This window comes from Loxodonta africana, chromosome 27 (assembly GCF_030014295.1).
Source record: "Loxodonta africana isolate mLoxAfr1 chromosome 27, mLoxAfr1.hap2, whole genome shotgun sequence".
NCBI classification, from domain to species: Eukaryota; Metazoa; Chordata; class Mammalia; order Proboscidea; family Elephantidae; genus Loxodonta; species Loxodonta africana.
Window position 1 is genome coordinate 18,321,821 of NC_087368.1, and position 576,716 is coordinate 18,898,536.

Below are 576,716 nucleotides of genomic sequence, written 5' to 3' on the forward strand. Positions count from 1 at the left end.
GACCTAATGTCTAAATCAACCAATATACTTGTAGAAGGTAATATATAATATCCTCATGACATTGCAATTGGCAAAGATTTCTCAGGTTGATAAATTAGACTACATTAAAGTAAAGAACTTCTGTTTTTTAATATATATTAAGTGAATAAAGAGGAAAGCCACACAAAGAAAGAAGTTAATCACAATACAATTAACTGAGAAATGACTCATCCATAATATGTACAGAAACTCCTTAAAATCAATAAGGAAAAGCAGACAACCCAGTAGAAAAAAACTGACAATAGAATTAAATAGGAAATTTACAAAAGAAGATATCTAAATGACCAAAAAGTTTTTAAAAAGTACTCAACCTCATTAGTCAGTGAGATGGAAACTAACTGCAAATAAGATACCACCAGAATATGTGAAATTAAACTAATATACAATATCAAATGTTAACAGATGTGTAGCAATGAAAATTCTCATAAACCGTTGGTACGATTGCAAATGGTACAGCTACGTTGGAAAGAACGGTAATTTCTACTTAAATTAAACATATACTCACTTTACAACTTGACAATTTCAAAGTATATGCCCAAGAGAAACAAGTACATATATACCCAAAAAAGGATTTTATGAAAATGTACATAGAAGATTTAGTAATCATAGTCTCAAACAGGAAACAACCAAAGTGTTTATCAACAGTAGAATGAATAAATAACTCACGATATAATCATATAATGGAATACTTCATAGCAATGAAAATTAGCAAAACACTGCTACAGGTAACACGATAGATGAGTCTCACAATCAAAAGTTTAATGAAAGAAGGCAGACGGGAGAGAACATCTACTGTATGTTTCCATTTACACAAAGTTCAAAATCAGGCAAAATTAATCTCAAAGGTAAAATATAGAGTAGGGTAGTGACTGGGAGGGTGCTTTATTTCTTGACTTGGGTGGTAATTACCAGTGTGTCCACATTGTGGCTCTTCTTTGAGGTGCACACTTAAGATCTGTGATCTTTCCTGCATGTATGTTGATGTTCAATAAAATGTACATTTTTAAAAAATAACCAAAATAAAATCTTGCAGAACAAAACATTTCTGTTCCTAACACGGCAACATGTCATTATTTCATTATTAAGTAATTAATGACTGAGAAACTACTTATTTATTGCACATTTGAACTGAATTTTCCCTGGAAACCAACCTTCTGTAGTTGGTGTTTGTGACATGACTTGAGTTCCTGGTCTGCAGCCCTGTGGAGCCTGAAGTGTGAGTCGGTTCGGGTTACATTAGCCTTTGACGGAGCCATGCCCAGCAGGTGCCATCCCTTTGCCCTTTTATAGCATTTTTACCTGTTTACTCTATGCCCTCTTCCTGCTGGGAGGTCCCTGGTATTAACAACAAACAAATGGGCAGCTGTAGCCAACACAAGGGGGTGCCTTACGTCATTTCTTTGTGATGAATCATCTGATTTTTTATTCATTCTTGTCCTTTTGATTTCAAGAAAAGGCAGAGGGCATTGCCAGGGATTCCATCACTGATGAATACTGTTTGCTGCTTACTTGCCAATAATTGAGGGGCTTGACGTCTCTAAAGTACTTGATAATTATAATTATATCCACGTTTATTTGGACAGCATCTTACAAAACATTTTATATTTATTATTTCATTTGATCTTCATAATAGCCCTGTCCATGAATGCTGGGCAAGTGTTATTATCGCCATTCTATTTATGAGCACACTGAAGTTTAGATGTTCTCTTACAAAATAAATGAGATGAGTAAAGGAGGGTTCCCAGTAACCCAGTGCCATCGAGTCCTTCAATATTATTGAGTCTGAGTTTGGATTTCCCCAGAAGTAGACCCACCACTTGTCTGTCTGTCTATTGTACTATGATGACTCGCATGTTGCTGTGATGCTGATCGCTATGCCATCTGAGTTTCAAATACCAACAGGGCCACCCACAGTGGACAGGTTTCAGCGGAGTTTCCAGACTGAGACAGACCAGGAAGAAGGACGTGGCAATCCACTTCTGAAAAAAAAATTGGTCAGTGAAAACCTTATAGAGAGCAGCGGAACATTGTCTCATATAGGGCTGAAAGATGGGCCCCTTAGGTTGGAAGGCACTATGCTGCAGGACCAGGACTGCACTCATTTGTACAATTGTGTCCCTACCAACAGTGTACGAACCTATGTACACCTTACCAAACCTTTATCAGTGCTTTATAACAGTAAATTTGAGACAAGTAAAAATACTGTCTTGTTTTATTCCATGTGTGCTATTTTTACGTAGCTGTTTTTATTTAATTAAAGAATAACTTACATAAAATAAAATGCACCAATTTTAAGGTTACAGTTTGTTAAGGTGTGACAAATGTGCACAACAGAGTAACCTCTGTCACCATCAACATACGGAACATTTTGATCATCCCAGAAAGTTCTCTTGTGCCCATTTCAAGTCAGTCCTCCCTTATAAAAAAAAAAACACAGACACTTTTTCGATTTTATTAAAAAAAAAATTATAGTTTTGTTAAATCGACTGTATCAAGGTATGATTTCTATAAAATAAAATGCAGTCATTCTAATTGTGTGTGCCTTTGTATCTAACATCTCAATCAAGACAGCTCAGAAATTCCTTCTTACCTCTTTGCAGTCAATCCCCTTCACTCCTGGCCTTAGGCAACCACGGCTTGTGCTATTCAAGAATTTCATATAAATAGTATCCTTCACTGTGTACACTTTTGTGTCTGGCTTCTTTAACTCTTCAACACTTCTGAGAGTCATCCATATTGTTGTATGCATCAGTAATTCATTTCTCTTTATTGCTGAGTGGTGTTACACTGTATGGATAGAATTTTTATATCCATTCACCTGTTGGTGGACTTTTGAATTATTTCCAGTTTGGGGATATCATTATTAACATCATTATGAACATTCCTGAACAAGATTTTGCATGGACATACGTTTTCATTTCTATTGGGTAAATACCTAGGGGTAGAATTGATGGGTCATTATGTGCTTAACTTGAAAAGTACTGCAAAATTGATTTCCAAAGTACTTACGCGTTTCTGCTAGCGTGTATGAGGTTTTCAGTTGCCACAATACTGACATGTGACGATCTTTTTAAAATTTTTAGCCTTTCCGTTGGGTATGTGAGTCCATGAGTGATGCAAAGGTTAAGATACTCAGCTACTTCCAAAAAAAAATCGTCCACTGAAAACCCCAGAGAGCACAGTTCTACTCTGAGTTGAAATCCACTTGATGGCAACTGGTTTTTGTTGTTATTGTTGCTAGTTGCCATTGAGTATATTCTGACCCCTGGTGACCCCACATGTGCAGAGTAGAGCTGCTCCATAGGGTTTTCAACTCTATGACCTTTCAGCAGCAGATCACCAGGCCTGTCTTCCAAGGCACCTCTGGGTGTGTTCGAACTGCCAACCTTTTGGTTAGCAGTCAAGTGCTTAACCATTTGCACCACCCAGGGACTCCTCAACTGATTATAAAGGGTTTGTAAAGGTGTGGCATCATCGTTTCAGTTTGCATGCTCTTGGTCACTAATGACGCCCTGAGCATCTTTTCATATGCTTATTAGCCATTTGTTTACCATTTCTTGTAGTGCTTTTAAAAATTTTGTCTATTTAAAAAAATTGGGGGATTGTTTATCTTATTATCAAGTCATAACAGTTCTTTATGTTTTCTGGATACATATACATGTATACACACATATATATGCACTGTGACTTTTTTTCCTAGTCAGTGGCTTTCCTTTCCCTTTTTATAGTAATGGCTTTCAAAGGGGAGGTTTTTAATTATTATTTTATTAAGTCCAGCTTACAATTCCTTCTTATATGGTTGATAACTTTTCCTAATCTATCTAAGAAATCTTTTTTCCCAAGTTTACAGATATTTTCTCTGTTGTTACTTCCTAGAAGTTTTGCAGATTTATCTTTCATGCTTAAGTCAATGATCTATTTTGCATTAATTCTTACGTATGATATGAGGCAAAAATCAAGCCTCACTTTTTTCCCCCAAATGGATATCCAGGATCATTAATTTAAAAGATTATCTTTTCCCCTATTGAAATATTTGGGTACCTTTGTCAAAATTCTATTACAAAAAAAAAAAAAAATTTTTTTTTTAAATATAAAATTTCTTTTTTTATATGGGTTGATCTATCTCTATCTCTTCTACTCTGTTTCTTTGGCTTACATGTCTGTCTTTGTACCAATATCACACAGAATTGATTCCTGGAACTCTTGGGATGGTTCCTGGGTGATGGCTATCTCTATAGGGTTTGTTATTGTTCTTAGGCACTGTCAAGTTGGTTCTGACTCATAGCGACCATGTGTACAACAAAATGAAGCACTGCCCTGTCCTGAGCCATCCTCATAATCATTGCTATGTTTGAGCCCATTGTTGCCGCCTCTGTGTCAATACATCTTGTTCAGGGTCTTCCTGTTTTTGCTGACTTTACCATTTATATCATGATAGAAAAGATGGAGGTTGTCAAGGATTTCATTTTACTTGGATGCACAATCAACAGCCATGGAAGCAGCAGTCAAGAAATCAAAAGACGCATTGCATTGGGTATATCTGCTGCAAAAGACCTCTTTAAAGTGTTGAAAACAAAGATGACACCTTGAAGGCTAAGGTGTGCCTGACCTAAACTATGGTGTTTTTCATTGCCTTATATGCATGTGAAAGCCAGACAATGCATAAGGAAGATTGAAGAGGATTTGATGATTTTGAATCGTGGTGTTGGCGAAGAATATTGAATACACCATGGACTGCCAAAAGAACGAACAAATCTGTCTTGGAAGAAGTACAACAAGAATGATCCTTAGAAGCCAGGATGGCAAGACTATGTCTCACATACTTTAGACATGTTGTCAGGAGGGATCAGTCCCTGGAAAAGGACTTCATGCTTGGAAAGGTAGAGGGTCATTGAAAAAGAGGAAAACCTTTGACAAGATGGGTTAACACAGTGGCTGCAACAATGGGCTCAAGCATGACCATGATTGTGATGATGGTGCCAGCCAGGCAGTGTTTCATTCTCTTTGTTGTACATAGGGTTGCTATGAGCCGGAAAGGACTCTAAGGCACCTAACAAAAACGACTATTTTACCAAATGTGATGTCCTTCTCCAGGGGCTGGTCCCTCCTGATAGCATGCCCAAAGCTTAGCTTCTACTTAAAAAGCCATTGAAAACATAATATTTTATAATATGAAGTAACTCTCAAAATTTAAATAAGGAATTACATTTTGAGGAGAAACAAAGCAGGGTTCTCAAAATTTAAATTTAGGGTACTTGCTGCTGTGTGGTCTTCTTCTCTTTTTTTGGCCATCTAGTAAAAAGCAACTGTTATTTGATTTGCTCTTATTAAAGGTCAATGTTCAGAAACTAAAACCAAAAAAAAAAAAAAAAACAAAAAACCCCAAGCCCATTGCCTTTGAGTTGATTCCAACTCATGGCAACTCTGTAGGAAGAATAGAACTGTCCCATAAGGTTCTCAAGGAGCTGCTGGTGGATTTGAGCTGCTGGCCTTTGGTTAACAGCTGAGCTCTCAACCACTGCATCACCAGGGTTTGCGTACCCTAAGGCAACATTTTTTCCCCAGTAATCAGGCATCCTCCACTAATTTCGTATTTTTTAAATTTTATTACCACTCAAGGTATATACTTAGTATTTTATATGACCTCCTTTAAAGCAATAATTTAAAGAATACAAAGATTTAAAATAATATTTTAATACTACTAAATGGGGCAATATTTTAATATGCATGTTAATAATAGATAATTATTAAGATTAGTTTCATCTTGTTATGCTCCGAAATCATCTCACAAATAACTCATAATGTCACACTCTGAGAAATATTGAACTAGAAATATCGAACCATGAAACTATGCTATAGGTACTTTAGAGAAATTTCTGTGGAAAAGCGTGCAATATCGAATCTAGCCCATGAGTTTCATTTTTAGATAAAAAAACAAAGTTTCTGAGTATTTATAATATGGTTTATATGTTTTTTAAGTGTTCAAAGCTAAGACTTTAGTCTCTTAATTTTAAGTTCCATGGCATTTCATTTATATCACACTGTTAAGGGTATTTTCTTTCTCCGTTTACTTTCTGAAACCTATGTATAGAAACTGTAATTGACACGGTTTTTATGAACATGGAGTCACTGTCCAGCATAAATATACTACTGACGAAAAATCGCAATTGGTAAGTCAAGCTATACTTCGAGTTTTTCGAATACATAATCTACAGAAGCAAGCAAACTTGGTTTGTTTCTGATTATGTCACAGAAAGTAGTTAAATAAAACTTGAAATTTTATAAATGAGAAAAATAAACTTTCAATGTAACTAGTAGCTTTTGCTATTCATGTTTGTAATAGAATTTCGAACTTTCCAGAATGTGATCAATATGATTAAGTACGACTTATCTTCCAGATATAATACCATATTATACTTTTTTTTTTTTAAAGAAAGCAACCTTTTCAAAGGTTCTAATCCTTAAAAGAAAAGATGCGGACTAGATGCAATTTTAGTTACTCTCCCCAAAATTCTTCCACAAGTGCTTAAATAAACATTTAACAGCAATTAAAATAAAATCACTAGATGTTCTGGTTTTGTTGCCTCTGGCAGCAAAGAATGAGTAAGCTTGCAAAATGCTAGCTGGGGAAGTGTTTAAATGGTAAAACTTGAACTTGATATAAAGGATCTGCAGTGTGGGCTTGCTGGTTGATAAAAACATCGCTCGTTTCCAAAATTCAAATAAACCCACATTTCTGCACCACATTGTACAGAATAAAATAGCACATGGAGCCAAGCCACCTGCCTCTTGATCGGTAGTTACTTGACTCCATTCGTTCATCCACTCACTCATTTTTCGTTCGGAGCAATCACTAGTCTGTAGTACGCGAATCATTTTGTGAATTATACACTAAGCACAATATGTTGATCCTTAGGTATTTTTACTGGAAAAAACAAGCTTTACCACTTCACCCTTTTCAAAAGTATCTTAGCATTTCCAACAATATTTATACTTCTTTTCTCCAGATCTAACCTTCCCCCTCCCCCCAAAATTAGTGACCGTCACATGATGTCTGCCAAAGATAACAGGTGATGAGAGGAAAGTTAACTACCAATTATGCTCTTTAAAAGAGTGCTAATTTTTGTTCTTGGAAACAATCTCACCATAATCTCTGTTTTGCAATGAAACGTGTCAACTTTTTATTGGGAGAAAAAAAAAAACACAAAATGTAAAGATACTAAATTTTAATGAGTTCATTATTTCAGATAACTTCATTTTTAAAAAGGTTTTCCTTTTTCTTCTTTTAATTAAAACTCAAACATGATTGGCTTTTCTTCAATGTTATCAAAGACTTCTATGTGTGTCTTTTTTAAAAAGAATAAAATAAGATTGCATATAAGATCAGATATCTGTGCAATAAAATGATTGATTGATACGCACGTAGAAGTTACTATTGCTGTCATGTAGAAGTTACTATCGCAGTCAAGCTGATTCTGACTCATAGCAACCCTACAGGACAGAGTAGAACTGCCCCACAGGGTTTCCAAGGAGTGACTGGTGGATCGAACTGCCGACCTTTTGGTCAGCAGTAGACATTACTGAGCTTTTAATTCTTGTTCTTATTACAATCTACGTACATAATAGGCTTTACTGAACTTTCCATCTATTTTCTCTCATGTCAGCAATTTAAGGTGAAAATATTCCTTTAAATAACCCATGATTTTTCTTCTCCAACGTTTTCTGGAGTTTAAAATATTCTCCAAGTATTGTGCCTTCTCAATTCCTGTGGTAGGTACTCCGGCATATCTGGGTCTTCTTATTACCTGGGGCAGAAGGTGCCTTGTCCTCTGCTTCTATAAACAGTTGCAATAACCATGTGTCGTCCTTAGTATACATTCTATGTTTATTAGGCGAAAAATATGCATTGTACACCTATTTTGTGCATGGTATTTTGCTAACTGATAGCGGACACAAAGAGCAGGAATGATAGATACAATGTCAAGGTTAAATCATGTATTATACAATAATTCCAGGTAGCTTTATAAGCTGATATTGTCAGGTGCTTTGCAACTCTCTAGATACTGTTGGAGCCCTGATGGCACCGTGGTTAAGAGCTCTGCTGCTAACCAAAGAGTCAGTAGTTGAAATTCACCAGCAGCTGCTTGGACACCCTATGGAGCAATTCTACTCCATCCTATAAAGTTTCTGTGAGTCTGAACTGACTCGATGACAATGAGTTTGGTTTGGTTTAGATATCATTATATTCTGTGCCTCAACTTTTCTCCCAGAGTTCTGCTAAACTCAGGCAGCCTGATTGCATATTCCAAGGAGAATAGCCTGAAGTCCCACCCTACCCACTGCATCGAAGTAGCAGCCACAAATTTGACGTATCTTTGAAGCCCTTAATTAAAAAGGAAATCATATGGTTATGAAAACAAAGTTTCTCGAAGATGTGTCTTGTTTATCCTGTGGCTTTGGAAATGACTTTACCATATACTATGAATCATCAGAGACACATACATCCCAGTTGGAGAAGCTTTGAAGGTGGTCTGCAAAAGATGAACTGCCATGAATATTTCATCAGAAGATTTACAACTCAAAAGAAAAGAAGAAAGTTAGTCTTCCATGGGTCAAGAGTGAGCATCCAAAAGTGCACCACCTTCACAGTTTGAAAAACATTGATCCAGGAAAGGTCAGTACAGGAACAGATTATCCAATAGGCAAGGTAAGCATGGTTCTTACTTTGCTTACCAGATCATCTGTAGTGAGCAATTTCTCATTTTTTCACCACATCAAAGATTCTGCTTCTAATTATAGCTGGTATCTGTCTCTCTCCCAACCCCACAACAACCCTCCTGCAGAATCAAAGTCTCTTTTCAATTTTACAGTCCCTGACAGGGATGAATGACCCAGTCAGCAAGGTCAGCACAGGCTTACTTGTGCTTACTTACTAATCTGTAGCGAACAATTTCACATTTTTTTCACCACAGGTGAAATTATTTGCTACAGATGATTTAGTAAGCAAGGTAAGTGCCATGCTTACCTTGCCTATTGGATAATCCACCCCTGGACCATCAGCGGTACCAAGGCAAAGTCAAAAAGGTACTTGCTAAGAGAATCTAGTAGCCCTGGTGGCATAGTGGTTAAGAGCTCGACAGCTGGCCAAAACGCTGGTGGTTCACAGCCACCAGGTATTCCTTGGAAACCCTATGGGGCAGTCCTACCCTGTCTTAGAAGGTCGCTATGAGTCAGAACAGACTAACAACAACAAGAAAATCGAGGTTTAATTGCCCTCTCTTGAATTGGTTGTTTGGAATTGGCTATTTCACTTTGATAAAAATCATAGTCTTTCTTAGGACACCACTCCACTGTGTGCTGGGGTGATTGCATGGTCTGTATGGTTTTTCCCCTCATTTTGTCATGGTATGATTCTAAAATATACCAAATTTCTTCTCACTATTCTACACTCCACTTTGAATTAAGGAACACAGAGACTGCCAGTGGTCCCTACGTGCCAAGCTTTCCACCAGGAGTGGTTTCAGCAGTATAATTTTAAAGTGTGTTTTGACTGCCTGCTATTTTAAGGCTGCTACAAAGGGAAGAAAACACACTCATTGCCGTCAAGTCAATTCCAACTCATAGAGACCCTATAGGGCAGAGTAGAATTCCCCTGTAGAATTTCCAAGGCTGTAAATATTTACAGAAGCAGACTGCCACATCTTTTTCCCATAGAGTGGCTTGTGGGTTCAAACCACTGACCTTTCTGTTAGCACCTGAGTGCTTAACCACTGAGCAACCAGGACTCCTACAAAGGGAGTAAACTAGCGTTCATTGAGCTACTGCAATTTGCCAGGCATTGCATACTCAGCAATAGAAAAGAAATGACCCAAAATTGTTCCTTACAATCTAGTTAGGAACAAAGTTTGTGAGCGAGATTACATAAGATACATTCCAAAACCAGGCAGCAGCAAGGGGGAAATAATATATACTGAATCCTGAAAGTGAGAGGGATGATCAAAATGGGAAAGAATATTAGAAGAGTTAGAGTGATGGTCAAGGTGGATAAGAGTTGATAAGGTGGGTAGGAGTTGATATTAGAAATCTTCCAGAGGAGGGGAGCTTTGAACCGAGTCTGGAGAGAATGTTCTCTAAGTAACTGAGAAAAAGAAGGGAAAGGTGGTGTAGAGCTGAGGAAGTGATACAAAATGCAGTTGAAACGAATCTGCATTTTGAGAATTTTAAATGAAGTACTAAACTGAAGAAGTTGACAACACGGAGTCCCTAGTTAAGTTCACCCAATCAGTCCATACTAAATCAACCACTGTAAAAAAAAAAAAAAATGAAAACAAAAGAAAACCCATTTCTGACGAGTTGATTCTGACTCTTAGCAACCCTACAGGACAGAGTAGAACTGCCCCACAGGGTTTCCAAGGAGCACTTGGTGGATTCAAACTGCCAACCTTTTGGTTGGCAGCCATAGCACTTAACCACTACGCCACCAGGGCTTCCTCGGAGAAAATAAATCTATATTAAAAACCTACAAAAGGCACAGGTTCCCCGGTTAGTGACCCACCAAGGTACAAAGCATCTAAAATACAATCCCTGCTCTTATGACATCTTTGATCTAGTAGAGAACCAAATGTGTGCAGACATTGAAAGGTGATGAAGCTAAATTTTATAGAAACAAGCCAAGACATCAACTTAAGACATGTCTTGATATTGCATGAGGAATTAAAAAAAAAAAAAAATTGAATAGTGATTCTACAATTTGGAAAACAGATCACCAAGTTCATGAGATAATAAAAAATAAATGGACGATCTGATGTTGACGACCAGGAACTTAACATTTGTTAGACATCTACTGCAACAACACTGAGAACTGTTCAACCCTCCACCCTACCCTTTTATTTCTGGTTTCCATTCCCGAGTGATGACGGCATTGCCATTTACATCAGCTCTGAGCATCTATTCTCATCTTCTGCTAAAACACTGGGTTTAAATGCATACAAAGGAGCAGCAGGAGATTTGGAAAAGACAGACTTTAAATAAATATATATATATATATTTTTTTTTTCTGTGTGAAAGCCTAAAAACAGAAACTCGGGTAGAATCTAGGGAGGAGAAGGAGGGCATAAGAGTCACTGTTTTCATCTTAAATGCACTAGGCAAGACTGAATTGTCTTTATCTGTACGAGCGAAAGGATACAGCTTTTCTTTCAAGTTCTCCAAGGGCAGCAAGAATTGTGGCTGGGGTTCAATTCTCAGACGTAAAATAGTGCCTCTCAATCTTATTTTGAAATGTTCTACCTGAACATGGATCGTATTAAAGCTGGAAGGGACCTTAGGGAGCAGAAGCTACTCTTCTTTCTTCCTCCCTCCATGTGAGTTCAGAGCTACTAAGTAATTTATTTGTTCAAGGTCACAAAATTAGTTGAGAATGAGCTAGGCACGGAACTTAATTTTTTGATGTTCAATATTTTGTTATTTCAATAAAACCAAGGGACAGTTTCCTCTTGGAATTTGGTACTGGAAAAGAATTTTGTATCACCCAAATGACTGAGATGTGTATTTTCACCTGGCCAAGTTTTGGTCTCTACGTGAGTCAGAGGTTAATTTAATGGCCAGGTGAATAAACCACATTCCTTGCCCTATAAATTATTCCTGCTGATTTTTTAGGGGATTTAAAAAAATTATTTTATTTATTTTTGTTGTTGTTGAGAATATGTTGCTGGGAGCTGCAGATTCTGCTCGGGGTGACTCCATCGGGGCTAAAAGACAGGCCAAGTTTGGGAGAATGAAAGGCACCTTCCTTGGTTGGCCAAGCAAGGAGACAGTCAGGGGTACTTGCCGTCCAAGATTGCCTCACAGGCAGCTTGTTGAGGCTGCTTTCTATAGACAGGATCAGTTTCAAAATACAAGTGGTGAGTGTGCAGGTACTGAGCATTTTTGAATGAGTAAGCATTTTCTAAGGCCCTGGTTCGATTCCCCACACAGGAGAAAGTTATCCATTTTTGTTCTTTAGCATGTTAACTCTCCACCCAGGGGCAAAGAATTTGCCAACCATGAGGCAGTTAATGAGTTACAGTTTATCTAGATTGCCAAGATGGGGGGCAGGACCAGTTTTAGCCAATTTTGGCCAGTCCAAGGCTGTTTCTCTTCAAGGAGGTTTTGAGGAGGAAAAGAAAGAACTCCAGGAAATGGACTGGGTGAGGTGCTGTCTTGAAGCTAAGAAAAAATGACTCTATGGCTCTAGCCCTGTCTTAAACATACACCAATTCAATAATTTCTACATGTATAACTCAGTGACATTGATTACATTCTTTAAGTTGTGCAACCATTCTCACCCCCTTTTTCCAAATTGTTCCTCCTCTATTAACATAACCTCACTGCCCTCTAAGGCTTCTACCTATCAAGTGGCTATTGTCAATTTGATCCAATATACATAGTTCTTAAAAGAGCACAATGCTCAAGGCAGATTCTTTAGTAGTCAAGTTGTTTTACTTAAAGGAGTCTTCGGGGGATATTTTTGGCTTAAGGTTTAAAGATTATCTTATGGCAATAGTTTTAGGGGTTCTTCTAACCTCAATGGCTCCAGAAAGTCTAAATTCCAAGAGAATTTGAGATTCCGTTCAGCATTTTCCTTTGCACCTGCTTTTATATAGTTTCTGATTTTCCTGTTTGTTTTTCAGTGTGTTTGGATTTTCATTACAAAAGTAATTCAAACTCATTATGGGAAATTTGAAACACAAGTCAGACTATAAAGAAGCAAAAAAGATTCTTATAATCCCCCAATCTTGTCATTTCAGTTGGAATACATTTTCACGGATATGTTTTTATTGTAAGCTGCCTTGAAATAGTTTAAGTAAGAAGAGATCACATTATGAATAAAATCATTTTATTAAACAGAACTTGTGTTGTCTTACTTTTCAGAAATGTTCATTCAACTGTCAACATACGTAGTGCATTCAACTTCCACACCTCCAACAAATGAAGCCACTTTTTCTAAGTATGTGTGTCATGGGAAGATGGAAGCCCCAGTGCAGGACAGGGGCATGTGAGCTTGCCTTTGACTCATAATGAATAGTTATAGACTTAAGGAACATTCTGTAGCCTGAAAATTTTGTGATTTAAAGAATGTTCATTGTTAATAAGAACCTGTTCATTCAACTCTATGTTCAATCATTTCAGTAAGAAAGTTTGGATGACATAATAACTCACCCCTCAGGTTTTTGCATGTAAATGATCAATCTAGCAGTATGGAGGAGAGTGCTGAGAATATTGCCTTAAAGTCAAATTTGGATGATTTATAAATCAATAAATCAAAAACGAGCACACTTTCTGGAGCCACTGAGGTTGAATGAATACAGAAAACTATTGCCCTGAGATCATTTTTAAACTAAAAACTATCCCCTGATGCCTCCTTGAAGTAGTAGGTTAGCTTAATCAGTGAAGAATGTTTGCCTTGAGCATTGTGACCTTTTAAGGAACAATCTACATGGGATCAAATTGACAACAGCAGCTGGAAAGGTCAGATAGTAAGCTTAAGCGACAGTGAGATTATGTCAATTGTAGAGGAACAATTTGGAAAAAGACGGTAAGAATGGTTGTACAACATGAAGAATGTAATCAATGTCACTGAATTTTACGTGCAGAAATTGCAGAATTGGTGTATGTTTTGCTGTGTATATTTTCAACAAAACAATAAAAAAATGAACACAAGCACATACATTCAGGGTATCTGTCAATTGGTGAAAGAAGAGATGAATAGCAAGGGAAATTGTAATGAAAGAGCCATGAAGTTAATGTTAATGACTGCTGGAGAAGAAGAATATCGGTAGACTAATTTTATTCATCCATTCATTCATTCCTCATTCATGATACATTTTTTAAATATATCTTATATGCCATATAGCCATAAATAAAAGTTTAGATGAGATAATGACCTTAAGAAGCTCAGTGTGTGGTGAAAGAGACAGACAGATAAACTAACAAACATAAAGCAATGAGTTGGGAAAATCATTGAGGTGATGATTTTAATTACTCGCATTCATTCTTTTAGCAAATATTTAAGTGCCTACAAAGTGTCAGAAGCCATGCTGGCCACTGGGAATAAAACAGTAAAAAAAATGGTGAACACTGTACAAATAATCACTGTATCTATATTGTCTCATTTATCCCTAATAACTGCCCTATGGAATGTGTGCTATTATCATCTCCATGAGACTCAGAAAAGGTAACTACCTTGCCTAAAACCACACAGGCAAAGCTACATCAGATGATATACAACAACTGATATACAACTATTATAAAAACAAAATGCCTCCATTTTGAGGGGCTTCCAAATTAGACTGGATTGGAAGGTGGGTATGTGTGTGTTAGTCATGTTAAACAAGTTTGGGAAGCAGTTTCTAGGAAGTAAGAATGGCACGATCAAAGTCACCATCTATAGAAGAGCATTCTATGTTTTGCGAAATTGAAGGAATTTTGTTTTCCCCAAGCATAAAATTTGAGAAATTTGAGGGTGGTGAGAGGTGAGTTGTGAGAGATAATTGTGGTGTATAGTCACATTATTTTACGTTTGAGGTTGTTAAGGTTTGATTCAATTTTGTATAGGGAACCCCAGGTCCCACATCTTCTGACAACAAACACCTACTGTGTCTAACTCTAAACTAGACATTGAGGGTTCCAAGATGAATTAGACACAGTATTTGCCCTTTAAGAAGCCCTGGTAGTGCAGTGGTTAAAGCACTCCATTGCTAACCAAAAGGTTGGAGGTTCGAACCCACCAGCCGCTCTTTGGGAGGAAGATGTGGCAGTCTGCTTCCATAAAGATTTACAGCCTTGGAAACCCTATGTGGCAATTCTACTCTGTCCTTTAGGGTCACTATGAGTCAGAATCTACTTGATGGCGGTGGGTTTGATTTTTTGGTTTAGCTAGGGTATCCCGGTCTGGTGAGGGAGGCGGCAGTAACAGTCATAGGACAAGGGTTATGATAGAGGCATGTGTGACCTCTATAGGAAGACTAAGAGAAAGGTACTAATATTAGGATTAGGGAACTCAGAGGAAGGTTTCAGTGTAAGTGACATTGAAGACGATCCTTTGGTCTTGAGTTTAGCAGGTGAGGAAAGTTAGCAAGCAAGAGATAACCATTTGAAATAGAGTTAACACCATGTTAAAAGGAATTGAAGCTTGAAAAAGGACAGTGTGTTCTGGCAACTGTTAAGTCAACATGGATACAATGTGAGGTATGTGTGGTAGGTGAGGCTGGAAGTTACGTGGGGGATAGCTCTTGAATGGCCTTATACGATAAGGCTTTTTTTTTTTTTTTTTTGCTTTGCCCTATGATAAAAGAATTTTAAGGACGGACTAGCAGTGTGGTTAATTTTCATTATAGGAAAACATCATCATGCTGGCTGTAGTGTGACCAGGTAGAAGGTAATTTTCACAGTGAGAAATAATGAGTACCTTAACCAGGGGGTGACAGCAGAGAATGGAGAAAAGACAGATTTCACAAATGTTAAGGAGCTAGAGATGACAGAAATTATGGATAGATTATTCATTTGATTGGAAGGAGAGGAAAATCTAGATTGGCTTCCAGATTATTGTTTGGGCTATGGTGAGTCATAGATTAAAAAAATGAGGGGAAAACAGGAAAAGGTGCTGAAGTGAAGATGATAGGTTTTGCTCTATACTGGTTAAAGGGCTGTAGGCCATCCAAGTGGAAATATTCAATTAGCAGTTGGGAATGCAGAGCTCGTGTTCAAGAGAGAGAGTTCAGGGCTAGTTTATTGACTATAGGGTGATGCCTCTGACGTTTTGTTTGCTAGGTTTTTTCCATCTTTTATTTAATGAGCATTTGCTAAGCTTTCTTGTGACAGGGAGAGTGTCGATTTCTAGGATGGATACAAAACTGAAAAACGACATCATCACTAACATTAAGGCAATGGATCTATAGGTGAGGATTTTTTTTTTTTTTAATTTTGTATTCGAGTATCCTTGTTAGCTCTGGATTCTATCAAATGGACACATTGTTCTCTCTTCTCAGGAAACCTCCCCGACGAGCAAGGGTGGATCCTAAGAGATATCTGAGCTAAATAAATGTGTTGCCTGGCCACTGGGGATTATTTAAGACTGTGCATCTGACCTAAGAAGAGCCAATCCAAAATTTTCTTGGGATTTTTTTAAAAAAAACTTTGAACCAGAGATTCAAAACTTCTTTGGGATAGGATCTGTGGGCTGTGAAACTCAGGAGATCTTTGGATCACCTGTCTGCCTTACGAAGGAAGCTGGTCTAGATTGGAGAAAAATAAACTATCCCAGTGATAATCAGAGACGAGAGAAAGAAAGTTAGACTCAGGGCAGTATTTAAATCTTACTTTCAGTTGTTCTGAGGCTCAGGTATGCTCCTGCTTTCATCCAAATCAATATTTCCTTTGAGCAAATGAGATACCTGGCACCTTCTGGTATACTGGGGTATTTCCACTCTGTCCACTAGAGCACAAGTTAGTTTTCTGTCACTGAAAAATTCCTAGTGATATGCCACCTAATGTCTGTGTAGTAAATAAGTGAGTGGCTATGACAGTCCTTTTTATGTGTGTGAATTTGTGTCTTCAGAGAAGCACATGCCAAGATGGACAAGAGATTTATTGAGGAAATTTCCTGTGAAGGATAATGTGGGGGTGGTAGTAGGAGCAGGCAGGGAGAGATTTCAGACTGTGACGTAGGTTTGACACCTATTAAAGAAAAGGGAAGGAAGGGAGGTTGGGTAAGAAGAGTGGTGCAGTACGGAAAAGGTCTCTACCAAGCTAAGGGAGACTCCCCTAGCAAAGATTACTTGTTGGAGGAGTCCCATATTGGGAAAGAATGGCCCAACTTTAATATTCTCAATATGTTGAGTTATTAGCTGGGAGCAGCCCTGGGGGAGTCTGGTCTCAGAGTGAATTATGCAGCAGATTTGACCATGTGGCAGCTAGAGGTTGACCACCAGCAACACTCCTCCCAGTAGGTCCTCTTGAAAGGAGAGCTGAACAGCGGACCTCCAGGGTCACCACCATATCACATGGTTGTTCCCTAATATTCCAGAGCTCCTTTTCTTCCAGGGTCATGGGTAGACTGAATTTTGCTTCTCCTTTAAAATTATGCAGAGCCTTGTGATTTATTTTGGTTGCTACATTGTTTGAGTGTAAGTTTTAAAAAACAACAAATGCTTTGCCAAATTCTCTTTTTCCCATCAAGGAAAACACATTTTAGGTGGGACTTTCCATCAGTCTGGGTCCCTGTAATGAGCACAGGCCTTCGCCAACTCACATTGGACATGTAGAGTGACTAAGTAACAAAGAATTGTTGAAATAAGACAGTAGTTTTTAGAATTTTATTGAAGCATAAACTAGGTTATCCCGACTGAAAACAGCTTTGGAGGTTTTTCCAGAGTATTTCAATTTCTACACATGTTGAGACTATTTGGGGAACAGGAGACAATGACCATTCCACTGAACTCCATTTTGGTTTCACATCAGAGCAGAACAATTCAAGAAATGAATGAACTTCATTTTTCTCCTGAACTTCTAGAGCCTTTTTTATCTAGAAGGAAAAGCTCATAAGCAATAGATTGTGGCAGGTTACTAAGACATAAATGTGTTCAGAGCTAACAAGATCACAGGCTATAACAACCAGTCAACAATATTTGTTGCAAACAAATAACTTTATTAGGTATGTTAGAATAGAAAAAAAAAAATGATTGTAATACTCCTTTATATCACATGTAGCACATTCCAGGTTTCAAATTTTCAAAAACAATTTCTTCTACTTAGTGAAGTGGATTGGGAAAGCATTATCACAAGTTTACATGTGAGGAGATGGAAATCCACAGATTAAATGCCTGAAGTCACATTAAGGTCACAAAGACAATAAGTGGTAGAGATAAAACTAGAGCTTCCTTCTTTTCAGGTCTAAAATTGTGTTTTAAGTAAAAATTTAGAGCTCAAGTTAGTTTCTCACACAATAATTTATACACACAGTATTATGCGACCCTATTTGCTCTCCCTGTAATGCGGACAGCACACTCCTCCTTTCCACCCTGGATTTCCTGTGTCTGTTCAAACATCTCCTGTCCGTTCCTGCTTTCTCATCTTGCCTCCTGACAGGAGCTGCCCACTTAGTCTTATGTATCTACCTGAGCTAAGAAGCATACTATTCACGAGTATCATTTTGTGTCTTACAATCTAGTCTAATTTTTCTCTGAAGAGTTGGCTTCGGGAATGGTTTTAGTTTTGGGCTAACAGAGAATCCAGGGGCCATGTCTTCCCGGGTCCCTCTAGTTTCAGTTAGACCATTAATGTCTGGTCTTTTTACTAGAATTTGAGTTCTGCATCCTGCTTTTCCCACGTTCTGTCAAGGACTCTCTGTTGTGTTCCTTGTCAGCGCGGTCATTCGTGATAGCCGGGCACCATCTAGTGCTTCTGGTCCCAGCCTGATGGAGTCTCTGGTTTATGTGGGCCTTTCTGTTTCTTGGGCTGATATTTCCCTTGTGTCTTTGGTGTTCTTCATTCTCCTTTGCTCCAGATGGGTTGGGACCAATTGATGCATCTTAGGTGGCTGCTCACTAGCTTTTAAAACCCCAGATATCACTCACCAAAGTGGGATGCCGAATGTTTTCTTAATAAACTTTGTTATGCCAATTGACCTAGAAGTCCCTTGAAACCATGGTCCCCAGACCCCCGCCCCTGCTGCTGTGTCCCTCAAAGTGTTTGGATGTATTCAGGAAGCTTCTTAGCTTTTGGTTTAGTCCAGTTATGCTGACATCCCCTATATTGTGTGTTGTCCTCCCCTTCACCTAAGATAACTCTTGTCTACTCTTTAGTCATTGAATGCCCTTCTCCCTCCCTCCCTCTCCACCTTCTTTACCAACAAATAATGTTTTCTTCTGTGTTTAAACTTTTTCCTGAGTTCTTATAATAGTGGTCTCATACAATATTTGTCCTTTTATGACTGGCTTTTAATTTCACTCAGCACAGTGCTTTCCAGATTCATCCATGTTATGTTTCATGGATTCATCCTCGTTCTTTATAATTGTGTAGTATTCCATTGCGTGAATATACCACATTTTTTTAATCCATTCATCCATTTATAGGCACCTAGGTTGTTTTCATCTCTTTGCTATTGTGAACAGTGCTACAATGAACATGGGTGTGCATATATCTGTTCGTGTGATGGCTCTTATTTCTCTAGGATATATTCCAAGGAGTGGAATTGTAGGATCCTGTGGTACTTATATTTCTAGCTTTTTAAGGAAGCGCCAAATTGATTTCCAAAGTGGTTGTACCATTTTACATTCCCACCAGCAGTATATAAGTGTTCCAGTCTCTCCCCAGCCTCTCCAACATTTACAATTTTGTATTTTTTGGATTAATGCTACCCTTGTTGGGGTGAGATGGTATCACATTGTAGTTTTGATTTGCATTTCTCTAATGGCTAATGATCCTGAGCATTTCCTCACGTATCTGTTAGCTGCCTGAATGTCTTCTTTGGTGACGTGCTTGTTCATATCTTTTGTCCATATTTTAATTGGACTATTTGTCTTTTTGTTGTTGAGGTTTTGCAGTATCTTGTAGATTTTAGAGATTAGACCTTGATCGGATGTACTGTAGCCAAAATTTTTTTCCCAGTCTGTAGGTTGTCTTTTTGCTCTTATGGTAAAGTCTTTTGATGAGCATAAATGTTGGATTTTTAGGTACTCACAGTTATCTAGTTTCTTTTCTAGTGTTTGCGCATTAGTAATGTTTCGTATTCTGTTTATGCCATTTATTAGGGCTTCTAGCATTGTCCCTATTTTCCATGATCTTTATTATTTTAGATTTTATATTTAGGTCTTTGGTCCATTTTGAGTTAATTTTGTGCATGGTGTGAGGTATGGGTCTTGTTTCATTTTTTTTGCAGATGGATATCCGGTTATGCCAGCACCATTTGTTAAAAAGACTGTCTTTTCCCCATTTAACTGTTTTGGGGCCTTTGTGAAATACCAACTGCTCATATGTGGATAGATTTATGTCTGGATTCTCAATTCTGTTCCATTGGTCCATGTATCTGTTGTTGTACCGGTACCAGGCTGTTTTGACTACTGTGGAGGTATAATAGGTTCAAAAGTCAGGTAAAGTAAGGCCTCCCACTTTGTTCTTCTTTTTCAATAATGCCTTATTTATCCGGGCCTCTTTCCCTTTTGCTGTATCCCAAAGGTTCTGGTAGGATGCATTTTCACTCTCATTTGATTCTACGAATTTCCTTATTCCATCCTTAATTTCTTCTATAAACCAGTAGTTTTTGAGCAAGGTGTTGTTCAGTTTCCACGTGTTTTATTATTATTATTTTCCTTTTTCTGTTATTGATTTCTATTTTTATGGCTTTATGGTCAGAAAAGATGCTTTATAGTATTCTGATGATTTGGATTCTGTTAAGCCTTGCTTTATGGCCTAATATGTGGCCTATTCTGGAGAATGTTCCATGTGTGTTGGAAAAGAAAGTATACTTGGCTGATGTTGGGTGGAGTGTTCTGTATATGTCTATGAGATCGAGTTGGTTGATTGTAGCATTTTACCTTCTGTGTCATTATTGAGCTTCTTTCTGGGTGTTCTGTCCTTCATCAAAAGTGGTGTGTTGAGGTCTCCTACTATTGTGGAGCTGTTTATTTCTCATTTCAATGCTGTTAGAGTTTGTTTTATATGTGTTGGAGCCCTATCACTGGGTATGTAAATATTTATTATGGTTATGTCCTCCTAGTATACTGACCCTTTAATAGTTATATTGTATCCTTCCTTATCCTTTGTGGTGGATTTTACTTTAAACTCTATTTTGTCAGAGATTAATATTGGCACTTTTGCTCTTTATTGATTGTTGTTTGCTTGATATATTTTTTTCCATCCTTTGAGTTTTAGTTTGTGTCTTTAAGTCTAAGATGTGTGTCTTGCAGGCAGCATATAGATGGATATGTTTTTTTTAATCCACTCTGCCATTCTCTGTCTCTTTTTTGGTGCAGTTTGTCCATTTACATTCAGTGTAATTATTGGTAGGTATTTTTTTTATGAGTTTAGTGCTGTTATTTTGGTGTGTTTTTTTTGTGTGTGTGTGTTGTTGACAGTTTATTTGTTCCATTTAGTTTTCTGTGCTGAGTCATTTTTCTTCATGTATTTTCTTTTCATTCTTTTGATTGTTTTTGATTTTGCATTTGCTGAGTCATTTTGTTTTTCTTATTTTTTATTTTGATGTGTTTGTGGTTACCTTAATATTTGCCTCCATTTTTCTAAGTTTAAACCAATCTTTTATTTCTGTATATTGTCCTGACTTCCTCTCCATATGAAAGATCTATGACTACATTATTTAGTCCCTCTTTTTTGTTTTAATTTTGTTATCTTTTACATATTGATGTCTCTGTTCCCCTATTTTCAGTGTTTTAGCTTTGATTTATTTGTGACTTTCCTATCTTGGTTGATAATCTGGTTGTTCTGTTCTGAGTTCTAGTCTTGGGTTGTTATCTGGTATTACTCATTTTCTAACCAGAGGACTCCGTTTAGTATTTCTTACAATTTTGGTTTGGTTTTCACAAATTACTTGAAGTTCTGTTTGTCTGGAAATGCCCTAATTTTGCCATATTTGAGAGAGGGTTTTGCTGCATATATATAGTTCGTGACTGGCATTTTTTTTTTTTTTCTTCAAGGCTTTATGTGTGTCATCCTATTGCCTTCTTGCCAGTATGGTTTCTGCCGTGTAGTCCGAGCTTAGCCTTATTGACTCTTCTTTGTAGATGACTTTTTGTTTATCCCTAGCCACTCTTAAAATTCTCTCTTTATCTTTGGTTTTGGAAATTTGATTCTACGTCTTGGTGACTTTCTATTGGGAGCTGCCTTGTGTGGGTTTCGATGAGCTTCTTGGATAGATATCTTCTCATCTTTCAAGATATCAGGGAAACTTTCTGCCAACAAATCTGCAACAATTCTCTCTGTATTTTCAGCTATCCCTTCCTGTTCTGGTACTCCAGTCACTCATAGGTTATTCCTCTTGATAAAGTCCCGCATAATTCTTAGGGTTTCTTCATTTTTTAAATTCCTTTATCTGATTTTTCCTCAAATAAGTTGGTGTCAACTGCTTTAACTTCAATCTCACTAGTTCTGGCTTCCATTGCCTCAATTCTGCTCCAAGATTCTATTGCGTAGTCTAATTCTGAAATTTTATTGTTAATCTTTTGGATTTCTGTTTGCTGTCTCTCTACGGATTCCTGCAGCCTGTTAAATTTATCATTATGCACTTGCATAACCTTCTTAAGTTCCTCTATTGCTTTGTCTGTGTGTTCCTTGGCTTGTTCTACATTTTGCCTGATTACCTTCCTGATCCTGAAAAGCTCTTATATTAATCTTTTGGTAATTCCAAGAAATTATCTTCATCTGGAAGGTTTCTTGATTCTTTGTTTTGGGCACTTGCTGAAGCCATCATTGTCTGACTCTTTATGCAATTCGATATTGACTACTGTCTGCAAGCCATCAGTTAGGCTATTATATATAGTTTTTTAATTTTATGTTTGCATACTATGTCCTAGCTTCTTGTTTTTGTTTTGTTTTGATATGCCCAAATAGGCTGGTCACATGAGCTAACTTGATTATTGGGCCTTTGAAGCTCTCACATCCTGTCATCAGATGGTTAAAGCTGTTAATAGATGTATAAGCCCAGGAGTCCATTTAATTTTCTTGTATGGATTCAGCTGAGGTGTTCAGCTATTTGCTCAGCAAGTGTGTGGTGCAGGCTCTCACCTACATTCCTAGATGGGCAAGGGTGATTGGAGTAGGCACAGGTATCTGACTGTAGTAGGGGGTAATGTGCTGAGCAAGGCAGGGGGCTGACACCTGCCCGTCTAGGAGGAAAGTGTGTCCTTGTTCCCTAGAGTGCGTAGGTGGGTCAGTTTTGCCGCCAGACTGTGGGCACCCAATGCTGTTGGCTTTAAGAACTGGGAGGCACCACTTATTTTTGGATACCTGTCACAGGTGGCTAGGTAGCGCAGGCAGAGCCATCAGTCCTCAGGCTCCTGAAATGGTTAGGTGAGGACCCTGCTTAATGGGCAGAGCAGTATCAAATGTCACAAATCTGCCATTCCACCTTGTAGCTGATACAATTGAAAACAGGTTTCAGGTATATACCCTGTTGTACTCTGCTAATGAGGGCTCTATGATGCTGAAATAGGCCCACACAGGTCCATGCAGGGATGAAAGGCATTCAAAGTCCTTGGACCCCTTATGCCTGTGCCTAGGCAAAGGGGCTTTGCCTGCCCTGAGTTCCCGGCTTAGGGGACCTGGCAGATTATTTTTTCCTGTTTGTTAATTTGTTCCTACTCCAAAGCTGGAAGAATGACTCAAGATGCACAACGGGTCCTACTTCTGGCCCAGGTGATACAGCAGTCACTGAAGCCAGTTTGGGACCCAGTGCAGAACAGGTAGGGGGAAGGTAAATGGGAGAGAGGTTCTTCCCACAGGGGGCGTTTTTTGATCAGCATGGTAGGTTAGACGCATGCACTTTCTTTTGCCAATTGAGCACCATTTTTTGCTGGTTCTGGAGGGTTGAGCAGACTCTGCTGCTTGGTCTCTCCTGATGTGGAAAATGCCTCACTTCACGCCAACCAATCTGGCCTGCAGGGTGCCAGTTCCCACCAGGTCATGCCTGGCAACTCCTCACTGCTTCTCGACCATCTCTCCCTCCTCCTGCCACTTAGTTCGATTCCTCAACTTTGCCTTTGATGTTTAGGTCTCCTAGATTGTCATATAATCAATTCTCTTGTTTTTTGTTTTTTTTTTTTTGAGGGGGGGTGTCTTTGTTGTAAGAGAGACACTTTGTTATAAGAGGAAGCGTTTGATTACTCTGCTATCTTGGCCCCACCTCCAGGTCTAAAATTCTTGTTGGCAGAAAACATTTAAGAATATATATATATATATTTTTGTATGTTTATTTTATAACCTGAGACTCTGCCAAACTCTTCTATTAGTTTCAGTAGTTTTCTGGAGGATTCCTTAGGGTTTTCTGTGTATATAATCATGTCATCTGCAAATAGTGATAACTTTACTTCTTCCTTGCCAATCCGGATACCTTTTATTTCTTTGTCTAGCCTAATTGCCCTGGCTAAGACTTCCAACACGATGTTGAATAAGAGCGGTGATAAAGGGCATCCTTGTCTGGTTCCCGTTCTCAAGGGGAATGCTTTCAGGTTCTCTCCATTTAGAGTGATATTGGCTGTTGGCTTTGCATAGATGTCCTTTATTATGTTGAGGAATTTTCCTTCAATTCCCATTTTGGTAAGAGTTTTTATCATGAATGGGTGTTGGACTTTGTCAAATGCCTTTTCTGCATCAATTGATAAGATCATGTGGTTTTTATCTTTTGTTTTATTTATGTGATGGATTACATTAATGGTTTTTCTGGTATTAAACCAGCCTTGCATACCTGGTATAAATCCCACTTGATCAGGGTGAATTATTTTTTTGATGTGTTGTTGGATTCTATTGGCTAGAATTTTGTTGAGGATTTTTGCATCAATGTTCATGAGGGATATAGGTCTATAATTTTCTTTTTTTGTAATGTCTTTACCTGGTTTTGGTATCAGGGAGATGGTGGCTTCATAGAATGAGTTGGGTAGTATTCCGTCATTTTCTATGCTTTGGAATACCTTTAGTAGTAGTGGTGTTAACTCTTCTCTGAAAGTTTGGTAGAACTCTGCAGTGAAGCCGTCCGGGCCAGGGCTTTTTTTTGTTGGGAGTTTTTTGATTACCGTTTCAATCTCTTTTTTTGTTATGGGTCTATTTAGTTGTTCTACTTCTGAATGTGTCAGTTTAGGTAGGTAGTGTTTTTCCAGGAATTCATCCATTTCTTCTAGGTTTTCAAATTTGTTAGAGTACAATTTTTCATAATAATCTGAAATGATTCTTTTAATTTCATTTGGTTCTGTTGTGATGTGGTCCTTCTCGTTTCTTATTTGGGTTATTTGTTTCCTTTCCTGTATTTCTTTAGTCAGTCTAGCCAATGGTTTATCAATTTTGTTAATTTTTTCAAAGAACCAGCTTTTGGCTTTGTTAATTCTTTCAATTGTTTTTCTGTTCTCTAATTCATTTAGTTCAGCTCTAATTTTTATGATTTGTTTTCTTCTGGTGCCTGATGGATTCTTTTGCTGCTCACTTTCTATTTGTTCAAGTTGTAGGGACAGTTCTCTGATTTTGGCTCTTTCTTCTTTTTGTATGTGTGCATTTATCGATATAAATTGGCCTCTGAGCACTGCTTTTGCTGTGTCCCAGAGGTTTTGATAGGAAGTATTTTCATTCTCGTTGCTTTCTATGAATTTCCTTATTCCCTCCTTGATGTCTTCTATAACCCAGTCTTTTTTCAGGAGGGTATTGTTCATTTTCCAAGTATTTGATTTCTTTTCCCTAGTTTTTCTGTTATTGATATCTAGTTTTATTGCCTTGTGGTCTGAGAAGATGCTTTGTAATATTTCGATGTTTTGGACTCTGCAAAGATTTGTTTTATGACCTAATATGTGGTCTATTCTAGAGAATGTTCCATGTGCGCTAGAAAAAAAAGTATATTTTGCAGCAGTTGGGTGGAGAGTTCTGTATAAGTCAATGAGGTCAAGTTGGTTGATTGTTGTAATTAGATCTTCCGTGTCTCTATTGAGCTTCTTCCTGGATGTCCTGTCCTTCTCCGAAAGTGGTGTGTTGAAGTCTCCTACTATAATTGTGGAGGTGTCTATCTCACTTTTCAATTCTGTTAAAATTTGATTTATGTATCTTGCAGCCCTGTCATTGGGTGCATAAATATTTAATATGGTTATGTCTTCCTGATCAATTGTCCCTTTTATCATTATATAGTGTCCTTCTTTATCCTTTGTGGTGGATTTAAGTCTAAAGTCTATTTTGTCAGAAATTAATATTGCTACTACTCTTCTTTTTTGCTTATTGTTTGCTTGATATACTTTTTTCCATCCTTTGAGTTTTAGTTTGTTTGTGTCTCTAAGTCTAAGGTGTGTCTCTTGTAGGCAGCATATAGATGGATCGTGTTTCTTTATCCAGTCTGTGACTCTCTGTCTCTTTATTGGTGCATTTAGTCCATTTACATTCAGGGTAATTATAGATAAATAAGTTTTTAGTGCTGTCATTTTGATGCCTTTTTATGTGTGTTGTTGACAATTTCATTTTTCCACATACTTTTTTGTGCTGAGGCGTTTTTCTTAGTAAATTGTGAGATCCTCATTTTCATAGTGCTTGACTTTATGTTAGTTGAGTCGTTACGTTTTTCTTGGTTTTTATCTTGAGTTATAGAGTTGTTATACCTTTTTGTGGTTACCTTATTATTTACCCCTATTTTTCTAAGTAAAAACCTAACTTGTATTGTTCTATATTGCCTTGTATCACTCTCCATATGGCAGTTCAATGCCTCCTGTATTTAGTCCCTCTTTTTGATTATTGTGATCTTTTACCTATTGACTTCCATGATTCCCTGTTATGTGTATTTTTTTTTTAATTAATCTTAATTTGTTTGTTTTTGTGATTTCCCTATTTGAGTTGATATCAGGACGTTCTGTTTTGTGACCTTGTGTTGTGCTGATATCTGATATTATTGGTTCTCTGACCAAACAATATCCTTTAGTATTTCTTGTAGCTTTGGTTTGGTTTTTGCAAATTCTCTAAACTTGTGTTTGTCTGTAAATATCTTAATTACGCCTTCATATTTCAGAGAGAGTTTTGCTGGATATATGATCCTTGGCTGGCAGTTTTTCTCCTTCAGTGTTCTGTATATGTCGTCCCATTCCCTTCTTGCCTGCATGGTTTCTGCTGAGTAGTCAGAACATATTCTTATTGATTCTCCCTTGAAGGAAACCTTTCTTTTCTCCCTGGCTGCTTTTAAAATTTTCTGTTTATCTTTGGTTTTGGCAAGTTTGATGATAATATGTCTTGGTGTTTTTCTTTTTGGATCAGTCTTAAATGGGGTTCGATGAGCATCTTGGATAGATATCATTTCGTCTTTCATGATGTCAGGGAAGTTTTCTGTCAGGAGTTCTTCAACTATTTTCTCTGTGTTTTCTGTCCCCCCTCCCTGTTCTGGGACTCCAATCACCCGCAGGTTATCCTTCTTGATAGAGTCCCACATAATTCTTAGGGTTTCTTCATTTTTTTTAATTCTTTTATCTGATTTTTTTTCAGCTATGTTGATGTTGATTCCCTGGTCCTCCAGATGTCCCAGTCTGCATTCTAATTGTTCGAGTCTGCTCCTCTGACTTCCTAGTGCGTTGTCTAATTCTGTAATTTTATTGTTAATCTTTTGGATTTCTACATGTTGTCTCTCTATGGATTCTTGCAACTTATTAATTTTTCCAGTATGTTCTTGAATAATCTTTTTGAGTTCTTCAACAGTTTTATCAGTGTGTTCCTTGGCTTTTTCTGCAGTTTGCCTTATTTCATTTGTGATATCATTAAGCATTCTGTAAATTAGTTTTTTATATTCTGTATCTGATAATTCCAAGATTGTATCTTCATTTGGGAAAGATTTTGATTCTTTTGTTTGGGGGGTTGTAGAAGCTGTCATGGTCTGCTTCTTTAAGTGGTTTGATATGGATTGTTGTCTCCGAGCCATCACTGGGAAACTAGTTTTTCCAGAAAATCCGCTAAAAAAAAAATGCAGTCAGATCCCTATCAGAGTTCTCCCTCTGGCTCAGGCTATTCAGATGTTAATGAAGCCGCCTGGGGAGGGTGGGGGAGGGAACAGAGAGATAGGAGAGTAGCACCTCAGAATATAGCCAGAGTTGCTTGTCTTGCTTGGAATGACTATTATATCTGAGATTCCCACGGGGCGCGTCGCCTATGTGTGCTGGCTGTGTGGAGATTGCCCTCGGGGGGTCTGGCCCGCTGGAGTCACGGTCAGATCCTCCGCTTCCAGCCCCACGCCCAGCGTCAAGGTTCCCCTACTGGGACGGTGCACTCTCGACTCCAAAATCAGTTGCTGCCTCCCGGGGACTTCTCGTCCCTCCAGCCGCGTGGCCGTGCCGCCTCCGCGAACCAGTTGGGCCTCCTCCCCGGGTTAGTTCAGATGGGTGGAGCAGCTCTCCGTGCTTGTGCCATGACCAAGTGTCCCAGCTGGGACGCTGTTCTCCCCACTCCAATACCAGTCGCTGCCTCCCGGAGACTTCTCCTACCGGCTGAGTCCCACGCTGCCCGTGTGACCCGGCTGGTCCCCTTCCTGGGGTTAGTTCAGGGGGGTGGAGCAACTGTCCGTGTTTATGCCGTACCTGCGTCCAGTCTAAATCCCTGCGGGACGGTTCCCCGGCTTGGATGCTGCTCTTTCTGCTCCAAGACCATTCACTGCCTCCCGGGGACTTCTCCTACCAGCTGCGTCCCATGCCACCCGCGGCACCGGCTGGTCCCCCTCCTGGGGTTAGTTCAGGGGGGTGGGGCAGCTCTCTGCTTGTGCCGTACCTGACTGGTACGCTGGCTCCAGGCTCTGGAAACAATCGCTGCTTCCCCGTATTAGTTCGTTCTCCGTCTCTAAATCTGTGTTTGTTGTTCAGGGTTCGTAGATTGTTATGTATGTGATCGATTCACTTGTTTTTCCATGTCTTTGTTCTTAAGAATATTTTTGAAGACTACAGTCAGATACGTGTACATCAGTGAGGTATTTACCACTGCTTGTGCCATGAGTCAGAATGGACAGCAACATGTTTGGTTTTTTTTGTTTTTTTGTGCCATGGTATTGGTTGAATGCTATGATTAGAAAATGGGCATGATGAAGCTTAACTATCTAGTAGATATGGAAGTTTCTGAACTCCTGTTCAGTCTCATCCAGACTGAGAAGATAGCATCAGGCGTTGGGGGAAGAATCAACATTAACAAAAACAACACTAAGAATAACAATTGCCATTCATACCTGCCTGATAGTTCTCAAGTGATTTTAATGTGTATTTTCTCACATGTGTCTCACATTTTACCTATAAATAATTATCAACATGAGCCCAAATCATTAATCCATAAATTCAAAACTCATATTGAAATATATAGACTGGGTGAAAAAAAAAAAGATTTTGACCAAATTTTGGAATTCTATTGTAACCCTTTTTGAAACTTGAAATAGTGAAAAATTGATATGAAGATTTTTTAACACTTGGTCCAAAATTTTTTTGTTGTTGTTGTTCGTTGACAGGGTGGACTTATGTTCCCTCGCCTCGAATCTGGGCTCTGTGTCTACTTTTGTTTTGGCAGTTTCTGAACTGGGCTTTACGAAGCTGGCAGCTCCTACTTCTATTTCTTGGGACACTCACTCTTGAAACCAAGACACCATGCTGTGAAGAAGCCCAAGTAGTTCATGGAGAGAGCCACATGAAGACCTGAAGCCCCAAGGCCCCAGTATTGGACTAAGCTTCCAGCTGACACCCCGTACCAAATTGCTATCCATGTGAGTTAGCCATCTCGGGACTGTATCCTTCAGTCCAGGTTAAGCTTACTCAGAAATCAATTGCCCCCACTAGGTCCTGCCCATATTGCAGATCTGTGAGCTATAAAAATATTGTTGTTGTTTTAATAGATCATGGGGTAGTTTGTTACCCAGCAATAAATAATAGGAAAAATTAAAGACAAATGTTACTTAAAATGCAGTACCATAAACCAGTGAACTTTGCCTAGTTTGATTTTACCTAGAGAGACCTTCCACAGTATATATTAATGGATGCTTTGATTCAAGTTCTTACCGCTTAGAGTAAAAAAAAATGATCTCCTCTGTAAACATGAATCTTTTTATATGGGCCTCTGTTTTATGGTATTTACTGTGTTGTATATTGTATGGTTATCTTGGGGAAACCCTGGTTGCATAGTGGTTAAGTGCTACGGCTGCTAACCAGAGGGTCGGCAGTTCAAATCCGCCAGATGCTCCTTGGAAACTCTATGGGGCAGTTCTACTCTGTCCTATAAGGTCGCTATGAGTCGGAATCGACTCAACAGCACTGGGTTTTTTTTTTTTTTGCATGGTTATCTTGTATTCTTGCAGTGTTGTCTTGAGGTCATAGAAAAAGGCCATATCTCTGTAGGGGGCGAGGGGCCTATAACAAAATGGGTTAAGGTTCTTTTCTGTCAATTGCTGGAAGCAAGTAGATTCTTAAAGGAAAAAGATTTGTGGCTCGTCAGAGTGAAAATTCCTGACTCTCATGCTGTCTCTTTCTTGACTCTTGATTTCAGGGTGATGCCTAAACCAAAACAAAACCCACTGCTGTGAGTTGATTCCAGTGACCCCTAGGATTTCCAAGGCTGTGAATCTCAAGGGAAGTAGACTACCACATCTTTCTCCCAGAGTGGCTGGTAATTGGGAGCTGCTGATCTTTGGATTAGCAGTCAATCACTTTAACCACTGGGCCACCAGGGCTCCTTCAAATACGCCTAAGGGGACTTAGTATGCTTAAGCTCTCACTCAGTTTATGTTTTAATGTTGCAGCTTGGACTCATTTATGCCACCAACACTTAGAAGGAGAATTAGGTCCCTGATTGAGCCAGGCTTGGAGGGACCTTAGACCTAAAACCAGAGTAGTGATGGCAGTTGTCATTCAGGACAATTTCTCTAAGAGGGAAAGGATCTAAGACTATAGACCAGTAGAATCCAGGGGTTGATCTTGAATTTAGGGCAAGGATCTTGTCATGCCTAGAAGTCTCTGTCACATAGTAGGTGATGGAGAGGCGCCTAAGACATTGAGTGATAAATGCCATAAAATCGAGGCTTTCGCTTTTGAGTTGCCATTTTCTTTCAAGTGTTACTTGCTTCTTGCAAGTAATTTCAAGCATTTGACAACACTGAGCAGGCTGATATGGAAACAGTTTTCACATACACAGTTACAGTGTAAATTTTATGAACCTGAATCGTGGCTTACAACTAACATATTCCACGCTGAACTTCATGTCATTTCAAGGGAGGCGTTTCTCCTGCTTTTGCATTGACAAAGGCACCCAGGGCTTCTTGGACACGATGCGCCACCCAAGCATAATCAGGGGCTTCCCCATCTTTCTCTTTCCCCAGCTGCGCCCGCAGTTGCGCTCGGCGTGCCGCATAGGGGACACCAATAGCAAGACCGTGGCTTCCACAAAGTGCAGCTGGTTGGGGCAGGGGTGGTGGTTGAGGAGGGCGGAGACTGCCCAGTGGCTAAGTGTAGGGTGGTGACCTCTGGAATGGCCGCCCCGCACCGCCCACTCGGGAATCCCCTCCCCTCCCGGGCGCGCCCCCGCCTCGCTTGCCACGCGCCGCAGCCGGATCTTGTTGAATTTCAACACAAAGGGAATCCTCAGCCGCAGGAAGTGCATCACGAGAAAGGGGAACCGGGGGCGGGGAGAAGGGGGGATGCCTCCCTCCCTCCATACGCCCCCGCCCTCCCCGGCCCCGGCCATCTGTGACGAAACCAGAAGGGTCCCCCCTTCTCTCCTCCAGCGGGCAGAATTCAAACAAAGCTCCCACCTCCACCAACAGTAGTCGGGAGCGGGACGCCCCCTCGGCCACACCCGAGGTCCCGGCAGGCGGGGATCCGAGCTGCCCCTCGCTGCGGCTCAGACACCTGTTCACTTTTCCCCTCCTCTTCTTCCGGGTGCACCTGCACCTGGGCTTTCATTTGTTTTTCTGACCCTGGGCTCTCAACTTTCCTTCCACACCTGCCTCCTTTGCAGGGTTCTCTGTAGGACCCTGGCAAGTCTACACGATCCTCCGGGTGTCCTCGTCCAGTCCCTGCAAGGCTGCACCCCAGGCACCGGCGAGGTTTTCCCTGGCAGAGCCGGGGACGAGCGGGAGTCCCCGCGTAAGCCAGGGGGAGGCGGGCAGGGAGAAACCACTTTCTTTTTCCGAGACACCTGCCTTTTCATGGACCTGGCCAGGTGTTCTACCTGGAGGTAACAGTCTTGGGGGGAGCCTCGCCGTTGAAGAGATTTGTGTTGAAGCTGTCTTTGCAAGGCAACCTTGTTTTTACTTATATGTGTTTTGCAAATCAATAAAAATATTAAACTTTTCTAGAAATTCTTTATTCACATTTCATCGGAAAGTGGGAAATCATCAGTTGTCCATAGAAAAGGCTATTATTGTTCTTTAGTTTGGGATGGCGTGGGGGAGGCCAATGGTAATTTGGGGAGGGGACTTCATCACCCCTTATTTGGCGCCCAGGTGGCAGAGGTGGAAAACCTTGGCTTTTGGGGCCAGTTTTCTGGCTGACAGGCCAGGGTGACTGGGGTGGGGGTTGCACAACTAACTCCGGGCTGCCCAGCTCCTATCTCGGGACTCGCAATGACAGGTACCTGGAAGGGGGCCGCCTCCCCCCGGCAGCCTCTGCTCCCTCGGACGCCACTGGGGGACCTCCCCCTCTCCCAAGTTCAAAGCCGAGGCCGAGTACCTGCCCCGACCTGTCTCCTCCTCTTCCCCAGCACCACACCCACGGCACTCGGGGCTCCCCGGGAAAGGGACCGAGCTGGAACAAAGGGGTCTTTGTTCCCTGGCGCCTGGGGGGTGGGAGTCGCGCTCGCTAGCTCGAGTGCGTTTCCTGGAGACTAGGAGGCTCAGCGCCATCGGGCCTCGCCCAGCTCCCAGCGCCGTCCTCCGCGACCCCAGAGCCTTAGGTCAGGGCGCGGCACTCCGGGCCACCGCTGGCTCTTCCCGGGCGGGCCAAGTGGGGGGCGAGGCACCGCACGGCGGCGCCCGGCGGGGGCGAAGGGGGTTTGGCCGCAGGCGGCGGTGGAGGGGGCGGGGAGCGAGCCTGCGCGGGTTTGAGCCCGGACGTGCGGGGAGGGCTCAGCGAGCGCTCGCGGGGCTGCTCCTGCCTGAGCGGCGGCGGCTGGAGCGCGCTCCCTCTCTCCTTCCATCCTCCCCCTTCCCTGGATCGGCCCCGTCACCACCCCGGGCCCCCTCCCCTGCCGTCATCACGCTCCCCTGCTCCCTTCTTGGCACTTTCCTCTTGAACCCTCCTTCCGGACAAACTTTGATGGAGAATTTCACACGACGCTGGAAAAATGCCGGTTATGAAAGGATTACTGGCCCCCCAGAACACCTTCCTTGACACCATCGCCACCCGTTTTGACGGAACACGTAAGTCTCGCACTTAGACGAGTTGCATGACATTTTTGGAGAATGAATGTTCTCCTCTATATTACTTTTGCTTCCCTTCCCACCGGAGTGAATTTTCCTTCTGTTCTTGCCTAGGTGTCTTTTGTGAGGAGAAATTTTCTTTTTCCTCTCGCGGTTTTGGTAGTATTTTGGATTGGTGTAGCTCTCTGTCTTGAATTATATTTGTAAGGGCTGGAAACACAGCCTGAAGAAAGACTGACGCCCGTGTTCACTGTGGGATTTATATTTTGACACCTCTTTAGGGAGTCGGTTGTAATTTTATGAAGTGGAAATGGGTAATTGTCCGTCTCAGTGTATTGACGCCCTATCCTTCTAGAGTTTTAAGGCTTCCTAGATTATAGGTACCGTTCCTGGGAGTTTGAAATGTTCGAATACAATCCCCTCTCATCTCCCAGGAGGTCTTCTCATAAGCATGATTGCCCATCCGAGTTTAACAGAAAGGCAGACCAGAATCAGGATGGCTATGTGTCAGCTTTCTGTAGAATCCCAAGTGTTGTTTGTCAGAACCTTGATTCCTGCTTTTGAGCTAGATTAGCATACCTCTTAGTCCTGATATTAGCCTAACACCTGAGGAGAGACTGACTGTTGGGGAAGGCGGAGGTGTACATGATAAGAGTGGTCATAAGAGAAAAGTTCCCTCGTTATTATTATTATTTTTGAGGACAAAGATTATTGGGCATTTACCTCATTTAGCTACAGCTTAAAAAATAGATACGGTGTTGTGTGGATACTTGGAGCTTGTTCGAAATCATCTGCAAATTGTTCCCCTTTCAGGACCATGGTCAGGTCTCCGACCCTTTTCAGGTTTCTCAAGCTATTTGAGTCTGGTTTTCTTCCCAGCTGGCTGTAACGCTGTTTTTTTTACTCCCATCCCCAACAAATGCTCTCAGTCGTTTCACTGTGATTATCCACACCTTCCTCTGTGCTTCTCTTTTTGCTATCTTTCCTTTTTGTGCTTGTTACAGAAGACACCTGGAGACTCATTTATCGTAGAGGTTTTCTCAGTGGTTCAAGTATCATTATTTTTACTGTTAATTATTTCTTGGAGCTGATAAGAGAGAGGGCATCTAATTCCGTTTGCAACCCAGTAGGCTAGATTACTACTAGTAGTGGGAAGCATGCCCTGGACTTTATCCTTAGGGAGTAGTTGGAAAAGTTTACATGAGAGAGAAATAAAGGATTTACTTTGGTTTTGTTTAATTTTAATTTTTTTTTTTAATTTCCAGGCTGTGGCACAGTGATTTAGAGCTAATCAATAGGTCAGCAGTTCAAATCCTCCGACCGCTCCTTGGAAATCCTGTGGGGGCAGTTCTGCTCTGTCCTATAGGGATCCTATGAGTTGGATTCCACTTGACTGCAACGGGTTTGGTTTTTTGGTTTTAGCCTAATTGTGGCACTTGGTATGGAAAATCGGTCAACTCTTCCAGTGTTTTTATCTTTAGCTTTAGTCATCATCTCTGTTTGTAGTTTCTAAGTGTGTCAGACTGTGTGAGTGAGGTGTAATACTATTTATTATGTTTTATCATCTTTAGAAAATAAGAAAAAATATTGTAAGAAAACCTCAAGTTCCTGAAACTATTACCACACGACCACCACACTCAATCACCACTGCTGTCCTTAACCACACATGATTGTAGGTCCTATCATTCATTACCTGAGGAACTAATCAGTTTCCTGTGGATGTTTGATCTTGAAGTTACACATTGAAAACCAAATGGTTTTGAACACTGACCCTGAATGCTTCTGTTGAAATTTAGTTATTTGGAAGATAGTAGTTGCTGATCTCATTGTCATTTAAAGTTGAATGGAGTGTAGTCAATCCTCCCAATGTCTCAACACGGCTGGGGTCTTACTGCAGAAATATACCTAGAAGGCAATTGCTAATGAGATGGGCTTTAAGTCCTCAGTGTGAGGATACCTTAGCCTTGACTCTCACTGTGACATAAGCAGGAGGACATGCAGAGACAGATGAGTGTACTAGAGGATATCCCCTTTTCTGCTTTAGCAACACATTAATGTTAATGTAATGGAAACTTTGACATTTTAAAACCTTATTTGGGAAGACTGTCCTCACACACCAACATACAGAGTAGAAGCATTCAGGGTCAGTGTTCAAAACCATTTGGTTTTCAATGTGTAAATTCGAGATCAAACATCCACCAGAAACTGATTAGTTTCTCAGGAACAAATAGTAGTACCTACAATCATGCATGGTTAAAGACAGCAGTGGTGGTCGAGTGTAGTGGTCATGGTGGTGGTAAGACTTGCAGGAACTTGACATTTAGAATAATAAACTGAAACACTATTTGAGAGCACGCTTGATCTCTGCTCCATTGGGTTTGGGGGAATTCCTGGAGGAAACTAGTTTGTATGAAATCTGACAATCAGTGAAGCTAATTTGAAAATGAGTAACACAATGGTTGATTCTGGCATAGATTTTATTGACAATATTTAATGACTATTCCTTCCCCTCAAAAAAACACTCAGTGAAAGAGGGTAGTGTTTTCCCATTCTGTTTATTTTGGAATTGCAGGATGCCCTGAATTATCTGAAACTTAAAACAAAAAACAAACAAACAAAAAAAAACTTTAAGTTTTAGCCAGAGGTTTTTCTGTATCTAGAGTTATGGACATTCCATTTTGCCAACTAAATATTTAGTTTATTTTATCATGCCACTTTAACTATGTGGATGCAATTTTATTTTGTACAGTTGCTATCTGTGAAATTCTTTTGATCATCCTTCTTTCTCTTGATTTTTTTTATAGCAGTCTTTTGTTGTATTGTGCAAAATAAAACTATTGGCAAATTTTAAATATGTAAAATTGCCCCACCCAAGTAAAAACTGCACTGCAAAGTGAATAATGTTATTATACTCCGTGTATAATGTGTTGATTTAGTACATTTTCTGCTTTATTTATTAGCTATATTACACAGCCATGCTAGTTTCTTATTTTTGACAATTTTGATGAAACAAAGTATGAGAACAAACAATAACCCTGGCAAACAACCTCGCTAACTTTATATTCGGTATGTATTATTAACCTTACTAATTTAATATTGGTATGGAAAGTAACAAAACAACTTAAAACATCATCTAAAACTCTTCCCCAGGAAAAATAAATAAATGTGACAATAAAAATATATGACACAAAGTCCTATAACATCAGTTCAGGTGTTATCACAGGGGAACATAAAAGAACTTAATAGTATGTTTTATCTCCTAGTGACAACTTTATTGTTTTACATGATGGGACATTTTTTCCTTTCAATATTTAAGAAGTGAGCTCTTTTTCAGGAATGAAAGACAATTCTAGATCACTGATTAAAAATAGTTTTTTTTTCTGATGCACAGTATAATTTGAAAACATATTGGAAAATGTAGTTTTATGTTTAAAACTGCCACTGAAGTATATTTACATTTGAAATATGTTCTCTAAGTTTGTGTTTAATTGAAATGTAATGAGACTTAGAAAAAGTTAAACATTTCTAAATGTAAATGGGGAAAAGCAATTTCACATTTACATTTCTTAGTTGGAATACTCTAAGATATATGTATATATGGAAACCTTGGTGGCATAGTGGTTAAGTGCTACGGCTGGTAACCAAGGGGGTGGCAGTTCAAATCCGCCAGGTGATCCTTGGAAACTCTATGGGGCAGTTCTACTCTGTCCTATAGGGTCACTATGAGTTGGAATTGACTAGATGGCACTGGGTTATATATATATATATATATTTCAACATCTGCACCTGCATATAGTATACTCTTGCATAGTTTTTTTTTTACATGTTTAATGTATTTTTTAATTTTTTCACAGTAGACTTTTGCTTTAAGTTCATGAATATTAATTAATCTGGCCAAAGGGAATTTATAATAAGAGAACACATAAATACATATTTTAAATGATTTCTGAGTACAAATATTTGCCACAGGGTACACTTCTTGTCAATTGTTTATTTGAAGATATAAAACTTTCAGAGGGCAGTGCCCATTTTAAAGCATAATGGTGCATTAGCCTACATTTTCCAGCCATATCAGAATTCTTCCAGAATAGTTCTTCCCCTTTGGGGTTATCGTGAACAGTGTTAAGCTTTAAAAGAAGTTTGTAGCCCAGTGGACTTCATCAAGGGGATTCCAGTCAGATTATTGGGAGTATTCATGGTTTGAAAACTTGTAATGTTTGTATATTATTTGCATACACTTTGCATGCTCCTATTTAGCCTGTTCAAAATGGTTCCAGGAAATTTGTTAAAACTGAAATGCCTGCCTTACAGAGGGAATTCTCAATGGTTTGTCTTTTCATCATTACCCTTTTATCAAAGTACGTAGATACCATTAGAATCAGAGAGAGATGGGCACTGGAAGAAGGAGAAAGAATAAGGGGTGGGGGTGGGGGGCAATGGAGATCTTCCAAAGTCTTTACAGAGATGTAGCTTGGAGAATGTCATCAAAGACGTTTAGCCAATAAAAAAGAATGAGCTCCATTATGTATGTCTATGTATGTAAAAGTTTATTATATGCACACAGTCAAAGATGTATCTATCACTTCATACATATCCCCACAAATGGAAGTTTATAAATATATTTGTTTATATGCCACTAGTAGTCTCTGGTTAAGTGATATGGCTGCTAACCTAAAGGTCAGCAGTTCAAATCCTCCAGGCACTCCTTGGAAACTCTATGGGGCAGTTCTACTCTGTCCTATAGGGTCGCTATGAGTCGGAATCGACTCAGTGGCAATGGGTGTTGGGTTAGTAGTCTCTGTGGAGGGAGAGTCTTCCTTCACTTTTGGCGATGACATACAAGTGAAACTTGCTTTAAACTCCTCTTATACAATTAAACTAGTCAAGGATACTTTTAGTCATTCAGGCTTTAGATTCTCCATTCCGTGATATAGAAGCAATGTTGGAGAGATAGGAATATTTTCAAAAGACTAATCCCAGTCTCTTGGCAGGCCACTCCTTTCCAGATAAGGAAGGTTACATGGGTTCTGTGGGTCTGTTTGCAGGTACTTAGTCTCCGTTGGTTGGGGAACTAGCCCAAGAATCTGGTATCTGCAAAGAATGACACCCTAGGCAGGTTCTTGCACTCTAAGGTGACTGGGCTGTTTCCATCTTGCTAATCTTCTCGATTAGCCCCAGTTGCGGGCTCACTGTGTGGAGTATTTTGAAAGTGTATTTTCCACCTCTTTCTCTTCCTCTAACCATGTTGAGGATTTAAGAAACTCTGTTATGTGCTTTTGCATTGAGTTGGCTGTGTTAAACTAAATTATATTCTTTATTTGAACTTTATTTCAAATTTTCTAAAAAAAAAATAGGGAGAGAGAGAGAAGGGATTATTTATTCCATTCTCTTTACTGTGTATACAAATCCTTTGCCCTCCAAAGGACTTATTGCAGGCGCTCTCATAACTTCCCTGCAGTGTGCAAAGTGTTTGGCTTTCAAAGATTGCATTTATGTTCTTATCAGAGATGCATTTGTGATAAGTGAGATACACATATAATAAGAAAAGTTACTTTATATATAGTGTTTAAGAATGTAATCAGATAATTTTGTTTTGACATCATTATGTAGAGGAAAATGGATATCTAATATATTAAGAATGGAAATTATACCAGCAATATATTCTTTCTAGGCTCTGGCATTTGACATCATCTTTGAACAAAGGCCATGGCTTGAGATTTCTTCTGGTCAATGAGACTAGGAAAAACAAAAGCCTTTGCAGAAGCATATTGAGGGTCCTGAGGTACTAGTTTCTGGAGTATCCTAGACCCAATGTACATATGGGAGTAGTACAGTCCCTCAGAAGGAATCTCTACTTTGTTCATTCATTCATTCAATAACACTTAATGGCCATGGACTATATACAAAGCCTCTATGCTAAGATCTTTGTGATATAACAGGCTTGTCTTTACACTGTTGTACCTCAAAGGGCACAATAAAACGTATACACAAATTACCATAATACAGAGTGGAAAGGAGTTAGGTAATTCGGGAGGTGCAGACAAAGTGCAGTGCGTATTTGGATGAGGGGGGAATAATTTCTATGGGGGAATGATTTGGGAAGGCTTCATATACTATATGACTTTTGGATGGGAATGATTGGCTCATATATAGGACAAAAACAATATTCTGTTTTTGCCTATTTGTGTAGGATCTGTCACTGAGGCTAAAAACGGGATCCTTTAGGGGCAATAACAAGTGTTTCCAAGTAAGAGAAGGGGATAAGATGGAGGCAAGGGGGGAAATGAAAGGTAAATTAGGCTAGACGTGGTCTTTAAAGCAAGAATGAATGCTTTGTCATAATAAACCACTGGAAGTGATAGATCTGCATCTTGGTCAAAGTATGGTGCCATCTCTACCTGGTTTAAGGAGTGTTAACCTTTCTATGTTCTATAGTCTGAAGCATAAAGCAGTAGAAATGTCAACCTTGAAACCTAAGGTGTTTCTTCTTACCATCTCTTCTAATAATGCTTTAAACTCAGGCAAGGGGTCCCATAGAATGCAGAGGAATGATGTGTTCATTTTCTTTGAAAAGTCTGCTTTGCCCGGGAAGCTAACTAACTTCCTCGTAGGAAAGAGAAAGATTGATTTCTCCCACATAGCTGAGTACTCTTCTCCTTCAGGGCTGTTCACCACTGTGCTTTACTATAGAATTATGCCTGTGGTGAAGAAAAAGAATTGAGGGTATGCTAGAATTCAGTCCCAGTGAGGTTGATTGGAGCAATGCCAACAGTAAAAGGTACGGAATTGCAACTGCCGCGAAGATAGTAGGATTCATCCTGGTGATGTATATTTGCTGATATAGTCTAAAATGCTAACTTTTTGGATTCATTTTGCTTCAGCAGAGTCTGAAAACAAAAAGGATGAGATTTCAATTTTACCTACAGCCTAGTTCATATTTAGCAACTGGTGCAATTGAAGAGCTTTCCCAGTAATTTAAACAGTCAAATATAGTTCTTGGCTTCTAAATTCCCTGGAAGATGTATTTTTCTTTCCTTTACAGTTCTTAATGCAACTATCTATCTCCTTTAAACCCTTCCAGATTCACGTGTCCCCAAATGAACTGATAATATTCTCTAGCCTATGAAACCTATTTGTCTCCTTGTGTTTTCTGGCCCTATTATTTGCATCACCACCCACCCAATTCTCTAAGCTGGAAATCTGAGTCGGCCTTGACTGCCCACACATCTGACTGGTTAACACGTCTTTGAGATTTTATTTTAGAAGTGCCCTAATTTGGCACATCATTTCCCTCCTCACTGCTTCTGCTTTAGTTTGGGTCCTGTTCCTTATCTTTGCAATTGCAACTTTACCCTAACTAGACCGCTGCAGCCATAGGTCCCTTCTCCCTCCCTCTCTCTCTTCAGGTCTACCTTGTTCCCAGAATGATTAAAAAAGCAGTCCCCATGCTGCTTAAAAGCAATTAACTATCCTGATTAAAGACACCCATTCACTCCCTGCTATCTCTTGGAGAATGTCCAAAGTCCTTAGTGTCATTTGACCCCAAGATGATTCTGCAGAATCTTTTCCAGCCACTGCCTCCCATGCTGCAAACATACTCTCTGGCCAATCACTCTAAATCGCCTGCTCATTCATGCCTTTGAGCCTCTGCCTTTCACTTGAAAAGCAAGATCCTTTAAGCTCCTTGAGACCCATCCTAAAGGTTACATTCTATCTCAGCTCCTTTTGTGAGGCTCCAAATAGAGTCAGGTGACATTTCCTCTATGCTTCTACATGACTTTGCCCATCCCTCTAATCAGCTCTTAGAATGTGCTGTAACTATGTGTTTTCATATTTCACCATTTGGCTCTGAACTCCTTGAAGCCCTGACTGTGTCTTCTTCATTTTGTATCTCCAGTGCTTAGACTCATGCTTGCCATAAAGTCTTTACTCAATACATGTTTCTTTGAATTAAAGAATTTCAAGCTCCTTAAAGGCCAGTGTCACAAACTGAATTATGTCCCCCCCCAAAATGTGTGTATTGACTTGGTTAGGCCATGATTCCCAGTATTGTGTAGTTGTCCTCCATTTCGTGATTGTAATTTTATGTTAAAGAGGATTAGGGTGGAATTGTAACACCCTTGCCAAGTCACATCCCTGATCCAATGTAAAGGGAGTTTCCCTGGGGTGTGGCCTGTACCACCTTTTATCTCTCAATAAATAAAAGGAAGGGAAAGCAAGCAGAGAGTTGGGGACCTCATACCACCAAGAAAGCAGCACCAGGAGCAGAGCGCATCCTTTGGACCGGGGTTCCCTGTGCCTGAGAAGCTCCTTGAGCCTTCCCCTGGAGATGACGCCCTGAATTTGGACTTTTAGCCTACTTCAGTGTGAGGAAATAAATTTCTCTTTGTTGAAGCCATCTACTTGTGGTATTTCTGTTATAGCAGCACTAGATGACTAAGACAGCCAGAGATGTCTCTAGTTCCCTTAGGTGGCAACTGGTGTTCCTTTTATTCAGTATATGTACTTACTTTTAGTTTTGAACAAAATTCTATACTGACTTTGTGCCCCTTACTTTCATATCATTTAAGAAATAATTTTTTATTAAACTCTAGCTATGATAGTGGCTATTTCAGGAGGTAACATGTGATCAAGAACCAATGGTACTGAAAGAAGTCCAAGCTGCACTGAAGGAACTGCAGAAAAACAAGGCTCTAGGAAGTAACGGGATACCAACTGAGATGTTTCGGAAAACAGATGCAGCACTTGAAATGCTTACTTGTCTATGCTAAGAAATTTGGAAGACAGCTATCAGGCCAAACAACTAGAAGTCATCCATATTTTTGCCCGCTCCAAAGAAAGGTGGTCAACAGAATGTGGAAATTATCGAACAATATCATTAATAGCAGACACAAGTAAATTTCTGCTGAAGATCATTCAAAAGCAATTGTAGCAGTACATTGACAGAGGACTGCCAGAAATTCAAGCCAGATTCAGAAGAGTGAGTGGAGTGAAGGATATCACTGCTGATGTCAGATGGATTTTGGCTAAAAGCAGAGAATACCAGAAAGATATTTACCTGTGTGTTACTGACTATGCAAAGGCATTTGACTGTGTGGATCATGACAAATTATGGATAAGATTTTGAAGAATGAGTTTTAGAACACTTAATTGTGCTCATGAGGAACCTGTACATAGACCAAGAGGCAGTCTTTTGAACAGAACAAGGGGATGCTGTGTGGTTTAAAGTTTAGAAAGGTGTTCATCAGCGTTATGCCCTTTCACCATACTTATTCAGTCTGTATGCTGAGCAAATAATCCAAGAATCTGGACTATATGAAGAAGAACATGTCATCAGGATTGGAGGAAGACTCGTTACTAACCTGAAATATGCAGATGGCACAACCTTGCTTGCTGAAAGTGAAGAGGACTTGAAGCACTTACTGATGAAGATCAAAGACTGTACCTTCAGTACGGATTACACCTCAACATAAGGAAAACAAAAATCCTCACAACTGGACCAATGAGCAACATCATGATAAATGGAGAAAAGATTGAAGCTGTCAAGGATTTCATTTTACTTGGATCCACAATCAACACCCGTGGAAGCAGCAGTCAAGAAATCAAACTACACATTGCATTGAGCAGATCTACTGCAGAAGACCTCTTTGAGGTGTTAAAAAGCAAAGATGTCAGTTTGGGGACTATCATGGATTGAAATGTGTCCCCCCAAAATATCTGTCAACTTGACTAGGTCATGATTTCCAGTATTGTATGATTGTCTACCATTTTGTCATGTGATATGATTTCCCCATGTGATGTAAATCATATCACTATGATGTAATGAGGGGATTAGTGGCAGTTATATTGATGAAATCTACAAGGTTAGGTAGTATCTTAACCCAACCTTTTTTGAGATATAAAAGACAGACACCAGCAGAGAGACATGGAAATCTCATATCACCAAGAAAACAGTGCCTGAAGCAGAACATGTCTTTTGGATCCAAGGTTCCTGCGTGGAGAAGCTTCTAGTCCAGGGGAAGATTGACAAAGACCTTTCTCCAGAGCTGACAGAGAGAGAAAGCCTCCCCCTGGAGCTGATGCCCTGAATTTGGACTTCTAGCCTACTGGACTGTGAGAAAATAAACTTTTCTTTGTTAAAGCCATCCACTTGTGGTATTTTTGTTATAGCAGCACTAGAAAACTAAGGGACTAAGGTGTGTCTGACCCAAGCCATGGTGTTTTCAATTGCCTCGTATGCATGCAAAAGCTGAACAGTGAATAAGGAAGACTGAAGAAGAATTCATGCCTTTGGATTATGGCGTTGACAAAGAATATTGAATATACCATGGACTGCCAGAAGAATGAACAAATCTGTCTTAGAAGAAGTACAGCCAGAATGTTCGTTAGAAGCAAGGATGGTGAGACTTCGTTACACTTGCTTTGGACATGTTCTCAGGAGGAACCAGTCTCTGGAGAAGGACATCATACTTGGTAAAGTAGAGGGTCAGTGAAAAAGAGGAAGACCCTCAATGAGATGATTGATACAGTGGCAGCAGCAATGGGTTTAAACATAACGTTTGTGAGGATGGCACAAGACAAGGGAGTGTTTTGTTCTGTGAGTGGGAACTAACTCAACTTCACCTAAGAACAACCTGATAGTGGCTACCATCTTCAGTATGTCTAATACTATATGGTACCTTATGTACTCCTTACCACAAACCAACAACCAAGCAAAGTTGAAGGCAGCTCCCCTTTTTACTACAGATGATAAAATTCAGGCTATTTTTCTTTTTATCACATAGCTTGTGATTTTTTACTACAGTCTGTGATTTTTCTACTGTATCGCACTGATTCTAACATGTTTTTGTACAGCAAGTATAAACAGAATAGTGCAGTCTGTGGTGTTATTTCTAGTTTCTAACTCCTGCAAAAAGGGATTTCTGCATTAAAGTTATTTCTAGTTTAGATGCTGCTTTTTTTTTTCTTTTGATGCATTATACTTTAAGTACTTGGCATTTAAAGAATGTCTTCAAATTGATATTTAAGATCCTCGTCTCTAGAACTTATGTGCAAAGCAGTTTTGCTCATCAAAGAAAATCTACTGTCCATTTTTTTTTTTTAAGAAATCCATTTTCCTTGAGATTTTGGTACTTAGAATTTGCTGACTTTAGAACTTCCTTATTTTTATTTATTTATTTATTTAGGATAATCTCTCTGTAGAAGATACTCTAATTCTCATAACTATTACAGTAACATTTCAGATTGTTGCCTTGTTAGTGTCTTGCAGAGAAATTCTTCTACCTATTTTGAGAGTCTGCTTTTATTGGGAGAAATATATTCTTCGGTTTTAGGTACTATTGAAATCTTTTAGCAGAAATCATTTACCCTTTCTCCATAGTGAACTTATGGGGAGAAAAAGGGGTACCTAACTCTCTAACAGGAGCCCTGGCGGCACAGTGTTTAAAGCACTCAGCTGCTAAATGACTGGTCAGCAGTTCGTACCTGGCTGCTTGGGGAAAGGTGTGGCAGCCTGCTTCTATTAAGACTTAAAACCTTGGAAACCCTATGGGTTAGTTCTACTCTGTCCTGTAGTGTCACTGTTAGTCAGAATCAACTAGATGGCAGTGGGGTTTTTTTGGTTTTAGCTCTCTAACTTTCAAATTTAATCTAAAGGTCATCACCCCCCAGGATTTTCTTTTTTTTTTTGTTTTGTTACGTGTTTTATGGAAACCCTGGTTGCATAGTGGTTAAGAGTTGGGCTGCTAACCAAAAGGTCGGCAGTTTGAATCCACCAGGTACTCCTTGGAAGCCTTATTGGGCAAGGCAGTTCTACTCTGTCCTAGAGGGTTGCTGTGAGTTGGAATCAATTCGACGGCAACGGGTTTCTTAAGTGTTTTAGACAGACTTCCTTATTGCACCTGTCAGTCCAAATGAGTTTTTTATGCTACTTATTGAACTAGAGAAAACTGTGACTTATCAATCTTTCCATGTTTTATTTGATTTGCTTGAAAGAATGATCCGCGTAAGAAGTTCATATGTTATAAAAATGTCAAATACTCAGTTTGACAATAAGTAGACTGTTTTTAATTGTGATGCTCTGGCTACCCCTTGGAAGCCCTGGTAGCACAGTGGTTAGGTGCTACGTTGCTAACCAGAAGGTTGGCAGTTCGAATTCACCGGCTGCTTCTTGGAAACTCTATGGGGAATCAACTCATTGGCAATGGCCTTGGTTTGGCAATCCCTTCACTGAGAGAGTTACATCGAAGATAAAATGGTACACACTTATAACCTGAACACGTAACAGATAACTTTCTCCTGCAATTTCATGAAGGGTGGACAAGAACGAGGGGTTTTGGGACAGAGGCATTCAGAAAGAAATTTTGTATTGCTGTTTCTCTCAATTTGGCATAACATTGGTTTGGCAGCTGTTCAGTCATCTCAAAACGAGCCTGCTGTTCTCTTCCAGCAAATGTGGGATTTCACGTTTTAGGATACAAAATTTATAAACACCTTGAGTTCTTATCTATGTTTGCATTGCTCCCTGTTATGAGTACATTGTTGGAATCAACTTAATGATAATGAGTTTTTTTGGTTGGTACTAACAAATCAGAAATTAGAAAAAGTCACATGTGTAAGATAGTAACACTGGCTGATATTTGCACAGCATTTTAGTATATTATTTTTTTCTGTCATCTGAACTATTTTCAAACTAATGAAAAATGGTTTCTTATTGTGATTTTTAATATACATTCATTTTACTATTAGTGAAGGTGAACATTGTTTAATATATTTAAGGAGTATTTAAATTTTCTTTTCTGGACATTATTTGCTCATATTCATTTTCTTTTATTAATTGGGTTATTACTCTCTTTTTGACTTGCCTGAGCTGTTTATGTAGTCAAAATAAGCACCGTCTTGGTGGTGTGAATTGTATATGCTTTCCCCAACTTTGGTTGGTGGTCTTTTGAGTTTTATATAAATAAATTTTTCTTTTATGACTTCTGAACTTTGTGTCATACATAGATATTTTCTAAAATAAATCATATGTGTTCTACAATAGTTTTGTGTATTCATTTTTTCTCCTTCATTAATAAATTCTGTAATCTGATCTACTGAGTGTGAGGTAGGGATCAAAATTTAATTTTCCAAATTCCTACCCAATTTTACTAAAAAAAAAATTCAACAATTTATCTTTTCCATAATGATTTGAAATGTCTCATTTATCATATTCCATATCCTTATTTGTAATTATTTCTTTATTTCTGGACTATCCTATTATACTAATCCATTTTTTCTTTATATGTTAGCACCAGAATTTTAATCATACAAGCTTTATGATATGTTTGAAATCTCATAGATCTGACCCCTCATTCCACTATTTTTTCCCAGAATTTTACTGATGAATCTTATTATTTTGAAGTCTATATGAGCTTAAGAATCAGCTTATCTAGTTTTGAAAAATCCTGTTCATATTTATAATGGAATATCATTTAGGAAAATGGAATTTCATGATGTTGAAAATTCATGTCCAAGGACTTGCTCTTTTTTTCAACTGTTTAAGTTGCTATCTTGAGGTTTTCAGGTAAGAAATAACATTGCCCTCAAAAAATAAAATTTTGGCTTTCTTGTTTCTCATTTTTACTGTTTCTACTTTTTTCCTTTTTCTATTGTCTAATTGCTTTGGCTAATGCTGTGATACCGATGTTAAAAATAAAAAAAGACCTTAAAGGAAATTCTTCTTGTTTTTGACTTGAATGGGGATTATTTTAGTGTTTCCCTAATAAGTATTTTTCCAGATTTTAGGTTGCGATATAAATATTTTATTTTATATTCATACTTTCTTAATAGATTTTGGTATATATTCTTGTTTTATTAAGTAATTTTATCAATTGCCTTTTTATTAGCTTTCAGAGAAATCTTATGTTTTCTCATTGAATCACTTAGTATGGTGAATTCTATTAATAACATCCATAATATTGAACTATCCTTGCATTCCTTCAGTGAAAGCTTCTTGGCCAAGTATCCTTTTTTTTTCACATGTTGCTAGGTTTTACTTGTTAATGTTTTATTTAGGACTTTACAATAAAATACATAAATTATGTTGACATTATTTTCCCTTCTAGTATCTGTATAATATTGAGTGTTGGTGGGGAAACCATATCCATATTTATGCTGATTATAATGTAGTCCTATCTGGTTCAGCATTTGTCCCAGATTTTTCTTTTTCAATAAGGTATTATTATTAATACTTGCATTAAAATCTGCCAAGACAGGTTATTAGGCCTCCAGTTAGTTCTCTCAGCTTTGGCTATGGTCTTGTCTAGTAGTATAAGAGATGCATGTATAGTGAGCATAGTTCTTACTTTAATGCCTGCTTATATCTGAAAAATCCTCAGCAATAATGCATATCTTTTTCCCAACCCTTTCCATATAAAACATATATATGTAGTTATCCTTTTCTAGGATAACGTTCACTTTGTACACAAACCAGCAATGCCTTGGCTCGTGAGATGTATGATGCTACCATGCCACAGATTGGTGGAGCCACTGGAAAACACAGGAAAGTGTAGCTTAAGAATACGTAAAATACATACAGGATATATGTGAATTTTTGAAAAAAGTCTTTTTTTTTTAGATTTTGCAGTAAACCATTTGGCATTAATGGCATCACAAAAATTAAGAAAGTATTTAAAGAAGTATTGAATTCCCATTTCTTAAAAAGCAATGATGCTGTATACCTGGAAGAAAATGTTGACATTTACATCAGGGGCACTAACACTGAGGCAGTGTGAATGACCACATTAAAATCATTAGGCACAAATCAGCTGAATAAGCACTGGCATGTATTTACAAATTAGTAGCTGAACTAGAACTAATGAATTAATTTGGCAAAGCTGCAAAGTACAAGATCAAAACACAAAAATCGGCGGTGTTTCTGTATGCTATCAGTGAACAAGCTGACAAAGAAATAAAACACAAAAAGAATCCATTTACAATAGCATCTAAAGAGTAAAATCCTTAGAAATAAATTTATTCAGGGGGGTGAATGACTTGTTACACTGAAAACCATAAAACATTGCCAAAAGACGTAGAAGAAAACCTAAATGTGTAGAAAGACATCATGTTCATGGATTGGAAGACTTAATATTGTTAAGATGCCAGTACTACCCAAAATGACCTACAAATTCAATGCAATTCCTATCGAAACTCGAACAGCCTTCTTTTTTTTTTTTTTTGGTAGAAACAGAAAAGCTGATCCTCAAGTTTGTATGGAATTGCAAGGGTCTCTTAACATCCAAAACAATCTTGATAAAACAGAACAAAGTAGAAGGACTTATACATCCCAATTTCAAAACATACTGTAAAGCTACAGAAATCAAAACAGTCTGGTACTGGCAAAAAGGATAGACATATAGACTGATAGAATAGAATTCAGAGTCTAGGAATAAACCCATCTACGGTCAATTGATTTTCAACAATTGCTAAGTCCACTCAATGGGGAAAGTATAGTCTCTTTAACAAATGGTGCTGGGACAACTGGATTTCAACATGGAAAAGAATGAAGCTGGAGCTATATCTCACAACACATGCAAACATTAACTTAAAATGGATCCGTGGACTAAATATAAAAACTAAAGCCACAAAACTCTTAAAACGTAGAAGTAAAACTTCAGGACCTGTTTTGGGACTGGATTCTTACATATAACGCTAACAGCATAAGCAACAAAAGAAAAAAAAATAGATAAAACAGACTTATAATGAAAAACGTTTGTGCGTTATCAAGAAAGTAAAAATACAAGCCACAGAATGGGAGAATATATTTGGTAACCATATAAAGGAAACCCTGGTGGTATAGTGGTTAAGTGCTATGGCTGCTAACCAAAGGGTCGGCAGTTCGAATCCGCCAGGCACTCCTTGGAAACTCTATGGGGTAGTTCTACTCTGTCCTATAGGGTCGCTATGAGTCGGAATCGACTCGACGGCACTGGGTTTGGTTTTCTGTGTTTTAACCATATAAAGATTTCATATCTAGAATAAATAAAGAACTACAATTCAACAACACTGAGAAAAACAGCTCAATTTAAAAATGGACAAAGGACTTAAATAGATATTCCTTCAAAAACGATATGCCAATGGCCAATAAGCACATGAAAAGATGCTTGATGTCATGAGTCATTGGAGAAATACAAGTCAAAACTTCCCTGAGATACTACTTCACACCTACCAGGATGGCTATTATTAAAAAGAAAAAAAAAAAACAAAACAAGTATTGGTGAGGTTATGGGGAAATGGGAACCCTCGTGCATTACTGGTGGGGATGTAAAATGGTGGAGCTGCTGTGGAAAATAGTCTGGGAGTTTTTCAAAAAGTTAGAATTACCGAATGACCCAGCAATTCCACTCCTAGGTGTATACTCAAAAACTTTGAAAGCCAAGGACTCAAGTATTTGTACACCAATGCTCATAGCAGCATCTTCACAGTAGCCAAAAGGTGGATACAACCCAAGGGTCTAAAACAACAGATGAATGGATAAACAACATTTGGTATAAACATACAATAGAGTATTACTCTGCCATAAAGAGAAATGAAGTCCTGATGCATGCTGCAAACTTGAAATAACATTAGTAAACCTTGAAAACATTATGCTAAGTGGAATAAGTCAGGCACCAAAGGACACATATTGTATGATCCCACTTATATGAAATACCTAGAATAGACCTTTTGTCTCTATGCATTTGCCTATTCTAGGTATGTCAATGGAGTCCCTGTGACATTCTGTGTTATGTTCACTTCATGAAAAGATTTTTCACAGCCCTGTGACTTAAGGCAATTGGGTTCAGACTGCCAAGAACAAAATTTCTTTAATTAGATTTTTTATATTATGTACTTTTGATATTACCTTCTGGGATAGACTGATGGAATTGGAAACAGAACAGAATTTATCAAACAATTTTAATTGTTAATATAAATATTGAAATAAATATTCAAGAGTTTATGTAACTCTTTTTGATATCTCTTTAATTGCTATATATCAGGAATCTCAAATGAGGGTGACTTGTGCCTCTATTGACCCATGATTGTGCCTAAATATTTTTATTATCCTCACTTTAGAGATAAGGAGGCAGAGGACCATACCAAAAAAACCCCCCAAAACTCATACCTTTTGCTGTCAAGTTGATTCCAACTCATAGCAACCCTATAGGACAGAGTAGAACTGCCCCATAGGGTTTCCAGGGAGCAGCTGGTGGATTCGAACTGCCAACCTCTTGGTTAGCAGCTGTAGCTCTTAACCACTGTGCCACCAGGGCCCTGCAGAGGACAATAGAGGTATTCTGTTTTCTCTGAGGTCCCCAAACTAGTAAATGGAAAGGCTGGACTCTTACTCTAGTCTTCAAATTCTAAGACCCATGCATTTCCTTCAACTTTACTCTGCTTTTACCTTGAAAGAAAAGGAAGAGAATTGACAGTCAGCAACCACGAATCCAGGGCTATACTTGGTGCTTTTACCTACTTTGTTTTCTTTAGTCTCCACAACAACACAAGTTTGATGTTTTTGTTTCCACTTCAGTGCTGTTAGCTGCCCTTGAGTTGGTCCCCAACAACAAGGCAACCCCATGCACAATGGGATTGGACCCTTATGGTCCATAGGATTTTCATTGGCTGATATTTGGAGGTAGATCGCTAGGCCTTTCTTCCTAGTCTGTCTTAGTCTGGAAGCGCCACTGAAACCTGTTCAGCATCATAGCAACACACAAGCCTCCACTGACAGACTAGTGGTGGCTAAGCCTGAGGAACACTGGCTGAGAATCGAACCCAGATCTTCCCCATGGCAGGTGAGAATTCTATCATTGAAGCACCACTGGCTTCTCATTCCCATTTTACAGATGTGGAAGTCGAAGCTCAGAAAGGTTGAGTAAGTTGTAAAAAGTCACAGACTTTATAAGTAGTGAAGCTGAAATTTACTCACATGGTTTTTACTATAGTAGACTATGTTTAAGAAAAAGGCAAAAAACTGCATCTAAATTTTAAGGTATTAATTAAGGTTTTGGTGGCCCTACTTGACATCACTATGAGACACTTACAAACCACTATTGTGCTTTTTTACAAAAAACACACTGCCTGGGAAACTCAATCCAGGAAGTTGCAAAGTGGCAGTGCTTTATAAACAGCATTTAACGGGTTATCCAGGAATCTCCCTCTCTTATTAGACTAACATATCAAAAGTGGCTCTTACCTGAGGGTCATGATCCACTAGTGTTGGCAATCGCTTGAGAGTGATGCCAAAAGTTCAGAAGGTTGAAAACCTTAGAACATGTCCGTAGTTATCTATAGAAATAATGTCACACTAACTTCCGTTAAAAAATGCTTCTGGTAGATCAGTTATTGCTGAGGAGTGAGACATGGGGAGGGTTGGGGGAAGGGGTTACAGGGGAGCATGAGAAAATTTGGGGGGTCACTATCTTGATTGTGGTGATGATTTCATGGTTGTATGCTTATCGAGTTGTATACTCTATGTATTGTTTAATGAGAGATGAATTTGCTCTGTAAACCGTCAACTAAAGTACAATATAAAACAAAAAGCTTTGAGCTGTAGCGAGAAGTTAAAGCTACAGCCCTGAGAATGACACGTACCGTGCGTCCTGTCTTCTCCATCCCTCAGCATCTTGACGAGCAGTTCCTTCTGGCTTATAGGTAGTTGTACTGATCCAATTTATTGAGTGCATGAAACTTAAACAAGTGAAAGTAATAATAGACATTGAAATTAACAACACGAAATTATCATTTTAACAGTAAAATAGGGTTAAAGTAAATTTTTTTTTTGGTCTTAGTACAGACTGGCTGCTGTGTTAGCTACTAATTATTATAGTTCTCATGTTTGTGGGCTGGCTGGGGTGTCTCCTAGTTCAGGTGAGGTTCAGCTGGGTGGTTCTGGAATCTTGGCTGAGCTTGCTCATGCAAATGTAGACTGGTCTGTAAACTCTGCTTTTGTCTGGGCTTGGCTGGGGCAGATTAGCTGGGTAGAATAGCTTAGTTACGGTATGTCTGTTCTGTGTGTCTCTCCTGATATGCTGGCCTGAATGTGATCCTGTGGTGACGATAGCAGCTCACCGAAGTCATCCCAATCGTGCAGTGTCTAAAACTTCCCTTGTATCGTGCTTGCAAACAAGCATCCCATTCGTTCATCTAAGTCGTGCGGACAAACCTAAGTCTAGGAGTCATGCCCCACCCACAGTGAGGGGGCCCTGAAGTTATATGTCAAAGGAGAATTGGAGTCAATAATAAACTCTACCACACCGGCCCTATTAACATTATTTTTTAGGAAAAAAAATCCACAACTTATGTTTTAAAACTTAGTTCTTCAAAGATTAGCCATGTTTATTTTTCTTTGTGAAATGATAATTTTGTATCTTACAATGGCTGCTTTATTTCTTCACATGCTTTAAAAAGTAAAGTGAATACCATGGAGTAGAAAGTCTATGATGCCGTTTTATTTCTCTACTAAATGTGTGTGTCTCGTTAAAATCTAATATATGCATTAAAATATTTTGTACCTTTATATCGTTTGTCTTGTGTCATGAGTTGTGGGGTGAGGATTGGAAGTTCTTTCCCTAAAAGATAGAGAATATATTTAAAAGTGACCTGTGAGATCTTTAAAAATGCTGTAGAAGGAGGGAGGCTCTTAATATTTTAATATAACGGGAAACTATTCATACACAAAAATATGCATAATTTGCATATTGCTTTGCACAGTTAGCCTGTTTCTATAAGAATATAAGTTAAGAGAGGATGAAAATCACCTCTGCTTGACAAAGCATGTGCCTCGGCCCTACCACGGTTCTAGTACAAAGTTAGACCTTCAAATATGTGTTGAACGAATGAACCTGAAGAAACACAATAATTGCCTGACTCATTAAAATCTTTCATGCAGTGAGAGATTTTTCTAGGCATATGGAAAGAAATTTGGTTAAATTGCCTTGCTGGAATGCTGTCAAATAATGGACATACCAGTAGGCTTGGCAATAACATCAAGAAAACCAACAGATTCTTTAAAAGCCAAGTTAGGGATGGCGAAGGCAATGCGATCTTAGGCTCTACACTGAACCTAAAAGAACCAGGGATACCTACTGCCCTTAGGTCAAATTTTACAGATTTAAGCCCTCTGTAGTTTTCCCATCATATTTCTGTAACAAAGTCATCAACTGAACTATTTGTGGAGGTGACAAGACCACTAATGGTTGGTATACTAGGGGTAAACCTCTGTTTATAGCAACTCAGCTATGATCCTAGAATTTCAGCTGTAAGGGACCAGAGAGATTACACCAAATGCAATGGTTAATTTTATGTGTCAACTTGTTTAGTTATGGTGTCCAGTTGTTTGGTCAAACACCAGTCCAGATGTTACTATGAAGAATTTATATGTGATTAGCATTTAAATCAATTGGCCTTAGGTAAAGCAGATTAACCTCTATAACGTGGTTGTGCCTCATTCAATCAGTTGAAGGGCTTAAAAGCAAAACCAGATGTTTCCTGAGGATTCTGCCTCCAGACAGACTATAAGTAGACAGTCTGCCAGAGTTCCTCTCCCTTTCTCACTGCCTGACCTACTGACTCATGATGTAAGACTAACAGAATTTTGAGCCTGTCCCCTGACCTATGGATTTTGGACTTGTTGCCTCCTACAATCTTGTGAGCCAATTCCTCAGAATGAACCTATCTTTCTCTCTCTCTCTCAACCTCTCTCTCTATATACTGTCCATACATCCATTCTGTTTCTTTAGAGAACCCTGGGATATCCAACCTCATGCATTTACTAGATATATTGACATGTTCATGTAATACTTCCCAATTTTTTCAGCTCTGTTACAAGTGCCTCTTTAATTTATTGTTCATAATACGAGATAGGTATGACAGAAATTTCTATCCATGTTTTACAGATGAGGAAACTGGATATTAATTGACTTATAGTTACTGAGCAGATCAATGACATAGCCAAAACCGGGGTTAGTTGTCCTAATTGCCAGACCTGTATTTTTATATTATGTTGCTTTTAGAAAGTGCTATCCAGAGGAAACCTCCTAGAGATCAAAGCAATGTTGGTTCTGCTACTGTAGATACAGCGTAGCTTAGTCAAAATGTTTCTTTTTGTAAATCCAAAAATCTGAGGGATTTTCCATTACTTAAATGTAAATTATTTTATAAATTGAATAGCCTTCCTTCAATAAGGAATATCATCTGTTGAATTTGTTTTAAATCTCAGACCTAGGAATATGAATTTTTTTTTTTCTCCCTGAAATAAAGTATTCTTGCATTACTGCTTTTTGGACTTTTTACAAGTCAATATTCTGTTATTAAATTGAAAAGCATGAGAGATAGAAAAGTGAATGTCAGTCTAGTTACTATACCAAATTCTTACAGTTTTCAACTCTTAATGATCAGAAAGCAATTCTTATTTTAATGTTTTCTTTTTTCTTAGATATTTGTAGATTCCCATGCAGTTGTAAGAAGTATACTCTTCACCCAGTTTCCCCCAATGGGAGCATCTTGTTTAACTGTAGTACAAAATCACACCCAGAAAATTGACATTGATACACTGTATCTACCTTATTTAGATTTCACAAGTTTCACATGTACTCATTGTACGTGTGTGTGTATTTAGTTGTATGCAATGTTATCACACGTGTAGATCTGTGTGACCACTGCCGCTTTCAAGGTGGAGAACAATTTCATCATAAAACTCCTGCATGCTACACTTTTATAGCCATAGGCATATCCCTCCTTCCCTAACTTACCCTGCCAACCAGTAATCTGCTCTTCATCTCTATAGTTTTGTCATTTCAAGAACATCATAAAAATGGAATCCTACAATATGTGCCCTTTGAGATAGACCTTCTTTCACTCAGCATAATTCCCTTGAGATCCATCCAAGTTGATGCGTGTATCAATAGTTCATTAATTTTTATTTCATCCATTCTTTTTTGAGCTCCAATTTTCTCATAAATTGTATGGAATGCATCCTTAGGACTTGGAGCCCTAAAGGTCTAAGATGGTTTGTTTGAACAATTGCTTTGAACAAATGCTACGATACCCCCAGAGAGTCAGCAGACCTGAGTTAATGCAGCTATAAACCTTGGAAAGATGGGCCATGCTGCTTTTGGGTGTTTGAGTTTAGCACCAGTCACCTAACAGTCATTTTCAAGTATGAAAGATGAAGAGTAACAGATTTCACTGAAGTGTTTAAAGGAAGTGCCTCATTAACAAGTTTCCTTAGAAAAACTTATGGAGCTACTGAATTCTCATCTCTCAAATGGGAAAAAAAAATTTTTTAATTATGAACTCAAAGGCTTATCTATTGAAGGGATTTTCTCAGAGCTGCCTTTTAAACTATACTTCAGCACCCTTACCACCTTCCCTTCTTTGCCCCCCTCACTATCTATTCCTTAACTAGAGCAACTCTGTGATTATCTTATACAGCTTTCTTTTGAAGAATGGGTTCTGTAGCTGAAAAGAAAACTGGAAAACATCAGATCTGTCACCTAAACGTTATATAAGTGTAACTGATACCCTGGAGGAGTAACCCGTGACTCCACTGCCTATTCAAATCCATTTTATGAAGCCAGTTCTTTCCTTCTACTTGGATCAAATATCTAGGTTCAGTTCCATGACGTTTTTCATCAATGTTAGGTAATGAAAAGATTTTTCAGTTACTATAGTTCTTCTCAAAAGAAATTAAGTTTACTTAATAAAGACTCAGTGCCATGTAATGATCACAATTTCCATCTTCATTTGAAATGACAGCTTCATCGCTCCCACAGCAGAGGTCCAATTTGGCTTGGTAGCCTGCTATGGGAAAGTTTCCTACCTAAAAGGAATACATCCATATGGCTGCCTCAGTCTCCTCCAGGGTTTAAAGCTGGAGGAGGGAGAAGAGACACAGGGCAGAAAAGTTCTTAGTTAACTAATACTATTGTAAGTTGTTATTAGGCTTTTAGAGCAAAGCTGATGTTTGTTTGAGACACTACTCTGGCCAAACCCGTAGAAGCCATTCTGATTGGTCACTGCCTGTTTTGATTAGCTGGTGCCTATGTCACCTGATTGATAAGTCTTTGGAACATGAAACATGCTTTGGGGGTCGTAGTGAAGCTAATTCTCTTGTTGAGCTCTTTCTTGGGCCCTTAAGACTCTCCTCCCCCATACACAGACATATACACAGATACACACAAGCACACGGTATCCTAAGCGATCAACCTGTTGTTCTCATCACTTGGAAAAGCACATTTATCTCTAGTTTATGACTCTTTCCTCATCCCTAAGACATCCAGCAGTATATTTCAAGCTTCCCCTGATGGAGTCACTTCACCCTTACAAAGGTTCCTCTTGGGTATAATATTAAACAACCCCATGCTGGCTGTCTTGTGTGTCAGGGTTACATCGAATCCATAGCTAACACCTTCTTGTTCTTTGTAATATAGCAATCTCCCTTCACCCCACCACAGAGCAGCTGGCCTGCCACAGTCTCTCGCTTTTTAGGTGTGTTCCCCCAAATTTCCAGAGGATGCTCTTTGAGTATGTTACTGAAGCCTCACTTCCTGGGTGTGAGATGAGAGCAAAGGTCCTTCTACCTGTTGGAAACTACCACCTTATTCTCCCAGCCCCACATTTTTATAATTTCAGTGTGGGTGAAGAATTAAGAATATGCAAAATTGATTTTTGTTTACTTCATTTGCAAATCCCATGGTAGTCTCTCACCTCTCATTCGGGGACTTTAGCACATAATACTTTAGGACCTCCACAGAAATGGGGACTGAAATTTTCTTATCCTGCTGTATAATGAAGACAATCTGGCACAGAATTTGCCCTCAATAAATGTGATAAATGGATGACTCTGGCTAATGTGAATCTTTAGGACCCTATCAAAGATCGGTAATCATTCTCCTCATGATTGAGAGATTGTGTGTACATAATTTTGTTTTCTTGTATTTTATTATTGATAAAAATCATGTACAAATGCTTATTACAAAACACATGTATTATCTCACTTATTTTTCATGAGTATACAAGAGTTAGAGAATGAGTTAGGTGTGTCTGTTTGAGTCCCATGGAGGCGATCCACAACCATGTGTTCCCACTTTATGCCCTATATTCTTTCTTTATGTCACTTTATATTAATATTTTACTTCATCACATTTTTTGTGACCTATTTAAACAGAAATTGCAACATCCTGATTTTACAGAAACGCAAATTTAGGAAGCATGAAATTCTTGTCCAAGGTAAAGCTTGCAAAGGCTTAAGGATGGTCAAAGTTGAATGTTCAGCCTTCCTTCATCAATTGTACAAGCTCCTGTGGCATACATTTGAGGTACAGTAGTATCCTTGACCACATAATCTCTTTCTTGTATTTTTCCTCGCGTATTTTTTTTTAATATATAAATTATATGTCTTTTGTGAGTCATATGAATTTATTTTGGGGACAATACATGATATAAATTAACATAATTTTTAAAAATCCATTTTATGACTTGCTGAGACACCTCCTCTGTGGCTTACAGTTTTCTAGGTTAAATTAGGTCCTTGAATGATACTGCTCATATTTTTGCTCCTGTTCGTTCCTCTCTACATATCTGCTTATTTCTCAGTGATTATTAGTGGAATAAAAACAAAGAGGCAGGAAAAAAAGTGAATGATCCCTGCTTGGAATATATTTCTCAAATTGTCATTTGTTGAGGGCTGAGGCAAATGATAGAGGTACGTGGCTTTTCTTCAATTTTTCGGGTAGATATTCAGTAGCTTGAATCTATAAATAAACGAACCCATCAGGAGTAAGGTGCCATGAATGACAGCTCTGCTCCTCTGATTACTAGATTCACTTAAAAGATTTCATGTACACTTTTAAATTAGTTTCTGTGACGTTTTTTGAAGGAAGCAAAGAAATGTGCTAATTATTTCCATTGCTGAGTTTACAGACAAAATGAGAAATATCCCAATTATCCAGAGTAAGGCATGGCTCTCGGTTGTCTACGTAACGTGTGAAGCTGAGGCTGGTTTGGAAAACTAGAATAATAACTCACATGTAATTTTGCTATGCTGGTGTTGGTTAGCTCGTTGGGTTTTCTCTCCTCACTGGGATGTCAAGCATCATTGTTCTGAATATGTCTAAGAACTTGACAGTGTTTGCACTCAAAGTGTGACAATTGGGTAATCTTATCCGAACATAGCAATTCCCTTTCTCAATCATGTAGGAGAGAGTGGGAAAGGCTGGTTTCTGATCTTCGTAGTTAGTTACTATCAGTCAATGGATTTTTCTGGGTAAAGATGTCTTTTCTCTCTCTTTTTTTTTTTCCTTCTGATATCCATTACTTCACAGTAATGGAAATACTTTGTCTACCTTCCTGGGTTGGGAAAATAACAAAATAGCAATATTATTGTGAATCTAGCTGCTTCACGGTACCTAGATTATTTTTGCCAAAATTGGGTTTGGAATAATCACTCACAGAAAGAGGTAGATCACAGTCATTATGGTATTACTTTGATTTCTTTCTTTCTTTTATTCATTTGTCTCCCCCACATGAACACATACTCCTTGAAGACAGTCTTGTCTTTGTAAGGATTATGTCTACAATGTCTTACACAGCACCAAAAGTACAATAAACCAAACCAAACCCCCCGCTGTCAAGTCGATTCCGACTCATGGCGACCCTATAGGACAGAGTAGAGCTGCCCCATAGAGTTTCCAAGGAGCGCCTGGAGGATTTGAACTGCCGACCTCTTGGTTAGCAGCCGTAGCACTTAACCACTACACCACCAGGGTTTCCAAAAGTACAATAGATGCACAAAAAATATTTACCAAAATTTGTTTAAGCTTATAAGTCTGAAATAAGTATTATAGAAATTCAGTCACTTACGATTTTTCAGAATTCCTTGGTCACAGGTGTTCAGGAATCATTGTCGTCATCATCATCTTCATTGCCGTCATCATCCTCTTCATTGCCATCAGCATTGTCATCTTCGCGGCTCCCATTTATTCATCTGCTGTTGAGCGCCAGACACTCTGCTAAGCATGTTTTAATGCATAAATTCATTTAATCCATATAACTTTATGAAATATTGTACATGTTTCATTTTCTAAATGAAGAAACTGAATTTTGAAGACGTTAAACAATTTGTCTAATGTCACAGCTGAAAAAGTAGTAGTAGCAGAGTCAAAATTCAAACACAGATGCTGCCGTAAGCTGTTACACTCACGTTCTTTATTTCCCTCCCATCACCATCAGCTTCTCAACTCACCACCCCTATCATTTCTGCCACCACCTCCATATCACCTCATTCTCTCCTTTCTCTCCTCTATGGTTGAAAAAAAAATGAAGAGGACTATATTACCCAGAAACCAGTGCTGTCGAGCCGATTCCGACTCATAGCGACCCTATAGGACAGAGTAGAACTGCCCCATAGAGTTTCCAAGGAGCGCCTGGCAGAGGACTATATTAGGGGCAGCTAATGTTTTTAATGTTTTTGCCATACTCTTTTTTGCAACTCACTGCTAGGCTCCCAATATACATGAAATAAAATTGGTTTCTTCCCTTCGTTCAGTAGTTTTTTGACAACGTGACACCTGGTTTTGGCTTCAGGTCTTAGGAATTATGCTATGTATGTATTTTTTTCTCAATATTTTCAAATACATTTGAAGAGAATAACTTTTAAAGATACAAATGCTGTAGTTTCCTTAGGAATAGTATTAGGGATTCCTCTAAAGGCTCCTATAGACATTAACTTTATCTGGTTTTTTTGGCAATTTTATAAATCTCAGTCTTCCCTCTATTTTAGGGAAATAGAAAATATCTTGGCTGGTCAAGGAACCTATTCAGTTGTCAAGGATTTACTCCAAAAATTCTACTGTGGATTTCCTTTAAGTTTTTAAGAAAGTTATCTTTTACATTTTCTAACCTAAGAACTACAGTAAAATGAATTTTCATGTTTTTAATGAGCTTTTTTTTTTTTTACATTGTGCCTTGTTGCTAGGTGTCATCGAGTAGCTTTCAATTCATAGTGATCCCAATTGACAGAGTAGAACTTCCCCATAGGGTTTCCTAGGCTGTAGTCTTTATGGGAACAGATAGCCATATCTTCCTCACGTGGAGCCCTCTGAGTGGGTTTCAATGGTCAGCTCTTCGGTTTGCAGCTGAGCGCTTAACCCTCACACCACAAGGGCTCCTCCATTGTGCTTTCAATCACGTTTATAACCCAATTCACCTGGCTTCTATTACATGCTTTAGAGTGTAATTGATAAATATACTAACCATTGTCTAACATGAGAGAAGGATATGAACGTTAATTCCAGTAATGTCTGGTGAGTGTTATAACGGAGACATGTATAAAAGCTGAATTGTTTTACTTGCAATATAGCAGAAATACTGTGCCTGTTTTCTTTCAGGAAAAGGAGTATTTGACTCCATCTAAAAATATTTTGTTTCTATTAGTGAGAAGCATTGCCAATCAAAGAAAGATGTACTGCCTTTGAATGAGACTCCAACCATCTTAAGTTTTATTATGTAGTTTCTTGGACTATCTAATCGGAATATGGTCTGTTATTGTATTTGCTTGTTTGTTTTTGACCGTGGAAGTGGCCTCCTCACCCTAAATGATGTGCCATGAGTTTTAAAGGATGTTATCATACTGGGACAAAAGTTTGGTTCCAAACTTTTGACAGTAGATGTCACCATGGATTAATTTGATCTAAATATAGATAGCTGTCAGTTGAGTCGACTCTGACTCATAGTGACTTTATGTACAACAGGAGGAAACGTAGTCTGGTCCTGTGTCTTGCTGACAATCACCAGCATGTTTGAGTGCATCGTTGTGGCTGTTGTGCCAATCCTTCTCACTGAGCATCTCCATCACCTTTGCTGGATCTCAATAATCAGGGCATATCCTGTTCACATTTAGCTAAAGATATATGAAATCTAAGAACTCACTGATTTGAAACATGAAAAATAACTGTTTTGCTGTTTTGTCAGTCATGCTTTTCTTTACTACTTTTATTTCAAATTGTTCCCATAAAATGGCAATGAATATGCCATACTTTATATGATGATAAGTAATTGAGAAGCAGTTTTATGGTAATATTTCCCATAAAACTCCATGAAGAACATAAAGACTTACTCTTGAATACTTTCTAGTATGATTTTCTGGAAATACGAACAAAAATTGCTTTCTTTTCACGGCCTCTCCATTGAAATTTGGTTTGTCATTTTTGTTCTTCTCTTGATTCATTTATTTATTCAACCAAGTATAAAGGCTGAATGTAAACTGGTTCTCCTGATATTCTCTATAACATTTCAGAAGAAGAAGAAAAAAAGAATCTGTGAGCTATTTATATTTACATTTGAATTCAAGTCCAAGTTCTCATACAGAGGTTACCTCAGACATTTTCCTTAACTGATAAATTTGCAGCAGCTGTGTGGGAGTTTAGGCTCAATTTAGCTACATTAGTTTGTTTAGGAGTAATGCTACCTAAAATAATAAAAATTAAAAGTACGATGTCAGTACTGACTCGACTTGTTTTCTGTTAAAATTTTGTCAGAAAATGTATGGTGCTCAGTTTAGGGGAAAATATTCACCTTGTGTTCTCAAGTAGATTCAGAAGATCTTTTTTTGGTGAAGCCCTGTAAGATAACTGCAAGGTTATCTCGTTTCAACTTCTTATTTGAAGATAAGGAAACAGAGAGGTAACGTGACTTGTCCAGGGTCACATAGCTAGTTAGAATCCATGTTCCCCTCAACCCCACCTCCCCCTCACCTCAAGAAAAAAGAATCCATACTTCTTCTCCATTGTCATGTTCATACTATAGGTGAATGCATGAAATTGGAAAGAACGTTTGACTTCGAGGCTTCGTAATCTCTTAATTGCTATCTAGACTTTCAGTCTGTGAGTCTTGACCTTTAAGATTATAAACATCTAAGAAGTCGTGAGATTTGGTTGGACAGCAGTGAATCTAATTCTAACTCTTTCATATTTCCTTTGAAATGAAAGTTTTTGGAGAAATAAACTTGAGGTTAGGCCAACTTGAGAATAGAGTGAAGACAACAGAAAACCTGTGTTAAGGTTTAAAATAAGATTCTGGGTATTCCAGATTGCCCATAATAGATAGTGTCTAGATTTGGTAGTCATTGTCCTAAAAGAACATTCTATGAATTTTTTCAATTACATATTAACATCCTTGATTACCGGTTGGTTGTAAAGACTTACACTGAATGTTATGCAGGTTGCAGTAGAAACACCTGTTCACTCAAGTTAGAATATTTTGTCTTTCTGTTCTCTGCAGCAGAAAGTTATATTTTAGTATTCATCCCTGAAGGTGGACATGAGGCAGGGAAAGTAGGATGCCTGTTTTTATTTTAATCTTGGAAAGCATAAAATGCTTCATTGAAGTACTAGGATTGTGGGTGGTGCTTCAATTATCCCGTATTCAATATCCGAAACTAATGAAAAATTAATATTAAACTAAATATCTGTGTTCCTTCTGGCATTCTCTCTGAGTCTGCCATTGTTTTTGCAGATAGTCATATCCTGGCTATAGAGCACCTTCTTACAAGCTTACAAAAGTTCACCCAGCAACATTCAAGTGCCTTCCTTTAGGGGCAGTTATCTGAGTAGGAACAGAGCACTCTTCTGGAAAGATACCTTCCCTGACAACTTTAGCCCACACAAATATCTCCCATTTTTCCCAATTCGCATAGAACGCCATTCTACACCATGCTATACAGTCTTGTACCACATAACGTCCGTTTGGGCAACATTATGTACGTCCATGATCCTGTAAGTTTTTTTTTTTTTTAAGGGTAAAACAGCTCCTCTTTTGTTTATTATTATTTCCCTCTAATGGTAGGAGAATGGCATTAAAGACCCTAAACCTAGATTTTTGCAGCACTGATGGGCATGGTGTGGGTGGGGATGGTGCAGCTCTGGCTGGGTTGTTGGTCACTGCCGGCAGACAAGGACATGGCTCTGGGCACAGGCTCTCAGGCTTTGTTTAGCCGGCAGGTGGGCAATGGCTTCTGGGACCAGGCTGCTCCTGCTCCGCAAGTGGGCAGAACAGAGGGTTGGGTGGGCACGCTCCCTCCCCCCTCACTTGATTCCTCTTGCTTAGAGCCCATCCCTGCTGCTGCCCTCTCAGCCTCTGCTGCCACTGCCCATTTCTCTGGCCTCTGCCAGCACCTCCAGCATTAGCAGCGGCAGCAGTAGCAACAATGTCAACTGGAAGCTGGTTCCCATAAGGTTTTAATATAACAGGCTTTACAGGGGTTTTCATAACCTGGGGGGCTGCCTGCATATAATATGGTGTATAATAGGCCCAAATCATATAATGTCCTATTTCACGGAATGCATTGTGGACGTTAAGCAACACATGACTGTATTACTTTGTCCTGTGTACAGGTAGTCCCTGACTTAAGATGGGGTTTGGTTCCTGTGGCTCCTCCCACGTTGGTACTGATATGAGTCAAATGCCTTATTTTTTTTTTAAGTTTTCAATTTTTCCTTTTATTACCAGTATCTTTGTAAATCTGATACTTGTATTTGGGGGTTGGAAACATTACATATAAACTTACAGATATATCTTAATGAATATATGCATAAAAAATACACGAATCATAAAAATTTACTCTGAGGATGCCGAAGAGTTGGACAACATTGGCATTTTGTCAGTTGCGGCAATAACTCTACTTGTGGAAGGCTCTGAGTCATCTGGATTATCCCTGGGAATGGGGAAGGCATTTCTAGTCAGAAAATTAGAGTTCTCTGGGTCTTTTTCTTTTTTCCTTCATATATTTTGTGGTAACATCTCACTACTTCCTGAATCTGCCTATTGACCTTAACAAAGCAATCAGTCCATGTTTTCAAGCAACTGGAGCTCCTTATTTAGTTTAGAAGAAACTCCAGCTAATCCTCCCACTGTAAAATTTAACAACTTTTCTCCTTCTGCTTCCTTATTCTTTTTTCTTCAGCATTTCTTTCCTCTGCTGACCAGCAGTGTTTTGGACAGTAAATTGTGAAATTGGGCATCTGTGAGTGAGCATCTGAGAACGGTAATGCAAGTTACGTGCTGCAACGTTGTATAGAGTATATATTACTAATGACAAGATGTACCAAAAACAAAACAAAACAAAACCAAAAAACAAACCAATGATTGTAAGTGCAGCTCAATGTAACTTGACTACGTCGTAAACTGGGGACTACCTTCTCTTGTCATATAACCCTTTTTAGAGTGATGCTTTTATTTTTGTAAATTCTGTTGCCAAGTCAGAACAATGACTAATACAATAAACGTTTATTAAACATTTACTATATGCCAGGTGGAAACCCTGGTGGCGTAGTGGTTAAGTGCCACGGCTGCTAACCAAGAGGCTGGTAGTTTGAATCTGCCCGGCGCTCCTTGGAAACTCTATTGGGCAGTTCTACGCCGTCCTATAGGGTCGCTATGAGTCAGAATCAACTCGATGGCAGTGGGTTTGGTTTGGTATATGCCAGGCACTGTTGCAGGTACTAAGAAGCCCTGGTGGCACAGCAGTTAAGTGCTCAGCTGCTAACTCAGAGGTCAGTGGTTTGAACCCACCAGCCACTCCACAGAAGATAGATGTGGCAGTCTACTTCTGAAAAGATTAGACCATTGGCAACCCTATGGGGCCAGTTCTACCCTGTCCCTACAGGGTCACTATGAATGTGATTCGACTCGATAGCAATGGGTTTGGGGTTGTAGGTCCTAAGAATATAAGTAAGAAAAAGCCCTGCTTTCTTGAAGCTTATATATTCTGATGGTGGGAGGAAATCCTAAATACATAAATAAAATCAGTCAGTGAGTGAGGCATGTCATTAAGAAGATATAAGAGAAAGAGTGGGTGGAGAGTAACCGAGGGGTGAGAGGTTGTTTCCTTAGATAAAGAAAAAAAAAAAAACAAACGGACTCATAGCAACCCTATAGGACAGTGTAGAACTGCCCCGTAGAGTTTCCAAGGAGCACCTGGTGGATTCAAACTGCTGACCTTTTGGTTACCAGCCGTAGTATTTAACCAGTATGTCACCAGGGTTTCCAGATGGTTGTAAACAGTGACCTTTAAGCTAATATTTAAATAATGAGAACAAGCAAGCAATGGAAATTATGGGGAGAAAAACATCCAAAGCACAACAAGATTAGAGACAAAGGAGTAGGGTATGGGAACTAGTTCTGGGTAGTGAGAAGAAAGCAGATCACATAGGTCCTTATAGGCCATGGATGAAAGGAATCTGAGTTATATTCCAATTAAAAGGGGAAGCCTATATAAGGTTTTTTTTTTTTTTTTTTAAGTAATAGAGTGATGTAATCACTTTGGCTGTATTCAGAGAAAACATTGAAAAGGGCACAAATGGAAGCCTGAGGCTCTTCATGTATATTATTACATTCTGATGGCTTAATGGTTAAGAATTAGGCTGCTAACCAAAAGGTTGGCAGTTCAAATCCACCAGCCACTCCTTGGAAACCATATGAGGCAGTTCTCTGTGCTGCAGGGTGGCTGTGAGTTAGAATCAATTTGATGGCAATGGATTTTGTTTGTTTGTTTGTTTGTTTATAGACATGGATGGAAAGGAATCTACCTAGTGGGTCCCTTTGGATTGTGTGTGTGTGTTTGTGTATGTGTGTGTGTGTGTGTGTGTCTTAAGTAGGATCTGGTTACTAGTGCTATGCACAGGTTGTCATAGATAGGGGAGGCCTGGGGCTGTGGAGACAGGATCTAGAAGGAGCTTGATGCCTGAGAGATCACTAGGTCTTGAAGAAAAAGATGGATTGTGCTGGAGAGAGAAAGTCGAGCAGGCATGACAGAGCCAGGAAATGAAGAATAGCTGGGCCTCCATAGGCAGGCAGGGAGCTTTACTAAGATAGGGTGGGCTGAAAACCAACATGAGGTAATTTAATAAACACTGTGAATTCCCATACTGTCTTTTTGTGAACAGCATGCTTTGATGGGCTAGAGGTGACCCGGGCTCTGATATATATTCTTATTTTATGTAGTCACAGGTGGAAGTCACAGAGTTACATACTTTACATATATTGTCATTTACTTTTCCCAGTAATTTCAAGTTACATACTAGTACTCCACAAGCCATTATCCAGAATCTTTGGGGGCAAGATGTATTTCAGAATTAAGAATTGTTCAGGTTTTAGCAAAATAATATGATACTTATGCTGGATATTTCCTAGTACCCTATAGGGGTCTGAGGTGGCTCCCCATTATCAAATATATTAATATTTCTATGGCAAAACATATTGTCATTCACACACCACGGGAAACATAAAAAATAGCCTTTCCTCAGTTCAGAGAAGGTTTGCGGACGAGTGAGTTCGTACTAAGCTTTCAAAAAAATTTTTGATTTTCATGGCTTTTTTGACTTTGGAATTTTTGACAATTAGATTTTACTAAGGAGGAAATTATGGTTTAGAGAAGCTAAGGGACCTGGTCAAAAAAGGCCAGAATTTGAACATAGTCTTGGCTGACTGCAAATTCTGTGTTCTTAACCATTATATTATACCACCTTCACAGAAATGATGCTCCTACTTAGAAAGATCTATTCTGTATATAAAAACAAATACATGTGTATCAAGATATAAATAGCAGTAAAGAAACTACAATAAAACTCTGGTTGCTGATCACTTTTTAAAGATCTAACAACAATTTTCTGGGAGTTAAGACTGTGTCTCTATAATGTGTCTTACACTGTTTCTAGCTGAGCACCAGTACAATGTTATTAACTGCAAATGTATCTAGTAATGCTGTGAAGATTTAATTCTAACAAATATAATTAATGATTTAATTAAATGACTTAATTATGATAAATGATTTAAATAATGATAACTTCTAAGGACCACATTTTCTCCATTCTCCCATTGATTAACAGAGAAAGTATTGCATAAATTATAGATGAAAGCAACCTTAATTATCTTCACAGAACTTTAGAACATAAATTGAAGCAGTCGTTTAGCAGGAGGCCATTGCTGATATGGTCTTCTTACTCTATTAATTCATTGGAAATATCCAGCTAAACAGTATGGGGCCCACAAGCATGTGTAAGGGTATTCTCATACAACAGAAACCTCTCTAGTTTAGTAAGAACACCACAGAGATGGAGAAGTGCTAGGAAGATCTGAAAATGGTAGAAGATTGCTGTTAGTAGAGCACCTAGCCTGTGGCCACCAAAGATTTTTAGAACTGTTTTTCATCTTAGAAGTTATAGAAGTTAATTTAAAAATATTTTTCCTTTTACTGAAATTTAATATATGTTCAGTTAGTTCGGATGTTCTGATTATCTCCTATTCCCTCTGCTGGTGAAGGTGGGATCCCCCATCATAAATATTACAAGATGGCTGAATACACAATGCTTGACACTGGGCAGGTGAAATCAACAGCAGTTTATTGGTCACATATACTGATAGCCTGGAAGAGCAGGACACTGCATGCTCTGTAGGACTGTAAGGGGTTGTACTTGGAAGCAGAATCCGCAAGCAGGGGTGGTGGGAGGCAGGCTTTGTAGTAACGGAAGGGTGGGGTGCCCCCTGGTTCCTGCAGAAGAACCTGATTGGCTTGTTTCAATAGTTTTGTGGTTGATGTCCTGGTGGAATGCAGCTGATCTGGCTGACAGAACAGGTCTGGTGGGAAACCTTTTCTGATGTGTGGAGGGTATATCTGGCATACCTGGCTTTTATGGGGCCCTAAGAAACCTGGAAAAAAAAAAAAAATTTTTTTTTTTTTAAGAGACCTGGAGGAAACCCTGGTGGTGTAGTGGTTAAGAGCTACGACTGCTAACCAAGAGGTCTGCAATTTGAATCCACCAGGCACTCTTTGGAAACCCTGTGGGGCAGTTCTGCTCTGTCCTTGAGGGTCACTATGGGGCAGAATCGACTCGATGGCCACAGGTTTGGTCATGGTTTCTTTTTTTAATTAGGCTCAAAGATGCCAAGGCAGAACTTGAAATTTTTGGTCTTATAACACACAAGAACATATTGATTTTAAACAAGGAGAGATAAATAGTTAATGAAAAGATTTTTTCTTTAGCATGACCTATCCTTTGATTATTTAATTTCATAGCTTTTTTATGGATTATTTTAGTATATGTGTATCTATGTATATTTGTATACACACATGTATATGTGTTTGTTTGTGTGTTGTGTGTGTGATATAAGGATATATGAGGATGCATTTAGGACATGTTTCAGTTAGTGTAAGGTAGGAATCATGCACTATCTTTTAATTGATAATACCTGGTAGATATCACCCTCCCCTTCCTCTGCTTCCATTTTTGTTATCTATAGGCAAATCTCTCTAAATGCAATCTATATTCTCTTTTAAATACATATATATTAAATATTTGTGTATTTAAATGCTTGCATATTTAAATATACATGTATTATTTGTATAACCATAAACCCTGGTGGCGTAGTAGTTAAATGCTACGGCTGCCAACCAAAAGGTCGGCAGTTCAAATCTACCAGGCGCTCCCTGGAAACCCTATGGGGCACTTCTACTCTGTCTTATAGAGTCGCTATGAGTCAGAATCGACTCAACGGCAATGGGTTTGATTTGCTTTTGTATGCAGAGAGAGGGGAGAGAGAGCGAAAGTAAGGACATGTTGATGTACAAAAGAAAATCATTTTTAAAAGTAATGAATGTCCTAATTATTCATGTGTTAATGTGGCAGTCTGTTTAAAAATTCTTTGAAGTATATAAAATTGACTTAACCTCTTCTGTTTATAGACAATTAAAATGAAAAGGCTTCATAATTAATATCATCTTAACATTATTTTAGAACGTAGTTAATGGGAAGTAATCCATCTTCTGACACAGTTCATTCAGTTTTTGCCACATGTCTAGCGACTAAACATGAACGTGTCATTATATATTAGAAGGTGGTGCTTTGCTTTTCTTCCCCCTTCTTAATATGAAATTCAGTGGAACGTTTGCTTAGTATATTACCAACTCAATTCTTTGTTCATTTATCAAAATTAATTTATGCCTTCTAGTAACACTGATAGGGTCACTATGAGTCGAAATCGACTCGACGGCAGTGGGTTTTTTTTTTTTTTAGTAACACGGAATAGCACAGAAAAGTAAATACAATAATTGGGTGGCTTCTTCCAGGAAATTCTGTGGCCGATTGTTAATAAGACTTAGAATTGAGGCTTCTTTGAAATGAATAAATTCACTGATTTGTATTATATTGTGTACTTGAAGTTTTTTTTTTTTTTCACTGTCACATCTTTGAAGACCAGAAATCTCTGGTCATTTTAAGTATTTTGTCCTTTTAAAAAAGTAATTGGGAATAAAAGTGATGCCCTCTTTCAATCTCCGAATCTTTAGACTCAAACTCAATGCTTCAAACATCAGTTCAATAACTTATGCAAATCACTGTGGTGCATATTGTTGAGGGGGTGGCCACAATAAGAAGAATGAATCTTTCCTATCTGCAAGACACTTACACTCTAGTAAGAAAGATGAGATTTGTGTGATTAGAACAAAGGATAGAATGGAAAGATTATTTGAGAACTAGCAACAAGAACTGTGAATGGACAAACGAGAGGAAGGCTGCTTTTTCAGCGAAATAGAGAAGGGAACATTTAGACTGGGACTTGAATTCTGAGCAGAATCTATTGGGTAGAGGAAGGAGGAGTGTGGCCCCCCAGCAGGTCTTTCTGGAGCAGGGCAATTTTGAAGGGAAACAGTAGGAAGGCACATTCAGGAGTGCCGGAAGGGTAAATTGTGCTTTCTGTTTCGGGTCTTGGATGTTAAGCTAATGGGACTGGACTTTAATAAATAGAAAAATGGGAAGCTGTTGTAAGATATTAAGCTGGCAAAGTCAGAGCCTTGATTTAAGAATCTAACAGAAGAATTTAGACGGATTAAGAGAGATGAGACAAAAAAACCAGTTAGGAATTGTATTAATCATTTCAAAGAGCAAGAACCAGAGCGGGAAATCTGAACTGGGAAGCTGGGAGGTGTATGTAAGAAATACTGATGAGAAAGAATACGTTGTTAATGTAGTAGATAATTTTCAGTTGGTTGAAATACTCTTTGCCTAAAATGTTTGTTTTTTTTTTTTTAGAGAAATTATTCCTGGTAAATTGTGTTTCTCTGTTTTTATTTTAGTGGGGTTACTATTTGGAGCCCTGGTGGCGCAGTGGTTAAGTGTTCAGCTGCTAACCGAAAGGTAGACAGTTTGAATTCACCAGCCACTCCTTGGAAACCCTATGGGGCAGTTCTACTCGGTCCTGTAGGGCCGCTATCAGTCAGACTTGACTCAATAGCCATGGGTATTTATTTGTTTATTATTTGTTTCTCTGTGGTGTTGCCAAATGTACTAAATATTCCTATCTGTGCTATTAGTAAAATACCGTAGATGGTTTATCCACTTTTGAGTTATAAGGACAAAATATTTCGCTTAACTATAAAACTACGGGAATTAATATTTAATTTCCCTGGTCATTGGAAGCGTACTTTAATATCATGGATGTTAGCGCCAACATTGAGTTCCTGGGTGGCACAAACATTTAAACGTTTGGCTGCTAACCAAAAGGCTGGAGGGCCTGACCTCCTCAGAAGTAAGCCTGGCTAACGGCTTCTGAAAAATCAGCCATTTAAAACTCAACAGAGGACGGTTCTACTCTGACACACATGGTGTTGCCATCAATCAGAATGGACTTGAAGGCAGTGGTTTAATGTTAACATTAAGAATAGCCATTATCGTGATATTTTATCTCTATAACGTTGCTGGTGAATGGAATTCAAAGGAAGAATTTGCACTAATATATTTCAGTTTATCAGTAATCTGCTTCTATTACCCAGTATAGAAACAATTTTTGAACTTAGTTTTTGTTTTACTCATTTTTATTGTAGATACTGCTTTCCATGATGAAAGTTACCGAGGACAAAGTGCTTACTTTTGGGCATAAATTTAATTTAAAAAAAAGCCTAAGCATTCTGCTGCATCTCAGGGACTTTGGAAGACTTGATGAGCATTTCATAAGAAAGACTAAAAGAATAAATGTCTTTGAATAAGTTCAGCATTTGCAGAGTTTAACAGAGCTACAATAATAGTAAAAAAAAAAATAGTAGCAGCCAACAATGAAGCCATTCTCTTTATTACTCCCGGAGAAATAAAATGATAGAATAGTGTTGTTTAAGAAAAGTCATGAGGGAAACAGGATTAAGACTTTTGAAAGATGCTAAAAGTCTAAAGAAGTCTGCATCCATACACACTGGACTCTATATTCTCAGTTCTAATTATAACAGAGCAGACTAAAATGGTGGCTATAATGGAAATAGCATTCATAGTGGTTTTACAGTAACGATGATAAGTAGGAAGGTGAGAGATCACTTCTAGTAAAACAGAAGGTGTTCAGCTTTTCTGATATGGCTGAAGACAGAGTACAGAGGCAAAACTAAGAGGCTTTGTTCCAAGAAATTACCCTAAATTGTACCAACTACTTAATATTGAACTCTCAAAACATTTAAAAGTCAAATTATGGCTTTGTTTCAGAGTCAATCTTTTCTACTAAAAAAATTGAAGAAAATATATTAGGAGAGATGAGGTTATAAAACTGCATAATTAACTATTTCTGCCCTCTACCTACTTTCATAATTTTGTAAAGGTAACCTGGTAAGACCTATTTTTGCCCACGAGGCCAAGGCAGGCTTTTGAAATCAGAGTATATATATTCAGTATATCCACAGAGTCATGCTTCTTACTGAAATAATTATGAAAGTTGCTATTGAACTGCCAGGTACTCATCTCTAGATACACGAGAGGCTTTCAAAATGGCAGATTCGTTTTGGCCTTTGGAATATTGCACTTTTTGAAATTAGCAGTTGTTAGTGTTATTACGAGAATAAGCAATTAACAGCTTCATTAAGTTTGACCCTCATAAAAGTAGCCTCATTTTGGGCAGATTCACGTGTCTTCTCAATTTGACTTCAAACATCCAAAAATTCTGCAGTGGCTTTGAAACCTGGTCCACTGTATGTATAAAGCAAGTAGGTGGCAAGTGGTTTTTGGAATTTTCTTTTTCAACTGCCAAAGACTATTTGACAGGCTATGAAAACATAATCTTTGTAAAATATTCTATGAGGGCTTATTTTTAGATTGTCGTGTGAAGTCTAAAATATATATACCTTTTAATGCTTCTGCTCATAAGTAATTGCCATGTGTAATTCCGTAAGAGTGATCTTAGAACAATTATATTAGTTAGAAGACATGGAATAAAATAGACAGTAAATTCTTTTAGCTGAATAAAGTCATGAATATAATGTGGTAGTATACAAGAACATGCAGTTTTGAGGATGGTCTGAATCTTAAGAAATACAAGTGAATTTAGGGAGGATTGATGTCTTTATGATGTTGGATTTCTTTCCCATAGCATGGTATGTTTTGTTGCTGTTGTTGAAGCCTACTTTTGTGGGAAGGCGTTTTCAGTCCTACGATGACAGAGGGTTTAGCCCAAATAAACATTCAGAAAACATTTTTGTAAAGATTTCCAAAATTAACTCAAAAGAGAAAAGTTGAACGATAAATAGCCGGTAAAAAATTCAATCATCAACTCAAAAATCCTCATGCTCTCCCCTCATTGCCTCTTGTCATGCACTGACCCCAGGATCAAAATGTTTTGCAGGCATGTGTGCCAATATTTAAGGAACAGATAACTGCTAATTTGTGCAAAAAGAGAGAGCGTGAAAGCTACTCAGCCTAGAAATATTGTTGCGCAGATAATGATAGAAAAGAAAATTAGGGACCAGTCTCCTCTGAATATACTGAAGTATCATATATGATATCAACAAAGTGAGTTTGGTGTCTTGTGGTCATATTTTTATCAAAAATGACCAAATTTCTAGGTATCTGTATCACAGGAGAAATATGGTTCCGTGTCAGAAAAAATTTAAAGTAATATGCCATGTCAGTAAAGAAGATTCTAAAGTACAAAGAATGGCCAAAAATTCTTGGATGCTCCTCTTATCCAGAGGTGGAACCTGTTTCTCCACTCCTTGAACTTTGGTTCGGTCATGTGATTTGCTTTGGCCAATGAGACGTTAACAAATGTGATGAAATAAGAGGCTTTAAAAAGCAGTTGTGCATTGGGATAGCCCCCTTTTTTGCTGCTGGTAACCTTGATAGCATTGTTAAAAACAATCAAAACTCACCGAATTTGAATATATGGCTTATTCTGAGCAGCCATTCTGTATGTGCTAAGGGAGACAATTTTAATTTCAGAAAAAGCAGATGGCTTCAAGAAGATAAGCACAGTGGGCTTTATAAAGAGAAGAGGAGGGAGAAATATTGAAGATCAGCCATTGGCGAATCTTAACAAGATTGATTGAACCCACCCTTCTCCTTTACTGATATCTGGTTACTTCTGGCCTGGGTGCTAATAATTTGGCCCTCTACCCCCCTTTAGTCATGAGGCTTTTTGAGTTTCAATTAAGAGGTAATGGTCTGATGACTATCCTTTTCTAGGAGGGTAAGATAAATTTACATTGCTATAGAGAAGTTTCTGGCAGTATTTTGGAGTTTGGATCAGGCTTTTTATGGTTAATATTCGGTTTGGTGGGTAAGAAAAACCTTAAAATCAAAGTAAGATGTCTGTTATTAATTTTCAACATTTCCCCCCTTCTGATCACTATTACGTGCAGACATATAGGCTAGCCTCCTGCAGAATGAAAGGACGAAGGGAGAAAGAGGTCCAGTACTCCCAGCCGTCTCGACTGAGTCCCAGTAGGCCAACCTACTGAATATAGTTTTATGAGCGAACCTGAGACCAGCAAAACTGCTCATCCAACACACAGAATCATGAGGAAAAAAGAAAATCATTATTGTTTTAAGTCACTAATGCATGATTTTAGATGTAGGGAAAATCGTAGTTTTCAATACTTTCATCACTAGAAAACATCTTAGCAAAATAGCAGTAGAATAGAACTTTCTTAACCTGATTCAAGGTATCTAAAACTTTGTTAATATATTTAGTACTGAAGTTTTTAGACACATCTAGTTAAAATTTGGGATTAATCAAGAATTCTGCTCTCACCTCATCTATTTAATATTGTACTGGAAGTTCTAGTCAATGTGATATAATAATACAAAAGAAATGAGATATAAAATTTAGAAAATACTGTCCTTATATTTAAATAATATGATTGTCTATGTATGAAGTCCTAGAGAATCTAAATACTATTAGAACAAAAAACACGCTGAAGATAATGTTTAAAAATGACAACAAAGTGTGGACACCTGCTCTACCAGATGGCAAAATGTTTTTATTAAATTATAGTTCATAAATAACAAGGTGTTGCACAGATATAGAAAAATGACCATGGAACGGAATACAGAATACAGAGCCAAGAAACAGATATAGATGTTTGTGAAAACCTAATACACAGAAGAGTTGATACTTACATTTAGCTGGGCTAAGGATAGCCATCTTTATGGATGGAATAAAGATATCCATGTGGTCAATAAAAGGAGTCCTGGCGGTGCAGTGGTTAAGAACTCAGATGCTAACTAACCCAACAGCTCCAAGGGAGAAAGATGTGGCAATTTGCTTCCATAAACCCTGTGGGGCAGTTCTACTCTGTTCTGTAGGGTTGCTATGAGTCAGATCACCTTGGCAGCAATGGGTTTAATTTGGTTATGGTCCATAAAAGCTCACATAAGAGTTGAACTCTTTTTATTAGTCAAATAGAGAAATAGGCAAAGGCAATTCACAGACAAGGAAGCTGATAGTAAGTTAACACAAAAAAGAAAAAAGGAGAGGTGCTCAACCTCATTAGTAACCAAGGATATACAAATTGATACATTTTCTATCTACAGGGTAGGTAGATTTTTTCTAGTAGATGTTTAAAAAATTTGAACACAATGTGTATTCGCAATAATATAGAGAAACAAGTTTTTTATACTATTAGTATCCATTGGAACAGCCATTCTGGGAGAGCAATTTGGCAAGTTATAGTAAACTTGAACATAAGCATGCTTTTGACACAGCTATTTCATATTTCAGCTAGAAATATGTTCTAGAAAATGAGCTACTGTAAGTGCGTAAGAAGATATGTGCAGAATGCTTGTCACATCATTATTTGTAGTACCCCCCAAAAAACCCAGTGCTGTTGAGTCGATTCCGACTCATAGTGACCCTATAGGACAGAGTAGAACTGCCCCATAGAGTTTCCAAGGAGCGCCTTGCAGATTCGAACTGCCAACCCTTTGGTTAGCAGCCATAGCACTTAACTACTACTCCACCAGGGTTGCCGTTATTTGTAGTAGCAAAATTTATTATAAGGTGGGTTAGTAAATTCTGCATCTAATCACATAATGAACTACTAAACACCTATAAAGTCAACCATGCATAAGGTGGAAAAATCTCAAAAATGTAACTTCGAGGAGGAAAAAAGCAAGTATGTCACTGTTTATATAAAGCTTAGAAACATGTAGCAAATACCGTATATTATTTATGAACTTACACCTATATGGTAACAGTATAAAAATAGGCACAGGAATCATAATAATAGTTTAAGATAGTGGATACAGCTGTAGCAGGAGAGATGGAATTTGGCTAAGAAGTGGCTTCAACTGTATGTGTAATATTTTATCCTGTAAAAAAATCTAAAGCAAAAATGGGAAATTTTAATATTTGTTAAAACTGGCTGAAGAATGCAAAGGTTTATTATTCTCTATAAGTTTCTGCATGCTAATGATATTTTATTAAACATGGTGTTAAAGTTAAGTTCTTGCTTGCCGATGCAGGACTTACCAGAATTGCTAAAATGCTGGGGTGCACTGTGACTTTCTAATAGGTAGATGTAGTATCCAGTATTCCTCAAAAGCATTTGACAAGGGAACACATTTTGAGGATAAATATGGAGACACTAGATTATTGTAGAACAAGTTGGGGAAATACAAATCTAGAGATGAACAATGCTGTAAAATTCCTTTTCAGGGTCCCTGGGGTCTGGATCAGTGTGTCTGCCTTATGGTCTAAATACTTCACCAAAATAAGTGAAGCTTTGGTTTTATATGATTAAGCTATGCGGGATTTAACCTAAAGGTTATTAAAACTTGTGCCATAAAATATCTGTATAATTAAAAAAAATAATATATATTTTATAGTTCTGTTGTGGTCTAATTAACATACCATGATTTTTTTGGTAAGTATACAATTCAACGAGTTTTGGTAAATGTATAGAGTTGTACCAACATCACTGCAGTACAGTTCTAGAGTATTTCCATCACTCCCCCCAAATTCCCACGATCCTGTTTGCATTCAGTCCCTATTCCTACCCCCAGGCAACTACTGATTTGCTTTTGGTCTCCATAAATTTGTCTTTTCTGGATATTTCAGATAAAGGGAATCATACAATATCAAATCTTTTTCATCTGGCTCCTTTCATTGAACAAAATGTTTTTATGGTAGCACTTATCAAAATTTTATTTTTTTTTATATTGTTGGAATAGTGTCTGTTGCATGAATATACTACATTTGGACTATCCATTCACCAGTTGATGGTTATTTAAATTATTTTCAGTATTGGCTGTTACGGGTAATACTTCTGTGAATATTCACGTACAAGTCTTTTGTGGATATGTACTTTCATCTCTCTTGGGTAAATCTTTAGGAGTGGAATTGCTAGGTCGTTGTAATTTTATGTTAACTTTTTTAAAAAAACCATCAAACTATTTTCTAAACTGGTTGCACCATTTTACATTTCCACCAGCAATGCGTGAAGATTCCAGTTTCTCCACCTCCTCACTGTAACTTATTATTGTTCATGTTTTTGATTATAAATTTTTTTTTTTAGAGGGTGTGCCGTGTCAACTCAGTGTCGTTTTAATACACATTTGCCCAATGCCTAATGATGTTGAACACCTTTTCATGTATTTCTTACTCATTTGATGTCTTCTTTGGTGTAAGGTCTATGCAAGTCTTTTGCCAGATTTTTAATTGGATTATCTCCTTATTATTAAGAGTTCTATTCTGGATACAAGTACTTTCCCAGGTATATGATTTGTAAATATTTTCTCCATGATCGTGGAATTTTAAGTGGGGCTTTATTTTCATGTGTATCATATCTCTTATATCATCTTAATTTAGGTAGAAAGCACTGCTGAGAAGAGAGTTTAAAAGAGAATCTTCATCTCTTTAGCTGATACTCTAAGTAGTTACCATGATTGTGCTCATATGATTTATTTGCGCTTTTTCTCTTTCAAAGAGTTAAATCTTATGAAAGATACTGATTCAAACTTATTAGAACTCATGTATTCCAATTACTGGTGGTTCTGTCAAAGCAAGTATCTTTATTTATTCTCTATATTCCATAAAGATAACCATTGTTCAAAACATTCTCTGAAGTCTTTCCATGATTTGCCTTTCAAGCCGGTGTCAAACCCCCTCCCTCCACAGTCTATATACATGCGCTCACATTCTTTTTCTCTGCTTTAAAATATATGTTAATATTTTGCCAACTGCGGAAGTTAATCTTCATAATAGTTGAGCAGACCCTCCGAATCTCATGGAAAAGAGGGATTTAGTGGGAAAAACAGTAAAAATCATCTTTAAACATGCTCTATAAAATAACAGTAACAATTCTAGAAGTCAGATGCTCCTCCAGGAGCCGGATTAATCAGCATTAAAACCTGCTGGGCTAGGTAACCCTTCTAGAGACTCAACCCTCTCTGATTATTTAGGAGATACCGCTGTGTTGACACCATCCTCTGGGGTGCATTTTATTGTATGTAGTTTTATTTTATGTAGATTGCTTCTCTTAAAAAACAAACAAAAACAGTTCTGCAAGCTGCCCTTACTGGCTTGAAATGAATGTCCTTTACCCTTGAATATGGCTTTTGTTTCAGTTTCAAAAGTCTCTCCAAAAGAAAACCTTATATAAACAGCTGGCATTTCACAAATTCTCGTGTTGCTTAAGGGCGCTTTTCATAGGTCTTGTCTTTTATTCATATATTGAAAGGGCAGAGAAGAAACAGATCATTTTCTATGCTCCAACCTCGCATGATGTTAGTAATGAGGAGAATAGTACATATTCCTTGATGTGTTCTTTTGAAGGATAAAAAAGCAAAATCATGACTTTCATACAGATATATACATGTACTAAAGATTTTATTTAACTCATTATTATACAGGGAACCAGGCAGATGTTACAACTGGTTCAAAAGAGAAATCCCGACAAATCCCAAATGTGTATGGAGTAAAGGAATGTTGGAATGAATTTCCAAACAGAGGAGAAACTGGCTTTTTCCATAGAGGGAGAATGGGGTAGTCAATTGAGTCAGTTGAGAATGGAGTAGTCAATAATTTATTTGCATGTCTGTGTTGTTGTTGTTAGGTGCCCTCAAGTCAGTTCTAACTCATAGCGACCCTATGTACAACAGAACAAAACACTGCCTGGTCCTGCGCCATCCTCACAATTGTTGTTATGCTTGAGCCCGTTGTTGCAGCCACTGTGTCAATCCATCTTGGTGAGGGTCTCCCTCTTTTGGGCTGGCCCTCTACTTTACCAAGCATGATGTCCTTCTTCATGGACTGATCCCTCCTGATAACATGTCCAAACATGTTATCATGTCTATATATGTCTACATATACATCTGTATATAAGTGTATGTATATATATGTCTCTCTGTATACATATATATATGCATGTTCATAGACGGGATGTATTTTGCTTTGCTCTCCATCATTTACAATTTGTTGTTGTTGTTAGTTGCTGTTCATTCCAAGTCATGACAGTTTACAGAGTGATAAAATAAATGACTCAATGGCAATGAAAGGTTTGAATTAGATAATCTGAAAGTGTGTGCTGTAAACAATGCATAATTTTTGAGACCAGTAATCTTTTCAGATTATTCCAAATTTCCTTATACTCTACAGCAGGGGTAGTGCCAAATAGTAAACATTTTAGGTTTTTTGGGATTTATGGTCTCCCACTCAACCCTGCGGCTGTGTCATGAAAGCATCCATATCAGACGGCACAATTGTGTTCCCCCCAAATTTATATATAGACATTGAAATTTGAATTTCATGTAATTTTCATGTGTAATGAACTATTATTGTTCTTCTTTTGTTATTTTTTTCCAACCATTGAAAAATGTAAACGCCACTCCTAGCTTGTGGGCTGTACCAAAACAGACTGCGGGCCAAATTTGGCTAAATCCTTAGTCTAAGGGACTGAGCTGAAAAACTCACAACTAAAAATTAGCACAAATTTTCAAAGTGTAAAATTTATGGTAGTAGTAATAAAGGAACAACAAAGCTTTATGCTAAGACCATGGCAAAACCACGACTGTCTAAGGAAATATTATTATACTTTGTCGTAGACTCAAATTATATATCCCAGGTATATCACCCACTTTGCTCAGCAGACTCTACTTTGCATAATCAAGTCAAAGGCGCCCTTGAAAGTAAAGACCAGTTACCCTGAAGTGATTCTCTTTTAGAATTGCCTTTACCAAACTCGCATGGAGTTCCAGACATATTTGGAACGACAGATGGCTTTCCATAGGTAAAGAGTGAACATAGCAAAACTTAGAATCCAATTGTAAACAAGTGTCTCTATATATCCCAACTACAGCTATGAGCATTTTTCCCTCTACTAAGTAGCATTTTTTAAATTAGACATACAATGTAGTAGTTTTTCAGATAGTCTCAAAACAGTTCTTGAGAATAAAACTTTAATCAGCCCTTCACCCACTTCTTGACTAACTGATGTGAGTCCATAAACTGGGTAAAAATCCAAGACAAACCAGACTCGTTGCCCTCGAGTTGATTCCGAGTCATAGCGACCCTATAAGACAGAGTAGAACTGCCCCTTAGGGTTTCCAAGGAGCGGCTGCTGGATTTGAACGGCTCACCTTTTGGTTAGCAGCCAAACTCTTAAACAATGTGCCGCCAGAGCCCCATAATAAACTGGATACAGCTATAAATTATCTATTTCTATTTCTATTATCTAATATTGCACTTTATAACTGCTATTTTTTTCTAGATGCACATATTGGGAACCATGGTAGTGCTGTGGTTAAGCGTTAAGCTGCTAACTGAAAGGTCAGCAGGTCAAATTCACCAGTCGCTCCTTGGAAACCCTATGGTGTAGCTCTACTCTGTCCTATGGAATTGCCCTGAGTTGGAATCTACTCAATGGCAATGAGTGTTTCATGTACTATGGTCATCAGATATTATCATGGAGGACCATAAGCTTGCTAAAAGACTTTTTAAATATTTTAAAGAAATATTTAAAAATTAAAAACAAAATTTTTGAGTTTATACAGACTAGGGATAAAAATTTTTTTTTTTTTTTTTAGGGATAGTTTTTCTGTTTGACTCATAGCCATAGCCCACCTACATATTTGAATAACTAAATAAATTGCTAACCCTGTTCCTAGACACAGGACTTATTTTTCCATGCTCATTTTTCAAGTGTAGAATTTTTAGATGTCAACCTAATTATGGCTGTTTTAGACGAGGACTTGAATAGTTAAAATGCCATAGTATGTATGTCATTCTTTGTCAGACCAAAGAGAACATTTAAAAGCTGGTCTAAGCCAGTTGCTATCGAATCGACTCTGACTTATGGCGACCCGGTGTGTGTCACAGTAGAATTGTGTCCCACAGGGTTCTCAGTGGCTGGTTTTTTTGGAAGTAGGTCACCAGATCTTTTTTCAAGGCACCTCTGGACACCTCTGGATGGACTCAAACCTCCAAACTTTTTGTTAGGCGCCAAGTACATTAGCTGTTTGCACCACCCAGGAACTTGAAAGTTGTCAGTTCCCCAAAAATACCTTCACTGAAGGTCTGAGCTCCAGAATTCATAAAAATGACCATTTCTGTAGGTGCTATATACATCCCACGTTTTTGGTTTCGGTAACAAATTTGCAGCTGGAGAACACTGGGACGTATAACTATCAGCTATTAAATGTTTCTATTCCATTCCAGTTCTTTTTAGTTTCTGGCACTGCTCATGGCGACCCCCTGGGTGTCAGAATAGAACTGTGCTCCATAAAGTTTTCAGTGGCTCATGTCAGAATTTCTACTTTGATAGCGTGTACTCATGTTTGTTTTCATGTAGTAAACACAAAGAGAGTCACCAGCCTTATGAGTTAGCTACTCCCATTAGTGTTCCAACATGCTGTAATTTTTCTCTTGACTGCCTGTGATCCAATTCTTGACGGACCAAGTACCTTTATCTTGTGATTATTTTGAGTTCTACTGAGAAAATTTATGTTTATACTCTTCTCTGGTTGAGGTAGCCTCATATTAGTTGGATTTTGACATAAGTCCATTCCCATCTGCTTTGTATCTTCCAGGAAATCCACAACAATTGTCCCAGATTCATTCCCAGTTCTCTTTTATATTCTTTTGTATTTTCATTTGTCCTTTTCAAAAGGAGTTGAGGAGTGAGGTGATTACCTTAGTCAGTTATCATCCATCTTGAAACAAGAAGAGCATATTTATTTTATTATTATTGAATTAAGATGGCCCTTGTTAAGCTTAAACAAATAATGCATCCATTTGGAGTAACTGATTACATTTTTACAAGTTACTTCTTTTCAGCTGTCTATGGGGTTGACTTGAGTTTGTGGCTGAGTTTGATGTCATTATATTTATTTCCACTAAGCCTGGTTCCAATAAAAGAGATGACTTATCTTGTTTTCAGTTTGAAATACTTGTAGCAGATATATTTAGAAATGGTCTGCAAATTTCCTGAAAATTTAAGCCAATCAAATATTATTAGAAGCATTATTCTTTATTTCTTTTACTGTTTGAAGTGCACGATTGCCAATGATTGTCATAAGAGATTTCACGTTTCCACATCACCTTTTAGTAAGAGTCATCTGCAGAGGCACTGAAACGTTCTCACTTTACAGCATAATAATGAGAGAAAGAGTTTTGCTTTAAAAGCTGTGGCTGAGCCTAGACTTCATCCTCTCTTTGACTGAAAGTTTTAGATTATCATACATATGTCATTTTAAAAAACAGGAAAGAGAACATCTTCTAATTCCAACATTTAATAAGTCCCCTCTTTGTAAAACCTGTAATTTCATGCTCAACTTGAAGTATGTAGTAAGAGTCAAATATTAATGTAAATTCGTGAAGTTTCTGTAAAAGAAAAATAAAAATTATTTATATCTCCATGGACATTAATATTCCTTGCTTTTGAGTCAATCATTCTCTCCCTTTCCACCATTTTTTTTTTCCTCCATCTCCTTCCTTTACAGTGAATTTGGCAAACATTTATCGAATATCTCATAGGTTCCAGGCACTAGGTTAGACAGAAGGGATACAAAGATGAATAAATAAGACATGATTATTGACGTCATGTCTTGACCTTTGTGTGTGTGCAAAGATCAGATGAGACAGTAATGTGAATGTGATCTATAAACTGTAATGTATAAATATAAAAGTCTATAGATGGTACAGGTAGCTACTGAGTTTACTCATCTTAAATTTTAGGTCCAGAAAAGAAGTCCCAGGTTAGTCCCTAAAAACTTTCAGATTATTGTCTTAAATACTGAGTATGAAATTGGAGCTAACTGTGGTATGGCAAAAGAAGACTCTTCAAAGAAAATATTTTCTTCACGGAAGAAATTTTGCTGTAACTTTGAAGCTTTCAACATTTTGGGGCGCTTATTAAGTACTAACACGTCTTGTAGTTTTGTTTGTGTGTGTTCCAAGATCAAATGAGACAGTAGGTGTGAAAGTGTTCTGTAAACTGTAAAGTGCTGTATAAATATAAGGTGCTATTACTGTGAAGGGCAGTGGTGTTAAGAGATGATGGAACAATTTGGATAAGTTGTGCAGAACCAGATTTATATACGGCATACTGGAACCGAAAAGACAGTAGAGTAAGCCTTAAGCAGTAATGCGACTGCTTCTATGATATATTTTGAAGCATGCTAGAACAGACTCCGTTTCCAAAAATATCTTCCATTTACAATCTACTATGGCATTTGAAATTCTACTGGGGAAATTGCTTTTTTTTTTTTGGATGCTAATAGTTAGTAATAATATAGACTCAAAAATAGTATTTTTATAATGCAGTGGTATAATGTTTGAAAGTTTTTTTGCTGTATTCTTACTGGTTTAGGATAACATTTTGAGCTGGGTGTTGGTGATATTTTTATCTTCATTATCTTTATTGTTCCTTTTTTATCGATGAGGAAGCAAGGATCAAAAGTTGAATGAATTATTTACCCCATAAACAATGCGTGATGTGCTTAAACCCAGACTATCTCCCTTCTGTTTTCTTTCCTCTTTGTCAGGATTAAACCTTGAAGAAGTGTTTATGAAGCACTTATTATATAGATTTAGGGAATTTCAGAGTTAGATAGTACAGTTTCTCCATAGACCCCACACATTGGTAGGAGATATAAGTCTTACGGATCGGGGAACAATTAGAGACATTCCTAAGAGAGTGTTTGTTATCAAATAAACTGTCTGCTAAGACCTTTGACAATTTAGATAATGGAGAAAATAATATGGATTAGTTTAGGTCGGGGAGTGCTTTACTAAGAGGTGGAATTGTCCAAATGTTTAAAACTGTAAAATATTTGGTTGGATAAAAAGTAGGTGTTTTCAAGGAAGGTTAATAGCGTTACGAGGAGTGCTATCATAACCAAATGTGATGGTAAAAATGATTGAGACATGGAATGGAGCCCTGGTAGTAGAGTGGTTAAGAACTTGGCTGCTAACCAAAAGATTAGCAGTTTGAATCCACCAGCTGCTCCTTGGAAATCCTATGGGGCAGTTCTACTCTGTCCTATAGGCTCACTATGAGTTGGAATTGACTCAGTGGCAATGGGTCAACCAGTAGGTTTTAGGTGAAAATACCAACAACTTCTATAATCAATTGTTACCCTGGCCCTCACCAGCTGTGGTCATAAAAAAAAAATAAAAAAGCTGTGGCCATAAAAAAAAAAAAAAAAAAATGAACCCTTAAATCTTCTTTGACCAGCTTGGCACACACGTGGAGTCTCATCATGCCTTTTGCTTGACCAGAGCTATCGTCACCTCCGCCTCTAATCCCTGTTCCATTCAGGGACTGCTGCCTGGATCTCCTGCAGTTCCAAGATTCCAGTGTGTTCAGTGCTCTTGTTGCTCATGAAATGTCTCCATTCACCCCTCTATTTTGTCTTTTTAGAAAGGATCCCACAGCAGAATTGCTTGCCCCTGGCATTACAGGCTTTTTCTTCCTGATTTCCTCAGCTCCCTTCTTCCTCACAGCACATTCATTCTGACCGAGTAGACGAATCAGAGATGGATTCATGTCCCAACCATTCTCTATACACAACAGAGAACCTCTCTTCAGCCCCAGCACCCAGACAGTTGTGGACATCTGTTTTATCATTTAATTGTGAAACATTCAGCTCCCTATTGCTTGGTATTTTGGCAGAATTTGCCATTGTGTACAGGATTGGTACACTGCAGTGTTCTCCCTCTCACTAAAAAAGTTGAAGGGGAAAATATTCCGCCTACCTGATAACTTCCCAGTAGCCAGTACGGGGCGTATGACCAAGCTCAGTCAGTCAGATGATGTAGCCTGAATCTTTGACTCTGAAGCAAGTGACCTAGGGAAGGACAGTCAGTGAAGACTCATTTGTGTTGACCATAGCAAGGTTCAGTATTGATGGAAGTGGTTTCCTGGAGTGACCATATCTTATAGAAGCATCAGGGTCTTGTCATTAAACTTGACTGAATCTTAGACCTCCAGATCTTCTCCGTGTCCTGCACATTTTCCAGTTTGCGCCTTTCTCTGTTCTCCGCAGATTCTACAAGCCTAATCTCTTTCTTTCAAACAACCAGGATATTTTGTGTTTGTCCCCCACTTCCCGCCCTTTTTTAAAATTAAGATAGCTCAAGTTAGTTTGTTTTTCTTGCAACAAAGTGCTCTGACTGAAACAAAAGACCCTGTTACTAAGTCTTGTTTATTGGGTCAGGATGACATTTCTGTTTTTGTGCCAGTGTCTCCCTGAGAGACCCCAAGTCTGTCCTTTGTTTAGCTGCTGTCTTTCCCTGCCAGCAAAAAAATAGCCAACAGGTATATTTGTGTATACCTAAACGTCATGAAAGACAGAGCTGTATTCCTTTTCTGAATCTTCTAGTTCGCATACATTGAGAAAATGACTAGGTATGATGCAAGAGATGAGGAGGGGGAAAGTGTCACCTAATTATTTGCTGTGTTAGGAAGTTTCCATCTCTGATCTGGTCCATTATCACTGGCATTCTAATTTAATGCTTGCAGTAATATCTTAAAATAGGCACTTTTATCCTGTCAAAGGCTGAAATGGAACAAAAAAATTACTACTGCTTGTCTTCAGTGAAAAACTAGACATTTTCTAACACGCCCTTTTTGGTTATCTGATTATATGGAAGGCTTGACACCTTTCATATCTTTGAGCTATTTACAACTCTGTAAATTGTAAATACTTGAGAACAGTGCAAGCGATTCTTGTCCATAGACGTACAATTTTTTTTTTTTTTTTTTTTTGTGGAGGTTCAGTTGATTTCTGTTTGCCACTGTGGAAGAAGGCAGTTTGAGTCTATTTGAAAATTCATTTCAGCATTTCTTGTTGCCTATCTGTGTGGTTCTTTTGTTTCTGCGTTGAACACGTTGTAACATCTAATTGGTTATCTCCTTAATTAATAAGTTAAATAATATCTTTGACACTGCTTGCTGTATGTTTTTATGAGAGATTTTATCTTATTTTTTAAATTGTCTTTTAACAGCCCCAATTTACAAACTAGGAAATATTACACTTTTTAGACTCTAGTAACTTCAACAACCCACCCAGTGCCATTGAGTCGATTCTGACTCATAGCAACCCTATAGGACAGAGTAGAACTGCCCCTTAGAGTTTCCAAGGAGTGCCTGGAGGATTTGAACTGTTGATCCTTTGGTTAGCAGCCATAGCACTTAGTTTAGCTAATAAATAGCAGACGTTGGATTTAAACCCATGTTTTCCAACTTCAAATTCAACAATGTTTTTACAGGAAAGAGTGATAAGTAAAACAGGGGTCCTATCACTCCTGTCCAAACTCGTCAAATAGTCTTCTAATGAGCTCCCTGCCTCTGGTGTATTTCATCTTGATTTTGTTTTACAAGCCACTGAAATTATTCTGAAACAATTTTTCATTTCTCTTTTGAAATTTCCCTCAATGGCTTCTATGGTCATTTAGAAATTTGGGACTGCTGAGCCTAGAATATAATTTGCCCCACAATCTTGTTATATATATCTACTCTTCAATGTCATCTCCCAACCAATGTATACCCGCTAGTACTTACTTGTCTTCTTTTTCTCTATGATGAAGCCTTCTTTCACTCCCAATTGCCAACTTAATTTCACGTAAGTTGAACGCTGAGAAGTCCATTCCAATCAATTCTCACTCTCTTATCAAGTTTTCCTAAATCACTCTGGCATGGAGTCATGGTTTTCTCCTCTAAACTTGCAGCACTTGCCTATCCAGCCATTTGGCAGTTAATCCTACCATTGCTTTGGGGACACTTAGGCATTTATGTATGATGTTCTCAGAGGGAGTGTAGTGCAATAGATAAGAACGTAGGTTTTGGAGCCAGGCTGCCTGGCTTCACATCTCAGCTCTGCCACTTGCTACCTCTGCGACCTTGGGCAGGTTACGTAACCCCTGTGTGGTCTGGTTTCTTCCCCCTAATAGGATAATGAGAGTTCTTATCTAATTGGGTTATTATGAGGAATGAAGAATACATGAGTCAATATATTCAAGTGCTTATAAATATACTTGGTTCACAGTAAGCATTATATAAAACTTTACCATTATTGTTGATATTCTATTTTACTCATTCTTGGTTTATTTTCTCAGCTGAATTTTAAGTTATGTAAGAAACAAAATCATTTCTTTTTTAAATTTGGTAGTGTGTGGCACACATTTAGTGATTATTTGGTAAAGGGGAGCTATTGTAGACTTTTAAAGCAGGGTTTTATAGGTCAAGGTCAAAGCTAAAGGTGAGGGAGTATTCCAAATAAGTAGAGCAAATTCATGGAAGCCAGAACCAACATGGCGCACTGCAAGAGAACCATAGTGGTTTAAGTAAGCAGCCATAGGCTAACTATCAGACTGAGTGTGGCAAGAGATAAAGCTGGAGGAGTAAGAGGGGTCTGTCCTGCCGTAAAAAAGCTTTTGGATCCTTTTGTATGGGCAATAGAGAATATGTGGAAATTTGAATTGTTTTAAAATAAATGATCAATAAGGTTTATAGACTATTGTCATTCTAAGTTATGCTTCATTTAAGTGTTATAGAAATAAGGATGTATCTTACATGAGCACAGTTACTATTGTCATGACCTCCTCCACCATAAAACAACAAACCTTTTCCAACAATCACCACCACCAATGCCAACTCCCACTCTCTATTGATGTTGTTGAGTGTTTTCTTAACACAGAGAAATACACTGTGCTTGGTTTTAGAGTTTCCCTTAGAATGTGGAATCTCATTAAGGTAATATACTGTAGCTTTTAAGTTGAATTGCTGTCTCATTGAGAATTGGGACCTGTAAAACTAAAACCCATATAAGAAAATATAGAGGGAGATAGACGTATGAGAAGAGAGGAACTGCGCTCAAGGCCCACTGCCTGAGAGAGCCATGAATCAACCAGAACCTTGAGCAGTGGCTGGTGGGAGGTGAACAGGTGATGAGGACTGGCTAGCTGACCAGCATCTACCTATTCCCAGCCTCATGTTCGCGGCAGAGAATTATAAAACAGGAGCTAAGATGTAAGAAGGGATAGCTTGACATTTGAAAGCTGTTTTACCTTGCCCTCAAATATTTAACTTCTCCCAGGCTGCGTGTTCTTGCAGTCATTGTATTTTGTCATCCCAATAATATATAGAGTATTATAGTTATTCATAGCTAATCAGGTTGAAATAAATCATGTGATGTGTTAAACGGGGCGTAATTCTGCTCTCTCTTTCTCATCCGACAGGGTGCTTGTAGAACAATAAGTTCTGCAAATATCAGAGCACAAATAAGCCTTCATTATAAAAGCAGTTCACTGATATTACATAAATCATGATGAGAAACAAAGGACATCTGGTGCTAAGAGGCAAACTTTTCAATCATTTAACAAAAGACTGCTCCCCCAAGTTTGTAAATATGTATATTCAGCTTGCAATATTAAAAGTTCCTGTAGCTGCTGAATAAAATAGTCATTGATGTAATTCAGGTATCAGGAATGTGCATAAGTCAGTAATTGCTGAAAACAGTTCATATATATACATCTGTCCATCTGTCCGTCCGTCTATCTATCTGTCGTCTCTGTTAGAAACCCTGATGGTGTAGTGGTTAAATGCTACATCTGCTAACCAAAGGGTCAGCAGTTCGAATCTGCCAGGCGCTCCTTGGAAACTCTATGGGGCAGTTCTACTCTGTCTTATAGGGTCTCTATGAGTTAGAATTGACTCGACGGCAGCGGGTTTGGTTTTTTTGGTTTTACAGTCTCTATAATCTCTTATAATATAATCTTATAATCTTTTTATGATCTCTTAGCAATGGGTACCCCAAAGTTTCTAATTATAAAGAACTGTCTCTTTTCCTCATAAACAATTAAAATGTTTTCTTTTGGCTGTATTCAGCAAAATATGTAAATCACTGAACACTTTATTCACACATGACAGATGCGTTAACAAAGCAAAGCGGTATGTGACATAATATTACTGTTTTCACTTAGAAACCAAGCAGTTCTGTCTGTCTTGATGAACTGAAATGCATTCAGCTACTTTCCTGATCTAGTGCCGCAGTTACTAATGAAAGAGGTCAGGGCAGGATTTCTTTTTGCTTTGAATTGTTTTGCTGTAGATGCTCATGTGATATGAATATTTTCATACAAATTTTTGTGGTGAAACTAGGGAATGTAACATCTTGTTCAATGAATTCTTAACACCTGATAAATACATTAAAAAAAATGCTCATTAATCAGTTTGTTCACTACCTCATTCCAGCTTTCAGAGATAACAAATAACTGATTAAAATAAAATGGTTTTCCATACACAGATACACACACATTCAAGTATACATATATATGTATATATGAAGAAAGAACAAAGGTGGAAAATGAGATACAGTCCAAATGATAAATGTAACATAAAAGATAGTCTTGAGGAACTGCTAAATGTGGTTCAAAAATACTATACAGATCAAACAGTAAGCACGAACAAGTTTTTAAAAATGATTAAGGAATGGTTAGTAATAATCTGTTAACTGAATCAGGCTTCCGTGGGTGGTGCACATGATTGAGTGTTGACTACTAACTGAAAGGGTGGCGGTTCAAACCCACCCAGAAGCACCTTGGAAGTAAGGCCTGGTGATCTGCTTCTGAAAGATCACAGCCTCGAAAACCTTGTAGAGCGCAGTTCTATCCTGCACACGTGGAGTCACCGTGAGCCGGAATCAACTGGACAGCAGCTAACAACAACAGCATTAAATGAATAATTAAAATGTACTAAAATGTGATATTCTGAAAGAAAATTGGCACATTGTTAAGATTTACTGAAGACCCTAAATAAAATGTCACCCAAGCAAAGTTGCAAAGCTCTCACTACATACTGAAAAAAAAAAAAAAAAAACCCAAACCAAACCCGTTGGCATCAAGTCAATTCTGACTCATAGCGACCCTATAGGACAGAGTAGAACTGTCCCCCATAGAGTTTCCAAGGAGCACCTGGTGGATTCAAACTGCTGACCTTTTGGTTAGCAGCCATAACACTTAATGACTATGCCAGCAGGGTTTCCTCTAACTACACAGACAGTTGAAATTCCCACATTTTTTTTTTTTTCCTGGAAGAATACTTCATTATTAGGGCATCATCAGTGTGATCTGTAGTTAATTATGGTTTTAAGTTTTACCTATTTTAAGATTTCAATGTTAGTTCAGCTTCATCTTTGTCAACTCATTTCTGGTATGGGTTTGGTTTAATCCTATAGTATGTACTAATGTCAATTTATATCAACAGTAGTTTTGGTCTATAAGTTTCAAAAAGCAAACTTTGAAACATGGTGTTTCCCCCAACTATTGCGTATACAGTGAGATGTCATTGGTGAAATTCTGCCCTTAAAGTTGTGCTGGTTAATTAACTGGAAGTGTATCTTTAGTTTAGGCATAATAAAATTACCGGAATGTTTTCAAGCATGGAAGAAAAAATATAGTACAATTAAGAATTATTCTCAACATTATATTAGATGTTATATACTGCTAACAAGAAGCCCTGGTGGTGCAATGGTTAAGCGCTCAGCTGCTAACTGAAAGGCTGGTGGTTTTGCTACCAGAGAATAGCCTCGGTTCTTGTCTTCGGTGTAGGGAAGAATTCAAACACAGACAAGTAGTGTCAAGCTAGCAGAGGGTTGATAGCAAAAGTACACTTGACTAGGGAGCATCAAGCAGGCTACTCAGATATAGAGTCTGAGAGCCCCAATAGTCATTTTATTAGGGGTTTTATACACTTTTTTTCTTATCCCTCCCTGTTAATGTTTAACAGCCAAGTCAGGGACCCCTATAGAGACTATTTACTTGGCTTAATATTTAATTACCAAGTTAGGGACCTTATTAAATTAGGGACCCCTATAGAGACCATTTCCTTGGCTTAACTATGTAGGGACCATCTTATTGAGGAATGTCACCACCCCTGTCTCTTCCTCTGTCCCCCCTGGTAGGAACTATCTTATTGAGGGATGTCACCACCCGTTGTCTCTTCCTTCTCCCGAGTGCAAGCTCTCTCCCTCCCCCTTACAGTTTGAACCCAGTCAATGGCTCCTCGGGAAAAAGACTTGGAAATTTCTAAACAGAACAACCTAGAAAACCCTATGGGGCAGTTCTACTCTGCCATGTGGGGTTGTTATGAGTAAAAATTGATTCGATGGCACCTGGCACCAATGACAACATGCTGCTGATGACATTTTTATTGCAACGTGTTTTATTTTTTCCTCTCTAATTCTTTGTTTCTATTGCATTATTTTTCAACATTGAAAGTCCAAAAAACATTTAGCGTCCCTGGGTGGCACAAACAGTTTGTGCTCAACTGCTAATTTAAAGGTTGGCAGTCATTTAGGGTCCCTGGGTGGAACAAATGGTTTGTTCTCAACTGTTAAAGGTTGGCAGTTGGAACCCCCCCATCGGCCCCTTGGAAGAAAAACCTGGTGATCTGCTTCCATAAAAGATTACAGCCAAGAAAGCCTATTGACTTCAGTTCTTCTCTGTAACACATGGGGCTTATATGAGTCATAATTGACTCAACGGCAATGGGTTTGGTTTTTTTGGTTTGGTACGTGCCATGTCTCATTTAATAACACAACCTTATCTCCTTTGAGGTGTTAATATGCCCATTTTACAGGTAAGAAAACTGTGGTTTAGCAATGTTAACGAATGCTAGTAAGTGACAGAAAGAAGGTGCTTAAATATAAATGTTTTAGTATTCTTTATACAACACCCCACCAGCTGCCACATAACGAAGGTCTCTTTGGTTTTGTCCTTTTCCAATCTGAATTTTTATGCCACTAAGCCTGGGCCCTCAATCCAGCAATCTCTTGGGTGCCTTGAAGAGCCATTCTCACTGATATGGTCTAGAGAATTCCCAGTCTAAGATAGAATAAATATAGGATATCTCAATTCTCCCATATCTACACTTAGCTCCATTCTATTTCCCTTTAAATGCTTCACTTATATTATTACTCAGGGGATAACAACTTGATTGCTTTCGTATTTTAAACCCAAACCATTGGGTGCTAATTTATAGTTCTCCGAAAACAACTCATTAAATTCCTTCTCATTCTAAAAACAAAATAACACTAACAAAAGAAAACCAAACGAGAGGTCCGTTCATTGAGTCTGACAAATTCATCCCTAGTTTTAAAGATGAAAACTGACAATCTCAACTTCATAAACACACCTACTTACTATATTAGTGGGTTAGGAGAACTGGGTTTGAAAAAAGAAAGGTCTTCCTAAGTTCTGGCTGGAAGTGCAAACAGACTTCATGAGGAAGGTGACCATGTGTTCTGGTTTGTCTGGGACAGTCCTGGCTTATGCCTGTTATCCCGGCGTCTCATCTGTTGGACATCTCTCCCCAGTTTTCATTTTTTAAGGACATGGCATCATTACTCATTTTCTAGGATGAGCTGGGTTGGACTTGATAGACCTCCGCTTGCAGTGTCTGCCATAGCTTGTGAGACCCAAGAGCAACGAAGAGATTGTCATTTTAGCACGTGGTTAAATCTGAAGGACCATGACCAACCTGTCTATTTTCAGCTCCACCTCCCTTTCAAAGACTGCATGCATTGTGCTTGCTGATAAAGTAAAGCACTCTCAGGCCTCAGGGACCATGAACAGCTAACTCCTTCTGCACAATGCTGCCAGGCGACCAGTGAGTGGAGTCAGTAGAGAAAGTGGGAAATGATGCTAGTGGTATGGAAAATAGAGGATGAGAAGTCCTGTCCTATAGATAGCAGTGTTCTTGTCTTTGTAGTGGGGTTTAAGTCTACAATTACTTTACATTGCTTGGAAAACTTTTTTTTTTTTGAATGACCCCTTTGGGCAGTGTTAAGAGAGAAAAAAGAAAGTAAATGTTTAATAAAGTGTAGGTACTGAATTTACAGTTCTTAAAAGAGGTTGATGATAAACATGTAGCTTGAACAAAAAGTTTATTGACATTTACTACCCATTATGAAGACTGTAGCGCAGTGGTTAAGAGCTCAGGCTGCTAAACAAAAGGATGACAGTTCAAATCCACCAGTCACTCATTGGAAACCCTATGGGGCAGTTCTACTTTGTCCTGAGGGTCACTATGAGTTGGAATTGACTTGACGGCAACAGGTTTTTTTTTGGTATAAAGACTCCAGATGTGTCACTAAACACATGCTCGTGAGAAAACACAAATTTGCTGAAGAAGCATAGTGTCTACTTCCCATTCCATTTGCATTTTGTTCAGAATTAGTTAAAAATTTAGAATCAATGTGTACCAAGAATAGAGTGACAAAAGTATGTTTTGAGATACCTAACAAGTTACCAGTATTGAAAAATGCTTGCAAACAGGAACACACTGAAATGGATCCTTAATGCAAAAGCAAAGAAGAAACGAAACAAATTAAATAATGAATGACCAAATGGTATACAAGATTTAATTTTAGAATTCTGTAATTGTACTTTGGCCTATCTTGAGTTATGGTAGATGTTTAAGTGAAGCTTCTCTCTCTAATTGGATAAATTTATGTATTTTGAAGCATTTAAATTTAGCTAAACATTCAAAAGAGTCATTGTAATTTTTTGATCTGCTTTATCTTATGAAAATATTTGTCAAAGAAAGTTATTCTAAATAAGGGAGGGGGAACCTAAGCATTTGTAAAAATATTTACACAGTTCAGTATAAAAATGTCAAAAATAAGACTGTGTTGTATGTAGCATAGTTTTCTTATTGTTTATCAGGGACCACAGCACTTGTAGAGAGAAATTTTTTTTCAGTGAAAATTTTTATATATCAAAATATATGTCTTTGAAGATGTTTGCAGGTATCTTAGAAAAAATTAAAAATAATAAGACCATAATGAAAAACCTAATTTTCAAAATAACAGTAGTGACATGGCAATAGAGATAAGTATGTGTTTAAGCATTTAAATATATACTTAAAATGAAACTTCTTTGTACATAAATATTTACAAAAATACTTTTTATGCTTATGTTGTTCCTAAACTTTTTTTTCAGTAAATTTTTTTTGAGTTTTACTATTCTTTTTTTTTTTTTTTTAACTTCTTTAAGTTCAGTGTGTATTTCCCAAAATCAAGGACCGAACTTATTGCCGTTGAGTCAATTCTGACTAATAGCCACCCTATAGGACACAGTAGAACTGCCCCATAGGGTTTCCAAGGAGCAGCTGGTGGATTCAAACTGCAAACCTTTTGGTTAGTAGCCAAGTTCTTAGACACTGCGCCATCAGGGCTCCAAAGTCAAGGAGAGTCTCTGATAAAATCCTACAATTATCAGAATCAGGAAATGAATATTGCTTATATCTAATGTTCAGATAATCAGTGTGAAGTATCTTAATACTGTTTTAATGAATAAGGTGCTTTTTTATTTTTTAGAATTAATTTTATTTTGAAAATAATGAATAGAAATTTTTAGTCGTTCACAAACGTTAAAATCAAATCATTAGCTGTTGATTAAATATTTTAAAAGTTACATATTTTTATACCTCCTGTTCGCTGTCAAATATGCACTGATTTGGATGATAAATTATATGGTCTCCCAACTCATGATGGCTAAAACCAGGAATTTAAGTCCTCTGTGAAACGATGCTGCTACTTTCTGTCTCTGACTTTCCTCTTTGGGATAATCATTTGTGATCTTGGGAATGGAATTACATTAGCTGAGCGTGGCTGTGTGAGCCCACACCTCTCTCTACGGTAGAGCAGTTCTTACAGGTGGCTAGATAGAACCCCCCACAGGTGTCACTTGACAGCTTTAAATTGTGGCACCCTCTTCCAAAAATAGAGAAAAAAAGAGATTAAAAAAACACTATTATCACATCAGAGACCTTGGGTGGTATAAAGAGTTAATGTGCTGTGCTGCTAACCAAAAGGTTGGAGGTTCTAGTCCACCCAGAGGCACCTCAGAAGAAAGGCCTGGTGATTTACTTCCTAAAAATCAGCGATTGAAAACCCTATGGAGCACCATCCTGCTCTGACACACGTGATCCACCATGAGTTGGAGTCGACTTGATGGCAACTGGTTTTATTATCACATGAGCGTTAGTCAATTTTTCTCTTCTTTTAAAATTCATATTTGAGACAAAATATTTTTAAAAAATTAACCAAAACATTTAAACATGTTGGCTGAAAAAATTGAGGACTAGGGGAGAGGAACCATACCCAACTGTAAATGAGGGATTGGAAGAGATCTTAGTTCCACTCATTAAAAATGAAATAAAAGTGTTTATTAATGAAAGTTAAAAATATTGAACTGCTCATTCAAATGTACCTAGAAGTCTTTGCATTTGTTCTTTTTAAGTCTTGTCAACATGGAGGCCACGTACAATGAGGTATGAGAAATGTTTCCTAGCCTTATTAGGGAGTAGATGGTTATGAAAAAAGACCAAAAGAGAAATTAAAAGAATACAGTGTTTCAGTTATCCTCCATTTATCCACGCACCCACCCAGCCATCCACCCACCCAGCCATCCACCCACCCAGCCATCCACCCGACAATCCATCCACCCGACAATCCATCCACCCAACAATCCATCCATCCAACCATCCATCCATTCGACCATCCATCCATTTACCCCCATTTATCCATTCATTCACTTATCTGTATATCTAACGAGCACATATTTTTGACATATTTCAGTGGCAAATAATGCAAGGACCTGGCCCCTGCTCTTGAGTTCCTTATAGTCTAATGCACAGTCAATATCAGTAAATATATATCAGTGTGGCTATGAGATTTCTGCTTCACATGCCATTACTTTTGGGTAAGATAACTTCTTTTTTGAGAATTTAGGAAAATATCTTGAGTCATTTTCTATGCTAGGTTCTTTCCAGCTGTCTTAAAGATGCTTTGTTTTTCTGGTTCTTTGCGTTTTGCAACTGCTATGACACTTTTTTTTTTTTAATGACACTTAGGGAAACCCTGGCAGCTTAGTGGTTAAGTGCTAGGGCTGCTAACCAAAGGGTGGGTGGCTTGAATCCTCCATGCGCTCCTTGGAAACTCTACGGGGCAGTTCTACTCTGTCCTATAGGGTCACTATGAGTCGGAATAGACTCGACGGCACTGGGACTGGGTATGACACTTGGATGTAGCTATAACTTTCCGATCCTCAGGTCGATATTAACTATTCTACTTAGTTCTAACAAATATGTATCAGTTATGTATAAACCAGACACTGCGGTACAGACAAAACACCATACCTGCACTCAAACAAGGAGGCTATAGGCACACATGGATAATCTGAAAATACCCAGCTGGTGCTCTGACAAAAGAATGCTCAGTGTACTGTAGGGGCATAGACAAGGGGCATCTAGCCTGACCTGAGAGTGAGGGAGGGGAAATCATAACAGGGAAGACCTGTAGGAAAAGATCTTAAAGGATGTATGAAAATTAACCAGCTAACAGGAGGGAGGGAAGGGCATTTCAGGAAGCAGGAAAAGTATGAACAGAAGCACAGAGGTGACACAATGTGTGGTAGATAATTCTAAGCAAATTGGTGCTGCAAAAGCATAAAGAGGGAAGGCATCATGATCAGGAGATGAGCTGGAGAGGAAGATTGGGACCTGTCAAGCTTCAGCCACAAGGCATCATTGAAATGGTTTTACATGGTGGAGCAAAGGGGTCACATGGTCAGATTTTATACTAGATCAGGTTCCCAACCTTGGCACTATTAATATTTGGAGCCAGATAATTACTTGTGGTTAGGTGGGGATGGGAAGGGCTGTTCCCGTGTGTTATAAGATTTTTAATAGCATCTCTGGCTTGTACATTCTAGATACCAGGAGTACTACCCAGTTGTGACAACCAAAAATATCTTCAAATGCTGTCAGTGTCCACTGAGGGACAAAATCACCATTAGTTTAGGGCCACTGTTTTAGATGAATGACCCAGAGGATGAATTTGAGGGGGAAAGACAAGTGGTAGAGTCAGAACTGAATGTGGGGGTGGAGATTAGACTGAGAGACCAGACAGACCTGACCGGTAGCTTGGGAGACACTGAGATGAAAAACAATGGAAGAAGAGAAATTGGGTTGGAGGGAGTGGTGGCTGTGGTAGAATGGAGATAATGAATGCTTCTCCCTTAATTACTTTATGGTGATATCAAATCATTTGTTAATTCTGTATTTTGAGACTCAGGAATGACATTATAGAGGTATTTTTATTATGCTCGCTACTTTCTGTATCAATATGCACAAATACATACCTGAATTATACCAGTGGTGAAGTAAGTCCAATGTGCAATTGGACTTTTTCATTTATAAATGATCATTTGTGTATCCTGAAATATGCCAAGTTGTGTCTAGAATGCTATGAACAGCTGCCCCATGCAGCTAAAGGCTTTTCTCATCAAAAATATAAGAAATGGATATGAATAATACTCATTGTCCACATATGTGTTTTGGATACTGAAGAGGGAAAAAAAGGTTGTCTTGGAAGAAATTTTAATATAATTGGTATGAATTTCAGGATTATTTTTTTCTACATGTAGTTCAGTGAATTCAGTGTACTTAATATCAATTGGCAATTCTACCAAGAGTTTTTAAAGTCAACAGGCTGCTAGCTCACGGGTTTGTGGGAGCCAGTGAATACCAAAATCTGCAGGTCAGACAAGAGGCTGCTGGCTCATGTCCCAAGAGCTGAAGGTTGAAGGATGACAAGTTGGGTGGAGGATAGAGAGAGAGTGAGCTTTGCTAGAACATCCATCTATACTGGATATGGGCCACACCCCCAAGGAAACCCCCTCTTTCAACATTTACTGATGAAAATAAGTCACTAAATATGTATTTCTTGAGCACAATGTCATTGCTCTTCCTGGGGCCAAGAAAGCATATTCATAGAGAAAGCAATACTGATAAATTTAAGGAAAGGCTTGGAGTGTTTTAAAATAGAGCATGATCTTGCAAGCAAAGTTAATTTAATCCTTTGGGAGTTTGGAGTGTTATTTAATACTTACACAGAGATAGGCTATTGCATTGTAGAGTATTCAAACCAGTCACGTGGACTGACTCAAATTATCCTGGAGATTTGAATTCCCTTGCAGAGGTAAGCAAATGGTTGTGTATTCACATCTGTTGGGAGTACACATCACAGCTCCGGCTACTGGATTCTGAATAAAATGCAACTTTGCATATGGGGTTAGGTATTGTTGTTGCACTCCTTGGAAACTCTATGGGGCAGTTCTACTCTATCCTATAGGGTCGCTATGAGTCGGAATCAACTTGACGCCACTGGGTTTGGTTTTTTGGTTTTATTGTTGTTGGTGGCGTGAAACTGAGAGAAGTCCTGCCTGTTCAGTCCCATTGAAAAGGAAGAAAGTCACATACCTGAGCCGTGTACTCCCTGAAGACCTGGCAGAGCCTTTAGTGGAGAGTTGCAGGTATCTGATGAGTTCTCCATCATTCCTGTAATAACATATTCTTGTTTTTTCACTATTATTACAGTTTGCTCTAAGTCCCAGGTAGTGCAAATGGTTTGTTCTTGGCTACTTACTGAAAGGTTGGTAGTTCGAATCTGCCCAGTGGTGTTACTGAAGAAAGGTTGATAATCTGCTTTCGTAAGATTACAGCCACTGAACACTCTACGGAGCAGTCCTACTCTGTTACACATGGGGTCACTATGAGTCAGAATCAACTCGATGGTTTGCTCGTTCGTTTTTTGGGGGGTGGGCGGTTGCAATAGAGTGAAGGCCCTGGGCTTTGGGCTTCGAGAGGATTCTATGGGGGAAACACCAGACAGGCCAACGCTACAGATTTGGTTCCAAAGACCTGCATTCTAGACCTCCTTTTGCTAAAAGTAACCAAGTGATCTTAGACAATTTTCACTCTTCTCTAGTCTTCCTTTTCTTTGTATGCTGTGAAGCTTGAACTGGGCGATCTCCAACATCTTTCCCAGTTCTAAAAGATCCTCTTAGAGTTTCCCATTATTTCTAGGAAAGCCTTCTGCATTCTCTGAGTGAAGAGCCTTGCTGGCATGACTAGAAAGGGAGAGAGAAAAACCAGGAACTGACAGCAGCGCAGGGCTTTCAGCTAGGATTCTTCTTCTTCGATTTGCTTTCTTTTCCCATTATCTGATTTTCTCCAAAGTGACATTACCCAAGTGCATAAAATGAAATTATGTCCTTTTAGATCATACGCCTAGCCATGTGATGATTAACATCCTGATTATTACTCAGGGTTTAGCAGGAAAATAATGTAAGAGCTCAGCATACCGCCAGGCTGAATAAAGGCTTCTATTTGGCATTCCAATCTCATTTGAAGTGTAAGACCTGAGAGAATTCATTTTACTATATTACCTTCTTTTGTCTGATACTTTTTGAGTGCCTTTTTTTTTTTTGGACATTTGTTTCTCCACGATTGTCTTTGTAATTCTGAAATACCATCGCTGTGGGCTCTGACATATTGTAAAATGACCACTTTAGTGCTGTAGCCAGTTAAGTTTCCTATACTTATCACTAAGGGAAGTGGTAAGAAAAACTGGGCAGTCTCATGTGTCGAAACAGGAGTCATTGACATTTCTTAATGAGTCAAATAAGAGTTAGAAATGAAGGACCTTGGCAAGAATATGACGGTGGAGTCCTCTGACAGCACCACCTGGGCGGAGAGCTCTGATAACACTGGGCTTCTGAAATATGGTGACTTTCCGAAATTAGTGCTGACAGCTTGCTTCTTCACAGCCGTGTGAAGCCAAAGATATCTCAGGAAAACTTTTTCTATTGCCCCATATTCAAATATCTTTATATTTGAATTTATAAATATTTATAAATATCAGCAATGCCTAGTAGTGCCACTGTTGTTAGCCCTCATCTAGATTAACTCCCCAACATAGCCAATGAATACTCAGTGTTTTCATTGGCCACATGTTTTAATCACTCATTCTACATATGTTTACCATTTGCTCAGTGTCTTCAAGGTATGTGAGAGTAAGGCATTGTGGGAGGAAAGGAAAGATAATCCCTAATCACGATGACTTATATTGGGGAGAAGGTAATAACAACATATACAATGATAAAAATTCAAGAGCAAAATGGCGGTAGGACAGTAATAGGGCAGATGTCATGAGGAAGTGCCTGATTTACTTCCAGATTGGTTTTCTAAACACCAACTTCTTGGAGTTGAGAAAGGGGGGAAAACTTACTGTTGATTGGAATAATCAGGGGAGGCTTCATAGAAGAGGTGAGCATTGAAATGTGGGTAGGATAGGGTTAAGTGGAGAAAGCAAAAGGGCATGAACCAGAGTGGTGTTTCTCAAAGTGTGGATCCATACCACTGGTGACATGCACAATACACATACACAACAGTAAATAATATTGAACCGCAAAGCTGTCTCTTTCCAATTGTCTTTCAAACCTCTTTCATTCAGACAAAAAGGTCTCCATTGATGGGAATGCTTCTTCGTATAGTCCAGCTTCTTGGATTATTTGCTCAGCATATAGATTGAATAAGTACGGTGAAAGGATACATCCCTGATGGACACTTTTCCTGATTTTAAACACAGTATCCCCTTTGTTCTGTTCAAACAACTGCCTCTTGGTCTAAGTACAGGTTCCTCATGAGCATAGTTAAGTGTTCTAGAATTCCCGGTCTGGTATTCCCAGGTGTTACGTAGATAGGGAAAAAATTTCGTTGGTTTGTGAATGACTGAATTGGGATACCACTGAGTGAAAATATAAGTTATACAGAGAAACCTGTGAGAGTCAGAACTTAACAGGACTGCCTTGTTTTTCCAGCTCTCCTGAGTTTTCTGCCTTTGACAGGATGCACACTTAACCAGTCTTCTATTGCTCGTTATAGTAGAAAATATATTGAGTTTTCCTTCTTTGACAGGTTTTTGCCATACACAGGTTCTAGCTTTCCCAGGTCTTACTGTACTTAAGGTGGTGATAGGTAGCTCCATGTGATAACAGGGAAAGTCATGAAGGAAAGTAGCCAGAGTAAGATGAAAAGACAAGCTGTGAGTAGATCATGCCGAATGCTAGACTCAGATTTTATTCATATTGTTCCATCTCTTGGGATTCTATTACTACCTCGTTTACCCAGACGATAATAGCTACATTTATTGATTCCTTTTCGGATGCCTGGCATTGCATTGAGTATCGTACATACATTATCACATTTTTTATCACAGTAACCCTAAGAGGAAGACATTAGCCTGAGTTTAGATGGCTCATGCGGCTAAGAGTTAATAGAGTTGGGTTTGGAACACAGAGCTATTTTATTCTAAAGCTCTTCTTCTTCTTCATGCCTGGAAACCTTACTTATTTTTAAGCCCTGAGATGAATACTAGCATTTTCTATCCCAGGCCCACATTATAACAGATGGGCTGTCCCCTCTTTGGCCTTCCCACAGCACTATGCATTTTTGGGTAGTGATTTTCTTCTCCCTTTCATTAGAATTGTTTATCTGGCCATCTACCTAACTAGGTTATAAGTACCGAGGGCTCTTCACGCGGTCCCAAGGCATCCAGCAGTCTAATTGTCTTATGGCAGGGCTCGTATTGTTTGAATTGAGCTAAATTTTCTTCCTCGGCCTCAGCTTATCACAGAAGTACAGCTGTACCACCTCAGTGTGGACTGGGAACAGAAGCTCTGGTGAAGATAACTAAGGATCCACCTGGAAGGGTTTTGCCTTTGTCAGACTCCAAGAATCTAATTAATTAATTTCAAGCGAATCAGCAACTCTTTGTTTCTTAAATCGTTTTGGGTTTTTTCTTTCATAGCTGGGTTTTGTAGTGCCTGGGTTAAATAGTACAAAAATGCGTGCTTTGTAGTTATAAACTTTTAGATATCTGGAGAGAATCTTAAAGAATCTCTTCTAACTCCTTTATTTTATCAATAAAGAAACTGAAGACTAAGGGAGTTTCATAAGTTGTTTAAGGCTGCAAAACAAGTTAAGCTTTATCTAAAGCCCTGGTCTCTTGATTCCTACTCATTTCACTTCTATGCTGATAGCTTTGAGCTTGGAGGCCATGGGTTCCTTAATCCTACCCACTGTTGGAATCCCTATACTATCCCTGATTGATATCAACAGATGCTTCCTCAGCACATGAGAGGAAATCAATGTCTTTAGAAACAACATATTCCATCTTAAATAGAGTCTTTTCCTCTATTGAATCCAACAGAATCTTACAATTCCTCCTATTGCTGTGAACAATGGAATGCTCTAGGACTTTTCTTTTGAACCTGTTCTTTTATATCCACGCACACTTTCTCTATATTCCTATCAGTCCCAAAGCTATAAATACCATTGTCATGGATCAAATTGTGTTCCCCCAGAGTAGGCATCAACTTGGCTAGGTCATGATTCCCAGTATTGTGTGATTATTTCCATTTTGTGATGTGTTGTAAATCCTAGCCTCTATGCTTGTGGTAGTGGTCCCATTTGGGAGTGGGCTGTCAATTATGTTAATGAGGCATGATTAAAAACCCAGTGCCATCCAGTCGATTAGGTCATGTTAAAGAGGATTAGGTTATGTTTGTTATGAAAATGAGGCAGGTTTAGCGTGGGATGCAACACCCTTACTCAGTTCAGATCCCTGGTCCAATGTAAGGAGAGTTTCCCTGGGTTGTGGCCTGCACCACCTTTTATCTTACAAGAGAGAAAAGGAGAGAGAAGAGAGCAGAGACAAAGCAACATCGTACTACCAAGAAATAAGATCTGGGAGGAGTGTGTCCTTTGGACCTGGGGTCCCTGTGCTGAGTACATTCTAGACCTAGGTGAAGATTAATGCCAAGACACAAGGGGATCTCCAGGCCCGCAGATGTTGAAAGGATACAAGTACCTTCCCCCAGAGCTGACAGAGAGAGTAAATCTTCCCCTAGAGCTGGTGTCCTGAATTTGGACTTCTAGCCCCCTAAACTGTTAGAGAGTAAATTTCTGTTTGTTAAAGCCATCCACTTAGGTATTTCTGTTACAGTGGCACTAGATAGCTAAGATAACAGAGGACTTTTAAAATTGTATCTTTAGACCACCCCTCTCCCCTGAACTCTAGACTTATGTACAACCACTTACTGGATATCTCCTCTTGGATATCTAGTAGGCATCTCAGACTTAATGTGTCAGAAAACAAAGCCTTGATTTTACCTTCCTAGCAAAATGCTCCTTCCCCAGTCTTCTTCATCTTGTGAAATGAGACTTCCTTCTTCCAGTTACTCAGGCCAGAACCCTGAATTCATCCTGAGACTTTTTTCTTTTTCATGTTTTTTTTCTAAATACCTTTAAAAAAAAAATGTTTATTGTGCTTTAAGTGAAAGTTTACAAATCAAGTCAGTCTTTCATACGAAAATTTAAAAACACCTTGCTATATACCCCCTAGTTACTCTCCCCCTAATGAGCCAGCACACTCCTTCTGTCCACCCTGTATTCCCATGTCCATTCAGCCAGCTTCTGTCCCCCTCTGCCTTCTCATCTCCCTTCCAGACAGGAGCTGCCCACATAGTCTCATGTGTCTACTTGATCCAAGAAGCTCACTCCTCACCAGTATCATTTTCTATCTTATAGTCCAGTTCAATCCCTGTCTGAAGAGTTGGCTTTGGGAATGGTTCCTATCTTGGGCTTACAGAAGGTTTGGAGACCATGACCTCCGGGTCCTTCTAGTCTTTTTATGAGAATTTGAGGTCTGCATCCCACTGCTCTCTTCCCTCAGGGGTTCTCTGTTGTGCTCCCTGTCAGGGCAGTCATCAGCTGTAGCTGGGCACCATCTAGTTCTTCTGGTCTCAGTCTGATGTAGTCTCTCATCCTGATTTTTTTTTTTTAATCTTCTTTCATTGTGTATCTAAGACATTAGCAATCTTGTTGGCTCTAGTTTAAAATTACTTCCAGAATCTAACAACTTTTTACCAATTCCAACTCCCCATTCTAGTCTGAGCTGTCATTTTCTCTTGCATGATCAGGTTTCCCCTCACTCCTCAACAGTCTCTTCTCCCAGCAAATGGAACATAAATCAGCTCATGCCACTCCTCTGCTTAAACTCTCCAATTGCTTCACATTACAGGCACAGTAAAATCTAAAAGCTTTACCATGGCCTGCAAGGTCCTACATGATCTGGTGCCTGCTTTCTTTCTGACTTCGACTCCTACTCCTCTTCCCCCACTCACTCTTCACTAGGTACCTTGCCTCCTTACTCTCCCTCAAACATGCCAAACGAACTCCCACCTCCAGGCCTTTGCACTTGCAGTTCCCTGTGCATAAAACATTCTTCCTTCTGATGTGCACACACTCACTCCCTCAGCTTCCTCCAGTTCTTTACTCACCTTCTCGGAGAGGCTTTTCCTGATCATTCCCTTCCCAATATATTATCCCAATACTCTAATTTTGTGCATAGCATTTATCACTACCTGACAAACTATGTGGTTCCATGTTTGTTTATTCAATGCATATGCCATGAAAGCATGACCTTAATGAGAGCTAGGATTTTATTTTATTTTTGTAATGTCCTGCAGTGTCCACAGTATCTAGAATAGTGTCTGCAAAATGTAAGTACGAGCAAGGTGTATATAAAGTTTTGTACGAGACTGACTTGATTTGTAAACTTTCACTTAAAGCACAATAAAAATTTTAAAAATTTTTGAAAAATGTAAGTACAAGGACATATTTGTTAAATAAATGAATTGCTCCTTCACCTTTGCCATTTAGCTAGGTCTTATACTTGTCCTATGTTGTTTCTGGAACCTACGTGTAGCAATTTGCTTTTATTCCTATAAATACCATAATTTTAGTTTGGAACCATTAGGCCAAGTTGGAAAAATCCTTTGAATGAGTCCTATGTTAATTTATGTTGGTTACTATTATTAGCCACCCGACCCATTGCCTTTGAGTTGATTCCAACTCACACCAACCTTGTAGGACAGAGTAGAACTGTCCCACAGGGTTTTCAAGGCTGTAATCTTTAAGGGAACAGACTACCGTATCTTTCTGCTGTGGAGTGATCGGTGGGTTCAAACCACCAACCTTTCAGTTAGCAGCGGAGCACATAACCACTGCACTACCAGGGCTCCTTTATTAGCCACAGTTACCATTTATTGCATACTTTCAGGTGACCATCACTTTGCCAAGTATTTTGCAATATTATTTTAATTTAATCCTAACAATGACTCTGTGGTAGATGCTACTATTGTCTTCATTTTACAGATGAGAAAACTGAACCTGGTGAGATTAAGTAACTTGTCCAAATCCATATAACCAATAAGTGACTGAAATATATTTTAGAGATCAAGAGTAAGGCTGATAGGTTTGGGTTAGCACTTGATGGCCATAGCTCTGTGATGGTTACCAAGTCATTTTTCTCTCTGACCTTTGGTTCCCAGTTTTATACATGACGATTAAAATAGCACTAACCTCCTGGTGTTGCTCTTATGATTAGATGAGATAATAGTGAAAACATGCTTAGTGCAGACCTGGCACAGAGTAAAAGCTTAGCAAGTGTTGTAATAGTTGTTAATATAGCTGAAAATTTAACTAATAATCATTTTGCTACCATTAGGCAATGCATGTCTTCGCGTTATTCTATCCAGTCTCTGTCTGTATTAGTTCTCGCTTCAATCTGTATAATCTGAAAATCTGATAATGTCATCTTAACATTAGGAGCCCTGGTGGCACAGTGGTTAAAGCATTCGGTTGCTAACCAGAAGGATGGTGGTTTGAAACTACAGTGGCTTCTTGGGAGAAAGATGTGGCAATCCACTTCCGTAGAGATTTATAGCCTTGGAAACCCTATGGGGTCACCGTGAGTCGGAATCAACTTGATGGTAGTGTGTTTGGTTTTTTGGGTTTATTTTAACATAAGCCACTGATTCAAAGTTTTGATACTGTAGAGGTAAAGACAAGCCTTTGCTACACAACCTGAGACTCCCTCTGGAAACCACCTGTGTCTTGTTTGCCTCAAACAAGGCACCTGTTACTATGGCACCTTCTAGAAATGATGGCTTATGAGTTTTGCCAGTCTGTTCTGCTCATCTGCTAAAAGACTAGCACTGCTTTACTTTCCTTGTCTAGGGATTCTACTAGGATTAGTCAAAAGATCTAGGAAGAAACTCTGAAGTCTAAGGCATTGTACAGACTGGATTTTAGTTGGGCTTCTTTTTAACGGTGCTGATAGTAACCTGATGACTGGCACTTTTAAAAGAAATGAAAAGGAACAACCTGTCATTTCTGTAAACACCTTCCATAGCGTGGCATCCCACAGCAATGATGATATCACCAGTAACAACAGGTACTATTTGTCCAGTACTTATATGCCAGGCATGGTGCTAGACACTTTACAAAAATCTCATTTAATCTACATAACTTTATATACTAGATGTTACCTCTACTTTCTGGAAGAGGAAACTCCGTAGAGTGGGTATGTAACCCAGTATTAGTAGATGTAACTGGTGCCCCACCCAGATTCCCTTTACCGGCCTGGGGAACCGGGTCAGTCATCAATTTATTGTCTCTCAGCTCGAATGCACTTTTTAATATATGCTTTGCGATAAACAGTGGGATTCCGAACTATTTCCCCTGTAAAGTGAGCACGGTGTTCTCTCAGTAGAGGGTGCTGGAGGCAGATGGCTGGAGGAAGCTTTCCTGCCATTTCCAGCCTGATCCAGGGGTTGGCGATGGAGGTGGAGCCTGCCCCAGTCATGTGACCAGAACGGGCTCCTTCTGCAGCCTGGCACCCTCAGTCTGGCTAAAACCTTTGCATAGTACTGCTCCACCTGAAAACCAGAGCCTCTCCAGCCCCCGCCAGCGCCTGGACTTTGACTACTCGCCCCGCCATCAGTTGCTGAACACCCCACCCTTAGCACTGCAAACAGGGTGGCCTACTGCTTGCCTCGCATCTCCAGACCATTTCCAGCTTGCCCATACCAGCGACCTTCTCTGCTGTATGGTAGGCTGAACCACGCTTCCTCCAGGTTTGTCCTTCCAGGGTTCTCTCCCACTGTCCTAGGGTACCGTGTAGTTTGCTTTTTTTGTCATAGCTGGTAATTCTTTACATTAAACTTTCCCTGTTTAACGTACTGTGTGATTGCTGTATCCATAGCTGCTATGAGCGTTGGCTGCTAAAGGCTCACAGCTGCCCCTTCCGGAGATAACTGCCCTTAGCTGATGAAAGTTGCCTTGCCCAGGAAGTTAGCGCCCTCCCCACTCCCTACCCGTGGGCCACAGCCGATGGCTGACAGACAGAAGCCAGTCTCTTTGCCTTAGTCCAGTTGCTGAGTTGGTTCAGGTTCATGGCAACCCTGTGTGTGTCAAAGTAGAACTGTGCTCCAGAGGGTTTTCAGTGGAAGTAGGTCCCTAGGCCTTGTTTCTGAGGTGCCCCTGGGTGGATCTGAACCACAAATCTTTTGGATAGTAGCCAAGCGCTTAACTTTTTGTGCCATCGAGGGACTCTTCCCTTTGCCTTAAAACGGACAATTCTGTGGTGCAGTTTACCTTTCAGAGCTCTCCTGTGGATCGGCCCAAGGCTAAACTTTATCAGAAACCACATCTTTCTTAGCCCTTTCACCTTCTCAGTCCTCTTCCCTAGTTACTTCACAAGCTTTTCCTGAGTACCCCCTCAATAAACTGGGTATATGCTAATCCCTGTCTCAGGCTCTGAATCTAGGGAACCTGATCCAGACATGTAACAAGGCCATGGTGTTAAAAAATAGGGAAACTTGGTAACCGTAGTAGGTCTGTCTGACTCCAAATCCTGTGCTCTCAGCCACCATTTTCTCATGGCTGAAGTCGTTCCCCATCTCCAGCACATTCTCCCTAACCCAGTATGTCTTTTATGCTGAGACATTCTCCCCTTGAGGATGGTCTGTCATTGATGGAGCAATACCCAAGGTCTGTGCTGGCTGTTACCAGCATGTCTGCATGCCTGTTATTTGTTCCATCGAAGCTTACATGGCCCCTGCTGTTACTGCCTTGGGCCCACATCTCTTCCTCCTCTCTCTCCCCCAAGCAGTATCAGTCAACCTCCTGATTGTGTCTCTAAGCAGTCAATTCCATGAAATGAGTCAGCTTGTTTAGCTAAATCACGCTGCTATTCTCCAATCATGTTTATTTGGGGTGGACTTATTTTCTGTGCCTTCGGAATTGCTTGCTGGCATACGCTTAGATTCAGAAGCTAACAGCTTGACACCTGAATGCCCAGTGGGGTGGAGGGGCATGGGCCACACTGGGTGACACTGTCAGAGGGACACCAAAATGACTGTCTATAAAATTTTTATGCAGAGTTTCAGCAGAAGTGTATTTTTTATAAAAATATCCCTGTAGTAAGTTATAACAAATTTTTTTCATAAGCCAGCTTACATGTATCAATATATATACTAGACTGAAACTCTATGCTAATTTACTTTTTGAACCTTCTAATACCCTTCTGTCAGAGCTGTCATTATTACCCAATTACAGTGACGCTTCGAATCACGTGGTTTGGCCTGCACACGCTACAAGCACACACTGTTGTTTCTGTTGCTGCCGGTGTTTTCACAGTTGCTGACAATATTGTGGTAATATGTATTTGTGAATCTATATCAATAAACTTTATTGAGAATGAAGTAGTAATTAAAGGAAAAGGAGAAAAATTAAAAAAGGATTCCGCTTTGCTACTAATATCCACTTAGTTACTAATAACGTTGTAAATAATTCAATGTAGAAAGATTTTACGAAACAATTTTGTTGTTAGTATTCATATAACCTAGGAAATATTACATTTAAGCAATTTGAAGCTATATCACATATTATTCTGACTAAAATTGATAATAAACTTACGTGTATCACAATTATTGATTTTATAACTTCTTGATAACTAGAGAAATTGACAGTTTAAGACATGAAGTGGGGGAAAATAGTGTGTTTCTTGGTACATGTTTAGAAATATAACGTCTTAAATTCAGTTTTTTAAAAACAATTTAGTTTTTTGAAAATTTTCTTTAAAAAATCAGTCTTGGAAATGTATAAACCAAACAACCTGTTGTCATCGAGTCCATTCCGACTCATAGCAAGCCTCTGTCATAGGATAGAGTAGAACTCTCCCGTAGGGTTTCCAGGGAGTAGCTGGTGGATTCTGACTGCCGACCTTTTGGTTAGCAGCCGAGCTCTTAACCACTGTGCCACCAGGGCTCCTGCAAATCTCTATCTCTATCTCTCTATATCATCATCTATATATCTATATCTATATCATCTGTATCTCTATATATGACTAATGAAATTGTCAGAGTTTAAGTTTGCATTATGGTTTAAAAAAATAATGACATGTTAAAAAGTGAGTTGGTGAGAGGCATTGATTTTGGTGAAGTCGTTCATAAGTTTGCAGTTTTAAAGGCCAGGAAAGTTCTGATTTAGTCGAGATGTTCACTAAGTGTTGAAATGCTTGTGTATTTGTTCTTGTTTATTTTTAGAGTATTTCATTTACAAATATATTTCCCATATGTGTTTGTCTACAACTTCTGCTTTTGGGCCATTATTGATTATGCAAATCTAATCCGTGAATGCAGCAGTCAGGAAATCAAATGACGTATTGCACTGGGCAAATCTACAAAAGATCTCTTCAAAGTGTTTAAAAGCAAGGATTTCATTTTGAGGACTAAGGTGCATCTGACCCAATGCATGATATTTTCTGTTGCCTCATATACATGTGAAGCTGGACATTGAATAAAGAAGGCTGAAAAAGAATTGATGCATTTGAATTATGATGTTGGCGAAGAATATTGAACAAACAGTGGACTTCCAGAAGAACGAACAAATGTCTCTTGGAAGAAGTACAGCCAGAATGCTCCTTGGAAGCCAGGATGGTGAGACTTCTTCTCAGGTTCTTTGGACACGTCAGGAAGGACCGGTCCCTGAAGGACATCATGCTTGGTAAAGTAGAGGGTCAGCGAAAGAGAGGAAGACCCTGAATGAGATAGATTGACACAGTGTCTGCAACAATGGACTCAAGCCTAATAACGATTGTGAGGATGGCACAGGACCAGGCAGTGTTTCATTCTGTTGTATGTAGGGTCACTATGAGTCGGAACCAACTTGCAGGCATGTAACAACAACAATTCATTAATGTATCCAAAGGCCTAACGATGGAAAATAATGTCTAAGGCAATTAATGTTAAATTACTGAGTGATCTGTCACAGCTGGTGATGGAAAAGTGATGGCCAATAGAAACTGCTAATTGGCACCCTGCCTCAAGCGGTGCCCAGGGCAGGAGCCCTATCTGCTTCCCCCTTCTCTCCCTCTGCCACCCCACTCCCGTTAGGACTCTGAATGGATCTCATATAATAGTAAAGTTAAAAATGTTAAAATGAACTTAATTTTGACGTAGTTCTTAAATGTTTTTACTTTGAATTCTATTTTCTTACCAAATTTGCACTTTAACCACATGAAACTATGTAAATACATTTAGGCTGTGTGTATGATATTATAATTTAAAGGTGTAATTTTTGCTAGTTGTTCAGGTCACCGCTATTGCTGTTACATTCAGTGATATGTGGGAATTACAATTTATGAGTAACATTAGTACAAAAAACATTACTAAGGATTCTGTATGGTCTGGAAGAGGAGGAGGCCTGTGGGGAGGGTAACACCATGAGTTACCGTACTAGGTGACACCAACCCTAGTGAGACCACTGTGAATCTTTTTGCGGTATTGTGTAACTCCCGCCGTCCTACTGGGGCACTTGAGGGGTGGGAGGAAAGCAGTTGAAGAGTTGTTTAAGGATCTAGGAGAATTAAGGAGGGCCTAGATTTACCAGAAACCCTGGTGGCGTAGTGGTTAAGTGCTACGGCTGCTAACCAAAGGGTCGGCAGTTCGAATCCGCCAGGCACTCCTTGGAAACTCTGTGGGGCAGTTCTGCTCTGTCCTATAGGGTCGCTATGAGTCAGAATTGACTCGATGGCAGTGGGTTTGGTTTTTTTGGTTAGACTTACCAGAGATTTTGTGTTTCAATCTTGAGAGATAATTGGGCCACCACTAAGGGAGAACAGCTTCTCTTAGCCCACTCCATTTTCAGATGCTCAGTAGGAATCGACTCGACGGCAGTGGTTTTTAGCACAAGTGGAACATTCAGTGGACAAGTCAATAAGTCTGGGATTTAATTCTCTCTTGATCCCAGCATGTATTTTGGTTTTGTGTTTTATTCTTTAACCATCACGTACAGATCCCTTTAGGGATTTCTTAGCCTAGTCAATACTGCCTGGTGTACTCTAAGTGCTTCCTGTTTTTCCATTTCAGTAGTAACTACTTGATAGTTACACAACTTCTCTCTGTAACTCGGAGATCAAACAAAGGACCGGGTGTTTTTGTTCTTGAAAAGCTCTCTCCTTCCTTCAGAGAGGCAGTCTGTTCCATTTCAGAAAGGGAGTTTCACTGTCTTCAGCATTGCTGTTTTCCCGTAGCTGGATGAAGTACAGCTGTATCTAATTCAGTCACATTTCTAGTTGCACCATAGTTAGATGAAATTATTAGCCATCCCTACAGAGCGTCAGCAACTGCAAATAGAAATGCGCCTTGGAAGGCAGCAGAATCCAACTGGGAATTGAGAAATTAATAGGAATTTAGAATAATAGGCATACTTGGCAGTGAACCATTTATGGGTTCAGAAACCTAGCTCCTCTGGTAATTTGAATGAGCAGTTTTGCTAATAAAGTTTGTCTGCATTTAGTGAACCTGCTGGATCTACTTGTCATTCATAAGCAACTTGAATTATCACTTTCCTATAAGATTTTGTCCTTTTGCTTACTGGCTCTTGGAGCTGATTTTCTCCATCGTAGGCAGGGAGTAGAGGAAGAAAAAAATAGAGCCTTTAGTTCCAGCTGAGGCCAGCTGGTCTCCACGTGCATCAGGAACCAAGGATGTTTAGTGGATGGAGGTAGCTTTGTATGAAATTCAGGTGGTGCCACCTTCATTTGAAAGGGCAGATATTCTCTATAGAAATTGCTCATTATGACGAATGTCTACCAGTAGTTCTTGACCTCTCTACTTAGATCTTCAAGTGCATGATCCCACCCTTCTGGCCACAATGGATTTTAACTTGAGGAAAATGAACAAATGTCATTGTCAGCGTCAACACTTTAACAGTCATAATTCCTCACACACCCAGTGCCTTAGAGTTTCCTTGCCACCGTTATTTACCTGATCTCAACATCTTCTGTGTTGCTCCTCTTTCCACTGTGGAAATGGATGTCCCTTAAGGAAATACAAAGTGCTGCCTGCTCACAAGGATATTAGGAACGCTTTTATGTTCTCTGCAGTTTCCCCAGCAGTTAGAGTGCTGTTCTCAAGGAAACAGTTGTCAACAGGATTGATTTTTCCGTTTGGCCCCTGGGATTGCAGCAGTGTGGCAACAGGCCAGATGCAGGGCACCAAGGCACTCTGGAAACAGTGTAGAGGAACCAGGGATCCCAGAGGGTAACTCGAGCAGTGGAAGCAGACTTTCATGCAAGTAAAGCTGGGTAGTTAAGAGTACAACTCTAGGTTTTCTATCATGTTCTAGCTACGTGAGGAGAGTGAACATACCTAGCATTTGGGGGTGTTTCCTCTTCTCTAAGTAGGGAATGATAATGGAACATACCTCATGAGGTTATTGTGAGGATAAAACGAGGGGATTCATGTAGAGCCTGAGTACAGTCCCTTGTAGGAGGCTAACATATTTGGGTGTGTACAATTAACATCACTGGTAATTCAGGTTGAGGTGAAGTCCATCTGCTTTTGTTGAAAAGTGTTTTGTTTTCATTTATTTCAAGACTCTGTTATGTTCTTCTTTGACTGTTTTTGTCGATACCATGTATTTTCACTAATGAAAGGCACGCTGATTAAAGGACCAATTCAGAATTTTTGTTACGATTTATGGATTTTGATACCCATTATCTGGGATCCCGTATGTCCCAGCAGACACTGGATGTAGTAAATCCTACCAATAGGAGTCAATGATAAAATTGGATTTTAAAATTTTTCAAAATTTTATTTCTTGAAAATTTACAAAACATGAGGTAAAACCTGAAGGCACCTGACAATGACTGCACATACATTTTGTTCTAGTTGCCTTCTTCTTAGCCTTTTTATTATTTTTCATGAAACTTTTTAAAACATAGTACAGTACATTCTTCCTTACTGTAAGAGCAGTACTTACAGCTCAAATAAAGCCAAGGGGTTTTTTTCTATCAGGAAGATCACCGCTAGAAATCATTCTTCATTACTGCAAAAGCAGTACTGACAGGCCAAGTAAATAAAACTAAAGGAATTTGTATCTCAGGAAAAGTACCACTTATATGTATTCTTCATTATAATGAAAACAACACTAACAGCTAAGAAGCAGAAACAGCTGCCCTGGAATATGGCAGAACTGCTCACAGTGGCACATTCCACCTGCTACATGTGGAAGCAATGACTGGGCCCTGAGACTGAACATGGGGTAAGAATAACTTATCAGGAGTTTGAGTCTCTTGAAAAGTACCACTGCAATGCATTATTGCAAAGACATTATTTACTGTTGGAAAGCTAGAAAAGCTGGGAGCCAGTAACACCTGGAAACAATGAATGGTGTCAAGGAGAAAATGGCCACTGTGACTGAATGAAGACTGGGAATAGCTTATACTTGCTGTAAGTATATTCTCACGAAAACATAGTAACCGGGAAACACAGCGAGGAGGCTTCTTTCAGAGAAATAAAGGCAAACCTGTCAAAAGTTTACAAAAGTTCACACATCCAGGAAACGTCACCTAAGACAATTCTCAATGTACACAAAAATGAGGCTCCCACTCAGGATTTCTGACCTTCATACGTTTCAAAAGGCTCTCTACCTTTTGGCTGAACACCTTAAAATCAGGCTACTTCCTTCCCAGAGAACTCCAGAGGCTAAAACGTGGCTGGGATATGGTATGTCTCATGAGTCACGAAAGGGTTAGATATGTGGCTTCAGGAATTCCACCCTATAGTTTATAAAAATCTTTAAGTCTGAACTTTTAAATTAGATGACCATATTGTGAGCAGGTAAGCACACATACATAGGTATGAGTCGTAAATAGCACACACATTATTTTCTGGAGGCAAACGTTTTGAGGGCTTAAGAGATTTTCTTTAATAGATAGCGTCTCTTCCTTTATAACCATTTTTATATTTGGCCATCAAATTCCCTTTCCAGAAAAAATACATATTTGTCTGTGTATTTAACAAATGCTCGTATAATGTCTACTGAGTACAGACATATTCTAGACCTTTTACAAATATTAACTCATTTAATTCTTATTACAACTTTATGAAATTGGTTTTATTATCATCATCCCCATTTTACAGCTAAATAAACTGAGGCATGAAGTGGTTAAATAAGTTGTCCAAGATCCAGTAGGCAGTGTGAGTTGCTTAGCCAGGATTCTAATCCAGGCAGTCTGGCTTCAGAGTCCATGATTGTGTCAGGCCAGGCCAGCCTAGCCTGTTTGTATTGTGAGGGCTTTTGAATGACTGGAGTTGGGATTATTTAAATTATCCTGTGTGCCTGTTAGTGTGTACTTTCTGGGTTGCCATATTCCAGTTGCCATTGAGTTGATTCCGACTCGTGGTGACTGCGTGTGTGTCAGAGTAGATCTGTGCTCCACAGGCTTACCAACGGCTGATTTTTCTAACCTCCAACCTTTAGGCAGAGTAAGACTATGACATTACCCTGGAATTTCTCTTTTCATGAGACCATACAGATAGGGAGTTAGGGGATGCTAGCAAAATGATGTTAAGGAATCCCCTCTTACGAACCTGTGCCATGTAAATTAGCAGCTACTTTTTTTTTTTTTTAGAGTTGAGTAAGGAGCCCTCATGGCACAGTGGTTAAGTGCTTGGCTGCTAACCAAAAGGTTGATGGTTTGAACCCACCAGCCACTCTGAGGGAGAAGGATGTGGCAGGATGCTTCGATAAAGATTTATAGCCTTGGAAATCCTATGGGGCAATTCTATTCTGTCCTGTTAGAGTTGCTGTGAGTTGGAATTGACTCCATGGCACTGGGTGCGTAGAGTTGAGTGAATTAAGCTGTTTCTCAATGAAGACCTTTGGCATCCTTAATCACCTTTCAGTGCTTAGTGATTCAAAATAGTTCTATTCGGCACATACAGAAGACCTTTACACTGAGACCAGTATTTTATTATCTTTTTTTTCTTCTGATAATAAATACTTAATTTTAAGAAATCTAAAGACTACTGACCATAATAAACTTGCCAGTTTAAGAAGTTCTCTAAAGAAGTTGAGCAAACTTTGCTTTTATTGCTCCTGTCCCATAGCTAAAGGAACCCTGGTGGTTACAGTGGTTAAGTGCTTGGCTGCTAACCAAAAGGTTGATGGTTTGAACCCACCAGCCACTCTGAGGGAGAAGGATGTGGCAGGATGCTTCGATAAAGATTTGTAGCCTAGGAAACCCTATGGGGGTGGTTCTACTCTGTCCTATAGGGTCACTGTAAGTCAGAATTGACTTGATGGCAATGAGTTTGGTTTGGGTTTTACCCTGTGGATAGTGGTAATACCAAATAACTTTGTTTTTAGTTTGAAAAATACATGAGCTTCCCCCGCTTCACATAATCCTGGTTTTTCTCCTATGTCACTGACAGCTCCTTCTCACATCCTTTGTTACATCCTCATCGCTTTTGAGACCTCATAAAGCTCAAGTGCTCTAGAACTCAGCCTTTGGTCAGATCATACCACTTCTCAGCTCAAAACACTGTAATGCTTCCCTATCCGAAGTCCTTGTATTAAGATTCTTTATCATCTGGTCTTGAGTTCTCTCTCTTGCCCCATTCCCATATTTCTCCTCTCCAGCTGTGGAGGAGCCACACTCCCTGCCTTATTTTTTCTTGAATACTTGGATGTGCTTTTGCCTTAGGATCTTAGCATTGTCTGTTCCCTCTGCCTGGAACTTCTTCCTGTTATCACATGGCTTACAACCTCCCCCACTTCAAGTCTTTGTTCAGATGTGCCCGCCTCAATGATGCCTACCCTGAACACTTGAAATTGTATTTCTACTTCTCCCCACGCCCTGATCCCTCTTATTCATTGCTTTTCTTTATAGTTCTTATCATTTTTAGCATACTTCATAATTTGCTTACCTACTAGGTTTGTTGTTTGTCTTCTCCCCCGAAACCCCCAACCACTTCCACCCTGGAATGTAAGCCCAAATGCAGGGCTCTTTGTCTGTTTTATTCCAAGATGTATTCTAAACACCTAGAACAGCACTCAGGGCATAATATGTGTCTTAGTTATCCAGTACTGCTATAACAGAAATACCACAAATGAATGGCTTTAACAAAGAAAATTTATTCTCATACGGTTTAGGAGGCCAGAAATCCAAATTCAGGGCACCAGCTCCAGGGGAAGTCTTTCTCTCCCTTTCTGCTCTGGGGAAAGTCCTTGTCATCAATCTTCCTCTGGACTAGGAGCTTCTCAGTGCAGGAACCCCGGGTCCAAAGGACGTGCTGTGCTCTGGCACTGCTTTCTTGGTGGTATGAGGTCCCCTGTCTCTCTACTTGCTTCTCTTTTTTATATCTCAGAAGAGAGTTACTCAAGGTACAACCTAATTTTGTAGATTGAGCCTTGCCTCATTAACATAACTGCCTCTAATCCCGCCTCATTAACATCAAAGTGGTAGGAATTAGAATACACAGGAAAATCATATCAGATGACAAAATGCTGGGCAATCACACAATACTGGAAATCAAGTGAACACACATTTTTGGAGGACACAGTTTAATCCATAACAATATGTGTGTGGCTTTCCCATTTGTCTTTGTTGGTTTACTTTAAGAGGTGCAGAGCTTTATCACATTGGGGTTAGGCAGGTGGGAAGGATGGTAAACATATTTTGAGCTATAATTTGAGCACTGTGACATGGCTTTCCTGTGCCCTATACCCGGGGCCTTCAGCCAAGTGCCACTTCATGATGACTGAAAATCCTGGTAGAGACTTGCCATTCCTTTCTTCTAAGAATTCAGAGCATTTTCTGTATACAGTATTAAACCAAAGTCCTTCTTGTGTGAATGTTAGAGGCCCTATTTGACTTGTTCCTACCATAATTTAGCACATGGAGAAGCAATCATTGAGGCTCCTGGAAGGCACTGACAGGCAGATCAAGAACCCAGGCTTCATAACTTGCTGTGATTTTCTTACTAGTATCAAAAGGAAAAAACTCCTAAAGTGGCCTCAGAGTGTTCCAGGAAACACTTCTCTGGCTTCACTAGAGTGAATGAGGTTTAAACGGCCCAGAGATGTCACATCCGATTTTCTTAACAATCATATCAAGACCTCTCATGGGTCCTTAGTAGCCAATGTCAGGAGGATTTCCAGCAGAACCGCTGAGCTAGCCAAGCCACTGTGCATTTCTTGACCTCAAAATCCATTGTTTCATATTAAAATGATCTATTTATCATCAGCCTCTGTCCTCACAGGATGTGGAGACTAATGAGTGAGTACATGTCTTACTCATTGTTGTTTTTCATTCTGGCACCCAGCTTAGATGAAGACACATGGTAGATACTTGAGAAATGCTTGCCAAACCCTTCCTGAAGCATAGTCTTGGAGCACCCCCACCACAGTCTTACGTGGCTTCATCACCTCCCAGCTTTCAGGATTAGGTACAGTTGAGGGCAGGGTCCATGCTTTAGCCATTTTGGTTTACTTTCTCCTTGGACTCATGAATGGCTCACAAAATTAAATGTTGAAACACCATTTTAACTAGCTCTTCTGCCGAGAGAAGGTTGGAGGTTTGTAGGAGATCTTGAAGGGTATTTCTGATATCACGTGGCCTAGGAAGTAAAACGTCCCAACAAGGCATCAAAAACTGATGAGACTCCACGTTGTGAAAAAGTCAATTTTACCCAAAGCAATCTACAAATATAAGACAACCCTGATCCAAATACTAACCACATTCTTTAATGAGATGGAAAAACTAATCATTAACTTTATGTGGAAAGAAAAGAGGCCCTGTATAAATAAGGCATTGTTGAAGAAGGAGAACCTCAGAACCTGCTATACAGCTACAGTAGTCAAAACAGCCTGGTACTGGTATAGTGACCGACACATTGACCAATGGAACAGAATCGAGAACCCAGATGTAAATCCATCCACCTGATCTTTGACAAAGGCCCAAAGTCCATTAAATGGGGAAAAGAGAGTTTTTTTTAAACAAATGGTGCTGGCAAACCTAGATGTCCTTATGTAAAAAAAATGAAATAGGACTTATATCTCACACCATACACAAACACTGACTCAAAGTGGATCAGCAACCTAAATATAAAACCAAAAACTATAAAGATCATGGAAAGAAAAAAACAGGCTCAGCATTAAAAAACCAGAAACCCATTGCCGTTGAGTCAATTCTGACCCGTAGCAACCCTAGAGGACAGAGTAGAACTGCCCTATAGGATTTCCAAGGAACTGCTGGTGGATTTGAACTGCTGACCTTTTGGTTAGCAGCTGTATCACTCAACCACTGTGCTCCCAGGGCTCCAGGGTCAACCCTAGGGGCCCTAACGTAGGGCATAAATAGCATACAAACCATAATTAACAATATATGAACACCAGAAGACAAACTAGATAAATGAGATCTTCTAAAAATAAAACATGCTCATCAAAAGATTTCACCAAAAGAGTAAAAAGAGAACCTATAGAGTGGGAAAAAATTTTTGCTACAACATATCTGACAAAGGTCTAATCTCTCAAATCTACAGGAAAGGCCAACACCTCTACAACAAAAAGATTAATAATCCAATTAAAAAATGGGCAAAGAACATGAACAGACAATTCACTAACGAAGACATTCAGGTGGCTAACATACACATGAGGAAAAGCACACGATCATTACCATTAGAGAAATGCAAATTAAAACTACAATGTGATACATAGTCTTACCCCAACATTACTGGTAGGAATAAAAAAAAAAAATCTCAGAAAATAACAAATGTTGGGGTTGCAGGGAGATTGGAACTCTTATGTACTGCTAGTGGGAATGCAAAAATGGTACAACCATTTTGGAAAACTGTATGGCACTTCTTCAAAAAGTTAGAATTACCATAAAATACAGTAATCCCATTCCTAGGTATATATTCTGAAGAAATAAAGCCATCACACGAATAGACATATGCACACCCATGTTCATTGCAGCATTATTCACAATAGCAAAAAAGATGGATACGACCTAGGTGCCCATCAGCAGATGAGTGGATTAACAAACCATGGTACATACACACGATGGAATACTACACAATGATGAAGAACAATGATGAATCTACAAAACATCTGATGATACGGATGAATCTGGAGGGCATTAAGAAGCCAAAAACCAAACCCAGTGCCGTCGAGTCGATTCCGACTTGTGGCGACCCTATAGGACAAAGTAGAACTGCCCCATAGAGTTTCCAAGGAGTGCCTGGTGGATATGAACTGCCGACCCTTTGGTTAGCAGGCATAGCACTTAACCACTACACCACCAGGGTTTCCCTGGAGGGTATTATGCTGCATGAAATACGTCAGTCACAAAAGGACAATGCTGTATGACACTACTATTACAGAAGCACGTGAAAATGTTTCCACACAGAAACAATCTTTGATGTTATAAGGGATGGGAGTGGCAGGGAGGGAAAAACACTAACGAAATGGTAGACAAGTGGTAACTCTGGTGAAGGGTAAGACAGTAAGTACACAACACTGGGGAAGTCAGCACAACTTGACCAGCACAAAGTCGTAGAAACTTCACAGACACATCCAAACTCCCTGCAGGACCAAGCTGCTGGCCTGAGGGCTGGAACCATGGTTTCAGGGGATGTCTAGCTTAATAGTCTATAAAGAAAAAATGTTCTCATTCTGACTGTGGTGAGTAGCATCTGGGGTCTTAAAAGCCTGTGAGTGGCCATCTAAGATGCACCTACTGGTCCCTTCCCAGCTGGAGAAACGGAGAATGAAGAAAACCAAAGACATAAGAGAAAGATTAGTCCAAAGGACTAACGGACCACAACTATCACAACCCCTGCCAGAATGAGCCTAGAACAACTAAATGGTGCCTGGTTACCATCACTGACTGTTCTGGCAGGGATTACAATGGAGGATCCTGGACAGAACGTGAGAAAAATGTAGAACAAAATTCAAATTCACGCATGCACACAAAAAAGCCAAAAAAAACAAACAAGCAGAGATAGGCTTACTGGTCTGACAGAGACTGGAGAAGTCCCGAGAATATGCCCCCCGGACACCCTTTTAACTCAGTACTGAAGTCACTCCTGAGGTTCACCTTTCAGCTAAGGATAGACAGGTCTATAGGGCCAACAATAACACGTGAGGAACGTGCTTCGTAGTTCAGTCATGTATACAAGACTAAATGGGTACACCAGCCCAGAAGACTGGAAGGGTCAGGAAAATAAGGACAAATGGAAACAGGGAACCTGGGCCGGAGAAGTGGAGAGTGTTGACGCATTGCTGGGTTGGCGACCAATGTCACAAAATGATTTGTGTATTAACTGAGAAACTAATTTGCTCTGTCAACTTTTACCTAAAGCACAATAAAACACACATACGCACACAAACCAAAAGACAACAAAACAAAAAACTGATGAGACTTCAAAGACGAAGACCTAGCTACACAGGTGTTCAGAAGGTGACACTGATTTTTTTTAACTACATTCACTCGTGGATGGCAATGTTATTTATAACTGGCCATAAAACGGGATATGAGGAGATATAAGTTGACTGAGACAACAAATTGTTCCTTCAATCCACATGTAATAAACCAGTTGCCATTGATTTCTGTCTGTGGTGACCCCATGTTACAGTAGAATTGTGCTCCATGGGGCTTTCAGTGTCTAATTTTTCAGAAGTAGATTGCCAGGCCTTTCTTCCAACGTGCCTTCGGTTGGCCTCAAACTGCCAATCTTCTACTTGGCAGACAAGCACGTTAATCATTTGCTCTACCCAGGGACTAAACTCATCTTATTCCTTGGTAATAAACTCATCTTATTCCTTGTTTAAGAAGCCCTGGTGGGGCAGTGGTTAAGTACTCGGTTTCTAACTGAAAGCTCAGTGGTTTGAACGCACCAGTCGCTCCATGGGAGCAAGACATGGCGACCTGCTGCTGTAAAGATTATAGCCTTCAAAGTGCTGTAGGGCAGTTCTGCTCTTTTCTATAGGGTCACTATGAATGGAAATCAACTCGAGAGTAATGGGCTTAGATTTTTTGGTTTATTTCTTGTTTACATACTTCCCGAATAATGTCTCTTTTTTCTCTCTAGCCCTGTTAGTGTTGTCCACATGAATTCATTTAGAAGAAAATGCTGGTGTGTTTGACTCCAGTAGTAGTTATTTTGATGGAAATGAATTCTTTCTACAAAGATTTACTGGGAATCTAATGAAGCTGAAGCCTCAGGGCCTCTCACTTGCTCTGGAAGGGGCCCTGACATGTCCCATAATTGTATATGTTTGTAAAAATTTCACAAGTGAAATGTTTTAGCCACAGTTGGTTAATTCTGCTGCCTGTTCCCACTCTGATATCCTGCCTTCCACACTTTCCCTCATGTGGCTGCAGGCAATTTTTGCATCCAGATAAAGGGGACAAAACTTTGGTGGTATAGTGGTTAAGAACTACAGCTGCTAACCAAAAGGTCAACAGTTCGAATCCACCAGTTGCTCCTTAGAAACCGTATGGGGCAGTTCTACTCTGTCCTATAGGGTCACCATGAGTTGAAGTTGACTCAATGGCAACAGGTCAACAGGTCAAAGGGGGCCTTGGGGAATGCATTTAGTTTGGGTCCATTGGAATATATTTATGTCATTTGCAGTAATTTCTAAGTGTAGCTGTTGCTAGCGGTCCAGTCCTGGTGTAGGAATGAATGGCTCGTAGGAACACTCTGACTTCTGGCTTTTGTGAGTCACCAGGTGTCATGACAGAGGTACAGGGCCTGGGAGCTTATCTCAGTATGAGCAGCTTCTGGGGTGCCCAGCAGCGGAATTATGTGAATAGGGTGGAGAAACAAGGTTGGAAACAGGTGGAGCCAAAAGCTGGTCTGTGGAAGAGTGTTCATGGTACGTCAGGCTGGCGATTTATAAAGCTGTTATGTTATTTTTCTGGATTTTGTCTTTTGCGTTTACAAAAAATTTTTTTTCTTCCCCATTCTAAATGAATGTTCACTTTCACTCCTAGTTTATTTGTGTTTGTCTCTTACTGAATTCTCCCGACTTTTAACAGCTTCAGGATTTCTAAAACCTGGATCTTCTCTGCCGCTGGTTTGTTAACACTCTTTAATTGATTAGGTTTTAACAAGTCTTCTGGGGTGAAATGGATGCCAAGTAAAGTTGATTGCCATTTTACAGATAATATTAGTAATTTCACTGTAATCTGAAACTTTAAAAAAAAAAAAAATCTATGTTAAATAATTAGTCCTTATCAAGGTCCTAAGCCAGAGAAAAAAATGACCCTAGGATCCCAGTTTTATACGACAAGTGCACACAGGTAACTTGAGTACATTTTCATAGCCTCAAAGCCTCTATACATTACTCAGAGTTTTTATCTATCTGCCTTTCAAACGGGAATATCTTCATCTACATAAAACATTTTTTTTCTAATTATTCCCAGATATTATGAGAGAGTTACGAAATGCTGTTTTTGTTAAATGCCTTTATTCTATGTATACACATAATGGATACTTCAGTGTAAGCAAATGCTTTATGTAGTCAGAATGTTCTCAGATTTTCTGGGAGGAAAAATAGTAGTGAGGTCTTTAATCATTTCTGCTAGGACTGGAATTGACTAATTAGAATAGGCGAAAGTATGGGCATCTGTGCCCAGAGGATAATTTTGTTTGGCATTTCCAATCATCAACGTAACTGCAGAATATTACCTGCGGCACAGGTTTCAGAAGACGTCAGTAATGCCTTGTAAAACTGCCTGGGCCGTGACAAATAATACCAGCTTACTCTTTAAATGTACTTCCAGGAAAAATAGTGATATATGAGCTTTGATGAAAGCCAAGTGGCTCAGAAGAACTTTCCAGCTCAAGGGTAAGCCAGCTGTAGACCGTCTGAAACTTTTAAAACTTCTACTTTGACCTCAGATAAACCTACTGCAAGCGCACTAGTATCAAGTTTGTTCCAACGTACTTTTTAGAGTGACACCTTTATGGTGGGGGCAGGGGAGAAAGTCTTCTCACCAAACTTTTCTGTCTTTTCTGAGGGGCCTTCATTTTCTGTCCCCAGAGATTTGCCAAGTGACTCTAGAGTGAATGATACCATGCTTAGTATAGACCTTGACCAAATCCCTTAAGTTCTTTGGGTCCCAGTTTCCTTATTTTATAAAGATTTGGGGCCACATGTCCAACTATATCTCCAGCCCTGGAGCAAACATTCTGTAGTTTTTATTTTATCTCTATCCATATGTTAACTAGGTCACATCCCTTAAGGGAGAAGAAATGCAATTAGCACTTTAGGTGTAAACAGAGTACTTTGGGAGATGAAGGTAGTACTTCCAAAAAAAAAAAAAAAAACCAAACCCAGTGCCACCGAGTCATTTCCGACTCATAGCAACCCTATAGGACAGAGTAGAACTGCCCCATAGTTTCCAAGAAGCGCCTGGCGGATTCGAACTGCCGACCCTTTGGTTAGCAGCTGTAGCACTTAACCACTACACCACTAGGGTTTCCGAAGGTGAGTACTTAAGCCCTTGCAATTCCACTGAGTTATTGCTTAGCACTTGGGAGAGAGTTATGGGAGAGGATGATTCTGGCTTGAGGTCAACACCTCTAAACATAGGGCAGTAACATAGTCACACACTATTCAACAATTTTATGCCAACGTCTCTGCATAAGGTTAAATTTGCATGCAGTTAAAATTACCCACAGCTGCCCCCTAGGAGGAGTCCCTGGTGGTACAAACAGTTAACAGACTCAACTGCTAGCTGAAAGGTTGGTTGTTCCAGTCCACCCAGAGGTGTCTAGGAAGAAAGGGTTCCAAAAACTGGTTCTACCACAGTTCTACTCCAATGCACATGGAGTCACCATGAGTTGGAATCGATTCCATGGCAAGTGGTGGGTACTGGTCCCCTATGACGTTGTTGGAGAGTGACATTTTGTTTTTTTACTAATACCAGTCAGCATTAAACAGACAACTGTCTGTATTTCTTTTTAATTGAGGAAAATGTGTATGTAACAAATCATTTGCCAATACAACATCCTTCGTGTGTACGGCTCAGTGACAGTATGTTTATCGTACTGTTTAACCATTACTATTATCTGTGTCCAGATTTTTCCATCACCTTTAGGAGATAACTGTCTTTTGAGTTGAGCCCCCAATGAAGTAGTTGCCTCATGTTTTGGGACCACATTATGGAAAAAAAAAATGCTTGTATTTAAACGTTAGAATCACTGATTACACCAGGTTAGTAGCTCCATAAGACACATGTGCAAACCCAGGCCAAATAAGCAGATTTATATCTTCAATCCAGGGCATACTACAGGGCATTTGCTCTTCAGTGGCATGGTTAAGCCACCTATCCTATTTAAACCCCACCGAGCAGCCCTGCAGGAGAAAGACCTCGTGACCTGCTCCCATAACCATTACAGCCAAGAAAACCCTATGGGACAGTTCTCCTCCGTCACATGGGTTTATTATGGGTTGAAATGGACTCAGTGGCACCCAACAACTTTTTAAATGCTTATTTATTTTCCCTCTCTTATTTATTGGTTTACTTACTTATATATCAGTTCATGCTGAACATGTGTATTGTATAAGTTACATATGCTTAGTTGGAATTCCACAGCACTAGTTTTCACTTAAGCAAGGATTTGTCACTGCTTTCATTTTTTTTTTTCATTGCTAACTCACACCACTGGAGTGAGCCATTTTTCTAGTCTTAATTTGCCATTCGAAACTGTGAACCCTCCAACTTTTCGCCAAATTCCTCAATAGCTCACCATTTACAACCACTTGCCATTTTCTTCTAGTTGTTCTTAAAATTTTAATTTCTTCCTTTTGAACCATTGTGTCTCTGTTCCACGTTCTAATTACAGATAAAATAGTTTAACCTTTAAATCTTTTCTGAGAATAAAAGATGTAGAAAATCGGGAGTGGGAAAGATGTAAAGAAAGTTACTTCAGCAAGTATTTGGTAACTTACAGAAGAGTTAGTAAAGGCGGATTGAGTAGTGACATAGTTTCTATTGATTTCTCTGTAGGAGAGTAGGAAAATGCCTATCTTAAAAGACAGAGCCAAGATGTCTGTTAAGATTGATTGGCAAGGAGAGGTTTTTCTCTTGGTGGTTTCCAAGAAAGCTTTTTTGATATGGGAAATAAGAGTAGCCTAATTCAAGCAGGAGACTAATTTTTCTTGGACATTGACTAAAGGCAAATTTTGATAGGTTTCTGTGGTGAGTACATTATATATTCCCACTTAGGACATATTTAACCTTATTCCAGCCACTAGGTTTTTAGAGCACTTGACAAAGAAATTCATTAAAATTTGCAGCGGAGTCTGAGAGAAATTAGTCTCCTAACAGTTCTTTTGCTTACTTGAACCATGCTTGCGTTGAAAATGATGAACCCTTGCTAGTCCAGTAAAGAGAAATTAACCACGTCTCATGCTCTGAAACGTCATGTATTTCTTTCTCCTTTCCAGGAGTGCTCATTCCCACAATGGTGAGAGGAAGTGACTTTTGTCGAGAAGCACTCACTTTGTTTGGATTTTTAACAAAATATCTCACCAATTTAAGTAAAACCAGTCCTTTTGTTGTGTTTTCTATTACTGAGATCTGAATCATCAGTCATTCTCAAGGATGTGTTTTGGGTGAGCTGTTACTTGGTACTGTACTAGCAGCTGCAACCGTGCATAAGGCCCACCCTCTGACATTGAGGGGCCTGTAAATTATTGTGATGACAGGTGCACGGAACTCTAACTCAGGGTCAGCTCTGGCAAATGATAGAGTGGAGTAAACAACAGTTCGGTTGAAGAAGAGACAAGGACAACAAGGTGGCCTTGATGAAGAGTGAGAGAGAGACGGAGGATCTGTGTGGGACCCAGATGTCTTTGGGGGCTAGACCAAGATATAAAGGTGGAGACAAAGGCTGTAGTCAGGATATGGAGAGTCTCAAATGCTAACCTAAGGAATTTGGACTTTGTTCGTGTCCCTAAAATTGGGTGATGGCACCAAGGAAGACTTCTAGGGAAATTGCAGAGTCACAGAATGTTAGAGCTGGAAGGGTCCATAAAAATCCAGTTCCTCATTTTACAGATAAAGAAACTGAGACACGGAGAGGTTAAGTAACTTACTAAAGGTCACCCATATAATCAACATAAAAACCAAACCTGTTTTCCTTGAGTGAATCCCAACTCACAGCGACACTATAGGACAGAGTAGAATTGCCTGGTAGGGTTTCCAAGGCTATAATCATTATGGAAGCAGGTTATCACATCTTTCTCCTGCAGGACAGCTGGTGGATTTGAACTGCTGACCTATCAGTTAGCATCACCAGCTTTACTACTGCATCACCAGGGCTCCTAATCAAACTCACTTCTGTCGTGTCAATTCCAACTCATAGTGACCCTATAGGACAGGGTAGAACTGACCCATAGGGTTTCCAAGGTTGTAATCTCTTATGGAAGCAGACTGCCACATCTGTCTCCCTTAGAGCTACTGGTGGGTTTGAACCATTGACCTTTTGGTTAACAGCCGAGCATTTTAACTACAGTGCTACCAGGTCTCCTTACCCCAGACCAGGAGCCTATCTACAGAAAATAGCACCGATGGCAATTAGTAGGGGAAATATTGCAAAGCTGCTGACTTTCAGCCTAGAACTCTTCCTGTCACATAAGGCTACTTTGGGATGCTTAAGGGCAGTGATTGCCTCTTGAATATGTAGAGATTGGCCTAGTTGTCATGTTTTTAATATCCATTTTTTCTTCTAAGGACTTCTGAGATCAACAATAACTCTCTTCCTGATTCCTGAATGTGGTGCGTATGTGTTCATGGTAATGCACTTGTCCTCCATCTGTAAAACTCTTATGATTCCCTGTCTTAGGAAGTCAGACCACGGTATGACTTGTGGAAGGTGGTATCATCTAATAATGTGAATTTCACGATTCCTTATGACCTTTTTTTTTTTTTTTTTTAGCTTTAGGTTAGGCCTTCTCATACGTCTAGGTGTGCTTTACTTTCTTAGGCTCCCACATTCATAGATGACCGATTTGGGCAATATTTATGCTCATGATAAAACCCAAAGACCAAGCCCAGTGCCGTCGAGTCGATTCCAACTCATAGCGACCCTATAGGACAGAGTAGAACTGCCCCATAGAGTTTCCAAGGAGCACCTGGCAGATTCCAACTGCCGACCCTTTGGTTAGCAGCCGTAGCACTTAAACACTACGCCACCAGGGTTTCCATGCTCATGATATGAACCAAAAATTAACACCAAATTTATATGTCTTGTGTTCAAAATACTTATGTTATTTTTCTCCATGAGGTATTTAGACTGATGTGATAGTTCGGGTGTACATACAGGCCAGTGATTTTAAAAATGAGTCTTATTTGTATGTACACTGGTGCCTATTATGACTTTGATGCCTGTGACAAGTGATACCAGGAGTAAACACATTGTCAGGAGCTGAAAATATGCATTTTTAAATAACCCTTTTGGTATGAAACTCTTCCTCCAGTCTTGTATATCCCAAGGGTGTACGTATCAATTGCTTTTTTTGTAAGGCATAACTTGAAAAGTATTTAAGGTCTTCATATTGGGGATACAGTTTTTATTGGGCAGTGCTTCAGCTGCCACCCATGTTGGCAGGATAGCTTTATGAAAAGGCATTGCTTACTATTTTATAAAATGTATACATGTATTTCATATAATTGTGAGTGTATGTGTGTATAAAATTTTCATCCTGGGTCCTAAGAGAGGTATTTATGATAAGTAGTAGTTAGAACACCCTGGAAACTCTTCTGCCTCAGATGTTACAAAGGTGTGGTTGGTGTTTTGTGAAGAACATGAGTCTCAGAAAAAAAAAAAAAAAAAAAGTGTAGTTTGTATAATCCTTGTCTTGATAATGGCCTTGGCACAAATAGATCGAGTTATGTTTTGGAGGCCCCATATTTTGTTTGGTAAGGTTTCTCCTCCACCGTCACACATATACACATTTCTGGAAAAATTTACCCCGAAGGAAAGGCAGCTCTGTCAGCTGGTAAAATACACAGGTGTTGCAGGAGCTCTGTTCTGCAAAGCTCTAGCAGGGCACCATTCACTTAAAAGACTTCTAGATGATAGTCCAAGTGGTGCCCTGTGGCACTCTGCAGTTCTGTGCAAGTGCATCTGTGTGCCATGGAGTGGACTCTGACACATAGCGACCCTATATGACAAAGTAGAAGTGCCCCATAGGGTTTCCCAGGCTGTAATCCTTTTTTTTTTTTAAATAATATTTTACTGTGTTTTGGGTAAAAGTTTACACAGCAAGTTCAGTTCTTTTTGACAAATTCCACACAAATTCATCAATGACGTTATAGCTACATTTTTCAAATTATGTCAGCATTCTCATTGTGTTCTGGTTGTCCATTTCTAGCAGTCTAGTTTCCCTGCCCCCTTATTTTCTCATCTTTGCTTGGGATTAAATGTTGACATTTTGGGTTCATGCTACCGTTTTTTCAGTAGAGCACCGATCTAATAGGTAATATCCTTTATTTTGTGTGTCGCTCTTCTTTTCTGTTAGAAGGTGATCTCAGGAGATAGTTTTGGTTCAAGGTTTAAAGAGCATGTCAGGGAGATAGTCTGACCATTTTTAAGAATTTGAGTTTGTTCTGCATTTTTCTCCCATCTAAGTAGGATCATCTATTGTGCCTCTGGTCAGATTGGTCAATAGTGGTAATTGGGCACCATCTAGTTCTTCTGGTCTCAAGAAGGTTGAGGTCATGGCTCGTGTACACTCTCAGCTTTGTATACCTTTTCTTCTTTGTGATTTTGGTTACATTATTTTATTTTCGCTCCTGATGAGTAGAGACCAATAATTGTATCTTAGATGGCTGTGCACAAGCTTTTAAAGACCCCGACACTACTCACTTTGCAAGGATGCAGAACAGGAACTTTGTGAGCTATGTTATGCCAGTTGACTGAGTTGTCCCGTGAGATTATGGTCCTAAACCAGGCTGTAATCTTTAAGGGAGGGGATCACCAGGTCTTTTCTCCCTCAGAGCCACTGGTGGCTTTGAACTGCTGACCTTTCAATTAGCAGATGAGTGCTTAACCATTGTGCCACCACAGTATTCATCTTAAAATATTTCCAAAAGATTTCTAATAGCAGAAACACCAGCACACATTAGATTTATAGTTTGTATACAGTTCTGGAGACACACAGCATCCTGTTCTCCCATCCCTGACCTCTCAGTTAGACCTGAAGACAGGGGGCTTTCAAGTCTTCACCTGGATTCTTCACTGGACTCCTTTTATCTGGATAGATCCAGTGAGTCCTTCAAATCGCTGCCTGGAATTTGTTGCTTCTTTATTTAGGCATAAGATGGAAAACATCATTGTTCTTCTCCAGAGGCAACATCACTCTTTGAGCTCCTCAGTCTGGTTTCCCCAATATTCTTGAAAACATTGCCCTCTCTATATGCTGCTGCTTTAGCCTTTTTTTTTTTTTTTGTCTGTAATCCTTCCTTTTATTCTTTTCTTTCCAGGCCTGTTAAAGTTGCTGTTCTCCATAGCACTAGTGATCTGTAAGCCTTGTGAGCCAGTATTTTATTCTCTTCTGATACCATGGAGAAGTGGGGAGAATGGAGCATAAGATGGCAATATGTGACACTTGAATTAAGAACCCTTGCTTCTAGAGGTGATTGATTCAATGTCTAGGTTGGGGACCAACATGTAGGTGAGAACTCAGCAATTCCCAACAATCCCCATGGGCTATAGCTGAACATGAGTGCTTTGGCAGTGTGGAAGCATTGACGGTACAGAGCTTGTCAGGAAATATAGAAGCATACACATGCACGCACGCACAAAGACACTTTATAAAAGACATGAGGGTATAAGGCATATCAACTACCTATGTCCTATGAAGATTAGGAAAAAGAGCTTAGCAAATGCAGCAATAACCAACATTTCTGTAACATCTTGTTTGTGCCAGTTGTTAGTTGTGCTGTGCCATTGAGCCGATTCTGACTTATAGCGATCCTATATGACAGAGTAGAACTGTCCCATAGGATTTTCTAGGCAGTAGTCTTTACGGGAGCAGATTGCCAGGTCTTTTCTCCTGAGGAGCTGCTAGCGGGTTCAAACCACCCACTTCTCGGTTAGCAGCCAAGTGCCTTTAACCATTGTACTGCCAAGGTTCCTTATTTACTCCAGAGGTTTAGTGAAACCCTCAGTATCCATCCTGCACCATGCTCTCACAGCAATCCTGGAGTACAGGTAACGTGGCAAGTTCGCTGTCACACTTCAGTGAGCTTTAACAAGGCTAAAAATTAGCCATCATGATTTGGGTGCAAGTTTCTGTGGCTTCAAGGGTCTTGTGTTTCCACTAGACATGTTGCTTGTGAAAATGAAGTAATTTAGACGGGAAGGGAGTTACCATGTGGGACAGACCTCCATGTATAATGCTCTGCATTTTATATCTATTACCTCACTCAGGCTGCAACGTAATCATATGGATGAGGTATACATTACTGTTTTTGCATAAACTCCTCAGGAGAGAGAGGAGACTAATTTTCTCAGAATTACAACCACAGTAGGGGAATTCAGAATTTCAATCCAGGCAATATAACTCTAAAACAGGGTTTGCTCCCCACCTGCTTTGGAACAACCTGCAAGCTAAGAATAAAAACAAAAACAAAAAAACCTGTTGCTGTTAAATGGATTCTGACTCATAGTGACCCTTTAGAACAGAGAGTTCTAGCAGTTCTAGCCCCCACAGAATTTCCAAGGAGTGCCTGGTGTATTCAAACTGCTGACCTTTTGGTTAGCAGCCATAGCTCTTAACGACTGTGCCACCAGGGTTTCTGAGCTAAGAATAACCCAGTGCCATCGAGTCGATTTCGACTCATAGCGACCCTATAGGACAGAGTAGAACTGAGAATAGTTACTACATTTTTAAATGGTTGAGAAGAACCAAAAGAAGAGTAATGCTTCATGATATTATTTGTCTGCATATTGTCTGTGACTGTTTTCCTGCTACAGTGATGGACCTGAATATTTGTGATAGAGACTGTGTTACCCTCTGGCTTTTTCCAGAAAAAGTCTGGGGACCCTTACTCTAAAATCTTCATTCTTAACCCTTGCGCCATACTCTTTCCTCTAGATCACTTTGGGCTTATATTGAATACTACTAGAATTTCTAGATTATTTTGTATCATGTGAGAGTTTTAAAATGAAAAAACAAACATCTGGGACCCTTTTGGACGAGATTGGCACAGATATGAAATTTTGTGAGGAGAAACTAGATTTTGTAATGTGTTGTGAGAAAACTCATACCATCATTAGCTCTGTGACTCATTAGGAAAAATTCATTTCTATTGGGAAAGAAAATGGAGCTTTATTCATGGTCTACATCACTGGTATATGTAGCTAATTTGTATTCATCAGGTTATTTTCCAAAGCAGATAAAAAGCAGAAGATTAGTTGGAAAGATAGAAATAAAACCACACACATCATGAATTTGCTAATAGGGCGTATGAATGAGACTAAAGGAACTAGCTTAGCTATGGAAAAGATTCGTATTCAAGATGCCTACTGTGTGTCTTGCACTTTCATGGATGCCCACTTCTTTACTCCTACGGCAGTGCCATTCCATAGATGAAGATATCAAAACTTAAAGGTAAAGCTTATTAGTCATGCAGCAGTCACCTCCAAATTTGGTGGTCTTTTATAAAGTAAGTGGTGAGATGTTTATTACTCCAAGTTGTACACTACTTTGGGATTAGTCATCCAGTTGGACAATTGATTCTCTTTCTAAATGTTGCCCATTGTTTGACTCTATTGCTTCTTAGTTTTTCAAAGATAAGAAAGTAGAAAATGTTGAAGTAAATAATGTCACTGATTCATATCTTACAAAGAAGAAAAATAATTGAAGATACTGACCAAAAAGAACATGTTTTAATAATTCGAGGGAGTTCAGTGAATTTTCTTCCCAGTTTTTATAGAAGTTGGAGATACGACTTTCTTGATTCCCAAGAACGTGACTAATTTTTGTCTGCTATTGGTGGTTATGGAAACCCTGGTGGTGTAGTGGTTAAGTGCTACGCCTGCTAAGCAAAGGGTCAGAAGTTCGAATCCACCAGGTGCTCCTTGGAAATGCTATGGGGCAGTTCTACTCTGTCCTGTAGGGTCACTATGAGTCGGAATCAACTCGACGGCACTGGGTTTCTTTTTTGTTTTTTTTTTTTTTGATTGGTGGTTATGTCAGTTTTACAAGCATTAAATATAGAAGTTTAATAAAGTCTGAATAAGCAGTGGAATTTTTCGCTTTGCCCAGAACCAGCTAGGACAAACAGCAGATTTGATGATAAGGGAATAAGATGAGTAGTCAGCTACCTTGCGACATCGTTTTGAACAGCTGTGATGCAAGATTATAGGGAAAATGCATAACATGTCATTGGTTATCTGTTACCAAAATTTGTCCCATGTTTTACTTTTTAAAACTTCTAATTTTGAAATAGAAATATTTAACATTAAGAAAAAGCCAATTATCCTCTCTGAGTCTCTATGCAATGTAAATATACATTCACTTGTGCCAAAAGCAAGTGAAAACAGAAAACTTTCAGACTCTGAAGAAATCAGAGAGTATAATATTTGAGTGTGTATGAGTATGTGTATCTTTTCAAAGGCCCAACTCCTGGTGGGCATGTGATTGGGTGCAATTCTTTTTTGTCTTTTGGAAAGCAATTTTGCAGTTTGTGCCAAGGATCTTAGAAATATGCTTACCTTTTAAACTTTTTATGTGTAGAAATTTACCCTGGGGCAAATGTGAAAGAGATCCCTCATTATGTTAGATATAAGGGTGAAAAATTTTAAACCACCTGATTGTACAACTATAGAAAAATGATTAACACGCTATAGTTCATCCAACGTAGGAACTGTTTTGCAGTCATTAAATATGATGTTGAAAATATAAATCTACTAACAAGGGAAAAACTTGGAATACTACGTGAAAATGAAGAATGTAACTGTTAAAATATGACCATCTCAATATAAAATATGCATACTCTGTCCTCTGTTGCAATATCAATAAAAAGGCATTGCCTTTGCCTCTTTTATGTATATTCCTCAATAGACCATAATTCATTTGAAGGCAGGGATGGTGCCTTATTACCAGTGTATTCCCATATTCTGCATAGTGCTTGGTATGGTGTAGATAATCTGTAAATACTTTCGAATGAATGAATAAGAAAAGTGAAAAAAAAAAAAAAGTCCGGAAAATATAATGGAATATGGTCTTTTTTTTTACTTTTTATATTTTATTTAGAATTCATTGATCATTTGTGTGATCAGAACAAATGATTTTTAAAGTAATAGTGAATTTATATGTTAGAAAAAGAGTCTCTGTTCTCCAGAACTGCTAGTAGTTTAGGTATTACACGTTGAGACTGTTCTTTGTAATGTGGCTCTAATTTAAATAATCCTTTCTTAATGGGCCAGCCTACCAGAGTTTTTATCTGTTGCTTGTATCCTTTCTACCCTAAGTATTGTTTCATAGAATAAAAGTAACAACGCCATGCTGAATCATTATTAGCGCTAATTTGAGGGCTTGTGCCTTGTAGTAGTGAGTGTTTGGGGGCTGATTCTGCTCATCTTACTTACCCTTGGCTTTCCTTTCATCAGAGATCTCATCTCCATTCCCAAACATTCCTTTTCCCCTAGAAACATCTTCTACGGTGCCTTTGCCAGGTCAAATATTAAATGAGTACATCAGATTAACTGCTATGAGTTGAGACCTGACACCAAAGAGAATACACACCACCTAGCTTGAGTCAGAGGTCACTATGCTGAATTGCTTGCTTTAAAATCATTGAGTTACACATTTGAGATGGTTGCTGCTGTATCTCATTTGAAATTTATTTTTAGCAAGAAAATAGGTGGTAGGAATTAGAGCCACAGTGGTTTTTTTTTTTTTTCTTTTTTTAAGGAAAGATACACAGTTAACCGGAAGCCTCCTGCATGATTGGCAAATAAAACACACCTTACAGGTTTATTTACTTCAATCAATAGATTGCAAATGCCCTAATGTAACTTTAATGCGTCGTTTCTGTTTGGTTGCCAAGAAGATAATCTGACTCCTGCTTTTATTTCCCCAACCATATCCTTCATTCAAAATCTGGAGCTGAAAATCTCTGAACAGTTTCGGCAGAGGGATCTTTGATGTTTAAAGATTTGAGCTAGGAGAAAAACCAAGTGTCCCATGGAACAGAGGAGAGTTTCTATTTGCATGTGTTATGAAGACTCAGCCCACAATTTCCCTACCCAGTTCTTCTTATGCTTCAATTATCTCAGCTTCCATGGGATTTAGAATTGATTTAAAGCAGCCTATGGAGGGTTTTGTGCAGATTAGAAAGACACCCCCTCAGGAGGACTAAGCAAGCACACCTGGGATGCAAGGCTAGTAACCAGCTTCCTCTCTCCCCCTTGGCTGGGAGCCTTTGTGAAATGCACAGATATACTGCCATGGGTGGCAGGTCTGGGTAAAGGGTGATGCCTTCATTAGGGTAAGTACTGTATGAAGTGTTTGAAGGGTATGTATAGAAGACGCCCTGTGGCACCCAGGGACACATCCAAGTCTAGATTGGCGTGGGTCACAAGTGTGTCAATACCTACAGGTCTCTTAGAAGGAGTTCTTGATTGCATCAGAGAATACCAGTCCAGCTTGATGCCAAATCCAGGAAGCTTGAGGAACGACCTATTTTGATGCGTTGCCAATAGTTAACTTACAAAATGGCATTTTTCATGGTTCAGCCTAAACAGCTCTCCCCTCAGAAGCATGATTTTCTGTTTCGATGACAACTGCAACTTGCCTCTTATCCTTACACCTTATGCCTTCATCTTCTCCATATTCAGACCAAGTTGGTGTTTTAAATGGCTTCCATCCCCTGCCTGAAGCTGTCTACTGTTGATACGGTTGAAATAGCTTTGACTTGATATTGTTACTGTCAACATACTGAGCTGGTGCCAATTTCAGGATACGAGAGTAAGTGAAGGACTTTTTACCAGTGGGAATTTGTGGCAGAAGAGATATCAGCATCGCTTGTTAAATATACATAGGAAAATTATCATAACTAGATTATTGAATATTCCCAGAGTACATATAGTGTTTATGTAGGTTGTAATGTTCAGACATGGTTTAGCTATTTGTATGAGAATGCGAGACTTCATCTCATGTATTTTGGATGTGTTATCAAGGAGGGACCAGTCCTTGGAGGAGGACATCATGTTTGGTAAAGTAGACAGTGAAAAAGAGGAAGACCCTCAATGAGATGGATTGACACAGTGGCTGCAACAGTGGGGTCAAACATAGCAACCATTCTGAGGATGGCACAGGACTGGACAGCGTTTCCTTCGGTTGTATGTCGGGTCACTATGAGTCAGAACTGATGAAACAACAATGAAACAAATAACCACTAAGAAAGGTTATTATTGTTATTATTATTTTTATCAAAAATGTAACATTAGGCTTTGAGAAATTCTAGCAATTATGCTCATGTGCTTTGCTGCTTTATTAAAGAGAAATTGAGAGAGGGAGGGAGGGAGAGAGGATGGAAGGAAATATCCATTTATAGAGGAAGGGATAGATAGAATGTGGTATATGCCTACAGTCAAACAAACCAAAAAAGCCAAACCAGTTGCAACTGAGTCATTCTGACTCTTGGCGACCCCATGTGTTTTAAAGTAGAAGTGCACATAGGGTTTTCAGTCGCTGTGAGTTTTTGGACAACAGTAGTTAAGATGAAACAAATCTATATTTATCAATGTGGATAGATCTCAAAAACAAAGTTTACTGGGTGGAAAAAAAACAAACTTCAGAATGTTCTGTAATGAATGATACCATTTATATAAATTTTATAAACACATAAAAGTATATTATTTATAGATATAAAAATACAATGAAAACATAAAAACAAGGGTGAGTTTGCCCATTCCCCTTTCACATGCCCACTTGAAGATTATGTCTGCACCAGGAGGACGAGAGGAACTAGTCTGAGGAAAGGATGTCAGGTACACCTGTAATTAAAAAATATCAGAAACAAATATGGAAATGTTACATTATTCTGCGTGATAGGTACATGGGTGTTGATCACGTTACTCTTTTTTATGCTTTAATATTTAATAATAAAAATTATGTAACAGTGGCCATCTGTGTAAGTCTGCCTTACTTGGAAAAGATAAATATTACTAAATGAATGGAATTTTCTTCAAAGTGCAGATGCTAACTGAGACTTACTGTCATGCCCTCAGATTGTATCTGGTACTTGAAATTCACAGAGTCACCACAATCTGAGGTGACTGAAAGGTGTGCTAGTTCAAGTGAGCTGATATATATATATTTCAATTTCAATTTCAACCATTTTCCCAAAAATAATTGTTAAAATATATTTTAACAATTATTTTAGGGAAAATGGTTGAAATTGAAATCAAGAAAACTGGCTTTTGGCACTTAATTGATTATTTAAAAAAACCTGTTGCTGTACAGTCAATTCTGACTCGTAGTGACTCAATGAGACAGAGGAGAACTACCCCCACAAGGTTTCCAGAGAGTGGCTGGTGGATTCGAACTGCCAACGTTTTGATTAGCAGCCAAGCTCTTAACCGCTGTACCACCAGGGCTCCAATTTCATAATACTCACTTGGAAAGTAAACATTGCAGATTTGTTGGATAAAGCAGTTATATGTCATTTAGGCCCTTGTGGTGAGAGACAATTAAAGGACATTGAATACATAATCTTCTTATTTATCTTGATGAGGAACTCTGGTGGGGAAAGGCAAGGAAATGCTTGGCAGCACAATTCCAGAACTCCTAGTATGACTAACACATGAATCTTTTAATAGCATTTAAATGGCTCCATGGATTTCCCAGAGGGATTCTCACTTCCATCGCTTTATAGTTCTAGTAATCACTGCAGAATACCAGGTTGAAAGGGACTTCATAGAAGTGGTTGGTCTCTCTTTAAATTATTCTGGAATTCTTCATCTGTGAGGGGGATTGGTGTGCACAACTCTTTGTTTAACAACAACAAAAAAGGTGTGGATAGTTATATCTTGATAAGTCACATAGTGTCTCTTTTTGCCTCATCATATACTTCTCCAACAAGTCAGTTTATTTAAGATGAATTACTCTCGTGCCTTTGGCTTGAGTAGGAGGTGGACTGGAAACACTGTGTATGTTTGTGTGAGTTGAAGATGGAGCAAGAGGTGGTCAAGCCTGGTAGATAAAGGGGAAAGAAATATTTTAAGACCAGAAAAAACATATAATCTGTGATCCTTATAGATTTAGAGCCATTGCACTGTAACCATTTTATATACCCGTTTCTTAGTATCTGGTGTAGGAAGATAGGAGCTCGAGATGAGGCAATGCATAAAATTATTCACCCAAATGGCAGCCTTAATGGTGTGCTTCCATTAATAGGTGTCCAGGTAGAATATAGCTAAATGGAGAATTTTAAGAAGAGAATAGAAAAACAGATGAAGGAGTAGATTTTAAAAGCAGGAATTATTCATACTTTCTGTTATAAATTTTCAATATCCTATGTGTTGTACATATACGAAAGGTATCTCTCATTTGGTTTTCAAACACAGCTAGTTGAACTTGAGTTTATTATTCTGTTTTGACTAATTATGATTCCTTTGGATGTCTATTTATATTTCATTATTTTTATCTGTACTAAGGTGGTGTGAGAGTATGTGAGAGTATAGGATGTAAATGTAGCTCTCATGGTCAAGTTAAACAATACGTGTTAATACAGCTAAGAGCAGCATGGACTTCTTGTTTTATTACATTTGTATTTATAAATCCTCTGGGAATAGCTATTTGATGTTAGGTCACAGGAAGCATCTGTAGATGTTTTTATTGTTGAGGATTGGGAGAAGTCTACAGATCTTAGTCAGGTGGTGATTATTAGAGCTGCCCTTTGGCTTTATGGGCATTTTACAATGGCGTCCTTTCTCCGGTGGACATGGCCCAATACCAGGATTCCCAGCTTGGTAAGCTGAGTGCAGGCTGCATTTCAGTCTCTATTCAACCCTGGTTCAGGACATGACCTGCTCAATTAGATGTGGCAAGCCTGGCTGGTCTCCTTTCCAAAAGCTTCGAAGGCTTATAAAACCCTGCCCATCACATCAGCACAAGGAACACACGCCTTAGTGAGGGCAGGTATAGTGGACACACGCATTGGTGCAGTCCTTCAGTTCAGAGACTTGCATGAATCTGTACAGAAACAAACATATGTAAATCATTAAACCCGAAAAAAATTAAAAAGTAAATCATTAGAGTCATATAAATATAGGCAATGAAGACCATATACTTTATAGACTGAGCCTGGAGCAAATGCCAACAGCAAGACTGAGAAATCTGTCCAGTTAGTATATCAGCTCTAATAGATCAAAGTACATGGACCATATGGGACCCAGAACAGGATCAAGGGATAATGTAGCTCCAGGGACTCGGTGTGTGTGTGTGTGTGTGTGTATACTTTTGGTTTCAAAGCAACTTAAATCCAAATCATATCTTTATTGCATGGGAAAATGTGATTAAAGGGTCTATTTTGAGATTATTGGCAAAGGGGTGATAATAGATAATTTATAGTTTATTATTTACGTATATTCTACACATTTTATGACAAAACGTTTAGCAGTTGAGTTTGGAGTACATTTAGAAATAAAGACCTCAATTAAGGGCTTGGTGGGAGGCACTCCTTCAAAAAAACATGGATTTTGAAATGGCCTTAGAGGTTATTTAGGCCAAGTTTCTGCTCCTTATTGTAGGCCTCTTTCTTGATTGTATTTGAGTAAACCATCCATCTCAGTATGAGTACTCCTGGTAACAGGAAGCTCACCATATTTGAGGTAGCATGGAGTCCTGGATGGTGCAAATGGCTAATGCCCTCAGCTGCCAAATGAAAGGTTGGAGGTTCGAGTCCACCCAAAGGCACCTTAAAAGAAAGCCCTGGCAATCTGCTTTGGAGAAATCAGGTATTGAAAACCTATGGAGCACAGTTCTACTCTACCCTGACACACAATGGGGTCTCCAAGAGTCTGAGTTGAATTGATGGCAACTGGTTTGTGTCCTTTTGGGTAGCCTTAGTTATTACAGACACTTACATTCATGCTGAGATGAAATCTTCCTTGTGATGTCCTTCTATGAACTCTGCTTCTGCTGCCAGGCAACCATAAAACACGACTTCTCTCAATTCTATGTGACAATTCTGAAAATATACAAAACATTAATTTCTCCCTACCTCTGGACTGAGAAAATAGTAGACAATCATAAACGAAACTAAGGGAAGAAAAAAAAAAAAAAGCCAGGAAGTAGAAAGGTTTTTCCAAGTCTTTGTTTTTGCTGACACTTGCACCCTTTTCTGAGAATTTCTTGTTTGTATAGCATAACTCTCTCTTTGTCATTTAATAACCTCATGCTGAGCAGATACGTCTTGGTTTCCAATAGTGAGTGAACAACAGTGCCAGGGGAGCCTTCACAAGGGCGAAAGAACCAATGACCTAACCTCTTTGTCTCTAAAATGGTTGAACATAGATCAAAACAAAATTTTTTAGGTTGATGCTACTTCTTAGCATACATTTATATTATGAACAATGCATCTTGGACTTTTCCCTCCTTATGTTGGAAAATATCGAATTTGGTTCAAGTGTCTTCAAGGTCATTTGAAATTAGTAAGTGTCTAGAGAGGATATAAACAAAATACTAATTTTATTTTTACTAACATGAAAATCTTTTAAGGGGCAAACCTAGAAAGTTCCCAGAAAATATATAATGCCCAGAATAGGGGACTAGCTAAGTAACTTCTGGTGTTTGTTGTTATTGTTTGGTGCCATCGGGTCGATTTTGACTCATAGTGACACCAACCGACAGAACAGAACTGCCCCACAGGGTTTTCTTGGCTGCAATCTTTACAGAAGTGGATTGCGAGGTCTTTCTCCCATGTAGCCTCTGGGTGGTTATGAACAGCTGACCTTTTGGTTAGCAGCCGAGCACTTAACCATTTGCATCACTAGGGCTCTTAGCTGTTTGTTCCACGCAAGGACTCTAACTTTTGATACATTATTGTATCACGATTCCAATTATGGTAAAAGACAGGGCTAATATAGGGAAGTATTCACAATGTTGTCTGATTGGGTTAGAAATGCTTTCAGCTTCAAATACCGGAAAACTCAAGTACCAGTGGATTAAACAAAAAGGACTTTTTATTTTGTTCACTTAATAAAAAGTCTAGATGTAAGCTTTTGCTAGCATTACTTCTGCCTTTCAATGATGTCATATAAATCCTGGCTCCTTTCCATCCTTTGCCGGTTGCTGCGTAGTTGATTCTGACTCATGGCAGCCCCATGTGTGTCGGAGTAGAACGGTGCCCCACAGGTTTTCAATGACTGATTTTTCAGAAGTAGATCACCAATCTTTTCTTCCCAGGTGCCTTTGAGTGGACTTGAACCTCCAACCTTTCTGTTAGCAGCTGGGCACATTGACTATGTGCACCACTCAGGTACTCCTTCCATCCTTTAACTGTGCCATATCCAGGCAGGTTTGGCATTTAATTCTTGTTCTTGCTGTCTCAAGGTTACAAGATGACTACTGTGCTCCAGACACCACAGTTATATTTCAAGGATGGAATGTAGGAAAGAGAAGCTAGAGGGAGCAATGGCCTGGATGGTGAGAACATTCCTCCTCTTATATCTCTCTTTTAGCAGAGATTGATATATCTCACTAGATTCCTTCAAACCAACTTCTTCAAATGTCTCATTGGAGAGAACTCCTTAACCTGGCCTTGTGATGACAAATGCAAAATCTATTTCATGGTCTCACTACTGTGATTTCAAATTTTAAAAATATGCATGCGAAAACATCATTTAGGAAATAGTTTCAAATTCTAGCTAGTAGCTATAGAGCAGTAGGGTGATGGGTAGTATATTTTTCTTCGCTAGTTTGCTAATTCTTTGTAATGTGGTCATATTAGATTTGATAATGAAAACATGTATTTATAATAAAAAGTCACTTCATTAGAACTCAAAGATATTATACTTTTGAATGAAAGATTCATTGATTTGTATAGCATCTCATTGATGCCTCATCCCATATGTTCTTACTTAATAAGCAAAGCAGAGAAAGTGATGAGGAAGACATGCTGGTATCTTAATGGTCGTTCTTTTAGCTAGAGCACATGCAATGTTACAATCGACTCTTCTGTACTATCTTCTTTCTCAAAACATGATTATATTGATTTATTTAAAAATCTATGCTGTAAATCACATTTAAAACAAAATATACTTAGTATTGGCCTGGAAATGTCGTTTAGTTTTATCTGGTTTCATGGCCTCCTTTTTGGCTGTCTTCCTTTTGGCCACACTTTCTCAGTCTTTGATGGCTTCTCCTCATTTTTTCAACCTCTATGTTTTGAAGTGCCCTTGGACAAACTAGACCTCATCTCTGCTCTGTTTATACTCCCTAAATGATCTAACTCCTGATAACTCTATTTTCAGCAGTTATCGCCCTTAAACTTCAGCCTCATTTATCCAACTGCCTACTTGACATCTCTTCTTGGATACTTAACAGGCTTCAAACTCTTGACATTCTCCCAACTAGCATTTTTTCTTTTCCCTCCAACTATCTTGTTTTTAAGTCACAAACATTGGAGTCACCTTGGGATTTCTTTTCTCTCATGCTGCAATCCAATCCATCATCAAATCCTTTCAGCTCCTCCTCCTAAAGATATCCTAGATCTGACCACTTCTTACCACCTTAATTGCTACCACCATAGTCCAAATTACTCTCACATTATTTTTTGGATTATTATGGCAGCTTCTAACTAGTTCTTCTTCTTTTTTTTAATCTCTGGTTCTTGTTCTTTTATAGTCTATTCTCAATGATGTATCCAGAGTTGTTGATCACTTTCATTATAGAAGTCAAAGCAGTCACCCCTTGACTTAGAGCCCTCCAGGGCCTTTGCTTTTCTCTGAGTAAAATCCAGAGTCCTTACTAAGGCTTACTGTTCTCAAATGAGGAACCCTCTATCATACTACCTTTGTGACCTCATCTCTTACTAATGTTCAACTTGATTCCTGTGTTCCAGCCACACTGGCCTTACTTGCTATTTCACAAACATACCAAGCATCCTTCCACATCATTGCTTTTGTACTTGTTCTTTCCTCTACCTGGAAACTCTTCCTATATATATTTGCATGGATCACCCCCTCCCTACTCTTGGGTGTCTACCCATTGTTACCTATCAGAGAGGCTTTTACTGATATTAATTTAAGTTACGCTAAAAAAAAAAAAAAAAGATTTCTATCCCTCATTCCTAATCCTCCCACCTTGTTTTATTTTCCTTCATAGCACTTGTCACTGTCTGACTCACCTTTCCTTCCTTCCTTCCTTCCTTCCTTCCTTCCTTCCTTCCTTCCTTCCTTCCTTCCTTCCTCCCTCCCTCCCTCCCTCCCTCCCTCCCTCCCTCCCTCCCTCCTCCCCCTACCTACCTTCTTCTTTCCTTCCTTCCAAGATTAAAATTATTTGTGGTGTTTTTACATCATTAATTACAGTCATTAAGTCCTAGTCATTGTTTATGCCTACTTTTGTGGTCATAATTCATTGAATCACTAGGTGTCTGAGCTGGAAAAGATCTTGGTGATCATATAATTCAACTTTCTCACTTTACACATGAGACAGCTAAGGCCGAGAGACGGCAAGTGACTTAGGTATGATCACACAGATTGTTTCTGAGAAAGCTGGAACCCAATTATAAGATATCTGGTGTGTAAACCAGTGCTTATCCAAAGTAGAAAATACCCACCAGGTATACTTCATATTTATACTACCTCATGACTTAAGTCTAAAAAGTGTTCAACCCCAAATCTAATTATCCAGAAGAATGAGTTTTCTTCTCAAAAGACAGTTCCTATGTTGCAGGTTTGATGGCTGCCATGGTGGCATATCAGCATAACTCAGATATACTGATACCATTGTATCAGAAAAAGTGTGTGTGTATTTCAGATAATAGTCAAGTAGAAATACATACTGTACATGATGCTGAAAATATACAAGCTGGATCATTTCCTTATGGGATTTACGGTGTAGTTTTTGTGTTTATAGTTTTGCGTGTGGTGGGGTTGGGTAAAAGGTGGCTAATAAGTCATATGTAAGTAAATTATCACGTTGAAGTATCATATAAAATTCTAATACTATTAAGAAGAAAAACAGGATGTAATGATAGAGAGTAATGGAGGGGCATGGCCTACTAAACTAAGATCGTGGCAGGACTCTCTGAGAAGAGGATATTGAAGCTGAGACTTGAAGGGTGAAAAACAGGGAGAAGGAATTGCATGGGCAATAACCTTGAGGCTGGAAAGAGCTGGGGAGAACATTCTCCAGTGTATGATTCGAGATGACGAATGGATGAAATCTTACAGGCCATGGTTGAAGGAATTTACATTTAATTGTAAGTGCAATGGAAAATTTTAGAGAATTTAAAACGCAGGAGTGAAAGGTCATGATTTTCTTTGAAAAGATTGTTTTAGGTAATAAGACCAAGAGCAGGTGTTGAATCCACATGTGGGTTAGGTTAGGACTCTTCACAGTCACCTCATTGACATACTGATTCATGAAATAGCGAGTTCCCCATCACTAGGGCATTCGTGCTGAGACCAGGCAGCATCGTCAATGAGATGGCAATGTCGTCAAGAGGGATTGAAGAATTATAGATTGGCATGAGGTTACATGTTCTTTATGATCCTGCCCAAATTTTGAGCTTCTGTAATTCTATGAACTGAGCTAATTATTGAAAGACTATTTAGGAATTATAGAAAACGGCAAGTTAATAGAAAACTGTTATGATTCAGAGAAGAGTGGATCCAAATCTTAGAAATCTTGTATACACTTATCTACAAAGGGAGTATCTCCTTCCCAAACTGAGGCTGAAGAATATAATCTGAATTTTCTTCCATTAGGGTAGAAGGTCTCATTTTGTGTGTGATGAATCACCTAGTGATCTTGTTTAAAATGGTTCAAGGCCCTATGCCTTGGAGATTCCATTTTAGTAGCACTGAGAACAAGCCTGGGAAACTGCAAATTTAATAAGCAGCCCAGGACATTTCCAGGGAGGTAGATGAGGACAGCTCTTTGAGAAACATTAGGCTTGATGATGAGAAACCCCTACTCTCAGACTCTAGCTCTGTTTCACCTCTGGAAGTGAGCCACAGAGCTCCAGGGATATTGTAGTTCCAAGGATATTTTGGGGTATCTGGGTGGTGCAAATGGTTAACACGCTTGGCTGCTAACCAAAAGGTTGGAGGTTCTAGTCCTCCCGAAGGCACCTTGGAAGAAAGGCCTGGAGATTTGATTATGACAAACCAGTCATTGAAAACCCTTTGGAACATAGTTCTACTCAGACACACATGGGGTTGCCATAAGTCAGTTGATTCGACAGCAGTGGGTGCTGGTAAGGATATTTTAACTTTGTTGTTTTGCATTGTTACGTTATTCTACCTTGCAAAGTCCCTTCATGTATAATGACACCTATCACAAGATGTGAGGGCCAGAAATTCAAAATACAGAATGCTGACCGGAGCGCCTGGCACATCACAGGTGCTTAATAAACAGCAGCTATTATCTGCTTTATTTCAGCCTATTTCATTTATTTGGCTGCCTTTCTCCTACTCGTCTTGCTTTCCAAATGTGGAGTCAGCATCCACCTGGGTTTGTTTCTCAGTTATTTTGTTCTTGCCTCCACCTCTCTCAGATTCCCAGAGACCTGCCTTTAGCAGTATCACCTCAAAGTTGTGGATTCTCTCTGCATTATTATAAAGGTGCTAGAATAAAGAACACTGCTGTTATATCTATGGAATATCTGTAAATATCAAATTGGTTTACTCTTGTGTTCCCTGCTACTTAACTTTCAATTATCTCTTGTAAAACCACTCATCTTCCCTGTTCAATCTAACATGAGTGCTGTGAAGCAGAGAGATGACTGTGCAGTGGACTGATGAGGTTCTGGAAAATGCTACCAAACTATGAAAAACCTTTGAATAACATTAGCTTCAGCAGAATACATGCAGACCTTGAAGAGAAAGAGAAAGGTCAGTCCACGTTGGTGCCCTGGGCACACTAATTTCTATATGATGTCTTTAAAAATTCAAATTTAAGAGGCATTTACATGTAATAAATAAATAAATGACTAAAATGTGGCTCAGTTAATCACCTTTTTCCCCCAAATCTTCATGTATGTTTACAGTGGAAAGCCGGCTCCAGTCTGTTTGAAATTAAAACGAAATACTCTGTGAATTAAACATAATTGGAAGTAAACTCTAGATTGTATCAGAGGAGAATCGGGGGACACGTTAAAACTAAATATTTTGGGAATCTGGGTATTCATAGAATATGGCTGGTTTCATCTTCTAGTTTCAATTCAGTTCGCTTTTTAAGATGCCAAAACAAATAACTATGTTTGCAGAGCAAAAATCTTGTCATGTGGTCTGATTTTAAAAATTAAAAAACAAAAAGAAACAACTCCTTTCTACAAAGGTATAAAATTCAAGTCACAATTAGTTACATATTTGCTAATTTATCTTTATTTCGGGGAATAAAATTACACCAAATGGGAATTGTCCCAGATAATCTAGGCCCTGTAGCTCCCCAGGCACTAAACCTTCTCTCATTTTCTTCCTAACTCTCTACTTTACCTTCCTCTTGGTCGGGGAGTTGAGATTTGTATATCATCCTGTTGTGGATCTTGGAAAGAGGGAATACACGAAGACTGAGCTTTCTCCTCTCCTGCTCTTTGCAATGATTAGAGCAGAAGATTGACCTTACCAGGAAGCTTACTTAAGGTTCATGTTTGATTGGGGGGATAGGGAAGGAATTATAAATATGAAAATACAGAGATGATAGGTAGGCAAATGCAGAGTATTTGCATTATACCTAGTTCTTTCCAGGCACTGTTTGGAAAAGGTTAGTCTACTCTCACTAGATCTACTCTCACTAGGGCAGTGACTAAAATGCATTGTGCTGGTGTGATGGTTAACGTTGTGTGTTGTAAAAATTGCATGGAGGCTCCCTCTGACCTCCTCTAACTTCACAAGGGGGAGAGAGAATCAAGATCAACAGTCCAAGGCTGATTCCTATGAGGAGGGAGCAGACATGCCTTCTCTCCCCACCATATTTACTAATTCTAATAACCGTGTCTCACCCACAGCAATCTCTACTTTTCTGCTGGGTTCAATAATTCATTGCAAAGGCCACACAGAACTCAGAGACAATACTCATGATTAACAGGCCCACTAGGAAAGTAACAGGTTACAATTCAGATTCAGGAACACTCAGGATACAGTTCTTCCATCAAGACAGCCTCCTTCCAGCTGTGCTAGAAGACATGCCTCTATCTGGCCCCTTGGCCTCTGCCCTGTTCAGGGGCAATGTTACAAAGCTCTTTTAGTTCTATCGATAAGTGCCCAGAGGCACCCCACTCTGCCAGTAAGCCTCAGCCCAGAGAAAATCAGCTATAGCTCTCTGGGTCGACAAACCTAGCTCCACCAAGTGCCTGGAAGTGCCCTACTGTTCCAGCAATCTTATTGCCCAGAGGCACTCAGCTTTCTTGCTCCATGGGCCAGGGAGACCACTGTGCCGTCTCCTGCCAGTATCTGCTGCCAGTCTCTCTTGCGTTTGCTTCTCTGTGACCACTTTTTGGCATCTTCCACATTTCAGCTCTCTGTTGGTCTCCTGGTTCCAGAGGCTTCTCAGTGCGGTAGATCCTGGGTCCAGAAGACACAGTGGCTTTTCTTCCCTGGTGGTGGTGGGATCATCTCTCTGCTCTGGAATTGACTCGCTTTTAAGGCAAAACTGACTAGTCCCCTTGGTGGGCCATGATTGCCTTATTTGCACACTCCCACTCAATCACTTGGGTGGGAGTTATACGACCATGGCTAGAAAGGCCACACAAAAGCGATCCATCACATTGCAGGCCACCCCCTGGCTTTTCTAAAAAAAAAGGGGTTTTTTCATACTTGGAGGATAATTTTCCCCCTCAATCATTTTACTAGTTTAAAACAGTCATTAACTGGTCTTCCTTGTGGGTATATGGATATTATCCTCTCACTGACAGCATTGTACTTCAGGGTAGATCTTGAAATTTTTTTTTTTTTTTGGACAATGAATGCAATGCCATTCCTCTTCAGTTTGTCGTTCCCAGCAGAGTGGACCATGTGATTGCCCAATTCAAAATCACCATTACCAGTCCATTTCAGCTCTCTCATGCCTAGGATATCAATTTTTATATGTTCAATTTCATTTTCGCTGACTTACAGTTTTCCTAGATTCATACGCCGTACATTCCGCGCTCCTATTATGAATGGATGTTTGCAGCTGTTTCTTATTTTGAGTCATACCACACCAGCAAATGAAGGTTCTGAAAGCTTGACTCCACCCACATCATTAAGGATGACTTTACTTTGAGGAGACAGCTCTCCCCTAGTTGTATTTTGAGTGCCTTCCAACCTGAGGAACTCATGTTCCGGCACTATATCAGACAGTGTTCTGCTGCTATTCATAAGGTTTTCATCTACTAATTTTTTCAAAAGTAGGATGCCAAGTCCTTCTTCCTAGTCTGTCTTAGTCTGGAAGCTCTGCTGAAACCTGTTCACCATGGGTGACCCTGCTGGTATTTGAATACCAGTGGAATAGCTTCCAGCATCACAGCAACACACAAGCCAGCACAGTACGACAAATGTTTGAGATGTTTATCAATCGGAATAGCAACTGAGATGTTTCAACAAGGGGATGCAGCCCTGAAAGTACTCACTCATCTACGCCAAGAAATTTGGAAGACAGCTACCTGGCAAACCAACCAGAAGAGATCCATATTTGTGCCAGGTGAACCAACCAAAAGTAGAAATTATCGAACAATATCAGTATCACACACAAGTAAAATTTTGCTGGAGATCATTCAAAAGTGGTTGCAGCAGTACTTTGACAGGAAACTGCCAGAAATTCAAGCCGGATTTAGGAGAGGGCATGGTGGGTGATGGAACCAGGGATATGATTGCTGATGTCAGATGGATCCTGGCTGAAAACAGAGAATACCAGAAAGATGTTTGAAAAAAAAAAAAAAAATTTTTTTTTTTTTTAAGAAAGATGTTTACCTGTGTTTTATTGACTATGTAAAGGCATTCAGCTGTGTGGATCATAACAATTTATGGATAACACTGGGAAGAATGAGAATTCCAGAACACTTAATTGTGCTCATATAAAACCTGTAGGTAGACCAGAGGCAGTCGTTTGAACAGAACAAGGGGAAAGGTGTGCATTAGTCAGGGTTGTATTCTTTCACCATACTTGTTCAGTGTGTATGCTGAGCAAATAATCTGAGAAGCTGGACTACATGAAGAAGAATTTGGCATCAAGACTGGACTCATTAACAACTTGCATTATACAGATGATACAACCTTGCTTGCTGAAAATGAAGAGGACTTGAAGCACTTATTGATGAAATCAAAGACTGTAGCCATCCGTATGGATTACACCTCCACATTTAAAAAGAAATCCTCACAACTGGACCAATAAGCAACATCATCATAAATGGAGAAAATATTGAAGCTATAAAGGATTTCATTTTATTTGGATCCACATCAATGTCCATGGAAGCAGCAGGCAAGAAATCAAATGGCTTAATGCATTGAACAAATCTGCTGCAAAAGACCGCTTTAAAGTGTTCAAAGCAAAGATGTCACTTTAAGGACTAGGTGCACCTGACAGAAGCCATTGTGTATGCAGTACCTCATATACATACAAAGGTGGACAAGGAATAAGGAAGACTGAAGAAGAATGTATTATGGTGTTGGTGAAGAATATTGAATATACCAAGAACTGCCAGAAGAACAAAGAAATCTGTCTCGGAAGAAGTACAGCCAGAATGCTCCTTAGAAGGGAGGATGGTGAGACTTCATCTCACATACTTTCCACATGTTAACAGAAGGGACCCAGTCCATGGAGAAGGACATCATGCTTGATAAAGTAGATGGTCTGTGAAAAAGAGGAAGGCCCTCAGTGAGATGGATTGACACAGGGGCTGCAACAATAGGCTTAACCATAACAACAATTGTGGGGTTGGCGTAGGACATAGCAGTGTTTCATTATGTTGTACTTAGGGTTGCTATGAGTTGGAACCAACTTGACGACACCTAACAATAACAATAACAACAACAAAACAGTCATTAACAATTAGTCCTGCAATAGGGCAGTGAGTCTTAAGGATGAGGTTACTCAGGTACCAGTCATTCAGGTCTGCTGCAGGTGTCCCCCTGATCTGGTCAGGCTCTCCAATAGTTTGTCTCAGCCCTGGTAGTAGAGTGGTTAAGCCTTCGGCTGCTAACCAAAAGGTTGGCTGTTCGAATCCACCAGCCACTCCTTGGAAACCCTATAGGGCAGATCTACTCTGTCCTATATTGTCGCTATGAGTCAGAATCAGCTCTATGGCAATGGATTTGCTTTTTGGTTTTTACCCTTCCTGGTGTCTGATAAAATTTAACTGAGAGATTATTTCCTTGCTCTGAGCCTAACGAGGTGTCATCCTAGCAAAACCTTGAAGGGCCTTTAAGTTTGGCCACTGTACTTGAATCCAACAGTGTCTCTGCATTAGTTCACTGTCACACAGCTTCTAGAATTACAGTTTTTACAATTACAGTTAACTCTGTTAACAGTCAACACTCACATATGAATCATATAATTCTATCCGCATCTTCCCCACCCTTTCTTCCCTAGACCCGATAGGAAAAGAGAAATCTATTCAGTGGAGATTCTCCCTGTCTCCTTCATTTAATGTAAGCTAGCCACTTCGTGCCTTTATTTCCTCCCATATTAGATAGCCAGAGTTTAAATTGCTCATCCCTATCAAACCAGTACCCTGAGGAGACAAGTGTGTTCCTTGGTCTTGTAGAATCTTCTGTTCTAGTTGATATTTAAGCATTTGCATCCATAAGCAAAGTCCAGTTCAGAGCAAGGCATCAAATTGTAGCGATCTACACCAGCTCATGGTGTCAAACATTTTTCTCTTTATTTGGTTGGGTTCTGGTCAGCTTGCGTCCCTAGCCATCTAAGCTAGGTCACAATGTGTAGCAGCCTTAAACTGGAGAATTCACACACACCTCTGGGCACTTCACAAAGCCCCTTCAAACTTTCTCATCCCTAACCCCCTTGTACTAGGTCAATGGGTTCCACCCATAAACTTCACAAAGCCCCTTCAAACTTTCTCATCCCTAACCCCCTTGTACTAGGTCAATGGGTTCCACCCATAAACTTCACAAAGCCCCTTCAAACTTTCTCATCCCTAACCCCCTTGTACTAGGTCAATGGGTTCCACCCATAAACTTCAGAAGTTTACACATTTCCCTTTACTTTTGACCAGCCAGCCCTTCCTCTCTATTTCATCTGTAGCCCCTTTGGGCTAGGTCAACTGGTGCCAGTGGAACATGTCCAAACTCAACCCATCTCTTCATTGCCCTACTTCTCCCACTTTCACTCATGAGCACACCCAGGTGGTCACCACAAATGAGCAGACCAAGCTGTTTACTCACCAGCTTCCTTTAACTTTCAGTTCTGGAAGGGGACTCCATCTGATGGGCACTTACTTTTCCTGCCTTGAGGCATCCAACAGCAAACTGCTTGCTCAAACTTCAAAAAGCAAAACAGTCACATTTTTTTCTCTCTCTGCAGGTCATTCCTTCAAATGCAAACCTTCTGTTCCCTCAGTAGTTCTAGATGGTCCCGCATGTCTTTTCAAATGCAAAATCTGGGAGGGGCTCAGGTTTTCAGCCTAAGCCCCCACTCCATACAGAGGGCTACTGGCTTGAAATAAAAAGCCTGTGTTTCTCCCAGGCAAATCCTATTTCTCTTTTTTAGCATATCTAAGTTTTTGGGTTTTTTTGAACTAAGTATTGGCTGAAGGCGGAGTTACATACTCTCCGTAATTTATAATACCCAATATTCATTTCTACTGTACATTTAGGTCTGTTCTACAACGCTAGGTAGGAGAAACATTCAATATCTGTAAAGCAAAAACCAAACCTGTTGCTGTCAAGTCGATTCCGACTCACAGTGATCCTGTAGGACAGAGTAGAACTGACCCATAGGGTTCCAAAGGAGTGTCTGGTGGATTCATACTGGTGAATTTTTGGTTAGCACCTGAGCTCTTAACTACTGCGCCACCAGGGCTCTCAATATCTATAGTAAATTCAATTAGACACATAATCCTTTCTAAAACATTCCAGTTTCATCTTTTTTCTACACCTTAACTATCTTCCCATCTTCCCATTCATATGCATATGGCCTTGGGCCTCTGGCTGGGTGGAACCAGTAGACTCCCCACCCCACCATTCATCTTACTTATCTGGCCTGTCTTTTGCCCCAGCCCATTTCCAGATGTAGTTTTTCAGCCATTACAGGTAAGGACAACCAAAGTATCCATCTAACAAACAACAGTTTCGCTTACCAAGCCCCTTTATTCTTTCTTTTACAAAGTTTCATGCTTCCATGAGTCTGGAGTCATTACAAAGAATCCCACTACTGACACTGTCTTCGGCTGGGTTCTCTAGAGAAGCAAAACCAGTAAAGTGTATAAGCATATATAGAGAGAGATTGATATCAAGGAAACGGCTCATGCGATTGTAGAGGCTGGAACGTCCCAAGTCCGTGGATCAGGATAGAGGCTTCTCTCAATTCACGTAGCTGCAGGGACTGGAAAACCCAAGATTGGCAGACTAGAGAGCAGGGCTCTAGCTCACAGGCTGTGAAGATCGACAAATCCCAAGATTGGCAGGTAAAACCACAAGGCTTCTGCTGATTAACATAGCTGCAGGCGCTGGCAAACCCAAGATCAGAAGGTCGGAGAGAAGGGCTCCTGCTTACAGGCTGGGAATGTCAATGAACCCCAAGACTGGCAGATAAGCTGATAGCTCAGGTGCCAAGAGCCAGAGGTCAGATGAACGGGAGGCAGCTGTGCAGGATCCAGAGCGAGCAAAAAAGCTGGAATGTCTGCTTATATTAGGATGCAGGCCACACCCCCAAAGAAATTCCCTTTCAACTGATTGGTTACTCATAGCAGATTTCATCATGGGGTTGATCACATATAAACACTGAGAATCATAACCCAGCCAAGTTGGCACGTGATCTTCACTACCACAGACACCAACTGTAAAAGTGGTGTGGGAGCGGTGTCTGACCTCCTTTAACTTCACAAGGGAGAAGGAGAATCAAGATCAACAGCCCAATGCTGATTCTTATGAGGGTGGAGGTCAGGTATGTCTTCTCCCTCCTTCATCTTTACTAGTTTTGATACCAACCATCCCTCCCACAGTACTTTCTCCTTCTCTGTTGGGTTCAACAATTGATTGCAATGGCCACACAGAACTCAAAGACAATGCTCATAATTATGAGGTTTATTAGAAAAGTAACAGGTTACAAATCAGGTTCAGGAACACTCAGGAAAAAGTTCTTCCATCAGGATAACCTGTTCCCAGCGGTGCTCACAGACATACCTCTCTCTGGCCCCTCTGCTCTGCTCTGTTCTGCTCTGCTCAAGAGTTACAAAGCTCTTCTAGCTCTGCTGATAAGTGCCCAGAAGCACCCCGCTCCATCAATAAGGCTTAGCCCAAAGGCACTCAGCACTAGCTCCGTGGGTCGGCAAACCTAGCTCCACCAAGTGCCCAGAAGCACCTTAGTCCTCCAGCAGTCCTCCTTCCCAAAGGCACTCAGCATTCTCTGTCCATGAGCCAGGAAGCCCATTGTGCCATCTTCTGCCTGTCTTTCCTACCATCATTGCTCTGCCACCGCATCTCACTGTTCCATGTTACAGCTTTGTTTCTCAGTCTCCTGGTTCCAGGGGCTTCTCAGCACCAGGGTCCAAGAGATGCAGTGGCTCTTCTTCCTTGTTGGTGGTGGAATCGTCCCTCTGCACTGGAATTGGGTCTTTTTTAACACAGAAGTGACCAATCCCCTTGGTGGGCCACAATTGCCTTATTTGCACAGTCTTAGTTACTTGAGTGGGAGTTACAAGGCCATGGCTAGAAAGGTCATACAAAAGCCATCATGTGATAACTTGGCTAGGCCATTATTCACGGTATTATGTAGTTATCCTCCATTTTGTGATCTGAAGTAGTTGTCCTCCATTTTGTGGTATTGTGTAATTATTCTCCATTTATGTGTTGTAAATGTCAAACATCTATATGTTAACGGAGCTGAATTAGTGTAGGGTTTATCTTGAGTCACACTTTTACTAAAGGGTGTGACTCAGGTCACAGCCTTACTCAGGTTTCCCCCTTACTTACATCACTGCCTTACTCAAGTATGTGATGTAAGGGGAGTTTCTTTGAGGGTGCATCCAATATATATGGACTTTCTGGCAGAACTGGCTCTGGATCTTGTATCCAGCTCATTATCATATGTCCTCTGGCTCATGGGCCTTGAGCCTGTCATCTGACCTGCTGATTCTGGGATTCACTAACTTCTGTAGCCCTGTGAGCCAGCTGCTTGCCATTTGACCTGCTGATTTTGGGATCTGCCAGCTTCTACAGCCCCAGGAGCCAACAGCCTACCATCTAACCTGCCAATTGTGGGTTCACCTCTGCAGCTACATGAGTCAGAAGAAGCCTCCAGCCTGACACCTGACCCACAGATTTTGTGCTTGTTATCCTCCACAATCAAGTGAGCCATTTCCTTAAGATAAATCTGTGTATGTGTTTCTATATGTACGCTTCACTGGTTTTGCCTCTCTAGAGAACCCTACCTAAGACACCTGAGATTAAAAAAATTACAAAGTAGCCCCTTAATGACCTCAAAGAGTCCATAATGGTCCCAAAATGTTTAATTCGTGTGCACTCCGTAGTTTTCTTCACTGAGTAGAAGTGGCTCATAATTCCTTCATTTTACATTTTAGAGAATGAGTTTTGTATAATATTTAGGTTTCTATTTTCTATTAGAAAATAAACATTTCTATTTATACTTAATGGGAGGAGTAGTAGGCCAGGATGAAAATTATAGACATGAGACTGGCTGCTTAGGGTAGTTGTAACTTTATTTTTAAAGAAAGGGGCTAGTTTGTTATAAATGACTACTGCTAAACAATACAGCAAACATGATTCAGCTAAAAAAAACACGGTCCTCTAATTTGGTGCGCTTTAAGAAAAACTAATAGGTCGCCAGTTTATTTCTCTCATTTGTTTAACAAATATTTGTTGAGCACCCACTATGTACGAGATGCCTTTCTAGGGGTCTTGACTGCATTGATGAACGAACCAAACCAACCTCCCCCCAATCCGTGGAACTTACATCCCAATGGCAGAGTATAAAGAATAATACTATTTTTTTAAAAAGTTAACAGATGGTGTGAAAGAACTTTTAGTCTAAAAGATTAATTCTGTAAGACAGGAACTAGAAAAAAGTATGTCACATTTTAACATTATTACACGTGTTTGCAGAGAATCAATTGTTGATAAAATACCAAGCACATTTTATTATTGCCTTTAAGACTTTCTGAAGTTTTTCTCTTAATTCATTTTCACTTTTGATGAATACTGTCATTGTACCTGGAGCCCTGGTGGTGCAGTGGTTAAGAGCTTGGCTGCTAACCAAAAGGTTGGCAGTTCGAATCCATCAGCCACTCCTTGGAAACCCTAAAGTGTCGCTATGAGTCAGAATTGACTCGATGGCAAGGAGTTTGGTTTGGTTTGGTCACTGTACTGTCATTAAAAGAAACATTCTCAAAATAAAAGTAAACTCGTTTATCGAACTCTAAGAGACAGTAAACCATAAAAGAATTAGTGCAATTTAACACTGAAGCTTACAGAGCTGAAAAAATAAAATTTGAAAAACCTGTTGATGATTTTGCTACTAAATTTGCTGAAAATTTGTCTTAATAAAAATTTATCTTTGTTCATTGGAAATTTAAAAATTCGTTTACACAGTTTTTTTTTTTTTTTTAAATTGAGGCCGCTATTTGTTTTTAATCAAGTTATTTAGCCATTCAAAGGAATGGTTAAATATAATTCAACCATTATTATAACTTTATTATAAAATATAACAGTTAAATATCATTTCAGTGGACATTTTTGAATAGCTATTGTTTTTTTTTTTATTACATGCATATGGTATGAAAGTTAAAAAGGGTACATAGTATTGACAGCAGCAACTCGAAAGGTTAGATAAGAACCCCTTAGGGGGCAGTGAATTTCTGTTAAATGGAGGAGGAACAAGTCAGGAAAGGAGAGTGAGAATGGTTGCACAACTGAAAGAATGCAATCAATGTCACTGACTTGTACATGTGGAAACTCTAGGACTGGTGTATGTTTTCTTGTGTATATTCTCAATAACAACCACAAAATAAAAAAAAAAAAAATTTAAGGGTGTACAGTAAAAATAAATCTCTTTTCCATTTGTACTCAGCTGTTGATATTCGTTTGCTCCCTGAGTCATCTGCCATCACTAAGTTCTTATAGCCCATTCCAGAGACATTCAAAAGCAGCTTTTCAAACTTTATTGTGCATATGAATCTTGTTAAAATGCAGATTCCTTTTCAGTGGGTCTGGGGTGAGTCTCAAGATTCTGCATTTTTAAGAGGTTCCTGGGGGAGGGCAATGCTGTTGGTCCAGGGACCATGCCCTGGGTGTCAAAGTTATGTAGTTATTTGTTCATATTCTTCTCTGTGCTTGTCTGTTTATTGAACTGAAGGCGGAGCAATATATTCTCAAAAACAGATACAATTTACTGCTTTCTGCTATTGCTTCAAAACAAAACAAAAAAACAAACCCATTGCCATCAAGTTGATTCCAACTCACAGCGACCCTGTATTTCAGCACATGATAAAGTTCCTGCTTTGAGGTTTGCTTTGTTATGAAGTTTTCTTCTAATCTTTATCTGTCTGAAATGATAATTTACACAGTAATTTAAAAGTCAAGCTATAAATGAAGGATGGACACTTCCAATGTGACAATTTGAAGGATGATAGTGCATGATGCATGAATTGCCAGGACTGTGAGAATCTCTCTACAATTTTTTTTTTTTTTTTAAATAAGCTTAAAAAAGTCTTCAAATCCAAGTAACCTTCTAAGTTTTGGCAGAGGACACATTGAGAACTTTAGCTTACAATCCAGCACCATTAATCTAACAAAGATGCCATCATACTTGGAAATGATTCAGTTAAACTCCCTGAAATCAATATAAAGTGCAAAGATCATTTAAATATTTTAAAGTCATAGACATTAGGATTGTATCTGCCTGAATGAAGCAGCCTCCAGAGATGACTGTATTCAATATCACGAGGGATGCAAATGTCTTTGTTGGACCAGTATGTAAAGGCACTTCTGAAAGCATGGATGTAACTCAAATAAAATTAAAAGTTCATGTTCGTTTCTTGTCCTTTGCAAGAAGATGAGGACTAGAGGTCTTAAGTTTGCCCACCTACCTTGTCTGCAGTGTATGTTAATATGTGTACTTACTAATGTAACCCAAAATTTGGTTTAAAAGGAAAAAAAACACTTATCATTGGAGGTACTTTTCAGAAACAAACATTTGGACCATCCAACTCTCAGTTTCTGCATGACTGACACAAAGAGCTAAGGGAATGAGTATATAATCTTGAGGTTTCTCTTTGATGTCAAGTCAAGTTCTATTAATGACCTCAGTGGTTGAGTGGCTCCAGGCATCTGTCATATGGAGAGTTCTTAAAGCGGGTGCTGAAAAGTTTGAGGTTATATGGAAAGAGTTATTTGGATCTGCCTAATCCTTTTGAGGAAACCCTGGTGGCATAGCGGTTTAAGTGCTATAGCTGCTAACCAAAAGGTCTGCTGTTCGAATCCACAAGGTGCTTCTTGGAAACTCTATGGGCAGTTTGACTCAATGGCAATGTTTTTTTTTTTGTTTTTTTTAAATCCTTTTGAGCATGCCCTATGCTACTTAGAGTCATGACCCACAAAACTAGGTTATGTAGTGGTGTACTAAGAGGCATGCACACAGCCACAGAAAACAAACATCTTCCTGAAGTTTCAGTTGAATTAAAAAAATTGGCAGGTTCATATTAAAATAATATAACACTAAAACTAGCGTGAATATACCAGAGGAGAATGCAAAACTCTAACAAATTAAGTTAGACATGGGATTTCAAAACAATGTCCAGCTTGGATCTATGCCTCTAGGCCTGTTGGAGTACATAGTCACTTGCTTCCCCCTTTGAAAGTACTGTGATATACATTAAAAGGACACAGAAATTGGAAACCAAATTGTTTGAATAGCAACTACATTTCTCTAACCTCTGCTAGACTCTGGAGTGGGACTATGCAAAATATTGTGGAACCAAGAAAGTTACTGTCATATTTTTAAAATATTGACTTTTTGGAGGAAATGATGAAGTGACGACTTAAAGGCTGCTGAGAAACCCCAACTGGTTTAGGAGATGTTACCACTGAACTTTTTTTTTTTTTTTTTAACTGTGCTTTAGGTGAAGGTTTACACAGCAAATTAGTTCCCATCCAATAGTTTATACACAAATTGTCCTGTGACATTGGTTGCGATCCATGTAATGTGTCCGCACTCTCCCCATTACCGTCCTGAGATCCCTGTTTCCATTGGTCCAGTTTTTCTGCCTCTTCCTGCCTTCTCATCTTTGCTTTTGGGCAGATGTTGCCCTTTTGGTCTCATATAGATGATTGTTCTAAGGAGCGCTTACCTCACGGGTGTTATTGTTCATTTTATAGGCCTGTCTGTTATTTGGCTGGTAGATGATCTCTGAGAAGTGGCTTTATTTCCAAGTTAGAAGGGTGTATAAGGTCCATAGTCTCAGGGATTCCTCTAGTGATTTTCTCTTGGACCAGTTAATCTGATCTTTTTTATGAATTTGAATTTTGCTTGACTTTATTTTCCCCCCACTCTAACTTGGACCTTCTATCGTGATCCTGGCCAGAGAAGTCAGTAATGGCAGCCAGTCACCACCTAGTTCTTCTGGTCTCAGGCTAGCGGAGGCTGTGGTTTCTGTGATCCATTTGTTCTTTGGGCTAGTTTTTTCCTTGAGTATTTGGTTTTCTTCACTCTCCTTCACTCTGGATGGAAAGAGACTGGTAGTCATATCTTAGATGGCTGCTCACAAGCTTTTAAGACCCCAGATGCTACCCACCAAAGTAGGATGTAGAACATTGTCTTTATGAACTACCCAGAAAAAACCCAGTGCTGTTGAGTTGATTCCGACTCGATGGCACTGGGTTTATGAACTATGTTGTGCCAGTTGACCTAAATGTCCCTTGAGACTGTGGTCCTTAGCCTTGAAACCCAGTCATTCAGTCTGTGAGGTGTTTGGTTATGTCTAGGATGTTTCCATGACTGCGTACTCCATTATATACATGAATATACATGCAGCACATTCAAATATGTACATAGAAATATCCACCGCCAAACCTATATATGCACTGGATATACTCCCATAAGACCTCCTACACCTATTCAGTATACGTACCTAGCTGTGTATCCGTTCATAAATTATTGTTTGTTATTACCGTTGTTGCAGGATTATATATGTTATAATATTTACTGTTGGCGCCTTTTATTCTTGCATACCTCTCAGTATCTTCCCTCGCCGTGGTCATGTTATGCTGACTTCCCCCGTATTGTGTACTGCCATTCCCTTCACCACAGTTAACACGTTTCTACTCTCTAAACCTGTTGCTGCTAAGTCGATTCTGACTCACAGCGACCCTATAGGACAGAGTAGAACCAGGTTTCCAAGGAGCACCTGGTGGATTCGAACTGCCAACCTTTTGGTTAGCAGCCGTAGCTCTTAAACACTACACCACCATTTTCTCTCTCTTCTCCTCCTATTCCTGGTAACATCAAACAGTGTTTCTTTCTGTGTGTAGACCTTTTCTTGACTATTTGTAATAGTGTTCTCATACAATATTTGTCCTTTTGTGATTGACTTATTTCACTCAGCATGATGTCCTTCATATTCATCTGTGTTGTAAGATGTTTTGTGGCTTTTTCATTATTCTTTATCGTTGTATAGTATTCCATTGTGTGCGTGTACCTTAGTTTGTTAATCCATTCATGTGTTGATGAGGACTTAGGTTGTTTCCATCTTTTTGCTGTTGTGAACAGTGCTGCAGTGAACATGAGCATGCATATGTCTATTCGTGTTGCAGCTCTTATTTCTCTAGGATGTATACCTAGGTATGGGAATTGCTGGATCATGTGATATTTCTGTTTTCCATATTGGCTGTACCATTTTGCAATCACATCAGCAGTGTATAAAAGTGCCAGGCTCCCCAAAAGTTCGCCAGAATGTGTTATTTTTTGTTATTTATTTATTTTTTTTGATCAGTGCCATTACTGCCAGGGTGAGATGGCATCTCATTGCAGTTTTGAGTTGTATGTCTCTAATGGCTGATGAACCCTGGTGGCATAGTGGTTAAGAGCAATGGGTGCTAACCAAAAGGTCGGCAGTTCATATCCACCAGGTGCTCCCTGGAATCCATATAGGGCAGTTCTACTCTGTCCTTTAGGGTTGCTATGAGTTGGAATCGACTCAGTAGCAATGGGTCTTTTGGGTTTTTTTTTTTTTGAATGGCTAATGATTGCGAGCATCTCTTCTTGTAGTTTTTAGCCACCTGAATGTCTTCTTTGGTGAAGTAAGTGTCTGTTCATGTCCTTTGTCCCCTGCCTTTTTTTTTTTGTTATTGAGGTGTTGAAGTTTTCTGTAAACTTTAGAGGTTTCGACCTTGTTGGTTATGTCATAGCCAATATTTTTTCCTGATCTGTAAGCTCTCTTTTTACTATTGGTGAAGTCTTTTGATGAGCATAGGTGTTTAATTTTTAGGAGATCCCACTTACCTATTTTATCTTCTGCCATTTGTGCATTTCAGTTTGGTATTCTATTTATGCCGTATATTAGGGTTCCTAGCATTATCCCTGTTTTTTCTTCCATGATCTTTATGGTTTTAGGTTTTACACTAGGTCTTGGATCCATTTTGAGTTAGTTTTTGTGTTTTTGTGTATGGTATGAGGTATGGATCTTATTTCGTATTTCTGCAAATAGATATCCAGTTTTGCCAATATCATTTGTTAGAGAGACTTTCTTTTCCCCCATGTAATAAACTTCGACTCTTTGTCAAAGATTAGATGTCCATAGGTGGATGGATTTACTTCTGGATACCACTGGACTTTCATAAATTGTCTCAGTGGAAAATAATTCTGTGGTTTTGGGCTCTTTGGAGACATGAAGAAGTGCAAATATTTTTCTAGGATTTACCCATTTCTCCTGACGGTAGCGAACAAGTCATTTTTTACAGGAGAATGCCTGGTATGGTCAACACGGTCTTTCACATATGCCAGGTTTTAATCCTTAGCTTGCGGCCTTGGACAGGGAGGGAAAGTCCTCTAGGTCTTAGGGTTCTCATCTAAAAAGTGGGGCAAATACAAGAATGCAAAGAATTAGTAGATCAATATTTGCCCTCTCTTTTGTTGGTGTTTTGTTTTTCTTCTATAATTTTTTTTTTCTTGTTCCCATCTCCTTTGTGCTTGAGAAGTGAAAGATGACTCCATTTAAATGGGAAAGTGGTACTCTGTATAGCAAGTTTGGACCAAATGGCCTGAGTCTTTACCGCCCATGAGATTCCTTCTGGTGATCCATGAAAGCTTTTTGCTAAGGAAGTGTTAAGAAAAATAATCAAATGCCTAATATGTAACGTATTTAGATCCTATTGGTTAATGACACTTTAAAACAATATACACAAAAGAATTACTTAGAAATAAGCAAACAAAGGCTATGTGGCATTTAGATGCATATCACATATGCATAATTGATTCTTTAAAAGGTTAAATACTCTTAGCGCATGTATGGATAGTGCTATACCCATGATAGGTTCATAATCATTATGACTGTGACTTTGTTTTACATAATTCTAAAGTAAATGTCATGTTTCTTCTTTGGGAATTCCAGCACTGGTATTTAGAAAAGCATATGTTTCCAGGTAGATAGCTGGGCGAGAGGAGCTACTCTTCCCCAAACAGAAGAACTATTCATGTAGCCAGTACACTAAGCTTTATGGGGTGCTGACTGCCACTGAATTCTCTTTGGAATTGAAATGCAATTACATATTGAGGACAAGTGCTAAATATAAATTGAAAAGACCAAATACATGCTTTTTTTTTTTCCCCCTTTTGCTTTGTTCATGCAGTATTTTGGCAGAAAGAATTAATTACCACAAACACAGTATAATCCTTAATTGAAACACACAGATCAGGCAACTTGGTAAATCCTTCAGCAGCTCTTTAGAGAAGTGTTTTGTAGCTCTGAAAGACTGGTCTTTTCTTATAGCCATCAATGATTATAAAGATGCTAAGGAAATTAATGGGAGAAGCAAGTCACTAGGGAACATACAGAATGAAATGCCATAATATATAACTTTAAAATCAGAAAAAAAACTAGGCAATATGTTACATGAAGATACATGTATAGGTGAAAAAAATCTATATAAATAGGAGTGTTTCTTATAAAAATTCAAAATATGGGTTTCTTTGCAGAAAAAAAAAGTACCATAAATTGAAAGTAGAAAGATGGTATTATAGATTGAATTATGCCCACCCAAAATGTGTGTCAACTTGGCTAGGCCATGATTCCTAGTAGTGTGTGATTGTCCATCAGTTTGTCATCTGATGTGATTTACCTATGTATTGTACACGCTACTTCTATGATGTTAATGAGACCGTCTTAGAGGCAGTCATGTTAATGAGGCAGGACTCAATCTGCAAGATTAGGTTGTGTCTTGAGTCAATTTCTTATGACATGTAAAAGAGAGAAGCCAGCAGAGAGACAGAGGGACCTCTTACCACCAAGAATGAAGAACCAGGAGGGGAGCACATCCTTTGGACCCAGGGTCCCCATGCTGAGAAATTCCGAGATAGGGAAAGATTGATGACAAGGGCCTTCCTCCAGAGCCAACAGAGAGAGAAAGCCTTCCCCTGGAGATGGCACCCTGAATTTGGACTCCTAGCCTCCTAGACTGTGAGAGAATAAATATCTCTTTGTTAAAGCCATCCACTTGTGGTATTTCTGTTATAGCACCACTAGGTAACTAAGACAGATTGGAAAAGGTGCAGGCAAATACTAACAAAAGAAAATGATTAAGGCTGGGTAAATAATGGACAAACTGGACTTTAGGACAGAATGTCTCTAATTCCTGTCACCCTGTTCATCCTCTGAACCTACTCTATCTAGACATCTTCTCCTAACCGTCTAGGACTTTTGATAAGTCATCGCCATTTACTTTGTCTTATTCCTTTCTAACTACGTTTTTGGTTTACTGGGTAACTACGTTTAAAGCCTAGGCTCTTTAATCTAGTTGTATTTACCTGTGTACCACTCATTTGGTGCTTATCATATGCTGTGTTTGTGTCATTGATATTCATGCATTTGTTTAATTAAATTTTAATATCTTAGAGCTAGAGACAATGTTTTATTCTTCTTTAAACATCCCATCACCTCATCCTAGGACCTGCCATATGGTAGAACCATGTCACATGGCATATAGCAGAAAGTCAGTAAACATGTCAATGGTCAACTTAAAAATAGCTTCTGAAAGCACATTAAGTGTTCTCCCAGGATGTTTGAGTACTTTGTCAATGCTATGCATTTACATTTTCTAAGCATTTTCTTTTAAATGCTTTTAAGTTTTTAAGTGGAGGGAAGAGGCACACACACCATGGTTAGAGAGTGACCCAAAGCTGTGCAGAGTTGGTGAAGCTAAGACCATGGCTCCACTGCCATGTTCCCTCTGAACCTAGCCAGGAACTCTGTTCATGACTGTGTGATCTTAAGGGTGGGGACCACATCTAAAAAACACTTCTACCTCCCCGCCCCCACACAAACTCCTGGGATAGTCCAACACATAGTATATTGTTAATAACTGCAAAGTGTAAGTGAGAGAATTAAATACTCATCTGGGGTGATCTCTTTACTCCCATGACTTCAGGACAGTATACCCTTGAAAGCCTCCCAGTGTGGGTCTTTAGCTCTGGTTTCCCTCCACAGCAAGAGGGCAACTGGGAGGGTCCGAGAGTCATCCTACCCACACAGGATGCAGATATAAGCACTAGAATTGGTACTCTGAGGTGAGGGACTGATTGGAGCAAAACTGAGTAAAGTGGATTTGGTTTTTGCCAGCAATGGTAGACTATGTTTGGAAATAACAGAAGTTTGAAATGATATGGAGAAGCCCATGGAATAGATCTTCACATGCAGTGGGCATCAGGAAGTGGCTGGAGTCCCTTCTTTCTCATGGCATGCAAGATAAGTTTTCTGCTACAGATTTCTTTTAAACATACTGCCCTCTGAACAGAAAATACATAAAGCAAGTGGTACAAAAGTAAACTTTATAATAGGGTATATGGTAAAAATAAGTATTCCACTTCTCTGCCCATAGTTCCTCTCTCAAGTTAATAACCACCAAAAACCAAACCAAACCCAGTGCCGCCGAGTTGATTCCAACTCATAGCGACCCTATAGGACAGAGTAGAACTGCCCAATAGAGTTTCCAAGGAGCGCCTGGTGGATTTGAACTGCTGACCCTTTGGTTAGCAGCCGTGGCACTTAACCACTACGCCACCAGGGTTTCCGTAATAACCACAGTTACCAGTTATTCCATTTATTTTTGGCACATATAAACATTTCATATTTGGGTATATATATATCTGCTTATATGGGGTTGCTGTGAGTCAGAATCAACTTGACAGCAGTAGGTTTGGGTTTTTTTGGTTTATATGTATTTTTCAGACAAACACTTCATGTAATATAATATATACTCTATTGAATTTTGCTTTTTTTTTTTTTTTTCATTCACAGCTTCATTAACAACTTACCCTGTAGTTCTATTTTCATTTTTATTGTCTTCAAAATCCCAACCAAAGCACTGTCTGGCATACTGACAGTGTCCAATATTTGTTTCATGAGTGACTACATGAGAGGTTTAATCTCTAATTCATTCTGAACCTAAAAGTCTCCTGAGAACAGGTGTACCATCTCCAGGATGCATCTAGTTGCCTGTAAACATTGAATCTGTCCTTCAGAATTCCTTTCTAAACATTCTTTCTCCTGGAACTTTCCTGAATATTGGCAGTCTCCCCCAGGGATTATCTCTAAGCACTTAACTGTATTATGTTTTTATTGATTGTCATCTGATTCTTGTTTGTTAATATAATAACCATGAAGATGTGAATAATATTCAATAATGCTTTTTTGTTGAGTACTTGTTTGTGCCGTACACTTTGATAAGCATTTCACACGCATTATCTCATTAATCCCTACAAAACAACTAGAAAGTGACATTATTATCCTTGTAGTATACCTGTTGGTCCCCTGCCAATATCACCTTGACCCACCCTTGAAATCATGTACAGACCACTTCCTTACATGCCAGTGACTTTCAGCACAGTGTGCCAGGTCAAATGGATAGGTCAGAAGTGCCAGGGGTCTCCCTTAAGCAATTGAGTATGGACATAGGTGGATAAATATCTCAGATGTTTTCTCCTCTCGGTGGAGTTGCTTCTATACAACCTTTTCTTGTCTGTCTCGTGGTCTGCTTTTGAGGCAACCAAAACTAAAGAAACTGAGTATTAGAGTGATTGAGTAACTTGTTCGAGCTCGCCTATATATTAAGTGGCAGATTCAGGATATGAACCAGAATCCATGCTTATAAATGCCATACCTTACTGCCCACTAGATAGTAAGTGCTTCAAAGTCAGGCCAGCGAATACTGTGTTCCCTCCACAATGTGATATAAAATGCAAGATGACATTAGACTTAATACATTCTGCTAATCAGTATCACTTTGTGTTTTGGAAAGTCTCCTTACCAACACAGCACACAAGAATATGCATTTTAAGCACCATTGGCTAAATACATGTGTTCATAATTTGTTGCTGAAATTGCAATGAAAAAAGAGTTTGTCACTATTGTTTGGTTGCTGAATGTCTTCTCCTGTTGTTCTATAGACAGTAACTTCATCCTCGCCAATGCCCAGGTGGCTAAGGGTTTCCCCATAGTCTACTGTTCCGATGGCTTCTGTGAGCTTGCTGGATTTGCCCGAACTGAAGTCATGCAGAAGAGTTGCAGCTGCAAGTTCCTTTTTGGCGTTGAAACCAATGAACAACTGATGCTTCAAATAGAAAAGTCGCTGGAGGAAAAAACAGAATTCAAAGGAGAAATTATGTTCTACAAGAAGAGCGGTGAGTTGACTTTCTTTGGTGTTCATTGGAGAGCTGTCTTTTTCTTTTAACTCGATCATTGCTCCATAACTCCCATTAACACTTAAGGATATTTCTCATAAATACAGTCTTTTATAGAAATTCCGTAAATGACTTGGATGATGGCCCTGTTTTAACCATTATCAGCATTATTGGCCTGGAAGCTGAGCATTAGAATTAGAATTATTCAATGTTAATGTATTGACTGAGTCGATAGATGTTAAATAAAGTGTATTACTATTATATTATGGTCATTCTCAAAATGATAGTGCTAATATAAGCTTTTATCCAGAGATAGTTTTTTTTCCAAATTTTATCCCTTTAAGAACCACATTCCAACCCCAGTTATTAAGGACAGAGACCGGAGGATTCTATGGCAGAAAATCAAATTAATTTAAAGGACATCAGCACAGGAAATCTGTTTTAGTTCCCTGGCCGCAAAGCCTTTCTTACTAGTCTCTTAAGTCATAAAGATAAAACAAGAAACATGGTATCTCAGGGTGGAAGTGAATTTTTCTGAACTCTTAACTGCCACTGGGGAAATACTAAGCATTTTCTCATGGCTGCAGTTTTGTGACTTTTCTCCTAAATGAAAGAGGAGCTAGTGATGGGGATGGTATCTGCAGTGCTTCGGTCCTATTTGGGAATAGATACCAGTAGCCCATGAGCAATGGTAGTTGGGATAAATCCAAGAGACGGTATTTTGGGGACATGCTAAATCAAAAATTAGGACAAACCATGATTTTTCCAGTATCTAAGATTCTACCTCCTTCTTTAATAGCTTTCCTTCCTTTTTTCAGTAGCAGAATCCCCTGAGTTTTATCTGGGCACATGGCTACCAAGCTAGAAATTACATTTGCCAGGCTTTTTGTAGGTAGGTTGGAGTTGTGACTAATTCCAGGCCAGTGATATGTGAGAGGGAATTATTTTTGCTACTTCCTGACTAATTCTCCCCCAGAATGAAACTGTCCTCTAATTTCTCTCCTTCCACTTTCACATGGGTCAGAATGTTAAGGCAAGGCAGCTTCAACCATTTGACAAGGTCAACACCATAAGGGAATATAAAACCAAAAAAAAAAAAAAAAACCAAACCCAGTGCCGTCGAGTCGATTCCAACTCATAGCGACCCTACAGGACAGGGTAGAACTGCCCCATGGAGTTTCCAAGGAGCGCCTGGCGGATTCGAACTGCCGACCCATTGGTTAGCAGCCATAGCACTTAACCACTACGAGCCTGGTTATTGGAACAGATCCATCTTCCCACCTCAGACCAAGAGAAATACATTTCCATCTTGTTTAAGTCGTTATATCTTTGGGTCTTCTGTTACTACATTTACCTTGTACTCTAACTCGGGGTTTCTCAACCTTGGCACTATTGACATTTGGGGCCAGATAATTCTTTTTCATGGGAGGCTATCTTGTGTTTTGTGAATGCTTAGCATTATCCCTGGCCTCTACCTGCTAGATGCCGGTAGCACCCAGTAGTGAAATCTTATGTCTGCAGACATTGTCAGATGTCTCTAGGGGAGCCAGTTTCCTCTGGTTGAGAGCAATTCCTCTAACTAATACAGTGGCATGTTTTATTTTGGGTTCTGAAATATTTTAGAGGAGGCAGACAGCAATTGGCTTGCTAGCATCAGGAGAATAGGCAATATGATTTCTCAGATATAACTCAAAGGGTTGAACATTCACAAAATTTATAGGGACTGTTTCAGTTAATTATTTTAGTAATAGGATGCACAAATGTAGTGGTTTAAGAAGGAAAAACACAGACTCTGGAGTTAGGAGAGGTGGTTTCAGAGTTTGTTAATCCAATGGCAAAGTGTCATAATTAAGGACCCAGATTCTTTTTTCCCACTTATTTTTTAAATCTCCCATTATGGGAAGTGTTTGTGTGTGTGTGTGCATGTGTGTGTAATATAGGCAATAAAGAATATATGCATGGGTCATCTCTACATTGTGACTTTATTCCTGACCCCCTTGGGAGCCCATCTCCCTTTCCCATAACCATAGTGTTGTACTCCCAGTACTTAGCACTGGGGTCAATGTCAGAAGGAGAGAATGTGCCTGCACATGAGACCTTCATCCCCTTTTATAAGTTATTTGTCATTGGGGGACATTCTTTGATCATGTAGCCGTGAAGTGTTGGAGAACACCTCTCTGGGACAGGATATGCCAACTCTTTGGCCCTGGGAACATAGTACAGACCATTGTGTCCTTGCTTGTGTGAATAGATAACACCTACATAGCAAATACAATAAAATAAAAGGATCCTGGCTCTATCTAATTATACCATAATCATTGAAAAAAGAGCCTTAGATAAAAGAAACTAGAGAATGTCACTGAGAATACATTGAAAATGTCACTGGTAGAGAATGATAAAACCGCTATCCAGTGGAACAAAGGAAAGAGGGATATCCTTTGTCTGAAATATCTGCTGACTGCAGACTTGTGGTTCCTAAGATAGATGCCTTGTATAGGTCACTCAAATCCCTTTGAATATCTTCCTTTTTAAGCTTCCTCAGAATATCCAAAAGTGGCACCACTGAGAAGGGTCTAGGCCAAGGAAGAGAATCTAGGTGCAAAATCCAAAGAGTGGAGACTTTGGAGGACAGATAAGTAGAAGGTATGGAGTACAGGGTGGGAAAAGTCAACATCCAAAAGAATTTTCTGAGCCCAGTTTTTTCTAAGTGCCTGCACGGACCCATGTGGGTGGGAGTCTTTAAAGACATAAATCCACTCTAAGCCAGTCATCATGGGGGATTGTCTGACATTCTGAACTAATTGATCCTGTTACAAATGATTGAAAATTGTCCTCAACCTTAAATGCTAATCCTGCTATATTACAGCTATTAATATAAATGTCTGTCTCCACAGTTGTAAACCTTTGAAGGCACAGGCTATGTATTAGTTATTTCTGTATTCCCAGTGCCTGTAGCCTTGAGTCTAGAGCAGTGTCTATCAAATTGTAATTTGTCAGTAAATGACTACTGAATGAAATTGAAGTCAGCTATTAGATGGACATATGGATACACTATGGATTTCTGATTTTTTAAATATGTTTATTATGACCTCAGCAGTCCTCCTTCCTTCTTTCAAGGGTTATTTTCTTTTAATATGTTTTGGAAAATGGGTGCTTATCTCTTACCCTGTCCAGAGACATTTCACCATTTTATGAATGAGCTCCTTTGCTTAGTGGTTCCTTTATTGATCCTATTGCTCTCCTGATCTCACAGGAGAGATGATGGGGAAAAAGCTGTCCTTCCCTTCCTGCCCAGACCTGTAATTCCAGTAACCTGACCCAAGGCTGGTAATGTGAAGCGGATTATACTAAAGGTTTAGGATATTAGTGGGAATTATCATAAAGGGAAACACACCTAGATCAGAATGACAAATGATACCAGTTTATTGAGTCCAAAGGAAAATAAATGTAGGAAATTCTTCACTGGCATTACCCATCTGGAAGAACCCCAGCTCCTAGTCTTGCTGTAAGTCTCAGAGTCTGCCCTCCTTTCCCTCTTGACTCCATCTCACAGATAGACCCTTCTTTAATTCAGCATAGATGCATCCCCCACCTGCTTTAAGAAAACTTCGTATTTTATTCATTGGAGTTGTCTTCTCTTGAGAATCTGTCCTCATCTCTTGACTAAAGCAAAATGGGAGATGCAGCATTCTTCAGCAGAGCTTATCCCAAAAGGTGGAGTAATTCATTGCATCCCTCAAAACAAAAACTATAAAGGGATTTGAAAGAATAGGCCACGTATGGTCCATTTTCTTATCTCTGCTCTAGTATGATGTGAAGTTATGCTCCCTTCTCCTACTTTTCCTATTTTCTTGAGACAACTCACAGAAAATAGACACATGGAAACGTGCGCGTGTGTGTGCGCATACACACATACTCACAGACACACACATACATACGCACCTTCTAAAATAAAAAAGTTATCAGAGACAGTAGTCTAAAAAAGTCAATAATAATGATAATAAAGTGATAATAATAGCTAACACTTGTGTAGAACTTACCATATGCTAGAGACTGTAGCACACAATTTGCTTATATTAGTCCATTTAATTCTAAACAATCCTAAGGAGATACTGTTATTATTCTCATAGGTAAGGAAACCAATATAAAGAGTAATTTATTTAAAAAATTAAGTCATAATTAGGAAGGTAAATAGTTTCACAGATAATATAGTCTGCAAACTTTTCTCTGTCCAAATGGAGATGTAATATTTTAAACTTTATGCTCAGGAGCTGACATTTCACATTTTCTGTCCTCCTTTCAGGTAGTTCAGGGTCTGTCTATGTATCAGAATGAGTACCATTAAGGTATCTTTTCAGAGAGCAGCCCCATCCCCTTCTGTTGACATGCAAAAGGCATTAACGAGGGCTCTTATGGGCAAACATAGTGTATGGTCACCCTAAGTAAAAAAAAAAAAAAAAGGTAACCATTTTTTCTTATTTTGTTTATTTGCTCATTTTGTAAACAATACACATATCTTTATGGTTCCTTCATTCTCTTACACAGAGTATATTTTAGACAGTGTCCTGCATCTTGCAGAATCATTTACATCTTGCAGAAAAAGATTATACTAGAGATTACGTATTGTTTTTTACAATACAGAGTGTTCCATTGTATGGATCTACCATAGTTCATTCAAGCAGTCCCCTACTGATGGACATTTGGGTTCTCTCTAGAGTATGTTCTGTTTTCTTTGTTCTTTCTCTCTTTTTGGTATCCTCTTGGTATTTAGGAAGTTTTGTGTTTTTTCTAAAAGTTATCTTTTATATAAGATGATTACCTTTACATGATATATACGGTTCCAATTTTAAAGATATGATGTTTGTTTCCTAATATAAACAATGTAGAAATTAGCCAGAAGTCATTTCTTTCTGCCTTCTAACTGCTCCAATAATTTAAATTAATATAGGTATTTTTTTGTACCAGTTAATGCCTATGTGACAATCAGTACACTTGTTCTGCTTTCCTTGTATTTGCCTTTTGCTCCCCTTTTGCCTCTTTGATACTTACATTTGCATTGTCAGAACACATAACAGTTACATGTATCCTGTCACTCTTATCTCCCATCATTTTATCTTATTGCTACAGTTAAATATGCTTAAGGATCACCAAACATCCTTATCCTAAAGCTTCTTCGCCATTTCTTGCTTGCCTGAAGCTTGTTCCCTGGGCCATTTCTCAGGAAGAACTCATGGGAATGGTTTCCCCTGAACTCTTACATATTAATAACAGTGTGACTGTGGCCTTTGTACTTGTAGATCAGTTTTGCTAAAAATTAAACATTGGGGTCTCATTTTCTTTGATTGAATATCTCAATTATGTTATTCCCTTGTGTACTGGCATTGAATGTTGCTTTATTCTAAAAGTACTGCTAATTAAAAAACTTGCTGCTTTGCTCTGGGTATCCAACGAATTTATTTTATTTTAATCCAATAGTTTTACTAGGTTATGTCTTGTTATAGACCACAGGATTGTGCATATTTTCTGCACAGGGCCAGATAGTAAATATTATATGGGTTACACACCTTTCTGCACCTTGCAGAATGACATACATACTGCAGAACAAAGTATGTTGGAGATTGCTCATTCTTTTTCACAGCTACATAGTATTGCAGTACTCTGTACTGTAGTACTTTATACTGTCACAAATACTCATCTCTCTTGTTAGTAGTGTGAAAAAAAATTTTTTTTTTTTTTTGAAAGCACCCATAAAAAACCAAAAACCAAACCCGTTGCTGTCGAGTCAATTCAGACTCATAGCGACCCTATAGAACAGAGTAGAACTGCCCCATAGAGTTTCCAAGGAGCACCTGGTGGATTCGAACTGCTGATCTTTTGGTTAGCAGCCGTAGCACTTACTGCTATGCCACCTGGGTTTGAAAGCAGCCATAGGCAATATGTAAATGAATGAGTGTATGTTTCTTCCAATAAAACTTTATTTAAAAGATATAAGTTAAGCTGGATTTTGCCTGTGGGTTTTGTCAGTAGTTTACTGACACTTGGTTAGAATATTTTGGGTCAGTTTTTTTCTAAGGACATGATATGCCTTCAGTTAAGTTCCTTTTATTTTGGGATTTTTTTTTTTTTTTTTGAATTATCATTGTTGCTCTCTTCTGTTACCTTGGTTTGCTTCTTTGAGGACAGCTACTGTATGTATGTTGAATCTTCTTTGCCTGGTCTTTAACTTTCTCTTTCATTTCTGTTTTTAAAATTTTTTTCCCATTTTCCTTCTCGTATGATGCATTTACTGTACTTTCGTGGTATCTATTCTTTATAAATTGATTTGTGCCGTTCTGTCAGAGTTTGTATCCTTTTCTTAACTACTTTTCACTCATTTTGAAATATTATGTTCTTGTCTGCTTCATGGAATTATTTTGGGTGTGTCTGGCACAGTGCTTAGCTGCCAGCCGAAAGGTCAGTAGTTCAAACCCACCAGTCTCTCCATGGGACAAAGATGTGGCAGCCTGCTTCCATAAAGATTTACAGCCTTGGAAACCCTCTGGATCAGTTCTACTCTGTCGTATAGGGTCGCTATGAGTCAGAATTGACTTTACGGTCAAGGGTTGTTTTGATTTTCATTTTCTATAGGCATGTTGTTCAGATAATTATTCTCTTTATCTTTCTTTCATCCTCTTCAGTCATCATGTTTAAATAATGTTTTCTTTTACTTTTAGAAGAATATAGGAACAGAGTTGTGTTTGAAAAGCTTTCCTAAATCTATGGCTCTAAGGTTTCTGTTTTCATTACCAAAAATTCTTATTTAAAACCAACTTCTTCATATGGCTACAACTTTGCTGTATACATACTTTTCTGGGCTATGTCTCCGAGTCTCTCTCTAACAAGTATTTGAAATTTCTTCTTTCTTTACCCTTATCTTTTTGTATCTGTAAAGATTATAGCCAAGAAACCCCAATTGGGCAGTTCTACTCTGTTACATGGGGTCGCTATGAGTTGGAATCGACTTGAATGACACCCAATGACAAGAAACATCATCCCGTTCTGATCAAGCGGGGTTCTGATTTTAGAACCCTCAGCAGAGAACTCTATCCTTCCAAGACAGAATTTCTGCTGGATTTTCAGAAAGCATTGACGAGTCAGGCAGCTCTAACTCCACCCAACCTTCCTGTAGCCCCCTTGTACTCAAATTGGAGACTGTGAAGCTTCCTTCCAGTTTCACTTGTTTTCAAATTTGTCTGATGAATCATCCATTCCAAGAGGGTTTGTTCTTTTAAGAGTGGGCACCTGTTGGTGATTTATGAAGTCCCAAGCTCTTAGGAAAGGTCTCCTCTTCTACCTTATTTTCTTCCACGTCATTGTTGTTACAAGGGTCTGGCTTCTTAGTTGGTTTAGCCCTATCATCTTGTATTCTGAGTTTTGTTGGGATACATACTTTGTTGATAATGTTTCCTGTAAATTTCTGATTTTACTATTTTAGTTCTTTAATTTTATGAAAGGATTTTAGATGTTTCAGAAACCAAGACTACTACCACTGCTGCCTTTCATGTAGTATTTTTAAGTAATCTTTCTGGAAAATGTACAATTGCTTTGGGTATATAAGCACAACCTCTGAGAGTCTTCCTTTCCTTCTGTTTTTCTCCCTAAATTGCCATTTACATGTTTGGGGTTTGAGGGGATTATCTGAATTCATGGCTTAGTGTAGAAGGGGTCCCACTGGCCTTTTGCTTTTCCACTGATTCATGTGTTATCCATCTGTTTGCTGTTCTCTTTAGTGGCATTTACAACTGAGTAAATGGTAGTGCTCACTGAATGTAAAACGCTCTTCGTTTTTTTTCTCTCCTTTCATTATGCTACTGGTCCAGATATTTACTATTTATTTTCTACCTTCTTCATCTCTTCCCATGGGAGGATAATGGCTAAGCTAGGTGAGCACACACCACCACCCCCCTGCCCGCCCACACAGAAGTAAGGGGAGTCTCTGAGTAAATAAACTCGTGTACCCATTTATGTTGACACGTTTTCTCAAAAGTAGGCAGCTGCCTCCATGTTGGTACAGAGGTAGCCTGGCGAGCAGTTTCTCCTGAGAGTCCCAAATAGAGAAACAGAAAGGTTACTTCTGCCTTCACTGTTTCTAAAAATCTATCAACACAGCTTCTCTCTGCTTCGCAGCTGTGAAACCCCAGAGTGGGGAGATAATCTCTGGCCTCCCCTGCTTTTTCTCTCAGTACCTCAAGCTGGAGAGGACAAGCTGGCATGTCAGGTCATATTTGCCTTCTTCCTGACTCCAGCTTCTTGGATAAACATTAATGGTAGTTTTTTTTATATGGAAGTTGTATCTTCTGTATAACAAGGAAGACCATTATAATTTGATCCACTATGCCAAGACATGATATGTTTACTTCAGCATATCATCTCTGTGCAGGAAAATTATCTTTCCAGCCTATTTTTTAAATAAATACCTGCAGTTCTAGCCTTTTTCTGCACTGGGGAGAAGAACCTTATAGCTTGGTCTCCAAGAACAGAAAGACTGCAAGAGATTTAAGGAGGAAATTAAAATGATTCATTTACTATTGCAAAAATACTATCCTGGTTACATTCCCATTAGATAGATTAAGAGTGAAATCACTTGCCTACGATCATAAACTAGTAAATAAAGATGCCAGGATGTGTAAATATCCTCTGACTTCAGTGTTCTTGCTCTTAAGCCATTTGTACTCAGTGAAGGTGGTACCACTTTCCAGGGCGCATTTTGCAAATATCTGGGGGATGTTTTTGTTTGATTCAACGGATGCTTAACGCCATTTGATCAGTAGGGACCAGGGGTGCTAAATACCCTGTAATACATGGGACAGTCCTGCAAATGAAGTGTTGTCCAGCATCTGGCATGAGTTTCTAATGCACCATCAGACTTTCCAGGAAGTAAAACACTGCTTTCTAATTACCTGAGTCTGGTGCGCTAGGGTCGGAATTGACTTGACGACACTGGGTACTGGGTGGGTGCAAATGGTTAATCAAAAGTTTGGAGGTTCGAACCCAAACAGTGACTCCACAGGAGGAGGACCTGGCAATCTGCCTCCTTAAAGATTACATCCAAGAAAAGCCTATGGGGAAGTTCTCCTCTACGACATGGGGTTGCTATGAGTTGGTTTTGACTTGACAGCACCTAATAACAATAACAACAGCAACGGAACATTTTTTTTTTAAACAACAATAACAACAGCAACAGAACTTAATGCTAAGTGTTTTTTGGAAAGCTTTAATTTCCTGCTGAATTTTCAAGAAGAAAACCAGTGTAAGTAAAGGAAAGGTTCAAGTTTGTCTTATTCAGAACATCACCGTTTCGGAAAATCTTGTCATTGACTCATGATATTTGTCACTGTTGTACCACATCTGCATGGATTCTATACTTGGGCCCTTGCATTCAGAGTGATTCTATGTATTGGTCCAATTATCCAACTGTGTAATTACTGTATTTTTATGCAAGTAACGTTTGCCTTCTAAGGTTGTTTGCCAGCCACGCCCTCCACCCCTCAAGGTATTTCGATAAGTGCCAGCCTTTATAAAAATACCTCGGCAGGGGCGGGGTTAGAGAGGAGGGTGCGATTGGCAAACAAATGTAGAAGGTGCATGTTATTTGGATAAAAATACAGTATATCTTCTACCTGAGCATTTCATGTTGAGATGTATGTCATTTTATCACAGATGACTTCAATTTTATTTTCTATTATGTTACTGTTAATAATATACAGTATTGTATATAAAGAAACCCTGATGGTGTAGTGGTTAAGTGCTACGGCTGCTAACCAAAGGGTTGGCAGTTTGAATCTGCCAGGCGCTCCTTGGAAACTCCGTGGAGCAGTTCTACTCTGTTCTGTAGGGTCACTATGAGTTGGAATCGACTCGACGGCACTGGGTTTGGTTTTGGTTTGGTTTATTGTATATAAGCAGGCAAACTTTATTATGATGATTTTCACTTCAAGACAGTGAAGAAGGAAATACAGTTATTTGTTATAAAAGGGAATCTCAAGTCCGATAGGGTCAAAGATGACTTTTCTAAACCTTTACTCACAAACTCAGTCATTCTCATGTCACCTTCAAGGTTTGCCATTTCCATGCACCTCCTGAACTATTGCTTAATGCTTTCTTATAAATGACTTTCCTTTTTTTTACTAAAATAAATTGCAAACCAAAAAAAAACCTAAGTTAGTACTCTAAATGGAAAAGCAGGATCACTAACCTCAAATAGAAGGTAAATACATAAGAAGAAGAATGTTATTAAACTTCTTAAATATTATAAAAAATTAAAAAGTCTGCCATACGCTAACTGATTATATTGTATAAGGCAGCACTTACATTATTTTATTTATTTTTCTCAATAACCCTTCAAAATAAATACAAATTTTTTCGTGTTCACACACGAGAAAACTGAGATGCAGAAGAACGATTTAAACAGAGGTCTGGTCTATGTGTTATGTGATGGACAGTCCCTAAGTTAGCCTTGCTCTATCAGTTCTTTCCTGTTCCTTTTCTTTACACACTGATGTACTTCTTATGTCTTCATATCTCTTCATTTACTTTTTTCATGACATGTTAAAATGCCCAGAGAAAACAATGCTGAATCTTTTTTTTTTTTTAATGTATTTTATGAAAGGGAAAGACTTTTATTTACAATTTACTACTTTTTTTTTTAGGGAGGATGCCTCATAAGGAGGGAAACCCTTTATTTACTCAGTTACTAGATGTGTGTATGGATACAAACTGAAATTGTTCAGTAAAATAGTAAGTGATGTGGAGGTGAGGAGGAGACTGGAGCCAGGAAGCTGAAGAGGCTTCTTTTGAATTAGTATGGGTTGGGGAAAGAAGAAGAGATTAGATGAAATAGGAAGAGAGGTGGAGAAAGGTGACTAACGCTAGAGAGGAATGGGAAAACATCTAATGATAAAAAAAAATATCTTCCCCATTTTCCCCGAAAAGGTCAAAAGGTGGGTTTGTTGTGCTAGTTACATGTTATTGTTTCAAATGCACATTAAAACTAAGCAAAGATTTTAAAATGTAAGGTGTTTATGTGTAACACCTAAAATAACCTTATATGTTACCAGGAGTATGCCTACCACCCACTCACAACACAATCTTCACTCAGGTGTACCTATGACATTTCTGAATCACGTATATTCAACTCAGTCTTATGAGGTCAGCTCAGGATAAAAGACAAATGAGAACAGATTTTCTTACGACCTCCATCCTTTACAATGTACTGTTCATGGCAGAAAATTATCGTAATAAGCGTTACTTATAACGCTAAGCTTATATTTGAGATATTCTTAGTGAGTTCTATCACACCCAGTTATTTAATGCAACTCTGCTGACGGTTTTTTAGAATATTTGATTATGCCCTGTAGGTATTTGAGAATTGGAGCTTAATATAGGAAAAAAGACAACACCTTGGGGCTGTAGAACGTCAGGTTATTTTCAAAACTAAAATTTTAAATGTGCAGCATATGTGATTTCCATCTTTGACTGTTAAAGAGGTAGGCCTCTAGCATTGTGTGCAGAGTGGTTTCCTATAGGGTGCCAATTTCAGAACAAGGGGTATGGTGTCCATTCATGTAATAAGTTAAGAGTAAGAAAATACTTTGTAATGTAAAGAATAGTGTCTACACTAGTGTCTTCTGTGAATACAAGAGTTCCTTTTCTGGCACGGTCATGACTTGTAGTCACTGTAGAATTTCACCATGTTTAGAGAATAACGAGGCAGGCCAGCCAGGGATCTATTCAGCAAGAGTTAAAAAAGCCTTGTTTTGGAGTACAGAAAGATAAAACAAACTTTTTCCTAAGGTTGAGTGAGACCTGGGGAGGAAGGACAGATAATTTTGAGCAAAACAAACTTGTTCCTCTGCCTAGCCCTTCCATGGACTCAGACCAGAGTCCAGGCCAAGAGAACAGCAATACAACAGCAGGTGCAGTGCTTTCCTAGGAATCTCCTCAGGTGTGGAGAGCACAGAGTGCCAAAGCCATCAGCACTATGGACGTTAGCCATGTTGACAGCACTGGGGGAGGAGCAGCAACTCAGAACATCAGAGTGAGCCCTGAGACTCAGAATTTAGAGCCTGTATTTTTTTTTTTTTTTAAACCGGTAGCCAAGAGGACTGGATTATGGGGACATTTCTGGATTTCTAGGCATATTTATGAAGAGCCTGATGGGGACTTGGTTTCCCAAAAAGCTAGTGAAGGTGAGACTCTGGAAAATTTTTTCGTGAAATGGATTTGACCATATTCTTCTTCCCCAAAGGCTGGTAGACTGAAGGAAGGACAATACAGTTTATCTAGTGTTCCAGTTACACACTGTCGTCTGACGAACTACCCTGGAATTTAGTGGCTTACAACAGCCAACTATCTTATTGTATTATTATATATTAATTTCTTGTGGGTCAGGGCTTGGCTGGGTGAGTCTTCTTCCATGTGGATTTGGCGGAGGTAGGTTGTGTGGTGTTGTTCAGAAGGCGGATGTGCTGCTTTGGAGGGTCTAAGACAACTTCACCCACATATCTGGTAGCTTGGAAGGCTGGGATCAGGTGGGACTGTTGGCCAAAGTGCCTCTATGTGACCTCTTTAGTGTGGATGCCTCAGGGTAAGACAAATGCTCTGAAAACCAGGCAGAAATTGCAAGACCTCTTATGACCCAACTTTGAAAGTCACATTACATCACTTCTGCCGTATCGGTTTGGTTGGGCCAGTCTGTAGTCCACCTAGACTCATGATAAGGGGCCATAGACCTCACATTTTGACAGGAGAAGGGTTAAAAGTGTGCAGCCATGTTTTAAAACCTCCACACTGAGATTTGTAGAAATACTTTGTTGAGTTTATGTGTGTGTGTTTAGCAAGAGGCAAGAGAGAGTTAATTATGATGCTTGTAAAATCTACAATTTTCATAGATCCTGAAAGGCCACCATATAGACATCATGTTTTCTACAACTAAGTGTATTAGAGAATGATTAGATTTATTGTTATTATTATTTTTGTGGTGACAATATATGCAACAAAACATATGCCAGTTCATCAATTTCTGCATGTATTAATTACATTCTTCAAGTTGTGCAGCAATTCTCGCCATCCTTTTCCAGATTATTCCACCATTTATTAACATAAACTCAGTGTCCCCCTAAGCAAAGACTCTTCCCTTTTCCCTTCCCTCCCACCCTTGTAACCACTAATAAGTTTTGGTTTCTATATATTTGCTTGGAAACCCTGGTGGCATAGTGGTTAAGTGCTACGGCTGATAACCAAGAGGTCGCAGTTCATATCTGCCAGGCGCTCCTTGGAAACTCTATGGGACAGTTCTACTCTGTCGTATAGGGTTGCTATGAGTCGGAATCGACTCGATGGCAGCGGGTTTGGTTTTTTTGGTTATATGTTTGCTTATTTCATAAAAGTAAGGTCATACAGTACTTGTCCTTTTGTGGCGGACTTACTTCACATGTTTTCAAGGTTCATCCATGTTGTGACATGCATCAGGACTTCATTTCTCTTTATGGGTGAATAATATTCTGTTTATGAGTGTTCCACATTTTGTTTATTTATTTACCTGTTGATGGACATTTCAGTTGTTGGCACATTTTGGCTGCTGTGAAAAGTGCTGGACAGTTAGATTTTTACTACTCCTCACAGTTACTTTCTGCACTCTGATTCCTCCCAGGCCTGACCTGAGACTTTGAATGCCCCGAAATAGAAAGCATGCATTGTTCATATTTTGGCTAAAGATTTTATGATGCTTCTCCAATGTGTCTCGTCCACATTGATATGAGATCAATATTTGTATTTCCCTCCTGTGACTTTAACATTCAAGAGGTGAATCTCAGAAATACAAGTACAGTAAACAACTTCAAAGTGAGGGTAGCGGAAAGGTACAGAGTCCAGAAAGGGCATGTGTTGAAGGCAGCTCATGAAGCAGGAATGAGGAGCCTGCTTTGCACGTTGCCTTTTCACTTGCATTTATTCAAGCTTTGGAGTTGTAAACATAGGCAGCTTTCCCAGCCTACTTCTCATGTACCTGAACAAGCCACTCTACGAGAAAGCCCAAGCCCGTTCTTTTTCTACAGCCGCTTTTGAGGTTGCATTGTTTAATCAGTGAGCAGGGGTTTTACGTCAGTCCGTTTATTGAAGTGCTCTGTGCTGACCCAGGTTCTCTGGTCAGGATGATCAGAAAACAGTGAGACAGCAGCATAGACAGGCGACACTGCATTCACCGGGAACTGCTTAGCTTTGCTTGTCCTGCTGGAATTTAACATTCACTGTCACTAGATTCCTCCATACTTGAACTTCTTCAAAGTCAGCCTCAGCAGCATCCTAACTCAGGACAGATGACTTCCTAACGGCTAACATTGACTCTCTGCAAGCCAAGCTCTGTGCTCTGCTCTTTGCCTGTGCTGTTACTTCATTTAATCCTCCATCAACCTATTGAGATAGATCTTATTCGTGCCCCTTTTACAGGTGGAAAATCTGACAGAGAAGTGGAGGAGCTGGGCTTCATGCCCAGATATTCTGACCCTGCTGTAGTACTTTTAAATTCTGACTCCTGCTGCTATTGTTGTTATTATTCTTAAGTGCCCTTGAGTCAGTTCTGACTCATAACAACCCTACAGAACGAAGTAGAATTGCCCCATAGGGTTTCCAAGGAATGGCTGACCCTTTGGTTAGCAGCTGAGCTCTTAACCACTATGCTACCAGGGCTCCGGCTCCTGCTGTAATACTCTCAAATTCTGATTCCTGCTATGGTACCTTTAAATTCTGACTCCGGCCATTAAAAAAAAAAAACTAAACCCATTGCTGTTGAGTCGATTCTGACTCATAGCAACCCTATAGAACAGAGTAAAACTGTCCCATAGAGTTTCCAAGGAGCACCTGGTAGATTTGAACGGCTGACCTTTTGGTTAGCAACCATAGCTCTTAACCACTGTGCAACCAGGGGTCTGACTCCTGCCATGGTACTCTGAAATGCTACACCATGCTCACACACATGGTGCACCTAGGTTTCCTAGGCACCAAAGCCCATGGTACCCGCCCCCCCCCCCGCCATGTGTAGTCTGTGAGGGTGGATGGATAGGCTGGCCAGGTACTGTACATACCCCTGGGGGAATAACTGGCACACCAGCAAGGAAAGAATTCATTAGGTTACTCATTATTGTACCTGTGACTATTAATTAAAAAAAAAAAATGCCATCGAGTTGATTCCAACTCATAGTCACCCTATAGGACAGAGTAGAACTGGACCATATGGTTTCCAAGGAGCACCTGGTAGATTTAAACTGCCAGCCTTTTTGGTTAGGAGCCTTATCTATGCCACCAGGGTTTCCTGACGATTCATTATTCTATCATTATGAGCCAGAAATGAATATAACCCCAAACTTTGGAGCTTTAGAAGTTTCCTTTGAAACAAGAGAAGCTCATTATTTTAAAGGTCTCCTGTCATTCTGTGGGGTGAAAAAATGATATAGAACTCTGCAGATCAAAGTCTGGCAGTGGTCTTTCCACTACATTTTCTGTGCTCACACTGCCTCTGAGAAGCTGTGTAAAGAGAGCAGTAGTTAGAATGCAGGAGGCTTGGGGCAGAATCTCAGCTCTCTACCACTCACAAAGCATGTGCCCTGGTTAGGTTGCTTTGCTTGGCTAAGCCTCGGCTTGCTACATAATTTGCCAGGCCTGGTGCAAAATGAAAATGCAAGCCCTCTGTTAAAAAAGAGATCATTAGGAACTTCAAGACAGCAATAAAAAAAAAAAAAAAATCATTGTCATCGAGTCAATTCCTACTCATAGCGACCCCATAGGACAGAGTAGATCTGTCCCATGGGGTTTCCAAGGAGCGGCTGTGGTAGTTTCGAACTCCTGATCTTTTGGTTAGCAGCAGTAGCTCTTAACCAGCGTGCTACCAGGGCTCCAAGGGAGCAATAGGAGAACATTAATCCAAGAGTGGGCCCTTCTGAGCACGGGGCTTTGTAGGAGTGCCCAGGCTGCACATCTGTGGAGCCAGCCTGCAAATTATCGTCATTTAATGAATATTTCTTCCACCCCACCAGGCTCCCACTCTCAGAAGGGCCTGTATACTCCCGATTTCCAAGGGCCAGACTCTCAGAACCTTACAGTTAGACCTCTTGAATCCAATGCCTGGCCCTTGGGTAACTCAGAGCCTTTGTGGCTGATTCCTAGCTCCCCCTCCCTGTGTTAGAAAGCCATGGGAATCTATCCGTTTTCAGAGATCCTATAAGGATTCGGTGGCCTCGTAGCCAAGAGAGGCTCTGTGTCTCTTAAGGTTGGAGGAGGACTACAATATTTACATAAATATTTATGTATACCATTTTGGACACTCTGAAAGTATGCCCTCAACATGAATATGTAATATTGATTGGTAACAATTACATAAAAATAAAGCTATGCTTTACTTCTAAGTGATGAACCTTTATGATATGTATCAAATTTACTCAATATCTGGCTCTAGAAATTCAGGTCTCTAGGGCACCCACCTGGTCTCTTTTGCCCTGATAAACAAAGCTCTCTTCCCTGCCACTGCCTTAATTCAAGCCTTTATCATTTGGGGCCTGGGTGGCAACAATTCCTATTAGCTGGTAACTCACTCTCCAGTTGTGCCCCCTCGAATTCTTTCGCCTCACTGCCTCCAAATGAACCTTCATGGTGCACATCTGATCATGCCATCTCTGGTGACAAAGCCTGCAGGGGCTCCTCAGTGCCTTTCAGGATAAGACAAACTCTTTATTTAGTCTGGCGTATAAAACTACTCATGAGCCAGCCCTGGTTTACAGTCCACCTCTTCAAACTCCTTCTTTTCCTCATCTTCCCTCCTCCTTCCCTTCATTTCTCGCCATTCTCACGTCACCAAACTCCATGCTTTAGCAGGGCTGTTTGTAGTTTTTTTCTCTTAATGTTCTATCTTGCCCTGTGCCTTTGGACTTGATGTTTCCCCTACCAGGAATGCTACTCCCTAACCCCTCCCTACCCTGCTGCAATTAGGCTCATAAAATCATTAAGACTCAGTTCAAACCTAGCACATCTATGAGGTCTTCCCCAAAATATGAGCTTCTGTTTCATACCTTGCTTCCATTTTTTATAGTAGGTGCCACCATGCGTTATAACTTTCTCTTGACACATCTATCTCTTCCCATGAGATCGTGAGTGTGGCATTAGGGCCACGTTAATCTTTGTATCTCCACTGCTGCCTAGAATAGTCCCTGGCACATAATAAATGTTTCCTGAATGGGCAAGTGAATAAAACTATCTTGTAGTTTCAATCAAAGCCCTGTACTACTCACATCTCATAGTACTGAGGCACTGTACGAGCCTGTCTCTATACTCTCCTATGTCGTCATTTCCTCTTCTGTTTCAATTTCATGGTTGCATCTCCTTCAGGTTTCCTCAGGCATATGACTTCATCCTCCCCTTTTCTTTCTGTCTCCGAGCATTGGTTCTATTACTGGGGTATTTTTCTCCTTTTTTATTTAGAGAACCCCTTTCAGTTCTCTACTTGCTCTGGTAGAAGGAGTGGTATTTCGGAGTTTTCTTCTGGGTTGATAGATAGAAATCTGTTTGCATGGCAAGTGACCAAGTTATCCTAAAAATAAAAACCCAAAACCTGTGGCATCTTAATTCAGGAATGTGAGACCAGGTCCTGGGGGATTATCCACTGAATCTCTGTTCTGCTTAGTGGTCCTTCTTACTACAGCTGCCTTTGGGAGGCTGGGCCAATGCAGGCACAAAGGAGGTAAACAAATAAGGCTGCCAAAAGAGATGAGCGCCTCTCCATAGCACTCAGGCAAGGAAAGGCAAGGGGAAACAGCTGGAGAGATAGCTACCAGAGAATGCAGACAATACTAGCAAAGTACAGGAGACAATGGGACCACTCTGAATGTGAGAGAAGTATGTTTGCTCTACCTAGACGCTCTGTCTTGTGACTATTTCTCAAAGCTGACAGAGCTCCCTAAGATAGTCCAATTGGTGGTCTTCAGCAACTTGGCAGAATGTTCAAATGAATTCAGATTTTCAAACGCATAAATGTAGTAAGAATAATCTTACTGTAGCGAGCATTTTCTTACCATTTCCGGTGTGCTTGAGTGGAACAAATTGTGACCTTTGTATGTGAAGACTTGAGTTCGAGTTCTGGCTCAGTCACTGAAAAGCTGTATGTGACCTTAGCCAAAGCATGTATTTAATCCTTTGATATCTAATCCTGCCTGTAAAAAGCAAACAGAGGTAATATTTTTCTCTGAAAGCTGTTAAGAGGATCAGATGTAGAAAGTAAACTATATAAAATATAAAGAACCACCTAGATGCTACTTATAATGATTCTCAGAGTGTAGATTTCTATCAGGCAGAAAAGCTTCTGCCATTTATGAATTATGTGATTTGGGGTAACTTACTTCATCTTCCAGAAGCCTCAGTTTTTCCTGACAGGTCGATAATATTTGAGATGATACTAACATTAATGGCATCTTGGTTCATAGGCTTATTATAAGGCTTAAATGATCTATTGCTTGTAAAGTGCTTTGCACAGTACGTGGCATACAACGGTGATCATTAAATAGTAGCTATTGATATCACTATTGCAACCAATGATATTATCATTGTAATGTTTGGACTCATAATAATTAATTTTATTCATTGGACACAAATTTTAGAGCACCTGCTATGTCCACGTCCCGCAGGCAAATGCAGGGAAAGTGAAGGTGTAGGTCTTATTCTTCTGTGCCTTATAGTCTATAGAGAGTGAGAGACTTTGATCAAATAATCACACAAACCAGTGATAAGGGATTTGACGACAAGTCGCTGGCTGCTATTAGAGGGAAAAGGAGCCCTGGTGGCACAGTGATTAAGTGCGTGGCTGCAAATCGGATGGTCAGCAGTTTGAACCCACCAGCCGCCCCACGGGCAAAAGATGTTGCAGCGTGCCTCTGTGAAGATTACAGCCTTGGAAACCCTAAGGGGCCATTCTCCCTTGTCTTATAGAGTTGCTATGAGTGGGAATCGACTTGGCTACAAATTAAAAAAATTTTTTTATTAGAGGACATAACAGGGAATCTGACCAAATCTGGGTGCGAGGAAGACTTCATCAAGGAAGTGATAGTTGAGTTGAATTTTGAAGGGTGCGTTGAAATTGATTACATAGAGGCATGAATAACAGCAGTTCACGCTAAAAGAGCTGCATGTGCAAAGGTCCTGGGAGCAAAAAGAAGACTGCCTCACTTGAGAAATGGCAAGAAGGTCAGTGTAGCTGAAGAAAAGTCTACAAGGTATCAAGTAAGAGTGGGAAGACAGACAGGCATCAGATCATGCTGGGCTTTGTAGACTATGGTCAGGCTATGGGGAGTTTTACTAAATGCAGTCAAAGTGGTTTAAGTCATGTAATAAAGACTTCATTTTACAAAGATTATTTTTGCTGCTATGCAGGATGGATAGTCCACATAAGAGATGACGGTGGCTCAAACAAGTGCCACTCGGAGTGTGAGCTGAAGACGGGCAGCGTCCGTTTCACCTGTGAACTTGTGAGAAATTCAGATTATTCGGTCTCATCTGAGACCTACTGGATCAAATCTCTGGGGATTCTAATCTGTGTTTTCACGAGTCTTCCAGGTGATTCTATACATACTGAAGCTTGAGGAATCCTGGCTTAGGGTATGGGCAGTAAAGATGGAGGAGTGAATGGGTTTAAAACCAGTTTCAGAGGTCTCGCTCTTGGAATTGACAGGATTTGGTGATCTCTTTGGTTTGGAGTGTGAGAAAGAGTGAGATGTCAAGAATGACTCTAAAGCGTGCCTCTGTGATAGAAACCACCTAACCTGGTTTTTTGCATTTTGTTGGGTATGTGGAAATGCATGAGTTCAGATGAGAGTGGAAGGAAGGCACGGATTTTGTTTTTTTGTGTGTGTATGTGTGTGTGTTTAAATATTTACTAAACCACAGAGCACTGTTGATAGGATCTGAGGAGTATCATTATTAAAAATGACTTTGTGTGAAAAAATATGACTCAGACCATCTCTAGCGATTGGCAGTATAACCAAGCTATAACTGGAAAGCTGATATCCTCTATGATAAGGAGAGCTTTTTCTCTTGAAGTCTTTATTTCCCAGAATCCCTCAATTTTGAGTCCACCAAATTATCTTTTGAAACATCATGTTCTGTTGTTAAAAAATAAAAGATTCACTTTGTTCCGGAAATACAGTAGGAGTGAAATAGCAAAAGAAATCTTGTTAACGATGCCATTAAGAGAAGATATTATTAAAAGGGAAAACATCGGACTTAGCTTTTTAACCTCAAAATACATTCTATCTTTGACTACCTAAGGTTGTTTGTGTATAATGTCTATAATGATTTGGAAAATACCTTCTTCTCCATGCATAAAAGAGATTGCCAGAGAAGTTTCTCACATGTTTCAGCCTTTAGTTGGCTCAACCTGACTCTGTGTGGATTCTTTGACCACAATTTCCGTTTCACTCATTTAGACTCCTGATTTGCATATATTTTGCTTTGTGATACAGCTCAGAAAGTTCCAATCAATGTCATAATCCCCAGAGTAGCTCTGCTTATGAATTGGAAGTAAAAGCATTTTCATTGATGGTGACACTTATTTTTCAGGTGAATGTTATTTAAGCATATTCTCATTATCAAGTGAGAAAAAAGATGGTTAGCCTTTATTTAGGACAATAGGTTGTCTGAATAGATGGTCTTCTCTTACAGTTTACCACTATGACATCTGTGAGCTAGATTCTATTTGGTTCTTGCACAAACAAATCTTGTTTTGTTGTTGGGTGCTGTCCAGTCAATTCCGACTCATAGCAACCCCATGTGATGGAGTAGAACTGCCCCACAGGGTTTTCTTGGCTGTAATCTTTACGGAAGCAGATCACCAGGTCATCCTTCTGAGGAGCCGCTAGGTGGGTTCGAACTTCCAACCTCTTAATTAGCATCTGAGCGCTTAACTGTTGCACCACCAGGGCTCCTTGCACAAACGAATTAAAAAAACCAGAAACCAAACCCATTGCTATCAAGTCGATTCTGACTCATAGTGACAGTGTAGGACAAAGTATAACTGCCCCATAGGGTTTCCAAGGAGCTGCTGGTGAATTTGAACCGACTTTTTGGTTAGCAGCTGAGCTCTTAACCAGTATGCCAGCAGGGACGACTGGTGCTTCTTAAGTTAGTTTGTAATATAGAATCTGGTCAAAACTCCCAAAGAATCAAGAAGGCAGAATTGACTCGACAGCAGCAGGTTTTTCTCTCTTTTTTTTTTTTTTGGTACAGTAATCTGTAGGCTTCTACATCAGGGGTTGGTAAATTGTGGCCCAAGGACCATATCTGATAGGATACCTATTTTTGTAAGTGAAGGTTTATTGGAATGCAGCCGGGCTCTTTTGTTTCTGTATCATCTATGGCTGTTTTCACACTACAATGGCAGAGTTGAGTAAGTGAGACAGAGAACATATGAACCACAAAGCCAAAAACATTTACTATCTGACCCTTTACAGAAGAAAGTATGATGACCTCTGAAGATGAGTATACCAAATAATGGGTTAGGTTAAGTATCCAGTTGGAGCCCTCACGGTTTGGAAGAATTCTGAATCGTCATGCTTTAACTACATGTATAAGCTAAAAATGTTTATTATTATATTTTTTCTGTTGGAGGAAAGTGTCTGTAAACATATGGAAGCTGGTCAGAAAACGTTATGCCCATATTTATTTTTCACATAGCAATGACTGTTTTAGGCCAAGTGTGTGACGCGTAACTCAAGAATAAGCTTGTCAGTGCTGATAGTTCACCTGAGGAAGCTGGGTACAGCAATGCTAACCAGGACGGCAGGACTTGGCCTCATGTTCTGGTAAGGTGTCAGCTCTATTTTAGGAGAGAAGCAGTAAGTTGAGAAAGGCATCTAATTGCTCTGTTTCCATGCCTGCCAAGTTGTGACTCAGGACAATCTGGTGCAGTGTTTATGAGTCTTCGTTAAGAGTTGAGTTTGCACAATGGAAGAAATGTTCAGTATGTTTGTTGTCTGTATGTTCTTAGAAAGTGCTAAATTGACACCTAAAACTGTTACCATATTTTTATACACTAGAGAATTGTCATGAGATCCTTAACCATTTCTTTTCAATTTCTATTCCCTTCTTTCTGAAGTCTCACCTCAAAATTTCTGTTTTCTCTATTAGGACATATTTCCATCCATTTTACCATTTTTACCAAATTTTTTAAAGCAGATTCTTATTCTGAACCAAATTGCTTAAAAAGGATTTGATCAATTCTGAATGTGTTATATCTTCTGGCTCATTTTATATCAATCATATATACAAATATAATAATTTCTTTTAAGATATGAAGAATAGATTGTTCACTCATGTGATAATTATTCAGTAATTTTTTAAATGTATTGAGAAATGCAGTGTGTTTTAGCAAAAAGACCATGAAACTAAGGACTATATGATTTGAGTTCTAGCCCCATCCTCTTTCAGCAATTGTGTTTTGACCTTACTAATAGTTTACTTAAGGAGTCCTGGTGGCACAATGGTTAAGCTCTGGGCTGCTAACCGAAATGTTGGAGATTCGAACCTACTGAGTGACTCTGAGGGAGAAAAGATCTGGCCATCTGCTCCTGTAAAGATTGCAGCCTAGGAAGCCCTATGGGGCAGCTCTACTTTGTCCTATAGGGTTGCTATGAGTTGGAATCAACTTGATGGCACACACAATAGTTTACTTAACTACTGTGAACTCAGGATTTTAATTTTTAGAATAAACCATTCCATCTCATTTCAAAGATCTATTCTAACTCCAAGTATTTGAGGTGACTTTATATGTTTCAACTTAATATCAGATGTTCAAGGGAATGCTGAACTCTCCATTTTCTAAAGTGATATGGGTTTTTTACCTTTCAAAAAAATCATGAAATGTTCCATTTGTACACAAAAGACAGAGATTATTATAACAAATACCCACTCCACACCATCCTCTAGCTCTAATAACTATTAATACTATGCCATGTTTGTGCCTCATCTTTTTATGGCTAGATAATTAAAACATTACAAATACAGTTAAAGCCTTTATTTTATATACCTAGCCAACATTTATACAATACTTTTTACTTATGGTGGACCTTCCAAAGCTCTTAACTATGGGAAACAGCCATATATTCATTATGCAGGTGTAAAAATTATATTTGAGTATACTCAGAAAATGGAGAATCTAGGATTTGACCGCATGTCATGTCATCTAAGTCCTGTCTTCTTTCTGTTACATTTTGACTCTTTTCTAAATATATGAATTTGGTTTCTTTTTAAGCAACAAAAATTGATTCTGGTTATCTTAAGTATAAATAATAATTTATTCAAAACATATGGTGTAACTTATAGAACAAAAGAAGGTAATGAGCAATCAGACCTTGAAAAAGGCAAGGATCCGAAAAGTTCTCTGGGGTCTACATAGCAGGAATAACCGGAGAGATTTTTCTGGCCTTCATTGTTGAGTGAATCTGTTTCTTTCATTTTTGATCTTGGGTCCCTCTGTTCAAAATTAAAATTACCAGAAGACAACAAATGATAGATCCAGCATAAATGATTTGCCCCTCCTTCCAGTGAGAGGTAGAAGACCAGATTTGGTAGTTCTCCCAAGACTGCGTGAGGACAGGAAGTGCGGTTCCCCATGGAAGATGGAGATGCAATGACAAGAGATAGGAGGAATGGATGCTCTTCTGCCAAAAACATGAGATGTCTCCTCAACTGATTGTGGTGACCGTGAGAATGTGCTTCTCAGATCACTGATTACGAGAGAGTAATCGGCTGATGGCCCCAGCTACTGTGCTTTGAGACACATCAGTGTGTAGGCACAGAGACTAAGGTTTCCATGGCTGTTCCTAGCCAAAGGCTGAGCAAGCAGGGATGCTAAGAAGGACCTGTTCCTAGGAGATGCAAAACCACTCTGAGAGGTGGATGGGCAACTTGGTTAGATGACTCCCTGATAGCCTCACCGAGCTTTCCTTAGAACTGCACTGAAGTCTTTTAAGATACGTTCGTTCTATGCTTTTTCTTCCCAACTCCTCTTCACTTGTCCTTAGATCTGCATCATGGACTTCTCATTGTTTGGTTCTCAGAGGATCTGGAATGACACCAACTAGCCCATTTATACTCAAAAATTATCATAAGTAGCACCTTCATTAATAATTCCTTAAGAATATCATGCTACAGTCCTCTGTCTCTTCTCCCACACTCTATCCCCATTTCCTGGCTGTACTTTTACTTTACGGAATAGCATTTAGAGCCTTGTAATAAATTACATTATTTACTTATTAATCATGTATGTAATTTAATTGTTTTTCTTCCTCAATGAGAATATAAGTTCTTCCAGGGCAGAGGACAGTGATCTCTTTCTGCTTTATTCACTGATAGCTTCGGACCCTTAGAACAGTGCCTGCCATAGCAGGCACTCAATAAATATTTGTTGGATAAATGAATAACTTTATGTCCAGTTGTTTGCAAAATATTCTCCAAAACTTTCCTTTCCTGAACTTTCTTAGTCTAAGCTAGCTAGTCCCAGAGTCTCAGACCCTCTTAACCATGCTCAGTTCACGTAGGCATTATGTTTATTGGCACCAACAGTTATTCCCCTTGCTTTGCAAAGACCATAGATTTCTTCAAGTAAAGCCCTGTGCAATTAGAGAGGGTTAAGATGAACCTCAAACTCTCTCTTAAAGCAAGTTCTTTCTCGCTGAACAACTGCAAGTTTGAAGAAATCTTAAATTGCGTTCCTTAAAGTCAAGTGTCAAGGGAATGAGATTGTTTCAGGGCCTTGCTCTCAGAAAGAAGTGGCTTACAAGTAGCAATCGTGAAGCCAAGCCTGTCAGATCAGACATTTTTCTGCTCACTAGCAATTGTCCATCACGTGATCTTGCCTTCTTTCCCCTGAGGGTCATTGTAAAGAGAGAGCCATGGCTCAGTCATTGATTGGGGCTCAGTTCTCTTTGTCACTTCCAGCCTTAGAAGAGGTTGAGACCCAGGGGATATTGTTAGGTGTCCTACATAGAGCTGCTGTGGTACACAGATCACCATTTCTGAAGCTTGCTAGGAGAGTAAGAAACAGATACACGTTGAGAAGAGGGGCCAGGCAAAGGCTTTGTGAATAATTGGATTACAGGGCTGAAAATATAATAGTTTAGGCAACTTAGAAGCTGTAATCATGAAGCTCGAATACATACATTCTTGGCCTAAACAGGAGGACTGAAAACAGCATCAGTGGTGGTTTTCTGATCCCATCGTCTCATAGGGCACACAAACAAATTTAGAATTAGTACCATGTATCCGTTGGCAGCAGTTTCGGTTGATCCTAATGTGGGCTTGATGGCAGTGAGTTTTTTTTTTTGGATCCTATGTGAGGAGTCCCTGGGTAGTGCAAATGGTTAACATGATTGGTTGCTATTTGAAAATTTGGAGATTCGAGTCTACCTAGAGGTACCTCAGAAGAAAGGCCTGGCAGTCTACTTCCAAGAAACCAGCCATTGAAAACCCTATGGAATACAGGTCTACTCTGACACACTTGGGATTGTCCTGAGTCAGAACTGACTTGATGGCAAATAGTTTGGATTCGAATCTGAAGGATGTGTTGCAGTCTGAACTAAAGCAGCAGAATCTTGTTTCAAATAGAAATCCTACCTACACTTATTCTGGGGTTGAAAGTACAATTTATTGATTATCCAAAGGCTTTACTTCGCTTTTTCTCTCTTATGATATGACCTTTAAATAATGATACGTGTCATCATGCCTTCCAACAATCGTAGAAAGGAGAATTAAATGGAAGTGAAACTCAATTCCTACAACACTGTACATTGAATAGGATCACTCCGAGAATATCATAGTAAAGCAAAGTATGAAAATTAAACTCAGACTTGTGTTCAAATTCTGATCTCTGACACTTATTAGCTGTGTGGCCCTTGAGGAAATTATGACACGTCTCAGTGTCCATAATTATAAAATGTAGTTTGGTAAAATGTTGATCGGTGAGAAATGTAGATATGATACATACAAAACGTACAGCACAATGTCTGGCATATAATGTTGTTGTTAGGTGCCATCGAGTCAATTCCTACTCGTAGTGACCCTACAGACAAACTAGAACTGCTCCCATAGGGTTATCTTGGCTGTAATCTTTACAGGGCAAATCACCAGGGCTTTTCTCCCTCGGAGCTGCTGGGTGGGTTTGAACTGCCAACCTTTTGGTTAGCAGCCAAGCACCTAACCGTTGTGCCACCAGGGCTCCTTCTGGCACGTGCTTACTAAATGAGAGCTATGATTAGAACCTTTCTGTATAGTATATTTTCAGGACTTCTTTATCTTCATTGACTGAGCTATACTCAATTGTTCTGGCTCCTCCTTTAAATCTATCCTAACCGAATTTGAAAGGAGCCCTGGTAGCACAGTGGTTGAAGTGCTCAGCTGTTAACCAAAAAGTCAGCAGTTCGAACTCAGCAGCCACTCCATGGGAGAAAGATGTGGCAGTCTGCTTCCGGAAAGATTTAAAGCCTTGGAAACTGTGGTGTGATTGATTACTTTTGTGCGTGACCTTTCTAGCCATGGTCTTGTAACTCCCACCCAGTTGATTGGGCAGGACTGCGTGATAAGGTGAGTGTGGCCCACCAAGGGGATTGGTCAGTTTTGCCTTAAAAGAGAGCCAACTCCAGAATAGAAAGGAGGATCCTACCACCACCAAGGAAGAACAGCCAGGAGCAGAGAGCATGTTCTTTGGACCCAGGATCCCTGTGCTGAGAAGCTCCTGGAAGCCAGAGACACAGAGAGAGAGAGAGAAAGCAAGCTGTAACCCTGAAGTCGGTGAGAAATGGTGGCAAGGGAGACCTGGGAGCAGGAGACGGCACAGTGGGCTTCCCAGCTCATGGAAAGAGAAATCTGAGTGCCTTTAGGGAGAGGCCTAGGGCCAGGGAGAGGCGTGCTTGCGAGCACTGTTGGGAAGAAGCTGTCCTGGTGGAAGAACTGTATCCTGAGTGTTCCTGAGCCTGAATTGTAACTGTTACTTCCCTAATAAGCCCCATAATTGTGAGTATGGTCTGTGAGTTCTGTGTGGCCATTGCAATGAATTATCAAACCCAGTAGAGAGTGCCGTGGGAGGGATGGTTGGTGTCAGAATTGATAAAGATGGTGGAGAGATGAGGCTTGTCTGGCCTTTGCTTCTTGGAAGTCAGCCTTATGCTGTTGATCTTGGTTCTCCTTCCCCCTTGTGGGGCTGGAGGAAGTCAAATACTGCCCCCATGCCATTTTTTACACAAATTCTGTGAAACAGTTCTATTCTGTCCTGTAGGTTTGCTATGAGCTGGAATCTACTTGACGACAGTGGGTTTGGATTTTGGGTATGCAGAAAATTCTTTCAATTGTAGGTAAGAATTATCTGTGTTTGTCACCTGAACCAATTTGGTTTTATTAAATCAAGAACTAGCTCTACTTGTTAATAAATCCAGTGAATGATTCATTGGGCAAGGATGTTGGAACTAATGAGCAAGAACGTTAGAACTATTGACTAAAGCGTATCTTGGGGATATTTTCTGAATTTTGAGTTTCTAAGCTCCTTTTGTTTCTAATTAGCAAAGATTTCTGAGAGGTGGCTATACTTACCCTGGGAGGAGAATAAAAGTATTTTTATTTTAGGAGAAAGGGAACTTAGAGCAAAATGAACTGGAGGGGGGAAAAAAATAACAAAACCCTTGGCATATTCAAATCAGTTAAGCATCACCTCTTTTGATATTCTTCGGGTTCTTATTCCTTCTTTCTCTTTTCCTTTTTTTTTTTTTTTCTCCCAGCTATTCTGACTCCTACCATAGAAGTTTTCTCAAATTTTGAGAAGGAATATCTCTTATTTGAAAGGTATTTGAACATACCGTTCAAATCATGGAGAATAGGACCTCATCGCTTTTCTTGGCCCACACTTGAACTTTTTAATTTCTAATCCAAAGTCTTTAGAGTTGCCAGAACCTCACTCTATGTTCCTTCATTTTTGTTTTAGAAAAACTGGAAATAAGGCTGCTGAGAAGAGATAAGGAAAAATGAACTGTAATTCCACAATGCACCACTATTAGTATTTTGTGTATATTCTGCCAGTCTGTTTTTCTACACACACACACAAAAATTTAAACCGCATTGCTTTAGGAGCTCCTCATTTTTCATTAAACATTGAAATGAAGGGGTCCTTAGCCACGGCCCAGCTCAGGGATGTTTCCATCTGGTCAGTTCATCTCCCGCCAACTCCACTTTGTGCCCGACTGCTATCCAAGGTGCCAGGGACACAGAGCCCTTTACTTTGGTTCATGAGTATCCTGGGGCATTTGGAGGAGAGGTATCTAAGAGTAGATTTGATGAGGATTGAGCAAAGATTTACAACATAGACGGGCTGCCCTATGGATAGATGGTCCCCAGCAGAGGTGTTCACTGCAGACAAGGAGAAGCTTTTGCCTGGTATTCACCGAAGAACCATTACTTAAGTCCTTTGGTACAATACACACACCAAGAAGAGGTGGGGAGGCTACTGTGGAGGCTTGTCTCATGCAACTCCAGATACTCTAGGGGACTTTCTCCTCCTTTTTAATATAGTACTTCCTTTAGTTTACCTTTTCAAACTATCTCACCTCCCTGTCTCCATTTCTTGTCCCTTGAAAGCAGACCTTCCATATTGATGAGTCTAGAATTTTATACTAATGATTTGCCCAAGCAGTGAAAAGCCATTGGCTGTTTTTAATCAAGACTCTGTATTTTCAAAGCTTACTGGAAGCAGCATGGAAGGAAAACTAGAGGCAGGAGGGAGAATACTTTTGAAGAGCAGGTGAGAGATGATTAAGACCAGGACAAGGCAATAGCAAATGGGATAAAGAGGAAGAACAACTGAGAGCTCTGTGGCAGACTCAGTTGGGACTCCTACCACTGCCCCACTCTTTCTGCTTCAGATACAAGTGTCTCATGATCCAGCTACCATTAACAGCTCCTTCCTTTACTCATCTGCACCTCTTTTCCCAACCCCCACCCAATATATATCCCCTGGACTAAGTTCTAAAAACTGCCACCCTGTCACTATGTCATTAAGTGGCACTGAGACAGTGACTGTAGAGAACCAGACTCATCAGTCTTAATGTAAAATATGAGGAGCACCTGAAAATGTTTAAGTTCCCTGATTCTGATGCTGTTTATATTCAGGATATTATATTTTTGTTATCATAATTTCAAAAAACAAAGATCATACATATTTATCATTAAAAAGTCCAACCAAAATCCTGCTGGATATAAGAAAAATGTATGCCAAGTGTCCATATCCTGCTTTATGCTGTTGTATGACATCGAGGAATATGACTTGATTTCCATGATGGTACAGTCATTAAAGAGAGCGGGACAACTCACAACTCAAATTGTCTTCATATTTGTACTTCCTTGTGTTAAGCTGTTAAACTTTGAATACATAGAGATAGATAGCTGCCATCAAGTTGACTCTGAAATGATGCCCAGTCCTGTGTTAATCTTCACAGTCACCGGCATGTTTGTGGTCGTGAACACCACCATTGTTCAAGTCCATTGTGCCCATCCATCTCACTGAGGGTCGCTTTCACCCATGTTGGCTCTGTGCTTCACCAAACATGATGTCCTCCTCCAGCTGCTGATCTTGTATTGGCTACTAAACTGTCATTTATTCCATGTTACTACCAAATTATATTTTTGGTGGTACATGGAAAACATATGGTGCAGGACTGGGCAATGTTTGGTTTTGTTGTACACAGGGTCGCTATCATTCAGAAGCGACTCAACAGCACCTAACAACAACAACGTGAAAAACATATAAATCTTCTTACAGTTATAAATACTAGCAAGTCAAATTCCTTTACGCCCTTGTTTCCTAGTCAGAACAAAAAGTACCAAAATGGAGATAATGGGACTTTCCACCAGATTCAAGCTCTGTATAACTGTTAATTCAATTCCAAAAATACATTTTACCATATAGGGTATAAACCTTGTTTTCTCCCCATCAGTCGTATTTATCTATGGAAATTAAAGGTGCTGTTAGCTTACATCCTGGCACAGCCTCGTCTGTTTTGGCACTCATCAACCCCATGTGGTAATTACTGCTGCTATATACAGTAGGAGTTAAATTTGACATAAGATTTCTGCCCTCCAACTCTACTTTTTAAGAAACCATACTACTTTTTAAGAATACTTTTTGGGAATCTCTGTATTTGAAGCTGACGGCCTTCCTGCTTCCAACCTTAACCTTAAGAGGGCTTATTGCTTAGTGGCTGAATTACTCTCAATCTGAAAGAAGTTACATGATCATCACCGTCTCCACAGGTAAGAGAAGGGGAGCTAGATCCTGAGAAATAGCCTTAAATCATTACAGTTATGCAAGGGTGAAGACGTTGTCCAAGAGCCAGGGTTAAGGACTTGAGGGAGAGATTTGGGAAAGTAGGAAAGCCAGAAAGGCAAGAGTAAGTGAGCAGACTAAGTAGGAAGAGTTTTGGGAGATAAGAGCTAAGGCTTTGAACCTGATTGGAAGCTATTGTCCAAAGGAGTAGCGTGGGCTTTGCTACGCCTTGGAGGTACCCAAAGCCTATTTGTAAAACAGCTGGTATGCGTACATCTGGAAGAGCAGTTGTAAAAGGAAGGAAAGAAAGAAGAAAGGAGGGAAGGGGGAAGGGAGGAAGGAATCAGGTTTCATATGCCCCTTACACAGGTTCTCTAACAAACCTTTTTTTTCTGTAGGTAATGGAAAGGAAGACATCAGCTTAGACATTCTTAAACCCAGTAAAACCTGTTGTCGTCGAGTTGATTCCGACTCATAGTGACCCTATAGGACATTGTTACAAAGCTTGAATTTAGAGGAAACAATATTAATGATGTTTTGCTGAATTTATAAAACGTCAAAGATCACATCTCCTTACCATAACTTATTAGACAGAGTGATCAGTCTTTCAGCTCTCCCAGAACATGACGCAAAATGACAACTGTGATCCAGAGCTGATTAGAGAGTGTTGCCATGTGGGCAGCTGTTTCCTTGCCTTTCACCTCATTTTGTGCTTTTTCCTCTCTCCAGAATACTTTGGTCCTGTCACAGGCTCAGTGGAGACAATAATGATGCTGCTGGTCTAAGTGCACAAATAAAAGGGATTTTTATAAAAATTAATAGGCTCTCTTCTGATCTGGGTGATATTTCTGCAGGGTGATTGACAGAAAAATGCTTTAAAATGTGAACCAAAATCTTAGATTCATACCATTCCCACTATTATTTTATACTCTTACTCTCCTCCCATAACAACAGCATTAGTAAAAAAGGCTCTTGACTTCAAATAGTGGCCATAGATAAAATGTTAAATAGGAGCCAGTCTGGAGGGATGAGGACAGTAGTGTTTGTCCTGACATGCAGCTCATTTATGGGCCTTCTTCTTTAGTCACAGACAATAGAGTTGATTTATTGTCCCAACATTTTGGGGGCTAATGTGTTCACCACTGGACTGAAAGATGTGAGAATGTTACGATTGCAGGAACCAGCTCTAGAGAGGTTAACTGACTTCCCCATGGTCACTTGGCTCATTAGTGTTAGAGCCATGGTTAGATATCAGGTCTACTGGAATCTGGTGATGGGATATTGAAATGGGATTTCCACGGCCTAGAGAATGTAGGCATGGATATTGAGGCAGATCAATGAAAGGAAGCCTTAGGTCTGGGTCAAATGAAAAAGAAGGAAGTCATGACTCCTGCATGGTGAACAGGTAACATACTCTATGCCTATCTTATATAGTAGAAGTATGTAATACACACATCTATGGCCTGTGAATTCAATCATACTTTTCAAAAATACAGCAGCAGCGACAATGAAATATATATTTTTTAGTATCAGATGGCCCAAATTACAAATCAACTGCTTCATCTGGTGCCCAACTAAAGGAAAAATCAGTAGAATCCAAGGCTGTGTGGCTACATCAGCTGTTAGAAACTGAGATATCTAATACAGTATATGCAAAATATTAAGGATATTTGTGACTGTTATTTTTGTCTTACACCCTGACTTTGGGATCTATTCCTAAGTAAGATGGATATTCACAGCATTGAAGTTTTGTTTTGGTTTTCATCAAAAGAAAAAGAAAGGTTATTATGTGTGAATAGATTAACAGTTTGGCTCTTAAGCAACAATTTTTCCATCATTTTCAAATATTTCTGTCCAGAAATTCCTGGTAGCAGATAATCTAGTGCAGGAATTTTTTATATATTTTTCAAATAATGGACACTAGATATAAGCCTTAGGTTAGATCCTTTGACTACTATATTTTTGAACTTGAGTCTGTGGAATAATATTTCTTATGTTCTTTTGATCGAAAATGGAATTGACTTTCATCATTGGCTTTTAAAATATGATCTGGAAATATACATGCATATTGAAACTTGAGTATAGTGTAAGTGTAGAGTTTGATGAGTTTTCAAAACCTGAACACATCCGTGTAACCAACATGAAGAAACAAAACATGACCAGCACCCCAGAATCTCTCCCATCCCACCATGTCCCTTCCCAGTCACTGTGTCCCCATAGGTAACCACTAGCCTAGTGTAGTTTTTTTTTTTTTTTTGCCTGTTTTTGTGCTTTACATAAATGAATTCATTTTGACTGTATTTGTGTCTGGCTACTTTTGCTCAATTTTATGTTAGTAAGATTCATCCACTTGGTTGTAGTTGCCCATCACTCATTCATATTGCTTTATAATGTTGCATTGTATGAATATGTCTTCATACAGCCAAACACTTTTTAAAGTAGGTGTACTAATTTGCAACCTTCCAGCAATGTATAAGAGTTCAAATGGCTACGTACCCTCCCCAAAACTTGGTATTGTCCATCTTTTTCAGTTTAGTCATTTTGATGGGTGTTCGATGGTTTATCAGTCATTGATTTTGTGACACAGTGGTTAAGCATTTGGCTGCTAACCAGGAGGTTGGCATTTTGAATATACCAGTCATTCCTTGAAAACCCTATGGGATAGACCTACCCTGTCCTATAGGGTCACTATGAGTCAAACTGACTCAATGGCAAGGAGATTTTTTTTTTTTTAATAAATGTCTAGCAAACTCGTACCGAACAGAGATCTTAATTTGGGAACCACTGTGTGCTGTGAGGAAACCCTGGTGGCATAGTAGTTAAGAGCTACAGCTGCTAACCAAAAGGTCGGCAGTTCAAATCCTCTAGGCACTCCTTGGAAACCCTGTGGGGCAGTTTTAATCTGTCCTATCGGGTCACTGTGAGTTGGAATCGGCTCGATGGCAATAGGTTTGGTTCTGGTTTTTGTGTGCTGTGATGATACGGGGTCGTGTCTCTTTAAGTGGAATGCTTCAATATCAATGCCAACAAATACAATTTGAATAACATAAGCACATATGTATCAGCACAGCAAGTGTTATTGTTTAAAATACTGCCCTTTTTTGGAGGAGATGTGGGATAAAAGAGACAGTAAGAATTTTATTAAGTGTACTGCTAATGATTGAAATTTTCGTAGATGAAAATAAATGGCAGCGGTTGACTTCGGTTTTTATTACTGTTGCAGGGTCTCCATTTTGGTGCCTACTGGATATTGTTCCTATAAAGAATGAGAAAGGAGACGTGGTACTTTTTTTGGCCTCATTCAAAGACATAACAGATACAAAAGTGAAGATTACTCCAGAAGATAAAAAAGAAGGTTTGTACTGTTTTCAGAAAACATTGACAGATGGAGTAACATTTTCAAATTGTTTACTCAAAGATTCTAGGAGGAAAAAAAATGCCTTTCTAGTAACAGCAACTGATAAATATTCATAAGCGTTAGCCATATGGTATTTGGCAATGAGATGTGTCTATTCTAGAATCATAGAGACTCAAATGCATTTACATTCTCACCATAGACTCTTTTGACAGGAATCAGAAGTTCATATTCCTATGCAAATAGGATGAGGGTGGGAAAACAATTTATCAGAATGCAAGGATTCATACCATCTAGCTTTGTAAGGGAAGAAAATGAATTGATATTGATAAGTGAAGTTGATGTGCTTACAAATACATCTCTTGGTTTCATTTGAAGTGCTAGTGCTCACAACTCAGTAGTACAAAATTTCATTTTATGCACAAAATAAGGAGCTGAAGTTTTGTGGTTGTTAGAATGGAATGAGGAGCCCTGGTGGCACAGTGCTTAAACACTCAGCTGCTAACTGGAAAGGCTGGCAGTTCGAACCCACCAGTTTCTCAGCAGGAGAGAGATGTGGCAGTCAGCTTCCATAAAGATTACAGCCTTGGAAACCCTATGGGGGAGTTCTACTCTATCTTATAGGGTCACTGTGAGCCAGAATTGACTCAACAACAATGGGGTTTGGTTCTTTTAGAATGGAATGTTGCGAACAAATGTGTGTCCCGTACCTTTAAGAATACAACAGTATACTAGTTTGTTTTAAGACGCAATCAAGCAGACTTAAATTACCTTCAAAAGATTCTTTCCAAGGCTTTATGTTGCTTACCTTATATCAAAATGCTTATATCTCATTAAGAAATTCCTTGAAATTTCACATAAGGTAACAGAAATTAAAACTAAAAAAATTTAATCTTATTTTTTAAAAACAGAAGTGGGATTACCATATTTTTGCACGAATGACAAGCCTACACTTGTTTGCCAACCAACCCCCCCCGAGGTATTCTCGTAAGTGCCACTATGCCAATTTTTTTTTTTTTTTTTTTACGTACTGTAAAAAAAATTAGCATAGTGTGCTTACGAAAATACCTTACAGAGGGAGGGCAAGGTTGGCAACATAGAAGGCACACGTTATTTGTGTAAAAATGTGGAGTACTCTACTGACGAGAGAAAAAGCAATTGTCATGGTAGGGATTTTCTATGTAGTAAGTTCGTTATTGCAGTCCCTGTTTGGTGCAAGTGGTTAACATGCTCAGCGGCTAACCGAAAGGTTGGAGGTTCGAGTTCACCCAGAGCCACTTTGGAAGAGGTGGACTCAAACCTCCAAGTTTTTGGTTAGCAGCCAAGCATGTTAACTGTTTGCACCAACCAGGGCCCCGAGCTCTTTATTAGAACTGGCTATTTGACATTTCAACCACTCTGCCCTTTTGGGAAGGGACTGTTTTACTCCACCTCTTTTTAAAAAGATGTGTGAATGTTTTAAATACATTAAATGTCTCTTGAAATGACAACACAAATGAACTTTCACGATTTGCTGCCCCCTCCATGTCATTTATTAAAATGTTCGCAAATGCGATGCCTGTTTTCCTGTGCATTCGCATGAATGGCGTATTTTATATACTCAGAGAAAAGCAGTCTCACCATAAAAGTTGCTTGGATATTAGAGCAAGTGCCACACCTGTCCAATGATAGAAAATTGTGGAAATCAGTGCGTATAGTTCTAGTTTCATTTTAATCTTTTCTTTGATATTATAGGAATACAGAAGGTAAGGACCCTTTGAACATAATTACTTATATATGATTATGCATATATGTTTATTGCATACAATCACATGTATGTGTAGATAGATTGAAACCTGAAACTATCCTCAGAAAAAAGTATATGAAGTTTCTTGCTTCAAAGGGGGCAGTTTAATAAATCTGACTTTCTTTGAAGATGAGGATCATGCCTAAAGGTTGTATATAAATGATTTAATCACCTGTGTCCTGTGTTCCTTGTGTCTGCCAGCGGGGGAGAAATCTCCATCTTGGGGGACTGCAGTGGATAAAAGGGATAAAATACACATATTCATTGGAGGTTGGACAGAGTGCTGTAAAAATACCACTTTTCCCCACCCAAGTTCCGAACCAACTGACAAAGAAGGCATGTGGGAAACCAGGATTTCACCCTTACTTCTGATTAAACTAATAGAAGAGAAAGTGACATGTATCTACTGGCAAGTGGGTTCCTCCTAGTTACCTCCGGTCACAATCCGAGCTGGCCTGCAGCAGAGCCACAGGTCTTCCCCGGGGGTAACTTACCTGCCTCGAGAGCCAGAGCAGAGCAGGAGCTCCCCAAAGACATATAGTTCCCAAGAGAGAGGGGAAAGAAAGGGTTTTACACAATACCTGCCAATGTCTCCTTCCAAATGGAATCAGATTAAAACCTTCCTCTTCTTCTGGGGAAAAGGAGTCCTGGTGTCACAGTGGTTAAGCGCTTGGTGACTAACCAAATGGTTGGCAGTTCAAACTCACCAGCCAAACCATGGGAGAAAATACCTGACAATCTGCTCCCATAAAGATTGCAGCCTGAGAAACCCTATGAGGTAGTTCTACTCTGTCATATAGGGTCACTATGAGTCGAAATTGACTTGAGGACACTCAACACCAACAACCCCTGGGGAGAACTCAGTCAAGGAGCACAGAGAGGCTAGGTGAGTTACACTGTGAAGTTGCTTGCCCATAAAAGACATAGTCCATTTCCCTGTCATTGGGGGTGGGGGGTGCAGGGGCATGCATTTGAACATTCTAAGGAGCCCTGGTGGCATGAAGGTTAAGTGACACCGTTTCTCTAATGGCTCTGTGGGGGAAAAAGACCTGGTGACCTGCTCCTGTAAAGATTACAGCCAAGGAAACCCTGTGGGGCAGTTCTACTCTGTCATGTGGGGTCATTATGAGTCAGAAGTCAACTAAATGACACCTGACCACCAACATGGAACCAGTAACAATTACATTAATCCAAAATTCTATCTTAAACACAAGTTTTAGCTTGATTTATATTTAAACTGGGCCCAATAATAGTCTCATTTTGTTTATTATAAAGACTGTGGCAAGATTTAAAGAAAAAAATTCAACAATAAAGATTTAACATTAATTATATTATGTAAAATATGAGTTAGAAATGTTGACATATTTTGTAGCAAGTCCTTAATTTTTTTTAGAGTTTAATCTTTTTCCTTGCATGGGCATTATTTCATATGAAATTGTTATTTCTAATATACACCAAACACTCAAGAACACATTTTTATTTTTAGTTACTAGCTTATTTTAAATGTTCCCCCAAAGTATGTAGTATTTTTAGAGAGGCAAAGTAGCTGCTATAAGCTACCATGGTTGTACTTTTATCATGAAAAATAGTTCGATACGTATTTCTCTCTTTTTTACCCACACTTAAAATACCTTAAAATTCACCAATTGGTGTCATATTTTGCAGGAAAGGCAAACCTTAATATATGATAGTTTTTGACTTTCAATATAATTGTTTGAAAATCATTACCCTGGTTAACTGGAGCAGTATTGTGTTATAGAACTAAGGGTGCATAAACTCTAAATGGACACATAGCCTGACCTAGACCCAATATTGTATTTCATGTCACTGATCGTATCACTCAAGTTCACCTGAACTGTAGAATTAAGGTTTGTGTTGATTAAACTAATTTCCTCCCGAAGCTCATTTAATGGATCTTTGTTCAAGAGTGGTAAATTAGGTGGACTTTATTAAAAAAAAAAAGAAAGAAAGAAAGAAATAACCTCTGTATTGTCTTGGTTTTTATTTGAAATCAGGAAAAATCTATTTTATAGACAAGGCCAAGAAGGTATAGAATATAATACAGACCTTGTGTTTATTAGCAGTACTGATGGAAGGATAACATAAAATGCAAAGTATATTTGTACACTCAGTAACTTTCAGCCTGTATGTATGTGTTTACATGTCTATGTGAGGCAGGAAGAAAAAGAACTTTCAGCAGAAACCCGGTGATTTTTTTTTTACCACCTTTTACAATATCTTCCCTTTTTTGACACGTTTTACTTTCATTCCAAAAATACTGTGTAAATCTCTGACTTCTATGTCCACATCTAGCATAACTGAGTGAATTTAATATGATACCCTGTTCACCTCAGTAAGAAATATTTTATTAAATTAAAAATCAATTAATAATGGATTCATTCATTCAACAAATATTTATCTGCACTCAGTACTGGGTTTGGAGATCTCAAAATGGAGACAACCTGCTTTGGAATCATCTAGACCCTGGTTCAAATCCTGGTTCCACCACTTATTGGCTGTTGAGCCTTAGACAAGCTACTTAACCTTTCAGAGACTTAGTTTCTTCATCTATAAAATAGGGAAATCATGTATATCACCTACATTTGTTTTAGGTTTATAGGACTTAATACATGCAAATCACATAGCACAGAACATACAGAAGGTGCTCAATAAAAGATAGTTGTGGTCATTATTGTTATAATCTATATTTTTTTATAATAATAGCTAGAATTTATTGAGCACCTGCTTCATGCTAGGTGCTTCACATAGGTTACCTCCTTCTCACTATAACCCTATGAAATAGGTATGATTCCTTTTTCTATTTTCCAATGAATTTAAGTTGGCAAAGTTGACATAGTAAAAAATGGTAGAATTAGGATTTATACCCATGCAGTCAAACTCCAGCACCTCCATTCTTTTTATTGTCCCCCCCCCCGCCCCCGCCGCGAAGTGCTCATGGTCTCATGGAGGACATAGATTCACAAACCAGTGATAGGATATTCAGTGATAGCACAGTGGCAAAAATGATAAACTCTTCCCAGACAAGGGAATAAGATAGGGTAATACCAGGGAGAATTGGAGCAGAGTCCAGGACAGCTTCACTGGGAAAATAATGTTGAAACAAATCTTCAAAGATTAGTTGTTTGATAGACTGAAAGCAATAGATGTTAATTTCAAGTAGTTGACTTTTGTTTTGAAATGGATTGTGAGAGTCAGGGAGTTGAAGCTCAAGGTTAGGTAGGCAGACAGGGTTTAAATCTTAAAGATTTTATTTTGTCATTCTGAAGTGTTTTCCTGGTATGGTGATATATTTCAGAGGTCTGACAGGCAGGCCTTGTAAGTGGGAGAGGGAGGAAAAGGTAATGGATGTATCCCAGGTTTTTGGTTTGGGGCAGTATGATTAACGTGACATTAATTCAGATGGGGACTACAGAAGAGCAATAGGCTTCTGAAGGACATTTATAAATTCAGTGTTGGGCATACTGAGCTTGAGGTGTCCATGGATGTACTGTAGACAAATGAACGTGTGTTCAGGAGAAAGTCTGAAGACACAGATTTGAAAGCCATTGACGGTGATTCAAGAAATGGTAATGGATGAGGTTCTTCAGAATTACTGCAAGGAGCTTCAGGAAGGAGGGAGGAAAGAATCAGGTCCATGCTAGCACCCTGGAGCAGATTCACATTTAAGGAACAGGAGGAGAATATTAGTACAAGAGACAAATTATGGTGAGCCATTGGAGAGGAACAAAGCCAAGTGAGGTAGAGAAGTAAAATGAGGTCAGAGACATGCCCGTTGGGTTTTGTAATCGAAGGGTAACTAGATGATTGTTATTAAGTGGTCTCAGGAAAGAACAGGAAGTGAAAACCAGGGAGGTTCTATAAGAAGACTTTTACAAACTTCTGATATTTTGGGCCATCAAATTTTTAAAACTAAGGAGACACAACTATAAAAACACATCCTTTATGCTATACCTTTAATGCTAAATGGATGTGTTCTTAGCTCTTAGTATTGTCATTGCTGTTAGCTGCCTTTGAGTTGACCCCCTACTCATGGGAACCCCACACACAACAGAATGAAAGCTGCTCAGTCCTGCACCATCCCCGTCACTGGCTGAGGATCTGACGGTTGTGATCCATAGCATTTTCATCAGCCGAGTTTTAGAACTAGATTACAAGGCCTTTTTTCTTGTTTGCCTTAGTCTCCAAGCTCTGCTAAAATCTGTTCAGTGTGATAGCAACACATAAGCTACCGCTGACAGACAGGTTGTGGCTGTATGTGAAGTGCACTGGCTGGGACTTCAGGCTGGGTCTCCTGCATTTAAAAAAAAAAAAAAAAACCCAATGCCATTGAGTTGATTCTGACCCATAGTGACCCTAAAGGACAGAGTAGTACTGCCCCATAGGGTTTCCAAGGAGTGTGGAAGGCGAGAATTCTACCAGTTAACCACCACTACTCCCAGCTCATGTAAGCAGGTTTAAAATTCATATTATGTAAGAGTCACCTTATAAAGCCCCTCTCAATCCACTTTCTGTCTACCATTCCACCCTCTAACCTTCTAGCTTGTAGTAGGCGTCTTTTCTTTAGACCACTCAGTCCCTCGTTGCTTGTTTCACACCCTGACTCTTCTTGCACTGATATATCAAACTTCTGTTATCTTGTCTTTCCCAAATCATTAGGCACCTTAAAGGTGAAAGAATGTTTCATATGTCTCTGCATTTCCCGTGATGCCTTGCACATAATAGACACAGAGTAGAGACTTGCTGATTAATTTTATTAAAGGTCCTTCACACATGGGACAGTGTTTAGCTTCTTTGAACAATTCCTCTTTGTACTCAGTGAGTCACAATTTTCCATGCCTTTTTTTTTCACAGTAGTTCATTCATTATGCTAATTTGGTTTTCCATCCAAACTGGTTGAGTATATTAATATGTGCCTTGTTTTTCTAGGTACATGGCCCAGTGCAGTTACATTTGTTTATTTCTTGTAGAGTGTCCCAGATTTGGTTTGAAATGGTTGCCACTGTTATTCATGATGTGACAACATCACAAATTATCCCAGAAAAGGGGAATATCAATTACAATTTGTAAAATGTGGGCACTTTGAATTTATGTGGAGAATTTAGGAGTTGGTGTGTGAAGCTTTTTACGTTATCATCAGTGGTAATACAAATCAGGATTCCAATGAAACACAATTTCATAGTAGTCTAACTTTTGGCAGTCAGCAGCAAGTTGGCTTTTGAAGTACACTGACAAAAGTTTTATTTTGCATTTGGCTTTTCCTTATTTACTAAGTGGCTTCAGAAAAAATAATAGTAATGAATAGCTGTATTCAAAAATCAGACATGAATTGCATTTAGCTCCAAGAACCCCAAAACCTAACTAATAGAGACTTAAAACGGTAAGGACTTATTTTTCTCACAAATGGTGGTGCAATGAATGTTTAAGCACTTGGCTGCTAACTAAGGGTCGGAGGCTTGACCCCACCAGCCGCCCCTCAGGAGAAATGGGCTGGTGATGTGCTCCCATGTGCTTACAGCCTAGGAGACCCTATGGAGGACTTCCACTCTGTCCTGAGTTAGAGTTGACTTGATGGCACACAACAACAACATTTTTCTCATATTTCAGAGTCTAGAACTAAGCAGCCCGTGGTTGGAAGGGCACTGTTGGTGAGCATGCAGGCTCTTTTTGCCCTTCTGCTCTTCTGTCCTTAATGTGCTGTTTTCATCCTTATGCTTGTTACTTCGTTGGTGTAAGATGTTTGCTGCACCTTCAGAACTCATTTCTGTGGTGCAGACAATAAAAAGAGTGAAGGGCAAAGGGCAAGGGCTGCTTCCTTTGAGGCTTTGCCTTTGATGCAGGAAGGAATGTCACGCCCCTCTTCCCGCTGTCTTTTCCTGTCAGAGACTTCCATCAACATGTCATTGACCAGAACCCTGTCACATGACCATGGCCACCTCTAGCTACAAGGGAGGCTGGGAAATTTTTTAAATTTAAGCATTTATATCTCTATAGTAGAAATAGTAGAGGAAGAGGCTGAAAATGAGGTCGCATCAGCCAATCTAAAGTACCTATCAAGCTATTGTTTAGTGATTATTTTCTATATATATTTAACATACATATTTCTTTCCAGTCATATTTCTGGGAGTATTTAATCTGAAGCCAAGTTGCAATATTGGAATTACTTTCTTCATGCCAGACAGATTATCTGAGGATCCTGCGAAGAAGAGTGAGACCTAGAGAGAGTGAGTGAACTATTCAAAGGCCTCAGTGCTGTGAAGAAGTGGAGACAGAATTGAAGACTAGAGCTTACATCTTTCCATTATACCTCAGAACCTCCTATGAAACAAACAAACAAAATTAGAAACGAGGTGGACAAAAGACTGGTTTTATCTCAGTTCCTTCCCCCAATTCCTTCCCCGTGATTGTCATGAAGTAACTGATAGCTCCTGTTCCAATCCTTTTTACCGTTCTCAATCCTTGTTTAAAATTCTTACTATTCAAAGTGTGGTCCAAGGCCTAGACACGATGACATCACCTGGAGCTCAATAGAAATTTAGAATCTCAGGCTCTGCCTCAGACCTCTGAATCAGAATATGCGTTTTAGCCAGATCCCTGAGTGATTCGCATGTACATCCAAGTCTGGGAAGTCCTGTGCCCTGCCCCTTCCTTCGAATGGCCTTTCCTGGCCGTGTAGTCTCAGGTAGCCCACTTCCAGCCACTCTACCACCTCACCCTGTTGATTGTCTTCGTAGCATATTTATCCCTACCTGCAGCTAAAAAAAAAAAATAATAAAAAAATATATTTTATTTATTTATTTTTTTGCAGCTACCTTTTTCAAAAGTTAGTTTATATTGTGACTTTTTCTCCTCTCCACTATAATTTAGGCTTCATTTGTGAACAGACTTTGCCTGTTGGGTTCAGGAGGCCATGCCCCTCACTCTGTATGTAGAATGAGTGTCTGACACATAGTGAGTGCTCAATACATATTTGGTAGATGGATGGATGACTAAATGAATGTATAAATGATGTACAGTTTAGGAAACTTCACTGTTTAGAGATAAAGATAACACAGCTTCCTTGCTGTTATAAAATAATCAGACCATGATTATCAAAGCCACATGTCTCAGGCATACATTCCGATGACTAGATTGTTTGATTGTGTTGTGCTTAATTTAAGTCTAAGGCAATTTGACATGTATTTACCTAAGCCTGTTCACTCTCAAAATATGAATGTCCCTTTTCACTTTAAGTACAATCTCTGCTGTTTGTTAATTTGTTGTTGTTGACTCCTCTGGTTGTCTTTTAGTTTCTGAGGGTTGCAATTTGGCCACTTTTTTTTTTTTTAAAGGTAATTCATGTCATTTGTTCAAAAAATACAAAAATATTCTCCAAAAGGACAGACATTAAGAAACTGTTCAGATATTAATTAAATCGAAGAAAATGTTTTTATATACTTTGAATATTTTAATATTTAATGTTGAACACTACAATAATGTTCCTTTCACCTGCTTTTTTTTGTTGTTGCTGTTTGTTTGTTTTATGTTTGCCTAGGAAAACACACACGAAAGTCCTCATTAAGAGCAGAAATACTTTATCCCAGGGGAAAGATTCCTGCTTTCAGGAGACCTTTATCGAATTTGTGATCGAATTGGAAAAAAAAAAAAAATACTTAAAGAATTCTAACCACATTTTTTTTTTTTAATGGTTTAACCTATACTTAAAAAAAAGTTGGAGTTTTTATACATATTCACGTGGAACCCTGGTGGCGCAGTGGTTAAGGGCTATGGCTGCAAACCAAAAGGTTGACAGTTCAAATCCACTAGCCACCCCTTTGAAACCCTATGGGGCAGTTCTACTCTGTCCTATAGGGTCGCTGTGAGTCGGAATTGACTTGATGGCAATGGGTTTGATTTCTGGTTTTTATACATATTCACTAGTATCTTTCCCTCCTGGAACCTTCTGAAGACAAATAGTGTAAACCAGGGTTCATAAACTAAGTTGCTGATAGAGGCCAGGGGATAATGCAATGAGTGAAATGTTGTGGTAGACATTGGTGGGGAGTGCAGCAAATTAGACATGACATCCTTCATTGAGTCATTACATTTTCAAGAAAATTTTAAAATATTCTGCAGCCCGCCAAAATCCACCTATAGATTAAACGTGGTGTGCCGGTCAATAGCGCCTGATCCTTGGGCACAACTTTATCAAGCTAATACCTTAATTGTCAATTTTTTAATAAAATATATTTCTAGCTTTATTACTTAGAAAATGGAGACTTTTTAGCCCTCTTGTGTTGAATTGAAATTTCCGCATCCTTTTGCAATTATGAGTCGGAATCGACTTGATGGCAGTGGGTTTTTTTTTTTTTTTTTTTTTGGTTTTTGCAATTAAATGAGCAAATAATGAGTTAGGCACACACATATGATGTTAGAAGATAAATAGGTTCAGACTGAGTCAAAAAAGCCGCTTAACTTGACACTCTGAAAAAAATATACATTCTTAGTGATAATCTCAACGTTCAGCAAAGTTTACTCAGCAGTTTATATTAGGGAATATCCGAAACTAAGGCATTATAGCTGACCTGGTAGTGTCATGAATGACAGTAGTGTTATTTGCGGTAGGCTGAAAATCAGTGACAAATCTGTAGGTGCTACATCTCTGTGGCGAGCTATGCTTGGGCCTGGGAGGAAAGACTGTTGATTTGTGCTTCGGTGGGAGTCGTACGGAGCATTTTCCGTTTTACTTTTATTTTTGTATAGGTTAGCGTAGTAATGGCTTCACCAGTGTGAGAAAAACAGTATCAGATGCTAAAAGCTTGTTGTTGAATGTCATCTAACTCACGCCCATCCCATGTACAACTGAATGAAATGTTGTCCAGTCCTGCACCATTTTGATGATTGTTGGTATGCTCCAGCACATTGTGACCCCTATGTATTGTCCCTGTAGGGTCACTATGAGTTGGAATTGACTTGACCACAATGAGTTTGGTTTACATTTGGTTTCCAACCTAGGGTGCCAATCATCCAGCATATATTGGACAATATTCTGTTGTGATTTATGGAGTTTTCGTGGAGTGATTTTCGGAAGTAGATTGCCAGACCTATCTTCCTAGTCTATCATAGCCTGGAAGCTCCATTGAAACCTGTCCACCATGAGTGGCCCTGCTAGTATTTAAAATACCAGTGTAATAGCTTCCAGCATCATAGGAACGTGCAACCCATCATAGTATAACAAACTGACAGATGGGTGGCCGAGAGCTTAGGTGCTGGCTATTTACAGAAGCACTGGGAAACATTGGGTGTTTGACTTCAGTTGCTGCCCCTGTATCAGTAACAATGAGCTTTCCATCCCAGCTAGCTTGTTTTTAGGCAGTAGGAAAAATGTCTGGGAGTCACCATCAAGAAATCCTGCTTATCTCTATAATAGGCCTCTCCAAAATTTCATGAAGTTTTTAATATATGTATTTGACACATTTTAAGGGGGAATGATTTGGCTCACAGTGTAGAAGTCTACTGGCTAAATGTTCACTGAAATGTTCATATAATGGCTTCAGTCTCTTAAAATGGTATGGTAACTCAGTTTTAATTTATCTACTTTAAAAATACATCTCTTTTCTCTTTCTGAGAAAAATGTGTGTGAACATCATTAGGGGACTGTTCCCCAATATGGAGAATGGAATCGATGCTCAAGAATTAACATTGAATAGTAGACTTATAGTAAGAATGCTTCTGCAGGATGGGAACTGAGCTGAGCCTATAAAAAAAAAAAATATGAACTAGAAATCACTAAAATGACTGATGGTATTGATGAGAAACTTCAGAAGTTGTAAATGGTCCTCGTGAGCACATTGGTTTATGCCCTTGTAATATGTGTTTTCATACGTTCAGAAGTTCATCTTCTTTCTCCTTTTGGACTCTGATCTCTGTGAAGGCAAAGCTCATCTCTGACTCACTTTGCAGCCCCAGAACTTCAGGCAGCATCTGTCACGAGGAAGAGTTAACTGCGTAGTGGTAAGTGATGCAGAGCTGGCTATTTGGAGTCAGTCTGGACTGATTTTTTGAAAAACTTGGAGAAAAAAAATACGGGAGTGGGTTTTTGAGCTCACAACCCCAGCAATCAGCTGAAAGAGGCTGTGTGCAAGATCCCAAGTAATGGGGTAAAATAAAGTAGTGAAAAGGGCAGAAGAAGTATTGAAAAGGAAAAGAACAACTTCTACTAATTACAAATGAAGAAAATTAGGTGATATTTTTCTATAAATTAGGAATGGAATATTCCAATTATATTAGATACAGATTACGGTTTTGCAGTCGGTCATAATAAATGAAGATTTTAAATTTATTAATGGAATTTTATTATAAAGATGGATTAAACATGCCTACCCAGATTGACTATGAAAGCAAACACGTTACAATACAGTAAGTGATAAACATCTGAGAATGTCTATCTCTCAGGAAAACAGTTTGAAATAATCAGATCTCTAGGAAATGTACTCAGAAGCATTGAAAAGAAACTGAGATTCCCAAGAGAGAAGGATGGAGTAGGGCAGAGCCCTAACCCTGATTGAAGCACAGTATTGAGAAGTAACTATTGGACGTTTTCTCTCCAGTGTTTGTTGTTAGCTGTCATCTAGCCTGCCCCACAGTCATGGTGGTGGCACGCACAATGGGATTGGACATTGCGATCCATAGGGTTTTCAGCGGCTGAGATTTTATAAGCACACTGCCAGGCCTTTCTTCCAATGTTTAGGGTGCTGTAATATCGGCTGGAAGAAGTAATGAACTCATGGAGCCCAAGTGTGATGCCAACTGTTACATCTTTCAAAGCATAGGTAATACATTGATGAGAATATAAGTTAGTAACATATTTAACAACTGTTTTTTTTTTTTTTTTGCATACATTATACAACATAAATACAGAAAACCAAGTCATGCCATTAGGTGATGAATTCCTGATTGCTGAGTAGATAGTCTAGCTTTGGGTTTGAAGGAGGAGTTGATTGTCTAGCTAAGGTTACAGTAAAAATTATCCCTATTAACATTTTGTCATTACCTTCTGTAAAGGAATAGAACTTCAGACAAGACCAAAACCTGGGTCTGCTTGGAAGGTGACTTGATTCTCCAGTCTAAGTGTAAAACTCTCAGAAATATAATGGGGACCTAACTACTGATGCAGCAAAGATTAAAGGCATAATTCAGTAATATAATAAAAACTCTATGCCAAAGATTTTGAAAGAATAGCTGAAATAAAAAAATTTGTAGGAAAATATTTAAAAAATGACTCAGGAAGAGAAAGTTTGATTTATAACCATTAAAGATATTGAATCAGTCGTTGAAAAATTTTTTTCAAGAAATATTAAGCCCCAGTGAGTTTAGGGATCAGCATTCCTAACCTTTGAATAAACAGATAAATCTGATCTTACTCAAATACTTTAGATTATAGAAAAAGAATGTAATGTTGCTATGGAAACCAGATGAGGACAGCTTGAGATGTACGAGAAACATGTGGGTATTACTAGAAGAATCTAAGTAAAATAACTTGAAGTAAATTAAAAAAAAGAAATTGTGTACAGGTGTTATGTGAGTATGGCAAAATAAGAAATCTAGTATTTAGTTCAAATCCACCAGGTGCTCCTTGCAAACCCTATGGGGCGGTTCTACTCTGTCCTTTACGGTTGCTATGAGTCGACTTCACGACTTCACGTCAAGAGGTTTGGTTTTTGTTTTTAGTATTTAAATGACAGTAATTTACAACATACTCATCCACTCGACTCAATGGCACTGGGTTTCTGGGTTCATCAATTATAGGAAGACTCTCTGTAGGATGGAAACCCTGGTGGCATAGTGGTTAAGAGGTATGGCTGCTAACCAAAAGGTCTAGCAGTTCAAATCCACCAGGCACTCCTTGGAAACTCTATGAGGCAGTTCTGCTCTGTCTTACAGGGTCGCTATGAGTCGGAATTGACTCCATTGCAGTGAGTTTTCTCTGTAGGGTGAAGCAATGACTCCAGAAAGTAGATAGGAAGACGTGGTTAACTTCAAAACATTACAGCTTTCTCTCACTATTGATCTGTTTACTTATAACTCTGGGAGGGAAATGTAAGCTTCTCCTGCATTGGGGCATTTTTGTCACACAGCTGTGCTTGAATTCTGTAATTTGGAAACAACAACAACAACAAAATGCTTGCTTACTACAGGGAAGTGTGGATCCCTGGGGACTTATTAATATTTAGAAATTTTAAAGTATTCAGGATTGGGGATTATATAACTTTTAAGATATCTACTGGTAAAAAGGAAACCATGGTGACAAAGTGGTTAAGAGCTACCGCTGCTAATGAAAAGATTGGCAATTAGAATCCACCAGGCACTCCTTGGAAACAGTATGGGGCAGCTCTGCTCTGTCCAGTAGGGTCACTGTGAATCAGCATTGACTCGGTAGCAGTTGGTTTGGTTTTTGGACTGGTTAAAAAGCTATTTATACCACTGACTCCTTTATGAGAACCTTGTGGAAAGATTTCTTTTAGGTCAGGAGATGAGGTTTTATTTCTTTGTTGTTTTTGTTTTTAGTTTTATAGACACTATGATTAGTATATCTGACCACAATTTTGTCTTTTCAATTGTGAGCTAGAAATATTATAATACTATTAAATGATATTAACAAATAACTAATATTAATGTCTTAGTTCTTCTGACCTTCATTTCATTATTTTCTACCCATTGCCTAAATTATCCCCATTATTTTTAAACACTTTCCTGATAAGTCTTTTAGTAAGCCACCTTAAATTTTTCTTTTTTGAATAAAAGTAATATCTAACATTTGATGAGTGTCTATCAGGAGCCAGGTACCGCTTTAAATGTTTACTACACATTCGTTAATGTTATCCTCACAGCAACCCTGTAGTGTAGGAGATATTATCATCCACACTTTCAAAAGTTAATGTAACATGTCTAAGGTTACAAAATTAGTAAGAGGTTGGGCCAGGATTCCAACCTCAGTTTTGTTTAGCTTCAGCGCCTGACCTATAATCTCCATATTATAAGACCTTCATCATAGTATAAAGGAATATATGTACTGTATCATGTAGTGGTTAAAAATACAAACAGTATCAGGTGATAGCCATGTAAAAATATTATATGGTCGTTAATGCAAAATTAGAAAAATACAGAAAAAATTTTAAGAACTAAAGAAATACATCATTCCTAAGCTTACTATCCAAAGATGGTCATCTTTCACACATTGGTAGGTTTCCATCCATTTATTTTTTCTAGGTAAATTTTAGTACATATTTTTTAAAGTTGTAAATCCAGTCTATAATAATTCTTACCAACAACAGAAAAGCCCATTGCTGTCGAGTTGATTCCAACTTACAGCGACTCCTATAGGGCCCCGCTATGAGTTGCATAATAATCCTTGCTTCTAGGAAATTCTTATGCAATACATCATTTCTTCTCATTGAAGTTAAGGCCCATTTTAGCATGCTTGGATCCATTAAGAAAGAAGAAAGCAAATATCGAGTGGCCTACTATCGATATATAAGTACTTTTTACTTACCAGTTATCCCATTACATTTTCTCAGTGAAAGCACTGGAAAATGTGTAAATGAATGGCTGTTGCTTTAGGGCCATTAGAAACCCATCTAAATCTTCTCTGAATAACCTGAAAATTCTTCTTGATATGAAGACTCTCCTTATCCCCCATCCTTTAATCATATTTGACATTTTCATTTAAAGTCCTCTTGAAGATCATTCCACTCCTCTTGAGTCTAGAACTGTAGATACTAATGCATGTTATATCTCACTCATACTGAGTTTAATGAAAGGATAGCTTATGAGTACCTGCATTTCATGCATTCTGCCCATCAGGATGGCTGTTTAAAATAATCATGACTCTCCTTCAAGCCATGAGCCAACATGATCCTTGAGGTAATGTCTGTGTTTGAATCTACATTCAGTCATGTTTATCATCTTATAATTACAAACCCTGTAATAACTCCATCCATATTGAACCTTAGGCTGATAATTTCTGACCACTTACATCCTCAAAAATAAATCAGATTTCAAGATGCACAACCCCTTTCTTACTCACCTTTCCTGAATTATTGTAATCAGGAACCTTAAATGATTAATATTTCTATTTCCATTAGAAATTTACATTAAATGCAGGTGTTTCCAAATCATGACTAAAATGACAATGAAGGAACAAGTCAGGAAAAGGTCTGTCAGCTGATATCAATGTGTGTTCAAGGAAATGGTCCATTCATATCTCTGTATAGCAAAGAGCAAATTTGACAATATAGATATCTTAGTTTTAAGGAACCAAACCAAAAATCCAATCCCATTATCGTCGAGGTGATTCTTACTAGGAAGTAACTGCTAAAAAAAAATTGGCCAAAAGACTTGAAAAGTTTTGTTTATGGGTCAGAGAAAGTGGATAAGAGGATCTCCTAACTTATTAGTTAGGTTCCAAAGACCAGGTCATAGTCCGAAAACGGGCGTTACGCAAAAATGGAGGATGACTGCATCATTACATAACTGCAAAACCACTGAGCATCATGGCCTGGACAAGTTGACACATAACCTTAACCATCACAGTCAAGGTTACTCTCGCCTTGCACTTTGATGTTCCTTACTGTGCGAGGTACATTATTAATATGCAGAATAGTCAGATAGCATATATTTTACTATTGCTATGAATGTGAGATATTGGATAAAGGGTTAGTTGATAAGTGAGGAATAGGTATAAACTACCAGTCCTGATGCCACATTCCTCTTCATATAGTCCAGCTTCTCACATCATTTGCTCAGCATATAGATTGAATAAGTATGGAGAAAGGATACAACCCTGACACACACCTTTCCTGATTTTAAACCACCCAATATCCCTTTCTTCTGTTCCAAGGACTGCTTCTTGGTCTATGTACAGGTTTTGTATGAGCACAGGTAAGTATTCTGGAATTTCTGTTCTAAATGTTATCCATAAGTTGTTATAATCTATGTAGTCAAATGCCTTTGCATAGTCAATAAAACACAGGTAAACATCTTTCTGGTATTCTCTGCTTTCAGCCAAGATCCATCTGCCATCAGCAGTGATATCCCTCATTCCGTGTCCTTTCCTGAATTGGACTTCATTTTCTAGCAGTCCTCTGTCTACATACTGCTGCAACCATTTTTTAATTTTCTTCAAAATTTTACTTGTGTGTGATATTAATGATATTGTTTGATAATTTCTACGTTCTTTTGGATCACCTTTCTTTGAAATGGGCACAAATATGGATCTCTTCATGTCAGTTGGCCAGGTAGCTAGCTGTCTTCCAAATTTCTTAGAAGAATAGCACCTCCAGCACTGCATTTATTTGTTAAACATCTCAGTTGGTATTCTGTCAATTCCTGGAGCCTTGTTTCTTGCCAATGCCTTCAGTGCAGCTTGAACTTCTTCCTTCAGTACCATCAGCTCTTGATCATATGCTACCTCCTGAAATGATTGAACACCAACCAGTTCTTTTTGGTACAGTGACTGTGTATTCCTTCCATCTTCTTTTGTATTTTGCCCATAAAATCCTTCAGTATTGCAACTTGAGGTTTGAATTTTTTATTCAGTTCTTTGAGCTTGAGAAATGCTGAGTATAGTCTTCCTTTTGGTTTTCTAACTCCAACTTTTTGCACATTTCATTATGATACTTTACTTTGTCTTCTCAAGCCACCCTTTGAAATCTTGTTCATCCCTTTTACTTCATCAATTCTTCCGTTTGCTTTAGCTATTCTGTGTTCAAGAGCAAGTTTCATAGTCTCTTCTGACATTCATTTTGGTCTTTTTTTCTTCATTCCTGTCTTATTAATGACCTCTTGCTTTCTTCATCTTTGATGTCCTTGATGCCATCCCACAGCTTGTCTGGTCTTCGGTCATTAGTGTTCATTCATCAAATCTACGCTTGAAATAGTCTCCAAATTCAGTAGGATATACTCAAGGTCGTGTTTTGACTCTCATGGACTTGTTTAATTTTCTCCAGGTCCAACTCAAACTTGCATATGAGCAGTTGAAGGTCTGTTTCACAGTTGGTCCCTAGCCTTGTTCTGACTGATGATACTGAGCTTTTCCGTTGTCTCTTTCCACAGATGTAGTCAATTTCATTTCTGTGTTTTCCATCCAATGAGGTCCATGCATATAGTCACCATTTATGTTGTTCAAAAAAATATATTTATAATGAATAAATTGTTTTTGCGTAATTTATCATGTAATCTCTGATGTTGTTTCTATCATCAAAGCCATATTTTCCAACTATCCACTCTTTTTTGTTTCCAGTTTTTGTATTCCAATCACCAGTACTTTTCAATGCATCTTGATGACAATTTTGGTGAACTTCAGATTGCAAATGTTGGTAAAAATTTTCAATTGCCTCATCTTTGGCATTAGCGGTTGGTGTGTAAATTTGAATAATAATCATATTAAGTAGATTTCCTTGTAGGCATGTGAATATTATCCTATCACTGACAGCGTTGTACTTCGGAATAGATCTTGAAATGTTCCGTTTGACAATGAATGCGAGGCCGTTCCTCTTCAATTTGTCACTCTCGGTGTGGTACACTATTCAGAATGGCCTGTACCAGTCCGTTTGAGCTTACACATACTAGGATATTGATCTTTATGCATTCTGTCTCATTGTTGATGACTTCTAATTTTCCTAGACTCATACTTCTTATATTCTACATTCTGATTATTAATGGATGTTTGCAGCTCTTGCTTCTCATTTTGAGTTATGCCACATCAGCAAGTGAGGGTCCCCAAAGCTTTACTCCACCTATGTCATTAAGGTCAACTGTACTTTGAAAAGGCAGCTCTTTCCCAGTCATATTCCAACCTCAGGGACTCATCTTCTGGCAATATATCAGACAGTGATCCTCTGCCATCCATAAGGTTTTCACTTGCCAGTTTTTTCAGAAGTAGATTGCCAGGTCCTTTGTCCTAGCCTTAGTCTGGAAGCTCTGCTGAAGTCTGGAAACCATGGGTAATCCTGCTGGTATTTGAAATACTGGTGGCAAAGTGGAAGCATCACAGCAACTCACAAGCCATCACAGTATGACGAACTGACAGATGCGATATGCGGATGATACTACCTTGCTGGCTGAAAGTGAAGAGGACTTGAAGCACTTACTGAAGAAGATCAAAGACTACAGCCTTCAGTTTGGATTACACCTCAACATAAAGAAAACAAAAATCCTCACAACTGGACAAATAAACATCATGGTAAATAGAGAAAATATTTGAAGTTGTCAAGGATTTCATCTTACTTGGATCCATAATCAACGCCCACGGAAGCAGCAGTCAAGAAATCAAATAGCACATTGCATTGGGCAAATCTGCTGCAAAAGTGTTAAAGTCTTAAAAAGCAAAATATCACTTCGAGGACTTAGGTATGCCTAATCCAAGCCATGGTATTTTCAATCGCCTTTTATGCATGCAAAAGATGAACATTGAATAAGGAAGACTGAAGAAGAACTGATGCCTTTGCTTTATGGTGTTGGCGAAGAATATTGAATATACCATGGACTGCCAGAAGAATGAACAAATCTTTCTTGGAAGAAGTACATCCAGAGTGCTCCTTAGAAGCAACGATGGCAAGATTTCTACTGGCATACTTTGGAAATGTTATTAGGAAGGACAACTCCCTAGATAAGGACATCATGCTTGGTAGGGTAGAGGGTCAGCAAAAAAGAGGAAGACCATTGATTAGGTGGCTTGACACAGTGGCTGTGACAATGGGCTCAAACATAGCAAGGATTGTGAGAATGGTGCAGGACTGGGCAATGTTTCTTTCTGTATACATAGGGTCTCTATGAGTCAGAACCAACTCAATGGCACCTAACAACAATCACGACAGGTGTAGTCCTTATATGAAAAAGATTAAGGGAGAAAGACTTTGCTTGTCTTTATAGGACCAGGAGTTATCCCCAGGAAAAGAGCCCACGACCAACTATTTACTACATGCCAGTCATGGTGGTGAATGACTTCACCAGTGCTCTGTAGTTTAAGCCTGCTATTAGGACCAACAGCTAGTGAGCGTCTGAGATTCCATCCCAGTTCTGACCCCAAAGCCATTTAATTCTAAAGAGTGAGTAAAATCAGGGCTGGCAGTGCAGAAAACACTGCCCTGAAGCTGGAGCCCCAGAGCCAGAATTTCTGCCCCATCTTCTTCACTATCAAAGTGAGATAATAAGCGGGATGCAGGTATGAGGCTCAAATGATTTTTTTTTCACTTTTTTTTTTTATAATTTTTATTGTGCTTTAAGTGAAAGTTTACAAATTAAGTCAGTCTCTCACGCAAAAACCCATATACACCTTGCTACACACTCCCAATTACTCTCCCCCTAATGAGACAGTCTGCTCTCTCCCTCCACTCTCTCTTTTCGTGTCCATTTCACCTTCTAACCCCCTCCACTCTCTCATCTCCCCTCCAGGCAGGAGATGCCAACACAGTCTCAAGTGTCCACCTGATCCCTCACCAGCATCCCTCTCCAATCCATTGTCCAGTCCAGTCCATGTCTGAAGAGTTGGCTTTGGGAATGGTTCCTGTCCTGGGCCAACAGAAGGTCTGGGGGCCATGACTACCAGGGTCCTTCTACTCTTAGACCATTAAGTCTGGTCTTATGAGAATTTGGGGCTTGCATCCCACTGCTCTCCTGCTCCTTCAGGGGTTCTCTGTTGCGTTCCCTGTCAGGACAGTCATCAGTTATAGCCAGGCACCATCTAGTTCTTCTGGTCTCAGGATGATGTAGTCTCTGGTTCATGTGGCCCTTTCTGTCTCTTGGGCTCATAATCGCCTTGTGTCCTTGGTGTTCTTCATTCTCCTTTGATCCAGGTGGGTTGAGACCAATCGATGCATCTTAGATGGCTGCTTGCTAGCGTTTAAGACCCCAGGCGCCACTCTTCCAAGTGGGATGCAGAATGTTTTCTTAATAGATTTATTATATCAGTTGACTTAGATGTCCCCTGAAACCATGGTCCCCAGACCCCTGCCCCTGCTATGCTGGCCTTCGAAGCATTCAGTTTATTTAGGAAGCTTCCTTGCTTTTGGTTTAGTCCAATTGTACTGACCTCCCCTGTATTGTGTGCTGTCTTTCCCTTCACCTAAAGTAGTTCTTATCTATTACCTAATTAGTGGATGCCCCCTCCCACCCTCCCTCCCTCCCTCCCCCCATGCATAACCACAAAAGAATATTGTCTTCTCAGTTTAAACTATTTCTCAAGTTCTTATAATGGTAGTCTTATACGATATTTGTCCTTTTGCAACTGACTAATTTCACTCAGCATAATGCCTTCCAGGTTCCTCCATGTTACAAAATGTTTCACAGATTCCTCACTGTTCTTTATCGATGCGTAGTATTCCATTGTGTGAATATACCATAATTTATTTATCCATTCATCCCTTGATGGGCACCTTGGTGGCTTCCATCTTTTTGCTATCGTAAACAGTGCTGCAGTAAACATGGGTGTGCATATATCTGATATATCTGTTCGCGTAAAGGCTCTTATTTCTCTAGGATATATTCCAAGGAGTAGGATTGCTGGATCGTATGGTAGTTCTATCTCTAGCTTTTTAAGGAAGCGCCAAATCGATTTCCAAAGTGGTTGTACCATTTGACATTCCCACCAGCAGTGTATAAGTGTTCCGATCTCTCCACAGCCTTTCCAACATTTATTATTTTGTGTTTTTTGGATTAATGCCAGCCTTTAAAAATTAAAAAAAAAAAAAAATTTTTTTTTTTTTTTTTGTTGCAGTGAGATGAAATCTCATTGTAGTTTTAATCTGCATTTCTCTAATGGCTAATGATCGTTAACGTTTCCTCATATATCTGTTAGCTACCTCAATGTCTTCTTTAGTGAAGTGTCTATTCATATCTTTTGGCCATTTTTTAATAGGGTTATTTGTCTTTTTGTAGTTGGGTTTTTGCAGTATCATGTAGATTTTAGAGATCAGGCGCTGATCAGAAATGTCATAGCTAAAAACTTTTTCCCAGTCTGTAGGTGGTCTTTTTACTCTTTGGGTGAAGTCTTCAGATGTCAAATGATTCTTTTTACTAGTCAGAGGATGTGCTGTCACTTCAGGGGTTAAATATTATAGATGATCTCTGTTCTTCAAATATTAACAAAAGTTTCATTTTCCAAGATTTTCCTTGATTCACTCAAAAAAAAAGGCCTCTGTATGTCCTTCAAATATCAACAAAAGTTTCATTTTCCGAGTTTTACCTGAATGCACTAAAAAATAAGAAGCCTCTAAAATATTAGACCTGCCCTGTAAGCCTTCTAGATTTCCTTAGATGTAAAGTAAGAAATAGTTTCCTCTCAATATTTTTCCAGATGATAATTAGAATTTGTATGTCCTCTTGCATATAACAACCACCCTTTGCCATAGACCTCAAACTAATCTGCCTGACCTATGCCCTGAGTAGTCACATTTCCTGACTGAAGCCACACCAGTTAACTTTTGGTCAAAGGATATTTAAAGACCTGTCACTTCAACAAAATAGATTTTTTGTTGATTCCACCCCCCTTTTTATATTAGGATGCAGTCTAGAATGTCACATTGAATTTACTTTCACCACAGCAGGAGTTGTGTTCAAATTCTCAGAGATTCCAAGTATTTTTCAAAAATTCCAATGAGTCCGTGCACAAAGAGGTCCTGTGAATGCGACCTTTTTTTTTTTTTTTTGGTACAAGAAGCTCACGCCATTTCAATTGTGTTGGATTTTCAGCCTCATTTGCCAGATAATTTTTCTGCGTGACAGTGAGCTTTTCATTTACTGTGTTTCAGTAGGGGGTTGTGGTCCCTCACAGCCCTTTGAGTGGTCATGAGTATTCCCTCAAGGGAGTCTTTCAAGGGGAAATTGTCAGTGAAGCTCAAAGCACCATGCTAACTGCTAATATTGCATGTCTTCCTTCCTCTTTGGCTATCTTCCAAGTCTGGGTAGAAATTAAAGTGACGCTGTTTAAAAACAAGGGAATTTTAGTTATAAGTCATCATTTTTAATTTTAATTCTATGAAAACTGAGTCAAAATAGTAGTTTCAGGAAAAAAAAAAAGGCACTACACACTAAACAGACAAATTTACAATTTTATCAGTGGGCATTGAAAGACATCTTTTTCTTTAAAGGACCAGTTGTGGCTGAAGAAAACCAAACCAAACAAGGAAACAAAAAAATGTAACTTTAAGTACCTCTAGATGGAATAATATTTTTTTGTTTAGATGGAGTAATGTTATTATCAAGTCCATTTTATAGATGAGAAAAAATGTTAGATTCAAGTTCATGGTTTGCTGGTTCTCAGTGATACTCCCCGCTGCCATGTCCAACACACAAGATTTTGAGAGAAAATAATTGTTAGTATGATACAGATATATTTTTTAATGCTATTCAGTTTTCATGGACACTGAGCTATACCACCACCAGATTTAGGTCTTATTCACCAGTTGTCCCCTGTAGGGATTGCTTGGGTTGAAGAGTAGCCCTAGTCTGTTAAATTCCTTCCTGGGTAACCTTCATCCAGTGACTGGCAAGTGTGAGGGTATAAAGGCCCAACCCCACATCCTTGAATTTAGGACAATTCTGAAGGGCCCTCCCAACTTCAGAGCTCCCCATGGAATCGGCTGAGGCCTTTTGTTTAGACAGACCAAATTCTTCCTCTGCCCAGTTGGGCTGCAACCCTGATTTGTTCCTTTCTTCAACAGATGATGACCCTGAGGGCATTCTTTAATGATCTTTCTGCATGCAATTCTCTGCCTTATTCTGCTTCCTTGAGCCCTGGTGATGCAGTGGTTGAGAGCTCAGCTGTTAACCAAGAGGTCAACTGTTAGAATCCCTTAGCTGCTCTCTTGAAACTCTATGGGCAGTTCTACTCTCTCGTTTAGGGTCTGTATGAGTTGGAATTGACTCGACGGCAACAAGTTTGGTTTAGGGAGCTCAAAAGGAGCCCTGGTGGCACAGTGGCTGCTAACCGGAAGGTTGGTGGTTGGAACCTACCAGCTGCTCCATGGGAGAAAACTGTGGCAGCCTGCTTCTGGAAAGATTTACATCTTGGAAACTATGGAACAGCTCTACTCTGTCATACTGGGTTACTGTAAATCAAATTCTACGTCATGGCAACGGGTATGGTTTAGGGAGCTCAACCTGCCTCACTGATTTCTCTCCCTCCCTCTCTCAAAAGACACACACACACAGCAAATTTGACTCCCATTACAATGGAAACTGAGGCTTAACTTAAATCTGTTTTCAAAGGAGCACAGAAAACTCCTTTAGAGTAAATGTAAATTCCAATAAGTAATGTGACCAAACAAAAATCAGTACTGTGAGCACCAGCATCAAAACTGGAAATAATGCCAAATCCCAACTCTCAAGTGTTCAAGTGGAATCAGGATGTGACAATAAGCTTAAATTTTGATACTTCACAAGTGCTTATTTTCTAATATTTCTTTTAGATTTGGCATGCTTGGTTGTCTTTTGATTCTTACGTTACCTGAGTTCAGTGGTTCCAAGTTCAATCTGTTGTTATTGTTCTGTTTTCTTTCTGAGGGCCCCACCTGCCACTGCTGCTGTTGTATAAGGAACCCTAAGGTTTCCCTGCAGCTAGATGAATGAGGAAAGCGAAGATCTACCAGTAGGGAAGATCAAACCTGGTTTCTTCGACTCTTGGAGAAAAAATTTTTTGGAGGTTTTAAAGTGTTTCATCAAGTCAGAAAGCACAACTCAATAGGTGTAGTATTTTAAAACTTAAGATTCAATGTAAATTTTATCCATATGCTCGTTGTTCCACGCACCTATTCAGCAAAGATTCATCAAATGTCCGAACACATAGTTGGAAAAAGAATTCTTGTGTTCATGTAGACCACAGTCTGTTGAGGAGTGATGCAGTCAGTTAACTAAAATGCATTAGTCTACATAGTAAAATAGACTTGTGAGCCAAGTGGTTTGAGAGAGTGGTGATTATTTCTGAGTAGGAATGGAGGAGAAAGGTGAAAGTGAAGAAAGGCTTCTCAAAGGTGATGACAGTTTCAGAAGAAAAATATTTAGATAGAATGATGATAGAATACCCACCCAATCCGGAATATGAACCAAAAATCAGATTCTTGTAACAAACAAGAGTCCTGGCAGTCAGTTGTTAAGTGTTTGGCTGCTAACCGAAAGGTCGATGGTTTGAACCTGCCAGCCACTCCATGGGAGAAAGATATGGCAATCTGCTTCTGGCAATACTACAACCTTGGAAACCCTATGGGGCAGTTCTGCTCTGTCCTATAGGGTCTCTATCAGTGGGAATTGACTCGATGGCAGTGGGTTGTAACAAACAGCATGTACTTATGGGAACCTCTGAGCATAATAGTTGAACAAGAAACTGTATGAGAATCTGGAATTCATAGCTACTATTTTTTTTTATGATTATAGATGGAACAGGACAATTTGCTTTGGTGTGGTCTCAATGTGTTGATGGGTCCAATTAGCTATCACTGCTCACCCACCAAGTCTGTGTTCTCTTGGGGCTTGCTTATTGCTAGCTCAGTAGCTTTTTGGATCTTCTACTTGCAAGAACCTCCTGGGAGGAAAGAATTGGGACCCTACACCTCTATAAATATTAAAATATGTGTGAGACAGGGAGGTCTTTGTTTTCCAGCTCCTAGAACAGTATTTGTCTATTCAAATATATATATATATATATCTTTGAATGCACGGATGTGTGACCAATCAGCACACTGATTACTAGGCTTGAGTGAATGTCCCAATTACTTATTCTCCCTCAAGTAAAATTCTAGTGTTACCCTACATAAATGACTTTTATAAAACCATTTAATTGGACCACTTCATGTCAATTGTTAGAGGATTTTGACTGCAAAAAAATACCTTCTTGAACATGAAGCAACCAACTTAGAAAAATAATTACCCAACCTGGTGCAGAAATTTTTACCTTCTAGAAAGTTTTACTGAAACCTATCCAGGAATGGATGTAAAATATCAAGAAATGTCAGTATAAAAGATAGGATTTTGCGTTGTGTGTTATTTATGGATTTTCCTAACTTGGGAATCATAACAGCATTGCTTTTATGTGGTCTCTGAGGAGAGGCTGTGAGAAAGGGGTTAGCAGGCCTAGAAGAGATGAGAACATCAGTAGAGTAAGGGTCTTTTGAAATGAAAATAATAACCCTTAGATCAGCACATCTATTTTGGCAACGTAGATTGCTGTTCTTGAGTCAAGGGGTCAGTTGTTACAATCTGTTCCTTTATAGAGTAACTTTATGAATATGTCATCAACTCATGTGATGTCTTCATACAAAATTGTTTTCAGAGAATGGCTTAAATAAAGCAAGAGATTTATAATTGATTCACAATAAGAGACCTATAAATCCAAGCTGAAAAACCATTTTCAGTTATACTTTAGGATCACAACCTGGCAGAATTACCCATGCATGGCATTGAAAAAAAAAAAAAAGGCTGGCATTTAAGACCCTGTTACAATTTCCCTCTTCGTGCCAGACACATTGGTTGGTCTAGTGAAGGTTTTGCCCTTTGACACTGTCACACTTTGGCATAGGCTGATCCTATTACCCAGAATGCCGTCTCCTCGCTCTACCTGTCATAGTTACCAACTCTTCACCGTGCAGTGCCGGCACAATTAACCCCACACCTACTGCCCTTAGAAGTGCCCTCTCCCACCTGATATTTTGCAATACTTGCCATCATTGCCCCTCATATCAAATAATAATAATAATGACAGCTAAAAGTGGTAGAGTGGTTATTATGTGCCAGGTACTATTCTAAGCACTTTTTTTTTTTTTTTTACTATTCTAAGAACTTTAGGGTTTTACCTCCTTTAATTATTATACAATACCCGAGTAGGTATTATCATTATCTCAATTTTAGAGATGCAGAAATTGAAGCCCAGAGAGGTTAAGTAACTTGCCTACACTCACACAGCTAACAAGTGGTGGAGTCAGGATTTGGACCTATATAGTCTAGGTCCAGAGCCTATTAAACGTTGTGCAACTTTGCCTTTCATTTGACTTTTTTTTTTTTGTATGTTAGATACATGTTTTAATCATTTTTTACTGTGTATGTGTTATGGGCATTTTTTTCTTTTGGCTATCCTATATTCATTTGCCCTACTATCTATAACATCTTTGAGGGGAAGGAGTCCAGTATTCCCCCAGTCTCGGACCATAGTTCTGGTGGAGCTGACTCCACCCATCTCCAATACCAGGAGTGCTGTCTGCGTCAGGCCGGGCCAATCACAGCTTTACATTTCTCTGACACAGAAATTGGTCCATTGTTAGCCACATGAGGCATCATGAGACATGCAGGTAGACGTACTTTTGGGCTAGATTAGAAATTGAGATGATGCAAATTTGTGGCATCTTCCTGGTAATTAAGTTAATGCAAGGCCTGGGCCAAAATTCATTTTTCTCCTTTTAGCCAACTTTAGCAGTATTTTTCAGGATTTTCTGTCAATTGCTGCAAAAAAGAATCCTAATTAGTATAGTGCAAACAAAGTCCCCCAGATTAAATAGTGAATCTCTGGAGGGATAACTGACTTTCCAATCTCCTTCTTGGGCATGTTATTTTGCACTGAAATATTATGTAATTTCAATTGAAACATTTTGGGAAAACAGCTGAATCGACATGTAAACCAAAATTCATGTTAATTGTACTGCGAATTCCATACAGACTTCAATTTAATTTTGCTGTGAGTTAAGCTTACACTTTTATTTCTTTATTTGAAATCATACATATATCCGTTGATAAATCTGTTGAGTGTAAGGAGGTAGATTACATCTATCTCTACTCCCTATACTTTTCTTTCTTTTCAGGGTACCAGGTAAATGGCACTATGTTACAGTTTTGCTATAGAAGATTCCATACTATGAAATAGCACACTATACATAGTGGAAGAAACACTGACTTAGAAATGGGAAACTTAGCCAGCTCTATAAACCTGGATGGCCCTTTAATTCTCTCAGTCTTGGGCTTCCTCATACATGGTCTGAAAATTTGGGATTATATCGGTTCTTCTTGACATTTTACCTTATTAAAAAGAGATGGGAACTATGACTATGTGTCTTGTTTCTGAACTGTCAGTCACTTCCCAGAAATCCTTATGGTGTCATCACTGGCTAATCAGAGCTTCTTCTGGTCACAGGAGATTAGTAGATATTGTTTTAGATAGATACCTGCTCGATATTTACTAGATAAGAATGGCATGATATAAATAAGGGTCTTATGGATATAATGATGGACAAAAATCATTTCTCCCAGGTTTTATGCAATGTTAAAATTAACTCAGAACCAAAAACCCAAACCCATTGTCATTGAGTCAAATTGTAACTCATAGCAACCTTGACAGAACAAAGTAGAGCTGCCCAGCAGGGTTTCCAAGGCTGTAAATCTTTACAGAAGCAAATTGCTGCATCTTTCTCCTGCAGAATGTCTGGTGGGTTCAAACCGCCATACTTTTGGCTAGCAGCTGAGTACCTAACTGCTGTGCCATCAGGACTCCAAGGAGGAGGTAATTCATTGCTTCTGTGGCCCATAAAAGGACCTTACTCCTTCATTGCCTATAAAATTGGAACCATGGAACCACTGGGTTAGATGTTCTATAAGGCCCATTTCAGACCCAGCTTGCTACGAAAGACACAAGGCCATTACTTGGAATAAGCCAAAGAGTACCTTGTGTACTCAAGAAGGGGTCTCCTTAAAAATATGCCTTCCTCTTGTTCTCTATGATGAGTCTTTTGAATTGGGTGAGCCCTAGGGTCCAAAGTTTCCTGAAGAGAGTTTTTCAGGACTTCCCTTGGCTACTTGGGCTTCATGGAGTTATCCTGGTCACGGAGTGAGCCAGTCTAGAATGCCAGGAATGTGGTGTGGTTATATTTAATGGAAAACACATGATTAGTACAGGCCTCCAACTCTAGGCCATACTAAAGGTGTTTGGTTTTTATCCTGCATTCAGTGGTGGTTGAGCCTTCCTGCCAAAGGATTCAATCATAAGGGAGTTTAGGATTGTTTATGGTTGTCTGAGGACAGCTTTCCTCTATTTCATCATTTTATCTGGGTCACATCAGCTTGGTAGCTTTGTGACATAGTAGAAAGATCCTAGGAGTTACAAATTCAAGTTCTATCTCTGCTACTAGCTAGCAGTATGACCTAAGGGCAGTCATTTTGCCACCTCTAATCACGGTTTCTCCAGATGCAACATTAAAAAAAAGTCCTACATAATTTCTAAGGCCCCCTTGGTTGCTAGGATCTCAGATTTCATACTCATACTACATACTGCATAATCATACTACATGACAGTAAAGCTGGATTATAACTGGCATGCTTACAGGTTGTAGACATAAGACCCTGTTTTCTAAATCTTCTACCTGAGCTGGCCAATGCCGGAGAATACTCCATGTGTTTGCCCTAAGTGGTATTTTCAGCCAGAAATAACTCCTGCTGTAGCCTTAGCTATTGAAACTGAAATGTATACTCTTGTTTCTGATGCTTCCACAGATTCAACTGGAAAAACCCAGTAAATAGTTCTGTGGCTAACTGAAAAACATTTCCTAAGGTGTGTCAGGCATAAGATTGTAGATGATCACATGGAGTTTCCAAGGGTCCCTGGGTAAGTTATTGTCCTATTCAAGGAGGAAGAAGACAAAAATAGACTTTTTGCTGGATTTAATGGGAATTTGCATTTCAATGCCAGTTTAAATGGTTTGATTCTCATAAACCCTATATTTTATGGAGTGTTTGATGTTACATAATGGTGAGAAGGAATAGATTTGGGAGATATTTGAACTTCAAATGTACTTTTTTTTTTTTAAACTTAAAACCACCTACATACATAAACCTAGGATCAATTATGTGAAGTTAATTTCTAAAAGTTTTGATAAAGCTGGGTCATTGTACTTTCTCCTTCTCTAGAATATCAGTTCTTAAATAGGAACATATGTGGGGAAATGGTTTGTTCAGATTTTATTTCTAATTATTTCTAGACTGTAGATCAGGGATCAGCAAACTTTTTCTATAAAAGAGTTCATAGGAAATATTTTAGGCTTTGTGAGCCATATGGTGTCTGTCAAAGCTACTTATCTCTCCCACTGTAGCAGGAAAGCAGTCATAGATAATACGTAAATGAATGAGTTTGGCTGGGTTCCATTAAAAATTTATTTGCAAAAATGAGTTTGACCAGTTGGTGGCCCAAGTTTGGGGATCTCTGATCTAGATTATTAATTAAGGAGTGATTCTTCCATCAAACCTGTCCCAACTCTAGACATTTTATATTGGCAATAGCCTTGAATAGGGTTTCTGAATACTTCGAATTGTGGCTCTGATAATTACTAAAGATAATAATGCAGAAGCTCTCATTGATATGGGTCTTATTTCAGTTCTCATATTCAGTACCTAACACTACTCATCTGTCATTTTGTAGTACTGTGGTAGCTTGCATGTTGCTGCAATGCTGGAAGCTATGCCACCAGTGTTTCAAATACCAGCAGGGTCACCCATGGTGGACAAGTTTCAGCAGAGTATCCAGACTCAGACAGAGTAGGAAGAAGGACCTGGCAGTCTACTTCCAAAAAAAATTGGCCAGTGAAAACCTTAGGAACAGCAGCAGAACATTGCCTGATACAGTGACATAAGATGTGCCTCTCAAGTTGTAAGGCATCCAGAGTATGACTGGGGAAGAGCTGCCTCTTCAAAGTAGAGTCAGCCTTAATGAAGTGGATGAAGTAAAGCTTTTGGGACCTTTGTTTGCTGATGTTGCATGACTCAAAATGAGAAAGAAACAGCTGTGTAAACATCCATTAATAATCGGAATGTGGAAGGTACAAAGTATGAATCCAGGAAAATTGTAAGTCGTCAGAAAAGAAGTGAAACACATAAAGATTGATATCCTAGGCATGAGGGAGCTGAAATGGGCTGGTATTGGACATTTTGAATCAGGCAGTCATATGGTCTACTATGCTGGGAATGACAAAGTGGGATGGCATTGCATTCATCATGAAAAAGAACATTTCAATATCTTTCCTGAAGTACAGCTCTGCCAGTGATAGCATGATATCCATATGCCTCTAAGGAAGACCAGTTTACACAACTATTATTCATATTTACACACAAACCACTAATGCCAAAGGTGAAGAAATTGAAGATTTTTACCAATTTCTGCACTATGAAATTGATCAAACATGAACTCAAGATACATTGACAGTTACTGGTGATTGGAAAGTGAAAGTTGGAAACAAAGAAGGATCGTTAGTTGGAAAATATCGCCTTAGTGATAGAAACGATGCCAGAGATCACATGATAGAATTTTGTAAGACTAAACAACTTATTCATTGAAAGTACCTTTTTTTCAACAACACAAATGATGACTATACACGCTGACCTCACCAGATTGAATACACAGGAATCAAATCAGCTACATCTGTGGAAAGAGATGTTGGAGAAGCTCAAGAAGATCAGCTAGAACAAGGCCAGGGGCCTGCTGCAGAACAGACCATCAGTCGTTCATAGGCAAGTTCAAGTTGAAGCTGCAGGAAATTAAAACAAGTCCACAAGAGCCAAAATACAATCTTGAGTTTATCCCACCTGAATTTAGAGACCATCTGAAGAATATATTTGATGCATTGAACCTTAATGGCAGAGCACAGATGAGTTGTGGGATGACATCAAGGACATCATACATGAAGAAAGCAAAAGGTCATTAAAAAGATAGGAAAGAAAAGACCAAAATGTACGTCGGAAAACACCCTGAAACTTGTTCTTGAATGTTGGGCAGCTAAAGTGAATGGAAGAAATGATGAAGTAAAAGACTGAACAGAAGATATCAAAGGGTAGCTGTGCAAAAACCTGGAGTTAGAAGACCAAAAGGGAAGAACACACTCAGCATTTCTCAAACTGAAAGAATTGAAAGAAAACATTCCAGCCTCAAATTGCAATATTGAAGGATTCTATGGGCAAAATACTGAAAGACTCAGGAATAATAAAAAGAAGATGGAAGGAATACACAGACACCGCACCAAAAAGAATTTATCAACGTTCAACTTTTTTAGGAAGTAGCATGTGATCAAGAACTGATGGTATTGAGGGAAGAAGTCCAAGATGCACTGAAGGCATTGGCAAGAAGCAAGGCTCCAGGAATTGACAGAATACCAATTGAGATGTTTCAACAAACAAATGGTGAAAGTGGTCACTCATCTATGTCAAGAAATTTGGAAGACAGCTACTTGGCCAACCAACTGGAAGAGATCCATATTTGTGTCCATTTCAAAGAAAGGTGATCCAAAAGACTGCGGACATTATCAAAACAGTATTGTTAATATCACACACAAGTAAAATTTTGCTGAAGATCATTCAAAAGCAGTTGTAGCAGTACATCAACAGGGAACTGCCAGAAAATCGAGCCGGATTCAGAACAGGATGTGGAACGGGGGATATCATTGTTGATGTCAGATGGATGTTGACTGAAAGTAGAGAACCACAGAAAGGTGTTTACCTGTGTTCCATTGACTATGGAAAGGCATTTGACTGTGTGGCTCATGACAAATTATGGATAACATTGGGAAGAATGGGAATTCCATAACACTTAACTTTGCTCATGAGGAACCTATTCATAGACCAAGAGGCAGTCGTTTGAACAGAACAAGGAAATACTGTGTGGTTTAAAGTCAGGAAAGGTGTGTGTTTCAGGGTTGTATTCTTTCTCCATAGTTATTCAACCTGTATGCTGAGCAAATAATCTCAGAAGCTTGACTATATGAAGAAAAATGGGGGATCAGAATTGGAGGAAGACTCATTAACAACCTATGATTTGCAGATGACAGAACCTTGCTTGTGGGAAGCTAAGAGGACTCATAACACTTACTGATAAAAATCAAAGACTACAGCCTTCAGTATAGATTACACCTCAGCATAAAGAAAACAAAAATCCTCACAGCTGGACCAATAAGCAATATCATGATAAATGGAGAAAATATTGAGGTTTTCAAGAATTTTATTTTACTTGGACCCACAAGTAAAATAAAATGTCATGGAAGGCAGCTGTCAAGAAATCAAATGACGTATTATTCCATTGGACAAATCTAGTGCAAAAGACGTCTTTAAAGTGTTAAAAAGCAAAAATGCAACTTGAAGACTAAAGTGCGCCTGATCCAAGCTATGGTATTTTCAGTCGCCTCATATGCATGTGAAAGCTAGTCAGTGAATAAGGAAGAGCGAAAGGAGAATCTGTGCCTTTAAATTATGGTGTTGGCAAAGAATATCGAATATGCCATGGACTACCAGAGGCATGAACAAATCTCCCTTGGAAGAAGTACAGCCCGAATGGACCTTAGTAGCAAAGATGGTGAGACTTTATCTCATGTACTTTGGACATGTTATCAGGTGGGACCAGTCCCTGGAGAAAGACATCATGCTTGGTAAAGTAGATGGTCAGCAGAAGAAAGGAAGACTCTCAATCAGATGGGTTGACGCAGTGACTACAACAGTAGGCTCAAGTATGGCAGTGATTGTGAGGATGGCGCAGGACCAGGCAGTGTTTCGTTCGGTTGTGTACATAGAGTTGCTATGAGAAGGAACTGACTCGACGGTGCCTAACAACAACATGAATTAGCTAAGAACTAATAAAATTATTATTTTTGTTATTATTACACTTTGTACCTATTGGAATACTTGGATTATCAGATCACAGGAAATTCTATTGTCTTAAAAAGCATGGATCAGTTAGGACCCAGATCCACTGGCCACATTTCTGGTCTGGAGGGCAGTGAGGGAAGGATAGAGATCTTCCATTATGGTGGAACCGATCATGTTTTAAAATCATAACAGACATGGCAGAGGATTGAGTGGTATTAAAACTGGGAAGTGAGGTGTCAGTACCATAAGTGGTAAAGAAAACGCATCAATTTCTCATCCAAAAAGTAGGATTAGGGCAAGTCATACCTATGTGGGGAGGCCCAAGGAGACCCTTGAGTCAAAGAGGCGATGTATTAGGAGCCTAGGAAACTGGAGGAAACAACCAACATAATGAGAAACGGAAAGCTTGCCGGCACTCCCTGTGATAGCTCTACAAACTCTGGTCAGCTTCTTTCTTGTACATAAATTTCTTTTAATGAACTGAAGGTGTTTTTTGCCAGCTCTTGTCTCATAGAACTTAAAGGCACCTAGGCACTTCCTGGCACCTAACACATAGTAAATGGAAATAAAACCATAAAATGTTGACCTACCCAGGTCCTTTGGGGATCTATTTTGATGACTAAAAAAGAATATGTGTTAATAGTAATTCGATACTACATTGCCTCATCTAGAATGCTTTAGTATTCTCAAAGATGTTCTTTTGAGTACTTAAAAGATGTCCCTTGGTCTGTAATCTTCTTTATGGTCTTCATTTCATTACTGAATTATAGAATCAAGTCTAGAGAGCCAGGACACTTTATCTTTGAGTTTACTGAGATTTTAACAGATACAAAATGTGAATTCCAGTGAGTGAGATGCTATCACTTTTCTTTTCAGGTAATAATCAGGAGATTATTTTATAGTTTGCAAATATGTATGTGAGAATTCCTTCTAAATAAAACCTCTCATGATGGTAGAAGCACAGATCATCTTTCAGGTGACTAGACTGAGTTGACTGGAGAAATGTGGATTAATTGAGAGTAAGCAATCCCCAAATTGAATACTTAATGTCACCTTGACTATTACTGCATGAACCAAAGATTTAAAACAAATTAAGTCATTTATTGATTTCAAGGGAGCCCTAGTGGTGCAGTGGTTAAGAGTTCAGCTGCTAACTATAAAGGTCAGCAGTTCAAATCCAACAGCTGCTTCTTGGAAACCCTGTGGGGCAGTTCTACTCTGTCTTGTAGGGTCACTGTGAGTCGGAATCAACTGGACAGCAACTGTTTGTTTGTTTTGGTATTGTTTTCATGCTGTTTGTCTTCTATGCAACTCCATTACTTTCACTGAAGAAAATAAAAAAATCTAGAAATTTCTTACAGAGTAGTTCGTCTTTTCTGTGGGATTGGTTTCATCACATTTGTGGTTGAATTATATGAAAAGGTTTTGAAGTAAATGTAAAATTCGTATACAGCAGGTTTTCTCAACTTTGGCACTATTGACATTTTGGGTCAGATAATTGTTATGAGTGGCCATTTTGTGCATTGTAGAATGTTTAGTCACATCTCCGGTCTCTACCCATTAGATGCCAGGAGCAGTCTCCCCTGTTCCCCTTTCTCTCCAGTTGTGACAACTGAAAATATATTCAGACATTGTTGCCAAATGTCTTCTCGGGGGCAGAGTTGCCCCTGGATGAGAATCACTGGTATACATCAACCAAGCCCTCACCTTGTAATTTGTAGTCTAAAAGAATAGAATACTGTTCATATTAATAGTATATATTTGTTTAATCACTGAATTTTGGCATTGAAGTAAATAAATTTTCGTTATTCAGTATTTTGAGGGTACATTTCTACTCAAGACTTTCTAAGGAAATCCATCATTTTAGAAGCAGACCTACAAAAGGACTCTCTCTGCTCCTCCAGCCCTTGAATATCTCGTTGTCAATATCATGTTAAAGGTTTAATGAGATATTTCATGTAGAGTAGCAATGATGGAGTTAACAGCTCAGAATGGAAAGTGCATTGGACCTAATATTGGAATCTCTTTGAACCAGCTTGGTCATCTTCAAACTTCCCAGCACTTCTTTTGTCTGGACAAATCAAATTGCCTTCTTGTCCTTAAGGTCAAGAAATATGAGTTTTTTATCTTTGTTTCTCCAGCTCAATGGCTGGCACAAAATAAATAGTTGCTTTAAAAGTATGCGAATAGGTTGAATCTATTTGTTCATTTTGTAGATAAGAAGTTGGCATATGTTTTTAGCATATTCTATTCTACCCTCTCTGTTCCTTATCTCTATACTTTCATCCCTGGCTACTTCTTACTGGCCTGATTTTTTCACAGATATTCTGTTCTATTTCCTCACTGCTTTAAGATATGACCAAGAATCCATCACTTTGCCTTTTCTATAAGCCCTAGAAGACCCCAGAGAGGCAAAAAACTAGGGAGATTTAATGTGGAACATTGGGGAACACCAATGATAAAAAATATTTCATTTTTCATGAGTCATTTCAGCACCTACCATCATTGTGATCAGATTGCGACCGCTGCAAATTATTAATGCAAACCTTTAATTTCTTTACTTCTAATTCATTTCCACATTAGAATTCCTGTAAACTTGCTTTTCATTTTAAGTGATTTTTAACGTATCATGTTACCCTAAAATATGGACCAGTTTCCTACAGAACTTAATTACTTTTCCTAGTCAATCACCATTTTTTTTGTGTGTTGGCAGTCCTCAAGAAAAAAGAAAAATGACCATAAGTTATGAGAAACAGCAGGAGAGCAGAAAGAGCAAAGGGCAAAGGCTTTGGAATTGGGAGAGCTATGTACTGTCATGTTCCTCCTCGTGAGCTACCTAGATTTGGACAAGTTACTTAAACCTACTGAGCTTCAGTGTTATCATCTTGAAAATAGGGCCAGTGCCTACCTCAGAGTGCAGCTATGAGAGTTGGAGAAAAATAAATGTTATCTAGGATGGTGTTTGTGTAAAGTAGGTCACTGTAAGTTAGCCATCATCACAATGAATGACTATGATTGATGATGATTGTTAAGGCGATGGTGGTGGTGTTAAGTGGGCATGGGCTGCCAATCAAAATCATAGTCTCTTTGGTCCCTTTCTGACCCCTTTTACTGGATTTTAAATAGAGTCTTTCCTGCCATCCTGTGCTAAATGTTGATACTCTATTGGCTGTTAACTAATCCCTGTTAAATAGCTAACTGTCTCTTCTTGGGCGGGATGGTGGTATTTATATTTGAATAGAGATACCCTTTAATGTCAGATGCAAGCTCAAGGATCTGAATGAAAATATAGACTAAGATTCTATTACCCTGCTGTTCTGTCTCTGTTTTCCTGATGATTTTTTTCTCTCCACTCTAGGATTCTGAAAGCAGACGTATCAGTTAACCTTCGCTGCATAACAAATTACCCCCAAATTTATAAGGCTGACTACAATGGCACTCTTAATATTCCTCATGATTTTGTGGGTACACTGGGTGGTTTTTCCATTCCTCATAGTGTTGGCTGGAGTCACTTATGCAGCTGCTGTCAGCTTGGAACTTGACTGGGGCTGGAACATCCTAAAGGGTTGTTTGGTGTCTTAGCTGGGGTGAATGGACTGACTGGAAGTTGTTTAGACCTCTCTCTACCATATTTAGTAGTTGAATCCTAACTGCTTGACATGATAACTGGATCCTGAGAGGGCAAAAATGGAAGCTGCATTAAGTCCAGAAGTCACATGATATCCCTTCTGGCACTTTTTATTGGTCAAGGTGAGTCACGGGACAAGTCCAAATTTGAAGGGAATTTTGAAGGCAAGAGAGCCATGCGTGAATAGAAATGAGAGGAATAATTAGTGGCCATGTTTACAGACAGTCTGCCACACTCAGGGAAACCATTCGATTTCAACCTCACTTTCCACCTTCTCTGCCTCCTGAGTCCCTTTCCATATCTCTGCTGTTAGGATCAGTGGAGTCACTGGTTTCTAAAGATACGAGGGGCAAGTGGCTGTCATCATTCTCTTTAATGAAGAGTGTTTAGTGGAAGGGACATAATATGTAGAGAGATGCAGACCTCCTTATGAATGCCAGGTCTACTTATTTGTAACTATGTGTTCCAGAGCAAGGTACTTCGGTTCTCTTACATTAGTTTCTCATTTACTACTAAATAGGGGAGATATAGCTTACCATACAAGGTTGATATGAGGTTTATATTGATATAGTTTATGATATGAGTAACTGAAATTTAATAATGCTCAATAAATTACTTCCTTCTATTTCTCCATGTTCCCACCTACTCTCATTCTTCTACCCTTTTACTTTTATCTGGCAGAGAATTTTTAAAAAAAATTCTAAACACTACTTATAATTGTCAAACATATTTGCCCTAAGCCTACTGATAGGGCCAATAAATGTTTCAACTTTTGTTGAGCATTTTGACAACCGCTATTCTCTTAGGCTAATTACATATCCTTTCCTGAATTTTTCATGTTGTTGCCCTAACTGTTGGCTCACACTTTTCTCTTGCCTGGTGATCCATCTCCATTCCCTACTCCTGATCCACTTGAAACCCTTTCTTCTTCTAGAAACATTGCCTAATGTTTCTCATGCCTAATATTTGCAACCTTGTGTTTTAACCAATTTTATGTTCCTAAAACTATTTTCCATCAATTTTATGCTCCATGATGATTTTGGGGATGTTTGATACCATGTATCCCCCAGCTTTCCTTGTTGTTCGCTGCCATTGAGTCGATCCCTGACTTATGCACAATAGAACGAGAAGCTGTCTGTCCTGTCCCATCTCTACGATCAGCTGCAGATAGGACCATAATGATCCACAAGGTTTTCATTGGCAGACCTTCAAAAGTAGATCTTCAGGCCTTTCTTCCTAGTCCATCTTAGGTTGGAAGCTCTGCTGAAACCTGTTCAGCGTCTTAGCAAAATGCAAGCCTCCACTGACGGATGGTGGCTGTACATGAGGTGTGTTGGACGGGACTCAAACGTTGTTCTCCCACATGGAAGGTGAAAACTCTACCACTGAACCACCACATCCCTCCTACCACTCACTCCAAATTTCATACACTGTAAATATAAATAAACCATTGGCAATGTCTCAATAACAACATACTAAACTGAGTTCTCTCCCAGAACAACCAAAGAGGCATTAGGAGCTTGCTTTTAGGGACCACATCACACATGAAAGATCTCAGAGACTGCATTACCCAATGTCTTAATAAATCCTGTGAAAAAAATATAAATAGAAACTAACAGCAATGATTAGGGACAATTGAGTGATTGCAGTCTTTGAAAGGATGAAATTGAAGAAAACACATTATTTTGCTTGATTCATGCATTATTATGATTAGGATTTTCATAAAAGGTAACTCTAACCAATACGTGACTAGGCATTAAAATGAATTGTGAATAAGAGAATTCTGTTTCTACCAAGTTATAATACTTGCTTTAGTTAGAATTTTCAGGGACTGCGTGTGTGTATGTGTTGCTGGGTCATTTCTTTATTCCTGTCCTTGTTAAATATAGTCAGAACCATGTCCTAAGAGAATAAATAACTAGAGGTGGTTATTACCAATCCATTAGAGCTTTCCTGGTTAAACACCATTTGTTTACTCTTCCTGCCTCCAAAATCCTTCTTCAGTACACTTCTTTAAAGCCAAAAGCAAAAGTCAGATCACTGCTTCTTTTAAGAGTTAAGATTAACCTCTTTAGCATATGATGAAAGATTCCCAGTAAACTGAGCCAAAGGTTTATCCCCAACTTCATCTCCCACTGCATCCTTCATGCACTTTATGCACCAGCCATAATACATATAGTATTTTCCCCCAAACTGTCAATTGCTTATTTTTGTTCATGCGCTCTCAATGTAGGATTCTCTTTCTTTCAGGACTGGCTAAAAAGAAAAGGAAAAAAAAAAAAAAAACTTCAGTGGGCTCAAATCAATGTCCAATTTATCTTATCAAATTTTTTGTTATCCCTTCTATAAGCTTCTTAGTTATGTTCTACATGTTCTTCTGTTTAGCACTTTTGTGTATTAGACTACCTCCAATTATGTCCATCTTTCCAACTGGATACAATCTCCCTGAAAGTAAAAAATTGCTTAGATCACCTTAGTGTCTCAGGGCACCTTCCTCATGCATACAGACAGCCCCTGGGTTATGAACGAAATCTGTTCCTAACTCTGTCATTAAGTTGAAATTGTAGGTAAGTCAGAACAGGTGCATATGGTTCTCCTTTAGCCTTACTTTAGTGTGAGAAAAGGCTGGAAATCTTTTCAATGATGTAAAAGCTGTGTGTGCAGAAAATGAAGGTGATTGTGATGAAGTATTTATTGCCAGGAGGAGGTGGTTCAGTCATTTCAAAGTGAGGGCAAATTTGCATAACATCAAAGAGCGAGTACAGTTGTTCCTAAGTCAGACATTCATAACCAGGTGACTGCGTGTAATGGGGTCTTAGCAAAACTTAATGAATTCCCAACACCTCTCATGAAACTGTTGTGAGACACATATTTATTTTTTAACTTTTAAGTTGAGTTAATTTTGACAACATCACGGGAGTTCTGGGATTAGCATGGTACTGGGATATTACAAATACCATATTTGGGAAATACTATTAATAGGTTAAACCAGGAAAAAGGGAAGCCAAAAAATCCCTTTTGTTCTTAACCACAGATAGGATTATTTTAGGTTTTGTACTGGTATCATCTAGTACAAACTTAGAAGAGTCATCCCATAGACGTGACTTCTAAGGCAAGTTTTACTGTGATATTTTTGTAAGGACAAAACTCCAAACTCCATCCTTGCCTTGTTAAGCTTTTGAAGAGTGTTTGTAGCCAAAGGGTAACCATACATTGTGATGTGCCTAGCTCTTTGAACTACCTTCAATGCCTTGCTTGTTTTTGAATTCCATCAGATATTTGCTCTGTTCTTCCTTGAAATGTCATATTCTCCACTGAAAATGTAGAGTTCAGTGTTGAAGCATTTGCCAACCTCGCCAGGAGAACACAAATCACCAGCTGATGCTAGCAAATGAATAATCACTTCACTCAAAGCACATTATTTCTTGCAAGGTGGCATAAATCATGTTTAAAAAGAGTCAAGATGCATAATTTGCATTATTTCTTAATAAGATGGGGAAATTTTGCTTAAAGTTTCCCTTAAAGTTCAAGTTTCTGGTTTTCTCATGTTGGTAGTAGTAACAGCTATATGTTGACTTTTAGAAGAATTTAGATCCTGAGATGGGTTATCTACCGTGACAGAACCAAGCCTAATTCAAATAGCCTAACTCAGGCTCTGAATTATTTCACTTGTGAAGATCCATGTTCACAGTGGCCACTTAAGAATATTTGGTAAGAGAGAATATCCATTAGTACTTTTAAAAAATATACATAGCATCCATTTCTGCATGTTATTAGTTCTTTAAGTGTGTAATATGTGTGAGCTAAATCTCCAACACAAGATTGTAAACCTCTTTCCTTATCTTGGAGCCCTGGTGGTACACCGGTTAAGAGCTCAGGCTGCTAACCAAAAGGGTGGCAGTTTGAATCCACCAGTTGTTCCTTGGAAACCCTAATGGGGCAGTTCTACTCTGACCTCTAGGGTGGCTATGAGTCAGAAATGACTCAACAGCAACGGGTTTGTTTGTTTTTTTCGGGTTTTCCTTAACTTGGTATGTTGCCAGTTACCCTATAGTATGCAGCTAAGAACGCTGCTGCTCCACCCCCCCCAAAAAAAAGATGATTTGAATTTAACTATATGTATGCTGATATAGAGGGCAGATGGTAATGTCTATAGAAAATATTCAAATTCTCAGTCAATAGGCAAAATATTTCACAAAGGAATATCACTAGTTCTAGAGTTTTAATTTCTGATTGAAACCCAAAGGTTTGAGCCTTTGACATTATCAGCAAGTTGCCTTTTATGTATTGAAGCCTTATTGAATCAAGAAATCCCAACCAAAGAGCCCTAGTTTGAAATAATAGGTGTCATAGGTAGAATATTAGGGCAGAGGGACTTTACTGCTCACCAGAACCTCATCTGATACATAAAACTCTATGACTGTGATGATGATGGTAAATCATGATGCTTTAAGGTGGTTTCCCTCATTGGAGAGAAAAATCTTTGCATTTATCAGGTGCTTTCTTCAGGCAATACCCAACTTAATTGAAGAAATCAGTAATAGCAATATATGGTCCCATGATAGATTCATGTGAGTGATTTCTGGTGTAGGCAAGCATCTGTACAGCCACCAAGTTTCATCATGAAGCAGTTGCCTATTTACTTGCATGCATATCACTATCCCAGGGACATTGTTTGTACTAATTAAAAGTTATTTGAATTTATCACTGAAAGACACTTCCATGAATTTGAAGAATCACTCATCAAAGCCTCTTCAGTCCTTTGGTATTTTCTGAAAATCTGTTTTCACCAGTACTGTTAAGAAGCACAGATTTAAAAATAAATAAATAAATGCTTACTTATTTGCTTCTTCCCCTCTTTTAAGTGTTTGGTGGGTAATTTTTCTGTATTTTAAATTTACATATTTTTAATTTGCAGATTTAGAGAGTGTTCCTTTCTAAGATTCAAAGTGGCCGATGGCTTTGTACCTACATAGATTAATAACCACAAAGTTTGAGGTCTTTTAGTATATTTTAAAAAAATTTTACTATGAAAATTTTCAAACCTAACACAAAAGTAGAAAGATTACAATGAAACCCCATGTACCCATTATCCAGTTATAACGATGATCAACATTTAAAAGTGGATTAATGTAAGTTTGCGCTAACAAGTATCAAAGTGAGTAATTCTTAAGAGTGGTTTTGTAGTTAGATATATTTTAAACTATACAAAGGAATTTATTTCTTTTTTAATGGCTAGTTAAACTAGCCCTCATCTTCACACCTAGAATTATAATATAATTATTAATACTTTTTAAATTCCTGAGTTCGTGATATTAGTTTATCTTAACTCCTCATTTTATTTCCCACTATTTTGCTGTTTGGACTTCTCAAATGTTTGGAAAATTACCTAAGGTATTTATTTCTCACTCTCCAGAGAAATGCCTGCTCTTGTAATAATCCTCTTGTATTTTTCTGATTTCTTCTGACTCAATGAGAGGTCTGTGTTCAAAAGAAAGCTGAAATCTTGCCGGTAAATCATGAAACCACTCTCCCTTTCTCTTTCCTTTTTTCCTATTTTTCTATAAAGGCTCCTCCCAAACTTTTGATTTGCTCGTTTTCCTGTATATATGTTATATCAATAAAATGTGTAATTTTAAATGTAAAAAATAATAAGTTGTAAAGGCTGTATAAAGCATATATGATTCTGTAGAAAGAGACTCAGGTCTTACATACAGCAGTATTTTGAAGATTTCTCCTAAAAAATAGCTTAAAAAGACAAAGAGATGAAAACTAGGAGGGTGATTATGATTTTTTTTTAAGCATAACATCTAGCCAAACTCCCAATAAAAAAAGATATTCAAATAAATAGTGTCATATAAAATACATAATGGAGAAGTATTTTTGTTAGTTTGTCCATTCATTAATTAAAAAAAAAAAAAAATTAAGCTACCTGTTATAAGCCAGGCTCTGTCTTAAGTATTTGGGCTATTGTGTAACTCATACAATGAATTAGAGTGACAGATACAAAAATATACCCATCTGCATTGTAGATGTATATATTTTATGACAAGTTTTTCTGGCAGATGACAGTAAAGTGTCTTTTTCCAACAAATGATTTTACAGTATATGGAAGTAATATGCTTGGAGGAAGGACCCCCTTTCCAAACTTACACAGTCCTGGGATAAACCAGCATTGCTGAGCATCAAAAACCAGCACCAGGCTTTCATGCTACTTAGATTCTCAGGCATTGAAAACAATTATAAAAAGTCTTAATTACTTCATTCAAAATCAGTAAAAACAGACCTACACCTAAATATAATGTGGAAATAATTTTTTTAACTTTGTATTTTGAAATAATTACTGACTTACAGGAAGTTACAAAAATAGTACAGAAAGTTACAAAAATAGTATAGAGAGGTCTCATGTATCTTTCACTCAGTTGCTCTCAAGTACCCAATGATTACATCTTACATAATTATAATACAATATCAAGACCAGGAAATTGGCATTGGTATAATGTGTGTGTATGTCATTTTACCACATGTGCAGATTTGTGTAACCTTCACCATAATCAAGATACATAACTCTTCCATCACCACGGAGATTGCCCTGTTACCTTTACATAGCTATACCCATTCCCCTACCCTACCTAATCCCTGACAACCACTAAATCTGTTCTCCATCTCCAGCATTTCAAGAATTTTATATAAATGGAGTCATACAGTATATAACCTTTTGAGATTAGTTTTTCACACTCAAAATAATACCCTTGAGATCTGTTGAAGTTGCTGTATGTACTAATAGTTTGTTCCTTTCTGTTCCTGGATAGTGTTCCATGGGTAAACTACAGTGTTTAACCGTTTACCTATTGAGGGACATTTTGGTTGTTTTCAGTTATTGGCTATTACAAATAAAGCTACCATGAGCAAACATGTACACTTTTCCTTTCTCTGTGGTAAATGCCCAGAAGCGCCATTGTTGGTTTGTTTGGCAAGTCTATATTTAGTTTTGTTTTTAAGAAACTGCTGAGCTATTTTCCAGAATGATTGTATCATTTTACATTCCCACTAGCAATTTATGAGCGACCCAGTTTCTCTGCAGTCTTGCCAGGATTTGTCATTGTCAGTATTTTTTATTTTGGCTCTTCTAATAAAGGTGTAGTGATGGTCCACCAGTCTTAATTTGTATTTCCCTAATGGCCAGAGATGTTAAACATCTTTTTTGTTATTATTTGCCATCCGTACATTCTCTTTAGTGAAATTTCTCTTCATGTCTGTTGCTCATTTTCTAATTTGTTTAAAGTTGAGTTTTGAGTGTTCTTTATATGTTCTAGATATTAGTCCTTTATCATATATGTGGTTTGGAAATATTTTCTCCCATTCTGTAATTTGTAATAAAAATGTGCTAATTTAAAGTTTACATATATATTGCCGCTGCTGTTGTTAATTGCTGTCAAGTCGATCCTGACTCATGGTTGACGCCATGTGTGTCAGAGTAGAGCTGCTCCATAGGGTTTCAAGGCCGTGACCTTTCAGAAGCAGAGCTCCAGGCCTGTCTTCTGAGGTGCCTTGGGTGGGTTTGAACTACCAACCTTTAGGCTAGTAGTTGAATGAGTAACCATTTGTGCCATATATAGGTCACTGACATTATTTAGAATTGCCAGCAATGGTGATAAAAAAAAAAAGCTGACCAAATGTAGTTGGTTTTATGATTGTTTTTAAATTTCCTACAGACAATGCTTCTCCCTGTTGCCTCCATCCAGTTTGAACTGTTCCCATTGTTCCCCCTGGGATTGCCACTGCTCTCACTAGCCTAGAGATTAGCAGGCTTTTGTAACACTCAGAGAAAATTCATAGTAGATGATTGTATAATTTAGTAAATGGAAAATCATAAAATATACAACTCTGTAACTCTCTTGAAAAAAAATTCTTGAAGATATATTCTAGATGTATTCCAGAAATCAGCTCACAGAGTGCACCACACCCTTTAGCAACTCCCTACATTATTCTAACTTCATTTCCATCCCTTTCTATGTATCAATAGATATTTTTTTCTGGGACTCATCCTTTACTTCATGGTTCAGATGGCAAGATTTGCCTTGTTAGATCCCCGCTTAAAACACCAACTAACTCTGTCTCTTCTCACCCTAGTAAACAGTGGTTAAGCTGCAACGTTGTTAATGAGTGTCAGGATCTCTAAGATGGAAGTTAGCGTGCAGGAAGTTTATTAGGGAGTGCTTTTAGGATCAATGCTAGTATAAAGGAAGGGAAGGAAGCAGGACTGGGCAGAGGGAGAAATGGGACTGCAATGTAGTTGCAACAAAATATTAGCTGATTCCAAGTTTACCCCTCGTCAACGCTGGATGGGCTTAAGAGTTGCATTCCATCACACTCTCATATTGGCTGGCCATTGAATGCAGGCTGCTCTCTCTGGGAGGGGGCATGCCCTTGAGCATGGCGGTTCTCCTCAGGTGAGGACAGTTCCAGAGCGCAATGAGAACTGAGACCTGAGGGCTGTGGGCAGGCACGCTCCCAGCAGCTGCAGACTTAGTAAAAAAGCCTTTTAATCGTGAGGGGGTATCTGGGCAGTGTAGTACAGCAGGCACTATAACTCTGCCAGCAGAATCATTCAGTCTTTTCGTTTCTCATCACAAAACAAACAAACAAAAAAAACAAACCCATTGCTGTCGAGTTGATTCTGACTCATAGCAACCCTATAGGACAGAGTAGAGCTACCCCATAGGGATCCCAAGGAGCGGCTCGTGGATTCAAGTGCTTAACCACTGCACCACCAAGGGCTTAATTAGTGACCAAATGGCCATTTTTATTCCAAATCTTTTAAAAAATGATTTTATATGTATTTAAAATTCATATTGAGTGAACTGAGTCATAGATTTTTATTTTTTTTTTAATTGGGTAAAACTAAAAGTTCAGATTCATGTCTCTTGGGAGATAAAAGATTTTTCCCCCTCTCATATGTAGGCTCTGTGATTATTTCTGTTAATTATATTTAGAATTAATTTATATAATATGAATTTAGTGATGTAAAAAAGCAAGAAAGCCTAGAACAAAAACAAAACAAAATTAAGCAAACTGTTAAATTATTTCTGGGAGATGATATGAAAGACATTCATTTCCTGCTGCAGTGGGATTGATTGCTTCAGTGTGGCCTTTCTAGCCATGGTCTTGTAACTCCTACCCAGGTGATTGGGCAGGACTGTGCAGATAGGGATTGGAACGGGATCGGTCAGTTTTGTCATCCTGTTGGGTTTGAAATGAGCCATCCCAGAGGTGGGAAAGAGAGAGAATCCCACTGCCAACAAGGGACAACACCCAGGAGCCAGTGTGTGCTTTGGACTTGGGATCCCTCGAAGAGACAGAGATAACACTAAAGGCAGAGAGAGACCTGGCAGCAGGAAACCAGCAGGAGAGACCCTTAGGAGAGACCTGCAGGAGTCAGCGTGGTGGGCTTTCCATCCCACAGAGAGAGAAAGCTGAGTGCTTTTGGGCAGAGACTGAGGGCTGGGGAGAGGTGTGCCTGTGAGTATGCCTGAGAAGAGGCTGTCCAGTGAAAGAACTGTACCCTTGAGGTTCCTGAGCCTGAATTGTAACCTGTTACTTCCCTAATAAACCCCATAATCGTGAGTATTGTCTATGAGTTCTGCTTGTCCATTGCAAGAAATTATCAAACCCAGCAGGGAAGTAGAAAGTACAGTGGGAGGATCAGTTGGCATCAGACTTGGTAAACATGACGGAGAGAGGAGGCATGTCTGACCCCTGCCTCGTAGGAATCAGCCTTGCGCTGTTGATCTTGATTCTCCTTCCCGTTTGTGAAGTGGGAGGAGGTCAGTGACTGCTTCCACGCCATTTTTACACCTGCTTTACGTTGCGTTACATTTCTAAATTTTGTACAACGAACATTTTTTAAATTACTATTAGGGAACAAATGTGTATATATTATTGCAACCAGGTTTATAAAAAATAAATACACTAAAGAAAGAAAATGCACAAATTTTTTTTTTTTAATGTCTATGAGTTTTTACTGTGTAAGAGAACAATACCTCTGTCATAAGGTGTGAGGTGTGGGTCCAACTTCATTCTTTTGCATGTGGAGACCCAGTTGTCCTGGTACCATTTATTGAGGAGTCTATTTCCCCATCGAATGAACTTGGCACCCTTGTTGAAAATCAATTGACCATTTGCGGATATGCCAAATGGCAGCACATGCTCGAGATGGGAAGAGTTAATAAACAGTGGATGTGGAAATGTTCCACTGGCAAGGAGATAACACTGAGTTGTTTCTTTCTTTCATTATTTCAGTTTTGGTGAAAATATACATAGCAAATCATATACCCATTCAACAATTTCTGTATATGCAGTTCAATGACATTGGTTACCTTCTTCTCATTGTGTCACCATTCTCACTATCATTTATTGAGATGATCACATGACTGCTTTATTTTTTATAAATCTTCCAAATGATATAACTATTCTCTGAGACGGAACCGTCCTTGGCATAAATTCCTTATTTTTCATTGCCATTGACTTAGGCTCACTACCGACTAAACCTCTCATCTGTGCTTTAGAGTTACAGTTTGATCTCATATAGATAGTTCTCCTAAAGAATGCAGTGCTCATGGCAAACATTCTTTTCTAATTTAGCTAAACAGTTTAAAGATGACTTCAGGGGATAATTTTGATTCACGGTTTGAAGGTTCAGATGATGAAGATAATTGACCAGTCTTTATTTTTTCTACTTTTCTGTGTTTTCCCAAGTTTCCGTAATGAGTTTACCTTTATTTTCTATTTTTTTTTCTGGAAATTTTGTTATAAACTATAACACCTATAAGTTTGTTATAAATTATACACCTATAAAGCTTCTAATGTCACCCCATGAAATATGGGTTTGCTCTTGGTTACGAATGAATATTCTCTATCAAGTTAAAGGAGGAACCGTCCTTGGCATAAATTCTACATAAGCATAGCCAATTTTTCTTTTAACACATTTCTGTATTTACTAATGTTTTCTTTAGAATCTTTGTATCTATAAAAGTGCTCTATAGTTTTTTTATATTATACTTATCTAGTTTTGCCATCTGGGTTTTCCAGACTTGCAGGTTGAATGCAGAAAATTTCAGGCTCTTTTTTGGTCTCTGAAGCTGTTGAAAGAATTATTTATTCCTTTAAGGCTTGCTAACATTGTCCTTTAAAACCACTTGAAATAGGCTTTAGTAGGGGCTGGTAAGTAGTGTGGGTGAGGGTCTCTTTTTTTCCTTCTTTCCATAGTTATTGGTCTATTCAAGGCTTTTTTTATTTTCTGAGCCTATTTTGGTAGGGACTGCCCGCCCCCATCCAAAGTATTCATTTAGTCTGAAAGACTGTGCTGATATAAATTTACACAAAATAATCTCATAATTTTTAAGGTCTCCTAGATCTGTGCTTCTCTTTTTGGCTCAGTATTGTTTGTGTTATCTCTATTTTTAACACATTTGCGAGCAGTTTCTTTTATTCCCTCAGGATTTTTTTTTTTTTTTAGTTTTCTATTTCATTTATTTCTACTTGGATATTTATATATGATGTTTTTAAATATATGCATTTTAACTCTTAATTTTCCTATTATCTCTCTTTGTTCATATCCACTGAGTATGAATATCAAATATTCTTAGTAATGATATTTCTTTATAAGAAATAACATATTTTCAGTTCTAAAAGTCTTTAAGTTCACTTATTAATTTTTCATAAAATCAATGGTCATATAGAACTTTAAAAAGGGAGAACCATATGGAACTTTTTTAAAAGTCCAAATAGAGTTTGAAGTAAATGGAAGATTGCAAATGATTTCCATTTTTTACACTATTTAAAAAATTTTCTTTGCAGCCTTGTTATAAAATCAACTTTCTGCTTTTTGCCACCATGATTTATCAATTTCTGAGACAAGTTAAATTCTCTCACTATGATTTTGGTCTTCTAAATTTCTAACTTTTTCTTTTTTTAACTTTCGAAAGTATATAATTTGGAACAAAAAAATTCATGATTTTTATATTGTCTTGTAATTTTTAAAAGGCTTTTTTAAGCCGTCTTGAGTCAGAAGTGTCTACATTAATATTTAAACAGGAACAAGTGCCCCTAAAATAAAAAGAACCAAAACCAAACCCATTGCCTTCGAGTCAATTCCAAGTCATAGTGACCTTACAGGACAGAGTAGAACTGCCCCACAGGGTTTCTAAGGCTGTAAATCTTTACAAGAGCAGATTGCCACATCTTTTTCCTGTGGAGTGGCTTGTGGGTTCAAACCTCGACCTTTTGGTTAATAGCCGGACACTTAATAACTACGCCACCAGGAGCTCCTTAATATAAAAGAAAGTCCATTATAGTAGTATTTTACAAAGTAAAAGGAGGGATATGATGGCAAGAACAAAGGAAGTGAGCCTCAAATGACAATGGAAGGAGTATTTTCCAGTGTATGTCTGATAGAATACAAGGAGGGAGTGAAAAGTGAGAAGACACGGTCTTGCAGAGGAAATAATTCCTGTCTAGTAGATAAACCCATTTAGACTTAGAAGAGAATCCAGTCAGATACCACAGATCAATGAAAATACCCAAGAAGAGATTACTGCTTGGTGGTACATAGTCTACTGTGGTGAGGTGGGGAGAACATGGGATTTAGAGTAAGATCATGAAGGACTTAAGTACCAGCCCTCCACTTAATGAACTCTGAATTTGAGCAAATTACTGAATTTCCCTGACCTTTAGTTTTCTTTTCAGTACATGGAAAAGCTAATGATAACCAAGACAAAGTTCCTGGCATAAAGCCTAGAACACAGTGGGGACTAAGTGAATATTACTGATAGATGATGTTTTACTGAGAAGTCCCAATTCATTGGTGTATAAACATAATTTTTTAATTTTTCCCAGGAAATTATCATCACTCAGTACTTCGTAATAACTAAAATTGTTTGTTTAATACTGCTTACTGACCAGTACCTCCTTCTCTTATATCCCACTTATTTACCTTTTTTTAAAGCTGATTGCAACCTCCAGATCATTGACATCTTCGTGTTCTTTGTCTCTATCTGTCCATTATTGTTTTCATTGCCCTTCCACCTTAAGTTTTCATGGTTTATAATTTTAAAGCCTCTTTTTCATGTACCCTGAACACTCTTATACCTCTCTATTTTCTCTATATCCATTTGACAAAGCTGCAAACCTGGAAGAAACTATTTTCTTTGGCCTGTACCTGGGCAACTAAGAAGCCCTGTGATAAAAACTCACACTAGGGTAGATGGGAACCACTCCACATTTATTATTAGCAGACTCAACAGCGTTGACCAAATTCCCCAACAAACTGAGCTTGACCTCCTATCCTTTTCAACAAATATTTCAAACACTCCTTACTATCTTAAAACCAACATCTCCTATTAATTAGTCCTTACCCTTAGCGTTTAACTTCACCTCCAACGTCAATGGAAAAAAAAAAAAATCTCAGACAAGAGCTATCTCAACTTACTCCCATCAAATCTATATGTTCGTTTCCATGTATAATCAATCTCCTTCTCTCCTATGATAAAAGAGAGAATCACTGAAATCGAGGTCTAAAGACATTTTCGTCCCTCTTTTTCTTGAAGCATTCTTTTTCCTTAGTTTCTCCTGTTTTTGCACTTTTACCTTTCACAGTCTTTTTTGTCTCTAAGTTGGTCTACTATATTTTGGAAGGCCTAGTTTTTTTCCTTCCTGCTCTGAACTCTTCTGCTAGATTATTTTGTAACCAATTAAATGACGAAGCCAGGCAACGTTACTCTCTAAATGTATTTCAAATGTGTCAGCTTTGTGCCACCTCTAGTGCTACGACTATAATCTAAGCTAATGCCTTATTTAGACTGATCTTCTAAAATGTCCTCCTGAGTCATCTCCTGACAACCTTTTGATGCTTTCTAATCAATTCTCCACACTGCAGTGATTGTGGTATTTTGAAAACTCAAATTTTCTCATGCTCTTGGATGTGTCAAACCTTGCTATGACTTCATGTGGCAGAAATTGTTAATAATTCCTCAGAACTCATTGTTCCTTTTTCTCTTTTAAAAATAGAACCCTGTCTTCAACTCTAGCTGAGTTTTAACAAGACATGAGGTGACCCAGCTAAAGACTACATTTCTCAGTCTCCTTTGTAGTTGAGTTTGACCAGTTGGCATGAATAAAAGTGATAGGTGTCACTTCTGGTTCCCTCACAGGAAGCTCCTTGCCCACCATTTCCCCCTTCCCATAGAGCAATTGCCTTGGATTCAAAGATGGAGGCCACTTAGGAAGGAGGAAGAGCTGATCTACCAACCTAGATTGCTAACCTCTACTCTGTTGGGAAAAGAAGAGAAAAAGACTGACATTATTCAAGCATTCATCCCTTTCTCTACCCTTCCCTCCCTCCCATCCACCCTTCCGCCCATCTGTCCATCCGTCCATCCATCCATCCATCTTTTTTGCTAGGGTAGTTTTGGCTGTTCCTGATATTTACCATTGCACTTAAAGAGCAAAAAATTTTAATGTGGTCTCAGACACCCTAGGTGATATGACTTCTACCTCCCTTCTTAAAAAAAAAAAAAAAAAAAAACCTGCTGTTGGGAAGTCAGTTCCAACTCAGTGACCCTGTAGGCTAGAGTATTGTTATATTAGTATAAATATTATAATATTATTATTATGTAGGCCAGAGTAGTAGTCACCATCCACTTTAAGAAATAGATTTTTTAGTAAGGCACATGGGACCCAACTAGAAACTATATTTTCCAGCCCCCTTTGCAATGAGGTGAGTCATGTGTAGTTTTACAGTAAATATGTTATTTAGTTTTACACATGTATGAATATTTTAAAAATGTTATGCTCGGTGTTAATTTATTTCCTTTGTACTTAATATTATGTTTTTGAGATACTTCTGTTTATAAATAGGCTCTATTTCATTCACTTTCCATTAAATTTCCTTATAAATCCAGTTTAATGGAATTATAACATCCTATATTATGATTATTGCATCCATGACACATCTGTCATTTTGTCGTACTGTGGTGGCTTGCATGTTGCTGTGATACTGGAAGTTTTGCCACTGGTATTTCAAATACCAGTAGGGTCACCCTTGGTGGACGGGTTTTAGCAGTTTTCAGACTAAGACTAGGAAGAAGGACCTGGAAAATTGGGCAGTGAAAACCTTATGAATAGCAGTGGAACATTGGCTGATATAGTGCCAGAAGATGAGTCCCTCAGGTTGGAAGGCACTCAAAATGACACAGTGGCTGCAACAGTGAGCTCAAGCATAGCAACGATTGTGAGGATAGTGCAAAACTGGGCAGTGTTTTGTTCTGTTATACTTACGGTTGCAGTGAGTTGGCTCCTAACCTAACCTAGTATGACTGACTGTTGCATAGTTTTTATGCATTCTTTTGTTTATGGATATTTGGCTTGTTTCTAGTTATAACAAACATATATGCGTGTAATACACATAACTGTGTATGTTTGTGTGTTTGTGTGCATACGTATATACGAATATTTTGTATTTATCTCTTTACGAGAATGAGTTGCTCCCTTTTCTACTTGTTTTCTTCAGTCAGGAGCCACCAGCCCAGGATTGTATTAAATCCATTCCTCAACTTGGGATTTTAGACAACATAAATGACATGGTTTTCAATACCAGTCATCAAATAGATTTAAATTATGACTAAAAATTATCAAGGGAAACTTTTTTTCTTCCATTCAGAGATAGAAAAGTTTCTTTGTCATTTCTCTTTGAGGGACCCTTTTTTTTAAGACTATAAAATTGCAGTTTTTTAGGTTTGGAAAAAATCGTAATTATTGATTGGATTTTCCACTGAGAAGGGAGTTTGCTTATGGATTGTCATAAGTATCTAATCTGGGCATTTCATAGTTAGCATTGTAATTCCACCAGGCATGTTGGTACCCATTGGTATTGCATGAACAGCCTGCTGGTCTTCCTGCCACATTCCCAGATACACTGTCTTTAAACTCTTAAAATTACTCCCTTCAGGATTAATAATTACATTTTAAAATGCAATTTACAAGAAGTCTATGTGAACTGAAAAATTTAACCCATGAAGACATGATTTTAGCTTTTTGACAGCACAAGAAAATGTGCTTTGTGCAGCCCTAAGTTTCAAAATGAAGTGCCCCTTTTGATGTTCTGCTTTGTGATTTGTGACCTGTTATCTTATTAGTGATTCAAGACTATATGAATGTAGCATATTTTATTTTAAACATTCTTTCAAGGTACGAAAAGCAAAATGGGAACAATTAAAAAAAAAATCATATCTTTAGCATCAGATTAGACTTTTACAGTGAGTAAAAATTCCTCTTCGCTGGTCATTAAAGGAATCCCAAAGAGCCCTGGTGACACAGCAGTTAAAGCACTTGGCTGCTAACCAAAATGTCAGTGGTTCAAACCTACCAAGTGGCTCCTCAGGAGAAAGACGTGGCGGAATGCTCCCATAAAGATTACAGCCTTGGAAACCCTATGGGACAGTCCTACTCTGTCGTATAAGGTCGCTGTGAGTTGAAACCAACTCAGTGGCAGCAGGTTTAAAGGAATTCTAGGGTAAAATGGGGATGGGAGTGGTTAAAGTTCTTGAAAGACTGGAGCCTAAACTCAGGTAGACCGGGTCTATAATACATATTAGTCTATGTTACACTTGGCACAGAGCAGCAGTCCTGAAAATGGATTGAAGTCGCTAAAGGACTTGGTGCTGTGTGTGGAAGGAGCATGATTATTGGTGTATTCTGGCTTCACATACTAGCTCTACTCATTAGTAGCTATGTGATTATATTACGTATTATTAGGGTTTCAGTTTCCTCATCTGTAAATAGAGGGTAATGATACTTATCTCATTGGGTATTTAAGAGGATTAATTAAGAAAAAAAAAATCTAAGGACCTAGAACAGGGCCTGGCACACAGTAGCCATCACTAATTATTACATGGCTTACCCAACACAACACCTAAGCCAATTGTTTACATGAAGGAGAGGAGTCTTAAAGCATTCATAATACTATAGTGACTTGATGATGATGTTTTAATAAATAATAGTTTTTAGTCATTTTTTAAAAATTTTATAATCATCATAATAGTTTAGGATGAAATCGAATGTTGATTAATTGATCAAATAAAGACAATGTTTCCTAATGTAGTATAACCAATTTATTATTTGCTTTTGGACAATCTTGTTGTTAGGTGCCGTTGAGTCTATTTTTGACTCATAGTGACCCCATGTGACAGAGTAGAACTGGCCCATAGGGTTTTATTGGCTGTAATCTGTATGGGAGCAAATCGCCAGGTCTTTGGCGCTAGCTGCTGGGTGGGTTCAACCCTCCAGGCTTTTGGTTAGCATCCAAGCACGTTGCAACACCAGGGCTCCTCTCGGACAATACCCTTTAGGAAACAAAGTAATATAACTGGATTTCTACCTGATTTTATCAAAATAGAGTCTGTTGGATTAAATAAGTTTTTTTTTTTTTTTTATGTAAAGCCATAAAGATACTAGAAGAAAACATGCCGCACTTTTAAAAAATAATTTTTGAATGAAAAAGTTTAGTTACACAAGACATAATGTCTGGAAGTCACAAATGGATTGATTGATAAGTCTGACAACATAGAAATTGAAAAATGTTATACTGTATAAATCAAGCCCAAAGTCAAGTAACAAAAAGGGAACAATTTCAGCAGCATATATGACAAGAAAATGGCGATTTCTGTAGTATACAAAGAGCTCTTAGAAATAAATAGAAAACGACCGACTTAATTTTTAAATTGGCAAAAATAATATGAATAGACTATAAGAAACAAATGTAGATGGACAATTAATATTTAAAGAAATGCTTATTCTTGTTCATAATGATAAAAATGCACATTTGCACAATGACATGACATTTTTCACCTATCAAAATGTTAGACGACACTGATGTTTCATATTTTGGCTTGTGTGTGGTGAATTAGGCACATTCCTTCACTGCTGTTGGGAATATAAATTACTGTAATGAGAGAATATGAACATCAATTTTAAAATGTATATCCTACATTTTGAATATTGGTATACAATACCTACTACTAGGAATTTATTCACTGAATATCTTGGTGCACAAACTTAAAGCTCTACATGGTCAAGAATTTTCATTGTGGGATTATCTACATAGTTTTTTTTTTTTTTTTAATCCTAAATATTCGTAAAAGGGAAATAGTAAAATTACTAAGTCTAGTTATATCTCTAAAATGGTAGAGTATCGGCCATTAAAAGGGAGAGAATTATAATGTATAGATCTGGATTAATTTAGGAGTTATTTTGATATGGAAAGAAAAGTAATACACAAATGGTTTTAATTGTAAAATTATATTCATTCAAAGACAACTAATAAAAATGTGGATGTAGGGCATGTATTAAAAATTTTCTAGAAAAAAAATATTGAAAATAGAATTAGGGATATGAGTGTGGAACAGGAAAGGGGTGAATCTTTTTATTTAATGTTTTTCTGAACTGTCTGAAATTTCCTCTATGGTCATACATATTTTACCATTAATTTTCAAAAATTAATACAGTTAATATGATTATAAAAGTGTATAAATTGTTGTTGTTAGGAGCTGCTGAGTCAGTTCCAACACATAGTGACCCCATGTATGATAGAACGAAGTGCTGCCTGGTCCTGTGCCATCCTCATAATCATTGCTATGCTTGAGCAAACAGTTGAAGCCACGGTGTCAATCTATCTCCTTGAGGGTCTTCTTCTTTTTCGTGGGTCCTCTACTTTACCAAGCATGATGTCTGTCTTCAGGGACTTGTCCTTTCTGATAACGCGTCCAAAATACGTGAGATGAAGTCTCGCCATCCTTGCTTTTAAGGACCATTCTGGCTGTATTTCCTCCAGGACAGATTTGTTCATTCTTATGGCAGTCCATGGTGTATTTAATATTCTTTACCAGCACCATAATTCGGTGGCGTCAATTCTGTTTCAGTCTTGCGCATTCATTGTGCAGCTTATAAATTGTAAAGGACTTAAATATCATTAGAAGCCAGCAGGTAATTTTAGGTGTTAAAAAAACATGTACTGTGTGTTCTTGAAAGGAAACTGTCAAAACTTGACATTCTTGAGTTGAAATGACACATTCATTGTTGTTTAATGAGTTTTGTTTTTCCCCCAGACAAAGCCAAAGGAAGATCAAGAGCAGGGACCCACTTTGACTCAGCCCGGAGACGGAGTCGAGCAGTCCTTTATCACATCTCAGGGCACCTACAAAGAAGAGAAAAGAACAAATTGAAAATAAATAATGTAGGTGGTATGTGTGTGCACTGTGAATGCTGGAGTTTCCCCTGGTAGCAACATTTGATTTGCTAAAGAAAGGCTCCAATTTCTCATTTATTGGCTTTCCCAGGTTTCTTTCCACTTTGACTTGTGCTTTCCTATAAAGAACAAACGAAAAGGTCAGCAGTTACAAGGCATTTCTGTAATAAAAGTGCTTAATCATAGTGTTATCACAGCACAGAGATTAGAATAGCATTGTAGTGCAGCACAGTGCAGGATGGTACCAGGAAGGCTGCAAATGGGGTCATATCGGTTACATTTTAGGAAACAAGTCATATTACACATTCATACTTTGTTGATTAAAATTTCTCAAATTTAATTTTAGTACCCTTTACTTTGCCCTTTATCTGAGTTTCACTTAATGGTTCCCCCCCGTCACCCCATGGGAACCATGAGCAAATCCAAGCCATTACTCCATTTTAAAATTTACATTTTGTACAGGACACAGTTGCAAATATCACACAGTGAAACACTGCATTTGAAATTTCATGCCATAATGCCGTCCTGTAAAAAGTTGTATTTTTAATAAATTATAGTAGGCCTGCTTCCTGAAATTTGGCGCTTATCTGTCAAAAGCCAAAGCAAATAACGGTGCCTATTAAAGGTTATTCTTGACAGTTTTACAAGACACGCTTCTTCCATGATTTTGCACTTAATTTATGAGTTTTTAGCACTAAGGACTTCACCAAGAAATCCAGAACTCTGTCTGTTTAGTTGTAGGTATTCAAATGATTTTAATGTCATTAATTTGCTTGGTGGACGCAACAGAACAGAGTTGGGGGATGGTGTGGCTATGTGCAAGTTAGTCTCTGAGTATTTATATAAATATTTAGGGTCTGAGTTGCACATGACATTAGAAAGCATCACATCAAACAACAAGAACTATTTTCAGATTGATCTAAGATCCAGAAGTTCTGGGAGTTACAGACAGTAGGGGATTCTTTGGCATCTTACTTTTTACACAGAAAGCTCGGGGACTACCTGACATACACATGCTTTGTTAAAACAGGGCCATGCAACAGACATACAAACTCTTGATCTTCCTGATTGTGGTGAACAAAGTGCTTGAGCCCCGGATGTGGAGTGAGGTCTAAATGAAAGTGCTGTAAACCTGGTCTGTTTCAATGTGATTCCTTTCTGGAAGCCAGAACAAGGCATTTTGTTCAGTTTCTGCTCTGACTCCGTCAGTCATACCCATGCTGGTCTCCATGCCCCGCTGTTGAGAGTCACACACTGTCTTTTTGTCTTGACTTAACATAGAGGTTTTCTAGGGATATTAGGAAAACTCACATGAGTTCCTGAGAGTCCAGGGATAAATTTGAAACAGTGCATACCCCTGGATCTATGGCACTGGTTCCTATTCACATGTCCCTCCAGTAACCAGCCTTGGTGACAGTAAACAAGTTCAAAGAAGAAACAAAGGTAACCACATCTGAGCTTGATTCTAAGCAGGCCAACCAACAAAGCACCTAAACAAATATTAGCCAGAGATTCCATAATGCTGAAAGCTGACACTATCTTCTGTATCTTCTGTCCTTCAGTCGAGAACCATTTGAACATGGCAGATATCAGTGAGCTTTACAACACATTGGCTGAACATGCTATTTTTCCCTTTACTTTCGACAAAGCACAAAACAGTACTTAAAAATCAGATTTAAAAAATCATAACTCCTACTGCTTAGCTGATTTGCTTGATTGCCATTCCTTTAAGAAGTACAAACATCAGGGTGGAGCATCAAAATAATACAGAGTAATTGAGGATGTCTAATCAGCATGATAACTCTGACATTGCAGGTAGTATGGAATCGGGAGGAGCCCTTTTCACCATCTTTTTTTATGGAGAACAGAGTAGAGTGGCTAAATAGCAGGAAGACGGAAGAAGAGGAAATGACCTGGGTAGTTTAATGGCTAAGCAATCTTTGGAGAATTCAGACTGTGACAGCAGTCAGACACACACAAAAAATGAATTCTTATTATTTTTATAGCCCTTTGCTATTTGCTATTTACACATTCCTTTTACTTATGTCTTGTTATTTGATTCTTATAACAATTGGACAGTAAGTGTTTTTATGAGCCCCATTTTAATGATGGGAAAAAAAAAAAAAAAAAACTTACTAGAGGTCTCAAAAGCAGACGCAGCAGATTGAGGACCCAGACCTAAGTCTTCTGATTCAAAGCCACTGTGCTTTTGACTCTGCTGCTTCTTGGCTACAATTTTATGGAACAGAATATATGATTCAATCATAAACAAATGGAATCATTGCGCCATCGGCGTGGTTTAGGAATCAGGACTTAATGCCCTTTAGTCCTGCCTTTGCCTGTTGGGTCTTGGAAAAGGTGTTTAATTTCTGCCTTCCTTGATTTGTTATTCCTTCTGGAAAATGAGAATGGGATGGTGCATGTGTTTCTAACTCAAAGAACTGTTGCAAAGATCACATGAAAGCCTTGGGAACTTGAAAGGGGAGAGTGCCATAAATACCAAATATGACAAGCAGAGTACGGGCGCTAGTGGTCATCAAAGCCATACACTGTGCCTGCATTGCCTGGTGTAGTGAGTGCAGAAATATTTTCCGATTCCTTTGCTCATTCAGATGATAGTTTCAAGGAAATGTCAAAATAGTTTAGGAAATAAACCAAAAACCAGACCAAACCTGTTGCTATCGAGTCAATTCCAACTCATAGCCACCTTATAGGACAGAGTAGAACTGCCCCTTAGAGTTTCCAAAGAGTGTCTGTTGGATTCAAACTGCTGACCTTTTGGTTAGCAGCCATAGCTCTTACAGCTCTTAACCACGATACCACCGGGGTTTCCAGGAAATAAGCAGTTACTGCAATTAGATATTGGCTTAACCGTTGTGTTTCAATAATTCATAGGGTAGCGTTTACACAACAAATGTACCATTGATACTAAAGAAGTATGTTCCACATTTAGTATATATAACTAAAATTATATATACATGTATAAATATATAAATAAATCTAGACTAGTTGTATTATTCCTTAAACTACATAAGTTTGAGGGTTATGAAGAACATGTCCTTTTTTTTTCCTCTGTCTCTTTCCTGCTAATAAAGCACACTTTCCAATTTAAAAAATTCCTCCCATTCAAAATCTTTTTGATGAAAATTTACAAATACAGTCGCAAAGGGAGGAGCATGTCTATTTTTTCACTCAGGTGTTTGTGCCAAGAAGTCTGCAGAATTCTAAATTCAAAAACATACATCTAATCTAAGCTATATTGAGTTCTCAGTAATTTTTTAAATTTTAAATAATATGTTGTAGGTAGTCTGTAAAAATGAAATCATGTGACTTATTTTCTGATTTCTGGTGTAATTAATGTATTGCTGAACTTTTGCAGCAGCTTCACGAAAGCTGCATGTAGTCATTCACCTATAATCAAAGAACATGCTCTACTGCTTGAGTTTCCCCAATCCGCACCCCAAGACCTGGCTTCTCCCTCAAACAAGGCAAAATTTTAATTTCTGTTAACATGATAGGATAACACTTACTTTGGATAGGGAAATGACATATTCCCATTTCTTCTGGTAGTGTCTTATTGTAAATGGTTTAAACAAAAAAATTATGTAAGAAGCCATTGTGTATTATTATAACTGAAGTGCTTAGCAACCTTGAGGGAATTAATACTGATGGACCGTAACTCCCTCTTCTCTTAGTCACCAGCCTAAGCTTTGATGAGAAAGAAGCCCTATAGAAGTACTTCATTCTCCTTTTCTAATTTCTATGCCAAAGTTCACCTTTGGTTGACACTTGCTCCTAGAAACCAGGGAATGAGGTGAATGGGGCAGGTCAGGTATCAGCAAGTTGAATGGAAACCAGAAGCAATGACAAATGGACATCAGAGGACCATCTGGGAATAGTGAAGCAGTAACTCCACCAGGAAGGACTGGCATTGTGGGGTGCCTGTGTGGGCTGAGTAGGAATATTAATGGGAAGTAAGAAACGTGTTGCAAATGCCTACCAAAGACAGGTGCCAAGGCAGAGGGTAAATTAATATTAAGGTAGAAAAAATATATGGTCCCTCATAGCTGCCAAAAAAGAGTGAAGTATTTCCTGATTGCTCTGAACCTATCCTGAAACTGATGTACTCCAGGGCTCCCTGAACACACCACATTAATCTGGCCTTGCTTCAGTAGCTGAGACAAGAAAACAATACTGTGACCTGCATATAACGTGTATCCCAGAACTTTGTTCATTAATTCAACTTCACTTTCAAAGATAAGTTCCCATTACCTATTTTGTGTTTCTCATTAATTGAGGTCAAAGCAGGGTCTGCAAGTATCTGGCCACAGGCTCGTCAAATCTCCACAGCCAGTGTTGTTGGACCGCCCTTTGTCTTGTAGCAATAAGTAGAATGGTTCATCATTTTGGACTGCTTTCCAAGTAAAGTGCTTTTGCAGTTATCAAAAACTCCAGCTATTCTTCTGCATTTAATCAGGTGAACAGTGAACATTGTCTTTCTCCTCCCAGGCCTTGAATAATAACGCTTAAGTAACTATTTTCCACCTTGCCATCTTAACAAGGGCTGGCCAGTGTCAGAATGAATCCCTGTCAATAGGGCTATGAGGTTAGAGTTCCCAACCCGAAACTTCACCAACAGCCAGCTTGCCAAAAATGCATGCAGTTAGCAAATCCTGGATATATTTTGAAAGAAATGGAAACGACTGAATTGGAATCAACTCGATGGCAATGCGTTTGGTTTTGGTTTGGTTCACGATAGTGTGTTGGTCAAATACTTGTATCTTTTCTGGAGGAAATGGCACCTTTGCTGTCATCAGAAGAATTTCAAATCAGATATATTCTTTAGAAAATGGTTGTCATCTGAAGACTTTAGGTATACAGGACAGCCCCACGACAATGGGAATATAAACATACCTTTGTGTTTATAGGAAACCCTGGTGATGTAGTGGTTAAGTGCTACAGCTGCTAACCCAAGGGACAGCAGTTCAAATCCACCAGGTGCTCCTTGGAAACTCTATGGGGCAGTTCTGCTCTGTCCTATAGGGTCGCTATGAGTCAGAATTGACTAGACAGCAATGGGTTTGTTTTTTTTTGGTTTGTGTTTATAATGTATGTAGGATTATACTTGCAACTGTGAATGTTTTTAGGTGACAGTTTAGGTAATGGTCGTTTTGTTCTTTAAAGAACAAAATTTAGATTACTTAATATTCATGGCTCCCTGTTCCTTATAGCAAAGACCTCAGCTCAGTTGAGTATATACACCTCTGCTTTTTGCACCACCAAGTTTTAAAAGTCACCTGTAAGATGCATTGATGTTGTGTGCATGAATGTTCTGCACACAAGTATGTGTTTGAGGCTGCGCATGGTCCTCTCTAACGCTGTCTTTCTCCCTTCTTTTTGTTTTTATTCACAGAATGTTTTTGTAGACAAACCAGCATTTCCGGAGTATAAGGTCTCTGATGCAAAAAAGTCCAAATTCATACTTTTGCATTTTAGCACTTTTAAAGCTGGCTGGGACTGGCTTATTTTATTGGCAACGTTTTATGTTGCCGTGACCGTACCTTACAACGTTTGCTTTATTGGCAACGATGACCTGTCCACGACTCGGAGCACAACAGTCAGTGACATTGCAGTGGAGATTCTTTTTATTATAGGTAAGAACCAAAGGTGGCTTTCGTCGGAGATTTGCCTATGGGAAGTAAGTGTGGTCCAGATTTTTCTGACATGAATTTGAAGGAGAGCCATTTGCATGGGCATGACTCAGCCTCTGATGCAAATTTTGGAGAAGCACATATTTGGTTTTCCAAAAATTGCCTCTTTTGGCTTTTCCACTGTTCCTTTATCCAAATAGATCTGAATTTATGCCCCATGTTTCTATACTTGTGTCATCAAAAATGGGCTGGGAAGACCTATGGGCTGTTTTGTTTGTACTCTCAAATCTATCAAGATCTTAATTACATAGGGTCAGAATTGGGGCTTGGCAAGAACCCACCATTGGTGCTCCAATTAGTGGTTCAGTCCCAGGAGTGGTTCTCCATGCCCTTCAGGCATCGGTGGTGGTTGCTATAGGTGGCCTGGTTGCAAAAGTGAAAGATTGCATAAGCCTTCCAGTCAATCAAGAGAAACAGTAAGTATCTGATTTTCATTAAAGAGGAGTTCCCAAAGGGGGCGTTTGCTGAGAGTATTTATCTCAAGAATATTGGGAACTTCAGTTGAAGTTGTATCTTGCTTCATTCTTGTAAGCCTTTTCCTGTTTTCTTCTTTTTAAATCTTGTTGTTCAGACCAAGCCTAGCTCTTGCTAGAGTTCTGGGTCTCCCTTAGAGCCTAGATTGACTCTCTGTCGAGTTCTTGACCATCATTAGCAAAATAAATCCTGCTTCTTTACCTGGCCATGGTGATGCAGGGCAAGATCTTTATTGTAAAGATGAAATAGCATTTGGAAAACATTTCACATATGTAGATAGACAAAAGAGTGAGAACTGGATCTTACAAGTTTAAAGAAAAGGAAATAAATATACAAAGCAAATCAAAGCTTAGAGTGAATGTTTCAGTGGTGGCGAAACATTTTTTCAGTAAAGCTGTTAAAGTTTTGGGGCCATAGGGGGCTTTCTAACAGAATGTCAGCGTATGTTTGTTCTGCAGGTATTTGTATGTTCTTGGTGTGGCTTTAACATCATTATTGACATGAATCTACTGGACACACCCCTCAGAGCCTTTTTAGGACCCCCCCACCCCGACCCCCTCCCGGAAGTGGTGGATATAGTGTGTTTTGGCCACTAGATGGCAATGTTGCCAACTTAGGTGTCTTGATCAGGCAGGCTACAGTTTTAGGAAATTCATTTATTTTAACCAAAGAAAGGTATACGCATAAAGGTATATACACCTACTCCTTACTTATTGACTACCTTTTTATACAATATTTCACATTTACAACAATAGTAAAAAATGTACTGTCCGACTAGTTTGTGCATTAACGACCTATGTCTGGTGTGAGGTGAGAGTAACGCTGGCCGTAATGGTTAAAGTTATGTGTCAGTTTGGTTCAGCCATGATTCTCAGTGGTTTGGCAGTTATGTAATGATGTAATTTGGCAGTTATGTAATGATGTAGTCATCTTCTATTTTGTGATTATCCTCCATTTTCACTTAATGATGATTTTCACACAATGACCTGGTCTTTGGAACCTAACCGTATTGATAAGTGAGGAGTGGGCGCATCAAATTATTGTTAAATGACAAATAACAGCATCTTAGTTTGGAACAAGAATTTGGAATGAAAATCCTAGGAAAACTGGGTAGGTTCATGCCAATCCGTTGTGGTTTTATATCCTTTTAATTTGCTGATCTTTGACTCCTCTACCCTACCTGTGATACATATACACAAAAATTAGTATCCTAAAAAGTCTCCATATGACCTTGGCCAAGTTCTCAAGAATTTAGGCAATCATTCAATATATCTGAGCCTGAGCTCCCTTCTCTGTCATAGCTATTTTATAGAGTTTTGTGAGGTGATATATATAAGTATCTGCTTAGGAAATATTGGAAACCCTGGTGGCATAGTGGTTTAGTGTTATGGCTGCTAACCAAAGGGTCAGCAGTTCAAATCCACCAGGCGCTCCTTGGAAACTCTGTGGGGCAGTTCTACTCTGTCCTATAGGGTCGCTATGAGTCAGAATTGACTTGATGGCATGGGTTTGGTTTTGGTTTGGTTTAGCAAATATTTTCATCTTCTTATTATTACTGTTATTGCTGTTATTTAATAACTCTGCCACAGGGACAAGGTTATGTTTTGAGGCTCTTTTCCACTCTTCTCGAGTCATAGGTATTTGACTTCCTGAGGGCTTAGAAAGGAGCCCTGGTGGTACAAATGGTTCAGCGCTCGGCTGCTAACTGAAATGTTGGCTGTTGGAACCCACCCAGTGGCTCCGTAGGGGAAAGACCTAGTGATCTCCTTCTGCAAAAATTACAGCCAAGAAAATCCTATGCGGCTGTTCTACTCATGTGTTCATTATGAGTCGGAATCAATTCAACAGCACCTAACAACAATAATGGCTTAGAAGTCACTTCTAGTACTGTATGCTCATTGGCACATAATGACTTATTTACCCCTAGGAGTACAGATACTGATGAGAGACTTATTTTGTGGGAGTGTTTTGTTTTATTTGTAGGCTATTTTTCTCTACTAAACCAATGGAGACTCTAGTTTGCTCCCCTGAAGTTGCCCTCGGTGTTCTTTCTTACTGCCATTCCTTTTGGGCTCCAGTAGGCAACCCCCTTGACTAACCTTGATTATCCTTGCCTAACCACATGATAAAGATGACAAAGGGATGGAAACCCACTCTGTTTTTATGCCCTTTAGCTGGTGCAATGATTACTTTAGAAATTGAGATTTTGCCTGCTAACGGTTTTAGCAGTCCCTGTTGACTGACCTGTTTTTCTAAGTAGTAAGACTTTCCTGTCCTTACTGCCATCTCCTGTTTTCCTTTTCGCTTTCTTCTTTTAAATGAGCTTAAGTGTATTTTTGAACTTATTATGATATATTTGGAAAAATATTTTAACATTTCTCAAATTATATTTCCCAGAACCTTCATTCTATGGAATATTTCCCAAAGGTGCATAAAAACAATCAGTGAGAAATCAGTCAAAATACTTAGCAATTAAAAATTATATTGCCTATAGTACTCTATTTTAACCACGCTAAGGCAGTGCTTCTATCAATAAATATTTATTAAATTGATGTGTGGGGAAAATCTGTATGTGTTTTTAATATGCTGTGTTTTAATTTCTAGAACAGTGTTATTAAATTTACGTTTTAATAATCAAGTGGTTCGGAATTGTTAAAAGTAGGTTGAAAATATTTTGTTATTTGTATCACTCTAGGAGCCCTGGTGGCACAGTGGTTAAGAGTTCAGCTGCTAACCAAAAGGTTGGCAGTTTGAATCCACCAGCCACTCCTTGGAAACCCTATGGGGTGGTTCTACTCTGTTCTGTAGAGTCACTGTGAGTCGGAATCTACTCGACTGCAAGGGGTTTGGTCTGGTCTTTTTATACAAACGTAAGGCAATATGATTTGTTTTCTAAGAGGGGAAAAATTAAATGGTCCATAAAAAGAGGACTCATAGTCAGATGAAAGTTAGAAGATGGTCTGTCTCTTTAGGGGATTTACAGTGCACTTTAGCATTATGAATTCTCTGAAAAATTCCATGATAAAAGATATTCATTTTACTGTGATTAGTCCAGCATCTCACACATTAATGTTTTACCTCAGAACACGTAATAATTCTCTTTCAGAAAGAATGATACCAAAAAAAAAAAAATTCTTTCCAGATAGTGTCACCTTAAAGAAGGTGTCTGAGTATATAATTATATTTGTCAAAACTTCAGTATGAATGGTAGGCTAGAATCTCTCTCACATACTCTCTTTTTCTTAAATTCTTTATCATCAGTAGATCACAGTGTTTTGCTATAGGTTGTCTTTAGTTTGAAAACCATCACGTCTAACTTATCTGCTGGTTCAAAGCCTTATGGAAACTTAAAATGGAAAGTGACCTTATAGTTCAGAATGGAAGGAACACACAAATCCTAAGATCAAAGCTTATTCCAGGTATTGAATGGGGTAAATTAGAGTATATCCACACTTAGGCACTTAACAATAACACTGTATACCATAAAGGATTAAAAAGAAAATCTAAGTTCTAGAGAGAAAGAAAATTTTCTTACAAAGGAATAAAAATTGTACTGAAATCATATTTCTCAGTAGCAACAATAGAGGCCAGAAGACAATGGACAAATAATTTTTGAAGTGTTTTTTTTGAGGGAAAAATATCTGGCTTAGTAGAATTCCTTTTCTCCTTTCTTCTCTCTCTCTCCCTCTTTCCTTTCTTATTTTCCTCTTTCCTTCCTTCCTCCTTTCTTCATTTTCTTTGCTTCTATTTCTTTCTCCCAGTTACTATTCTTTAGGAACGCAGAAAAAATGAAAACATTTTCAGATGAGGACTGAATTTACCGCCCACAGATACTCACTAAAGGAACTACTAAAATATGTTCTTTATCAAGAAGAGAAGTGATCCAAAAAGGGTAAAAGTGGATTTAACATTAAAATTAATAGAATGAAAATGGATAAAATCTGTTGGTAAATACGAATAGCTGTTGGCTGAAAAATAATACAGGTAGCCCCCAACTTACAACATATTAGAGTTACAACAAACCTCACTTAGGATCATCTGTTTTTTTGTTTATTTTTTGTTTTCGTACATCTTATCATTACTAATGTATTGCTCATGTTCGATGTTATGATCTACTGTTCAAAACAGTATAGCCATATAGCAGGCTATGGCAATAATAATGAAAACTAAAAAAATAAAATAAGGTATTTGACTTACGTCAGAACTGACTTACGATGAAGTCCTCAGAACGGAACCTCACTGTAAGTTGGACTACCTATATTGTTTTAGTGGACCCAAGGAAGAAAGCAAGTAATAACATATTGCTAAAACATGTTGGTGAATTCAATTAACTGCTGGCTGAAAATATTAATGTTTTTTAAATAGGTAGAAACTAAAATTCTAAATGATGACCAGATGGAGACGGTATTGGGTAGGTAAAAGGCAATATATCATGTTTTGATATGTACAGTGTAACAATAGAAAGATTGAGGCCTAGAGAATATTGCTAGAAAAATTGTAATTAGATGTCTATATTAAAAATTTTAGAATGATCATGTAAAAAGAAAACACCATCAATGTGTCAAGATCTGTGGTGAAGTACAACGCTGTCAGTGATAGGATAATATCCATGTGCCTGTATTATAAGGAAGACCAGTTAATACGACTATTATTCAAATTTACGCACTACCACTAAGGCCAAAGATGAAGAAATTGAAGATTTTTACCAACTTCTGCAGTCTGAAATGAATCAAACATACAATCAAGATGCATGATAATCCCTGGAGATTGGAATGTGAAAGCTGGAAACAAAGAAGGATTGGTAGTAGGAAATATGGCCTTGGTGACAGAAATGATGCCAGAGATCTCATGATAGAATTTTGCCAAACCAATGACTTCCTCGTTGTAGATACCTTTTTTCGACAACATAAAGAGCAACTGTACACATGGACCTTACCAGGGGAACAGACCATCAATTGCTTGTATATAAGTTGAAGTTGAAGGAAATTAGAACAAGTCCATGAGTGGTGAAGTATGACCTTGAGTATATCTCACCCGAATTTAGAGACCATCTCAAGGATAGATTTGACGCATTGAACACTATGACTGAAGATCAGATGAGTTATGGAATGACATCAGGAACATCATACATGAAGAAAGCAAGAGGTCATTAAAAAGACAGGAGAGAAAAGACCAAAATGGATGTCAGAAGAGAATCTGAAAGTTGCTCTTGAACATGGAGTAGCTAATACAAAAGGAAAAAATAATGAAATAAAAGAGCTGAACAGAAGATTTCAAAGGGCAGCTTGAAAAGACAAAGTAAGGTATTATAATGAACTGTGTAAAGAGCAGGAGATAGAAAATCAAAAGGGAAGAACACGCTTGGCATTTTTCAAGCTGAAAGAACTGAAGAAAAGATTCAAGCCTCAAGCCGCAATATGGAAGGATTCTACAGGGAAAATACTAAACGATACAGGAAGCATCAAAAGAAGATGGAAGGAATACACAGTCACTGTACCAATAAGAATTGGTTGACATTCAACCCTTTCAGGAGGTAGCATGTGATCAAGAATCAGTGGTACCGAAGGAAGAAGTCCAAGCTGCACTGAAGGCATTGGTGAAAAACAAGGCTCCAGGAATTGGCCGAATATCAATTGAGATGTTTCAACAAACAGATGCAGGGCTAAAAGTACTCACTCGTCTATGCCAAGAAATTTGGAAGACAGCTACCTAGCCAACCGCCTTGAAGAGATCCATATTTGTACCTGTTCCACTTCCTACCCAGTCATGACAAAAATGTCTCAGACATTGCCAGTATGTGCATTTATTGTAATTTCCAAGGTATATTGTGAAGAAAAGCAAGATCCACTCTGGAATGTATGGTATGCTACCACTTGTATCAAAAAAGAGGGAGGAGGAGAATACACAGACTCCTCACTTATCAATGTGGTTATGTTCCAAAGACCAGGTTGTTAAGTGAAATTTGCTTTGTGCAGTGTTATGTGAGTTTCAGCCTCAGCTCTGACTTCAGAGCTGGTGTTCCCCACCCCATCACTCACTGCCCACTAGGTCCCCCCTTCCCCACCATGTCTTCCCTAGCCACTGCGAAGCCTGTGGGGTTGGGGGTGGTGGTGGTCGGGGGTTGCCCCTCAGCCTCTGGAGTAGCAGGGCCTACCATCACCTGGCCACACTCCAGGCCTCCGTGTGCACTGCCCACCTCACCTCTCCATCTTCCTGCTCTGCCTGCCCCGGAGACAGGTTTCAACAGCAGAACCAACGGGCAGGTGAGGTCCAGCCAACTGGGCCCAGCAGAGACTGTGGAGGTGGCAGAAAAGCCTCTTTGGAAGAAGAAACTGAGCCCTCTGCCCAAATCCTGCAGCCCCACTCCCACCGCCTCCTCCAGGCCCTGCCACCCTCACCTTTTGCATGCCACCCGTGGGCCCAAGCTTGCGGTGCCTGGCTGCTCCACCCAACAGGTAATATGAAGTGCCAGTGGTCCAGGTGGCCTCGCCGCCTCTCACAAACATTGTCCTCGTCCTCCCCCACCTCTTGCTTGGCTCCTTATTAATGCCCAAAATAGTCGGTTAGTAGATTTTTTACTATTGTCATAAATGTAAAATGTCAGATAATGAGATAGTGAGGAGCAGGTGTATATATGTATATACTTACTTTATAATGCTTGAACAGTCTTTGGGGGGCTGCACAAGAAATGGATAAGCTTGTTTGCTTCTGAAGAGGGGAGCAGGTCCTGGGGACAGCAGAGGAGAGATTTTATTATTTGCCTGCATTAAACTTTTGAGTTTTGAACAATGTGAGTATACTGCCTATTAAAAAAAAATAAATGAGTAAAAGAGAAAATGAAATATGAAAGAGTTAAGTGTAATTCTAGAGTTGGGAAGAATGAGCATCCTAAGACTAGGGAAAAAGAAGTGTAAACATTAGAACAGAAAATGATGCTGTCGAAAATAAACAAAAAATGAGAACGATTTGGCAAAATCTAGTCAAGTTAGAATTGCATATGGCCCAGGATCCAGAGATTTTTTTTTTTTCTCGATGGAGAATACTTGCCGATTCAGATGGGGAGACATGTGCAAAAGATATGCTGGGGCATAATTTGCAGAAGCCAAACAAGGGAAGCAACCTAACTACCCATCCATACTTCTTGTTAATTGCCTTTAAGTGGGTTTCCACTCATGGCAACCCCATGTGTGCAGAGCAGAACTGTTCTATAGGGTTTTCAAAACTGTGACCTTTTGGAAGCAGATCACCAGGCCTGTCTTCCAAGGTGCTGCTGGGTGAGTATGAACTGCCAACCTTTTGGTTAGTAGTTCGGTGCATAACCTTGTGTACCAAGGGACCTCCTATCCACAGTTACTCATTGCTGTCGGGTCATTTCCAACTCAGAGTGACCATGTAGAGCAGGATCAGCAAACTATAGTTTCATGGGCCAACCCCACTGCCTGTCTTTGTAAATAAAATTCCATTAGGGCATAGTCACTCACACTCCTTTGCATTTTTCTATTGCCGTTTTCATGCTTCATTGGTAGAGTTGTGTAGTTTTGACAGAGACCATATGGCCAGCAAAGCGTAAAATGTTTCCTATCTGGCCCTTGACAGAAAAGTTTGCTAACCCTGGTCTAGAACACCGGTTCTCAACCCAAAGCCCCTTTTTTCATAACATATTTTATAGTGTCTCCTAACTCTCTACCTGTAAATGTTTTTTAAAAATCTATACAATACTTTAACATAAAGAAGAATATAAAGAAAATACGTATGTATCATGTCTTTGAATTTGTAAGGTTCGTGGTGTGATGACACTAAAAGACATAATAAAATAAATATTTGTACCTACTTATGAGGAAACCCTGGTGGTGTAGTCATTAAGACCTACAGCTGCTAACCAAAAGGCTAGAAGTTCAAATCCACCAGTCGCTCCTTGGGAACTCTATGGGGCAGTTCTACTCTTACCAATAGGGTTGCTATGAGTCAAAATTGACCCGACAGCAGCAGGTTTGGTTTGTTATGATGAACAAGGGCGATTGTGGGTGGTGCAAGTGGTTAACATGCTTGGCTGCTAACCAAAAGTTTGGAGCCTACCCAGAGGTGCCTTGGAATAAAGGCCTGGTGATCTACTTCTGAAAAATCAGCCATTGAAAATACTGTGGAGCACAGTTCTACTTTGACACATGGGTGGTTGCCATGAATTGGAATTGACTCAACAGCAACTCATTTTTATGGTGAACAAATTCAGATTAAGAGAATTCCATTGAAGATGTACAGGCAAATTAAAAGAGTAGAGGTTCAAGTAAGCATAGAATAAGGGCTGGTATTAGGGTAAGTATTAATCAGACCTGACACACTTGTATACAGTAACAGAAATCTAACTCAAGTAGGAATAGCATGTCAAGAAAAATTTAAGACTATCAAGAGAGAAAATGAGGAAACGGTATTCTGGCAAATCAGCTGGACTCTGTCCTTCCATGTAGTATCTAAATAGTTCTTGTGTTTAGACCTGGGGTGAGGTAGTGACAAAGTATAAAAGAGATCACACATTCCACTGCCAGGACAATGAAAGCCGTGTGAGAGAAAGTGTAGTCACACAGTGTGTAGACTGTCCTGCCAAGGTTGGGCATCTAACATCCTTACCCACTACACGCCAGTCATACTCAATGTCGCCATTTGCCATAGAGTCAATTCCAACTCATGGGGACCACATGTGTATCAGAGTAAAAGTGTGCTCCATAGAGTTTTCAATGGCCGATTTTTCTGAACTAGATCACCAGGCCTTTCTTCCAAGGTGCCTCTGGGTAGACTAGAACCTTTCAGCCTTTCTTTTAGCAGCTGAGTGTGTTAACTATTTGGACCACCCAGAGACTGCCCTCTGATTATTGTGTTGTTGTTGTTGTCATGTGCCATTGAGTCGACTGCAACTCAGAGTGACCGTATAAGACAGAGTAAAACTGCCCTATACTGGGTTACTGGGATAGGGTTTCCAAGGAGCAGCTGGTAAACTTCAACTGCCGACATTTTGGTTAGCAGCCTGAGCTCTTAACCACTTTGCCATCAGGGCTCCAGTTATTGTGATAACCTCGTAAATATTTGAAAGACATTTTTTACTCAGTGTCATTATTTACGTTTGTATCATACGTTTATTAAAGTAGCTCTAGCTCATTGGTTCTCAGTAGGGACAATACTACCTGTAAGGGACATTTCAGAAATACGTGGACTTGACTCTAATTCACCAATACCATGATCACCATTTGGTATTTTAGTGATTTTTAAATCACAATTTAGAATTTACAAGTGATAGTCCTCCGATTCAAGAGCAGAATTCCCCTAAGTGCAGTATATAGCTTTCTTAGGAGTATATGTCCATATTTTTATAATTTCTGCTTATTTTCGTTCTTTTGTCTGTCATTTTCTAGTAACCAGTGCTTCTGTTCACCTACGTGTCCCCACATTGTGCTTTCTCAGAATCTTTCTTCTCTTCATTTAATTCTCATTATAGCCTTGTGAAATAATTAAGGCAGGTATATCTGTTTATACCGTGTGAAGAAAGGGGAAATAAAAGCAAGCAGTTTGTCCATGATCTGGCTAATTACTGACCAAGGTAGGACTAAAACCCTAAATGTTTTCTCTGTAAAATGCACAAAATGGTAGCATTATTTTGAGGATTTAGTGAGGTAATTATATCAAGAATAAAGTCACTGTTCAATAGTGATGGTTAATGTGTCATCAAGCTCATATTCCTTCAGTTTGTTTTAATCTCTCCAGTTTTCAGCAAATCAGCATTCTTTGATACATCTAGCTAATCTGGGGAATAAGGTGCGCTAGACCATTCCATACCCTTTAGCCTCCAGGAACATGGTACCTGGAGAATCATTTACCACTTCAAGAATCTGAGGCTTAAAAAATTTTTTTTTAATTTTGTTGAAAATATACACAGGCAAAGATATACCATTTTAACGTGTACAATTCACTAACACTAATGACATTCTTCAAGTTGGGCTACCATTTTTACAACCCTTTTCCAAATTGTTCCACCACCGTTATCTTAAACTCACTGTCCCCCTAAGTTTCCCATCCAACCTTTTGAGTTGCCATTGTCAATTTGATCTCACATAGATAATTCTTTAAAAGACCACATTTTGAGGCTTTTTCAGGTACTTGTACAGACTTGGCTCAGCATCCTTTGTGAAAAGCCAAAGGGAGGTCTTCCTTAAACACTATCATCTTAAAACCCCCCCCCCCAAAAAAAACCCAAACCCAGTGCCATCGAGTTGATTCTGACTCATATCGACCCTATAGGACAGAGTAGAACTGCCCCATGGAGTTTCCAAGGAGCGCCTGGCTGATTCAAACTGCTGACCCTTTAGTTAGCAGCCGTAGCACTTAACCACTACGCCACCAGGGTTTCCCACTATCATCTTACATCTACCTAAGTCATGCATCTTTTATCTGCAACCCTCTAAGTACTGGCATGTAATGGAGTGATCCCAAACAATATTAGAGGCAATAGCTCCAATGTCTTCTCCCATTCGGTCTCCCATCTGTATTTCCACAAACAAGGAAACGTATTGATCTGCATTTCAGTTCCTCTTCTTGTTCCTGCCCAGCTCTGATGAGGCCAGAAAGGGACAGAGCTGGGCTTCCAGTAACCCAATCTAGAAGTCATCAGCTAAAGGCTTAATGACCAATTTTAGAGAAACTAAGACTTCTCTCTGTTCAACAGCTCCATAACTTTTCCAGAACTGTGCTTGTTTTCTAGTAAGTCCATGCTTATTTTGTAAAAGTCTTCCCTAAGTCTCATCTTCATTGTTGACAGTCATTATAAATATGCTGTTTCCCATTTTACTTGAAACTAAGGAGTAGTGTTCTTTTACCATCCAACTCCTTTCACATTAATGCCTGTTACTTTCTGGTTGTAAGACTAGCTCCAAAAGAGGTACTTTAATTTTCTTTCAGCAGCCTTGGGTGTCTTTTTCTATTATGGTACCATATATAACCTCAGTAGGAAATGAAAGAATATGGGTATTTTATTGCTATTTCTTTGTGTAAGCAAACCCCAATGTATAATAATAGTTATTTTTCTGAAAAGTTGCCTACAAAGATAATTTCATTTTCCTCATAGTTAAATGGTTAACATTAAAGATACAGATTTGGGTGCTGCAGGTAAAAACTTCTAGAAATAAGTAATGTTGACTTTTCATGAGGAGGAGGAAATTAAAATGAATTTTGCTTCTAAATGGTATGGGTGTTGTGATATCCCTAGAGTACATATTTGATTAGTTAGCATTAGTTTATCTCAGTATTTGGGCCCCTAATCTCCCTCCCTCAGTCCCATTCTTATTTTCTTACCACTCACACGCATTCTTTCTACTGCTTTTACTCCAACTTTCAAATATAGGTGAACAGCGGAGACCCACACACCGTGGAGCCCCACATCTGCATACATGCACCCCTACAACCCAAGCTCTTAAGCATACTGAGGGGGCATTTTCAGTTACACTGATCTTGGATAGAGTAATAGGGTTACTTACTAACAGTTAATCAAGATGGCATTCATAGTAGGGACTCAGGTTTGATGGCCATTTTTTACCCAACTCTAAGACTATGCATGATGTCTATAGTCCCAGTTAAAATTTTGGAATATTAAATAAATAAACTATATTGAGCATTAACCACTGAATGAATCAGTACCTCCCTGTCTATTAGCCAGCCATTTTCTGCTCAAGGAATCATTTAACTCCACTTACCCTGGACCCTGAGGATGGAGCCCAGCTGCTAACTAAAAGGTCAGCAGTTTGAATCCACCATCCACTCCTTGGAAACTCTATGGGGCAGTTTTTTTTTTTTTTTTTTGTAGGGCTGCTATGAGTTGGAATCAACTCGATGGCAGCGTTTTTTTTTTTTTTTAACCCTAAGGATAGGAGCCCTGGAGGTGCAGTGGTTAAGCACTTGGCTGCTAACCAAAAAGTTGGCAGTTCAAACCTACCAGCCACTCCACAGAAGGGCTGTCTGCTTCCGTAGGATTACAGCCTTGGAAACCCTACAGGGCAGTTCTACTCTGTCCTATGGGTTTGCTGTGAGTCAGCAATGAGTTTTGGTTTTGGGAAGCCTGAAGATATAGTAATAATTAAACAAAACCCAGAAAACTACCCTGCTACTCAAATTCTCAGAAAAACAGTACAGCTGTTGTCCTGTCTCCAAAGTAGAGAAATCTTATGTTCGAATGCCTTCCTATCATTGAAAAGTAAGACACTCCCTTTGTTATTGTTATTCAGAGCTTCCAAATAAGGTGGCTTAAAAGTACCTACTTAAGCACTTAAGCATAGACAAAAATTGCATTTATTTTGAAAGTAAACTACCAGTTCAAGTATTGCTTCTTTGGGCTTTTCAGGATTCCCTGTGGGAAGATGAAGCTCGATGGTAAATTAACTATTCAGCGGATACTCAGGATGTGTGACCACTGTATTTTACTTAACCATAGGAAGCTGCAAAGCAGAGTGTTTCTTCATTTGTTTCAAACATAGCAATTGATATTTTCCTTGGGCTAGACATAATAGAGGCGTTTGGGTGGCACAAACAGTGCTCGACTTCTAGCTGAAAGGTTGGATGTTTGAACCCGCCCAAAAGTCCTTGGAAGACAGGCCCGGCCATCTGCTTCCAAAAGGTCACGGCCTTGGAAACCCTATGGAGCAGTTCTACTCTGCAACACCCAGGCTTGCCATGAGTCAGAATCTACAGTGACTAACACAACAACAACAGACAATGGTAAGATAGTTGTTTCATTATAAGAAATACTGTATTCGCTATCATTTTCTATTAAGCAGACACATGAATTTTTGGAAATGTTTGCGCTGTTCTTTGCTGTGAATAAAATCATACATACTCAATGACAGTGTTCTCAACAAACCTACAGATTACATTTTCAAGGTATTTACTTTTGATAAGTTTAATTTTTCCTCTGTGCAAATAGTATGCTAATTATATCAACTTTAAAATAGAAACAATAGAAAAACACAAATGGCCCTCAGTCATACCCGTCCCAAAGCAAATACTGCTTACATGTTAAATGTTTCTGGTTGTTGTTTTCTCTATTTCTTTTAATGTAGTTGTGAGCATGTTGTTGTTGTTAGGTGCCATCAAGGGGGTTCTGACTCATAGCAACCCTATAAACAACAGAATGAAATACTGCCCTATCCTGTGCCATCCTCACAATCATTGTTATGCTTCAGTCCATTGTTGCAGCCACTGTGTCAATCCATCTCGTTGAGGGTCTTCCTCTTTTTTTGCTGGCGCTCTACTTCACCAAGCATGATGTCCTTCTCCGGGGATTGATCCCTCCTGATAACATGTCCAAAGTATGTGAGACACAATCTCATCATCCTTGTTTTAAAGGAGCACCCTTGTACTTCTTCCAAGACAGATTTGTTCATTCTTTTGGCAGTCCGTGGTATATTCGGTATTTTCCACCAACACCACAATTCAAAGGCTTCAATTCTTTTGTCTTCCTTATTTATTGTCCAGCTTTCACATGCATCTGAAGCGATTAAAAACACCATGGCTTAGGTCAGGCACACTTTAGTCCTTAAAGTGACATCTTTGCTTTTTAACACTTTAAAAAGTTCTTTTGTAGCACCTTTGGCTAATGCAATGCATTGTTTGATTTCTTGACTGCTGCTTCCATGGGTGTTGATCGTGGATCCAAGTAAAATGAAATCCTTGACAACTTCAATGTTTTCTCCATTTATTGTGATGTTGCTCATTGGTCCAGTTGTAAGAGTTTTTGTTTGCCTTATGTTGAGGTGCAATCCATACTGAAGGCTGTGGTCTTTGATCTTCATCAGTAAGTGTTTCAAGTCCTTTTCACTTCCAGCAAGCAAGGTTGTGTCATCTGCCTAACATAGGTTGTTAATGCGTCTTCTTCCAGTTCTGATGCCCCATTCTTCTTCATATAGTCCAGCTTCTCAGATTATTAAATTTGGGGGCCTTTTTTTTTCACATAACATTTTAATACAAATGTTTCTGTGTGTTTTATAAATATTTATAAAACATTTAATAGTTGCATAATATCCTAGGAGGTAGATGAATTATTCTGTTTCTTAGCCAGGTCTTAATTGCTAGAAATTTAAGGTGATTTTTTATTTTTGCTGTTGAAATAAAAACTGAAATGAACATCTGGGAAATATCTTTATTCACTCACTAAAAACATATGTATTGAATGCCTACTCTTTGCCATGTACCGCTCTATATGTTGGCAAAACAGCTGTGAAGCAGATAGAGGTCCTTACCCCCATAATGTGGTTAAGTACTACGGCTATTAACCAAGATGCTGGCAGTTCAAATCCACCAGGCGCTCCTTGGAAACTATGGGGCAGTTCTACGGTGTCCTATAGAGTCGCTATGAGTCGGAATCGACTTGACGGCAGTGGGTTTGGTTTTTTTGGGTTTTCCCTCATATGATTTATATTCTATTCGGGGAGAGAAACAATAAACAAATAAGTAAAATACATAGCACCTTTGCTCATGATGAGCTACATGGAGAAAATAAAGCAGAGGTGGAGAAAAGGGTTGAATTTTAAAGCAAACGGTCAGGAAAAGCTTCCCTGAGAACATAGCATTCGATTACAGAAGAAGTGAGGACACAGCCAACTGTACATCTTGATGATACACATTTCAGTCAAAGGAACAGCAAGTGCAAAAGGCCCTACATTTAGAATTATTTTAAGAAGTAGAATTATAGGGTCAAAGAATATTAATACATCCAACTTATAAGACATTTCAATTTTTTTTAATCATATTATTCTTAGAGTATTTTGCTTATCAATAAAGCTCTAGTTGAAATGCAACTTGCTTGTGCTAATATTTTTGGCAGAGATAGCTACTGTGAGGAGTTCTAGGTTATGTGTGGCTTTCTGATTTTTCTTTTTTAGTATTATAATCTCACGTCATTTAATGGAGTGATTCAGGTAGAATAACACCATCAATATTGTATTACTGTTACTTTTTCTTTCTTTGCCTGGGGCTTAGATATATATGGAAAATGGAGTTGTGTTTGCTTGGCAAAAACAAAAATTGCTTCGCAATGTACCTGAATTGATTTTCGTTTAAATCTGAAACGTTGGCAAATATGGGGAAAATTGTTTTATCACGCATCTGAGAATAATTCTATCCTGTGACTTACATATTACTGTAAATAGACTATGAGAAGGAGCACATATTCATAAAATATGAAACAATGGTGCTTGTTTTGAACAAGGTAGGGAATTAGAATGGAGCATTACTAAATTTAGAAACCCAGAAGAACTGTGAGTTCAGAATTTTGAAACTTATTGCAGAGCAATGAGCTTTTCTTTCCATTTGCCTCTTACCAAATAGGAACTCTGCTATGTTATTCTGTCCTCCTCTCCCTTTTTCAAGTATGTCTTCTTGAACGGTTAAAAAGTAAAAATAAAAAAATCCAGAAACACGTATGATAACAAAAGCTACTCTCTAAGAAGAAATGGCATTATTTGTGTTGTTTACATTTCCTGTGAAAGAGCCCTGGCATGCAATGGTTAAGCACTGGGCTGCTAACCCAAAAGTCAACAGTTCAAACCCACCTGGTGATCTGCTCATGTAAAGTTTACAGCCTTGGAAACCCTCTGGGGCAGTTCTGCTCTGTCCTATAGGGCCACCATGAGTCAGAATCGACTGGACAGCAGTGGGTTTTATCCATGCAATCAACATTTTCCATTGGAATAAACTTTTCTCCCTATCACCCCAAAACTTTTAAGATAAATAATAAGAACAAGTATATATTGACTATATTAAGGACTTACTTGAAATATCTGGAGATTATAGAAAACATTGTAATCACCTGGGCCTAGATGTAACTCATTATTTATTGTTCAGTTCATAATTATGGTTCAGTCTTAAGGACCAGTATGTTACCCACATGAGTAGACATGACAGTTCATGAACAGAGGACACTTCATGCTCTTGATTCTCTTTCCTTTTATCTGCCACCATCGTCTCATCCTTCCTATATAAAAAAATCAGCTATATTGTACCACTTGTAGTTTTCCATTTGTGTCATTTCCTTACCTCCCTGCATATCGTCTGTACCTGCCGCTCCCAGAAAAAAATGACAAGCCATCTCCTTAATTCCTCTTTACCCCATCAAATTTTCCTTACCCTTAAAGTGTCGTTTGTGATCTCTTCTACAAAGCCGTCTTTAACCCTTCTGACCCCTGTCACAACAAATCTAGATTAGATTTTCCTCATGCACTATTTAGGTTTTCCTCCTTTACTCTTGTATCATAATCATCCATTTATCTCCCAGATATCATATACAAACTATGAGCTTGCATAGGACATGGACTAGTCAGTATTTCTCTCTAGTCCTATCAATTAGTACAGTGTCTGACACACAGTCGGTACTAACAAATGTGTATCAACTGGAATGGTTCAGATAAACAGAATGTGAATTGCAGCTCGTTGAGTTGAACAACAGCCTTATTTTCAAAGGCAGGCATTTTTTTAATACGGCACCACGGGTGACTGGTCTTCATTTTAAAAGTATAACCCGTGATCTGTTTGCAAAGGATAGTGGTGAAGATTAAACAACATGATAAACATCATTAATGTCACTGATTTGTACCTGTGAAGAATGTTGAAATGGCACCTGCTTTGTTACATATATAGTAAACATAATTAAAAAAAAAAAGTACAGCCCACTTTAGAACGGCTAATCCTTAACAAGTTAAGCACCGTGAAGTAAATGGCGGGTAGCTTGGAAATCCCATAGCTTTTGATGCCCTGCTCTGCCCTTTGCAAGCCAATTAAGAGCTTGTCAAGGCCACCCAAGCAGTGTACTGGGTTGAGTGGGGGATGAGCCTGACAACTCTAAACACTACGTGTTCAGATGCCATCCCACTCTCAGTTGAGAACCTTAGAAGGGAAGCTTACTGATATTCATGGAAGCAGGAAGATGCTATGGCCTCAGCTCAACTGAACATACTGGCCACCAGGCAACTAAAAATCTTTTTTTACTAATAAATAAGATTTATTTGGGTGATGAAAAAGATACTAAAGAAATCGAAGGTAATCTCTCTGTCTTCAAGAAGATAGATGAAGATTGGGGAAATTTGGCTAAGTGTGGGAAACTCTTAGCACATAATGAAAGAGTAGTGACAGCCTTGTCCCAAATTGTAGTAGGATTCCATGGCTACAGGGAAGACATCTTTGATGTATTTTAAAACAGATGTAGAACCCGTGCATAGTAATCATTTAAAGAAAAGGCATGATAGAAACAAATTTGCTCAGAAAGTAGGGCACAAGACCTCGAGGGCTGAGCACCTGTCATGAGAAGGAGCTTACCAAGATGGCAGCAAGAAAGAAGCTGTCTTTATGGTTATTCACCCATTCATAATTCCACCTAAACCTCTCTCCCTTCAGGCCAAATGGAATTCAGTGCTGAAGTAGAATGTTTCAAGAGACCTTCCACCAACGGGGCTGTTGGTTAAAAAGCCAACTCTAAAAGCAGCGACTGAGCACAGAAACACTAGATTCCTGGTACTTAGGGTATAGTAGGTGCTCAGTCAGTTTATGTTGACTGAAAATGAGTATGTCTGGGAATAGACAGTGATAATAAATAGACTGCAGTTCACCTGGGCTGAATCGTATATTAGCCTGATAAAAGAGAGATGTATAATGGGCTCACCCGTATAACAAACGCAAGATATTAAGTCAAGTTTTAAATATGAGTTGTCCTTTATATTTCAACATTATTGTATTTAAAATATGTTATCTCATTTGACACAAGAGCCCTTTGAAAAGACAGGTTGCAAATACCCACTTCCTGTTTTTTCATATCTCACACTATTTTTGAAGTGGACCTTAAAAATTAAGGCTACTCTTAATGTAATTAAGAGTAAATTCAACAGTAATATACATCCCAGCTTTATAAATAAAGAAACCAAAGATCAAAGAGGTTTAAATCATTTTAAAAGAAAGGATATAGGAAGGGAGATGAGGAGTAAATATGTATTTTGAATAGTACACTTAAGATAAGCATTTTTATATTTATTATCTTATTTAATGACCATAGCCAGCCCATAAAAGAGTTCTGCAATCACCACCCACCTGTAACCTCTTGTTTGTCACATGATGCTTGTTAGTGTTTATCTAACTAGATCTGTCCCCATACATACTATTAGTGAACCTCTCTTCTTTTCCCTTGGCTTCCATTCTGAGATTAGCAACCCTTCTGTCAAGAGTATACAGGGGTAACCTCAAGGGATCATATTAATGCCTTGCTTTAGCAAGCAACAGCAGGAGGTTAAATGCCCAGGAGTAACTGCAAGAATAGTGTATGGTGAGATGATACTGACGAATTTTTGACTAGGGATTGCAAAGAGAAAACTATCACTTACGAGCACGGCCATCCTTGAAAGAGACTGGCAAATTGGGCGAGTTCCTTGTCGGTAATGAATAAAACGTCACATTTAGATTGGACTATCATGACCAGCCACCCAAGCGCTATTCTTATGGTGCCATGATCTATTAAATGGCTAAATTAATGGAAGGAAGAGAACAACGGGCTTTGCTTTATGTATTATGTTAATACGCTGTTGCAACAAGTGCTCCATTAATAATTGAGTGGCTGATGGGATCTAGAAATGTATTTCTCTCTAGCCTAATGTTCTTGAGAGTGTTTTAAAGGCTAGCAGGAAGAAGGGGGGCAGGGCTCTTCATAGTAACTTAGGGACTGAGACTGTAGTGGTTCTACCATCTTTAATGGCTAGCTTCTTAGGTTGCTCTGTTCTTATTCCAGCCATCAAAAAGGGAAACATAAAATAGTATGGAAAAGCAAGTGTGCAAAGTGTTAGGGGTAGAGCATGAAAATTGCACACATCACTATCCTTTCCAAGAACCCAGTCATATGACTATACTAAGTGCAAAGAGGGCTGGAAAGTGCCATTCTAGCTACAAGCCTGTTACTCTGCAGCATGACAGACATGGATTTTCATGGACAGCTGTCTTTTGCCAGTGTGTTTTGCATTCATTGTATACTGGAGTTGCATTATAGGGTTTTTAGATTGATAGAAAGAGTTATAAGAGTATTTTAAATATGAGCCAATTTTCCCCATCATTCAACTTGAAGAAAGTATGCGATGAGGTATGAGATAGGTGACCATAGTGTGCAATGGCCTGAGTTGGTCCTAGTTCCCTTGTTTCTCCCACAGAGTGAGGATGTTATTCATTTGAAAACAATTTTAATATTTTAAGGAGCATAAAACATGACCACTAGATGCAAACCGACCACTTCATTTGGCGTTAAACTGAAGAAGCCACAGTCTCATTTAATCCTGGAGGAAAAGGTAACCACGTTGAACTCAATGAGGAATGATACACTTTCCGAGTGACTCAGTTCTTTCAGGTGTAATTTTGACTTTCTGTGATTTACTCTCTGCTCACTGACTTCAGAACCTATATCAATATAAGATGCAACTCTTCTACCTGCAAAAGAAATAAATATGCTATTTCTCCACAGTCATTTATTAATAGTTTTGCTGTTTCATGATCTGCATGTATTTCGAGTCTGATGTATTACAGTACACCAAGCTAGTTATTCCCAAGTGGTGAGAGCTGTGGACAAGCACAAGCAAGGCAAGTAATGTATATGCTCATTAAAGGTACCACATAAAAGAAAAGTAAGAGGTAAAATGGCGAACAGCTTAGGAGGGAGGTATTTGATCAGATCAGCCCCTGTCTTACATATCTTTATTAAGATAATAGAAATGAATCTTTACTTTACCAAAAGATATATTTTTATAATAGCTTGAAAATCTGAACTAGTCATATAGTGTGTGAAACATCTGATTGCAAGGGAAATATACAGAACACGTGGCCAATAGCAATGCTGAAACAAGTTACATTTGAATCTCTTGAATGGCAAGTGAGGTATGCCTGCTTGTATTTAAATATGTATTCAGTATAACATCAGTACAGATGGACATTCAAATGCTACATAAGGAAACAGCATCAGCTTGAGTAATGAAATTCATCAAAACCATCCCAAGTCAAGTTGCATCCTGTTGTTGTTAGTTGCCACTGAACTGATTCCAACTCATGGCAACCCCACGTGTTAAAGAGAAGAACTGCTCCATAGAGTTTTCTTGGCTGTGATCTTTACAGAAGCAGATTGTCGGGCCTTTTCTTCAGCAGTGCCACTAGGTGGATTTGAACCACCAATCTTTAGGTTAACAGTCAAGCATAAACTATTTACACCATCCTAGTGACAAAAAAAAGTGACATCCTTTTTTTAAAAAAAAAAAAAAAAATCCAAATACCATATTTGCATTACTCAGTTGTTTGAGTGCTGTCACAGAATACAGCTTTCTCTTGGAATAAAACCTTAGCCTTACAGTTTGTGACAGTGTTTAGTCTTGAGTAACCTGAATTTTGTAGCTTCTTCTATTTCTAGCCCCGACAGACAATGTGGTTTTATCCATATTGCTTAAAAAAAAAAAAAAAAAAAAAAGATCTCATTTGGTAAAAGGTTAATTTGAGGACAAGACCTTTCCAGAGTACATGAGGAGATCATATTTAACAAATAGATGTGTTTTTGTTAAGGTGTTGGCTATTAATCTTTACCTCAATAACCTGTGCCCATGAATAATAAATAGAAAAACATGCAGGGTTGGTAGATTTTGAGAGTTATGTGCTGTTGTTTCTGGAACATTGCTGAGAAACTGTAGACACTGTATGTTATTTATATAAACTGAAACAGGAACAGTTTCTTCCCTTCCCTCCAGAAATATCATACAGTAAATAAAGGATAAACTTTGTAAGAACTTTTTACAAAAAATGTTAAGTGTGAAATGTAAACAAAAATAAATGGCAACTTTGTTTCTTTGAAGGCTCTAGCTCTAATTGGAAGCTCTTTTGATATTGTACAGCTTCAACTGATAGATTGAACTAACCTCTTGGGCATGTCTCCATCCTGATTGACTATGCACCAGGAGCACCTTCGCACTAACTCTGGAATTCCTTCCAGCCCACTCTAGTCCTGCGCTTTCTTGTTGTATTCCTCTGCCAGATATGATGCACATCCTCTCATTTTTCTACCTGTGGCTATTTGGATTTTGACTTCTGCTTGCTTTTTGATCCCTCTTCTCAGCTTTGGGGATCTAGCTACCACAATGAAATCCTTTGCTCTTAAATGCCCAGGGATATTGACTTGACTTATTATTGGGCTACTCTACTTACGTAGACAGCCTTGAGGAGGACCTAATATGACAAAGACACTGTTTGACTTCCAAACTTTCCTTTTGGCTTCAGTGACCTGGATAATAACACAAGTAGGGCAAAGAACAGCTCTGTCCCCTAACTCTGCCATTATTGCTGGTCTTACTCAGACATTACTGAAAGCAGACGGATATGGCCTGATACAATTGATCTTTTTGTGGTTTTAGTGCTCACAATGACTAAAAATAGACTGAATTATTGAAACCACAAGTAGCAATGCAATTTTAGCATAACATAAAAATATGGCCAATTTCTACTGATGGCATTTGTAAAAATGAAATCATAATGTGCTTAAGTGAGAATCTATTTTTCTCTTAATCAAGTATGGTTCCATTATTTCATATACTGAATAATTCATTCCATTTATTTTTTTAATACAACACTTCAGATTTGTAGCGAAATCATATTTAAATTTTGCTTTAAAAGTTAGATATATTAGTCATCTTTCAAATGCTCTTCGGAGTCCATAAAAATAGCTTGAACATACCTGTTTCTGACTTTACTGGAAAAGCTGTTATCTTACGAGTAAGACATTTGAACAAGACACAGAGACCAGAAACAGATCTACACATGTATGATCACCTAATTTATGATAAAAGTGTCACTGCGGTACTTTTGGGGGAAAGATAGTATTTTTAAAAACGGTACTGTATGAATTGGATATCTACCTGGGAAAATATAAATTTTAACTCCTACATCATACCATACACAAAAACCAACTGCTGATACATGACAGACCAAAATGTGGAAATAAAAGAATAAAGCTACCAGAAGATATTATAGTAGAATATTTTAATGGCCTTGGAGTAGGCATAAATTACTTAAACAGGACACAGCTCGTATCCAACATATATAACAACAATTCCTACAAATCAGTAAAAAGATTGGAAAAAAGACATTTCATTAACAAAAGTCCTGAACTAACGCTTCCTAAGAGAGGATATCCAAACATGGAGTGAGCATGTGCTCAATATCATTAGTCTTTAGGAAAATGCAAATAATTTCACCACCACCAGAATGGCTGAAAAAAAAAAGGACAAAGGTGGGGAGATGGTATAGAGCAACCAGGACTACTTTGATTCACTGCATATGGAAGTGTAAATTAATACAGTCTGTGTTAAGCTCTTTGCCAGAATCTACTAGAGTTTATACACACTTCATGACCCAGTAAATCTATTCATAGAGTCAACCCACATACTTGTACCCATACACAGAAGCCTATGTATATATGCATGCATTGAAAATATCCCATATGGGAAACAACCCAAATTTTCATCAAAAATAAAATTGAGAAATTAATTTCTGCATAGCCATATGATGAAATACAGCAGTGGAAAATAACAAACATGACACAGAATGGATGAATCTCACAAAAGTAATGTCAAGTAACAGAATCTATATACAAGAGTTCATACAATATGATCCCATTTATGTAACGTTCTGGACTAATTTAAGCAAAACTAATCTATGAGAATCAGGACAGTGGTTACTTTGGGGAGTTTAATGACTGGACTGAAGCATAAAGAAGGTTTCTGGTATTCGAGTTCTATATCTCTGCCTGTTGGTTGTTACAAAGATGGCTTATCCTTGGAAAAATTCATCAAGCTGTACACTTAAGACCAGTGTACTTTACCGTATATATACTATTTCTGAAACAAAACGTCTTTAAAATATGTTGAACAGCTTTGTATGTGGTAATCTATAGTGTTGATTTTAGTACTGTCAAGTAGAGTTTGACTCATAGCAACTTCACGAGACAGAACTGCGCTCTGGTTTTTCTTGACTGTAATCTTTATAGAAGTAGATTGCCAGGTCTTTTTCCCTTGGAGCTGCTGCATGGGTTTGAACCTCTAACCTTTCGGTTAGCAGCTGAGTGCTTAACCATTGCACCGCCAGGGCTCCTTATAACCTATAGTAACCCAAAACCCATTGCTGTCAAGTTGATTCTGACTCATAGCAAAATGCTAAATGTTTTCTTTTTATGGCTCTAAAAACTAACTAACTTTTGAAAATCAGTTCATAGGTGTTACCAGAAGAACCCCCTTTTTATGTTAGAGAACAACAAAAAACTACTAAAAAAAAAAAAAGAAAAAGATTTTGTTAGCATCCTACAGTATGGGATCCAGAGACAGACTTTTTAACTACACGTTCTAACTCTGGCACTTTCTGGTGAGGTAATATGAAAAATTCAATTCTTTGAGTCTGTAATTTCTCATTAAATGGACATAATATTTGCTTTATATTGAGCATGTGAGAATCAATTATTTAACACATGTAAAACACTTAAAACAGTCTGTCATATTATAAGAATTTAATAAGTGCTAGCTATTATTATTTTTCTCTAGATTTTATTTTGTTGTTGATAATATACACAACAAGGTAGACACCAATTCAATGTTTCCACATGTACTATTTAGTGACATTGGTTACATTCTTTGAGTCATGCAACCATTCTCATCCTCCTTTTTTGAGTTGTTCCTCCCTCATTAACATAAATACACTGCCCCCTAAGGTTTCTATCTAATCTTTCAGGTTGCTGTTGTCAAATTGATCCCATGTAGACAGTTCTTAAGAGAGTGTAATGCTCAAGGCATACCTTTTTTTTACAACTTAAGCTAAACTATTGTTCAGTTTTAAGATGACATATGGAATGTGTGGCTAATTGCCTTCATGAACAACTGCCCCTCTTGCCACGAGACCAGAAGAGCTAGACGGTGTATGGCTACCATTACTGGACATTTTGGTGGAAGGTTTCGTACAAGAATCCTGATCAAAAGGGGAAAACGTAGAACAGAATTTCGAATTCTTATGGACTCCAAACTTTCTGAAGCCATGGAGGGTAGATGAACCCCTGAAATTCTTGCCCTGAGATAACCTTTAATCCTGAAACCAAAAATATCCCCAGAAGTCCTCTTTAGTTAAATTAGCTATTATTATTTTCTTATCATTTTAGCACCATTATTATGCTACGTACATCCAGTCTATAAAGTAACAATGAAAATAATATTATTAATATGTTTTGTGTTATTAGATAAGCCATTCATTGTCCCTGTTTCTCAGTTTTGAAACCTGTAAAGTAGTAGTGGTGGTGGTGGTCTTGGCGGTAGTAACATAATGACAAATAACACCTGCCCAGGGGCCCACAACCGAGACAGCCCAACTCCAGATTCTATACTGTTAGCCACTCTTAGGACTACTCATCAGTCTAGTCAGTATGGGCTAGGGTTTGCTGTGGTGACAAGGAACCTCGAAATCTCAGTAGCATGTAAACAAGCTTTTGTGTCTCACTCATGCTATGTGTACCTAATGGGTCAGCTGTAAACTCTGTCCAATGTACACCCAGCCTGATAGAGGCTCTATCTTGCCACATGCTTCCATGATCATCAAGGCAGGGAGAAGAAAATGTGAGGACTTGCACACCGATTCTCCAAACTTCTGCCTAGCGTGTTGCAAGCTATTCCTATTCTTATAATTTTGGCCAAACCAGGTTACAGGGACATACCTAATGTGTATGATTGGGGGAATATAATCTTGAGGCGAAAGCCAGAAATATTTGGTAAACTATAAGACTATTACAGATACTAAGGATGTTATCTGCCTCAATGTATATGAAAACCCTGATTAAAGTGTAAAGCTTCATGTAATATAGAAGGTCTTATTTTTAATCTAACATTTTTCTCTCTAACGTGCATGTATGTGGGATTTCACGTTGGGGCAAATGTTAATTGTATTAACAGTTTTTTTTTTTTAATTCTGTATGTAAGACTTCATTAATTATAAGCTTTGTGACCTAGATAATCAATATTTACTTCACATGAAATTGATATATTTCAATTATTAATTTTTCAATTGAATGAATATTACAGATCAGATAGTCCTTACATTTTCTATTGTACTTAAACTTGTAAATCTTACCAGCTGATCACTATAACTATAGCTAGAATAAGTGTGTCAAGCCTTTCTGTAATTAAGAAAGAATATATTTTCTTTTAAAGTAGGGTTTTTCAGTAGGTTTATGTTTAATCATTAAATCATTTTTATTAAAAATGATCCAATAATGCCAAAGTTCAATATCTAATTTAGAATTACACATCACCGAAAAAGTAAATAATTTATAGGGAGCCAAAATTGGTAGCCTTTATGCATACCAATATGCATATTTAAGGAAAATACGTGGAAACATTTTGATATGGTGAACTTATGCAGTAAAATGTACAAAGTTAGTAAAATATAAATATATAAGCAATGTGCAAGGTCACTATAATCCAAATCATTAGTCTTGGGCAATGCTACACTTGGAAATTTTACAGAGATCTACTGGGGGTGTGCACTGTCTCTTCTGACCCTCCAGTATTTACAGATGGTGATGCTTACTTATGTAACTAAGGGTGAAATGACATGTGGTAATAAAAACGTGAGAGCCCGTGGTTACGAGACAAAAGCATGCTTCTTTTAGATACCTTGTTCATCTTTGAGCCCAAGGAGGGCGAAGAACATAGCAAGTCCCCAATACCAATATTTTCATAGTACTTAGGATGTCACCCAAAAACCAAACCCACTGCCGTTGAGTCAATTCTGACTCATAGTGACCCTATAGGATGGAGTAGAACTGCCCCCAAAAACCAAACCCACTGCTGTTGAGTCAATTCTGACTCATAGTGACCCTATAGGATGGAGTAGAACTGCCCCACAGAGTTTCCAAGGAGCGCCTGGCGGATTCGAACTGCCGAACTCTTGGTTAGCAGCTGTAACACCTAACCACTACGCCACCAGTGTTTCCAAGGATGTCACAGACAATGAAAAAGGAAGAAAGAAGAATCGATGCATTCAAATTGAGCTGTTGACAAAGAATATTGAATGTACCGTGGACTGCCAGAAGAATGAACAAATCAGTCTTAGAAGAAACAAAACCAAGAATGTTCCTAAGAAGCAGGGATGCAAGACTTAGGCTCACTTACTTTGGATGCATCCATCATCAGGAAAGACCGAACGATAGAAAAGGACATCATGTTTGGTAGAGAGTCATCGAAAAATGAGGGAAACCTTCAGTGAAATAGACTGACAAATAGCAATAATGGACTTAAACCTATCAGCAATCATGAAGATGGCACAGGACCAAGCAACATTTTACTATACATAAAATCACTATGAGTCGGAGCCTACTTGATAGCAACCAACAGAACAATAAGGATGTCACAATGCTAAAAGGGATCGTAGCTCTTCCAGTAAAGAATAGGAGCAGTCTATTGGGAAAGCAATATGTATGAAAAACAACAGTATTTGAGGTTTTAAGTTTATAAAATTTCATTTAAACCAATAGTAATTAATGTAAGAGGTTTTTTTTTAATTTTTTAATTTCCCTAACAACATTTTTGTTGTTCTTGTTAGGTGTCGTTGAGTTGGTTTCGATTCATAGCGACCCTATGTACGACAGAACAAAACACTTCCCTGTCCTGCGTCATCCTCACAATCATTGTTATGTTGATCCCGTTGTTGTGATCCATTTCATTAAGGGTCATCCTGTTTTTCAATGAGCCTCTACTGCACCAACCATGATGTCCTTCTCTAGGGACTGATCCCTCCTGATAACGTGTCCAAAGTATGTGAGATGTACTCTTACCATCCTTCTAAGGAGCGTTCCAGCTGTATTTCTTCCAAGACAGATTTGTTCATTCTTTTGGCAGTCCATGGTATGTTCAATATTCCTTGCCAATACCATAATTCAAAGGTGTCAATTCTTCTTCAGTCTTTCTTATTCATTGTCCGGCTTTCCCATGCCTATGAGGTGATTGAAAACACCATGACTTGGGTCAGGTGCAGCTTAGTCCTTAACCTGACATATTTGCTTTTTAACACTTTAAAGAGGTATTTTGCAGCAGATTTGCCCAAGGCATTGAGTCCTTTGATTTCTTAACTGCTGCTTCCAAGGCTGTTGATTGTGGATCCAAGTAAAATGAAATCCTTGACGACTTCGATCTTTCTCCGTTTATCCTGATGTTGCTTATTGGTCCTGTTGTGAAGATTTTTGTTTTCTTTATGTTGAAGTATAGTCCATACTGAAGGCTGTGGTCTTTGATCTTCATCAGTAAGTGCTTCAAGTCATCTTCACTTTCAGCAAGCAAGGTTGTGTCATCTGCATAACACAGGTTGTTAATGAGTCTTCCCCCAATCCTGATGCCCCATTCTTGTTCATATTCTCCAGCTTTTGGATTATTTACTCAGCATTCAGATTGAATAAGTATGGTGAAAGAATACAACCCTGATGCATACCTTTCCTTATTTTAAAATACACAGTATCCTCTTGTTCTATCCGAACAACTGCCTCTTGATCTATGTAAAGGTTCCTCATGAGCACAATTAAGTGTTCTGGGATTCCAATTCATCACAGTGTTATCCATAATTTGTTATGATCCACATAGCCAAGTGCCTTTGCATAGTCAATAAAACAGGTAAACATCTTTCTGGTATTCTCTGCTTTTAGCCAGGATCCATCTGACATCAGCAATGATATCCCACATTCCACCTCCTCTTCTGAATCTAGCTTGAATTTCTGGCAGTTCCCTGTCAGTGTACTACTGCAACCACTTTTGAATGATCTTCAGCAAAGTTTTAAGGTTGGTATTAATGATATTGTTCAATAATTTCCATGTTCTGTTGGATCGCCTTTCTTTGGAGTAGGCATAAATATGGATCTCTTCCAGTTGGTTGGCCAGGTAACTGTCTCTCGAATTTCCTGGCATAGACAAGTGAGGACTTCTAGCACTGCATCTGTTTGTTGAAACATCTCGATTGGTATTCTGTCAATTTCTGGAGTATTGTTTTCTGCCAGTGCCTTCAGTGCAGCTTGGACTTTTTCCTTCAGTACCATTGGTTCCTGATCATATGCTACCTCCTGAAATGGTTGAATGTCAGCCAGTTGTCTTTGGTATAAACCAAAAAACCAAACCCAGTGCCGTTGAGTCAATTCCGCTTGGTGGATTTGAACTGCCGACCTTTTGGTTGGCAGCCATAGCATTAACCACTGTGCCACCAGGGTTTCCATGACTGTCTATTCCTTCCATCTTCTTTTGGTGCTTCTGGCATCGTTTAATATTTTTCCCATAACTTTTTTCTTTAGTTCTTTCAGCTTGAGAAATGCCAAGTGTGTTTTTCCCTTTTGGTTTTCTAACTACAGGTCTTTGCACATGTTTTTATAATACTTTACTTTGTCTTCTTGAGCCACCATGGAAACCATATCATTTAAGACACATTTGAAAGATCTTAGGATATTCAGCTTAGGAGACTGAGAAGAGCTTGATGACTGATCTCTTCATGTTTATATAAAGGGCTTTCGAGTGGGAGATGACAATGTATTCTGCATTTCTGCTGAGGACAAAACTAAGACTAATGAGAGGAAGTTACAAGGAAGAAGGCATCCATTGAGGAAAGTAAGAACTAGCAAATGATGGATTCTTCCAACTAAAAAGAAAGCCGTCAAAAAGCAGGGTGCTCAGCATTACTGGAAACATTTCAACACTGATTACCCAGACGCTTATCAAGGATGATATGGGTGGAATTCTTGACTTCAAAAAGACATTAGGATAGAGGACCTTCAGTTCACTTCTTTTCTATACAGATCTTACGATGTTGATGCTGAGGGTCAAAACCTATAAGAGTCCATCATGATGACACTGGCATCACTAATAAAAAAACAGAATTTAATATCAATGCCAACAACTTCTCAATCTATTTGGTTGCCATCTTTCAGTCTCACCCTTTCTTCCAGATGCATCTGTTTGTAAATGCTCTTTCTCTATGGGCCTGTTTTCCCTTCTTTTCAATAATTTTCTCACTTTAAGCTAAGCAACAGGGACAATTGCTGACAAGATGATCAAGGGTTGAGTGAGGTGAAAATCTCATCTGCTAATATTGGCAATCAATTAAAATAATCCTTAGGATTTTTAGCCTTAAGCCTCTTCATTACTCAGCTCTCATTTATTCATTCTTCCCACACCTTCTAGCTCAAATTTGATATGATATCGTAGTGTGTTAGAAGGAGTATTTCACAAGCAATGAAAAAGACAGAGTATCTGTAAAATACTAGTTAGCAGCTGGTTTAGTTAAAATCTCTCCACCTGCACGGTACTGCTTGATTAATATTTAAAGAAATGACTAAATGAAGATATTAATTATTTGTATGTGGTACATATGTTCTCATGCACGCCATTATTGTAATTTACTTTTTAATGAGTAAGCCAATATGATTTTAAAATTATTTCCCAGCTGTCATACATGTTAATAAAGAAATCTAGTAATTTGTGCCGTACTGAATTTAACCTTTTCTTTTGTTTTACTTTCTAATTACATAATTCTTGCAGAAATCACACCAGAAAAAATGGATTTAAGCATCCTGTTCTTCAGCCCACGTACATAGCCGTTTAGCATGAGAGAGAAATGAAATACTCATATTCAGAGATCTTAACAATATGAAAACAGAATCTTTGTACAGTTAACTCTCTAATTTGTCCTTCATTTAATTGTACGTGTATAAAACCGAAAGGCAGCAAGGCAAATTGATTGTCCTGCAGAATAATTCAGTGCCATCTGACTCATCAGAGAATTCAATTATATTCTGCCTCATTTCGGTGGGGTATATTATAATATGCCCAATTTGGGTGGAAATTCTGTAAACCATGTACAGTACATATGGTAATTCTCTATTGCCCTGCTTATTTGTACATTTCCCGTGATGCAGCACCGTGTGTCAGGAGGGGTTGTTTATGCATTTACAAACACATGGAGGCACTAAGGTTTCTAGGTGGTAAATCCTTAGGAGTTCATTTACTCTGGTGTTTGGAATATTTTTCCCTATTCAAACTGGGTGTGTGTGTACGCACATGCGTGGTACTTCTGGACAGGTGAACACATTGACAATACATGGATTTAACAAAATGTACATTTCAAAATTTGGTATTGATGAATATACTTTTATGTGCTTTGTGTTGAAAAACATACAGTTTGTCTAAATGAGTATCATACGGCTGCCTTTCAGGTGAATTATTGATTGTCTGGAGACCACATTCTTACTATAATATTAGAAGAAGTCACTGATTTAATTAGAAAAAGATACAAAAATATCTTGGAAAGTGAGACAGCCACAGAGGGGAGGGGCAGATGCAGCCAGTGTTTGTGAAGCTTCTCTTTGCTCCATGATTCTTTTATGGGACTGCCAAATCTGGAAAGCTCTTCTCCTCTTCTTCACAATTTCATTTTCTTCTACTTTTCCCTTGCTCTTAAAGAAAAATCTACACTAGCCATCTCTGCCCTTCTTGTAAGGACATATTTACAAACACCAAGGTCTCCTAGTTCTTGAACACCACCACCACATCCTTGACAGTAGAGAGAAAGCCCAGTGACTTCTCAGATGTCCCTGAACTCAAGCTCTTTTCCCATATTTCCAGAATCCAAGAAAGCTCATTTCCTCACATTAATTCTGTGATTCTTTTTCAATGTGGCTAGTGGTGATGTGGAATTTGATCAAAGAACTACCATCAGATTACATTTCTCTGCACTGACCTCTTGTTATTCCCTCTAAAATATTTGGAAATGCAGTAGATCTTTAAAATAATGGGATCACAATGAGACTGGGCCTCAGAAGATTTCCTGTCTCTCTGTTGCTGGTTATCTGCCTGACTTTAAACAATTTACTTAAATCTCCTGAGTCATTGGTCAAATGAGGGTGATTGTATGCCTGAGAGAGTTGGCAATGGAACCACAGAAACTAATGAATGTGAAAAAAAAAGTCTTGTAAACTGCAGTGCACCAGAAATATGTTTATTTTTGCATGACAAAAGTAGATTTTTTAAATCGCTTATCCAAGAATGATAGTAATTCTTAGACAAACATGCGTTTTTTGCACAATTATACCATAGGCCTGGACATCTTAGAAATATGACACATATACAGTAGGTTTTTTCCCCCTAAAAATATTCAAGTATCTCAAGAGGCTCGTTTTTCTGGAAGTCCATGGTGTATTCAATATTCTTCTTCAACACCATAATTCAAAGTCATCAGTTCTTCTTCCATCTTCTTTATTCATTTTCCAGCTTTCACATGCATATGAGGCGATTGAAAACACCATGGCTTGGGCCAGGTCCACCTTAGTCTTCAAACTGATATCTTTGCTTTTTAATACCATAAAAGAGGTCTTTTGCAGTAGATTTGCCCAATGCAATGCATCCTTCGATTTCTTTACTGCTGCTTCCTTGGGCTGCCCATATAATTTCCAAGGTTGTAATCTTTACAGAAGCAGACTGCCACATCTTTTTTCTCCTAGAGTGGCTGGTAGGTTCAACCCTCGGACCTTTTTGGTTAGCAGTCAAACACTTAACTACTGTGCCATCAGGGCTCCTGTTAATCACATAGCTAACGACATAGCTAATCAACAACCAAAGGCCATTCATTGCACTCATTCCTCTGTTGATGGAGTAACTCCAGATATGTGAATGGTGGCAGTGGATGGTGGGTTTTCTGTGAAATTGGTGCTAAACTTGGTGATATCGATTAGTAAATATGCAAAGAATTTTCCACTTAATTTTATAACGAGTTTAGGGACTTATGTCAGCCTGTGTTGTGTAACAAAGATCACTAAAGCATCCTGGTGGCATTCTACTGTGCCCTTTGTTCCCTCCTGGGATGGTGCTTTGATGACACATTGGCATATTGCCATGGTACTTTTTTTTTTTTTTTTTACTCTCCGTGGAAATCATCATTGAATTGTTTTCAACCTTTGTGAGTGGTTTATCCACTGGCTTCATCTTTTTATATTCTCAATATTACTAATGGAAGTCTCTAGATATTTTTATATTTGAGTAAAAAATATGAATTTTAGTGGTACGACTTTTAAAAGTTATACCACTCACTAATAGACTGGAACAATTTTGGGGTCACCCAGAGCTTATGTTACAGGGCAGAGCTTCCCAGCTCAGGACTAAGCCCTGGCTGGGTTCTTACCTTCTTCTGACCAAGAATGACCAGGAGAGGCTCAGAGGTTCTACATGAGCAAAGGTTTATTACAGAGAGAAATAAAGTAAAAAAAGGCTCAAGAGGGAGAGATGGAGAGGGGTTTTTACCTACGCTAGCCTCCAGTCTCTCCCTGAACAAAGGATTTCTTAGGGCTTATAAAAAGGCATTACCTTTATTCATTAGATGGGTGGAGATTTTCAGGAGAAGGGGAGGGATTTTGAAAATCAAATGCGCACACAGTTGGACTTAAAGATGGATTTCCTCACAGAGCTTGTTGAAACTTAGGTGGAGTCTGTCACAAAGCCTGCTGGGATGTTGCGCGTGCATGATGTCCCTGGATCCTGGTTCGAGTCCCAGCAAGGGATCTTTGCTCATGATTATCTCATGTGGAAGGTCATTCATAGGTTACTTTGATTTTTACTGTGCATGCTCTGCTCCTGGTGGGGGACTTGAAAAACAACTCAGAAGGGTTATCAGTAATTTACAGCTGGTCAAGCATGTAGGGATAGGAAATATGGCCCCTTGTCTTGTCTAAGCACCTAGTTTGTTAGTCACAAGTAGTCCTCAAGTGCCAGTAGTAAAAGTTATATGGCGGTCTGCACTTAGATTTATATTCCAAGAATACTGAATTAGAGGCTATTTAATTATAGCCAGTCCGATCTCTTGCCTGTCTCACTTATTTCCAGACCTGTGATGTGACTAGTCTGAGTTAAGCCACCAAAACCCAAAACACTGAATTGGACCTTAGAAGACTTTAGAAATTTAGGATTTGAGTCTTGTTCTCTCAATAGCTAGCTGAGTAAGTAATCCTGTGCTTTAGTTCCATCATATATGTGACCTTGGGCAAGTCACTTGACCTCTTTTGTGTCCCCGTTTCCTCATCTATAAAAAGAAATAATAAAAGTGTCTACCTCTAAGGGTTGTTGTGATCAGTTAATAAGATTGCAATTATAAAGGGCTTAGCACAGTACTGGGCTCATAGTAAGAGTTTATGTTATCTGTATTAATAGTAATCTATTTTGGCATAATTCCTACATAATCTCACCAAATGGTATAATAAATATTGTCTTTATTTTTTATTGCTGCATAACAAATTAACACAAACTTAGCAGCTTAAAACAATATCTGTTTGTTATTTCATAGTTTTTGTAGGTCAGAAGTCTAGGTACAGCTTAGCTGGATTCTCTGCTCAGGTTCTCACAAATCTGAAATCAAGGTGTTAGGTTGGCTGTGTTCCTTTCTGGAACTCAGGATCCTCTTCTAAGCTATGTGGCTTTTGGAAGAATTTATGGTCGTAGAACCAGGGCCCCATTTTCTTACTAGATGTTAGCCAGAAGCCAGTCTTGGCGCCTAGAGCCTGCCTGGTGTTCCCTGCTGCATGTCCCCCTCCACAGCACAGACATTGCTTTTTTCTAAGCCATCAGAAGTGTGTCTCACTGACTTCTAATCTCTTGCCGCCCGCCAAAGAAAACTCTTTGCTCTTAAAGGGCTCACCTGACTAGTTCAGATCACCCAGGATAATTTCCCTTTAGCCATATTAATATCTAATCCTAGTCACAGATTTTGCTCATATTCAAGGGGAAGAGATTATATAAGGATAAGGGTCATTGGGGATCATCTTAGAGTTCTGCCTACCACAAATGTGAACATGGAATAAAAACTAAAAATGATATGCAAATGTAAAGTAAGCATTATTGTAAGTAATTTTTACATTGTTGCTATCATGATCATATGACATCAACAAGTTCTTACCCTCACACAACATTTTTCTGCTTACTTATTTTCAGTGATTTAGCTCAGTGTTTTTTTTAGTGGTAGCTGTAAAGAGTTTCGCGATTCATCTGATAATTATGTAACTCAGCTTAATGTTAGCTTCATAACTTCTTGAATTCTTATTCCTATCTACCAGGATATTTACTCCCAGCCTCCCATCCTTTGATCCTTGAGTTGCTAAACCACTGTGCTCTCCAAGAACAAAAGTTCAGTAGAGAAACCTATTTTTGTTGGAGTCACCAGTTATCACCCTTATATGTATGCACAAATCCTGAAATTCAAACAAGCTAAGGAATAGGTAGTATTTTCCAGTGTTGTAATGATATTTAACCCAAGAACTAAGACCATAGTCTCGGAAATGTTTATTAGTAAACAGCAAAAGTAAGCTGATGATGACCCACATGCTGTGGCTTTGTCATTGGACCAGCTCACTAGGGCCTCATCTATTGTAAAATAGCTTAGTAAATATGTGATAAAAGAATGATGTAGGGAGAGGTTGAAATCAATTACATCTCATCAAAATAAAATGGTGAAATTTAACCTAGAAATCACAAGACAAGGAACTATGGGTCTTTCGTTAACAGGAGTGCCTTCACTGGGGCAAAAACCATATATATGCAGAGTTTAGTACAACTTTCATATTGTTGTTAGGTACCATTGAATCAGCTCCAACTCATAACAGAATGAAATGTTGACCAGTGCTGCACCATCCTCACAGTCTTTGCTATGTTTGAGCCCATTGTTGCAGCCACTGTGTCAGACCATCTTGTTGAGGGCCTCCCTCTTTTTTTGTTGACCCTCTACCTTAGGAAGCATGATGTCTTTCTCCAGGGATTGGTCCCTCCTGATAATGTGTCCAAAGCGAGTGAGACAAAGTCTCGCCATCCATGCTTCTAAGGAGCATTCTGGCTGTACTTCTTCCGTTACAGATTTGTTCATTCTTCTGGAAGTCTATGGTGTATTCAGTATTCTTTGCCAACACCATAATTCAAATGCATTATTCTTCCTCAGTCTTCCTTTTTCATTGTCCAGCTTTTACATGCATGTGAAGCAACTGAAAATGCCATGGCTTGGGACAGGAGCACCTTAGCCCTTTAAGTGACATCCTTATTTTCATACATGAAATTAATCAGTATCGTATAAAATAATGAATATGGATGATGAATTATATCTGTGTGAAATTCTGATTCTTCTACTGTTAGCACTATGACCTCGGATGAGTTCTTTTTCTCACCAAGACTTAGTTTCTGACTCTAAAATAGGGATAATACTACTGCAGAAGATGTTCTGAGGATGAAGTAAAGTAATATATGCTAAGTTAGAACAATGCCTGTTATATAGTGAGCAATTTAGTAAGTGGTAACTATTACTATTATTATTGTTATTTATTTTAATTATCTTGACATCCGGCCCCATGTCTGGGAAATACCAGATGCTCAAAAATACTACTTTCTTCACTCTTCCTCAACAGGTATTTGGATCTGTGAAGGGGACTGTTTTGAATGTTATTACTGTGAAATAAGTTAAGAGGTTGCCATTTATCTAATTTTATTGAATTTTATAAAATTTTCTTCCTCTCTCCCTCCTTCCCTGTTTCTTCCCTTCCTTCCTCCCTTTTTTTGGTCTTTCCTGCCTCCTTTCCTTGTTTTTCTCTCTTCCTTCCTTCCTTCCTTTCTCTTTTCCTATCTTTTCTTTTTTTTTTCCCAAGCAGATATTATTTTAAATTTCCGAACAACGTACGTCAGCAAGTCTGGTCAAGTTATCTTTGAAGCAAGATCAATTTGCATCCACTATGTCACAACCTGGTTTATCATTGATTTAATCGCCGCCCTGCCTTTTGATCTCCTGTATGCTTTCAACGTCACAGTGGTAAGTAAACAACTCCCTTTCACATGACCTTTAGGGTTGGTTTTGCCTCTTTGTTTGTTTTTCACATGTTCATGTTTAAATGTTTGTAGCAATTTATGCATCCAGGGTTTTGGGCACTTGTTCATAAAGATGCCAAGATGCCCAGTGATATGCAGGCCAGATTCTCTACTTGAGGAAGCTACTTCCTTTTGAAACTTGCATTACCTGTTTCTGCTTATTTAAATACCCAGAACCAGGATGTGCAAAAAGCCTGAATTTAATATAAATACTAAGCTGCTAAATAAACCTTTTGATTAGGAAACCATCTGTAGGAACATAAGCATCACTTTATATCACTTAGGTAGATATTTACCTGGAAAATTCGGTACAGTTTGGAGATTTTTCCTTCTTTTCTGACTTTTAACTTCCTAACTGTTGAGCGTTTCATTATTTATCGGCAAAGCCAACAGACGATCAAAAAGGAGAGAAACGCTGTAATTAAAATAAGGGAATTCAACCACTTCTTAGAGGTCCTTGCAAAAATACAAAATCGGACGCAGCCTGAATGACACAATGACGAACGTGAAAGTTGAGTGTTTTACCTTTGTTTTAATATTTATAAATTTTCTCCTTTTTCTTCCTGTAATCCCTTTATCCTCTTGTCTCTCTCTCCTCATAGAAAAGAAAGTATGCTCAGATGCAATAGTAACTATTATACTACTTAGTGATCGATATTTTTACAAGTATTAAGTGCTCCTTTATAAAATAGGGAGGCTTTTACAGAAGAAGCATAACAACATTGTCTGGACCATAAATGCAATTTTTGCTGCAAAAGCAACCAATTTTAGCATGGAAAATTTACTAAACGTGAGTTCAGCCCAAACAAATTTCCTAATCAGCTGATAACCCCCTGTGGACATTTTTTTCTCTATCAAGAATCCAAAGGTATAGTTTTCAATATTTAACTAAGTGATCAATATTTTAAATGTATTCAAACATTACTCACTTCAGAAGGAACATAGAACAGTAGTCTTGACTAGTATAGACTTGTACACTTGTTAATTACCTATACAATAGTATTTTTCTTTTCTTTCCTTTTTTTTTTTTGCTTGGGAGGCTGAACATGTCAACATTTTTAAGAGGTTTATAGCTCAAAAGAAAGGAAAGCTCCGGGGGAAAATCTACTGTATAAGATCAATCAATGCTACATTAAATTGTTACCCAGACTTTTTTAAAGAGCTTTTTAAGAGTAAATTTGACTAGATAAGTATACCATAATGAAAGAGTAATGACTGAAAAGAAAGCTTTTGCGAGATATGAAAGAAATCCAAAAGAAGTATATATTTCAAAAAACACTAAAAAAAAAAAAAACCCTCCAGTATTGTCTTAGTGAAATGTAAGATAAGTGGTATTTAATGAAATCCTCTTGTAAATTAATTTGCTGCTTTACTGCTAAATGCTAAAGATATTTTTTATATTTCACTTCTCTTTTGATCCTGAATAGAATTTTAAATACATACATATATATATAATATCATATATAATAATATATGCAAAGTAAAAATGCATATGTATGTACGTGTCATTAATATCCTCTTTGCCTAACCTGGATGAGAAATTTTTGAAAAAGTTTAATTCTCACATTTGGTTGACTTTTAAATACTCCTTATACACTTTCATTTCTTCCCTGCTCCCTTTTCTTCATTCTCTCTTATGAAACCTGACAGAAATGCTTTTTATAAAGAATGCAAAGTATAGCTCAGTATCTATGTCAGAAAGAAAGGGAAAAAGAAAAGGAAGGAAGGAATCTCTTTCTTTTCTCAGTGAGATTTTTTTCCTGCTTTCCACAAGAGTGAGTGTATGATCATGTAACAAATTGGCACATGAATTTTTTATCCCTTTCAAGTAAGTCAGCCTGGATGATATATTCTATACAAACAGAAAAGATTGTTCAAAACATTATATTTACTTACCAGAAAAATACAAGCTATGAAGAATAACTTCTGAGTTACGGTACTGTTACATTGCGCAGAAAAGAGAGAGAGAGATAACAGAAGAAAAAGAAAGAAAGAAACAAAAACGTTGGTGTTTATCTCTACAATGTATCCAGCTAATGACATTCAAAAATGCAGTAGAACTGAACCATCAAAAAATTTTGTATTTTACAATTTGGCTTTGGCTCTGGCCATAATTGCTGGTGGCAATTGTTTTAATCACAGCTCACACATTTATTTATTAAATACCTACTAGGTATAAGTCATTATGGAAGGCACTGAGAGAGATGAAATGAGAAATCAGATAGAAAATGTGATAGAGTGAAAAAGAAAAAGTGTGAATCATGAATCCCAGTTTTATCACTTACCATCTGCGCAACCTTGGGGAATTCACTTAAAATAGGACTAAAAAAAAAAAAAAATTTTTTTTTTTTTTTTTAGGACTAAAGCAAGCATAAAAATCTACACAGGTTTCCTGAGCATACTAAAAAGGCAACATTTCTATAAAAATACCTTGCTAAGTATCTGATGGAAACCCTGGTGGCATAGTGGTTAAGAGCTGCGGCTGCTAACCAAAAGGCTGGCAGTTTGAATCCACCAGGCGCTCCTTGGAAACTGTATGGGGCAGTTCTACCCTGTCCTGTAGGGTTGCTGTGAGTCGATGGCAATGGGTTTGGGTTTTTTGTTGTTGTTGTTGTTTTTTATTCAGCATGTGACACCTAGGAAGACCTGAGTACATGTTAACTTTCTCTCTCTCTCTCTCCTCTCAGTTGAGGAGGTGGTTATGTCCAGTAGGTAATAGGGGAAACTGCTTTTTGATTTTTTTTTATTTTTGTGCTTTAGGTGAAAGTTTACAACTCAAGTTTTTCATAGAAAAATTTATAGACATATTCTTATATGACCCTAGTTGCAATCCCTATAATGTGACAGCACACACCCCCTTTCCATCCTGGGTTTCCTGTGCCCATTCAACCTGCTCCTATCTGTTTCTGCCTTCTCATTTGGCCTCTGGACAGGAGCTGCCCATTTAGTCTCATGTATCTACCTGAGCTAAGAAGCACACTCTTCACAAATATTATTTTATGTTTTATAGTCCACTTCAACCTTTGTCTGAAGGGGTTGGCCTTGGGAATGGTTTTAGTTCTGGATTAACAGAGAGTCTGGGGGCCCTGTCTTCTGGGATTCTTCTAGTCTCAGTCAGACCATTAAGTCTGGTCTTTTTACATGAATTTAAATTCTGCACCACACAGTTTTCTCCTGCTCCTTCAGGGACTCTATGTTGTGTTCCCTGTTAGGGTGGTCATTGGCGGTAGTTGGACACCATCTAGTTCTTCTGGTCTCAGGCTGATAGAGTCTCTGGTTTATGTGACCCTTTTGTCTCTTGAGCTAATATTTTCCTTGTGTCTTTGGTGTTCTTCATTCTCCTTTGCTCCAGGTGAGTTGGAACCAATTGGTGCATCTTAGATGGCTGCTCCCAAGCTTTTAAGTACCCAGACACCACTCACCAAAGTGAGATGCAGAACATTTTCTTAATAAACTTTGTTATGCCAGTTGACCTAAATGTCCCCCAATTGATGGGAGCTTTGATCAATGCATGACTGTCTTGCAAGTGTCTACAAGTAGCTTATAATTCTCATCTGTGACAAATTTAAAGCAATGTCCCAAGGGTAAAAGGAACCCTTTCTGTTTTTCAGATTGCATTTATACATTTCTGTCTAAATTAAATATGCCTCCATCTGTCATTCATTAAAAGCCAACATTCACAGTTAAAGTAGGAAACTGTTGACTCTGAAGAGAGCAATTAAATTAATAATTTATATATTTTTTAAAGTGCCAGCAAGATCACCAGGGCTACCTCATCCTGGACGCCTAGCTTCTGTCCCTTGTCTTTGCAAATGACTATTGTTCTCACATCAGGACAGCCCCACATCCTGCTTCCAAACATCCCCTTTCTGGTTAGAGAACATGAGGGACTACATGGATCAATCGTAATATGTGTTCAGATGACTTCTTCCATTTGGAACTTCTGTTTCGGGTTTTATTTCACCTAAAAATTGTTACCTACCTATCCAATTCATCTACCTATAAAATAAACTCCACCCATAGTAACTCTTTTAAGCTCCAAAGTAGAAGTTGCAAAGTCCTGACGTGTGATTATCTGGTTTACCACCAGCAGGAGAAATGACAGTGAGAATTTGGCTGTGAAGGAGAAGAAAGTAAAAACACAGAAGAATAACAAATAGAAATAAAAGAGCATAGCTAGCTGACACAGGTTCTTCAATTGCCCTTAAGATTTTATTATATTTAAGTATAGAATAATTCACAAGATTGCAATTCAACACACTTTTATTGGATATCTATCGTTAATGCTGAGCTAGGAGCATTTTGTTTCTTAACTTAGTAATTTATTCAATCATTCAGTGAACAAATACATTGAACATTTACTCTATGTCAGGTACTGTACTAGGTACATTTTTCTTTGAGATAAGGGGAAATGGCTAAGAGAAGAAGAAACCAGAAGTCAACTTTTGGAAGTTTACAAATGCAAACTTCCAAAAGACACTTACCCTGTTTATGATTCTGTTCTGTAAAGGAAAAATTGTTCTTAGGTACAGTCACACAGAGAAAACCCTGGTGGCATAGTGGTTAAGTGCTACGGCTGCTAACTAAAGGGTTGGCAGTTCGAATCTGCCAGGTGCTCCTTGGAAACTCTATGGGGCAGTTCTACTCTGTTCTGTAGGGTCGCTATGAGTTGGAATCGACTCGACGGCACTGGGTTTGGTTTTTTGGTTTGACAGTCACACAAACCAACTCTTCCCTCTCTACTTATGGCTCCCCCAAAGAAATTAGATAAGGTCAAGAATTTTGTCAAACTATATTGACATATCAGTTAATATTTTATTGTCTTCTCTAATTTAGAATGCAAAAGCTCTTAGAGGGCAGAAAGGATATGTATGTTATGTGTACCACAGTTGTTATTAATAGTGATATTGACCGGATATCTGGTGACCACAAGTGCTGCATATTTATGAATTAAAAAAAAAAAAAAACTTATGAATTAGGCCCTAATATCTGGAAAATACCCTCCTAACTCTAAGTCTACAGCTTTAATGCATGCACCAAATACATTAAAGGACCTGCGAGATTTTTCAGATTTTTTTTTTCCTTTCTATTTGATTTTAGTTCCCTAAGCATATTGTTTGATAGAGAGTTCCAAGTGTATCTGCTTCAGGCAAATGTTTTTCTCTGTTCATTGATAAAGTTCACTGATAATGTTAGAGGGAGGATAATATAGTCCATGAGACAGGTACTTACTTGTGAGCAGAACTTATTCAAATTTTATGTATCTAATTATAAAACAACAACAACAACTGTATATTTTACTTGTACATATAATCCGCCAGGCGCTCCTTGGAAACTCTACGGGGCAGTTCTACTCTGTCCTATAGGGTCGCTATGAGTCGGAATCGACTCAATGGCAGCAGGGTATATTACTTTTACTGACACTTCCTAGGATTTTCCTCACGTTATACAAATTCTTGTTAAAGCATCTCCCTTGCGTGGGGGGGGGGGTGGAATTGAAAGAAAGTAAAAGAACATCTTACGTTCAGTTGTGATACTATAATGTCTTTTGGTTGTGTATCAGAATATATAAAATTCTATGACATCGGACAGTAGAGAAAAAGAGGTAAATCATAGTTAAGAAAGGTTAATATTTGTCAAAGAAATGTAATTGTCTTAAAGAAGCAGTCATAGAAATGACCATAGTATTAGAATCATGATTGTACTTAATTTCAAGAATTTTCCAGAATGGCTAAACTGAATGCTGCGGTGTGAATTTAACTCATGAGCCAAGTTGTGCTGCTCTGATTCCTGCCACAGGTGTCCCTCGTCCATCTCCTAAAGACTGTCCGGCTGCTGCGTCTTTTGCGTCTCCTGCAGAAATTGGACCGTTATTCCCAACATAGCACAATCGTCCTGACTCTTCTCATGTCCATGTTTGCACTCCTTGCACACTGGATGGCATGTATCTGGTATGTCATTGGAAAAATGGAGAGGGAAGACAACAGACTTCTGAAGTGGGAAGTTGGTAAGGGCTTACATTTGTCACATTTTCCATTTTTAAGTTGAAAAGGAAGATTGTCTGGAATTTGAAGGAGATGAAAGATGAGTCTATAAATGTTTGCCCTCGGACTTTCAATTCGTCTCATCTTTCTTTTTATTTTTTATCTTTTGTTGTTGTTGTCCATGATACAAGTCATTTCTTTGGAGAAAGTTTTATGGGATGACCCTATTTTTTTTTTCCCCCCCAAGGAGTAATGGATTAAGCTTTCAGATTAAAGCAACTATTTAAAATGACTAGCAAGACTGTAGAAGTGTTCAGATGTTAATGTGTGGTTTTTATCTTGACATTTCCCAGTGTAAAGGTAGTAACAGTAAATCACTGGGCAACTGGCCTATGTCATATCATTGCAATGTTTTAAATCAGGGGCAAAAAATGATCATGTATATTTCAGGTTGTAAGTTAAGAGAAAATATATTCCTATCTTTTTTTTTTTCCTTTAAAAAATATGGAACTATCATTGACACAATTTCCAAATTTAGTGCACTTCTATAATATGTGGTGGTAGAAAGGACTGGATATTCAAAAGTATAATTTGTCGTATTTTGTGTCCCCATAATACATGGAGTTTAAGGCAGATTTTTTAAATGTTACATAATTCTACAGAGATGAATCTGAAACATGCTGCATGTGAACACATTTTAAACTTGTGCTAATCCCAGAAATTTAGAGAAAATGAAAAATCTCAAGGCTATGACCCTGTATCCTAAAATATTTGCATTCTTCTCACACTTTAGAGAATTATCATAATACCTTATACATATTTTTTTAAAAAAACTTATATAGGGTGTCTTTTTTCTTAATGTGACATTTCTACAAAAGAATCTTTTTCCTTAGTTTGTTAGTGGGCTAGGAAATTCTTCAATTCTCTTCAGCACCAAAAATCAATTTCGAACTTTTGGAAGAAACGTAGACCATTGCGCAAGGATGAAGCCACAAGAGACTCCCAAGAGAGAAAAGTTCTCCAACCAGCACTCAGTGGCATGATGCATTTCAGACATCCCTGGATTGGCTCTCTTAAATGCCCTTTTGTCATTGTAGGGCATTATACAAAGCCTTCAAAGGGCATCACTAGAAAATGAGCTGCAAACCTTAAGGAATCAGACTCCAGGGAATGAATTCCCTAAGTTCTTAAAAATGACCCTGTGCATCTCAGTTTTGCCCCTGAGCTACACAAAGCAACTGGTGTGCCCTGATAATTTTCGTCTCAGAACGGTTTTCTTATCTTCCCTATAAAAGCACTTTTTCTATGGCCTGCCTTTGGGCCCCAATTCTCACAAATGAGGGAACATAGCTACATATCTCAATTTTATCCCAAAGCTGTCTGAAGCAATGGATGTGTTCCAATAATTTTCATCTCAGAGTGGTTTTCATGTCTTCCTTATAAGAACACTTTTTCTGTGCCTTGCCTGTGGAGCTCGATTCTCAGAAATGAAGGAGAGACATATCTGCAGAATGAAAGTAAAAGTATCCTGGATAAAGAGTATAGGAGAGGAGAGGGAAAGAGGGAGGGAGGAAGGGAGAAGAATTTGTTAAAAGAAGGTTCAAGGTCAGTATTGTACTTGGAATAAAACTTTTTCAGTTCCTCAATATTGTTCCCCTTCCCATAACTCGGTTATGAAGTCTCCCTCATCACATACTCCTCTAGTGTTTCCGAATGGTATTCAGCGAATTACAGCATTAGATCCCTGCCCCTTGTTTTGAATCCATATTAAAATTCTGACTTGTGGTCAGCCACCTGATTCCTTTTTGGATCTGACCTAATTTCCATCAGGCCCCAGACCTATACACTCATATTAATTTGTAAGCCTTGTCTAGTCTGAGAGTCTCCAGATGGGGAAATTCAGCTTATTCACGCTCTCAAATTTAGTTATATGGGGAAAGCTTTTTGTCTCATTTCTAACATGCCAGTCCTGCTGCAGACATACAAACTAACTATCCAAACTGCTCAGCAAATATGCAGAGGTATTTATTTTCTAAGAAAAAAGAAACCAACCACTTGGGCTCCTCTGTTTTGCCCCCTTTCTAGGCCTGCTCTTGGTCCTGGTGTTATGGTTTAACGTAATGAGCAAGAGATTGTAGGTTGGAACTTAACAACACAGAGAGCATTGGCGTGATGCAATGGTGGGAAGAGTATTGTGCTGGTGGTCAGTAGACCTCTCCAGCCTCATGATTTCCAACATATTTTGTTCACCCATCTGGGCCTCAATTTCCTCTTTTATAGTATGAGAAAATTCACTATATAGCTTGTAAGCCCATTTCGGATTTCATGATTTATGAGTTTAATGGAAGAACATACCCAATATTGCTTACCGCGTACATACGTACTTTTTCTTATCATAGCTAAGTGCCCACATATGCCATCAGTATCAACCATCCAATGTCAACTGGTTCAAGAGAAATGGGTGAGTCAGGAAGTATATCCTATGATCAGGGCTTATCAACAAATGACATGCTTTTCTCAGCGTATTCGTTTCTTGTGGCTGCTGAAACTAATTACCACAAACATAGTGGTAATTCCTTAATCTTCCTTAAGGACGTTAGAGGTATTGCATAAGACAAGGAGCCCTGGTGGTGCAGTGGTTAAGAGCTCAGCAACTAACCGAAAGGACGGCAGTTCGAATCTACCAGCCATTCCTTGGAAACCCTATGTGGCAGTTCTGCCCTGTCCTATAGGGTGGCTATGAGTTGGAATTGACCCGATGGCAATGGGTAGTTTAAAACAACAGAGATTTATTCTCACAGTTCTGGAGGCCAGAAGGCCAAAATCAGTTTTGCTGAGCTGAAATCAAGGTGTTGTTATGAATGTGCTCCCTCTGGAGGCCTTTCCAGTTACCGTGGAGTAGATTCCAACTCATGGCAGCCCCATGTGTGTCCCAGTAGAACTGTGTTCCGTAGGGTTCTCAATGTCTGTGATCTTTTGGAAATAGATCACCAGTCCTGTCTTCCAAGGTGCCTCTGGGTGGACTTGAACTAACAACCTTTCACTTAGCAGCCAAGTGTGTTAACTGTTTGTACCACCCAGAGAGGCTATAAAAGGGAGTTTGTTTCTTGCCTCTTTCAGCTCCTCCAGGCTTTCCCCCCCACCCCCACGGTGGCCACAACACTCCAATCTGCTGACACATAGCCTTCTCTTTGTCTAATCTCCATCTGCTTTTCTCTTATAAAGACACTTGTGATGGCATTTAGGGCCCACTGGATAATCAAGGATAATCTCGTCTCAAATCCTCAGTTTAGGACATCTGTGAAAACTTTGCCATCTATGGGAACATTTACAGGTTCCAGAGATGAGGACCTGGTATCTTTGAGTGGCCATTATTCAGCCTACTGCACTGTTATGATCAAAGTAGCTGAACATTTATCTTTAGAGAATTAGATTTCCTGTCCAAACACTTCTTAGGAGATTATTAGGAAGGTTGTTAGGTACCATTGAGCTGGTTCTGACTCATAGTGACCCTATGTACAACAGAACAAAACACAGCCCAGTTCTGTGCCATCCTCACAATTGTTATGCTGAAGCCCATTGTTGCAGCCACTGTGTCAATCCATCTCGTTGAGGGTCTTTCCTCTTTTTTGCTGACCCTCTACTGTACCGAGCATGATGTCCTTCTTTAAGGACTGATCCCTCTGGATAACATGTCTGAAGTATGTGAGACGTAGTCTCTCCATCCTTGCTTCTAAGGAACATTCTGGTTGTATTTCTTCCAAGACAGATTTGTTCGTTCTTTTGTCTGTCCATGGTATATTAAGTATTCTTTTCCAACACCACCTTCTTCCTAGCCTGTCTCAGTCTGGAAGCTCAGCAGAAACCTGTTTGCCATGGGTGACTTTGCTGATATTTGAATACTGGTGGCATAGCTTCTAGCATCACAGCAACATGAAAGTCCCCACAGTACGACAAACTGACACGTAGGAGATTAAAAAAAAAAAAAAAAAAAATTTTTTTTTTTTTTTTTTTTAGGAAGGTAAAAAAATTATGTCTGTAAACGTTGGGTGTATGGGCTTGGATACTTGGACCTTCCCATCCTCTAAAATTACTTGCATCATTTGCTCCTTTAAAACATTCTCCAGCTGAGATTTGGACACAAATTAAAAAATTATGACCTTCTCTACCTAATTTTATAATGGAGCATCTGGAAGTCTAGGCTAATTTAGTTTTTACTATGTAATTTGCCCACTAATAATCAGTTTTACCTTTTTTGGTGCAACCGTCATGAATCAACAAAGTCATCATACAAATAAAATTTGGTTAGAGTACAAGCTGCCCTTTATCTTTGGGGAGAACAGTAGATGTATAGAACAGATTCATCTTCCTGAGGGATAGAATGGAGCTCCTTCTCTAATCATTGTTAATTGCCCTGAAATGTAATGAATTTTTCTTTTTCCTTTTGTCCTTGGCAAACCCAGCACTTACAGCTAGAGAGTGCCAACATTCTGCATTAGACCAAATCAAAGTTAATCTTTAAAAAAAACATGACAGTGTAACTTCTTTATAAGATATTTGTAATTGGAAGGTTTGATACTTGTAGACTCATATCAGAGGCTGGTTATGAACTGATTTACCTTGTGTTAGGTTTTACTTCATATTGGTATGCATTCATAAGCCATATTTTAAGGAATTTAGATATTTTGCTTTTTTTTTTTTTTCCATGGAATTTTAGACCTGGGAGGATTTTAAACCAACTCTGATTCTATGGAGAGATATCTGGCTCTAGGTTATGCAGTCTCCGTGATGGAAGGGGTTGCTGTCTATTATGTCCACTGCTGTATCTTCACTGTGTAGTACAGTTCCTGGCACATAGCAAGTGTGAAAAAAATCTGTATTGAATGAATCAATCTTCAAGGTCATTCAGTTATTAAATGGCAGACATAGGATGAGAACCTAGCTTCCCTAATTTCTTATCTATAAACCCTTCTAATGATTTTGAAAATTATGACATCATAGGGAATGCTATTTAGCAAACTCTTTGCAGCTAGGAAGATTGAGAGGAGAGGAAGAAACTGGGTAATCACTTAAGGTTTGGTCATTCATCCAAAAAAGTTTTTTTGAGAACCCATTGGGTGTTTGGCACTGGAGCTACCAAAGCAAATAAGATGCTTCATGTCATGGAGCTTAAACTCTAGTGGGTGGAACAGACAAATAATTCAATGGACATATTGCAGTATGATAAATTCTGTTATAGGAATACACATAGAGAAGTGGCAGCTAAACCTAACTAGATTATCAGCAAAGGCTTTTCAAAGCTGAGCTGAGTTTTAAAGGATGGTTAGGATTAGTCTATATAGATGCCTGGGAAAGGGCACGTGATGGAGGGAGATGACTATATTAAGCAGTTCACTAGAATGTGTGTGGGGATGGTAAAGTGATGAGGCTAAGGAGCTAGGTAGGCAGGAACCAACTCATCAAAGACTTTTCACGCTAACCTTTAGAGTTTGGACTTCATCCTAAGCCTACCGAAGCCGTAAATTTCTCTATTGAGCAATGATCCTTTAAATAAAGAATATTAGGAAACAGGAAGAGGTGTTTCTCTGTGCATTATTTTCAATATCTGTAAAATAACAGTAAGAATAGTGCCTGCCTCATTGGGGTTGCCAGTATTAGGCAGCATACGTGAAGCATTTAGCACTGTGCCTGGCACCTAGTAACTGCTTGATAAATATTAGCTGTTATACCCATCATTATCACTTTATTATAGCAATTGCTACTAATGAAAGAAAGGACCATGCGCTGTGACTTGTGACTACTTAACATTTTATGTGGGAAGGCCATTAAGAACTGGCTTTAAAAAGTGTTGCCCTCAGGATTTAGTTGTATTGCTGGACAACAAATTCTATGCTTTTGAATATTCTCAAAATAACTTATTTGATCAAACTTGCTATTTGAAAGTCAGCCTCTGAAAAGTTAGTAATTTTCCTATAGGTCAAAATCGACTCGATGGCAATGGGTTTGGTTTGGCAAGGGGTTCACAATTACACACACACAGCTTTTCCTAATAAGGCTAATGTAGGAGACAGACCCAACATCTGCCTTCAAGCTTGTTGGGAAATATCAAACTTTTATGAAATTTAGACATGGTGTTCCAAGATCAAGATTTAATACTGTATTAAAAAGGCATATCACAACAGAGTCTAACTATGCTTTTTAAATTTTAATTTTTGTCTGACTGCAAAGCACTGTTTCAGAATGATCACTTTTGGGGGCCTTTGTTTTTTATAAGAGGACTTCAGTAAATACCCAGCTAGAAATGTGTGAGAAAATCTTACCTATTTCCTTATATTTCAGTTAACGTTGTTAGGTGCTGTTGAATTAGTTCAGACTCGTAGCCACTCTGTGTACAACAGAGTGAAACACCGCCTGGTCCTCAGCCATCCTCACAATCATTGTTATGCTTGAGTTCATTGTTGCAGCCACTGTGTCAGTCCATCTTGCTGAGGGTCTTTCCTCTTTTTTGCTGACCCTCCACTTTACCAAGCATGCTATCCTTCTCCAGGGACTGGTCAATTAATGTAAGGATATATTATTTTAATTATTATCACTTTTAAGGTTCAATTAATGGTAGCAGTAAGGTTCAATTAACAGCATTCAGTCAGTGCTTGAAGACCTTTATTAGGATCCTCCATGGAATATAACAGGTCAGATTTTAAACTGGAAAGATTTAGGTTTGACTTCTGCTTCGGGTATTTACTAGGCATGTGGTTTTGGCCAAGATGACCTTAGCTTCCTCATCTATAAAATGGGTGTGGTAGTGTCAACTCTCCTAGGCTTTTTGAGGGTTAGAGGTACTCAAGGTGGTATACCAAACATAGTGTCTGATACATTCTATGTTCTTGTAACTGTTCACTGCCGCCATCGCCACCACCACTACCTCTGCTTCTATTACAGATTGGTGTCAATCTCAAATGGCAGCCCCTTGCTCAGACTTACCTCAGTGAGTTATATGGAATTTAAAGAGCACTATTATGGAAGTCTAGTCAAAGAGGTCCTATTTCCTAGGTCATGCTTCTTGATTGCAAGCAAAACCAGAAAAGGAATTCATTAACAGGATGTGCAGACTCACAGAATGGGAAGAAGGGTAGAGAATAAGACTTGGGAAAGGAACCAAGGCAGCTCCAGATGCCCAAGTACAGGAAGCACAGTTGCTGCCATTTTGCAAAGATGGCGTGGACATGTCGCTGCCATTGTAGCTGCTATGAGTCCTGACCTTCCTTTCATCTCAAATTCATAGTCCTTAAATGGAGAATCCACCTTAAGTCACATGGTCAGACGCTGACTGCCAGGGCAAGGAGAGCCTCTCTCACTTTACACTCCCATGGTGGGACATGGGACCCTGCATCTTCCCATGACAGTGTGCAACGGAGAATTCCCCCTCCAAATAGGATATTAGCTGCCCCCACGCCCCCCCCAAAAAGAAAAAAAAAAACAGGTAAATGTCTAACACTAACATCTTTACATTTAAAAATAAGTGCAGGAAAATGTATAAAACATTATTTCTATGAGTGAATCATCATACTCTTCACAGACATCATCATATCCCATAAAAAATCATATCCCATAGAATTAGCTAAAATATGGGAATATGGTAATTTTGAATATTCTGCTCACTATAAAACAGCCTGTGCTCATTATGGAGCCCTGGTGGCTCAGTGGCTAAGAGCTCTGCTGCTAACCAAAAGGTCTGCAGTTCATTAGCCACTCCTTGGGAACCGTAGGGGACAGTTCTGCTCTGTCCTGTAGGGTCACCATGAGTTGGAATTGACTGAAGGGCAACAGGGTTTTTGTTCTTATGCTCCTTATGCTTTATGTAAGCTTAGCAGTAGAATTCTACTTGCCAAGCTTTGCTTCCTCAGCTAGATCACATCTCTGTCAGTAGCTTACTTTTGTAGCTAAAATGTTACCTTACATTCTCTCTGGAAGCTGTCTCTACTTCTAAGGCCATGACACACTGAACTTTAAAATAAATGATCTGCTTCAAGGGTTAGAGATGAAAGTATTTTGTAGCAGTGAGAAGCTCTTTTATCTCTTAATCCTTTGGCGGGAGTATGCTTAGCTACTGCAGATACCTAAAATTGTACCTGCATCAGTGGCTTTAAAAAAAAAAAAAGACAAAGCTCAGGAATCTAGAATGGGAAAAAAGGATTAAGTCCAACATCATTTTTAAATTTCCATTGACAATTTTAATCCCTAATCTCCTGATCCTCGTTGGATAAAACATCATAAAAGCTGATTGATTTCAAGGCCTTTCTAGTTATTAACTGCTTAGCATTTACAAGCTTCATGTAAGGAAAAAATGCCCAGGCTTATGATATTATGAACTGGTTATTTTAATAACTGCATCAAATTTCCCTCAAGAAGGTAGAATTTACTAGCACTGCACTTCTTCAGGTTCTATAAAAAGTGTTATAGAGTATTTTCTAGATAACCCTTACCTGTAGGTTCTCATCCTTGGGAATATATGAAATAAGGCAAGGAAAAAAAAAAAAGCCTAAATTTAAGGTTTTCATCTGGTAAAACGGTCCCAAATTAGAGACTCTTAAAAGGTGGTTTTTTGTTGTTGTTTATCTTTTCTTTACCAGGGCCTTTTAAATTTTAAGGTGCATAAGAATTTTCTGGGGATCTCGTTAAAATACAGATTCTAATTCCGTAGGTCTGGGGTGTGGCCTGAGACACTGCATTTTTAACAGCTTGCAGGTTTTGCTGATGCCCCTGGACCCTGTACCACACTTTGAGTAGCAAGGTTTTTAAAAAACCTTGGAACTTTGGGAGAATTTAATTCTCCCCAGCTAAAAACAGTGCAAACCAGCTACACTCCAGTTCTTCCTCTTCTTTCCTAGTCTTTCTCAATATTTATCACATCGGCGAAGTTATTTGGACATAGCTGTTCCTCACGGATCAAGGAGGTCCATTAAGAGGGAATTAACCTTAGAGCTGAAGCAACACAATATAGCACTTAAAATTTCATCATTAGAAACAATTTATATTACTGTTAGTTCTGGGAAACTAAAATCAAATCCCCATCAGCTTTAAAAGAGTGGCTAATTATCTTACTTAACAAAGACATCAAGAAACCAGAAAACATTTCCCTGTTTTAGGGACAAGTTTCCCCTCTTTTGTCAGAAAGAACAAACAAATTATTTCTAAAACCCAGGCTTCCTTTATATTTTATTTCTGAGTGTAATCATAAACATTGCTTATTGTAAAAATTTGAGAATAAAGTAGATATGACTGTCCAGTTAGGAGGTTAAATGATCTCTGCGGTCTTAAGCATGTGTTTAAAAATTATTTGGACACTTGGAGACCAAGCAACACACAAATTAGCTTTCAATTGCATAACGGTCTCTATTCTCTGAAAGGGACCTTCTGGGTTTCAGATAGCAGGTTGGGAGTTGAGATAGATGATCACTAGTTGCCAAGATCACTCACTAGGAGAAAACATTCACAGCAAGAAAACAGTGAAGTTGCAATATACTCAAAATATCTTTCCACCAGAGTTTTCACATGTGTTCATACCAAGCAGATGCTCCGAGCAACAGAAGTTTCTGTTGTCATATAAGTCTGAGAAATGCAACACTCCGTCCCACCTTTTGAGGACTAACAAGGAATATTAGCATAGCATAAACTCAGAGAAATCCCAAAGAAACTGATTAAATTTTATTTAACCCAGTGCCACATGTATCAGCTTTACCTTGGAACCCTATATTTTTACAATGCACAATGTTCTATTAACATTCTATGGCTCTAGAGTTCTGAAGAACATACCTTAGGAAAAGTTACTAGACTCAATATCACAGTTGGAAGAAGAATGATTTTAATCTTTGTAAAAATGCTACATGTATCATCTCACAGTTGCTCTAGGAGAATAAGCCAAGTGTTCTCATCTCTACAATGGAGATAATACAAAATGCCTAACTTGGAGAGTCATTGGTGAGCTTAAATAATGTATGAAAAAGCAGTTTGCAAATTGAAAAGTGCTATGGAATTATGAGGTATTCATTACTGTTGTGTTATAGTTAATACACACACAAACACACACCGACAAGTATATATGTGTAAGTATGTGTTTCTTGGTAGATAGGTGGACGGATAGACACACACACACACACACACACACATATATATGCAGTGAAACCTGTGAGAGCCGGAACTCAACAGGACTGCATTGTTTTTCTGGGTCTTGCAAGTTTTCCACCTTTGACTGGATGTAGTCTTACCGCTTTTCTGTTACTTGTTTTAGTGGGAAATACTTGAGTTTTCTTTCTCTGACAGGTTTCCGCCTTAGGCAGGCTCTGACTTTCATGGGTTTTACTGTATATGTACATACTTTATACCACAAAATCCTGTCTTTGTGTTCTCCTCATGATACTGATCTCGATGTATATAGAGAGCCCTTGCACAATCCATGTATTTCAGTGAATAAACGCAGGAATGAATGAGTGGACCACAAACAGAAGCTTCTGCACCATCTTGGTCACATCATCCTGTTCAGATCAAAAGAGAAAGAAATTCAGAAATCATTACTCTCTTCTGTGTTGGGAAGTAAGTTACCCTGAGTCTATACTTCATGATAGTATCTCATCATTTTATGCTATCATAGACCAACATTTTTATTGCCCAGTTGGTTAAAACTGGATCACCATGAAGTCTAGACAACAGACTCACAGGACATTCAAAGGCAGGATTCTGCCCCTTTTAAATACGTTGACTATCCAAATTCTGAATTCCCCCGGATTTCAGACAGGAGCAGGAACGGTTTTTCTCTCTCCTGGGAGACCTTACAGTACCTGACGTTCATTAATATAAGTACGGATACTGTTGAGTGTTGGTGAGTATCATCTATTAACCACATACTGGTTTATGATATATAAAACTGAAGGATTGTCTCCATTGCTCTTGTCCTTTTTAAACTCTATATCTGACTTTCGATGCAATAATCAATTTGTAATCTGTAGTCTACTTGTATCAGGTCCCTTAATAACAACATGAAAACAATTGCTCCTTCTCTGCTGTTTTTCCCCCAAGAATGAATTATTTATTACTTGTTTTTCACTCTGCTAATTTAAATTGGTGGTAAATTTATGTACATATAATGATTCCTCTGTTTTGGGATAATTACAGAACAAACTTTAGCTTTTATCCCAGTCAAGGATGAACACATTGCAAAGTTAGAAATCTCTAGCCTGTTTATAATTTTATTGTGAAAAAAAATTTACTAAATTAATATGACTATCTGCATGAACTCTGGATATCAGTACTAAGTGTCTCCCTGATTTAATATGTAAAGTGGGACATTTCAAAGTGCTTATAAAATAGCTCAGTTTTTTGTTCCCTCACACTGATTTTTGTTTACTCTAATTTTATTTATTTATGTATTTTTGCATTTTTCAAAATTGTGCTTTAAGTGAAAGTTTGCAAATCAAGTCAGTCTCTCATACGAAAATTTATATACACTTTGCTATTTTTTTATATACTCCTAGTTGCTCTCCCCGTAGTCAGACAGTACACTCCTTCTCTCCACCCTGTATTCCCGTGTCCATTCAGCCAGTTTCTGTCCCCCTCTGCCTTCTCATCTCCCCTCCAAACAGGAGCTGCCCACATAGCCTCATGTGTCTACTTGAGCCAAGAAACTCCCTCCTCACCAGTATCATTTTCTGTCTTATCGTCCAGTCCAATCCCTGTCTGAAGAGTTGGCTTTGGGAATGGTTCCAGTCTTGGGTTAGCAGAAAGCCCAGGGACCATGACCTCTGGGGTCCCTCCAGTCTCAGTCAGACCATTAAGTCTGGTTTTTTTATGAGAATTTGAGGTCTGCATCCTACTGCTCTTCTGCACCATCAGGGATTCTCTGTCATCACAATGACTTTTTTAATTGAAACAAACAATTTAGAGAAGCAAATATACCACAAGGTCATAGTCCTAAAGCAAAGAAGAGTAAACCAGCTAATACTTTATGACTGAAGCTAATTTTCTCTCGTGAAGATACTGGCCAGGACTGTACTTCAATAGTGTACCAAGTATATATTGTATACTAACCTCCATGTAATATCTCCTATGCTATTTAAATATTTAAATCTTAGAAGGCTTAGTCCTCACTTAGTGACTTGGAATTTATGAGATGTTGCAACAAATCAGCCAATTACTGATGTGTTTTAAATTTCTTGCTATGTAGTAGCATAAGCTGTGGGTTCTACTTTACAGGACTTTAATTTTGCCAGGAAGAGTCCTCTTCTCTAGAGTCATTTCTACCCTTCTTCACATCCAATTCTGTTCCTTTTTCTGTATTTTCTGTCTCAGTAGATGATCCAAACATCCTTCCACCTTCTAGCTAGTGATAAGTTTGGTGGCAGTGCTTGCTCTTACTGAATTCCTAAATCCCGCCAAAAAGGTGCTTCTTATGTCATTTTGGCCTGTCAGCCCTGGGAGGACTCTCTTGGCTCTTAAACAGCTTGGGCCCTGCCCTGACCCTAGACTTTGGCAAGAGGGTCTTCTTTGAGTATGGTCTCCAAAGAGTCTTTGTATTGAGGCCGTAATTTGCTGACCATTCATTGGCTTCCTGTGCTCCAGCTAAGGGATCCTATGGCTTTACTTATTGAAAATCTTCCTCGCTTTGGCCTCTTACTTTCTATCCATTGGCTTATCCTGAGTTGTGTGATTGTTAAGATCAGGGACAGTAATATATTTCTGGCTCAAAAAAAATTAAAAAACCAAACTCATTGCCATCGAGTCGATTCTGACTCGTAGTGACCTCCACCTGAGCACACCCAATCTTGCCTGATCTCATAAGCTAAGCAGTGTCGGATTTGGTTAGTACTTGAATGGGAGACCACCTGGGAATACTGGGTGCTGTAGGTAGTTGGAAACCCTAGTGGCATAGTGGTTAAGTGCTATGGCTGTTAACCACAATGTCAGCAGTTCAAATCCACTAGGTGCTCCTTGGAAACCCTATGAGGTAGTTCTTCTCTGTCCTATAGGGTCGCTTTGGGTATGAATTTTGGCTCAGGGAGTACCAAATTCTTATTATAAAATGAGCTCAGGGTTGAAGACATGTCTCTTGACAGGGAACATGAATTTCAGGGTGACCCAAAAGATAGAGTGGACGTAAAGAAGAGCAAAGACCTTTACTTCTTATGGTCAGGAGAGCTTGATATACCAGTTTGAGGCTTGGATATAATTTTATATATATATATATATATATTTTTTTTTTTTTCCTAGATGCCTAACTCGTTTCCCAGGGCCATTTATTGAATAATCCATTTATTCCTACTAATTAAATATGGCATTTTAGTCAAAATTATGATGAATACTTTTATGGTCATTACTAGGCTTCATTTTTCTTCCATTGACAGTATAATTTTATGTCAATATCATGGAGGTTTAATTATTGTACTTTTTAAATTTTAGTGCAACAGATAGAAATGGGCCATTCTAGCCTGTTTAATCATTTAGATTAATATTACAAAAAGTTTACCACGCTTCTAAGTGAGGATGGCAAGATTTCACCTCATGTACTCTGGACAGAAGGAATCGGTCCCTGGAGAAGGACATCAGGCTTGGTAAAGTAGAGGGTCAGCAAAAAAGAGGAAGACCCTCAATGAGATGGATTGACACAGTGGCTACGACAGTGGGCTCAAGCATAGCAAAGATTGTGAAGATGGCACAGGACCAGGCAGTGTTTCATTCTGTTATACATAATGTCACTATGAGTCAGAACTGACTTGACAGCACCTGACAACGCAACAACAACAAGAAATCCAAACAGGGTTTTAATTGGAGGTAATTTTAGAAAATAATTTGGGGAAATTAGTATTTTACAACTTAGAGAGATTTTTTGCATCTAGGGCTATGGTATTTAATATCCATCTTTTGAAAATGTTCTTTTATATAGCTAAGTGAAATCATAGTTTCCTTCATACAGGTTGCATTTATTTCTTATCAAGTTTATTTCTAAGTATTATATATTTTTGTGATTATGTGAAGAGGATTTGTTTTCTGTTAATTTTGCTTTGTTTATTGTTCACATGAGAAAATATATTGACTTTTTAAGGTAATTTTTTTTTTAATAATATGGTGGTTTTTTGGAGCCAGTGGTATAGTGGTTAAGAGCTCAGCTGCTAACCAAAAGATCCACAGTTCGAATCCACCAGCCACTCCTTGAAAACACTGTGGGGCAGTTCTGCTCTATCCTATAGGGTTACTGTGAGTCGGAACTGACTCGATGGCACCTAACAACAACGTTTGATAGTACAAGCCGGAACCGACTCGACGGCATCTAACAACAATGCAATATTTGATATGTTTTCATTAATTCCTTTGAGATTTTTAAGAAGACAAATATAATATACAGATACTAATAAATTTCTTTCTGACATCTAAGTTGATAATTTTTTGAGCTATTGGCTTGAGAGAAATATTTTATTAAATATATACTCCAACATTACTAAGCGATTTTACTGAAAAGATATTTTGTAGATCACCAGTGGACATCATTATCGACTCTTGGCTTCCACAGAGTCACACAGAACTTTATATGATAATCCTCATAAATATATTACATAAGAAAATATAACCCATTGCCGTAGAGTCAATTCCAACTCATAGTGACCCTGTATAACAGAGCAGAGCTGCCCCATAGGGTTTCCAAGGAGTGGCTGCTGGATTTGAACTGCTGACATTTTGGTTAGCAGCTCAGCCCTTATCCACTGTACCATCAGGGCTCCTAAGAAAATGTATAATAAAATAATTCTTAGCCTAGAAGTTAGGGATCATCTGTACTAACCACAATGCTAATTAACCGTATGACCTAGAAAATTTTATCAAACCATCTTTGTCCCAGTTATCTCTTAAGATGAGAATCTTGACTGATTCTTACTGATTCTCATCCTTTCTTAAATCATAAGCCCTTTTGAAAAACAAATGGAAGCTATAGAACTGCCCTGCTGATGAACTAATATATTCATATATAAATAATATTCTCCATAAAATTACACGTAATTTATATATCTCCAGATGTTTTCTCATATACTCCCAGTAAACAAAACGTCCTTGAGCTAGATGATTGCTAGGGTTATTTTCTACTTGAACAATATTGGGTTATGTTACTTTTAAGAAAACTGACTTTCCACAACTGAGTCTTTCCGTTGATGTTGTTGGTAGGTGCTGTCAAGTCAGTTCCAACTCATAATGACCCTATGTACAACAGAATGATACACTCCTGGTCCTGTGCCATCCTTGCAATTGTTGTGCTTGAGCCCATTGGTGCAGCCACTGTGTCGGTCTATCTCTTTGAGGGTCTTCCTCTTTTTCACTGACATTCTGCTTTACCAAGCATGAGGTCTTTCTCCACGGACTGTCCCTCCTGATAAAACGTCCAAAGTCTGTGAGACATAGTCTCAGCATCCTTGCTACTAAGGAGCATTCTGGCTGTACTTCTTCCAAGACAGATTTGCTTGTTCTGCTGGCAGTCCATTCAGTATTCTTCGTCAACATCACAATTCAAAGGTGTCAGTTCTTCTTTGTCTTCCTTATTCATTGTCCAGCTTTCGCATGCATATGAGGGCACTGAAAATACCATGGCTTGGGTCAGGCATACTTTAGTCCTCAGGGTGACATCTTTGCTTTTTAACACTTTAAAGAGATCTCTTGCAACCGATTTGCCCAAGGCAATGCGTCTTTTGATTTCTTGACTGCTGCTTCCATGGGTGTTGATTGTGGATCCAAGTAAAATGAAATCCTTGACAACTTCAATCTTTTCTCTGTTAATTACGATGTTCCTTATTGGTCCAGTTGTGAGGATTTTTGTTTTCTTTATGTTGCCATGTAATCCATACTGAAGGCTGTGGTCTTTGATCTTCATCAGTAAGTGCTTCATCTTCACTTTCAGCAGGAAGGTTGTGTCATCTGCATATTGCAGGTTGTTAATGATTCTTTCTCCATCCTGATGCCCTGTTCTTCTTCATATCGTCCAGCTTCTCAGATTATTTACTCAGCGTACAGATTTAATAAGTATGGTGAAAGGATACAACCCTGACACACACCTCTTCTGACTTTAAACCACGCAGTAACCCCTTATTCTGTTCAAATGACTGCCTCTTGGTCTATATGCAGGTTCCTCATGAGCACAATTAAGTATTCTGTAATTCCCATTGTTCCCAATGTTATCTATAATTTGTTATGATCCACGCAGTTGAATACATTTGCATTATCAACAAATCACAGGTAAACGTCTTTCTGGTATTCTCTGCTTTCAGCCAGGGTCCTTCTGGCATCGGTAGTGATACCCCTGGTTCCATGTCTTCTAAATCTGGCTTGAATTTCTGGCAGTGCCCTGTTGATAGATTGTTTCAGCTGCTTTTGAATGATCTTCAGCAATATTTTACTTATATGTGATATTAATGATAATTGTCAGATAATTTCTGCATTCAGTTGGATCACCTTTCTTGGGAATAGGCATAAATATGGATCTCTTCCAGTTGGTTGGCCAAATAGTTTTCTTCCAAATTTCCTGGCATAGACAAGCGAGCACGTTCAGTGCTGCATCCATTTCTGAAACATCTCAATTGATATTCCATCAATTCCTGGAGCCTTGTTTTTTGCCAATGTCTTAAGTGCACCTTCATCATCTTCCTTCAGTACTATCAGTTCCTGATCATGTGCTAGCTCCTGAAATGGTTCACTGTCAAGCAGTTCTTTTTGGCATAGTGCCTCTGTGTATTCCTTCCACCTTCTTTTGATGCTTCCTCTGTCATGTAATATTTTCCCCATAGAATCCTTCACTATTGCAACTCGAGGCTTGAATTTTTCTTCAGTTTTTTAGCTTGAGAAATGCTGAACGTGTCGTTCACTTTTGGTTTTCTAACACCAGGTCTTTACACATGTCATTATAATACTTCACTTCATCTTCTCGAGTTACCCTTTGAAATCTTCTGTTCAGCTCTTTTACTTCATTTCTTCCTTTCAATTTAGCTTCTCGAAGTTCAAGAGCAAGTTTGAGAGCCTCTTCTGACATTCATTTTAGTCTTTTCTTTCCTGTCTTTTTAATGAGTTTTTACTTTCTACATGCGTGATGTCATCCCACAACTTGTCTGGTCTTTAGTCATTAGTGTTCAGTGCATCAAATCTATTCTTGATGTGGTCTCTAAATTCAGGTGGGATATACTCAAGATCATATTTTGGCTCTTGCGGACTTGTTCTAATTTTCTTCAGTTTCAACTTAAACTTGCGTATGAGCAATGAATGGTCTGTTCTGCGTTTGGCCCTGGCCTTGTTCTGGCTGATGATATTTTCCATCGTCTCTTTCCACAGATGTAGTCGATTTGATTCCTGTGTATTCCATCTGGTGAGGTCCATGTGTATAGTTGCTGTTTATGTTGTTGAAAAAAGGTATTTGCAATGAAGAAGTTGTTGGTCTTGCAAAATTCTATCATGCTAACTTCTGCATCGTTTCTATCACCAAGGCCATATTTTTCCAACTACTGATCCTTCTTTGTTTCCAACTTTTGCATTCCAATCACTAGTAATTATCAGTGCATATTGATTGCATGTTCGATCAATTTCAGACTGCAGAAGTTGGTAAAAATCTTTAATTTCATCATCTTTGGCCTTAATGGTTGGTGTGTAAATTTGAATAATAGCTGTATTAACTGGTCTTCCTTGTAGGCATATGGATGTTACGCTAACACTGACAGCGTTGTAGTTTAGGATAGATCTTGAAATATTCTTTTTGATTATGAGCACAACGTCATTCCTCTTCAAACTGTCATTCCCAACATAGTAGATCATATGATTGTCTGATTCAAAATGGCCAGTAGCAGCCTATTTAAGCTTTCTCATGCATAGGATATCAACGTTTATGTGTTCCATTTAATTTTTGACAATTTCCAATTTTCTCAGATTCATACTTTGTACATTTCCTGTTTCAATTATTAATGGGTATTTGCAACTGTTTCTTCTCATCTTGAGTCTTGTCACATCAGCAAATGAAGGTTCCAAAAGCGTGACTCCACCCAAGTCATTAAGGTCAACTCTACTTTGAGGAGGCAGCTCTTCCCCAGTTGTCTTTTGAGTTCCTTCCACCTTGAGGGCCTCATCTTCTGGCACCATATCAGACAGTGTTCTACTGCAATTCATAAGGTTTTCACTGGCTAATTCTTTTCAGAAGTAGACCGCTGGGTTCTTCTTCCTAGTCGGTCTCAGCCTAGAAGCTCAGCTGAAACCTGTCTGCCATGGGTGACCCCACAATACCAGTGGCATAACTTCCAGCATCACAGCAACAAGCAAGCCCCCACGGTATGACAAACTGACAGACAAGTTTTAAGCCAGTAATACCTTAATCTGTTGACATTTTTTTCATCCTAAGTGAAAACTTGGTCAGAGCTGTCTTAACCCACTGGTAGAATATTCTTTTGTCTTTGTGTTCTTTTCAGGTTTTGTACTATTGAAGCGTTATTGTATTCTGTACAGTAATATACATGCTATGAATTCCCTCTCATTTAACCTATTTCTTGCCTAAAATTCTTAACCTTGGAAGATTTTAGCCGCATTTCATGTACTTCCAACTTTGTGATGAAAATGAGCTCAGTAAACAATTTCACTTTACATATAGCTTTTCAGAGAGCAACACCATTCTCTATACTGGATATAGAAATAACTTGTCATTAAGTGTTCAAATATTCATTCCGCTGTAATCTCTAAAGGACAGACAGAAGCAAAGCAGACTTCGTATATTATTCAAAACTTCTGTCATTTGGGCAATGTTTTGATTAGTCCAGCTGATGAGTCCCTTTTCTGAGTAGTCTTTAATCCCAGCATTACTTTCAACCCCTGTATTCAGTGACCTCATGCAACTGAGTTGGCTCCAATTGAGTTACTCTTTTATTAAAGCCAACTTTGACTCAAAGATTCATAGGATGTTAGCATAAGGAGAGAATCTAGAAATAATATATTCTAAGGCTCTGCTTTTATTTGAATGCTTCTCAGTGATGAAGTCTCATAATGTATTGGGAAGAGCAGTGGACACTGGGAGTCATGAGATGGAGATTCTGGTCCTATCTATCAGCCTCATATGATTGCTCCATAAAATGGGGCAGATCAGAACAAGTGATCTCCAAGGTCTCCAGAACATCACCTTCTCTTCTTGTATGTGAACAAGAACGAACAAAAGGTTTTTTAGTATAGTTCTTCTATAAATAGATTTTTTAAAGATAGAAGTATATATTTCTATTTCCAAAAACACGTGGAATGGCTTTGTGTGTGTGTGTGTGTGTGTGTGTGTGGTTTAGGTAAAGGTTTACTGAGCAAATTAGTTTCTCACTCAATAGCTGATACATAGATTCTTCCAGGACATAGGCTGCACTCCCTGCAATGTGTCAGCACTCTCCCCATTACCACCCTGAGTTCCCCATTTTCATTCTTCTGATTTTTCTGCCCATTTCTGCTTTCTTGTCTTTGCTTTTGGGCATATATTTTCCTTTTGGCCTCATGTAGATGATTGATATTGTTTCTTTATACGCCTGTCTATTACTTGGAAACCCTGGTGGCATAGTGGTTAAGTGCTACGGCTGCTAACCAAGAAGTCGGAGGTTCGAATCCTCCAGGCGCTCCTTGGAAACCCTACGGAGCAGTTCTACTCTGTCCTATAGGGTTGCTGTGAGTCAGAATCGACTCAACGGCAGTGGGTATCTATTATTTGTCTGAAAGGTGATACCCAGGAATGGCTTCAATTCCCAGCTAGAAGGGTGTCTAAGGGCTATAGTCTCAGGAGTTCCTCCACTCTCTCTCAGACCAGTAAATCTGGTCTCGTTTAGGAATTTGAATTTTATTCTACTTTTTTCCCCGACTCTAACTGGGACCTTCTATTGTGATCCCAGTCAGAGCAGTTGGTAGTGGTAGCCTGGCACCATCTAGTTCTTCTCCTCTCAGGCTGGTGGAGACTGTGGTTCCTGTAGTCCATTAGTCTTTTGGACTAATTGTTTGCTTGAGTCATTGGTTTTCTTCACTCTCCTTTGCTCCAGATGGAAAGAGTTCAGTAGTTATACCTTAGATGGCTGCTCGCTATTTTTAAGACCCCAGATGCTACTCACCAAAGTAGAATATGGAACATTTTCTTTATGAGCTATGTTATGTCAATTGGCTTAGATGTCCGCCAGGACTATGGTCTTTAGCCCTCAAGCCAAGTAACTCACTTCCATGAGGAATTTGGTTATGTTTAAGTTGTTTCCATGACTGTGCCCCCTGCGTGCTCTAAGTATACATGCAGCACATACAAATATGTATGTAGAAATATTCACAGCCAAACCTATGTATGCATGTGAGTGTAATCTCATACACCCTGCCCCAGTGTACACATCTACCTATGTATCCATTCGTAAATTATTCTTGTCACAGCTCTTATTTCTCTAGAATATATATACCTAGCAGTGGGATTGCTGGATCATATGGTATTTCTATTTCTAGCTTTTTAAGGAAATGCCATGCCATTTTCCATAGTGGTTGTACCATTTTACATTCCCACCAGCAGTGTACAAGAGTTCTAATCTCCCCACAACTTTGCCAGCATTTGTTATTTTCCGTTTTTTCAATCAGTGCCATTATTGCTGGGGTGAGATGGTATCTCATTGTAGTTTTGATTTCTCTAATACCTGTAATGATCATGAGTATCTCTTCATGTGTTTGTTAGCCACATGAATGTCTTCCTTGGTGAAGTGTCTGTTCATGTCTTTTGCCCATTTCTTAATTGGGTTGTTTGTATTTTTGTTGTTGAGGTGTTGAAGTTTTCTGTAAAATTTATAGTGAAAGGGCTTTTGTGACTGATTTCTGGCATTTGCTCCAAAGGAGTAGAATTGACCTGACATATGTCTCTTAAAAAAATTATTATAAGAAGTAATAAATAAAGTATGATTTCAGTGGAAAAGAATCGTGGCATCAGTTTTCCTTGGGATTCAGATAAGTGTCCTTCTGAATAGCATCCCTTGATGCAGCCTTTTCCATCTTCCTACTAAAATTCATAAAAGCCCAGTATAAAGATACGATCTCACATCTTTACCATCACTGAAAATAAAGATCAACCCTTGATCTCTTATTACAAGGAACTAGAGGAATTTCCAATAAAATCCAGGTAAATAGGATTGTATTTTAAAATGTAATCAACAATCATAGATTTTTGAGAGACCCACACTAATGGGAAGTCCTTTATTCCACATTCACTCTCTGCCCTCGGATTATAAAAGAAAAAGCCTCCAAGAAAACTGGACAATAGTTCCTCTACTATATAGACATTAAACCAGAATGCTGGCTCCACCAGGCCTGGTAGCTTTTTTATACCTTCCAGTTAGAAACTATAGTTCCAGAAAACATCCTGGCAGGAAACCTCAGGGCAGGGGAGGTGTTGCTGGTGATACAACGTTATAATTGTCCTTGCCATATAAGCCCTCTGTTCAGAGATTTATAGAGATAGGCCATGAAGATAGGAAAAGAGACCATTGTTGTTGACAGCTGAGTAGATGTCTGATATTACATAAGGTAGGCAAATGAACCAACACCCTCTAGCATTTTTGTGAACAGTGTGTCTGAATACAGCTTTTCTCATTCAACGGTGAACTCACAAAAAATTTTTAATAAGAACATTTAGCCTATGAAAGAAAAATAGTAGCATCACCTAAAATCTCAAAGGAATAGCATGCCTTTGAATATCATTTTCTATAGAACCAGAAAAATATTAGAAAAACTGTTTTTCATGACTTAAAAAAAATTGAAAGCGTATTTTCATAAGAAGGCAAAAGAGAAATGTGACAATTAAAAAATGAAGGAAATTAAAAATACAATAACAATTAAAATCCACATTAGAGTCAGTAAAAGCGCAAAATTGACACCGTACTAAATAACATTAGTGATTTAGAGCAATAATATCCAGTACTGAGTATGTACACTCTTGAAAGCAATCAGAAAATCCAAGGGCACATAGGAAAAAAATATTTGAACTTACACTTTATTTTTACTCTATTTTAAAAATGTCTGTTTTTCATAATACAGGTATTTAGTATGTAAATATTCTATACCTATGTTGGAAACGGTGGTGGCATAGTGGTTAAGAACTATAGCTACTAACCAAAAGGCTGGCAGTTTGAATCCACCAGGTGCTTCTAGGAAACTATATAGAGCAGTTATGCTCTGTCCTATAGGGTCGCTATGAGTCAGAATTGACTCAGTGACAACAGGTTTGGTTTGGGTTTTTTTTATACCTATATTAGATATTCAGAATTTTATAAATAATTTTATTTAATCCTTTCACCAAACACATGAATTTGGTAGAATTATGCCATTTAAAAAAAAATAATTTTTATTGTGCTTTAAGTGAAAGTTTACAAATCAAGTCAGTCTGTCGCATATAAGCTTAATACACACCTTACTCCATACTCCCACTTACTCTCCCCCTAATGAGTCAGCCCACTCCCTCCTTCCAGTCTCTCCTTTCGTGACCGTTTTGCCAGTTTCTAACCCTCTCTACCTTCCTATCTCCCCTCCAGACAGGAGATGCCAACACAGTCTCAAGTGTCCGTCTGGTACAAGTAGCTCTCTCTTCCTCAGCATCTCTCTCCAACCCATTGTCCAGTCCCTTCCATGTCTGATGAGTTGTCTTCGGGAATGGTTCCTGTCCTGGGCCAACAGAAGGTTTGGGGACCATGACTGCCGGGATTCTTCTAGTCTCAGTCAGACCATTAAGTCTGGTCTTTTTATGAGAATTTGGGGTCTGCATCCCACTGTTCTCCTGCTCCCTTAGGGGTTCTCTGTTGTTCTCCCTCTCAGGGCAGTCATCAGTTGTGGCCGGGCACCATCTAGTTCTTCTGGTCTCAGGATGATGTAAGTCTCTGGTTCATGTGGCCCTTCCTGTCTTTTGGGCTCATAGTTATCGTGTGACCTTGGTGTTCTTCATTCTCCTTTGATCCAGTGGGTTGAAACCAACTGATGCATCTTAGATGGCTGCTTGTTAGCATTTAAGACCCCAGACGCCACATTTCGAAGTGGGATGCAGAATGTTTTCAGAATAGAATTATTTTGCCAATTGACTTAGAAGTCCCCTTAAACCATAGTCCCCAACCCCCCTCCCTTGCTCCGCTGACCTTCGAAGCATTCAGTTTATCCTGGAAACTTCTTTGCTTTTGGTCCAGTCCAGTTGAGCTGACCTTTCCTGTATTGAGTATTGTCCTTCCCTTCACCTACAGTAGTTCTTATCTGCTAACTAATCAGTAAATTACCCTCTCCCACCCTCCCTCCCTCCCCTCCTCGTAACCACAAAAATATGTGTTCTTCTCAGTTTATACTATTTCTCAAGATCGTATAATAGTGGTCTTATACAATATTTGACCTTTTACCTCTGACTAATTTCACTCAGCATAATGCCTTCCAGGTTCCTCCATGTTACGAAATGTTTCACAGATTCCTCACTGTTCTTTATAGATGCGTAGTATTCCATTGTGTGAATATACCACAATTTATTTAACCATTCATCCGTTGATGGACACCCTGGTTGCTTCCAGCTTTTTGCTACTGTAAACAGAGCTGTAATAAACATGGGTGTGCATGTATCTGTTTGTGTGAAGGCTCTTATTTCTCTAGGCTATATTCCGAGGAGTGGGATTTCTGGGTTGTATGGTAGTTCTATTTCTAACTTTTTAAGAAAACGCCAGATAGATTTCCAAAGTGGTTGTACCATTTTACATTCCCACCAGCAGTGTATAAGAGTTCCAATCTCTCCGCAGCCTCTCCAACACTTATTCTTTTGTGTTATTTGGATTAATGCCAGCCTTGTTGGAGTGAGATGGAATCTCATCGTAGTTTTAATTTGCATTTCTCTAATTGCTAATGATCGAGAGCGTTTTCTCATGTATCTGTTAGCTGCCTGAATATCTTCTTTAGTGAAGTGTGTGTTCATAGCCTTTGCCCACTTCTTGATTGGGTTGTTTGTCTTTTTGTGGTTGAGTTTTGACAGAATCATATAGATTTTAGAGATCAGGCGCTGGTCGGAGATGTCATAGCTGAAATTTTTTTCCCAGTCTGTAGATGGTCTTTTTACTCTTTTGGTGAAGTCTTTAGATGAGCATAGGTGTTTGATTTTTAGGAGCTCCCAGTTATCTGGTTTCTCTTCGTCATTTTTGTTAATGTTTTGTATTCTGTTTATGCCTTGTATTAGGGCTCCTAAGGTTGTCCCTATTTTTCTTCCATGATCTTTATCGTTTTAGTCTTTATGTTTAGGTCTTTGATCCACGTGGAGTTAGTTTTTGTGCATGGTGTGAGGTATGGGTCCTGTTTCATTTTTTTGCAAATGGATATCCAGTTATGCCAACACCATTTGTTAAAAAGACTATCTTTTCCCCAATTAACTGACACTGGGCCTTTGTCAAATATCAGCTGCTCATATGTGGATGGCTTTATATCTGGGTTCTCATTTCTGTTCCATTGGTCTATGTGCCTGTTGTTGTACCAGTACCAGGCTGTTTTGACTACTGTGGCTGTATAATAGGTTCTGAAATCAGGTAGAGTGAGGACTCCCACTTTCTTCTTCTTTTTCAGTAATGCTTTCCTTATCTGGGGCTTCTTTCCCTTCCATATGAAGTTGCTGATTTGTTTCTCCATCACATTAAAAAATGTCATTGGAATTTGGATTGGAAGTGCATTGTATGTGTAGATGGCTTTTGGTAGAATAGACATTTTTACTATGTTAAGTCTTCCTATCCATGAGCAAGGTATGTTTTTCCACTTAAGTAGGTCCTTTTTAGTTTCTTGCACTAGTACTTTGTAGTTTTCTTTGCATACGTCTTTTACATCTTTGGTAAGATTTATTCCTAAGTATTTTATCTTCTTGCGGGCTACTGTGAATGGTATTGATTTGGTGATTTCCTCTTCGATGTTCTTTTTGTTGATGTAGAGGAATCCAAGTGATTTTTGTATGTTTATATTATAACATGAGACTCTGCCAAACTCTTCTATTAGTTTCAGTAGTTTTCTGGAGGATTCCTTAGGGTTTTCTGTGTATAAGATCATGTCATCTGCAAATGGAGATAATTTTACTTCCCCCTTGCCAACCTGGATGCCCTTTATTTCTTTGTGTAGCCTAATTGCTCTGGCTAGGACCTCTAGCACAATGTTGAATAAGAGCGGTGATAAAGGGCATTCTTGTCTGCTTCCCGTTCTCAAGGGAAATGCTTTCAGGTTCTCTCCATTTAGGGTGATGTTGGCTGTTGGCTTTGTATGAAAAAAAAGAAAAAATTTTTTTGATGCCCTTTATTATATTGAGGAATTTTCCTTCAATTCCTATTTTGCTGAGAGTTTTTGTCATGAATGGGTGTTGGACTTTGTCAAATGCCTTTTCTGCATCAGTTGATAAGATCACGTGGTTTTTGTCTTTTGTTTCATTTATATGGTGGATTACATTAATGGTTTTTCTAATATTAAACCAGCCTTGCATACCTGGTATAAATCCCACTTGGTCGTGGTGGATTATTTTTTTGATATGTTGTTGAATTCTATTGGCTAGAATTTTGTTGAGGATTTTTGCATCTATGTTCATGAGGGATATAGGTCTGTAATTTTCTTTTTTTATGGTGTCTTTACCTGGTTTTGGTATCAGGGAGATGGTGGCTTCATAGAATGAGTTAGGTAGTATTCCATCATTTTCTATGCTTTGAAATACCTTTAGTAGTAGTGGTGTTAAGTCTTCTCTGAAAGTTTGGTAGAACTCTGCAGTGAAGCCGTCCGGGCCAGGGCTTTCCGGGCAAGGGCTTTTTTTTATTAGTTTTTTGATTACATTTTCAGTCTCTTTTTTTGTTATGGGTCTATTTAGTTGTTCTACTTCTGATTGTGTTAGTTTAGGTAGGTAGTGCTTTTCTAGGAATTCATCCATTTCTTCTAGGTTTGCAAATTTGTTAGAGTACAATTTTTTGTAATAATCTGATATGATTCTTTTAACTTCAGTTGGGTCTGTTGTGATGTGGCCCATCTCGTTTCTTATTCAGGTTATTTGTTTCCTTTCCTGTATTTCTTTAGTCAGTCTGGCCAATGGTTTATCAGTTTTGTTAATTTTTTCAAAGAACCAGCTTTTGACTTTGTTAATTCTTTCAATTGTTTTTCTGTTCTCTAATTCATTTAGTTCAGCTCTAATTTTTATCATTTGTCTTCTTCTGGTGTCTGATGGATTCTTTTGTTGCTTGCTATTTGTTCAAGTTGTAGGGACAGTTCTCTGATTTTGGCTCTTTCTTCTTTATGTATGTGTGCATTTATTGATATAAATTGACCTCTGAGCACTGCTTTTGCTGTGTCCCAGAGGTTTTGATAGGAAGTGTTTTCCTTCTTGTTGCATTCTGTGAATTTCTTTATTCCCACCTTAATGTCTTCTATAACCCAGTCTTTTCTGAGCAGGGTATTGTTCAGTTTCCAGGTATTTGATTTCTTTTCCCTAATTTTTCTGTTATTGATTTCCACTTTTATGGCCTTGTGGTCTGAGAAGATGCTTTTAATATTTCAATGGTTTGGATTCTGCAGAGGTTTGTTTTATGACCTAATATGTGGTCTATTCTAGAGAATGTTCCATGTGCGCTAGAAAAAAAAAGTATACTTTGCAGCTGTTGAGTGGAGTGTTCTGTATAAGTCTATGAGGTCAAGTTGTTTGATTGTAGCAATTAGGTCTTCCGTGTCTCTGTTGAGCTTCTTACTGGAAGTCCTGTCCTTCTCTGAAAGTGGTGTGTTGAAGTCTCCTACTATAATTGTGGAGATGTCTATCTCACTTTTCGGTTCTGTTAAAGTTTGTTTTATGTATCTTGCAGCCCTGTTATTGGGTGCATAAATATTTAATATGGTTATATCTTCCTGGTCTATTGTCCCTTTAATCATTATGTAGTGTCGTTCTTTATCCTTTGTGGTGGATTTAACCTTAAAGTCTATTTTGTCAGAAATTAATATTGCTACTCCTGTTCTTTTTTGCTTGTTGTTTGCTTGATGTATTTTTTTCCATCCTTTGAGTTTTAGTTTGTTTGTGTCTCTAAGTCTAAGGTGTGTCTCTTATAGGCAGCATATAGACAGATTGTGTTTCTTTATCCAGTCTGAGACTCTCTGTCTCTTTATTGGTGCATTTAGTCCATTTACATTCAGTGTAATTATAGATAAGTATGTGTTTAGTGCTGTTATTTTGATGCCTTTTTTTGTGTGTCGTTGACAATTTCATTTTTCCACTTACTTTTTTGTGCTGAGATGTTTTTCTTTGTAAATTGTGTGTTCCTCATTTTCATAGTAGTTAAATTTATGTTTGCTGAGTTGTTATGTTTTTCTTGGTTTTTATTTTGAGTTATGGAGTTGTCATACCTCTTTGTGGTTACCTTAATATTTACCCCTATTTTTCGAAGTAAAAACCTAACTTGTACTGTGCTATATCGCCTTGTATCCCTCTCCATATGGCAGTTCTATGCCTCCTATGTTTAGTCCCTCTTTTTGATTATTGTGATCTTTTATATATTGGCTTCAATGATTCCCTGTTTTGAGTGTTTTTTTCTTTTTAACATTAATCTTGATTTGTTTTTGTGATTTCCCTATTTGAGTTGATATCAGGATGTTCTGTTCTGTGACCTTGTGTTGTGCTGGTATCTGATATTATTGGTTTTCTGACCAATTTCGTTTAGTATTTCTCGTAGCTTTGGTTTGGTTTTTGCAAATTCTCTAAGCTTGCATTTATCTGTAAATGTTTTAATTTCACCTTCATATTTGAGAGAGAGTTTTGCTGGATATATGATCCTTGGCTGGCAGTTTTTCTCCTTCAGTGCTCTATATATGTCATCCCATTGCCTTCTAGACTGCATGGTTTCTGCTGAGTAGTCTGAACTTATTCTTATTGATTCTCCCTTGAAGGAAACCTTTCTTTTCTCCCTGGCTGCTTTTAAAATTTTATGTTTATCTTTGGTTTTGGCAAGTTTGATGATAATATGTCTTGGTGATTTTCTTTTTGGATCAATCTTATATGGGGTTCGATGAGCATCTTGAATAGATTTCCTTTGGCCTTTCATGATGTCAGGGAAGTTTTCTGCCAACAGATCTTCAGCTATTCTCTCTGTATTTTCTGTTATCCCTCCCTGTTCTGGGACTCCAATCACACACAAGTTATTCTTCTTGATAGAGTCCCACATGATTCTTCATTTTTTTAAATTCTTTTATCTGATTTTTTTTCAGCTATATTGGTGTCAATTCCCTTGTCCTCCAGGTCCCCCATTCTGCATTCCAGTTGCTCGATTCTGCTCCTCTGACTTCCTATTGAGTTGTCTAATTCTGTAATTTTACTGTTAATGTTTTGGGTTTCTGAATGCTGTCTCTCTATGGATTCTTGCAGCTTATTAATTTTTCCACTATGTTCTTGAATAATCTTTTTGAGTTCTTCAACTGCTTTATCAGTGTGTTCCTTGGCTTTTTCTGTAGATTGCCTTATTTAATTTATGAGGTCAACCCTGATGTCTTGAAGCATTCTGTAAATTAGTTTTTTTATATTCTGCATCTGGCAATTCCAGGATTGTATCTTCATTTGGGAAAGATTTTGATTCTTTAGTTTGGGGAGTTGTAGAAGCAATCATGGTCTGCTTCTTTATGTGGTTTGATATCGACTGCTGTCTCCAAGCCATCTATAAGATATTGTAGTGATTTATTTTATATTTGCTCACTGAGTCTTATCTTGTATTGTTTTCTTTCAATATACGTAGATGGGCTACTAGATTGTGCTGTCTTGATTATTGTAGCCCTTGAATCACTTATGTCCTATTACCAGCTGGTTCGGGCTCTTACCAGATATATAAGCCTAAGAGTCTGTTCACTATTCTTGAGTAGAATCTGATTTTGTGTCATCAAGTGTGTGGTGCAGACTGTCACCTATCCACCTAGAGGAGTAGCGGTGATAGTTGTGTGCACCAGTTTCTAGTAGCAGCAGGGGGTCACACTCCAGCGGGGGGCAGGATGCAGACAGGCTTCCCCCAAGTGCCAGTGAGGTAGGTGTGTCTCTATTCCTAAAGCATGTTGGTTGGTGGACTCTGCACCTGTACCTTAGACACCCAATGCAAGTACCTCTACAGATTGGTAGGTGTCACCCTCCTTAGATCCCTAAGGCAGGAGGCTAGGTGGTCTGGGGGGAGCTTCAGCCCTCAGTTCCCCATTCTGGGTCAGTGAGGGCTCTGTTTAATAGGCAGAGATATCAGACCTGGGAAAGTTGTCTTTCCAGTAATCCGCTAAAACAATTACAGTCAGATCCCTATCAGAATTGCCTTTGCATTATAATAGCCACCTTGTTCCCTGTAGGGATGAAAGCCCAAGACTGTGGAGCTCATATGCTTGGCTGGAGCTTGTTCTGTATTTTCAGTCCAATTAAGGAAGGATTTTTGGTCCCTGGGTTTTTTGTAGCTGTTTCAGGCCAGGAAAATGGATTAAGAAAAGACCAAAAGAAAGAAAGAAAGAAAAACCACAGAGCACTTCATTCTCTGGCTCAGGAATTTCCAGTGTTAATGAATCTGCCTGGGAAAGGGAGGGGAGGGATCAGATAAATAGGAGAGAGTAGCACCCTGGAATATAGACAAAGTTACATATCTTGTTTGGTGATGACTGTTTTATCTGAGATTCCCAAGTGGTGTGTAGCCTTTGTGCGTTGGCTGGGTCGAGATTTTCCCCGAGGGTCAGGCCCGCATCCTGTGCTTTTGCTGTCTCAGAAGCCATGGTCAGTTCCTCCACTCCCAGTCCAAAGCCCAGCACCAAGGTTCCCCGGCTGGGACGCCGCACTCCAGGCTCAAAAATCAGTCACTGCCTCCCGGTGACTTCTCCTCCTGTCAGCCACATCGCTGCGCTACCTGCGTGCACTGGCTGGGCTTACCCCGAGGTCACTTCTGGGGGCTAGGGCTGCGTCCCATGTTTGCGCCATCTCAGGATGCCATGCTCAGCTCCCCTGCACCCAGTTCAAAGCCCGGCACCAAGTTTTTCTGACTGGGACGCTGGCTCCAGGCCCTGAAAGTAGTCCTTGCTTCCCTGTGGTTGTTCGTTCTCAGTCTCTTTCACTCAGGTCAACTCTTTAGATCTATGTTTGATGGTCAGGGTTCGTAGACTGTCATGTATGTGATCGATTCGCTTGTTTTTCCAAGTCTTTGTTGCAAGAGGGATCCGAGGTAGCTTCTACCTAGTCAGCCATCTTGGCCCCCTTATCCCATTTTTAAGATTTTAAAAAAGTAGGGTTTACAGAGTTCAAATATGTTGCTTAAAGGTACACAGTAAGTGAAGAGCTATAAATTGAATTCAGGTATCTCATATCAAAAACATTACTTTTAATGTCTATTAAAAATAGTGGTTAAGAGTAAAAGTTAGATGCTGTTCCAGAATGAAGGCAGGAGAAATTGATTTAAACAATTAGGCAAGATCAAATACATAGCAGTTGAAGAAGTTCAGTCTGAAAATTCTGGCAGTCTCTTAAGAAATAAGAACTAAAGCAAAAGGAATAATCAGGTCAGATTTTAAAGACATCCTTCATAATTTTCATACCTCTACAGATACAAATATAAATATTCTCTACAGGTATAGGTATAAATATTTAATTAAAATGTTTATAATATTTAAGCATGAAATATCGGATGATATTTACAAATATCTGAAAGGATCCAAGAAAAAAATAACCTTTAAAGCACATAAAATTTCCAAATTAGTCCTGGGGGGCAGGGAAAAGACTTAAATATGATAGGATTGCTGCTGTTAGGTGCTGTCAAGTCAGTTCCAACTCATAGCGACCCTATGTACAACAGAATGAAGCACTGCCAGGTCCTGCACCATCCTCACAATCATTGTCATGTTTGAACCCATCATTGTACTCACTGTGTTAGTACATCTCACTGAGAGTATTTCTCTCTTTAGCTGACCCTCTACCAAGCATAATGTCCTTCTCCAGGGACTGGTCCCTCCTGACAAAATGTCCAAAATACTCTAGACGAAGCCTCACCATCCTCTTTTTTGTTGTTGTTTTCTTAATGTGCTTTAGATGAAGGTTTACAGAACAAATTAGTTTCTCATTAAATAGTACACATACTGTTTTATGACATTGGTTAACAACCCATGACATGTCAACACTTTCCCTTCTCAACCTTGGGTTCCCTATTACCAGCTTTCCTGTCCCCTCCTGCCTTCTAGTCCTTGCCCCAGGGCTGGTGTGCCCCTTTAGTCTTATTTTGTTTTATGGGCCTGTCTAATCTTTGGCTGAAAGTGAACCTCAGGAGTGACTTCATTACTGAGCTGAAAGGGTGTCCAGGGGCCATACTTTCCGGGATTCTTCAGTCTCTGTCAGGCAAGCAAGTCTGGTCTTTCTTTCTGAGTTAGAATGTTGTTCTCCGTTTTTCTCCAGCTCTGTCTGGGACCCTCTGTTGTGATCCCTGTCAGAGCAGTCGGTGGTGGTAGCCAGGCACCATCTAGTTGTACTGGACTCAGTCTGGTGGAAGCCATGGTAGATGTGGTCTGTTGGTCTTTTGGACTTATCTTTCCCTTGTATCTTTAGTTTTCTTCATTCTTCCTTGCTCCCGAAGGGGTGAGAACAGTGGAGTATCCCAGATGGCCACTCACAGGCTTTTAAGACCCCAGACACTACTCACCAAAGTAGAATGTAGAACATTTTCTTTATAAGCTATGATGTGCCAGTTGAGCTAGATGTTCCTTGAGACCATGTTCTCTCAGCCCAGCAATTCCGTCCCTCAGGGATTTTGGATATGTCTATGGAGCTTCCATGACCTTTCCTTGTACAAGTTGTGTTGGCTTCCCCTATATTGTGTACCGCCTTACCCTTCACTAAAGTTACCACTTATCTATTGTCTGTTTAGTGTTTTTACACCCCTACCCCTCCCCTCCCTCATTACTATCAAAGATTGTTTCTTTTTGTGTGTAAACCTTTACAGGAAATTTTACAGTAGTGGTCTCATACAATATTGTCCTTTTGTGATTGACTTATTTCTCTCAGCATAATGCCCTCCAGATTCATCCATATTATGAGATACTTCACAGATTCATTGTTGTTCTTTTTCATTGTTTCCACCTTTTTGCTGTTGTGAACAATGCTGCAGTGAGCATGGGTTTGCATATGTCTATTCGTGTGATGACCCTTATTTCTCTGGATATATTCCTAGGAATGGGATTGCTGGATAATATGGTATATCTATTTTTAGCTTTCTAAGGAAGTGCCATATCATTTTCCAAAATGTTTTTATCATTTTGCATTCCCATGAGCATTACATAAGAGTTCTGATCTCCCCACAGCCTCTCCAGCATTTGTTCTTTCCTGTTTTTTTGATTTGTGCCAGTAATGCCAGGAGTAAGATGATATCTCATTGTAGTTTTGATTTGCATTTCTCTAATAGCTAGTGATGGAGAGCATTTCCTCATGTGACTGTTAGCCACTTGAATGTTTTCTTCATTTCCTTTGCCCATTTTTTAATTGGATTGTCTTTTTGTTGTAGATGTGTTGGATTTTCTTATAGATTTTAGAGATTAGACCTTTGTCTGATTTGTAATAGCCAAAAATTTTTTCCCAGTCAGTAGGTTCTCTTTTTACTCTTTTGGTGAAGTCTTTTTGATGAGCATAAGTGTTTAACTTTTAGAAGATCCCAGTTATCTAGCTTACCTTCTAGAGTTTGTGTGTTGTTGGTTGTGGTTTGTATCCTGTTAATGCCATGTATTAGGGCCTCTAGCACTGATCCTATTTTTTCTTCTGTGAGCTTCATAGCTTTTGGCTTTATGTTTAGGTCTTTGATCCATTTTGAATTAGTTTTTGTATATGGTAGGAGGTATGGGTCCTATTTCACTTTTTTTTTTTTTTTTTTTTTTGCAGATGACATCCAGTTTAGCCAGTACCATTTTTTTTGTTGTTGTTAAAAAGAGTGTTTTTTCAGCACTTGATGGACTTTGGGCACTTGTGAAAGATTAGGCGACCACAGGTGGTTGGATTTACAGCTGGGTTCTCAATTTTGTTCAGTTGGCCAGTGTATCTGTCATTGTACCACTACCAGCCTGTTTTGACTACCATAGCTTTAGATCCTGAGGTCAGGTAGCACAAGTCCTCCTACTTTGTTCCTCTTCTTCAGTAGTGCTTTACTTATCCAGGGCTTCAGCCCTTTCCATATAAAGTTAATGATAGGTTTTTCCATCTCTTTAAACAATGTTGTTAGTATTTGGATTGGGATTGCATTGTATTTGTCATTTTCACAGTGTTGAGTCTATCTGTCCATGAGCATGATATCTTTTTCCATTTGTGTAACTCTCTTTTGGTTTCTCACAGTAGTGTTTTGTAGTTTTCTTTGTATAGGTCCTTCACGTCCCAGGTTAGATTTATTCCTAAGTATTTTATTTATTTATTTAGGGTACCAAATCACTTTATTTGAAGGAATGGTACAAACAAAAGAACTTCAGGGGATGTTTTGGTACAATTTATAGAAAAGGTAAAGGTAAACCCAACATGCATGTGCTGTCTTGGTGACCATGGAAGTCACCCCTGAAGCTGTGGGGGAGCCAGGCTAAAGCTTAGCTCTCTCCAGCACTGTCTCCCAGGGTGTGCTTGTCAAAGAGATACTCTGCCAGGCCAGATTGCGGGGCTCCCATCTGGTACAAATTGGTTATGTAGTCACCCAATTCTTTGATTTCACCTGCTCATGTATGTAATGAGTCTCAATGAAGTCACACAAATGGGGGTCGTTCTTATCCGTGGCCGGTTTGTGCAGTTCCAGGAGTGACCGATTCACACTTTTTTCCAAGTTTAACGCACACTCCATTGCATTCACCCCGCTGTCCCAATCGTCATAGTCTGGTTTCTTGATATCCTGAAGGAAGATTCGGCCACCTCGTTGGTTCTGCAGCTTCATCAGTTTCTCAGCATGTTCCCTCTCCTCATGAGATTGGTGAAGTAAATATTTGGCAAAGTTCTTCAGAGCCACGTCATCGCGGTCAAAGTAGTAAGACATGGACAGGCAGACGAAGGAGGCGTAGAGCTCCAGGTTGACCTGGCGGTTGACGGCGGCCTCCAAGTCCTGATGGTAGTTCTGGCGCACCTGCGAGGTGCACGCGGTCGTCATGGCAGCGGTCGAGGAGAGGAGGCGGCGGCGGCGGCGAGGCGCTGGAGCGGCGGAGGCCTTGGGGCGTCGGAGGGCGCTGCTGTGAGGGGGTGGTGGACAGCTGGCTGCGAATGGCCGGCCAGGGAAGGGTTGCCGAGCGCCGGTTCCGTTCAAGCCCTGTTGAAGCAGGAAACCGCGGCGACTGTGCGAAGACCGTCTGCAGTATTTTATTTTTTTAGGGGCTATTATAAATGGCATTGTTTTCATGATTTCCCTTTTATCATTCTCTTTACTGGTACATAGGAATCCAACTGATTTTTGTATGTTTATCTTGTATCCTCCTACCCTGTGAATCTATTAGTTCCAGTAGTTTTCTCATTTCCAGGCGCTCCTTGGAAACTCTATGGGGCACTTCTACTCGGTCCTATAGGGTCCCTATGAGTTGGAATCCACTCGATGGCAGTGGGTTTTTTTAGTGGGTAGTTTTCTCCTGGAGTCTTTAGGGTTTTCTGTGTTTAGTATCATATCATCCCCAAATAGGGACAGTTCAACTTCTACATTACCAATTTGGATGCCTTTAGTTCTTTTTCTTGCCTTGTTGCTCTAGCTAGGACTTCCAGAACAATGTGAAATAGGAGTGGTGATAAAGGGCATCCTTATTGTTCCTGTTCTCAAGAGGAATATTTTCATCGTCTTTCCACTAAGAATAATATTGGCTGTTGGTTTTGTATAGATGCCCTTTATTATGTTAAGGAATTTCCCTTCTATACCTATTTTATTGAGAGTTTTTCTCAGGAGTGGGTGTTGGACTTTGTCTAATGCCTTTTCTGCACCAATTGAAACAATCGTGATTCTTTTCTTTCATTTATGTGGTGGATTACGTTGATTGATTTTCTAATGTTGAACCATCCTTCCGTACCTGGCATGAATCCTACTTGGTTGTGGTATATAATTTTTTTCAATATGATGCTGAATTCTATGGGCTAGAATTTTGCTGAGAATTTTTTCATCTATATTCATGAAAGATATCGGTCTGTAATTTTCTTTTTTCTGTGTTAAGTCTTGGCCTGGTTTTGGTATCAGGGTTATGCTGGCTTCAAAGAATGAATTCAGAAGTATTGCTCCCTTTTCTATGTTCTGAAATAGTTTGAGTAGTACTGGCGTAAGCTCTTCTCTGAATGTTTGGTAGCATTCTCCAGTGAAGTCATCAGGGCCAGGGCTTTTTTTTTGTTGGGAGTTTTTAAATTACCTTTTCAATCCCTTCTCTTGTTATGGGTCTGTTCAGATTTTCAAAATCATTTTGTGTTAGTTTGAGAGGTAGTGTGTTTCTAGAAATTTGTCGATTTCCTCCAGGTTCCCAAATTTGTTGGAGTAGAGTTTTTCATAATGCTGTTATTTTCCTTTTTTATTTCATTTGGGTCTGTTGTAACGTCCTCTGTTTCGTTTCTTATTTGAGTTATTTGCATCCTCTTCTGTTTTTCTTTTGTCAATTTGACCAGTGGTCCATCAATTTTGTTGATCCTTTTAAAGAACCAACTTTTGGTTTTATTTATTCTATTGTTTTTCTATTCTCTATTTCTTTTATTTCTGCTCTGGTCTTTATTATTTCTTTTCTTCTGGTGGCTGTGGGCTTCTTTTGCTGTTCTCTTTCTGTTTGTTCAAGTTGTGTAGCTAATGTTTTGATTTTCTCCCTGTCTTCTTTTTTGATGTGTGCATCTATTGCTATAAATTGACCTCTGAAGACTGCCTTTGCTGTGTCCCAAAGTTTTTGGTATGTTGTGTTTTCATTTTCATTTTGATTCTAGGAATTTTTTTATTCCATTTCTGATTTCTTCTATTACCCAGTGGTTTTTAAGTAGGGTGTTATTCAGTTTCCATGTAATGGATTTTTTTTTTTTTCCTTGCTCTTCCTGTTTTTAATTTCTACTTTGATGGCATTGTGGTCAGAGAAGATACTTTGTATTTTGTTGAGAGTTGCTCTGTGGCCTGAGATGTGGTCTATTCTGGAGAACGCTTCATGTACGCTGGAAGAAAATGTGTACTTTGCGGCTGTTGGATGGAGTGTTCTATATATATTTGTGAGGTCAAGTTGGCTAATTGTGCCCTTTAGCTCTTCTGTATCTTTGTTGAGAATCTTTCTAGATGTTCTGTCCTTTACTGAGAGTGGTGTGTTGAAGTCTCCTACTATTATTGTGGAGCTGTCAATTTCTCTTTTCAGTGCTGTTAGAGTTTGTTTTATGTGTTTTGGAGCCCTGTCATTGGGTGCGTAGATGTTTATTACAGTTAAGTCTTCTTGATGGATCATCCCTTTAATCATTATATAGTGCCCTTCTTTGTCTTTTGTGGTTGATTTTGTTCTAAAGTCTATCTGAGATTAGTATTGCCACTCCAGCTCTTTTTGGTGGTTATTTGCTTGATGTATTTTTTTCCACCCTTCGATTTTTAATAAATTTACGTCTTTGTGTCTAAGGTGTGTTTCTTGTAGACAGCATATTGATGGATCCTGGTTTTTTTTAATCCATTCTGTCACTATCTGTGTCTTTATGGGTGCATTTAGGCCATTTACATTCAGTGTAATTATTGATAGATGTAAGTTTATTGCTGTCATTTGGTAGTGCTTTTTTTGTGGTGCTGACATTTCCTTTGTTCCTCTTACTCTCCTGTGCTGAATTCCTTTTGTTTGTGGATTTCTTTTTCTTTTGTTTTTGTAGATTTTATTTTTATTGAGACTTTATGTTTTTCTTCTTTATTTTGATGAGTAGGTTTGTTAACTTTCTTTGTAGTTACCTTGTAATTTACCCTTATCTTCCTAGGTTTGAACCAGTCTGTCATACTTGATATTGCCTTGCCTTCCTCTCCTTTAGAAGGTTGTATACCTACACTGTTTATTCCCTCTTTTAATGTTCTGACATTGTTGCCATTTACAGATTAATCTCTCTGGTTCCCTGTTGTAATTCTTTTGGTTTTGGATAGTCCTTGAGAGTTCATTTCCTAGGTTGGTATCTGGCTTGTACAATCTTGCATCCTAGATTCAGACTGTGGTCTAAGGTTTGTTCTCAAACCAAAGGACTCCCTTTAATAATTCTTGTAATTTTGGTTTGGTTTTTACATATTCCCTTAACTTCTATTTATCTGGAAATGTCCTAATTTTGCCGTCATACTTTAATGTGAGTTTTGCAGGATATATTATTCTTGGTTAGCAATTTTTTTTTCTTTCAAGGTTTTGTATATGTCATCCCATTGCCTTCTTGCCTGCATGGTTTCTGCCAAATAATCAGAGCTTAGTCTTATTGTTTCTCCTCTGTATGTGACTTTTTGTTTTTCTCGAGCTGCTCACAGGATTTTTTTCTTTGTCTTTGGTTTTAGCATGTGACATGCCTTGGTGATTTTCTTTTGGGGTCTATCCTATATGGTGTTCATTGAGCTTCTTGGATGTGACCTTCTTGGATGTGGCTTTTCATCTTTCATGATATTAGGGAAGTTTTCTGTCAGCAGTTCTTCAGTGATCATCTCTGTTTTGTCCATTTTCTTCCCCTGTTCTGGAACTCCAATCACTCGCAGGTTTTTGCTTTTGAATGTATCCCACATAACTCTCAGGGTTTCCTCATTTTTCTTCATTCTTTTTTCTGATTTTTCCTCAAACAGAGTTGTATCCAAGTGTTTGTCTTCAGTTTTGCTGATCCTGCCTTCCATCATCTCAAACTTCCTCTTCAGCCCTTCTATGACATGTCCATTTCTGACATCTTGCTGTTTATCTTTTTTATTTTTAATTGCTTTTTTTGGGGGGGGTATGATTCCTTGTTGTGAATTTATTTTGGCATTTTGTTACTGTATTATTTTCCTGAATTCTTCTATTTTTTTGTCTGTATTTTCCATGAATTTTTCTGGCTTTTCCATGAATTTATCTATTTTTCCTCTTTTGACTGCTTTTTTGCTGCACTTCTTGTGTAACTCTGAATATTAGAGATATGAATTCCCTTTCAGGTATTTCTAGTGCCTTCTACTGGAAAGACATTTGGTGCATTATTTTGCACACCTAATGAACCATCCTGTCCTTTTTTTTTTTTTTAATGTGTTGGTATTATCTGCTGTCTTTGGGACATTCAGTAGTTATTTTCTTCATTTATTGATTGTAGATCTGTTTGTTTCATCCTGATTTTTTGCTTTATTTGGTTACATCTGAGCATGCAGGCTGTGCCTTCTTTGTTGTTTGCTTATCTGCAGTCATGATACTTTTCACCTCCTTGTCCAATATGCAGGACCAGTCCCTCAGCTCTACTGCTGCAAGACCATTCCAGCTAAAGGGGAGGGGCTGGGATGGATTGTTTGTGGCACATACTAAGGCCAACTGGACAGGCTGAGAATCAGTGCTGGCCATGCTGGTACTGCTTAGGGGTGTGATGTTCAGTGCACGGTGCAGGTAGGCAGGAAGGAGTGGGGAGGTTGTGATGTGTGAAGTTAATATGGGTATGGGGAAGAGGAGAGAGGAGAGAGAAACAGGAGCCAAAAACAAACAAAAAAGAGTGCTAAGGGAGGTTGCCATTAGAATGGAGAGGTGAGAAACCAAGAAATGGAGAAAAACAAAAAGAAAATAAAGAAGAAGGCGGAAAAAAAACTAGAAAAAATATGGAGAAAAAAAAGCCTGTAGGAGTCTCACCAGTGTGGCTTTGAAGACTGGGGAAGTGGCTCCCAGGCTGCATGGTATAGCCTGGCTAGAGGGGGGATAGATGTCACACAGCACCAGGTATTGAGGAGACAGGAAAAGAAGGTGAGTATAGAGAGTCCAGAACTGAGAAATTAAGAAAGACAGAAATGAAAAATAAAAAAAGAAAGAAAAAAGAAATGCCCCCAGGTATCCCTCTGAATTGGCTGTGCAGACTGGGGAAGTAGCTCCTAAGCCATGCAGTGCAGCCTGGCTAGAAGGGGCTCCCGAAATGTGACAAGAAAAATAAAACAAAGGAAAAAAAAAGCCCCAGGTATCCCACTAGAATGGTGTCATAGGCCAGGGGAGTGGTTCCCCAGTCGAGCAGGGCTTCGCAGCCTTTCAAGAAGAAGCAAAGATGGCACACGGAGCCAGGGGTTCAAGAGAAAGGGGTGGGGGAGGGGGTGGGAGGCATGGAAGAAACAAAAAAAAAATGGAAGGAAACAACATCAGCCAACAGACAAATGGGACTCAGGGGGGAGCCAGCAAGTGTGGGCGGGGTGAATCCAAGCAGCCCAGGCCTGAAGCTGTTGCCTCCAAGCCAAGAGACTGAGGCTGTCGGGGAGCAGAGGAGGCTGAGGGTGGGGGAAAAAGGGTGGAGGCTAGGGAAGCATACATCACTGGCTACTGGGTACTCTGTCTCCTGCTTGGAGCTTCACGAAGCTCCTTTCTCCTATTCCTTGTCCACCAACCTCTGACGTGGGTGGGGGTGAATCCAGGCAGCACAGACTCTGCACTTCCTGCTGGCCAAGCCATAGCTGCCAGCCAGGAAGTGTGGAGGTAGAACAGCAGGGAGAGGATGGCGGGCGGGAAGGCATGTTTATTACTGGTTACTGGGTGCTCTGTCTCCTGCTGGGAGCGCCTTTCCCATGCTCTCTGTCCGCTGATCTCCAACAGGAGTCCAAGATGATGAATCCGTGCAGTGTTAGCTGATCAGGGAGCTCCGCACGTATCTCTCCTCACTCTCTGTTCTCTGTCAGTTTCTTGTTCCATTCAGTGCTTGGCTGAGTTCTTTATGTGTTCATTTGACACAGCTCTAGAATTGATGTTTGTCTCTGTTTTTCTTAGTTTTTTGAGTCTTTGCTGTGGAGGGACAGTGTGTTGCATCTGTCTGTGGTGCCATGTGGTGGGAAGAGTTTAATGAGTATTTGATCATCTGGAAAAAAGCTCAATATTTTTCCAGTGAATAACTCAGGATATGAATTTCTGTACAGTATATGATTTCTATTTAGTATGAAAAAGGAAATACACATAACACATACATACCAAAAGATTGGAAAGAAATTTAACATGCAGTGGAATTACTTACAAAGTTTATTTTCTTCTTTATAATTTTTCTTCTGTATTTTCTGCAATGTGCATGTGTAGATTTTTATAGGGAATAATATTAAAGTTAATTGATTTATGCCTTGGAGAAATTTGTGATAAAGGAGAATATGCAGTTGTAATACTCAGCAAAATTAAATTATTTTATTTAAGCATAGACTTTTTGCCTTTTTTTGGTCACTGACTTTTAAATAATTTAATTTTACTGTTGATAATGTACACAGCAAAACACACACCAATTCAACAGTTTCTACATGTACGATTTAGTGATACCGATTACATTCTTTGAGTTATACAACCATTCTGAGCCTCCTTTTCTGAATTGTTAATTCTCCATTAACATAAACTCACTGCTCGCTAAGGTTTCTATCTAATCTTTCAAGTTGCTGTTGTCAGTTTGGTCCCATACTGATAGATCTTTAAAGATCATAATGCTCAAGGAAGACATTCTTTACTAGTTAAGCCAAACTATTGTTTGGTTTTAAGAAGACTTTATGGGATATTTTTGGCTTAAGGTTTAAAGATTATCTCAGGGCAGTAGTTTTGGGGTTCATCCAGCTTCCTTGGCTCCACAAATGCTGGATTCAGTGAGAATTTGAAATTCTATTCTGTAGTTTTCCCGTTTTGATCGTGATTCTCCTATAGAATATTTTATCAAAATGGTCAGTATTGGTAGCCAGGCCCCATCTAGTTCTTCTGGACTCATGGCAAAGGAGGTAGTTGTTCATGGAGGCAATTAGTCACACACCCATTTGCTCCCCCTATTCGTTCCTGTCTTTCCTTCTCCCACTGTTGCTCAGGAGAGGAGAGAGTTTCTGAGTTTCAGTTTACAGTGACTGAAAAATTGCATTGATTAATGGTAGGATTGCATAGCCGATTATTGCAATTGCTGACAATAAATTGTATACATGTAAAATGTTGAATTGACAAAAGTTGTGTGAAAGATATATTTACAACAGCGATAAGGAAAAAGAGTAGCTGCTGAGGCTTCTTATGTACAACCAAACATCTCATGGGATTTAAATCCTTGGTTTAGAGGTTTAGGGTCATGGTTTCATGGGACATTCCAGTCAATTGGCCTAATGTTTACTGCTTCTGTTCCACCTCCTAGTACATTGTGTAGTGCTTGGCGTCTTAAAAGCTTGCAAGTGACCATCCAAGGCATAACAATTGGAGTCGTTGACTTTTAAAGGCTTGGTGGACTTATATTTTGCTAAAAGTTAGGAATTTCTTTATCACGAAAAGATTTTAGATTTGTTTATTGATTGCGAATTTTGTCCTGTTTTTCCAAGAACCTATGTTTTACACATCCCAGTTATAATATATTCCCATGACTGAAATACATTAGTGATCAGAGCAGGAATCCTATTTATTGAAAATTCAATAATTTTAACAGCTCCGTAACAACATTTGCTGATGGTATTTCGGCGGGAAACCTGGGATGTTGGAATATATAATCAGGCTAATGAACTGAACCCTGTACCTTTTATATTATTCAGTCTGTTTATACATCCTCATTAGTTAAAACCTAAGAGCTAACTCTTCATTTTTTTCCATTAAGTTATTTTTATCTTCTAATCTTAAGTAAAATACTCTACTCCTCTTAGCTTTAAGGCATGTGGAATTTTCATACCTTTCATTTGGGATGTCCTTTCCTTATATAGTTAGTGTTGGTTTTTGAATTCAGAAAACTTGAGAACTAATGTAACGAAAATCTCTCAGACGTTATGTTTTTAACATTTTGCCATATTTGCTTTATCTCTATTTTTTAAATCAATCAAATATGACAGATAAAACTAGTCTTACCACACTTCAATTGTCGCTTGCTCATCCCTTCCCTCTCCCTTACTGTCTTAAGTTGGTGCATAAGAGTTTCTTAGGTGGTACTTTTACTACACAAATATATTAGTAAAACAATATATGGTAGTATTTTGTCTCATCTTTTATATCACGATCACAAGTGGAAATAGTAATAATAGTAGTGAAAATAATAGCAGATATAGGTGGAATTTTTTCAGTGCCAGTCACCGTTCTAGGTACTTTGCACATATCAAATCATTTAATCTTGTCACAATTCTGAGCCAGACACTATTATTATCTGTATTTACAGATGAGAAAACTGAGACATATAGAGATTAAATAACCTGCATAAGATCACACATAGTATAGGCTGGAGCTGACAATTCTTATCTTCACTCATAGCTTTTTACTTTCTCACTGATCGTTTGTGTTTTATATATATATCCATAATAATATATGTAAGTCTTATTTTTTATTGTCATTTTTTGATTTTGTGTTTTGGGTTAAAGTTTACAACACAAATTAGTTTTTCATTCAAAAATTTATACACAAATTGTTTTGTGACATTGTTTGCAATTCCTGCATTGTGTCAGCACTCTTCCCCCTTCCCTTTCCACCCTGGGTTCTCCATGTCCGTTCATCTAGTTTTCCTGTCCCTTCCTGCCTTCTCATCTTTGCATTTGAGCAGGTGTTGCACGTTTGGTCTCGTATATTTGATTGAACTAATAGGCATGACCTAAGGAGCACAGGGTGAGATGGTGTCTCGTTGTAGTTTTGATTTGCATTTCTCTAATGGCCGTAGGAAACCCTGGTGGCGTAGTGGTTAAATGCTACGGCTGCTAACCAAAGGGTCAGCAGTTCTAATCCACCAGGCACTCCTTGGAAACTCTATGGGGCAGTTCTTCTCTATCCTGTAGGGTCACTATGAGCCGGAATCGACTTGACGGCACTGGGTTTTGGTTTTTTTGGTAATGGCTGTAGGGTCCCTGTGAGTCAGAATTGACTCAACAGCAATGAGTTTAGTTGGGTTTTTTTTTTTAATGACTAATCATTGTGAGCATTTCCTCACATGTCTTTTTTATTGAAGCTTGTGTTCATGCCTTTTGCGCATCTTTTAATTGGATTATTTGTCTTTTTGTTATTGAGGTGTATAAGTATTCTATAGATTTTAGGGATTAGACCCTTGTCAGATATGTCATTGCCAAAAATTTTTTCCTGGTCTGTAGGTTCTCTTTTTACTGTTATGATGAAGTCTTTTCATGAGCATGTTTAATTTTTACAAGCTCCCTGTTATCTAGTTTGCCTTCTGGTGTTTGTGCATCCTTATTTATGGTTTGTATTGTGTTTATGCCATGTATTAGGGCCTTGGAAACTCTGGTGGCGTAGTGGTTAAGTGCTACAGCTGCTAACCAAAAGGTCAGCAGTTCAAATCCACCAGGTGCTCCTTGGAAACTCTATGGGGTGGTTCTACTCTGTTCTATAAGGTTGCTATGAGTCGGAATCGACTTGACAGCAATGGGTTTGTTTTTTTAATTAGGGCCCTTATTGTTGTCCTTATTTTTTTTTTTTTTTAATTTTTTTCTTCCAGGATCTTTATCATTTTAGGTTTCATATTTTATATTTCGGTCTTTAATCCATTTTGAGTTAGTTTTGTGTACGTGTGAGGTATGGATCTTGTTTCATTATTTTACAGATGGACATTCAATTTTGCCAGCACCATTTGTTAAAAAGACTGCCTTTTCCCTATTTGGAAACCCTGGTGGCATAATGGTTAAATGCTACGGCTGCTAACCAAAAAGTTGGCAGTCCAAATCCACCAGGTGCTCCTTGGAAACTCTATGGGGCAGTTCTACTCTGTCCTGTAGGGTTGCTATGAGTCAGAATTGACTTGATGGCAGTGGGTTTGGTTTTGGATTTTTCTCCCATTTAATGGACTTTGGGCCTTTGTCAAAGATCAGCTGACCATAGGTAGATGGATTTACATCTGGATTCTTGATTCTGTTCATTGGTCTATGTGTCTGTTGTTGTACTGGCACCAGGCTGTTTTGACTACCGTGGCTGTATGGTAGGCCCTGAGATCAGGTAGCGTGAGACTTACTATTTTATTCTTTTTCTTCAGTAATACTTTGCTTATCTGGGTCTCTTTCCTTTTCATATAAAATTGTCGATTAGTTTTCCCATCTCGTTAAAAATACTGTTGTATTTGGATCAGGATTGCATTGTATCTATAGATCGCTTTGTGTAGGATTGATATTTTCACAATGTTGAATCTTTCTATCCATGAGCATGGTATGTTTTCCATTTTTGTAGATCTCTTTTGGTTTCTTGTAATAGTTTTTTGTTGTTTTCTTTGTATAGGTCTTTTATGCCCAGGGTTAGAGTTATTCCTAAGTACTTTATCTTTTTAGGTGCTATTATAAGTGATATTGCTTCCCTGATTTCCTTTTCAGAGTTCTCTTTGTGGTGTATAGGAATCCAGCTGATTTTTTTATGTTGATCTTGTATCCTGCTACTCTGCTGAATCTTCCTATTCTAATAGTTTTCTTACGGAATCTTTGGGGTTCTGTATGTATAGGATCATATTGTCTGTGAATAGGGATAGTTTTATTTCTTCCATTTCTATTTGGATGCCTTTTCTTTCTTTTTCTTGCCTTACTGCTGTAGCTAGGTATTCCAGCAAAATGCTAAATGGGGGTGGTAATAAAAGACATCATTGCTGTTCCCGTTTTCAGGGGAAATGCTTTTGGCCTCTCTCCATTGAGAATGATGTTGGTTGTTGGTTTTGTATAGATGCCCTTTATTATGTTGAAGAATATCCCTTCTATTCCTGTTTTATTGAGAGGTTTTGTTAGGAATCGGTGTTGGACTTTATCAAATGCCTTTTTTGTGTCTATTGAGATGATTATGTGATTCTTTTCTTTTATTCTGTTTATGTGGTGGATTACATTGTTTTATTTTCTAATGTTGAATCATCCTTGCATACCTGGCATGAGCCCCACTTGATTGTGGTCTGTTATTTTTTTGATATGATGCTGAATTTTATTGGCTAGAATTTTGCTGAGAATTTTTACATTCATAAGAGATACTGGTCTGTAATTTTCTTTTTTTGTGGTGTGTTTTCCTAGCTTTGTATCAGGGTCATGCTGGCTTCATAGAATGAATTTGAGACTATTCCTTCCTTTTCTATGCTATGAAATAGTTTGAATAGTACTGGTGGGAGCTCTTTTCTGAATGTTTGGTAGAATTCACCAGTTAAACTGTCCAGGCCAGGACTTTTTTGTTGGGAGTTTTTTTTTTTGCTTCTTTAATCTCTTCTCTTGTTATGGGTCTGTTTGGATTTTCTATCTCAGCTTGTGTTAGTTTAGGTAGGTAGTGTGTTTCTAGAAATTTGCTCATTTTTCAGGTTCTCAAATTTGTTGTGGTACCATTTTTCGTAGTATTTTGTTATGATCCTTTTTATTTCGTTTGGGTCTGTTGTAATGTCCCCCATCTCATTTCTCATTTGGGGTATTTGCATCCTCTCATGTTTTTCTTTTGTCAGTTTGGCCGATGGTTTGTCGACTTTGTTCATCTTTTCAAAGAACCAATTTTTGGTCTTGATTCTTTCTATGTTTTTCTGTTCTCTATTTCATTTTTTTCTGCTCTAATCTTTATTATTTCCTTTCTTCTGATGGCCATGGGTTTCTTTCACTGTTCTCTTTCTATCTGTTAGAGTTGTAGGGCTGATGTTTTGATTTTGGCCCATTCTTCTTTTTCAATAAGCATGTAAACTGACCCCTGAGCACTGCCTTTGCTGTGTCCTGAAGATTTTGGTATGATGTACTCTCATTCTCATTTAATTCTATGAAATTTTTTATTCCTTTTTTTGATTTTCTTCTATTATCCCGTGGTTTTGAAGCGAAGTATTATTCAGTTTCCATGTATTTGATTTTTTTTCCTTGTTCTTCCTTTTATTAATTTCTTCTTTTATGGTATTGTTACCAAAGAGAATGCTTTGTATTATTTCGATGTCTTGGATTTTCTTGAGGGTTGCTTTGTGGCCTGAAATGTGGCCTGTTCTCAAGAATGTTCCATATGCATGAGGTAATAACGTATACTTTGCTGCTTTTGGGCAGAGTGTTCTGTGTATACCTATGAAGTCAAGTTAGTTAATTTTAGTCTTTCAATCTTCTGTATCTTTGTTGAGTTTCTTTCTATATGTTCTGCCCTTTACCCGTAGTAGTATGTTAAAGTCTCATATTGTAGAACTGTCTATTTCTCTTTTCAATGCTGTTAGAGTTTGTTTTATGTATTTTGGAGCCCTGTTGTTGGGTACATAGATATTTATTAAGGTTATGTCCTCTAGGTGGATTGTCTCTTTAATCATTATATGATGTCCTTCCTTTTACAGTTTATTTTGCCTTAAAGTCTTTTTTACCTGAGATTAGTATTGCCATTCCCTCACACTTTTTGGTTACTGTTTACTTGATACATTTTTTTTCCATCCTTTGATTTTTAATATATATATATGTCTTTGTGTCTAAGGTGTGTCCATGGCAGGCAGCATACTGATGGGTCATGCTTTTTTATCCAGCCTTCCACTCTTTGTCTCTTCAGAGGTACATTTAAGCCATTTACATTCAGTGTGATTATTTATAGGTAAGAGTTTATTGCTGTCATATTACTGTGCTTTTTTATTTTTGTAGTGCTGACATTTTCTTTGTTCCTGTTACTCTCCCGTGCTGTGTTTCTCTTGTTTGTAGATTTTCTTTTCTTTTATTATAGATTTTGTGTTTACTGAGACTATGTTTTCCTTCTTTTTTATTCTAATGAATAAGTTTGTTAACTTTCTTTGTCGTTACCTTGAAATCTACCTTTATCTTCCTAAGTTTGAACTAGTCTTTTATTACTTCCTTTCCATTTGAAAGTTTTATGCCTACACTGTTTATTTCCCTTTTTATTTTTCTGACATTGTCATTTACAGATTGATGTCTCTATTTTCCTGTTATAAGTTTTTTAGTTTTGTTTTGTTATTGGGAGTTCTTTACGTAGGTTGGTATGTAGCCAGTGTTCTGTATCCTAGACTTCAGTTGTTGTATGATGTTGTTGATTCTCTAAACAAAGTACTCACTTTGATTTTTCTTGTAAGTTTGGTCTGGTTTTTTATGAATTCCCTTAATTTCCACTTTGTATCTCTCCTCATTCTCTGTTTTCCTTTGGTTTCTTCTTCCATTCGGTATTTGATCTAGTTCTTTATCCCTTCATTTGATGCTTAGGGTTCCAGGATTGATGTTTGTTTCTGTTTTACTTAGTTTTTCAGGTCTTAGGTGCAGAGGGATGGCATGATGCATCTGTCTAGGGCATCTGTTGGCTTCACTGCCTATTTATTTCTTTAAAACCATTTTATAGAATCCTGTTGTATAATAAACCAGCTTATTTATCCATTTGGTTTATTTTTCCATTCCCCTACTGAGGAACAATGAGTTACTTTACACTTTTACTAATAGTGAGCTATGAGCAATGAATACAAGCTTCCTTGGGAACATGTGTAAGAATTTCTCTAGGTAAGATAAATACAAGTGTATTTTCTCAATCAAAGGGTCTGTGCATCTGCAAATTTAATATATATTTCCAAATTCCTCTTCAGAGCAGTTGTACCAGTTTATTAGTTGGTAATAAGGAGCTCTGGTGGCTCAGTGGTTAAAGCGTTTGGCTACTAATCGAAAGGTCAGCGGTTTGAACTCATTAGCCACTCTGTGGAAGAAAGATGTGGCATTCTGCTTCCATAAAAGCCATAAAAACTGCCTCTAGGGGGCAGTTCTACTTTGTTTTTTAGGGTCACTGTGAGTATTTTTTTTTATGAGTATAAATTGACTCAATTGCAATGAATCTGGTTTTTTTGTGTATATTATATATGGTCTTTTCCCAGATCTTTACCAACTATTTTTACCAATTTTTATAAACTTGTGAAACTCTGAGGAGCATGAAATAGGGTCTGATTCTTGTTTTAATTTTCATTTCCCTTCTTAAGTAAGATAGAATATATTTTCATACATGTTTTTGGCCATTTCACTTTCCTCTTTGGTGATTTAGAAACTTAGCTCATTAACTTGCAAGTTCTACTTTCTAAATAGTTCAGGGACAAATTACCCGATAAGTAAGGTAAGCACCAGCTTACTTGTGCCTACCATAATGATGTAGTGGAAAAAAAAAGTGAAATTGTGTTTCCTTACTAATCCGTAGTGTACAATTTTACCTTTTTTTCACTGCACCGGTAATGTGGTGAAACTCACGGCAAACTGTGCACTACAGATTAGTAAGTAAGCACAATTAAACCCGTGCATACCTTGCTTATCCTAAGCCTAGGCATACCTTGCTTACTGGTTAATCTACCCCTTTAGTGTTTTATTTTTTTTTTTAAGTCTTTAAAATTATTATGAAAATTATATGGGGCCTTTGGAATAGATTATTTTTTATTTCTAATTTTGTCCAATGGTTGTCACAGAATTTGTGTAGTATTTGTTGGTACTCACTTTGCATATATTCTTTGTGTGCTTGAACAGAATGTACACAAAATATTTTAATTTAGGCTTTTACATATATCCATGAGATCAAGCTTTTTACTTAAATGCACACATGTTGTGATGCTTTTAAACTATTTTTCTATCAAATATAGAAAGAAATTCTATTTGGTGCTTTTTCAGATCTATCTGTTCATTTTACTTGGTGTTTGTTGTTTTTTTTTTTTTTTGTAATTCCAATTTTTGTTTTACTGAACTAAATTTAAATATTTTGAATATAATAACTTATTGTATTTCCCTGTTTTTACTGTATTAATGCAAGTTCATTGTGTGCTAATCTTCAATTTTGCTACATCTTTCAGTAGGCAAATTGTTTCCTCATGTGTTTTGTGATTTTACTTTTTTTTTTTTAAGTTTTTACTGTGAGCTCATCTTCAATGGGGCTTCTTTGTATAAAAATCCTGTGGAAACTAAGGTGTGAGAATATCCTCCAGAGAATTTCAGTTGATGTTTTTCATTTATTTGCTTCTGACCGGAACATCAGGATTATCCCCTGCCCCAGGATCAAATTTCTAAAAATTTCTCAGCCTCGGGGTTCTGTGCCTCATGGGTAGTGTACATTCAGATGCCAATGCATGTAAGCCAAATACATGAATTATTAAAATTCCTCACAGAAGACTTTTTTTTTTTTAATTCACCTTTTGCCATCATCCCAGTACGCCGATAGGTAGTTATTTCTACCCTATTCCCTGTACGTGCTACCCTTTGAGTGCCCTAGTTTTACACAGGGTATTGGTTCCACATTTGCAGGATTGAGTGTTATTTCCTGTGCCCACATGGACATGAAAACCCTTTTTTTTTTTTTAAAAAAAAAAAAAAAGCCCATAGACATTACTATTTCTGAGTGAATGCCCGTTCCCATCCCCCCACTAGACCACCAACAATCGAGTGTCAGCTACAGTACTTGCTGCTCCTTCTCATTTTGCATTTGGCAATTTCACTTTCTCTTTTTGAGAAAAAAAATACACACACACGTGTTATTGTTGTTAAGGGCCGCTGAACTGGGTCCCAACTCATAGCGACCCTACATAAAACAGAATGAAACACTGCCTGGTCCCGTGCCATCCTCACAATTATTGCTATGTTTGACCACATTGTTGTAGCCGCTGTGTCAAGCCATCTCGTTGAGGGTCTTCCACTTTTTCGCTGACCCTGTACTTTACCAAGCTTGATGTCCTTCAGGGGCCTGACTGCTGCTTCTGTGAGTGTTGATTGTGGATCTTCTCCATTTTTCATATTTTTTATTGGTCGAGTTGTGAGGATTCTTGTTTTCTCTGTGTTGAGGTGTAATCCATACTGAAGGCTGTAGTGTTTTAGCTTAATTAGTAAGTGTTTCAAATCCCCTTTCCTTTCAGCAAGTAAAGTTGTGTCATCTGCATATTGTAGGTTGTTAGTGAGTCTTCCTTAATCCTGAAGCTATGTTCTTCATATAGTCTAGCTTCTTGGATTATTTGCTCATTTTCAGCATGTAGATCGAATAAGTATGGTAAAAGGATACAGCCCTGACGCACACCTCGCCTGACTTGAAACCACACTGTGTTCCTTGTTCTGTTCAAACAGTTGCCTCTTGTTCTATGTACAGGTTCCTCATGAGTACAAGTAAATGATCTGGAATTCCCATTCTTCTCAATGTTACCCATAACTTGTTATGATTCACACAGTTGATTGCCATTGTATAGTCAATAAAACACAGGTAAACATCTTTCTGGTATTCTCTGTTTTCAGCCAACATCCATCTGTCATCATCCATGATATCCCTGGTTCCACATTCTCTTCTGAATCCAACTTGAATTTCTGGCAGTTCCCTGTCAATGTTGTGCTGCAACCATTTTTGAATTAGTTTCAGCAAAATTTTACTTGCGTGTGATATTAATGATGAAAAAAGAAGAGTACTGTTCAATAATTTCCAGATTCTATTAGACCACCTTTCTTTGGACTGGGCACAAGTACGGATCTGTTCCAGTTGGTTGGCCAGGTAGCTGTCTTCCAAATTTCTTGGCATAGACCATTGAGTGCTTTCAGCATTGCATCCATTTATTGAAACATCTCAGTTGCTATTCTGTCAATTCCTGGAGCCTTGTTTTTCACCAATGCCTTCAGTGCAGCTTGGACCTCTTCCTTCGGTACCGTGGGTTCTTGATCATATGTTACCTCCTGAAGTAGCTGAATGTTGACCAATTATTTCTGGTATAGTGACCCTTGTGTATTCCTTCCTTCTTCTTTTGATGTTTCCCTCATCATTCAATATTTTGCCCATAGAATCCTTCAGTATCGCAAATTGAGGCTTGAATTTTCTCTTCAGTTCTTTCACTTTGAGAAATGCTGATCCTGTTCTTCCCTTTTTTCATTTTCTAACTCCACATCTTTGCACATTTCATTATAATATTTTTTTCTTGGTCTTCTCGAGCCACCCTTTGAAATCTTCTTTTCGGCTCTTTCACGTCATGATTTCTTCCATTCACTTTAGTTACTCTAGGCTCAAGAGCAAGTTCCAAAGTCTCTTCTGACATCCGTTTTGGTCTTTGCTTTCTTTCTTATCTTTTTAGTGACCTTTGCTTTCTTCGTGTATGATGTCCTTGATGTCATTTCACAACTCATCTGGTCTTCAGTCATTAGTGTTCAGCGAATCAAATCTATTCTTGGGATGGCCTCTAAATTCAGTTGGGATATATTCAAAGTCATATTTTGAAACTTATGAACTTGTTTTAATTTTCTTCAACTTAAACTTGTGTATGAGCAATTGATGGTCTGTTTCACATGATTCCCTAGCCTTATTCTGACTGATAATATTAAGTTTCTCCAACATCTCTTTCCACAGTTGTAATTGATTTGATCCCTATGTTTTCCATCCAGGGAGGTCCACATATATAGTTGCCTTTTATGTTGTTGAGAAAAGGTATTTGGAATATGTCTTTGGTCTTGCCAAAATTCTATCATGTGATCTTCTGTGTTATTTCTATCACCAAGGCCATATTTTCCAATTACCAGTCCTTCTTCTTTGTTTCCAACTTTCACGTCCCAGTTTCCAGTAATTATCAATGTATCTTGACTGCATGTTCGATCAGTTTCAGATTGCAGAAGTTGGTAAAAATCTTCAATTTTTTTCACCTTTGGTGTTAGCATTTGGTGCATAAATTTGAATAACAGTTATATTAACTGGTATTCCATGTAGGTATATGGATATTATCTTATCACTAAAAGTTTGTACTTCAGGATAGATCTTGAAGTGTTCTTTTTAATAATTAATGTGACACCGCTCCTCTTCAAATTGCCATTCCTTTCATAGTATACCATATGACTATCCAATTCAAAATGGCCAATTCCAGTCCATTTCAGCTCAGTAATGCTTAGGATATCATTCTTTATGCATTCCATTTCATTTTTGGTGACTTCCAGTATTCCTAGGTTCATACTCTGTACCATCTATGTTCTAATTATTAACAGATGTTTGCAGCTGTCTCTTTTCATTTTGAGTCACGCATTGTCAGCAAAGGAAGGTCCCAAAAGCTTGACTCCATCCACGTCATTAAGTTCGACTCTACTTTGAGAAGGCAGCTCTTCCCTAGTCATATTTTGAGTGCCTTCTAACCTGAGGGGTTCATCTTCCAGCATTATACCGGACAGTGTTCTGCTTCAGTTCGTAATTTTTCACTGGCCAATTTTTTAAGAAGTAGACCACTCAGTCCTTCTTCCTGGTCTGTGTCAGTCTGGAAGCTCTGCTGAAACCTGTCCACCATGGATAACCCTTCTGATATTTGAAATACCAGCGACATATTTTCCGGCATAACAGTAACATGCAAGCCACCGTAGTACAACAAACTTATACACAATTGGTGGACACACACATATATACATATATATAGCTATATTTCCAGGTATTTATATCAGAAGGGCTTGTACATTAGCTAAGTTCATGTTTGTGCTAGAAAAACAGTGTCAATTTATTCCCAAAATACTGTAACCTAAGTTCCAGTGTGATTCCATTGTATGTTTTGTTTGAAATATAAGAAATGTTATATAATGCATAAAAGGCCAATTGAATAAGGGCTAATTACTCCAGACCTTATTACCACTTGCAACACCTTTACTAGGGAAAATCATTTAAATTTAGAACAAAAATCTCTAATCCTTCAAACAGAAATGTTCAGTTACCAGGAAAAAATTATGCAGCTGTCTTGAGAACAAATCATCAAATGTGCCTAATTTACAATCATTTCTCTCTAGCTATTACACTAATCATAGTAATTCTTTTGGAATAGGTGACAGTTTAATATATTGCGTATGTCTTTCCTTTGAGATTATAGATACAGAGAAAAACAGAAGAGAAAAAGAACTGAGTCTTTAGAGTTGTTGCATTTAAACCCTGTAAGGTTTCCAGTATTTACTATAAAATAAATACCTGCTGACTTCCTAACAGGGGCATAATGCTAGTAGCAGTGGGCAATGTAAAGAATTCTAAAATAGAGGCTACCTTCTAGAAGTATACTGTCTTGTTAGAAAGAAAGTGGTGGATACAAAAATTGAAAAAAAATAACAAAAAAACAAAAATGTTAGTTTAAGTTTATACAGGCAAAAACTTCCTTAAAAGTTCCAAAAGACCTCGAATTCTGACTGAGTCACTGCTAAGATGACATTTTAGCTGGGCTTTGGAAGGCGAGTACTATTTTGGAGGAGGGTTCATAGCAGAATATTTTAGATTGCGAGCTCAGTGTGAGTAAATGCCTGGAACTAGGAAATCTCACGATATATTTGAGGAACCACCAGTGACTGGATCAGCTTGTTTTGGGGGGTAAATTAATGTACAGCTAGGTTACAACATCCAAAGTCCACAAGAAAGGGACAGAACATACATGGGTAAAGCAGGCCAGGTACTCAGCTAAAGGTTAATGAAATTAAGTTCCGTGAAGAAGTGGAATGTGCAAATCCCTGTGAGGTAACAGGCCATGACCTAACGTCAGCAGCAAGGCAGAGGCAGTGTGGCCACGTGTGACTTTTCCAGAGCTTTTGAGAATCAGGGTGTTTTTTGTAAGTCTCTGACTTTTAAATATGGACAAATAATTCAAAACTTTCAAAGCACAGGGTGAGGGACAAACAAAATATATGTTCCATCAAGCCCACAGGTCACCAATTTGCCATCACATGCCCAGAGTGAGTGAAAGGAAGCCTAACCAGTCACCATGAAGTCAATTCTGAGTCATGGTGACCTCATGTATGTTAGCGTAGAGCTGTCCTCTATCAGGTTTTTTAGTGGATGAATTTTTAAGAAGTAGAACACCAGGCTTTCTTTTGTGGCACCTCTGGGTAGACTAGAACCTCCAAACTTTCAATTAGCAGCCAAGCACATTAACCAGCTAGACCAAAATAATGAGGGCAGGCTTCTAAAACAGCAGAGACCAGAGAAGAGGTCTGACCAGATTAAAATACCATATTAGGAATTTTAATCCAAATTCAACAGGGAGAAACACTGAAAATACTTCTCTCCATGGTATTTCCCAGACTGTTTACTCCAGCTAGCTGTACATTCTCATGAAAAGGAATACACATGCTATTTTTAGATAATTGCTTTTACATTCTATTGTTGTTGATGTTAGGTGCCTTCAAGTTGGTGCTGACTCATAGTGACCCTAAGTACAACAGAACAAAGCACTGCCTCGTCCTGCGCCATCCTCACAATCCTTGTTACGTTTGTTGCAGCCGCTGTGTCAATCCGTCTCACTGAGGGTGGTCCTCCTTTTCGCTGACCCTCTAGTTTACCAAGCATGATGTCACATTTTGTACACTCACACTAATGAGAAGTTTTCCTCTGTATATCATCATAAACGTGACTATTTTTATAAAGGGGTTTTAGGTTTATAAAGAATTTCCACTGGACTGATTTCCCCATTTGGAATTTTAACAAACATGAAAATACCTCATAGCTACGTGATAGGCAATAAAAGATAATTAAACATTTTATCTGAACTAGTTAGACATCTGGCATAAAAATTTTAATATTTCTTATCATGTGCATATGTGTGGGTGTTTTGCTTTGTATTTAGCGTTTCGCCAACTAGCCACACACAGAAAAAAGGCAATTAAAATATGTTTCATAATCTATGACCCTATGGAGGCTACTACTAGAACTTTCTTGCTGACGTGTCCTTTTTAGGGACATGAAAGTTTTTTTGTTTTTTGTTTTGTCCCATTGAGACTAGTCAGGAAACAAAGATGAAACCCAATTCCTCAGAAATTCAGAACCCAGAACTTCATGCACGTTAGAAAAGATTTGAAGGCCCTCTCTTTAAAAAAACACCTGGTGGGTTTATTTCATACAGTTAGTCCATGCCCCCTCCTCTCCCTCAAATATAAGTATACCAGTTGCTGTTGATTCCGACTCATGGTGACCCTGTGTGTGTTAGAGTAGTACTGTGTTCCATAGGGTTTTCAATGGCCGGTTTTTCCGAAGTAGATCACCAGACTTTCTTCTGAGACAGCTCTAGGTGGACTTGAACCTCCAACCTTTTGGTTGACGGCTGAGCATATGAACTATGTGTACCACCAAGGAAACCTAAGTAGTCTGGAAGAAACTGGTTACTAGGAGAGCCATTCAGTTGAATTATCAAAAACAAAAGTTAACGTATATCTAGCTTTACGTGGCTTCCAATATCTGTATTTATTTTTCTATTAGGAAGATAATTAAAATTAACCTTTGGCTTCCCAATCACAGCTTCCTATGAACCTATGTTTGATCTCATAGAGTAATATTTTAATGGCAAGTTCCAAGCATGCGAGTTCTGGATTCAGATTCCAAAGCCTGGTTTCTTGACTTACTATTTCTATAAACTTAGGTGAGTTACTTAACTTCTGTAAGGCATTGTCTCTTCATCTGTAAAATAGATACAGGATTACCACCTCATCAGATTTTTTTAGAATGAACTGATGTAAACCAAAACCCACTACTGTCGAGTCGATTCCAACTAATAGTAACCCTATAGGACAGAGGTGAACTGCCCTGTTATGGATTGAATTGTGTCCCCCAAAAATGTGCATCAGCTTGGTTAGGCCATGATTCCCAGTATTGTGTAATAGTCTTCCATTTTGTCATCTGATGTGATTTTTCTATGTTTTGTAAATCCTGCCTGTATGATGTTAATGAGGCAGGATTAGAGGCAGTTATGTTAATGAGGCAGGATTCTATCTACAAGATTGGGTTGTGTATTGAGTCAGTCTCTTTTGAGATATAAAAGAGAAGCAAGTAGAGAGACAGGGACCCCAAACCACCAAGAAAGTAGTGACAAGAGCAGAGTGTGTCCTTTGGACCTGGGGTCCCTGCATTGAGAAGCTCCTAGACCAGGGGAAGATTGATGACAAGGACCTTCCTCCAGAGCCAACAGAGAGGGAAAGCCTTCCCCTGGAGCTGACACCCTGAATTTGGACTTCTAGCCGCCTACACTGTGAAAGAATAAACTTCTGTTTGCTGAAGTCATCCACTTGTATTTCTGTTACAGCAGCACTGTATGACTAAGACATGCCCCATAGGATTTCTAAGACTATAATCTTTACGGAAGCAGACTGCCACATCTTTCTTCCATGGAGCCGTTTGTGGGTTCGAACTGCTGACCTTTCGGTTAGCAACTGGGAACTTAAGCACTGTGCCACCAGGGCTCCTTGAACTGATGTCAAGTGATTACTAAATGTTCAATATATTACTGCTGCCACTGCTGCTGTTGTTTTTGCTGTCATTATTGTTATTATCGAGGCGGCAATAATTTTGTTAAAATCATGACTGGGGCAGCTAATTTTGTTCCCAAGAAACTCTATGTATCTCACGTTGGTGGGTTGAAGCCAGTGCCCAAACTGTCTGCAGTCTCTACCAAAAATTTACTGCTGATGGTCAGGGATTACGGGCTTATTTTTAGCAATCTTTCTAGCCTGAAATGTAATTCTGTCAAGGTTGGCTTTTATTTTTTTTTAGTGTGACGCACAGAAAGGAGAGCAATATTTCTAATTTTATCATCTGATAAAATCCTGTTTTAGCACTAGCTAATTCCATTAATTTTTAAAATATACTGGTTTAGGCTTAGAGACTGCAAAGCTCTTCTGTGGCTGAAATGGTATATTTTGGGATATGTGGTGACCCCACTTGGGAGTAACCCACAAAATGATTTTAGAGAGTTGATCAGTGCCTGATTTATGTTAAGAGCGTACCCTAAGTGAGGGTACATGATTCCAGACTCCACTGCACTGTTTTATGTTTTATACACAAAAGTCTGTGCACAACAAATACAAATATATCTGCCAAAATCCAAATAATAATAACATGGTGCGTGCAGATTCAGAAAAACCAGAGATTTTTAAATGATTAATCCAGCATTATTTTACAGGTAACTGAGGCCATGTGACTGTATATGATTTCTTTGTTGATAACGTACTTGACGAATAGTATAGATCATGTTATGACCCGTACTATACAAATTTGATGAACATATTTTGTGTGTGTGTATTATACTTTACAAATTTAATGAACGTATTTTGTGTGTGTGAGTGTGAGAAAGAGAGGAACAGAAATAAATACGTTGGCCACTTCCAAGTTATAAAATTTAACATTCTTTTCAATTGGTGATGCATATAGTTTTCATTCTTTAGAAAGGAAAGAATCCATTTGGGAGTGACAAGTTTAGTGGAATTACTTTAGTAAAAGTTTCTATTTATGAGTCAAAAAGTGTATTCATAGGGCCTGGGGGGTTCTTCAGAACAACAATAAAAAAAGAGCAGAAGCAGCAATATTAATTTCCGACAAATTAGACTTTAAAGTTAAATCCATCATAAAGGATAAGGAAGGACACTATATAATGATTAAGGGGACAATACACCAAGAAGATATAACTATATTAAATATTTGTGCACCCAATGACAGGGCTGCAAGGTACATAAATCCATCCACATACGAGCAGTTGATATTTGACGAAGGCCCCAAATCAGTTCAATGAGGAAAAGACAGTCTTTTTAACAAATGGTGCTGGCATAACTGGATATCCATCTGCAAAAAATGAAACAAGACCCATACCTCACTCCATGCACAAAAACGAGCTCAAAATGGATCAAAGACCTAAATATAAAATCCAAAACAATAAAGATCATGGAAGAAAAAATAGGGACAACGTTAGGAGCCCTAAAAATCCAAAACAATAAAGATCATGGAAGAAAAAATAGGGACAACGTTAGGAGCCCTAATACAAGGCATAAACAGAATTATGTTATATTCACACAATGGAATATGACGCATTGATAAAGAACAGTGGGGAATCTGTGAAACATTTCGTAACATGGAGGAACCTGGAAGGCATTATGCTGAGTGAAATTAGTTTCAAAAGGACAAATATTGTATAAGACCACTATTATAAGTATTTGAAAAATAATTTAAATTGAGTAGAAAACACTCTTGTGGTTATGAGAGCAGGAAGGGAGGGAGGGTGGGAGAGAGGTATTCACTAATTAGACAGTAGATAAGAGCTACTTTAGGTGAAGGGAAAGAACACACAATACAGGGGAGGTCAGCACAACTGGACTAAACCAAAAGCAAAGAAGTTTCCTAATAAACTGAAAGCTTTGAAGGCCAGCCTAGCAGGGGCAGGGGTCTGGGGACCATGGTTTCAGGGGACATCTAAGTCAATCGGCATAATAAAATCTTTTAAGAAAATATTCTACATCCCACTTTGAAGAGTGGCACCTGGGGTCTTAAAAGCTAGCAAGCAGCCATCTAAGATGCATCAATTAGTCTCAACCCACCTGGATCAAAGGAGAATGAAGAACACCAAGGACACAAGGTGATTACAAGCCCAAGAGACTGAAAGGGCCACATGAACCAGAGACTACATCATCCTGAGACCAGAAGAACTAGATGGTGCCCGGCTACAACCTATGACTGCCCTGACAGGGAGCATAACAGAGAATCCCTGAGGGAGCAGGAGAGCAGTGGGATGCAGACCCCAAATTCTCATAAGACCAGACTTAATGGTCTGACTGAGACTGGAAGGACCCCGGTGGTCATGGCTCCCAGACCTTCTACTGGCCCAGGACAGGAACCATTCCTGAAGCCAACTCTTCAGACATGGATTGGAGTGGGCAATGGGTTAGAGAGGGATGCTGGTGAGGAGTGAGCTTCTTGGATCAGGTGGACACTTGAGACTATGTTGGCATCCCCTGCCTGGAGGGGAGATGAGAGGGTGGAGGGGGTTAGAAGTTGGCAAAATGGACACGAAAAGAGAGAGTGGATGGAGGGAGGGGGCTGTATCATTAGAGGGACAGTAATTGGGAGTATGTAGCAAGGTGTATGTAAGATTTTATGTGAGAGACTGGCTTAATTTGTAAACTTTCACTTAAAGCACAATAAAAATTAAAAAAAATATATGTTGAAACCAGGGGGCTTAGTGTAAAGGAGTTACTTCAATTTGTAGATCGGTATCTTCAGCTTGCTGAGGAACTAGTACCAAAATGGATTATAAGAGTGACTAATTTTTGGAGCCCTGGTGGCAAAATTTTTGGAGCCCTGCTGGCAAAATGGTTAAGCACTCAGCTGCTAACCAAAAGGTCAGCAGTTCAAATCCACCAGCTGCTCCTTGGAAACCCTATCAGGCAATCCTACTCTGTCCTACAGGGTTACTTATGAGTTGGAATTGACTCGACAGCAACGGGTTTGATTTTTTGGGTTTTGGTCTTTAGTTTTGAATGCTGCAGAATTCAAGAGTATGTTTGGGTTGATGCAAGACCCACAATTCACTATGGAACACTCACAAATGATGATACAAGGCTCAGTTACACAACAGATTAACTCAGAGGGGACAGCCAGCCTGGTGGAGTGGATAAAATTCACAGTGAGATATGTTTACCCTGAGAAGGGAAACTGCCCTTCTCCCCCTCTAAATACCCAATGAAACACCCTAGAGGAAAAGAAAAGTATATTCATAGGCATCAATCAGACAAAAAAAAAGTCTGACCAAATATGGAATTAATTTTGATGAGTGCGAGATATTTTCATCCCACCATTTTGAACCTCCCGTTTTATCTCTGTGGTTGTTTTTTTCATCACTCTCTCAACACCTAAGGACAGCGTCATTGTGTGTTTACTCATGCATATATTCTCACTAGAATGAGAACAACATTGTATGACTCTTCTAGAAAGTACTTCCTAGAAACCCTTTAAACTAACTGAATTTTTGAATCAAATACCTGTGATGGGATTAAACAATTTTGTCCCACTCTCATTTTCATTTCACTGAAATTATTTTTTATCAAAACAAGTTCTTTTCTACATAAACTTTACAACAAAGATTTGACTCATTAATCCGTTCTTATGATCTCATCTGAGATAGTTTCTGTGTGTTTTCTTTGGTGGCAACATTTCTGTGAAGTACAATTTTCTCAGAGTTCTAGAGAACTAAGTTTTGTCAAGGTTTTATTCTCCCATCAATTTTTGGTCAAGAAGATGTTTTATTCTGTGCAGTTGAAACCATTGTAACTTTTAGTTTTTATTGATCATTTCTACTGAGCCTAATTTTTCTCCCATCAGTGGTTGCTGTCTTCAGTATTCCTAAGGAATGCGTATTTTCAATTAGGCCTTTTGGTTTACTTTGGTTTGGGGGACTAACCAATTTTAACATGGATTGTTTTAAAACTTGGCAACATTATTTCTCATTTCTGCCAACCTTATTAATTGTATGAAGTAATTAAATATGTGTTTATTTCTTGGAACAAGGGAGAAAAGAACGTGAGATAGTATAAACAATGGGTAAAGAGAGGGGTCAAAGCCATTGCATTCAAAATGGTGGGGTCAAAATGTCCTGCGTCTCATTATTATGCACCTAAGTAGAATCAGTCAGTAGGCATGTGGTTTTGCTGAATGATAATGATGCCTTTGAAATAGTCATTAAAATTTCTTTTCTGACTATATTTCAGGACCATTTTATTCTAACACCCAAAGCTGCTGACTGCCATGTGTCCACTTTTAGTTGCATACCTGTTGTGTGATGAATATTGTCAACTCCGCTTCCCCTTCAGAAAGCTAACTTACTTTTGAATAAAACATTTTCGTGACCAAGTAATAAAATAAAGAAGAAATGATAAGCAGCTGCTGCTTTAAGGAGCAACCATTCACCAGGCGTGATGCCAGATGCTTTATAAAGTTTTCTTCTTTAGTCCGAACAACAAACAAGGAGGCATTTTTAGTTCCATTTTTCAAATGCAGAAGCTGAGACTTAGCCACCCAAAACCCAGTGCCATCAAGTCAATTCCCTCTCATAGCAACCATATAGGACAGAGTAGAGCTGCCCCATAGAGTTTCCAAGGAGCGTCTGGTGGATTCGAACTGCCGACCCTTTGGTTAGCAGCTGTATGTAGCACTTAACCACTACGCCACCAGCGTTTCCAAGACTTAGCTAGCTTACCTAAAGTCAACTTTTTCCTCAGTGGTAGGGTTGCGGATAAAGCCGTTCTGCAAACTCAAAACCTGCTTTATGTACAAGGCAAGAATATCTATTCTGGGATCTTTGTGATTTGGCAAGGCATTTTTTATCACTTACCAGGTATGTATTGAGTACATATTAGGTGTCCGGCCCCGTGCTCAGCTTGGGAATAGAGTTTCTAAGAGGGAGCATAGTCCTTGCTCTCAGGAAGCAGTCTGTCTAGTGGGCAACAGAGCAGGTAGTTAATCAGGTGAGAAGACCAGTGTGGGGACAAAGCAGCAGAGGATTAAAGTGTCGAGCAGTTTAAGTGGTAGAAATAGGAAATTGATTACTTAGATAACTGAAAAGTGAGAGGGGATAAAGTATCCCTAAGTGGAATCAGCGCCGGTGAGACAATTTTGCAATATCCTGAAAGATCCTTTAAAATATTTGTAATTGTTGCATCATGGTATCCCTAATGGAAACCCTGGTGGCGTAGTGGTTAAGAGCTACAGCTGCTAACCAAAAGGTTGGCAGTTGGAATCCAGCAGGCGCTCCTTGGAAACATATGGGGCAGTTCTACTCTGTCCTGTAGGGTCACTATGAGTCGGAATCGACTTGATGGCAGTGGGTAGTGGGTAGTAGCATCACAGTAATAGTAATGATTCATGATAATTGAAAATTACTATCTAGGTAACCAGCATACGAATCAAATGCCAGCAGCCTGAAATCTTTAGTGTGAGCATAAAAGGAGTCTCTCATGCTTCTGAAGTAGCCATGGTGGGACAGTGGTTAAGTGCTCAAAGCTAACTGAAAGATTGGTGATTCAAACCCACTAGACGCTGCACAGGAGAAAAGGTGTGGTGATTTGCTTCTGAAAAGATTAGACTTGGAAACTCTATGGGGCAGTTCTACTCTGTCCTAAAGGGTCTCCATGAGTTGGAATCAATTCAACAGCAATGGGTTTTCTCATGCTTCTAGATCTATTGGTCTTTGTAGTCAGGTGAGTGACCCTAAGATGAATCCTAAGAGGTTCCTCAACATTTTCTCTAACTAAATAACCTTTTCTTGTATTTCTCTTAATAAGTCTTTCTAAAGTTAAATATATATGTATGTAAGTGTGTGTATGTATACACACACACACACACACACCTGCGTTACCTTTTGCATTATGACTGGAAGTGTTTTCAAAATAAAGTGAAACTCCCTGACTCCAGGAAGAATTATATTTAATTCACCGCCCCCCCCGCCCCTACTTGCACACATGAACACGCATACAGAGAGAAAGAATGATTTAATGGTATTTCTTGGTAAATTCAAAGGTTAAAATTTTTGCCAAGAAGTTAGACTTTTCATGAAATATCAGTCTGTGTTATAACAGTGTAAGCACAAATTTTCTTGTGGTTGCTGATTTGGATACCTTGGAAGAAAAGGAAAACATTTTTAAGTTTGAAAATGTGTAGGTTAACCATGTTTTACCTAACTTCCTGTCACTTCCCACTTCAGCCAAATAGCCTGAAATCCTTTTCCCCCAAACATAACTTGAGTTTTTCTGGTGTAGTTCCTTTATTCGTGTGCTTTCAGCTTTCCTAAATGCCATTTTCTATCACTATTCCAGTCTCTATCCATTCTAGTACAATTTGAATGCCTCCTTCCTTCTTTAGATCTTTTTTGATTGCTCCAGCCAGTAGAGCTTAGTTCGGTCAACCTTATTTTGTTTAATTTACACTTGTGTAATTGTTCCCCCAATAGACTATGAGATCCTTGAGGATCCATCTCCCTTATCTTTGTATGTCACTTAACGTCTTACACATTGTATATGGTCAATAAATATTTACTTAGTGAGTGAATTAATTAATGAACTTATTAGAGGCTATTTAAGCAGCACACAGGTTTTTTTTTTTTTTAGGCAGGTAGACTCATCTCATACCAACCCTATGACTGCACTGGGTCACTGGGTTAGACAGGTAGAAGCAAAGAAGGTAATATGTAACCTCTTGGTTCCAGGAAAGCTACTCTTCAGAGTGGTATAAGGTAAAGCAAAGAGAATTGATATGAATGTACACTGTGTTGGATTTTCTGCCAGCTGCTGGGTATGAGAACAGAGTATTCAGGACTCAAGGCATGTCATGAAGGGGGCAAATTGCTGCCGAGAATTGTTAACTGTTCAGTTCTGGGACCAAGCATCAAAGACAGACTTTGACAGTCTACAGGATGTTCAGAAAAGAGAAACCAGGCACTGGGCTGGTGTCATGTGACCTGGAAAAGGACAGTCTCATAGAGCTAATGAGGTTGGACCTGAGGCATTGGCAAGTGTATTTTTAAGCACTGGAGAGACTCTAAAATGAAAGGAGAGAATAGAAATAGAGCCAAAGGGTAGAAACCCGAGGGAGAAGGTTTAGGCTCAGTATCAATCTTAGAGAGAGCCAGGACTGTAGAAACGAGGAAAATGATGCATTCCTCGATCCTCAGCTTTGTGTTGGAACCTAGAGCCCCAATTCTCCCCCTCCACCAAAGTTTGGGAACACCGGAGCCCTGGGTGCTTAACTTTTTCCTGACAGACCCTGCCACTGCCCCTTCAGCCCTGCCCACTTTTGTTACTTCTGCTTCCAGCCACTTTTTACCAAGATACTCTGCTGTTCTTGGACCTTCTGTTCCCGTTCTTGCTGCACCTCTTGCCACATCCACTGCTTGGAGCCACATTCCCATAGTTGGACAGCTTTATTCCATGGCACCTACAAAAAACTGCCCCATGGGTATTGAAACATGTTCCCAGAAACTAGCCTGAAGGATTGCTGGAGGACACCATCCAATGCTCCGTAAATACATTTCTCCAAATTAACAGGGCAAGACTTAGGTAAATATGTAAATAGCATTAATTTCTGCTGATACTTCTAGGTTTTGATATCCCCAAACCTCAGAGTTAACCATGCAAATTAGTCTGCTTCCTTAAAGATTTACGGCCTTGGAAACCCTACAGGCAGTTCTAGTCCATCCTGTAGGGTCGCTATGAGTTGGAATCAACTTGAGGGCAGTGGGACTGGTAAACAGGTAGTTGGTGTGTAGAAGTTAATTTAGAAGTCAAACAGTTAATGAAATTTAATGAAATGATCAAGAGATGGTTCAAGGTGCTCAGTTTACCCAATATTTTTAATAAGGTCTAAGGACTACAGAGAAAAGTGGATTATTATAAGAAAAACTAGATCTCTGAGGTCTTTAATTTCTCCACAGCGTAGGCCTGATCTATTTAAAAACTCTCACAAAGTCCACAAGAGGGTAACCAAAGAGTCCTATTCCTGGAAAACGAAGTATTGGGAAGTTGCCGAGAGTTCAATCTGTGGTTCCAAAAAGCTCTTCTATTACCCAAACTTTTGCAGAGACACACCATTAACTATCTTTGGACTAACAGCTAGGGCTTCTGGGAGAAGGGGAAAAAAACCTCAGGAAAATTTCCATGTTCAAAATAAAAATACACAAGGTCTCCAGATGTCCTAGATGGTGGTGGCAGTAAGCAGTACAAAGACAACATGGGAAATTTCCATTATCAGGTACAAGGAATGAGCAATTACGGAGAAAATCTACAGCAGCAGCCATTTCTATGAAAGTGACAAACCAAGCATCAGTACATTATTATCAAAACCTGGACTAACTAAAAAAACCAAGAGCTATCATGGCATATTCAAAAAGACTATTGACTTTTAACTCAGGGGAACATAGGTTCAAAGCTTGATCCTTCTCAGTAACAGCTGCCTACCCTTGATCATTTGTTTGTTTTTAAGGTTTCCTAGGGTCCAGCATTTTAATATCAACATTTCACAGCATAATACTTACCTTTTAGGGTTGTAAGAAATTAAATTACATGATATGGGATTAAATTAAATGATATATAAAGTATTCACCTCATTGGGTGATCAGTGAGTGTCTCCACCCACAGATACACAAACAATAATATTACAACATTCTGTTTTTATCATGATGAGTCAAGTAATAGCAAAGCAGATTGATGCCAGAAAATATTCTGACCCTATGCCCTACCCATTTAATGACTTCAGGACCTCATAATGGAGGGTGGCATTTGCAGGCATAAATGATGCAAGATCCTTGATTTCTAAGAATGGTGTGATAGTATTGTCTACAATATTGTTTACTTATGGGAATGGCATGTTGCATTAATATTTTGTTCAGGTTTTCAATAATAAAGGGTTTTATAAAACAGTTTAATTTTTAGTTAAAAAAGAAAGACTTTCTTTAAAACAATAGCAGAAATGATAATAATAGCTTTTTATTGAGTGCTTGCTACGTGGCTGCACCCTTTAAGCACTTTATGTGAGTTGAGTCGCTTAGCTTCTCAACAACCTGTGAGATTTACTGTCATGTTTTCTATTTTAAAGAAGAGGACTCTGAGGCACAAAGAGGATAAGTAACTTACTCAGAGTTACCCAATGATTGGGTGGCAGAACTAGGATACGAAAAAGTCAGGCAATGTAACTCCAAGACAAGCTTTCTTATCCATCCTTCTACACTGCATTGCTTGCCTTCCAGGTTGTCAGGGTTTACTGTACTCCCTGGGTCTGATACATCTCTCTGCAGTGATGTTTCTCTTCTGCACTGTTACTGGGTTTTTTGTTCCTGTGTGCATTCTATCTACTTCTCATTTTTTCTTAAAAGTCCATGCCCACCTTTAAGTCTCTCTGACACAACCCCATTGCCCTGTGTTTACTTCAAGGCTGATCAATCAGCCACCCGCTGGCTGAAGACTATTTTGGACTGTTCATGGAAACTCCCACTACTTACTGTGTTTCACACCCCATCAAGCCATCAAACAAAGTTAGTAATATGTTTTTAAGTGCACTACTAGACAGATGAGTCAGAATCAGCTCTTCCAAAGCAGAACAAAGGCTGCCATCTCAGAGTTGCTCTTTAATTTTGAGACTCAGGCCTTTCCTAGAACTTTAACAAAATGCCTCTAAGAACAGTCCCAGAACCAACCAAAGGCAAAATCAGAGGACCCTGTTATGGGGTTTGTGTATGCAATATTCCAGTATTACATGGTGTAATTTATTTGAGTTACTTTTATGATTGAGATGTTAGAAAATGTCTCACCCTCTATTTGAAAGAAATGGTTTCTGCAAACCAAGGAAACTTGAGATTCCTTTTCAATGAATGTTAAAGACCTATTCCTTTTAAGTTAAATGGCTGGCAAGATGCTACTAAAATCAGTCATGAAATGGTTTACAAACTTGAGAGGTGTCGTGGTTAAGTACTGGGCTGCTAATTGAAAGGTTGGTGGTTCAAATCCACCAGCTACTCTTTGGGAAAAGGTGTGGCCGTCTGTTTCCATAAAGATGACAGCCTTGGAAACCCTATGGGGCAGTTCTGTTCTGTCCTATAGGATCATTATTAGTTGGAATAGACTTGATGAGTTTTTTGTTTGCTTTTTTAGTTTTGCGCCAATTCTGAGCCTTTAAAAGAAAAGAGAGGACAAGAAGGAAATTGGGGGAAGAAAATGAAAATATACTTTAATAAATTAATAAGATTTACTCATTTGGTTAGGCTCAGTTAATTTTTTTCCACGTATTGTCTTCCTGAAAGAAGTATTTATTCCTGTGTAGGTGCCAGTGATGAACGCTTTGAATGAAGATATTCTTTCTGAGTAAATGATGCTCTAAAAAATAATAATAATAACAGTTTCCCTGGAATCAGTTCCAACTCATGGCAACCCTATGTGTGTCAGATTAGAACTGTGCTCCATAGGGTTTTCAATGGCAGATTTTTTTTTTTTTTAATTACCAGGCCTTTCTTCCAAGACGCATCTGGGTGGACTCAAATCTCCAGCCTTTCAGTTACCAGCCAAGTGTGTTAACTGTTTGCACCACCCTGGGACTCTAGTCAGGCTCTGTTGTTGTTACTGCGTGCTGTTGTCTTAGTCATCTAGTGCTGCTATAACAGCGGTACCACAAGTGGATGGCTTTAACAAAGAGAAATTTATTTCTTCACAGTAAAATAGGCTAAAAGTCTAAATTCAGGATGTCAGCTCCAGGAGAAGGCTTTCTCTGTCAGCCTTCTTATCAATCTTCCCCCAGACCACGAGCTCCTTTGCACAGAGATCCTGGGTCCAAATGACGCACTCTGCTTCTGGCACTGCTTTCTTGGTAGTATGAGGTCCCCAACTCTCTGCTTGCTTCCCTTTCCTTTTATCTCTTAAGAGTTAAAAGGTGGTACAGGCCATACCTCAGGGAATCTCCTTTTACACTGAATCAGGGAGGTGACCTGGGCAAGAGTGTTACATCCCACTCTAATCCTTTTAATGACAGCAAGAGATTATAACACATAGGAAAATCACAAAATGGAGGGCAACTACACATAGCCTAACTAAGTTAATACACACATTTTTGGGGGGACATAATTCAATCCATGACAGCTGTCACATTGATTTTCAACTCATAGTGACCCCATGTGACAGAGTAGAGCTGCTCCATAGGGTTTTCTTGGCTGTAACCTTTATAGAAGCACATCTCCAGGTATTTCTCCTGTAGAACCCCGGGTGGGTTCGAACCACCTAACTTTTAGTTAGCCGCTGAGTGCTTAACCATTGTGCCACCAGGGCTCCTTCAGTGATGCTCTAGGCTGGGTCATAAATGTATGTCCAGAAAACCCAAGCAACACCAAAATAATTACTCAGAAAGAAATGTCCCTCTTGGGGCACAGATCTGAAAATATTATGAATTACATGTGTTTTATATAAGACAGTTAAATGCAAATGGTTTATGTTCTGCCAATGAGCTTAATCTTCCTTACAATTTTCTCTATTTTTAGCTGAGATTTGAGAGGCATTGGGAAGTGCCCTAGCTGGCTGGAAGAGCCTTGGTAGAGCAGTGGTTAAGAGCTCGGCTGCTAACCAAAAGGTCAGCAGTTTGAATCCACTGGTCGCTCCTTGAAAACCCTAAGGGGAAGTTCTACACTGTCCTATAGGGTCACTATGAGTTGAAATCAACTCGATGGCAGTGGGTTATGGGTCACGTGGCTGGAAACAGATGGCCAATTTTGCTTCTTCTTGGTTTCCATCAGAAAACCCTACGGTGGCTGCTCAACTGTGGTTTCAGGTTTTTTTCACATTTTTTCATCCTTCCTATGGTATTTGTCATGGACAGAATTGTGTCTCCCAAAATATCTGTCAACTTGGCTAGGCTGTGATTCCCAGTATTGTGTAATTGCCCACCATTTTGTCATCTGATAAGATTTTCCAATGTGTTGTAAATCCTGTCTCTATGATGTTAATGAGGTGGGATAAGTGACAGTTATATTAATGAGGCAGGACTCAATCTACAAGATTAGGTTGTGTTTTAAGCCAATCTCCTTTGAGATATAAGAGAGAGAAGCGAGTGGAGAGACATGGGGACCTCATACCACCAAGAAACAAGAGCCAGGAGAATAGCACATCCTTTGGACCTGGGATCCTTGCCCTGAGAAGCTCCTCAACCAGGGAAAGATTGATGATAAGGACCTTCCTCCAGAGCTGACAGAGAAAAAGAGCTTTCCCCTGGAGCTGGTACCCTAAATTCAGACTTCTAGCCTCCTAATGTGTGAGAGTATAAATTCCTCTTTGTTAAAGCCATTCATGTTTGGAATTTTTGTTATAGCAGCATTAGATAACTAAGACAATATTTTTTGTGTGCATGTGATGGTGGCCTATTTTGGCTGTTTAGAGTAGTGTGCTGTCTTTAATCATTGCTAAGTGAAATGCTGTACTTTAGTAATTGATATTCAAGAAGTTTCCATTATACAAACTTTTCAAACTTTAAGTAGACTTTGGAGAATTGGCAAAACCTATACTGTTTTAGTGCTAAGCAGTACTTTTTTTTGTTGCCAATACTAACAGCATGTAAGACTTCTTGCTCTGAAAGATTGTTCAGCAGTGGAAATAGAGCAGAAACGATACATTAAAATGTAAAAACTTCCATCTTCATCCTGTCAATATTTGCTTATGGTCCATCACACACAAAATTAAAAGCAAATGAAAGATGAATTCACAAAATCATGAATTATTGCACAAGCTTCTTACTTTAAAAAAAAAAAGTCAACTATGGCAAAGAACTTTAAGATTATAGCCAAGAAAACCCTATGGAGCAGTTCTACTCTTCAACACATGCGTTCACTATGAGTGAGAATTGACTCGAAGGCAACCAACAACAACAACAATGGTGAAGGAATATTACAGAATCTGATTTTATAAAATGTAAGATCTGACAGAGAATCTAGAGACCTCTTAATCCAATCATCTCATGTTCAAGTTTGAAAAATTAAAGACCAGAAAGGTGAACTGATGCATAAAAGATCACACAGCAGTTAATTCATGGCATGACCAAGATTCAGACCCCATTTCCTGACTCAAAGTCCAGGCTCCATTATTTCATGATTAATTCTTTTTGTTTTAAACCTCTGCCTCCAAAGTCGGTTATACTACCTCAGAAATATAAGACACCCCCTAGTTCTGTGATAATCAAAGTGTGAGATTAGTGGGAATCCCAAGTCATGACTACTTTGTTGCCAAATTGGGACTTTAAATAGTATGAAGACTTCTCCTTAGTGGGACCAATAAATCAATTAAAAAATACCTATACAGCCTTGTGCCCCCTAGTCTTATCCTTGGTCACGTCCTATAAAATGGGGCTGGAAGGTTGAGAGTGAGTTTTGGGGGCTAAGTCTTTGAGCTTCTTCTTAACTGTGTTTCTTAAATTAAACATAAAATGTCCATAGTTTACGATAATAGTTAATAATAGTGTACTAATGTTAAATTCAAGGTTTTGACAAGTGTACCATGGTAATGGAGCCCTGGTGGTACAGTGCTTAAGAGCTCGACTGCTAACCAAAAGGTCAGCAGTTCAAATCTACCAGCCACTCCTTGTAAACCCTATGGGGCAGTTCCACTCTGTTCTGTAGGGTCGTTACGAGTTGGAATCAACTCAGTGGCAACAGGTTTACCTTGGTAATGTAAGATACTAATGTTAGAGAAAACTGTGTGAAGACTGTACAGGAACTCTGCACTCTCTGCAACTTCTCTGTAAATCTAAAATAATTACAAATAAAAACCATGTTTAATGCAAAAAATTATAGTGGCAAGCACTGGGTGAACCTTGAGGAGTGGAGGCTAAATATGTTTCTTAACAGTGATGTTTCTCGTTAATTCTGTGGGGTCTTGATACTTTCAGATACAATAAAGATGAGAGCTCAGGCTTTGCTCTGATATTTTGTTCCGGGTTAACACCTCTTCTTGAATATTTGTAGCAGTAAATGCAATAGCTCACAAATTCTTTGGGTCTCAGTTCACACACACACACAAACACACATACTCAGAGTACTGACACTTGTCCTGATATCTCTCAGTCACCTCTGCAGTGAGGGAAATCCCACAACTCAACCCCTTGCCAAGAAGACTGAAGTGGGCAGAGTAGTGTCACGTTGGGTTCCATAGCAACCAGTTTCCCGCACTCCTTTGCCTCTCCCAGTCAGCTACCTGGCACTTTATGTATTCCAAGAATCACTGTATTTTTCCACCTCTTCATGGAGTTGGGTCTTAAGAATCATGGAGGAAGGGTAAGCAAATTTTAGTATTCTTATACTTGGAACTTATAATGTAAGTTCTTGATCACTGTTAAATGAATATCCACGTTCTAAATACCAAGGTATGATGGCATGTCTACATTGTGGATTATGTTTGGATAATTCTTCTATTTTCACTGATATGCCTTATTATGCTTTTGGGACACATTCTTTCTAAGTATAAGTAGGCCCTGGAAATGCAAACTTATTTAACAATGGTTTCACCAAAGCCCAGTTTACAATGATAGTTTAAAATGATTACCTCTTTATAAGCAATTTATTATAGCAGAAAGAACATGGATGTTGAAGTTAGAAAGTTATATGTTTGCATCTTGATTCTAATACTTTATAAAGGAAGAGAGAAAATGAGAGAATTGCTTGACTTTTATGTGTTGGGACCCCATCAGTAAAACAAAGCAGAGTTATTGTGGGAGTTGGAATGAAGATGACATGGTGTGAAAAACCTAACCAAGTGCTGGACATTCAGTGCTGGCCACTGTCACGGATGTCTTTGGTGCCTCACCATATCCCCTCAACCTGTATAATTTCCATCCCTGGCATCTATATCTCTTTCCCTGAGACTTTCTGTCACATTGAGGAAAGTTCCTCTGCTAGCAGGCATGGCAAAGATGGAGAATTAATATTCTTCAAAGTCAGCCTTCAACCAATTATGGATGATAATTGGTGTATATATCCCCTGCTCCAAAAGAAGTGTGCTCTATGCTGGTCCCCAAGACCCCCAATGAGATTAGCTCCAATTGCCTATAGTGGTAACTTGTTTGATTATGCAAACTTTATTGGCTGCTGTCTTAGTTAGCTAGTGCTGCTTAAACACAAATACCCTAAGTTGGTAGCTTTAAAAAAGAAAGAATTATTTTCTCACAGTTTAGGAGGTTAGAGTCTATGTTTAGAATGTCAGCTCTAGGGGAAGACCTCTCTGTCAGCTCTGGGGGAAGGTCCTTGTCTCTTTCAGCTTCTGTAGCCCAGGCCTTCATCTGTTTCTTTGTGATCCTCACATTGGGTCTGTCTTACCCCATTTGTGCTTGCTTCTGTGCCCAATCTACTTTTTTTTATAACTTAGAAGTGATTCGATTTAAAACCCACCCAACTTGAGCATGGTCTCATTGACATAACAAAGGAAAGCCTGTTTCCAAATAGCATTACATCCTCGAGTATAGGAGTTAGGAGTCCAATGCATAATTTGGGGGAACACAATTCAATCCATAACAGCTGCTTTCTTTTTTCTGTTTCCATTCCCCATTGTCTCCTAAAGGTAATTGCTGAGACCATCTCTTAAACTACTTATACCTAAAGCCTTGTTTCAGGGTCTGCTTCTGGGGAATCTGAACTGTGTTCTTCCCCACTATGTATGTGTGTCATTGTAAAAAAATGGCACCTCACTTGTAAATATTTTCAGCTGTACTGCAACACTTGCTCTCTTGAATCTATATTTGTAACATTTGAAGCACTAGGGCCTAGTGGTCAAGAACTCTGCTCTGACAGCTCATAGGCCTGGGTTAAAACTCATAAACACTGCCACTTTGAACAAGATATCTAATCTCTCTGAGCCCTAGTTTTCTCGTCTTTAGAACAGTGATAATGATTCCTAAGTTGCTGTGATGGTAAATGAAATAAGCAGAATGTTATTTACATCTACTTCATAGAGCTAGTGTGTATAAATGAGATGGAGGATATAAAGCTCTAGCCAGGTGTCTGGAACACAAGAGGCACTCAGTAAATGTTAACCAAGTGCCAACCATATAACATGGCTCCGTTCTTGCTTCCAGCCAAATCCTATTACAACCTGGTTCATTCATACCAAATAAAATAGGACACCATGTTTAATTATAGGTATGACTATGCACATGCTAATTCTTGCTCCATACGTACACGCATCATCATCATCACAGCAGCACACATCTGAATCTAACTTAACAAGCTTTATGTTTTCCTGGGTAGATTTTCATGTTACAGGAGTATTTCGTATGACCAAAGAGATTCATATTGAGTTTTCAATAAATATTACACCTTAAATATCTCTTAATTTGCCAAATCCTGATATAACTTTTCAGGCACACATCTGGTGTATAAAACAAGTCACACTTGTAGAAGTTCTGAACGTACACATATACCTTGTAAAACTAAGTATATCGTTGTAGGAAACCTGAAGAGTAAAATAATAAGAAACTCCCATTTAGAGTTAAAATTACATAATTAAGCAAAATACTGTGCTCATGATATTTAATGAAAACTACTTGGATCGGATTATCATACTAAATTTTAAGCTTTTCTTATTATGATCATTAATATTCATTCTGCCTTTGAAGTCAGTTGCCCATACAAGGAGTGTCCGGGTTACGAATGTCCGACTTACGTACAACCCATAGTTATGAACCAACCTCCGTTAAAGCCTATTGTATTAAAAATTCGAGGTACATACAACGGTTCATGATAACAAATGGGTGCTACTTTGCAGTGTGCATCAAAACATTATTATTATTACTACTGTACTATTATGTTAAAGATGTTTTAGTGCATCTGGAAGTGTTTATTCAATGTTTTTTATGCATAGAAAGGTACCCTATGTACTAGGATAAACATTTGACTAGATAGGAACCGTACCCAGCTATTCCAACTTAATGTAAAATTCAACTTAAGGACAGGCTGAGGCATGAGACTCTTTCTTAATCTGGGCACTGCCTATATTTTACAAATTTTTTTATACTACTTGATTTATCTAGTCCACTTTATTTTCATTGTTGTTGTTGCTATATAGCAGTGCATTCAATATATTTAGATTCTACGTAATGTTATATATACTTTTTCTTTCAAAATGTGCTTCAGAAAAAAAAAAAATTGAGTAGAAACAGATAGACTGTTCTAGGACATCCCTTCCTGTAGAGACACAAGTTTCTCTGGTGTAAAAAAAAAAAAAGATTAGATCCCAAATTGGTTAAATTACTTCTTCTGAACAGTACAGTGACATGTTGTCTTATTACAGTAGAACATGTGCTCTCATTTCAGACGAGCTGTTCTTTGAAAAAGTTTTATTTAGCCCACATAGCCAGTCTCCAGATTTGTGGGTGTTACCTCTTTTCTGTGTTACTGGTTTTTCTTTTTTTTCCATCTTTATTATTGCTTCTGGCCCATCGTCTGTAACAGAGTTTCGTAGCCATTTTTAACAGCAAGATGTTTCTTAAAATAGAACAGTCAGCTAGACAGAAAAGAGATGTCAACAAAAGTAGGTCTGTTGTTCATCTGTGTTTTGCTCCCTGAACCACTTCCGAGACACAATCTCACACATACGTAAATGAACAGACCTTGAGTGGAAAATATAGTCCATGTGTCCTAAGGTGGACTTTTCCTATTTTATTTAGAAAGTCAAATTATATGAAAACTGGTTTGGTTTGGATTTTCTCCCTTTCCTATCTATTTGTTAGGAAATGTTAAAGTGTATCACATGTCACCCTTGGGTTCTAGTGAATAGATTTAGTGGCTGCCTTCCTTTTTTCAATGATAATTCACTGTTGGTGTCCTATTTTCTCTTATCTTTTTGAATTTTGTTAATTCTTTGTTCCAATTGAAGTAACAGAAGAAAGAGAGAAGAAAAAAAAGACATAAAGCAGTAAACCTTTGCCAGGGACAGTTCTTGGCATTTTCTTTGTGTGGCATCTCATTTAATCTCGCAGAGACCCTACAAGGTAGACAGTATCCCTGTTTTAACCAATGAGAAAAACACTGAAGCTCAAAGAGGTTATTTCCGCAGCTTATAAATGCCAGAGTCCACTTTGAATCTGTGTATGACTCTAGAGTTAATTCCTTCCATGAAGCCTTTTTAGAGAGGGTAAACGGTCAGAGCTTACTACTAGAGTCAGCTTTCATAACATATAAGTCTTACATTTCATGATTGTTTTCTATGCCTCAAAAATACCTTCATTGCACTTTGTGTGTATCTCTTTGTATATTTACAAATGTGCATGTGCTGATATATCTCTATCGATGCTGTCATATTTATCTCATACCATCACAGAGAGCAAGGACTATTTGTGCATTCATTCATTCACCTTTAAAAATATCATTTATTAAATCCTACTATTGTCAGGTACTTTGCTAAGTTCTAGAATAGTGGTTTTCAACCCTAGCTTCATGTTAGAATCTCCTGAACATTTTGAAAATATCAATGCCTGAGCTCATCACCAGAAATTCTGATTCATTTAATGTGGGGTGAAACCTGGACAGTGTATTTTTAAAAAAGCTTTCCCAGTTACATACTTAGTGCATCTGTTCGACGTCCTAGTTTGTTGCATAGTGCTTGGGATCTCAAAAGCTTGCAAACAGCCATCCAAGAGACAGCAGTTGGTCTCTATTCACCTGGAGCAACAGAGGAAGGAGAGACAGGAATAGGAGGACAAAATGGATAAGTGGCTAATTGCCTCTCTGAACAACTGCCTCCTCTGCCATAAGACCAGAGGTACTGGATGGTGCCCAGCTACCATTAGTGAACGTTTTGATCAAATAGTGCAGAGAAGAATCCTGATCAAAGGGAGAATACGTAGAGCAGAATTTCAAATTCTCATGGAATTCAGGCTTTCTTGAGCCATGGAGGCTAGATGAAGCCCCAAAACTATTGCCCAGAGATAAACCTTTAAACCTTACACCAAAAATATCCCTTGAAATCTTCTTAAAACCAAACAGTAGTTCAACTTAACTAGTAAAGGGTATGTGCCTTGAGCATTATGCTCTTTTAAGATTTATCTCTATGGAATCAAATAGACATCGCCTCAAAAGATGAGATAGGAACCTTATGGGGTAGTGAGTTTATGCTAGTTGGGGAGGAACAATTCAGAAAAGGAGGGTAAGAAATACACTTGAAAAATATAATCAATGTCACTGAATTATATAAGTAGAAACTGTTGAATTGGCACATGTTTTTCTGTGTATATTCTCAACAACAAAGAAATTATGTTTTAAAAAAGCTTTCCCAGATACAACAACCTTGAGAAAAGTTGTTCTAGATCAGTGCTTCTGAAAGCGTGGTCTCCTCAACCAGCATCACCTGAGAGCTTGTGAGAATGATGAATTCTCAGCCTTTCCCCCTAACTTCCCAACCTACTGTATTACATTCACCAGGGGTAGGGCCCAGTGATCTGTGTTTAACACGTGCTCTAGATGTTTCTGATGAACACTAACAGTTGAGAAACTATTCTCTAGAGACACAGGATGAAGAAGGCATGCCACTTGCCACTGAACATTTTTCAAAGAATTCCCCATTGTTTCAAATTTGCATTTTAATTACCTAGCACAGTTCTACAATCTATAACTTTAGTTTTAATTACAGTATTATTACTGCTTAAAAAGTGTAATGGCTTTTTATCTCTTCTTGGGCACCCATCAAATGAACTGTTTATGAAAAAGTAGTAGTCAATGAATAATATCCATTGATAAAAGTCTTATAAACCTAATGGATTAGGCTGCATTGTCATAGTGTTTTGTAAAAGAGAGAGCAAGAAAGAGAGAATAAATTTTAAAACATTAACATTTTAAAAGGCAAATATTTTCAATAAAAGATTTTAAAGGATCTTTGTGTTACATTTCTGTTCCAGATAGTCCAATTATTATTAATATTATACTCCTTTTTTTCCATAGTTATTACTATAGCTCTTTTAAACTTTGTTACGGTGTAATTGACATGTAATAAACTGCATATTTAAAGCATTTAATTTGATAAATTTTGACCTATGTATACACCAATAAGGCGTCCTGGTTGTACAATGGTTCAGTGCTAGGCTGCTAACTGAAAGGTCTGTGGTTCAAACCCACCAGTGGATCCTTGGGAGAAAAGACCTAGTGATCTGCTTCTGTAAAGATGACAGCCTAGGGAACCCTGTGGGACAGTTCCGCAGGCAGCCCCCGGATTATGAATGAGTTCCATTCCTAAGTCTCTCTTCAAGTTGAATCTGTACGTAAGACAGAACAGTTAGGTAAGGTTTGTATCTAATGTCAGTTAGTTAAATGTTTGTCTTAGTATATAGTGTACCTTTCTATGCATAAAAAATTAAACACTTTCAGATACACTAAAACATCTTTAACATAATATGAAAAATAATGTTTTCATACACATTGCAAAATAGCCCCCATTTGTTATTACAAACCATTGTAAGTACCTCAGATTTTTTGCAGGCTTTACAGGTGTTGGTTTGTAAGTATGGTTTGTATGCAAGTTGAATGTTTGTAACCCGAGGACTGCCTGTACTCTATCCTGTAGGGTTGCAATAAGGTCACGATGAGTTGGAATCTACTGGATAGCACACAACAGCATCAACAACATACACGAATATAATAAAATAATTGTAGGGGCATCCAGTTCTATTATAGTTGTAAGGGGGCATCCATTTCTGTCATTTAAAAAAAAAAAACCCTTTGCTCTTGAGTTGATTCCAACTCATAGCAACCCTATAGGACAGAGTAAAACTGCTCCCCATAGGGTTCCAAGGAGCTCCCGGTGGATTTGAACTGCTGACATTTTGGTTAGCAGCCATAGCTCTTAACCACTACGCCACCAGGGTTTCTGTTCTATTATAGAATAACCAATTCTATACATAGTTGTTCAAGGTTCCATTCCCAAATGACAGAATGGGGATGCAGAGAAGGCTTCCTGAATATGGTAATATGATCGGAGACTTGAAGGACAACTAGATATCAGTCCAAGTGAATAGGAAGGGGAGAGGTAGTACAGGATGGAAATAAAACACATCTTACCTGTCGGAAGTCTAGAATCTTGTAGTATTTGTTAGTTACCATCATGCAGGTTTTAAGAATTTCTCCTCAATCCCTTTCTTTCTTAAAATTTCAGTTGACAAATGAACTCAATTGCTAGTGAAGTGTAGGGTACTGTCACTGAGTGTGGCAATCCCTGTCTCTATCTGCAGTTAGTTTCTTGCATTGGGGTAACCCACTTAACTTTAGACACCAGTGCACTCTCAAATGCATATTTCCCTGCAGTGTATATTATAGAGAACAGCTCGCTTAAAGTGGTATTTTTGTTTTTATAAAGCAGTGGAATCTAATTCCTTGCTTTTGACTCCCTTTTAACTCTCCTCTGTTCCCCTAAGCAAATTATCACATCCATAAATGACTATCATTATCCCCATGTGCTAATACTAGGACCTTATTTTCCGGTCTTAAATTTTCATTCTCTTCTCAATTGCAGGTTGGCTCCATGAGCTGGGAAAGCGACTGGAATCTCCATACTATGGCAACAATACTTTGGGGGGCCCGTCAATCCGAAGTGCCTATATCGCTGCTCTGTACTTCACCCTCAGCAGCCTCACCAGCGTTGGGTTTGGGAACGTTTCTGCTAATACAGATGCAGAAAAGATCTTCTCCATCTGCACCATGCTGATTGGTGGTGAGAGCTTCTCCCTTTATACCAAGAGAAGGAACAAGTGTCCGCCAAATTGTCACTGTTCCATTTTCTCTGTCCTGAAACATGATAGAGATAAATTGGTTTAGACAGGACATTTCTAAAGCACTCGTTAAGAAATCAGTGACAAATATTTTAATATCCATATAGATTAGAAATTTAGTATGGATATTGATGTAGAAGAATCCCATTTTCAGGACAGATGAATAAGAAACATTTACCCAATGGTTCATTTTGAAAGGGCAGGCACAGCTATTTCATTTTCTTTTTTTTTTCCAAATTTATTTTTTGGTGGAAATATGCACAACAAAACATATACCTGTAGAACAGTTTTTACATGTACAGTTCACTGACAGTGATTACATTCTTTACATTGTTTCACCTTTCTTCACTGTCTCTGTGCCATATTGTTTCACCACCATTAACTTATACCCCTTAAACTTCTCATCTGTGCTTTAGAGTTACTGTTGCCATTTCAATCTTATATAGGTAGCTCTTCAGTAGAGTACAGTGCTCAAGGCAGACATTATTTATTGAGCTAAATCGTTGCTCTGCTTAAAGATGACTTCATGGGGTAGTTTCAACTAAAGGTTCTGAAGTTATTTCAAGGCAGTAGGTTTGGAGATCCCGGGGGGGTTACAGTCTCAATGGTCCAGTAAGTCTGGTTTCCAGTTAAGAATTTGGAAGTCCATTCCTCAATTTTTCTCTGTTTGATCAAGACCCACACACTGAGTCTACGATCAAAATATTCAGTAATGGTAGCTGTGCACCATCCATTTCTTCTGGTCTCATGGCAAGAGAGGTAGTAGTTCATGGAGGCAATTAGACCTGCAGACCATTTATTTCTTCAATTCCTGGGTCTCCTCCTTCCTGTGTTGCTTCAGGCGATTAGAGGTCAATTGTTGTATCTTGGATGGCCACTTGCAAGCTTTGAAAACCCCAGGTACTACCCACTGAACCCTCAAAATAATATTAGGCCAATCAACTGGACAGACCCACGAGACCACCATCACTAACCCTTAAACCAAGAAAACTAGTCGCATGAAGTGTTTATTTGTAGGTAAGTATTATTAACAGCTGCAGCCTTTTTTCTTTTTCCGCTATTTTTGTTGCAAAATTTAATGTAGCATTTTATTTGTCATTTCACTCCTCACTTTTTTAGGTTTTTCTAGTTTCCAGCTTAGTGTTATCAGTTGCAGTAACTATTACATTTAATTGATGCCAATTTGTTCATCACCATAGATGGTAAAAACATTCAGTGTTTCTCAGAAAGTGATTCTCTCCCCGTCCCCACCCCACTGGTAACCATTGGTGTTTAATGTAAGTGAGAGCATACAGCATTTGTAATTTTGTGATTGACTTCTTTTACTCAGCATAATGTCTTCAAGATTCACTCATGTCGTAGCATGTGTCAGGACTTCATTTTTCATTAGAGCTGAGTAATATTCCACAATATGTATGTACCACGTTTTGTTTATCCATTCATCAGCTGAGGGGCACTTGAATTGTTCCATCTTTTTGCTATTGTGAATAGTGCTGCAATGAACATTGGAGTAGGTGTGTCTGTTCTTGTCCCCACTTTTAGGTCCCTAGGGTATATACCTAGGAGTGGGATTGCTGAATCATATGGTAGCTCTATTTCTAATTTTTTGAGGAATCGCCATACTCTTTTCCACAACAGTTATACCATTTTACATTCCCACCAGCAGTGGATAAGGGTTCTTATCCTCCCACATCCTTGCTTACATTTGTTGTTTTTTATTTTTTTGATCATTGCCATTTTAAGAGGGGTGAGGTGGCATCCCGTTGTTTTGACTTTCATCTGTATGATGGCTAATGAAGGAGCCCTGGTAGTGCAGTGGTTAAGTGCTTGACCGCTAACTGGAAGGTTGGTGGTTCAAATCCACCACCTGCTCCATGGGAGAAAGATGTGGCAGTCAGCTTCCATAAAGATTACAGCCTTGGAAACTCTATGGAACAGTTCTACTCTGTCTTATAGGGTCGTTATGAGTCAGAATCAGCCCAGTGGCAATGGATTTGGTTTTGGGTTTGTTTTCTTCAATACCTTTTGTGCTTGTAAGTTACATGAGTCCCAAGTATATGTTCGAAACGCCATTTGTGACTACAATGAAACCTGTGAGAGCCGGAACTTGATGGGGCTACCTTGTTTTTCCAGGTCTTGCAAGTTTTCCGCCTTTGACAGGGTGCCGCCATACCACTTTTCTCTTGCTCTCTATTAGTGGAAAATACTTGAGTTTTCTTTCCCTAACAGGTTTTTGCCTTACACAGGTTCTGGCTTTCACAGGTTTTACTGTATAAGTTTCAAGCTAGTCAGTGTTATCAAATTTTATTCATACTAATGTAGTGTGTTAAGGATGCTTGATAGATCACTTAGTTAAAAACAAAAACAAAATATAAGAACAAAAAGTGCCAATACAATAATCATAAATAGTTAAAAAGCATTTATTAATTGCTCCTATATAATTTTTTTTTTTATATTCTATATTCTCTATTAAATGCTTTAGTACAATATCCTAGGTAATTCTTAAACCAAATATATGTGGTTGGCACTATTACCCATTTTACAAGTATTCATGTTCTTATAGTATTGTCTCTGAGCTCCAAAATCACCCTTCTATGTTCTGCTTTGTAATGCCGAGGTATGGACTCTGCAGACCTTATTCTTCTTTGCCAGCTGATGTTCAGCTATAGCTGCCAATAGGGGGCGTTAGAGGGAGATGGGAAGTCAAGAGGAGGGGAGAAGGGATTGCCTGCTTCCAATATGCATGCCGTGCCTTCAGCCTCTTGAGCACTGCAGAACCAGCCTCAGTGGGACCTCTCAGACATCCCTGCATCAGTTGGGCACGCCCGTCATACAAAATCAGAGTCCTGGCTCCACGCAGCTCTCTCCCCACAGCCTGGCTTCTAAGTCCTAATAACCCCACCTTTGTTCATCCAGCTCTGAGAGCTGCATCTCTTTCCTGCAACTGATATGCCTGTGTTACCTCTCTGCTCCTTTTCTGTCCATTCAGCTCTCCAATACCAGTAGTGAAATAAACAAATCCAAAAAAATACCTAGTATAAATTCTCTTTTCTGAACTTCCTAACTGGTACAGGGTTGAAACTGTCATTACCCACACCTTTCAGATGACAAATCTAAAGCTTGGAGAAACAAAGTAACTAGCCCAATGCGACACAATTAGTAATTAAAAGAGGCAAGGATTGAACATAGGCGAATGCTTGTTTCTCTTCTTAAATACATAAATGGAAACATAACTGAATTATAAGACTAATGTCTTGGAGTAGTTGAAAATGTGGATGTTTGCTTGGATCAAGTAAGCATTTCTCTAGACCACAGTTCTATTAGCACTGTCTGCCCTACAATATTCCCCCAGCCTATTTTATCATGTTATTCAAATGGCCTTAATGCCAGGTTCACTGAGACTTTTGAACCTTATAATAGGGGGTGGTTCCCACAGGCGTCCTTGTATGGGAGATGTGATAGGAGTATGTGGGATTTCATGCAGTTAGTCATCCATGATGCAATCAAATCGAAGAAGTGTAAAACCAAAACTTCCCTCAAGAAAGTTATGATCCAGTTGGGAGGAGACAGGCTATATTTCTGTGGAAAGAGTTTTGACAATACCGGGCAGTAAACTCTTAAGTGCCAAGTTCAGAAGCAGTGAGAAACGAGAGCCAGGGGGCCAGGGGAATTTCTTGGAAAAGGAAGGCAGTACTTGTAGCAGCATTCCTGAAGTAGCATACTGGGACTGCAGCAGTTGTAACAGGCTCTTGGCTGGTGGAAAGCAGGAATAGCCTAGGGAGCAGAGAACAAGAATTCTCATTTTCTGAAGAGCTACAATGTGCCAGACCCCATGTTGGCTGTTTTATACCCAGTATTATAACTTTTATGACTTAGAGCATATCCCACCTGAATTTAGAATTTAGAATTGATCTCAAGAATAGATTTGACACATTGAACACTAAAGACTGAAGATTAGGTGAGTTGTGGAACGACATCAAGGACATCATACATGAAGAAAGCAAAAGGTCATTAAAAAGACAAGAAAAAAAGAAGAGAGCAAAGCGAATGTCAGAAGAGACTCTGAAACTTGCTCTTGAATGTAGAGTAGCTAAAGCAAATGGAAGAAATGATGACGTAAAAGAGCTGAACAGACGATTTCAAAGGGCAGCTCCAGAAGACAAAGAAAAATATTATAATGAAATGTGCAAAGACCTGGAGTTAGAAAACAAAAAGAGAAGAACATGCTCAGCATTTCTCAAGCTGAAAGAACTAAGGAAAAAATTCAAGCCCTGAGTTGCAAAAGTGAAGGATTCTAAAGAGAAAATACTGAACACCGCAGGAAGCATCAAAAGAAGAAGGACAGAATACAGAGAGTCACCGTTTCAAAAAGAGCTGGTCGAAACTCAGCCATTTCAGGAGATAGCATATGATCAAGGACTGATGGTATTGAAAGAAGTCCAAGCTGTACTGAAGGCATTGGCGACAAACAAGTTTCCAGGAATGGACAGAAAACCAATTGAGATGTTTCAACAAATGGGTGCGGCATTGGAGGTGCTCAGTTGTCTAAGAAATTTGGAAGATAGCTACCTAGCCAACTGACTGGAAGAGATCCGTATTTGTGCCCATTCCAAAGAAAGTGATCCAACAGAAAGCAGAAATTATCAAACAATATCATTAATATAACACACAAGTAAAATTTCGCCAAAGATCATTCAAAAGTGGTTGCAGCAGTACATTGACAGAGAACTGCCAGAAATTCAAGCCAGATTTAGAAGAGGATGCGGAATGAGGGATATCATTGCTGATACCAGATGGATCTTGGCTGAAAGCAGAGAGTACCAGAAAGATGTTTACCTGTGTTTTATTGACTGTGCAGAGGCATTCAACTGTTTGGATCATAACAAATATAGATAACATTTTGAAGAATGGGAATTCTAGAACATTTAATTGTGTTCTTGCAGAGCCTGTACTTAAACCAAAAGACAGTCATTCAAACAGAACAAGGAGATACTGCATGGTTTAAAGTCAGGAAAGTTGTGCAAAAGGGTTATGTTCTTTCACCATATTATTCAGTCTGTATGCTAAGCAAATAATCCGAGAAACTGGACTATATAAAGAAGAATGGGGCATCAGGATTGGAGGAAGGCTCATTAACAACCACTTTCTTGCTGAAAGTGAAGAGAACTTGAAGCACTTACTGATGAAGATCAAAGACCACAGCCTTCAGTATGGATTACACCTCAACATAAAGAAAACAAAAATCCTCACAACTAGACCAATAAGCAACATCATGGTAAATGGAGAAAAGATAGAGGTTGTCAAGGATTTCACTTTACTTGAATCCACAATCAACACCCATGGAAGCAACAGTCAAGAAATCAAAATTTGCATTGCATTGGGCAAATTGACAGCAAAACACCTCTTTAAAGTGTTGAAAAACAAAGATGTCACCTTGAGGACTAAGGTGCACTTGACCCAAGCCACGGTGTTCTCAATCGCCTTATATGCATGCAAAAGCTGGACAATGAATAAGGAAGACCAAAGAACAATTGATGCCTTTGAATTATGGTGTCGGCAAAGAATATTGAATATGCTATAGGCTGCCAGAAGAACAAAAAAATCTGTCTTGGAAAAAGTACAGCCAGAGTGCTCCTTGGAAGCAAGGATGGTGAGATTTCATGTCACATACTTTGGACATGTTATCAAGGAAGGAGCAGTCCCTAGAGAAGGACATTATGCTTGGTTAGGGGGTCAGCACAAAAGAGGAAGACCCTAAACGAGTTGGCTTGACACGGTGGCTGCAAGCGTGGGCTCAAACATAGCAACGATTATGAGGATGACACAGGACTAGGCAGTGTTTCGGTTTTTTTTTTTTTTTGGTTGTTCATGGGGTCACTATGATTTGGAACCAACTCAATTATACCTAACAGCAACAATAACATTATGACCTATATAAAGCTGCCACTCTCCTTGATGGCCTGTGTTTCAACCTAGCAAAGTGGCAAGCGTTCTCCAAATAAACACAGTGGGAAATGTCCAAGCCTTAACCTTACTAATTTGGCATCTGAAGAGTCTGCTAGATAATTGAGCTTATCCTCTATTTACACCTACTATATTGTGAGTGGTCCTGAATCAGAAATTAAGGGATAAACTCTTCCCGGCCTTTGACCAAAGGTAAAAGCTGTGCTGGTCGCAAGGCCAAGAATGTCTGGGAAATAATCTCATAATGTCACTTGTTTGTTAAATGTTTGTTGAGGAAATTTTCCTGATGTAAAACCAGTGCTCATTTGTAAGCGGCATTGGAGTATTTCGGTGACTTGAGCAGCACTTAGGAAACCATTGCTTTCGAGTGCCAAATGGCAACTAAGTGACTTGAATTTGTTAGGTGATGCTTCCCAAACTTGTGTTTGTAGGGAATAGCTCTGTTTTGTTGTAAACAATCACTGTAGGCTAGGAGAAATAATGTTATTTTAATATTTCTAACGAATTACTTGGATGACTTTGGGCACTAATCATAAGCGCTCACACATATTAAACACTTATTACATTTAATTCTCATAACACTTATGTTTAGTTTCCATAGCACTATAAGGTACCACAGTTTACGTATAAGGAAATAGAAGTTCAGAGAGTATAAATTTTTCACTAAGACCTTACAGACTTCTGGTAAAATATCTATCTCCTTATATAACACCAAAACCAAACCCATTGCCATCGAGTTGGTTCTGACTCATAGTGACCCCATAGGACAGAGTAGAACTGCCCCGTAGGGTTTCCAAGGAGCGGCTGGTGGATTTGAACTGCTGACCTTTTCAATAGCAGCCGAATGTCTGACCACAGTGCCACCAGGGCTCCTCTCCTTATATACAATAAGCTTATTTTATTCATTTAATTTCAATAAATATATCACAAATAATTTATTTTTAACAAGAGAAGTTTGAAGTGTGTATTACCGTGGACTCAAGCCTAGGAAACCTTGTTAGGAAATCCTACACAAGGCTGATGAAATTACTAATGGCAGGGACACAGTATTTACTACAAAAGTGTTATTAGGTGCTGTTGAGTCGCTTCCAACTCGTAGTGACCCTAGGTACAACAGAAAGAAACACTGCCTGGTCCTGCACCATCCCCACAATCATTTTTATGCTTGAGCCCATTGTTGCAGCCACTGTGTCAGTGCATCTTGTTGAGGTCTTCCTCTTTTTCACTGATCCTTTGCTTTACCAAGCATGATGTCCTTCTCCAGGGACTGGAGAAAAAAAGTAGGCAGTGGCAATATTAAATGAGGCTGGGGGTTTACAAAACCCCAGATAATTATCAAGGGCAGAAGCTGTCGCAGACTGGGTAAGGATGAAGGTGTGAAAAAGTGCTGAGTGCACCAGGCTGGGAGTACTTTGGGAACACCCTGGAGTTTCCACAGGAGTTGTACAGGTTTTATCTTTTACATATATTGAGCTTCCATTTAACATACTTGGCAAGCTTCTGTATGAGTATCTGTAATTAGGGAATATGCAAGCACTGATACAGGGAAATAATATGTATAACTGTGAAATGAAAGGATTAAACAACAACAATGACAAATCTATGCCTAGACAAATGTATGTGAAATTTGAGAACACCCAAGAGGAAGATGTAACTGAAATGCTTCAGATAACCACCAGAATTAATAAATGAATCGTGTAAGTTGCTGGATACCAGATCAATATACCAAAATCAACTGTATTTCCATATACTAGAAATAATTAGAAAATGAAATATAAAAAAGATTTTAAATACCAAATGTGTAGGAATACATCTAACTAAAGACGTGCAAGGCTTCTTTCTACACAGAAAAGTACGAAACTTTAGTGAGGAAATTTACAAAGGGTTTAAAATAATGAAAGGATGTATAATGGTGATGGTTGGAAGACAAAATATAGTACAGATGTTAATTTTATCCAAATCTAAAAATCAATGCAATCCCAATAAAAATCTCAAAAGATCTCTGTGTGTGTGTCTGTGTGGTGTGTGTGTGTTTGAAAATTGACAAGCTTTGCTAAAATTTAGTGGAAATGCAAAGTCAAAGCAATGATGAAGAACAACAAAATGGAAAGATTTGTACCACAGATATCAAGATGTATTATAAAATTGCCATAATTAAGGAAGTATGGTGTTGCCTCAAGAATAGACAAATAGGCCAGTATAATAGAAGAGAGTCCCCAAACTGGCCCACACATAATATCGTCACCTAGATGATGCTGCAGTACAAAGGGGCACTGATGGTCATTTCAGTAAGTGCTTCTGGGTCCGCTGGATATCCACATGTGAAACGAAAAATTTTTTGACTGCTCTTTAAATTGTCTATTCAAATTAATTTCAGATAGATTTTAATCTAAATGTGAAAGGAAAAATGATAAAGTATCTAAAATAGAATAAAAGAGAGTACCTTCACAACCTTGGTTTCTTAAACATGACACAAGAAGACCTAACTACAAAAGAAAAGACTGATGAACTACCTTAAAATTAAGCACTTTTGTTTTTCAAAGCTTCTCTTTGACCAAGGGTTCTTATCCAGTGCATATAAAAAGAACTTTTACAAACCAGTAAGAGAAAAAGCTGGCAACTCTAATAAATAGGCAAAAAAACTTAAAAAGGCACTTCAAGAACAGAGTTCCCAAACCCAAATAGACACTAAGTGTATTCAACAGTGCTCAACATTATATTCATCTGGGACATGCAAATTAAAACTGTGGTTAGATGCGTTTTACACTCATAAGATTGTCTACCTAAAAACACTGACAACACTAAGTGTTTGAGAGGATTTGGAACACCTTGACTTTAGACTTTATCATTATCTAAACATAACTATACTGTGACTCAACAATTTGACTCCTAACCATATACCTTATAGAGATGCATACATGTGCACATAAAAAAATACATATATATATATATATACACTGATGCCTATAGAAGCATTATTGTAAAAATCTCAAACTAGAAGCAATCCAAATGTCTGTTAATGGGAGAGTAAATAAATAAATCATAAAATAATTTAATGGAATACTATATAGCAATGAAAAATGAATGGACAAAATACGTCATGCAACAGCATGGATGAGTCTTGCAAACTTAAGGCTGAACAGAGAAGCCAGACATAAAGAAGCACGCAGTGTATGATTTTTGTTTCTAGAACGTTCAAAAATTAGCCAGGTTTATTGACTGCAATATAATTCAGAAGTGTGGTTACCTTCAGTGGGGGGGGGGGGCGATTAGTTACTGCGAAGGGGACAACAAGGAGGCCTCTGGGGTGCTAATCTGTTTATTCCTCTGGGTGGTGATTCCATAAGTAGGTTCACTTTGAGAAATCTCAATGAGCTGTACATTTAGTATTTGTGTAATTTTCTCTGTGTCTCAATATTAATTTTACATTGTAAAATTAGATGAGTTAAAAATAACAATCCAACTATTAAGTGTGGGATGAGAAGATGAGTAGTAAATTAACTTCTCACTTTTCAAATCAGGATGTTGGTAGGTGTTGTCTAATGTGACGAGTCAGGCAATAGAAGTAAATCGTATTGTCTGAAATGTTGGTGATAACTACAAGAAGATATAAAATAAATCATTTCTAAAGGCTGCTTTTGGGGAGTGGGATGGGAGTGAGACGGGAATGAACTGTTTGGGGTTGGGTTTGGAGCTGAACTGTCCCTCATAAATTTTCTAAACAACCGATTTACAATTATAAACATTTGTAAAGGAAGTATCAAACTACCAGCGTTTCATTTCAGTCTCATAAATATTTACAGCACACTTAAATTGTGCCAGGCACTGTACTAGATGCTGGGGAAACAAAGATGACTAAGACGTGACACTTTCCATCACAGTTTAGTGATGGAGATAAGTACTTAGATAGAAGATGTCCTTTCTTTTTCTTTCTTAATCTTTTCTATTAAAATGTAGCCCCTGAACATTTAGAAAAGACTGGAAACACACACACTGAAAAATAAGGTGTACATAATCCTATCACCACGAGATTGCCTTTTCATACATATCCCTATTTTTTCTGAAATATATATCGCAAAATACGCATAACCTTTTTGTCACCAAACAAAATATAAACATTTTCCCATGCGTTTTAGCCCTATCATACTTTGTAATGGCTGCCTAAAAGCCATCTAGCAAGCTTACCCCAACTGATGGGGCCATCGGCTCAGCATGGAAGGTTAGATAAAGCTTCCTAGTGAAGATGACTCACTGCTGAGGACTCATCCAATTTAAATGGAACATCATTGGCATGAAAAAGGTAGAGAGAAACTCGCATAACAATCGGTGCTTCCCTTGGATCCCCCATCCTCCGTATACTACTTGGACATAATTTTATTGGCCCATGGAGTTATGGTGCTCACAAATGTAGGCTATTTTTAAGATGTCGTTACACTTCCATTGTAATTCATCACTTAGGAAATTATGCTTTTTTTTTTTTCCCCTCTGCCACTAGCAACAACAGTGTACTTGTAGCAAAGTAGCAAAGAGTGGGAAATTCCAGAGCAACGTGTTGGTGGGACAGAGGAGGGGGCAGCCAAGACTATTGAAAACCTGAGCTCTGTTGTTGTTGTTAGGTGCCATTGTGTCAGTTCTGACTCATAGTGACCTTACGTACAACAGAATGAAACACTGCCTGGTCCTGCACCATCCTCACAATTATTGCTATGCAGCCACTGTGTCAGTCCATCTCATTGAGGGTCTTCCTCTTTTTCACTGACCCTTTACCAAGCATGATGTCCTTCTCCAGGGGCTGATCCCTCCTGATAACATGTCCAAATTATGTCAGACGTAGTCTCGCCATCCTTGCTTCTAAGGAGCGTTCTGGTTGTACTTCTTCCAAGACAGATTTGTTCATTCTTTTGGCAGTCCATGGTATATTCAATCTTCCTTGCCAGTGCTACAATTCAAAGGCATCATTTCTACTTTGATCTTCCTTGTCCATTGTCCAGCTTTCCCATGCATATGAGGCGATTGAAAACACCACAGCTTGGGTCAGGCACACCTTAGTCCCCAAGGTGACATCTTTGCTTTTCAACACTTTAAAGAGGTGTTTTACAGCCAGTTTGCCCAATGCAATGCATCTTTCGATTTCTTGACTGCTGCTTCCATGGGTGTTGATTGTGAATCCAAGTAAAATGAAATCTTTGAGGACTTCAAACTTTTCTCAATTTATCATCACGTTGCTTATGGATCCAGTTGTGAGGATTTTTGTTTTCTTTATGTTGAGGTGTAATCTATACTGTAGGCTGTGGTCTTTGATCTTCATCAGTAAGTACTTCAGTCCTCTTCACTTTCAGCAAGCAAGGTTGCGTCATCTGCATAAAGCAGGTTGTTAAGAGTCTTCTTTGAATCCTGATCCTGTTCTTCTTCACATAGTCAGCTTCTCAGATTTTTGCTCAGCATACAGATTGAATAGGTATGGTGAAAGGATATAGCCCTGATGCACACCTTTTCTAACTTTAAACTTTAAACCATGCAATACCTCCTGGTTCTGTTTGAATGACTGCCTCTTGATCCATGTTCAGATGCCTCATGAGCACAATTAACTGTTCTGGAATTCCTGTTCTTCAAAATGTTATCCATAATTTGTTATGATCCACACAGGCGAATGCCTTAGCTTAGTCAATAAAACACAGGTAAACATCTTTCTGGTATTGTCTGCTTTCAGCCAGGATCCATCTGACATCACCAGTGATATCCCTGGTTGCATGTCCTCTTCTAAATCTGGTTTGAATTTCTGGCAGTTCCCTGTCAATATACTGCTGTAGCTGCTTTTGAATGATCTTCAGGAAAATTTTACTTGCATGTGGTATTAATGATATTGTTCAATAATTTCTGCATTCTGTTGTATCACCTTTCTTTGGAATAGGCACAAGTATGAATCTCTTTCAGTCCGTTGGCCAGGAAGCTGTCTTCCATATTTCTTGGCATAGACAAGTGAGCACTTCCAGTGCCGCATCTGTTTATTGAAACATCTCAATTGGTATTCCATCAATTTCTGAAGCCTTATTTTTCCCAGTACCTTCAGTGAGGCTTAGACTTCTTCCTTTGGTACCACCGGTTCCTGATCATATGTCACCTCCTGAAATGGTTGAACATCGACCAATCCTTTTTGGTATAATGACTGTGTGTATTCCTTCCATCTTCTTTTGATGCTTCCTGCATCATTTAGTATTTTCCCGATGGAATCCTTCAGTATTACAACTCGAGGCTTGAATTTTTTCTTCAGTTTTTTCAGCTTGAGAAATGCTGAGTGTGTTCTTCCCTTTTAGTTTTGAATCTCCATGTCTTTGCACAGATTATCATAATACTTTGTCTTCTCAAGCCACCCCTTGAAATCTTCTGGTCAGCTGTTTTACTTCATCATTTTTTCCTTTTGTTTTAGCTACTTGATGTTCAAGAGCAACTTTCAGAGTCTCTTCTGACATCCACTTAGGTCTTTTCTTTCTCTCCTGTCTTGCTTTCTTCATGTATGATGTCCTTGATGTCATTCCACAACTCGTCTGGTCTTCAGTCATGAGTGTTCAACAGGTTAAATCTATCCTTGAGATGATCTCTAATTTCAGGTGGGACATACTCAAGGTCATACTTTGGCTCTTGTGGACATGTACTAATTTTCTTCAGTTTCAACTTGAACTTGCAAATGAGTAATTGACGGAATACATAGGAATCAAATCAACTACATCTGTGGGAAGAGGTGATAGAAATCTCAATATCATCAGAACACGGGTACTGGCCAACTACAGATCAGACCATCAGTTACCTGAGCTTTTGTCCCCTTTTATGTCAGGAAGAAACAGCCTGATGTAGACTCAGGCAGCACTCCAAAACAGTTGGCTAAAGAAATCAGTGATGATGTTATATATACTCCAAGAAAACAGTGTTGCCAAAGAGCAAGGGAGGGAGAGAGAGAGAGAATGTGGAGAAAGGGAAAGAGCCAGGGAAAGCCAGGCAGCTCTGTGGGAATGCTTTTGTCATTTGAGGTCTGGTTATATTCTTCTTCTGTCCCAATTGTTGGAGTTCCTTCAAAGACCTGATACTTAGGTGAGATTTTACAAAATTTGTTTTATACTAAACTTCCTACACAAAGAAAAAGAGCCTCCCACACACTCAGCAGACCTAGCATGCAACTTCAAGAATTATATACATGACATTTGCTAGGAGTGAAAGGGAAAGTGAGTGATAATTTCCAAACTGACCTGGATATAGAAGCTCCTGAGTCAAACTTTCATAGCGGATGGAATGATTTTCTTGATAGTGATATACACTCTCTGCCAGTGTGAAAATAATAACCAGCGACAGAGAGGTCATAGTAAGTTGGAAAATGAACCTATGAGAGCCAGTGTTTTATTTTTTTAACTACTTAAATTAGAAGTTTTTTCTTATGCTGAAGTGAGACTTTGAAATTACGGTGACTCAGACCTAGAATAGTACTTTCCAACAGCACATATGAATGCTACAATTAATCCAGTAATTCATTTTATTGGTAGTATACAATTAGGATGCTAAATGATCTGAACATATTACTTCTCTTACTTTAAGTGCTTTACACAGATTATAATTAAGGAAAGCAAAGTTAAAATCATATACATAATTAAGGAAAGCAGTGTTAAAATAAATGGAATATAATGTTCTCAGTTCTCAGCTTAATCTCCCTGAAAGGACTATTACATATTTTTAAAGATGGTAGGGCCTTCAAATATTCAGCCCGTGAGTATATTAACACAGCCCGAAATTGGGGTTTAATATCGTTGACCTGGAGCAGAATCAGTTCTTTTCTTTGGCTAGTGTTTGTCATAAATAGAAGTCTTCTCTTCCCCCGCAAAATATTGAAGCATCAGAAATGGTATGCCTCTAAAACCATACAGAAAAACGAACCTCTGTTTAGAAGCTCTACAGAACCATTCGACATTAAATCATTAAGCAATATGCATTTTGCTTGGGGTATTTTTGCCCTGTCTGGAGACACTTCATTTCTTAACATTTTGTACCTTTATGTGTTGTTGTTGTTCTTAGGTGCCGTCAAGTCAATTTTCCACTCATAGTGATCCCATGTGACAGAGTAGAACTGTCACATAGGGATTTCTAGGCTGTTGCCTTTATTGGAGCAGATCATCAGGTCTTTCTCCCACGGAACCCACTGAGTGGATTTGAACCACCAACTTTTTGGTTAGCAGCCGAGTGTTTAACCGTTGTCCACCAAGGCACCTTGCTTGCGTTTAGTAGGCATTTATTGAATATCCTTTGAATGTCTTTAATCAAAAAGTGATTTCCAACAAGAACAACTCTATTTGAGTGGATGCTGGAAAGCCTTAAATCTGGGTCCTTTACCCAAAATTTTATTCCATTCATAATTGGCTGAGCAGCCTGAAAATTCATAACACTTTTCACACTTATGGGAAAAATTAACATTAACTTGAGCACCCACTGTTTTTCACGTATACATGAGTCACTTTTTAAAAATAATATATATTAACTCCTTAAATCTTGAAATAGCCCTATAGCAAGGTACCATTATGTTTATCTAATGTATAAGAAAACTGAGTTCATATAAGGGAATTATGTAACTTGCCAAATTTACATAATCAGGAAGCAGCAAAGCCAGCGTTCAGATATAGACCTGTCTGATTCTGAAGTTCATGTTCTCTCTGCAACATTATGTTTCTTCTGGTAAATGTAGACACTATTTTATATCCTCCTCTAATAACTTTTCCAAAATACTGAAGGCCTTGTTATGAAAAAAGTGTTTTTTTTTATTTTATAGGCATGATGACTATATTTTTCATAGAGAAATGATCATATATAATGTGATAAAGAATTTTAATTCCAGTTTCTGATTAGATTGAAATTTGTACACCAGTATTTGGTAATTTCTGGTAAATGTAGAAATTTTTTAAAAAAGACTTTTAATCGAGACTGTCTCTTAAAATATTCAGGAGGATAGATGTAATAGCATGTTGACACGATCACACTAAACATATATATACATTTTCATACTAAGAACAAGAAAAGGGAAAATTACAGGTTGAGGCCCTGTTAGAAACTTAATCTCCCCCTTAGAAAACACATTACATAGCAACCAAATCTCTTGCCCCTCAAATTTTGGACAAAGTTGAAAACAGTGGCACCCTGCTTAAAGATGGCAGCTGACAGTGCCACTTTGAATGTGTGTCACTCTCCTCAGTCCTGACAGTAACCAAATCTCACCCACCAGGCTCCTGGAGGGGCTTACTGCACCTCTTCCAAGTCTCCCATTCCAGGGCTTGAACCCGAAATTTTTCTTATTCTGGTTATGGATCGGGATCACTCAAGTTTCAAAAATTCAGGTCTGTTCCGGTTTCACTTCATCGGCCATGACTGAACTGGTTCGAACCAGTTTAAAGCCCTGATTTGAACCATATTAATCTCAGCTTCAGATTGCTTAGAAAATCCTATATTACATTTCTAATAACTTTCTCAATACTTTTATTAATAGAAATGTATACATCCTAAAATGAATAATATAAATGCATGTCCTAAAACTAAAAAGTGGTGGTTTTGGGGCTTGAGATTAATATTCCCATAAAGGCTAACCAGTTATAGTAGACTGCTTTTTTTTAATGTATTTATTATGATAATAAAAATAATACTTATAAGTATTAAATCAATACAGATATGAATAGAGAACAAAAGTTTGTCTAAACCAAAATGGCAGCCCAGAAATCAAGCATGGCTCAAAGAGGCCTATTTGGCATATTACTGAGTGTTTCTTTTTACTCTGATCCAGCCATTTTGAATCAAAATGGCTGCAACAGGACACATTCTGTTGACAAAATGGCTGCACCAAAATGCCACACCAAAATAGCTGTACCAGCCTGGCCACAGAAGTATGCTCTGCTCTGATCCAGAATATATAGACTGTAAATTTAGAATAAGGAGTGGGGTCCTCTATCATATTCCTTCCCCATTATGTGTTGTGTTGCTCTCTCTAGCCTTGATGCATGCCTTGGTGTTTGGAAACGTGACGGCAATCATACAGAGGATGTACTCTAGATGGTCCCTTTATCACACAAGAACCACGGACCTGAAGGACTTCATACGTGTCCATCACCTGCCCCAGCAGCTCAAGCAGAGGATGCTTGAATATTTCCAAACCACCTGGTCAGTCAACAATGGAATAGATTCAAATGAGGTAATGTGCATTTTTCATGTTGACATTTTCAGGCAGAGAACACATATTCTAAGGTAAAGACAAGGTGCTTTAATGCAGGTCTCGGAAGTGAAGAGTACACATGCTAATTTATTTGCCTCTTTGTTTTTTAATCTGTTGAGAAATTCAGTCTGATTTTTTCATCTGTTTTGGCTCATGTTTTCACAGTGCCACTTCGGATTGACCAATGTTTTACATTTATTTGCTACTTTGATCAGTCAGGTAGTCTTAACTTTAATTTTAGTTGAATTATTTGAAGGAACTAGTTCTTATGAGAGTTGACTGGCCTACTCTTGGAATATTAGAATAAGCAAGCCAATGTTTACCTTTAAAACCAATAAAGTTAAAATAAAAATTATGTTTTCCAACAGAGGTGTTATCTGTGGACTTGAAGAAATGTCCCAAGCCACCACTGCAAAAAAAGATAGCATATAAGTCAAGCAACCATTCCGCCAAGCAGACCAGTAACCAACAATTATAAAAGTGAATATTTGGTTTCTCCTTTCTTCATATAATCATGACTCTAGAGGAAACACTAAAAATAAATAAACCAAACCCATTGCCATTGAGTCAATTCTGACTCGCGGTGACCCTATAGGTCAGAGTAAAACTGCCCCATAGGGTTTCCGTAGGGTCTCCAAGGAGAGGCTGGTGGATTCAAACTTCTGACCCTTAGGTTAGCAGCCAAGTTCTTAACTACTGCCGTCAGGGCTCCAGAGGAAACTCTAAACCAAATGAAACCAAACATGTTGCCATCCAGTCGATTCCAACTCATAGCGACCCTGTAGGACAGAGTAGAACTGCCCCATAGGGTTTCCAAAGAGCAGCTGGTGGATTTCAATTGCAGACCTTTTGGTTACCAGCCATAGCCCTTAACCACTGTGTTACCAGGGGCCCAAATTCTGTATCTCCCATCCAGAGTAGGAGTCTGTGAGAACCAAGTCACAATGAGTTGTATATGTTGATTCAAGAGTATTTTATTAATTTATTCTATTTCTTCAGGCTTATTATCAGCAGATTGTTCAGTAGCACATAGTCACAGTAACTGAAAAAAACCTCTCCAAGATAATACCTACGTGTATTTCCTCCTCTGTACTTTGGTTGGCCAAACAGTAGGAAGAGCATCCCTCGTGTCTTACAAAGTAAATGAATTAGGATACGCTTATCCCAGCTTGATTTGCTCCTTCATCTTGTTTGACAGCTTTTGAAAGACTTCCCAGATGAGCTGCGTTCTGACATCACCATGTACTTGAACAAGGAAATCCTGCAGTTGTCCCTCTTTGAGTGTGCCAGCCGGGGCTGCCTCAGGTCTCTGTCTCTACACATCAAAACTTCTTTCTGTGCTCCGGGGGAGTATCTGCTGCGTCAAGGAGATGCTTTGCAAGCCATCTACTTTGTATGCTCTGGCTCCATGGAAGTTCTTAAAGACAGCATGGTACTGGCTATTCTTGGTAGGTCTAAGTTGAAAAGTGTCTCTGAAATTTCATTCTGGAGCATAAGTTAAGGAGAGAAAATAGAAAAAAAGACTGCTACTGAGAGTGGGAAAATTACAGATAAATGTGTGGATTTGAGATTATTCTTAATTCAGGTTTATAATTCCACAACTATTTGGCACAATAGGTAATTAATTCATCAACTATTTATTATTAATAAGTGTTATTATGATCATCATTATGTCTTTATTGAGTATACACTGTGCCATTATATCCAACATATCATTTGATTCTTTGTAAAAAACTCAGTAGTGTAAATATTACCCCCATTTTACAGATGAACAAATAGCACCTTAGTTAACTTTCCCCAAATCTCATAGACAGCAAATGAACCCAGTTCTTACTGATTCCCAGGCCCAGGTTACCAATCACAATGTATACTGCCTCATCACGAGATATCTCGTCAGTTTTAAAAGGCTGTGTCTGTATTTTTATGAAGCATCAATTTAGAGAAGTACATGAAGATTAAGTGTTATCTGTGCTAGAAATGGAGGAAAATGACTGCTTCTCATGATAACCTCTCATTAACCTAATACTATCAAGGTGAATATGAGCTCTTTTTACTTCCTCAAAACTCGTAAGACAATTTCTAAAGATTGTGTTCCACAAAGTTGAATCCAAATATTAAATCGTAATTGGTATTCATTGGAATATAAAGGACAGATGGCACTGAGCGTTAATATCAAAAAAATCCTAACCACAGTTTTATGTATGACTCTCTTAAAAACCACTTTCATTCATTTATCCATTCAATTATCCAACTGATGCTTAGTGAGGTCCCACTAGTAATTCAGGTAGAGTTCTAAACAGTGGGAACACAGCAGAAAAGAAAATGGCCCTAAGTCCTGCCCTCATGGAGATTAAACTCAAGTGAGGAAGAAGATTAGGGCTTGAACCAGGTAATAGCAGTGATGGTGAGAGGCAGGTGAATTCAAGACTTGTTTTAAAGGTAGATTCAACACAATTTGCTGCAGTAAATTATACTCGAATGTTTAGAATTTGTCTTAATTATAAGGGGCTAACACAGCAGCTTTTGTTCATTTTAATTATCACATATAAAACCAAAGAAATCAAACCCTTTGCCGTTGAGTCGATTCCAACTCATAGCAACCCTATGGGACAGAGCAGAACTGCCCCATAGGGTTTCCAAGGAGCGACTGGTGGATTCCAACTGCTGGCCTTTTTGTTAGCAGCCAAACTCTTAATCACTACACCACCAGGGTTTCTAAAGGAAGATAAGGGACGTATTTTCTGTTTATCCAAACTAACAGCTAGACTAGGTCTTTGGTCTCTGCATCCAGTGTTCTTCCACAGGGAAATAGTACCTGTATTCTGTTGAATCGTTGTATACCTGCTATCACTGAGTTCTAGCTAGTGAGCTTCAAGACAGATTACTTTCTGGAAGAGACAAGAGAACAAATATTTATTAAATCCCTAGTATGAGCCAGGTATTTTTATCCATTGATCTAATTTAAAGATTGCAATCCAATTACACTGGTAAGATTATCCCCATTGATAGCTGAAGAGAAGAATGGTAGTGAGTGGCAAAAGACCCATGTATACTTTTTTGTTTCATGTTGCTTTCAGCTACCACTTACCACTTATCAGATGAAAGGCAGGGGTTACCTTTCCGAGTTTTGGCTCAATCCTTGACTCATCTTTTTATTTTTATTTATTTTTTAATTTTTATTGTGCTTTAAGTGAATTGAAATTGTCAGTCTCTCATACAAAAATTTGTGTATATCTTGTTATGTACTCCTAGTTGCTCTCCCCCTAATGAGACAGCACACTCCTTCTCTCTACCCTGTTTTCCCTGTGTCCATTCAACCAGCTTCTGTCCCCCTCTGCCCTCTCATCTCCCCTCCAGACAGGAGCTGCCCGCATAGTCTCATGTATCCACTTCAGCCAAGAAGCTCACTCCTCATCAGTATCATTTTCTATCCCATAGTCCAGATCAATCCCTGTCGGAAGAGATGGATTTGGGAATGGTTCCAGTCTTGGGCTAACAAAAAGAAGATTTGGGGAGCATGACATCTGGGGTCTTTTTAGTCTCAGTCAGACCATTAAGCCTGGTCTTTTTACAAGAATTTGGGGTCTGCATCCCATTGCTCTCCTGCTTCCTCAAGGGTTCTCTGCTGTGCTCCCTGTCAGGGCAGTCATCAGTTGTAGCCGGGTACCATCTAGTTCTTCTGGTCTCAGGATGATGTAGTCTCTGGTTCATGTGGCCCTTTCTATCTCTTGAGCTCGTAATTACCTTGTGTGCTTGGTGTTCTTCATTCTCCTTTGATCCAGGTGGGTTGAGACCAATTGATGCATCTTAGAAGGCTGCTTGCTAGCATTTAAGACCCCAGACACCACTCACCAAATTGGGATGCAGAATGTTTTCTTAATAGATTTTATTATGCCAGTTGACCTAGATGTCCCTTGAAACCATGGTCCGCAGTCCCTGCCCCTGCTACTCTGGCCTTCGAAGCATACAGTTTATTCAGGAAACTTCTTTGTTTTTGGAATAGTCCAGTTGTGCTGACCTCTCCTGTGTTATGTGTTCTTTTTCCTTTCACCTAAAATAGTTCTTGCCTACTATCTAATTAGTGAATATCCTTCTCCCTCCCTTCCTCCCCACACTCGTCACCATCAAAGAATATTTTCTTCTGTGTTTAAACTATTTCTTGAGTTCTTATAATAGTGGTCTCATATAATATTTGTCCTTTTGCAACTGACTAATTTCACTCAGCATAATGCCTTCCAGATTCCTCCATGTTATGAAATGTTTCACAGATTCATCACTGTTCTTTATCGATGAATAGAAAAAAAAAGTTAGTATTCCATTATTTGAAGATACCATAATTTATCCATTCACCCATTGATGGGCACCTTGGTTGCTTCTATCTTTTTGCTGTTGTAAAAAGTGCTGCAATGCACATGGGTATGCCTGTATCTGTTTGTGTAAAGGCTCTTATTTTTCTAGGATATATTCCAAGGAGTGGGATTGCCTAATTGATTTCCAAAGTGGTTGTACCATTTTACATTCCCACCAGCAGTATATAAGTGTTCCAGTCACTCCACAACCTCTCCAACATTTATTATTTTCTGTTTTTTGAATTAATGCCAGCCTTGTTGGAGTGAGATGGAATCTCATTGTAGTTTTGATTTGCATTTCTCTAATGGCTAATGATCGTGAGCATTTCCTCATATATCTGTTAGCTACCTGAATGTCTTCTTTAGTGAAATGCCTGTTCATATCCTTTGGTCATTTTTGAATTGGGTTATTTGTCTTTTTGTTGTTGAGTTTTTTTGCAGTATCATGTAGATTTTAGAGATCAGGTGCTGATCAGAAATGTCATAGCTAAAAACTTTTTCCCAGTCTGTAGGTAATCTTTTTACTCTTTTGGTGAAGTCTTTGGGTGAGCATAGGTGTTTGATTTTTAGGAGCTCAAAGTTAATCTAGTTTTTCTTCTGGTGTTTGTGCATTGTTAGTAATATTTTGTATACTGTTTATGCTATGTGTTAGGGCTCCTAGCATTGTCTCTATTTTTTCTTCCATGATCTTTATCATTTTAGACTATGTTTAGGTCTTTGATCCATTTTGAGTTTGTTTTTGTGCATGGAGTGAGGTATGGGTCTTGTTTCATTTTTTTGAAGATGTATACCCAGTTATGCCAGCACCGTTTGTTAAAGAGACTATCTTTTCCCCACTTAACTGACTCTGGGCTGTTGCCAAATATCAGCTGCTCGTATGTGGATGGATTATGTCTGGATTCTCAATTCTGTTCCATTGGTCTGTGTGTCTGTTGTTGTACCAGTACAAGGCTGTTTTGACTACTGTGGTGGTATAATATGTTCTAAAATCAGGTAGTGTGAGGCCTCCCATTTTTTCTGCTTTTTCCATAATGCTTTACTTATCCGGGGCCAGTTTCCCTTCCGTATGAAGTTGGTGATTAGTTTCTCCATCTTATTAGAAAATGTCATTGGAATTTGGATTGGAATTGCATTGTATCTGTAGATCACTTTCTGTAGAATAGACATTTTTACAATGTTGAATCTTCCTATCCACAAGCAGGGTATGCTTTTCCAATTTTATAGGTCTCTTGTGGTTTCTTGCAGAAGGGTCTAGTAGTTTTCTTTTTATAGGTCTTTTACATCTCTGGTTTGATTTATTCCTAAGTGTTTTATCTTCATGGAGGCTACTGTAAAAGGTATTGATTTGGTGATTTCCTCTTCGACGTTGTCTTTGTTGGTGTAGAGGAATCCAACTGATTTTTGTGTGTTTATCTTGTATCCTGATACTCTACTGAACCCTTCTATTAGTTTCAGTAGTTTTCCTGAGGATTCTTTAGGGTTTTCTGTGTATAAGATCATATCATCTGCAAATGGAGACACTTTTACTTCTTCCTTACCAATCTTGATGCCTTTTATTTCTTTATGTAGTCTACTTGCTCTGGCTAGGACCTCCAGCACAATGTTGAATAAGAGTGGTATTAAAGGGCGTCCTTGTCTGGTTCCCATTATCAAGGGGAATACTTTCAGACTCTCTGCATTTAGGATGATGTTGGCTGTTGGCTTTGTATAAATGCCCTTTATTATGTTTAGGAATTTTCCTTCTATTCCCATTGTGCTGAGAGTTTTTATCATGACTGGGTGTTGGACTTTGTCAAATGCCTTTTCTGCATCAATTGGTAAGATCATGTGGTTTTTGTCTTTTGTTTTATTTGTATAATGGATTACATTGATTGTTTTTCAAATGTTGAACCATCCGTGCATCCTGGTAAGAATGCTGCTTGGTCATGGTGAATCATTTTTTTTATATGTTGTTGAATTCTGTTGGCTAGAATTTTGTTGAGGATTTTTGCATCTAAGTTTGTGAGGGATATAGGTCTGTAATTTTCTTTTTGTGTGTGTGGTCTTTACCTGGTTTTGGTATCAGGGATATGCTGGTTTCATAGAATGAGTATGGGAGTATTCCATCCTTCTCTATGCTCTGAAATAGCTTTATTAGTAGTGGTGTTAACTCTTCTCTGAACATTTGGTAGAACTCTGCAGTGAAGCCGTCAGGGCCAGGGCTTTTATTATTGAGAGTTTTTTTAATTACCTTTTCAATCTCTTCTTTGGTTATGGGTTTATTTAGTTGTTCTACCTCTGTTAGTGCTTGTGTTTGTTTAGGTAGGTAGTGTGTTTCTAGAAATTCATCCATTTCTTCTAGGTTTTCAAATTTGTTAGAGTACAATTTTTCATAGAAATCTGATAGGATTCTTTTAATTTCAGTTGAGTCTGTTGAGATATCTCCTATCTCATTTCTTATTTGGGTTATTTGCTTCCTTTCCTGTTTTTCTCTTGTCAGTTTGGCCAACGGTTTATCAGTTTTGTTAATTATTTCAAAGAACCAGCTTTTGGTCTTGCTAACTCTTTCAATTGTTTTTCTCTTCTCTATTTCTCCTAATTCTGTTCTAATTGTTATTATTTGCTTTCTTCTGGTGCCTGAGGGTTTCTTTTGTTAATCTTTCTCTATTTGTTCAAGTTGTAGTGATAATTATTTGATTTTGGCCCTTTCTTCTTTTTGTATGTGTGCATTTATTGATATAAATTGACCTCTGAGCACTGCTTTCGCTGTGTCCCAAAGGTTCTGATAGGAAATGTTTTCCTTCTCATTGGATTCTATGAATTTCCTTATTCAATCCTTAATTTCTTCTGTAACCCTGTCTTTTTCAAGCGGGGTGTTGTTCAATTTCCAAGTGTTCAATTTCTTTTCCCTGCTTTTTCTTTTATTGATTTCTGCTCTTATGGCTTTATGGTCAGAGAAGATGCTTTGTAATATTTCGATCTTTTAGATTCTGTTAAGGTTTGCCTTCTGACCTAATATGTGACCTATTCTAGAGAATGTTTCATGTGCTTTGGAAAAGAAAGTATACTTGGATGCTGTTGGGGGGACCGTTCTGTATTTGTCTATGAGGTCAAGTTGGTTGATCGTGGCATTTAGATCTTCTGTGTCTTTATTGAGCTTCTTTCTGGATGATCTGTCCTTCACCGAAATTGGTGTGTTGCAGTCTCCTACTGTTATTGTGGAGCTCTCTATCTCACTTTTTAGTGCTGTTAGAGTTTGTTTTAGGTATGTTGAAGCCCTGTCATTGGGTGCATAAGTATTTAATATGGTTATATCCTCCTGGTATATTGTCCCTTTAAGCGTTATATAGTGTCCTTCCTTAAATTTTGTGGTGGATTTAACTTTAAAGTCTGTTTTGTCAGAAATTAATATTGCTACTCCTGTGCTTTTTTGATTGTTTGCTTGATATATTTTTTTCCATCCTTTGAGTTTTAGTTTGCTTGTGTCTTTAAGTCTAAGGTATGTCTCTTGTAGGCCGCATATAGATAGATCGTGTTTTTTTTTTTCATCCATTCTGCCACTCTCTGTCTCTTTAACAGTCCAGTTAGTTCATTTACATTCGTCGTAATTATGGATAGGTGTAAGTTTAGTGTTGTCATTTTGATGACTTTTTTTGTGTGTGTTGTTGACAGTTTCTTTTTCCCACTTAATTTTTTGGGCTGAGTAGTTTTTTGTCATGTATTGTCTTTCCTCTTATTCATTGTCATTGATTTTTTTTTTTTTTTTGCTGAGTTTTTATGTTTTTCTTGTATTTTATTTTGATGTGTAAGATTTTTAGCCTCCTTTGTGCTTACCTTAATATTTACCCTTATTTTTCTAAGTTTAAACCAAACTTTTATTTCTTTATGTCATCTTGACTTCCTCTCCATATGAAAGATCGGTGACTACATTTTTTAGTCCCTCTTTATTGTTTTAATGTTGTTGTCTTTTACATAATGACATTGCTGTTTCCCTGTTTGAGTATTTTTTTACCTTGATTTGTTTTTGTGATTTCCCTATCTGGGTTGATATCTGGTTGCTCTGTCCTGTGTTCTAGTCTTGGGTTGGTATCTGATATTATTGATTTTCTAACCAGAGAACTCCCTTTAGTATTTCTTATAGTTTTGGTTTGGTTTTTACTAATTCTCTCAACTTCTGTTTGTCTGGAAATGTCCTAATTTCACCTTCATATTTGAGAGACAGTTTTGCTGAATATATGATTCTTGGCTGGCAATTTTTTTGCTTCAACCCTTTATATAAGTCATCCTGTTGCCTTCTTGCCTACATGGTTTCTGCCAAGTAGTCCAAGCTTATTCTTATTGACTCCCCTTTGTAGGTGACTTTCGTTTATCCCTAGCTGCTTTTAAAATTCTCTTTATCTTTGGTTTTGGCAAGTTTGATTATAATATTTCTTGGTGACTTTCTTTTGAGATCTTCCGTATGTGGCATTTGAATAGCATCTTGGATAGGTATCTTCTCATCTTTCACGATATCAGGGAAGTTTTCTGCCAAAAAATCTTCAACAATTCTCTCTGTAGAGTCTGTTATCCCTCCCTGTTCTGGTACTCCAATCACTTATAGGTTATTTCTCTTGGTAGAGCCCCATATGTTTCTTAGGGTTTCTTCATTTTTCTTAATTCTTTTATCGATTTTTCTTAGAATATATTGGTGCCAAGTGTTTTATCTTCATTCTCACTAATTCTGCCTTCCATCTCCTCAGTTCTGCTCCTCTGACTTTCTATTGAGTTGTCTAATTCTGTAATTTTATTGCTAATCTTCTGAATTTCTGATTGCTGTCTCTCTATGGATTCTTGCAGCCTATTAAATTTTTCGTTACGTTCTTAAATAACCTTTTTAATTTCTTCAACCACATTATTCATGTTTTCCTTGGCTTGTTCTGCATTTTGTCTGATCTCCTTCCTGATCTCTTGAAGAGCTCTGTATATTAATCTTTTGCATTCTACCTCTGGCAATTCCAGGAGAACACCTTCATCTGGAAGATTCCTTGATACTTTGTTTTGAGAGTTTGTTGAAGCAATCATGGTCTGCTTCTTTATGTGATTTGATATTGACTGTTGTCTCTGAGCCATCTATAAGTTATTGTATTAATTTATTTTATCTGTGCTTGCTGTACCCTAGCTTCTTGCTATGTTTTGTTTTGATATGCCTGAATAGGCTGCTTGATTGAGCTTACTTGATTATTTTCACCTTTGAAGCTCTAACATCCTATCACCAGATGGCTAGAGCTGTTATCAGGTATATGAGCCAAGGAGTCCCTTTACTTTTCTTGTATGTATTCAGCTCAAGTGTCCAGGTTGTTGGTTATTAAGTGTGTGGTACAAGCTCTGTTCTACAGTCTTAAAGCAGCAGGAGTAATTGGTGTAGGCACAGGTATCTGGTTGCAGCAGTGAGTCATGCTCCGAACAAGGCAGGGGGCTGACAGCCGTCTCCCATGTGTCTGTGAGGAAAGCATGTCCCTGTTCTCTAGAGCACACAGGTGGGTGGTTCTGAAGCTGGAAAATGGGCACCCAGTGCTTTTGGTTATTAGGTCTAGGAAGCACCACTTATCCTTGGACCCCTGTTGCGGGTGGCTAGGTGACATGGGTGGAGCCACCAGTCATCAGGCCCCTAATGTGGGTAGCTGAGGACCTTGTTTAATAGGCAAAGCAGTGTTGGACATCAAAACCTGGCTCTTCAAACACACAGCTGTAACAGTTGAAGTCAGATCTCGAGCATATACATCTTGTAGCCTGCCAGCAATGGCCTAATCTCATGAAATGGGGTCACACAGGTCAATGCAGGGGTGAAAGGTATTCAAAGTCTGTGGACCATTTGTGCCTGGAAAGGAGCTGCTTCTGTCCTGAGCTCCCTAGCTTAGTGGAGCTGGCAGATTATCTTTTCCTCCACAATTGTTAATTGATTCCTTCTCCAAGGCTGGGAGAATGGCTCAGGGTGTATAGCAGGACCTATCTCAGGCCCAGGGAAATCAACAGCCACTGAAGGCGGCTTGGGGACTGGAGGTGCGGTAAAATAAACCCAAGTACTTAGATTTGCCTAGAGGACTGTTCTTCTCTGGTTCCACAGGTGTGAGTAGACTGTGTGGCTCACTTTCTCTCCCTGAGGAAACAGCATCCCAAACACTACTGCTGTCCCTGCTTCATTCGCTCTAGGGGATCATGCCTGAGGGGCACTGGTTCCTGCCAACTCAGGTCCAGCAACTCCTTGCTGCTTCTGAACCATTTCTTCCTCCTGCTGCTGCTCACTCCAATTTCATAACTTTGCCTTTGATGTTCAGGGCTCTTAGCTTGTCATGAGTATAATCATTCACTAGTTTTTTCAGGTCTTTGTTGTAAGAGGGATCCCTGGAATCATCTGACTGCTTTGCCATCTTTGCCCCGCCCTGTCTGTTGGTGTCTTTTTATTAAGGGAAGCAGAATTTACTCTTTCTCTCTGCTTCTCAACTTTGTGAAGTTAGAGGCCAATTGTTCTACCATTTTGTGATTCTAAATTTGTTATGAAATTATTTATAAATTTGCTTTAAAAACAGAAAATATTTTTCTATGGGTTTCCTTGGTATGACTGTAAGTTTTATAGCCAGCCTGTTGACACAGTCTGCTTTCAAAAGGGCACCTAGCCATTTTACCAGAATATTATAGTTTAATACACATATACGCAAAATCAGTGCATCTTTGTAAACAGATATAATGTGGAGCTTTTTGCATAATAGTGGGGTGTTATACATTTTTTTTTTTTTTTTTTTTTTAGCTAGCAGCAATTCTAGGAATGAAATATGAAGGCATCATCCATAACGTTGTTGTTGTTGGTAGGTGCCGTTGAGTTGTTTCCAAGCCACTGACACTATGGACAACATAACAAAACACTGCCTGGTCCTGCACCATCCTCACAATTGTTCCTATGCTTGAGCCCATTGTTGCAGCCACTGTGTCAGTCCATCTCAAGGCTGTGGTCCATGACATTAGAGCACAATAAACCCCTTGCCATCAAGCCAATTCCAATCCATAGCAACCCTATAGAGCACAATGGATTTAAATATATTGGCTTTTATGTAATTGCCATCTTTTTAATACATAATTCCATTGGATTTTCTGATTATTTTTTAAAAATCTACTTATAGGTGAAAGACTTAATCCATTGTGCTTTGCTACTGGCCCCAAATTCCTCCCTACATTGTGATTTCCATGATTAACATTTCACATATTTGTTTCTACTTGTGTATATCTAAAGCAATTTGAGTGCAAATTGTCACGTGACCATTCTGATCACTCCTATATGCTGTTAGGACTAAACCCAAACAAAGATAATCAGTTATTAATTTTTGCTCTTCGTGATTAACATTCTTTATGTTGAGATTGAGTATTTTGCTTTCCTATGGCAATACTGCCTTATAGGACTGATTCAAATCAGAACTGACTTTGATATAGGCTTATGGACATGGTTTGGTCTGTAGATATTTAATACGTGCACTTCCTGCCATTGAAATGAATTAACATATAATGTTTTGTAGGGAAGAAGCACCACCAAATAGCAGTCAGGTCATAAACTTATTCAAGCCACTCCACTATCTGTTGAGTGTATGAAGACATTTCATAATCTGATGCCTGGAGAGATAGTTGTCCTAGGAGAAAGAATTTGTTACAAGGACAGAATTTGTGTGCCTTTTACACCTTCATTTCATGTTGAAGTCATTGTGTTTTACCCACCATTTCATCATGGCTGTTTTAAAAGAAAACAAAGCACTGATAAATGTACTCTTCACAGATGGCATTAGTCTGCCTGATTATAATTAAACATAAGTTATAGCTGTAACCCACATGGTTTACAGATGCATCCCATCAACTTTACTCCCCCCCCATAAAAACTAATTAGCTAACATCAATAATAAAATTCTGAAAAATGCAAACTGCAAGAGACCATAGAAATCTTTCTCCTCTTAGACATAAGGATATTAAAATCCGGAGTTGTTAAGAAGCTTAGGTTCCTAAATCTAGAAATCCACAAGATGTTGAGGGTGAGAAGCATTTTGTTATCCCCCAGTGCCTGCTGGCCAGGACTTGACACAGGGTCTGGCACACATAATCAGTGCTCCATAAATACTCAATGAATGAACAAAAAAGACCAACTCTTTCTAGGGCACCAGTTTGGGCAAGATTTTGATGCCACTTTCATAGTGTCATTGAGGCTAAAATGGCTGTATGTCCTGTCTGTGTGCATTGCACACACAGGCAGGCTGTGCCTCAAACTTCCAGGAAGCCATAAGACTGCTAGGAATGAGGCTTGTTCGCCCCCTGGCATCAACAGTTCCATGGGCACTATGTTCATCTGTGATCGAGTCAGACATATGAGACACTTAAACAGTGTTGGCAAAGTAAAGCCATTATTGTTATTTATAGAAAATAAACAATAGCAACAGATTCTCAAAGGGGAAATGCTTACCCTTCTCCAGATTACCCATGTCCACTCTTGTGTCAGAGGTCCTGGCGGCACAATGGTTAAGTGTTTGGCTGCTAAGCAAAAGGTCAGCAGTTCGAATCCACCAACTGCTCCTTGGAAACCCTATGGGGAAGTTTTTCTCTGTCCTGTAATGTCGCTGTGAGTTGGAATCGACTCAACAGCAATGGGTTTCGTTTTGGTTTATTCTTGTGTCACTGGGCAGGCCTGGTCAAGTCACATGTCAGATGCTGTTTTCACATCACTGCTGCCTTTGGCTGCCACCACACTGCTTGGGGGGCCTGCACAGCTCCTAAGGCTTCTTCTCTGCTGCTGGGCCCCACTGGGCTTTGCCTCAACAGCGGGAACACCCCTGCCCAGGATCTCCTGAGGCTCTGCTCCTAAGCCTCTGCCATTGGCTCCAGCCACACTACCTGGGTCGGTGGGGCTCTCGCCGCCATGCTACCCAAGCCTGTGCTGCCCAGGGGGAGGAAGTGAGCAACCTTTGCATGCGGCACACTCAGGCCTCTCTTGCCCTGCATGAGCAAGTGTTACAGCTCTTTTAGCTCTACTAGCAAGCCTCCTACCCAGAGGCATCCAGCTCTGCCCTGCTGGAAAAAGACCCCTACACATGATCCTCCAAGGCAACATCACACAGGCCACACTCAGGCCTCTGCCCTGCGTGGCCAAGTGTTACAGCTCTTTTAGCTTCAACCAGCAACCCTCCTGCCTGAAGAAACTCAGCTCTCGCTCCATGGGCCGGCAAGCCCACCACCACTGTCTCTCGCCGTCTCACACTGTCCTCAGTATTACATTTCTTTTTTGTGAGCCGAGGAGGTTCTCACCCCACCAGCCCCAGATCCTTTGTCCAAATGATGCACTCTGCTCCCTCTGTGCAGTCGGCCTTTATATACAATTTCAAGGCATGGCCCTCCCAGCAGGACCATGAACTGACCAATCCCCGTGGCATACCACAATTCACTCAATTTGCGTAGTCCCAGGTAATCATTTTGTGGGAGTTATAGGACTGTGGCTAGAAAGGCCATACTGTGGCAACCCTAAGTATGAAAGAATGATGCCCCTAAGGTTTTTCCAAACACCAATTCCTTAACATAGTAAATGCTCATTTTACAAGATACTGCATTACAGTAAATTTTCAGCAAATATGCAAAATATGAAAAAGTGCTTCATTCAAGGCATTCTGGCTGTATTCATACCTCTCATCAATACCCAGCTTTGAGTTTTTCATCAGCAATTTAGATTTATAACAAAATATACAAGAAACAAAATTTTCAAGTCTAGAAGTATTAGTGACAGCAAAAAAACAAATTTGAACTCTTCTGTACAGTGTGGCCATTTATCATCACAGCACTGGGCATGTTTCATTCTGTTGTACATAGGGTCCTTACGAGTCAGAACCAAGTCAACGGCACCTAACAATAACACCAGTGTCTATAAACATAGATTTTAGTCTGTTTTTTCTTCTGCCAAAATAACTCAATTTCAAGGTTTAAATCCAACATGAATTTGAAAGTAATAAAGCCTTGGGGCAGTTTTACTCTGTCCTATAGAGTCGCTATGAGTCAGTTGAAAGTAATACCTGGATGCAATTCAATACTTTATAAAACCCCCAGTTTTTTGATCTGCCATAAATATTTGTGAATATCTCATACATTCATGGTTAATTTGGCATGTTTCTTTTTGCTGTCAAATTCAGTAGAATAGACTACTAGTGAAGCCTGCTACACACATTTCTGTGCCTTCAGAAGCCCTGGGCACGATAAAGAGTAAAAATTTCGAAGTTAAAAATGTATTTGGATCAGCAGATGATTGTTCTCTAGCGTTCCGAAGATATGGTTTGCTTGAAGGAGGTTTTTTGTTGATCATTCGTTGATTCTCTATGAGTTACAGCAAAATGGCCAATAAATTAAAAATTAAATCCCAAGCATGGCAGTATTTGAGGACAAAGCAAAGACCCAGAAAATCCTGAGTTGTAGTCCTGAAACTGATGTCAGTGCCCTCTGTGAACTTGGTCATATTACTCTAGCTTTCAATCTGAGTTTCTCTGGGTACTGAGTGGATTTTCATTCATATTTCTTAGATGGGTATCGGGAAAGTTAATGGCTGTGTCTAAAATAAATCTGAAGCTGAAATCAGCTTTTTGCTAGCGCTCACGGTTAGATTCACCTTCCTACTATCTTATCCTGATTCAAACACATTTAAAGACTTCAAAGATTTAAGTATACTTTCCAATTATTTGGAAACCCTGGTGGCACAGTGGTTAAGTGCTACGGCTATTAACCAAAAGGTCAGCAGTTCGAATCCGCCATGCGTTCCTTGGAAACTCTATAGGGCAGTTCTACTCTGTCCTCTAGGGTCGCTATGAGTCGGAATCGACTCAGTGGCAGTGGGTTTGGTGTTTTGGTTTTCCAATTATTATCTAGTCAGCAAACTCAAGGAAGCAAACTAGTTCCTAGACAAGTAAGTTACAACCTAAGTACGGTAGGCAGAAGTATGGCAGACAGACAAATCACCCTCTGATTTTGTTGGGTGTGGGACGGGGCCCAGATAACTCAGATAAAGCAGTGGTAGATCTCTCCCTGAGGTGGCACAATTGAGAAGCTCATTGTTTTTCTCTATTCACTTTCTATTTTGATAGAGAAAAAGGCGGGTTTTACACAGCCACAGAGCATCAGAACCGTGAGCTGTGTTTTTTGTTTTATGCGGTAGATATCGGTATCCATGATGTCCAGTAGTTAACTTCTTCCTCTCAACCCTGGGAAGAGGAAATCACCCGCATCACCTTCCTGTCTTGTAGACTAATTCAGAGATAGATAAAGGAACATGGATATTTTAGAAAACTGAAGTTCAGGTTTATATTGTTGTCCAAAGAGCTAGAATGAAAATCATGAACACACATCTTGATGGTCTTACCTCAGAAACAGTCATTTTTATACTTAGAAAAATCTGATCCATTATTATTTCTCTTGAACGTTAAGGCAATTGTGACAAAAACGTTAAGTGGTTTGTCTAAAAGCCATTTACTGAATCCCATTAGGGACTGTCTGGAGCCCATTTGTGTACTACAGTTCTAACTCTTTAAGCCTCATAATCTTTCTCCCCTAGACCAGTGGTTCTCAACTGGGGGCAGTTTCACCCACCAGGAGACATTTGGCAAAATCTGGAGATATTATTGATTTTTGAAACTTGGGGGAATGGGTGGTGCTAATAGCGTTTAATGAGTAGAGACCAAAGATGCTGCCAAATATTCTACAGGGCACAGGACAGCCCCCCACAACAAAGCATTATTGAGCTCAAAATCTCAATACTGCTGAAATCGAGAAGCCCTGCCCTAGATAAAGTTCCTCTCTTTTCAGTGTAATCTCAGAGTAATGAAACCTGTAAGTCAAATGAAGTTACCAGTCCTAAACTTGCTTTTCTTTAAAGTAGCTTTTCCCTCCCCTCCCCTTTTTTCCCCCACTCTTTCTAGGAAAAGGAGATTTAATTGGAGCAAACCTATCAATTAAGGACCAAGTGATCAAGACCAATGCAGACGTGAAGGCTTTAACCTACTGTGATCTGCAGTGCATCATCCTCAAAGGACTCTTTGAAGTGCTAGACCTTTACCCAGAATATGCTCACAAATTCGTGGAAGACATTCAGCATGACCTCACATACAACCTTCGAGAAGGTCACGAGAGTGATGTAAGTCTCGCTTCCAATTAGTGCTGAGACCTAATCACACAGGGCCTGGAGATCATTTATAACAGCAGAGGCAGATGTCCTGACCTCACTTGAAAAAGTCTTTGAACATATAAGATAGGATTATTCAACCACTAGTTGAGCAATTAAATAATTAGCTAGAAGCCACACTTTGGGGTTTCTTATCAACGTTCCAGGAAAGTATTATTTATCTGGATAACTTAACTCAGTTTCTTTCTTTATTTTTATTTGCTTATATCTAGAATCAATTTTAGTGATATATATAACATTTAGCTAGAAATGTGTGATTGCTCGAGGATTTAAAGATTTCCAGATAGAGTATATCATTCAGGGTTTATAATTGTTTATTACTCCTCTTGCTTGGCATGGATTTGCTTCAGAATACTCTTTTTTCATAACCAGTACCCGAAACAGTCTATTGCACTGTTTAGATGTCTTAAAATGCCTAAATATGCATAAAAGGAGTCAAGCCAAGAATTGTCACACTGAAAGCGTAATGAACGTTTTATGAAATTATACATTTGCTGCATGTCTCAGCTTATACAAACAGCTTTCCTGTCAAAATATGTACTGTGCTGCATCCTGTCATTAAGCTGATCATGAGTGTGACTTCATTAGATGTGTCAGAGAGACAAATGATTTAATAGGAGTGATTGTTGAAAGGCAAGCCAGGGCATGCATAGCATTGTTTAACAACCAAAGCCTTGGTCTAACTGTCTTGATATTTGTCCCAGATATTTACAACATTCAATTTTTTTTTTCCCTAGGAGTTTAAGAAGCTATTGATTGTACCCATAGTATACAGCCATTTTGTAAGTCCTTAGTATTAAAAATCTAGAAAGAAAATGCAGATTGTGCATTCCTTCATTTTTGTTGGGGATGTTGAATGACAGTCAATATATAAATGGTATCCCATCCTGAAGTTTAAGATTACCAGCTGTGCATGTATGTTTCTCTCCCTTGGTGATGGCAAAGAACAGAGGACATATCAATACTTACTGGGTACCTATTATATGCTAAGCTCTCTGCCTTTATAAAACGTTTCATTAAGTGCTTAAAATAATTTTTTTTCCTGAAAAAGTGGGTATTTGTTTTCATTTTATTCCTGCTTTACAGTGTCAAAGATGCTTTATGTTAATTTAAAAACAAAACTTCAGAATAGTCTCTAGTTCAGGAGCGAGGATATTTTTTCTTTTTTTGTGTGCTTTAGGTGAAGGTTTACAGAGCAAATTAGTTTTTCCTTAAACCATTAATACATATATTGTTTTGTGACATTGGTTGTCAACCTTGTGACATGTCAACACTCACCCCTTCTTGACCTTGGGTTCCCCATTTCCATTCTTTCAGCTTTCTTGTACCTGTCTGCCTTCCGGTCCTTGCCCCTGGGCTGGTGTGCCCATTTAGTCTTGTATACATGGTTGAGCTACTTATATTATTGTTTCTTTTATGGGCATGTCTAATCTTTGGCTGAAGGGTGAACCTCAGGAGTGACTTCCATACTGAGTTAAGAGGGTATCTGGGGGCCATACTCTCGGGGCTTCTCAATTCTTTATGGTGTCAAGTTATTTCTGTAGAAGAGAAAACTGAGATTCAGAGTGCCTGAATAACTTGCATGTGATCTCCCGAATGTGTAGGCAGCAGGGGCAGTGTTTAAACACGGGTATCTGATTTTAGTATCTTTCCTCTTTCTATTAAATGTGTTGCCTCTTCTTGAAGAACACTTTTCATGCCTTCCCATTCAATAGATTGACTTTTTAAACTATAGGTACCTTTTGTACTCTTCATTACAGCATAAAGTGACAAATGTTTTTGAAGGGTGAAGGTGAGTTAGAGGGTAAAAGCAACCAACAAGGGAAGAAGAAATGAGGAAAGAGAGAAAAGTAGCCAATATTCTTCAGCATAGATAAGTGGAAAATACTTGGATCTCAATCCTTACTTTCTTTTTATTTGACTGTTTTTTAAAGAAACTTATCTTGATTTAAAAAATTATCCTTTTTTCTAATTTCTGGAACATTGGTTATAGTGATTTAAAAAGTCTTATAGGATAACTCCAATATCTGAATCACTTATGGGACTGTTCTCATAGTCTCTGCAGCACAGCCTCCTAGCTGCTGTTTTCTTCTTTGGCGCGCTACTCTGTGCATACTCAAGTTAAAAAAAAAAAAAAACAGTTGCCATCGAGTCACTGTCGACTCATGGTAACCCCATGTTTCCCTGGATGGCGTACCAGTTAATGAACTTTAGCTACTAACCAAAAGGTTGGAGGTTTGAGTCCACCCAGAGACTCCTTGGAAGAAAGGCCGGGTGAACTGCTTCTGAAAAATCAGCCATTGAAAACTGTATGGAGCATAATTCTACACTGACGCACACGGAGTCACCATACTTAAGTTAGAAGTTGGCTAATGTCTCCAGGGGAACATCTATCCTGTGACCTTTACTCTGGGGTTCTAATCCTGAAGTCCCAGATGCTTTGGCAGGACCTGACCTCCATCTTCTGTCTCCTGAGGCAGTAAGACTGCTCCTTTTTGTTTGGACTCTATTTTACCTCACCGTAAAACAGCAGATGCCCTCGGGAAAATACCTGGGTAGATATGGTGCTCCCATTGTACACTTCCCTTTTCTCAGGGATCACAGCCCTTCAAGTCTTACCTGACTTGATTTTTCAGTTATTTTATGTATTTTGACCCTCTCTATAATTATTTTTGACCCAGGGTTTAGCTCAGTGTAAGCTACTTCATTTTGACTAGAATCACAAGTGTCACTTCTTAAAGAGCAAATGGGTACTGAAGCTTACTTCCGAGAGGCTTTCATTGTTTTGTATTTCCTGGTCTTTCATCGCTCAAAACTCTTATTTATGTATAAATCCACAATCCAGGAATGCTGTGCCTCCTAAAGAGTGGGTGTTATTGGACAACTCTTCCCTACAGTTCCATGTTGTTGTTGTTGCTCGCAGCTGTTGCATCGACCCCTGACCCCAAATAGAACTGCTCCATGGGATTTTCTTGGCTGTAACACTTATGGGAGCAGTTTACCAGGGTTTCTTCTGCAGACCCACTGTGTGGGTTTGAACTGCCCAACTTTGAGTTAGCAGCCAATCGCAAACCATTTGGAAAACCTCATGCCTTACCTAAGCATACAATGATTTGAGGGTAGCTTATATTCTGATGTGTGAATAAGGCTATGTATTCCTATTCTCTGCTCTGTTAACAGATCAGATGTGCAACCCAGCCCCTTTCCTTAATTTTCTCACATCTACAAACAAAAATAGCCAATCACACAGGGTTTTGTTGTAGTTTGAAACCTTTGTGGAAGGCTGGTAAACCAGAGAGTTGAGTGGTTGCCTCAGTTACCTAATGCTGCTGTAACAGAAATACCACAGTAGGTGGCTTTAGAAAGCAGATATTATTTTCTTACAGCTGGGGAGGCTAGAAGTCTAAATAAGGGTCTCAGCTGTGCTGACTTTTTCCCTGTAGGGAGGGCTGGGCATTCCTTGGATCCTTGACGATTGTCACATAGTATCTGTCTTTCCCATGCATGTGCATGTTCTAATCCACCCCTTTTATAACTCCAAAGTGATTGGATTTGGAACCCACCCTGCTTGAATGAGCTTGTTAACATAATGAAGAAACCCCTACTTTCAAACAGGATTATATCCACAGGCATAAGGTCTAGGATTTCAGTATACACTTTAGGGGGACATGATTTAATACATAACAGTGTAGAAGAAGGCATGTTTGCATAATGGAAATGTAAACATCAGTTAGCTAATTTTTGCATCCTGATGCTTAAAAATGTTGCTGCCACTCAGGCGTATTGTTCAGCCATTGCTCTCACCTCTCTGTTTTCTCTTTTATGCTTTTCCTTCATCCTCAAATTTCCCATTATTTCTCATACCTATTTTAACTCTCTCTTTGGTTGCCTTTATAATTTTGTGCCTTTATAATTTTGCCTTCTAGATGTCACCCTAAGAAGCTTATAAACTCTTGGGTGACAAAGAGAGTTACCAGAATATCCAGGTAAAGAGGAGACAAGAGTCAACACGTTTTGAGGTACAGTTAAGCCCAATGCAGCATTTTAAGAAATAGTCAAAATTTAGAAGAAATGTACATGTAGCAATAGGATTATGACTCCTAAAACTGTATTAAATCATATAAATTTAGAATGACAGCTTATCCAATTCTCATAGGAAAATTAATTAAAATGCACAAAATATTTTTGTACGTCTGTGAAAAGGCTAGCTAGCACTGTTTTGACCTCACACTAATTATGCATTTTATGTACTCAGTGTGTTTTTTATATTCGTCCTTATTTATATCTCCAGAGTGGCCCCAGTAATGACATGGATTAATTTAGCAATTTCCATCTAGGCAGATTATGAGAAATTTGCTTCACTTTTCTCATGTTAAGCTCTATAAAATTGATTTTAGCACAAACTCATCTGGTGGTATGTTAGGTATAAAATTCAGTTTGCCTTAACATAAAAATTTTTAATTTACGATGAATAAATATAATTAACAGTATCTAAAATACCTCTTTTCAAAAATAATACTATACCTTGAAAATCAGATACTGACATGGCTACGTATCGTATGTGCCTCATACGTGATACCAAAATCCACTGCCATCAAGTCGATTCTGACTCATAGTGACCCTATAGAACAGCGTAGAACTGCCCTGTAGGGTTTCTGAGGAGCTCCTGGTGGATTCGAACTGCCAACCTTTTGGTTGGCAGCCATAGCTCTTAACCACTATGCCACCAGGGTTTCCTTCATACATGATACGCACTGATTTGCTGTTATGATTGTTGTGGAGCAGCGAATGTCAACCATTGTCAAAATAAAGATGATAAACTCTCCAATTTTCCCTCAATGGAGGGTTTGTAAGTGATGAACCATATTCATTTTTTTAAAGGTGTTGATCACCTCATTTTTTTCATCAATTTTCCATTATTTTTATATAACCTGCTCAGCATTAAAAAATAAAACTTTCTTCTTCAGTCTCCCCACCTCTTTAGTGAAGGAAAACAATATTTCCCCAGTTTCCTGAAGGCCAGAGGCCTCCAGGTGGTGCTCACTGGACTCCTCTCTCCAGTGGTATAAGAGATTATTACCAAAGTTCAGAGAGGATCCCTAAAGCAGAGACAAGGGGGCCTGAGAAGGCAGCTGCTTTCAGCAACTTCTCTTCACTTTTGACACATTAGGTGGTACTTGGGTGGTTTACACCACTGACTCACGGCAGCTCAAAACCTCAGCGTTCATCATAATACCCCAAAGCCTTCCCCCTTCAGCACATACTCTCTCTACATACCAATCGCCATGCTTAAATACTACAGTTACAAAATTGAATACTGCAGTGTCCGACCCTCAAGGGAGACAGATACATATATAGCCATAACTCAGTACAGAAGTTCCAGAGTAGTTGTATGCATTAAGTCAGCATGTATAAAGCCAATCATAACTGAATGTAAAAGTTCCATACTAGTGGTATGCATAAAGGTAATAGAGGACATAACAGGAGGATGTGTTTGTAATATCTAAAACCACAAAGGATTGGTCAACAAGTAGAAAGTAGCATCATCAATAGAAAAAAATGGGCAAAGATATGAACAGACAGTTCCATAGATAAGGAAGCCCAAAAAGGTAACAGGCACATGAAAACATGCTCAGAACAGTAGAATACGAAAATGTAAATTAAAATAACAGTGAATTAACTTTTTTAACTCTTAGATAACAAACATTAGGAAGTGGGTTAATAAAAGTGTATAAGAATCCTTATGAAATTATTGGTGGGGAATAGAGTCTCTTGTACCCATCTTGCAGAGCAGTCTAGCACTGCTTAGTCCACTTATGTATACACATAGCCTATGACCCATCAGTTCTACTCTTAGATATATATCAAAATATTTTCACACAGATCCACAAAGGTAGTTATATGGGGATGTTCATTGTAGCTCTTTGTGGTAGGCGGGAGTTGGAAGCAGCCTGGGTACCCATCACTGGGAGAGTGGGTTCAGTAAAATATGGTGCATTCACACCATGGACTTCTATGCAGCAGTGAGTAGAAATGGAGAAGATCTGCACATAACTCTATAGATAGATCTTTAAACATAGCATTTAATGAACAGTAAGATACAAAACATTACTGTCTACATAAAGTCAAATACATGCAAAACAAAGCAGTACTTACTTTTACAAGCTAAATATAAATTGAAATACCAGGGGAAAAGAATAGCTAAGACAATCTTGCAGAAGAACACAATTTGAGGATTGAAACTCTTAGATATAAATATAATTAAACCGAAGTGGTATTAGTGCAAGGCTATCCAACGCCATCTCGCTGTATTACACACCAACAAACTGGCCTGCTTTCCCTTCCTGGCACGTGCCAGGCCATTGCCTTCCTCCGCCTCAGGGCTTTTACATTTACTTTTCTGTCTTCCTGCAATACTACTTTTCTCTTGGCCTTCCCTGACCACCTTTCTGGAGTTTGCTTTTCCCAGTTATCCTCTCTCACACGTCTGTTTATTTTTTTTCACAGCATTTAGCAGAGTCTGAAGTATCATAATAAGCGTTTTTTCTTATTCATGGTCAGTATCCACTACCAAAATGTCTGCTTTATGAGGGGGCTTTGTCTTGTTCTACAACCCTAGTGCTGAGGTCAGAGCCTAGTTCAAAGTCAACATTTAATATATATTAAATAAGTAGATGAAAGAATGTCAAGAAGCTTACTTTGGGACCTAGAACCTATGTGAAATTTTGAGCAAATGAAGGAAGACTTAAAGAAAGTTACGTATATGGCTAGTAAAAGGAGTCTAAAATTTTTGAAAAGCTAAGGTAATTTGGAAACCCTGGTGGAATATTGTTTAAGTGCTACAGCTGCTAACCAAAGGGTTGGCAGTTCAAATCCTCCAGGCGCTCCAAATAATATCCCTTAGAACTAACAAAGCCAAAAAGAGTGTCAGTAGTCGGATTTGAAAGAACAGCTAAATTGAAGAACAGCTATTTTTTACTTCCCCTAAGTTCAAGACAAGAGGTTTTCTAAAGCCGTAAGAGGAATTGAATCTGAATAATAGAATTTGAAATACGGGTAGCGTAATTCTTCCTAGTGGTTTTATAGTAAGTAGTGTTAAGATGAAAAGAATCTCCTTCAAATCTAAGCTAACTTACCCATTTTCTATAGCTATAGGTAGAGTCGGAATCGACTCCATGGCATTGGGTTTTTTGTTTTGGGTATAGGTGAACTATTACAACACTAATATCCAAAGTAGAGAAGCAGTACTGTTAACCATTAAATCATTCTGAAATGTTATTCACTTCACTTTTATTGCCAGGGGCATGAGACTACAAATCTTTTGGGCTACACGTGGAACTTTCATGTGGAAAACACCACGGTCCAGTAGCTTACCTATGGTTATAAAATACTTCATCAAAGTGTAATACATAGGTCTGTTGCACTTTATGGTAAGCTGTGAGGTATAGGGCTTATAATACACGTGATGGAACCTGGTCAAGTATTTTTCACGTTCCCTAATCAGTATTAAACTTAGTGTTATCGGAATATGAATGTGTATTTCTGCCTATGTCTGGAGCCCCTGTCTTTAACACAGAAAGGTGAATTTTTACTTCCCATTTCATGTTTTCAGAAGGCAGCCTCTATCTCAGATGCCAGTAGCATTGGGAAAGCATCTAATCGCTGGGCACTATTGAGTTGTGTCCACTTGGACCATTTGGCACTGGTCAATTTCTTACATAATTAAGCTGTACCATAGCCATGAGGCTCAGTCCCATGCTTCCTTACATAAATAAAACAAGCTTGAGTAACTGTTTCACGAGGAGTCTTTGATTTGCCAACATTGCTTGGCTCCAGCATGACTATCCGAAAGCCAAACCCACTGCCATCAAGTCAGTTCCAACTCATAGTAACCCCATAGGGTTTCCAAGGCTGTAAATCTCTGCAGAAGCAGATTGCCACATCTTTCTCTGTGGAGCTGCTGGTGGTTTCGAACCACCAGCCTTTTGGTTAGCAGTTGATTGCTTTGACCACTGTGCCACCAGGGCTTCTTAATGTGACTATATTACAATATAATTCAAGAATGTACTGAAAAGGGAGCTATTTCCAAAGGAGGGACTTGCTTTAAATTTAGTCCCCATTTCAGTCTGAAACAAGATTGGGCTGCTTGGAAGCAATTTTCTTGAACATGATTTACTGAACGGTAATAATTTAAAAAATCATATCTGACATCCCAGATACCTAGCTCTTCAAGAGTAGCCTGTGCGTAGGTGTGTATCTGCTAGCCAGTCTTGTGTAATAAGAGGACACAATACTGCACCTTCTTGAGATAATTGTTCTTAGAAAATTGCATATTGAGGTACTCACAGGTCATTTTATCAGGTCAGCTTTCTCAGTCATTCTGGGCCCAGAAGGTGTTTTTGTGCATCAGTTCTGTATTTTAAAGTGCTCTTCCCGATAAAGCAAAAATACTTCCCTCAAATATCTTGTAGTGAACTCTTTTACCTACCATAATTTTTATGGTGCCTAAGATAATGTCAGATATGATGGGGAAAGCTCAGTAAATCATAGCTTGGAAATTTTACTTGGATCTGGCGTATCTCTTATCTTTGGAAACTTTGCTCAAACAGGTGTCTTCCGGTGGATTTAGAAGTGATTTGGCAAATACAGTGCCTCAAAGGAAGAGGTCATGTTTCAGTTAGTGTACCCAGAACCTAGCATAGAATCTGTGTTCATGATGTCTAGCAAATAAAGATTGCTGTTGGATTTCTTGCACTTATTGACAATCCTACTGCCTCTGTACCAAAATGACCCTCAGTACCCTCTTTACTTCTTGGCGATTGCCTAAGCTCACTGCTTCATTCCCCTTCATTATTATCAGTCCTTTCCCATCATTTCCCTCTTAACGAGGATCTCAATAAAGACTGAATTCCACTGGACTCTTAAATTTCTGTTCCCCCTTAGCCTTGAGGTTCTGTTTCTCTCACTTAGTCCCTTCCCTCAGAAAGGTGTAGGTTTTATGCACCTAAAAGTTGTAAAACAAAAGAAAGGTAACTCTTACCCCCTTCTCAAACTACAGACTTATTCTTTTCTTAAATTCTTATTTTAGGGTAGAGCCAAAGGATACCCCTGGGCATCCTGATAACGGTTAGGGTAGTTCAGACTGAGGATAACAAATGTAAGCAATAGAATCCCAACTCAAATATAAAAGGCAAGGAGGGTTTATTATGAGGATTCTCAGTACCTAATTTTTTTTTTTTTTTTTTTTAATGGGATGCAATAAGCAAACAAAGCACCTAGATCTCAGGAACTTGTTACCCGATTAGGGTCCGTGCCCTGGAGCAGCGGAGCCAATGAAACATACTCCAAGTCAGAAAGAGTGAGAAAGTTTATTAAGGAGTTTTTTTATACCTTACCAGGGACCCAGCAGCAGCGCAGGCTGTCTCTGTGGAGTCCCAAAGAGCAATTTTACTTTAGAGCTTATATAGAATCTTACAAGGGTTATAAGTGTCTTTGTAGTCCCCTGCCAGACATTTTTTTATCAGGCTAAAGATATACATATCTGATACCTGGGCTCCAACTTTCCTGTGGGGGTTGTGTGCCACAGGTAGTCTGGACAGAACAAAAGGTTATTTGCATCAGTTTTAAAACAAAGAACAAAGTCATTAACAGAGGTATGTGAAGGAGGCAGGCAGAGGAAGAACAACTTATAGGTTTATCATGGCCTTAGTTATGTTAAGCTCTCAGTTGCCCGTTGTGAAAAAGGAGAAAACATGCTGGGTGGTATTGGGGTCACAAACTCTTACAATCAAGTTCTCAAACTCTGTTAGAACTCCCATTTCTTTTCCTTTTCTTTGCATTTCCTCTCCATTCGCCTCTCCTTCCATAATCTTGCCATCTTGCTTTTCTTGTCCAAATGGCAGAAAATGACCACAGACACCAGCTCCTCAATTCAAATGGGCAGCAGACTCATCTGGACTCTCTCTAGGTGATTCTAGATTCTTATAGAAGGACTCTGAGTGATTCAGCTTAAGTCAAGTGCCCACCCGCACAGTTTCTTCTGTTATTGTTTGTGGGATGGAAGGGGGTACGCAAGGATGGAGGATAACCACACTGTAGTAGCGAGGTGGTTTCCATGGCAACCCTGTGGGCTGAAGGGTTGAGATAAGAGACAGGATCCAGAAAAGGGGTGGGTGGCCAGAGATGGTTGCTGAAAAACAGAGCAAAGCCAGTGATTATACGACTGTGGGTCTCCTGTATGTAATCGAATCACTGTAGGTTTCTATGCACTCACATCTCAGCAACATTTTCATAGAAACCAAATCAGATTTAAACATATGTAAAGGTAAAATTAATAAAATAGTCAATACACACACCACAAAAACCACTTTAAAACACCCAGTTAGGACTCCTGTTTAACTCCTCTGGATTCTTTCCTGGTTAGCCTTTTGTCAATCGTATAGCATGAGGCATACCCTGCAACGATATCAGTCACACTTCCGTGGTATCTGGATTTTTCAGCTTGTGTTTGCAAGCCAAACAGTGAGCAGTTAAAGTTTTAAGTCCCTTGTCGGGGGCAGATTAGTTGGGTTGGGAAAGGCAGAGGATAAAAAGGCCACCTGAAGTTCCATAAACAAGACAAAAAAGTCTTTCTTTCCCTACTTTCCTGGCTGCTTCCATCCTGCAGGGAACAGCAGATGTTCAGCCTGAAATAAGAAGTATTAAATTTGCATATGCACACAAACAGGCAGGGCCTAATTTATGTTTATTCCTTGAGAATGAAAAGCTACCTACAGCTACATCCACCAGGAATCCTCTACCCTTCCCCTGTTACTCTGAGGGGTTCCTGGGATTCTCCATTCCACACTGCATTCGAGAAGATTGGTTAAGCCTTAGAAATGCAGTGCTTCCCCTCTCTAGGGTCCTCCTGTCAGCTGCGGTAACAAAGTCCCACACTCATGGTAAAAAAAAAAAAAAAAAAAAAATTTTTTTTTTTACCATGCAGGCTCTATTAAAAGAAGATTTGACGCTGCTGATTGCATAGTAGCTACTCTAAGCACTTTACAAAACCAAAAAACCAAACCCATTGCCCTCAAGTCGATTCCATACGGACCTTACACAACAGAGTAGAACTGGCCCATAGAGCTTCCAAGGAGAAGCCGGTGGATTTGAACTACCAACCTTTTGGTCAGGAGCTGAGGTTTTAACCACTGTGCCACCAGGGCTCCAAGCACTTTACAAACATTATTTTATTCTCATGACAGCTTTGGAGATCAGTCATACCAGCTCATGCTCTAGATAAGAAGACTAGTTAAGACTGAGAGATGTAAATAACTGGTCTATAGTCACTTAACAAGTGAGCAAGTGAGGTCAAAAACTGGAATTTCAACCCCAAACTGCATGACTCCAAAACCCAATTGAAATTTAGTGTAAGTTTATCCATCAAAGCCAAGTTGTAAGTTCTCATCTGTCTCAATCTTATGAGCACTGAATGCCAACTACATTGTAGGTTAACGGAGCATTCATAGGAAACATGGGGAAATAAGTATCATATACCAAATATGAGGACTTGAAACACTCATTGATGAAGATCAAAGACCACAGCCTTCAGTATGGGTTGCACCTCAACATGAAGAAAACAAAAATCCTCACAACTGAACCAATAAGCAACATCTTGACAAACGGAGAAAAGATTGAAGTTGTTAAGGATTTCATTTTACTTGAATCCACAATTAATGCCCATGGAAGCAAAAAAAGCAGCAGCCAAGAAATCAAAAGATGCATTGCACTGGGCAAATATGCTGCAAAAGATCCCTTTAAAGTGTTGAAAAACAAAGATGTCACCTTGAAGACTAAGGTGTGCCTGACCCAAGTCATGGTGTTTTCAGTCACCTCATATGCCTGTGAAAGCTGGGCATAGAATAAGGAAAATCGAAGAAGAGTTGATGCTTTTGAATTACGGTGTTCGCGAAGAATATTCAGGACACCATGGAATGCTAAAAGAATGAACAAATCTGTCTTGGAAGAAATACAACCAGAATGCTTCTTAGAAGCAAGGGTGGCGAGACAACGTCTCACATACTTTGGACATGTTATCAGGATGGGTCAGTCCCTGGAGAAGGACATCATGCTTGGTAAATTCAGCGAAAAAGAAGAAGACCCTCGATGAGATGGATTGAAACAGTGGCTGCAACAGTGGGTTCAAGCATAACAAAGATTGTGAGAATGGGGCAGGACTGGGCAATGTTTCATTCTGTTGTACATAGGGTCGCTGTGAATCAGAATCGACTTGACAGCACCTAATGACAACACCAAATATAAAAGTAAAAAACATGAAGTTTGTGATAATTCATCAAGCTGTACACTTTTGATTTGTGCATTTGTCTTTGTGTACACCATATGTCGATGAGAAAGTTTAAAAAAAGGAATAATAAGTATTCAACCAAGTCACGAAGGGAGAACTCAGCTGTATACATATGAGTATATGGGGCAATAACTATATTTATTCATCTTTGTAATCCTTTTCCTAGTACAGTTACTGGTACAAAGTATGTGCTTGATGAATGTTTATTGGAATTTAATTCATTCATATACGTTAATGGCTTGGCACCCACAGAATAATAAAATATTAAAACTGGAAGAGGCCCTATGTACCATCTAATAAAACTCTGTTTCGTTAGAATTCTTTTAATTACAAGTGGCATAAACCCAACTCGTACTGGCTTAAGGGGAGGGAATAAAAGAAAATTCATTCACTCACAGAACTAAAAATCCATCACCTGGTCAGGTATGTAACTTGAATGAGTTATGGACCCTAAATGTGTTAGAATACTCCGTTTGCTCAGAGAGGAGTTTCATGTTTGGAGAAAATCTTCCATTGACCACACCAAGGACATGTTTCAAATAAGATTCAGTAAAAAGAATTAAAATGAATGTCATCAGGTTTTAATTTCTTTTGTCAACTGAATATTTAGTACCACGTGTACTGATGATATAGAAGAAAAGATGCTAATATTAAGTGTGTATTCCGAGCAAGGTCATTTATTTACATTACCGTATTTAATTTTTAATCTTCCCATCATCCCTGGGTGTTTGGGTTATCTTTTTGCCTTACAGATGAAGGAACTAGTTGTCTGAGTAGTATAATGCCTAAGATTACAGAATTAGGGAAAAAAATCAAATGATATAATATCAAGTCAACCTTCTGGTCTTCTGGACAAACTCTAGTACAATCGTCCGCTAAACAGTCTGCTACAAATAAGACAACATAATTCTTCTAAAACAAACTGGTCTCTTTCAGGCGTTCTGGCCTGTAGATAAAGCTCTTCTGAGAATAACATTCACTCTAATCTTCTTAACCTGAATTTTCTTACTTGTCATATCTCATCACAACCCCACTGTGTTGCCTAAATATTTCAGGAAAGACATCCTATTAACATGAGAACAAATAAGATGGCAAAACCACTGTACTTTGGCAATTTAGCCTGTCTTCTACCCTAATATTTGTGCTTCTATTTGCTCGTAAATCCACCTATTTATTAAATAACCTTATGGTCATGGGCCAGCTCCAGGAGAATTTCTTCCCGCTTAGGTACGTGCTTTTCAGTCTGCTATACACATCACTGTTCTTCATTTGTCCCTTGCCCCACGTTTAAAAGAGTAAGTTTGTGAAATCTCCACCATCATTTCAAATGTACAAAATAGCATTTAAATTTCTTTCCAGACTATTCTGTCCTTGTGAAAAGTTGGAAGTCTTCTTAGTAACAAAATAAATCTCTTTGAGGTGTGACTATATCACATTTTCCAAATATAACACCTTCTTATTACTTCCTATAGGTAGACAAATATACATTATGTAGAAGGACTGAGAGTGCAGATGAGAGAAGCAATGCTTTTTAACTTACATTCTTGCTCACATTTCTCATTTATCCTGCAAATACTTGCTGGTGGATATGTTAGGACTTCCTTAAAAGATAATTTTATCCTGTGTATTGTTCAAGCATTTGGTCTTCTGGGACTTGTTAGAATAATCCTGAATGTTTCACTGCAGTAACTCTTTCTCTGTTTGGGGCTGGGCCAGTCTAATGTCTCACAGGTCATCTTTGGGCATGTGTAATGCTTCTTTGCTTAGCCCTCTAATCCCAAAGCCAGACTCAACTGGTACAGGATAGAGTCAGTGGGTGGTATGACTAAAGCTCTTGTAAATGAGCTAAGTTGGTGAAAATTAAATTAAAATTAAAAACAAATGACTAAATCCCCGGATAAACATCTTTAATAGTGCTTTTCCCACGAAGTTCCCCAAAAGGGGGCAGACAGCAGAAAAGATGACATATGGCCAAGGAGTCTGCTTACACTGCAGTGCGGACTGCTCAGAAGGCAGATCTCGAGGACTAAAGTTTGATCAGAGTTGAGGCATCTATTTGCTCACCATTTAAACCCAACATCTTGGGATGCCAAAAGAGAGACAGCTTTGAGTGAAGGGAACAGCAGCCAAGCGTTCAGAAATATGAAACAAATTAGATGCCAGGTTGGGGGAGGGAGAAGTTGAAGTACCACGTGATGATAAATTAGAAGACCAACATGTGGTGTTGCTGACAACGCTCTGAGGATGGGGGGACCCCGGAAGACTCCTTTCTGTCGATGAATTGGGATTTAAAGGATTTAGTTTTCATATCATTGAGAAACTTTCTGATTAAAGAAAATTCTGTAAGATGCTAAGCTTTTAGTCCTGTGGTAATTCCACTTATATTTCCTACTGTTAAGATTAAGGTCTTTAAGCACAGAGCATATGGTGACCAATCTGTGTCACCGTATTTTGCTGGCATTCATAAATGGTCCCCAAGTCTGCCTGGTGCTAATGAAGCATATTTATATTCCAGATTATACAGCTTACGTTTTTCTTTGAGGCTATTAACCACCCTTCCATCTTGATAGTACAAAATGTGAGCATCATATGTGAAAAAAAAGGTAGCATTCTGCCCAAAAAAAGAGCAGTGAGTGAAGAGCGAGAAAATCTCAGTTCTAGACTCAATATGTAAACCCTGGTGGTGTAGTGGCTAAGAGCTACAGCTGCTAACTGAGACGTCTGCAGTTCACATCCACCAGGTGCTCCTTGGAAACCATACGGGGCAGTTCTTCTCTGTCCTGTAGGGTTGCTATGAGTCAGAACCAACTCGACAGCAATGGGTTTGGTTCTTTTGGTTTAGACTCAATATACGTACTGGTTATATGACGATGAACAAGTTGTCTTCCTTTAGTGAGCTTCTAGTTGCTTATCTGTAGACTAGGTGATCTGTAAGAAACTTTATCATTTGGGTCAGGCTACATGATATAACAAACCACCACCAAATCTCAGTGGCTTAATGCTGTTTTTCAGATGGTAACATTTCACATGGTGATTCAGGGATCTCGGCTTCTTCTCTTTGGTGGTGCATCCCTCTTCTAGACCTCTGAGTCATCTGGATCTCAAAGTCCTCAACTAGGTACATTGTATCCAGCCAATAATAAGCTAAAGGAGAGAATGTGGAGGTGCCCCAGGATCACTCAAGGGCCAGGCCTAGAAACAACATAGATCTTTTCTGCTCACTCACACGATTTGGACAAATTCAAGGAGTCTTGAGAAACTTCATCAAGCTGTGTGTCAGAGAAAGCAAAACTGGCCTGTCTGAGACCCAGTCCCTTCTAGCTTTACCTTTCCATTATTTTATTATTCCAGTTTAAGAAGGTTTTTAAACACTGGAAAGGTGTTCAACCAAATTAAATTTTTTTTTTTTTTTTTTGCTCTGTATATGTGGGTATGGGCTTATTATAGCATTTTTGCTTTGCCTCTACAAGGGAATATGTTCATCAGGAAACACAGAATTGGCATATGAAATATTATTTAGTATTTTAGGGAAAATGCCAGCAATGGCAAATAAACGCAATTTGCTACATAAACGAATGTGACCTCATTTTAAGAAAGCTTAGCCTGTAAGAATCTGAATCTACCAATTTCATTGATAAACTGGAGGATATGCCTCAAAATAGCTCTTGAATTTCTCAGAACAATTTACCACAGGGTCACTTTAATGTAGCGCGCCAAGTAAAAGTAAATGTTTATATAGAAATTCTGAATAAGTTAACTCTAAAGGACGGTATAAAGGAGGAGGGGAAGCTCAAAGGCAGTGACTTGGAACTAGTGCTAAATGCCACTCTGAAGATTTAATGGAAATTAATGAAGGAAATATGTCTTTCTCTATGGGGCTCCACTAGCAACAACTTGGGAGCATCTTTAATATGTGAAGGACAGTGTGCCTATGTGCCCCTTTCATAGATAGTCCAACTAAGACCAGAACCATTTCGCCAAGGAATCCAACATTGTTGGTATTAATTCACCGCAACCCCCAATGCAACAACTTGATTGTACAGTTTGATCCAGTAGATTGGAGGCTTGAAGGGCAGGAATTGGGTTGCACAAATTCGCATAGTCATGTAAGCATCTTACTATACAGTCACTTGTCCATAATATTTTGCTACCATGGAAATAACCGTAAAATTGGAGAGAATAGCTTGATCTGAAAAGAATTTGTGTGTGTGTGTGTATTTTGTACAAAGAGTGATGGCTTTGATTGTACAAATCTATAAATAACTGAGTTAGGTAGTTCTATAGATTCATAACGACCCCAGTCTAAGAAGTTATGCCTATTCTAAATGGACATACCTTATTCACTGTTCACATCGTTACAAAGAGAAGCTCCTCAATGCATATCACTGTGATTTTCCCCAAGCTTGGAAATGGTGACTTTGTGATACAGGCTGCTATGTGATAACTCTAAAACCTTGTCCACATGGTTTAATTTCAGAGTTTCAGGAAAGAAATTATTGCCTCACCCCTCCTCCCCACCAACCTTTTCCCCTACTTCCATCACTATTTATTTTAAGAGGTTCAGGAAAGTTCTATCCTATGATGAAAGTTCAGGCTTAGTATTTTAATTTACATAGGGAAAGAAATAGAAAATACATGTGATTGTATAAATAATTGGAGAATGGTTTCCCACACACAGGAAATGGAAACATTATTGGGAAAGAGACCCAGAGAAGGAAACTGGACATAGGGCAGGCATAGTTTATCTATGACATGGTTTTTGTTCTGAGAACTTGATTTTTGGGACCATAATTAGATGAGTAAAATACAAAATCAGACATGTTCCTTTCTAAATTTCAGTAGTTTGTAATCACATTGAAAATTCTTACAAAGGCTTGTTTTTAGTTGATATGTAATTAGTCAGTTGGTCCCTGGGTGTCACAAACAATTTGCACGTGGCTGCTTTCCAAAATGTTGGCAGTTCAGACCCACCTAGAACTATGGAAGAAAGGCCTGGTGATAATACTTCTGGAAGATGTCAGCCATTGAAAAGCCTGTGGAGCACAACATTTCAACCTTGTTGTGCATGGGGTCGCTGTGAGTTATGGATCAACTCAACAGCAGCTAACAGCAACAACAATTAGTCAATAAAATCCTCCTTAAAATGTTTCACATATGAACTTTGAGTACAAACTGTGCTATAAGGTTAGCCTCACCTCTTCTCCCTGTGAGACTCTTACCTCACCTGGAAGTTAGTGACTATTTGGTAAAAGCCCTACTGCTATCATGAATAATATTCTTTATGCTTCAATTTCAAAGACTTCCGTAATTTTAAAATGTATGCATTTGATCATATACAGGCAGTCTCCAGATTATGAACGAGTTCTGTTCCTAAATCTGTCTTTAAGTCAAATTTGTATATAAGTCAGAACAGGTAGGTCCAATTCATATCTAACTTCCATTAGTATGTAGTAGATAGTATACCTTTCTGTGCATTAAAGGAACACTTCCAGATACACTAAAACATCCATAACATAATAATATAGTAATAATAATAATGCTTTGATGCATGCCACAAACTAGTGCCTGTTTGTTATTACGAACCATTATATTTACCTTGAGTAAGCCTTAGGGGGGTTAGTTCATAACTACGAGTTGCACATGAGTCGATGTTCGTAACCCAGGGACTGCCTGTAGAGAGGGTGCCTTACCATTCTGCTGTCGTGATCTTTTACCAGATCTCTTCTTGGTTTCTATGGCTAGATGAGCTTAAACCAAGGCACTGTGGTTCGGATAAGCACAAGTAGCTCGTTTCAGTTTGCTGGTTCAAACACTTTCTTCAATATACAGTGCTGTTCAACTTTTTTGTTACGGTGTATAACTGACAATGGGCTTCCTAGACAGCAAATTAGGCATTTCACGTTAACATTGGAAGTTGTAATGCACAAACTTCTCACACCAAATTGACTGTCTTTCTTAACTGACCTGGTTTGGAGCCAAAGTACCAGCGTGTATTCTGGAAATCTTATAAAACCAGCTATTGTGTTTCCTTACAATTACGCAGTAGCCAATTTTACAAGCTAACCATTGTACCCTAATCAAAAGCGGGTCATTGCAGGGCATGGGATCTCAGCTTAGTATAATGAGTTTAAACTGTGTAAATTCTTTGAGCATAAATTACTTCACTGAACTCCCAAATCCTAGTTTTGGTACATAGCTCCTTAAGCCTAAAATCTTAAAACTATAGGTCATTGTTCAGAGATTTCTAGTTAGTTCTCTTTATGTAATAGTGTGTATTTTCCTCTTTTTTTTTTTTCTTTCTAGAATGATGTGAACCACTTGTTATTAAATAACTCTCCCTCTCTCACAATCATCCCACATTTTCCAAATTTTTCAGTTAGTAACAAGCACAAGCAACCCCTTTGGGTTTTCTTTCCATTTCAGAGCCTTGTGATTTGCATGTTTGAATTCAGAGTTAGGAAGTTAAAATCATGCTTGAGTTAATTTCTCTATATTTCTGGTGTCTTATTGACTACTATTAATACACACTGACATTGGAAAATGTCTTTGTTTAAATGAGCAGATAAAGAGGTTGAGAAAGAAGAAAACAGAATGTCAAGCCATTTCTTTATATAAAGTATTCCACCTAGTGCTGTGCAAACAAAAATGTGTTTTAATGGCGTAGAGTGACAGTCCTTCTGTCAGAAGAGCAATTTGGGGAAAACTGATGTTTAGTAATTTCATGGCCCATTTGTCAAGGAACCCTACTTATATATTAATTTCAAGATGAACAAACTCATCTGTGTGAATGTTTAGATAACCATGACCTAGCTAGACAATTGATGTAAAATGTCATAATACCCTACTTCCCACCAGCCTGATTGAGAAAAAAACTCTTCTACATTATCAGTGTATCAGTAAAAATATAATTAACATTTATTTATATGTATGATTCTTTATGCCAGACATTGGACTAAGTACTTTGCAAATGGAACACCTTGAGGACTTTTTCACTAGAAGTTCTATGGGAGAAGTCCCCATGGCTCATGAAGTTGAAGTAGAAAGAGGCTTGCAATGCCCAGCAGGGTCCAAATGCTTTCACTCCCCTGAGAAACCAGAGAGGGTTTCCACCTATCAGTCCCCTCAGACAGGAATATTGGACATGATGACCAGAGAGAAACAGGAGGATGAGGAGCCTGAATAGAAGGGTCCAGGGCAGCTTCAATGAGAGAACTGTGTGTGTGTGAGAGAGAGACAGACAGATCTTGGTATTGCTAAGAGAACAGAAACCAAACCAAACCAAAGCCATTGCCATCAAGTGGATTCTAACTCATAGCAACCCTACAGAACAGTGTAGAGCTGCCCCATAGGCTTTCCAAGGAGTGGCTGGTAGATTTGAACTGCCAGCCTTTTGTTTAGCAGCCATAGCTCTTAACTACTGCCCCATCAGGGCTCCAGGGAATAGAAAAGAAGGGGTAATTTTAAGAGTCTTACTGTAGCTTTTCAAATGCATCTCCTTTAACATTCTTGAGAGACACACCCAAAAATATTAGAATTCTTTTATTTATTTTTTTGATTGCTGTACTGCATTTCTCCTAATGTGACCCAGTATCAGTTATGGTCAGCTGAGTCTCCAGGATTTGTTCAGCTTGCACATAATATCTCATTTAATCCTCGAAGCAACTCTATAGAGTTGTTATCGTTTCTGAAAGGAGGAAATGAAGCCTCAGAGAAGCTCAAATGATGGTGACCATGAAACTAGTTCTGGTCCATGGAATGTAAATAGAAGTGACATGTCACTTCTAGACTGGGGTGGTCACATGCTCAGTATGCCTTCCCTATGCTCTTTTCCCTGGGTTGCCAGTTGGATGGTGCTAGTAAAATCCTGAGGCCAGCAATGGCAGAACCACAAAATGGAAGACACTTGGGTCCCTGAATAACCATTTAGAGGAAAATGACTTGGCCCATATCAGACTGTGGTACAAATGAGAACTAAATTCTTTTGTATGAAGCTGCTGAAACTTAGAACGTTATTTAATATTTCACTATTACTACCATCCTAATTGGAAACCTTGGTGGTATAGTGGTTAAGTGCTACGGCTGCTAACCAAGAGTGCTGCACTTCAAATCCGCCAGGCACTCCTTGGAAACTCTACGGGGCAGTTCTACTCTGTCCTATAGGGTTGCTTATGAGTCAAAATCGACTCGATGGCAGTGAGTGAGTGAGACCGTCCTAATTAATATACTGTCCAAGGTCACATAGCTAATTAGTGGCAGGACCAGGGAAAATTCTAAGTCTTAACCACTAGGCTATACTACCTCTTAAGTGGACTGCAACACCTTGGCACATAAACCTTTTACATAACATATAGAGATGAAGAGTTTGTGTGGTGTCTTCCTACGTTAGGGGCTCGGTATCTGATTCTCCAGATTTGACAGTCAGTGAATTCAGAGCTGGGCTCTATTCCTTGACCTGTGGTTTCTGCATTAGAATTAGTAGTATTTACCTAGGGGAGGAGAAGTTTCCTGTAGCTCTTACTAGCCTGCCATGACTTCAGAGCTCAGGGTGAAATTGGGAAATGTCAAAATCATTCATTTTTTTCATTAAAACTTCATTCCTGTGTCTATGTTATACAACAAACAAAGGAAATAGAAACCATTACTTGCGTAGAGTTCAAAACAGCCTCAAAAACCTCTTCTTTAGGTTGGATAGTAGTAAAATCTCTGACTTGTTTCATTGAAAATTGTTGTTAGTTGCCGTCAAATCAATTCCAACTCATGGCAATCCCATGTGTGCAGAGTAGAACTGCTCCATGGGGTTTTCAAGGCTGTGACCTTTTGGAAGCAGATTATCAGGCCTGTCTTCCAAGGCACCTCTGGGTAAATTTGAACCACCAACCTTTCAGCTAATAGTCAAGCACCTAACTACAAGCACCACCCAGCGACTCCTGTTAAAAATTGTTGCTGTGTGCCATGAAGTTGATTCCAATTTATAGCAATCCTGTAGGACAGAGTATAACTGTCCATAGGGCTTCCAAGGCTATAATCTTTACGGAAGCAGACCCACATCTTCCTCCTTTTGAGTGGCTGGTAGGTTCAAACCACTGACCTTTCAGTTAGTTAGTGCTCAACCACTGGGTCACAAGGGCCCCTTCATTAAAAATTAATGCTCCTTTATTCAAAAGCCTGTCCTTTCTCCAGAAGTTTCCATTTCCTCTTCTCACCTATCATCTGCCTTTAGTGTCATTTACTGCTTTTTGGCACCTCCGCTTGAGTCTACAAGAGGGAGAAGCAGATCAAAGAAGAAAATGAGACCCATCAAGTTGCTACTTGCTTTGTATTATGTGAGAATTATTTATGTTTTGGCAGAAGGGGATGTTTTAACTGTGTGAATTATAGGGATATCAGTGAGTATCCTTCATTCATATTCTCTTTATTGCAAATGACCACCAATACTGGTTATGTTGCTGTCCAGTGAACAAGATAAAACATAGGATAATCCCTCTTCCTGAATGAGGAAACATGTTCCTTTAATCTGCTTTGTGACTTAATCCGTGTGTCATTATTAATGAAACAGAAGATATCATGAATCAATCAGAAAAAAGGGTTTTGTAATTTGCATCGTATTTGCCAGTTGACCAATCGGCTGCAGATAACATTCCTGCCAGGGCGCTTCAGTGTCTTATGAGATACCATAGTTGAGAGTTCATTTCCAGACCCAGAGGCTTGTTATTCTAACCTGTGGGCCAAGTAAATAATGGAAATAGATTTTCTACCATATTTGGTCCACTGGCTCAGTAGGTTACAATGTGGAATTCACAGATTCATCATTTTTGGCTCCATCCATACTTTCTTCCTTCCTGCTTCATAATAGTCCATTTTCTGGTGGTTGGCCTTTTGAAAATGCGCGCGAGAGTAAGGAAAGTTTACTGATAATGCCACGTCACTACTGAAAAGCCACTCAAGTTTCTCCTAAAGATGTGGCATTAGCATCCCACAAAAGGCTCGACCCTATACCTTGCTGTCATAGTGTGGTCTGTCGATGTCTAACAGGTGGGAGAAAATAGGTGAAAGAAATTAAAGAGCTCCCTTCCAAATTCATAGCATTTGTAGACATTCTAATAGCAGGAGAATTTACAATTGGGAAATTTAAGAGCTTAAGGAAAAATATGAGTTGGATGGCCAAGCTCAGTTATAATCCTATGCACACTCTTATAGAAGTGTCTTCATTAAGTAAAGACAAAATTAGAAAATGCAGTGGCATTTTTCACATCTAAAATGATTATTAATATGCCTAGTGCATTTGATTACCAAGTGTAATTCAAACTCTGTAGTAGGATTTTGAGGTCCTCTCTCTACATGGGTTGAACAAAAGGTGGTGAATGAGTTTTGCTTTTTTGTTTTTTTTTTTTTTTTCTCTCTACATGGGTTGAACAAAAGGTGGTGAATGAGTTTTGCTTTTTTGTTGCAAGATAGAATGAGTACTAAGAGATCATTTTTCCTCTGTCTGGTTCTCCGTGCCAATGATCAGTGTGTTTTCAATTTAAGAGCCCTCTCTCTCAGTTCTCACTGGACTCAGAGTAATTTGGGTGGTTCAAATAGGAAAAATTGAAAGAAAAAAATAGCTGTGTGAACACTTTTTAAACCAACTCATCATCACTGAGAATGGACTACAAATTTATAAAACCTTACCTCTAACCACGGTAACCTTCTGACAAGACAGATCTCAGTCCTTCTTGCCCACACTCCCATTCCAACAGATTGAAGAATACAATTCTAAGAACTGAGTATGCTGACCCTCAACTATCTTTCTCTCTTTCAAAACTTTATGGCAACAAGCTTCATTCCTTCTCTTGTGTCTGATGTACTTCTCTTTTATCTTCCCAACGGCCATTTATTTCACCTGTTCTTTTTAAAATTTATCACCATTAGGGGTGACCAATAGTATTATCTCTACTCTCTAAGTGATGTACAAAATTTCACATACAGAGGACTCAAAATCGTCAAAGTCTTTGAGTCTTCTTCAAGCTGGTGGAACAAAAAAGTGGGATCAATAAACATTTTCCATCCAAAGATTGTATCCATGCTTCCCTGCCCCCCACCCTCAGGGAGAGAATGCCTAGTTTTCCTCAAATTTCCAGAAAAGTCTGTGATCCAAAAAAGGTAAAGCACTGCTTGGGTGACCTGGTTATCAGAAAAGTTTTCATGGGCTGCTTTCTGGCAGCAATCATCAAACCTTGGGCTGGATTAAACTTCACAACACATCAGGAATTCAGCCTTTTAGTCCAAATAAGCATTAGCTTCTAGTAGAAGTACCTTAGAAGGCTTATGACTTTGTGTGAGGAACACTGAGAGTAAGGATGCCCTGGCTTGTGGTGGAGGTTCTGCTCCTAGCTAGATGCATGAATTGGGGCAGTTTCTACATCTGTAAAGTTAGGGAGTTCAACTAATTCAGTTGTTTGAAACCTGACCTGGAGACATTAGTAAAGTTTTGGATTTCTGGACCCCACCACCACCAACTAAAAATGACTCTCTGTAATTGGAGCTGGAATTGGATTTTTTTAAAGGACACTTGTCAAGATATTCCATGATGTGGCTGGTGTGGAAACCATTGGACAGATACTCTGTAGGGCCACTTCTAGCTCTAAGGTGCTATATTCCCATTAAACCAATATCCCTTGTACATGGCAGAATTGACTGGATGTTGTGCTAGTGAATAGAGTATATCAGTAATTTTTTTAAAAAGCGTGTGATAATACTATATATAAATGAACTTATTCAGGATGTTTAGCACAGTGCTGGGAAATTACAAATCTCTCATTCATATAGATATATGACCCTTGACCATCTGTATCAGTGAATTTGGTAAACGAGGTACATTGGAGAATCAAAGCCATCGAAATAAGAGGAACAAAATTATACTGCATGCCAGTGACTTTTACATATATCATTGTGTTTAATCGCCATAACAACCCACCCTAGCATCAAATGCTCCCGTGTTCATTTTCCTACTCTGTCTGTTACTACCTTGCAACTCTGAACAAGTCACTTAACACTGCCTATGCCCTTAGTTTCCTCTTCTGCAAAATGGAGATTTAAAATACCTGCCTCATAAGGTTGCAGTGAGAATTAATAGGCATAATACCTGGGAAACTCTTATCAGGAATACTTATCACATACATGTTGTATGCTATGGAGTTGATTTTCTACTCATAGTAGACTCTATAAGACAGAGTAGAATTGCCCCATAGGGTTTCCTAGGCTGTAATCTTTACGGAAGCAGATCGTCAGGTCTTTTCTAGCGTGGAGTGGTTGGTGGGTTCGAACCATTGACCTTTTGGTTAGCAGCCAAGCACTTAACCATTGCCCCACCAGAGCTCCTTATCACATGTATTGTTGCTCGGTGCTGTTGAATCAGTTCCGGCTCATAGTGAACCTGTGTATGACAGAACGAAATACTGCCCAGTCCTGTGCCATCCCCATGATTCTTGCTATGTTTGAGCCCATTGTTACAACCATTGTGTCAGTCTATCTTGTTGAGGATCTTCCTCTTTTTTGCTGACCCTCCACTTTAGCAAGCATGATGTCCTTCTCCAGGGACTGGTCCCTCCTGATATCATGTCCAAAGTATGTGAGACGAAGTCTCATCATCCTCTCTTCTAAGAAGTATTCTGGCTGTACTTCTTCCAAGACAGATTTATTCATCCTTTTGACAGTCCATGGTATCACATACGTAGCAAATACTTAATGAATTGATAGGGGATAAGATGACAATAGCAGTGATGTTGGTTATGAGATCTTGCTACTCAAAATGTGCCTAATGGGCCAGCAGCGTCAGTAATGCCTGAGAACTCATTGAGAATACAGAATCTTGGCCCCCACCCCAGACCTCCTGAATTAAACTCTGCAACTTAATAGATCCCCAAGTGATTCGTATGCACATTACAGTTTGAGAAGCTCTGATATAGAGAAACAAGGCAGGGATTTAACAACTTGACAGAACTCCTGCTAGAAGGAAGCCTGGGAGCTGAGAGTCACACTCAAATCAAATGACACCAAAGCCAGTGTCTTTCTCTCATACCTCATAGTGTATCTCTGATCCAGAGGTATCCAGGTTTCCTGAGTCTCATTATGATAAGCCACAAAAACCAAACCCATTGACTTCTAGTCGGTTCTGATTCGTGGCACCCTCGTGTGTCATAGAGTAGAACTTCTCCATAGGGTTCTCGTGCTATAATCATTACAGAAGTAGGTCACCAGGCTTTTCTTCTGTGGTGCTGCTGGGTGGGCTTCAAAGTGCCTGCCTTTTAGGTTAGCAGCGTATGGCAAACATGGATACCTTTCCTCTAATCTGAGCTGCCCCTGAAAGACTTTTTAAAACACATCTTTGTGTCTACCACAGTAGCAACAGCACCGTAATTTTGTTCTATTTTTTCACGTTTTTAATTATTCAGCTGTTTTATTTGTCATCGTTTAGAGAATTATCACAAAACTTATGTCTATGATGCTTCTGATTAATGCATATTTAGGCAACTAGGCAGATGTAGAATGGATTGACTGATAAAATTAAACATTGATGAAACATATATTTGCACAGCAATAAGGATGTCGGCATTTGTGTAAATAATAACATATCTATTTCCCTAATCATCTGGGCGGGGGGAAGCAGAGGGTGACAACATTACCAAATATGTCTGGCTTAACTAGGTAGATCATTTTCAAGTCAAGTTTTTGTTTTTTCAATATGAATAAAATTATGTTAATTTATAGCATTTATTACCACTTGAAAACAAAAAAAGTGTATTTGAACCAAAAAAACCAATGTGATGAGACCTGACACATGTTCCCGGGTTGTTATATACATCGTAGAAAATGCATGTTTTTTCATGTACTCGTCCCCATTTCCACAGCTTGATTTTATACAAGAGGTACCCTGAGGTTTGCATTTAAGTAATTCTAACACAGAATTCACTTTTCACATTTTAGCGATTCTGAATTTGGGATCTATCTTATCATCAGTGGCACATCACAGTTGGATTGGCAGCATTTTTTGTTTTTCTTTTTTACCATCAGTGGGATCATGGATTCAATTAAGTAGGGGATTAGGACGCCCCACTAAATCTAATCCTAGCCGGCAATGAACATAAACAAAAGAGCCAGAAAGTAAAACAAAAGGGTAAGAAAAGAGACATAATCCCCACCCATATTAAACTAAGAAAGGGAGATGAGTAATTGAAATGAGTTGTCTATAGATTTCTGCTTTCATGGAGCCAGACAGAGAAAGCATGGATGATGAATTAAGAAAAGAACAGGAAAGAGGAATGAGGAAGTAGGAAAAGTAGAGATAATGAAGCATCAAGATGGGAAATATATAGGCAATAAGCCCACGGTTTTCATCATTATTTCCTAGGTGTGATGCCTTGTGCTAGATACTCAGTTTGCTGTGGCTTTTTTCACTATAGACGGTGGTCAGTAGAGACCCTAGAGGCTGGGATGTGAGAAGAGCTTTCAGCGCCTTCGAAGGGGTATTTTCTCTTCTCTGGCCTACCCACGTGGAAGATGGCACCATTACCCACACTATATCTGAGCATCTATCTCCTTTCATCTCTGTCCCAAACCACCAGGGAAGGTTTGAATAATTGTTAAACAACTTCTACTCATTTTTTGCTCTTTCAGGTGATATCAAGATTATCGAACAAATCTACGGTCTCACAGGTACGGCTTTTATTAAAGAGCAAAATAATTATCTAACACTTGAAGGTACCAATAATTCTGGCTCCCCCTTTAGGATTTAACGTACTTATTTTTGACTTTCACTAATGTACTTCCCAATGAGAGATGTGGTGACTGACTTTCTTGGGCTTGGGAATGGAGAAGTATTGAAAGTTACAGCCTTAGATAAAGATTTTATTGTTATTACAGTTTATCACCAGAAACTTCCAAAAGTACAAAGTCCTGAGGTACTGATCTTAAAAGTATTTTCATTGTGTTTAAAATTGATAGTCAAGTGTTTTCTTATAAGCAACCAGTTGATACTACAACAGGTGTCCGTAATGTAGACAAGTGTGATTCAAAGATAATCTGGAAGTAATTTCACTTGAGCTCTTAAGATAGTCCCAACTTTTAAGTACCCCCCAATTTCACTGGATGCTTTCCCGAAGGAATGGTGATGTCAGATTTCTTAGCTGGGACTTTCATTATCAATAATCCTGTGACAGGAATCGTGTGAACAGCTCCTTTTCTTGTTCGGTATCTTTCTTGAAACAGAACTCAACACTGTGACACACACATATAAAACACAAATATATCCAATTATATAACAAATTACAAAGACATTGGATATTTACTGAAGATGGTTGGGGGCATCAAGTGGAGTTTACTTTTAATACTATGTTCAGCAACTTTGTAGAAGCTCTTAAAGTATCTCTGTTCTTTCAGCCAGTTTCCTCTCTGACACTAGTTGTTTCTTCTCTACAAAATTCCTCCTCAGCAACCAGCAAAATGTCCTTTATGCTTCTGCTCTTCTCCCTAAGCAGCCTCTCCTCTCTCCTTCATCTCCCACCCTTCCCACAGATCTTTCTGTGTTCCCTTTCCCATGAAGAGCAATTTAGCCACCTTTTGGATTTTCCAATTTGACTTCCTCACCCCTTCATAAAAATAAAAAAACACCATTGCTGTCGAGTTGATTCTGAATCATAGCAACCCCATAGGACAGAATAGAACTGCCCCATAGGGTTTCCAAGGCTGTAAAATCTTTACAGAAACAGACTGCCCCCATCTTTCTACCGCAGAGTGGCTGGTGGGTTCCAACCACCAACCTTTTGGTTAGCAACCAAACACTAAACCACTGTGTCACCAGGGCTCTTTCACACCTTCATAACACTCTGAAAATAAAGATCCCTCTCAAGAATACAACACCCGTAAAAGGTGAAAAGAGGGCTGTTAACTGAAAACAAAAAAATCTTCTGTATAATTTAGGCTGAAGTTCATCTGTGATATGAAAACCATCAGAATACTTATATACAACCAAAAAACCTCATGGGATTTGTCTTCTTGGTTTGGAGGTTTAGGGTCATGATTTCATGGGACACACTAGTTAATAGGCCTAATAACATGTTTAGTGCTTCTATTCTACCTCCTAGTTCAATGCACAGTGCCTGGGGTCTTAAATGCTTTCAATTGGTGATCCAAGGCACAACAATTTGGTCTCTATTTGCCTGAAAAGACAGAGGAAGAAAGAGAATCAGAAACAGAAGGAGGATATGGAATGTGTGGCTAATTGCCTCTATAAACAACTGCTTTACCATGAGACCAGAAGAGATGGATGGTGCCCACGTACTGTTACTGACCATTTTGATCAAAGATTCTATAGAAGAATCCTGATCAAAAGGGGGAAAATGCATAACAGAATTTCAAATTCTTATGGACTCCAGACTTCCTGGAGTCATGAAGGTTGGATGAACCCCTGGTAACTATTGCCCTGAGATACTCTTTAAACCTCAAACCAAAAATATCCCTTGAAGTCTTCTTAAAACCAGACAATAGCTTAACTAGTAAAAAATGTCTGCCTTCAGCATTATGCACTTTTAAGAACTATCTATACAGGGTCAAAGTTACAACAGCAACTTGGAAGATTAGATAAGAACCCTAGGGGACAGTGGATTTACATTAATGAAGGAAGAACAACTCAGAAAAGAAGTGTGAGAATGGTTACACAACTCAAAGAAAGTAATCAATGTCACTAAATGGTACATATAGAAACTGTTGAATTGGTGTGTGTTTTGCCATGTATATTCTCAACAACAACAAAGTAAAATTTAAAAAAGAAAAGATCACCAGAATAATACTGGTTTCAAGACAATAGAAGTTTATTTGTCTTTCATGAACAAGTCCAGATGTGGGTAGTATAACAGCTCCAGAGTGTAAATTTGGTCCCAGGCTTTCTTCTTTCTGCTTCAACATCCTCAACCTGTGTCTTCCTTCCTCGAGTTCTCCTCATTCTCCAAGATGGTTGCTGGAGAAAGATCAATTTCATACATGTTTCAGCCTATAAACCACAGATACATGAAAGAGAGGGAGAGAGGCCTCCCTCCTCCTAGGAGCCTTCCTAACCTAGACTCCTCTGTAGGACCACCTCATAAACCTGTCAACTTATATGTCATCATCGCAGAGCATGGCCACATAGCCAAACCAAGTGGCAAAGGAAGCCAAGAAAGATGGTCATTGGTCAGGATGCAATGCTAGGAGTTCTTTGAACTAAGAAAGAAGTAGAGATTGCATAAAAGGAGGTAACCAGCACTCTATGTGGTACATACCCTGATAACTCTTCTTTTTCATGATCATAATCATGATGATCATCCCAAGGGAAAGCATTTTTTAAGAACTTTCTAAGCATATTGTTAAGTGCTTAACTTGTATTATCTAATGTCTAGCTGCTGGTTTTTTTTTTTCACCCCAACACCATTCCCGATTGTCCTAGTTATCTAGTGCTCCAATAGCAGAAATACCACAAGTGGAAGGCTTTAACAAACAAATTTATTTTCTCACAGTTTACCCTTTGCTGTCAAGTCGATTCAGGGTGCTGGCTCTAGGGAAAGGTTTTCTATCTCTGTTGGCTCTGTAGGAAGGTCCTTGTCTCTTCTGAGCTTCTACTCCTGGGCAGTCTTCATGTGGCTTGGCATCTCTCTTTCCCTATCTCTATTTGCTGGCTTCCTTGTTTAATCTCTTTTATATCTTAAGAGACTAACTCAAGACACACCCTGCACTAATCCTGCCTTATTAACATAACAAAGAAAACCCATTCCCAAATGGGATTGTAACCACAGATATAGGGGTTAGGATTTACAACACATTTTTGAGAGACATAATTCAATCCATAACACCAGTTTACAGGAGACAAAGCCAAGGCCTTTACTACTTGACTAAGGTACTAGGACTGTGTACCCAAAAGTCCATGGATTCAGCCATTAGACTTTATCCTGCTTCTCCTTCAGTGAAGACAGGTTTGACTCAATCTAGTCATTTGTGAGCTTTATATGGTTGTCTCAAGAAAAGGTCATGGGCCAAATTTGAGATCTCTTTGACTACGGGGATGAAAACCTCCTTGTCATCATGGATGCAAAAAGGGAATTAAGGGGTGGGTCAAAAGAGAAGGAAAAGATCTGCTGTCTGAACTTTGTGACATTGCATACACAGTTCAATATGGCTACACAAGAGAAACTATATCCTATATATATGGATGCCCTGAAGAAGGTAACTGGTACCACTGCCTAGACGCTAATGTGGGCTAGAGGTTTAGTAATCTAATAAATTAGGATCCTGGCTGTAGCAATGGTAAGTGGAATAATTAATTCTGGAATAAGTAATCTCTGCTGCCTTTGTCTCCAGAATCAGTATCAAAGCAATGTGTCTGGGATTCCAAGTCTCCACTACAAAATGGATGTATGACGATTAAACAAACATGTAGAAATACAGTTAATAGGTTATTAGGGGATTCTAGTAAAACCAGCAGAGTCTTGTTGAAAGAAGGCAATGATTAAATTGACAAAGCAGATGTGAACAGAAGTCCAATTAGAGAATGTACTCATTGTTTTTCATTTATTTGATAAGTTTGCCCTGTGTGTCTTTCACTGGGTAAGCTAATTTTTCTGTTCCACAATACTAGTGTATGTTTCCCTGTAATTCCACGTGGGTCAAAGTTTTGTTAAAAGCACAGTTTTAAAATGTTCTAAAAAGCAAAAGGCAATCAAATAAATCTTTTTAAAAAAGGGCTGTCCCAGTACAGAATTTATGGGTTTACCATGAATTAAATCTATCGTATCTAGTTGGAAACATGAGTCTAATGATGCCATTTCCTCAAGAAATTTTGAGCCATTAAGATTAACACACACACAAAACATCATGAGTATTTTATGAATTGAATTGTGTCCCCCCCAAAATATGTATCAGTTTGGCTAAGCCATGGTTCCTATTATTGTGTGACTGTCCACCATTTTGTCATTTGATGTGAATATCCTGTGTGTTATAAATCCTACCTCTATGATGTTAATGAGGCAGGATTAGAGGCAGTTATGTTAATGAGGCAAGACTCAATCTACAAGATTAGGTTGTGTATTAAGTCAATCTCTTTTGAGATGTAAAAGAGAGAAGTGAGCAGAGAGATGGGGGAACCTCATACCACCAAGAAAGCAGCACTGGGAGCATAGCTCCTCCTTTGGACCCGGGGTGCCTGTGTGGAGAAACTACAAGACCAAGGGAAGATCGATGACAAGGACCTTCCTTCAGAGCCAACAGAGAGGAAAAGCCTTCCCCTAGAGCTGGCACCGTGAATTCGGACTTCTCACCTACTAGACAGTGAGAGAGTAAACTATTTGTTAAAGCCATCCGCTTGTAGTATTTCTGTTATAGCAGCACTAGATAACTAATACAATGGGTAAGCCAAACATTTCACTTAGCAGTTATGGCATTAACTGAATTACCTATAAGTCACCATATGTTTAAATTTATTGTTTTTTCCTTACTGTTATAGCTAGTATCATAACTGTTAGAGATGTAGTTAAAGCCATATACACCAATGAACTAACTGGTTATGAATAACCATGGCAGCTCATGAGATTTAAATAGTGCTTTCAGGGCATTTGGGTTAATTCCTCATTTTTATTAGAAATTATTGATGAGCCAGATATAGGTGATTCTATCTTCAAAAGAAACTGAGCACAGAAAAATGAAGTGACCTTTTGGAGCAGGGAAGCTATGTCTCGGGCAGAGCAAGAAACATGCATTATTATAGGAATTCTATTGAGGTCCACTACCTTAGCCTTTGCTGCCCTCTGCCCTGCCCCTCCTTCATCACCTTAGTTGTCCTGTCACATCCTCTCTCTTGCTTATTCTTGGCCCACAAAATTGAATGACCCCAGTCAACACTTTGGTGGTCTTAAGATGGTTTTGACAAGACTATTTCTCCTCCCTTTCCAAGGCTCTTCAAGGGGACCAGATCAGGTGATTTGCTCCATTTCCTGTGAACCCATTTGTGCAGATGAGGGAAACAGAAAGCAGAGTAGCTGAGGGACACTTCTGATCGCCTTCCATCCAAAATAGAAAAGACTTTTTTTTTTTTTCCCTTGAGAATCATGGCTGATCTCCCCATAGAGTTCCACTGAAGACCCTGTAACTTTAAAATAACAAGGCCCAAGGCCTTCCATGAAAATTGAAATTTTCTTTATCCCTAAGCGTATGCCATCATATACAACTGCAAGTAAAAGCGTAATTAAAATCAAGGTGCAAACCTGGTAAAAAGTACTTACCCCACCCCGCCCCCAGTAAGGCAGTTAAAAAGACCAAGGGAAAGGGGACAGGAGAATGAATTGAAATGAGGAAGGTAGAGCAGGTAAATGCTGGAAAGAGAAAAAATAGGGAGACTTCTAACACGTGAGTAAATAATAACAAAATCTGCAAAGACTTCAGTTTCAAGGAGAACTAAGTCTCTAGGGGATTTATCTTTGTTCCGATGAGAACTCTAGCATGAGTGATTATCTCTCAAGGTCTTTGCAGTCTGCACTAATCTGTATTATCCTCTGATTTAGTCAGAGTCCAAGGGAAATGGCAGCATCAAGAAGAGACTCCCATCCATTGTGGAAGATGAGGAAGAAGAAGAGGAGAGGGAAGAGGAGGAGACTGCCTCTCTTTCCCCTATCTACACAAGGGGTCCCTCCTTTTCACGTAACAAGAAGGCAGGAAGCAATAAAAGTTACCTGGGTTTAAGCTTGAAGCAGCTAGCTTCTGGAACAGTACCATTTCACTCCCCTATCAGAGTCTCCAGTTCAAATTCCCCAAAAACCAAGCAGGAAGCTGACCCTCCTAACCATGGTAAAAGGAAAGAGAAGAACTTGAAATTGCAGCTTTCAACTTTGAATAGTGCTGGTCCCCCAGACCTCAGTCCCAGGTAAGAGTTCACCTCATGTTGATTGTGGCAGCCTTTTATTCAGCCAAGTAACTTGACTAGTAAATTACTCAGCCTTCTGGGCCTTTCTGCTGCATGGGTTCCTGACTGACCTGGGTTTTTTTAGTTTCCCTGAATATTGTGTGCAGTTTTTTTTTTAGCATATATACAGATGTGTGTTTACAAGTAGTTCGAGCAATACATTTCAAAAGAGTCCATTAAATGCTCAGAATTCATTTTCTACTTCCTTTACCCATTTAGTCTGCCCATTATTTTAAATGTCTATTTCTGCATTGTAATTTTATAACTTATAATGAAAGAGATGAAACAAAGTCCATCAATGTTACCCCTCAGTGTCTGATCTTACCAATAGTTTCATGGAGCAACAAGTTGAAATTATCAAGGAAATGAATTAATGATTTCTATTTTTTTTTTTCCATACTCTTTGCCTCATTGTTGTAGGTGACTGAAGCTTAGTTTTATTTCTGGTCTCTTTAGTAGCTAATGTCTGATAACAAGGCGTTGCTCTATCTTTTAATTTTAAAAATATCCACTTTGGGATCTTCTAAAGGTGATTGAGAGGGTAAAAAGTCCTGACTTAGAAAATGCACACGGGGCAAGCTATGGTTCATAGAAGCAATCCAAACCAAAAAACCAAACCCAGTGCCGTCGAGCCGATTCCAACTCGTAGTGACCCTATAGCAACCCTACAGTTAAAATCACGAAACAGCAGAATCATACGTAGAAGCAAGAAGAAAATAATATTTAGTGCTTTCTATATTCTGCGTATTTTACTAGGTAATTTCACTTTCATTATTGCCTTTTGCCTTCTTAGGAATTCTGTGAAGTAGTTCATATTATCCCTACTGTGAAGTTATAAGAAGTGAAACTTGAAGGTTAACTAAAAAAAAAAAAAAAAAAATTTATTTTAGAGCGACTTAATTCTAAAAGCTGAATTCAAATTCCATTTTTCTATTTGGAAGGCAAGTGATATACTATATATTTAATTACTCATTTGAATAATACAACCTATCCATTAGAGAGAACAAGAAAAAATAGGTTTAGTGAAAAGTAGGCATACATTAAACATTTAGGAATTCTGTTAAAGATGGTAATTTGAACACATTGCTTATCTCTTTCCTAAGTTTTTACTAAAAAGGAAAAAAAATACATTTTTGAACAGGAAAATGTGTCAGAGCTGAAAAAAGAAAAATTTATGTATAGTATGATCCCACATTTATAAAAAGAACATATTTTCTATATAGAAAAATATTTTAAGGACATAAACCAAAATGTAACAGTAGTGGTGAATTGCGGGTGATTTTAATTGTCTGACCTTTGTTAACTTTAAATTCTCTACAATGGACTTGTGTTATTTTTTTCAATAAGGAATGGGTTAGACACTATTTACCAGGAAAAGAAGACTAGATAAAGTCCCACCAGTAATTTAACTGTAATTCTTCATTTCTCACATTCAGAGTTTTGTCCAAGTCCAGAATGGAGATGATTTCAGAATTATTTTCTGTGATGGTGTAATCATTCCTTAAACCATTTTCCTCCTGGGTTGTGTAGTGGTATAATGTGAATTTAAGTAAGAAGACTTCTGTAACTTAAGGTTTTGAATCTGAAAATAAATAAGAGTCTAAATTCCGCAACAGTGTTGTCCGATAGAAACATAATGACAGCCAAAATTGTGAAGCACATATGTCATTTTAAATTTTCTAGTAGCCATGCTAAAGTATCTAAAAATCAGATGAAATTAATTTTATAATACATCTTACTTGATCCAGTATGCCAAAATATCATCATATCAAGGGTAAATAATATAAAAAAATTATTAATGAAATAATTTATATATATGTATTTTTTTATTAAGTGTTCAAAATCCAGTGTGTATTTTATAATTAACAGTAAAGCTCAATTTGCACTAGCTACATTTCAAGTGCTCAATAGGCATATAAAGCTAATGGTTACCATATTGGATAGCACAGCTCTAAAGTAGCTAAAATTTAGAAACTTAGTGCAATATTTAAAAGGAAAAGTCTTCTACAAATACTAAGACCCATGAATTTGAATGCACAACCAAACGTTTTCCTTTATTTCAAACAGAATTGTGGATGGAATTGAAGATGGAAACAGCAGTGAAGAAAGCCAGACTTTTGACTTTGGCTCGGAACGAATCAGGCCAGAGGCCAGAATTTCCCCTCCTCTCGGAGGTGAGCTCTATATTAAATCTTCTCTCAAGAGGCAATATTCCTTTTTAACTTGCAATGTTTGGCATTGGCATTGTTTTGCTTTCCCATTCTCAGAATATTCTCTGTAAGACAGAACTTTTACCAATGACATGAAATAATTTGACTCGAGTCTGTGCTGTCTCCAGGTTATTATCATTTGTTATTGCTCCCCTGCTCAAGCTAGATGCCCTGCTATTTAACAGCCAAGGTCAATGGTGTGTCAGGAGACTCAAATTCCTGCCATTCATCAGAAAGTAACCATGTTTTCCTATTATAAATACAGATCAATCCACAAAAACAACATTACCCAGAGGAAATGCTGTATTGGTTGTGCTCTGTAGGAACATTGGTTATATTTAACCAATTTATTTGGTGAGAAGTTATTTACTTGCAGATTGTCAGAGGATAAAGAACTTCAGAAGGATGTGAGCAGGTTAGCAATGATGGAAAACTATATGAAGCACTAACATCTAGTATAGTCAGTGAATGTAAGGGCACTCTCAAAACTAGCCCCAGGCCCTCTCTCTTTCAGCCTTGACTTCGGTGCTTATAAAAAGGAACCTGTCAATATGATAAAGGCCAGAAATGACAAAAAAAAAAAAAACTCTAAAGACAGACCTGTATCTGATGGAGACAGTATAATAAACCAGTGTTAAACATCAGTTCAAAACAGTTACCAGCCAGCTACCAGATGCAAAGCCAGCAACCCCCTGCCCACCTTCTCCTCCTCTTCCTACCCAACTCTGAGATCCTTTTGTCAGGATCTCCTGTTAATCAGTGAGTTCCTCTATGGACAAAACCAAGGCTAACAATGACTTTAGAATGTACAGTTCTGTGCGTAGGTCAGTGTTTGGTTAGAATGCCAGTATTCCATCTCAATCAGCAACCTTGCTTCTCAGTGGACATCATCTTCTGGGGAAACAGAGGGTCCTACTAAGACTCCTTTATTGGAGGGAGGGGCAAAGGGTATAGAAATCATAGCCATAGACAGGAAAGTTGGTGGTGGGTTTCAACTGGCAGTTTTCCCTGTTGGCTTACCTGGAAACGAGGCAGAGAGTCTTACCATGTTCATCCACCTATTTCAGCTTCCACCAACCCTTACATTCCTCTTCTCCCTATCTTCATCATATACCGCCAATTTATCCATTCAAGCAATAAATTTTCTTGATTCTATGTTATAAATATCTCTCAGCTCCATCCGTAACTTTCCATCCCTACTGCTACCACCCTTTTCCCGGTTACGGCCATCACTTGGCTGGATTACTACCAAAGTATCTTCTCTGGCCTCATGCTGCTCTCCAGGCAGAGTGAACTTTCTAAAAACGCAAATTTATTCTTAATACTATGCTCCTGGACTATACTATACTTGAATCCACCAGCTGCTCCTTGGAAACCCTATGGGGCAGTTCTAGTCTGTCCTATAGGGTTGCTGTACGTCAAATTCGACTCAACTGCAGTGGGGGGAATACTCCTACGCTTAAAACCCTCCAGTGGCATCCCAGTGCCCTTAGGACAAAATCCAATCCTCTTTTGCTTTTTAAATGTCTCTTTTTCTTGCTAGACTCTAAATTCCATGAGGGCCAATTTTGTTTTCTTTGTTATGGTCTCCTCTCAAGGAGCCCTGATCTATTATGGTGCCCTACAGTCATTTCTTGAATGAATGGATTATCTCTGCAAATTGAGACCACTTCAGATTGTGGGGAACTAATTTTCCCCATAAATAAGTGTTCTACTTTAAAATGTCCAGAATTAAGATGGCCATATTATCATTATATATATGTAATAATTTTGGGATATAGGTGGGAGTAAGGGAGAAGAAGAATGTAAGGATTGGTGGAACCTATAATAGGTAAATGGACAGGGTGAGGCTCTCTGCATTGTTTCCAGGTAAGCCAACAGGGAAAACTTCCAACTGAAACCCATCACCAACTTTCATATACATTTCATATATGTTATATATATATGTGTGTGTGTATAGAGAGAGAGATACACACACCCACATACTATCAAATCTCTTCCACTTCCACTCCAATTAGCACTAACCCATTTATATTTTCGTCCCTGGCAGAAATAAATGTAACTGGAAGAATAAGGTAGAGGAGGAATCCCAGCGTGGCAGTAACAGCTAAATGCTCAACTACTAGGTTGGCAGTTCGAACCCGCCCACCGAGGCACCTCAGTAGACAGGCCAGGTGATCTGCTTCCGAAAGGTGGCAGCCTTGAGAACCTTATGGAGCAGTTCTACTCTGTATGCATGAGCTCTCCATGAGTCAGAATCAACTCCACAACAACTAACAATGAGGTAGAGGAGAAGTAGAAAAGAGAGGAAAAAACTAGGGAATGGGAAAAAAATTACCTTTTATAGTGACATAGGAGGAGACAGGAAACCTGCAGTGGAGATTAGTACCTGAAATAGAAGTGAGAAGAAAATGCTCTCGTGGGCACAGGAGTCAGTATTTAGAAAGCAAAAAGAAGAAAAAAAACATCTCCTTTCTCTCTGTGGCTTGAGCACTTACTGTGATACTTTTTAAAAAATGGTCAGAGAAGACAAAATGCCATCTTGGAACATGGCAGTGATTGTGGTTGGGGAAGGGGAGATTTGCCATGGACACATCCAGTCAATGTGGGTCATAGTCACCACTATAGTGTATGCTGAGTTCCACAGAGTATATCAGGAACCATCTAGAGTTGTACAAGAAGGTGTCTAGTCCCAGTGAGACACAGCCTGCAGTGCCAGATGTCAGGAAGGAATAAGGGTAGTAGCTCAGCTTCCCTCTCAACTCCAGCTCCACCAATCCTCAATGCGAGATCTGTTCCTAAAGGACTCATCTTTCCTAAAGGACTCATCTGTGTGTGTGTCACTTTTCAGAGCCGGAAGTTGGAGCTGCTATTCTCTTCATCAAAGCAGAGGAGACCAAGCAGCAGATTAACAAACTCAACAGTGAGGTATGCAGCGTCCTCTTTCTCTGGGCAAGGAGACGCAATATAATCTATTGATTACTAGCATGTATCTATGGGGGGCAGTTCTACTTGATGGCACTGGGTTTTTAGCATGTATTCAGGTGTCCAACCACAGGAATGAATCCCCACTGAACCTCATACTAGTTGTATGATCTTTGACAAGTCATTTAGCCTAAGATCCATTTTTCCATGTATAAAAAGGGGATAATAACATTGCCTACCTTATGGCCTTTTGTGAAAATTAACTGAGAAAATCTAGGTAAAAAATTGAGCATATGAGAGTATGGCCCCAGGGTACCCTTTCAGCTCAGTAATGAGGCAACTCCTGAGGTTCACCTGTTACAGGGTAAGGCTTCCCAGCTCGGGACTAAGCCTTGCCTAGGTTCTTGCCTTCTACTGACCGAGAATGACTAGGAGAGGCTCAGAGGTTCCAGATGAGCAAAGGTTTATTAGTGGCAGAAAGAAAGTAAAGACTCGCCAGTGGGGAACAGAGAGGGACCAAGCAACATTGGCCCCCAAACAAAGGTTTTTCTGGGGCTTATATGGGTTTGGTGAGGATAATAGGGTAATGAATATTTAGTAGGTTTCTTTCAAGGGGCAGGTACTTCTCAGAATGGTGGTGCATGCTAAATTAGGTTGCATGTGCATCTGGGATCCAAGATGGAACCCATACCAAAGGCTCCTGGGACTGAATGGCAGGACGTATTATGGGGTATCATGCCTGCACAGTCCCTCCTGTGGTGCCGGTTCGATTCCTGTTGCGGGTACTTGTATCAGGCAGAAGTTATCCGTCAGTCACCTTGCAGATGTCTGTGCGTGCTCCAGGGCTGGTTCCTCTGAAAAACATCTTACAAGGGAGTGTACTGTTTGTTCTTTCCTTATCACACATTCATGATGGGGGGTTTTGCATCATTAGCCAAGCAAATAATTTCTGTAAGCAAGTTGCAGGTGTTGCAGGGCTCCTTACCTAGGGGCTCAGTCCCAGTTTCTTCCCTATCTCACACCCTTCAGGCAAAGACTGAATGGGCCCATAGAACAAAACAAGACTAAAGGGGCACACCAGCCCTGGGCAGGGACTGGAATGTAGGAGGGAACAGGAAAGCTGGTAATACGGAACCCAGGATTGAGAAGGGAGAGTGCTGACATGTAGTGAGGTTGTTGACCAATGTCATACAAAACGTGTGTACTGTCTGATGAGAAACTAGTTTGTTCTGTAAACCATCTAAAGTTCAATAAAAAGAAAAAAAAATTAGCGTAAAGTAAGCATCAAATGGTTGTTTATTATTATACTTAGTGTCATAAATAGATTGCTAATTGGTACTTTTCACATTTTTCCTATCATTTAATTTTAAATGGGTTAAATCAAGATTATCAGTCCACAGATGAACGCTGTTGCTCAGAACAATCAAATGGCCTGAACTCTGTTTCTTTATCTGGTACATATTTGCTGTATAACCTTGACTGGGTCACTTTAGCTCTCTGGATCTTACTACCTATCCATAGAAAATAAGGTAATTTATTTTTTGTAAGAACTTCATGAAGATATATTTTACATACCATAAAATTTACCCATTTCAGGTGTACAATTGAATGATTTTTAGTAACTATCGAGTGGTTCAACTATCACCGTAAATCAATTTTAGAATATTTAATTACTTCCCCAATAAGGTCTCCCATGACCGTTTACAGTTAATCCCCAGTCCCTCCCCAGCCCCAGGCAACCACTGGTCTACTTTCTGTCTCTATATATTGGTCTTTTATGGACATTTTACATAAATAGAGAAATAAAATGATTTCTCCATCACTGATTTGAGTTCTCCTTCCCAACATAAAAGTGACTCGGGTGCAAATAGTTTATTTGGAAGGTGATCAAGAAGCACGATGAAGGACTAGAGAGATCAGACAGAAAAAAGAGGAAGTCAAAAAGTGTGTTAAGGAGAAAGTTACCTTCCTGGGGCTCAGTCCTGCTGCAGACCATTGAAAGACTGTGTGAGTGACAGTTGTCCCACTGAGGGGCAAGGAAAGTGGAGTTGAGGTGCCCAACAGTAGAGGTTGCTACAAAGATTCTCTGGCAGGAATATTCAGGAATATCAGGGCCTTTGTGGTGACCTTCAGGGTATACCTAGGCCAAGGGTATAGGGGCAGGCACAGGGAATGCAACAGAATACCCTTCTAGGACTGAGGTCTTAGATTATCTAATTACTTCTTATAGAAAAATGTAACCATGTAATGACATTAGTGACATTTGAGCAAAATGAAATTGATATAATCAGTTTCCAAATATCTATACTAATATCCACCAGACTGAGCCCAAAACAAGATGGTACCCGGTTACCACCACTGACTGCTCTGGCAGGGATCACAACAGAGGATCCCAGACAGAGTGGCTACCACACATCTGTCAGTTTGTTGTACTGTGAGGGCTTGTGTGTTGCTGTGATGCCAGGAGCTATGCCACCAGTATTTAAATATCAGCAGGGTCACCCATGGTAGACAGGTTTTAGCTGAGCTTCCAGACTAAGACTAGGAAGAAGGACCTGGCAGTCTACTTCTGACAAGAATTAACCAGTGAAAATCTTATGAATAGCAACAGAACATTATCTGATATAGTGTCAGAAGACGAGCCCCTCAAGTTGGAAGGCACTCAATATATGACTGGGGAAGAGCTGCCTCCTCAAAATAGAGTCAACCTTAATGACGTGGATGAATTCAAGCTTTTGGGACCTTCATCTGCTGATGTGGCACGACTCAAAATGAGAAGAAATAGCTGCAAACATCCATTAATAATTGGAATGTGGAATGTATGAAGTATGAATCTAGGAAAATTAGAAATCATCAAAAATGAAATGGAATGCATAAGGATTGCTATCCTAGGCATTAGTGAGCTGAAGTGGACTGGTATTGGTCATGTTGAACTGGACAATCATATCATCTACTGTGTCGGGAATGACAGCTTGAAGAGGAATGGCATTGCATTCATGGTCAAAAAGAACATTTCAAGATCTATCCTGAAGTACAATGCTGTCAGTGATAGGATAATATCCATTCACCAACAAGAAAGACCAGTTAATATGACTATTGTTCAAATTTACACACTAACCACTAATGCCAAAGATGAAGAAATCAAAAATTTTACCAACTTCTACAGTCTGAAATTGATCGAACATGCAATCAGGGTGCACTGATAATTACTGGTGATTGGAATTCCAAAGTTAGAAACAAAGAAGAAGGATCAGTAGTTGGAAAATATAGCCTTGGTGATAGAAATGACGCCAGAGGTTGCATGACTGAATTTTGTAAGACCAAAAAGTTCTTCATTGCAAATACCTTTTTTCACTAACATAAATGACGACTATACACATGGACCTTGCCAGATTAAATACACAGGAATCAAATCAACTACACCTGTGGAAAGAGGTGATGGAAAAGCTCAATATCATCAGTGAGAACAAGGCCGGGGGCAGACTGTGGATCAGAACATCAATTGCTCATATGCAAGTTCAAGTTCAAACTGAAGAAAATTAGAACAAGTCGACGAGAGCCAAAGTACGACCTTGAGTATATCCCACCTGAATTTAGAGACGATCTCAAGAATAGATTTGATGCATTGAACACTAATGGCCAAAGACTAGATGAGTTGTGGAATGACATCATACATGAGAAAAACAAGAGGTCATTAAAAAGACAGGAGAGAAACAAAAGAACTAAATGGATGTCAGAAGAGACTTTGAAACTTGCTCTTAAATGTCGAGTAGCTAAAGCAAAGGGAAAAAATGATGCAGTAAAAGAGCCGAAAACAAGATTTCAAAGGGTGGCTCGAGAAGACAAAGTAAAGTATCATGATGACATGTGCAAAGACCTGGAGATAGAAAACCAAAAGGGAAAAACATGCTCAGCGTGTCTCAAGCTGAAAGAACTGAAGAAAAAATTCTGGCCTCGAGTTGTAATACTAAAGGGTTCTATGGGAAAAATATTAAACGATGCAGGAAGCATCAAAAGAAGATGGAAGGAATACACAGAGTCAGTATACCAAAAAGAATTAGTCAACGGTCAACCATTTCAGTAGGTAACATATAATCAGGAACCAATGGTACTGAAGGAGAAGTCCAAGCTTCACCAAAGTCATTGGCAAAAAACAGGGCTCCGGGAATTGATGGAATACCAATTGAGATGTTTGAACAAACGAATGCAGTGCTGGAAATGCTCACTTGTCCATGCCAAGAAATTTGGAAGACAGCTACCTGGCCAACTGACTGGAAGAGATCCATATTTATGCCTGCTCCCAAGAAAGGTGATCCAACCAAAAGCAGAAATTATTGAACAATATCACTAATATTACATGCAAGCAAAATTTTGCTGAAGATCGTTCAAAAGTGGCTGCAGCAATATATCAACAGGGAACTTCCAGAAATTCAAGCTGGATTTAGAAGAGGACATGGAACCAGAGATATCATTGCTGATGTCAGATGGATACTGGCTGAAAGCAGAGACTACCAGAAAGATGTTTACCTGTGTTTTATTGACTATGCTAAGGCATTCAACTGTGTGGATCATAACAGATTATGGATAACATTGTGGAGAATGAGAATTCCAGAACACTTAATTATGCTCATGGGGCATCTACCTGGATCAAGAGATAGCCATTCGAACAGAACAAGGGGATACAGCATGGTTTAACGTCAGGAAAGGTGTGCGTCAGGGTTGTATCCTTTCACCATACCTGTTCAATCTATATACTGAGCCAATCTGAGAAGCTGGATGATATGAAGAAAAATGGGACATCAGGATTGGAGGAAAACACACCTGCGCTAGGCAGATGACACAACCTTGCTTGCTGAAAATGAAGAGGACTTGAGGCACTTACTGATAAAGATCAAAGACCACAGCCTTCAGTATGGATTGCACCTCAACATAAAGAAAACAAAAATCCTCACAACTGGGCCAATAAGCAACATCATAATAAACGGAGAAGAGATTGAGCTTGTCAAGGATTTCATTTTACTTGAATCCACAATCAACAGCCATGGAAGCAGCAGTCAAGAAATCAAAATACTCATCGCATGGGGCAAATTGGCTGCAAAAGATCTCTTTCAAGTGTTGAAAAGCAAGGATGTCACCTTGATGACTAAGGTGTGCCTGACTCAAGCCATGGTGTTTTCAGTCATCTCATATACATGTGAAAGCTGGACAATGCATAAGGAAGACCAAAAAAGAATTGGAAGACCAAAAAAGAATTGACACCTTTGAATTGTGGTGTTGGCAAAGAATATTGAATATTCCATGGACTGCCAAAAGAATGAACAAATCTGTCTTGGAAGAAGTACAACCAGAATGCTCCTTAGAAGCAAGGACGGTGAGACTACATCTCACAGACTTTGGACGTGTTATCAGGAGGGACCAGTCCCTGGAGAAGGACATCATGCTTGGTAAAGTAGAGGGGTCAGTGAAAAAGAGGAAGACCCTCAATGAGATGGATTGACACAGTGGCTGTGACAGTGGCTTCAAGCATAGCAAGAATCGTGAGGATGGTGCAGGACCAGGCAGTGTTTCACTCTATTGCGCACAGGGTCACTATGAGTTGGAACTGACTCGATGGCATCTAACAACAACCGAGTGAGAGAAAAACGTAGATCAAAATTCAAATTCACACACACAAAAAAAAGACCAGGCTTGCTGGTCTGACAGAGACTGGAGAAACCCCAAGAGTCTGGCCCCCAGACGCCCTTTTAGTTCAGTACTGAAATCACTCCTGAGGTTTACCCTTCAACTAAAGATTAGACAGATCTACCAGCTGCTCCTGGAAACTGTGAGGCAGTTCTGCTCTGTCCTATAGGGTCACTATGAGTTGGAATCAACTCAATGGCAACGTTTTTATCTGTTCGTTTTTATAGAGCCAACAATAACACAGGTGAGGGTTTTGCTTCAGAGTTCAAAAAGAAAAATGGGGGGGACAAATATCTGGAATAATGGAGGGCTCTGCAGCTAGCTGTAAAATCCACAGATTTTCCTTAAACCTATGTTTCTTCACCTAAGTGAAGATTTACGTTTTGTTGCCATCTCAGCTATACCTACACCCACTGGGGAAGTGTCGCTAACAAGAAGAGGGTCAAAGGGCAGACTAACAAGACAGAAAAGGAAGAATTAGATGATCCGCTATCTGGATTCTAAGTCCTTAAATTGTACACTGGATCACGCAAACGGCCTCTGTTAAAATACACCAAAATGATAATAATAATAAAATACATGCTGAAAGACTGGTTGTTAACCCTCTACTGAAAAATTTCTCTTCAGATATAAAAAGGCTCACAAATACCATGTGAATTCTTTCCCCCTACATTTGGAAGGATCACTTAATGGTTTTAATAACTGATTGACAAATAGCTTGAGTATTAGAGTTAAGGATTCTTCTGAAAAGAAAAAAAAATGTATTTTTATCTTCACCTTTTGCAGATAATTTTTTACAAGTTCAGGCTGTAAATCCACACACTGCATAATTTTTCTTTGACGATGCGGGCCAGGGGTGGATGCCTTAAAACAGGTAATAGCCCCTTAAAAAACCATTTCCGCGCAGTGATTCTATATTCACATTTGCTTTTCCAGCAAAATGACGTAAATCTTTTTATCTTGTCATACATCTAAATAAAAAGGATAAGATCAGTGATCCAATTAGCCTTCCCTATTTTTTTAAAGAATTAGTTTTTCCTTATAGAAAGAAAAAAATCTGATTTCTTCAAAGTTGAAGCATAAGTAGAAAAATCTTATCCTTTACACATAATTTAATTTATACAGTCTTGATCCTTTGGGTAATGCAGTAAAACCCACTAAGACAGGCAAAATGAAAGTACAAATTGGCTGGAAACCTTAACATTATCCCCATTCTAATCTATTTGTTTTTTCCTCCTATCTCCTACAAAGTAATTTTGCTTTGTTGTTGTATGCTGCTACACAGTTGCAACTCACAGCAACCCTATAGGGCAGACTAGAACTACCCCATAGGGTTTCCTAGACTGTAATATTTACAAAAGCTGATCGCCAGGTCTTTTCACCCATGGAGCTGCTGGTGGGTTCGAACCATTGACCTTTCAGTTAGCAGTCAAGAGTTTAACTACTACCACCAGGGCTTCCTTATTTAAAGTCTAAGCCTAGCTTTTCCATTTCGCCCATTTTCTCCTACTCCGATGTGTGATCCTTTGTTGCTCTATTTTTTTGTTTGCTCGGTTCTTTGTTTAGTAACAAGCAAGAGAGGAGTTGATGATAAGTGTGGGGTGTACTACATGATAATAATATTTCCCAGATATATCTGAGGCCTGTTGTGGAGACCATGGAGCATCACGTAAAGCAGAGAGAGCACTGAAGAACCCCCCTTCTGGTATTTGCTCAGAGATTTACAATATGAAAAAAAGGATTCATTGGTGTGTAGATTACATAATCAGCTGGCTAAATACAGAACAAAGATCTGAAAAGGAGTAATACTGGTAATAACCTACATTCACAGACCAGTTAAGAGACTTTCAAAGATGTAGGGCAGCTGCTAATATTAGAACGTGTTTGACAACATTGCCATTGTCGCTTTACAGCAGAGAAAGAAGTAGTGGGAATCTAAGGCAATTCTTTGAAAATAACAACAAAAATGTCACCGTGGGGGGTCATAGGCTGTGTAAGTTAAATGCTCCACTTCTGAAAAGATTTGTAGGTAAGGGTGAGAGTACGCTCGCATTTCTGAAATCTGATGGACCCAGAAGGACAGACATTGCACAGAGCCAAGCAAGAGAACCTGCCTGCTCTGCCGCAGTAGACGTACAGAACACTACTGGAGGAAGGGAATAAGCTTCAGAGAGAGAGACGGAAATTTAGATCCCTGTTTTTTGGGTTCATACGGCCAACCTGGTGGCGTAGTGGCTAAGAGCTCAGCTGCTAACCAAAAGGTTGGCAGTTCGAATCAACCAGTTGCTCCTTGGAAACCCTATGGGGCAATTCTACCCCATCCTACAGGGTCACTATGGGTTGGAATTGACTCCATGGCAATGGGGTTTTTTTGGTTATTCATACAATTAGCTATGTGACTTCAGCAAGACATTTAACTTTCCTATGCTTAGATTTCTCCTCTGTGATGTGGTAATAATAAATTCAGAAATATAGGATTTTTGTGAGGTCTTTATACCGTATGTGAAGCACCGAGCGTGATGCTCAATAAATGCGCAAACCATCCTCTTACAAGGTTATACTTCTATTCACCAAAGGGTGACTCTCATATTAGCCACATCTCAGTAAGTAACAGTGCCCAGGACAGAGTATAAGGGGAGAGGGAATTACTCAGTTAATATTTACAGAATAACATAAAAATAAACGAGCTTAAGAAGAACAATTTGATCATGACAATGACTTCTTTCACAGGTCTTTCTTTTAGCTGTGAAGATTAGAATAGAGTATATTAGTGCACATTGTTTAAAATATACTTCAAAACACCTTATATTAGCTAAAGACCTGTTGCCGTCGAGTTGATTCCAACTCAGAGTTTCATGGAATTGTGCCACTGTACTTATTTAAAGAACACCCGTTCTATAAGACTGATAGATTTAAGGGCAAATAGACCCAGTATATCACTGGGTTTAACAACACTAAATCGTTGCCTGGTATAATACTAAACATGTGAATGGCAAAATGATGGTAACAATCCGGCAGAAAAGAACCTGCCAAATTTAATAGAAACATAATCACAGCAAAGTCTGCATTTTCAAATGAGAGAATGCAGGTGTCTCCCTAAATCACCCCTGCTCACCAAAGTGCGCTTTGGCTTGAAGGCTCTGATGGCTGCTTTTAGCAGTTGGTTTTGCATGAACATAAAGAGCCATAGCTAATTATTAGGCAACTTCAACCCAGCTTGACTCTTTAATATATCAGGAAGTATGAAATGTGTAACACACCTAAGCAAAAAATTAGCCTTGTAGAAATGCAACAACTTATATTAATTTTTTTAGAGAAGTCTGACCCCCATACTATTTATTCGCTCTTTTGTTTAAAAACAACTTTATTGAGATATAATTCACATAACATATAGATGACACTTTAAGTGTACAATTGATGGATTTTCTATTCAGAGTTGTGCATCCATCACCAGAATCAGTTTTAGACATTTAATTACTCCACAAAGAATCCCTAAACTTACTAGCAGTCACTTTCCCATTCCCCCTTCTTCCAACCCCTAGCAACCACTAATCCACTTTCTTTCTGACTTTATAGACTTGCCTTCTCTGGACATTTCATGTAAAAAGAATCATACAATTTGTGGTCCTTTGTGACTGGCTCCTTTCACTAGGCATAGTGTTTTCAAGGTTCATCCACGTTTGCATTATTCTTATTGCCAAATAATATTCAGTTGCCTTGATGCGTCACATTGTGTTTATCCATTCATCAGTTAATGGGCATTTGGTTTGTCATCCCCTTTTATATTTGGCTATTGTGAATAATGCTGCATGAGCATTCATGTTCCAGTTTCTATGTGTGCGTGTGTTTTTATTTATCTTGGGTATATACCTTTTTTTTATATATATATACCTAGATGTGGAATTGCTAAGTTTTTTTTTATGGTAACTCTATGTTTTATCATTTGGGGACCTTTCAGACTGTTCCCCAAGCCGTAGCAGCATTTTGCACTCCCAGCAGCGGTGCATAAAGGTTCCAGTTTCTCCACTTCCTTGCCAACGATTTTTATTTGTATGTTACGTCTTTCTGATTACAACCATACTAGTGAGTGTTAAGTGTTATGTTATTGTGGTTTTGATTTACGTTTCCCTAACGGCAAATAAAGGAGCCCCTCGTGGGTGGTGGGTAAAGTGATAGACTGTTAACCGAAAGGTCAGCAGTTGGAAACCACCAGCTCCATAGGAGAAAGATGTGGCAGCCTGCTTCCATAGAGATTTACAGCCTTGGAAACCCTGTGGGGTCACTGTGAGTCAGAATCAACTGGACAGCAGTGGGTGTGATGGCAAATAATGTTGAGCATCTTTTCATGTGCTTATTGACCATTTGCGTATTTTCTTTGGAGAACTATCTACTCAAGACCTTTACCTGTTTTTCAGCTGAGTTGTTTGTCTTATTATTCAGTTATAAGAGTTCTTTACATATTCTAGGTACAAATTCCTTATCAGATATATGATTTGTAAAAATTTTCTTCCATACTGTGGGTTGTCTTTTCACTTTCTTCATGGTGTCTTTCGAAGCACACAAGATTTTAATTTTGGTGAAGTCCAGTATATCTATTTTGTCTTTTGTTTCTCGTGCTTTTGGTGTCACATCTAAGTATTCATTGTTAAGTGTTAAGTCTCTATGTTTTCTTCTAAGGGTTTCATAGTTTTGTTTCTTACATTTAGGTCCTTGATCTGTTTTGAGTTGATTTTCCTATATGGTATGAAGCGTAGTTCTAGCTTTATTTATTTATTTTGCATGGAAATCCAGTTGTCCCAGCACCCTTTATTAGGCTATTGAATGGACTTAACATCCTCGTCAAAAATCAGTTGACCATAGATGTGTGGGTTGTTTCCGGATTCTCATTTCTATTCCATTAACCTATATGTCTGTCTTTATACCACTACTACACTGTCTTCATTACTGCTGTTTTGTAATAAGTTTTGAAATGAGGAAATGTGAACCCTCCAACATTGTTCTTTTTCAAGATTGTTTTAGCTATTGTCAATCCCTTGAAGTTTCATGTGAACTTTGTCAATTTCTACAAAGAATTCAGCTATATTTTGATAGTCAATGCATTGAATCTGAAAATCAATATGAGAACTATTTCCATTTTAACAATATTAAGTCTTCCAATCCATGAACATAGGCTGTCTTTCCACTTATTTAGGTCTTCTGTAATTTCTTTAATAATGTTTTGTAGTTTTCAGAGTAAACATTTTATACTTTGTTAAATTTAATCCTAAATATTTTACTCTTTTTGGAAGTATTATAAATGGAATTATTTTCTTAATTCCATTTTCTGTTTGCTTATTGCTGCTGTATAAAATACAGGTGTTTTTTGTATATTGATTTTGTATCCAGGAACATTGTTCATTTGTTCTAATAGTTTTTTAGTGAAATTCCTTAGAATTTTCTATATACTAGAACATGTTGTCTACAAATAGAGATATTTTTACTTCTTTTTTTCCAATCTGGATTCTTTTTTTCTTTATCTTACGTAATTGTTATGGATAGAACCTACTCTACGATGTCAAATAAAAGTGGTTAGAGTATAGACATCCTTGTCTGGCTCCTGATCTCAAGGGGGAAGCATTCAGCCTTTGACCATGATGTATGATGGTAGCTATATGTCTTAGTTATCTAGTGCTGCTATAACAGAAATACCGGAAGTAGATGTCTTTAACAAAGAGAAATTTATTCTCTCACAGTCTAGTAAGCTATTAGTCCGAATTCAGGGCACCAGCTCCAGGGAAGTCTTTCTCTCTCTGTTGGTTCTGGAGGAAGGTCCTTGTCATCCATCTTCCCCTGGTCTTGGAGCTTCTCCATGCAGGAACCCCAGGCCCAAAGGACACGCTCTGCTCCCGGTGCTGCTTTCTTGGTGGTATGAGGTCCCCATGTATCTCTGCTCACTTCTCTTTTTTATATCTCAAAAGAGATTGGCTCAAGACCCAGTCCAATCTTGTAGATTGAGTCCTGCCTCATTAACATAACTGCCGCTAATCCCACCTCATCAACATCATAGAGACAGGATTTACAGCACATAGGAAAATCACATCAAATGACAAAATGATGTACAGTCACACAATAATGGAAATCATGGCCTAGCCAAATTCATACACGTATCTTTGGAGGACACAATTCAATCCATAATGCTGTATTTTCATTTATCTGGTTGAGGAAGTTCCTTTGTATTCCTGCTTTGTTAAATGTTATGATAAATCAGAAAAACCTGTTGCCATTGAATGAATTCCAATTCATAACAACCCTATTGGACAGAGTAGAATTGCCCCATAGGGTTTCCAAGGAGCAGCTGGTGGATTCGAACTGCCGACCTTTTGGTTAGCAGCCAAGCTCTTAACCACTGAGCCACTAGGGCTCCAAGGTATGTTGACTTTTATAAGATGCTTTTCTTCATCTATTGAGATGATCCTGTGCTTCTTTTGTTCTTTATTCTGTTGATATGGAGCATTAATTTATTTTTGAGTGTTAACTAACCTTACATTCCTGGGATAAATCCCACTTGGTCATGATATGTTATCCTTTTAAAATATATTGCTGGACTTGATTTGCTAGTATTTTGCTGAGACTTTTTGGGTTTATATTCATAAGAGATACTGGGCTATAGTCTTCTTTTGTGATATGTTTAGCTTTGGTACCAGGGTAATGCTGGTCTCATAGAATGACTTGGAAAGTGTTCCTTTCTTTTTGGTTTTTTTTGGAAGAGTTTGTGTAGAACTGGTATTCTTTAAATGTTTTGTATAATTCACCAGACAGGTAGGACTTGTCTGGTTCTGGACTTTTTTTCGCTAATTCAAATATTTCACTTTCTATAGGTCTACTTAGATTTTCTATTGCTTTTAAATCAGTTTTGGTAGTTTTGTGTCCTTGTAGAATTTTGTCCATTTAGGTATATAACTTGTTAGCATACAGTTATTCGTATTCCCTTATGATTTATTTTATAAGATTGGTAGTAACATGAGCTCTTTCATTCCTGATTTTAGTAATTTGAGTCTTTTCTCTTTTAATCCTGCTAAGTCTACCTAAAAAATTGCCAATTTTATTGATTTTTTTTAAATCAACTTTTGGTTTTATTGATCCTCTCTATTGTTCCTCCATTTTATAAATTTCTGTTCTAATCCTCATTATTTCCTTTCTTCTGCTTGCTTTGCGTTTAGTTTGTTCTTATTTTTCCAGTGTCTTATGGTGGAAAATTAGGTTGTTGAGTTGAGATCTTTGTTTAATAATGTAAATTTTCCTCTAAGCACTGCTTTAGCTTTCTCCCATAAATTTTGGTGTTCATGATTTTATTTTCCTTCTTCTCAAAGTACTTAATAATTCCCTTATGATTTCTTCTTTGACTCATTATTAATTGCTGTGTTAATGTTCACATATTTGTGAATTTTCCAAAATTCATTCTGTTAATTTCTAATTTCACTCTATTGCAATTGGAGAACATACTTTGTATGATTTCAGTTCTTTTAAATTCATTACCAAAAGAATCTGTTGCTGTGAGTCGATTCTAACTCGTAACTACCCTCTAGGACAAGTAGAACTGCCTCAGAGGATTTCCAAAAAGTGGCTGGTGGATTCCAACTGCTGACCTTTTCGTTAGCAGCTGTAGCTCTTGTTTAATGGCCTAACATTGTGTTTATACTGAAGAATCTTCTGTGGGTGTTTGAGAAGCATGTGTATTCTGCTGTTATTGTGTGGAGTATGCTATAGATAGATGTCTGTTAGGTCTAATTTGTGTAAAGTGTTCAAACCTTCTAACTGTTCTGTCATGAAAGCGATATGGTTTCCAGCTATGATCATTGAAAATGTACTTCCTTCAATTCTGACAGTTTTTGTTTCATGTATTTGGGGCTCTATTGTTAGGTGAATATACATATCTCATTATAATTGTTATAAATTCCTGATGGATTTGACCCTCTATTCCTACAAAATGTCCCTTTTTATCTCTAGTAACATTTTTTTTCTGTTTTAAGGTCTATTTTGTTTGATATTAGTATATCCATTCCAGCTTTCGTATGGTTGCTGTTTACATGATAAATCTTTTTCCACCTTTTTACTTTTAATCTACTTGTATTTTTGACACTAAAGTGTGTTTCCTATTGACAGCATGTAGTTGGAGCTTGCCTGTTTTTATATAGTCTTTAATTTTACTCTTTGTTTTCTATTTGTCCTTTGATTATTTCCACATACCAATGTGAGCTCCTTCTACTATTCCATATTATTTTTGAGATATGCTCAACACATTTACAGTGTTTCCTTAATAAGCACAAAATTGCATAGAGTAAGGGGTAGATGTACTCCCACTTACCTTATATAGTTTTAAAAACAGGGATGGCACAAATGTTTAAGCACTCTACAACTAGCCAAAAGGTTAGTGGTTCGAACCCACTCAGAGACACCTTGGAAGACAGGCTTGGAAATCTGCTTCCAGAGGGTCACAGCCTTGAAAAGTTTATGGAGCAATTCTACTCTGCACACATGGGGTTGTCATGAGTCAGATTGATTTGATGGCAACTAACAACAAGAGCATAATACTTGAACGTTTTGTGCTTTTCCGGGCTATTTAAAATAAAAATACTTGGGGAATAATTCCTCTGTGGTTAAATACATTTGATATATTTTGCTTAATAACTAATTCATATTCTTAGAGATTCACATTCACATTCTTAGAGATTCACATTGGTCATTAGCATTCCAAAGACCTATGTATTCCTCAGCTAAAAAATTACCTTATTTTTAGCCTGCTTTAACCAAACGCATTTGCGTTTGGGTCACATCAGTGACAAAGTATTAGCATTTTTTTTCCCACTAGTGTTATCTTGGAAGTGTACTTGGGAAGCACTGGGCTAAGGAAGCAGCTCTTTTTCAGATATTATCTAAAATCTTTATCTTTATTCTTTGGTTTATGCTATTCAGAGTCCCTGATGAATTTTGCTCCACGTTTTTTGTATCAGGATTTGTTCACTTTATTTTAGGGCCCTCATTGATATGCCCAGAAAATTCTTGATTTTTCCTTTTGCAACTAAAAGTTCACTTCAAGTACCAAATGATTTCTGTAGAGATTTGTACCATCCCATATGTTGCCCAAGCAGCTGAACACCAACTTTTATTATTTATCCTCTAAATGGCTTCTGTTTGTTGGTCCAGTGGATTTCTTTCCAGTTTCAATATCTCGACTGCTTTGGTGGAAATAATGCCTGTTTTACTTCTTGGGGCTCAATATATTGTAAGTTATACACACACGTGATGGAAACCAAAGTTTGAGAAAGGCCACTTCTATTCCTCATGTCTGCTACTTCACTGGAACTCTCATTGAGTAATATTAAGCCTTTAATTTGATGCATTAGCACAACTATAAGAGATATGAGAAGCCCAGGCATATAAACATGGCCTCTAGCATTTTAGAGACTGAGCTCTTGTTACTGTTGAGACCAACAGAAAGGTATCTTGTTTTCAGAAATGATTGTGTTTATATTACATTTCACAATTGGATCATAGGTCACATTCTTTAAAAATAGCTATTCCAGTCATGTTCTTATATCTACTATTTTCCTAAGTCTTTAGAGATGATTATTTTACATAGCCACTAAGACCTCAAAGTTCAAATTCCATTTTGTAACCTCAAGGTCTTTTAAATGTTCCTTCCACCACAAAAAAAAAAAGTCTTCCAACAGTTTCTGAAATATTAAAACATCCCCCATTCTCAGATAGGCACTGTTATGCTCAGTATTGTTGTTGTGTGACTTCAAGTTGATTCTGACTCATAGTGACCCTACAGGACAGAGTAGAACTACCCTGTAGGGTTCCCAAGGCTGTAATCTTTACAGAAGCAGACTGCCACATCTTTCTCCCACGGAGTCACCAGTGGGTTCAAACCACTGACCTTTTGCTTAGCTGTCAAGCACTGGACTATTGCGTCACCAGGACTCCTTCATAGTCAGTACAGGGTAAGTTGTACTGAGGTAAGTTGATTTCTTATTCAAGAGAAATACCTAACACAGTGCAGAGGAGGGGCCACCACCATCTGGCATGTTGCTGATTGGCTGTGTCTCATTCAAAGAGGGGAGCACAGACCATTTTTTGGCTCAGAAGATATGCATATCATTTCTGTTCACGGTTCAATAACCTGCAGTCATTCCATCACTACAATTAATTTCAAGGGCAGAAAGTATAATTTTCTGTGTACTCAGGAGAAATGGAGCTAAGATACTGGCAATGACTAGTAATATCTACCACAGTACCCAGAAGTTTGTCTCCTATTTCATTTTGTTCAAAGTTGAATGCCAAAATATCCCAGATTAAATGTTTCACAGTATCCAAGTAAACAAATACAGATAATGAGATGCCTTCTGCTGGGAAACAGAGAGGGAACATCTCAGTTGTTGTCTAAGTTGTACTTGAGAAAATTAGTTAGGTAAAGTTTTAAGTGTGTGTGACTAGATCGGTACAATCTCCTTGAGATGGAATGGGAATAAGAGAGGTTGGGCTTTAATTAAGAATTGCTTACTACTTTTTCTAAATGGCATTGAAAACGCAGCAATATCTTATGGTAAAGTTCATTTCTTAGCCAGACCTTGCTGTATCAGTCATCCTTACTGGGATGTTGATTGCTCTAATAGTAATAAAGGTCTCTGCGTTAAAAAATCCCATCACCTATCCTTCCTTTTTTTTGGATATTGATTTGTAATAGTTAAAAATGGGTCCTTGAAATTTACAATAATCATAAATAAAGTGCAAAAAATGTATAAAAATGTGTTCTTTTCATTTTTAAGTATGCAATATATTTGGGTCTTTTTTTTTTTTTTTGAAAATTAAAAAAACAGGACATGATCATTGTAAAATAACACAGCTCAGAAAATTAAGGTTAAAATAGAAAGGGTCCACCAGTCCCACTCAACAGAGATGTCTGCATAGATCAGATATGTTTTTCCTCTACTCATGTATGTCAATTAAAATAATTACTCTTTTCAATACTTGGATCACTGTATAGCCACAGGTATAGAGAGGTGTATAGAAATATTTATAAAAATGTGTACATACTGTGTATTTTGTTTTTCTTTAACCATGAACTGTTTTAAACATATAGAAAATGATAAAAGTAACTCATCCACATTTAGCAAGAATATGTTGCCATGTACAGGTATTGTGTTTTCAAGAATTTTAAAAATTCTTATTCTCTAAAGCTCTTCTTCCCTAGTTCATGAAATGATAAAACTTCATAAAGAGTTAGAGAAAAATTCAGGAATAAAATTAAAAGTAAAAAGAATATTTTAAAGAAATTTAAACTAGAAGAAACACAAAAATAATGCCTTATGGGAAATAGAAGGTTGAAAAAAGGAAAATTTAAGCAGCTAATCTAAATGAAGAAATGCGTTTAAAAAGCTTTGAAAGAAAGTAATAAATATTGAAGATAAACAAAGACCAAATATACAAAAAAAAAAAAAAGTCTCTGAAGAAGAATACCAATTAAAGGAACCAAGCAAATATTAAAACCTATAATCCAAGAAAACTCTCCTAAAATTAAAAATAGTAATTGAAACTACATTAAAATTACATATTCTAGTAAAACTACTAGATTTTAAATCAAAATCCTTTGGGCATCTAGGCAAAAAAGAGTGTATAAGGTTCTTATAAAGGGAAAAAAACTAGACTATCATTAAATTTTTTGGCAACATGGTGTGTAAGAAGATGGTGTAACATACAAAATACTTAAGATACTTAAGGCATACATAATTATATGTAAGATATTTAAGGAAATAAAATGTTAACCAAGGATTTTATATCCAGCAAAATTGACCATCAGCTATCAAACTGTTTATCAACATGCAAGAACTCCGGGAATATTATTCTCACAAAGATGTCCTAAAGAATAAATTAGCAAACAAGTTTCAGACGGCCAAAATGCCTAGAAAGACACTGTCATAAGGATGAGCATTGAATATATACTTATTAAAGGACCAAGTCTAAGTGAGGGTTAAAGGGGAGAGAGTATAAGTTGGCAATGGCCGTATGCTCTGATAATGTAAATACAACAGAACCCTCAGAAATGGGAGGGGAAGAGAAAGACAATAGAATATGTCCAAAAAAAATAAATGTTTTCAATACTCATAATTCGTAATGACGGTATTGTTTTACTGAGACTGGAAACCCTGGTGGTTAAGTGCTACAACTGCTAACCAAAAAGGTTGGCAGTTCGAATCCACCAGGCAGTCCTCGGAAACTCTATGGGGCAGTTCTACTCTGACCCATAGGGTCATTAATGAGACTGTTACATGTGTAATGCGGGATAAAGCAAATTAGGGGATATTCTAATTCTATCATCCTCTGAATCCTGAGAATTCACAGTGTGGAAGAAAGGAGGTGCAAATACAATATGGAAAAGGTTAAGTAAAGCCTTGTAGTTCTGAAGTGAAATTATAATACTAGTATGAACCTGTGGAGTATATATGGTCCAAGCTCATCCAACAGAAAAGGGATAAAAGCAATGACCAATAACAGTGAGTATTCATAGTGCATAGATTATCGTCTTGAAATACCATTCTCCACAAAAAGAAACCAGGGTTTCTTGGAGAAATGGCTGATTCCACTTCTGGGACAGAGAAATACATACATGATGAGCCCAGAGCACATTATTACACAGACAGCAAGAAAGCTATCACGCACTACCAGGTGACGTCAGAAGAGCTCAGGAGCCAATGTTAAGAGTTTCCCATTGGTCAAAAGTAGACTAATTTGAAATTTAATAAATATTAGAAATGCAATGGATTGAAACCCATAAAATATGTACAAATTCATAAATCTCATAATATTTTCCAAAAACTAATTGGTCACTTTCAGAGGACGACAGGGACACAATTCATTATATTTAAAAATCATTTTTTTTAAAGGGAACATCAAATTTTTTTCCTGTCTTCCTATATCAACTGGGGAAACCAAATAGCCAATGAGGGAGGCATCACTGTAACATTCTTTCTGACAGACAAAATGATACATGGAGTTAGAATATCACCACTTAGCAAGCCCCAATGAATTACTGGATGCTGACCGCTAACATCAAAAACCATTTGTTCCCTGAATGAACACATCTCCACCTAGAGACTTGCCAAAGGAGTGGGAAAAAAGCAGTTTACACTAAACATTAAGCCCTTTACTGAAATAACAGTATATGAGGAGTTAACCAAAGGGACTAGTTCCGTAAGAATCGGGACCAATGATCTGACTGTGTGCTCCATGGACAAGTAACATTGGTCTCAGCTCCGCAGTTGCTAAACATGCAGAATCCCAGACCCTCCCTAGACCCTAATCACAATACACATTTTATTTAATCCCCAGGTGCTTCTTATGCACGTTAAAGTTTAAGGAGCACAGCTGTATACAGCCGATATCCCCAGAGGGGATAGACATTTGTTCGGTGTTTGCTGACAGTAGTGAAGTTCCGTTAGTCAGAGCGAAGTTCAGCTACTAATCCGACTTTATCACAGGAACCAGGAAAATAGATGAGAAAAGCAGTCAAAGAATTGATAATGGATTGCCATCGTAGAGCTAAAGTAATAAAGTTGTGTCCAAAGGCCTGAGTTTGCAGAAATTCAGTGACGCCATTGAAGTAATCACTTTCGAAGACTATGATTGGTCATTTTGTATTGGAAATGCTGGACTTGTAATTTTTCTTTTATTATAATTTAAGAAGCGTCAGCTGCACCTGCAAAAGCCAAACCATTGGTACTATTCCTGTGTGACCCTGGACTAGCCACTTTACCCTCAACATTCTAGTCCCTCCAGCTGTAGACAAAGATTTACAACTGTCATTAGTGATGGGATTGAGATCCTCATTTAGATGAAATTTATGCAAGTGGCGAATATGATTATTATTTTAGCTGACAGATAAAATAGACTGCCACTTGTTTTTGAGTGCTTTGTGAAGCAAAAGACACACAAGGATGAAATTATGCCGATCATCTTTTTTGTTTTGCCTGCTTAAGGAGTTTGATTGAACTTGTCTGAATCCCATGATAAATATGCAACATAACAAAGGATTAAATGAAAGACCACTTAATTACCTGAATCAGAGCTTGTAAAAATGTATATGTGTTCATCGCAGGGGGAGAGGATTGGTATAATTAGTACCCCTGAATTTAGGAAAATTGTGTCTAGCAGGAAAATGTGTACATGTTTGGCAAAAATTGAGTGACGGGTCAAGAACTCTTCAAGCTAAGAAGATTATGTCAACAGATGCATTTCCCATCTGCTCCCTGAATGCACAAAAATGGAAATCACATTTTTTTCTCTATCAACTGAAATTCCAGTTATACTCAAAGTCCATGAATCATACTGTACTAATAGCCAAAACTGAGAAATGTAAAATATGAATAAGGAAAGGACAATATTCTCTGTGTGAATCTAACAGTACTGTCAAGAACTCCATTTTTTTTTTTTCCTTTTTTTTTGGTTATGAAACTCACACTTCTGCTCCCAGAGGCACAATCCAAAGACACACAGAATAGCAAATCTGTGTTTGCACTAAGATGCCCATCATCCAACTCTAAAGGCTGACGATGCGTGGTGCTATGGGTACAATAGATCACCAGTACCACCATGAATGAATTGTTTAAACCATGTGATAACACAGTGTTTTAATATCTCCCATACTGAAGGGGGCAGGGACTGCTCTGAGCCAACCAGATCATATGAAACTTCCTTACCTGCTGTAGAGGTATAGCACCACTTAGCTTCTATGTCTTGCAGTGGTATTTAGGGGTGATTGGTAGGTTATTTAAGTTCAATTACAAATAATAGAAGCCCCACACTAAAAAATTAACCATGCAATTTATTGTTTATTTATTCATGTATCAACAAATATTTATTAAGCGCCTACTAGATGGCAGATCTGTGCAGTGGCTGGCACTACCATAAAGAACAATAAAGACCTGCAGCACCCACACCTCCAGACCCACGCTGGTCCTTATTCAATTCTAGTCAACACCAGGCTGCACATCCTTGTGTTTTGGCTCACGTGTCCTTTGTAGAGAATCTCAAACCATTTGCCTGCAAACCTTACACTGTAAATACAGGACCTTTTCAATATTTTTCAATGGTTCTAATTCTGTTATTACTGTTTGCTACTGCAGAGATTCATGCAAGGCAATGCTAAAAATCAGACTTAGTTTCTTCCAATATTTACTACGTAAAAGTATTAACAGGAATGGTGTATCACCATGCTGAGGCAGAGAGGAGTTATAGAGATCATTCTGGTTTTCTCTTTTCTTTTGGGCTAAGAGTTTCCTAGATTAGTTCTTCCTACCATGCACAAGCTCTGAACTAAGCTTAGAAATTGTATTACATTATCATATCTAGCCACCTGGGATTCTTATACAATACCAGTTATGTGGGGACTAAACTTTTACAGCCATTAAATCATGTAATCCTCACAACATAGACCTTGTGAAAATATTCTGCAGAGGAAAGTGAGCAGTAACACTACAACAAAGGAGCTAATTATACATGAGAGGAGAAAGCCAGATATTCTAGATATGTAGGACAACAATGACTATTTCTAAGCCAACAGAAGTTCTGAGGAAACCTGGATGTGGTAAGAATAGAAAAGTTGCAGTAATTAGTGGTTCCCTTCTTAGAGGCACGGAAAGATTAGTACGTGGATCATGGACAATTGGCAAGTCGGCTGTCACGTGGGAGCCTCTATTCACGGTCTGCTAAATACCTAATGATTTGCATGGTTAATGCATGATACCGGAAGAACAGAGAAGGGAAGAATCTTTAGGGGTTCTAAAGTTTTGGGTGGAAAACCGAACCACTTGGAAGTACAGATGGTGTTTGCATCACTTCTAACAGTTGGGACATGGGAAAGGAGAGTGAAATCTTGGATATGAACAATTGGCTATACAGATGGTGACAGTGAACTGGTTTGGGATTTGGTGGCAACAGCTTTAAATTCCAGGCTGATGGATTCTTATCCATAGAAAGATGAGGTGAAGGAAGAGAAGGAAAAAGAGGAAGAAAAAAAAAAGAAAATGAATAAAAAAAAATACAACAATATAGAAGTAGGAAAAGGATATATACTGTTACGTTTTCTTTATCCATTATCTTTTTTTTTTAGTAGAAAATATTGGAAGGCCACATCTAAAATAGCTACCCATGTAGAAAAGGTTTGCCAAATTTCAGCTGAAGAAAACTCTGGTTAACTTAATTGAATTCACTTGGCAGTTATTATGTAGTTATGAGATATGGAGATCAGTAAAAAGGAGAAATTACCCAGAGAATTAAAACTACCCCTGGACATCCGCTTTATTCTGGGACAAGTAGCAAAGCAGTAAGATAAGTGAAGTCTAGCAGAAGTCTTGACCAAAGGAGACCCATTTCTACAACTATGAAGGAAACACAATAAGAGAGAAGGGATTCTTAACTGTGAAAATGCCACCTGCTCTTGGAAACTAGGGGATACTCAAGGATTTGGTTTAGGAAATTTATACATAAAACTGTAACAGTCGTAATACCTACTCTTAATATACTTAATTGAAACAAAGAGGGTTAGCTACAGATTTTCCAGGATATTTATGATAAAAATCATAGGTAAAATCAGGTCAAAATTGAAGGTCATGGGAAAACCAAGAAGTCCTTCAAAATTACAGGCATTTCATACATTTACACGTTCAGGATTTACTAACTACGTGTTGTGTTCTAGGCATTGTCCTAGGTCTAGGAGATACTGAGATAAATAATATAGTTTCTCGACTCGACGGCACTGGGTACTGGGTTCTTCTCAAGAAACTCATAGCCTAGTTGGGTACAAACAGTTCTGTATGATGCAAGACAATCAAGACTTAAACCACTAGGGAGTATCAGTAGGAGATCAGAGAAAAGCTCTGTAGAGAAGATTTTAGAACACATTTGAATGGAGAGAAGAAACTTAAGAAGCAGGCAGAGGGAAAGAAGAAGGGTCCCCAGTCAGAGGGAATGGCATGTTCAAGAACAATGCCATGTGAATCTCACTGTGTTTGATGACAGAAAAATACAGAAAATGGGGCCATGAAACATTTAGGTAGGACTACAAAGGGCTTTGTAATATCTGCTCAAAAAGAGATTGTGTTTTCTAGTATGAGTGACAGAAACATTTAAAGATTTTAAGCAGTCATTGAGGTAAGTGGGAAAACTTTGGTTCATTTGATCGGAATGAATTTTTTTTTTTTTTTATTGCATTATTTCTTTTCAGTACGTGCACTGGTTTTAAATCATAGCTTGAAGTCATATCTCTTTAAGTGGTCAGAGTCCTTATCACAAAGTAGCCACAACAACCTTTTTTTAACAAATGCCTGAGCCTCACTGTCTTTGGAAGTAGAGACATATTCTGTGCCTTCAGTCTTTGATGAAGATCAAGGTCTTTCCCGTTTTAGAATGGATTTTATTAGCAAGCCCAGCAGGAGGAAGCAGTAAACAAAAGTGCAGTAAAACATCTTCCAGACACCCACTTTACCACAGTTTTTGTGGCAGTATGTTGTCACCTTCAGTGACACCAGGGTCTCCACCTCTAGATGCTGTGTCTCCTTGTGACAGCTTGTTTTGTCCTTGTAAAGGGAGAGTTCCCTCACCTAATGGGAATTACTTCCTTCATGTAACTTGAATAAGGTATAGGGGTATGTCTCCTGAGACACAATGACAGAAATCTTCCCTAACATAAATTTATCATCACCCTCTAGTGCTAAAGAAAGCTTCCCTATTTCCTTGAGTCCTTTGTTCTTTTCAGTTCAAGCCAGTATAGTAATTTTGTTTTTGGAAAATGTTAATGCTTGTTTACATTCCTGGAGCTAGTCAAGACGCTGGATTCCCATTTAGAGGTCATGGCCTCAAGCTTGTAGCAAATGCCCAGTAAAAGCTAGATGTCAAGAATGGAACTGGGCAAATAGGTATTTCAGTCATGGAAAAATGTCTGTTTATTCTGAAAACTAGGAAAATGGTTCTTCAGAAATATGCCTGTGTTAACATTTTCACTGGTTCCAGACTTTCCTTTCTTGCAAATTTTTTTTTTTTTTTTTGGATTGATATAATTTGTTATGGAGTCCCTGGATGGTGCAAACGGTTAACATGCTCAGCTGCTAACCAAAAGGTTGGAGATTCAAGTCCACCCAGAAGTCCATTGGAAGAGAGGCCTGGCGATTTACTTCTAAAAAAAATCTGCTTTGAAAAAGCTATGGAGCACAGTTCTACAGTGAAACACATGGGGTTGCCATGAGTCAGTGTCAACTTGATGGCAACTGACTTTTTTTTTAATAATTTGTTATGAAGCAATTTTCCTGTGTGTCAGTCACTTTTCAATTTAGAGATGACACTATTATATGATGTTGAGTTAATGTTTGAGACAGCTTTTACCCGTGAAGCTACCATTTTAGATTATCAGTGCTCTTTACAAATTCTGACCACACTAGCAAAACTTTCTCAACTATCTTTAAGCAATATCTCCTTTTCCTTGCGATAATGTTACTGCAGAAAGACCAAAGACTATCATTCATGAAATAAACCAAAAAAAAAAAAAAAACTCAATCCCATTGACATCGAGTATATTTCAACTCATACGTAAAAACCCATTGCCGTCAAGTCGATTCTGACTCATAGGGACCGTATGGGCAGAGTAGAACTGCTCCACAGGGTTTCCAAGGACAGCCTGGTGGATTTGAACTGCCAACTTTTTGGTTAGCAGTTGTGGCACTTAACCACTATGCCACCAGGGTTTCCATTTGCAACTCATAGTGACCCTATATTACAGAGTAGAATTGCCCCGTAGGGTTTCCAAGGAGCACCTGGTGGATTCAAACTGCTGACCTTTTAGTTAGTAGCCATAGCTCTTAACTACTACACCATCACAATTTCCACTCATGAAGTAATGGCCTTAAAAATGTAATTTAACCTCTGGGTGTTAGTTTTTGCATTTTATGGATAGGAAAATACTAACGTATCCCTCCCTATCTTAGAGCTATTTTGGAGCCAATAGGGAAAATATAACTGAAAGCCCTTTTATTTAAACATTTATTGAAAAACATAATTCTCAAGGTGCCTAAAATGCAAAATTATTCTTCAATGAATATATCTTAATTCAACCCTCAATAAAAAGCTAATTGAAAGCATTTTTATTGGGAGCTGACCTAATGTAACCCTGGTGAGATTGATACAAGAATAAAGCTTAGACTATCTCATTTTTAGTGTCAGCCTTCCTCTTCTGAATTTCTGGTAAAAGAGTTAATCAGTTCAGGATGGAACCCTTGAGTGAATGTCTGCAGTACAGAAACCCCATGTTACTGATTTCCGGGTGATCCATGCACTTTCGGTAGGAGGCCTGGCAGGTGATGATATTGATAACATGGAATGAAAATTTCAAAACAACTTGAATCTTTCTCAGTTTCACTGCTTCACTTCTTCAGTGTGATGCTCAGAGGTATCTCTTTTTCTCTCTAGAAATTTTAGATCTGCTCAGAAGCCTGGACAAGTAGTCTGTTGAGTCCCTCAAATGCCATACCAGCAGCAAGGCAGAGTTTGGCCTGGCAATTTCAGGGCAGGTGTTACCAGTTGGTTGCCTGAATCATGGAAAATCTCCCTTCTGGCCTTTTTGAAATGCCTGATTTTGAGCAGTGCTACCTCCCAGTGGGCCTGCCAGGGAAAATTAGTTTCAGAATGTACTCCCAGGAAGTAGAATGAATTAAATTGCTGGATGAATTATGAATGTATATTTTAGTGTTGAAAAAGAAAGTCTGCTCAAAACAGCAATCTTGGTTTTGGCATCGTTACTGAGGTTGAATTGCCTTCCCCCACCCCGCCTTGCTGTAATTTAGCCAATGAGTTCAGCTGCTTTTATGGGAGTTTTGTGATTCATGACAGTACGACCAAATCATTGGGAAATTCTTTATAAAATATGAAGTATGATAACAATAAAAGTAGAAATATTGCAATATTGTGTTAGTGTTATGAATCTAACCAAAGACTAGAAAATATATGTGCCCTGCTTTCTGAAATATAGGTTTTTCTCACTTTGTTGAATAGATATACTCTAGAAAAGCTAGATTTGAGTCAGATTCAATCTTCTGGCAGTCTTCTATGCTTAAAAAAGTGATATGGGTATTAGAAAAATGGTATTGGCTCTAAGTGTAAAGCTTAGGTAAGACTCCTTAGTGGGTTCTGAAGTATTTGGAAGTGATGCCCCCTTTGAGAATCCGATGAGAACTAAATGCCCCACTAGATAATTAACAAAGCACATACCACACAATTGGGCTATAATCTTGTGGGGTTCTGGGTTCACAGTTGGCCCCAAGACTCCCAGGTATCCCACAGTGCTTATCTGTACTTACCTACCTGGCAGGTCTTTTAATTTCTTTCCAACATTTTGCACCTTTCCTTTTTTCTGTGAACTCTCTAGCAAATCTGGTGTGAGATCTCGCTTGTCGCCTTCACCATCACTGAAGGCCAGTTTGTCCCTGGAACTACAGTGTGTGTAGATCTCAACCAGAGAATGACAAAAGTAAGAGCTACCATTTACTGGTTGTCTCATCTGGTTAGATACTATGCTGAGTACCTTACATGCAATATCCATCACTCCACATTGGTTTGAGGTGTCTGGGATGATTTTTGAGCAATGCAGTTAATCCCACTGATTCAGAGAAGCAAAAGATACCGTTAGTATTTAGGAGAGACAAGAGATGATAGACCCACATCTCTAATTTTGTTCAAGAACCCCAGAATCACTGATTAAGAACCCCAGACTGTTTATGTCTCCCCAGCACCCCTCAGCCCCTCAGGGGAGCCCTGGTGACGCAGTGGTTAAGAGTTCAGCTCTTAACCAAAAGGTTAGCAGTTCGAATTCACCAGCCACTCCTTGAAAACCCAATGGGGCAGTTCTACTCTGTCCTACAGGGTCACTGTGAGTTGGAATCCACTCGATGGCAGTGGATTTGGTTTTGGTTTAGCATACCTCAGGAGTCTCTGGTACAAATGGTGAAGTGCTAGGCTACTAACTAAGAGGTTGGGAGGTTGAAGCCACCCAGAAACCCCTCAAGAGAAAGACCTGGAGATCTTCTGAAAGGTCCCAGCCATTGAAAACTCTATGGAGCCCAATTCTACTCTGACACACATGAGGTTTCTATGAGTCAGAACTAACTCGATGACAACTTTTTTTTTTTTTTTTTTTGACATCCCTCAAAAGGAAGATGGCGTTAGATTTAGGATGTATGTCCATCCACCACTTGGGCTTGGTTGGATTTGGAGCAGCCTTTTGGACCCTCGCGCTGACAATTTCCTGCCTCACTGCTCTGAAATCTCGTCACTATGATCCCACTTTAACTGTCGCCTTTTGCTTTGCTTCATCCACACAGGTAACAACGTTGACTCAGGAGGTCTCCCAGTTAGGTAAAGACATGAAGAATGTGATACAACTTCTGGAAAATGTTCTGTCACCCCAGCAACCATCAGGGTTTTACTCTCTGCACACGGCCTCGGTGCGTCCCTCCAGGGAGAGCTTACAGACCAGGATGACCTGGAGTACGCATCAACCTTGCCTGCACGTGCAAGCAGGTGGACCTGCTTATACCCAAGCACAACTTTGTCACGGAAACGCCACCTCAAACATTTGGAGTGTGGATCCCCCCTCTGTGGGAAGCAGCCCCCAGCGAACTGGAGCTCATGAGCAAAATCCTACAGACAGTGAACTTCATTGTTCTCCCAACCTTGATTATTCACCTTCCCACTACCAGGTGGTACAGGAAGGCCATTTGCAATTCTTAAGGTGCATCTCTCCACATTCAGACACCACACTGACGCCTCTGCAGTCCATCTCAGCGACACTCTCGTCCTCTGTGTCCTCCTCCTCGGAAACATCTTTGCATCTGGTTCTCCCAAGCAGGTCAGAGGAGGGCAGCGTCATCCAAGGAGCAGTTAGTTCCTTCAGCCTGGAAAACTTGCCAGGAGCTTGGGACCGGGAAGGAATGGCCTCAATCGCTACCAAACCCTTGGAAATTTTCCCACTAGAAGTTGTCACAAGCACAGCAGATGTGAAAGATAACAAAGCCATAAACGTATGATATCAGCGCATGTGACACAGCTGCCAGTTTCAAACCCGCCACTGCATGACAGCTTTCGTTTGCCTTTTTTGCCTCTGGCAGGCATGAAGACTGGGCAAAATTGGTCATTCTGCAGAAGAGAGCGTGAGGAGCCAGAGAAAGGCAGAACCACCTCCATACTGTAGCAAACAATTTCTAGATCCTAGAAGAATAATAGAAACATTTTTTCTGTACAGGTATTAACTTACTGGTCTGTTTGACAGACTTTGGTAAACTTCCAAAGACCCTGAGGGTCTGAGCAGCTAGAAGTCCCAGACAAAGAATTTGTGGATTAGTTTTGTCTTAGGTGGCTTTTGTGAAGTGTGGCAAAGGCTTTTCTTGAGTGCCTGTTTGTCAGACCTGAACAATATCCATAGCACTGTTGACCTCAGGAGTGCACAGCTCCTGCTGATCTATTTTTCTTTTTGTGAAGGCAAAGGGACAATTATCACTGCATGTCATCTCCTAGACAATCAGACAAATAGAGCTGGTGGCCAGTGGTTAGCTATTGCACGTCATTTGCCATGTAAATGAAAATGTCTATTTATCGGGGAAAAAAAAAAGGCTATTTTTATATCCTTGGTATGAAATATGTATTTAAACTATTTAAACTATTTATAAAGAAATGTTTTCTTTTCATTTTGGTAAAAAAAAAAAAAAAGCTTGCCGTTTTAACAAGAAATGCACTACTGTTATGTATAGTAGATAAAAATTATTTGTTATTAAGAAGATGTAGTTTCCAAAGGAATCTCCCTTTTATCTGCATGCGGTTTGCAACAAATGTATCCTCACCCTTCTGGATTACGAAAGGAAAGTGAGGTCCTATTTTATTAATGGAATAAAAACATGGACTGAGTGTCAATTACATGAACTTTGGAACGGTGGTAGGAGGACACCATCAAGCCTCTGCCGACTCATGTCGACGACCTAATTAAGGCTGCCCCCACTGTGCCAGCATAAACGTCTCTCCTCCAAGCATCATACTGTGTTGTCAAGGAACCCAAATTGATCTGTGGAATATGCGATCACAATTACTTTGAGCCCTTTTTGGCTCAAACGATGTAGAAAACTCTTGATAGGAAGGAAAATCCTTTCTTATCCTATTCTTTCAAAAGAGGTTGTAGACCAGTGAGAATTCTAAAATGGAGCCAAGAATTCTGAGAATGATGCCAGCTTGCATTGGGTCAGCAATTTATATATGTACACACATATATATACAGATATATGTGATATATATGTATATATATGAGCCCTGGTGGCATAGTGGCTAAGAGCTCGGCTGATAACCAAAAGGTCAGCAATTCGAATCCACCAGCTACTCCTTGGAAGCTCTATGGGTCAGGTCTACTCTGTCCTATAGGGTCGCTATGAGTTGGAATTGACTTGATGGCAGTGGGAATTTATATATGTGTGTGTATATATATGTATATTATGTATGTGTATGCATGTATATATATACACATATATGTCTCTAGGAGGTACTAACAGTTAAGTGCTCGACTGCTAACTGAAAGGTTGGAGTTTTGAGTCTACCCAGAGGTGCCTTACAGGAAAGCCCTGGTACCTACCTTCTGGAAAACCAGCCATTCAGAACCCTGTGGAGCAGACTTCTGCTTTGACACACATTAGAGTCACCATGAGTTGGGAATTGACTTGATGACAACATATGTATATATATATATATATAAAAAGCAACCCGGTAAGTTATGCAGGGCAGGGGTTTTCATTCCCATTTTGCAAAAGGGAAAACCAAAGTCCCAGAGACTACACTAGCTAACCCATAATGCTCCCTCCATCTCATATCAACATGCAAACTCAGATGTTGGGCTTGATAATTATTTAAACACTTCTATTTAAGTTTTAATGAGCTCTGGTGAAGCAACGGTTATGCCCTCAGCTTCTAACCAAAAGGCTGGTGGTTTAAACACATCCAGCAGCTCTGTGGGAGAAGAAGGACTTGGCGGTCTGCTTCTCTGAAGATTACAACGAAGAAAACACTACTCTGTCACATGGGGTCACTATGAGTTGGAATCAACTCGATGGCACCTAACAACGACAACAACAAATTAAGTTTTATTTTACTTTTAAGAACATTTAGGGCCTAATTGTCCCAGACATTCCTAGCAGATACATTGAATTTACATTCTGGAGTCTTGCTATTCTTATTTCCCACCACAAAGAGGAAGCAATCCGAGAATATGTCATTAAAAGCATCTACACAAACCGAGACTTGTGCTATTATGTGAATCTTGCCCCCTAAAACTGACTAGAGCAACTGAGGGAAGAAAAAGTACATTATCCGTGTGGCACATCATCCAAGACTCAGTGTCTTCTACTTCCCCACCTTCAAAATCCAGTTGCTCCCTAAGTTCACGGGAAAACTGAGGCAAAAGCAACACTCTAAATTTCGTCTATACATTTGTATTGCCCTTTTTGCTCATCCTGACCTATCCAAAAAGAGCTAATTGGTGTTGGCCCACGAATGCCCTCCGGGCAAATGAGCACTATTTCTGATGCTAATAGTAATAACTTACATCCTATTACGTTTGAGAACTGACTTTGTGTCAACAGAGATCTAGGACTTAACGCCTACTATGTTTCCTCTTATAATACAACAGCGCTAAAAGTCAGTTGTTATTACCTCCATTTTGTAAATGAATACTTGAGACACAGATTGTGTAGTGTGGCCAGTCACATTGTTTTTAAGTCATAGACCCAGGACCCTCAGGGCCGTACCTCTCCCTCCATGTCCAAATCTACCCTTGTTGTCTTTTGAAACTTCACTAGCAATTGTTGTTGTGTTGTTAGGTACTGTCGGGTCAGTTACAACTCACAGCAACCCTATGTACAACAGAATGAAACACTGCCCAGTCCTTTGCCATCTTCAAAGTCTTTGTTATGTTTGAGCCCATTGTTGCAGCCACTGTGTCAACCCATCTCGTTGATGGGCTTCTTCTTTTTCACTGACCCTCCACCTTAGCAAACATGATGTCCTTCTCCAGGCACTGGCCCCTCCTGATAACATGTCTAACTAGCAATTAATTCCTTTCAAAATCTGTGAATATTTGTTTTCAAAAGTAAGCATACAAATGGGGTGAGTTTAAGCTCTGAGAATTCCCAGTGAAACACCGAGAAATGTGCCCATATGTTTCCTTCCACACCTTCTCTGGACCTATTCCTAACAGCTGACATTACTGGGCATAAGAGCTATCTCCTTGCCCTAGGTGGATCTAGGGCCAGATGAGAGTAAGGGAATACCCAGGAGAAGTTAGGGTTCCCAGGGGTTTCTTACTGGAGGGCCACGTACCACATCTGAAGCAGCCTGACATGATTCCCTATTAGCCCTTTCCATCATTACTCTGACAACCAAAATTCTGCCACTTCAGGGCAGCTCAGAATGGTAAGTTTTGTTCACGTGTGTTGTGATGTTAATCTAGGAAATGAGGATCCCAAGTTTTCCTGGATGTTTGATTTTCCAAATTTTGCTGCTATGGAGATAGCAGAGGCTCTTCTTTCTCATCAGGGACACAGTTTCAGATACCTCCATTGTCCTCACTTCCCCACCCTCTGCTGCAGGAGCAAGGCAGGGATCCAGAGGGAACAGAAGCACTTGTTTTCTTGGTCAAGTATATTAAAAATAATATTGGGACTAACAACTTTTGTATAGGTCTAATTAAACCAGAAAGAGAAACTATGTAGACTTTATTTGAATTCAACGTAAGAAGCAATTTCTGGCAATTTCAAGTTACTTACAAGTGGAGATTATTGCCTGGGAGGTAGTACTGTCACTAACAGAGGGCAAGGTCTTTCAGAGGCTGCCTGGTCATTCGCCAGCAATAGTATCTTCCTGAGGCCGTCTGCATTGGGTGCAAGGTCGGCAGAATGCCTGCCTTGGACTCACATGGTGCGTTTGTTTAAAGTGCAGAAAGCCCACCTTCAACCCAGGCCCTTTAGGTGGGGCTTCAGAATCTATCATTTAGTAAATGCCCTAGGTGACTTATATGCACTAAAGATTGAGAAAAAAATGGCCTAACTACAACAGTAAAACTCTGAATCCTAGTTGATTTATACATAAATAGACTAGCATCTAAATTCTATTAGAGACAACCCTGAGTCTATAATTGTATAGTAGAGGCCTGGTTAACCCCCAAGGAGCCCGGGCAGTGCAGTGGTTAAGCACTCAGCTACTAACCAAAAAGGTTAGCAGTTCAAACCCACCAGCTGCTCTTTGGAAAGATGTCGCAGTTTGCTTCAGTAAAGAGTACGGCCTTGATAAAGAGTCCCAGACAGAGCGGGAGAAAAATGTAGAACAAAATTCAAATTCACAAAAAATCATCAAACTTACTGGTCTGACAGAGATTGGGGGAACCCCTGAGACTATGGCCCCTGGATGCCCTACTAACTCAGAACTGAAGCTACTTCCAAAGCCCACCTTTCAGCCAAAGATTAGACAGGCCTATAAAACAAACAGTAACACATACAAGAAAGGTGTTTCTTAGTCCAGGTATACATATGAGACCAAACAGGCAACACCTGCCCAAAAGCAAAGACAAGAGAAAAGGGACAGGAAAACTGGATGAAAGGACACAGGGAACCTGGGGTGTAAAGGGAAAGGTGGGGGTGTGCTAACACATGGTGGCGGTTGCAACCAATGTTAAAAAAACAATTTGTGTATACATTTTTGAACAAGAAACTAACTTGTGCTGTGAACTTTCACCTAAAGCACAATAAAACCAAAAAAAAAAAAAAAATGGGTAAACAAGAGCTACAAGTAATAACATGGATGGATCTTATAAAAATAACATTGAGTGACACAGAAGGTCAGCTCAACTGGACTGGACCAAAAGCAAAGAAGTTTCTGGGATAAACTGAATGCTTCGGAGGTCAGTGGAGCAAGGGCAGGGGTTTGGGGACTATGGCTTAAGGGGACTTCTAAGTCAATTGGCAAAATAATTCTCTTATGAAAACATTCTGCATCCCACTTTGAAATGTGGCGTCTGGGGTCTTAAATGCTAACAAGCAGCCATCTAAGATGCATCAGTTGGTCTCAACCCACTGGATCAAAGGAGAATGAAGAACACCAAGGTCACATGATAACTATGAGCCCAAGAGACAGAAAGGGCCACATGAACCAGAGACTTACATCATCCTGAGACCAGAAGAACTAGATGGTGCCCGGCCACCACTGATGACTGCCCTGACAGGGAGCACAACAGAGAACCCCTGAGGGAGCGGGAGAACGGTGGGATGTAGACCCCAAATTCTCATAAAAAGACCAGACTTAACGGTCTGACTGAGACTAGAAGAATCCCGGCGGTCATGGTCCCCCAAACCTTCTGTTGGCCCAGGACAGGAACTATTCCCGAAGACAACTCATCAGACATGGAAGGGACTGGACAACGGGTTGGAGAGAGTTGCTGAGGAAGAGTGAGCTACTTGTATCAGGTGGACACTTGAGACTGTGTTGGTGTCTCCTGTCTGGAGGGGAGATAGGAGGGTAGAGAGGGTTAGAAACTGGCAAAACCGTCACGAAAGGAGAGACTGGAAGGAGGGAGCGGGCTGACTCATTAGGGGGAGAGTAAGTGGGAGTATGGAGTAAGGTGTATATAAGCTTATATGTGACAGACTGACTTGACTTGTAAACTTTCACTTAAAGCACAATAAAAATTATTAAAAAAAAAACTCTGAGTGAAAGAAACAAGACAAAATATAATACATTTTATAGGATTTCATTTATATTTTCCATATTGATCTGTGACCTTGGACAAGTTATTTAGTACTTCTGAACCTCAATTTCTTCATCTAAAAATGGAGAATTAAACTCTACCTTGCAGGTCCGTGTGAAGATTTAATGGAGTAACTGATGTGAGGGCACTTGGCACGCTGCCTAAAATATACAGCGAATGCTAAGCAAATGTCAGTTTCCACTGGCGTTCTATCCTCCGTCTCCTCTCCTATTTCCCCTCCTTCTCACATCTCCCTCTCTCCTTCCTCTCCTGATCTCCCTACCCACTGTCCACTGCAGCCTCCTCTCCCACAACCCCCTTTGCTCCTCATTTCCCCTCTTCTTTCTTACTTCCTCCCTGGCTCTTCCTTTTTCTCCTCCCCGCTTCTCCTTCCACCTTTCCTTCCTTTTTTCCTCTCCCTTCTCTCTCCTTCCACCTTTCCTTCCTTTTTTCCTCTCCCTTCTTTCTCCTTCCACCCATCCCCTCCTGCTCCCTCCTCATACTTCCCCCTCCTTCCCTGAGGGTCTAGACCAACCTCAAAAAGTGAGCCTCCTTTTAACATCTTCTCTGCAGAGTTCACAATCTACCTTTCACACCATGTCCTCTAAAATCTGTTCATCACAGTGTTAACAATCAAGTCAACATCTACCTTTAAAAAAAAATGTGTTGAAGAAGCACCACTGTTGAAAAACAAAGTGCTCTCCCTGCTCCCTGCCACCTAGCCCCAACCTTCTGATAAGTTTATTTGAATTTTAGTAACTAAAGTCTTATTTTACATGCTTGACAATTTCAGAAAGATCCAGGAAATCTGTTCACTGACATGGATATAGTCCATCCACATAGGTCAGTTTTTGCCCATGAAGTTTCTCTATGGAAATCTACCATTGCTTGAGACATCACGCACAATATATATGCCACATCTAGCACCACAGGCCACGGGAGACCTAAGCATTGTCAGCCACAGCCTCAGACATTTCCCTGTGACAAATGGTCTTCCCTTCCTGCCCTGTAGCTCCTCTGGCTGGAAGCAGAGATGGTGAAATAGCCGCTATTTCACACATGCCTTCACAGCCTCCCCTTGGTACCTCGCCGAGCTAGTAGGTCCCACCAAAGGGAATAAGCTAGATGTCACTCCCTGAAGCTGTGTCCGGAAATAACTTGTTCCTCCAGTTGTCCTTCAGCAGCACCCTGAATAAAGAGCTCACAAAAGATGGGAGGACGGCCCTGGGAGGCAGAGATGGGCAATCTGCACCCGTTGTTCCAGGGAATTATATAGGTTGAACATTCTAGAAAAACAGCTGGGTGGGCATAAGGTGTCCTACGGGCAAAAACTCTGTCTTCTCGATTTCCTTCTGGCTTAGGTTTTTCACCTATGAAGATAAGAAGCTGGGAAGGGGACGGAATTTAATGCTGATGTCAAGCTACTCTGTCCTATAGGTTCGCTGTGAGTTAGAATCGACTCGATGGCACTGGGTTTTTTTTTGGTAAAGCCTCTGTTTTGTTTTTTTTTTTAATGGTTGGCTTGACAAAAATAGACTATATGTATGTGGTATATTTGAGTTTAACAGAGAATAAAATAGAAGGAGGTGAGACTTATAAGTGTGTCTGTGCTCGTTAGTTTTATAAGAAACCGATATACTAACTTGAAGGGAGCACTCTCATTTAAGGATTCCCTCCAGAGTAAAGAGAACGGTATGCCTTTGGCACTCTTTCTTTCAGTGATGAATTTTCTCCCTGTGTGGAGGTCCCGACCTACAGTTGGCGGCTTCATTCTTCAGCACGGTGTGTTTGTCCTGAGAGAACCATTTCTAACTTCAGCACTGGGGTCATTGTTAACTGCTGCTGAGGAAGCCACTCCTACTCAGCTGCCCCTCCCCAAGAACAGAGTCCTCGGAATGGTGCAGCTCTGAGGATCCCTGGGGCCCGCTGTGGTGATTGGCAGTGAAGTCCAGGAGCCCCCAGGTTGAAACACAGGCTTTTGAAAGTTGCCATGGTAACCCATTGCCGAAAATGAGTCCTGATAGCTCCCTCTGCTCTAATCAGACAATCTATGGAGAGGACTCAAGTTGTCATTTTTGGAGGCAAGTACCCAAAACGCTATTTGAGCTCCAGACCTGAGTCACTTAGTATGTCTCTGGTTAACTTTCTCAAAATCACATCTACAGAAAAGAGATGAGGAAGACAGTGTTTCAGACCTTTGCCTCACAAAGTGTGATCTGGGGAGCAGCAGCAGTAACATCTGGGAGCTTGTTAAAAATGCAGACTCTCAGGGCCCACCCCAGACCTACTGAATCAGAATCTGCATTTTCACAAGATCCCTGGGCGATCCCCGTACATGATACAGTTTTAGAAGCACTGGGGTAAACCATTGGTTCTTAACCCCGGTTGTATATCAGAATCACCCGTGCAGCTATTTCAAACACTGATTCTGACCCCAAACCCATGCATCTCTGATTTAGTTTGTCTGATGGGAGTGAGGAAAGGACCCAGGTACTGATAATGTTTAAAAAAAAAAAAAAGCCAGGTGACTCCAGTATGCACTCCGGCTTGCAAGAGCTGCTCAAGAACAGTGGTTTTCAAACTATGGTCCCCGGACCAGCAGCATGTACATCACAGAGAACTTGTTAGAAATGCAAATTCATGTGCTTCACCCCAGATCTGTTGAATCCGAAACCTGGGGGTGGGGCCCAGCAATCTAGGGTGATTCCGATACCTGCTAGAGTGTGCAAGGTACTGCTCTAGTCTAGAAGACAAAAGAAGCAACATGGGCTGAAGTAGGACATAAGCAGGAAGGAGTGTGAATAGAAAGAGATGTATATAAATATCTAACTTCTTCCTAGAAACTCATTTTTCTATCTCAACTATTCCTCTATCTTTTTAAAAACATACTAATGTGCACACGATTACATGTTGGACTACGAACCGAAAGGTTGGCAATGCAAACCCACCCAGAGGCACCTCAGAAGTGAGACCTGGCAATCAGCTTCTGAAAGGTCGCAGCCTTAAAAGCCCTGTGGAGCATAGTACTACTCTGCACACATGGGGTCACCGTGAGAATTGACTCCGCAGCAACACACAGCAGCAATAGATGAATGTCTCACTTTTGAATTAGAATATGGCCCCACCCAGCCAGCTCATCTAACTCTACAGCTTACCACAGAAATATCCTTATGAAAGTTATTTTGTCCTAGAATGACATTTATGCATGTCAGTCTCATGAGGCTGGCCCTGAGATAAGAATGGCTGTTGGTTACAATAGCAGGTCACAAGCATAGGTCTTGTGGCCCATGGGCTGGAAGAGATGCTTCTCTTCTAAGACGAGAGAGAATGTGTCCCACGGAAAACCTATCTAACATTTTTCCTGTATTGGTTACAGATGGTGTTGTTTCAGCCATCAGGGCTTTAGATTTTACCACTGAACTGGCTGCATATATGCTATAAGAGCTGTGTTAATGCTGTTTTCATCAGTCATTGAAAATAAAGGCAGAATGAGTAAAGCATAACTGGACTGTGGAGAGATGGTACCTACTGACAATAAAATACATTCACAAACTAATGGCAAGAGACAGTTTTCTGTTATCAGGACTGTTTCCGTCTTTATTTTAATGCTGCCTTTATATCGCTGCTGGAGCAAATCCTTACAAAGGCAAACTTTTAGTCAAGCTGATTTTGTTTTTTAAATGTGTGATGTCTGTAGTCATGGTTTTATGTATTTTTTAGCCTAATAGATCTGCATTTTTCTAATATGTAATTAAAATTACCTTTATAGAGATATTTGCTGAGGTAAATGTAAAGAATGAGACTTGAACTGAGATGATCTGAGTTCTTAAGTCTATTACCTGACTACTTGGCTTTGGACAAGACAATTGAATTCCCAAACTCTTCATTCCCTCATCTATGAAATGGTGCATCTTAATTTGAGCTTCCCTAGAAGGATATCCTGAGAGAAAAATTTGAGTGAAATAATTTGTGTGTGTGTGGGGGGGGGGGTGACTCCAGGAAACACTGGTAGGGGCGTGAGGAAACGAGGCATGGAAGGGAAGGAAGCCATTTTAAAGGATATGTTATTGAGCAGATAGTTACTGTGAGCAACTGAGGCTCATTCCCCCTAAGGAACTCCAAGAGATGTTATAGAACATGACTGTGAATCATCCCACCCGAGGAGGAAGATGCTGGAGTATTTATCCTCCATCTCTTATCTGTCAATGGCTACAGGTTGCTCCCAGAGGTGTTAATTCCACATTATGCCTGCCCTACCCGTGCAAAGGCAAAAATAAAATCTTACCAGAGAGTCACAGGTGCTTATAGTAGGATGCCATCTGTATGGAGTGGAATGGCGTATGTCCACTGGATATGGATGGGGCCCCAGGAGCAATTGCTACATAAGGTATGTATCAGTAAGGAAACAAATAATATGAGCAGTGAATGAATGCTTAGTGTAAACATTATTAACAATTTATGGAAGATTAGCTACTAAAAAGGGATGAAAGAGAATGCTAAGAAATACCTTAGGGCTGAGGGAAGGTACCCAAGGAAGGAACCAATTGGGAAGAAGAGCTCCCAAGTCTAGGATCCAGACTTTGTTGGAGAAAAGTATGGACACAGGATGGCACAGAGGCCTTCTGGGTTGCATGGACCAGAAATGGCCAACAGTCACTGAGTTGAGGCTGGAAAGCAGGAATTTGCATGTTGGGATTGGCAAGTAAAACCTCTTCCACTGAGGTGCCAGTGAACTGAAGCAGGCACCAGACCTGGCAAACTGAAGATGAGCATCACTGAGTGTCCAGCCCAGGGCCAAGCCAAAAAGAAGCACATGGAAACCAGGATAGAAGCCCTTCCTTCTGCAGTGTCCCTCCAGTATTCAATGTTGTTAAAGGGGAAATAGTTACAGGGCCCATCTCAAGCATCTCAAGCAGGGCGATGAAAGGTAGATTTCAAAAGAAGGAGGCAATAATCCAATGAATAACACAAGGTAATGCTATATACATCAGATCATTCCATATGAATTAAATGGGAAAGCATGTATTAAAAGTACTTTTTATACTGTAAAGTTCTCCTTGATATTATTTTTAAAATGAATTTTTTTTTGTTCAAGAAACATCATTAGAACTACCACTTAAAATAAACCTGTGGGTTTTTTTTTTTTAACTATGACACCATTAGTTTATTATTATTATTTTAAAAATTAGCTTTATCATTTGGCTCTCTTAACAGGCTTTTGTCATCTGTGTAAGAACGTTATCATTTGAGTCTCATGTTTGTATGTCTATATACATCTCCTTTTGTTGCCTACAATTCCTTTAATGAGGAACAAGCTTTCTCTTCTACAATTAATGACAAGTAAAATCACCCTAGGAGAAGCAACACATTGACTTCAATCCATAAAATAAAGGACTCTAACATATTCTTTTTGCTGTTGACAGCAAATTTTGATAGGCAGAGGTGAAAGTAAGGGGCGTGGCTGGGGTACAGGGAGTACAGCAATCACTGAGTGACTTAATATTTTTGCTTTCTCCCCTTAATAATAATCAGGAAACAACATCTTTTTCTCTCATCCTGGTTAGCGCAGAGTCAGAGTTCAATGCCAGCAAAAACATCAAGTTAAAATTCTCTGATTTAGCACACTTTTCTATCTTATACTCCTCACTGGTGATACAAATGTCAATTAAACTGCCTCCTTGAGATGTCTTTATCATATATCCATCCAATTAATTAACCTTTCCACTGAATGAATTAATCTCTTGACCCATCAATGTGCTTTTGGCTATTAATTTATTGTTTCCTTTCAATTACCATCAATGCACACTCATAACTCTTAAAAATAGGAAAAAATCTGTTTTAAGTTCTTATGATAGATCACAGGATCTTTTTTTTCTTTCTCCTCCTTGTTTCATGAAGTTTCAAAGGCCATCAAAAGAATGCATTTGAAGTACAACAGAACTCATGGACACAGAAACCAAAAGACAACAAGAGATGGCCATGGATGAGGGTGTGCGCTCTGTTTTGAGTGTTGGGCATGTGGCAGAGCAATTGGCTTTTTGATGGAAATTCTGACACAGCGGTCAAAGAGGGCCTAATTGCCCAGTGGTCAAGCCCATTGTGGAGGCATGTATGCAGTGAGTGGAATCAGTCCAGATAACTTCTAAAAATGTTATCTGGCTTGAGATTCTCCAAACATGGGGAAAGGAGAGAAAAGCAAGGCTAAGAAAACTTCTATGGGCTACTTGTACTCTACTCAGATACTGATCAAAACTAAAACCAATAGTTCATAGGAAATGGAAGGAGGTCATCCAGCAACAAAAGTGAGAAACCATTTAGATACTAAATATTCAAATAGCTCATGTCCCAACTCACAGAGCTTAACAAAACCCAGCTTCTAGGACCATTAAAGAGAAAAACTACTTCCCTTCTTTCTTCTGATGCTAGAACTGATCCTGGGTTAGAAACTTTACCTGATTATTTCTGGTTTTCAGCAAAAGAGGTTGGGGCAAGGGGCAGCAGTTAGATATAACGGGAGGAACAGACCTGAAAAGTAGAAAGCTTGGGAAGTGTGCCCTACAATGTGCCCCTGGGATGCCTCCAGCTCTTGGAGATTTCAGCTGTGCCATTGGGGTCTAAGTAAAGGGTCTCCACGCGGGGTTCCACATGCCCTTCTTCCATAGCCCTCTTTTCATGTTTTACTCTTTCCTTTTCTTTTCATATCAACATAAGATGACTTTTATTGACTATCTGCAATATGCCAGGCACTTTAAGTATGCGATCTCCTTTAGTCCTTTCAACAACTCCATAAACTATGTTCTCTTATCCCCTTGTCACAAATAGAAAAGCAGAGGCTGAGAAAGTACGCAATTTTCCACACTGTAAATTCCACAAATAAACACTGTCCTGTCTATCAGATTCCAAAAAGTGTTCAAAAGCAAAGATGTCGCTCTGAGGACTAAGGTGCGCCTCACCCAAGCCATGATATTTTCGATCACTTCATATGCATGTGGAAGCTGGACAATGAATAAGGAAGACCAAAGAAGAATTGATGCCTTTGAATTATGGTGTTGGCGAAGAATATTGAATATCCCATGGACTGCCAGAAGAACAAACAAGTCTGTCTTGGAAGAAGTACAGCCAGAGTACTCCTTGGAAGCGAGGATGGCAAGACTTTGTCTCACGTAATTTGGACACATTATTAGGAGGGCTAAGACTCTGGAGAAGAACATTGACCTTGGTAAGGTAGAGGGTCAGTAAAAAAGAAGAAGACACTCAATGAGATGGACCGACCCAGTGGCTACAACATTAGGCTCAAACATAGCAACAATAGTGAGTACGGTGGGGGACCAGGCAGTGTTTCGTTCTGTTGTACATGGGGTCACTATGAGTCGGAACCGACTTGACAGCACCTAACAACAGCAACAACCTTTGTATAGTCCCTTAAAAATGTAAGTGCTTTTATTTGAGTCTTCTGATAATCCTGTTATATTGTCAAGGAATATGATCCCAAACCCTAACCCATTGCTGTCGAGTCAAATTCTGACTCACAGCAACCCTACAGGACAGAGTACAGCTGCCCCACATGTTTCCAAAGCTGTTAGTCTTTACGGAAGCAGACTGCCATGTCTGTCTCCTGCAGAGCAGCTGGTGGGTTTGAAACACCAAGCTTTCAGTTAGCAGCTGAGCACTTAACCACTGTGCCACCAGTGCTCTTAGGGAATATGATCTGAGGCTTATTTTATAGATGGGGATATTGAGGCAAGGTTAAAAAAGGAGTCAAAACTGCAAAGGAATGAAAATAGCTGATATTTAAAGGGGCCATTGGTGATTCAGTGGTAGAATTCTCCCCTTCCATGCAGGAAACTCATTTGATTCCTGGTCAAAGTGTCTCATGTACAGCCACCACCCATCTGTCAGTGGAGGTTTGCATGTTGCTGTGATGCTGAACAGATTTCAGTGGCATTTCCACACTAAGATAAACTGGGATGAGAGGCCTAATGGTCTATTTCCAAAATCAGCCAGTAGATGACAACGGTCCAATCTACAACTGATCATGGGGATGGCACAGGACTGGGCAGCATTGTGTTGTGTTGTGAATGAGATCACCATGAGTTGGGAGCCAACTCAACAGCAGCTAACAACAACAACAACAACAACTTATAAGGTAATAGGCATTGTGCTCAGAGCTCTATATATTAATTCATTATTTCCTAATAGTAATCCTGTCAGGTAGTTGCTGTTAATATCTTCATTTCATAGCTGAAAAAATGGAGGATAAAAGAAGATAAATAATATATTCAGTGTCACACTCTTAAAATTAAGTGGCTGTGCTAGGGTTTGTTATTGCTGTTAGTTACCGTTGAGTTGATTCCAACTCATGGCAAGCCCATATGTGTGCAGTAGAGCTGCTCCATAGGGTTTTCAAGGCTGTGACCTTTCAGAGGCAGATTGTCAAACCTATCTTCCAAGGGCATCTCAAGAAGACAAAGCAAAGTATTATAATGACAAGTACAAAGAGCTGGAGATGGAAAACCAAAAGGGAAGAACACGCTCGGCGTTTCTCAAGCTGAAAGAACTGAAGAAAAAATTCAAGCCTCAAGTTGCAATAGTGAAGGATTCCATGGGGAAAATATTAAATGACACAGGAAGTGTCAAAAGAAGATGGAGGGAATACACAGAATCATTATACCAAAAAGAATTAGTCGATATTCAACCATTTCAAGAGGTGGCATATGATCAAGAACCAATGGTACTGAAGGAAGAAGTCCAAGCTGCTCTGAAGGCATTGGTGAAAAACAAGGCTCCAGGAATTGATGGAATATCAATTGAGATGTTTCAACAAACAAATGCAGCGCTGGAGGCGCTCACTCGTCTATGCCAAGAAATACGGAAGACAGCTTCTTGGCCAACTGACTAGAAGAGATCCATATTTATGCCTATTCCCAAGAAAGATGATCCAACCAAATGTGGAAATTATAGAGCAATATCATTAATATCACATGCAGGCAAAATTTTGCTGCAGATCATTCAAAAACGGCTGCAGCAGTATATTGACAGGGAACTGCCGGAAATTCAGGCCGGTTTCAGAAGAGGATGTGGAACATTGCTGATGTCAGGTGGATCCTGCCTGAAAGCAGAGAATACCAGAAGGATGTTTACCTGTGTTTTATTGACTATGCAAAGGCATTCGACTGTGTGGATCATAACAAACTATGGATAACACTGTGAAGAATGGGAATTCCAGAACACTTAATTGTGCTCATGAGGAACCTTTACATGGATCAAGAGGCAGTTGTACAGACAGAACAAGAGGATACTGATTGGTTTAAAGTCAGGAAAGGTGTGCATCAGGGTTGTATTCTTTCACCATACCTATTTAATCTGTATGCTGAACAAATAATCTGAGCAGCTGGACTATATGAAGAAGAACGGGGCATCAGGATTGGAGGAAGACTCACTAACAACCTGCATTATGCAGATGACACAACCTTACGTGCTGAAAGTGAAGAGGACTTAAAGCACTTACTAATGAAGATCAAAGACCACAGCCTTCAGTATGGATTGCACCTCAACATAAAGAAAACAAAAATCCTCACAACTGGACCAGTGAACAACATCATGATAAACGGAGAAAAAACTGAAGTTGTCAAGGATTTCATTTTACTTGGATCCACAATCAACAGCCATGGGAGCAGCAGTCAAGAAATCAAATGACGCATTGCATTGAGCAAATCTGCTGCAAAGGACCTCTTCAAAGTGTTGAAGAAAAAGGATGTCACCCTGAAGACTAAGGTGCGCCTGACCCAAGCCATGGTATTTTCAATCACATCATATGCATGTGAAAGCTGGACAATGAATAAGGAAGACCGAAGAAGAACTGACACCTTTGAATTGTGGTGTTGGCGAAGAATATTGAAAATACCATGGACTGCCAAAAGAACGAACAAATCTGTCTTGGAGGAAGTGCGGCCAGAATGCTCCTTAGAGGCAAGGACGGTGAGACTACGTCTTACATACTTTGGACATGTTGTCAGGAGGGATGAGTCCCTGGAGAAGGACATCATGCTTGGCAGAGTACAAGGTTAGCGGAAAAGAGGAAGACCCTCAACAAGGCAGATTGACACGGTGGCTGCAACAATGAGCTCAAGCATAACAATGATTGTAAGGATGGCACAGGACTGGGCAGTGTTTCATTCTGTTGTGCATAGGGTCGCTATTAGTCGGAACTGACTCAACGGCACCTAACAACAACAACTACATCTTCCAAGGTGCCTCTTGGTGGGTTCAAACCACGGACCTTTTGGCTAGTAGCCAAGCACTAAACAGTTTATACCATCCAGGTTCTCCTCACTAGGATTTAAACCCAGTTATATTGGTTCCAGAACCTTGGCTCTCACCCTACATCATCTCCCAGTTCGTACTCACTCATTTCCCATGCATCTCTTCAGATTATAAGGCTTTTTACAAGAAAACTCAAAGTCTATGCAGATTTATATCCACCAAACAGCACCCAGGACAGTGCCTGACGCTGAACGGCTGCCACAAAAATGTGACAGACAGGCCATATAATCCAGACAATGACTATTATTTGCATAGGATGAAATAAAAGATCCATCAAGGTCTTCGCATGTCAATGCACAATTAGCATTCAAAGCAAATCACTAAAATGGCATTTAAATCATTCACTCCAAAAGATCCACTTTTGCGCTTCTAGATCTCCCATCAACTGTGCACCAAGGCGGTATGCAGACAGGACTTGCTATATAATATCTGCACTCCAAACTGGGACCCAGAGATGGGCAGGATCTCCACTCAGCACAGTCCATATAATTGTCTTAACCATAATTAATGCCTTTCTTTAAGGCAGCATTTTTGTGGGGCCTTATGAAGATTTGTATACCTCAGAGCGTCTAGCACACTGCCTTGTGCTTAATAGAATCCCAATAGCAGTTTATTCAAAAATAAGTAATCTAATTACTTAGCATTACCATCCTGACTTTCCAAATAAAGGGGAAGTCAAAGGAAGTGGCATCTTTCCTGAAGGCTCGAAACTTTTGAATTGCCCAAGTCAATAACTCTGACACTGCCAGAGGTAAAAAAAAAAAAAATCACAAATGCACACAAAGAGTTTCATTCCTCTATCCAAACCAAAATGGCACATTCAAGACAGGCAGACACCTTTTCCTCAGTCTCTCATTAAAGCAGGCATAAGTTGAATGTGACTCCTGTTGTCCCATTTGAACTACTCTACGTTAAATATCAATTTTTCATGGAGGCCCAAATTCTTATGTTTGCCATTGGAGCTGCCTTTGAGAACCAAGCCCTTTTTATTTATAAAGCTTGACACTGAATAAAAACTTCTCTGCACTTCTTCCCCTCCTCCCACCCCTTCTTTGTTGCTCTCTTCCCCTCCTTGCCACAATTTATCCCCATGCTCTAAGTTGACATATCAACACAAGAGAGTTGGCTTAAATGTGAGATAAAATATTCCCATCATCTGCTCAGAGACTTCTGCCAAATATCAAGGTTGTTGACCCACCCAGAGTGTAAATATACTTTGAAAACCACGTGTCAAGGGACCTCAGCTTACATTATTCACTTGGGCCTGCTCAGAAGCAGGCTGCTCAAAGAGATAGCTATGTCAGCGACCACAGTAAGAACCAGGCTAAAGTGTGGTTACTTCTTTTTATTGCCTTAATTAATATCAGAAACAGCAATTCATTTTCAGTCATACATTCAATTGAAAAATAAACAGCTATGTTTTTCATCTACAGAGAAGAAATTTGAAAGAGTAAAAGAGACTTCTGATTTTTCCAAAGAAATCATCCACATGAGTTTCAGTACTCATGATGGACTGCTATTTTCACTACTACAGTTTATTAATAGATAAATGAGGAAAACAACTTTTGATGTGGCTCCCAATGATCTCTGTCTCCTGGTTTTCATGTCCTTGAGTAATGTCCTTCCCTTGAGTGTGGGCTGGACCGGGTGACTTTCTTCTAATGAATAGAACTCAGCAAAAGTGATAGGACATCACTTCCGTGATTGGGTAAAAGACTGTGATTTCTGTCTTGCTGGTATTTTCTCTCTTAGATTCTTCTCACTTACTTGCTCTGATGGAAAGGGCCTCATGGCAAATAACTGAGGGCAGCCTTTGGCCTACAACCAGCAAGGAATTGAGGCCTTCAGGCTAACACTCTGCAGAGAACTAAATGCTGCTAACAACCACTGAGGGAGTTTGGAAGCAGATTTGCCCCAGTTGAGCATTGAAATGAAACTTGCCACCCCTGCTTATACCTTTGATTGTAGCCTATGCAGGCCCTGAAGCAGTTAAGCTGTGCCCAGATTCCTGACTCACAGAACTCGTGAGGTAATGAATATGTGTTGTTTTAATCCACTAAATTTTGGGGTGGAGTCTCTGGGTAGTACAAATGGTTAACACCCTTGGCTGCTAACTAAAGAGTTGGAGGTTCAAGTCTACCCACAGGCGCCTCAGAAGAAAGGCCTAGCAATCTATTTCTGGAAAATCAGTTACTGAAAACCCTTTAGAGCAGATTTCGACTCTGACACACATGTGGTTGCTATGGGTTGAAATCAACTTGACAGCAAATGGGTGTTTTTTAACTTTAGAGGTAATTTGTTACACATCATGGGTAATGTGGAAACCCTGGTGGCATAGTGGTTAAGAGCTATAGCTGGTAACAAAAAGATCAGCAATTTGAATCCACCAGGCACTCCTTGGAAACTCTATGGGGCAGTTCTACTCTGTCTTACAGCGTCACTATGAGTTGGACCCGACTCAATGGCAATGACTTTTCATGGGTAATTTACTAGTGGTCATCAGGGATGGGTAGAAGGGAGGGAAAAAGAGGAACTCATTGCTTAGGGGACACTGAGCTTCTGTTAAGAGTAATGGAAAATTTCAAAATGGAAAATGGTGATGGTTGAGGAATGTGATAAACATAATTAATGCCACTGAATTGTATATATAAAGAATGTTGAATTGGCAGATGTTTTGTTACATATATATTTGCCACAATTAAAAAAAAAAACAAGCATAAAAAAAAAAAGTCCTACATAGAAAATCCCAGAGAATCCACAAGAAAGCTACTGGAACTAATAGAAGTATTCGGCAAAGTGACAGGGTACAAGCTCAACATATAAAACTCTGTTGGGTTACTCTACACCAACAAAGAGAGCTCTGAAAAGGAAATCAGGAAAGCAGTACCATTTATAATAATAATAATAAAAACCCCACTGCTCTTGAGTCGATTCCACTATTTATAATAGCCCCTAAAAAAATAAAATACTTAGGAATAAATCTAACCAGGGATATAAAAGAAAACTACAAAACACTACTGCAAGAAACCAAAAGACACCTACATAAATGGAAAAATGTACCATGCTCATGGATAGGTAGACTCAACATTGTGAAAATGTCAATTCTACCCAAAGCAGTCTACAAATAAAATGCATTCCTGATCCAAATACCAACAGCATTCTTTGATGAGATGGAAAAACAAATCATTAACTTTATATGGAAAGGAAAGAGACCCCAGATAAATAAAGCACTCTTGAAAAAGAATAAGGTAGGAGGCCTCACACTACCTGACCTCAGAACCTACTATACAGCTATGGTAGTCAAAATAGCCTGGTATGGGTACAACAACAGACACATAGACCAATGGAACAGAATTGAGAACCAGAAATAAATCTATACACCTATGGACACCTGATGTTCAATACAGTCCATTAAATGGCAAAGAGATAATCTCTTCAACAAATGGTGCTGGCAAAACTGGATATCCATTTGCAGAAAAATTAAACAGGATCCATACCTCACAGTATAAACAGAAACTAACTCAAAATGAATCAAAGACTTAAATGTAAAACCTAAAACTGTGAAGTTCATGAAAGAAAACATGGGGAAAATGCTAGGGGCCCTAGTTTATACCATAAACATAATATCAAGCTTAACTAAAAATTCACAAACCCTAGAAGATAAACTAGGTAACTGGGACCTCCTAAAAATTAAATACTTATGCTCATCAAAAGACTTTTCCAAGAGAATAAAAAGAGAATCTACAAACTGGGAAAAAAACCTTTGGCAATGACATATCTGAAAAAGATTTAATCTCTAAAATACACAGAAAACTTCAACTCAACAATAAAAAGACAAGTAACCCAACCACAAACTGGGTAAAGGACATGAACAGAGACTTCACCAAAGAGGACATTCAGGTAGCCAACAAATACATGAAAAGATGCTCATGATCATTAGCCCTTCCCACCCAGCTTAGAGAGATGCAAATCAAACCATAATGAGATACTACCCTGGTAATGAAGACACTGATCAAAAATTCAGGAAACAATAAATTCTGGAAAGGTCTTGGGAAGACTGGAACTCTCAAACACTGCTGGTGGGAATGTAAAATGGTACAACCACTGTGGAAAATGGTATGAAGCTTCCTTAAAAAACTAAAAATAGAAATACCATATGATCTAGCAATCCCACTCCTAGGACTATATCTTAGAGAAATAAGAGCCATCACACAAATAGACATATGCACACCCAGGTTCACTGCAGCATTATTCACAATAGCAAAAAGATGGAAACCACCTAAATGCCCATCAACAAATGAATGGATAAACAAATTAAGCTACATATACACAATGGAATACTATGCAATGATAAAGAAAATGATGAATCCAAGAAACATTTCACAGCATGGATGAATCTGGATGGCATTATGCTTAGAGAAATAAGTCAATCACAAAAGGACAATTATTGTAGGAGACCACCATTATAAAAACTCTAGAAAAAGTTCACAGAGAAAGAAACAATCTTTGATGGTTACAAGGGAGGGGAGGGATGGGGAGGGAAAACCACTAACTAGATAGGAGACAAGTGTTAACACTGGCTAAGGGAAAGACAATACACAATATAGGGGAAGTCAGCACATCTTGATGCAAAAAAAAGAAGACACTGAGAGGAACACAAGAAAAAAAAAAGAGGCAACCACAGTAAATACTATAGCATATACAACCCTACAAAGGTAAAAACAATAATAACTTACAAGCAGATACTTAGGCAGATACGTATGCTGAATAGGGGAAGGAGGATGTATAGGAGTATACCCATATATATAGGTTAGGCTGTGGATATTTTTACATATATAATGAAATACAAAGAAGGCACAGTCACAGAAGCTTCCTAGACACATACAAACACCTTGAGGGATCGAGTTTTGGGGCTGAGGGCTGAGGACCGTAGTCTTAAGGGACATCTAGGTTAACTGGCATGACGTAAAATCAACGTTCTACATCCTACTTTGGTGAGTAGCGTCTGTGGTCTTAAAAGCTTATGAGTGGCCATCTAAGACGTCTAATGGTCCCATCCTGCCTGGAGCAAAGAAGAATGAGGAAAACCAAAGGCACAAGGAAAATATTAGTCCAAAGGACTAATGGACCACACAAACCACAGCCTCCACCAGCCTGAATCCAGAAGAATTAGACGGTGCCAGCTACCACCACCAACCGCTCTGGCACAGATCACAGTACAGAGTCCTGGACAGAGTGGGAGAGAAATGTAGAGCAATATTCAAATTCACAAAAAAGACCAGAACTACTGGTCTGACAGAGACTGGAGGAACCCCCAAGACTATGGCCTCCAGACACCCTGCTAACTCAGAAATGAATTCACTCTCAAAGTTCACTTTTCAGCAAAAGATAAGACAGGCCTACAAAGCAGATAATAACGCCCATGAGGAATGTACTTCTTAGATCAATCAAGTCTCCAAGACCAAATGGGCAACACCTGCCCAAAAGCAAAGATGAGAAGGCAAGGGCAGGGAAACTGGACAAATGGACACAGGGGAACCCAGGCTGGAAAGGGGGAAAGTGCTAATACGTTGCGGGGATTACAACCAATGTGGCAGAAAAATTTATGTATAAATTTTTGAACGGGAAACTAATTTGCTCTATAAACTTTTACTCAAAGCAAAATAAAATAAATTTTAAAAAAATTTAATTTGCTTTATAAACTTTCAAAGCACAATAAATTAAAAAAAAAAAAGTTCTGCCACTGACCTGGGGAGAAGGACAAATGAGGGTGTCTCTTGGGACAATGAAAATGTTCTGGAGTTAGATAGGGGTGGTGGTTGCACAACCTTGTGAATATATTAAAACACACAGAATTTTGCCCTTTGAAAAGGTGAGGTTTTCTGGTTTACAAATTATATCTATAAAGAATGAAGAGGCTTTCTGTGTTGCTAGATGGTGAGCTCCAGGATATAGTGTTAAGTGAGAAAACAGCACAGAACCCTATGCATTGTATGGTACTATTTGTGAACCAAAGTATATTTCATAAAAATATGTGTGTGTATATACATATATTTGCCTTTATAGGCCTAGAATACCTTTGGAAAGATACACAAGAAACTTTGTGCCTTCGTGGAGGGAGCTGGGAGGTGGGAGGACTAAGTGGAGGGGAGATTTTTCAGTGTAGATACCCTGGAACCATGAGAATTTATTACCTATTCAAAAATTAAAGAATGAGGGAGTACACCCTAAAATTGAGCAAAAGCCAGCACACCCCTTCTCAGTTTAAAAGCAGCCATAAAAACAAAGCAAAACAAAAAGCCCTACATAATGGTCATAGGGTTAGTTGGTGAGTATGACATAGGGTAAAAAGGAAGTCGTTGGTCTTAAGAAGAACTATTTCATCCAGAGTTGAACAGATCTCAGTTCAAAGACTAAAAAACAATTTTTTCCCCTTTAGGCAGGACCAGAAAGCACTTCTGATATTTTTATTTTTTATTTTTTTTTTGCCCTTTTGCTCCACATAACCCTTCTCCCACTGTCCAGTTACAATACAGTTGATTAGGTTTCAGCTTCCGGTAGTCATCTCTCGGCATTCATAGTCCTCTAACCACACTGATTGCCTTGCTCGGTTTCCAAGCCTCCTGCAGATGGTTCTGCAAATCATGTATTGCTGATTATTACTAGTTTTCATCTCAGCCTCATCCCAATAACTACAGTATTATTAGCTCCATCTTATGCATTACGACAGCTGAGAGAGGTCACATGACACGTAAGCGGAAGAGGCAGGAGTGGAATCTAGTCTCAAGGGCTCTTTCCTGACATCATTCAGCCTCTCAATATCACTCCTTCCCGATTCTTTGTGCTGTTGAAATCGACATGTTCAGATAGATTTGTGAGAAAAGAAAATGGACTTAAAGACTCATACATTGAAGAGTGTTCATAGCTCCCATTTCTACCTACGTCTGCACTAACAGCCCCTATTTTATACCAATCTCCCGTCTTCTTGGGACCTGTGGTCCCTCCTTTAACTATGTGCTTTCAAGTGTTCATACTGATCTCTTCCCAGACTCTTATAATCTTAGGATCCAGAACATTTGACGCCTTCCCAAACTTTCTCTCTTGCCTCCTTGGAAGACTTAGAAAAGGCGTGGATTTTGAAGTCCTGAATTCCTGTGTTCACATTCTGGCTCTATCATATATCAGATATGTCATTTTGAGAAACTTGCATAATCTCTCTGGGCCTCAGTTTCCTATCATGTTAAAAAAAATAGGGATAATAATATGTGTTTTGATAATTAAATGAGATATTACAAACAAATGCCTGCATGGTGTTTGTCACATTGTAGGAACTCAATGACCCTTAATTCTCTTTTACCTCTCACAGCCTTCCCTATTATTTATTCCATAGTCTTTCCTATATGAATAAAATGGAACAGATTATTTTTCTTAGCTAACCAGTCTTTGCTTTGGTAAAACCAAACATAAACTGAGTATATTTATGTGTATGTGTGTATATTTTTTTTAATGTTTAGAACATATATACTCCTTCAGTGATTGGTTCTTTCTGTTATGTTATTTCTTGGTTCGTGTCAAAGAATCTTTTAGCATCACCATACAGCAATACTACAAGGTATGTTAGATATCAGATATGATTTCAAGGTAAGGAGGCTGTTGGGGCAGTGAAACTTCAGTTATCATGATATTAAAAAAAAAATCTAATTTGTTGCCCTTGAGTTGATTTCGATTCTTAGCAACACTATAGGACACAGCAGAACTGCCCCATAGGGTTTCCAAGGCTGTAATCTTTACAGAAGCAGCCTGCCAGGTTTTTCTCCCACAGAGCAGCTGGTGGGTTCGAAAATCCTAAATTAATGTGAAGGATGGTCCCCAAGCGGATCCACAAGCAATCCCAAGACTCATCTGCATTTAGGAAGTGTTGCAACCCTGACAAAATCCCTATAGTAAGCCCAAAGATGAGCAATGGCAGATCATGGATCAGAGAAGATGGAACAACTTGTATTTCTTGGTACGTGCCTTCTCCTGAGTCCGTTCCTCTTGCTGAGATTTCACCTTCGATGGAATCAGGAAGGCACTTCACAGGCCTGTTCTGATCACCACCCTATGTTTATTTGCAAAACAAAATTTGTCCTTCATTGTATTTTCTCATTTTTCTAGTTAGTGCCTGCTTCTTCTGTGTACCAGGGAGAAAAGGCCACCAGCTTTTGTATGAAACTGGGTCTGAGCATTAAAATCGGCAAGTCTTTGTTTTACTGATGCCTGAAAACTGGGGCACATATGAGGCTCACTTGAGACCAGGAGAGGAGCCTATTAATGATTCACTGCTCCACAGACAAACTCCAGCTCAGCCCATGATGAACTTTCATCCTTTATTTTCACAATCTACAGGTCCCTTTTCAATAATTTCTTATCCAGATAGTACAAATTTCTATCTTATATCCAGTACAAGGTTTTCAAGCATTATGTCCTTTTTTAAGGAATGTAAGAACTTCTGGGATTCTCTTTTAATAAAGTTTACATATTAAAAGTCAAGCACTGTCCAAGTTTCATTCAATAAATGATGCTAAGATAATTGGATTTCTGTATGCAAGAAATAAAGCTGGACCTATACCTCACATCATATACAAAAATTAACTCAAAATGGATCAATGACCTAAATTATAAGAACTAAAATCATGAAACTCTTAAGAAAAAAATATATGATAATGCTTTGGGGCCAATTCTCAACAATGGATTCTTGGATATGACACTAAAAGCTCAAGCAACAAAAGATAAAATAGGTAAATTGGACTTCATAAAAATTAAAACCTTTTGTGCATCAAAGGGCTTTATCAAGAAAGTGAAGAGACAACCTACAGAATGGGAAAAAATATTTGGTAAACATATATCTGATAAAGGTTTAAAATCCAGAATATATAAAGAACTTCTACAACTCAACAACAAAAAGACAAACAACCCAACAACAAAAAGACAAACAACCCAATTTAAAAATGGACAAAGAACTTGAAGAGACATTTTACCAAGAAGATAAACAAATAGCCAATATACATGAAAAGATACTCAATGTCATTAATTACAAAAGGAAATATAAATCAAAATCAGAATGAGACACCACTTCACTCCTACTAGAAAGGCCATGATCAGAAAAATGGAAAACAAGTGTTTTCAAGGATGTGGAAAAATTGGAACTCTCATCATTGCTGGTTGGAATTTAAAATGGTACAGCCTATGTGGAAAACAGTTCGGTAGTTCCTAAAACAATTAAGGATAGAATTACTGTATGACCCAGGAATTCCACTCCTAGGAATACACTCAAAGGAACAGAAAGCAGGGACTCAAACAGACACTTTACACCAATGTTCACTGCAGCAGTATTCACAATAGCCAAAAGGTAGAAACAACCCAAGTGACCATCAACAGATAAATGGATAAACAAAATGTGGTACATACATACAATGGAATATTATAGAACCATAAAGAGAAACGAGTTTCTGATGCATGCTACCACATGAAAACACTGTGCTGAGTGAAATGTCAGATAAAAAAAGAAAAAATACTATATGACCCTATTTATATGAAATACTTAGACTAGGCAAATGCATAGAGATAAAAGTTAATGAATAGTTAGCAGGGGCAAAGGGGTTAAAAACATCAGGAATAGTGGTGATGGTTGTACAACATGGCGAATGTAACTAATATCACTGAATTACACACTTAAAGAAGTTTAAAATGGCAAATGTTTTGTTGTGTATATTTTACGACAGTAATAAGAAAGGCAGGTGCCGTCATCTTTCTTTATTACCTTCCCCATTAAATACTTGTTCTTTAGTACCTGTGTGCAGAGGCTGGACTAGGTTCTACTACAATTTTAATATGAAACTTGAAATTTCAATAAGATACATGTGGAAATTCAACCTTCACTTCCCAGATCAAATGTCACTTTTTTGTGTTTGTGTGTTTGCACTCTTATGGCACTATGTGATTTTCTTTCATATCATTTAAATAAAAATGTGCCCCACTTATTTAGTTAATGTCTATCTCCCCCATCGGCAAACTCTGTAGAGCAGATTCCTCATCTATTTTGCTTACAGTTGTATCCTCAGCACTTACAAAAGAGAACATACCCAAACAGGGACGAATATCCCATTAAGCAAGGTACACACAGGCTTAATTGTCCTTGCATACTAATCTGTAGTGTACGGTTTCACCAAAACGCAGGTGAAACTGTGCACTACAGATTCGTGTCTCGGTTATCTAGTACTGCTATTACAGAAATACCACAAGCGGATGGCTTTAACAGAGGGTAATTTATTCTTTCACATGCTAGTAGGCTACAAGTCCAAATTCAGGACATCAGCTCCAGAGGAAGGCTTTTCTCTCTGTGTCGGCTCTGGAGGAAGGTCTTTGTCATCAATCTTCCCCTGGTCGAGGACCGTCTCAGCACAGGAACCCCCAGTCCAAAGAATGTGCTTTTCTTCTGGTTCTTGTTTCTTGGTGGTTTGAGGTCCCCATGTCTCTCTGCTCGCTTCTCTCTTTTATGTCTCAAAAGAGATTGGCTTAAAACACAATCTAATCTTGTAGATCTCATTAATATAACTGCCGTTAATCCATCTCATTAACATCATAGTGATAGGATTTACAACACATCGGAAAATCATATCAGATGACAAAATGGTCAATAATCATACAATACTGGGAATCATGGCCTACCCAAATTGATACACATTTTTGGGGGACACAATTCAATTCATAGCAGTAAGTAAACATAATTAAACCCGTGCATAGCTTGCTTACTGGTTAAGCCACCCCTGTACCCAAACCAAACCCACTGCCATTGAGTAGATTCTGACTCATAGCAACCTTATAGGCCAGGGTGGATTAACCAGTAAGCAAGGTACGCTCTTTAGACAAGAAGTCTAGAAACTTCCAGATGTTGGTAATGGTTCATTAGCCCACTTCGAAGAGTCAGAACCTGAAGAGCCTGAGGAAACTAGAGATGGGATGTTCTTGTCCTAGAAGACCAGCCTCATTACTGGAGATTTCAGATGGCCTCACAGAACTCAAAGTTCTTGCCTAAAGGGCATGAAATGATGTGTATAGGATCAAAGAGTTTCCCCAAAGCTGAAAGCTATTTTGGACCCACCATTCAGCCATATTGAATATAGAGGAAGGAGGTGAGGGAGGCAAAGATGTAGGAAGTGAAAGGAGAGAGGCAATTGAAGAGATTTTTTTTTTGGCACAACTATTGGAAAGGAGGAAAAATAATGATCATTCTTATGTCATTAGTCATATCACCACACAATTACCAAAGAATTATAGTACTTTTCTCAAAGCCCAGACTTTCTTCATTAATGAATAGATTGTTGAGACAGTGATATCTTTTGCAATGCAATAGGTAGCCAATTGGGAGCATAGTAAGATACCTAGTGTTTATATTTAATATAAGTTTCCACCTTTTTTATATCAGGGGAAAATTGAATAAGGGCACTGTGGTTTAGAATACCTCAAAATTCCTTCGCTGTATCTCTGTGCAGATATAATTAGTGGTGGGAATGGAAATTCCCCACACTGGGAATTCTGGCCTTATTGCTATTAAATCTTCTGCACAGAGGTCGAGCCAAAGGTCTTGGAACAGCATGTTCTACTTCCCCCTCCCATCCTGACCCCGTTTCTGTTACTGAGTAGATTTTCTCCAAGAATAAAACCATCAGATGTAAATGGTATCTGTTGCCATAGCAGCGAAAACCTTTAGCTCTACCTTTCTCCTCTCAGAGACAACTTCATGCATTCAGTACCTTTCTTGGGACTGGAACATAAGTTAGGACCTGGGCTAGGATTAGCCTCAGATATTCTCTGAACCACGAGATACAGCATCTGTGCGAATTCTTTTACTCTTGATAGTTTAAATCATCATTGAATCACTTGCAGCACCGAAAAAAAGAAACAACCAGATGATTGATTGATGGTTCCATTATTAACATCATTCCTCTGGGGGCTCTTCTCAGAGTTCTATGACCAGAGAGAACAAAGAACACTAATTGAGCCTGAACTTTCTGTGGCTTAGAAAGTTGGTTACATCTCAAGTTAGACTCACATATTTGATTCCCTGTAGTTTAATTTAGCAAGCAACCCCCCATTAAGGTCAGCCCTCCCTCTGATTGAGTTAGATAATTACTTGCTTATACTTTCAATCTCTCACACCCCTTCCAATTTCCTTTGTTTTCTCAATGGAGCTACTGTCTGCTTGGTTAGTTGAAAGGATTAAAAGCAAACTGAAAGGAAGGTAAGATTCTTTCCTTGAAGTGGCTGCTCTCTCTGTAATCAGAAACAGGAAACACAGGAAGTGCTACAAACTTGTCACCAGATATTGCTAAGTTTGTCCATGTCTACTGATTTCAAGGCTTGGCTCCCTGAAGCCATGGAAAATCAAAGGGGAAGACTGACTCCAAGGAAAGGATGCAAAAACAGACAAACTTACATATACACAAAAGTTCATACCCATTTTATTCATAAAACCAGTTGCTGTCGAGTCCATTCATATGTGTGGCAACCCGACGTGTGTCAGAGTTGAACTGTGCTCCGTAGGATTTTCCAAGGATGGTTTTTCAGAAGTAGATCTCCAGGGCTTTCTTCCGACGGGCCTCTGGATGAACTCAAACCTCCAGCGTTTCAGTTAGCAGCTGAGTGCGTTAACTGTTTGTACTACCCAGGGACTCTGCTTTATTCATAATAGCCCCAAACTGGAAACAACCCAAATGTTCATCGATAGGGAAATGGATCAACGGAATGCTACTCAGTAATCAAAATGAATGATCTACCAATACGTGAAACAACATGGATGAACCTAAAAAGCGTCTGCTAAATGAAAGAATCATACTGTCTGATTACATTTATGTGCAACTCTAGAAAAGACAAATCTAATCTGCAGTGACAAAAAGCCAATTGGTTGTTGCCGAGGCCAGGGAAAGGGAAATTGGGCAAGAGGCGCAAGGGGCCTTTGTGGGGGTAATAAAAATGTTCTCTATATTGATTGTAGTGGTGGTTTGTAAATTTGTCAGAACTCATCGAAACACTTAAAAATCATTGCATTTTATTGTATGTAAACATACATCTCCATAAATCTGTATTACGAATCCAAAAAGTAAAATACACATTCTTCATTTCTTCCTACCAAATCCTTGTCAAAGGATTTGACTTTACTAGGACTTGACTTTCAAATAGGAAAACAGATTCAGCATAAAAATTGTTAGATGCACTGCTATATGATTCCCTGAATTAGATGCTACTTACCTGCAGTAGGCTGGGTAATGACCCCCAAAGATATTTGGTCCTAATCCTTGTAACCTTTAAATGTTACCTTGCTTGGAAAAAGGGTCTTTGCAGAAGCGATTAAGGTTTTTTTCCTGGATTGTCCAAGTGGGCCCTAAATGCAATCATAAATGTCCTCATAAGAGAGAGGCAGAGGAGACTACACACACACAGGAAAAGTGACAGGAATACAGAGGCAGAAATTGGAGTGATGCAGCCACAAGCCAAGGAATGCCGACAGCCACCAGAAGCTGGAAGATGTAAGGAAGAGATTCTGAGCCTCTGGAAAGAGCATGGCCTTGCTGACACTTTGATTTCAGACTTTTGGCTTCAGAACTGTGAAAGAATACATTTCTGTTGTTTTAAGCCACAAAGTTTGTCATGATATGTTTCAGTAGCCACATGGAAATAATACAGTACCTGTTAGCAACAAAATCCCAAACTTTTGGATATTTTTAAATTCTATCCAATCATAAAATGATTTAATAAGTGAGTATTACCCAGTAAACCCAGTGCCATTAAGAACCAAAAAAGATCAAGGCTCTCAACAATCTAGACTGACACAGTGGCTTCAACAATGGGTTCATGCATAGCGGTGATTGTGAGGATGGCGCAGGACCAGGCAGTGTTTCGTTCTGTTGTACACTGGGTCACTATGAGTCAGAACTAACTCAATAACAACATTATGAACAAAGGAGCCCTGGTGGCACAGTGATTAAGTGCTCAGCTGCTAACCAAAAAGTTTGAACCCACCAGTCACTCTGCCGGAAAAAGAGGTGACAGTCTGCTTCCATAAAGATTGCCCAGCCCAGTGCCCAGTGCCATTGAGTTGACTCCGACTCATAGTGGCCCTAGGGGACAGGGTAGGACTGCCCCATAGAGTTTCCAGGGAGCACCTGGCTGATTCGAACTGCCGACCCTTTGGTTAGCAGCTGTAGCACTTAACCACTACGCCACCAGGGTTTTCTCCATAAAGATTACAGCCTTGGAAATCCTGTGGGGCAATTCTAGCCTGTCCTATAGGGTTGCTATGAGACTATATCGACTCAACAGCAATGGATTTGGTTGGTATTATGAACAAGGCCTCAGGGAGAACTCAGCTCAAGTTACTTATAACCAAAGGGAGGAAACAGCTGCTAGAACATGGGGCAGAAGAGACAAGAGCTGTAACAGAGAAGTTACACAGGTGATGGGAAAACAGGAGGGAATGATGATATCTGACTAAAGGAATCAGACAGTGTTTCATGGAAAAGACTGCCTCCAAGTTTGGTCTTGAAAGATCAATGAGATTTCAGCAAAAGGTAATAGGATACCTAAATGTATTTGAGAGTCACGTGCATAAGTTCATTCATTATTAAGTCTTCCTTATGACTCGATGTAGAGACAGCTAACATGTGGGTGACACAATGGTCCACGAAATCATACTGCCACTCTCACTCAGTATGGAAAATCTATCATATGGGTACTGTTTTTATACCCTGACATTAGCCCTAATACTGACGTGCTTCAATCTTTCCTCCTCTGTAGGATAAGTCTTGATGCTCAGACAAATGCTAAAAGTAGAGCTTCTCACCTAGTGGTCAACATTTACCCTAGACCAAAGATAAGGAGGTAAGGGGGGATTAGGAAGATAAATTAATGGAAACAGAACAACCAGAATGGAAACCATAAGAATGCTGATACTTTGTGAGAAGTGTAACCAATGTCATTGAATAATATGTACAGGCATACTTTAGAGATATTGCAGGTTCAGTTCCAGACTACCGTGATGAAGCAAATATTGTCATAAAGCAAGTAACACAAATTTTTTGGTTTCCCAGTGCATATAAAATTATGTTTACACTATTAGAAGCCCTGGTGGCACAGTGGTTAAGAGCTTGGCTGCTAACCAAAAGGTCAGCAGTTTGAATCCACCAAGCACTCCTTGAAAACCCTATGGTACAGTTCTACTCTGTCCTATTTATTGGGTCACCATGAGTCAGAATCGACTTGATGGCATCAAGTTTCACGTAGTCGATTAAGTGTGCAATGGCATTATTTCTAACTAAACAATATACATACCTTAATTAAAAATACTTTATTGCTAAAAAATGTTAACCATCATCCAAGCCTTCAAGGAGTCATAATCCTTTTGCTGATAGAGGACCTTGACTCAACGTTGATGACTCCTGACTGAACAGGGTGGTGGTCGCTGAAGGTTGGGGTGGCTGTTTCAATTTCTTAAAATAAGACAAAAATGAAGTTTGCCACATCAAGTGACTCTTCCTTTCAAGAAAGATTTCTCTGTAGCTTGTAATGCTGTTTGATAGCATTTTACCCACCGTAGAACTTCTTTCAAAATTGGAGTCAATCCTCTCAAATCCTGCAGCTTCTTTAGCAACTAAATTTGTGTAATATTCTGTATCCTTTGCTGTCATGTCAACAGTGTTCACAGCATCTTCACAAGGAGTAGATTCCATCTTGAGAAACTACTTTCTTTACTTATGCATAAGAAGCAACTTCTCATCCATTAAAATCTTATCATAAGATTACAGAAATTCAGCCACTTTTTCAGGTTTCACTTCTAAGTCTAATTCTCTTGTTATTTCCACCACATCTGCAGTTACTTCCTCTACTGAAGTCTTGAGCCCCTCAAAGTCATTCATGAGGATTGGAATCAACTTCTCCCAAACTCCTGTTGATATTTTGACCTTCTCCCATGAATCATGTATGTTCCTAATGGCCTCTAGAATGGTGAGTCCTTTTCAGAAGGTTTTCAATTTACTTTGCCCAGATCCATCAGACAAACCACCATCCATGAGATCTATAGCCTTACAAAATGTATTTCTTAAATAGGACTTGAAAGTGAAAATTACCACCTGATCCGTGGGCTGCAGAATGGACGCTGTGTTAGCAGGCATGGAAACAACATTACTCTCCTTGTCCATCTCCTTCAGAGCTGAACAGAGTGATCAGGTGCATTGTCAATGAGCCGTAATATTTTTGTCTGAGCAATAGGTCTGAACAGTGGGCTCAAAATATTCAATAAACCACGTTGTAAACAGATGTGGTGTCATCCAGGTTTTGTTGTTCCATTTATAGAGCACAGGCAGAGTAGATTTAGCATAATTCTTAAGGGCCCTAGGATTTTTGGAATGGTAAATGAGTATTGGCTTCAACTTAGAGTCATCACCTGCATTAGCCCCTAATAAGAGAGTTAGCCCGCCCTTGAAGCTTTGAAGCCAGGCATTGACTTCTCCTCTCTACCTGTTAAAATCTTAGCACCTTCTTCCAGTATAAGACTGTTTCATCTACATTGAAAATCTCTTGTTTAGTGTAGCCACCTTCATCAAGTATCTTAGCGACACCTTCTGGATAACTTGCTGCGGCTTCTACATGAGCACATACTGCTTCACCTCGTGCTTCTATGTTATGGAGCCGGGTTCTTTCTTTAAACATCATGAACCAACTTCTGCTAGTTTCAAACTTTCTTCTGCAGCTTCCTCACCTCTCTCAGCCTTCGGAGAATTGAAGAGCATTAGGGCCTTGCTCTGGGGTAGGCTTTCACTTAAGGGAATACTGTGGCTGGCTTGATCTTCTATCTGGACCACTAAAACTTCCTCCGTATCAGCAATAAGGCTGTGCCACTTTCTTATCATTTGTGTGTTCACTGGAGTAGCTAGCACTTCTAATTTCTTCCAAGAACTTTTCCTTTGCATTCACAGCTTGGCTAACTGTTTGGCACAAGAGGCCTAGCTTTCAGGCTGTCTCGGCTTTCAACATGCCTTCCTCACTAAGCTTAATCATTTCTAGCTTTTGATTTAAAGCAAGAGACGTGTGATTCTTCCTTTCACTTGAACACTTAGAGGCCATTGTAGGGTTGTTATCAAATCAAACCCATTACCATCGAGTCAATCCTGACTCGTAGTGACCCTATAGGACAGCTTAGAACTGCACCATAGGGTTCCCAAGGAGCGGCTGGTGGATTGGAACTGCCAACCTTTTGGTTAGCAGCAGAGCTCTTAACCACTGAGCCACCAGGGCTCCACCAGGGTTATTAGTTGACCTAACTTCAATATTGTTGTGTCTCAAGGAATAAGGAGGCCCAGGGAGAGGGAGAAAGATGGGGGAATGGCTGGTCGGTGGAGCAGTCAGGACACATGCAACATTAATTAAACTCGTCATCTTGTATGGGCACAGTTCGTGACACCCCAAAACAATTACAGCAGTAACCTCAAAGATCACTGATCACAGATCACCATAACAGAGATAGTAATAATGAAAAAGCTAGAAATATTGCAAGAATTACCAAGATATGACACAGAGACAGGAAGTGGGCACATGCTGTTGGAAAATGGTGCCAATAGACTTGCTAGACACAGGGTTGCCACAAATCTTCAATTTGCAAAAAACGCAATATCTGCAAAGCACCATAAAGCAAAGCACAATAAAACGAGGTATGCCTGAAAATTGTTAAATAAGAATCTAATTTGCTATGTAAATTTTTTCCAAAATTACAAAAAAAAAAAATTTTGAGGGCTTTGCAATACAGGTACTACAGAAACACAAGAAAATAAAACGGTTACCTTAGACCACACACACACACACACACACACACACACACACAATACATATATAGCTTCTCTTGGCACCAGGGAGTCCCTGAGTGGAACAGTTATCATACTTGGTGGCTTCTTAAAGAGCCACCAAGAGGCCCCTTGGAAGAAAGGCCTGGCAATCTACTTCTAAAAAATTAGCCACTGAACCCTAAAACCCTGTAGAGCACTGTTCTATTCTGACACACCTGGGTCGCCATAAGTTGGAATTGACTCAACAGCAACTGGCTAGTTCCTGACACTAGCCTTTTAAATTTGTGTCCCCAAGCAGTAGTCTGAGGTTTTATAGTTGATGGCTGTCCCAGTATCTCAGAGACTCATTTGTGCAAAAGGGATAATACCATATCTACATGCACGTTGTAAGAACAAATGAAGAAACACAACACTTGAAGTGAGCCATCAAAAAAGATGTCTAGGGACTGGTAACCAGTAGCAGCCCTTTTCAAAATAAAAACTAGACGTCAAGATTTATACTTCAGTAAAGTATAAAATTCCCCTCAATATTCGCTAAGTTCCCATTTCCCCTGATTTACACACATTTTATCATAACTGAATGGAATTGAGCCATACCAGGTATGAAAGCACATTACAGTGATTAAAACTACTTGGTACTGGAGATGGAATACAAAGCTCAGTGATACAGAACAGAGAAACTGGAATTATACACAAATATGGATGGGAATTTGGCATATGATAAAGTTAATATTTTATATCAATGAGCAATAAATGATACTAAAACAACTGACATTAAAAAATAGGCTATATTCTCACATACCCCGGGCACTAAAACATAAATCCCAGAAGAATCTAACATTTAGGTTATTAAAAGATGAAACAATAAAAGTACCAGGAGGATGGCTATACACACATAGGTACACTCATGTGTGCACACACGTATAAATCTGAGTATAGACTTCATTTCTAATAGAGGCACAAAACCTAGTCCCATAAACACAAAAGGGTTGAAGCCATTAAGAAAAAAATATAATTCTGATTACATAAAAATTAAAATTTTTGTACCAGAAAAAAAATACTATAAACAAAGCCAATAATCTGGAGAAAATATTTGCAACCAAGGACAAAGTGCTAATTTCCTTAATTTATGAAAAAATTATAAAAATTAATTGATAAAAGACCAGTTATCCCATGGAAAAACTGACAAAGGACAAAGTGGTTCAACGGCTAATAAATGTCTGTTGATGGGAGTTAAATTGGTGCCACCTTATTAAAGGACAATTGGGCAAAATCTGTCATTTTAAAATGCATATACGATCTGATGGAGGTTTCCACTTCTAGAAATGTATCCTACAAATATTCTCAACAAGTCATCCACAAATACTTATGCGTAAGAATAATTTTTATATATTGCAGCATTGTGACAGCGTGTTGGCATATAAAATTGTTTCATCAGATTGGTCCATTAAGATGAGAGCCTTGTTTATAATGGATGAATATCACCATTACTCTTTGAGAAAAGGTATATGTTTGTTGAATAGATTTTTATTAGAGAAGAGTTACCAAGAATGTGTTAGGGATAGGGAAAAGCAACCTAGAGTTACAAAGCCAGTTTACGTCATTTTTTTTAAAAATTTATTGTTATTTAGGTAAAAGTTCACAGCTCAAGTTAGTTTCTCATTCAAAACATTACACACATATTGTTTTGTGACATTAGTAGCAATCCCCGCAATGCAGCAGTATTCTTCCCCTTTCCACCTCGGGTTCCCTATGTCCATTCATCCAGTTCCTGTCCCTTCCTGCCCTCTCGTCTCACTTTTGGGTGAGACCTGCTCATTTGGCCTCATACATTTGATTGAACTAAGAAGCCCATTTCTCAAGTGTGATTGTTTGTTCCATAGGTCTGTCCAACCTTTGTCTGAAAAATGGGTTTCGGGGTGGTTTCAATTCTGCGTTAGAGTGTCTGGGGGCCAGAATCTTGGGAATTTCTTCTGTGTCTGTCAGATCAGTAAGTCTGATATTTTAGTTTATATAATCTTTATTTAAAGAAAAGGGGAATAGAATTTTTCAACAGTATATGAAGATTGGGATGTAGATAATGTCTGGGACAACGGCTATGATGAAACCCATTAGAGTTGGTCATCCTCATTTCCTAAGGTCTCCAGTCAGTCAGTTTAGAAATGTCTCCCACACTAGCAAATTGGTGAGAAAAAAGTCACGTAGTGGAAGTGGTTTAGGTGAGGGCTCCTTCTCAAATTATATTTTAGCCAGTTGTAACAGAACACTCATTTTCCAAGTTATTAATGAAAAAGGAGATTCAAGAGAGTAATCTAACCTGAGATGCAGGGAAATAATACAGGGAGCTTCTCATAACTCACTAAAAATAGATGACACTCCCAATTGACTAAGAAATAGCTTTTTATAAATTTTCAGAATTGAAAATATGTGATACATTCCAGACAAGAAGAGATTGCTCAAGGTCTCTAAGCATAAAGAGCTCCCTATAGAAAGCTACGTGAGCAAAGAATAATCCTTGATTAGCTTTCATCTGTGGTCTAGACCTTTGGTAACTCAGGGAATAAAGCTTTTATTTTACAAACTAACTCTCTAGTTGGAAATCTTACTAAAATAAAAGGCTTTGAAACTCAGCAGCGGCCTCGTGAGTCTGTGGTCAGTTAATGGAAGAATTTATACCCTAGGAATTCAAACTTAGTCCAAAGAAGAATCCAGAAGAGGTGTGTAAGACCCACCATCTACCCTTCACAGGTGGAGGCATGACCCAAGATTTTATCTCAGGTGGCTGTGAGGACAATTTCTAGGATAAACAAGAGGCAAAAGAGCCTGGGATTTGCTGCCAATCTCACTTTGTTCATTATCCAGGTTTTTGTGATAACAAAGCCCACTATTTCCTTCTACGTATTATCCCTCTTTTCAGAGAAATTAAATAATTTGCCCAAATATACACAGCTATAAAGATGCAAAAATGCCAAATATAAAGCATCCTTTTTTAAAATATGTCACCATGACCACCTTTATCTGTTATATTCTCTATGTGATCACACCATTTGCTCCGTAGCCGCTTTATATATGCTAATATAGACTTCATAGGAAGCTATATCCCACTGTCTTAGCTGGAAGCAAAATTGATATATCTGTTGTCCACTTACAAATTTATCTTTCAGTTATTATACTTTCAAAAAAAAGATCACTGTGTTTTTGAGATATGAAGAACACCTATTGTCAACCCTGTTCCTTCACTTTTCAATCAAGCTGTACCAACTTAAAATATACATATCAATTCTACCCGAAATTTATTAGTGCTGGGTGTTATAATTTTATTTTGCTGTTTCGTGTTGCTGTATTTGAATTTTTATCACTAGATACTATGAACTCTTCTCATATTATCTTTTTCCAATTGCATTTCCCCTTTTACATTGTTACTCCACGTCACGTGCTTGCTTATCTTTTGCAGTTTCGATATCTTTCTCATAACTTTGAGTGCATCCTTAATATTTTTAGGATATTAAATTGTGTCATATGTGATATATTTTGTGGTCCTTTTTTCTACTTTTTTATTATAAGGATATTTACACTTATATATTAACACATCTTCAGTTTTCTATTATTACTTAGAAGTTGAGAAAGTCATCATTCTTCCATAGATTAGATAAACACAGTATTCTATTTTCTTCCACATCTATAATTTCACATTTTATGCTTAACCCTCTAACTGATGTTCCTAGACATCTCATTTTTTCTTCTTCAGTGCACAAGCAGAAACAGATAAATTATAATTCCTACTCTCAGTGCTGTCTATAAGGCCACTCCTGTTCTTACACCCAGCGGAGAATGCGGCAGAATTCTGCAAACACCGATTCACTCCGCACCTCACCATCCAACCCTTTTACCTCCCGCGCCCATGGAAATCACTGCCCTTATTCAAATGGAGTGTATTTCTGTGGTTAAACCAAACAAAAACCAATCCCACTGCCGTCACATCTATTCCGACTCATAGCGACCCTATAGGACCAAGTAGAACTGCACCATAGGGTTTCCAAGGTGCGTCTGGTGAGTTCGAACTGCTGACCTCTTGGTAAGCAGCTGTAGCACTTAACTACTACACCACCAGGGCTTCCATTTCAGTGGTTAGTATAAAATTTTTAGTTCCTTTATATTTAAAAATGCTAGCCCATTATTCCAACGTGGTATGTTTAATTTTTCCTTCCCTAAACATTTTTCAGTTTATTCAAACTTGTGAAGTTTCTGTATACACACTCGATGCCGCTCTGTTATTTCCCATTTTTATTCTTCTACCAATCCCAGAATGTCTTAAGTGTTACTGCTTTATGGTAGGTTTTAATATCTGGTAGGTATTAATCTCACTATTGCTGCTGTTTAATACATTTATCTTGATTTTCCCCCTGGTTGTTTTTCAAGTGATTTTAGAGTATTTTACTGAATTCTTAAAACTTCTATTGAGGTTTTGATGGAAATGCCATCAAATAAACGTTGTAAAAACCTGAAGAACTTACAAGTAATACAGTATACAGAGTTACTACGGAAACCTACCATGGTGCCTAAAACATTTGGGAAACTGGTTAAAATATCATAATAATTTTTAAATATTTAAATGCATAACCAAGTCCAAACCACAAAATGAGCAATAGAAAAGGTAGCAAAACTGATAAGAATAAATCTAATCAAAGACATGCAAAACTTTTGATTGTTATGAGGGAAATTACAACACATTATAGAAGAATATTATATACAAAAGAAAAATAGAGAAATACAGAAATACATATCTTCAACTAAAACCAAAAAAAAAAAAAAAACCCATTGCTGTTGAGTCGATTCCAACTCATAGCAACCCTGTAGGGCAGAGTAGAACTGCCCCATAGAGTTTCCAAAGAGTGCCTGGTGGATTTGAATTGCCAATCTTTTGGTTAGCAGCCATAGCTCTTAACCACTATGCCACCAGGATTTCCATCTTCAAGTAACTATATTTAAAATATCCGTTTTCTATGTTTACTTCTAATTCTTATTTTTCAATCAGTAGACGTAACTTTTTAGCATACATTTAGGTTGACAGAAGAATTGAGCAAATAGTACAGGGAATTTTCATGTATTTACCAGACTCCTTGTACATAGTTCCCCTATCAGTAACATCTCTCATTCCTGTGGTCCATTTGTTACAACTGATGAATCAACATTGAAACAGTAACTAAAGTTCATAGTTTACACTAGATTTCTGTGGGCTTTAAAGCGTGCATAATCTCATATATCTACCTTTACAGTATCCTACAAGACAGTTTCACTGCCCTAAATCCCCTTTGCCCTACCTCTTCATCCCTCTCTCCTTCCCCTGCCTCCTTTCAACTACTGGCAACCACTGATCTTTTTACTGTCTCTATTAGTTTGCCTTTTCCAGAATCATATAGTATGTAGTCTTTTCAGATTGACTTCTTTCACTTAGCAATATGCATTTAAAGTACATCCATGTGTTTTCGTGGCTTGATAGCTCATTACTTTTTTTGTTTTATACAGTCGTTATGAGTCAGAATTAACTAGATAACAATGGGTTTGGTTTTTTAGTCACCCACTGGAGCACATCTTGGTTGCTTCAAATTTTTGATATATTTCTCTCTTTTTTTTCTGTCCTTCACTGTGAGTCACCAAAGCAATAGTAAGTAGGAAAGGTGACAGTGGACATTACTTTGCTCTTGAGTTTTAAAAAGAATGTCTATACTTCATCCAGGAGTACCCTGGGTGTTGCAAACGATTAATGTACTTGACTGCCAACCGAAAGGATGGAGGTTGGAGTTTATCCAGAAGAAAGAACTGGTCCTCTACTTCCAAAAATTCAGCCATTAAAAGCCCTATGGAGTTCAATTCTACTTTGACACATGGGGTCTCCATGAGTTGAAATTGAATCGATGGGAACTGTTACATACTGCACATAGCAATAGTATCTGGGTTGGGTACGACATTCTATATTATATCCTTTTCACTGAAGATACTTTAAACACTACTCCATACATTTTGACTTTCATAATATAACAGAGAAGTAGAAGTTATCCAGATTTTAATTCCTTTGATAATCGTCTCTAATTTTGAAGTGGGAAGGGCATAAGGAAAATCTTTGTACTATGAAATGTATGAAATTACCAGAGTATTCCAGAAGGTTTTTTTTTGGCTTTGTTTTGTTTTTTGCTTGTTTTCTTTATCTGGGAAAAAGTGAGACACTGCAGTCTTCTACCTCAGGTATTTATTTTACTTATTTTATTGTGGCGAAATATATATAACAAAACATTTGCCATTTTAACCATTTTTACATGAGTAATTCAGTGACATTAATTAAGTCGCCATGTTGGGTAAACATCACTACTATTTCCAAATTTTTTCATCACCCTAAAAGCTATGGCTACTAACCAAAAGGTTGGCAGTTCAAATCCACCAGGTGGTCCTTGGGAACCTTATGGGGCGGTTCTACTCTGTCCTATAGGGTCGCTATGAGTCAAAGTTCACTCAACAGCAACTGGTTTTTTTTTTTTTTTTTGTAAGCAGAAACCAGAGTTTTGAACCAGTTCTTCCTGATTCAATCATGACTAAGGAAATAACACAGGAATAGACCTGAATTTTTAAAATTTGGGCGAACGAGAACCAAAACTGGAACGGGAAAAATTACAGATCAAAGCCCTGCTAGAAACTTAATCTCCCTCTTAGGAAACAAGGGCAGTGTACACACTGCATAGCAATCAAATCTCTTGCCCCTTCGATTTTGCTGAGAGTCAGAAGCAGTGGCGCCCTGCTCAAAGATGATGGCCAACAACACCTCTTTGAATGCGTGTCTCTCTCCACAGTCCTGGCCATAATCCAATCTAACCTATCGGGCCCCTGAAAGGGCTCACTATGCCTCTTCCGAGTCTCCCACTCCAGGGCTTTGCCCTGTAATTTTTCCCATTCCAGTTACGGTCTCATTTTTTTTTTTTTTTAATTTTTAAAATTCAGGTCTATTCCAGTTTTGCTTTGTTGGCTATGACTAAATGTGTTCAAATCAGTTTGAAGCCCTGGCAGGAACTCAATGTACCTTAAGCAACACCTCTTCATTTATCCCTCTCCTCTGCCCTTGGCAAACACTAATAAACTTTGTCTCCACACATTTGCCTATTCCAGATATTTCACGTAACTGAGATCATATGTGTCCTTTTGTGTCTTACTTCACTCAGTATAATGTCTTCAAGGTTCATCTATATTGTAGCATGTATCAGAACTTCATTTATCGTTGTGGTTGAGTGATATTCCGTTGTATGGCTACACGACATTTTATTTATCCATTCATTTGTTGATGGACACTTGGCTTGTTTTCATCTTTTGGCTGTTGTGGAAAATGCTGCAATTAACAATACTGTGGTATCTGAATGAGTCCCTGTTTTCCAGACTTTTGGGTATATATCTAGGAGTGGAATAGGTGAGACATAAGGTAATTCTATGTTTAACTTTTTGAAGAACTGCCAAACTATTTTCTACAGTGACTACAGCCTTGTGCATTTCCACCAGCATGAGGGAAATGAATGAGGATTTTAATTTCTCCATATCCTTTTCAACACTTGTTTTCTGTTTTTCTGACCATAACCATTCTAGTGTGGGCAAAGTGGTACCTCATTGGGGTTTTGATTTGCATTTCCCCAATGACCAATGATGTTCAGTGTCTTTTATGTGCTTATTGACCATTTGTGTGTATTCTTTTGTGAAGTAGCTATTTAAGACCTTTGCCTATTTTTTGATTGGGTTTTTTTGTTGTTAAGATGTCGTTCTTTATACACCAGTAATGTATTAAAATCTGTATTTCTTTCTATGCCATTGAATATCAATACATTCCTTGATTCTGTCTTTTTATTTAGGAACTCCAATTTTCCATATCTGGTCTGACATCTTCCATACTCCTTTTCATCTTTTAGTTAATTATATTTCATCATGTTATATTCTACTTCTCTGACTTTCTGCACTTTTGTTTCTGCTGTCTATTGATTTCAAAGATGATGTGGATTGGTTGAGAGCAGAATTCTACCATTTATTTCCATAACTGCATATCCTCTTTTTTCACTGAAAACAGATAACTGCTCTTTTCTAAAATGTATATTATACATACCCAGAACCAGAAACACCCAATGCTGTCGAGTCAGTACATGTTGTATATATACAGAGAGAGAGTGTGTGCGTACTGTAAAAAATCCATTTCATGTCTTGTTCTCTGAGTATTTAGAACATAATCTTAGGAAATAAGAGGAAACAAAAATGTCAATTGTCTGGTTCCAGTCATAAGTAAGTTCTGCATTACAAGTGAGAAAGAAAAAGAGGAAAATAAAAAAGGAAAAAGTTTTTTTTTCTCTTTTATACATCATTATTGGGTTCATAATTTAATTCAATTAAATTTAACTCATTGAATATGTTTTTTTATTATGCCACACCAGTTTCATACACTTAAATTTGGGACTAGAGTTTTAATAAGCCTCCCCTCAGCTCTCGTTCCAATGGGGAAGCATTGATGTGTTATTTCATGTTTCACAATTATCCCCTCCCTTTTTTTTCACCATGTTTCCTCTCAGAGGTTTCTACATCCCTGCTGCTGTCACGTGGCTTACTTTAGCCAGTGGAATGTGATGAGTAGAATGTAAGTGGCATACCCCACCATCAGGCAGAAGCTCTCAGAAGCCTCACACATTTCCACCAACCTCCTCACCTCTGCCTTCCGCTGTGAGAATGATATGTCCCAGAAAGGTGCTTCTTATTCAGCCTGGCATCCAGCATAAAAAAAGAAGACACATGGAACAGATCCAGAGCCTAGAGTACAGGACATCTTGTCTAGGGGTTGTTTGCTACCACAGCAAAGCTAACACTATTGGATTTGGATTGGACATCAGGCTAGCTCAAGGTCACTAGCGTATTAAGGGGCTTCAGCTTGGGTCAACAGCAGCCTGTTTTAGTCAAGTGACAGCTATTGCATATGTTTTTAATCCACTCCCTCAGTACGAAGTACATAGCCAGCCCTACTGGAATTTTAAATATTCTTCAATATTTCTATTTAGACTAGTGAAGATTTATTTTCTTGCTGGTTTAAATGATCTCCTGTGATTTCTTTTGATAAATTAGGAGATCTATGGTATTTTCCCTATTCAACCATGTTCCTAGGTATCATCAGTTGGAGACTGTATTGTCAAGAAGAACAATTCTCTACCAGCCTCAATCAAATTAAATGGAAGTAATAATAAAAGGTGTTATCTTTACTACTTTCAAACATCTGGAAGAAATAATTAAGATAATAAGCAATGGTGATACAGTATAATGATTTTCAATGCCATCATTTATCCAACATTTCATTATGTCCTACATTCATTCATGCATACACACACAGACATACACACATGTACTTACTTGCTCACTCACGTGATTGTTGGTAGCAAACCCAAATGAAGTTAAAGAGGTCTGTGTTCACCTGTATCTTTAGTTTCCTTTAAAGGTAATAATAATGGAAATCCTGGAAGATATTCATACTCTCCGCTGTCCTTTCATACTTTCGATTTCGGCATGGATTCATTCAAGAAGATGTCTTCTTCTATGCCTGCATCTGCAAAGTTTTACCCCATTAGACTGCAGCTCTGTATAGGGCTGACATTTTAGAGGTTGTGGAAGCAAATGTTTGTCGTGTGATAAGTGAATGTATTAATGTTCAAGTATTAGTATTACTGAAAAATGTGATTTTTTAGCCAATCTCATCCATTCACATCATTCCCTGTGATCTCACTAATTTCTAGCACCCTTTGTCGTTAAGACACTCTTGCTTAGATAAATTGAGCTGATATTTATAGAAATACTGCTTACAAATTAAGTCAAATTTATAAATCTCCTTACACATATTATATCACATTGAATATTGTGCCATTAAACTTAACTCAGTTTTAAAAGACTTTACACTGGTCTGAAACCACAGGAACTTTTGCTTCCATCACAGTTAAGTGAAATGTATTACACTATTTACACGGTTTCTATCACCATAGTACTTAGCAGATAACTGGATGCTGCAAAAATCCAACTCTTAGTTCTGAGGCACTTCTACTATGCAGAAAGATTGGCAACCCCAATCCCATCACCCAGAAGTCACAGAGTCTGGAATTTCAAATGTAGTCAGAGTGGCTGTGTCTCCAGTGGTTGGAAATAATGGTTGACATTCAGATAGATAGCTACCCTTTTAGCATTTCTTTTCTTTATCCTTTACTTTTGATATGCTTGTCATTGCTCAAAGGAGCTAGGAAAACAAAAAGAATGGGGTTAAAGAATGACAATGTGGTAGCAAGAATGTGGGCTGAGCAATCGGAGCATGACTTTACATAATGTCTGAAAAGTTTATTAAGCAGTTATTTTGCAGAATTATTTCCTATATATACCAACTTAATTGCCATGCATTGAGTATAGGTTTCATTTCTTATTTTTCTTTCTCCCAGGCTACTGTATGAACCAAATATTCGGTTCATACAGCTTAAAGCTACTTTCATTTTTCAGGGATAAGTAGAAGGAATGAAAGAGGGGTGAAGAGTCAGAGGCAAAGAAAAGAAAGAAGAAAAACTCGAGATTCAGGGAATTCTGACAATGCAACCACATACAAAGGAGACTGTGGGAGTTTCTGGGAGAATAAACATTGGGAACCCAATTAGAGACAAAATTTCCTCCCTCATGTGCTTTCTGGGAATCAAAATCTTATCTGGCAGAATTGTAACATTAAAATAGGGTAAATGCCTGTGCAGACCAGATGGTAGTGAAGGGTGCAAGAGAGGGATGCAAAGCAGAAAATGATCTACAGAATCTTGGTCAGAGTGTCTACTGCCTTCAGGATGACATTGTTGTTAAGTGCCATCAAGTCAGTTCTGACTCATAATGACCCTATGTACAACAGAAAGAAACACTGCCCGGTCCTGTTCCATCCTCACAATCATTGTTGTGTTTGAGCCCATTGCTGCAGCCATTGTGTCGATCCATCTCATTGAGAGTCTTCCTTTTTTTGCTGCCCCTCTATTTTACCAAGCATGATGCCCTTCTCCAGGGACTGGTCCCTCTGGATAACATGTTCAAAATATGTGAGATTAATTCTCACCATCCTTGCTTCTAAAGAGCAGTCTGGCTATACTTCTTCCAAGACAGATTTGTACATAATTCTAGCAGTCCATGGTTTATTCAATATTCTTCACCAACACCATAATTCAGAGGCATCACCATGACATCGAGATGATGTCATGACTGTGGAATAAAGTTCATTGTGATGCCGTCTCAATTGTATTAAGCAGTCTGTAGCACAGGCCTAGGAGCTATGACATTTCAAGTGCTAGAGGTGTTGTTTTTAGTGATGTGAGCCATCCATATTTCTAGGGATTATGTTGAAGTGTTGAATGGATGTTCATACCGCCTTGGTGTGACAGTGACAAATGTATAGCAATGAAGGAAGGAAGCATTCCATACACATGTCTCTATATTCCTCTGAATCTCAGCCAGGCATTGATGTTCATGAGCACCAGAGCAAAATGCCCATTAAGAGACCTTCCTGGTATGAGACCATCTCTGTTTCTCCCAAATAATACAGCCTGGGCAACAAGACCCTACTTAGTGATTTCGAGTGTCCAGCAAATATGCAGTAAAGAAGTTGGAGAACACCCAAACACTACCAATACCCTATTGACATCATGTGGACATTTTGGCTAGACTGGACACGGACTAGGTGTTCCATTTCTGGAGATTCAAAATAAATTTCTCAAGATTTATTTCTGCGTGGTTTTTTAACAGACATTAGAGAAATACTCAAACCAGAGGTCCACGTGAGGTTGTACCTATCAAGTAGATGAGCGTATTATCAAGACGAAGGATAATTTCTTTGTCAAGGAAGTTGTGCTTGATCCCATTCATCACCCTCTGGGAGATGGTGGGGCCACTGCACAGGCCAAATGGCATTATGATATTCATAAATGGGCTAAATGTATACAGAAGGAATCTCTTTAATTCATCACTTGTGGGTTATATAGAAAAGATTTTAATCATACCCCTTAACCAGCATCATGAAGTTATGGGTTCCATCAAGTTGGTAGGAAGGCCAATAGTAGCTGTCTTAAATAGTGATTGAGATGAGGCAGGTATAATCCCGATATATGCCATTTATGATTCTTCTTCCAGTTAACACGTTTGTTTCTATATAATTCTGGGAACTTAGATATAGTCTGAGAAAATGAATAACAGTTTGGAAACTCCGCTCCAATTATGGCATTTATTAGCATTCATTCAGGGTACTAGGATGAGACAATGACTGAATGAAAGGCTGGAGATTGTACACGTGTAGATAATATAGGCAGCAGAACTGAAGTCAAGCATAAGATATAAGTCTTCCAGATGATAATGAGATAGAACATTAGCAGGCAAAAGGTTCCAGGAGTGAGAGACAACATGGGCAGGAGATATTGGATAGCAAGAGCTTGTGATCGTGGCTCAAGGTCACCTATGTGATGTTTTGGGTCATCAATAGCTCCATTAGGAGATCTGCAATACAGATTCTCATGGAGGTGGGCTTTGAATGTGGTAGGCAGGCAAGTAGACATCTTAACTAATGTCCCTCCTTCTATCACAGCTAAACTTAGGCATTAGTATGACTACCCTTCAAACCTACAGAAATGGTTCAAGGTTAGGGAACAGTGAGATTGCAAGATAAGCCCTAGGCTGGACTAATTCCCCTCCACTAGCAGATTGGGTGGATTTCCCTGTAGTAAAGGAATTGTCTGTGAACCATGTAACCTGCCTTACCAAAAATTGCACATATGTACTTTTCCCATATTTTCCATCTCTTGCAGACAGCTAACTTTATAGACATCAATAGGGAAGAGAAACAAACAGATACATCCATGGGTTTCTTCTCCCACTCCCTGGGGTAGGAACCTACCACATCTCCACATTCCTGCGGCTGAACCACATGCCTGTGGCTGCCTTTTACAGGAGTTTTGGGCAGGTCTAGTCACACTTCTACCTAGCTTTTCTCAAATATCAGTTCAGAAAGCCTGGAGAGTTCAAATAATAGCAGTAATAGCAACTTATAATAAGAACAATCATTTTATTATAAGTTATTATAAATAACTGTAATGTATTGAAAGCTCACTATGTGGCAAGCACCCTGCTAAGTGCTTTACATATATTACTTAATTCTCACAAAAACTCTATGATGTAGGCCCTATTGTAATCTCAGGATCTGAGGCTTTTCCCTGAACTAGATCACACATCTAGTACGTAGTAGAAAGGAATTCAAACTCAGTTCTATCTGACACCAAAGCCCACACTCTTAAATATATATATTCAATAAATTTATCAAGCATGTTTAAGAGTGTGGGCTAAGAGAATGTACACATATATTACACACACACAAACATATGTATATATAAATACACACATATATGTACTTTTTACATATACATATGAGAGGAGAGTTATTTTCTGAAAAGGGATTTTTAAAAACTATTTTGCAAGATGCTTCTAGATACCTACTAAATATTCATCCTTCCTTTCTCCCTTACTAACCAAAACCCTGATTTGGGTGGGGTGCCAATTTGTCCAACTGAAAAATCTTAATTTCCCAGCCACCCTTGCAGCTAGGGGTGATCCTGTTCTGGCCAAGGTGGCACAACTGGGAATCAGGTGGGAGTTCCTGACATGCTTTTCTGTCTCTTGGTGTAGATGCTTCCCCTTTCTCTCTTCTGTTCCCACCTTCTTCCTGTCTGGGGTATGGACTCGTTGCCCAGAGGTGCAGAAGATATCCAGAGACCATGAAGAGGAAATCCACACATAAAGGATGGTGGAGTGGGAAGAGGGAAGAAGCCTCAATGCCTGGTAGCATGCATCCCAGTCCCACTGAATTATTTCTGGACTTTATGTGAAAAAAAAAAAAAAAAATAACTCTTTACCGTTTTAAGCCATTGATTGATGGAGTTTCTGCTACTTGCAGCTGAAAGCCTTCCCAAATGATATAAATAGTAATGAATATTGATTAAATATCTTACGTCTCAAATTTTGTGAATGAAAAGCTCTTCTTTCCTAAGTCTTGTTGCAATGGGTTCATCCTTAGAAATGGGTAAGACTAGGCTGTGGAAATACTTTTCCCAAACTTCAAAACTTTTCTATAAGCTTTTCATTGTGTCACAACACCCGCACAATTACAAACCAAAAAATCCATGCCCTAAGCACATAATAGCATTGGTGCTGCAACCTGATTAGTTTAACTAAATTACAAGAGGAAAAAAATATTGTGATAGCTCCTGCTGCTCTCCAGCCAATTTGCACATTTCCCTAGAATTATTTTAGATGTTATTATCATCCAAACACCTGCTGCTATGTAGGCAAGAAAACAAGCCAAAAACAAGTGAGGAAGCAAAACATACTAAATTAAAAACGAATGTGCACAATCCTTAAGTATAGGCCACAAATCATAGCCTTCAAATTCGAAGGCCAGTCCTCCTGGTTACCAATCAGTCTCTAAGCTACTAGAAGTGCTCAAGTCCCAACAAGGAGAAAAATAATCCAAATAATTTCCATGTTGCTTTCTCTTCTTTTTTGCTGTATGCTTTCTATAGAATGGAAGAAAAACAAATATTTCAAAAAGTGCATTCTTATCTTCTTTCAGCAAAACCCAGCTGTGACTTCATTTCTATCAACAGTTTTGCCCAAAGCATCTTTTTAAGTTCCTTTACATAAAAACTAGGCACACAAAAAATAGCGGGTAGAGACAGAAAGGAAATAAATGTTGATCTCCACCCCAGTGCTGTTGAGTCAATTCTGACTCACAGTGACCCTATAGGACAGAGTAGAACTGCCCCATAGAGTTTCCAAGGAGTGCCTCGTGGATTCGAACTGCTAATCCTTTGGTTAGCAGCTGTAGCACTTAACCACTACACCACCAGGGTTTCCTAAGTGTTGATATTAGATGTAATTTTGTATGGTTTGAACATTGAAATTTGATTTGCTGAGCTCTGAGAACTCAATGGATTTTGGGGGATAGACTGGGAGAACCACGCAGAGTTTCTGAACATCAAGGATTTAAGGGAGGTTCTTAGGACAGATACATTTCCAGTCTTTTTTTTACTCCAAAGGCTGCCCACGGAAAGATTTCTTCAGGTTCCTCTTATTTGAGTTTGGCTTAGAATGTTGAGCCGTTTGTTGAGGAAAGAAGTCAAAATCCAAACCTCAGTTTTTTGATGACGGTTCCTTGCATAGCAATGGAGAATTTTATTCACCACTGGTCCAAGGTGGAGTTGGCCCCTGCTCATCACAAGAAAAGCCATAAGAGCAGGAGACCAGACCACCCTCTACCTTCTTAAGGGTCTCACTCAGCAATTTTGGGAGAACGTGCAGCATGTGACATGCAATTGAAAAGGATAAATTCTTTGGGACCCGGGGAGGTGGCGACTGTACCATATGGATAAGAGAGAAGGGAAAAGATTTTTAGCAGCTTCTGTAGAAAATCTCAAGGACAGAGAAAGATTTAAAGAAGATATGTACAGAAAGCTTTCTGCATTGGATGAAAATTCTTGTTTTGCCCCTTGAAAACCTGCAATAATGATTGACATCATTCTTTGAAGCTTTAATTAGCAGACAGTTATTCCTTGGATGCAAGTGCAACATGGATTATAAAGGTGACTGGACATATATTGAGGGCTGAACATAAGTGCAGGGCTGGGCTGTATCAGAATGAAAACAGTAACAAAGAGCAAAGCTCAGGAGTGCCCTACCAGTATAACTCAGCTCCTAGAACAATGGTATCAAGGGGTAAAAGAAGGTCAAACATATGCTGTGATACTTCTTGGAATATTATTGCAAATCTAGGGGGATAATTCCGGGGAGAATATGGTTTTAAATTGCATGTTCTAGGCAGAAAACCAGGTGTAGGCAACATTATGTGAACTCTCTTAATTATGTGAGTCTAAAAACTTGCTCATAAAATTACCTCTTGGAAATTGATTTTTACAATAGGCTTGATGATCCCTCAGCTTCTTTAAAAATTAGTCTTCTTTTCTGAAAGAGCAAAGGAAGTAAGTGCAGATATCCTGGGACTGGATCCCATCTTTTGCCCTTCTGAACATACTAAGACCTGATATCTTGGACTTACTTTTACCCTAGGCTTTGCAATTAAGGAGGCTTTTAAATTAATGGTCCAGGCTACTGTCTACTAGAAACTGGAGAGATTTGAGACATGGTTAGAAAATGTTTTGATAGGCAAACCCCTACTGATGGCCTCTGATGATCCCTGCCTGCTTTGTGCCCTTGTGTAATTGTTTCCCTATCAGTGTGGACTGAATCTAGGGTTTCGCTTTTAGTGAATAGAATATGGCAAATACAGTGGGATGTCATTTTTGAAGTTGGGTTACAAAAATATGTTGGCTTCCATCTTGGGAATCCAATGTCTCGCTCTTTTGCTCACTCACTCTGAAGGAAGCCAGCTGGTGTACTGGTAAATGTTTAATAGCTGACTCTCCAGAAAGCCAGTCAACATCCAGTGGGGACATGAGGCCTGCCAACAGCCATGTGAGTTTGGAAGCAGATTCCCCCCTCCCACGGCTGCAACCCTGGCTGAAACCTTGCTTGCAGCTTAAAGAAACACCCTGACTCATAGAAGCTCGACGGCAAATGTTTTAAGCTGCTAAATTTTGAGGTGTCTTGTCATACACCAAAGGTAATGAATATGGTTTCATGGACAGAAAGCCTTAGAGGCTGAGAAATGCCACAGGCAAGATGAAAGTATATGGAGCCCAATTTTAGGGGTTAATTATAGACTCAGATCTATCTACTACAGCTTCCATTTCATCGGCGACGTGTGTCTCTGATCTGGAGAGTGTACACAACAAGGTAGCAGAAGGCAGAGATTCATGTCAACAGCAGAAGAGAAATGTTTTGCCTTTGGTTCCTATAAACTTCTATAGTGAGCTTTCCACCAGGACCATAGTGTATGGCTTACAGAATTGGAGAAACATGGTTCAAATCCAGACCCATGTGATTTATAACCAGTGGTGTACTGGAGCTGGCCACAACTGCCTTGGGAGAATTGATCATATACATTCCTTCCCAACCCCACATTCAATGATGTGAAGTTGGTAGCTTGAAATTGGCTATAGTGGGAGTATTCAAACCAGGAAAATCAGCAAATGTTATAATTCTGACCTTTTTTTTTTCTCTTTTTCCATAGAGTCAGCTATTGAACATTTATCAGTACACTACTACTTATAACCAAAAGCCACTAACTATATTAGACTTCATCCCAGACCCAAGAGGCCACCTGAATTCCATTTCTGGTGAAGCTAATCAGGACGAGGAAGAGAAAGAGGTAACCATGGCTGCCCTCGAGGAGGAAGGCAAAACAGTTGAGTTGGGACTGGAAAAAGCAGGGCAGCTTTAGGAAGCCTAAAATAACGCTGACATGCCTCTTAAATTTGAAATTCATATGAGCAAGTTCTAGTAGCTACAGTTATTGTTACCATGTAATAGACATGGAAACTAAGAATTGGGGACATTTAATGGTTTTCCAGGACCACAGGCTTAGTAAGGAGCAGAGGTTACACTTGAACCCAGGTCTGCATGACACCACAGTATATTAACTATATGCTATGCTGCCTCCCATTCCGCATCGCCTTCTGACCCCTTGGCCACCTCAATCTCAGCTACAGCTGTGGGGTTAATGTATTACTAGAAATGGTTCACCTGGCAGATTTGTTAGGCATATCAGGGACAGATCTGGACACAATATGACACAAAATTTAAAGAATTACATTCCAAGGTGCTTTATGAAAACACCATAAAGCTTATCGTGCTGGAATGAAGCTTTGCGCAATAACCCAATATCGTATTCTAACGTCCATGGGTTTCCATGTCCTGACAATGAGAATGTGACATGAGGTGTGGCACCATCTCTGAGGTCAGCAGAATCTGGACCACATTTTCTGAGGTTCACAGTTCTCATCATTTGGAGTCCTCACTAGTAAACCTGTATGAGACAAATAGATATAAAACTACTTATGAAAAAATCAGACAGTCCAGGAAAGAAATCAAAGCCATAAAACATACAAACATTAAGTAGGAAACTGAATATTTCTAAGCTGAAAACAAAACGCAGGAAATACGTCAGATCATATTTGGCCATCCTGGTTGCATTAGAACTATAGCATGTTAACACGTGGACATGAATCAAGATTTGCAGAGGACAGCTGTATGGGAAAATAAAATCCCTGAGTGGCTTACTAAAGAGATAAAAACCAAAAATAAGGAGATTCAGATGCTATATTTGTACATAAAACACCAGGGATCCCTTAAGCAGTTTTTCGTGAACTATTAAAATAAAAAAATTTTTTAAAGGAGACTTGAAGAAAAAGAGCATTTCCTAAAAACCAAAATCGGATATCATAGGGAGGCACCATAAAAAGAAAACAAACAAAAATTCTCAATCTAATCAGATAAAATATAGCAGAATGCTTTCCTTCGGGCCACCATTGACATCAATAACAGGGCAGAAAACTAGTGTGTGTGTAAGCCCATTCCAGGAGCGGCTGTTGTTGTTATGTGCCATCAGAGTCGATTCCAACTCATAACGACCCTATAGGACAGAGTAGAACTGCCCCATAGGATTTCCAAGGAGGGGCTGGTGGATTCGAGCTGCTGACCTTTTGGTTAGCAACCGAGCTCCTAACCATTGTGCCATTAGCAGGGAGCTAGATGATCTGTATAAATGTAACATCCTTTCACAAAACCATCCTTGGCTAAAACATCTCGTTAGGTTTTCATTCCTTGCTCGATTTTGCCCTGTAGCAGTCTTAGTTTCTTGCGAGGCAAAGCATCAGGAGGTTATATGACGGGGGTTCTCTGAGGGCATTGACATGGGGAGTTTATTTTAAAAGACATGGTACTAAAACTGAGAAGAACACATACTTTTGTGGTTACAAAGGGGGGAGGGAGGGAGGGAGGGAGGGAGAGAGTTTTTTATTGATTAATCAGTAGATAAGAATTGCTTTGGGTGAAGGGAAAGACAACACTCAATACATGGAAGGTCTGCTCAATTGGACTGGACCAAAAGCAAAGAAGTTTCCAGGATAAAATGAATGCTTCAAAGGTCAGCGGAGCAGGGGCGGGGGTCTGGGGAACATGGTTTGAGGGGACTTCTAAGTCAAATGGCAAAATAATTCTATTATGAAAACATTCTGCATCCCACTTTGAAATGTGGCATCTGGGGTCTTAAATGCTAACAAGCGGCCATCTAAGATGCATCAATTGGTCTCAACCCACCTGGAGCAAAGGAAAATGAAGAACACCAAGGTCACACGACAACTAAGAGCCCAAGAGACAGAAAGGGCCACATGAACCAGAGACCTACATCATCCTGAGACCAGAAGAACTAGTTGGTGCCTGGCCACAATCAATGACTGCCCTGACAGGGAGCACAACAGAGAACTCCTGAGGGAACAGGAGATCAGTGGGATGCAGACCCCAAATTCTCATAAAAAGACCAAACTTAATGGTCTGACTGAGACTAGAGGAATCCGGGCGGCCATGCTCCCCAGACCTTCTGTTGGCACAGGACAGGAACCATCCCCGAAGACAACTCATCAGACATGAAAGGGACTGGTCAGTGGGTGGGAGAGAGATGCTGATGAAGAGTGAGCTAATTATATCAGGTGGTCACTTGAGAGTGTGTTGGCATCTCCTGTCTGGAGGGGGGATGGGAGGATAGAGAGAGAGGGAAGCTGGCAAAATTGTCACGAAAGGAGAGACTGAAAGGGCTGACTCAATAGGGGGAGAGCAAGTGGGAGTACGGAGTAAGATGTATGTAAACTTATATGTGACAGACTGATTGGATTTGTAAACGTTCACTTGAAGCTTAATAAAAGTTAATAAAAAAAAAAAAAAGACATGGTACCTTTGTTAGCCATCATTAAAAGCAATAAGGATCTTACAATGGTTACTCCTGGAGAAGTCATGACTAAGGAGGGAACACAGAAGCTTCTAGAGTACTAATGATGTTCTGTTTTATGACCTGGGCTGTTTTCATGGGTGTTTTCCATTTTGTGATACTACATCAAGCTGTGTGCCTACAAAATGCACTTTTCTATATGCACGTTATACTTCAACAAAAATTTCACTAAAAGCAAACAAATGACGGCTACCTGAAATTATGATCCTACCTGTTTTGGGAAGACTAATGTATCAGAAAATCTTTATGGAGCACTAAATAGGAGCAGGGAACTATGCTAGGTGCTATGTGTCAAGAATCCCTTTCCTCCAGGGGCTTCCCATCCCATAAGAGAGAGAAATGGCCCACCAAGAATTCACACACACTGCAATGTAAACAAACGACATGGACTGACATGTGACAAGTACTATAGAAATGGTGTAGATGGGGCATCAGTGTTACAGAATTTGGAAGGAGGGAGAGATCACTTTGAGTGATGATATAGAACATTCTATTGCCCTCCCCTCAGTGTTCTGAAAAACCTTACATGCTGCTGAGCGTTGACTAGGTCACTGGAGGCAGGTGTAGAAACAGCAAAGACTATAGAGACAGACAGAACCGTTTTAATCGGTTTATCATTTATAGACTGTGTGAGATCTTGGACAAGTTGCTCCTAGTAATCAACTATTGGTTTTGTTTCCCTAGTCCTCCTTATCCCCTTTTCAAATTGAAATTAATATGGGGCAGACACTTTCTTTTCTGACTCCAAACTTGTGTCTTCAATGGAGGCAATCAATGATAGTACTTGATCCCCTACTATTTCGCTGGTCCAGGAATGAGCACCTGACCCATGCCAGGCTAATCGGAGCCTTGCCTATGTCTCTTGATGGCAAAACTATGAGAGAGTGAGCTTCCAAGGGCCATGTTCCCAGCCACATGGCAAAAGTCAAAGTGAAGGAATAAAGTTATTACACAGAAAAACACAGGGTGAGTAAGAGCCAGTAGGAGAATAAGACCTAGCACCATTACCCTTCCTTGTTCCAGAAAACTCTAGGATTCAGGGTTGTCACTGCCCTTTTCATGGTTTGGTTATTTCTACCAACTAATTCCACATTTTGCCTAAGCTAGTTCGAACTGCGTTTTAGTCACCTACAATCAAAAAGGTAGGGCTCATACCCTCACTGAATCTTGGTTTTCTCATCTGCAACATTGGAATATAAATATCTAACTAATAAATTTGTAATAAAGCTGAAATACTTTACTATACGTAAAGTACAATTTCTCAGTATTAATTCCTTACCATGTCGCATCACTGTGAGGACTTCACTTATTCTTCAAGCTGCTATCTGTCTATATCGTCTCTGGCTTTACAAAGCAGCTACACACTCCATAAACCATACCCCAACCATCCAATAAAAGCAAGGGTTAGACTAATCTCAAATATTTCCTAGGATCCTGTTTTCTTTTTCTTCAATAAGCTGTCATTCTAAACTCATGCTCATTTGACTCCACCAGCTTGCCCTCCAACACAACTTTGATCCTGCTTCTGGCCTATTGGACTGGGATATCACAGCATCTTACTTTCCAGTGTCCTTAAAGGATTTTTTTTCACTTGACACACACTCAATCTCCCCCTCCTCGAAGCAAACTTAGTTAAGTATATACAGGCAGTCCACGGGTTATGAATGAGATTGATGCCCGTGTCTTTAAGTCGATTAGTAGGTAAGTTGCAACAGGTGCATACGGTTCTTATTTAGCCTTATTTTAGTGCAAAAAAAGTCTCAAAGGCTTTCCAATGATTTAAAAGCTGCACTGGCAGTGAGTGAAGGTAACTGTGCTGAAGAGTTTGTTATGAGGTTGGGTTGTTTTAATTGTTTCAAAGTAAGAGCAAATGTACATAACATTAAAGGGCAAGTACGAGTTGTCCCTAAATTGGGTGTTCATAACTCAGGGACTGCCTGTACTTAATTCAAATTAAAACCCGTTGTCACCAAATCGATTCCAACTCATAGCAACCCTATAGGACAGAGTAAAACTGCCCCATAGAGTTTCCACGGAGCACCTGGCAGATTCGAACTGCCGACCCTTTGGTTAGCAGCCGTAGCACTTAACCACTATGCCACCAGGGTTTCCTTCCTGTGCTTAATTAGTCCCCTTGAATTTCAAGCCCTGACACCAGCTGTTTCATGAACCCTTCTTGTCTAGTAGTATCTTCACTCTTTTCCAAGGAAAGAGTACAGACAGCCTCGTATGATCTTCAAAGTACCACGTAATGATTATAGCTAAAATTTATTAAGTACTTTTTAAGTGACGGGTTCTATGCTAAGCTCCACGTTTGCATTATTTCATTTAATCTTCACCGCAATGCTATAATGTGGGTTCTGTTATTTTCTCACTTTAACAAAGAAATTGAGGCACAGAAAGTTTACATAATATTTTCAAGATCCTACGGCTAATAAGTTGTACAGCCTGAATTTACACTAAGACAGTCTAATGCTAGAGTCTGAACACTGTAAAAGGGTATGCAATAACAAGATACTTCAGATTTCGGCCTCCTCCTCTCATCTCTTCTCATACACCCACCAAACGCATGTCAAAACATAAATTTCCTAGGTTGATTCTTCTTATGGGTTGAATTACCATGATAATTCGTAGGTAAGTTTGCATATAATTTTGTTACATGTGCTGAATGTAAATGAAAAATTCTATTACTGTATTTTCATTCCTTCCACTGACTATCAGAAATAGTTTCGTCCTAGGAAACACAAAAACATGCTGGTGTGAGAGGAAGACTTTGGAGATGAAAGCAATTAGAAAAGAGGCTTCCTTCCTTAGAAAAAAGCTGTCAAGGGAATTAGAGCTCAGAAAGTTCAGCTTGTCAAATAAGAAGCACAACATAAATTTAAGAGAAAAAACCTGCAAAATGACCCAGATTAACACAGTTTACATTAGTCTATTCACAGTAGAAAACCAATAACTTTCTAACATAATTATCATACCCATCAAAGACATTACTTATCTTTAGAAATCAACTTTGCAAAAGTCAGGGCTAAAGGGAATGAGTAATTTAGAGGAAACGCTCAGGATCTCATTTATTTGGGGACCAGAACTAGACAGGGTAACCCTGTTATTTTTGGTTTATCTCATTCTAGAACATCATGTACGTTTATTCATAATGGTAGCAAGACGAAGTATCCATTTTGCTTTTGCATTGGCGTAATTGTCATGGCTGTTATGTCCTTAGACAACAGTTAGGTCATCTCGGTAACCTAGGGGATAATGAAAATACCTTGTGACTGACTCAGAAACCATGTCGTTGACAGAGTGGTTATTACTGTTAACACCCCACGGAAGGTTATATAGGAATGGCATTCTAATGAGCAGAGACACTTATGTTTTCCTCAATTTAAGGAAGACAACATAAGCCTGATGGAAGAACATGGACTCTGAGATATTGAACCTGAGTCCTGGCTTCATAAATTACCAGCTGTTGGACCCTAGCAAAGTCACCATTTTGTAGGTCATTTGGAAGACATCGATTGCATTCCACTTGGTAATGAGGGCTTGTATAAAGACACATGGAGAATAATTGCATCGGTCAGGGTTCAATCAGAGCAGCGGAACTCCAAGGAGATGTTTATAATAAAAGATTTATTACTCTTAAACAACAGGGGGGCTGGTTAAGTAGTCTTCTTAAGGTGCTGAAACCTGAAGTCCATAGGGAAGGCAATCGGAAAGGGAAGACGGATCTGAAATGAAGGAAAATGGACAAACCAGGATCAGTGAGGCTGACCTGGAACCTGCAATAGTGCTCTACCACCTCTAAGTCTCCCATTTCAGTGAGGTTGCAGGAGAAGCTGGCACCCTTCGACGGGGAATTAAACAAATGTCTAACCCATGAGTTGGAGAAGCTGAAGAGGGGATCTCGCAGAAACTGGAATAGATGAGGGCCAGGCTGCCTTCTGTTTTAAATCAGTGTTTGCTTGGAATGGCTATACTAGAACATGTGACTCTTGAAGACTTGGGAACAGAGGGTTGTTAACACCAATTTACTTTTACATTTCTGCATGCCATAGGAAAGCTTGCTGGCATAAGGAAACCCCGGTGGCGTAGTGGTTAAGCACTACAGCTGCTAACCAAAGGGTTGGCAGTTCAAATCTACCAGGCGCTCCTTGGAAACTCTATATAAGGCAGTTCTACTCTGTCCTATAGGATCATAATGAGCCGGAATCGACTTCACAACAATAGGTTTGGTTTTTTTGGTTCTGTTCTTTGCAGTCTTAGCATTAGCAGCTGCCCGAGCTATACTGCTGGTATCTGAATACACTTTAAAGGTGCTTATCACATCTAAATATTGTTGGTTATAGCAGGTGAATAAGGACCTTTGGCTTTGCTTTCTGAAACCAACCAAGGACACAAAACTGCAGCATTGTCATTATGAGTCATCATTTGTGCAAGAGCTGAACTCAAAATTGTTATTAAGGAAGAGCATTTTAGAGGAATAACTTGACCCTCACTCTGTTTTCCAGTGTTTTCGAGAAAGGAATCCGGGTCATTTGTTCTACCTCCAGGGTTTCCTTTTGCTTCCTGTATTATATGCACTATTCATAAAAGACACAAGGTCTCTTTTCTGAAAAAACATTTCAAGGAAAGATGACAAGAAAAACACTATTAAAAAAAAAAAAATACCCGGCATTAAGATAGTGTTCTACGAATTGCCTTGACTGGAATTGTCTGTTGTGTTGTACTTTCGTTCCAACAAGTCGATTCCAACTCATAGCGACCCTACGTACAACAGAAAGAAAGAAACACAGCCTGGTCCTGGTTGAGCCCACTGCTCCAGCCACTGTGTCAATCCATCTTGTTAAGGGTCTTCCTCTTTTTCACTGACCCCTCTACTTTACCAAGCATGATGCCCTTCTCCAGGGACTGATCGCTCCTGATAACATGTCCAAAGTATGCGAGATGTAGTCTCTCCATCCTTGCTTCTAAGGAGCATTCTGGTTGTACTTCTTCCAAGACAGATTTGTTCATTCTTTTGGCAGTTCATGGTATATTTAATATTCTTCGCCAACACCATAATTCAAAGCGTCAATTCTTCTTCGGACTGCCTTATTTGTTGTCCAGCTTTCACGTGCATATGAGGTGATTGAAAACACGATGGCTTTAATCAGGCACACCTAGCCTAGCCTCGGATGAATTAAGATGTCTCATTAAGATTATGGGCCTAAGGCATCAGTATCCTTGGAGGGAGGGACAAGAGCCTGTATTTTATCCAATTCCTTTGTCATCACGAAAGAGATCACTGCTATGGAAGGTGCTCAATAATACATCTGTAATGATAAATAATCATTGCCTTATATCAAAAAATTTGGATTTTGCTTTTTAATTCTATGCCCATATTCTCTCTGGCTCAGCCACAAAGAAATATATCAACTCTCTAATCGTGTAGAAGTTTAGGGACTTCCTGATGAGAGAGAGTGCATAACCTTTGGCTGCTGTACTCTTCTTGTTCCAACCCTTTCGCTGCTCTGGGTATAATAGCTGACTCTTTTGCCTCAAAGAAGTGAATGCTGTTTAAAATTATTTCCAGAGGCAAATACTTCTCCCTCTGTCATTAGAAGCAATATAGCCTTCCTTTTCATGCCACCAAACTTTATTCCAAAAGCTGCAGTTGACTATAAATACTTGCCTGCATTTTAATAAATCATGTATATACCTATAGTGGTTAAGTGTTCGGCTGCTAACCAAAAGGTTGGCAGTTCAAACCCACCAGTACCTCCTTGGAAACCCTATGGGGCAGTTCTACTGTCCTATAGGGTCACTATGAGTTGGAATCAACCCAATGGCAACAGGATATATGTTCAAATTAGGCAGATATTCAAATGTAACTGTGTGTGTTTGCCTGAGAGTATACTTTGTTTTTGTTTCATTAAATTTAAGAGGTGGACAAAACATTAAAGTACTCTGCTTAACTGTGTCAATTTATAGATAAGAAAACATTTAAACATAAAAAAAAATCCTACTGAAGTTTACACAGCTAATTAGTGTCAGATTCAGAAATTAAGTATGAGTTTCTAAATCTTCTTTCCAGAATTTCAACATCACCGTGGTTTTTTGCTTTGTTTTTTTAAATAATATTTTATATCTTAGCCCATTTTTTAAATTAACTTATTTTTAAAAATAATTTTAGATTTACAGAGAAGTTGCAAAGGCAATACAGAGCTCCCATATATCCCTCCATCGTTTTCCCCTAATGCTAATATCTGACATTATCATGGTACATTTGTCAAAACTGAGAAAATAACATTGGTACAATTCTGTAAACTAAACTCCAGACTCTATCTGGATTTCCTAGTTTTTCCACTAATGTCCTTTTTATATTCCAGAATTCCATCCAGGATACCATATTACATTTAGTCATTGTGATTCCTCCAGCTTGTGACAGTTTCTTAGACTTTTCTTGTTTTTTATGGCCTTGATGGTTTTGTTGTTGTTGTTGGTTTTGAAGAGTACTGACCAGGTATTTTGAATTTTTCTGATGTTTCTGTCATGATTAAAATGGGGTTATGGGTTCTTGGGAGGAAGACAGAGGTGAAGTCTTCTCATCACAGCATATCTAGATGTACATACTATCAACATGACTTGTCGCTGGTGATATTAACACTGATCATTGACTTAAATTAGTATTTGCCCTTAACCACTGCTCCACCAACCAAAAATCCATGGCCATTAAGTCAATTCCAACTCATAGCAACCCTGTAGAACAGAGTAGAACTGTCCCATAGGGTTTCCAAAGCTGTAAATCTTCACGGAAGCAGACTGACACATCTTCCTCCCAAGGAGTGCCTGGTAGGTTCAAGTCACCAACCTTTTGTTCAGTAGCCAAGCACTTTAACTGCTGTGCTCCAAGGACTCCTAGTATGCCACCAGGGCTCCTCTATTCTATTCTTTGGCTTGCTTTTTAAAATATGAGTGTGTAGCTCCGGGAACCGGAGGAGTTCCGAGTTTCAGATAGTTGCGTGAACTATAATGACACATTTACAAATTAGAGGTTCATATTTTATCACATTTCATCTGCAAAAAAAAAGTTTAAGGTAATATTATTTCCATCCCTCTTAAAGATTAGAAAACTGAGACAGCAAGTTTAAATAACTTGCTGAAGGTCACATAATGAATAAAGCTGCAAAGCTTAGACTCATTGTAAAATGAATGATGGTCTAATTGTATTCTGATATTCAATCCCTGGGCATAATAAGGCGTGGCGATTGTATGCCTTTCCAATATTAAAACCATAAAGTTGGAAAAAAATGTCTGTCAAACCCACTAAGTCCTCAGAATACATTGTGATTCATTTTGGTACTCTTCCCCCAGGTTCCCATGCTTCCGGCTAGCTTCCTCATGCCTCCTCAAGGCCTGTCCTTCTAGGGTCATACCCTGTGGGAGACTGCTCTTAGTGCCCCTTTATTGTTGTTATAAGGTGCTGTCAAGTGGATTTCAACTCATATTGACTTCATGTGACAGAGAACAACTGCCCCATAAAGTTTTCTAGGTTTTTTTTTTTATTAATCTTTACAGGAGCTATCGCCAGGTCTTTTTCCTGTGCAGCCACTGGGTGGGTTCAAACCACCAACCTTTCAGTTAGCAGCCAAGTGCTTAACCATTGTGCCATGAGGGTTCCTTTTATGGCCTTTTCAGTGTCCTATAAGTATGGGTATAAGGAGACCCCCGTGGCAGAAGTGTTAAGCACTCGGCTGCTAACTGAAAGATTGGCAGATCGAACCCACACTGAGGCTCTGTGGGAGAAAGAATTATACATCTGCTTCCCTAAAGATTACAGCCTAGAAAACACTACAGGGCAGCTCTACTCTGTCACATGGAGTTGCTATTATTCAGAATCTACTTGACAGAACACAACAACAATAACAATACAGAGGTGGGTATGAATAATTTTCCTTTTCACTGCATTTTTTTTTTTTTTGGTGAAAATACATACACAGCAAAACATACACCCATTCAACAATTTATACATGTAAAATTCAGTGACATTGGTTGCATTCTTCACATTGTGTCTTCATTCTTATTTTTGCTACCCAAACTACTTTACCTCCATTGACTCAGACTCACTGCCTCCTAAACTTTCTCATCTGTGCTTTAGAATTACTGTTGTCAATTTGATCTCATAAATATAAAGATAGTGTTCTTTAAAAGAGTGCAACGCTCAAGGTAAACATTTTTTACTAATTGAGCTGAACTATTTAAACAAAGAAGACTTCAGAGGATAATTTCAATTCAAGGTTTAAAGATTATCTCAGGGTAATAGATTCAGGGTTTCCTCCAGTCTAAATGGGTTCAATAAGTCTGGATTCCATAGGAATAAGAAATTGTTTCACATTTCCCCCCTTTTGATCAGTATCCACCCTATTGAGTCCTTGATCAAAGTGTTCACTAATGATAGCCAAGCACCATCCAATTTTTCTGCTTTCACAGCAAAGGAGGCAATAATTCATAGAGGCAATTGGATCTGTTCATTGCACTCTTGATGGTTCACAATCTGATTTTCCTTGAGCCAAAAGTTATATAGGAAAATATCTCTGAATTTCCAAATAGTTAAATTATTTGGCTCCTTATATTTATTTCTTTTTCTTTTTTTTTTTTTTAATAACTTTTATTAAGCTTCAAGGGAACGTTTACAAATCCAATCAGTCTGTCACATATAAGTTTACATACATCTTACTCCGTACTCCCACTTGCTCTCCCCCTCTTGAGTCAGCCCTTTCAGTCTCTCCTTTCGTGACAATTTTGCAGGCTTCCCTCTCTCTCTGTCCTCCCATCCCCCCTCCAGACAAGAGTTGCCAACACAATCTCAAGTATCCACCTGATATAATTAGCTCACTCTTCATCAGCCTCTCTCTCCCACTCGCTGACCAGTCCCTTTCATGTCTGATGAGTTGTCTTCGGGGATGGTTCCTGTCCTGTGCCAACAGAAGGTCTGGGGAGCATGGCCGCCCGGATTCCTCTAGTCTCAGTCAGACCATTAAGTTTGGTCTTTTTGTGAGAATTTGGGGTCTGCATCCCACTGATCTCCTGCTCCCTCAGGGGTCCTCTGCTGTGCTCCCTGTCAGGGCAGTCATCGATTGTGGCCGGGCACCAACTAGTTCTTCTGGTCTCAGGATGATGTAGGTCTCCGGTTCATGTGGCCCTTTCTGTCTCTTGGACTCTTAGTTGTCGTGTGACCTTGGTGTTCTTCATTTTCCTTTGCTCCAGGTGGGTTGAGACCAATTGATGCATCTTAGATGGCCGCTTGTTAGCATTTAAGACCCCAGATACCACATTTCAGAGTGGGATGCAGAATGATTTCATAATAGAATTATTTTCCCAATTGACTTAGAAGTCCCCTCAAATCATGTTCCCCAGACCCCCGCCCCTGCTCCACTGACCTTTGAAGCATTCATTTTATCCTGGAAACTTCTTTGCTTTTGGTCCAGTCCAATTGAGCTGACCTTCCATGTATTGAGTGTTGTCTTTCCCTTCACCCAAAGCAGTTCTTATCTACTGATTATTCAGTAAAAAACCCTCTCCCACCCTCCCTCCCTCCCCACCTCGTAACCACAAAAGTATGTGTTCTTCTCAGGTTTACTATTTCTCAAGATCTTATAATAGTGGTCTTATACAATATTTGTCCTTTTGCCTCGACTAATTTCACTCAGCATAATGCCTTCCAGGTTCCTCCATGTTATGAAATGTTTCACAGATTCGTCACTATTCTTTATCGATGCGTAATATTCCATTGTGTGAATATACCACAATTTATTTACCCATTCATCCGTTGATGGACACCTTGGTTGCTTCCAACTTTTTGCTATTGTAAACAGAGCTGCAATAAACATGGGTGTGCATATATCTGTTTGTGTGAAGGCTCTTGTATCTCTAGGGTATATTCCGAGGAGTGGGATTTCTGGGTTGTATGGTAGTTCTATTTCTAACTGTTTAAGATAACGCCAGATAGATTTCCAAAGTGGTTGTACCATTTTACATTCCCACCAGCAGTGTATAAGAGTTCCAATCTCTCCGCAGCCTCTCCAATATTTATTATTTTGTGTTTTTTGGATTAATGCCAGCCTTGTTGGTGTGAGATGGAATCTCGTCGTAGTTTTAATTTGCATTTCTCTAATGGCTAATGATCAAGAGCATTTTCTCATGTATCTGTTGGCTGCCTGAATATCTTCTTTAGTGAAATGTGTGTTCATATCCTTTGCCCACTTTTTGATTGGGTTGTTTGTCTTTTTGTGGTTGAGTTTTGACAGAATCATGTAGATTTTAGAGATCAGGCGCTGGTCTGAGATGTCATAGCTGAAAATCTTTCCCAGTCCGTAGGTGGACTTTTTACTCTTTTGGTGAAGTCTTTAGATGAGCATAGGTGTTTGATTTTTAGGAGCTCCCAGTGATCGGGTTTCTCTTCATCATTTTTGGTAATGTTTTGTGTTCTGTTTATGCCTTGTATTAGGGCTCCTAAGGTTATCCCTATTTTTTCTTCCATGATCTTTATCATTTTAGTCTTTATGTTTAGGTCTTTGATCCACTTGGAGTTAGTTTTTGTGCATGGTGTGAGGTATGGGTCCTGTTTCATTTTTTTGCAAATGGATATCCAGTTATGCCAGCACCATTTGTTAAAAAGGCTATCTTTTCCCCAATTAACTGACTCTGGTCCTTTGTCAAATATCAGCTCCTCATACATGGATGGATCTATATCTGGGTTCTCAATTCTGTTCCATTGGTCTATGTGCCTGTTGTTGTACCAGTACCAGGCTGTTTTGACTACTGTGGCTGTATAATAGGTTCTGAAATCAGGTAGAGTGAGACCTCCCACTTTCTTCTTCTTTTTCAGTAATGCTTTACTTATCCGAGGCTTCTTTCCCTTCCATATGAAGTTGGTGATTTGTTTCTCCAACATTTAAAAAAATGACATTGGAATTTGGATCGGAAGTGCATTGTATGTATAGATGGCTTTTGGTAGAATAGACATTTTTACTATGTTAAGTCTTCCTATCCATGAGCAAGGTATGTTTTTCCACTTAAGTATGTCCTTTTGAATTTCTTGTAGTAGAGCTTTGTAGTTTTCTTTGTATAGGTCTTTTACATCCTTGGTAAGATTTATTCCTAAGTATCTTATCTTCTTGGGGGCTACTGTGAATGGTATTGATTTGGTTATTTCCTCTTCAGTGTTCTTTTTGTTGATGTAGAGGAATCCAAGTGATTTTTGTATGTTTATCTTATAACCTGAGACTCTGCCAAACTCTTCTATTAGTTTCAGTAGTTTTCTGGAGGATTCCTTAGGGTTTTCTGTGTATATAATCATGTCATCTGCAAATAGTGATAACTTTACTTCCCCCTTGCCAATCCGGATACCTTTTATTTCTTTGTCTAGCCTAATTGCCCTGGCTAGGACTTCCAGCACGATGTTGAATAAGAGCGGTGATAAAGGGCATCCTTGTCTGGTTCCCGTTCTCAAGGGAAATGCTTTCAGGTTCTCTCCATTTAGAGTGATGTTGGCTGTTGGCTTTGCATAGATGCCCTTTATTATGTTGAGGAATTTTCCTTCAATTCCTATTTTGGTAAGAGTTTTTATCATAAATGGGTGTTGGACTTTGTCAAATGCCTTTTCTGCATCAATTGATAAGATCATGTGGTTTTTATCTTTTGTTTTATTTATGTGATGGATTACATTAATGGTTTTTCTGATACTAAACCAGCCTTGCATACCTGGTATAAATCCCACTTGATCAGGGTGAATTATTTTTTTGATGTTGTTGGATTCTATTGGCTAGAATTTTGTTGAGGATTTTTGCATCTATGTTCATGAGGGGTATAGGTCTGTAATTTTCTTTTTTTGTAATGTCTTTACCTGGTCTTGGTATCAGGGAGATGGTGGCTTCATAGAATGAGTTGGGTAGTATTCTGTCATTTTCTATGCTTTGGAATACCCTCAGAAGTAGTGGTGTTAACTCTTCTCTGAAAGTTTGGTAGAACTCTGCAGTATAGCCATCGGGCCAGGACTTTTTTTTGTTGGGAGTTTTTTGATTACCGTTTCAATCTCTTTTTTTGTTATGGGTCTATTTAGTTGTTCTACTTCTGAATGTGTTAGTTTAGGTAGGTAGTGTTTTTCCAGGAATTCATCCATTTCTTCTAGATTTTCAAATTTGTTAGAGTACAATTTTTCATAATAATCTGAAATGATTCTTTTAATTTTATTTGGTTCTGTTGTGATGTGGTCCTTCTCGTTTCTTATTCGGGTTATTTGTTTCCTTTCCTGTATTTCTTTAGTCAGTCTAGCCAATGGTTTATCACTTTTGTTAATTTTTTCAAAGAACCACCTTTTGGCTTTGTTAATTCTTTCAATTGGTTTTCTGTTCTCTAATTTTTTTAGTTCAGCTCTAATTTTTCTTATTTGTTTTCTTCTGGTGCCTGATGGATTCTTTTGTTGCTCACTTTCTATTTGTTCAAGTTGTAGGGACAGTTCTCTGATTTTGGCTCTTTCTTCTTTTTGTATGTGTGCATTTATCGATATAAATTGGCCTCTGAGCACTGCTTTTGCTGTGTCCCAGAGGTTTTGATAGGAAGTATTTTCATTCTCGTTGCTTTCTATGAATTTCCTTATTCCCTCCTTGATGTCTTCTATAACCCAGTCTTTTTTCAGGAGGGTATTGTTCAGTTTCCAAGTATTTGATTTCTTTTCCCTAGTTTTTCTGTTATTGATTTCTAGTTTTATTGCCTTGTGGTCTGAGAAGATGCTTTGTAATATTTCGATGTTTTGGACTCTGCAAAGGTTTTTTTTTTTATGACCTAATATGTGGTCTATTCTAGAGAATGTTCCATGTGCACTACAAAAAAAAGTGTACTTTGCAGCAGTTGGGTGGAGAGTTCTGTATAAGTCAATGAGGTCAAGTTGGTTGATTGTTGTAAGTAGATCTTCTGTGTCTCTATTGAGCTTCTTACTGGATGTCCTGTCCTTCTCCGAAAGTGGTGTGTTGAAGTTTCCTACTATAATTGTGGAGGTATCTATCTCACTTTTCAATTCTGTTAAAATTTGATTTATGTATCTTGCAGCCCTGTCATTGGGTGCATAAATATTTAATATGGTTATGTCTTCCTGATCAGTTGTCCCTTTTATCATTATATAGTGTCCTTCTTTATCCTTTGTGGTGGATTTAAGTCTAAAGTCTATTTTGTCAGAAATTAATATTGCTACTCCTTTTTTGCTTATTGTTTGCTTGATATATTTTTTTCCATCCTTTGAGTTTTAGTTTGTGTCTCTAAGTCTCAGGTGTGTCTCTTGTAGGCAGCATATAGATGGATCGTGTTTCTTTATCCAGTCTGAGACTCTCTGTCTCTTTATTGGTGCATTTAGTCCATTTACATTCAGGGTAATTATAGATAACTAAGTTTTTAGTGCTGTCATTTTGATGCCTTTTTATGTGTGTTGTTGACAATTTCATTTTTCCACATACTTTTTTGTGCTGAGACGTTTTTCTTAGTAAATTGTGAGACCCTCTTTTTCATAGTGTTTGACTTTATGTTAGTTGAGTCGTTACGTTTTTCTTGGCTCTTATCTTGAGTTACAGAGTTGTTATACCTTTTTGTGGTTACCTTATTATTTACCCCTATTTTTCTAAGTAAAAACCTAACTTGTACTGTTCTATATCGCCTTGTATCACTCTCCATATGGCAGTTCAATGCCTCCTGTATTTAGTCCCTCTTTTTGATTATTGTGATCTTTTACATATTGACTTCCATGATTCCCTGTTATGTGTATTTTTTTTTAATTAACCTTAATTTGTTTGTTTTTGTGCTTTCCCTATTTGAGTTGATATCAGGACGTTCTGTTTTGTGACCTTGTGTTGTGCTGATATCTGATATTATTGGTTTTCTGACCAAACAATATCCTTTAGTATTTCTTGTAGCTTTGGTTTGGTTTTTGCAAATTCTCTAAACTTGTGTTTGTCTGTAAATATCTTAATTTCGCCTTCATATTTCAGAGAGAGTTTTGCTGGATATATGATCCTTGGCTGGCAGTTTTTCTCCTTCAGTGCTCTGTATATGTCGTCCCATTCCTTCTTGCCTGCATGGTTTCTGCTGAGTAGTCTGAACTTATTCTTATTGATTCTCCCTTGAAGGAGACCTTTCTTTTCTCCCTGGCTGCTTTTAAAATTTTCTGTTTATCTTTGGTTTTGGCGAGTTTGATGATAATATGTCTTGGTGTTTTTCTTTTTGGATCAATCTTAAATGGGGTTCGATGAGCATCTTGGATAGATATCCTTTCGTCTTTCATGATGTCAGGGAAGTTTTGTGTCTGGAGTTCTTCAACTATTTTCTCTGTGTTTTCTGTCCCCTCTCCCTGTTCTGGGACTCCAATCACCCGCGGGTTATCCTTCTTGATAGAGTCCCATGTGATTCTTAGGGTTTCTTCATTTTTTTTAATTCTTTTATCTGATTTTTTTTCAGCTATGTTGGTGTTGATTCCCTGGTCCTCCAGATGTCCCAGTCTGCATTCTAATTGCTCGAGTCTGCTCCTCTGACTTCCTATTGCATTGTCTAATTCTGTAATTTTATTGTTAATCTTTTGGATTTCTACATGCTGTCTCTCTATGGATTCTTGCAAGTTATTAATTTTTCCACTATGTTCTTGAATAATCTTTTTGAGTTCTTCAACAGTTTTATCAGTGTGTTCCTTGGCTTTTTCTGCAGTTTGCCTTATTTCATTTGTGATGTCTTGAAGCATTCTGTAAATTAGTTTTTTATATTCTGTATCTAATAATTCTAGGATTGTATCTTCATTTGGGAAAGATTTTGATTCTTTTGTTTGGGGGGTTGGAGAAGCTGCCATGGTCTGCTTCTTTAAGTGGTTTGATATGGACTGCTGTCTCCGAGCCATCACTGGGAAACTAGTTTTTCCAGAAAATCCGCTAAAAAAAAAATGCAGTCAGATCCCTATCAGAGTTCTCCCTCTGGCTTAGGCTATTCGGATGTTAATGAAGCCGCCTGGGGTGGGTGGGGGGGAGAACAGAGAGATAGGAGAGTAGCACCTCAGAATATAGCCAGAGTTGCTTGTATTGTTTGGAATGACTATTACATCTGCAATTCCCGTGGGGCGCGTCGCCTATGTATGCTGGCTGTGTGGAGATTGCCCCCCGGGTGTCTGGCCCGCTGGAGTCACGGTCAGATCCTCCGCTTCCAGCTCCACGCCCAGGGTCAAGTCTCCCCTGCTGGGATGGTGCATTCTCGACTCCAAAATCAGTCGCTGCCTCCCAGGGACTTCTCCTACCGGCTGCGTCCCACGCCGCCCGAGCGAACCGGCTGGGCCCCCTCCCGGGGTTAGTTCAGGGGGGTGGAGCAGCTCTCCGTGTTTATGCTGTACCTGCGTCCAGTCCAAATCCCGGCGGGACGGTTCCCCGGCTGGGACGCTGCTCTCCCTGCTCCAAGACCAGTCACTGCCTCCCAGGGACTTCTCCCACTGGCTGTGTCGCCACACCCCCTTGCGAACCGGCTGGGCCCCCTCCCAGTGTTAGTTCAGGGGGGTGGAGCAACTCTCTGTGCTTGTGCCGTACCTGACTGGTACGCTGGCTCCAGGCTCTGAAAACAATCGCTGCCTCCCCATATTTGTTCATTCTCCGTCTCTAAATCTGTGTTTGTTGTTCAGGGTTCGTAGATTGTTACGTATGTGATCGATTCACTTGTTTTTCCGTGTCTTTGTTGCAAGAGGGATCCGAGGTAGCGTCTGCCTAGTCCGCCATCTTGGCCCCGCCTCCCTTATATTTATTTCTAATGCTACTAGATTAAGATTAGAAAATATAGGTACTAAAATCTCTATAGAAATACATCAAGATTTTTGTATATCCAAGTGTATAAGTAGCATTTATAATGTTTTATGTACATATAATAAGCTTAGTTAAAGGGAGATAAATCCAAGAATTTCCTAGCTACCTACATGGATAGAGAGTAATGGATATTACAAAGTTTATAGAGCTCCACTGTTACCTCTCTTCTTCATAATTTCCCAGTATTCAGTCTTTAGTAATTCTTTGTGTTTAGTTATAACTCTGTATTATTTTTTTTCAAAAGGTGGTTTGGAGTGATATGCTCTCTTAATTCTTGCATATCTGAAAATATATTTTATTCACCCTGACTGGTGAAAAATAATTTGGCTAAGTTTTTTTTTTTTTTTTAGTAGTCTGTAGCTATATTTCACGTGAAGGGCCCAGTGCTGTTATGAGAAGTTTTAAGGACCACTTATAGAAGTACAGAAATAGTACATGTAAGGTGGTAAAATAACCAAGAAACTTCAAGTAATCCAGGAAACCTCAGGAAAGTGAGGAAAAAGAAAACAAAGAAATATAAAACATAAAATAAAAAATAAGATAGAATAAGGCCAAACATATCTGTATTGTCAAAAAATAATTCTATTACATATAATTAACTTTGGCTATTAAAAAAGAATCATTCTTTCAGATGGGGGCACTGCTATATGGTCTTGATAAGAAGCAAGCCTCAAACACATACATAGACACACACACACACATGCACACAGAAAGGTTTAACATAAAAATCATAAAATATATACCAGGAACTGAAAACAAAAAAGAAGCAAGTGTGGCAATAATAATATCAGAAAAAACAGAATTTAAGTCAAAAAATATTAAAAGGGGCAAAGATAAAAATGACAACCCACATGAAAAATATTGAGTCAGCAAATGTATTACATATATTTTTATGACAATTAAAAATAATGTATAAACCTATATGCTCATAACAATACAGCTTTAAAACATATACAGCAAAAAATTATAAAAACACGAGAAGATATTTTAAAATTTAAAAATAGTACCATCATGGTAGGAAGTACTAAGACTAGATATAGAGACTAGAACACAGAGATATAGAGACTATTTTTTTAATGAAAATGGAAAAATCTTAAATCCTCAGCTTTACAACTGCTTTCAGAAGTATATAATAAAATAAGTTATTGTGATAAAGTAGGATTTCATCCAGAAATGTGGCAAAGGGAAAAAGTTAGAAAACCTACCTATTATAATTTTACTACATTAACAAATTAGCCAGGAAATAGTAATCATCTCAATAGATCCAGAAAATACATTCAATAAAATATAGCATTCATTATAACAGTTATCAAATGTGACAGAGTATATCAAACCAAAAAAGCTACTTCAAACATCTTAATGATAAAATTTTAGAACAATCCTATTAAGATGGCACTCATAAAAGGATGCCAGGTACCACTGTTACTATTCAACATTGTAGTCAAGTCCTTGGTCAATATAATAAGGCAAGAAAATAAAGAAATATAAGAACAGGAAAGATATAGACAAAAGACTTTTTAGGTTTACTGATCCTTTTCTTAAATCTTTAAAAGGATGTATTCAGACGTTACTTACATCATTAAAATTAAAGTAATTTTAAAATTAATATACCAGACAGAATTTTTAAAAGAAATATCTACAGGATCAAATATTCAACTCCATTAAATCCAATTTAGTGAGTATTTGTCGAACATTTATTTGCTATCAAGGCAGCAAGATAATAGATTAAGACACAATTAATGTAATTTTTCTTCCTCAATCCAGGATTGTATCATCCCTCAGTGGAGGTTTGTATTATAGAAGTTTATACGATGAAATCTTCACTAAAAGTTTATTTTGGGTGGCAGTGAGTTTATACTAATGCAGGAAGAAACAATTTAGAAAAGGAAGTTAGAAGGGTTATACAACCTGAAGAATGTAATCAACGTCACTGAATTGTATATGTAGAAATTGTTGAATTGGTGTATGTTCTGCTGTGTATATTCTCAACAACAATAAATAATATAAACAAAAATTTTTTAAAAGTTATTTTTCTTAATGATTCCTATGTGGTGGTGGTAGGTGGGGGGCGGGGGGGAAGAAGTCTTAAGATCTACTCAAGGTTAGCCTAGAGGGAAAACAGAGTGACACATGAACTAAACTCACATATAGGCTATGTTTTACACTTGTCGTTGTTGTTAGGTGCCCTGGAGTTGGTTCCGACTCATAGTGACCCTATGTACAACAAAACTAAACACTGCCCAGTTCTGCACCGTCCTCACAATCATTGTTCTGCTTGAGCTTATTCTTGCAGCCACTGTGTCAGTCCATCTCATTGAGGGTCTTTCTCTTTTTCGCTGACCCTCTGCTTTTTCACTGACTCCTAAGCATGATGTCCTTCTCGAGGGACTGGTCTCTCCTGATAACGTGTTCAAAGCGTGTGAGATGAAATCTTCCAAGGAGCACTCTGGCTGTATTTCTTCCAAGACAGGCTTATTTGTTCTACTGGAGGTCCATGATATATTCAACACTCTTCATGAACACCATAATTCAGAGCCATCAATTCTCCAATCTTCCTTATTCATTGACCAGCTTTCACATGCATGTTAGGCAACTGAAAATATCCTGGCTTAGTCCTCAAAGTGACATCTTTGCTTTTTGGCGCTTTAAAGACGTCTTTTGCTGCAGATTTGCCCAATGCAATACATCGTTTGATTTCCTTACTACTGCTTCCATGGGGGTTGATTGTGGATGAAATCCTTGACGATGTCAATCTTTTCTCCATTTATCATGATTTATCAATCACGATATTTTACATTACAAAGATATAAACAAGTAATTATTGAAACACAAGGGAGAGAAAAAGTCATTGCAACATTGAAAATTGAAGATAGGACATTTGAAATCAGATGATGGGTGGGGTTTGAACTTGAAGAAAAGAAGGGGGGAAAAAAAAGCACTAGAACCAGAGAAAAATAATTCCAATACGCACATTATAGATCATATTGTATCTCTCTTCAAATCCTGCTACATAGGCAATTTAGTCAAGAAAGAATAAAGTATTGGCTCTGTACTCAAACTGTCTGACATTGTAATTCATTAGCTTTGTGGACCTTTAAGAGTTTGTTCCCTCATCTGTAAAGAGTATCAGTGTTGTTGGGTGACTTCCAGTCAATTCTGACTCATAGCGACCCCATATGTGACAGACTAGAGCTGCCCCACAGGGTTTTCTTGGGTGTAATCTTTACAGGAAAACCCTCAACAAGATGAATTGACACAGTGGCTGCAACAATGGGCTCAAACATAGCAACAATTGTAAGGATGGTGTAGGACCAGGTGGTGTTTCCTTCTGTTGTACACAAGATTGCTGTGAGTCGAAACTGACTCGAGGGCACCTAGCAACCTTTACAGAGGCAAATCTCCAAAACTTTCTTCTGAAAAGCCACTGGGAAGTTTGAACATCCACCTTTTTGGGTAGCAGCCAAGCACTTAACCATCGAGGCATCAGGGCTCACTCTAACAATAGTAGACACCTCAAAGTGTTTGTTGGATTAAATAAGACAATATCTGTGAAGTGTTTAGAGCAGTACCTTGTATCTATAGCAAGCACTCAATCAATGCTACTTATTATTAATTTTCTAGCCATACGATTGAACTCGTTGCTGTCAAGTCAGTTCCAACTCATGGCAACCTCATGTGTTAGAGAGTAGAATTGCTCCATAGGGTTTTCTTGGCTGTATAAACAGGTTGCCAAGCTTGTCTTCTGGGGCACTATTGAGTGGGTTCGAACTGTCAACCTTTAGGTTAGTAGTCCAGTGCAAACCGTCTAGCTGTACAATTAGTTTAGCTATACAATTAACCCATTGCCATTGAGTCAATTCTGACTCATGGAGATTGTACAGGACAGAACAGAACTGCCCCACAGGGTTTTCAAGGCTGTGATCTTTATGGCAGCAGAGTGCCACATCTTTCTACCATGGAGTGGCTGGTGGATTTGAACCTTTGATCTTTCAGTCAGCAGCTGACCACTTAACCACTGTATCACCAAGGCCCCTTAACTGTACAATTTCTGCTCCTTAATTAAAAGTTAGCAGTAACAACTGAACAAAGACGTCTCAGTGTGTGGTACCTGAATTAATTCCAAATGAATTTATTTGATAGAACATTAATGTAAGCATAGAACTTTGCCACAACTTGGTTCATCGCTTCAACTTTTAGCCACCCATTACATTTGTGAGTCTTCAAATAGTTTCTCAAAATAAAAACATTAAGTTTCCTCCAAAATTTGTAGCATAATAAACTTTCCAATATGTAAGAAATCATTTCAATTGTCAGAGAAGTCATTCTAAGCAGCATTGTTTTAAAATTGTTGTCAATGAGGAAAGACACTGTGCAGAGTACGAATTTTACTTACATGTTAGACTACTTTGCTAACTAGAGAGATTCCCTGAGGAAATTGCCTCTTAATCTAATTACCATAAATCAAATAATATTATCCCTTGACTTATAATTTTAGAAAAGTGAAATGCTTTCTAATGGCTTATTGACTATGACTTCTATTCATCAGATTTAAGATTCTCTACTTCTTACAGTAATTGATCAGTAAGCCAACACTTACCTGCCCTTAGAAAACAGCATATTAAGAAAAGTCTAGATGCATCCATTTTAAACTTGGGTCCTTCTAACAGTGCTCATCCTTAATAATTCAAGTCTGAGTTTTCATGTAAAGTTTTTTTTCTCTCTTGGCAGGACACAGTGGTACCCTGTTTTTGGCTTTGTTTTCCACTTCCAGGTGGGTAATGGCTTCCATAGCAGGTGTCTGATGTAGGGATCATTTCACACCACAAGAAAATGCAGCCACTGAAGTGAATGATTTCCCATCCAAGAGAGACCGAAAGGACTTTCATTCGCACAAGCGTAATTTCCCAAGCGGGGTGTAGTCAGGGCGTGAAGTTCATGGATTCGGAGAAAACTTAGTGAAGCTTTAACGGTGATTAAGACCCTTACCTTTAGTGTCTTATTTTAAGGAGAGAAACAAAATCAAGAAAAGGTCATGTCAGGGCAAATTGACTCAATTCTACAGAGAAGGTCGTGATAGAATTGTTGAGGAAGCATTTTTGCAGCCCTAGCATATTCATGGGCAGCAGTTCTCCAATCTTTTCATCTCAGAGCTCTCTTCTACGTAAAAATTATTGATGAACCCAAAAGTTTTTGTTTATGTGGGTCTTATCGATCAATATTTGTAAGAGTATAAATTAAAACTAAGAAATATTTAAATTACTGATTTATTAATTCATTTAAATAGAATAAATTTATCACATTAACCTTAAATAAACTGTTATTTCATTAAAAATTACTATGTTTTCCAAAATAAAAAAAGTAGCATTGCTTGATGTTTTTGCAAATCTGTTTAGTGTCCAGCTTAATAAAAGACAGCTGGATTCTCATATCTGCTTCTGCATTTAATATAAGGCTATGTGTTGTTGGGATTGAAATAAATGAAGAAAATCAGGCCTCACACAGATATACAGTTGGAAAAACAGGAATATTTTTGTAGCCTGTTCAGATATCTGTGGATTTTCTTCTTTGACGGTACATCAAAACTCAACAAGTAGCAGTTTCTTAGAGGTAAGTTGTAACAAGGAGTCTGATACCATATCGATGAACGTTGCATACTCAGCAAGGACACTCCAATACTTTGGTCTTTTCTTGCATTCTGATTGGATCTCTTACCCATGCATGATTTTGTAACATCATGAAATGATCATTTGGAAAATACTGGTTCCCTGAGTTATGCAGATCTTCTAAATGCTGACACATTTCATTATACAGTATCAAAAAATCGTATTCGTTAATACTACTGCTGATCTCATGACAAAAATCTTTAAGTATTGGGAAACTCTCAAGCTCAGGAGGCAGATGCAAGTCTTCCGAAATTCTAATTTTGACTTGAAAGCTTGAGTGACAGCTTATTTTTGAGAAAATGTCTGCCAAATACTCAAGTCTGAAGAACCATTGTTTGCTTGTCAGTCAGTCATTCAAGTAAAAATGGAACTTTCAAAGCACACAAGGGCTTTTTTTTTTTGTTACTCTGAATTTTTTTTTTTTAACGCATACTCTAGGGTGGAGATTCAATCACATTAATAACGTCACTGCTTCATAAAGGGCATTCTTAAAAGAAATGATATTTTTGTGAGTGTGTGGCAATGGAGAAGACGATAACTACTAGTACTGTTTGGTGGAACTGCCTTGATTCATGCTAAGGCCCCAGCAGTTTTACACACCATTGCTTTTGTACCATCAGTGCACATGTCAACACAATGGAAAAGGCAAATGTCACCTTAGCATTACTACAAAAATCGTTCTGACCTCATAAATTTCCCAAAAGGGTCATGAGGACCCTAGGGGCTCACGGACCTCATTTTGAGAACTGCTTTTCACTTTATTAGTACCACTCTGAAAAGAAAAAGTAGCCTCTTTGGAAGGGCTTGATGTCTTCAGTTTCAGTTTTCCTTTCAGAACCTGGCTGAGGGCTGAAAAGCTGGAATTTCCTGGTGATGGCATGATGGAATCCAAAATATTCTCAAAATATAGAAAACATAATGAAAACAGTGCCCTCATTTTTCTTGGTATTTTTTTGAGTTTTTAGTATTGCGTTTTAGGTGAAAGCTTACAAATCAAGTCAGTCTTTCATACAAAAAGTTATACACACCTTGCTACGTATCCTAGCTGCTCTCTCCCTGAGGAGACAGCATATTCCTCCTCTCCACCCTGTATTCCCCGTGTCCATTCAACCAGCTCCTGTCCCCCTCTTCCTTCTCATCTTGCCACCAGACAGGAGTTGCCCACATAGTCTCAAGTATCTACTTGAGCCAAGAAGCTCACTCCTCACCAGTATCATTGTCTATCTTATAGTCCAGTCCAATCCCTGTCTGGAGAGTTGGCTTCGGGAATGGTTCCAATCTTGGGCTAACAAGAGGGTCTGGGGTCCATGACCGTCAGTGTCCCTCCAGTCTCAGTCAGACGATTAAGCCTGGTCTTTTTACCAGAATTTGAGATCTGCAGCCCACTGTTCTGTTCCTTCAGGGATTCTCTGTTGTGTTCCCTGTCAGGGCCGTGATGGGTGGTACTAGGGCACTAGCGTCCTCGTTTTTAAAAGCAAAACAACCGAGTCAGTCCTTACTTTATCTAAAACTTTTTAGCCTATTAGTATTCTGCTGAGAAATTCTGTGTCACTGTACACAATTCCATATATGGGAAAATAATTAAATGAAACACACAAAAAAGTCAAAATGACAGTATAATTGAGAAGACCTTTATTTGTGATAAATCATGGAACATACTCTCTCATTTTGAAACTACCTAAACATATCCACTATTTTTGTACCAAACAGAATTACGTAACTATTCCTTAATTGCCCTAAAAAAAACCCTCTCATTTTACAGATGACGTTAAACTGAAGCTCAAGGAATTTCCATTTAAATATTAGAACTTTTTAATGAAAACAGTCCTTCAATCCTGCCAAACTTGCCTTGAACCTTACCGGGGGTAGGGAGCTCACTGCCTCAGGGTGAATTATTGCATTCCTAAGACCTTATTGAGAACCTTGGTGGCGTAGTGGTTGAGAGTTATTTCTAACCAAAAGTTCGATAGTTCAAATCCACCAGGTGCTCCTTGAAAACTCTATGGGGCAGTTCTACTCTGTCCCATAGGGTCGCTATGAGTCAGAATCATCTTTATGGCAGCAGGTTTGGTTTTTTTTAAAACCATGCTAGCTTTTCAGCAGTCAAAACATAATGTTAGCTTGTGGTCATCGGGTGGCTCGCAAAACCTGTAAATCTTTCACATGAATTGTTGTCAAGTCTACCCTACCCTACCTTTGGATTGTACTGTTGATAATTTCTTCTAAAGGTAAGATTTTCAAATTAAATCTGAAGTAAATTTGAAATTAAATTTCATATGGTTCACCTTGGCTTACAGTCTAACCTCTCAAGATCAATTTCGTTTCATTCAACACTGATATTAGCTACACATATCTGCATCATTGGCAACACTGGTTTAGAGGCCAGCCATGTCTTCATCTAATTTTCACTTTAGTGACAATAACAAAAGAGGACAGAGGGCTGTAGCATGACAAAGAGATACTCTGTTATTCAATCATATATATTTAGAAATCAGAGTCATGTTCTAAATACTTAACTAACTACGTAGTGGGGATGCACTAATCTATGTACACTGAGTTTGAAGAGTTCAGCCAGCAATAACCCCATCTAATTTATTCCTAGTAAGTGTGCAATTAATATTATTCTTATGGTTGTTATTATTATTAAGTTATCATGCAGCATAGTCAGGACTGGGATGTGTTTCTTCTGACTCATTACAGGGCTTTTCTCATAATATCATAATGACTGTGGAGAACAGAAGACAATTAGCTAACTTTCAAATTCTACATGTTCTATGGATGCTGAATCCTGGCTCTAGTACCTGGTAACTTCCAGGCCACTTAACCTTCCTGAATTTCAGTGCTGTTCTCTTCAAGAATTATGGTAAGAATTAAACATCAACTATGCAGAATGCCTAATGCAAGTACCTAAGCTACCGTGTTGTCATTGTTGCTAGTTGCCATTGAGTCAATTTCAGCACTTTCATAAACAGCGATATTTGTTAGTAAATGTTCACAGGTATTACTAAATTAACAGAGGTAATTAAAAACTAAGCAGTGAGGAAAAATGCAGTGACTATTTAAATCATTATTTTATTAAAAAAATTTTTTTTTAAGAGAAAGATTAAAATTCACAATATAAAATGTTTGTAATTTTTTTCTAGGTGTCCTTTTTCAAAACTAATTGACATTTTATCTGCAAGCAAAAGAGATTAAAAGCTAGCCACAAGCATGAGTGGCCAAGCTTTGATATGTGTGATTTATAGGTGTATTGCAAAAAATTAGACCAAATTTTCATAAGACTGCATTTCTCCTAGCAAGAGAAATCTCTTCAAGTCCTCAAGTTTAAAGCTGTACGTAAAAAAAATCTGAGAAACCCAACTTAACTCAAGTGTCCTTTAAATTATGTGTAATGGGGTCAATATATAATGTAAAATGAACAGCAGTAGCCCAGAATGGGGAAACTCCCTAATTATAACTGTATTTGCTGACATATGTCACCTGTAATTCCACAGGCTGAGGCGACATAGATGAAGATGACATAGCTGCCATTAGTATTTATTTGAAAAGTTCTAAATTTTTTCTCCCAAGCACGAATTCTATGTTGGGGATTGACAGCTCTCATTTACAGAGTAAAATGGAGCCTGCTCTTTCTCGAAGTTTATATTCTCTACCCATAACCCACCTTCATAATTTCTTCTCTTTTCATTCTTTGTGAAATAGGGTCTCTGTAACTGAGCTCTGAATTTGAATACATGGTTTTCCCCTGATGAGTTTCACTCATGTTCTTATTCATTTATTCATGACTTCGTTCACTTATGCATCCATCCATTCATGTATTGAGTGCTTGCCATATGCTTGTCACTGGGGGTGACACAAAGAATAATATGAAAGCCCACTAAACATTATATTTGTTTTCAAGCAGAGGGGGAGCCAACAAATTTTTTTAAAGTTAAATGGAAGACTGAAAGAAAATAAAGAAAATTTTGATAGTGGTAGTATTTTTATTTCTTAAAATTTTCTGTTCTATCCATTTTCTACCAAAAAATACATTAATTTTATAACTAGAAAAATATAAACAAAAGTTTTAGTAGAAAAGATTAATTTTTTTCAATAAAGTCATGTTACATTAAATAAAGTGATGAGATGAAAGTCAAATTAATTGAGGGCAAATATATGCTTACAGTACCTAGTACAGTGGGCTAGATAACTACTTTCCCAAAGCTTGAACAAATTTAAGATCATCTAGTAAATCAAGTATTTTTTCCTTCTTTGATATTAACAACTAGTGTATTTTTAAGGACATCATGCAGGAAGAAAGCAAAAGGTCATTAAAAAAAGAAAGAAAGGACCAAAATGGATGTCAGAAGAGACTCTGAAAATTGCTTTTGAGCACAGAGTAGCTAAAGAGAATGGAAAAAAAAAATGGAAGAGATGATAAAATACAAGATTTCAAAGGGCAGCTCAAGAAGACAAAGTATTATAAAGAAATGAGCAAAGACCTGGAGTTAGAAAACTGAAAGGGAAGAACATTCTTGGCATTTCTCAAGCTGAAAGAACTGAAGAAAAAATTCAAGACTCGAGTTGCAATATTGAAGGATTCTGTGGGCAAGATATTGAACAATGCAGGAAGCTTTGAAAGAAGATGAAAGGAACACACAGAGTCACTGTACCAGAAAGAACTGGTCAACATTCAACCATTGCAGGAGGTAGCACATGATCAAGAACCAATGGTACTGAAGAAAGAAGTCCAAGATGCACTGAAGGCATTGGCTGAAAACAAGGCTCCAGGAATTGATGGAATACCAACAGAGATGTCTCAATAAATAGATGCATCGCAGGAAGTGCTCACTCATCTATGCCAAGAAATTTGGAAGACTACTAGCTGGCTAACTGACTGGAAGAGATCTATATTTGTGCCCATTCCAAAGAAAGGTGATCCAACTGAATCTGGGAATTATCAAACAATATCATTAATATCACACACAAGTAAAATTTTGCTGAAGATCATTCAAAAGCAGTTGCAGCAGTACATCAACAGAGAGCTGCCAAAAGTTCAGGCACAATTCAGAAGGGGACATGGAAGGAGGGATATCATTGCTGACGTCAGATGGAACTCCGCTGAAAGCAGAGAATACCAGAAAGATGCTTACCTGTGTTTCATTGACTGCGCAAAGGCATTCAACTGTGTGGATCACAACAAATTATGGACAACATTGTCAACAACAGGAATTCCAGAACACTTAATTGTGCTCATGAGGAACCTGTACATATTGACCAAGAGGCAGTTGTTTGGAGAACAAGGGATACTGTGTGATTTAAAGTCAGGAAAGGTGTGGGTCGGGGTTGTATCCTTTCACCATACTTATTTAATCTGTATGCTGAACAAATAATCTGAGAAGGTGGACTATATGAAGAAGAACATGGCATCAAAATTGGAGGAAGATTTTTAATAACCTGTGATATGTAGATGACACATTTCTTGCTGAAAGTGTAGAGGACCTGAAGCACTTACTGATGAAGATCAAAGACCACTGTCTTCAGTATGGATTACACCTCAACATAAAGAAAACAAAAATCCTCACAACTGAACCAATAAGTAACATCATGATAAACGGAGAAGAGATTGACCTTGTCAAGAATTTCATCTTACTTGGATCCACAATCAAAGTCCGTGGAAGCAGCAGTCAAGAAATCAAATGACGTATTACATTGGGCAAATCTGCTACAAAAAACCTCTTAAAGTGCTAAAAAGCAAAGATGTCACTTTGAGGACTAAGGTGTACCTGACCCAAGCCATGATATTTTCAGTCACCTCATATCCATGCGAAAGCTGGACAAGGAATAAGGAAGACCAAAGAACAATTCACGTCTTTGAATTATGCTGTTGGCAAAGAATATTGAATATACCATGGACTGCCAGAAGAATGAACAAGTCTGTCTTCGAAGAAGTACAGCCAGAGTACTCCTTGGAAGTGAGGATGGTAGGACTTCATCCCATGTATTTTGGACATGTTATCAGGAGGGACCAGTCCTTTGTGAGGGTCATCATCCTTGATAAGGCAGAGGGTCAGTGAAAAAGAGGAAGACCCTCAAGGAGATGGATTGACATAGTGGCTGCAACAATGGGTTCAATCATAACAATTTTAAGGATGGCACAGAACTGGGCAGTATTTTGTTGTACATAGAATCACTATGAATTGGAACTGAAGCAACAGCACCTAGCAATGAGTGCACTTTTATTTTCTTCCTGTAATTTATGATGACCATATGACCGAGATTGTTCTATATTACCTCTACTATGAATGAATATATATGTCCAAATGATGCTGTGGTCTCATAAATGAACCAGGACTTAGATTATGTGATCTGATTTGAGGTTTGAAAATATGCCACCTGTCTTAACCAATACTGATGTAACAGAAATACTACAATTAGGGTCGTTTAAAGATCAGAAATCTATTTTCTCACAGTTCTGGAGGCTAAAGGTCTGAATCAGGGTGTCAGGTGTAGTGATTCCTTCTTTGTAGGTGGTCTGAGTATTCCTTGGTATCAACATATGGCTGCCGTCTTCCCTTGTGTATGCTTGTGTCTACATCTAAGCTTTTTTTTTTTTTAATGCTCTACATGAAGGTTTACAGAGTAAATCAGTTTCTCATTAAACAATTAATACACATACTCTTGTGACATTGGTTGCCAACCCCACGACATGTCAGCACTCTTCCCTTCTTGACCTTGGGTTCCCCATTTCCATTCATCCAGCTTTCCTGTCCCCTCCTGCCTTCTCACGCTTGCCCCTGGGCTGGTGTGCCCTTTTAGTCTCATATACATGGTTGAGCTACTGTATTATTGCATTTTTGTAAATTGTATTTTATGAGTCTGCCTAATCTTTCTTTGGCTGGGGGGTGAACCTCAGTAGTGACTTCAGTACTGAAGTAAAATGGTGTCTAGAGGCCATACTCTCGGAGTTTCTCCAGTCTCTGTCAGACCAGTAAGCCTGGTGTTTTTGTATGAGTTAGAATTTTGTTCTACATTTTTCTCCAGCTCTTTCTGGGACCCTCTACTGTGACCCCTGTGAGACCAGTCGGTGGTGGTAGCCAGGCACCATCTAGTTGTGCTGGATAATCTGTTCTTTTTATAACTTGGAAGTGATTCTGTTTAGGACAAACTCTACACTGATATGGCCTTATTAACATAACAAAGAAAAACCCTATTTCCAAACAGGATTGTGTCTACAGGTAGGGGGCCCAACCCATGTTTTTGGGGACACAATTCAATCCATAACATCCCACCTAGGGGGTTTACTTTCCATATTATTCCCGGAAATCTGCATGCATATCTCAGGAGTGGAGGTGGGAAGTAAGAATAAAAAAGACAGACAAAGCTTCTGACAAGTTTTTGAGTCTTAATTTCAGATTCTGCTGAGGAATGAAGACTGACCGTGCTTTCCTGAGTAGCATGGCCTTCCCTAGCCCAGGCACTGCAGTCAGGAACAGCTACCAGGATGGTAAAGAACATGCTGCTGTGAGGGGTCATGTGATCTTATTTTGTAACTTTCCCTGGCAATGCTGCAAAGGACTGGAACTACCACTGGAGGGATGTTGTGAGCTACCCTTTTTTTTCTACCCTCTTATTTTTCACCAGCTTTCTATTCTGCTGTATTTTGTTGGGTTAATGAATGTTTTTGATACTTCTTTCTTTTCCCCCTGCAAGAATAAAGTAGGGGTTAGTCTCAAAGTGCTTGACATACTTATTTGGATCTTCATTTTTCTAACAAAATGTATAGTCATTAAAGATTTGTTTATTCCTTCTGAAAATTACATTGGCCTTAACATTCTTTAACTCTCTACAGAACAATGTGCCTATGTTGTCACTGTTACCTATAAAAAAATATATATATATATATTAGTTTTAGTTTTCCTTTTTTATTCATGCACTATATTTGTTCTTCATTGTTTGTACATCCCACCCATAATTAAAACTATCTAAATTTGGCATTTAATTTCTGTGCCTGCCACGTTTCTTGTGTCTCATTCCCCTCAGGGTTTATTTTTCTTCTTGCTGAAGAAAGCAATTTAATACCCCTTTCAGTGAGAGATCATGGCTAGTAAACTCTTTGTATGTCTGAAATATCTTTTTGCCCCCTCCAATCTCTTGAATGATAATCTAGCTGGATATAAAAGTATAAGTTGTCAGTTATTATCCCTCAATACTCTGAAGATATTCCATCGCTGTTCTTGGCATCTCTTGTTAACCATGTGAAGTCTGCCATTTCGTTGAATGATATTCTAGACAGTCTGTCCTTTTACTGTAGCAAATTTTAAGAATTTCTTTTTAATCCTTAATGTTCTACAGTTCTACTACCAATTGCCAAATGTGGGTTTTTTATCCTGGCCAGGATTTAGAGTGCCCTGATGGTACAATGGTCAAGAGGTCAGCTGCTAACCAAAAGGTTGACAGTTCAAATCCATCACTTGCTCCTTGTAAACCCTAAGGGGCAGTTCTACTCTGTCCTATAGGGTTGCTGTGAGTTGGAATCAACTCAACTGCAATGGGTTTTTTTGTTTGTTTGTTTCATTCTGAAGACTCATATCTTCCCTCAATTCAGTCATTATTGCTTCAAATCTTGTTTCTCCAACATCCTCTTCGTTCTCTTCCTCCAAAAATCCTATCAGGCATATGTTGGAAGGTCTCAACCTATTTTCCATCTCTTTCAATGGTTCTGTCGTATTTGATATTTGTCTCTCCGTGCTGCATTCAGGGTAAATTGCTCCTTTCCGGTACTCTAATTCTTCACCTATGTTCAGTTTAAAGTTTGTTTTCTTGATTGATTTCTTTTCTATACTTGTGTTCCTGGTTTGTATTACCTAGTGTTCTGGATTGAATTGTGTCCCCCAAAAATGTGTCTCAACTTGGCTAGGCCATGATTCCCAGTACTGTGCGAGTGTCCACCATTTTGTTATCTGATGTGATTTTCCTATGTGTTATAAATCCTACCTCTATGATGATAATGAGGCAGGATTAGGGCAGTTGTGTTAGAGACAGGACTTTGTCTACAAAATTAGGTTGTATCTTGAGCCAATCTCTTTTGAGATATAAAAGAAGGAAGTGAGCAGAGAGACAGAGGACCTCATACCACCAAGAAAGTAGTGCCAGGAGCAGAGCACATTGTTTGGACCCAGGGTCCCTTTACTGAGAAGCTCCTAGACCAGGGAAAGGTCTATGACAAGGATCTTCCCTAAAAGCTGACAGAAAGAAAAGCCTTCCCTTGGAGCCAGCACTCTGAATTCAGACTTCTAGCCTTCTAAATTGTGAAACAATAAACTTCTGTTCATAAAGCCATCCACTTGTGGTATTTCTGTTATAGCAGCACGAGATAACTAAGACATCTCATTTTACAATGTCATGGCTTTTCAGTTGAAGAACTCCTTCACTGCTCTAAATATACAAATTTTAGTTTTTGTCACTTAAGTCTATAACATCAGTTTCACCTCGAGTAAGGAAACATTCCTTTTTTTTATTGTTGTCTACGTTCCTGTATAACCTCAAATCAATGGGGTATATTTATTATTGTCTCCTGCAGCACGCTTGTAATAAAATAGTTTATTCACTCATTAACAAGAAAGTGAGTGTGACTCTCATTCAGAAGGATAAAGGCAAAATCTGACATAACACTGGTTGTTCCTCCTGGATGGAATTAAAAAACCAGTTGACATTGAGTCAGTTTCGACTCATGGTGACCCCATGTGTGTCAGAGTAGAACCGTACTCCACAGGGTTTCCAGTGGCTAGGTTTTTTGGAAGTACATCACCAGGTCTTCTTCCAAAGTGCCTCTGGGTAGACTCCCACCTTCAACCTTTCAGTTAGCAGCTGAGAGCATTTACGTTTTATACCACCAAAGGATGGAATTACTTTCCCCTTAATGTATCCCTGTATTAAATTCCATTTTTCTAAAGGTGTCTACGTTGCTAAAAGAAATGAAAAATTGGAGCCAATACAGCTGTAAACAATCTTGCACTGTTAAAAATAAGATTCCTGCTACGAGAAGAATCCTGTACTTGATCTGAAATCATTCATTATGTAATCTCCATCACATTGATCACACTCTTGTGACTTTCTCTATTTTCTGTAGTAAACACCACATGATTTATATGTTGTTATGTACTCAGATTTAAAGGCAAACTCTGAGAGCAGGAACCTTCATCAGAATCCAACCTGGTGAAACTAAACTGTCTTCACAATTCATAATGATCTCCCTACTTTTTTTTTTACCAGGAGCAGCACAACTACATACATTCACGCAAAGAGTTATGACTGCCGTAATGATTAAGAAATGCTGAACAAAGACTTCCTTCATCAAGTTCTTCTACAGCTCTGAGGTCAGAGTAAGATGCTATATCACTTACTTTTCTTTAATTGTCGTATCTATGAACTATGCCATACTGGATTATTTCCTGCCATGGTCAGATCTGTAAGAAATGCCAAATTGGCTTAGGCTAGTGGTTCACCAAACAAAATACTTCTAAAACTGTAGTATCAAGAGGCGTTTTATAAGCAGAGGATTCTCCTGATAAGAGTGTTTACTAGGCACCTGGGCTCTAAAGAAAAAAAAAAGAACTCTTATCTTTATAGCCATCAGGCCAAATTATTCTACCTGAAGGACAAAAATAACAAACAAGTACATTAATAAAAAATGATAAGAAAGAGAAAAAAAAAAAAAAAACCTTTATAGATTAAACACTGTAGCTTCCTTCTTTAAAATCAGTTGAAAATCTCGGGCAAATGTTTTGACTCCTCCTGTCTCTTGAAAAACGTATTGCAGATTCATATTTCATTAGCTCATCCAAACTTTTCTTAAAACTTCTGTTTTCAGCGAGATCAATCAATTGCTGGCCACTCATTTTGTATGAAATTAATGTACTTCCTTTTTTCAACTCTCAAACTAACGCAGCTGATCCAGTTTCCATAGAATCTATCCTGACTCGCGGTGACCCCATGCACTGCAGAGTAGAACTTTGCTCCATGGGGTTTTCAAGGCTGTGGCCTTCCAGAAGCAGACGGTCAGATCTTTCTCCTGAGGAGCCTCTGGGTGGGCACATTTGAACTGCCAACCTTTCAGTTAGTAGTCAGGCACCCATTTATGTCACTAGGAGCTGTGTCATAAAATTAGTCACTTTAGAAAAAAAATCTAAAATTACTGAGACACAATTCCTTATTTGCCATTTTTTTCAATTATATGAAGCATGATTTTTCTACCTAATTGTGTGAAAGGACAAAATTCTTACTCCGTTAGGAGTAGAAAAGAAATGAGCTTTATTGAAGAATAGAGCAACTGTAGTTGGGGAACATGAAGCAAAAATGCTAAATGCTTCATAGTAGGGGAGTTGAGGAAACTATATCTGAAAAATTAAGGAAACAGTGACCACAGGTCATATAACAATTAATCTACAGACATCCTGGAGCCACTCTGTGGGAGTATTTTGTGAAAATGGGTCTGAAGGACAACAGCAGTTTGCACAAAAACATTTTTTCCAAGAACAGCCACAGTTTTGCCCCCCTCCCCGCCACTTCTCTCTCCCTCAGAGACAGAGCAGATTAACCCCTCACTGCAAGCTCAGCCTGAACGCCTCTCATTTTAAGGGTCTGCTGACACTTGGATTAATGATTCTGTTGTCAGTCAATCTAAAGAGTATTTTTAAATGCTGCATCCAACAAATATTTATTTAGCATTTACTATGCACTGGCAACTCTTTGCTCAATCCAAGCCCTTCAGATCCCTTTCAGTTTCTATGTGCCCCTCCTTCAACTTCAGTGCTTTTGCATTTAATGGCTTACCCCTGCTACCCGCTTCAGAGAACTTCACTGGGCCACTGGAGCCACTTTGCCTGTTTCCCCCACAAGGGCAGAGAACAAGAAGTACCTGGGAGTTCATACCTCCCAGGGGCAGCCCGTTTCCAATGACTAACTAGTAGAGAGCTCCCCTGTCTTGAGTTGAAACAAATTGGGAGGCATGAAACTCCAGAGTTCTCAGTGGGGTGGGATGAGGCTGGGACTTTGCCTGATACTCAACCCTTGCTTGGCTCTTCCCCTGCCTGTCCTGCTTTCCCCATTTTCTTTTCTCTGGGAGCACTCTCAATTAAATCATTTGCACACAAATCCTCACCTCAGTGTCTGCTTCTGGGGAACCTGGCCTAAGACACAAAATTATGTCTATGTGCCAGGCTTGGGGCTAGATGCTAAGAATATAATGTGAGCAAATGAGACCGAGACACTGCCCTTTCCAAGTTCACAGTCTAGGGAAACAGACAGAACACTGAGTCAGCATTAATGGTAGAGTGTGAGAAGCACTCTCTCAGAAGACAGCACTGCAGGAGCAAAGGGGAGGAGTAAATAACCTTGTGAGGCGGCAGGGCTCAGAGATGGCTAACCAGAGGCAGTAGCATTGAAGCCGAGACCTGATGGCAAAGGATAGTGTGGAAAAGTGCTACAGACAGGGGGAACATCATGTATAAAGAGCCCGAGGGAAAAGAGTGCATAACTGGATTTTCTAGGCAGAAACCTAAGTGCAGTGTTTTGTTATTATTGTTAGTTGCCATGGAATCAGCTCCTAAGAGAATGAAATACCAGAACAGATAAGAGAACAAAACACTGCCTGGTCCTGTGCCGTCTTCATGACCATTGGTATGTTTCAGTCCACTATTGTGGCCACTGTGACAATATCATTGAGGGTTTTGCTCACATTCGATGGCCTTGTGCTTTACCAACAAGCCTAATGTCCTTCCCTGGTGATCAGTCCCTCCTGATGCATGTCCAAAGTAAGCAAGTCAAAGTCTCGAAAAATATTCTCTGATTCTTAGGGTTCTCGTTGGCTAATTTTGGGGAGTAGGTTGTCAGGACTTTCTTCTCAGTTTGTCTTAGTCTGGAAGCCCTGCTGAAAACTGTCCACTATGGATGACCCTACTGGTATCCTAGAAACACGAGCCACACAGTACAGCAAACTGACAGATCTGTGGTGGTGTGTACTACTTCTGAGTTCTGTAAATCCCAGAAAGAATTAGAACCAGGACTCAGTTGAATGAGAACTTCCAGAATGGACATTTCTTGTATTCAGAAAACATATTTGTGTACTTCCAGGGCTGGATTACCCAATAAGGAGGGTACGCACAGGCACAATTATGCCTTTCCACCAATCTGCAGTGCACAATTTCACCTGTCCCCTACCATCTCAAAGATGTAGTGAAACCCACGTGAAATTTCTCACCACAGATTACGAAGTAAATACAATTAAACCCATGCATACCTTGCTCAGTGCAAACAGGTGAATACCATGCTTACTGGTTAACATACCCCTATGTTCTAATGTTTCAGGACTCCTTTGTGTACAATATAACAGGAAAGCCCTGGCAGGAACTGCATTACCACGGATCTCTTGGTGTCGACAAACCAAGACCTCTAGAAGTTCAAAACAACAGGTCACTTTGGGCTTCAGTGGTCCAGGTGGGGTTCAGCTGTTTAGCTCAATGTGGAAAGATGGACAGGGTATTTGTTGGCAGAGAAAAGTGAGGACCACATTTCAAATGGTAAGTCCCTGAGGAGGGAATGGTCAGGTTATACTCAAAGGAAGTAGAGGTACAAATCCTAATCAAACTTCATCGCCCTTCCCTCCTAGCACGTTTCTTGACTCATTCAGGTAGCTAATCACTCTTCTCTATATAGGCTGTCCCCAGTATGGACAACTCGTACTTGCCCTTTCTTGTGGTTGTTCTTAGGTGCCATTGAGTCAGTTCTGACTCATAGCGACACTAAGCACAACAGAACGAAACACCGCAGGTGCTGTGCCATCCTCACACTTGTTGCTATGCTTGAGTCAATTGTTGCAGCCACTGTATCAATCCATCTCATTGAGGGTCTTCCTCTTTTTTGATGACCCTCTACTTTAGCAAGCATGATGTCCTTCTCCAGTGACTGATCCCTCCTGATAACATGTCCAAAGAACGTGAGACATAGTCTCACCACCTGTATTTCTAAGGAGCATTCTGGTTGTACTTCTTTCAAGACAGGTTTGTTCATTTTTTTGGCAGCCCAAGTTATATTCACTATTTTTCACCAACACCACAATTCAAAGGCGTCAATTCTTCTTTGGTCTTTCTTATTCAGTGTCCAGCTTTCCCATGCATATGAGGCAATTGAAAACGCTGTGGCTTGGGTCAGGTTCACCTTGGTCCTCAAGGTGATATCTTTGCTTTTCAACACTTTAAAGACATCTTTTCCAGCCAATTTGCCCAATGCAATGTGTCTTTTGATTTCTTGACTGCTGCTCCCATGGGTGTTGATTGCGGATTCAAGTAAAATGAAATTCTTGACAAGGTCAATCTTTTCACCATTTATCAAGATGCTGGTCCAGTTGGGAGGATTTTTGTTTTGCGTTGAGGTGTAATCCATTTTGAAGCCTGTGGTCTTTGGTGTTCATCAGTAAGTGCTTTAAATCCTCTTCACTTTCAGCAAGCAAGGTTGTGTCATCTGCATAATGTAGATTGTTAATGTGCCTTCCTCCAATCCTGATGCTCTGTTCTTCTTCATACAGTCCAGCTTCTGGGATTATTTGCTCAGCATACCGGTTAAGTAGGTATGGTGAATAGATTCAACCCTGACACACACCATTCCTGACTTTAAACCATGCAGTATTCCTTGTCTTATTCAAATGACTGCCTCTTGATCCATGTACAGGTTCCTCATGAGCACAATTAAGTGTTCTGGAATTCCCATTCTGCACAATGTCATCCATAATTTGTTATGATCCACACAGTCAAATGTCTTTGCATAGTCAGTAAAACATAGGTAAACATATTTTTGGTATTTTCTGCTTTTAGCCAGGATCCATCTGACATTAGGAATGATATCCCTGGTTCCATGTCCTCTTCTAAATCCGGCTTAAATTTCTGGCAGTTCCTTGTCGATACACTGCTACAGTGGCTTTTGAATGATCTTTAGCAAAATTTTACTTGTGTGTGATATTAATGATACTGATAATTTCCTCCTTTGGTTGGATCACCTTTCTTGGAAAAAAAACCTTTCTTGGAGATAGGCATAAGTATGAATCTCTTCCATTCAGTTGGCCAGGTACCTGTCCTCCAAATTTCTTGGCATAGACAAGTGAGCACTTCCAAAACTTCATCTGCTTGTTGAAACATTTCAATTGGTATTCCATCAATTCCTGCAGCCTTGTTTTTTGTCAATGCATTCAGTGCAGCTTGGACTTCTTCCTTTATTATCACCAGTTCCTGATCATATGCTACCTCCTGAAATGGTTGAGTGTCGACAAATCCTTTTTGGTATAGGGACTATGTGTATTCCTTCCATCTTCTCTTGATGCTTCCTGCGTCATTTAATATTGTCCCTGTAGAATCCTTCAGTATTGCAACTCCAGGCTTGAATTTTCTCCTCAGTTCTTTCAGCGTGAGAAATGCTGAGCATGTTCTTCCCTTTTGGTTTTCTATCTCCAGCTCTTTGCACATGTCATCATAATACTTTACTTTGTCTTCTTGAGCTACCCTTTGAACTCTTCTGTTCAGGTCTTTTACTTCATCATTTTTTCTTTCACTTTAGCTCTCAATGTTCAAGAGCAAGTTTCAAAGTCTCTTCTGACATCCATTTTGGTCTTTTCTTGCTCTCCTGTCTTTTTCATGACCTCTTGCTTTCCTCATGCATGGTGCCCTTGATGTCATTCTACAACTCATCTGGTCTTTGGTCATTAGTGTTCATCACAGCACGTCTATTCTCAAGCCGGTCTCTAAATTCAGGTGGGGTGTACTCAAGGTTGTACTTTGGCTCTCGAGGACTTGTTCTAATTTTCTTCAGTTTCAACTTGTACTTGCATATGAGCAACTGATGGTGTGATCTGCACTTGGCCCCTGACCTTGTTCTGACTGATGATATTGAGCTTTTCCATCATCTCTTCCATGGATGCTCTTGATTTGATTCCTGTGTATTCCACCTGGCAAGGTCCATGTGTATAGCCACCATTTACGTTGGTGAAAAATGGTATTTGCAATGAAGAAGTTGTTGGTCTTGCAAAATTCTGTCATGTGATCTCCAGCATCATTTTTGTCACCAAAGTCATGTTTTCCAACTACTGCTCCTTCTTTGTTTTCAACTTCGCATTCCAATCACCGATAATTATCAATGGACCCTGATTGCATGTTTGATCAATTTCAGACTGCAGAAGCTGGTAAAAATCTTCAATTTATTCATCTTTGGCATTAGTGGTTGGTGTGTAAATTTCAGTAATAGTCGTACTTCAGGATAGATCTTGAAATGTTCTTTTTAACAATGAATGCAATGCCATTCCTCTTAAAGTTGTCATTTCTGGCATAGTAGACCATATGTTTGTCTAAGTCAATATGACCAATACCAGTCCATTTCAGCTCACTAATGCCTAGGATATCAATGTTTATGTGTTCCATTTCACTTTTGATGATTTCCAATTTCCCTAGATTCATACTTCGTACATTCCATATTCTGATTATTAAAGGATTGTTTGCAGCTGTTTCTTCTCATTTTGAGTCGTGCCACATCAGCAGATGAAGGTCCTAGAAGCTTGACTCCATCCACATCATTAAGGTTGACTCTACTTTAAGGAGGCAGCTCTTCCCCAGTCGTATTTTGAGTGCCTTCCAGCCTGAGGGGCTCGTCTACCAGCACTAGATCAAATAATGTTCTGCTGTTATTCATAAGGTTTTCACTGGCTATTGCTTTTCAGAAGTAGACTGCCGGGTCCTTCTTCCTAGTCTTAGCCTGCATGTTCACCTGAAACCTGCCCGCCATGGGTGGCCCTGCTAGTATTTGAATACCAGTGGCATAGCTTCCAGCATCACAGCAACACACAAACCCCCACAGTATGACAAACTGACAGGCGAGTAGGGGACTTGCCCTTTAATGTTATATAAATTTGCCCTGACTTTGAAATGATTGAACCAACCCCTACTTGCAATAAATTTTTTTATCACAATCACTTTCACTTGCTGCAGGTGCAGATTTTAAATCATTGAACAGGCTTAGAGCCCTTACTTGCACTAAACCAAAAACCCACTGCCGTCGAGTCAGTTCTGACTCATAGCAACCCTATAGGACAGAGCAGAACTGCCTCATAGAGTTTCCAAGGAGTGCCTGGTGGATTTGAACTGCCGACCTCTTGGTTAGCAGCTGTAGCACTTAACCACTGTGCCACCAGGGTTTCCTTACTTGCACTGAAAAAAAAAAACACTAAAGTAAGGCTAAATAAGAACTGTATGCACTTGTTCCGACCTGCTTACAAATTTGACTTAAAGACACATGGAATGGATCTCATTCGTCACCAGGGACTGCCCGTGTATACTTTAATATGCTCATTTCCTGCAATCCTTTTTATTGACTTTCTGCCGTCTTTAATAGACTGAGTTTTTCACAAAGAAAGGGGTACTTGTCTTTCATATGCTCGTCGATTTGCATGTAGCGTTGCTCAAAAATGTCTGCTGGACGAAGGAATTAAAGAATAAATAGAAAAGCTTTCTTTTAGCTTCTGCTCTTTTCAATACAAGCAGAATATCTTATGCCCAAGTATCTCTAGTCAGTGATGTCTAATAAAAATAGGTGAGCCACATGTGTAACCTTTCATTTCCTAAGGAGCCACATTTGAGAAAGGTAAAAAAAACACATACAATTAATTTTAATAATATATTTTATTTAATTCGGTATATCTAAAAGATTATCATTTCAACATATAGTCAGTATTTTTAAATTATTACTCATATATTGTACATTTTTTCATGCTTAGAAATCCAGTGTGCATTTTACACACACATCACATCTCAATTCCGACCAGTCACATTTCAAGTGCTCAATAGCTACATGTGGCTAATTGCTATTGTATTGGACAGTACAGTTCTAGATATTGCTTCAAAATATGAAGTTAACATTTTTCTTTAAAAAATCTCTAAGTCTGGGTTTTCCAATCCAAGACCTTTCTAAGGAGCAAGAGAGTTTCAGGCACAATGATTTAGGTCAGAGTTTCTCAACAAAGACACTTGACATCTTGGGTTGGATAATTCTTTGTTATGTGTGAGGGGCTGTCCTGTGCATTGTAGGATATTTAGCAGCAACCCTGACCTCTACCCACTAAATGCCGATAGCACCCCATCCCCCAAGTAATGACAACCTAAAATGTCTGCAGCTCATTGCCATTGAGTCATTCCAACTCATAGCGACCCTATAGTAGAACTGTCCCTCAGGGTTTCTAAAGCTATAAATCGTTACGGAAGCGGGCTACCACATCTTTTCTCCTGGGAGTGGCTGATAGGTTTGAACTGTTGACCTTTCAGTAAGCAGCCCAGTGCTTAACCACCGTGCCTCCGGACATTGCCAAATGTCCCCTGAAGGATAAAATCACCTCAATTCAGAACCATTGATTTAGATAATCCTTTTCAACTTTGGGAAGCAGGGACATTTGGGCTCCTGCAGTCATGGAGGCTTATCTCTATGAAAATTGTCAGTCACAGAGGGAACCCCATGCCAGATGGGCCTTGTTCTGGAAGTTCTTTCTTTGCTGCTCTCCCAAGAGCATTCACACTTTCCCACCTCTGGCCTTCACAGGTCACTCCATTTGGTTTGAGTGGCATTTGTACACCAGAGAGGGCCTTTTCCTAGGCTTTTGTCTGACATTACATGTAGCTATTCAAGATTTCTTGCTTTCCTGCAACAGGAATTGATTCTAGGTAAATAGAAGAGGAATTAGAAGGTTATCAGGAAGCTCACAAGAAACCAGGCTCAGAAAATAGTTAAAAATCAAGAGAATCTCTCTCAGTCACAGAACCAATCCATGCCGGGAGGAATCTGATAAGGACGCACCTATTGGGGCCACAATTACTATACTCTTTGGCCACCTTTGGATACTTGAACCATCCCCCCATCCTCCATCATTATCAACATTTTCCAGTCTCACTGTGATTTTGTATCATTTCCTCCATTGCAATATCTAATCGATTTCAGTTACACCTACTAGCCCTTGCATATAGAATGCAGGAAACCTTGGATGTGATCAAACAACCCTTGGTGCAGACTCAGAGGACACTTGATCCATCCTTACTGCCTCTATGTACCTTTCTCCTGGAGATTTACACTCCAAGCTGCTGTTGTTGCTTTCTATTCAAAATCTACACTGGATGCACATTGATCTCTAAATGCTAGAAAGTTTCAACCAGGAATTCAAATCACCAAAGGTGCCATCCTTTCTTTCTTGACCCTCTTCTTTTCCTTCCAGAAGAGTCATCACTCATGGCCCTGGAATCGACCTTCCCCACTGCATGGATTCTTTCTTTTCTGGGCTTTACCAGCCTATGCCTACTTGCTAGGTTTTTTCTTACAATTACTAAGTAATAGCAAGCAAGCGCAGTGGCTAAGTTGATTAATTGTAATGACACTGCAGTACTATATCCCTGTTTTGCCTTCATTCATTCATTTACTCAACAGACATTCGTTGACTGTTCACCATGTACTAAACTCAGTGCCAACCACTGCAGATGCAAAATGACAAAAAAAAAAACTTAAAATCCACAGCCATTGAGTTGATTCCGACTCATAGTGACCCTATAAGACAGAGTAGAACTGCCCCATAGGATTTCCAGGGAGTGGATGGTAGATTCAAAGTGCCAACCTTTTGGTTAGCTGCTGAATGCTTAACTACTTCGCCACCAGGGCTCCAGTAAGGGAAACAGACAGTAATCAAATAATCACACATAGAAATGCCAAGTCACAATCAGAACAAATATATGAAGGAGAGGTATATGTCATGTGAAATTCTATATTCAGGAGGCTTATTAGAATGTTTAATAGTCAGGAAGTCAGTGAAGGTTTGTTTACCTGAGGAAATGACACTAGAGGGGAACTGTGGGATGAGTAGACATGAACTAGTTGGAGGGGGTATGGAGGAGCATTCCATGAAAAATAAACAGCACGTGCAAAGGCCCAGCAACAGGAAGAAGCATTATGAATTCAGGGAATAAAAAAGCCAGTGAGACTGAGAAGAAAGCATACGTATTTACCTCTTGAATAGCCAGCTTTGTTCAATCAGACATATGTGAAGGTGAGAGTTGTGAATAGCCAAGGAAAGAAGTCATTTCACTGATTATAAGAATTTGGTTGAAGATGACTTAAGGAAGTGACCAACTGAGACACTCCCTCTGTCTTAGGCTGTGTCCCCTAGAGAAGCAAAACCAGTAGAGTGTATAAATATACATATAGAGAGAGATTTATAACAAGGAAACAGCTCACGTGATTGTAGAGGCTGGAATGTCCCAAGCCCATGGACCAGGATAGAGGTCTTTCCCAATTCACGCAGCCACAGAAGCTCGCGAACCCAAGATTGGCAGGCTGGAGAGGAGGGCTCCCGCTCACAGGCTGTGAAGGTCGATAAACCCCAAGATCAGCATGCGAGACTGCAAGGTTTCCGCTGATTCACATACCTGCAGGTGCTGGGGAACCCAAGATTGGCAGATCGGGGAGCAGGACTCTTGCTTGCAGATTGTGGAGATTGACGAATCCCAGTATTGACACGTAAGCTGCTAGCTTAAGTCCCAAAAACCAGAAGTCAGACAACAAGAGACACCTGCTGGATCCAGAACAAGCCAAAAGCCTCGGCAAGGTGAGCAGGAAGAAAGTAGGCAGCAAAGGGAGGAGAGATGAAGGCTAAGGGGGCAGTGAGCCACTACAGGCCACGGCCCACCAGTACCATTCAGCAGATTCCATCATGGGGGTGATCACATA

At 38.8% G+C, this 576,716-nt stretch overlaps 1 protein-coding gene and 1 pseudogene across 1 annotated transcript; one reads left to right on the forward strand and one right to left on the reverse strand.

Moving 5' to 3' along the window:
• The first annotated feature begins 33,054 nt into the window (after positions 1 to 33,054).
• Positions 33,055 to 480,473, forward strand: KCNH8 (potassium voltage-gated channel subfamily H member 8). The gene is made up of 16 exons (XM_003415733.3): positions 33,055 to 33,130; positions 165,033 to 165,266; positions 198,863 to 198,994; positions 255,216 to 255,343; positions 260,769 to 261,009; positions 297,305 to 297,462; positions 303,318 to 303,525; positions 381,247 to 381,444; positions 397,480 to 397,679; positions 398,899 to 399,148; positions 413,986 to 414,200; positions 441,247 to 441,285; positions 447,153 to 447,511; positions 449,618 to 449,724; positions 452,612 to 452,688; positions 479,769 to 480,473. Exons 1-16 carry the CDS (start codon positions 33,055 to 33,057, stop codon positions 480,471 to 480,473), a joined length of 3,327 nt encoding a protein of 1,108 aa, XP_003415781.2.
• On the reverse strand, positions 336,924 to 337,665 carry LOC104846391 (ferritin heavy chain-like; annotated as a pseudogene).
• Positions 480,474 to 576,716: the final 96,243 nt, after the last annotated feature.

What these genes read in the sequence shown, in the direction of transcription:
- KCNH8 (XM_003415733.3), top strand. Translation starts at nt 33,055, where the DNA reads ATGCCGGTTATGAAAGGATTACTGGCCCCCCAGAACACCTTCCTTGAC. An exon ending in TATGTTCTACAAGAAGAGCG is followed by an intron (nt 165,267 to 198,862) that starts GTGAGTTGACTT and finishes TTACTGTTGCAG; the next exon opens with GGTCTCCATTTTGGTGCCTA. An exon ending in GAGAAGGTCACGAGAGTGAT is followed by an intron (nt 414,201 to 441,246) that starts GTAAGTCTCGCT and finishes TTGCTCTTTCAG; the next exon opens with GTGATATCAAGATTATCGAA.